General features: G+C 41.3%; 23 protein-coding genes, 1 long non-coding RNA gene and 3 pseudogenes across 55 annotated transcripts in view; 23 read left to right on the forward strand and 4 right to left on the reverse strand.

The window, feature by feature from the left end:
- The first annotated feature begins 20612 nt into the window (after positions 1-20612).
- Positions 20613-57237, forward strand: LOC146511866 (uncharacterized). The gene is made up of 5 exons (XM_085171839.1): positions 20613-20909; positions 27680-27755; positions 27938-28870; positions 43459-44055; positions 54671-57237. The coding sequence occupies exons 2-5, from the start codon at positions 27738-27740 to the stop codon at positions 55247-55249; spliced, it is 2127 nt and encodes a 708-aa protein (XP_085027965.1). The 5' UTR covers positions 20613-20909; positions 27680-27737; the 3' UTR covers positions 55250-57237.
- A 5504-nt stretch (positions 57238-62741) lies between these two features.
- LOC146511867 (uncharacterized) lies at positions 62742-75085 on the forward strand. 2 transcript variants are annotated; one of them, XM_085171679.1, is made up of 4 exons: positions 62742-65085; positions 65800-65870; positions 66079-68521; positions 72229-75085. In XM_085171679.1, the coding sequence occupies exons 1-3, from the start codon at positions 64794-64796 to the stop codon at positions 68503-68505; spliced, it is 2790 nt and encodes a 929-aa protein (XP_085027805.1). In that variant the 5' UTR covers positions 62742-64793; the 3' UTR covers positions 68506-68521; positions 72229-75085. The 2 variants fall into 2 exon arrangements, with proteins under 2 accessions (XP_085027805.1, XP_085027804.1); XM_085171678.1 differs by lacking the exon at positions 72229-75085 and having other exon boundaries at positions 66079-69285.
- Positions 75086-75711: 626 nt separating this feature from the next.
- Positions 75712-93210, forward strand: LOC146511868 (uncharacterized). Its single transcript, XM_085171756.1, has 3 exons — positions 75712-78092; positions 78301-79819; positions 93101-93210. Exons 1-2 carry the CDS (start codon positions 78075-78077, stop codon positions 79816-79818), a joined length of 1536 nt encoding a protein of 511 aa, XP_085027882.1. The 5' UTR covers positions 75712-78074; the 3' UTR covers position 79819; positions 93101-93210.
- A 3560-nt stretch (positions 93211-96770) lies between these two features.
- On the forward strand, positions 96771-116310 carry LOC146511869 (uncharacterized). 2 transcript variants are annotated; one of them, XM_085171760.1, is made up of 4 exons: positions 96771-97339; positions 98798-98873; positions 99082-100516; positions 116209-116310. In XM_085171760.1, the coding sequence occupies exons 2-3, from the start codon at positions 98856-98858 to the stop codon at positions 100498-100500; spliced, it is 1437 nt and encodes a 478-aa protein (XP_085027886.1). In that variant the 5' UTR covers positions 96771-97339; positions 98798-98855; the 3' UTR covers positions 100501-100516; positions 116209-116310. The 2 variants fall into 2 exon arrangements, with proteins under 2 accessions (XP_085027886.1, XP_085027885.1); XM_085171759.1 differs by lacking the exon at positions 116209-116310 and adding an exon at positions 103760-106946 and having other exon boundaries at positions 96821-97339.
- On the forward strand, positions 107476-133648 carry LOC146511870 (uncharacterized). Of its 4 annotated transcripts, none has more exons than XM_085171738.1 (4): positions 107476-108588; positions 109231-109306; positions 109515-111201; positions 133539-133648. In XM_085171738.1, the coding sequence occupies exons 2-3, from the start codon at positions 109289-109291 to the stop codon at positions 111198-111200; spliced, it is 1704 nt and encodes a 567-aa protein (XP_085027864.1). In that variant the 5' UTR covers positions 107476-108588; positions 109231-109288; the 3' UTR covers position 111201; positions 133539-133648. The 4 variants fall into 4 exon arrangements, with proteins under 4 accessions (XP_085027864.1, XP_085027865.1, XP_085027862.1 ...); XM_085171739.1 differs by lacking the exon at positions 133539-133648 and adding an exon at positions 116212-116321; XM_085171736.1 differs by lacking the exon at positions 133539-133648 and adding an exon at positions 116209-116316 and having other exon boundaries at positions 107477-108588.
- LOC146511871 (uncharacterized) lies at positions 121858-133648 on the forward strand. 2 transcript variants are annotated; one of them, XM_085171763.1, is made up of 5 exons: positions 121858-122914; positions 122945-123847; positions 130433-130508; positions 130717-132067; positions 133539-133648. In XM_085171763.1, the coding sequence occupies exons 3-4, from the start codon at positions 130491-130493 to the stop codon at positions 132064-132066; spliced, it is 1368 nt and encodes a 455-aa protein (XP_085027889.1). In that variant the 5' UTR covers positions 121858-122914; positions 122945-123847; positions 130433-130490; the 3' UTR covers position 132067; positions 133539-133648. The 2 variants fall into 2 exon arrangements, with proteins under 2 accessions (XP_085027889.1, XP_085027888.1); XM_085171762.1 differs by having other exon boundaries at positions 121858-123847.
- Positions 133649-138322: 4674 nt separating this feature from the next.
- On the forward strand, positions 138323-207866 carry LOC146511872 (uncharacterized). 2 transcript variants are annotated; one of them, XM_085171715.1, is made up of 5 exons: positions 138323-139602; positions 152236-152311; positions 153519-154283; positions 190968-191244; positions 191328-191560. In XM_085171715.1, exons 2-5 carry the CDS (start codon positions 152294-152296, stop codon positions 191366-191368), a joined length of 1101 nt encoding a protein of 366 aa, XP_085027841.1. In that variant the 5' UTR covers positions 138323-139602; positions 152236-152293; the 3' UTR covers positions 191369-191560. The 2 variants fall into 2 exon arrangements, with proteins under 2 accessions (XP_085027841.1, XP_085027840.1); XM_085171714.1 differs by adding an exon at positions 206488-207866 and having other exon boundaries at positions 139218-139602; positions 190968-191564.
- Positions 166365-170801, forward strand: LOC146511873 (uncharacterized). Its single transcript, XM_085171802.1, has 3 exons — positions 166365-166509; positions 166967-167647; positions 170031-170801. Exons 1-3 carry the CDS (start codon positions 166492-166494, stop codon positions 170433-170435), a joined length of 1104 nt encoding a protein of 367 aa, XP_085027928.1. The 5' UTR covers positions 166365-166491; the 3' UTR covers positions 170436-170801.
- LOC146511874 (uncharacterized) lies at positions 173044-177444 on the forward strand. Its single transcript, XM_085171796.1, has 4 exons — positions 173044-173169; positions 173984-174082; positions 175151-175906; positions 176031-177444. Exons 2-4 carry the CDS (start codon positions 174065-174067, stop codon positions 176427-176429), a joined length of 1173 nt encoding a protein of 390 aa, XP_085027922.1. The 5' UTR covers positions 173044-173169; positions 173984-174064; the 3' UTR covers positions 176430-177444.
- LOC146511875 (uncharacterized) lies at positions 198998-267019 on the forward strand. Of its 2 annotated transcripts, none has more exons than XM_085171775.1 (4): positions 198998-199665; positions 204669-204774; positions 262861-263625; positions 264062-267019. In XM_085171775.1, the coding sequence occupies exons 2-4, from the start codon at positions 204757-204759 to the stop codon at positions 264626-264628; spliced, it is 1350 nt and encodes a 449-aa protein (XP_085027901.1). In that variant the 5' UTR covers positions 198998-199665; positions 204669-204756; the 3' UTR covers positions 264629-267019. The 2 variants fall into 2 exon arrangements, with proteins under 2 accessions (XP_085027901.1, XP_085027902.1); XM_085171776.1 differs by lacking the exons at positions 198998-199665; positions 204669-204774 and adding exons at positions 254822-255145; positions 258231-258333.
- LOC146511876 (E3 SUMO-protein ligase ZBED1-like) lies at positions 208633-209674 on the reverse strand (the record flags this gene model as incomplete). Its single annotated transcript, XM_085173549.1, has 2 exons — positions 208633-209195; positions 209348-209674. Coding segments are annotated over 2 exons (822 nt in total), but the record flags the coding sequence as incomplete, so codon positions are not given.
- Positions 211264-223572, forward strand: LOC146511877 (uncharacterized). Its single transcript, XM_085171766.1, has 4 exons — positions 211264-212694; positions 215217-215315; positions 216608-217456; positions 221648-223572. Exons 2-4 carry the CDS (start codon positions 215298-215300, stop codon positions 222140-222142), a joined length of 1362 nt encoding a protein of 453 aa, XP_085027892.1. The 5' UTR covers positions 211264-212694; positions 215217-215297; the 3' UTR covers positions 222143-223572.
- Positions 233152-238066, forward strand: LOC146511878 (uncharacterized). 2 transcript variants are annotated; one of them, XM_085171810.1, is made up of 3 exons: positions 233152-233335; positions 233452-234276; positions 234729-238066. In XM_085171810.1, exons 1-3 carry the CDS (start codon positions 233309-233311, stop codon positions 234813-234815), a joined length of 939 nt encoding a protein of 312 aa, XP_085027936.1. In that variant the 5' UTR covers positions 233152-233308; the 3' UTR covers positions 234816-238066. The 2 variants fall into 2 exon arrangements, with proteins under 2 accessions (XP_085027936.1, XP_085027935.1); XM_085171809.1 differs by having other exon boundaries at positions 233156-233326; positions 233428-234276.
- Positions 242559-251032, forward strand: LOC146511879 (uncharacterized). Its single transcript, XM_085171726.1, has 3 exons — positions 242559-242658; positions 244678-245862; positions 247550-251032. Exons 1-3 carry the CDS (start codon positions 242641-242643, stop codon positions 248180-248182), a joined length of 1836 nt encoding a protein of 611 aa, XP_085027852.1. The 5' UTR covers positions 242559-242640; the 3' UTR covers positions 248183-251032.
- Positions 267020-271967: 4948 nt separating the features above from the next.
- On the forward strand, positions 271968-299504 carry LOC146511880 (uncharacterized). 7 transcript variants are annotated; one of them, XM_085171721.1, is made up of 5 exons: positions 291738-291860; positions 294787-294882; positions 296306-296580; positions 297139-298155; positions 298715-299504. In XM_085171721.1, the coding sequence occupies exons 3-5, from the start codon at positions 296557-296559 to the stop codon at positions 299471-299473; spliced, it is 1800 nt and encodes a 599-aa protein (XP_085027847.1). In that variant the 5' UTR covers positions 291738-291860; positions 294787-294882; positions 296306-296556; the 3' UTR covers positions 299474-299504. The 7 variants fall into 7 exon arrangements, 6 of the variants coding, with proteins under 6 accessions (XP_085027850.1, XP_085027848.1, XP_085027845.1 ...); XM_085171722.1 differs by lacking the exons at positions 291738-291860; positions 294787-294882 and adding an exon at positions 271980-272114; XM_085171719.1 differs by lacking the exon at positions 296306-296580 and having other exon boundaries at positions 291728-291860; positions 294752-294882.
- On the forward strand, positions 275915-288015 carry LOC146511881 (uncharacterized). Its single transcript, XM_085171761.1, has 3 exons — positions 275915-278242; positions 283103-283783; positions 286742-288015. The coding sequence occupies exons 1-3, from the start codon at positions 278225-278227 to the stop codon at positions 287474-287476; spliced, it is 1434 nt and encodes a 477-aa protein (XP_085027887.1). The 5' UTR covers positions 275915-278224; the 3' UTR covers positions 287477-288015.
- A 4869-nt stretch (positions 299505-304373) lies between the features above and the next one.
- LOC146511882 (uncharacterized) lies at positions 304374-317833 on the forward strand. 3 transcript variants are annotated; one of them, XM_085171800.1, is made up of 4 exons: positions 304374-304645; positions 307793-307933; positions 310197-310880; positions 314771-317833. In XM_085171800.1, the coding sequence occupies exons 2-4, from the start codon at positions 307916-307918 to the stop codon at positions 315179-315181; spliced, it is 1113 nt and encodes a 370-aa protein (XP_085027926.1). In that variant the 5' UTR covers positions 304374-304645; positions 307793-307915; the 3' UTR covers positions 315182-317833. The 3 variants fall into 3 exon arrangements, with proteins under 3 accessions (XP_085027926.1, XP_085027927.1, XP_085027925.1); XM_085171801.1 differs by having other exon boundaries at positions 307828-307933; XM_085171799.1 differs by lacking the exon at positions 304374-304645 and adding an exon at positions 305520-305710 and having other exon boundaries at positions 307828-307933.
- Positions 317834-323561: 5728 nt separating this feature from the next.
- Positions 323562-326433, forward strand: LOC146511883 (uncharacterized). The gene is made up of 3 exons (XM_085171816.1): positions 323562-323781; positions 324181-325029; positions 326323-326433. The coding sequence occupies exons 1-2, from the start codon at positions 323764-323766 to the stop codon at positions 325003-325005; spliced, it is 843 nt and encodes a 280-aa protein (XP_085027942.1). The 5' UTR covers positions 323562-323763; the 3' UTR covers positions 325006-325029; positions 326323-326433.
- Positions 326434-331829: 5396 nt separating this feature from the next.
- LOC146511884 (uncharacterized) lies at positions 331830-333874 on the forward strand (annotated as a pseudogene). Its single transcript, XR_014875935.1, has 2 exons — positions 331830-332208; positions 332607-333874. The product of XR_014875935.1 is annotated as an uncharacterized LOC146511884 (transcript).
- Positions 333875-350882: 17008 nt separating this feature from the next.
- LOC146511885 (uncharacterized) lies at positions 350883-352542 on the forward strand (annotated as a pseudogene). The gene is made up of 2 exons (XR_014875937.1): positions 350883-351126; positions 351527-352542. The product of XR_014875937.1 is annotated as an uncharacterized LOC146511885 (transcript).
- Positions 352543-360713: 8171 nt separating this feature from the next.
- On the forward strand, positions 360714-365937 carry LOC146511886 (uncharacterized). Of its 3 annotated transcripts, none has more exons than XM_085171807.1 (3): positions 360714-360862; positions 361257-362273; positions 365535-365937. In XM_085171807.1, the coding sequence occupies exons 1-2, from the start codon at positions 360845-360847 to the stop codon at positions 362247-362249; spliced, it is 1011 nt and encodes a 336-aa protein (XP_085027933.1). In that variant the 5' UTR covers positions 360714-360844; the 3' UTR covers positions 362250-362273; positions 365535-365937. The 3 variants fall into 3 exon arrangements, with proteins under 3 accessions (XP_085027933.1, XP_085027931.1, XP_085027932.1); XM_085171805.1 differs by lacking the exon at positions 365535-365937 and adding an exon at positions 363526-363635; XM_085171806.1 differs by lacking the exon at positions 365535-365937 and adding an exon at positions 363529-363631.
- Positions 365938-369306: 3369 nt separating this feature from the next.
- Positions 369307-383944, forward strand: LOC146511887 (uncharacterized). Of its 4 annotated transcripts, none has more exons than XM_085171787.1 (3): positions 369307-369441; positions 369836-371104; positions 382745-383944. In XM_085171787.1, the coding sequence occupies exons 1-2, from the start codon at positions 369424-369426 to the stop codon at positions 371078-371080; spliced, it is 1263 nt and encodes a 420-aa protein (XP_085027913.1). In that variant the 5' UTR covers positions 369307-369423; the 3' UTR covers positions 371081-371104; positions 382745-383944. The 4 variants fall into 4 exon arrangements, with proteins under 4 accessions (XP_085027913.1, XP_085027911.1, XP_085027912.1 ...); XM_085171785.1 differs by lacking the exon at positions 382745-383944 and adding an exon at positions 372399-372546; XM_085171786.1 differs by lacking the exon at positions 382745-383944 and adding an exon at positions 372402-372546.
- LOC146511888 (uncharacterized) lies at positions 378164-379622 on the forward strand (annotated as a pseudogene). Its single transcript, XR_014875938.1, has 2 exons — positions 378164-378275; positions 378676-379622. The product of XR_014875938.1 is annotated as an uncharacterized LOC146511888 (transcript).
- Positions 383945-389391: 5447 nt separating the features above from the next.
- Positions 389392-392695, forward strand: LOC146511889 (uncharacterized). Its single transcript, XM_085171710.1, has 3 exons — positions 389392-389474; positions 390096-391535; positions 391889-392695. Exons 1-3 carry the CDS (start codon positions 389457-389459, stop codon positions 392546-392548), a joined length of 2118 nt encoding a protein of 705 aa, XP_085027836.1. The 5' UTR covers positions 389392-389456; the 3' UTR covers positions 392549-392695.
- A 13296-nt stretch (positions 392696-405991) lies between these two features.
- On the reverse strand, positions 405992-417383 carry LOC146511890 (uncharacterized). Of its 2 annotated transcripts, none has more exons than XM_085171754.1 (4): positions 417278-417383; positions 415799-415893; positions 412585-413514; positions 405992-410948 (listed from the first exon to the last, which is right to left on the reverse strand). In XM_085171754.1, the coding sequence occupies exons 2-4, from the start codon at positions 415814-415816 to the stop codon at positions 410346-410348; spliced, it is 1551 nt and encodes a 516-aa protein (XP_085027880.1). In that variant the 5' UTR covers positions 415817-415893; positions 417278-417383; the 3' UTR covers positions 405992-410345. The 2 variants fall into 2 exon arrangements, with proteins under 2 accessions (XP_085027880.1, XP_085027881.1); XM_085171755.1 differs by having other exon boundaries at positions 415799-415890; positions 417278-417360.
- A 21194-nt stretch (positions 417384-438577) lies between these two features.
- The window catches only part of LOC146511891 (sodium channel protein type 3 subunit alpha-like), a 289234-nt gene continuing 222236 nt past the window's right edge, over positions 438578-505575 (reverse strand). For 4 of the 6 annotated variants that reach the window (XM_085171632.1, XM_085171633.1, XM_085171637.1 and 1 more), the window contains 10 exons: positions 491662-491785; positions 473109-473263; positions 472146-472319; positions 466858-466980; positions 458706-458981; positions 451377-451430; positions 450891-451032; positions 450599-450699; positions 444895-445165; positions 438578-441019 (listed from right to left, as the gene is read on the reverse strand). In XM_085171632.1, coding sequence (XP_085027758.1) covers positions 439716-441019; positions 444895-445165; positions 450599-450699; positions 450891-451032; positions 451377-451430; positions 458706-458981; positions 466858-466980; positions 472146-472319; positions 473109-473263; positions 491662-491785 — 2724 coding nt within the window. In that variant the 3' untranslated portion in view covers positions 438578-439715. Of the gene's footprint in view, positions 441020-444894; positions 445166-450598; positions 450704-450890; positions 451033-451376; positions 451431-458705; positions 458982-466857; positions 466981-472145; positions 472320-473108; positions 473264-491661; positions 491786-505575 lie in introns of all 6 variants that reach the window. The other 2 variants (XM_085171634.1, XM_085171635.1) reach the window with 1 other exon arrangement.
- Positions 441714-444333, reverse strand: LOC146511892 (uncharacterized). Its single transcript, XR_014875954.1, has 2 exons — positions 442028-444333; positions 441714-441933 (listed from the first exon to the last, which is right to left on the reverse strand). It is a non-coding gene; the product is annotated as an uncharacterized LOC146511892 (long non-coding RNA).

Below are 505575 nucleotides of genomic sequence, written 5' to 3' on the forward strand. Positions count from 1 at the left end.
CTTTTTGCTTCCTCAGGTGGCAGAATTGTCAATAACTCCCACAGACTGTATATAAAAGATGGAGCCACCCTGGTGCTCATAATCAACCACTTTGAAGCTCCAGTCCCGTTTTGTGGCTGCCCCCATCGCCTGGGGCTAGAAAAAGAGCAGAGTAAACTTTACTGGCCCCAGTGGAACCAGAGAGTCTCATTCAGTACACACCACACACAAAACACACAATCTCTAACATTATATGATTACTGTGCATCTGGAACTGAATATGTGGATGCTAAGGGTCCTGAATCGTAGTCTGTGCCTGTGTTCCCACACAGATCCTGAATAGTGTTAGTGATGACACCAGAAATCTCCACACCAGAGACTGGAGTGCTAAATAATCAGCTGCTAAGCTAGCTGGTCATCGCACAGACGCACCTCGCTGCAGAGTTTTCCTTTGGCCCGATGCTCAGGTGATTTAAGATTTTAGCATTTATGAATTTTTGTTGCTTCATTTTGGAGAGAATGATCCGTCACCGTCTCCTCACCCAGTGCACTCACTGCCTGCTGGCTAACCCCAGCTCTCGTCTCTCATGTTTCCTCACAGCTGACTCTCTAACCGTGTCCGTATCATTCAGCGTCTGAATCATTCACCCAAATGTCTGAAGCGACTCCACCAGCACCATCTTGGCTGCTGGTGGCATCTCATTCAGCCGCCAGCTGAAGGTCACTTTAAAGGAGATTTTTGTAACTACTTTAGCAGCAGTTTTTCACCCCCAGGTGTGTCATGATGTTTCTGTTTACCCCGACTTCCTTCAGAGGTGTCACCTTTGCCACAGTTACAAATAAAAACATTTGTTTAACGACTTAACTGATTAAATAAAGATTCCACTGCTCCATCTTTTGGTACATATTGGTATCATACCAGCCCCGCCCTGGTTTACTCCACTTTAACACCAACGCTGCTTCTTCATATTCTAGTTTTAGTTCATTTTGGAAGATTTTAAACGATTTTAAAACCCACAATTCTTTTGAGGATGTTGTTGTATTTACTGGCTCGGAAACTTTTCCTAACAGCAACACAAATCTCCTCCTTGCGTTTTCACTCCTGGTGTTCTCTGACCTGTCGGGCTCTGGGGAATCTTTCGTGTTTCAGCCTGTGTAGCTCCACCCACTCGAACCCCAGGCTGCAGTGACCCCCCCACCCCCGAAGCTGTCTCCAGGTCGAATGCTTAAACGCATGCCTGAAAAGCTCAGCCGTGATTTCACATGCCCTGCCGTCACTACGCTCTGCAGCCACTGACAGATTGTCAGGTAGAGTTCTGCAGGACACGCCCTCCGAACGATGAGTGAGCTGCTGTTCCAGCAGTGAAACACTCTACTGCAAGGTTTTCTGCTGTCCTTTAATGGTTTGCACCAAATTTATGTTCCTATGCATGACAAAAATCTTCATCATGTGCAAGTTTATTGCTCAAACATTTTCTGTTAGTGCAACTTCTCTTTCGTCATCTTGTTGCATTTCCTCCCTTTTTCCTGTCTGTAGTCTAAAGCAGTGATTCTGTTTCCCACAGATAAATATTCTGGACTAAGCACATTTTAAACTGTCCATGAGAGCAGCGCTTGAGTTTTGGATTGGTAACAAAAAGGGGGGATGTGTAACGGGCCACGAGTCTCTTTGTGTTGTTCGACATCACTCTGGAGTCGTTTTGGTTCTCTTCATGTTTCCTTCCTTTAATTTTATGTGTTTTTGTGTCTCTTTGTTATAGTTTTGTTCTACACAGCACCTTCAACTTCGTGTTTTGGGGTTTTTTATTCCCAGTTTACTTATTTATTGGACATTTGGAGTATCTTTTCTTTACCATACCATCTGCTTGGATTGGTGAACATTTCTTTTTGATCGTGTTCAATTTGAGTCTTTTTGTTGGACTTTTGGTAATCGGCTGTTGGAATTTGTTTGTTGTCTCTGCTTCTGTGTGTTTTTGCAGTTGTGTCTTTCATGTCATTTTCCTTTTTGAAGCTCGTTGTCATTGTGAGCCACCTTTAGTGTCCTTTCAGTTTCTTCATGGTTGACTTTTTAGAGCTTTTTGTGATTGTGTTCTTTTTTCTCTTTGTGGTTTCTTTGTGTTTCAGTTTCAGTTTCTTTGTGGGGTTTTTGTCTCATGATCTTTCCACATTTCTTTTTGGTCTTGTTGTATGTTTATTGCCTCTCATTTGGTATCTTCTTGCAACTGTTCTCTGCAGTGGACATTGTTACTTTATGTTTAGTTTGTAGCAGTCTTGCTATTGTCTTGTTGCCTTTTCGTCTTGCTTTGTGGTTGTGTTGCAATATTTCTGTTGTTGTTTTGTGTCTGGCATCTTTGCTCATATTTAGCAAACCATATTTTTTTGTTTAGTTTTTCTTTTGTGTATTTTTAGAGCAGTAATTTCTTCTTTGCCACCTGTTCAGATTTCTTCAGTATTGGAACTTGTGACTGATCTTTCTGTGGTTGTTCTTTGCAGACAGTTTGTGTCTCTTTCTGTCTGCTTTGTCTGAGTCATCGTGGCACTTCTTTTTGCACAGTTTTTTTTTCTTCTGCCATTTTGCGCCTTTTATAATTGTTTTCTGTCTCTTTTTGGTTCCTTCCCATACTGCTCTTCATTTTGTCTGTAGTGTCTGTGAAGGTTCTCAGTCATCCAGGTCATCGTAGTCAAAGGAGCTTGCAAAGAAAAGCGTCTGGACTTCTTTAAGTTACTTGAAGACGTTTCACCTTCATCCGAGAAGCTTCTTCAGTTCTAAGGTCAAATGGTGGAGAGTCCCAGATTTAAACCTAGTGGGAGTGTCCCCCCACAGAGGGACAAAAGGACCCCCTGATGATCCTCTAATCGCCTGAGTCAAGGTGTGAAACTGGGTGTGGGTCCCAATCAGCCAGAGTTTCAGGTGAGTTCATTGTGAAACCTGGCCCCACCTTATCATGCGAATTCCTGAGGTCAGATGGCCCAGGGTGTGAGTGGGCGTTAAGGCGTCTGGGAAGGGAACTCAAAACTGGATTATAGATGGCAGAGAGTTGGTGTCGTAAGCCCCGCCTCTGTTCAAAGATGGTCGCTCACAGTGGACATAGATGCTTCTTTCACTCCTCTTTCAAACCATCTGTCCTCTCTGTCCAAAATGTGAACATTGGCATCCTCGAAAGAGTGACCTTTGACCTTTAGATGCAAATGGACAGCTGAGTCTTGTCCTGTGGAGGTGGCTCTTCTGTGTTGCGCCATGCGCTTGTGAAGTGGCTGTTTGGTCTCTCCAATGTAGAGGTCTGGGCATTCCTCGCTGCACTGTACAGCAAACACCACATTGTTAAGTCTGTGTTTAGGAGTTTTGTCTTTCGGGTGAACCAGTTTCTGTCCCAGCGTGTTGCTGGGTCTGAAATGATTCAATCATTTTTCGTCTTTCTTTTACGATGTCTGTGTCTCGTTGTGGTTGGTTTGCGTCTCATTTTTCTGATACGTGTGATTTTTCAACAGTAAATGTTAATTTCCCTCCCAAACCCTGCAATAGGTCTCTTCTAAAATCGTAAGACGACTGTTTGAACCCAGTTTTTCCTCATTTCCACCACTGCATCTGTGACAATGTGACAATTTTGAGAACCAAAGTTTACAGAAGTTGGAGTTTTTTTCTAGGCAGGTTTTGTATTAGTGAGTTTTTTGCATTGCCCCCTCATATAGCCACTGACAGTTGTGATTCAAACTTTGGGAATAGCAAGTTTTGTGGTGCTACGCCAGCGGTTTTTGTGGGAAAATGTGTGGAACCGGTTCTAGATTCAGCACCTGAACTACGCTGGTGAGACAAGTTGGGGCAGGATCATCCTGGCAGTCCAGATAAATGGAAAACAGATAAGAGCATAATATTAAGAAGGTCAACTAAAAAAACAACGACCAGTTTTAAAGCTTTTATTTTGAAAATTGTAGCTTTTACACATTGTGATGTTTGTTTCTCAGAGACAGCTGCTGATTTGTGAGATACTTTCCAAAAGATACAATATGTTTGTGATTTTGTAAGAAAGCATTTTCTTTATTGAAGAATATTTAAATATTAAACTCGTTAAGTTGGACTTGATGGGACTAAGCTTTCCTCTTACACGTACAGATCTGCCCCAGCTTGCTCTCAGAGGAACTCTGCAGCGTGCCTGCTTATGGTCACAAATCGACAACCAATTATTGAGAACAAAATAAAAATAATAACTATAGTAATACTAGTAATTAAGTAAGTGGGCTGATGTTCCCAGGACACGCCTCAGTCAGTGATGTCAATCGAGGCAGGTATTTCCCGCACACTCCCACACACACAAGCGCGTTGTCTGGCAACGCTCTGAAGTTTCATGGTGGTCGTGTTTATTTTTCGTGGACTGGATTTGGCTTTACTGAGGTTCACATGGGTGGCAGGTTGCAGTGCAGTGGTTACCATGGTCACCTATCAGCCAAAAGGCTCCTGGTATGAGCCCTGCCCTCAAAGGGCTGGGTCTTTAGTGTGTGCGTTCCCTCTGGGTATTCCCACAGAACAGGAAAAACATGCATGCTGATCACAGGTAGATAACATGCTCCACATGTGTGCTGACGAAGACCAGAGGGCGGGCCCACATTACACCGGTTTTAGGATCGCTGCACTGGCTCCTCGTGTGTTTCAGGATCGATTTTAAAGTTCTTTTATTGGTTTTTAAATATCTTAATGGTCTTTGCCTTCTTATCTCTCAGATCTGCTTTTACCATATGAGCCCTCGCGGACCCTGAGGTCCTCTGGTACTGGCCTTTTGATTGTCCCTAAAGTCAGGACACATGCTCACGGAGAGGCAGCGTTTCAGTGGTATGGTCCTCGTCTGTGGAACAGCAGGAGGAGCTCAGGGCCGCAGAGAACGTACATGTTTTTAAGAACAGGCTTAAGACCCACCTTTTTAATTTAGCTTTCACCTAACGTTTATTTATTTTATGCTTATTTATTCTATCCTGTTATTCTATTGTTAATTTAGGTTTGACCTAATATTTATTGATTTTATTCTTATTCATTTTTTATCTTCTTACTCTATTTAGATTTATATTGTATCCCATTCTTATTTATTTTATCTTTTTATCCTGTATATATTCTTATTGGGTCATATCTCCAGTGTTTCCTTGGAGGGCGCTCTCTGCACCGGGGCTGTGATCGACCGTGGCTGCTGGGGCTCTGTGGATCTTCTCAGCCTGGCTGGGGGGCTTCTTTGCCTCCCTCCTGCTGTGTGCCCAGCCTGGAGGCTGCGGTCTGTGACCGACTCCCGGTGCAGACGGCTCCCTGTGATAGTGTTTCCTCATGTCTGTCCAGCCCAACTTTACTTTTTAAGTGTGTGTGTGTGTGTGTGGGTATTGTTCCATGATTGTTTATGTTAATGAGAGTGTGGAGAGTGAGTTGGAGGGCGGGGTAGGGTGGGCTGCTTTTAACCATGTAAAACAGCGGTCTCCAACCTTTTTTGCACCACGGACCGGTTTATGCCCGACAATATTTTCATGGACCGGCCTTTAAGGTGTCGCGGATAAATACAACAAAATAAAACTAGTACCGGTACCGAAAAAAGAAGATTTATTCATAACACACGTGAAAAGACCCAGGAAAACCGAGTTAACGATAAAAACGATAACAAAATAACGCTGAAAACCGATAAAAAACCTGAAAACTATACATTTCACACCTGAGCCTCAACTCTCGCGGCCCGGTACCAAACGACTCACGGACCAGTCCGAGGCCCGGGGGTTGGGGGCCGCTGATGTAAAGCACTTTGTGCTACATTGCTGTATGAAAAGTGCTTTATAAATAAAGATTGATTGATTGATGTTTAAAAAAAACATGTGCTTTCAGTAAAACTAGAAAAAGTCTAGATAAGTACCATTACACAGAGCCATACTGATACACCCAGCCTTCTCTGAGAGTGTAAATATGCGTGAATGAACCAAATCAAAAACTGAGATCAGGCAACAAAACCAGAGTTGAACCTGCTACAGGTTTTTACTCCAGAGTTAAAGTCAGGATTCAAATCCTGATTTTTCTCATAAACTTGGACAAACACTTGTTTGTTGAGCTGAAACATGAGAAGGGTCAAACACAGCATACCTTTGGCATCACCGCATGTAAAGCATGGGTGTGTGGCGCCATCAAGTGGAAGAAGTGAGACCTACAAGCAGAGAGATCTGGGTAGTGGAAGGTTTTCTGAGGTAATGCTAATAAATAGCCCTGATAAAAACCGTGTGATGAAGGCACACACAGTGAAACTGTTCACTGCTTCATTACTCGGCCACATCTGGCAGATGTTATGAGATGTGGTGGCTTTTACCCTATTCTGGATCCAAAGCCTTTGTAAAACACAGAAATGCAGTTTGGTTTAATTTCAGTCTTCTCTAATGGCTGCAGAGCTCCAATTACACTACATTAGTGTGGCACGTGAAGATCTTTTGTCTCTGTGCGCTCTCTTTATCACATTCATGTGCAGTTGAGTTGCTTCTTTAGAAGAAACTACCTGCAAGGCTAAAGTGAGGTAAACTGGTTCCCATATGAAGATTGTTCAGTTTATTTGGACTTAAAGTTCAAAACGAGCCCAGAAATTCATTTTTAAAAGATGTGAATGCTTTTTTGACTAAAGCAAAACCTCTTTATCCATTAATAAAATTAATAACATTATAATTAATAATAAATGTATTTATATAGTACAGCTTCACAGGTTGAATGTATACATGTTTGAGCAACCATGTGGTCAGACATTCATTCCAACATGCACACTTCCATGGTCCAAAATAAAAGGGGAAAAATCAGGGGAAAGCTAACCTGCAAAACCGAGTTTTTAGTTGTCACTTAAAACAGTCAGCTGACCCGAGGACTTCAAAAACATGATCGCCTCTGGTTTTAAAACCAGAGTGAGGGTCAGAGGAGACCCTGGTTTGCGGATAAGAGAGCAGTGATAAGGTCTCCGAAGCTGTGTGTTTTTATTTCTCAGTAACGCCTTTATTACTATTAGTGCTGCAGCTTAATTGAAGTTTGTTGAATTATTGTTCATTTACCTTCAGCTGCATCTTTTAGCTGTTCTCCCATCAGCAGCAGCTGAAAGCTGAAAGAGAAAACTGATATAGTGATGTTGAATAAACAGCTGAAGCTCAGCTTTAATCCTCACTGAGCGTTTTCTCTATATTCTGGCATCTTTCTGCTTCCTCCTCTGGTTTCCTTCTCAGCTCTCGTAAACTACAGATAATAATAATGGATTGGATTTATACAGCGCTTTTCAAGGCACCCAAAGCGCTTTACAATTCCACTATTCATTCACTCTCACATTCACACTGGTGGAGGCAGCTACAGTTGTAGCCACAGCTGCCCTGGGGCAGACTGACAGAAGCGAGGCTGCCATATCGCACCATCGGCCCCTCTGGCCAACACCAGTAGGTGAAGTGTTTTGCCCAAGGACACAACGACCAGGACAGAGAGCCCGGGGATCAAACCGGCGACCTTCTGGTTACAGATATGCTTCCCAACCCCCTGAGCCACGGTTGCCCAGATAACTACCACCAGCTGATGAGAACATCGAGGCATTTAGCCACAATGTTCTAATTATATATTGCAATTTAATATACACCCACTGGTCATTTCATTAGGTACACCTGTTCAGCTGCTCAAGAACACAAATAACTTTTCACATAATCACACGTCAGCAGCTCATTGTGGTTTTGCATTCACAGGTCTCGTCTAATTTCCAAAGTGTCTTCACTCAGTCCTATCTATCTGTGCAGTCGCCCTTTGTCACATAGTCTGTTTACTTTACACTTGTGGTCTCAGGTGGTAGAGTGGGTTGTTTACCAAGTGGAAGGTCGGTGAATTGATCCCAGACTCCTCCTGTCTTTGTGCTGAAGGATCCTTTGGCAAGACACTGAACCCAGAGTTGCCCCTGATGGATCCATCCATGTGAGTGGGAACGTTAGAAAGCAATTGACCATAAATACAAGTGCTGTATGAGTGGACTGAATGAATGAGAGTTGCAGCTGGAGAAAGTTGTTATATAACTACCAATCCATTTACCATTTCCTTGATTTTTGATTCCTTGCCTTGATTCCTTTAAAAAAAAAATTCTGGGTCCTGCTTCATCCCACAAATCTTCACTAACCCCTGAATCCCTGTTAAAAGAAACAGACATGAATGTTTCAGTCCACACTCCATAACAGTTGGTGGCCGTAATGCACCATTGGCCCAGGGGGTTGGGAAGCGTATCTGTAACCGGAAGGTTACTGGTTCGATCCCCGGGCTCTCTGTCCTTGGGCAAGACACTTCACCTACTGCCTACTGGTGTTGGCCAGAGGGGCCGATGGCGCGATATGGCAGCCTCGCTTCTGTCAGTCTGCCCCAGGGCAGCTGTGGCTACAACTGTAGCTGCCTCCACCAGTGTGTGAGAGTGAATGAATAGTGGAATTGTAAAACGCTTTGAGTGTCTTGAAAAGCGCTTTATAAATGCAATCCATTATTATTATTATTATTATTACCATTCCGTTGTCTGCCAACTGCCAATAAAAGAAAAAGAAGAAAGAAGAAGTTCCAGCTTTGCCGAGGCCCTCGCTCATCCATAGGTAAGCAGCACAGGTGCGCCCTAAAGTATCGGAGTGTGCGACCGTGAAGGTTCATGGGAACGTGCAGGGTGGAGGGGTTAATTGTCGCTAAATCTACGCGCTCATACATCAGCCAGCTGTGTGCGCAGCTTCATCTCCAGCTCTGCTCCTTTGGACGCGTCCTAGTTTTTTCTTTTCACTCCTTTAACTAAGTGAGATAAATCAGCATGGAACAATAAAATGTGCCTCCTTAGGTTGACAGGTTGACGACTCAGTAAAGATTGCAAGGACATGGCCAAGGTTTCGATGCTGCGGTTACAGCTTTGAGCCATCCACCAGTGCTCATTCAGAAAAAATGAACTCTTAACAGCATAGCTTGCAGCCACATCAGATGCAATGTTAAACATTTTTTTCCCAGCATTTTTCCAAAGCAATTCACGTGTTTGTGCGATTCATATAAACGCTTTACTCTAAAACTGTGGGCTCTGTGAAACAAAACAAAAATCTCTTAATATAAGTTCAACAGCTTTGTCCGTTCAGTTTGATAAATTGCTCTCCGTAAAGTGTCCTTTAGTGATGACACCTGTGTCTATTGCCTCTTCAGCCTGCCCCACGTCATCAGAGAATTTCACCATCATGCCAGAGTTGGGACTTCTTCTTCTGAAGCCTCGGTAGGCACCATCCCATTGGCTCGGTTAATGTTGAATCTGCTACAGGAGGTTTTGTTGATCTTCAGAGCCAGATTTGAGATGACATCTGCAGCCGTCAATCCGTCAGGTTCATCACTGTAGAATCAGTCAGTGAAAAGCAACTAAATATTTACTTTTTTTTTTTTTTTTTTTTTTTTTTTTTTTTCTCTTTTCCCTTTTTTTCCCTTTTTTTTCTCCTCTTTTTTTTTTTTTGCCTGTCCCGTTTGGTTCTTTTGCCATCAGAATTATTGTCTAAAGGCGAAGAAAGATGCCCAACGGATTTTCTTTACCAAATTGACCATCCCAGCTTTGCCGTAATGGTCCATTTGATTCACCTTTTATTCTTTATTTTATTTTCACTTGCTGAATACGGGACAGACTTGACTGGGGGAAAGAAAAGGGAGAAAGAAAGAGGGGAAGAAAAACAGTTGAGAAGAGGGACGGGGGAGAAGGGCAAAAAACAAAAACCAACAGAATAAGCAGAAGGAAAAAAAAAAAAAAAAAAAAAAAAATACATATATCGATCACCTGGATCACCTGTTGAGAAAGAAAAAAGAAAACAAGCAGAAGAAAACGAGAGTAATACAATAAACCACATCACAATGATATATGGGAATATGACAGTAAATACTAAATATTAAACATTATTGTGCAGCACGTAAGATCGACAGCACAGTGTGCATTGAGGTAGGAGCCAAAAAGGGTGTAGTTTGTGTGTGTGATCACCCGTGTGTACACCTGTGAGCATGGACGCGCTTGTTTTCTTAAAAGGTTCCCTCATGTAATGATCTGCTAGAGGGTGTGGGGGGCCACTGCCCCGTCCTCCAGGGCATGAAGCAGGTATGGAGGAGATCAAAACCCCAGACATCCAGAGGCCCCCAGAACACAAGAGACCAAGGAAGACCAACAGAGGGGCAGCCGCGCCACTGTCCCAGAAAGAGCTGAGGAGAGTCCCAGATGAGGGGTCACCCAGCAGCCACGGAGCAGAAGCCAGGGGGGGCTGCAGTGACGTGCCCGTGAGCTCCGCCGGCAGCCAGCTGTGCCTGAGTGACCGAGCCCCAGGCCGAGAGGCCGGGGGCACCCCACCTCCGAAGTGGCCCAAGCGAGCCCCAGGCTCCAGGCCCCGATAAGCAGCCGCCAAGGAGTGAGCCGGTGTGTACCCGGACGCCCACCCCCGGACACAAAGAACCACCAACGCACCGACGTCTGAGGGAGTCCGCCCCCGGCAGGGGAAGTGGTGGGGGGAGATAGGCCTCCAAACCTTGGAGGGCCTGAGCTGTCCTCAGAGAGGTGGCATCTGATACCCAACCTGACATACAGACACAGACATACAGGCACACACAGATACAAACATCCATTCCCACCCTCATGCTCTCATATGCACTTACTCCACACTCAACCAACGTGGAGACAGACATAAAGAGACGCTGTACACACAATCACACTCCCCAAGCGTACTCTACGAACCGGGTCTAGGTACCCTTGCCCCTGGAGGGGGGAACTGCACCCAGACCCAGGTTGTGTTACCCTTTTCCCTGCAGTGGGGAGAAGCAGACCGCCCCGACTCCGCAGCAGCAGGGAGGCCCCACACTCCGGACCCCAGTCGGACGGCCAACTCCTCCTCCTAGCCCCCCTGCTCCAGCAGAAAGCAGAGAACGAGGGTGAGAGAAGACTCCTAACCTCCCTCCACCCGCTCATTGTAGTGTTGATGTATGTGTGTTCTAAGGTGCGTTTAAAACCCAGGAGGGCATGGAGCTACCTGCCAGAGAGCAGCAGGTAAGCGCATAGTCCCTCCTGCTAGCCCTCAATGTCTACGTGTATTTAAAATTGAGAGGTGGGCAACGACGCCGGGGGTGAGGTGTACACCCTGATGGTAATTGGGATTCCGTGTAGCGTGCCCACCCCCAAGATCCTATATTTATGTGTAATGAGAATGTGAGTAATGTGAATGTCTAAGTTGCGGGATAAAATTGAGGCAGAGGCAGCCAGAAGGGGACAGAGGGGGGGGGGGTTACCTCCTCTGCACCCTGGTGACACACCCCCACTCCAAGGCCCTGCATGTGTGGGTGGTTGTGGTGGAGCGGGAAGAGGGAGGCAGCTGGAGATGGGGAGGGAAGGAAGGGAGGAGCAAGTGACCCCTCCCTGGGGCCAGCTCCCCCGCTGACCCCAGTAGGCACCCCCATACTCCGCGACCCACCAGGGAAGGGGGGCCCAGGCCCATCCGAACCGGGGCCCAGCGCAGCGGCGCCGCCCGGCCCCACAGAGCCCGGGGCAGTCCACTCAACCCCACAACAGAGAAAACTGCACCCACCCCATCATCCACTCATCTTCCAGACTACATAAGACAATAGACGCCCAGGCTGAGATCTTCCTCCACCTCTCCTGTATCTCCCCCTCTTGCAGAGAGAGTTCCTGAGAGAGGAAAGCCCCTGCAAGATGTGACAACCCCCCCCCCCCACCAGTTGAAGAGCCCCCCAGCTGGCTCGGCGCACCGGCGGCACCCTGCGCCAGTGGCGGGCCCCCATATACCCACCGGCCCACAACCCCGGCAACACACCAACCAGGACCCAGGCCCCCGAGGCCCGGCCAGGGCCCCAGGCCAGAGCCGGAGCGCCCCAAGAACCTCACGCCCGTCCCGGACCCACCCAGGGGCAGCCAGGCTACCAGGTCAGTAACCCCCGTCCGTCAGCACAGACCCTCCCCTAGCCCCGCTGCACGTAGCCACGAGGAAGCCGTCACCTAAGAGCCAACAGAGCCCCTAATTGGCCATGACCGCTACCCCGGGTTGAGCCCCCCAAGGAAGATGCTCCTGGGGAACCCCCCGACGCCCCAAGCCTGACCCTACCCCCACACCAATCACAACAGTGAAGGCGAGACCAAAATATGACCCCCCACCCCCACTAGGTGATGGAGCTGATCAGAGGAGCCCAGAGCGATTGATCTGATGTGGTGGCAGAGGCTGTATCAAGACTAATGTAATCTAATAGATAATTTCTATATTGGTTAGAATTAAGATTGTTTTTATTTTTCCAGTTCATGAGGACTGTTTTCTTGGCTATGCATAGAGCAGTGAAAACCATATGGGCTATATTCTTTTCTGAAGTGACATTATCTAAGCTGCCCAACAAACACACTAAGGGGGAAGTTGGAATGTTACATTTCAGACACTTTGATAAGTCTTCACATATCTCGCGCCAAAACTTCTGAACTGGTGGACAGAACCAAAGAGCGTGGATATAATTGTCCGGTGAATTGGTTTGGCAGTGTGAGCAGTTGTTGGTAGATGCAAAGCCCATCTTGAACATCCGATGACCTGTATAGTGCACTCTATGTAGTATTTTGTATTGAATTAATTGAAGACTGGGTTTTCTGATTAGATGAAAGGTTTTTAAGCAAATCTGAGACCAGAAGTTTTGGTCTAAGTTAACTGATAAATCCGCTTCCCATTTTGCAATAGGAAGTGATATTGATTCATCTGTTTTAGAAAGCATTCTGTATATTTTGGATAGTAATTTGGGGGTTTTAAGAGTAAAAAATTGAACCACACTTGGTGGTGTTTGTAGTTCAACTTGACCCAGTTTAAATTTCTTTTTTATTATGGATTTAATTTGTTGATATTCTAAAAATCTTTTCTTGTTGATCCCATATTGTGTAACTAGTCTGTCAAATGAAATAAATTCTGTTCCTTCTAGTATATGTTCTACATATTTGATTCCTTTACCATTCCAATCTGAAAAGTTTATCATATTATTGTTTTGTAATATGTCAGGGTTGTTCCAGATAGGTGTACGTTTGCATGGGATTAATGAAGACTCTGTCAACTTCAGAAACTCCCACCATGCTGTCAGAGAAGAGCTGATGTTGATGCTTTTGAAGCATTCATGTCGTTGGATGTTTGAGCTGATAAATGGTAGATCTGAAATCTCTAGATTATTGCAAAGTGCTTGTTCTACATCTAGCCAAGGTTCATCTAAGAGGGTATGTTTTAGCCATCCTGAGATAAACTGAAGCCTGTTGGCTAAGAAGTAGTGCTGAAAGTTAGGTAGTTCTAATCCTCCTTTATCCTTGGTCTTTTGTAGTGTTTTTAAGCTTATACGTGGGGGCTTATTTTTCCAAAGGAATTTGGACATATATGAATCTAGAGATCTGAACCAATCTTGCGGCGGTTTAGTTGGGATCATTGAGAATAAATAATTTATTTTTGGTAATACCATCATTTTTATAGCAGCAACCCTTCCCATGAGTGATATGGGTAGACATTTCCATCTAGCCAGATCACCTTCTACTTTCTTTAAAAGTGGGGTATGGTTTAATTTAGTTAGATCTGCAAGCTTGGGAGAAATATTAATACCTAAATATTTTATATTTCCCGATTGCAGTGGAGTAGAAGAGGAATTATGGAAGCAGCAATTAATAGGAAGGACTGTAGATTTTGACCAGTTAATTGAGTAATCTGATATTCTTGCAAAAGAGTTTATCAATTCAATCACCCCAGTGATATTGGTTTGTGAATTTTGGAGAAAGAGTAACACATCATCAGCATAAAGGCTGATTTTATGTTCTACGTTCTTGCATTTTATGCCCTTAATTGCTGAATTCTGTCTAATTGCTGCTGCTAGTGGTTCGATAAAAATTGCAAACAGTGAAGGGGAGAGTGGGCATCCCTGCCTGGTGCCCCTCAGGAGACATAAGCTGGAGGATGTCTGGTCATTTGTTCTGACACAAGCTGTTGGGGAATTATATAATATTTTTAACCAGTTGATGAAAGAAGATCCAAAACCAAATTTGTGTAAAGTTGCAAATAGAAATTTCCAGTTAACTCTGTCAAACGCTTTTTCTGCATCTAAGGAAAATATTGTAGTTTCAAGGTTTTTACTGTATGAGTAGTCTATCAAATTAAGTAATCTACGTGTATTTGTTGATGAGTGCCTACCTTTTATGAAACCAGTTTGGTCAGGATGAATTAAGAGGGGGGTTATTTTCTCTAGTCTCTTCGAGAGAGCTTTGCAGATTATTTTGAGGTCTACATTAATAAGGGATATTGGACGATAGCTTGAGGGATATACAGGGTCTTTGCCTGGTTTTAGCAGGAGATTAATGTTTGCAGAATTCATATTTGATGGAAGTCTGCCCTTTTCTTTGATTTCTAACAACGTTCTGTAAAAAACTGGTGCTAGAATCGTCCAGAATTCTTTGTAGAATTCTGCAGGAAAGCCGTCTGGACCTGGAGCCTTATTATTGGACATATTTATCAGGGCTTCCTGGAGTTCACCTGATGTCAGTGGCGAATCCAGTGCCATTGCTTGAGATTCTAATAATTTTGGGAGAGTTATGTTGTCTAAAAATTGATCAATTTCCTTTTTAGATGGGTTTATTTGTGGTGAATACAACGTTTTATAGAAATCCCTGAAAATGTTGTTTATTTGTTTTGGTTCATATATTGTGTTCCCAGATGAATCTTGAACAGCACATATAGTTGTTTTTTCTTTATTTATTTTTAACTGGTTTGCTAGAAATTTACCGGATTTATTACTATGTTCATAATTTTGTAAGCGTAGTCTTTGTACTAAGAATTTTGTTTTTCTATCAATTATCTCATTTAATTCTAGTTTTGTTTTGCGTATTTTGTTCAATGTTTCCTGATCTTGGTGGGACGCGTAGGCTTCTTCTAGTGATTTGATGTTTTTTTCTAATTCCTGAATATTTTTGTTTTCTTTTTTCTTTTTATGTGATGAGAAAGAAATTATTTTACTTCTCATCACAGCTTTCCCTGCTTCCCATAAAACAGAAGCTGATGTTCCGGGAGTGTCATTAAAGTCTAAATATGAAGTCCACTCTTTTTTAAAATATTTAATAAAGTCTTCATCATTAAGCAGTGATGTATTAAATCTCCAGTTTTTACTTGGCATAGTATTATTCTTGTGCATTAGTGTTAGAGATACAGGAGCATGATCGCTGACAGCTATAGGATGAATCTCAATGTCTGAAATGTCGCTCAGCAGTGAGCTGCTGACCAAAAAATAATCCAGACGAGAGTAGGAGTGATAAACATGTGAGAAAAAAGTATATTCCTTACTGGTGGGGTGAAGGGAGCGCCATGCATCGCAAAGACCAAAGTCGCTCATATACTGTTTGATTATATTTGTGGACTGCCAATTACGCTGAGTTCCTGCTGTATTGAGCCTATCCATTTCTTCATTCAGTCCAAGGTTGAGGTCGCCTCCAAGCACAAGTGTGCCATCTAAGTGTTCAGAGAGTGCACTGAAAAAACCGTGAAAGAATGAGGGATCATCAACATTTGGACCATATACACTTACAATACATAGATTTTTATCAAGTATAGATAGTTTAATGATTAAGAATCTGCCCTCTGGATCTATAACTGTATCGAGTACTGTGAAATTAATTTTTTTATGAATTAAAATTGCTACTCCCCTTTGTCTAGAATTATAACAGGCTGAGAACACATTAGGAAACTCAGGTGTTTTAAGTTCATTCGAACCTCTAAGAGGTCTGTGGGTCTCTTGTAAAAGGACAACATCTGCCTGTAGTTTTTTGAGTTGGTTAAATATTTTTAACCTCTTTTCTCTGGAGCCAGCTCCATTTACATTCCATGTAACGAATCTTAGTGCACCCATAGATGTCTGTGCATAACTAGGGGGTGTACACTGTGTGTGTCGCTTAGACAGGTGGAGAGAATATATCACTTGTTCATAAATAAGGAGAGGGAGAGAGAGAAAAAATGTGTGGCGAGATGCTCCCCGAGTCTGACTATGTGTTTGCATATTTACTAATATGAGTATGCTTGGCTTAAGTGTGTGTATCCTGTAGGTCTGTGTGCGCTGTCTGACTGATGTAAATGTGCTGCCGTTGAGCGCATGACTGTGCGTGATCGTGCAGTGAGTAAGTGTCGAAATAAATGATGTTGTTTGTGGAAGAGTGTGGAAGCAGGTGATCGAAGCAGTGAAAGAAATAAAGAAAGAAACCAAGGACGAGGGTGAGCAGCATAAAAAACAAGAGGGGGAAAAGAGAGGAAAAAAAAAAAAAACGAGAAGAGAGAAAAGAAAACGTAAACATTCCAATTAAATCACTGACGGAGAGTGACGGTGTTAATATTGCTATGAAATCACACTTAAGATGTGATTTGATACCGGTAAGTTAAACAAATGTTAATCCAAGTTAGTGTGAGTGGATAGGGAAAGGGTGTAGCGGATTCTTATCTGGTCTGAAGTTAATACAGCCACGGAGTGATGTTGGGGTCGCGGTGGAGCTGTCCGTCCACGTACAGCCGGTCCACAGCGATGACAGCGCGGGAGCCTTTCTGGATGAAGCCGCGTCGAAGTGGGAAGAGGACCCTGCGTCGTTCCAGGATCTCTTTGGGGAACTGATCGTTCACGCTGAAGTCCGTTCCTTTTAATTCCCTGCCGCGGCTTTTCACATGTTGTTTTTTGTTTGAAGTGGCCGAATTTGGCCACGATAGGACGTGGTCTCCCGGCCGTAGCCCGAATGGGGCCGAGGCGATGCACCCTATCGAAGACGATGTTCTTCACCATGTCCTCCGGCAGCTTCAGGTGGGTTTTGATGAAGCTTTTTACCGTGGTCTCCGCGTCCTCTCCAGCGGCTTCTGGAATACCAGAAAATACTAGATTATCACGCATGCTACGAGCTTGTAGATCAATAACCGTTTCTTTTATTTTTTTATTTTCTCTATTTAGCTGAGTAACATTTTCTGTGAGAGATTTCACCGACTCCCTTAGCGTGGCATTTTCAGCAGCGAGCGTTTCCACTTGCTGCTGGCTGAACTCCAGGGATTCTCGCAAGCATTTAAATTCCCGGTGAAGAATCTCCACCAGGGACAGCCTTGCGTCGAAACTGGACAATCGCTTGTCGATTGACTCCAGTATGTCGGCAATATCTTTGCCAGCTGGCGATGTTGTGCCGGGGGAATCTGCCGGGCGTTGTCTTTTCGACGACGGCGTCTCAGATTTGGCCGGGGAAGCTGTACTCTGGGCCTTCTTCATCACGAGATCCTGAAAGCACTGATCAATATAATCTTGGAGAGCGTCTAAACTCTCCCCGTTGTTCTCCAGGGTGTTGGAGATAATTTAGACAAATATTGTTAGTTATGAGACAATTGATAAGTGTATTTGGTAATACTGAAGCTTAAAGAAATTTGTTCAAATCTAAACTACCATTTGCTTTAATTTTCCGCCAAAATCTCCGGCGTCTGACGTCAGTTACAACATTAGTCGCTTACCTTGACTGTCACTTCCGCCCTGACTCTTTGGTCTAAATATTTACACTTTATGTATTTTTTTTTTGTTTAATATCTTGTAAGTCATTTTTCTTGCTTTATCAGTTGGCCTTTTTCTGTTAATTCATTTTAAAAAGCAAAATAGTGATCTGAAGAACAATCATCAGCAGAATAACTTCACAGGAACAGTTGAGCTATGTTTGCTCCTGTAAAAGGTTAGGATCAAAAATAGCAGCAGTACCCAGCACTATTTTTAGTAAACAAATATTTGATAAATAAGTTAACTGCAAGTCACACACTATGGGTTTATTGAACTTATTCAAGATATGAAAATGACCAGTTTTCCTTTGCAGCTCCTCTCCCTCAGCATCTGAAGAACTGCTGTCAATAACGACAAGTGCATAGATATTGGTATACATACTGTGAAAGAAGAGTACAAACAGAAGATTAAAATACATTTTATGTATTTTTATTTTATTCTACATTAGGCTGGGTTGGGTCTGAAGTACTTCACCATGGCTGAAATTGCTCAAGTTATGGATTAGATAGAGAGCCTCAATAATTTACCAAAAACACCCCCCCAAAACAAACAAACAAACAAACAAACAAACAAACAAACAAACAAACAAACAAACAAACAAACAAACAAACAAACAAACAAACAAACAAACAGTTTCACTAAGCTTATTACTGTAAGAGCCAATTAAAGGTTAATTTTATTGGTTCTGGTAAAATGATTAGAGGAGAAATATACATGTTTGATGTTAAGAATATAATTTCTAGTTAATTTCAAAATACTGTTTGTTAAAGGTACAGAATATACAAGTGCGACATTCTAATGCGCTTTTTAGTATTTTGGGCTTCCGGCACACTGTAATTACGTAGTTGGGGAGTCAGATAAGCTGGAAGCAACACAGTTTTTTGACCGAGTCTTGCCATGTAAATTAAACGTTTCAATAAACATCTTTTTTGCAAGAAAAGTAGCTGGACTTGCTCGCGTTTCAAATGCATGTTGCCGGACTGACTCCTAAAGGTGGTACAGAAGAGTGAAATAGGGACGGAGTGCCGCCACTACAATTTCTTTAGAATTATTTTCAAGATATATCATTTTATATTTTTTAAATTTTAGAATCACAATCAGAATCATAATACTTCATTGATCCCTAGGGGGAAATCATGTAATTTTATAACTTAAGACTAACTTGTAGTATGTTCTCCTGATGTGGATGCCATTTGAGATTCTGTACCACACTGAACCTTCAGCATAAACACAAACACAACACAATACCATAACAACTGCAAATGTAATGGCATGCAAATCAAACTTAACAATTAAATATGCAACATTGTTATACAAAAGAGTATTATATACTTGCACATCAGATGTTTGGGATATTGAAGCAGACCTATAAAATACGATGATTAAGAAGAAAATGTTATAAAACATAACACGCTTTAGTGGCCATCACATGCTAACATTAAAGTGTTAAGAACATTAGATGTTTATATACCTGCCACAGAGGCCAGATCAATGTGCTAGAAGGTAGCCAACTTACCGACGTATAGGCTCTGGTGTACTTGGTGGAGGTTATCCACCAATGCTGTGGATCCAAGGTGATCATATTGGCTTTAAAATTTGCGACCCAACAGTACATGTACAACAGAATTCCTGTTTCCTACCCAGCGCGGTAGTAAAAGAACCTGCAGTCAGCTGAGACTGAAGAAATCACTTGGATGAGTGACTGGAAGGTCAGGGGGTCGAATCCACTGAACGGCTACCCTGAGGTACTGTCCCTACACACTGCTTGGGCACTGGATTGGCTGCCCCCTGCTTGGCTGCAGTGAAGCAGTGGGCAGCCACTCCTTCCTATGAGTAATTTTCCTACGGGGATAAATAAAGTATACATCATTAACCAATTATAAACTGGTTTGATGTTTGCATTTTTTTCTCCTGTTAGTTGGACCCTATAAGTATAAAAACTAAAATTACCTTTGAACAGAGAGTGTTTTTAAAAAGTTGTGCTCATGAGGACAGCGGGTTTATCTTGCAGCACAACACAAAGTTGCCATATTTCATCAAAGTTTAAAACACTTCACTGAGAGTGAAGGTGCAGAAAATCCAAAATGTATTATCCTAATTTCATGACATTTTCATGGCACACGGTCTCAGACAAATCATACATGACCCAGCATTTTTCAAAGAATGCAAGCTTTCTTATCGTGAGTTGCCACAGCTGCCTGAGAGGGGCAGATTTCTGGCTGATCTTAATAAGTCGTTGTTGCTCTTTCTCTCTGAAATTGCTTTACAGAGGATGTAACGTCTGTGATAAGCAGTGAGGTTTGTGTCCTTGTTGTGATTCAGAAATTACTGATAAGTGGATAACTGGAATATATAGTTTATAGATGTGGTGTGACGCTTGTGCTATTTTTAACAGGACCCCAGAAAACCTTACAGTACTCATGCAACTTTACCAAACTTTTGATGGGTAGATGTGAAGTTCCTGCTGTAAATGCATTCACTCTTTATATTCAGAAATCTGAGCGACATTAAGAGATATCAGAAATCTTCTATTTAAAATAAATGAGGGAAGTACAATGAGGAATGAGGAATGACAGCTTTTATTTTAATAACCCTATCTCAGTTATTTTAACACAAAATATCAGAAAATAAGTTGGTGAAATCTGGACTGATGAGTTTATTGTCAGCATTTTAATCATGAGTTTAAAGGCTGTAGGTTGCAGCCACTGCTCTAACACTGTGTATTAATGTAACAGGGCTCAATGCTGGTTCTAATTTCAAGCTTTTCTTTGTGAAATAATTAAGAAATTCATATTTTATTGCACAAATCATTATTTAAATGAGAATTCTTTATTTCTATGTGTGTGATTCTTGTGGTCCTCCATAAGAATCACACCCTGTTGTAACATTGTCAAAGAGAGACGAGTGTGAGGCTGTTCCAATTCTCAGCACCGCTCTTCTCTTTTCCTGAGCCCTTAGCAATTCTGCTTCCCACGATGACGTTTTCATCGAGGCAAAGGAAAACAAGTTAGGAAACACCCCACGTGGTTACGCTGCGCTTCTGAGTCACGTGACCGCACAGCAACGAATCACAGCAGAGCAGGAAGAAGGGGCGGAGCAAAGTTTGTGTGCAGGAGAGGAGTCGCAGAGAGAGCTGCTTTTTCATGAAACGGGAGTAAAGTAGTGAACTTAGAGGAGAGAAACAAACTGAAGTATCGATCATAAACCACTACCAACGTTTGGATCGATATCTGCATCGATCTGCCCACCCTTGTCTCCTGGATCGTAGCTGAGATCAGCGTGAACCACGTGGGTCTCTGCTCCCTGATCTGTTTGCTGTGTTTGGAAAGAGTTCCAGCTTCATCACGGAGTTTCTCTCGGTTTGTGGGCTCATCTAAAGGTAAGCACCGAGCTAACTTTACTGTGAGTTCAGTTCATGTTGGGTTTAGCTCCTGAACAGTGGCGGTCCTAGCCTGTTTGGCGCCCTGGGCGAACACTCCCTCTGCCCCCCCCCCCCTCCCCCTCACACACACACACACACACAAAACATATTAAGGATTGTACATTAACATAAAACTGTTGTACACACACACACATATGAAGAGAGAGAGTATGCATAGTATGAAAACCACCAAACAGCCATCATAATTCGTCATACAATGAGAACAGGACAAATCAACAATTGACAATGACTAATTAATATTAAAAGCTGTAACATAATGTATTGTTTGGAGTTTAGTCTGTTACTGTTGCTATTTTTACCATTTCTTCTTGGAGCAACTGTAACCCACATTATTTCCTTAGGGATTAATAAAGTATTCTGATTCTGATTGTTTCAGGATGACCTGCCATTATCCAATCACACATCTGCTTACCTGTATCTTTTGCTCGTTTCTCCTCCTCTTCTTTTCTATTTTTTCTAAACTGAGCACCTAATGGCTTTGAACTTTTCTTGTCCATCTTCCATTGGTTTTAATTTTTCACTCCAGTATGAACACCCATCCCTCAACCCCAGGATCACCAGAACATAACCTAACAGACCTACACCTTAGTTCACAGATTCACTTTGTCTAAGGTGCATTTCTGAGATTTGAGATTTGAGATCTGAGAACCCAGGATTCAAACCATGAATACACAATGGGCTTGGATTTACATCATTATAAATGAAATGCGCTCTAATAGGAAGCAGCAGGGCCCCCTCCCCTTTCGACGGCTTGTGTGTGAGAGTTTAAATCATCAAACTGTAAATTATACATTTTAAATTGTTATTGATCCCTTTACCCCTGGTCTTAAAGTGTATATTTATTTTCTTACTCTTCTTATATTTATTGTTTGTTTACTTACCTCGTCGTCTCGTCTCTCTATATACTGGACTGTATGTAGCGGAGATGACAATAAAGTTTACTTTGACTTCAACAGCGAGCAGGCGCACCGAGGGCTCTCGCGCTCACTTTTCGTGTACAGAATTTCGAAAAAACATCGGTCTTCAAGTCTGTATCATGATGTCTGGTGTTTTCGTGTTTGTTGGTTTGTTTTTATTTTGTTTTATTTTGCGAGTTGGTTATTAGATGCTGCTCCAGCCGGTCAGAGAATCCCCCGCCCTCTCCTCTCTGCGCCGCAAGCAGCAGGCCCACCTCGCAAACAAAGGGCGCCCTTACTCCCAGCAAATGGGCGATAGAAAACCGATCGGTGCCTATGCCATTCCCAATATGCGCTGGCTGGGCAGCATGAGTACGAGCATTTTTTTTTCTTTTGCCGATGCCCGTGATGCCGCCCCCCACCACGATGCCGCCCCGGGCAACCGCCCCTGTTGCCCGTATCTAAAACCGCTACTGGTGCTGAATGAGGTCTTCTGCTGCTCTCCTCGGTGTCTATTCACAGTTTATTGTGAACACGTTGAGAGAAGAGTGAGAGAGTGTTTGGAGAAAAACACCAACTAATCATTAGCTCAGCATGCTGGGAGAAGTTGGAGCAGAAAAGTCTTTTCATTGTCCCTGCAGCTGTTTTTCTGCATGCACCAAACCTCTACAGCCTCATTTCTATTTGAAATGATAACAGGAAATCAGAGCGATCTGCTGCAGTATCAGGGTCACAATAAACTTTGTTGTCCAGCTGCTGTGGATGAACACATGAGAGGAACTGAACTCCTACCAAGTCTCATTTTAATTTAATTTACTTTTTTTTTTTCATTTACTTTTGCATGTGTGTTGTTGCTGCCTGTATTTAATTGAGTTATTTCTATAACTGGGAGACACTGCCTATCTAGCAAGGTCTCCCTTGAAAAAGAGGTTTTTAATCTCAGTGGGATCTTCTTGGTTAAATAAAGGTTAAATTACATTAAAAATAATGAGTCAGGTCCAGCAAAATCCCTTCATTCTTCATTCAATATGGAGGAAAGGCTAATCAACACTGTAGCAAACCACCCGGACGTACGACACCAGCTGCTTTCTGTACCGAGACATAGGGCTGTTCGATATAGCGATGCATATCGGATGACGATATAAAAACATCTGTTTCATTTTACGCTATCGTTTGTTTCATGGTGTCGCAAAATAAACTGTTTACGGCAATATTTTTTCATCATTTTGATGGTCGCTGTAGTGGCTATATTACTTTCTTAAAGTTCTCTCTTTCTCTTATATTTAAAATAACCACACTACGGTCAGACAAGCGCCTGTCTTCATGCGTTGTCGCTAGCAACAACGACAGTAAAACCATTGCGTGTTTGCTTGTTTGTTTTCCACATAAACCACAGGTGTCGAACTCCAGGCCTCAAGGGCCGGTGTCCTGGAGGTTTTAGATGTGTCCTTGATCCAACACAGCTGATTTAAATGGCTAAATTACCTCCTCAACATGTCTTGAAGTTCTCCAGGGGCCTGGTAATGAATTAGTTATGTGATTCAGGTGTGTTGACCCAGGGTGAGATCTAAAACCTGCAGGACACCGGCCCTCGAGGCCTGGAGTTCGACACCCCTGACATAAACCTTTCACAATAAAGCTCAAGATCCTGTTGAGACTTTTCAAAATAAATTGAATCACGTGAAAGAGTATGCAGAGTGTTTACGCCTGAGAAGCAAAAATGAGCCGTCAGGTGCTAAAAAATAAACCTTTTTTGTGATTTATATCATTATCGTGACGATAGATGTCTTATATCGGGATATGAGACTTTGGTCATATTGCACAGCCCTACCGAGACAGGAATAAAAAGGACCGAGCTTGGAGGAGGATATGTGAAGAGATTGGGCAACCTGGTAAGTTCATTTATTTCTCTTTTGAATTTTTTGACTGACCCGGGTATGCCGCACAAAAGCTAGCAAGCCCGCCTACTGTTCCGCTATTTTCCCACTGATGTACAAATACCTTTCTGCTCTTGTGCATGTTGTCATATAGGAATATATTTTTTGTTTATTAATAAACAGCACATAGTGGTCCCGCTGTTCATCTGTCACTGCCTCGCCTTTTCTCAGATTTTTTTTATTGCACAGTACAGCTTTCAACAATGCGCATTGCATTCCGCAGCCCGATTGACAAATCTCCTCCATGTCGTGTCTCCTGCGCTTGCCAAACTTCATGTTTGGTTTTGATAACCATCACGTCCAATAGAAAAAACAGCACAAAAACACCCATAACTATGACCCTCATTTGGAAATAGACACCTGCACTGGGAGGGAAAAAGGCGCACAAAAGTGGCGCGCAGACCAAGAAAAAACACGGCATAATAATACTTTTACGTTTTGAAATCTACAAAGGTTTGCACTTTGAGAATCAACTTGTGAGAACTGTGAGTAATGCTCACAGTAATGCTGTGTGACAAAAAGTGTATAAAGTGCATGGCGAGGGGCTAGTTATTCTGCTAACCCCTGCTGCAATAAATGAGGGACCACTGTATATACTTTCTCTATGACTATTGTTTTCAACCTGTTAACATTTAATATTGTCTTCATAGAACCAACTGATTCTGCAGCATAGCATCCCCTGTTGCTTCTCCTGGCTCCCCAGTCCCTCGTCCCTCCGCTCCTGCTGCTGCATCCACAGGTATGTATAGCAAGCACTGATAACTTTTTACTCACTTGAATTCGCTTGTGATTACCTTTACTAAATATCTACAACCAATCTGATTGTATCCTGTTTTTTTTTTTCAATGTTAAAAATGAAAATCTAGTAGCAGCCTTCTCATTTCATTGTGTTGTTTTGTGCTGTGTTTTACAGGCCCACAGAGGAGGACAGCTCCGAGGCGGGTCCCAGGACTGTCCATCGGTGGTGGAGCTGGCCATCCTGGAGTGCCTGAAGAGGCCACGCCAGTCTCCAACGGAACATTTCCTCCTCAGCCTTGTTCCTGCTCTGGAGAGCATGCCGCCTCAGATGAGAGTATTAGTGAAATTTCAAATTTATAAATTAGTTTTTGAAAACAGCACAGTTGTGTTAAATTTGGAAACATTGGACCCGAGCAATCAGTGGTTTTCTGATGAGGCAGCAGGCTCTCCAGGGCAGAAACAATGTTCTTATTTTTCTCCTCCTTCTCCCTGCGGGTCTTCCACTTTAAGCTGGGTCCTTTTTATTCCAGTCTCTCTGTAAATAGTTATGTTGTTTATATTTATGTTTAATGATTTTCTGTTTGAGAATTTTAATATTATTTGAAATAAATTTTTGTAATGACTAATGTCTCAGTTCTACTACACAGCAAATATTGGCACACAACTTGACACATGTAGAATTTATTTCATATTATACTAATGAAAATACTAATGCTAATATATAGCAACATAGTGATGACCAATTATTTAAGAGAATAAAGAGAGGTTAGTTCCAGGAGCTGCCCCTGGACAACGGGGCAGCTCCTGGAGCAAATGGTGAAACTCACCAAACTACACCTCTGGAGGACCTGATGGACCCAGGTACGGTGAGGACGTCCTTTACGCCGCTGCTCTGTTCTCCACAGTAAATAGAAAAGGGAGACTCTCTTCAAACGCTAGCTCGACAGCTGCCATCTTGCAAACACACCGTCTGGCACAACTTCCTCCCACATTTCCACTTCAATAATTCACGTTGGACATGCGTCGAGGTGCGAATTTGCATGCGTCAAGCTAGGGGCGTCTGGCGCGTTTTGGTCGTGTCTATTGCGTTCGGTGTGAACACACCATAAAATCTGGGACTCTGCACCATTTGAACCTAGAACTGAAGAAGCTTCTCAGACGAGAGGTGAAACGTCTTCAAGCAACTTAATGAAGTGGTGATCATATCCAGGCCATGTTTTATAATCACAGTGTGTTGAATGTCTTGGGTGGGGGAGTAACAGGTCATTGTTGGTAGAATCCACAGCAGGAGCTGTTCAGGCTGATGACTACGTGTGAAATGTTGGTAGAGTGGGGTCTTTAGGTTTGTGCTTGGTTCACTGTCTGAGTGTTTTCCAGACAGAATCAGAGTCATTAGCTGAAAACAGTTTTTGGAGTTTAGCCTCACTAAACCTGAACAAGGAATGAATGAATGAATGCCTTTATTTGTCGGTTGCAGTTGCCTGCAACTGAAATTACTGGTTCCCGAAAGGGAGTCAGCATGAGAAGAAAACAAGAACTCCATAGCAGATAAAGTAAGCACCGATATCATGATACCATAACACCATAAAACACAGACAAGCAACATGGGGGAGTATGCCGTGTGCACAGCTGCATCTGCAATCTTGCGATCCCGCCTACGGTTGAGCCGCTGTCCACATGGGAGGTAAGCATGGGGAGGCGTTGGATTCGAGTAAGGGAGGGTGGTGGTGAGGGTGTATCAGTGTACATGTGTGCGTGCGTTTCGGGATGCGTGTCCCATGTTCAGCCTGAGAAAGTGGATCAACAGTCCGCAGCCTACTGAGGTAGCTCGTTCTCGTTATCATATCTGAGGGAAGAATTGTTGTTGTTCTCCTTGGCATCAGCCTCCAAGTGTTGTTGGCCTCGGCCTTCAAGCGTCCAGCTGGCGCCTTCGGGGTGGGGGGTAGCCGCGTGAGAAATCATGGTTATGTTGTTTTCGGACGAACAGACTGCATCAATTTTACAGTTGTTCTTAATGTCCATCACTGGTCTCCAGGTGTATCTCCCGTTTAAGACCTGTGAGCTCCTCCAAGATCTTTCCCATATTTTGTTCAGTAAGAACAGTCCAAGCACTCACAGCTCTTCCCACACTTTCGATCATAGCGGCTAGCCTTGTGCCGGTTTGAACAGCAGTCACCACTTTCTTCAATTTCCGATAAGCCAGGGCCATGCCAGCTCCGATCAGCAAGAATCCTGTTATCATGGTTCCAAATAGGTAGATGTCTGTAATATCCTCGATAGACAGTCCCGCTAGGCACACAACATGCCACTTCTGCCACCTGTCCATCGTGTATCCAGCAGGGAACGTCCCTTCAGGACACTCGGGCTCTCCCGAACCCAGGCTTCTCATTGAGAATAGAGTGCCGATTGTGTTAAGGGACCAGTTGATCAAATTCATAGTTCTTCTTTAGGTTTTAGAGAACAAGAGCGAGAATGAGACACTCTCTCAGGGTTTGACTCAGACAAGACCAGACAACGACATAGAAGCAAGTGAGCAGGGACGATAACGGGGAGGAGAGCATGAAAGATGTGTCCGTCTCCTCCGAAAGAGCTCGTCAGTATTCTAACTCATCCTAGTGTGTGATGCTGTGCAGCTGTCCTCACAGATGCTGATGTCACAGGACGTCAAAGCATCTCTATATTAATCCAAACTGTTGATAACAATCCTGAAAACCTGCCAGTCGGTGCAGTCCAGACACACCTGCAGATTCTCCACAGCCTCATCAGTCCACTGCTTCAGTGTCTTCACAAAAGCTTTAGTTTCAGTTTGTGCCTGTTTGCAGGGATCAAGTGAACCATGACATGGTCTGAGAATCTTGATGTAGTTTGAGATGATGACCGTCTTACCATCAGCTCACCTTCTGTTTTGTAGAGTATTTTTTATCCATTTTGTTTAATAAAATCTATGAGGTTCAAATGAAGCACCAAACTGCAGTTACTCAGTCAGTGGAGGTTCAGTAGTGCAGTTTTTCACCGCTGTTGTTAACTGGAGGCTGACACACTGACTGAAGACATTTAGTTTGAGTGGATTTGAGCTTTTCATCACAGCTTCTTTTGGTCAAGGATGAAATACATATAAATATATTTTTTGTTCCAGCTGATCATCAGGAGGAGACGAGCCATTTAGACTCAGCTCAGCCACTACAGAGGAAACAATGACTTCAACCCAAAAGGTGAGCACAAAAATCACTGTGGACGTTACAACTCTCATTGTAGCACATCATTGTAATGTGATAATATAAGCAGAAGGTGGCGGTAACACACCTACAATGTCTTTGATTCCATTAATGGAGTTTCAGTTTGTTCCACGACTGCATTTCACTCACTGCCCCTATTTGTATCTCTGTCACTGCAGGACCAACATGGAGCGAGACGTCAACGCTCCAAGAAGGCCGACAAACCTCACAGAACAAAGGGGGACAAGAAATATAGCTGTAAGGAGTGTGGGAAGGATTTTACCCGGGCTGGAAGCTTAAAAACACACCAACTCATCCACAGTGGAGTTAAAGCTTACAGCTGTGAGTTGTGTGGAAAATCTTTTACCCAGGTTGGACACTTGAAACGACACCAGCTGACCCACAGTGGAGTTAAAGCTTACAGCTGTGAGTTGTGTCGAAAGTTTTTCAATCAGTCTGTACACTTAAAAAGACACCAACTCATCCACAGTGGAATTAAACCGTACAACTGTGACTTGTGTGGAGAGTTTTTTACCCAGCCTGGAAGCTTGAAAAGACACCAACTCATCCACAGTGTAGTTAAACCGTACACCTGTGACTTGTGTGGTAAAGCTTTTACCCAGGCTCAAAGCTTAAAAACACACCAACTCATCCACAGTGGAGTTAAAGCGTACACCTGTGACTTGTGTGGGAAATCTTTTACCCAGGCTCGACACTTAAAAACACACCAACTCATCCACAGTGGAGTTAAAGCGTACAGCTGCGATCAGTGTGGCAGAGCTTTTACTCACAGTAGCCACTTACAGAATCATCTAGTTACCCACTCTGGAATTAATGCGTACAGATGTGACATTTGTGGAAAAACTTTCAGTCGCCAAGGGGACCTAAATAGACACCAACGCATTCACACTGGACATGATGTTTACTGCTGTGATCAGTGTTGGAAACCGTTTACAACAGATGCACAGTTACAAAGCCACATGTTTACCCACACTGAGGAGAGACCTTATAAATGTGACCTGTGTGAGAAGACTTTTAAATCTCCACGTTACCTGAAAATACACCAACAGATCCACACCAGAAAGAAACTCTACAAGTGCAGTTACTGTGAGGTATGTATTTATATTTCTATCTTCTAATTTCAGTGTCACTGTTTGGCTCATTAAATTCTGTTAGCATGTTAGTAATTCTACTGGACTCAATGGCATCTACTTTGTCTATGTCAGTAAAGAACATGATGAGTCATCTAACTAACAGCAATTATTACTGTTACGTTGTATCCATATTTGAGGATTTACAGTTGCAATTGTTTTGAAGCATTATTTAAATGAGTCCTAAGAGCAACTGGTGGAAAGACACCTTAATTCCAGTAACTCTGCAGTAACTGGATCGAATGGGATATGGATCTTGTAAATGGCGCTAATTGATGTTCTCGGATGGGAGGTGAAACATCTTTGAGAAACTTTAAAAAGTCCAGATGCTTTTCTTTACAAGCTCCTTAGACTACGATAATGTACGACTGAGAACCTTTACAGACAATACGGCTGGGTATGATTTCTACAACTCCTTAAAATTCTGATTCAGTTTGATTTTGACTTTTATAATTATGATCATTTAGCATGGATATATATACTGTAGAGGAACCCTGTAAAATAAATATATTCATTTCCAAATAAAGAACAGATCTTTACACAGTTACTAATGGTACTTTTTAAAATTTATTTCTGAGATTTGTGGTATTTCCACAGTATATTTCCTCCATTTTGCACATGGACATCTGGTTTTATTTGTGGTCTCACCGTCAGTGGAGTCTCAGTCCCAGCTCACTTAACTCTCACTTCCAAGTTTCATACATGGCAAAAAACAAATATATTTTAAAATCTCCTGAAATTTCCTTTCCTATTAATTTGTGTGAATGTGTGAGTAAGGTATGTTGTATAAGGTGCTTTGAGTGCTCAGAGTAGAAAAGTGCTCTATATGAACCAGTCAATTTTACTTGTATTCACCAACTTAACAACAGGAGGGTCATCTAACTAAAACCAATCAGTGTATCCCACCTGACTCCCTCAGAATCAGCTGACTTTTAATAGTCTCCAAGTTTTATTTAAATGTCCTATGTGTGTATAAGTATGGTGAGAGTCTGTTTGCAGCCAGGGTAGCAGTGCTTCTTGCTGTTCCTCTACATCAAAGACATTTATTGTAGCCCATTAAGCTGAGTGTTATAATGTAAACAGTAAAATATAATTGGATGTTGTCAGAGATGCTCTTTATTTCAGGTGGCGTTCAGGATTAAAATGTTGAAGGACTGACTTACACTGTCTTTGTGTCTTTGTTTAGAAGCAGAGTGACACAGATGGATCCAGTTCTCAACCCTGTCATCGCTGTGGTGGTGGGAAAGCGTTTCGTTGTGACCTTTGTGGAAAAACTTTCAATCAGCAACGAAGCCTAAAAATGCATCAGCTTAGACACACAAGAGACAAAATGATCTACTGTAAAGAATGTGGAAGAGGCTTCCCCACTCAATCTGATTTTAAACAACATGAACTCTTCCACGGTGTGGTTTAAAAGCACGCCTGTAACCAGTGCTTACCAGCTTAAAAGACATAAACGAGTCCACACAGGAGAGAAACCATACAAGTGTAGACACTGTAACAAAAGGTTCTCACAATCGAGCAGTCGTAACCTTCATGAACGTACACATGTTGAAGGGAACTTCAGCTGTGACCAGTGTGACTTCAAGAATCTCTGTTCATACTGCAAACACAAACGATCCCATTCTCATTATACATTATCTGCTCTGTGCAAACAGAGTAAGCGTGATCATGAAATCATTCCTATTACTGAATCACAATGACTCTGCAGAGACAGAAAGTTCCTCTTCTGGTTTCAGGTTCAGACTTAAAGACCTTGAGATCAGGCTACACAGAGTTCAGATGGAATCTCCTGTAAAGAGTGTCAGCTGATGTCACACTTGGATCTCATAAGGTAGCTCTGATGTCTGGACCTGCAGTAAATAATCCTGAATCTTAAATTTAATAAGATGCAAGTATAGATGTGTACATCAATTTTTTGTGTTTTAATTTTAATGGATTTTATTGCTCTGAAATGTTATTCCTGTTACATTTACATAATTCCCCCTCAGAAAACAGTAGTGTTTAGTTGTAATACTTGTATTATAAAGTTATAGAAATATCTTTTAAAGCCAGCTAATAAGTGTGTCTTGGTAGCCGGGGATCGGTCTGCCAGGGCCTCCGCTCCTGGCCACCGCCTGACTCACATTGCACCCGACCCCTACGGTGCCTCCTGCGGGTTGTGGGCCTGCAGGAAGATGGGCCCCTGTCCCTTTTTCGGGCTGTGTCCCCATGGACTAAGGCCCGGCCAGCACACGCTCGCCCCAGGCCTGACTCCAAGGCGTGTCCCCGGTAACCGTATCCCAGGCAGGGTGAACTGTTCCCTCGATGGTCTTTTCATGGGGTCTTCTGAATCGCTCCTTGTCCAACTGATACCAAACCGATGATGCCACAGGATTGGAGTTTTGACTGCCGTCACCTCTTAATTTAACTGTGATTAATATGTTATGAAGCTTAACTTTAATCTCAGCCAAACCGATTTACTCAAATAAAACTCTGAAATAGACCAAACATTAAGATTTGGAAGTTTTCTAAGAGACTTGTATATCATGTTTAACCTGAGTAGCAAAAGGCCGAGGGGGGGATTGAAAACGATGTGTGGGAGTCTGTTCTCGCCGGGCTCTAGTGATCCTTGACCTCGCAGTCTGCTATCAAGCTGGTGGGTAACAGGCATCTCCGGAAACGTCGAAGCACTTTTGGATATACGGGATATCTTGATAAATCAAGCAGATATTTGAAGTTTACACAACTACATTCTATCTTGAAAATAACTTAAAAGTTTATTTTGTGACCCAGAAAGAGTAATATTTAAAAAAAATTAGCCACGCTCCTCCGCCGTTGCCGTGTTTAAATTTTGGACGAAATGCATTCTGGGATATTTAGCTGTACCAAGTCCACACAAGTCACCACCAATGCATGCTCGATAAAATGGGCGGAGCGAGAACACATCTGGGAATTTTTTGCGTTCTCTGCTTGATGCGCATGTCACTGTCACTACCTGATCCGCACCAGAAACCCGATGGTACCACGCATGTGCGAAAGGCCACTACTTCCGCTCATTTTACGATAGTTGCGGGTCAGAGTATCTGTTAAGATGTCAACAATAGTCAGCATCTCTTAAAATGTTATAATGAAACATTTCAATTTAACGTAGAGAAAAATGAAAAATAAAAACATAGCCACAGATCAGGACTCCCCGATCCTTCCTGCACATGTATGTGCAAAGTCAGACCTTACAAATCGGGTCTACCCGATTCGTACCGCGCATGTGCAGATGTTTTCTTCTTCTTCTGTTTCTTTTAATGGCAGTTTACTCCCCAGCGTACGAGGATACTGCCACCTGCTGACCGAGCGAATGAACCCTATTGTAAACTGAACTAGGCGTGTTAAATTTGATTTAGTGATAGTCGAGTGTGTTTATGCTTGTCTGTGTGGAGAGGATTGTTGGAATAGTGATGATGATTTCCGCTATCACTGTCAATTGTCAGTAAACACTTAACCTGGGTGATGAATCTTCATGTAACATATTACTAGATCTGTATTATAAAGTCTGTAATTAGGCGCCATTCTTCTTATTTTACAGCGTTGTTGTTCAATTGGGGAACGCTCTCTGTTAAGGAGAAAAGCATGAATTTGTTTGTATACGGATTATCTGTTGTTTAAATGTCCCGGGCAGTCGAAAAGGAGGCATGGCTGTTGAGAAATGCTAGGAGCTAACTGGACGCTAACCGTGTCACTCAAATAATTAACTGTCGCAATGTTGGCAAAAAGAAGAAATGATGTAAGATTTGCGCATGCGTGGTATGGATCGGGTAGCGACAGCGTACTTTGAATTGGAACAGTACTTGGTCTCCAACTGATGACGTATCATGAGTAGGGATGGGTATCGTTTAGGTTTTATCCGATACCAGTACCAAACCGGTAGTTTTGAAACGGTGCTTAAATGGTGCTCGAACCGGTGCTTAAAGAATGGAGAACACAAAATTGGTCCAAAAACCTCTCATGTTCAACAGTTTTTTATAAAAAGATAACAATGTTAGCCTTTTCTGCAGCTATAGGGGATTTATGGCATCACTCTTGGCCAAAAACCTCTCATGTTTAACTGTTTTCCACTTTTTCTTTGGTCATTTTAGCCTTTTTGGCCAGGGTGAAGGGAGTATCTGCCATCAAACAAGAAGACAGCCGCATGTAGCTATGATGGTGTTTGCTAGTTCACCTTACATGCATTAATGTAATAACGTGGTTAGCCTACTCAACGTAAATTACAACATGAAGCTACTCACGCAGAGAAGAACGGCTGCTGCTGCATCATCCTCATCATTTCTGCTACACTGGCAGGGCTAGGGGCCAGGACTCTCCTCTTCGGGTTTTTGGGGGATGATGCTAACTCCGGGTCAGATAACAGGCACCACACCCGCAGTAGATGTGCTCGGTGTGAGGTCTCGCAGCAAGCTATCAAATATGGCGCATTTCTCAGCTTTTAACAAAATGCTATATGTCGCCAGGTGTTTCATCAGATTCGAGGAGTTACCTCCTTTGACAGTATCACAGTATCAGCTTAAAGCACTTGTTGCAGGCTGCTGAGTTTGCATCTTTTGCTATGAAGTACAGCCAGACTTTGACCGCTTCGCTTTGGGCATTTTTAATCTGTAGCTCTGCTCTAAAAGAACGTACGTACCTGGGCCCACCTACTACGCTCGCAAAGGTAAAATGATTGGCTGGAATCCAAAGTGTATGACATCTCAGGAAAAAAAGCACCGAAATAAAGCACCGAAATGTGCGCTGCTTTTCGGTCTGGTTACTACCGTTCATGTCAGAACAGTGCCATTATGGCACCGGATACCGGTACCCATCCCTAATCACGAGTACACGAGAACACAAGTACGCATATTGAGACAGGCCCAATTTCTTCACCCTCTGCCAGGATTCTGTGAGGAACATAACGTCCAAGCTATCACTCATTAAAAAAAGCCATTTAGTATAAATGATTTGTTGGCATATAGATTTGAAACAAAGAACTGAAAAACACTTGAAATATATTTGCATATAAGACATACATGAAGACACAAAAACTGTCATTGTAGTGGGTTTTTTTTTTAGTTTAAAGAATATGATGAATATATACTATGTAAATTATTGTTTTTGGCAAGAAAATGTATTATTTTTTTCAATTGGATTAATGGAAAACCACCAACAATAACTCAGTGGTATAAAAAAATCTTTAGAGCTTTACCAATGGAAAGACTGAGTGCAAAATTAAGTGGCAATGATGATATTTTTTGGATATGTGGCAGACCCACTCCAATGGCGGGTTGGGTTTGTCAGGACAAATGTGTAAATGCGTAGTAGACCAAATTATTTACCCTACTATATTAGTTTTCCGTTTACATGTCTCAGACTGCTTATCATGTTATTTTTGTTTTGGGGTTTTTTTGTTTTTCCTTTGTTGTTGTTCTGGTAGTTGTTTTTGTTTTTTGTTTTTTGGGGGATAAAAGGGAAAAAATAAATAAATAAGAAAAAAGTTTCTCGTACTCAATGTGCCCCGACATACTGCCAACGCATTTTTGGGATAATAATAATAATTTATATAGCACTTTTCGGGGCCCTCAAAGCGCTGTACAATTCCACTATTCATTCACTCTCACATTCACACACTGGTGGAGGCAGCTACAGTTGTAGCCACAGCTGCCCTGGGGCAGACTGACAGAAGCGAGGCTGCCATATCGCGCCACCGGCCCCTCTGGCCATCACCAGTAGGCGGTAGGTGAAGTGTCTTGCCCAAGGACACAACAACCGAGACTGTCCGAGCCGGGGCTCAAACCGGCGACCTTCCGGTTACAAAACAAACTGCCAACTCTTTGAGGCACGATCGCCCCGATGGCATAGGCGATCGGTTTTCTATCGCCCATTTCCTGGGAGTAAAGGCGCCTTCCATTTGTGAGGTGCCCCTACTGCTTGCCAAACATAGGGAGGAGAGGGGCGGGGCGGGATTCTCTGGCTGATTGGAGCGGCACCTAATATCCAACTCGCAAAATAAAAACAAAATAAAAACAATCCAACAAACACAAAAAGAACATTATAACACAGACTTAGAATTTGAAGCGATGTTTTTTCTAAATTCTATACACGAAAAGTGAGCACGAGAGCCCTCGGTGTGGCTGCTTGCTGCTTTGCTGAAGATCAAAGTAAAAAGAGGGAGTGTTTTCTCAGGGTACCAAACAGGCTAGGACCGCCCCTGCCTACCTCTACTGATGAGTTTACTGTCAGCATTTTAATTATAAGTTTAAAGGCTGTAGGTTGCAGCAATTGCTCATACACTGTGTATAAATGTTACAGGGCTCAGTGCTGGTTCTAATTTCAAGCTTTACATTGTGGATGAATTTACAAATTCATATTTTATAGCACAAATCATTATTTAAGCGAGAATTCTTTATTTCTATGTGTGTGATTCTTGTGGTCCTCCATAAGAATCCCACCCGGGTGTAACATTGTTACAGAGGGACGAGTGTCAGGCTGTTCCAACTCTCAGTACCGCTCTTCTCTTTTGGCAATTCTCCTTCCCACGATGACGTTTTCATCGGCACGATCTGATATCCTCGTGTCGGTGTTCCCACATCATCATAATAAATGTTGTTCCAGGTTCAACATTGCAAGTGACCAAACACATTGTTGTGACATCATACTTTTGCAACTCCGGGATAAACCGCCTTAAAAAAATCTACTTAACTTGCGAGAAACTGCCCCTGTCCGCCGATCCAGCAATTGAATTCTTTGCATTTCAGGATACTGATCTTTAATAAACGGTAAGCATTATACATATTGTCCTTGCAAAATTTCATAAATGAATGAATCGCTTGGCTTGTAAAAGTATGACGTCACAACAATGTGATTGGCCACTTGCAATGTTGAACCTGGAACAACATGTATTATGATGATGTGGGAACAACACTGATACGAGGATCATCCTTTTCATCGAGGCTAATGCCGGGCTTATACTGTGCGAATTTTGGCCAATTTTGAGCCGATTTTTGAGTCGTGCGACCGTTTTGGCGATCGGCCTGATTTTGGCCTTCATCGTGTGTTGTGCATCGTGTAGTATACATGGGGTAATGAGAAGCGATTAACACCTTGCTATCAGCTCCCGATCTCGTGAGCGTGTCACCGCAGCTTCTCACACTGCGCACGCGCAAACACAAATGTCAGCGAAAAAGACAGCAAGCACGGCAGTGCAGCGTGTGATCTGGACACAAGTGATGGAGGCACAACTTGTAGAACTATGGCAAGCTCATCCGAGCCTTTTCGATGTGGCCTCACAAAATTATCACGACCACAACAACCGTGAAAATAGTTGGATGGACATTGCTGCTCAATCACAGCTGCCTGATCATGTTTTTCATTAGCAATTTAGCAAAGTTGATGGTGGTGGTGTGCGTGTCTGTGTGAGTGAAAGACGGAGAGGGAGAGCGAGCGACAGAATTTCTGTTCTAACCAGGGGCGATTTTAGCCCATTTTTGGGGGTGCTTCAGCACCACCCAAAATGAATCAAAGACCCCCCAAAGATTTCTTACTTTTCTGACTTTTTTTTGACAATATTTGCTGTTTGTGTGAGACACTACTAAAAATATAAAAAGCATACAGTACTTGGTTGAGACGTAACATTTTAACAATAAAAGTATAGATAACCCCCCCTCCCTCCCAAAATGGTTTGTTCCAGCTCTCCCCTGCTCTGGCTCTTTCTGCCAGAGCAATGTTGGCTGAGCTGCAGCTCAGCGGAGGTGGAAGTGCCTGGCTTAAAACAGGACATATTAGCTGCATTTAACCTTCAATTACTCTTTATATAGTTAGGTAGGAGTCAGACAATGTTTCTTTTTAGCTGAAAAACATTACACCAGGTAACCTGCCGTGTTGACAACTTATTTTCCGACAATGTTTTCTACCTTACAATCGGTCCTGTTCTGTAGTAAAATCAGTGACATTTCATTGTCCTGTTGCTCCCATTGAAATTTATACAGCCTATTTAAAATCTAAAACTTAAAATTGTCCGTAGCCTGCTGTTGTTACCACTGTCCTGTTAGAAATGGATACTAACTAGTTAACTGACTGGATGCCCATTAACCTATAACTCCTGTTGTGTGTGTGTGTGTGTGTGTGTGTGTGTGTACAGAGAGACAGCCAGGTTCATAATGGATATAAGGTAGTTTTTTTCAAAAAAAGGAGCCACATTCAGGTAAAAGTCTAAAATCAAATTATCCGTCAATAAAGGATTATGTTGGATCAGTGTTTCAATATTTATATCTTTTATTAGATGTGGTTTGGTTATTTGCCTTTTGGTTGAAAGTAGACTGAGAGAGGACTTTTTGTTAGTGATCTTAATAGTACTTTTTTCATATTAATGTAATTTTTTCATCTAATTGAATCTATTTGTGTATGATAGTCAGTCCAAAGAGGGGAACGTGAGGAGAAAGTCCAAAGACAGGAAGACAGGCAAAACAGAAACTGTTAAACTGACAAAGAGAAAAAACCTGATTTTACTCACAATCTGGAAGTTGTGTCCTCCCTATATTAAAGCTGCTAAACAGAATCTGCAAAACAAACTGGGTTGAAACATTTTGACCCTCTTTAACAACATTCCAACATAACATTATTATTGATCGGGGAGATTAAAATTAATGATATATTTTTATGTTGTTCAGCCACAACTCTACTTAAACCTCAGCCAGTAATAGGTAGGCCAACGTTTGGACCGTCCAGTTGTCTGTATGACTGCCGCAGTACGTACATCACATTTGCACACTATTAGAAAGAGCCAAACAGCCCTGGTGGAGTGAGGAGCTGTAAAGAGAAGCAGATGCTCTGTTTATATTCTAAAAATGTTTTAAGCTTGTTTCAAAGATTCTGTACTGCAGCTTTAAATGTTTTCCAAAAGCACACATACACTTATCAGTGTTTCTCAAACTTTTTACAGTGTGTACCACCTGATAAAAAATGTTAAGCTCTCCCAAGGACCACTATGAAAGCATGAAACTCATAAATCTTACAACACAAAATTAGTGTCTGCAATAAAGATTTTTTCATACATTTTATACATTCTATAGTTGCCTCCATTTTTATAGTTTTTTTTATTAATATTTTGTAATAATTTATTTGTAATAATTTATTCTGTTTTGGGAGTGGTTTTTTATGCATCTGTATTATATTATACATACACATTAAAAGTGAATCATGCAAAAAAAAAAAAAAAAAATGCAGTCAGTTTACTTTTTACTCATTATGAGCATCATTCATTATTCTTCCCCAGTAATTAAGGTTAGGATATGTATTTTTTTTTTATTCCAATCCATTCTTCTTTTGCAGCATTTAAATAACCTTGATCAAATTTGTTAGAGGATTTTTAAGTTTAAGACATTTTATTATTCATTATTGCTGATATACTAAAGCTAAAAGTGTTTATATTTCTGTTCATGTTAAACCAGCTGCACGACTAACTGCTTGCTCTTTGCAATAATAAAGGAAATTGCTTGCTGTCACATTATCTGACAGTAACAGGAAACCGCCGCCCAAGAATAAGAAGCGACCGTTTGAGAACATAATTTTCCGAGAAGTCACAACACCTGCTTGACTAGATAAGCATGTTACTTCCTGTTCTGTATGCTTCATGCTATGTATAAATAAAGGCAGAGAACTGCCGCAGGGTGTGAGTCTCTGTTGAGCTCTCACCCGTGCACGTCAAACTGCTAAAGTGTCTGAGTGTTATTTCTTCACATCTGACTGCAGAATAAGACGAATAAACTCTTAACAAGATTTGATGGTTTTGTTACAGACTTTTCAGAAAAGTGTTTTGTTTTTCTTTCACAAATGTGGGATTAAATTGTGTTAAAATGTACAAAACAGTGATGTCATGTTTTGAGATGAGGACCCAGGCACAGAGAGACTTGATGAATTTAGGAATTTTATGATTAAATAAAGAAATTTGCAGACTTGCACAGAGATGGTAAAATTATGATGACTCATAACAGAGAAGAAGACAACAGACGACGAGGACAGGGAGGAACAGGGGTTTAAATGCACCAAGGAGACAGTTATAGAGAACTCGGGACAACTGGAGACATTTAAGGATGCAGGGACTGACAGAGACAGGGAAGAAGTCTCATCGTGACGTGTAAAGTTTATCTTGCCTGGCTGGGCAGCTCTCTGGGTGCTCAGCACCCCCAAAGCTCTAATCCTAGGATCGCCCCTGGTTATAACCTTCATTTTATGGACGCACAGTGTGAGCACTCAGGTCGCATCAGAGCATCGGGCCGTATAGTGTGAGACCCTGCATCGTGACTTACGAACTTCTAACCCCTGCGAGTCAATCGTGCAGTTTGAGCAGGAGCTGAATCGCGCGACTGAAAAAAATCGCACAGTGTGAGCCCAGCATAAGCATTAGCAAAAGGAGATAGGCGGTACTTTTGAAAAAAAAAAACAACAAAAAAAACCCCCACGTGGTTACGCTGCGCAGCTGTGTCACGTGACCACACAGCAACAAACCACAGATGAGCAGGAAAAAGAGGGCGGAGCAAAGTGTGTGTGTGTGCGCGCGCAGGAGAGGAGTCGAGCAGAGAGAGCTGCTTTTTCATGAAACGGGAGTAAAGTAGTGAAGTTAGAGGAGAGACACAAACTAAAGTATCGATCATATATTACTACCAACGTCTTGATCGATATCTGCATCGATCTGCCCACCCTTGTCTCCTGGATCGTAGCTGAGATCAGCGTGAACCACGTGGGTCTCTGCTCCCTGATCTGTTTCCTGTGTTTGGAAAGAGTTCCAGCTTCATCGCGGAGTTTCTCTCGGTTTGTGGGCTCATCTAAAGGTAAGCACCGAGCTAACTTTACTGTGAGTTCAGTTCATGTTGAGTTTAGCTCCTGAATGAGGTCTTCTGCTGCTCTCCTCGGTGTCTGTTCACAGTTTATTGTGAACACGCTGAGAGAAGAGTGAGAGAGAACTGGTGTTCCAGATCTACTGGCGTTTAGATCAACTGGCGTTGGTCGAACAGATGTGTGGCAGTCTTGCGTTTCAGGAGCTGCTACCGACAAATCAGCAAAAACACGCCAAGTGTGTCATCTGTGACACTTGTGAGGTTATCTCAAACACACTCTGTCAGTCTTGATGCCGTTGAACAACAAAATGTTTACAAATGTTTCGAGTTTACCTGGTGATATCCTCATGCGTGACGCGATCGCGAAAACGGCAAACAATTAACACCACGCCGATGTTGTTCACAGGACAGCAAGAGTAAACGATCGGGAGACTCTTGTCGTCGTTATCGTTCCCCTCGCACGTTTTATTTCTCCGGTTTCAGCGTTTTTGCTTCACAACTAAAGCGAGCAGTTTACTTTGTGCACTAACATGGACTCGAGTCAACCAGCGCCACCTCTGGCCAAGTGCCACAGCCTACAGCCAGATCAACCTGTGACACACATCTGCAGCACGTTTGAATTCGTTTCATGCACAACACATTTGTAGCTTTCGTTGTCTCTGTTTGTGCGTCATGCAAATAAACCTTTGACAAGAATGAAATGATATCATATATTCCTTATTGGCCTACATTTGTACAACATTCCAAATTATATACACAAAGTCATAGAAATCACCACCCCTGTTCATCATGATTTTAATATTATCTTTTTCCATAACAATGAAATACGCCTTGGACAAATATGACACATTAATATTTCATTAGTGTTGTCACATCACATCCTGTAAGCAGAGTCTGCCTGTGTCTTTTCTCTGGAAATGAATATTTCCAGCCAATATAGGCGATCCATCAACATGGCTGGAGAGTTGGTAGTTATATACAGTCTGTATAAGTGTGGTCAATCTAATGAACATTTGCAAGGAGATGGCAGTTACTGTGAATTTACAGCAGTTACACAGTGATTAGTAATAAACAGAGCCAGTGAGAGTGAGTGGATTTAAGAAAGTCAGTGACTCAGGTGTGGCGATTGGTTTGCCATCTGTTTGTCAGACTGGAAGAGACGTAGAAATCTTTTGTTTTAAATCTTAGTTAGGAAGATTCCTGTATTAAAACAAGCACTTTTTGTGAGAAATGCAAGAAGTACATCTGCAGAAAGCACACAGTTACATTCTGTCCATCATGTGGACAAAACTGAAAATGTTGAGCATTGAAAAACTGAGAACGTTGGGCAAGTTCAAAAGAAATGTGTTTGTAAGAACGAAAAACCAAATTGTTCCTACAATAGTTATGGAAAGTCAAACTGTTGTATGTCTGTGTTCTACATGTTTATCTGATGGGAAATAAAGTTGCTATTGTTTCAGTGCAGTTTTTTGACAGTTCTGAGTGGATTTACACAGTACAGGTCAAAATGACCCGCAACAAAATCAATGTCATTTTTTTGTTTTTCAACATAATACAAGGGTTAATTTCCAAAACTTGCATATGATCTTCAATTTGAAGCAGATCCACTATCACATAGCAGCTGGAGCAGTCTCCAATGGAGGTCAGTCCACTGCTGCCACCTGTGGCCAAATACCACAACCTACTACTAGATTAACTTGTGACACATCTGCACCTGCTGCTATGATCACATTGAGTAGAGGCTGAGTGGCTGCACTTACCCCTGGTACATTCAGATCTGCCCACAAACATGTTGAAAGATGCAATCCCAGCAATGTGGATTGTCAACACTAAAAACAATCAGTAAGCAAAGACAACAGGGATCAATTTTCTCTGTTTATTTAGAAACCACAACATTAGTAGTCGCCTTCTGCACAGGGTAAGTCCACACACACTGTGTGGTACCACTTTCCGCAGAAGGTGCATTCTGAAAGATTGAATGAGATTGTCGGGGTCATTGTCTGACTGTTTATTACTAATCACCTGCTGTACATTCACAGTAACTGCCATCTCCTTACAAATGTTTATTAGATTAACCACACTTATACAGACTGTATATAACTACCAACTCTAAAATGTTTGTTCGCAGAGAAAAGACAGACAGACTACGCTAACGACATGTGATGTTACAACACTAGTGAAATATTAGTGTCATTTCATTCTTGTCAAAGGTTTATTTGCATGACGCACAAACGGAGACAATTGCAAGCTACAAATGTGTTGTGCATGAAACGAATTCAAACGTGCTGCAGATGTGTGTCACAGGTTGATCTGGCTGTAGGCTGTGGCACTTGGCCAGAGGTGGCGCTGGTTGACTCGAGTCCATGTTAGTGCACAAAGTAAACTGCTCGCTTTAGTTGTGAAGCAAAAACGCTAAAATTGGAGAAATAAAACGTGCGAGGGGAACGATAACGACGACAAGAGTCTCCAGATCGTTTACAATTGCTGACCTGTGAACAACATCGGCATGGTGTTAATTATTTGCTGTTTTCGCGATCGCGTCGCGCATGAGGATATCACCAGGTAAACTCGCGACATTTTTAAACATTGTGTTTAAACGCAAGACTGCCACACATCTGTTCGACCAACGCCAGTTGATCTAAACGCCAGTTAATCTGGAACACCGGGAACCTTCCGATTACAAGACGAACTGCCAACTCTTGAGCCATGATCGCCCCGATGTTACCAACAGATGTTAATAAAAGCTAACGAAACAGAGATGAAAGTTCATATTTGAAAGCGCTGAGAATTAAAATAAATTGTGGTGGTTAATGTGCAGCTCTTGGTGATTTGGGGGAAGAATGATGTTTTTAATCATGTTGGGTATTGAATGGTGGTGTCACGGTTGTGGCAGCAATCGCGTGGTGTTGTGGAAAGGACCCTAAATGCTGGCATATATTATATGGCTCTGACCTTTTAACTACATTTCCAGTCACTCCATTTATGGCCTGACCTTTTAACAGACCAACATGTAAGAAGCATAAGTGAGCAGTCCTGCTAATCTTATAACAAGAGGAACATGTGGATTCTTACGCGCAACAAAAAATTACAGCGAAGAGTCTGCTCCTTGCATGCTGTTCTGTTCTGTAGTGTTTTCTATCCATTTTGTTTAATAAAATTTATGAGGTTCAAATGAAGCACCAAACTGCAGTTACTCAGTTGGTGGAGGCTTCAGTAAGGGGAAGTTAAGAAACAGGAAGTATAGAGCTGCTGCGCCATATTAATAAAACACAGGAAACTAGATGGAAAAAGCGTGTGTTAGTGTGACAGGTCTCCGTTTCCGGAAATGTAAAATGAATATCTTTATTTTTTTTTAGCTTGACCACTCTGAGTCCAGTCTTTCTCTGTCGCCAAAAGAATTCAAAAGAACGGAATTTAATAAGGCTGACACACTGACTGAAGACATTTAGTTTGAGTGGATTTGAGCTTTCCATCACAGCTTCTTTTTGTCACGGGTGAAATACATATAAATCTATTTTTTGTTCCAGCTGATCATCAGGAGGAGACGAGCCATTTAGACTCAGCTCAGCCACTACAGAGGAAACAATGACTTCAACCCAAAAGGTGAGCAAAAATATCACTGTTATTGAACCTGTGTGCACGTTATGGAGTTTCAGTTTGTCCACGACTGCATTTCACTCACTGCCTCTGTTTGTATCTCTGTCACTGCAGGACCAACATGGAGCGAGACGTCAGCGCTCTCAGGAGGCCAATAAACCTCAACGAAGAAAAAGAGAGAGAAAATACAGCTGTGATGAGTGTGGGAAGGTTTTTACCAAGACTGAACACCTGAAAACACACCAACTCATCCACAGTGGAGTTAAACCGTACAGCTGTGACTTGTGTGAAAAATCTTTCACCCAACTTGGACACTTAAAAACACACCAACTCATCCACAGTGGAGTTAAAGCATACAGCTGTGATCAGTGTGGTAAATCTTTTGCTCTCAGTTGCACCTTAAAACGTCATCAAGTTACCCACTCTGGAATTAAAGCGTATAGCTGTGACATTTGTGGAGAAACTTTCAGTCGGCTAGGGAGCCGAAATATTCACCAACGGATTCACACTGGACATGAGGTTTGCTGCTGTGTTCAGTGTGGAAGACTGTTTACAACAGATGCACAGTTACAACGCCACATGTTTACCCACAATGACGAGAGATTTTATAAATGTGACCTGTGTGAGAAGACTTTTAAAGCCCCACGTCACCTGGAAAAACACCAAGAGATCCACACCAGAAAGAAACTCTACAAGTGCAGTTACTGTGAGGTATGTATTTATATTTCTATCTTCTTATTTAAGACTGAGTATTTGAAACAACTCTGTTAAATAAATTGTGTTAGCATGTTAATAATTCCACTGGATGCAAAGGCATCTACTGGATGTCCGTAAAGAACATAATAAGTCATCTTACTAAAAATGATTACTGTTACTTGATATCCATGTTTGAGGTACAGTTAAATTTTTTTGAAGCATTGTGTCAAGAGATTTATTCTAAAGACACTTCTTCAGCTAAGAATCTAAAGGTAGAAACACACAGACGCTGCAGCTTTGTGACTTGCAAGGGCATGATCACAGAACGCTCACACCAGAGTGGGGGCCCTGTGATGTGCGCTCTGTTCCTGCACTTGCCTTTATTTATATACAAAAGTAATACAACAGTGAATACGTCTATTCATTAACAGAGGAATGTTAGTATGTAGGGAGTGAAGATAAGAGTGGTTCAGGTGTATGTATGTGTGTGTGTGTTATTCTGAAGGACGTGGCCCCTCTTCTTGAAGATAAAAGTATCCAGCTCTCCTCTTCCTGGCAGGAGTGAGATAATAACAGCTTGCTCAGCTATTATCACTGTGAGAAAGAATTTATAAAGCAAGTCTTGATTCCAACAACAGTCTAAGTCATAAAAAGGTCATCATGCAGTATTCTATAATATGCAAACGTATATCACTAAAAGATTATACTGACTACTAAGTACAATTTTATATTGACATTTTAATAGTCTGTTAGTTTTATTTACATGTCCTCAAAGTATCAATCAATCTTTATTTATAAAGCACTTTTCATACAGAAATGTAGCACAAAGTGCTTTACATGGTTAAAAGTAGCCCACCCCACCTGCCCTCCAACTCACTCCCCACACTGTCTTTTTTTTGCCTGTCCCGTTTGGCTCTTTTGCCATCAGAATTATTGTCTAAAAGTGAAGAAAGATGCCCAATGGATTTACTTTACCAAATGGACCATCCCAGCCTTGCCGTAATGGTCTATTTGATTTTTATTGTTTATTTTATTTTTTATTTTCACTTGCTAAATACAGGACAGACTTGACTGAGGAAAAGAAAGGGGAGAAAGAAAGAGGGAAAGAAAAACAGCGGGGAAGAGGGACGAGGATAAAGGGCAAAAAAACAAAAACCAACAAAATAAGCAGACAAAAAATACATATATCAATCACCTGGATCACCTGTTGAGAAAGAAAAAAGAAAACAAGCATAAGAAAAAGAGAGCAATACAATAAACAACATGACGATGATCTATGGGAATATAACAGTAAAAACTAAATATTAAACATTATTGTGCAGCACGTAAGATCGACAGGGCACAGTGTGCTTTGAGGTAGGAGCCAAAAAGGGTGTAGTTTGTGTGTGAGAGCACCCGTGTGTACACCTGTGAGCATGAGCGCGCTTGTATCTAAAAGGTTCTTTTATGTAATGATCTGCTAGAGGGTGTGGGGAGCCACAACCCCGTCCACCAGGGCATGAAGCAGGTATGGAGGAGATCAAGACTCCAGACATCCAGAGGCCCCCAGAACACAAGAGACCAAGGAAGACCAACAGAGGGGAAGTCGCGCCACTATCCCAGGAAGAGCTGAGGAGAGCCCCAGATGAGGGGTCACTCAGCAGCCGCGGAGCAGAAGCCAGGGGGGGTTGCAGTGACGTGTCCGTGAGCTCGGCCAGCAGCCAACTGTGCCAGAGTGACCGAGCCCCAGGCCGAGAGGCCGAGGGCACCCCCGAAGTGGCCTGAGCGAGTCCCAGGCTCCAGGCCCCGATAAGCAGCCACCAAGGAGTGAGCCGGTGTGTACCTGGACGCCCATCCCTGGACACAAAGAACCACCAACGCACCGATGTCTGAGGGCGTCTGCCACTGGCAGGGGAAGTGGTGGGTGGAGACAGGCCTCCATACCTTGGAGGGCCTGAGATGTCCCTAGAGAGGTTGCGTCTGATACCCGACCTGACATATGGACACAGACATACAGGCACACACAGATACAAAAATCCATTCCCACCCTCATGCTCTCATATGCGATTACTCAACACTCACCCAACGTGGAGACAGACATAAAGAGACACTGTACACACAATCACACTCCCCAAGCGTACTCTAAGCCCCAGGTCTAGGTACCCTTGCTCCTGGAGGGGGAAACTGCACCCAGAACCAGGTGGTGTTACCCTTTTCCCTGGGGTGGAGAGAAGCAGACCGCCCCGACTCCACAGCAGCAGGGAGGCCCCACATTCCAGACCCCAATTGGACGCCCAACTCCTCCTCCTCCCAGTCCCCCCGCTCCAGCAGGCCGCAGAGAACGGGGGCGTGTGAAGACTCCAAACCTCCCTCCGCCCGCTCATATGTAGTGTTGATGCATGTGTGTTCTAAGGTGCGTTTAAATCCCAGGAGGGCATGGAGCTACCTGCCAGAGAGCAGCACGTAAGCGCATAGCCCCTCCTGATAGCCCTCAATGTCTATATGTATTTAAAATTGAGAAGTGGGCAACGACGCCAGGGGTGAGGTTGTACACCCTGATGGTCTTTTGGATTTCGTGTAGCGTGCCCACCCCCAAGATCCTATATGTATGTGTTATGAGAGTGTGAGTAATGTGAATGTTTAAGTTGTGGGATAAAATTGAGGCACAGGCACCCAGAAGGGGACAGAGGGGGGGATGCCTCCCCTGCACCCTGGTGACACACCTGTACCCCAAGGCCCTGAATGTGTGGGTGATTTTGGTGGAGCGGGAAGAGGGAGGCAGCTGGAGATCGGGAGGGAAGGAAGGGAGGGGCAAGTGACCCCTCCCTGGGGCCAGCTCCCCCGCTGACCCCAGTAGGCACCCCCACACTCTGGAACCCACCAGGGCAAGGGGGCCCAGGCCCATCCGCAGCAGCAGCACCGCCCAGCCCCACAGAGTCCGGGGGAGCCCACTCGACTCCACCCCAGAGAAAACTGCACCCACCCCATCATCCAATCATCTCCCAAACTACACAAGACAATAGACACCCAGGTTGAGTTCATTCTCTACCTCTCCTATATCTCTCCCCCACCTGCAGTGTGAGCTCCTGTAGAGAGGAGACCTCCTGCAAGATGTAACAATCTCCCCCACCAGTTGAAGAGCCCCCGAGGTGGGTCGATGCACTGGGGCACCCTGCGCCAATGCATCATACACCCATACACCCACCCGCCCACAACCCCGGCAACACACCAACCAGGACCCAAGCCCCCGAGGCCCAGCCGGGGCCCCAGCACAGAGACGAAGCACCCCCCAGAACCCCACGCCCGTCCCGGACCCACCCAGGGGCAGCCAGGCTACCAGGTCAGTAACCCCCGTCCGTCAGCACAGACCCTCCCCTAGCCCCGCTGCACGCAGCCACGAGGAAACCGTCACCTAAGAGCCAAAAGAGCCCTTAATAGGCCATGACCGCTACCCCGGGTTGAGCCCTCCAAGGAAGATGCTCCTGGGGAACCCCCCGATGCCCTAAGCCTGTCCCTACCCCCACACCAATCACAACAGTGAAGGCGAGACCAAACTATGACCCCCAACCCCCACTAGGTGATGGAGCTTATCAAAGGAGCCCAGAGTGATTGATCTGATGTGGTGGCAGAGGCTGTATCAAGACTAATGTAATCTAATAGATAATTTCTATATTGGTTAGAATTAAGATTATTTTTATTTTTCCAGTTCATGAGGACTGTTTTCTTGGCTGTGCATAGGGCAGTGAAAACCATATGGGCTATATTCTTTTTTGTAGTGACATTATCTAAGCTGCCCAACAAACACACTAAAGGGGAAGTTGGAATGTTACATTTCAGACACTTCGATAAGTCTTCACATATCTCGCACCAAAACTTCTGAACTGGTGGACAGAACCAAAGAGCGTGGATATAATTGTCCGGTGTATTGGTTTGACAGTGTGAGCAGTTGTTGGTAGACGTAAGGCCCATCTTGAACATCCGATGACCTGTATAGTGCATTCTATGTAGTATTTTGTATTGAATTAATCGAAGACTGGGATTTCTAATTAAATGAAAGGTTTTTAAGCATATCTGAGACCAGAAGTTTCGGTCTAAGTTAACTGATAAATCCGCTTCCCATTTTGCAATAGGAAGTGATATTGAGTCATCTGTTTTAGAAAGCATTCTGTATATTTTGGGGGTAATTTTGGGGTTTTAAGAGTAAGAAATTGAACCACACTTGGTGGTGTTTGTAGTTCAACATGACCCGGTTTAAATTTCTCTTTTACTATGGATTTAATTTGTTGATATTCTAACAATCTTTTCTTGTTGGTCCCATATTGTGTAACTAGTCTGTCAAATGGAATAAATTCTGTTCCTTCTAATATATGTTCTAAATATTTGATTCCTTTACCACTCCAATCTGAAAAGTTTATCATATTATTGTTTTGTAATATGTCAGGGTTGTTCCAGATAGTTGTTTTTTCTTTATTTTAGCTGGTTTGCTAGAAATTGACCGGATTTATTACCATGTTCATAATTTTGTAAGCGTAGTGTTTGTACTAAGAATTCTGTTTTGTTTTTTGTTTTGTTTTTTATCAACTATCTCATTTAATTCTAGTTTTGTAGGGGCGACCGTGGCTCAGGGGGTTGGGAAGCGCATGTGTAACCTGGTTACAATCGCTGGTTCGATCCCCGGGCTCTCTGTCCTGGTCATTGTGTCCTCTGGTCAACACCCTACTGGTGTTGGCGCCGATGGCGCGATATGGCAGCCTCGCTTCTGTCAGTCTGCCCCAGGGCAGCTGTGGCTACGACTGTAACTTGCCTCCACCAGTGTATGAATGTGAGAGTGAATGAATAGTGGCATTGTAAAGCACTTTGGGTGCCTTGAAAAGCGCTATATAAATCCAATCCATTATTATTATTATTATTATTATTATTATAGTTTTGTTTTGCGTATTTTGTTCAATGTGTCCCGATCTTGGTGGGACGCGTAGGCTTCTTCTAGGGATTTGATGTTTTTTTTCAAATTCCTGAATATTTTTGTTTTCTTCTTTCTTTTTATGTGATGAGAAAGAAATTATTTTACCTCTCATCACAGCTTTCCCTGCTTCCTATAGAACAGATGCTGATGTTCCGGGAGTGTCATTGAAGTCTAAATATGAAGTCCAGTCTTTTTTAAAATATTTAATAAAGTCTTCATCTTTAAGCAGTGATGTATTAAATCCCCAGTTTTTACTTGGCATAGTCCTGTTCTTGTGCATTAGTGTTAAAGATACAGGAGCATGATCGCTGACAGGGTGAATGTCAGTGTCTGAAATGTCACTCAGTAGTGAGCTGCTGACCAAAAAATAATCCAGACGAGAGTAGGAGTGATGAACATGTGAGAAAAAGTATATTCCTTATTGTTGGGGTGAAGGGAGCGCTATGCATCGCAAAGGCCAAAGTCGCTCATATACTGTTTGATCATATTTGTGGACTGCCAATTAGTTCCTGCTGTATTGAGCCTATCCGTTTCTTCATTTAGTCCAAGGTTGAGGTCGCCTCCAATAACAAGTGTGCCATCTAAGTGTTCAGAGAGTGCACTGAAAAAACTGTGAAAGAATGAGGGATCATCAACATTTGGACCATATACACTTACAATACATAGCTTTTTATCACGTATAGATAGTTTTATGATTAAGAATCTGCCCTCTGGATCTATAACTGTATCTAGTGCAGTGGAATTAATATTTTTATTTATTAAAATTGCTACTCCCTGTGTTCTAGAATTATAAGAAGCTGAGAACACATTAGGTTTTAAGTTCATTCGAACCTCTAAGAGGTCTGTGGGTCCCTAGTAAAAGGACAACATCTGCCTGTAGTTTTTTGAGTTGGTTAAATATTTTTAACCTCTTTTCTCTGGAGCCAGCTCCATTTACATTCCATGTAACAAACCTTCGTGCGCCCATAGATGTCTGTGTATAACTAGGGGGTGTACACTGTGTGTGTCGCTTAGACAGGTGGAGAGAATATATCACTTGTTCGTAAATAAAGAGAAGGAGAGAGAGAAAAAATGTGTGGAAAGATGCTCCCTGAGTCTGACTATGTGTGTGCATATTTACTAATATGACTGCGCTTGGCTTAAGTGTGTGTATCCTGTACGTCTGTGTGCGCTGTCTGACTGATGTAAATGTGCTGCCGTTGAGCGCATGATTGTGTATGAAAGAAATCAAGGACAAGGGTGAGCAGCATAAAAACAAGAGGGGGAAAAAGAGAAAAAAATGAGAAGGAAAAAAAACCGGAAACATTCCAATTAAACCACTGACGGAGAGTGATGTTGTTCATTCTGATATTATATCACACTTAAGATGCGATTTGATACTGGTAAGTTAAACAGATGTTAATGCAAGTTAGTGTGAGTGTATAGGGAAAGGGCGTAGCGGATTCTTATCTAGTGTGAAGTTAATACAGCCATGGAGTGATGTCAGTGTTGCGGTAAAGCTGTCCGTCCACGTACAGCTGGTCCACAGCGATGACAGCGCGGGAGCCCTTCCGGATGAAGCCGCGTCGGATTGGGAAGAGGACCCTGCGTCGTTCCAGGATCTCTTTGGGGAACTGGTCGTTCACGCTGAAGTCCGTTCCTTTTAATTCCCTGCCGCGGCTTTTCACCTGTTCCTTTTGTTTGAAGTGCCCCCCCCCCCCCCCCCACACACACACACACACTTAAAAAGTAAAATTGGGCTGGGCACACATGAGGCAGGTGAGGAAACACTATCACAGGGAGCCGTCTGCACCGGGAGCCGGTCACAGACCGCAGCCTCCAGGCTGGGCACAAAGCAGGAGGGAGGCAAAGAAGCCCCCAGCCAGGCTGAGAAGACCCACAGAGCCCCAGCAGCTAAGCTGCTGGGGCTTAGCTTACATTAGCTTAGCTCACATCGACCTGGTGTGAGCCCCACCAGGTCGATCACAGCCCCGGTGCAGAGAGCCCCCTCCGAGGAAACACTGGAGATATGACCCAATAAGAATATATACAGGATAAAAAGATAAAATAAATAAGAATGGGATACAATATATATATATATATATATATAGAGTAAGAAGATAAAAAATGAATAAGAATAAAATCAATAAATATTAGGTAAAACCTAAATTAATAATATAAATAGAATAACAGGATAGAATAAATAAGCATAAAATAAATAAATGTTAGGTAAAAGCTAAATTAAAAAGGTGGGTCTTGAGCCTGTTCTTAAAAACATGTACGTTCTCTGCGGCCCTGAGCTCCTCCGGCAGGCTGTTCCACAGACGAGGACCATAGAATAGGGCGGACTCTGGCTATATTTTTTAGATTATAAAATCCAATTTTGGTTACATGTTTAATATGTGGGATAAAACTGAGCTCAGAGTCAAAAATAACACCCAGGTTTTTCACTTGTAGCGAAGGACATAGTGAAAATGTCTGTAATTTAGACAAGAGTTTCTCTCTCTGAGCCTCAGGACCGATGATTTAAACTTCAGTTTTGTCCTGGTTAAGCTGTAAAAAGTTTTCTGCCATCCAAGCTTTAATATCTAAAATACAGTTAAAAAGGGCATCCATTAGTCTGGTGTCATCAGGAGACACAGAGATGTACAGCGGAGTGTCATCAGCGTAACTGTGGAAGTTCACTCCATGCCTCCTGATGACACCGCCAAGAGGGCGTGGTGTGCCCCAAACTGACCCTTGGGGCACACCACGTGTCATTTTATGGATCTTAGAGGAGCATGTATCCATACTCACCATAAAAGTTCTGTCTGAGAGATAGGAAGTGAACCAGTTGTGTACAGCACCAGAGAGGCCCACCATGTGTTTCAGTCTGTTTAAAAGAATTGCGTGGTCTACTGTATCAAAGGCTGTGCTTAGATCCAGTAGCACCAGGACTGAGAGCTTTTGGGAGTCCCAGTTACATCTAAGATCATTTAAAACCTTTAGGAGAGCAGTCTCTGTGCTGTGGTTCACCTTAAATCCAGACTGGAATATCTCCAGGATCTGTCTATCATTCAAAAGTCATTAATCTGAGTAAAAACAAGTTTTTCTAAAATTTTACTTAAAAATGGTAAGTTGGATACAGGTCTGTAGTTATTAAAATCATTACAATCCAAATTGCTCTTCTTCAGAAGGGGCCTCACCACCGCCATTTAAAAGGCAGCAGGGAAGACACCCAACTTAAGAGAGCAATTCATCATTTATAAAAGCTTGGCTTCAAAAAATCCATAAAGTGTTTTAAAAAGTGAAGAGGGGATTGGATCTAAAAGACGTGTGGTGCGTCTCACTGTGGAGAAAACTTTCTTAAGGTTCTCAGCATTAACCAGGACAAAGCTGTCCAGTGTCTCCTCAGGTACAATTGAGCCCTCAGATGTGTTTAAAATCATATCGCGAGAAGATAAAATATCAGATCTGATGGCGCTGATTTTTCCCCTGAAGTGGTCTGCAAACTGCTCACAGAGTGAGTCTGTGGGGGTTCTGTTGGAGCTGTTAAAATCAGGATTAAATAAATGATCTATGGTGGAAAAGAGGACCTTGGGATTATTTTTGTTATTACTGATTATTTCGGCAAAGTATGAATTTCTTGAATTCCTTAGTGTATTATTGTAAATTTTAAGTTGCTCGCAAAATATTTGATGGCTGATTGCATTTTTATTTTTCCTCCATCTCCTTTCTGCTGCCCTGCAATTTCTTTTGAGTTTTTTGACTTCTTCCTTTCTCCAGGGTGATGCATGTTTTACGTTAATCTTTTGGTGGTGAGTGGAGCAACGGAGTCAATGCTTTTCTTCAGTTTGCTGTTAAAATGATTAAAAATAAAATCACAGGGTGCAGGTAAAATCACAGGGGGGCATTCGTCTAAAACCCTGGTAAAATTTGCAGCCACTTCAGAGGTTAGATAGCACCTCCTCACAGTTCGCACCGAGGTCTCCCGCTGAATAAAACCGGTGATGTTAAAAAAACACACAGTAGTGGTCAGAGACAGCCAAGTCAACAACAGAGGACACACTGCTGGACAGCCCATGGGTGATGACCAGGTCCAGAGTATTATGACGGGTATTATGTTGACTGTGGGAGAGAGAGGTCCGAGTCCAGAGTTTTGTGTATTATTGTTAAAAGTGGAACAAATATAGGAGCTGGGACCACGGGGTCATCAGTCAGTGGCAGACAGATCAGCAGGTAAGGTCGGTTTGGGGTAATGACAGGGCCGTGTGCGGGAGTGCTGTACGCCAAATGCCAAATTGGCAGACAGCAGACGGCATCCCCAGGCGTTGAGGTGTAGCCCGTCTGCCCCAAAAAGATGCCTCCTCTCCCAGAAGGCATCAAAATTGTTAATAAAACCCACACCATGGGAGACACAGGCGGAGGAAAGCCAGGTGTTAAGGCTGAGCAGCCGGCTGAAACGGCCTATCCCTCTGCCGCAGGTGGGGGTGGACCCGGAGATAAAAGCACTTACCTGCAACTAACCAAGGAGGCTGAAGAGTTGGAGGAAGTCCAGCTTCAGCAGCTCGAATTGCTGTTTGGGGATGTCATTGGTGCCGATGTGGATGATGAGCCGGTTGGCCTGTGGGTGGGACGCCAGGATGTTAGGAATTCTGTCCACTATGTCGACAATGGTGGCTCCCGGGAACGACAGGGTGAGCACCCCCCTCATCTGCACGTTCCTGACGATGGAATCCCCGAGGACCAGCGTGGAGAGAGGAGGTGCCACCGGGGGCTGCTGGCCATCTGGGACGCACGCGCCACGGCACCGGGGGTGTTCAAATGGAGATGCACCAGCCGGACCGCGTGAGTGACTCCCAGGTAGCCGCGCGGCAGGTCTTCTTCTCGGAGGAACCAGGGTAAAGCACAGCTCTCCGCGGTGAGTTTGCACCACAGCGTCGGGCTGCCCGCTGCGGCTCCGGTGGCGTAGTGGTGGAGATGCCGCAGACCTCAGCGATACAGCGGGATGGCGAGGGCTAGCGGCCAGAGGAGGAAAGTCCACATTATCCAGGAAAGTCCACATTATCCAACATTGAATTTATTCTCCAGTACTACCGCACCGGAGGGGTGAGGGTGCGAGAGACGGATCCTCCTGGCCCCTCTGCAGCCACCGCACGTCGCAACCACGGTCCATGGCGCTGGTTGGAGTGAAGTGGAGCTGACCAGAGCCTTGGGTCTGGCCCCTAGTTGAAACCAGCAGTTCTCGTCCGTGGCAGAAACACTAGCGACGCAAGTTGAGAGCCTGGGTTGACTGTTGGTGGGATCTTGGGACACAACAGCTGGGTGGTGCACTGTGTCGGCTAGCTCAGCGCTAGTAGCGGTGGTTTGAGCTTTGCCAAGGAGGATTGTGTCAAGTTCGCGTTCCACCCCCTGGATTTGTTATAACGTGGATATCTTTTGTTCCAGCTCGATTACTTTTTGGCTCAGGTTGATGCAGCTTTCACAACTGGATGTTGAGGTAAGTGGTGCCATGACTCACGCAGTATTAGACAGAATTTGTTCGCTGCACCTCGTTCACGAAGGCGCTGAGCTGCTTCAGTGGCTTCTCTATCAATGCAACTATGTGTATAGTTTCACTGTAACAGTAAAATGTAACTGGATGTTGGCAGAGATTCTCTTTATTTCAAGCTTCATTCAGGATTAAAATGTTGAAGGACTGACTTGCGCTGTCTTTGTGTCTTTGTTTAGAAGCAGAGCGACACAGATGGATCCAGTTCTCAACCCTGTCGTCACTGTGGTGGTGGGAAAGAGTTTTGCTGTGATCTTTGTGGAAAAACTTACAGTCATCCAAAGAGCCTGAAAATACATCAACGTAGACACACTGGAGACAAAATGATCTACTGCAAAGAATGTGGGAGCGGCTTCCCCACTCAAACTAATTTAAAAATACATGAACTCATTCACAGTGGGGTTAAAAAGCACGTCTGTGACCAGTGTGGGTCATCCTTCACCACTGCAGGTGAGCTTAAAAGACACAAACGAGTCCACACAGGAGAGAAACCATACAAGTGCAGACACTGTGACAAAAGTTTCTCAGGTCCAGATAATCGGAAGGTTCATGAAGATACACATGTTGAAGGGAACTTCAGCTGTGACCAGTGTGACAAAAGGTTTGGTAATCTCCGTTCATATTCCAAACACAAACGATCCCACGCTGTAAATAAACTGTTTCACTGTTACCAATGTGCAAAAACATTCACTTCATTATCTGCTCTGTGCAAACATCAGCGTGATCATGAAATCACTCCCATCACTGGATCACAATGAATCTCAAGAGACAGAAAGATCCTCTTCTGGTTTCAGGGTCAGAGGTCAGGCTCCAAGTTTGAAACTGTTGTGGACGTGGGCTGTATTTCTGTGAAATACCAATTTGAACCACAAGGTGGAGCAGCAAGTCCATCTAAGCTTCATTTGATCAGGCAAAGAACATATTTATACTTACAGAGGTGGCCTGCAGAGGGCAAGGCATCTTTAGAAAATTGGGAACTGTTAGACGTTAAAGTTTGCAGATGACTGCTATTGTTCATCAGCTCCAGGACAGTGAGACGAGCGATGGCCAAGAACTCTGTTTTTTTTTTTCTGTTTTTTTTTTTTAAATAGCTTGTTTAATCATTAATTCCTTGGTTTAGTGTGATGGCTATGATTGATGTCTGTCTGCAAAAAGGTTGCAAAACTGACGGTGATAAAGATGTTAATGAAAACCTTTAAAACAAAAACAATTTTATTCTAGTAGTCAGATGAATAAATTAAACAACAATAAAACTGTGTTCATCAAACCAGTGAATCTGATCGCTGCCTCTATTGGTATCTGCATTTGGGTTGAGCTCTTGTGCCGGCCTGGAAAAATAACGTTGAAGTCAGACAATCATAAAAGAATAATAAGAAAGAAAACATTGAAGCAAATTTAGAAAGCACCAACACACCCTGCTGTAGGACACGATGGATGCAGAGAGAAGGGGAAAGTTATCCAGACCCATCCATCCCTCCTTCCCTCCCCCCTATCCCAGCTGTCTTAAGGGAAGATGCGGGGTACACCCTGGACCGGTCGCCAGTCTGTCACAAGGCTAACACATCACAGCAAAAGATGAAGGTGAAAATTAGGCCACATACAAAATGAAAACCAGATTCCATCCATCCATCCATTCGCTTCCGCTTCTCCTTTTCAGGGTCGCGGGGGGCGCTGGAGCCTATCCCAGCTGTCATAGGGCGAGAGGCGGGGTACACCCTGGACAGGTCGCCAGTCTGTCGCAGGGCCAACACACAGAGACAGACAACCATTCGCGCTCACATTCACTCGCACATTCACACCTAGTGGCAATTTGGATTATCCAATTAACCTATCCCCACAAATTGCATGTCTTTGGACGGTGGGAGGAAGCCGGAGTACCCAGAGGGAACCCACGCAAACACGGGGAAAACATGCAAACTCCACACAGAAAGACCCCGGCCTGGTGGTGGAATTGAACTCAGGACTTTCTTGCTGTGCTGCAACAGTGCTAACCACTGTGCCACCGTGCTGAAAACCAGATTATAAACATGTATATTTTATATGACTTTTAAAACAGAAAAAACAGATTTATTAACTATCTACAGCAGCAGTCCCCAGCCTTTTTTGCGCCACGGACTGGTTTAATGTCAGACAATATTTTCATGGACTGACTTTTAAGGCAGATAAATACAACAAAATAAAATGATATGACCAAGACAAACACTGTGGAATTTTGTAAATAAAATAATAAACGTGATTTCACCGTGTAATTGTGTAACTTTATTAGCAGCGTCCTCCGGAAATGCGCCCACAAGATTGAGAGCAACATCCTCCTCTCTGCCCCTTAATGCTCTCCGGTCAATATGGTAACATGTAGATGTTTCTATCAAAATAAGACACGCAACTACAACATGGGAAAAAGACCCAGGGAAAGAGAGTTAATGAAAACCATAAATTTCACGCCCAAGCCTCAACTCTCGCGGCCCGGTACCAAACAACTCATGGACTGGTACCGGTCCATGGCCTGGGGGTTGGGGACCGCTGAAAATGTTTTAACATTCCACATTGTATACAAGACCTACAGGCAAATACAGAAACTAATTTCAGTGTGTTTTTCTTTTTAAGTTTAAAACATATCTTAAGTGGTAAGACAATGAATTTTACTTCTGACTGTCCATGTTATATAGCAGTATCCATTTTATCTTTTTTCTGCTGACTGTAAATGCTTTTCTTTTGTATTCATGAAATAAACTAGACTTTCACAGTTTACTGTTTCTGCTTTTGTTCACTCCAAGTTGGACAAAAACCCACAGACAGGCAGAGTAAACTAACAATGTGGAGCAATCACAGACTGTGTATTAAATGGAAAATGGCCCGTATTTGTATAGCGCTTTACTTAGTCCCTAAGGACCCCAAAGTGCTTTACACTACATACAGTCCACCCATTCACAAACACATTCACACACTGGTGATGGGAAACAACATTGTAGCCACAGCTGCCCTGGGGCGCACTGACACTGATTAGTACCTTGTTTTTCATAAACACAAACAGGTGACTGAGAGAAATGTCTTTGTTATCCACTTTGATCATTCTGAACATTGAAGGAGGTTTGTTCAAGAGTCACACTTTGTGTATTTTCTTAAGTTAGAACATAATAATGTTGGATATAACTATTTAAATTGATCTTCCCTTCGTGGTTTTGATGTGAAATGTTGTTAAACCATGTGTCAACTTGTGTTAGCATGACAGCAGATCATTCTGATGTACTTGTAAGAAGACTTAATGAAAAGGAAACTGACCCTGAACTAATTAAAAGCAGGTCACAGCTGAGTCAAAGGGTAAAGAAAATAAGGCCATGCTGTGTCCAGCGTGGCGACACGTGCAGAGAATGGCTACAATCACAGCATTGTAAGATGGTGAAAGATGTACCCTTAGGCCCCCTCTTTGATTCAGAGATGGTCTTTCCCTTTTCATGTAAATGGCCTCCTCGACTCTGCGCTCAAACCAGCGTTCCTCCCTGTCCAGGATGTGTACATCCTCATCATTGAAAGAGTGTCCACTGGCCTGTAGGTGTAGATGGACTGCAGAGTCCTGGCCTGAAGAGGTAGCTCTTCTGTGTTATGCCATCTGTTTCTCCAGAGATTGTTTGGTTTACCCGATGTGTCTGTGAAGGTTCTCAGTCATCCAGGTCATCGTAGTCAAAGGAGCTTGCAAAGAAAAGCGTCTGGACTTCTTTAAGTTACTTGAAGACGTTTCACCTCTCATCCGAGAGGCTTCTTCAGTTCTAAGGTCAAATGGTGGAGAGTCCCAGATATAAACCTGGTGGGAGTGTCCCCCCACAGAGGGACAAAAGGACCCCCTGATGATCCTCTAATCGCCTGAGCCAAGGTGTGGAACTGGGTGTGGGTCCCAATCAGCCAGAGTTTCAGGTGAGTTCATTGTGAAACCTGGCCCCACCTTATCATGCGAATTCCTGAGGTCAGATGGCCCAGGGTGTGAGTGGGCGTTAAGGCGTCTGGGAAGGGATCTCAAAACTGGATTATAGATGGCAGAGAGTTGGTGTCGTAAACCACCGCCTCTGTTCAAAGATGGTCGCTCACAGTGGACATAGATGGCTTCTTTCACTCCTCTTTCAAACCATCTGTCCTCTCTGTCCAAAATGTGAACATTGGCATCCTCGAAAGAGTGTCCTTTATCCTTAAGATGCAGATGGACAGCTGAATCTTGTCCTGTGGAGGTGGCTCTTCTGTGTTGTGCCATGCGCTTGTGAAGTGGCTGTTTGGTCTCTCCAATGTAGAGGTCTGGGCATTCCTCGCTGCACTGTACGGCATACACCACATTGTTAAGTCTGTGTTTTAGCGTTTTGTCTTTCGGGTGAACCAGTTTTTGTCTGAGTGTGTTGCTGGGTCTGAAGTACACCGGGATGTCATGCTTGGAGAAAACCCTCCTGAGTTTCTCTGATACTCCGGCTACATAGGGGATGACAATGTTGTTGCGTCTGTCCTTCTTATCCTCCCTCGCTGGTGTCTGATGTTCTTTTCTGTGCCTCTTTGCTGACTTTAAGAATGCCCATTTAGGATAGCCGCACGTTTTGAGTGCTTCCTTTACATGTGTGTGTTCCTCCTTTTTCCCTTCAGGCTTAGAGGGAACATGTTCTGCCCGGTGGTGTAGGGTCCTAATTACTCCAAGTTTGTGTTCCAGAGGGTGATGGGAGTCAAACAGGAGGTACTGGTCCATGTGTGTGGGCTTCCGGTAAACTTCGATGTTGAGGTTGCCATTCTCTTCAATGTGCACAGCGCAGTCCAGTTTACCCGATGTATAAATCCTGGAAATCCTCCTGGTAGTTAACAGCGTACACTATGTTACTGTTTGTGTCAGAGGACCTGACCCTTGGGCTAGACCAAGGGGTGTTTTAGGGTTCAAAAGCCACAGAGACAAGTCACAGCCCTTAGTGGCCAGCGTCTTCCAGACATTACTCATGTCACAGAACCGATTTCCCTGACTCTTTCTGGCAATCACGTTGAAACCATACAGTTGTACGTCTTTAAAGCCCCACTCACACCACTAGTCTTAGGCTATCCTTGGCTATGTCAACATAACCCTGTGATCGATTGGAGAAAAGAAAGTATTTCGGGGTGGGGGGAGGAGTGTCACATGTCTTGTTTAAAAGCCGCCACCCCTGCCATGAGCCTACCACGCAATAAAACTATTTCAGAACCGCCTGATCTGTCCTCCATACCATCTGTTTATCACGACCTGGCGCAAGTGTTTTGTAAAGATAAGGCACACTGCCCCCCCCCCCCCCCCCCCACCGGCCGTACGATTGTGGGATTGACCTCCTCTCAGGCGCGCCACTCCCGACCAGTAGGTTGTACAGCCTGTCTCGACCGGAGTGGGAAAGCATGGAAAAATACATCAATGAGTCACTTGCCGCTGGTCTCATTCGGCCCTCGTCCTCACCTGTTGCCGCTGGTTTCTTTTTTGTCACCAAGAAAGATAAGAGTTTACGGCCCTGTATTGACTGTTGCGGCCTCAACGCCATCACAGTTAAAAACAAGTATCCCCTCCCTCTGCTGAGTTCCGCGTTCGAGCTTCTCCAGGGTGCCACCATTTTCACAAAGTTGGACCTGCGCAACGCCTACCATCTGTTGAGGATTAGGGAGGGAGACGAGTGGAAGACAGCTTTCAATCCTCACCTGGGCCATTTCGAATATCTTGTAATGCCTTTCGGTCTCACCAATGCTCCAGCTGTGTTTCAGGCTCTCGTGAACGACGTGCTCCGAGATTTCATCGACCATTTCGTTTTCATCTACTTGGATGACATCCTCATCTTCTCCCGCTCTGTCGCCAACCACCAACACCATGTCAGGCAAGTCCTTCAGCGTCTCCTCAAAAATCGTCTCTTTGTTAAAGGGGAGAAGTGTGAGTTTCATGTCTCAACTGTTTCCTTCCTGGGCACGTCATCGATCAGGGTAACCTCAAAACTGATCCTGCAAAAGTTCAAGCCGTTGTTGACTGGCCGACCCCTTCCAACCGTAGACAGCCTCAAAGCTTTCTGGGGTTCGCAAACTTTTATCGTCGCTTTGTTCGCGACTACAGTAAACTTGCCCTGCCTCTGACCCGTCTTACTTCTCCCAAGGTTCCCTTCTGCTGGGATGAGCTGGCTCAACGAGCATTTGCCCATCTGAAGGACCGCTTTGCCTCGGCGCCCATTCTCGTCCAACCCGATCTCGACCTGCAGTTCATTGTGGAGGTGGACGCCTCGGACGCTGGAGTGGGGGTGGTGCTTTCCCAGCAGTAAGGAGGTAAGCTGCATCCCTATGCCTACTTTTCACGCCGTCTCACCTCCGCAGAGAGCAACTATGATGTGGGAGATCGAGAGCTACTGGCCATCAAGCTAGCCCTGGAGGAGTGGCGCCATTGGCTAGAGGGCGCTGCCCAGCCATTTGTGGTCTGGACCGATCACAAGAACCTGGAGTACATTCGATCGGCAAAACGCCTCAACACCAGGCGAGCCAGGTGGGCCCTGTTTTTTACTAGATTCCAGTTCACAATCACTTACAGACCCGGTTCCCGTAATGTCAAGCCAGACGCCCTCTCACACCAATTCGCCGCCTCCGAAGACGCAAATCGGGACTCTCCCATTCTACCACCCACCTGTGTAATCGGGGCCCTGACCTGGGAGATCGAGTCGGCTATTTGAGAGGCTCAGCGGACAGAACCAGACCCCGGAACGGGACCTCCAGGGTTGCTCTTCGTCCCCTCCTCAGTAAGGTCACAAGTGTTACATTGGGCTCATACTGCCAGATTCACCTGCCACCCGGGGGTCCACCGCACTATTACCCTCCTTCAACATTTTGCCTGGTGGCCTTCCCTTGCCAAAGACGTCCGCGAGTATATTTCCGCATGCTCGACCTGCGCTCAAAACAAGAGCATCCATCAACCACCCTCTGGCCTCCTCCAACCTCTGCCGACTCTGAGTCGTCCTTGGTCGCACATCGCTGTTGACTTCATCACTGGTCTGCCCATCTCGTCAGGTAACTCTGAAAAACCAAAAATTTTCTAGACATGCCACTGCCAGAATAAACCGGTTTGGCTGAGATCAAAGATATTAGATTAGATTAAATTAAATAAAACTTAAGTAATCCATCAGGTGGGTTCCTCTGGGATTTTGACACAGCTGAATGAACGTCAAACAGAAAACTGATTAAACAGAAGTGTGAGACTGTCAAGAATTAACACCAGTGTCCTCCTATATTCAGAGGTGGGTCGAGTATCCAAAAATTGTACTCAAGTAAGAGTAAAAAAGTACTTGGTGAAAAGACTACTCAAGTAGCGAGTAACTGTTTGAAATGTCCAATTTATTTTATAAATAAATGCTATCAGACAAACAAAAATAACTAAATATACAAATTGTAGTATTTTCAAAAGGAATATATGTAAAAACATCAACAAAATAAGGCACAACAATTCTAATTTCAAGATTTCAGATTTTTACAACATTTTTCAAACAAGCTTTTTTCACCAATACCTAAATAATATAAATATATAAACAGTGCAAACTATTTCCAGTGACAAGATATGCTGTAAACTTTATATTCATTTTTGCTCCAAATGGCACAGCAGCCTCAGAGAAAACATTAGAACGAGGCATCTTCAACATATGTTCATACAAGGCAGCTCAGTTTACCATAAATTGTATGGGTGTGCATCTATTTCTGCATATTTAGCAAAAATGTGCCATTTCTTCACTCAGTGAGGTGATGATTAAGCTTCAGCAGCAGTTTTCTCTCAAGGTTCTTTCTGTGAAGCTTTAACTGTTCAGCAGTGAACAGGAGTCCTGCATGACTAAGAAGTCTTTCACAAGCTCCAGATGCAGGAAGAGCAGTATTGATTTTGATGGACAGCTTCTTGATGTGAGGAAAGCCATGCAATAGATCCACACCTCCAGTGAATGGACATGAAAGGTACCTCTCCAGCCCTGCTTCTGGCTTTCCTGACCCCATGGATCCATCATCTTAGTCAGTTAGGCTGCTGTTTGTGCTAGCATCATCCAGCTTTGTGTCTAGGTGATGTCTGATGAAGTTGAGACCTGTGGAAAGATGTATGGTTTTCAAAAGAATTAGCTCTGGTTATTATAGTTCTGTATACACTGCAAAGCTGCGGATGTTTGGCAAGAAGATTTGATCACACTGGAGATGTTTTTTACTAACTCCTGTAGAAAAACAAAATTTTGTTATTGATATCCCGCACAAACAGTTTGCAAGAATTCCAGATTACGTTTAAAATAAGAATGTGTGCAAGGCTAAGCAGTGCTAGCCAATGGATCATCCTGTTTGGCTGTCCATAAGACGGTGATGGAAGCGTGACTGGAGCTGCTATGTAGCCTATTTAATATTTATATTGTACGAACGTGATAATTCTGTATATTGTTCAAACGTGAAAGGTATATTGTTAGAACAATATACTTTTCACTTTTCTATTTTTCTTTTGCCTGGGTGGCAGCTCTACGCTTCCGTACTACGCTTCCGTATCCGAGGCTTTTCAATGTGGCCTCACAAAATTATCACGACTACAACAACCATGAAAAGAGTTGGATGGACATTGCTGCTCAATCACAGCTGCCTGGTCAGTGTTTTTCATCAGTAATTTAGCAAAGTTGACGGTGGTGGTGTGTGTGCCTGTGTGAGTGAGGGAAAGACAGATTTTCAGGTCGCATCAGACTGTATAGTGTGAGACCCTGCATCGTGACCTATGAACTTCTAACCCCTGAGATTCAATTGTACAGTTTGAGCAGGAGCTGAATAACGCGACTGAAAAAAATCGCACAGTGTTTGCCCAGCTTAATGCAGACTGTTTAAACTAAACAAGCTGCTGTTTCACATAATAAACCCTGTCAGCTGCAGTATTGCTTCTGTTTTAACAGTTAAAGCAGTAGAGACGAGCTGTTTGCATGTGCGTTGAACTCCAGCGTCATTAACCAGGCTAGCTGTTAGCTTATAGCTCACGCTAGCTAACCAGCGAGCAGTTAAAAGGACAGCCAAAGCTGCACAAAACACCCACAAACTTATCGCCGAAAATATGACTCGCAGCTCGAGCTGGACACCGCTGCTGTAACATAAGACTGACATCCAGCTAACCACAGCTAAAAAGATATTTAGAGAAAACTTACTGTTTCCTCAGGTTACACGAGTTTTTTCACACTGAAAAGTGTTTTGGCTCTCACTGAAGACACCGACGCTGAAGACATAGCTGTTCTTTTGTACTGCTTTTAAGCGAAACATCCTTTGTATGTAAGGCCAGGCGTGTTCATCCTCTTCAGCTCTAGCGTAGACTCTGCCATGTTTTCATGGGTTTCTTCTTTCCGCGTGTCCGCTACTTTGAAACACTTGGGCCGCTCTGCCCGCCACAGTTTCAAACTGGTCATGTGACTGCATGGCCACATCTGATTGGTAAAAAAGTTACCGGAAACTTCACTGGCGCCATGTTATCTAATGTGTTAAACTTTTTTTTTTTTTTTTAAGTAACGAGTCGAATTTTGCAAATGTAGTGGAGTAACAGTACCGTTTCTTCTTCACAAATCTACTCAAGTAAAAAGTATCGTGCAAAAAAGGTACTTTAAAAGTACATTTTTTTCAAAAACTTACTCAAGTAAATGTAACGGAGTACCCACCTCTGCCTATATTTTAGATAGCAAGGAACTACGGCACACTGTGGTGTCACAGCTGGTGACGCAAATCTGAAGGCTAGACTGTCCCATTTCACAGCCTCGCATTTCCGGTCTTCTCAGTCTTCGAAGGATCCTGCCCACATAGACCGCGAAGGCTGGGTCCTCCGAACAATGCGGCTTATGTTTTGGGATACAGCTACTGAGCCTTGCATTGTTCACACGCCACCATCTTGGATGATGCCATTGCTCTAACACTGTGTATAAATGTAACACGGCTCAGTGCTGGTTTTATTTTAAAGCTTTACTTTGCGAATGGATTTACAAATGTGTATTTTATTGCACAAATCATTATTTAAGGACAGAATGCTTTATTTCCAGGTGTGTGACGCTTGTGATCGTCCATAAGATTCGCTCCAGGGTGTCACATTGATACAGAGAGACTAGTGTAAGGCTGTTCCAATTCTCAGCACCGCTCTTCTCTTTTCCTGAGTCCTTAGCAATTCTCCTTCCCAAAAGGATGTTTTAATCGAGGCAAAGGAAAAGAACCAAGGAAAAGGAAAGAGGAGGTACTTTTGGAACACACCCCACCTACTTACGATGTGTAGCTGAGTCACGTGACCCCACAGTAACAAACCACAGCAGAGTCGGAAAAATGGGGCGGAGCAAATGTGTGCAGGAGAGGAGTCAAGCAGAGAGAGCTGCTTTTTCATTAAACGGGAGTAAAGTAGTGAAGTTAGAGGAGAGAAACAAACTAAAGTATCGATCATATATTACTACCAACGTCCTGATCGATATCTGCAACGATCTGCCCACCCTTGTCTCCTGGATCGTAGCTGAGATCAGCGTGAACCACGTGGGTCTCTGCTCCCTGATCTGTTTCCTGTGTTTGGAAAGAGTTCCAGCTTCATCATGGAGTTTCTCTCGGTTTGTGGGCTCATCTAAAGGTAAGCACCGAGCTAACTTTACTGTGAGTTCAGTTCATGTTGAGTTTAGCTCCTGAATGAGGTCTTCTGCTGCTCTCCTCGGTGTCTGTTCACAGTTTATTGTGAACACGTTGAGAGAAGAGTGACAGAGTGTTTGGAGAAAAACACCAACTAATCATTAGCTCAGCATGCTGGGAGAAGTTGAGCGTTCGCTCGCAGAAAGGTTGAGCATAATAACTTTGAGTCTGTGAGAAAGAGCTAGGTTAGAGGGTGACAGGTCGCCTAGCAACAGAGGCTTCAGTAAGGGGAAGTTAAGAAATAGGAAGTATAGAGCTGCAGCGCCATATTAATAAAACACAGGAAACCAGAGGGAAAAAGCAGAACCAAGTAACACACACACACATTACTCACACCAGAAGAAGTTGTTTTGATCGAAACTGTGTGTGTGACGTGTAGCAGAACTATATATATATATATACCCATTCTGGCTACTAATGCTTTCAGACCTGAGCGTGTGTTAGTGTGACAGGCCTCAATTTCCGGAAATATCTTTATTTTTTTTAGCTTGACAACTCTGAGTCCAGTCTTTCTCTGTCGCCAAAAGAATTCAAAAGAACGGAATTTAATAAGGCTGACACACTGACTGAAGACATTTAGTTTGAGTGGATTTGAGCTTTCCATCACAGCTTCTTTTGGTCAAGGATGAAATACATATAAATATATTTTTTGTTCCAGCTGATCATCAGGAGGAGATGAGCCATTTAGGCTCAGCCACTACAGAGGAAACAATGACTTCAACCCAAAAGGTGAGCAAAAATATCTCTGCTATTGAAACTGTGTGCACGTCACAACTCTCATTGTAGCTCATAATTGTAATGTGATAATATCACCAGAAGATGGTGGTAACACACCTACAATTTGTTTGTTGACATCTTTGATTCCACTAATGGAGTTTCAGTTTGTTCCACGACTGCATTTCACTCACTGCCTCTGTTTGTATCTCTGTCACTGCAGGACCAACATGGAGCGAGAAGTCAGCGCTCTCAGGAGGCCGACAAACCTCACAGAAGAAAGGGAGAGAAAAAATATAGCTCTGAGGAGTGTGGGAAGGATTTTACCAAGGCTGAACGCCTGAAAACACACCAACTCATCCACAGTGGAGTTAAACCGTACAGCTGTGACTTGTGTGGAAAATCTTTTACCTTGGCTGGAAACTTAAAAAAACACAAAATCATCCACAGTCGATATAAAGCGTACACCTGTGACTTGTGTGGAAAATCTTTTACCCAGGCTGGAAACTTAAAAACACACCAACTCATCCACAGTGGAGTTAAAGCGTACACCTGTGACTTGTGTGGAAAATCTTTTACCCTGGCTGGAAACTTAAAAACACACCAACTCATCCACAGTCGATATAAAGTGTACACCTGTGACTTGTGTGGAAAATCTTTTACCCAGGCTGTTAGCTTGCAAACACACCAACTCATCCACAGTGGAGTTAAAGCATACACCTGTGACTTGTGTGGAAAATCTTTTACCTGGGCTGGAAGCTTTAAAAGACACCAACTCACCCACAGTGGAGTTAAAGCATACACCTGTGACTTGTGTGGAAAATCTTTTACCCAGGCTGGAAGCTTAAAAACACACCAACTCATCCACAGTGGAGTTAAAGCGTACACCTGTGACTTGTGTGGAAAATCTTTTACCCTGGCTGGAAACTTAAAAACACACCAACTCATCCACAGTCGATATAAAGTGTACACCTGTGACTTGTGTGGAAAATCTTTTACTCATACTGGAAGCTTACAAACACACCAACTCATCCACAGTGGAGTTAAAGCGTACACCTGTGACTTGTGTGGAAAATCTTTTACCCACGCTGGAAGCTTAAAAAGACACCAACTCATCCACAGTGGAGCTAAAGCATACACCTGTGACTTGTGTGGAAAATCTTTTACCCAGGCTCGAAGCTTACAAACACACCAACTCATCCACGGTGGAGTTAAAGCATACACCTGTGACTTGTGTGGAAAATCTTTTACCCACGCTGGAAGCTTACAAACACACCAACTCATCCACAGTGGAGTTAAAGCGTACACCTGTGACTTGTGTGGAAAATCTTTTACCCACGCTGGAAGCTTAAAAAGACACCAACTCATCCACAGTGGAGTTAAAGCATACACCTGTGACTTGTGTGGAAAATCTTTTACCTGGGCTGGAAGCTTAAAAAGACACCAACTCATCCACAGTGGAGTTAAACCGTACACCTGTGACTTGTGTGGAAAATCTTTCACCCAGGCTGGAAGCTTACAAACACACCAACTCATCCACAGTGGAGTTAAAGCGTACACCTGTGACTTGTGTGGAAAATCTTTTACCTGGGCTGGAAGCTTACAAACACACCAACTCATCCACAGTGGAGTTAAAGCATACAGCTGTGACTTTTGTGGAAAATCTTTTACCCACGCTGTTAGCTTAAAAAGACACCAACTCATCCACAGTGGCGTTAAAGCATACACCTGTGACTTGTGTGGAAAATCTTTTACCCATGCTGGAAGCTTAAAAAGACACCAACTCATCCACAGTGGAGTTAAAGCATACACCTGTGACTTGTGTGGAAAATCTTTTACCCACGCTGAAAGCTTAAAAACACACCAACTCATCCACAGTGGCGTTAAAGCATACACCTGTGACTTGTGTGGAAAATCTTTTAACCAGGCTGTTAACTTACAAACACACCAACTCATCCACAGTGGAGTTAAAGCATACACCTGTGACTTGTGTGGAAAATCTTTTACCTGGGCTGGAAGCTTAAAAACACACCAACTCATCCACAGTGGCATTAAAGCATACACCTGTGACTTGTGTGGAAAATCTTTTACCCAGGCTGTTAACTTACAAACACACCAACTCATCCACAGTGGAGTTAAAGCATACACCTGTGACTTGTGTGGAAAATCTTTTACCCAGGCTGTTAGCTTACAAACACACCAACTCATCCACAGTGGAGTTAAAGCATACACCTGTGACTTGTGTGGAAAATCTTTTACCCATGCTGGAGGTTTAAAAACACACCAACTCAGCCACAGTGGAGTTAAAGCGTACAGCTGTGATCAGTGTGGTAAAGCTTTTGCTCGCCATACCTACTTACAACATCATCAAGTTATCCACTCCGGATTTAAGGCTTACAACTGCCACATTTGTGGAAAAACCTTCCGCTGGCTAAGTAGCCGAAATATTCACCTCCGCATTCACACTGGAAATGACGTTTACTGCTGTGATCAGTGTGGGAAACTGTTTGTGAAATATAAAGACTTACAACACCATATGTTTACCCACACTGTTGGGAGACCTTATAAATGTGACGTTTGTGATAAGACTTTTAAAGCTCCACGTTACCTTAAAATCCACCAACAGATCCACACGAGAAAGAAACTTTAAGTGCAGTTACTGTGAGGTATGTATGTATATTGTTATCTTCTTATTTAAGACTGACTGTTTGGACCAACTCTTCTCATTAAATTGTGTTCGCATGTAGGGCTGGGCCATATTATACCATTCACGGTATAATATGGTCCAGCCCTACATACAAACTTTAATCACTATTTTTTAGCCAATAGGCTTCAGTTCATCTCTAGATGGTTTAAACACACCCTCTCAGATGAACCTTGGATAGATGTAGAACAGGCACTATGTAATAATCTAGAAATTTCAGACTTACCATTTTTCAGCTCAAACATCAAACGACATGAATGCTTTAAAAGCATCAACATCAGCTCTTCTCTGACAGCATGGTGGGACAGAGTCTTCATTAATCCCATGGAAACGTACACCTATCTGGAACAATCCGGACATATTACAAAACAATAATTCGATAAACTTTCCAGATTGGAGTTGCAAAGGAATTAAATACTTGGAACATATATTGGAAGGAACAGACTTTATTTCGTTTGACAGACTAGTTACACAATATGGGATCAACAAACGATTTTTGGAATATCAACAAATTAAATCCATAGTCCATCCATCCATCTTCCTCCGCTTTATCCGAGGCCTGGTCGCGGGGGCAGCAGGTCTAAGCCACGAGGCCCAGACCTCCCTCTCCCCAGCCACCTCCTCCAGCTTATCCGGGGGAACACCAAGGCGTTCCCAGGCCAGCCGAGAGATATAATCTCTCCAGCGTGTCCTGGGTCTGCCGCGGGGCCTCCTCCCGGTGGGACATGCCTGGAACACCTCACCCAGGAGGCGCCCAGGGGGCATCCTTGTCAGATGCCTGAACCACCTCAGCTTGCTCCTTTCGATGTGGAGCAGCAGCGGCTCTACTCTGAGCCCCTCCCGGATGGCCCAACTTCTCACCCTATCTCTAAGGGAGAGGCCAGCCACCCTTCGGAGGAAGCTCATTTCTGCCGCTTGTATCCGCGATCTCGTTCTTTCGGTCACTACCCACAGCTCGTGGCCATAGGTGAGGGTAGGGACGTAGATCGACCGGTAAATTGAGAGCTTTGCTTTTACACTCAGCTCCCTCTTCACCACGACGGACCGGTGCAGCGTCTGCATTACTGCAGCTGCAGCCCCAATCCGTCTGTCGATCTCCAGCTCCCTTCTCCCATCACTCGCGAACAAGATCCCGAGATACTTGAACTCCTCCACTTGGGGCAGGAACTCATCCCCGACCCGGAGTGGGCACTCCACCCTTTTCCGGCTGAGAACCATGTCCTCAGATTTGGAGGTGCTGATCCTCATTCCCGCTGCTTCACACTCGGCTGCGAACCGTTGGAGGCCCTCACCTGATGGAGGCTCTCACCTGATGGAGGCCCTCACCTGATGAAGCCAACAGAACCACATCATCCGCAAAGATCAGAGATGAGATTCTGAGGCCACCAAAGCAAAAGCTCTCCGCCACTTGGCTGCACCTAGAAATCCTGTCCACAAAAATTATGAACAGAACCGGTGACAAAGGGCAGCCCTGGCGGAGCCCATCACCCACCGGAAACGAGTCCGACTTATTGCCGGCAATGCGAACCAAGCTCTTGCAACGGTTGTATAGGGATCGAATGGCCTCACCTCCGGCAGAGCTTCAACAGCATTCCGAGGGAGACTGGGGACATTGAGTCCGAATGGACCATGTTCAGCATCTCCATTGCCGAAGCTGCTGCATTGAGCTGCGGCCGCAAGGTGGTTGGTGCCTGCCGTGGTGGTAATCCCCGAACCAAATGGTGGACACCAGAGGTGAAGGGAGCCACGCGGTTTAAGAAGGAGTCCTATCGGGCTTGGTTAGCCTGTGGGACTCCGGAGGAAGCCGACAGGTATTGACAGGCCAAGCGGAATGCGGCCCGGGCAGTGGCTGAAGCAAAAACTCGGGTGTGGGAGGAGTTCGGAGAGGCCATGGAAAAAGACTTTCGGACTGCCTCGAAGACATTCTGGCAAACCGTCAGGCGTCTCAGGAGGGGAAAGTGGTGCTCTACCAGCACTGTGTATAGTGCTGGCGGAGCGCTGCTGACGTCCACTGAGAAAATTGTCAGGCGGTGGAAGGAATACTTTGAGGACCTACTTAATCCCACTAACACGTCTTCCGAGGAGGAAGCAGAGTCTGGGGATGAGGGGAATGACCCGCCAATTTCCAGGGGTGAGGTCACTGAGGCAGTTAAACAACTCCTTGGTGGCAGAGCTCCAGGTGTTGATGAGGTCCGCCCCGAGTTCCTGAAGGCTCTGGACGTTGTAGGGCTGTCCTGGTTGACACGCCTCTGCAATGTTGCGTGGAGATCAGGGGCAGTACCCGTGGACTGGCAGACCGGGGTGGTGGTCCCCATGTTTAAGAAGGGGGACCGGAGGGTGTGTTCCAACTACAGGGGGATCACACTCCTCAGCCTCCCTGGGAAAGTCTATGCCAGGGTGCTGGAAAGGAGAGTTTGTCCGCTAGTCGAACCTCGGATACAGGAGAAACAATGCGGTTTTCGTCCTGGTCACGGAACACTGGACCAGCTCTTTATCCTCTCGAGGATACTTGAGGGTGCATGGGAGTTTGCCCAACCAGTCTACATGTGTTTTGTGGACTTGGAGAAGGCATTCGACCGTGTCCCTCGGGGTGTCCTGTGGGAGATGTTGCGGGAGTATGGGGTGTCTGGCCCATTGCTACGGGCCATTCGATCCCTAAATCCATAGTAAAAACGAAATTTATTCCTAGTGAAGGTGAATTACAAACACCACCTAGTTTGGTACAATTTTTTAATCTAAAACCCCCCAAATTATTGTCTAAAATATACAGAACACTTTCTAAAATAGATGAATCAATATCCCTTCCTATTGCAAAATGGGAAGCAGATTTATCGATCAGCTTAGACCCAAAACCTTTGGTCTCAGATATGCTTAATGTTATTAATGCAATGGTAATGATGATGACCATGAACAATAGCAGTAAAATATTTCTCTGATCTCCACAGCGTATAGCCCATCTTGAACATCCTATGACCAGTATAGTGCACTCTATGTAATATTTTGTATTGTATTAATTGCAAACTAGGATTTCTTATCCATTGAAAAGTTTTTAATAACATAATCTACAGCATTGATATTGTATTCAGATGTTTAAACATATTGGCACCCAATTTACTTTTATTACAGGTGCAGTTATAACCACTTTAAACTGTTGAGTTAAATCTATAATCTTAAATGCTTTTGAATGCTTTTCATAATCTTAAATGTTTATATGCAGATTATATTGCATTATAAAAGAAAGGCCTAACTCTGAGCCAAAGTAGACAGGAAACGTAGGCTTTTGCAGAGCGTGCTTGTGAAAGTGAAACTAAAGCAGCGTCTAAGTGTAAGTTACTTTGAGGAGCTGTTGGGAGGATGCTATTTGAATAACCAGGTTATTCATTATTATCTTTTATTCATTTATATCTTTTTATTAAGCTTTGAGTAGTGGCGTTCATTTACAGCATTTATTCAATATATTACATATATATATAGTTTTAGTAAACTGCTACACATCTGGAAGTGGCCTCTGTCTGGTTGTGAACATTAGTGGGTGAGGTGAGAGGTGACACAGAGTGCCAATTGAGGTCAGGACACACACACACACACACATACACACTGTAGGTAGGCTTATGTTCTAGGTGAGAGTTCAGACCTATTTTGCTTGTAACTGCATTTTTGTGCGTGCAGAATTGCTAGTTTGTTGCAGAGCATGGCCCTGAGGTTTTGGAGAAGCGAGAGCGAGATGAGCTACCGGAAGCACCTGGCGTGGAGGCGAAGAAGATGCTCTTTCAAACAGTGTTAAAGTTGTTAACGGAACATTTGGGGTTTTGAAACTTATGCATGTGATGACGCATGAGGGGGCATCATAAAATTAAACCCTGATGGTATAAAACAACTGCTTGTGTATTGTTAGGGAGATCGATGCTGTCTGAGTACAGTGTTCATCTCCCACACGTGTGTTCATTAAAATCATCGTTTGACTCCACCCGGCCGGATCAGTGTTTTATTTTGGAATTCCTCCTGTATCCCTCCTCAATATTTGAACCCTTAACGCCTTCCAAGAACTGCTCACACTGTCTAGCAAATACACCGGACAATTACATCCACGCTCTTTGGTTCTGTCCACCAGTTCAGAAGTTTTGGCGTGAGATATGTGAAGACTTATCAAAGTGTCTGAAATGTAACATTCCAGCCTCCCCTTTAGTATGCTTGCTGGGCAACTTGGATGAGGTCACTGCAGAAATAAACACAGCCCACGTTGTTTTTACGGCCCTATGCATTGCCAAAAAAATGGTCCTCATTAACTGGAAAAATAAAAATAATCTTAATTCTAACCAATAAAAAAAAACATCTAATAGATCACATTAGTCTTGATACAGCCTCTGCCATCACATTTGATCAATCCCTTTAGGCTCCTTTGATCGGCTTCATCACCTAGTGGGGGTGGGGGGTCATGGTTTGGTCCTGCCTTCGCTATTGTGGTTGATATGGGGGTAGGGACGGCCTTAGGGCGTCTGGGGAGTCCCTAGGGACGTTTTCCCTGGAGGGCCTAACCCGGGGAATGTGGCCATGACCTGGTTAGGGGCTCTGGTGGCTCTTAGATGGTGTTTTCCTTGTGGCTGCGTACAGCGGAGATGGGGGAGGGTCTGTGCTGGCGGACGTTGGTTACTGGCCTGGTAGCCTGGCTGCCACTGGGTGGGTCCGAGACGGGTGTGGAGGCTTGGGGGTCTGGGGGTGCTCCGCCCCCGGTCTGGGGTCCTGGCTGGGCCTTGGGGGCTTGGGTCTTGGCTGTTGTGTCGCCAGAGCTGTGGGCGGGTGGGTGCAGGGGGGCTTAACCCCAGTGCAGGGGACCTCTGGTGCATCGGCCCAACTAGGGGGCTCTCTAACTGGTGGGGAGGTTGTTATATCTTTACAGGTGGTCTCCTCTCTACAGGAGCTCACTCTGCAGGTGGGGGAGAGATATAGGAGAGGTAGAGAATGAACTCAACCTGGGTGTCTATTGTCTTGTGTAGTTTGGGAGATTAATGGATGATGGGGTGGGTGCAGTTTTCTCTGGGGTGGAGTCGGGTGGGCTCCCCCAGACTCTGTGGGGCTGGGCGGTGCTGCTGCTGCGGGCCCCGGTGCGGATGGGCCTGGGCCCCCTTGCCCTGGTGGGTTCCAGAGTGTGGTTGTGCCTACTGGGGTCAGCGGGGGAGCTGGCCCCAGGGAGGGGTCACTTGCCCCTCCCTTCCTTCCCTCCCCATCTCCAGCTGCCTCCCTCTTCCCGCTCCACCACAATCACCCACACATTCAGGGCCTAGGGGTAAAGGTGTGTCATCAGGGTGCAGGGGAGGCATCCCCCCCTCTGTCCCCTTCTGGCTGCCTGTGCCTCATTTTATCCCACAACTTAGACATTCACATTACTCACACTCTCATTACACATACATATAGGATCTTGGGGGTGGACACGCCACACGGTTTCCAAATTACCATCAGGGTGTACAACCTCACCCCTGGCATCGTTGCCCACCTCCCAATTTTAAATACATGTAGACATTGAGGGCTATCAGGAGGGGCTATGCGCTTACCTGCTGCTCTCTGGCAGGTAGCTCCATGCCCTCCTTGGTTTTAAATGCACCTTAGAACACATATGCATCAATACTACATATGAGCGGGCGGAGGTTGGTTTGGAGTCTTCTCAAATCCCCGTTCTCTGCGGCCTGCTGGAGCAGGGGGGCTGGGAGGAGAAGTTGGCCGTTCGATTGGGGTCTGGAATGTGGGGCCTCCCTGCTGCTGCCGAGCCGGGGCGGTCTGCTTCTCTCCACCCCAGGGAAAAGGGTTACACTACCTGGGTCTTGGTGCAGTTTCCCCCTCCAGGGGCATGGGTACCTTTCCCTGGGGCTTAGAGTACTCTTGGGGAGTGTGATTGTGTGTACAGTGTCTCTTTATGTCTGTCTCCACGTTGGGTGAATGTTGAGTAATTGCATATGAGAGCATGAGGGTGGGAATGGATGTTTCTGTGTGTGCCTGTATGTCTGTGTCTATATGTCAGGTCGGGTATCAGACGCCACCTCTCTTGGGACATCTCCCCCCACCACTTCCCCTGTCAGTAGCAGACGCCCGCAGACATCGGTGCCCGGGGATCGGCGACGAGGTACCCACCGGCTCACTCCTTGGTGGCTGCTTGTCGGGGCCTGGAGCCTGGGGCTCTGTCACTCTGGAAAAGCTGGCTACCGGCGGAGCTCCCAGGCACGTCACTGTCCCGTATTTAACAAGTAAAAATAAAATAAAATAAACAATAAACGGTGAATCAAATAGACCATTACAGCAAGGCTGGGATGGTCCATTTGGTATATTAAATCCGTTGGGCATCTTTCTTCGCCTTTAGACAATAATTCTGATGGCAAAAGAACCAACCGGGACAGGCAAAAAAAAGAAGAAGAAGAAGAATCTAAAACCTGGAGATATAGTCATTATAATGGATTCTTCTGCACCATGTGTTTCCTGGCCACTTGGAAGAGTTCTGGAAACCATTCATGACAAAAATGGACTTGTACAATCTGTACTTTTAAAAACAAAAACTAACATTCTTGAAAGACCTGTAACTAAACTTTGCCTGTTACATTAGACATTAGTGTAAAAGTGTATTTAAATGCTCTGTTTGCTTGTGGTTATTTATGTGACTATATATGTCCAAAGTAGACTGTATGAGTGGCTCCTTATTTTCTTTGTGATTAGAATTGCCATGTCTGATAGCCATTACAATTAGTGGCTGGGGCGTAGGAGCCATTTTTGGCTTGATAACATATGTGGCCACTAGAGGTCAACTTTTTCTGTTTTGGTATGGTTTGTTCATGTAAAGGTATTTAAGGTAGAAGCACTTAGTCGGCATCAGGTGTGTCGTTAATTGTAAGAAGGCAAACAGTTTGTGACCGGCAGTGTTGGGTAAGTTACTTTAAAAAAGTAATTAATTACTAATTACTTAGTCAATATTGTATTTAAAATACTTATCTAATTTCTGTGTCAGAAAAGTAACGTAATAACTTATAGTAAATTATATGTATATGTATATATATATATGTATATATATATATATATATATATATATATATATGTATGTACATATTACCACAGTGAGATGACTTTAGTCTCATGGCCAATGTTAGCTAATTATATTTACTAACTACTTTTGTAATGACTGTTCAGTACAGAAATGAATCATGTTTTACAGTCCTGTGGTCTCAGCCTCAGATACTCAACTAATCAAAGTGATGTCATGACAAAAATGAATGACAAACAAAACATTTTTTCTCCTTCATTTCTGTCAAACAAAGCTGTATGAAACGTTTCTCGCGGTTAGTATCATGGTTGCTAGGCAACCTGAACAGCCCGACGAAGGCTAGACCGTCCCATTTCACAAGCCCCTCACTTCCGCATTTTTCGTACTTATAGTACGCACCGTACGTAGTACACGTAATGCGCGTACTTCAAGCGTGCGGTCTCTTAATTGGGATACAGCCATTGATACAGAGAGACTAGTGTAAGGCTGTTCCAATTCTCAGCACCGCTCTTCTCTTTTCCTGTGTACTTAGCAATTCTCCTTCCCAAGATGACGTTTTCAACGAGGCAAAGGAAAAGAACCTTGGAAAAAGAAAGAGGAGGTACTTTTGGAAAACACCCCACCTACTTACGATGTGTACCGGAGTCACGTGACCCCACAGTAACAAACCGCAGCAGAGTCGGAAGAGTGGGGCGGAGCAAATGTGTGCAGGAGAGGAGTCAAGCAGAGAGAGCTGCTTTTTCATTAAACGGGAGTAAAGTAGTGAACTTAGAGGAGAAAAACAAACTAAAGTATTGATCATATACCGCTACCAACGTCCTGATCGATATCTGCATCGATCTGCCCACCCTTGTCTCCTGGATCGTAGCTGAGATCAGCGTGAACCACGTGGGTCTCTGCTCCCTGATCTGTTTCCTGTGTTTGGAAAGAGTTCCAGCTTCATCACGGAGTTTCTCTCGGTTTGTGGGCTCATCTAAAGGTAAGCACCGAGCTAACTTTACTGTCAGTTCAGTTCATGTTGAGTTTAGCTCCTGAATGAGGTCTTCTGCTGCTCTCCTCGGTGTCCAACGTTGTGAACACGTTGGGAGAAGAGTGAGAGAGTGTTTGGATAAAAACAGCAACTAATCATTAGCTCAGCATGCTGGTAGAAGTTGGAGCAGAAGTCTTTTCATTGGCCCTGCAGCTGTTTTTCTGCATGCACCAAACCTCTACAGACTCATTTCTATTTGAAGTGATAGCAGGAAATCAGAGCGATCTGCTGCAGTATCAGGGTCACAATAAACTTTATTGTCCAGCTGCTGTGGATGAACACATGAGAGGAAGTGAACTCCTACAAAGTCTCATTTTAATGAGTCTGGCTGCTGTAAAGTGATGCACAGGAAGATGTTAACAAAACTAATGAAACAGAGATGAAAGTTCATATTTGAAAGCGCTGAGAATTAAAACATAATGTGGCGGTTAATGTGCAGCTCTTGGTGATTTGGGAGAAGAAGAATGTTTTTAATGCTGTTGGGTATTGTTAGGATTTAAATATATATATTCTTAGCTGTGAACCAGAGCTGGTCATTATTCTAACTCATCCTGGTGTGTGATGCTGTGCAGCTTCCTCACAGAAGCTGATGTCACAGCATCTCTATAATAATCCAAACTGTTGGTAACAATCCTGAAAACCTCCTAGTCGGTACAGTCCAGACACACCTGGAGATTCTCCACAGCCTCATCAGTCCACTGCTTCAGTGTCTTAACAAAAGCTTTAGAGAGTTTCAGTTTGTGCCTTTTTGCAGGGATCAAGTGAACCATGACATGGTCTAAGAATCCTGATTTAGTGTGAGATGATGACCGTCTTACTATCAGCTCACCTTCTGTTTTTTAGTGTGTTTTTTTTCCTTTTTTAAAAATAAAATCTATAAGGTTCAAATGAAGCGCCAAACTTCTTTTACTCAATCAGTGGAGGTTCATTAGTGCATTTTCTCACCACTGTTGTTAACTGGAGGCTGTTACGAAATAAATATATATCCTTACTCCTTATTTGCTGATTATATTGTTTTTTGTGCTTTGTAATAAAGTCTGTGAGAAAGAACTAGGTTAGAGGGTGACAGGTCGCCTAGCAACAGAGGCTTCAGTAAGGGGAAGTTAAGAAACAGGAAGTATAGAGCTGCTGCGCCATATTAATAAAACACAGGAAACTAGATGGAAAAAGCGTGTGTTAGTGTGACAGGCCTCCATTTCCGGAAATGTAAAATGAATATCTTTATTTTTATTTAGCTTGACCACTCTGAGTCCAGTCTTTCTCTGTCGCCAAAAGAATTCAAAAGAACGGAATTTAATAAGGCTGACACACTGACTGAAGACATTTAGTTTGAGTGGATTTGAGCTTTCCATCACAGCTTCTTTTGGTCAAGGATGAAATACATATAAATATATTTTTTGTTCCAGCTGATCATCAGGAGGAGATGAGCCATTTAGACTCAGCTCAGCCACTACAGAGGAAACAATGACTTCAACCCAAAAGGTAAGCAAAAATATCTCTGCTATTGAAACGGTGTGCACGTCACAACTCTCATTGTAGCTCATAATTGTAATGTGATAATATCAGCAGAATGTGGTGGTAACACACCTACAATTTGTTTGTTGACATCTTTGATTCCACTAATGGAGTTTCACTTTGTTCCACGACTGCATTTAACTCACTGCCTCTGTTTGTATCTCTGTCACTGCAGGACCAACATGGAGCGAGAAGTCAGCGCTCTCAGGAGGCCGACAAACCTCACAGAAGAAAGAGAGAGAAAAAATACAGCTGTGATGAATGTGGGAAGGATTTTACCAAGGCTGGAAACTTAAAAAGACACCAACTCATCCACAGTGGCGTTAAAGCATACACCTGTGACTTGTGTGGAAAATCTTTTACCCACGCTGAAAGCTTAAAAAGACACCAACTCATCCACAGTGGAGTTAAAGCATACACCTGTGACTTGTGTGGAAAATCTTTTACCAGGGCTGGAAGCTTAAAAACACACCAACTCATCCACAGTGGAGTTAAAGCATACAGCTGTGACTTGTGTGGAAAATCTTTTACCTGGGCTGGAAGCTTAAAAACACACCAACTCATCCACAGTGGAGTTAAAGCATACACCTGTGACTTGTGTGGAAAATCTTTTACCCACGCTGAAAGCTTAAAAACACACCAACTCATCCACAGTGGAGTTAAAGCATACACCTGTGACTTGTGTGGAAAATCTTTTACCAGGGCTGGAAGCTTAAAAACACACCAACTCATCCACAGTGGAGTTAAAGCATACACCTGTGACTTGTGTGGAAAATCTTTTACCCACGCTGAAAGCTTAAAAACACACCAACTCATCCACAGTGGAGTTAAAGCATACACCTGTGACTTGTGTGGAAAATCTTTTACCAGGGCTCGAAGCCTAAAAACACACCAACTCATCCACAGTGGCGTTAAAGCATACACCTGTGACTTGTGTGGAAAATGTTTTACCCACGCTGAAAGCTTAAAAACACACCAACTCATCCACAGTGGAGTTAAAGCATACACCTGTGACTTGTGTGGAAAATCTTTTACCAGGGCTGGAAGCTTCAAAACACACCAACTCATCCACAGTGGAGTTAAAGCATACACCTGTGACTTGTGTGGAAAATCTTTTACCCTGGCTGTTAACTTACAAACACACCAACTCATCCACAGTGGAGTTAAAGCATACACCTGTGACTTGTGTGGAAAATCTTTTACCCAGGCTGTTAGTTTAAAAACACACCAACTCATCCACAGTGGAGTTAAAGCTTACAGCTGTGACTTGTGTGGAAAGTCTTTTACCCACGCTGGAGGCTTAAAAAGACACCAACTCATCCACAGTGGAGTTAAAGCGTACAGCTGTGATCAGTGTGGCAGAGCTTTTACTCACAGTGGCCTCTTACAGCGTCATCAAGTTATCCACTCTGGATTTAAGGCGTACAGCTGCCACATATGTGGAAAAACCTTCCGCTGGCAAGGCAGCCTAAATATTCACCTCCGCATTCACACTGGAAATGACGTTTACTGCTGTGATCAGTGTGGGAAACTGTTTGTGAAATATAAAGACTTAGAACGCCACATGTTTACCCACACTGTGGGGAGACCTTATAAATGTGACCTTTGTGAGAAGACTTTTAAAGCTCCACATTACCTTAAAATCCACCAACAAATCCACACCAGAAAGAAACTGCAAGTGCAGTTACTGTGAGGTATGTATGTATATTGTTATCCTCTTATTTAAAACTGACTGTTTGGACCAACTCTTTTCATTAAAATGTGTTCGCATGTTAGTAATTCTACTGGACTCAATGGCATCTACTGGAATTTTGAAAATGTCAGTAAAGAACATAATAAGTCATCAAACTAAAAACAATGATTACTGTAACTTTGCATCCATATTTGAGGATTTACAGTTGTACTTTGATTCAAATATAATAACCACAATGGTGGAGAGGGAAACAAAGAGAAACTGGCTTCTTTTTCCACTATAACTATGTTCACAGGCCGTTCTAGTGTTTATCTGTCTTACACGCTTGACCAAACAACAAATAAGTTAAATTTCAAAAGGTCTCTTCCAGCGAACATAAGAAAAAGAAAAGTCTCTGACGTAGAGTTAAGTCTTCAGTGTGATTTAGTGTATGTCAAATAAATAAATGAATAATCCAAACTGTATTGTTAGGATTTAAATATATATGTATTCATTTATATAGATACATCATAATAAAATGGGAATGGTTGGTGATATTAAAGTCCTGTTTGTGGCACATTAGTATATGTGAGGGGGCAAACTCCTCAAGATGGGTGGTGACCATGGTGGCCATTTAGAAGTCGGCCGTCTTGGATACAACTTTTGTTTTTTCAATAGGAAGAGGGCCATGTGACACATCTAACTTATTGGTAATGTCACAAGAAAAAGAATGGTGTGCTTGGTTTTAACATAACTTTATTCTTTCATGAGTTATTTATAAGTTTCTGACCACTTATAAAATGTGTTCAATGTGCTGCTCATTGTTTTGGATTGTCAATGCAATCCTCTTCTCCCACTCTTCACACACTGATAGCAACACCGGAGGAGAAATGCCAGCACAGGCATCCAGTATCCGTAGTTTCAGGTGCTACACATCTCGTATCTTCGCACCATAGACAATTGCCTTCAGATGACCCCAAAGATAAAAGTCTAAGGGTGAGATCGAGAGACTTTGGGGGCCATTCAACTGGCCCACGACGACCAATCCACTTTCCAGGAAACTGTTCATGTAGGAATGCTCGGACCTGGAACCCATAATGTGGTGGTGCACCATCTTGCTGGAAAAACTGAGGGAACGTGCCAGCTTCAGTGCATAAAGAGGGAAACACATCATCATGTAGCAATTTCAAATATCCAGTGGCCTTGAGGTTTCCATTGATGAAGAATGGACCCACTATCGTTGTACCCCATGTTGGATTATAATATTATTTTATGCCAGGGTAGACCCCTAATTAAAGATTGTGAATTATTAGGTAGTTTTAGTTTGCATTATTCTCCTGAATTAGAAGAAGGTGATAACTATTACATTTGTTAAACTGATTTGCATTACATTAGACTGCTGATTTATTGTGAATGAATGATATTGTTTTATGATGCATTATACTGCTGAGTTATAAGAAATACTGTTCCAGAAAGTCATCGCCTTATTTGTCTGATTAGAAGAGAACAGAGCATACTGCCCCATCTCAGCAGGAGCAGATGAACAGGGAGCCAAGGTCGTAGCTTAGGCGCTGTGTGAGAGAAAGAATGTGAATGTTTAGACTTTTATGATTAGGTGGGGGCCACTAGAGGCTATAAGAGTTTGATCAAGGCTCCACCATTTTGGGATCTGATGCTGTCTGCTGTATGGTGTCCATCTCCCACGCGTGTGTTCAATAAATCATCGTTTGACTTGACCCGGCCGGACCAGTGTTGTTATTTTGGTTTTTCCTCCTGTATCCATCCCCAATATTTGAATCCGTAACAGTTTTGGGGGCTCGTCCTGTGGTATTGGGGTGGAAGTTTTGGAGGCTTGGACGGTCCGAGGTGGTCAGACGGGCAGACATTATCCGGCAATCGAACTGAGTGGACAGGCGCCTTTATAAAAGAGGTAGGCACAGGCCTGTTGATTTTATCCGAAGTGTGCTGAATTGGACGATAAAATTAAATGTCTATTCAGTAAAAGTTGCCGGTGAGTGTGAGAATCTCATGAGTTTTGAAACTGAAGTAAGCTTATAAGTTACAATACTGGGTTAGAGTCCCAAGGTAAAGGAAAACAGTAAAATTGGGTTAGAGTCCCAGGTAGTTTGATAGGTAATTGGTCATTTTGTGAGTTAGAGTCTCCATTGGTCTAAAGATTGCACCTGTGTTGGTCATGTTGTGAGTTAGAGTCTCCATTGTCCATAACGTTGCATCTGCTTCAGTCATACTCTTGTTTTGGAGTGTTGACTGTTGTTTCAAAGTATTATAAATTATCTAAGAACGGCAATAGCCAAGAGGCGCATAGCCCGGAGGTTACGCTCCCTCCTGGCTGCGGACGCGCGACCTTGACCTGTCGGCGAACAGGGTTAGTTCAGTTTGGCTTGACTGTGGGGTACAGGGCATCCTGGAATAAGCTAGGAGTTAGAGTCTCCTTACCGTGTTGAACGGTATCTGCGCTTTTTTGGACACTTTAAATTGAGTTAGGGACTTGAGAGATGAGGCCAGATACAGTTAGAGTCTGATACTAGTTAATTGATTACAAAAAAGTTGGACTTTCTTCGGTTGGACCCATTAACTTAAATTTGTCAAAATTGTTAGGCGCTAAAACTTTCAGGCCTGAGAGTGATTGTAAATATAAGACGTCTTTATTAGCTATAAAATAATAGAGTTGAGTGTGAAATGGAGAGAAACGCTGTGTGTGACGACAGCGCGCTGCAGCGCTGCGAGCTATTTTTAGACGGTGTGTGAACATGCAAATGAGGTGGCTGCTGTGAAGCGCACAGAGCACTTTCACTTCCTGTTTAGCGTGTTATGGAGTTTTATAATTATGATTCGCAAACAGTGATACATGCCTGTAATTAAAATGCTGATTTTGCTGATTATAATATTACAAATAAAGTTTTGAATGACTATGGTGAATGTTTGATGTTTGGCTGGGTTTTGATATAGGAGAGATGGCTTTGCAGCTGCTGGGGGTGAGTGACCGGAAATCTGCATGCCCATAAAAGGCAACTGCCTGACTGTGTGAACTATGCACCAGGAGAGAGAGAGAGTAAAATCTAGGCAGATGAACCAAATGGATGTTTTAAGAAAAATAGTAAATGAATGTTTTAGTCTCTTAATACAGGTGGATTTCTCTCAACCTGGAAACCTGAGTACAGCGGCAAAAGGATAGATTAACAGAATTGGGACGACAGACAGGCCAAGCTCTGGCTTAAAATTTTACAGCTTGACCTCTCACTTTGTCCTCACCCTGAAAAGAGGCTTAAAGGACATCTTCTCCTCCAGTTATCGGTTACCATCACTGGAAATTCACCGGAAGTTTTTTGCTGAATTGTTTTTGGCACCATGTGTCCCTGAATCTCACAAGCAAGCTCTAATTCCTGGCTGAAGACATGGAATGCTGTTATTTAACGTGGGAAATCAAAATTTGGGAAACAAAATTAAAAACACACACAATTAGAGAAATGCCTTGTTTGAGAAAAAAGTTAAAATAACCCACCCACAAACGCATACACACGCAATGAAGAAACAGCTTACATTCATGAACATGTGAAAAATTTCCAGCAAGGTTAAAGCAGCGAAACTTAACATACACCTGTTGTTAAATGATAAAGTTTATCCACTACTAACAAATAAACTTTCTGGGTTGCAGGACAACAACTTGACTTCAAAAAGAAAGACACTGGTATGACCAACCAGTGATGAAACAACAAATTTAGTGGTTAAAAGAGTCAAATTGTGACATGTTTTCTGCTGATTGATTAATACAAGTGATTACTGAATGAAAGAAAATTCATTTTTTGGGCTATTAAACATGATCTTAAGAATTTTAACGTGTACCTGTGTTGTCCTGTCAACTTGGTGGGTTATGAGTTGATTATATAGTGAGAAAAAACAAAAAAAAGGGGGGGAGAAGGCTGACACAGGGCCTGGCCCCTCTCTAAATAACACAGCCAAAACAACATCATTTTCCTGTTTGTCTGTTTTTGTTTTGTTTTTGTTTTTTCTCTTTATGCCTGATTACAGGCTGCTTTGTCGGCCCGGAAAGCCGAGGCTGACCTGGACTCCTGCTCTCCCCTCTACCATCTTTGCTCTCCCCTCTACCATCTTGGCTCTCCCCTCTACCATCTTTGATGTGACCCTGACCAAATGCTACAGCAGCTGGACCCACAACAACAGCCTGAGAATGTCAACAGTGCAGCAGGAAAACGGTCTCATGCAGCGGAGACGGAGAACGTTAATTCCAAGGCCCGTTTCACTACACGGGGGAGATTTCCAGACAGCTTCAGCTGACAGAGCTGTGACGAGACGCCTATTAAGCCCGGATGAAAAGTGAGGCCGAGCAAAAGAATGCTGACCTTAACAACTCTGCATTAAAACTGTGCAGGACAGTGACGGACCAACACGGATGATCGGGCAGCAAAAAGGGCGTGCCAGAGACAGGAGGAGTAACTGAGGTCAGGAGGCACCTCAGATTGGACAAAAGCACCAGAAGAACATAAGCTGAAGGCACAGGTGTCGGGGCTCGGCCAGGAGCTGACCTCCGAGAAGAGCCGAACAGCAGAGTTGCAGAAGGCCGTGGAGCAAAGCAAGGAAAACATCAATAAACTTCAATCTGACGTGTACGGAAAAGACTCTGAGGTTTCTGCCCTCAGTGAGAGCTGAAGACATCAGAGCAGAAACTGAGCATGGCTCAGGAGGAGCTGGCTGCTAATCGAACCCATCAGTCAGGCTTAGAGTCCCAGATACAGGACTGTAAATCAGGCCGGAGCTTGCTGGAGCAGGAGGTTGCCAAACCTGACGAGAAGCTCCAACAGCAGGAGCAAACCCTGAAGGAGCTACAGAAGCAAAAGGATCAAGTTAAAGAGGAGCTGGACAAGGAGAAGATGCAGGACACTGGAGAAAAGGACTGCCTCAATTGGGGCCAGAACCAGTATGGACAGAACTTTGGGCAGCAGCACCAATGGACGCAAACGAACTGAAAAGGGGGAGGCAGGACCCCAGAGCGCGCTTCAGGCCCTGGTTTACCCAGAACACCAGAACAGGAAAGTGATGAACACAAACACACACAAAAACACACACATCTACATACACTGACTCAGAATCAAGAGAAACACACATACGGACACATATGCACTCGTTGATTGACTGAGAAATGACACACACACACGCACACAAATCGAAAGGCTGATTCAATTCACTGAGAAGTGATCCACACACACACATACACATGTTTGTGCAATGAAGAGTGATACACACACGCTGATGCAATGAAGAATGCTTTACAAATAAATGCTATGCTGATACGCAAAATGCTGCACACAAACGTCCAAATACAGAATTTGTTACAACAACAAGAAGCCATTGATTGTTAATTGGTTAAATGCATTTCATGTCACCCAGAGGGCATTTGTGTAGATTTAGGGGACAGGGTCTAAAGCAGTTTGGTTATGAAAACAATGTCTGTGAGTGATGTCTGTTTATGGCTCAAGGCCTCGACTGAATTGTTTACTGTGCTTCACACAGCCTGATAAGGAGCAGTGTTACAGAGTGAAAATGCCACATTTTTGTGATTGAGATTTAATTGAAGGAGGAACACACTAAAAAAAAAAGAAAAGGGGGCCAGCCCTTGGATTTACGTAAGCATCCCACGTGTATTTAACACAATTGCCTCAGGCTTTAAAGATCTGTACAAAATTCAACAGGAAATCATAGCTTCCCTGTATTTCCTACATTGTTGGCATGCTGGTGAGTGCTGTTGCTCCACAGTAAGAAGGTCCTGGGTGCAAGTCCACATTCTGGCTAGTTTGCAGGGGTTTTTCTCTGGGTATTCTGGTTTCCTGCCACAGTGAAAAGTCATGCAGCTGTTAGAGCTAGGTTAATTGATGATTCTAAATTATCCGTGAATGTAAGTGTAAATGGTTGTTTGTTTCTAGGTGATAGACTGGTGACCTGTCCGGGGTGCACCCTGCCTCGTAACCTATCACTTCAGGGTTATTTCCCAGCCCTCCTGCAATCAGGATAAAGATAGGAGGATGGTAGTTGTTGTAGACCCATTCAATTTTTATGGTAACCAGAATCTAGACTCTGTTGAACCGTATGCAATATGAAGACAACATGTAGTATTTAAGGGACCAAGTAGAATTTGGATAAAAGTTATTGAATAGTGTTGAAATAAAATGACAGAATTGTGAAGGATTAAAATATTCCAGGAGCTCAACTTACTCCATCAGAACATGTTTCAATCGTGTTTTATGAACTCAAAATGCACAGGTTTACTGAATATGAAAAGGTTGTGTTGATTTAACTCAGTTGTTTAAGTTTTTACCAAAGCAAAACATTTGTGTGCAACTAGTGTCCACTATTGAATCAAATAAGTCCAACATGTTTTTTGTCAGTGCAAAAACAAGTTACGGTACCTGTATGCCTACACAATATTGTCCCGGGACGGAGAAAAACTTTCTGGTGAAGTTTTGGTTGATTTTGGGTTTTGCTTAACACTAGGTTGATTTTATCAGTGAGGTTTGGATTGTTTTCTTTCTCTAAGAGAGAGAAAGGTGGTTTTATGCTTGGACATGTTTCTAAGGGGCCCCAGTATTTGTTATTATATGAGTATTTTATTGGTTACGTTTGTTTTTGCTTTTGTTACAGTGCACTGAAATAAGAACATCTGAGAGGAGTGATCCACCGGTGGTGATATTTTGGTATTTTGTGAGTTCCTGATTTAACAAATCAGCTCTTTAATCCAGGCCTGAGAGATTGAACTTTAAAGCGCTATAAAACATGATTACTAGAAAACAGTTGCAAAGTATTTTTCTCCATTATAATGGGCTTGGGAGAAATTCACTTATATGGGACATTGATCACATGAGAAGTCCTGAGCCTAAAAGGATTCAGCGAGGTAATCCGACCTAAAGTTCTTCTTTTTCTCTTTGAAATGACGTCATTTTGCTGAGGGTGGAAATCAAATGCAGCGATGGTTTCCACTATCAGCAAAGAAAGAAAGAATGGATGAATGAATGAATGAATGGAAATAAAAACAAACTGACTGACTGGTAAAAGCTGACAAGACTTGACCACGACTCAAAGTTAACATCCACCTAGACAGGACAAAAGGGTGGATGAATTAATCTGTGCACAGACAAACATGAATTGGGTTGATGCTCTCCCTATAGCACTAATGAGTGTGAGGTGCTCAGTTAATCAGAGCACCGGGTTTACTCCATATGAACTGCTGACAGGGAGGCAGTTTCCAGGCCCTGCAGCCGGTGTAAGAGAGTTAAGAGAGGAAATAAATGTGTCTGAACATGTGAAACAGTTTAAAGCACTGAAAGCTCTTGTCTCTAGTTTCACTACGCAGGTGGGAGATCCGACCGGGAAGGAGGTGACCACGCTGGAGGTGAAGTGGGTGTGGCTGAAGGTGTATAAGCGAAAGTGGGACGAGCCGAGGTGGACGGGACCATTCGAGGTGACCACTCGAACCTCTCATGCGGTCCAGCTGAGAGGCAAAGGCGACACTTGGTATCACTGGAGCCGGTGTGCGGTGGCCGAAGAGCCTAGGAGGTCGGAGAGGCTCTTAGTGAAAAAGGGGGACACGGCCGTGACCCTAAAAACAAAAGGGGCAGAATAATCCCCTGACCTGTGCAACGACCGAAGGGTAGTCTAACCCTGGAGGTTGAAGTAAGAAGAATCACCAGACGGGAGGACATCGGTGGCTGCAGCAATAAAATAAAAGTTAAAAGTTCCTTAGACAGAGGTTCGAGTCTGAGTAACATTGAAAATCTATAAGGTGACATTAAAATGGCTGTGGGCAACTACTATGTGAGAATAAAGCTTTGGGAGAATGGGAGAGTGATGGGAGTGTTAACTGTGATCACTGTTGTCATGGTAACAATTATTTTCCTATTGTGTGAATTGCCCAGTTTCAGAACTCATCCAACTTCTCTTCCTTCAGCGGACCCTGAGGTGACCCAACTTAAGCCTGTCACCCCCAACAAAAATGTCGATAGAATAAATTATGTGCATTATAACGTTCTCCGGCTGGCCAATTTGACGCGTGATGCCGTTGAGGGGTTAGCAGAGCAATTAGGTCCCACCTCTCTGATGGCAGTACAAAACAGGATGGCGCTTGACATGGTCCTGACGGAAAAGGGGGGCGTGTGTGCTATGTTCGGACAAATGTGTTGTACTTTTATTCTTAATAATACTGCTCCAGACGGTTCGATAACCAAAGCTCTGGAGGGGCTGCGAACTCTGGCCCACCATAGGCATGAACCCTCAGGTATTGAAAACCCGTTGGAGGAGTGGATGACTTCTGTTTTTGGGCAATGGAAAAGTTTTGTTATGTCAATTATGGTCTCACTGTCTGTTTTCACTGCAGTTCTTACGACATGTGGATGCTGTTTCATCCCTGAGGCTATGGCCCTGTCTTATTGACAGGGCCATAGCCTCAGGGCTGGAGGGTGCCGGGGTAATGATGCCTCTGTTGAAAGAGGGCCCTGAGGACCAAGGAGATGTGGACATTGCAACCCTAGAGTGTATGTTGTAAGTGATCTCTTTTGAAAGAGATCAAAGGGGGAATTGTGAGATCATTATTCTAAACTATGTTATCTTATACCCATAGTCAAGGTAGATGAATTATGTTAAACAGCTGTAGAACATAAATATATTCCTTAGTTTAGGTTGTGTGCAAAGTATGTAGTTTAGTTTCCCTTATATTTTTAGGTTAAAAGAACATGACCATTTTTGTAGTATGTTAGACAAATGTTCCAGTATATTTTTGGGGTTGAAAGAATGTGACCATCTTTGGGTTCTGTTAGACAGGTGGGCGCCGCCATTTATCTGCTGTGAATGTATTACACTGTTTTCTTGACATGTCAGACTGTTAAATCATGATGAGAATGTTGCGTGCGAAGGACCTTGGGCCGGTAATAGCAAAAGCAGACCACATTCCATGCCCCCACCTTTGTAGGGGGTAGAAAGACAGGGAGCCCGAGGTCATAACTTAGGCGCCATGACAGAAGAGAGACTGTGAATGTTTAGGTTTATGACCAGGTGGGGGCCAGTAGAAAGTATAAAAAGCTGTGTAACACACCACCATTTTGAGATTTGCTGTAACCCTCTTCGTGCATCTCTCTCCATCCGGATGGTTTATGCTCATTGTGTGGAAATTGTATGGAAATAAAGGATTGTTGATTGAGCATTTATACACCGAGTATTGTCCTTCCTTCAGCCCAAAGATTCAAAGAATTGGGAGATTTTAACACTCCCCAACAGCTTGTGTCAGAACAAATGACCAAACATCCTCCAGCTTCTCTCTCCTGAGGGGCACCAGACAGGGATGCCCACTCTCCCCTTCACTGTTTGCAATTTTTATTGAGCCACTAGCAGCAGCAATTAGACAGGCTACAACAATTAAGGGCATAAAATGTAAGAATATAGAACATAAAATCAGCCTTTATGCGGATGATGTGTTACTTTTTCTCCAAAATTCACAAACCAATCTCTCTGATCTCTCTGCATTGATAAATTCTTTCTCAAGTGTCTCAGATTATTCAATTAACTGGTCAAAATCTACAGTTCTTCCGATTAATTGCTCCTTCCATAATTCTTCTCCTTCCCCACTGCAATCTGGAAACATAAAATATTTAGGTATTAATGTCTCTCCTAAGCTTTCAGAATTAACTAAATTAAACCACATCCCGCTTTTAAAGACAGTAGAAGGCGATCTGGCTAGATGGAAATCTTTACCCATATTACTCATGGGAAGGGTCGCCGCTATAAAAATGATGGTCTTGCCAAAAATAAACTATTTATTTTCAATGATCCCAAATAAGCCATCACAAGATTTGTTCAGATCTCTAGACTCGTATATTTCTAAATTCCTTTGGAAAGATAAACCCCCACGTATCAGCTTAAAAACACTACAAAAGACCAAGGATAAAGGAGTATTAGATCTGCCAAACTTTAATCACTATTTTTTAGCCAATAGGCTTCAGTTCATCTCTAGATGGTTTAAAAACACCCTCTTAGATGAACCTTGGATAGATGTAGAACAGCCAATATGTAATAACCTAGAAATTTCAGACCTACCATTTTTCAGCTCAAACATCAAACGACATGAATGCTTTAAAAGCATCAACATCAGCTCTTCTCTGACAGCATGGTGGGAGTTTCTAAAAATGACAGAGTCTTCATTAATCCTATGCAAACGTACACCTATCTGGAACAATCCGAACATACTACAAAACAATAATATGATAAGCTTTCCAGATTGGAGTTGGAAAGGAATTAAATACATGGAACATATATTGGAAGGAACAAACTTTAGTTCATTTGACAGACTAGTTACACAATATGGGATCAACAAGAAACTATTTTTGGAATATCAACAAATTAAATCCATAGTAAAAAATAAATTTAATCCTTGTGAAGCTGAATTACAAACACCACCTAGTGTGGTACAATTTTTTAATCTAAAACCCCCAAAATTATTGTCTAAAATATACAGAACACTTTCTAAAATAGATGAATCAATATCCCTTCCTATTGCAAAATGGGAAGCAGATTTATCGATCAGCTTAGACCAAAACCTTTGGTCTCAGATATGCTTAAAAACCTTTCAATGGATCAGAAATCCTAGTTTGCAATTAATACAATACAAAATATTACATAGAGTGCACTATACTGGTCATAGGATGTTCAAGATGGGCTATACGCTGTGGAGATCAGAGAAATATTTTACTGCTGTTGTTCATGGTCATCATCATTACCATTGCATTAATAACATTAATAACATAATCTACAGTATTGATATTGTATTCAGATGTTTAAACATATTGGCACCCAATTAACTTTTTTTACAGGTGCAGTTATAACCACTTTAAACTGTTGAGTTAAATCTATAATCTTAAATGCTTTTGAATGCTTTTCATAATCTTAAATGTTTATATGCAGATTATATTGCATTATAAAAGAAAGGCCTAACTCTGAGCCAAAGTAGACAGGAAACGTAGGCTTTTGCAGAGCGTGCTTGTGAAAGTGAAACTAAAGCAGAGTCTAAGTGTAAGTTACTTTGAGGAGCTGTTGGGAGGATGCTATTTGAATAACCAGGTTATTCATTATTATCTTTTATTCATTTATATCTTTTTATTAAGCTTGAGTAGTGGCGTTCATTTACAGCATTTATTCAATATATTACATATATATATATTAGGGGTGCAACGATACACAAAATACACGGTTCGGTTCGGTTCGATACTTTGGTGTCACGGTTCGATATTTTTTCGATACAAAAAAAATGTTCATGCCTTTTTATTAATTTGTCATTTATTAAATTTTCACGGCACATTCTGCACCACATCTCTGTGCGTTCATCATTTGTTTGAAGCCAGCTCACCTCCTGCAACCACTTTTCAGAGAATACGCGCTTCTTTTGTGGTTCGGACTCCTTCTGACATTTCTTTGGAGGTGGAGGAACATCACAGTAACTGCTTAAAGGAGCTTCTTCGACATCTTTAAGAGTTCTAAACAAATGTCTGTCCTCCTGAAAATCTTATGTACGCAAACACGCGTTGCAACTTCTTATCTTGTGCGGGTTTTTATTTTGACAGCGAATGCGCACCTGCGGACCACTTATGTGCAGCCCTGGTTATTTAGCTCGTCATATTGCAGCCACAGAAATTCTTTTGTCCATGAAACCATAAAGCTGCACTTTCTTTTTTCCTTATAGTCTGATTTGTCATAACCTTTCCGTTTTGTGGTAAGCTTTTCTTTGGCTGTCACTTCTTCACGCTGACCTGTCTTATTTGGCTCAGCAGAACTAAAATATATATCCTGCTGCTTTTACACACGCACTAACATAACGCTCAGCGATTCTCTGCGCGATCAACCTCTCACATGTTTAAGCTGCGGGAGATTTCACTTGTCATGTTTGCATAGTAAGCTAACGATTGATAAGACGATGTCAGAGGAATTGGTGCGCAAATTATCATCACTCACCAATCAGAACTGTCGCTCTCTATACACAGTTCACGCGATTGCAAAGTGAAAGCAAAAAACAAGCGCAAATTCAAACGCGATTTCAGTATGTCACATATTGACAGTGGCCGATGCCAATGACATAATTACCCAGCTACATTTCCAAAAGAATGCAAAAGCATTGACATATATTTTTCCTTCCTAGGATAGGCCGACGGGCAGGGCAGAGATAGATTTTGGTAGCCCGACTGGAAAAAAGCCCCGTCGGGCTAGCGATTTTGCGAGCCCTGTATCTGATTGAGGAATCACTCATCTTTGGAAAAGAGAGTTTATTATGGAGAAATGTCTCTTTCCAAAATAAAAGCTATACTATACGCTTCTTCTGGGCTATATTCTCAGCAGCATATTAAACATATCAGGTCCCCATAAGGAGAATCGTGTGCTAACGGCTGTCTAAATGACTCGGGTAAAGTTTGTAGCATGCTGCTTGTTGTTTTTCTCTGCTTCCACTTGTCTTTGCACTAGGATGATGTCGGAGTAAATGTGCAGTCATATTGGTTGTGTTCCCACTAGTGCTGTCAGCGTAAATCTGAAATGACATTAACGTCACAACACGGCAAATCTCCGTTAACGAGCTACCGCGGATCACCTCATGAGTGGGGCTGGAAGACGTCAACACATTAACGAGCTAACTGCGCTAACACACTAGTTCCCACCAATTGAGCATTGCTGGCACATCCAACATACTGTTTTACTTTTGTCCATGACAGGCTTACCTTCAGGGTCATACATCACATGAAAACCAAAATAGTTCCAAACGCCAGATCTGAATGAGGGTGGGGGAGGTTCAATTTGCCATGTTGCAACTAGCCTAGCTTCTGTCTCGCTAGCTTGCCCTGCGCTCAGTGAATCTGTGTTCGACTACTCCGCCTAGGCTGCACTGTCGAGCGCAGATCCACTGAGCGCTCAACACAGACAGCATCATCAGAAGGAAAGTTGATAAAATAAATTAAAAATGTTGTATCGTTGCGTACCGAACCGAAAGCACTGTATCGAACGGTTCGATATCGATACGAGTATCGTTGCACCCCTAATATATATATAGTTTTAGTAAACTGCTACACATCTGGGAGTGGCCTCTGTCTGGTTGTGAGCATTAGTGGGTGATGTGAGAGGTGACACAGAGTGCCAATTGAGGTCAGGACACACACACACACACACATACACACTGTAGTTAGGCTTATGTTCTAGGTGAGAGTTCAGACATATTTTGCTTGTAACTGCATTTTTGTGCGTGCAGAATTGCTAGTTTGTTGCAGAGCATGGCCCGAGGTTTTGGAGAAGCGAGAGCGAGATGAGCTACCGGAAGCACCTGGCGTGGAGGCGAAGAAGATGCTCTTTCAAACAGTCGTTAACGGAACATTTGTGGTTTTGAAACTTATGCATGAGATGACGCATGAGGGGGCGTCATAAAATTAAACCCTGATGGTATAAAACAACTGCTTGTGTATTGTTAGGGAGATCGATGCTGTCTGAGTACAGTAGCCTGGCTGCCACTGGGTGGGTCCGAGACGGGCGTGGAGGCTTGGGGGTCTGGGGGTGCTCCGCCCCCGGTCTGGGGTGCTGGCTGGGCCTTGGGGTCTTGGGTCTTGGCTGTTGTGTCGCCAGAGCTGTGGGCGGGTGGGTGCAGGGGGGCTTAACCCCAGTGCAGGGGACCTCTGGTGCATCGGCCCAACTAGGGGGCTCTCTAACTGGTGGGGAGGTTGTTATATTATTACAGGTGGTCTCCTCTCTACAGGAGCTCACTCTGCAGGTGGGGGAGAGATATAGGAGAGATAGAGAATGAACTCAACCTGGGTGTCTATTGTCTTGTGTAGTTTGGGAGATGATTGGATGATGGGGTGGGTGCAGTTTTCTCTGGGGTGGAGTCGGGTGGGCTCCCCCAGACTCTGTGGGGCTGGGCGGTGGGGCTGGGCGGTGGTGCTGCTGCGGGCCCCGGTGCGGATGGGCCTGGGCCCCCTTGCCCTGGTGGGTTCCAGAGTGTGGGGGTGCCTACTGGGGTCAGCGGAGGAGCTGGCCCCAGGGAGGGGTCACTTGCCCCTCCCTTCCTTCCCTCCCCATCTCCAGCTGCCTCCCTCTTCCCGCTCCACCACAATCACCGACACATTCAGGGCCTTGGGGTAAAGGTGTGTCACCAGGGTGCAGGGGGCATCCCCCCCTCTGTCCTCTTCTGGCTGCCTGTGCCTCAATTTTATCCCACAACTTAGACATTCACATTACTCACACTCTCATTACACATACATATAGGATCTTGGGGGTGGGCACGCTACACGGTTTCCAAATTACCATCAGGGTGTACAACCTCACCCCTGGCATCGTTGCCCACCTCCCAATTTTAAATACATGTAGACATTGAGGGCTATCAGGAGGGGCTATGCGCTTACCTTCTGCTCTCTGGCAGGTAGCTCCATGCCCTCCTTGGTTTTAAATGCACCTTAGAACACACATGCATCAATACTACATATGAGCGGGCGGAGGAAGGTTTGGAGTCTTCTCAAATCCCCGTTCTCTGCGGCCTGCTGGAGCAGGGGGGCTGGGAGGAGAAGTTGGCCGTTCGATTGGGGTCTGGAATGTGGGGCCTCCCTGCTGCTGCCGAGCCGGGGCGGTCTGCTTCTCTCCACCCCAGGGAAAAGGGTTACACTACCTGGGTCTTGGTGCAGTTTCCCCCTCCAGGGGCATGGGTACCTTTCCCTGGGGCTTAGAGTACGCTTGGGGAGTGTGATTGTGTGTACAGTGTCTCTTTATGTCTGTCTCCACGTTGGGTGAATGTTGAGTAATTGCATATGAGAGCATGAGGGTGGGAATGGATGTTTCTGTGTGTGCCTGTATGTCTGTGTCTATATGTCAGGTCAGGTATCAGACGCCACCTTTCTGGGGAAATCTCCCCCCACCACTTCCCCTGTCAGTGGCAGACGCCCGCAGACATCGGTGCCCGGGGATGGGCGTCCAGGTACCCACCGGCTCACTCCTTGGTGGCTGCTTGTCGAGGCCTGGAGCCTGGGGCTCGGTCACTCTGGAACAGCTGGCTACCGGCGGAGCTCCCGGGCACGTCACTGCACCCACCCACCCCCCCATTTTCTGCTCCGCGGCTGCTGAGTGACCCCTCATCTGGGACTCTCCTCAGCTCTTTCTGGGATAGTGGCGCGGCTGCCCCTCTGTTGGTCTTCCTTGGTCTCTTGTGTTCTGGGGGCCTCTGGATGTCTGGAGTCTTGATCTCCTCCATACCTGCTTCATGCCCTGGAGGACTGGGCTGTGACCCCCCAACACCCTCTAGCAGATCATTACATGAAGGAACCTTTTAGATATAACCGCGCTCATGCTCACAGGTGTACACACGGGGACTCACACACACAAACTACACCCTTTTTGGCTCCTACCTCAAAGCACACTGCGCGCTGTTGATCTTATGTGCTGCACAATAATGTTTAATATTTAGTATTTACTGTTACACTCCCATAGTTCATCGTGATGTTGTTTTTTTTATGTCGCTCTTTTTGTTCTTCCTTCTGCTTGTTTTCTCTTTTTTCTTTCTCAACAGGTGATCTAGGAGATTGATATATGTATTTTTTGTCTGCTTATTTTGTTGTTTTTTGCCCTTTATCCCCGTCCCTCTTCCCCGCTGTTTTTCTTTCCCTCTTTCTTTCTCCCCTTTCTTTTTCCCAGTCAAGTCTGTCCCGTATTTAACAAGTAAAAATAAAATAAACAATAAACGGTGAATCAAATAGACCATTACGGCAAGGCTGGGATGGTCCATTTGGTAAATTAAATCCGTTGGGCATCTTTCTTCGCCTTTAGACAATAATTCTGATGGCAAAAGAGCCAAACGGGACAGGCAAAAAAAAGAAGAAGAAGAAGAATCTAAAACCTGGAGATATAGTCATTATAATGGATTCTTCTGCACCATGTGTTTCCTGGCCACTTGGAAGAGTTCTGGAAACCATTCATGACAAAAATGGACTTGTACAATCTGTACTTTTAAAAACAAAAACTAACATTCTTGAAAGACCTGTAACTAAACTTTGCCTGTTACATTAGACATTAGTGTAAAAGTGTATTTAAATGCTCTGTTTGCTTGTGGTTATATATGTGACTGCATATGTCCAAAGTAGACTGTATGAGTGGCTCCTTATTTTCTTTGTGATTAGAATTGCCATGTCTGATAGCCATTACAATTAGTGGCTGGGGCGTAGGAGCCATTTTTGGCTTAATAACATATGTGGCCACTAGAGGTCACCTTTTTCTGTTTTGGTATGGTTTGTTCATGTAAAGGTATTTAAGGTAGAAGCACTTAGTCGGCATCAGATGTGTCGTTAATTGTAAGAAGGCAAACAGTTTGTGACCGGCAGTGTTGGGTAAGTTACTTTAAAAAAGTAATTAATTACTAATTACTTAGTCAATATTGTATTTAAAATACTTATCTAATTACTGTGTCAGAAAAGTAACTTAATAACATACATATATATATATATATATATATATATATATATATATATATATATATATATATATATATATATATATATGTACATATTACCACAGTGAGATGACTTTAGTCTCATGGCCAACGTTAGCTAATTATATTTACTAACTACTTTTGTAATGACTGTTCAGTACAGAAATGAAGCCCAACAATCATGTTTTACAGTCCTGTGGTCTCAGCCTGAGATACTCAACTAATCAAAGTGATGTCATGACAAAAATGAATGACAAACAAAACATCTTTTCTCCTTCATTTCTGTCAAACAAAGCTGTATGAAACGTTTCTCGCGGTTAGTATCATGTTGCTAGGCAACCTGAACAGCCCGACGAAGGCTAGACCGTCCCATTTCACAAGCCTCTCACTTCCGCATTTTTCGTACTTTTCCGCATTTTTCCGTACTTTTTCCGCATTTTTCGTAGTACGTAGTACACGTAGTGCGCGTACTTCAAGCGTGCGGTCTCTTAATTGCGATACAGTCATTGATACAGAGAGACTAATGTGTAAAGCTGTTCCAATTCTCAGCACCGCTCTTCTCTTTTCCTGCGTCTTTAGCAATTCTCCTTCCCACGATGACGTTTTCAACGAGGCAAAGGAAAAGAACCGAGGAAAAGGAAAGAGGAGGTACTTTGGGAAAACACCCCACCTACTTACGATGTGTTGCGGAGTCACGTGACCCCACAGTAACAAACCGCAGCAGAGTCGGAAGAGTGGGGCGGAGCAAATGTGTGCAGGAGAGGAGTCAAGCAGAGAGAGCTGCTTTTTCATTAAACGGGAGTAAAGTAGTGAACTTAGAGGAGAAAAACAAACTAAAGTATTGATCATATACCGCTACCAACGTCCTGATCGATATCTGCATCGATCTGCCCACCCTTATCTCCTGGATCGTAGCTGAGATCAGCGTGAACCACGTGGGTCTCTGCTCCCTGATCTGTTTCCTGTGTTTGGAAAGAGTTCCAGCTTCATCACGGAGTTTCTCTCGGTTTGTGGGCTCATCTAAAGGTAAGCACCGAGCTAACTTTACTGTGAGTTCAGTTCATGTTGCGTTTAGCTCCTGAATGAGGTCTTCTGCTGCTCTCCTCGGTGTCCAACGTTGTGAACACGTTGAGAGAAGAGTGAGAGAGTGTTTGGAGAAAAACAGCAACTAATCATTAGCTCAGCATGCTGGGAGAAGTTGGAGCAGAAAAGTCTTTTCATTGGCCCTGCAGCTGTTTTTCTGCATGCACCAAACCTCTACAGTCTCATTTCTATTTGAAGTGATAACAGGAAATCAGGGCGATCTACTGCAGTATCAGGGTCACAATAACTTTATTGTCCAGCTGCTGTGGATGAACACACGAGAGGAAGTGAACTCCTACAAAGTCTCATTTTAATGAGTCTGGCTGCTGTAAAGTGATGCACAGGAAGATGTTAACAAAACTAATGAAACAGAGATGAAAGTTCATATTTGAAAGCGCTGAGAATTAAAACATAATGTGGCGGTTAGTGTGTAGCTCTTGGTGATTTGGTAGAAGAAGAATGTTTTTAATCCTGTTGGGTATTGTTAGGATTTAAATATATATATTCTTAGCTGTGAACCAGAGCTGGTCATTATTCTAACTCATCCTGGTGTGTGATGCTGTGCAGCTTCCTCACAGAAGCTGATGTCACAGCATCTCTATAATAATCCAAACTGTTGGTAACAATCCTGAAAACCTCCCAGTCGGTACAGTCCAGACACACCTGGAGATTCTCCACAGCCTCATCAGTCCACTGCTTCAGTGTCTTAACAAAAGCTTAAGACAGTTTCAGTTTGTGCCTTTTTGCAGGGATCAAGTGAACCATGACATGGTCTAAGAATCCTGATTTAGTGTGAGATGATGACCGTCTTACTATCAGCTCACCTTCTGTTTTTTAGTGTGTTTTTTTTCCTTTTTTAAAAATAAAATCTATGAGGTTCAAATGAAGCACCAAACTTCTTTTACTCAATCAGTGGAGGTTCATTAGTGCATTTTCTCACCACTGTTGTTAACTGGAGGCTGTTACGAAATAAATATATATCCTTAGTCCTTATCTTCTGATTATATTGTTTTTTGTGCTTTGTAATAAAGTCTGTGAGAAAGAACTAGGTTAGAGGGTGACAGGTCGCCTAGCAACAGAGGCTTCAGTAAGGGGAAGTTAAGAAACAGGAAGTATAGAGCTGCTGCGCCATATTAATAAAACACAGGAAACTAGATGGAAAAAGCGTGTGTTAGTGTGACAGGCCTCCATTTCCGGAAATGTAAAATTAATATCTTTATTTTTATTTAGCTTGACCACTCTGAGTCCAGTCTTTCTCTGTCGCCAAAAGAATTCAAAAGAACGGAATTTAATAAGGCTGACACACTGACTGAAGACATTTAGTTTGAGTGGATTTGAGCTTTCCATCACAGCTTCTTTTGGTCAAAGATGAAATACATATAAATATATTTTTTGTTCCAGCTGATCATCAGGAGGAGACGAGCCATTTAGACTCAGCTCAGCCACTACAGAGGAAACAATGACTTCAACCCAAAAGGTGAGCAAAAATATCTCTGCTATTGAAACTGTGTGCACGTCACAACTCTCATTGTAGCTCATAATTGTAATGTGATAATATCAGCAGAATGTGGTGGTAACACACCTACAATGTGTTTGTTGACATCTTTGATTCCACTAATGGAGTTTCAGTTTGTTCCACGACTGCATTTAACTCACTGTCTCTGTTTGTATCTCTGTCACTGCAGGACCAACATGGAGCGAGAAGTCAGCGCTCTCAGGAGGCCGACAAACCTCACAGAAGAAAGGGAGAGAAAAAATATAGCTGTGATGAATGTGGGAAGGATTTTACCAAGGCTGCATGCCTGAAAACACACCAACTCATCCACAGTGGAGTTAAACCGTACAGCTGTGACTTGTGTGGAAAATCTTTTACTCTGGCTGGAAACTTAAAAAAACACCAACTCATCCACAGTGGAGTTAAACCGTACAGCTGTGACTTGTGTGGAAAATCTTTTACCCTGGCTGGAAACTTAAAAAAACACAAAATCATCCACAGTGGAGTTAAAGTGTATACCTGCGACTTGTGTGGAAAATCTTTTACCCAGGCTGGAAGCTTACAAACACACCAACTCATCCACAGTGGAGTTAAAGCGTACACCTGCGACTTGTGTGGAAAATCTTTTACCCAGGCTGGAAGCTTAAAAACACACCAACACATCCACAGTGGAGTTAAAGCGTACACCTGTGACTTGTGTGGAAAATCTTTTACCCAGGCTGGAAGCTTAAAAACACACCAACACATCCACAGTGGAGTTAAAGCATACTACTGTGACTTGTGTGGAAAATCTTTTACCCAGGCTGGAAGCTTACAAACACACCAACTCATCCACAGTGGCGTTAAAGCGTACACCTGCGACTTGTGTGGAAAATCTTTTACCCAGGCTGGAACCTTACAAACACACCAACTCATCCACAGTGGCGTTAAAGCGTACACCTGTGACTTGTGTGGAAAATCTTTTACCCGCGCTCGAAACTTAAAAAGACACCAACTCATCCACAGTGGAGTTAAAGCATACACCTGTGACTTGTGTGGAAAATCTTTTACCTGGGCCGAAAGCTTAAAAGAACACCAACTCATCCACAGTGGCGTTAAAGCATACACCTGTGACTTGTGTGGAAAATCGTTTACCCTGGCTGGAACCTTAAAAACACACCAACTCATCCACAGTGGAGTTAAAGCATACAGCTGTGACTTTTGTGGAAAATCTTTTACCCAGGCTGTTAACTTAAAAACACACCAACTCAGCCACAGTGGAGTTAAAGCATACAGCTGTGATCAGTGTGGCAGAGCTTTTACTCACAGTGGCCTCTTACAGCGTCATCAAGTTATCCACTCTGGATTTAAGGCGTACAGCTGCCACATATGTGGAAAAACCTTCCGCTGGCAAGGCAGCCTAAATGTTCACCTCCGCATTCACACTGGAAATGACGTTTACTGCTGTGATCAGTGTGGGAAACTGTTTGTGAAATATAAAGACTTAGAACACCATATGTTTACCCACACTGTTGGGAGACCTTATAAATGTGACGTTTGTGATAAGACTTTTAAAGCTCCACGTTACCTTAAAATCCACCAACAGATCCACACCAGAAAGAAACTTTAAGTGCAGTTACTGTGAGGTATGTATGTATATTGTTATCTTCTTATTTAAGACTGACTGTTTGGACCAACTCTTCTCATTAAATTGTGTTCGCATGTAGGACTGGGCCATATTATACCATTCACGGTATAATATGGCCCAGCCCTACATACAAACTTTAATCACTATTTTTTAGCCAATAGGCTTCAGTTCATCTCTAGATGGTTTAAACACACCCTCTTAGATGAACCTTGGATAGATGAAGAACAGGCACTATGTAATAATCTAGAAATTTCAGACTTACCATTTTTCAGCTCAAACATCAAACAACATGAATGCTTTAAAAGCATCAACATCAGCTCTTCTCTCACAGCATGGTGGGAGTTTCTAAAAATGACAGAGTCTTCATTAATCCCATGCAAACGTACACCTATCTGGAACAATCCTGACATATTACAAAACAATAATATGATAAACTTTCCAGATTGGAGTTGCAAAGGAATTAAATACTTGGAACATATATTGGAAGGAACAGACTTTATTTCGTTTGACAGACTAGTTACACAATATGGGATCAACAAACGATTTTTGGAATATCAACAAATTAAATCCATAGTCCATCCATCCATCTTCCTCCGCTTTATCCGAGGCCGGGTCGCGGGGGCAGCAGCCTAAGCCACGAGGCCCAGACCTCCCTCTCCCCAGCCACCTCCTCCAGCTTATCCGGGGGAACACCAAGGCGTTCCCAGGCCAGCCGAGAGATATAATCTCTCCAGCGTGTCCTGGGTCTGCCGCGGGGCCTCCTCCTGGTGGGACTTGCCTGGAACACCTCACCTAGGAGGCGCCCAGGGGGCATCCTTGTCAGATGCCCGAACCACCTCAGCTGGCTCCTTTCGATGTGGAGCAGCAGCGGCTCTACTCTGAGCCCCTTCCGGATGGCTGAACTTCTCACCCTATCTCTAAGGGAGAGGCCAGCCACCCTTAGGAGGAAGCTCATTTCTGCCGCTTGTATCCGCGATCTCGTTCTTTCGGTCACTACCCACAGCTCGTGGCCATAGGTGAGGGTAGGGACGTAGATCGACCGGTAAATTGAGAGCTTTGCTTTTACACTCAGCTCCCTCTTCACCACGACTGACCGGTGCAGCGTCTGCATTCCTGCAGCTGCAGCCCCAATCCGTCTGTCGATCTCCGGCTCCCTTCTCCCATCACTCGCGAACAAGACCCCGAGATACTTGAACTCCTCCACTTGGGGCAGGAACTCATCCCCGACCCGGAGTGGGCACTCCACCCTATTCCGGCTGAGAACCATGGCCTCAGATTTGGAGGTGCTGATCCTCATTCCCGCTGCTTCACACTCGGCTGCGAACCGTTCCAGTGCGAGCTGGAGGCCCTCAACTGATGAAGCCAACAGAACCACATCATCCGCAAAGATCAGAGATGAGATTCTGAGGCCACCAAAGCAAAAGCTCTTCGCCACTTGGCTGCGCCTAGAAATCCTGTCCATAAAAATTATGAACAGAACCGGTGACAAAGGGCAGCCCTGGCGGAGCCCATCACCCACCGGAAACGAGTCCAATATATTGCCGGCAATGCGAACCAAGCTCTTGCAACGGTTGTATAGGGATCGAATGGCCTCCCCGAGATCTTCAATGCACACCTCCGGCAGAGCTTCAACAGCATTCCGAGGGAGACTGGGGACATTGAGTCCGAATGGACCATGTTCAGCGTCTCCATTGCCGAAGCTGCTGCATTGAGCTGCGGCCGCAAGGTGGTTGGTGCCTGCCGTGGTGGTAATCCCCGAACCAAATGGTGGACACCAGAGGTGAAGGGAGCCACCAGGCTGAAGAAGGAGTCCTATCGGGCTTGGTTAACCTGTGGGACTCTGGAGGCAGCCGACAGGTATCGACAGGCCAAGCGTTGTAGGGCTGTCCTGGTTGACACGCCTCTGCAATGTTGCGTGGAGATCAGGGGCAGTACCCGTGGACTGACAGACCGGGGTGGTGGTCCCCATGTTTAAGAAGGGGGACCGGAGGGTGTGTTCCAACTACAGGGGGATCACACTCCTCAGCCTCCCTGGGAAAGTATTCCAGGGTGCTGGAAAGGAGAGTTCGTCCGCTAGTCGAACCTCGGATACAGGAGAAACAATGCGGTTTTCGTCCTGGTCGCGGAACACTGGACCAGCTCTTTATCCTCTCGAGGATACTTGAGGGTGCTTGGGAGTTTGCCCAACCAGTCTACATGTGTTTTGTGGACTTGGAGAAGGCATTCGACCGTGTCCCTCGGGGTGTCCTGAGGGAGATGTTGCGGCAGTATGGGGTGTCTGGCCTATTGCTACGGGCCATTCGATCCCTAAATCCATAGTAAAAAAGAAATTTATTCCTGGTGAAGTTGAATTACAAACATCACCTAGTTTGGTACAATTTTTTTAATCTAAAACCCCCCAAATTATTGTCTAAAATATACAGAACACTTTCTAAAATAGATGAATCGATATCCCTTCCTATTGCAAAATGGGAAGCAGATTTATTGATCAGCTTAGACCAAAACCTTTGATCTCAGATATGCTTAAAAACCTTTCAATGGATCAGAAATCCTAGTTTGCAATTAATACAATACAAAATATTACATAGAGTGCACTATACTGGTCATAGGATGTTCAAGATGGGCTATACGCTGTGGAGATCAGAGAAATATTTTACTGTTATTAAAGTAAAATTAGTTAAATCTATAATCTTAAATGCTTTTGAATGCTTTTCATAATCTTAAATGTTTATATGCAGATTATATTGCATTATAAAAGAAAGGCCTAACTCTGAGCCAAAGTAGACAGGAAACGTAGGCTTTTGCAGAGCGTGCTTGTGAAAGTGAAACTAAAGCAGAGTCTAAGTGTAAGTTACTTTGAGGAGCTGTTGGGAGGATGCTATTTGAATAACCAAGTTATTCATTATTATCTTTTATTCATTTATATGTTTTTATTAAGCTTTGAGTAGTGCCGTTCATTTACAGCATTTATTCAATATATTACATATATATATATATATATATATATATATATATATATATATATATATATATATATATATATATGTTTTAGTAAACTGCTACACATCTGGGAGTGGCCTCTGTCTGTCTGGTTGTGAGCGTTAGTGGGTGAGGTGAGAGGTGACACAGAGTGCCAATTGAGGTCAGGACACACACACACACATACACACTGTAGGTAGGCTTATGTTCTAGGTGAGAGTTCAGACATGTTTTGCTTGTAACTGTATTTTTGTGCGTGCAGAATTGCTAGTTTGTTGCAGAGCATGGCCCGAGGTTTTGGAGAAGCGAGATGAGCTACCGGAAGCACCTGGCGTGGAGGCGAAGAAGATGCTCTTTCAAACAGTGTTAAAGTCGTTAACGGAACATTTGTGGTTTTGAAACTTATGCATGTGATGACGCATGAGGGGGCATCATAAAATTAAACCCTGGTGGTATAAAACAACTGCTTGTGTATTGTTAGGGAGATCGATGCTGTCTGAGTACAGTGTTCATCTCCCACACGTGTGTTCATTAAAATCATCGTTTGACTCCATCCGGCCGGATCAGTGTTTTATTTTGGAATTCCTCCTGTATCCCTCCTCAATATTTGAACCCTTAACAACGCCTTCCAAGAACTGCTCACACTGTCTAGCAAATACACCGGACAATTACATCCATGCTCTTTAGTTCTGTCCACCAGTTCAGAAGTTTTGGCGTGAGATATGTGAAGACTTATCAAAGTGTTTGAAATGTAACATTCCAGCCTCCCCTTTAGTATGCTTGCTGAGCAACTTGGATGAGGTCACTGCAGAAATAAACACAGCCCATGTTGTTTTTACGGCCCTATGCATTGCCAAGAAAATGGTCCTCATTAACTGGAAAAATAAAAATAATCTTAATTCTAACCAATATAAAAACCATCTAATAGATCACATTAGTCTTGATACAGCCTCTGCCATCACATTTGATTAATCCCTTTAGGCTTCTTTGATTGGCTTCATCACCTAGTGGGGGTGGGGGGTCATGGTTTGGTCCTGCCTTCGCTATTGTGGTTGATATGGGGGTAGGGACGGCCTTAGGGCGTCTGGGGAGTCCCTAGGGAGGTTTTCCCTGGAGGGCCTAACCCGGGGGATGTGGCCATGACCTGGTTAGGGGCTCTGGTGGCTCTTAGAAGGTGTTTTCCTTGTGGCTGCGTACAGCGGAGATGGGGGAGGGTCTGTGCTGGCGGACGTTGGTTACTGGCCTGGTAGCCTGGCTGCCGCTGGGTGGGTCCAAGACGGGCGTGGAGGCTTGGGGGTCTGGGGGTGCTCCGCCCCCGGTCTGGGGTGCTGGCTGGGCCTTGGGGGCTTGGGTCTTGGCTGTTGTGTCGCCAGAGCTGTGGGCGGATGGGTGCAGGGGGACCTCTGGTGCATCGGCCCAACTAGGGGGCTCTCTAACTGGTGGGGAGGTTGTTATATCTTTACAGGTGGTCTCCTCTCTACAGGAGCTCACTCTGCAGGTGGGGGAGAGATATAGGAGAGGTAGAGAATGAACTCAACCTGGGTGTCTATTGTCTTGTGTAGTTTGGGATGATGGGGTGGGTGCAGTTTTCTCTGGGGTGGAGTCGGGTGGGCTCCCCCGGAATCTGTGGGGCTGGGCAGTGCTGCTGCTTCGGGCCCCGGTGCGGATGGGCCTGGGCCCCCTTGCCCTGGTGGGTTCCAGAGTGTGGGGGTGCCTACTGGGGTCAGCGGGGGAGCTGGCCCCAGGGAGGGGTCACTTGCCCCTCCCTTCCTTCCTTCCCTCCCCATCTCCAGCTGCCTCCCTCTTCCCGCTCCACCACAATCACCCACACATTCAGGGCCTAGGGGTAAAGGTGTGTCACCAGGGTGCAGGGGAGGCATCCCCCCCTCTGTCCTCTTCTGGCTTCTTGTGCCTCAATTTTATCCCACAACTTAGACATTCACATTACTCACACTCTCATTACACATACATATAGGATCTTGGGGGCTACACGGTTTCCAAATTACCATCAGGGTGTACAACCTCACCCCTGGCGTCGTTGCCCACCTCCCAATTTTAAATACATGTAGACATTGAGGGCTATCAGGAGGGGCTATGCGCTTACCTGCTGCTCTCTGGCAGGTAGCTCCATGCCCTCCTTGGTTTTAAATGCACCTTAGAACACACATACATCAACACTACATATGAGCGGGCGGAGGGAGGTCTGGAGTCTTCTCAAACCCCTGTTCTCTGCGGCCTGCTGGAGCAGGGGGGCTGAGAGGAGAAGTTGGCCGTCCGATTGGGGTCTGGAATGTGGGGCCTCCCTGCTGCTGCCGAGCCGGGGCAGTCTACTTCTCTCCACCCCAGGGAAAAGGGTTACATTACCTGGGTCTTGGTGCAGCTTCCCTCTCCGGGGGCAAGGGTACCTAGCCCTGGGGCTTAGAGTACGCTTGGGGAGTGTGATTGTGTGTACAGTGTCTCTTTATGTCTGTCTCCACGTTGGGTGAATGTTGAGTAATTGCATATGAGAGCATGAGGGTGGGAATGGATGTTTGTTTCTGTGTGTGCCTGTATGTCTGTGTCTATATGTCAGGTCGGGTATCAGACACCACCTCTCTGGGGACATCTCCCCCCACCACTTCCCCTGTCAGTGGCAGACGCCCGCAGACATCGGTGCCTGGGGATGGGTGTCCAGGTACCCACCGGCTCACTCCTTGGTGGCTGCTTGTCGGGGCCGGGAGCCTGGGGCTCGGTCACTCTGGCACAGCTGGCTGCCGGCGGAGCTCCCGGGCACGTCACTGCAACCCCCCCGGCTTCTGCTCTGCGGCTGCTGAGTGACCCCTCATCTGGGACTGTCCTCAGCTCTTTCTGGGATAGTGGCGCGGCTGCCTCTCTGTTGGTCTTCCTTGGTCTCTTGTGTTCTGAGGGCCTCTGGATGTCTGGAGTCTTGATCTCCTCCATACCTGCTTCATGCCCTGGTGGACGGGGTTGTGGCCCCCCCCCCCCCACACCCTCTAGCAGATCATTACATGAAGGAACCCTTTAGATACAAGCGCGCTCATGCTCACAGGTGTACACACGGGGACTCACACACACAAACTACACCCTTTTTGGCTCCTATCTCAAAGCACACTGTGCGCTGTCGATCTTACGTGCTGCACAATAATGTTTAATATTTAGTATTTGCTGTTACACTCCCATAGATCATCGTGATGTTCTTTTTTTATGTTGCTCTTTTTGTTCTTCCTTCTGCTTGTTTTCTCTTTTTTCTTTCTCAACAGGTGATCCAGGAGATTGATATATGTATTTTTTGTCTGCTTATTTTGTTGTTTTTTGCCCTTTATCCTCATCCCTCTTCCCCGCTGTTTTTCTTTCCCTCTTTCTTTCTCCCCTTTCTTTTCCCCAGTCAAGTCTGTCCCGTATTTAACAAGTAAAAATAAAATAAAATAAACAATAAAAGGTGAATCAAATAGACCATTACGGCAAGGCTGGGATGGTCCATTTGGTAAAGTAAATCCATTGGGCATTTTTCTTTGCCTTTAGACAATAATTCTGATGGCAAAAGAGCCAAACGGGACAGGTAAAAAAAAAAAAAGAAGAATCTAAACCCTGGAGATATAGTCATTATAATGGATTCTTCTGCACCATGGGTTTCCTGGCCACTTGGAAGAGTTCTGGAAACCATTCATGACAAAAATGAACTTGTACAATCTGTACTTTTAAAAACAAAAACTAACATTCTTGAAAGACCTGTAACTAAACTTTGCCTGTTACATTAGACATTAGTGTAAAAGTGTATTTAAATGCTCTGTTTGCTTCTATGTCTGATAGCCATTACAATTAGTGGCTGGGGCGTAGGAGCCATTTTTGGTCAAAGGAGCTTGCAAAGAAAAGCGTCTGGACTTCTTTAAGTTACTTGAAGACGTTTCACCTCTCATCCGAGAGGCTTCTTCAGTTCGTTATTAATGTTATTAAATGTTATTAAGCCATTTTTGGCTTAATAACATATGTGGCCACTAGAGGTCACCTTGGGTAAGTGGAAGTGTTGGGTATGTTACTTTAAAAAAAAAAGTAATTAATTACTAATTACTTAGTCAACATTGTATTTAAAATACTTATCTAATTACTGTGTCAGAAAAGTAACTTAATAATACATATGTATATATATATATATACACACACATATACATTACCATAGTGAGATGACTTTAGTCTCAAGGCCAACGTTAGCTAATTATATTTACTAACTACTCTTGTAATGACTGTTCAGTACAGAAATGAAGCCCAACAATCATGTTTTACAGTCCTGTGGTCTCAGCCTGAGATACTCAACTAATCAAAGTGATGTCATGACAAAAATGAATGACAAACAAAATATTTTTTCTCCTTCATTTCTGTCAAACAAAGCTGTATGAAACGTTTCTCGCGGTTAGTATCATGGTTGCTAGGCAACCTGAACAGCCCGACGAAGGCTAGACCGTCCCATTTCACAAGCCCCTCACTTCCGCATTTTTCGTACTTATAGTACGCACCGTACGTAGTACAAGTAGTGCGCGTACTTCAAGCCTGCGGTCTCTTAATTGGGATACAGCCATTGATACAGAGAGACTAGTGTAAGGCTGTTCCAATTCTCAGCACCGCTCTTCTCTTTTCCTGTGTACTTAGCAATTCTCTTTCCCACGATGACGTTTTCAGCGAGGCAAAGGAAAAGAACCGAGGAAAAGGAAAGAGGAGGTACTTTTGGAAAACACCCCACCTACTTACGATGTGTTGCGGAGTCACGTGACCCCACAGTAACAAACCGCAGCAGAGTCGGAAGAGTGGGGCGGAGCAAATGTGTGCAGGAGAGGAGTCAAGCAGAGAGAGCTGCTCTTTCATGAAACGGGAGTAAAGTAGTGAATTTAGAGGAGAGAAACAAACTAAAGTATCGATCATATACCACTACCAACGTCCTGATCGATATCTGCATCGATCTGCCCACCCTTGTCTCCTGGATCGTAGCTGCGATCAGCGTGAACCACGTGGGTCTCTGCTCCCTGATCTGTTTCCTGTGTTTGGAAAGAGTTCCAGCTTCATCACGGAGTTTCTCTCGGTTTGTGGGCTCATCTAAAGGTAAGCACCGAGCTAACTTTACTGTGAGTTCAGTTCATGTTGAGTTTAGCTCCTGAATGAGGTCTTCTGCTACTCTCCTCGGTGTCCAACGTTGTGAACACGTTGAGAGAAGAGTGAGAGAGTGTTTGGAGAAAATCACCAACTAATCATTAGCTCAGCATGCTGGGAGAAGTTGGAGCAGAAGTCTTTTCATTGGCCCTGCAGCTGTTTTTCTGCATGCACCAAACCTCTACAGTCTCATTTCTATTTGAAGTGATAACAGGAAATTAGGGCGATCTGCTGCAGTATCAGGGTCACAATAAACTTTATTGTCCAGCTGCTGTGGATGAACACATGAGAGGAAGTGAACTCCTACAAAGTCTCATTTTAATGAGTCTGGCTGCTGTAAAGTGATGCACAGGAAGATGTTAACAAAACTAATGAAACAGAGATTAAAGTTCGTTTCCGGAAATGTAAAATTAATATCTTTATTTTTATTTAGCTTGACCACTCTGAGTCCAGTCTTTCTCTGTCGCCAAAAGAACGGAATTTAATAAGGCTGACACACTGACTGAAGACATTTAGTTTGAGTGGATTTGAGCTTTCCATCACAGCTTCTTTTGGTCAAGGATGAAATACATATAAATATATTTTTTGTTCCAGCTGATCATCAGGAGGAGATGAGCCATTTAGACTCAGCTCAGCCACTACAGAGGAAACAATGACTTCAACCCAAAAGGTGAGCAAAAATATCTCTGCTATTGAAACTGTGTGCACGTCACAACTCTCATTGTAGCTCATAATTGTAATGTGATAATATCAGCAGAATGTGGTGGTAACACACCTACAATGTGTTTGTTGACATCTTTGATTCCACTAATGGAGTTTCAGTTTGTTCCACGACTGCATTTAACTCACTGTCTCTGTTTGTATCTCTGTCACTGCAGGACCAACATGGAGCGAGAAGTCAGCGCTCTCAGGAGGCCGACAAACCTCACAGAAGAAAGGGAGAGAAAAAATACAGCTGTGATGAATGTGGGAAGGATTTTACCAAGGCTGGAAACTTAAAAAAACACAAAGTCATCCACAGTGGAGTTAAAGCATACACCTGTGACTTGTGTGGAAAATCTTTCACCCGCGCTGGAAGCTTACAAACACACCAACTCATCCACAGTGGAGTTAAAGCATACACCTGTGACTTGTGTGGAAAATCTTTTACCCAACCACGAGGCTTAAAATCACATCAGCTCATCCACAGTGGAGTTAAAGCATATACCTGTGATTTGTGTGGAAAAACTTTTACCCACGCTGGAAGCTTAAAATCACATCAGCTCATCCACAGTGGAGTTAAAGCATACAACTGTGACTTGTGTGGAAAATCTTTTACCCACACTGGAAGCTTACAAACACACCAACTCATCCACAGTGGAGTTAAAGCATACACCTGTGACTTGTGTGGACAATCTTTTACCCAGGCTGGAAGCTTAAAAAGACACCAACTCATCCACAGTGGAGTTAAAGCATACACCTGTGACTTGTGTGGAAAATCTTTTACCCAGGCTGTTAACTTACAAACACACCAACTCATCCACAGTGGCTTTAAAGCATACACCTGTGACTTGTGTGGAAAATCTTTTACCCAGGCTGTTGGTTTAAAAAGACACCAACTCATCCACAGTGGAGTTAAAGCATACAGCTGTGACTTGTGTGGAAAATCTTTTACCCAACCACGAGGCTTAAAATCACATCAGCTCATCCACAGTGGAGTTAAAGCATACACCTGTGACTTGTGTGGAAAATCTTTTACCCAACCACGAGGCTTAAAATCACATCAGCTCATCCACAGTGGAGTTAAAGCATATACCTGTGATTTGTGTGGAAAAACTTTTACCCACGCTGGAAGCTTAAAATCACATCAGCTCATCCACAGTGGAGTTAAAGCATACAACTGTGACTTGTGTGGAAAATCTTTTACCCACACTGGAAGCTTACAAACACACCAACTCATCCACAGTGGAGTTAAAGCATACACCTGTGACTTGTGTGGACAATCTTTTACCCAGGCTGGAAGCTTAAAAAGACACCAACTCATCCACAGTGGAGTTAAAGCATACACCTGTGACTTGTGTGGAAAATCTTTTACCCAGGCTGTTAACTTACAAACACACCAACTCATCCACAGTGGCTTTAAAGCATACACCTGTGACTTGTGTGGAAAATCTTTTACCCACGCTGGAGGCTTAAAAAGACACCAACTCATCCACAGTGGAGTTAAAGCGTACAGCTGTGATCAGTGTGGCAGAGCTTTTACTCACAGTGGCCTCTTACAGCGTCATCAAGTTATCCACTCTGGATTTAAGGCGTACAACTGCCACATTTGTGAAAAAACCTTCCGCTGGCAAGGCAGCCTAAATGTTCACCTCCGCATTCACACTGGAAATGACGTTTACTGCTGTGATCAGTGTGGGAAACTGTTTGTGAAATATAAAGACTTAGAACACCACATGTTTACCCACACTGTGGGGAGACCTTATAAATGTGACCTTTGTGATAAGACTTTTAAAGCTCCACATTACCTTAAAATCCACCAACAAATCCACACCAGAAAGAAACTGCAAGTGCAGTTACTGTGAGGTATGTATGTATATTGTTATCTTCTTATTTAAGACTGACTGTTTGGACCAACTCTTTTCATTAAATTGTGTTCGCATGTTAGTAATTCTACTGGACTCAATGGCATCTACTGGAATTTTGAAAATGTCAGTAAAGAACATAATAAGTCATCAAACTAAAAACAATGATTACTGTAACTTTGCATCTATATTTGAGGATTTACAGTTGCATTTTTATTCAAATATAATAACCACAATGGTGGAGAGGGAAACAAAGAGAAACTGGCTTCTTTTTCCACTATAACTATGTTCACAGGCCATTCTAGTTTTTATCTGTCTTACACGCTTGACCAAACAAGAAATAAGTTAAATTTCAAAAGGTCTCTTCCAGCGAACATAAGAAAAAGAAAAGTCTCTGATGAAGAGTTAAGTCTTCAGTGTGCTTTAGTGTATCTCAAATAAATAAATGAATAATCCAAACTGTATTGTTAGGATTTAAATATGCCAGGTGCATCACATGGCCCTCTTCCTATTGAGAAAAAAAAAAGTTGTATCCAAGATGGCCGACTTCTAAATGGCCACCATGGTCACCACCCATCTTTCAGACCTGAGCGTGTGTGTTCATGTGTTCGGGTCTCCGTTTCCGGAAATGTAAAATAAAGATAATTTTTTGAGCTTTCTTTGCCGCCAAAAGAATTCAAAGAACAAAATTTAATAGTGTGTTTATTAATACTGGAACAAACAAGCAAATAAGGTAAAATATTCCCTCCAAACAAAACTTTTAAAAACATACAAATTTGACAGGAAATCTATCTGCACCTTCCAGTGTGCAATGTGGCAATAAGTTCGCCCATGTTTGGACTTCTTCTGTGTTCTAAACCCGCAAATCAGTCCGTGGATGATTACATTGCTCCGCCCATCAAAAAGTCTGCGCATGCGCGAATATCTCAGTTAGTGGACTGATGATTGTTGGTTGGAAAATTTTTACATATCTCCCAACCTTACTGGGTAGTCTAAAGAGCACTGAAAGGAAGGCAACTGGACTTTTTTGAAGATTTTTCAACTCTCTTCCGAGAAGCTTCTTTGGTCCTAACAGCAATTAGGTCGATTCACCAGGTCCCAATTCAATTTGATTTTGACTCTATCAGAAATATTATTCTAATATTATATTATATTATAATATTATAATTATGATCATATAGCTTGAATATATATACTTTAGAGGAACCTTCTAAACCTTTTAAAATAAATACACTTACTTCCAAATAAAGAACAGCACTTTTTATTTCTGAGGTTTGTGCACCCCCCCTGACTCCCCTAGAATCAACTTACTTTTAATGGTCTGTAAGTTTTATTTACATGTCCTTTAATGGACGCTACAAGCATCCTGCCCGCTACCACCAACTTTTGACAAAGATGGGGTGACATGCTGAGTTAACCCCTGACACCTCTCCTTTGCTCTCTCTTCACACTCTCTCCCTTCCCCTCATACGACCTCCCTCTCCCTCCCCCAGCCCCACCCATGAACCATTAAAGTATGGTGAGAGTTTGTTTGCAGCCAGTGCTTGTTGCTGTTCGTCTACATCAGGGGTTGCCAACCATGGGCACTCATGCCACAGCTGGCACGCAAAGGGTTGTGATGGCACGTCATGCAGTGAATTAATCTGAGAAGGTGTATTTAAAAATAAATATCTACCAGTCTAGATATCTCCCACCAATGCACATCACAAATTCGCTCACACAGAGACATCAGTTTCGCCACTTCTTAATGACAGTATCTAAGCTAACAAGCCCACCTACTGGTTTCAGTTCAGTTTTTCCAATTGGCTAAAAATTACATGTGAGAGTCCTGTATAATATGGCCTTGAAGTGAGCGAGATAATTCCTGGACTTTTACGCCAATTTGGACAGAAGACTGGGGTTTTGTGCAACAGAAAGATCATGCTGTATGTGCCCTTTGCCTTGAGAGTGTTGGTTGCCAGACCTTCAATGTTAAACAACATTTTGAGATGAAAGATCAAGAAGCTTCAAGTATGAGGAAGAGAAAGTTGAATCAATTACACGTGCTGTGTCAAGATATGAGAAGCAAGCAAGTACTCTTGCACGTTTTTACAGCTGCTAAACATTATGGAACTTAAGTAAGGTTTCGTATTGGGCAGTGTATTGCTAAACATGGAGAGCTGTTTACAGACGGAGAATTTATTAAGGAGGCTTTTCTCTCAAGCTCAGAGATGTTATTTCATGGGGTTCCAAACAAAGATGCAATTAAAGCAAGGATTCAAGACATACCTGCATCAGTCAGAACTGTGGAACGACGCATCCAGGAAATAGGTAACAATGTCAGAGCCCAACAAACAGCTGCTTTGAAAGAAGCCCAGGTGTTTTGTGTAGCTTTGGACAAAAGCGTTGATATTAGTGATCTGTGGTCCCGCCATGCTTTATTCACACCACATGAGGGTATTGGCAAGGTTTTTAAATAGTGTTTTGATGAGCGAGGCATTGGCATTACATTTTGCTGTGACAAATAATGATGCACCAGCCATTGCTGGAAAACACAGGGGTGCTGTTACCTTAATTGAGGAACAAGTTGGTCATCCCATCATTAAACAACACTTATGCCGGCTTGTACACATACACGAGAAACATGACAGTTCTTCTTTACTGATGTTTACTGTGCTTCTCTTAACGTGCACAGGTACACCGTAGAACTGGTGAATACAAATGTACAAGAAAATTATATTTCAACATTAAAACATATTACAATATAAAATTCACAAAATATAAACAAACATACCACTTTGGCCTGCAAGTAGACAAACCGGTGTAATTGGAACTTAGGACTTATTTATTCTTTCTTAGCTTGACTTTTACACGGCTAGACCGTCACCATGAGCAGCTTCTCTGACCTTACTTCCCAAAACAGGAAGTGACCTCTGCCCTTACCTTATACTTACAAAATTAACTGGTTATTTTCCATGTATCAAATTAACTGTACACCAATCCGGTAGGCAAAAAAGGAAAATGTTAACATGCTCAACACAAAAATAAAACATACAAAATAAAATGCGTTAATTACATTATCATTACAAGAGCTCCGCCTAGTGGTCAAATACTAACATTTCACCAACTGTTACAACACTGAATAAAAGAGTTAGAAAACCTTTGTGCCAAGATGTCAAATTCAGATCTTCATGACGCCATGGCCACAGTGGCAAAAATCGTGAACTTTATAGTTAAGCGATCTGCTTTGACACCGCCAATTCCAGTCTGCTCGAGGAGATGGATAGATCATGCATTGACATCCCACTCCACTGTGCTGTCAGATGGCGTAGCTGTGGAAATGTTCTGTAACGACTTGTGGATTGTTTTGATGTGGTTAGAAAAAATCCTGGCAGAAAAGGTGCAAAGCCGTCCGAAGTCAGAGACGAGAATTGGGTTGAAAAACTGGACACTTCAACGAGTTCCAAAATGTGATCCCCAGATTACACAACTGGCAAATAAGAAGCAGGGGCAGGGATCACATTAACCTGCAAATCTCTGTATCAAGAAAAGTCATATAAGCCCAGTTTATTTTTTCTTATCATTGTTTTACCATCTGCATTTTCTGTTGTATAGTTCCTTTGCTGTTATGGTTAAATGTTATATTATGGATAAAAAGTGTTTTTTGAAATATAGCAAATATAGTTCTATAAAGTTGTTCTGTATAGTGTGTAACTGTTGATACGCAGCATTATTAAATTTATTGTTAATGCAGTTATTGCGATGACACATTGACTTTAGAGGAAATTTTAGATGCCACTCATCATCAGAAAGGTTGCTCTACAACAAAGACCTATTGAGTCTCAGTACCAGATCACTTTACTCTAGCATGCAAAGTGCTTTACCGTGTTGTATAAAGCACTTTGAGTGCTCAGGCAGAGTAAAAAAGTGCTTTATAAGAATCAATCCATTTTACTTGTGTGTACTAATGCTGGGCTTACACTGTGCGAGTTTTGGCCCATTTTGAGCCGAGTTTTGAGTCGTGCGACCGTTTTGGCGATCGGCCCGATTTTGGCCTTCATCATGCGTCGTGCATTGTGTAGTATACGTGGGGTAACGAGAAGCAATTAACACCTCACGACTAGCCCCCGATCATCAATCGCTTGGTCGTGAGGATTTTCAAACCTGTTTGAAATCCTCGTGTCCCATCGTGAGGGTGTCACCGCAGCTTCTCACACTGCGCACGCGCAAACACAAATGTCGGTGAAAAAGATGGCGCAGCACAGCAGTGCAGCGTGTGATCTGGACACAAGCGATGGAGGCACTTGTAGAACTTTGGAAAGCTCATCTGAGCCTTTTCGATGTGGCCTCACAAAATTATCACGACCACAACAACCGTGAAAATAGTTGGATAGACATTGCTGCTCAATCACAGCTGCCTGATCATGTTTTTCATTAGTAATTTAGCAAAGTTGATGGCAGTGGTGTGCGTGTCTGTGTGAGTGAAAGACAGACAGGGAGAGCTAGCGACAGAATTTCTGTTATAACCTTCATGTTATGGACGCACAGTGTGAGCACTCGGGTCGCATCAGAGCATCGGGTCGTATAGTGTGAGACCCTGCATCGTGACTTACGAACTTCTAACCCCTGCGAGTCAATCGTACAGTTTGAGCAGGAGCTGAATCGCGCGACTGAAAAAAATCGCACAGTGTGAGCCCGGCATAACTGAACAACAGGAGCGTCATCTAACTAAAACCAATCAGTGTATCCCACCTGACCCCCTCAGAATCAGCTTACTTTTAATAGTCTGTGAGTTTTATTTAAATGTCCTCAAAGTATGGTGAGAGTCTGTCTGCAGCCAGGGTACCAGTGCTTGTTGCTGTTCCTCTACATCAAAGACATTTATTGTATCCCATTAAGCTGAGTGTTATAATGAAAACAGTAAAATGTAATTGGACATTGGCAGAGATGCTCTTTATTTCAGGCGACTTTCAGAATTAAAATGTTGAAGGAATTCCCTGACTTACACTGTCTTTGTGTCTTTGTTTAGAAGCAGAGTGACACAGATGGATCCAGTTCTCAACCCTGTCGTCACTGTGGTGGTGGGAAAGACTTTCACTCTGCAACAGACCCTAAAAATATATCAACGTAGACACAGTGAAGACAAAATCAACTATTGCAAAGAATGTGAGCGGCTTCCCCACTCGAACTAATTTAAAAATACATGAACTCATTCACAGTGGGGTTAAAAAGCACATCTGTGACCAGTGTGGGTCATCCTTCACCACTGCAGGTCACCTTAAAAGTCATAAACAAGTCCACACAGGAGAGAAACCATACAAGTGTGGTACACTGTGACAGAAGCTTCTCACGATCGAGGCATCTTAACCTTCATGAATGTACACACATGTAAGATAATTTACCTGTGACCAGTGTGACCAGAGCTTCAGGAATCTCAGTTCATACTCCAAACACAAACGATCCCACACTGTAAATAAACTTTTTCACTGTTGCCAATGTGCAAAAACATTCACTTCATTATCTGCTCTGTGCAAACATCAGTGTGATCATGCAGGACTGAAATCAGTAAATCTAAATGAATCTGCAGAGGCAGAAAGATCCTCTTCTGGTTTTGGGGTCAGACTTAAAAACCTTGAGATCAGGCTCCACAGAGTTCAGATGGACTCCTGTAAAGAGTGTCAGCTGATGTCACACTTGGATGAAGTTATTCAGTGTTTTTATAGTTTTGTATTTTCATTGTTTTGAAGTCTTAATTTGTAATTTACTTTTTGAAATTCAGTTTAAAGCTGAACTGGGGCTGGGCAATATTTCTATGTAATACTAATTTACATAGAAATATTGTAATTTTTTCTATGTAAATTTACAATATTTACATAGAATATGTATGTAAATACATACATATTCTATGTGTATGTATTAGAATATACAGATATTCTAATGTACAGACCACAGATAAAGCTCCACCTTGTGGTGGAGCTTTATCTGATCAGCCAAAGACCACATTCATATTTACAGTGGTGGCCTGCAAAAGACAACACATCTTTAGAAAAATTGGGGTAAAGCAGCAAAAAACTGTTAGAGGTTAAAGTTTGCAGATTACTGATGCTGTTCATCAGCTCTAACACAGTGAGACCAGTCATGGCCCAGTGCTCTGGGGTTTTCTTAAATGCTGTTTAATTGTTTCTACTCTGGTTTAGTGTGATGGCCATGAGTGATGTCTCTGTCAGCAAAAAGGCTGTAACACTGTCCGTGATAAAGATGCTAAATAGAACCTTCAACCTCCCCATTGTCTTTCTTCCTTCCTGCATTCAGATGAATAAATTAGCTTTTTGTTTTCTATTATGTAGTGTGATGTGTTTTCTCTTATGTCTGTAAAGGTTCTCAGTCATCCAGGTCGTCGTAGTCTAAGGAGCTTGGAAAGAAAAGCGTCTGGATTTCTTTAAGTTGCTTGAAGACGTTTCACCTCTCATCCAAGAATCTTCTTCGGGTCTAAGGTCAAATGGTGGAGATTTCCAGATTTAAACTCTGTGGGAGCGTCCCCCCGAGAGGGACCTCCTAATGATCCTCTACCTAATCACACAAGACAAGATGTGAAAATGGGTGTAGTTAGGATACAATTTAAACAAGTAGTATAAAAGAGGTGATATTTTTGGTGTCAATGCTGGTGTGAAGATTGTGCTGTTTTGATTGCTTTGCAAACATTCATTTCAATAAATCCAAGGAAATATTTGGTTTCAACGCTCAGTTTATTTTTAGGAAATATTCCAGCAGTTAAAAGTGTTGATAAATGAACTTGAGTCTCTAAAAATGGGCAAAAAGGTGATGTGAATTGCAAACATATGTACATTGTGTGTAATGGGATTTGGCAAGATTGAGAGATCTGCCGGACATAAAGAAAAATGTAAATATGAGACTGACAAAAAATTGATAAAAAGAAAGACTAAATGAAGCAAAACACTGGATGGTACAGCTCATGAAGGCACAAACATGGCCTGCTACTGGATGTGTGAGAGGCAGAGAGAAGGGGACGGGCTCCCAGACATCGCAGTGAAGGTCAAAGGTGAAAATAAGACATGCAGAGATTCAGCAGAGAGAAGACGCTCACTGTCTGTGCATGTTAAGAATATCATGATTAAATAAAGTTTGTTTAGGGACTTTTATACATTGCTACGCTCTATTAAGAGTTGGCCCTCCATGTAATAATGGGGTAAAAGCATGAATTTAGCTCTTTGATTGAACTGAATTATTGAGACTGACATGTAGAGCTGCAGAGGGATTTCCAAACATGCTTACATATCATAGCCAGTTAAAGTCAGGGTGCAATTTTCCTGGGCTGAAGGAGTCTGAACACAATATCCCAGACTTAGATAATAAGTACAAAATTAGGTTATTATAGTTACTCTCATAAATTCTGTGTAATTATCTATAAACTCACATATATATATATATATATAAAGAAAACACCCAGCATGCCCCTGCGGGCGGTTTATCCTTCAAGCTCGGGGCCTCTACCAGAGGCCTGGGAGCTTGAGGGTCCTGCGCAGTATCTTAGCTGTTCCCAGGACTGCGCTCTTCTGGACAGAGATTTCCGATGTTATTCCCGGAATCTGCTGGAGCCACTTGCCTAGCTTGGGAGTCACTGCATCTAGTGCTCCGATTACCACGGGGACCACCGTTACCTTCACCCTCCACATCCTCTCGAGCTCTTCTCTGAGCCCTTGGTATTTCTCCAGCTTCTCGTGTTCCTTCTTCCTGATATTGCTGTCATTCGGAACCGCTACATCGATCACTACGGCCGTCTTCTTCTGTTTGTCTACCACCACTATGTCCGGTTGGTTAGCCACCACCATTTTGTAAATGGTAAATGGACTGATTCTTATATAGCGCTTTTCTACTCTCCCGGAGTACTCAAAGCGCTCTATACAACATGCCACATTCACCCAGTCACACCCATTCTCACAAGCACTTTATCTGTACTTAGTGCTTTTTTCTAACTACATTCACACACATTCATACTCCGATGGACGCATCGGAGAGCAACTTGGGGTTAGTATCTTGCCCAAGGATACTTGGCATGCAGACTGGAGGAGCCTGGGATCGAACCTCCAACCTTCCGATCAGTAGGTGACCTGCTCTACCTCCTGAGCTACAGCCACCCCATCTGTGTCCGTCTGTATCTGGAAGTCCCACAGGATCTTAGCTCGGTCATTCTCCACCACCCTTGGGGGCGTTTCCCATTTTGACCTCGGGACTTCCAGGTTATACTCGGCACAGATGTTCCTGTACACTATGCCGGCCACTTGGCTATGGCGTTCCATGTATGCCTTGCCTGCTAGCATCTTGCACCCTGCTGTTATGTGCTGGATTGTCTCTGAGGCATCTTTACACAGCCTGCACCTGGGGTCTTGCCTGGTGTGATAGACCCCAGCCTCTATGGATCTTGTACTCAGAGCTTGTTCCTGTGCTGCCATGATTAGTGCTTCTGTGCTATCTTTCAGTCCAGCTTTGTCCAGCCACTGGTAGGATTTCTGGATATCAGCCACCTCCTCTATCTGCCGGTGGTACATACCGTGCAGGGGCCTGTCCTTCCATGATGGTTCCTCGCCTTCCTCCTCATTCTTGGGTTTCTGCTGCCTGAGGTATTCACTGAGCACTCGGTCAGTTGGGGCCATCTTCATGATGTATTCTTGGATGTTCGCTGTCTCATCCTGGATTGTGGTGCTGACACTCACCAGTCCCCGGCCCCCTTCCTTCCGCTTAGCGTACAGCCTCAGGGTGCTGGACCTGGGGTGAAACCCTCCATGCATGGTAAGGAGCTTTCTTGTCTTTATGTCAGTGGCTTCTATCTCCTCCTTTGGCCAGCCTATTACCCCAGCAGGGTACCTGATCATGGGCAGGGCGTAGGTGTTGATAGCCCGGATCTTGTTCTTACCGTTCAACTGACTCCTCAGGACTTGCCTGACCCTCTGCATGTACTTGGTGGTTGCAGCTTTTCTAGCGGCCTCTTCATGGTTCCCATTCGCCTGCGGGATCCCCAGGTACTTGTAACTGTCCTCTATGTCTGCAATGTATGCCTTCTGGTATATATATATATATATATATATATATATATATATATATATATATATATATATATATATATATATATATATATATATGTATTGTGGAGTCACTGTGTTAACTTGCATGTTCAAATCACATGACCCATATGTTTAGGTTAAATAGATCTACCATTATATTAATGAAAATTTGCGCCACTTGCTGTATGAACACTTACTGATTAATACTGTTTAAAAATGTAACAATCCAGGTTCGTAACTTTGTTCATTCTAAAATTCCACAGTCTTCAGAAATAGTTATATATGATGATATTGAGACATTTCTTATTAAGCGAAAAGACAGAACTCAGCTGGCCCCAGGGAGGGGTCACTTGCCCCTCCCTTCCTTCCCTCCCCATCTCCAGCTGCCTCCCTCTTCCCGCTCCACCACAATCACCCACACATGCAGGTAAAGGTGTGTCACCAGGGTGCAGGGCAGGCATCCCCTAACTAGACCTGGGGCTTAGAGTACGCTTGGGGAGTGTGATTGTGTGTACAGTGTCTCTTTATGTCTGTCTCCACGTTGGGTGAGTGTTGAGTAATTGCATATGAGAGCATGAGGGTGGGAATGGATGTTTGTTTCTGTGTGTGCCTGTATGTCTGTGTCCATATGTCAGGTTGGGTATCAGACACCACCTCTCTGGGGACATCTCAGGCCCTCCAAGGTATGGAGGCCTGTCTCCCCCCACCACTTCCCCTGCCAGTGGCAGATGCCCTCAGACATCGGTGCGTTGGTGGTTCTTTGTGTCCGGGGATGGGCGCCCAGGTACACACCGGCTCACTCCTTGGTGGCTGCTTGTCGGGGCCTGGAGCCTGGGGCTCGGTCACTCTGGCGCAGCTGGCTGCCGGCGGAGCTCCCGGGCACATCACTGCAACCCCCCCCGGCTTCTGCTCCGCAGATGCTGAGTGACCCCTCATCTGGGACTCTCCTCAGCTCTTTCTGGGATAGTGGCACGGCTGCCCCTCTGTTGGTCTTCCTTGTTCTCTTGTGTTCTGGGGGCCTCTGGATGTCTGGAGTTTTGATCTCCTCCATACCTGCTTCATGCCCTGGTGGACGGGGCTGTGGCCCCCCCACACCCTCTAGCAGATCATTACATGAAGGAACCTTTTAAAAACAAGCGTGTTCATGCTCACAGGTGTACACACGGGTGCTCACTCACACACAAACGACACCCTTTTTGGCTCCTACCTCAAAGCACACTGTGCGCTGTCGATCTTACGTGCTGCACAATAATGTTTAATATTTAGTATTTACTGTTATATTCCCATAGATCATCATGATGTTGTTTATTCTATTGCTCTCGTTTTCTTCTGCTTGTTTTCTTTTTTCTTTCTCAACAGAGATCTCTTCTTAAGAGGAAGAGTTTTGATCACCAAAGCAGAGCGAATTTTACGATTAAAATGGGATCCTCTATGGATCTTGTACTCAGAGCTTGTTCTTGTGCTGCCATGATTAGTGCCTCTGTGCTGTCTTTCAGTCCAACTTCTTGCTTTTATGTTGCTTTTAAGAGTACAGTGACCTTGAGTGTTTTGAAAGGCGCTATAAAATAAAATGTATTATTATTATTATTATTATTATTATTATTATTATTATTATTATTATTATTATTATTATTATTAAGAATTAGAAAGGGTAAAACAATTTAAATTTTTGGGGTTGTGGTTTGATGAAAGGGTGACATGGACTATACATATTCGGAAAATAATAAACAAATGCAAGAAAGTGTTGAATATAATGAGGTGCTTAGTGGGAACTGACTGGGGGGCTGATAGGAAATCTTTAAAAGCTTTATATACTGGGTTGATTAGGTCAGTATTGGATTATGGATGTATAGTATATAATTCTGCTGCCAGAACAAGTCTTTGTAAGTTGGATAGTATCCAGTATCAGGCACTAAGACTTTGCTCAGGTGCATTCAAAACAACATCTGCAGCAGCAGTACAAGTAGAAATGGGGGAAATGCCATTACAAATAAGAAGAGAGCAACTGGCATTGAATTACTAGTCAAGTTTAAAAGGACATGGTCACGATCATCCGACAAAAACTGTTTTCCAACCATGCTGGGAAAAAGAGAAAACAGAATTGAAAAGTTTTGGGTGGACAGTGGGACAGAAAGCAGCTGAACTTAATATGGACAAGATAAACATAAGTCAAACAGCACCATTGCCTACAATACCACGATGGATGCTCGCTGATGCAGTAGCAGATTTCACATTGTTAAAGAAAAAGAACAAGGAGAGGGTTTTCTCTTAAATTTACATACAGCACAGGAATATATTAATCAGTATTATAGTTATGTCAAAACCTGCACAGATGCATCAAAGAATACAGCCAACCAAAGCGGGATAGCATTTATAGTTCCTGAATTTAATATCAAGGTAGGGAAAAGGATCAGTGATGATTTATCAGTGTACACGGGTGAAATGGCTTCAATATTGTTAGCAGTCCAGTGGATTGAAGAAACAAAACCACTAAGATCTGTGATATTTTCAGACTCGAGCTCTTCACTGGCCAGTCTGCAAGACAGTCACTCAGACTGCAGACTGACATTCTGATGGAGATCCAGCAAACATTGTTCAGAGTTGTTATGATGGGGCTTATGGTCACATTCTTATGGGTACCAGCGCATCATGGAGGTAAAGGAAATGAAATGGCAGATAGGACAGCAAAAGTCGCAACAAGGAGACCGATGGTAGATATGGTTATTAGTGGGAGTAGGACGGAGCTCAAGAGTACAGTACGATACAAAATGAAGGAAATGTGGCAAAAGCAATGGGAGGAAGAGAGGAAAGGCGATGGTTTTATAAAATCCAAAAGAAAGTGGGGAAAATGAGAAGTACAGGCCGAAACATGATGGAGGATACGATTATATCTCGACTGAGATTCGGACACACTGGTTTAAATAGCACATTGTTTTTAATAGGTAAACACTGTACAGGGGAGTGTGACTGCAGCAGGGAACAGGAAACAATAGAACATGTTTTCTTGAATTGTCAGAGGTTTGATATTGAAAGGAGACGACTGATTAAAAAGCTGGACGATATGGAAGTGAAGTTGGACTTGATTGATTTGTTTCGCACGACCTCTATAAGAGAAACTTATCAGGCTGTATTTTGGTTTTTAAGGCAGACCCATTTGTTCGAGAGGATTTGATTTATTTATTTATTTATTTTTGTCTTTTCGGAACACACTCCACACCAGTTGGTGGCGGTAATGCACCATTTTGCTGTTTGCCAACCGCCAGTAAACCCTATAAAGAAGAAGAAGAAGAAGAAGGGGGCGGAGCAAAATGTGTTAGCAGGAGAGGAGTCGAGCAGAGAGCGCTCCTTTTTCATGAAACGGGAGTAAAGTAGTGAACTTAGAGGAGAAAAACAAACTAAAGTATCGATCATATACCACTACCAACGTCTTGATCGATATCTGCATCGATCTGCCCACCCTTGTTTCCTGGATCGTAGCTGCGATCAGCGTGAACCACGTGGGTCTCTGCTCCCTGATCTGTTTCCTGTGTTTGGAAAGAGTTCCAGCTTCATCACGGAGTTTCTCTCGGTTTGTGGGCTCATCTAAAGGTAAGCACCGAGCTAACTTTACTGTGAGTTCAGTTCATGTTTAGTTTAACTCCTGAATGAGGTCTTCTGCTGCTCTCCTCGGTGTCTGTTCACAGTTTATTGTGAACACGTTGAGAGAAGAGTGAGAGAGTGTTTGGAGAAAAACACCAACTAATCATTAGCTCAGCATGCTGGGAGAAGTTGGAGCAGAAAAGTCTTTTCATTGTCCCTGCAGCTGTTTTTCTGCATGCACCAAACCTCTACAGCCTCATTTCTATTTGAAGTGATAACAGGAAATGGATGAGAGCGATCTGCTGCAGTATCAGGGTCACAATAAACTTTATTGTCCAGCTGCTGTGGATGAACACATGAGAGGAAGTGAACTCCTACAAAGTCTCATTTTAATGAGTCTGGCTGCTGTAAAGTGATGCGCAGGAAGATGTTAACTTACTGGGCTCATGCCTGGGTTGTTTTTTCAGAAGCCTGGGATCTTTTGGAGTGTAATGTTTTCATAGTTAGATGCCTGGCTGACAACTGTATAAAACAAAAAGTACACACAATATTCGAAGCACATAGTGTGTTACACCCCTGAAAACGAGAAATATATCAACTTTTAAACACTTTTACCTGAAAACAGGGGGAAAAGAATCACGAGAGTTATCATGACTTGCGTCTCTCATGCAGTTCTTTATTGCAGTGAAAATGAACAGAAACGTTTCACATTCTGTACTGCTAAATGTCACATGGTGGAAGAAAAACACTAAATAATAAACCAAAATACTAAAGTGCTTACAGTGCGCCCCAGGGCAGCTGTGGCTACAATGTAGCTTGCCATTGCCAGTGTGTGAATGTGTGTGTGAATGGGTGAATGACTGAATGTTGTGTAAAGCGCTTTGGGGTCCTTAGGGACTGAGTAAAGCGCTATACATATGCAGGTCATTTACCATCTTACCATATATGCCAGAACAGGTTTCCTGACAAAATGGCTGACAATAGCGGCGTTCTTAGCTCATGCCGTTATCTTACTGGCCATTACAGAGTACAAAACTGAGGCTCAAAACCGCCACGTATATGTGCACAAATACAATGCTTCTAAACTCTTACAAAACAATGAAGGATTACCTCTTAAATATCTTAACAGTGTACACATTGGAAATATATCAACTTTTAAACAGTGGAAAATGAATCACGAGAGTGATCATGACTTGCGTCTCTCATGCAGTCGTTTATTGCAGTGAGGAGAACGCGCGAAACTCTTAACCATTTTCTTACCATATTTACATTATTTTTTTCCTTATATCAACTGATATGAATTAGTATTAACTGAACAGTTTTATATGCAGTAGTCCTTCGACAGTGGTCCTTCGACCTGGCACAAGTGCACACTGTGGAAATTTACGACTATACGTAAATCCCCCCCTAAGTTTGGTATGATCCGAGCTCAGCACAAAGAGGGAGAGAGGAGCAGAGAGAGGAGAATGAGGACAGAACAGAGATGGAACAAGAGCAGGTGAGAAACACATGTTAGTCCAGGGGTGGGCAATCTCAGTCCACGAGGGCCGGTGTCCCTGCAGGTTTTAGATCTCACCTTGGGTCAACACACCTGAATCACATGATTAGTTCGTTACCAGGCCTCTGGAGAACTTCAGGACATGTTGAGAAGGTAATTTATCCATTTAAATCAGCTGTGATGGATCAAGGACACATGGTAAATGGTCTGTATTTGTATAGTGTTTTACTTGGTCCTAAGGACCCCAAAGCACTTTACACTACACATAATCATCCACCCATTCACACACTGGTGATGGCAGCTACATTGTATTTTTTTTTTTTTTTTTTTTTTTTTTGCCTGTCCCATTTGGTTCTTTAGCCGTCAGAATTGTTGTCTGAAGACCAACAAGGATACCCAATGGATTTATTTTGCCAAATGGATCATCATGGCATTGCCGTATTGGTCCATTTGATCGACCTTTGTTTTTATTATTTATTTTATTTTATTTTATTTTCAGTTGTTACAGACGGGACAGACATGAGTGAGGGATAGGAAAGGGAGAAAGAAAGAGGAAGGAAAAGAAAAACAGAAGGGGAGAGGGACAGTGAGAAAGGGGGGGAAAAAATATCTCCGGGATCACCTGTTGAGAGAAAAAGAATAGAAAACAAGCAAAAAAAAACCAAAGCAACATACTAAACACAACACCATCGCATTAATCTAGCTAAGTGTAAACAGCAGTAAATACTAAATATTGAATGTTGTTGTGCAGCACGCAGGACAGACAGCACACAATGTGCTTTGAAGTAGCAGCCAAGAAAGGTGTGATTTAAGTCTACGAACAGTGAACACCCGTGTGCACACCTGTGTGGATCGGCGCGCTTGTATTCAAATGGTTTCCCCATGTAATGGTCTGCAAGAGGATGTAGAGAGCCATAGCCCTTTCCCCCAGGGCATGAAGCAGGCATGGAGGAGATCTAGGCCCCAGACATCCAGAGGCCCCAGAGTGCAAGAGCCCAAGGAGGACCACCAGAGGGGCATCCGTGCCACCTTCATGGGAAGGGTTGAGGATCCCCAGACGAGGGGTCACCCAGTAGCCACCGGGCAGAAGCTAGAGGGGGCTGCACCGGCGTGCCCGCCGGCTCCGCCGGCAGCCAGCTGTGCCAGAGTGAACCGAGTCGCAGGCACAGAGGCCGGAGGCCCGAGGGCCCCCCGCGCCCTGGAAGAGGCCTGACCGAGCAACAGGCGCCAGGCCCCGCCAAGTAGCCACCGGGAGTGAGCTGGTACATACCTGAGCGCACAGCCCCGGACACCAAGAACCACCAATGCACCGACCCCTGAGGGCATCAGTCACCGGCAGGGAGTGTGGTGAGGGGAGATAGGCCTCCACACTTTGGAGGGCCTGGGAGTTCCCAGAGAGGTGGAGTCTAAGACCCGACCTGACATATAGACACAGACAAACAGGCACACACAGACACAGACATGCATTCCCACCCTCATGCACACATATACAAACACTCAGCACTCACCCAACGTAGGGATAAGCGTAAATGGACATGTACACACAATCACACTCCCCAAACATACTCTATACCCCGGGTCCAGGTATCCTCGCCCCCAGAGGGGGAAACGGCACCCAGACCCAAGAGATGTTACCCTTCCCTCCGGGGTGGAGGCAAGCAGACCGTCCCAGGCTCCGCAGCAGCAGGGAGGCCAATCGGACAGCCAGCATCTCCTCCCAGCCCCCCCGCCCCGATGGCTAGTAGAGAACGGGTGTGTGAAGACCCCATACCTCCCTCCTCCCGCTCAAGTGTAGCATTGCTGCGTGTTGCTCTAAAGTGCATTTAAAACAAGGGAGAGCATGGTGCTGCTGCCAGAGAGCAGCAGGTGTTAGCACGGCCCCTCCCGAGAACCCTCAATGTCTACATGGATTTAAAATTGAGAGGTGGGCACCGGCGCCAGAGGTAGGTTTGAATACATAGACCGTCTACTGGACGCCGTTAACGTGCCCACCCTCAAGGCCCTATATATATATATATATATATATATATATATATGTGTGTATGAGAGTGTAAGTAATGTGGATGTCTAAGTTGTGAGATAAAATTGAGGCACAGGTGGCCAGAAGAGGACAGGGGGGGGGGGGGATGTCTCCCCTGCACCCTGGTGACACACCCGCACCCCAAGGCCCTACCTGTGTGGGTGGGTGTGGTGGAGCGGGAAGAGGGAGGTAGCCAGGGATGGGGAGGAAAGGAAGGGAGGGGAGGATGACCCCAGTAGGCACCCCCGTCCTCTGGTATCCACCAAGGCAAGGGAGCCCAGGCCCATCCAGACCGGGGCCTACGGCAGCAGGACCGCCCAGCCCCACAGGACCCGGGGCAGCCCACCCTACCCCACCGCAGAGGAAACTGTACCCACCCCAACATTCAATCATCTCCCAGACTACACAAGACAACAGACACTCAGGTTAAGTTTTTTCTCTTCACCTCTCCTATGTCTCTCCCCCACCTGCAGAGTGGACTCCTGCAAGGATGGAACAACCTCCCTGCCAGTTGAAGAGCCCCCCAGTTAGGCCGATGCACAAGAGGCCCCCTGCGCCAGCTACATTGTAGCCACAGTCACCCTGGGGCGCACTGACAGAGGTGAGGCTGCCGGACACTGGCGCCACCGGGCCCTCTGACTGGTGAAGTGTCTTGCCCAAGGACACCACGACCGGAGCCGGGGCTCGAACCGGCACCTTCCGATTACAAGACGAACACCCAACTCTTGAGCCACGATTGCCCCATCTAAAACCTGCAGGGACACTGGCTCTCATGGACTGAGATTGCCCACCCCTGTGTTAGTCAAATGGTTGTTTACCAAAAGTATCACCTTATCATAGGTACTCATGTATCTCGTACCTAGTGTTTCTCTTTAGGTTTGTTATTTTTCAAATTCTATATTCATTAAGTTATGCAGGCTTGTTTGCACAACAAGGATAAATAATTATATAAACTTTTCCTCAATCTAAATAGTGGACTTTGGTAGAATTAAAAAAATAAGTGTAGTGCAGCTCTATGATGATTTTTAGTGCTAATATCATCTAGTTCTGATTCTGGTTCTGTCTTGGTTAAATCCTAAGTAGTCCTGATTTTGAACTGTTGTAGTCCTTTTTTTTTAATTCCGGATCAGTTGTGGGTCTGGTTGAATTGGGGTTTAGTCCGCGTGTCATGATACAGCCCTGGTTTTGTTCTGCCTTGCCTGCCAAAACGGAGCCTATTAATCTTTCAGTCATTTCTAAACCCCCCCCCCCTCCCCCCAATTGATGCATACTACCGTTTAGGGCTAAGCCCCGGGTGTATCAAATGTCTGCCTCCCAAGGTTATTATTGTTAACGAAAACTAACGAAATAACGAAAACTAGAAGTGAAAAAACATTTTCGTTAACGGAAATAAAAATAAAAACAAAAAAAGGAAAACGAACTAAAACTGGAATGAGTGTTCACAAAACAAACTAAAATTAACTGAATTTATAGCAAAAATGTGTTTAGTTTTCATTGATGTGTGCGTGTCATACAGTAGTCAAGGGTGAAAATGAAGTTTAGTTTCCATATTTTTTTCTTGCTCTGTCTCATTATGCCAGCAGGTGGCAGCACGTTAGTCGAGTCGTCTGTGTTGCTGCTCCATCCACGCGCAGAATCATGTCAGGAAAAGTCGGAAGAAAGCGCCAGAGTCCAATTTGGGATTACTTTGAATATGACTGTGTTTTGGATAAAGCAAGTGTCTTGTAGTGGAAACAGACAAATTATGAGGGACATTTCTAAAGGGAAAAAAATCCCACAAACCTTAAAGTGCACTTGAAAAGCTCACACAAGAAGGCTAACCTAGCTTACCTTGAGAAGGTAAGGGAGCACACTCAACCCTCATCCCCAGAAAACAGAAGCTAACCCCAGGCAAGGCAGCGTGATGCATCCCGAGACAACAGGACGGGGATATCTACACAACTGTGTGAGTCAATTACCTTCAAAACGTTTATCAATTCACTTGAACCAAAATTACGAACACCCGGTGCTGCGAGAGTTAATAGTGTCATTGGGGCCAAGATATACATTTTATAGTTGCCTGGTATCAATGGTTGTTCATCTGCCTTTATTTATTTATTTAAAGAACCCATAGGTGGGAATGTGAGTTGTCTGTCTCTGCGTGTTAGCCCTGCGACAGACAGGCGACCTGTCCAGGGTGCAGTATGGTAGCTGGAATAGCAACATACCCAAGGATGAGCAGAAGAGAATGACTGATATGATGAAACTGGGATTTTGTTACACTTAATTATTGCAAACACAACTAAAACTATAACTGAAACTAATCAAAACTAAACTGAAACTAAGGATTTTCAAAAAAATAAAAACTAAACTAAACTAGCAAACAATTGGTAAAAACTAATTAAAACTGATATAAAATTGAAAATCTGAAGTCAAAACTAAATAAAATTAAAACTAATGAAAATTGCAAAACTATTAAAACCCTGCTGCCTCCGCCTCTGTCTGAAACACTTCCTGCTTTTCCAGCCTCAGGCTCCTTTAGCTTAGCTGTGAACCAGAGCTGGTCATTATTCTAACTCATCCTGGTGTGTGATGCTGTGCAGCTTCCTCACAGAAGCTGATGTCACAGCATCTCTATATTAATCCAAACTGTTGGTAACAATCCTGAAAACCTCCCAGTCGGTACAGTCCAGACACACCTGGAGATTCTCCACAGCCTCATCAGTCCACTGCTTCAGTGTCTTAACAAAAGCTTTAGAGAGTTTCAGTTTGTGCCTTTTTGCAGGGATCAAGTGAACCATGACATGGTCTAAGAATCTTGATGTAGTGTGAGATGATGAACCTCTTACTATCAGCTCACCTTCTGTTTTGTAGTGGGGTTTTTTTCTTCCTTTTTTAAAATAAAATCTATGAGGTTCAAATGAAGCACCAAACTACAGTTACTCAGTGGAGGGTTATTACTGCAGTTTCTCACCACTGTTGTTAACTGGAGGCTGACACACTGTCTGAAGAGATTTAGTTTGAGTGGATTTGAGCTTTCCATCACAGCTTCTTTTGGTCAAGGATGAAATACATATAAATATATTTTTTGTTCCAGCTGATCATCAGGAGGAGACGAGCCATTTAGACTCAACTCAGCCACTACAGAGGAAACAATGACTTCAACCCAAAAGGTGAGCAAAAATATCTCTGCTATTGAAACTGTGTGCACGTCACAACTCTCATTGTAGCTCATAATTGTAATGTGATAATATCACCAAAAGGTGGTGGTAACACACCTACAATGTGTTTGTTGACATCTTTGATTCCACTAATGGAGTTTCAGTTTGTTCCACGACTGCATTTAACTCACTGCCTCTGTTTGTATCTCTGTCATTGCAGGACCAACATGGAGCGAGAAGTCAGCGCTCTCAGGAGGCCGACAAACCTCACAGAAGAAAGAGAGAGAAAAAATACAGCTGTGATGAGTGTGGGAAGGATTTTACCAAGGCTGGAAACTTAAAAAAACACAAAGTCATCCACAGTGGAGTTAAAGCATACACCTGTGACTTGTGTGGAAAATCTTTCAACCGGGCTGGAAGCTTAAAAACACACCAACTCATCCACAGTGGAGTTAAAGCGTACACCTGTGACTTGTGTGGAAAATCTTTTACTTTGGCTGCTAACTTAAAAAGACACCATCTCATCCACAGTGGAATCAAACCATACACCTGTGACTTGTGTGGAAAATCTTTTACCCACGCTGAAAGCTTAAAAACACACCGACTCATCCACAGTGGAGTTAAAGCATACAGCTGTGACTTGTGTGGAAAATCTTTTACTTTGGCTGTTAACTTAAAAAGACACCAACTCATCCACAGTGGAGTTAAAGCATATACCTGTGACTTGTGTGGAAAATCTTTTACCTGGGCTGGAAGCTTACAAACACACCACCTCATCCACAGTAGAGTTAAAGCATACAGCTGTGACTTGTGTGGAAAATCTTTTACCCACGCTGGAAGCTTAAAAACACACCAGCTCGTCCACAGTGGAGTTAAAGCATACACCTGTGACTTGTGTGGAAAATCTTATACCCACGCTGAAAGCTTAAAAAGACACCAACTCATCCATAGTGGAGTTAAAGCATACACCTGTGACTTTTGTGGAAAATCTTTTACCCACGGTGAAAGCTTAAAGAGACACCAACTCATCCACAGTGGTGTTAAAGCGTACACCTGTGACTTATGTGGAAAGTCTTTTACCCAGCTTGGAAACTTAAAAACACACCAACTCATCCACAGTGGAGTTAAAGCATACACCTGTGACTTGTGTGGAAAGTCTTTTACCCAGCTTGGAAGCTTAAAAAGACACCAACTCAGCCACAGTGGAGTTAAAGCATACAGCTGTGATCAGTGTGGCAGAGCTTTTACTCACAGTGGCCTCTTACAGCGTCATCAAGTTATCCACTCTGGAGTCAAGGCGTACAGCTGCCACATATGTGGAAAAACCTTCCACTTGCTAGGCAGCCTAAATATTCACCTCCGCATTCACACTGGAACTGACGTTTACTGCTGTGATCAGTGTGGGAAACTGTTTGTGAAATATAAAGACTTCGAACGCCACAAGTTTACCCACACTGTGGGGAGACCTTATAAATGTGACCTGTGTGACAAGACTTTTAAAGCTCCACGTTACCTTAAAATCCACCAACAGATCCACACCAGAAAGAAACTGCAAGTGCAGTTACTTTGAGGTATGTATGTATATTATTATCTTCTTGTTTAAGACGTACTGTTTCGTTCAACTGTGCTCATTAAATTGTGTTCGCATGTTAGTAATTCTACTGGACTCAATTTTGGAATTTTGGAAACAGTACATTTACATAATGACTGAAACCAGCCACTGAAGGAACAATGGGCTGGGAGTTCAGTTCCTTAATCTTAATTATGCAGATTTTCATGACCATTGATCAACAACCACTGACCATTATGCAAATGTACTGTTTATAAGATTGGGGAAACCTGCAGTCAGCTGAGACTGAAGAAGTCACTTGGATGAGTGACGAAATGTTTCTCCCACAAAATGATATGTCCAGATGAACAGAATCAATTTTTGGAGGTTTACTTACCTGGATGATTTAGCATGCATCAAAATGGGTTGAAAAATGTTTCTTTCTCGCTGATATAACGGGACACCTCAACGAGTTACAAAATGTGATCCCCAGATAACACTACTGTCAAATACAAAGCAGGGGCAGGGATCACATTAATCTGCAAATCCCTGTATAAAGATAAGTCATGTTAGCCCAGTTTATTTTTTCTTATCATTGTTTTTGTTGCGATCGTGGCTCAAGAGTTGGCATTTCTTCTTGTAATCACCCGTTGCCTACTGGTGTTGGCCAGAGGGCCCGGTGGCGCTAGTGTCCGGCAGCCTCGCCTCTGTCAGTGCGCCCCAAGGCAGCTGTGGCTACAATGTAGCTGCCATCACCAGTGTGTGAATGGGTGGATGACTGAATGCAGTGTCAAGGTCCATAGGGATTAAGTAAAGCGCTATACAGGCCATTTACCATTGTTGTGAGGCGACCATTAATAGCATCTGCATTTTCTGTTTGTATAGTTCCTTTGCTGTTATGGTGTTCTTGTTATGGATATTTTTTTTATTTTGAAATATAGCAAATATATTTCTATAAAGTTATTCTCTATAGTGTGTAAGATAAGATGACCTTTATTAGTCCCACAGGTGGGAAATTTGTTTCGTTACAGCAAAAGTGCAAAGTAGCACTTAGCAGTTATGTAACTGTTGATATGCAGCATTATTAAATTTATTGTTAATGCAATTGTTGATATGGTACATTGACTTTTGAGGAAATTTTAGATGGCACTCATCATCAGAAAGGTTGCCTACCACTGGTAGAAAGGTTGCTCTACAACAAAGACATTTATTGAGTCTAAGTACCAGGTCACTTTACTCTAGCATGCAAAGTGCTTTACCGTGTTGTATAAAGCACTTTGAGTGCTCAGGCAGAGTAAAAAGGTGCTTTATAAGAATCAATCCATTTTACTTGTATTTACTAAATGAACAACGGGAGGGTCATCTAACAAAAACCAATCAGTGTATCCCACCTGACCCCCTCAGAATCAGCTTACTTTTTATTTCAGGCCACTTTCAGAATTAAAATGTTGAAGGAATTCCCTGACTTACACTGTCTTTGTGTCTTTCTTTAGAAGCAGAGCAACACAGAAGGATCCAGTTCTCAACCCTGTCATCACTGTGGTGGTGGGAAAGAGTTTCACTGTGACTTTTGTGGAAAAACTTTCCAGACCCTAAAAATCTGGACTTCTTTAAATTGCTTGAAGATGTTTCACCTCAACCGAGAATCTTCTTCAGGTCTTAGGTCAAATGGTGGAGAGTTCCAGATTTAAGCTCTGTGGGAGCGTCCCCCTTAGAGGGACCTCCTAATGATCCTCTACCTAATCACACAAGAGAAGGTGTGAAAACGGGTGTAGGTAGAGGTCTCTTTTTTTCCTCTTGTACTTTCCCATTGTTGTGTACTTTTTCAGTGCTTTCTCTGTAACGCTGTCGATCTCCGACTTGTATTCCCATGTGATGTCTTTGTTGTGTGTGTAAGTCGGGGGGGGGACCTGCATATGGCCAATAAAGCATTCATTCATTCATTCATAGCCAGTTAAAGTCAGGGTGCAATTTTCCTGGGCCAAATTAGTCTGAACAGAATATCCCAGACTTCTTCTTTGTGTCCGGGGGTGGGCGTCCGGGTACACACCGGCTCACTCCTTGGCGGCTGCTTATCGGGGCCTGGAGCCTGGGGCTCGCTTGGGCCACTTCGGAGGTGGGGTGCCCCCGGCCTCTCGGCCTGGGGCTCGGTCACTCAGGCACAGCTGGCTGCCGGCGGAGCTCACGGGCACGTCACTGCAGCCCCCCCTGGCTTCTGCTCCGTGGCTGCTGGGTGACCCCTCATCTGGGACCCTCCTCAGCTCTTTCTGGGACGGTGGCACGGCTGCCCCTCTGTTGGTCTTCCTTGGTCTCTTGTGTTCTGGGGGCCTCTGGATGTCTGGAGTTTTGATCTCCTCCATACCTGCTTCATGCCCTGGAGGACGGGGCAGTGGCCCCCCACACCCTCTAGCAGATCATTACATGAGGGAACCTTTTAAGAAAACAAGCGCGTCCATGCTCACAGGTGTACACACGGGTGATCACACACACAAACTACACCCTTTTTGGCTCCTACCTCAATGCACACTGTGCTGTCGATCTTACGTGCTGCACAATAATGTTTAATATTTAGTATTTACTGTCATATTCCCATATATCATTGTGATGTGGTTTATTGTATTACTCTCGTTTTCTTCTTTTTGTTTTCTTTTTTCTTTCTCAACAGGTGATCCAGGTGATCGATATATGTATTTTTTTTTTTTCTGCTTATTCTGTTGGTTTTTGTTTTTTGCCCTTCTCCCCCGTCCCTCTTCTCAACTGTTTTTCTTTCCCTCTTTCTTTCTCCCTTTTCTTTCCCCCAGTCAAGTCTGTCCCGTATTCAGCAAGTGAAAATAAAATAAAGAATAAAAGGTGAATCAAATGGACCATTACGGCAAAGCTGGGATGGTCAATTTGGTAAAGAAAATCCGTTGGGCATCTTTCTTCGCCTTTAGACAATAATTCTGATGGCAAAAGAGCCAAACGGGACAGGCAGAAAAAAAAAGAAGAAAAAAAAAAAAAAAAAAAAAAAGAATATCCCAGACTTATATAGAAAGTACAAAATTACAGGCTGAGAATTGTGTCACATGGGTCACATGGGTTACACTATTTCACATAGTGTAACCCATGTGAAATACAGGGCTGCAAAATCCCTTTTTTTTTTTTTTTTTTTTTTTAAATCTAAGGCTATAGCCTGTTATTGTCAGAAGGGGGTGCTGTAATGCAGTTTTGTGTTCTGACAACCGTGCGTCTAGTGCGCAGGAAGCATTACCTGTCTCTTCCTGTGAGATCTTCCCTCTCTGATGGCAGTCAAGTGTGTGTCAGTGCTCACCGAAAAGTATCTTGGTATGCAATGCTGCAACCTGGTTAGTGAGACCAGATTGTTTTACGTATAAATGCTAATAAGCTACTCTTTTATTAGGCCCCGAACTCTGACCACAAAGGGAATAACGTCTGTCCAGTTATTTGTGTTGGAATATCCCGGTGAGTCACATGCCGTTTGTTCATCAAATTTGGTGTGTTGTTTTACTTTTCTTGTTATTCTTAACAGTGTGTTATAAGTGTTGAATGCTTTGAGCTAAAGGTGTTTTACTGCCGATGCTAGATGCAATGCTAGCTGCTAATAGCTGTTAGCTACCCTACCCCCACGAAGCCATATTCCGATCGGGGAGGTATTCAGATAGAAGCACTAGCTCTGTTTATATTAGAATGGTTAAGTCTTAATAGAAATGAGCATATTTCAAGTTCATTAGTACTTGCATTGTGAATTAAGTTACATTTGCTTGTAAGCCTTATGGATGAATGTCACCTTGATTGCGATGACTATTTACATTACTGTTTAAGCTGCTGATGTTCTTTATTGTGATATAATTGTAATAAAATAGTTGATACTGGTACAAACAAGTTTCTGTAACTCTTGTAACTTGGTAAAGCTAAATGGAATGCCATTTGTTATTAATACATTTGGAAAAGAAGTTAATGAGCTCATGTTAAGAACACAAGATGGAAAAATTCATTGTTCTGCACTGTTTGTGTAGATTGTTTTGTGTGTTTTTTTTTGTGTGTTTTTTTTTTTTTTAACTACTAGAAAGGATTCTGGAGAACCACTGACGGCGAGAACAGCCCAAATGAGATCCTGGATGATCATGAAATGGTGTGGCCAGCCATGCGATTGGATTGTGGGATTTGCCTGAGAAACTGATTCAAGCATCCCTGTATTTCAGACAAGCCCTAACCCAGATAATAGGGTTTTCACACTGACAATTCCCCTACAGTACACCTGTTTGGGTTTCAACGACTTCAAAGGACAATTCAGACTGGACAATTCAAACTTCACAACGGGAACACTTCCATCCGTTTTATTCATTCAGAAGTTCTGATACAATTCAGTATAAGTCTTTCATACGACTGTCTTTATTTTATTTTGTTCTGCTTTATATCTATTCACCTTTAAAATGCACTATTAGTGTGCAGTTTGGTTTATTGTGTTGTATATGTTTATGAATGGTACTGAGGCAATAAAGGTCTCAGTTATTCATTTCCAAGCCAATTCCTTTTGTGAGTCTCCAAAACAAAACCACCTTCTGAACCTAGTAAGATGTCTAGGGTCTCTATTTGAAGTGAAAGTGTACTGGTCCTGAGTAGAGGTGCTACACAAATATGGCGTGCCAGCCAGGAGGTTTAATTCCTTTTATTTTTGGAAGTTTAGCAACTGGTGATTTCATGACTTTTGGGTCAAATCATTAAACTTGTCCATGACATTCTGGGTTGGAGTAATAAGACAACATGGATGTAATCCAAACTGAAGGTGTCAAAGTACCTAACTCTGTCCTAGTAGGAGGGTTAACAGGTGATGAGGTTGACAATGAGGTTATTGATTACTTAGGGTAGTTTGGTTCTATTGGAAGAGTAATTAAAATAACTAGCACAGAGGCACATTTTAAAAACACAGCCATTGTGGAGTTCCAATCAGGTGAACCAGTCCAGTTCCTTAAGGATAGCTTACCTTGCAAAAGACAAAGCCGTAACCCAAGTGTTGTCCATCATATCCAGCTTCTGTCTGGCTGTATGCTGCAGACAGGGGTTCGTGTTTAACCCATTCTTACCTAACTAAACTAAAAGGTCTTGGCGAACTGAGTGGTGCAGTTTTTGAGGTTTTGTTAGATGAGCTGGCCAAAATGAAGAAGTCCACTGAGAGTAACCCCACAGTTGGACCAAATGTATCAGTGCCTAGTCAAAATCCGCAGTTCACTAGTGACACAGACTGAGATGAACCAACCATCATTGAGGATCAAAGTCCTGTTAAGTTGGGCAGTGGTTCAACCCACTCGCCTGAGCATGGCTCTCACTCATCCTCTCCAAGTGTAGAGGTAACTACCTCACACAGAAACACCACTATCTAATTCAATTCAATTCAATTTTATTTATATAGCGCCAAATAAACAACAAAAGTCGCCTCAAGGCGCTTCATAGATACAGAGAAAAACCCAACAATCATATGACCCCCTATGAGCAAGCACTTTGGCGACAGTGGGAAGGAAAAACTCCCTTTTAACAGGAAGAAACCTCCGGCAGAACCAGGCTCAGGGAGGGGCGGGGCCATCTGCTGCGACCGGTTGGGGTGAGAGAAGGAAGACAGGATAAAAGACATGCTGTGGAAGAGAGACAGAGGTTAATAACGGATATGATTCAATGCAGAGAGGTCTGTTAACACATAGTGAGTGAGAAAGGTGACTGGAAAGGAAAAACTCAATGCATCATGGGAATCCCCCGGCAGCCTACGTCTATTGCAGCATAACTAAGGGAGGATTCAGGGTCACCTGGTCCAGCCCTAACTATATGCTTTAGCATCTATAATTGACTAAGACAGGACTCTCCTCCAAACACTCTAAACCCAGGCACAATGTACATTCCAAATTCCTTTAATTTTAAATTTGTTTATATTGTCTATTCTGTAAAATAGTCAGATGTCTATTCATATTAATGTACAGAATTCACCTGCTTGCTGCTACTACTGCACATTCACCCAATGTATATACTATATATATATATATATATAATGTTCTTCCTCTACCCGCTTCCCCCCCCCCTTTTTGCACATGTCGAGGAACGTGTCAGGCTACATTTCACTGTGTGTTATACTTGTATAACTATGCATGTGACAAATAAAGAACCTTGAACCTTGAACATACCCCATGTGGTTAAAATGTGCTGCTGAGTCACGTAACTGCACAACAATAAATCACAGCAGAGCAGGAAGAAGAGGGCGGAAGCTTGAATGAATACCCTGAGTGTATTCATGTGTTCACGGATGGTGCTAAAAGTCCAGATACTGCAAGTACAGGGTTTGGAATAGCAGTTCCATTGAAAAATATTGAAATAAACAGATGCACTTCGGATGGACTGGCAGTGTACACGGTTGAAATGGTAGCAATTTTGGTAGCATTGAAATGGGTAGAGTGTTCAAAAATCAGGCAGGTGGTAGTATGTTCTGACTCGGCAGCTGTTCTTTCAAGTCTACAATCATTTTGTTCGAAGACAAGGCAGGGCATGCTGTATACTATTCTGGAGACTATAAGCAGAATAAGGTGTTGTGGTGGCCATATTCACTTTCTTTGGGTGCCAGCTCATGTAGGAATCAGTGGAAATGAAAAGGTGGATAGGTTGGCAAAAAGAGCGTTGACTAAAAATAGGACTGAGATGTAAATTACAAGCAGCGGATCTGAAGCAAAAGGTATTGTTTGGAGGCAGGTTGTTCAGGAGTGACAGAAGCGGTGGGATTCAGGGAGTAAGGGCAGGCAGTTGTATCATCTTAAGAAGGTGGTGGCAGAGAGTAGGTTGTATAGGGGTAATAGGAGAGAAGAGGTGGTCATTACCAGGCTTAGACTGGGACATTGTGCGTTAAATAAAACACTACAGATGATAGGAGAACATGAGACGGGGCTTTGTGGAGTGTGCCAGGAGGAGGTGGAGACAGTAGAGCATGTAATACTGCGGTGTAAGGGTTATGATGTGCAGAGGAAAGTTCTGCAGACTAGATTGAAGGAGCGGGGAATTGGGGAATTTAATCTGAAGAGTGTGTTGGAGGGTAGTAGGGCACAGGTGAGGGAACTGGTGGGGTTTCTGAAGGATATAGGTGTTTATGAAAGAGTGTAGGTTTTTTTTTCTTCTCTTGGATACAAATTGTAACTCACTGTCTGACCCATACTCCGGAACAGTAGGAGGCGGTAATGCTCCTTTACGTTGGTTGCCAACCGCCGTTAAACACAAAGAAGAAGAAGAGAAGAGGGCGGAGCAAAGTGTGTGTACGGGAGAGGAGTCGAGCAGAGAGAGCTGCTTTGTCATGAAACGGGAGTAAAGCAGTGAACTTAGAGGAGAGAAACAAACTAAAGTATCGATCATATACCACTACCAACGTTTGGATCGATATCTGCATCGATCTGCCCACCCTTGTCTCCTGGATTGCAGCTGAGATCAGCGTGAACCACGTGGGTCTCTGCTCCCTGATCTGTTTCCTGTGTTTGGAAAGAGTTCCAGCTTCATCACGGAGTTTCTCTCGGTTTGTGGGCTCATCTAAAGGTAAGCACCGAGCTAACTTTACTGTGAGTTCAGTTCATGTTGAGTTTAGCTCCTGAATGAGGTCTTCTGCTGCTCTCCTCGGTGTCTGTTCACAGTTTATTGTGAACACGTTGGGAGAAGAGTGAGAGAGTGTTTGGAGAAAAACACCAACTAATCATTAGCTCAGCATGCTGGGAGAAGTTGGAGCAGAAAAGTCTTTTCATTGTCCCTGCAGCTGTTTTTCTGCCTGCACCAAACCTCTACAGCCTCATTTCTATTTGAAGTGATAACAGGAAATGGATGAGAGCGATCTGCTGCAGTATCAGGGTCACAATAAACTTTATTGTCCAGCTGCTGTGGATGAACACGTTGTTTTTGTAGATCTGGGGTTTATAATAGCAGCAATATTAATAAGGACAGCTCTGTCTTAACATAGTGAGTCCCTTTATTGGCAGGCCACAACACAAAACACCAGAGGGTGCTGCATTACCAATTAATTAGTCCCTACCATAACACCCCTCCCCTGAGTATTCAATTCAGTTATATTTATATTTTATTTATATAGCACCAAATCCTCAAGGCGACTGTTGTTATGATTTGGCTTCTAGGATATCTTCTTTCCGTAGTTTGGTTACTTGGTGGTATATGAGACTTGGGTGGGTGGGGGATTGGTCTCAATGAGATAATATCGTGGAGAATTGCGCTCTGCTATATATTGTCCCGTTTTCTTTCATGTCCCAGATCCAAACTTGATCTCCTGGTTATAGTCCAGTGAGGTCTTGTGCTCTGTCTGTTGTTGAACCATTTCCACTGTTTCTATCTCTCCTCTCTCTCTTTTTTCTTTTTTTATGTCTCTCAGCATAGTGATGTTTATCCTGCCTGGTTTGAGGCAGGATGGAAGTATAGGGGCTGTGGTACGAAGTTTCCTCCCCATTAGAATCTCTGCAGGGCTATGTCCATTGGCAAGTGGTGTGGTGCAATATGCCATGATGGTGAGAGATGGGTCTGCTTTCTGTAGAAGGCTTTTTACTGTTCTCTTTCAGTCTCATCATTTCTCTGAGGGAATCTCAGGCTGGAAGCGGTGTGGGCAAAGCCCCACTCTAGAGCAAACGTTGGAAAGAGTTCTGAGGAGAATTGTGGGCCATTATCTGACTTTAGTTATGTTGGTATGCTGTGGCGTGCAAATACAGACTTAAAGTGTTCAATCACTGCTGCTGATGTGTTAGAAGACAGCTCAGGTATTTCTGTGTATCTTGAGAAATAGTCCACTACAACCAAATACTGGCTGTTACTCCAGTCAAAAAGATTTTGCAGTAGAGTTGGACATGTTTTATTGTTTCATCTCTGTGTTGCTGCTGTCTTATTTGTTGTTGTCTGTCCTCTATTTCAGGAAGGCCTGATGTGCATACAAGTCCATTTCATCTCTTAATGTCGTGTTAGAAACCGCTCTTTCTGGCGCTCTGGGCAGCACGTCTGCAGTTGCTGTGTGTATGACATGTGAGATGGTGAAAGAGAACCTCATTAATCTCATTCTCAGTCTTTGTACTCGTGGCGGTAGTTCATCTAAGTTCTTGGAGACTAAAAGTAGCTCTAAAGGCTTGTGATCTGTCACAACATGAAACTTGATGCTGATGAGAAAATCACTTGCACGCCCAGGTTATGGCTAATAGGGCTGCCAAAAATGATTATTTTGATAGTCGACTAGATTATTTTTGTGATAATCACGTCATGCATCCGTTGGATGGAAAATGAACTGCTATTTGCACCAGCATGCATCTGCTCTTATATAACTATCATTAGCTTATAGTGTTTAAGGTATGTGCTAACCAAAAATAAAGACAAGATGACAGTTTATTAAACTTTTAATGAAATTTGCAGATTGCCTCTGTGGAGTTCAATAACCTCAGCCTCCTGCTTCTTGCTATCTAAAAAATAGCAGGACACTGAAGTAAATTCTACCATCTCACCCTTCTGTTTAACCAGTTTTCTGTTTGACGTTTATTCAGCTGTGTGAAAACTGTAACTTTAATCTCAGCCAAACCGATTTACCAAACCGTAACATTTTTAAGATATCCAAGTGACTTACAGTGGCTTGCAAAAGTATTCGGCCCCTTGAACTTTCCCACATTTTGTCACATCACAGCCACAAACATGAATCAATTTTATTGGAATTCCACGTGAAAGAATAAATACAAAGTGGTGAACACGTGAGAAGTGGAACGAAAATCATACATGATTCCAAGCATTTTTTACAAATACATAACTGAAAAGTGGGGTGTGCCCCCTTTGGTCTGAGTGCAGTCAGTTGCCCATAGACATTGCCTGATGAGTGCTAATGACTAAATAGAGGGCACCTGTGTGTGATCTAATGTCAGTACAAATACAGCTGTTCTGTGACGGCCTCAGAAGTTGTCTAAGAGAATATTGGGAGCAACAAGACCATGAAATCCGAAGAACACACCAGACAGGTCAGGGATAAAGTTATTAAGAAATTTAAAGCAGGCTTCCCGAGCCGTTTATTAGCATACCGTCTTAAACAGAAAGAAAGTATGAACCATATCCCAGGCATACAACAATCAGAAGGGGTTATTTCAACTTCTGTTAGACTTATAAATGTTGGATTTAGGGCCTTTTACAATAATCTTTATTCTACACGAGGTAGTTTAGATGAACAGAAATTCGAAGCATTCTTTACTGATTTAAACCTGCCACAGCTTTCTACTACTGACCAGCAGATTATAGATGCTCCAATTACAGTGGAGGAGATTACCCATGCAATTAACAGTATGCCACTTAATAAAGCTCCAGGATTAGACGGGTTACCATTGGATTTCTATAGAGCATTTGAGGATATGTTAAGTCCCCTGTTGCTCGATGTTTATAATGAGGCGTTTAAAGTAGGCTCATTACCTCAGTCAATGCACTCTGGACTTATAACATTTATTCCTAAAACTGGGAAAGACCCTTTAGACCCAAGTGGTTGAGCCCCATATCTTTGCTGAATTCTGACCAAAAAATCTTGTCAAGGGTCTTAGCGGGTCGATTAAAAGTAGTAATGGCGAAAAAATTATGTATATGATTCAGTATATCCAACAGCGGCCTTATCGCTGGATGCTGCTAAAGCTTTTGATTGTGTTGAGTGGGATTATTTGTTTAAGACAGACCTTCCCAAAGTGTGGGGCCCGCCCCCTAGGGGGTCGCAGAGCCATTGCAGGGGGAGCGCGGTATGAAAAGGGGAAAAAAAACAATGCTTGTACACTGCTAGCACGGGGCGCCCACACAAACGCAAAGCAGGAGATGAAGCATCGCTGAACATGTTTCCAAACCAACTTCATTCCAAGCCAAAAACTAGAAAATGTGCAGGTGAAGCATATCTTCCCTATGGTTTCACCTGCACAAGTGCCGAGGTAGGTCTCCCCTGCAGAATTAGTTTTCCCTTCGTCGGGAGCACGCGCTGGGCTCTCCAAATCATTTTTCTTGTAAAACAAAGGGGGGCCCAGCAAACAAAAGTTTGGGAACCACTGGTTTAAGACAACAGAAAAGTTTGGTTTTGGTGACAGTTTTATTAGGTGGATAAAGATATTATATGATTCACCTTCAGTGCGAGTATTGACAAATGCGCTCATATCAGATCTATTCCTTTTACAGAGATCCACAAGACAGGGTTGTCCCCTTAGCCCCGGGCTTTTTGTAATTGCTATAGAACCTTTGGCACAAAAACAGAAATAGTGTAAATATATTTGGAATTTTGTTGGTTAATAGTCAACATAAGCTTCTATTATATGCAGATGATATGTTGTTACTTATGACCCAGTCTGGGAAGTCAATTCCAGCCCTATTAGAATGTATAGAAAGCTTTACGCTGCTTTCAGGGTATCGCGTCAACTGGGATGAATCAGAGGCAATGCCTATGTCAGGACACTGCCCTCATACTTTATTTAAACAGTGGGAGTTTGGGTGGTCTGTGAATGGTTTGATGTATTTGGGGATACAAATTACCTCAGATTACACGAAGATGGTTCGAGCAAATATGGAGCCAATGTTTGAAAGAATAAAAATGGAATTTGGTAGATGGTCCAGAATACGTCTCACAATATGTGGTAAAATGAGTTGTATTAAGATGATGACTGCACCCATGATCTTTTATATTTTATCCAATATTCCATTACACATTCCAGATAAGTATTTCAAAAATCTAGATTTTTTGATTCGGCAGTTTCTTTGGGGTAGCTCACCACATCGTTTAAGTATTAAGAAACTTCAAGCGAGTACAAAACAAGGAGGTTTTTCATTGCCTAATTTCCAATGGTATTATTGGGTGATGAATGTGAAACAACTTAGAGCTTGGTTACCTACTGCACCAGTTAAACCCATCTGGTCCCATATAGAGACGGACGTTAATGGCGGCATTTCTCCTTGGAGGGAGCTGTTTGATACCAGTCATAAACTTACCCATCCTATAATTGCAAATGCGAAGACATTGTGGTGTAAATTACATAGGGTGGGTCGCTGGGACTTTATTAAATCTCCTTCGGCAACCTTATGGGGGAATAAAATAATTTTAATTGGAGGGACATTGGTTGACTGGTTACAGTGGTGTAAGGCAGGCATCCTTAATGTATCAGATTTATTTGATGGTGGGACTAAATGTTTTTTAAGCTTTGATAAAATTGTGGAGTTGTATAAGTTGCAGCGTAATCAATTCTGGAGATATGTCCAAATACATAGTTCATTATCAAAGTGGTTGGGAACCTGTCCTGTCCTGTGGGCAGCCCTGTGGAAGTCCTGCTCTCAAGACCTCTTGAGATTTACCTCTACCTCTAAGATTACCTCTAAGATTTATCATGTATTGCAAGAACGGTCGGCTGACCCTCTCCTTAAAGTTAAGGGCTACTGGGCCCAGGACGTGGCATTGGACCTATCTTCAGTTGAATGGGATTCATGTTTTCAAAATATTAATACTAGTTATAAAGAAACAGGCAGAAGATTTATTCAACTTAAAATAATCCATAGGTGGCATCGAACACCGCAACAATTGTATAAATGGAACCTGGCCTCTACGGACGAATGTTGGAGATGTGATGGTCAAAATGCTTCGATTTTACATATCTTATGGAGCTGTTCAGGACTTCGGAATTGGTGGGAAAATATAATGGAGGTAATTTTCAGTGTTTTGAAAAGGAGATTTGGTATCTCACAAAAACTGTCCATACTTGGCATTTTCCAGTTATACAAAAAGATTTGTCAAGTCAAGTCAAGTTTATTTATAAAGCACATTTAAAAACAACCAAGGCTGACCAAAGTGCTGTACAATAAAATACAAATATAAAATACAATAAAACACAAGTACATAAAACACCTCACTGATAAAACAATAAGTTAATACAGTAAGTTAAACCTTGCTAAAAGCCAATGAGAAGAGGTGAGTTTTAAGAGCAGTTTTAAAAGTTCCTAGGCTTGTGGAGAATCTGATGTGAGGAGGTAAACTGTTCCACAGTCTGGGTGCAGCCACAGCAAAAGCCCTCTCTCCCCTAGTCTTTAATCTGTACCTGGGAACATCTAAAAGCATCAGGTCTGCTGACCTCAAAGATCTCCTGGGGCGGTAAATGCTAAGAAGCTCTGCCAGGTAAGGAGGTGTAGTACCGTTAAGAACCTTAAAAACCAGCAGTAAAATTTTAAAATCAATCCTAAAAGCAACTGGGAGCCAGTGGAGAGAGCAGAGGACCGGAGTGATGTGGTCTCTCTTTTTGGAACCGGTCAGCATGCGAGCAGCAGCGTTCTGCACCAGTTGGAGGCGATGCAGACAGGAACGATCTAAACCAGCATAAAGGGAGTTACAGTAGTCCAGCCGTGATGTAATAAAAGCATGGACCACCCTTTCTAGATCGTTCCTGCACAGGTAGGACTTGACTTTAGCTAAAATCCGTAGATGATAAAGATCCCTTGACTACGGAGCTGATTTGTTTATCAAATTTAAAAGCACTGTCAAAAGTAACACAGAGGCTCTTAATGGAGGAAGTACATTTGGAAGTTAGGGGTCCCATAAAATCAAAGGAAAGGTTGGGGTCTTTAGGAAGCCCAAACACAATGACTCCAGTTTTACTTTCATTTAGATGTAGGAAGTTAAGAGCCATCCAAGTCTTAATGTCAGACAGACAGGAGAATAACGGCTGCAAAGAGTCCTTACAGTCTAACCTCAGAGGGAGGTAGATCTGAATGTCATCAGCAAAGGTGTGGAAGGACACATTATGTTTGCGCAGCACATCGCCCAGAGGGAGCAAATACAGAGTAAACAGCAGGGGGCCTAGAGTGGACCCCTGAGGTACACCACAAGTTAAAGGAGCTCTGGGAGATGACAGTTCACCGAGGTGGACAGAAAAACTCCTGTTATCCAGGTAGGACTGGAAAAACTTTAAGACAGTACCTTTCAAACAGACACAGTGTTCTAGGCGGGATAACAGTATGTTGTGATCAACAGTGTCGAAGGCTGCTGTCAGGTCTAAGGTTACTAGGACAGCAGCACAACCAGAGTCTACAGTTAAAAGCAAATCATTAAAAACTCTCAGTAAGGCGGTTTCAGTGCTGTGACGAGCTCTAAAACCAGACTGAAACTTCTCATAGAGACTGTTGTTGTCTAAAAATGACTGGAGCTGCCTGAGGACAACTCGCTCCAGTACTTTGGACAGAAAGGGCAGATTGGAGATGGGCCTATAGTTAGAGAGTATAGATGGGTCCAGGTTAGGCTTTTTGAGGAGAGGTTGAACAACAGCATGCTTAAAAAATGTTGGGAAACAACCAGAGCTGAGACAGGCATTGATCAGCACCAGAAGGACAGGTCCAACTGAGTCCAGGACCTGCTTCAGAAGACGAGAGGGGATAGCGTCAGTGGAACAGTTGGTAGACTTGACCTTGCAGACTGTTTCATGCAGCTGAGAAAGAGAAATTAGCTCAAACTGGTTAAAGGCAGATTGGCACGAGGGAGAAACACAGGGATTGAAAGGTGGAGGTGGAATGACAGACTGCAGGGAGGAAATCTTATTAACAAAAAAATATAAAAAAGTCATTGCAGAGGGTGGCAGAAGGTATGAGGCAAGTGGACGTATGAGGATCAACAATGGAGTTTAAAACACGAAACAGAGTCTGAGGTTTATGGACATTACTGCTGACCAGGTTAGATATGTAGGAGGACTTAGCCTCTTTAGCAGCTTTCTGATAAGTTAAAAGAGAGTCTCTCAGGATATTGAAGGAGATTTGCAGCTTGTCCTTTTTCCACTTTCTCTCAGCACACCTGCAGGAGCGCCTGAGAGCACGAACAGAGTCTGTAATCCAGGGTTCAGTGTGAGCTTTGGGACGGAGTGATTTTAGGGGAGCGATGGAGTCCAGAATAGAAGTGCATGTTGAGTTAAAAAGAGCAGTTAAATCTTCTGCACACAGGGAGTCAATCCAGTCCACCGTGGAGAGCTCAGAGTTGTTGAAAGCAGCAGAGAACTGGGATGGTACATGAGTATTGATGATCCGGTGGCGGCGTGAAGGAGCTTTAACTGCAGCAACAGAACATTGTGCAGTGGCAGAAAACAGAACAGGAAGGTGATCAGAGATACACGCACTCTCAAGATTTGGCCAAAATGCAAAACACTATGTGTGGCGGAAAACTAACACTGCACATCACTCTGAACACACCATCCCCACTGTCAAATATGGTGAGGCAGCATCATGCTCTGGGGGTGCTTCTCTTTAGCAAGGACAGGGAAGCTGGTCAGAGTTGATGGGAAAATGGATGGAGCCAAATACAGAGCAATCTTGAAAGAAAACCTCTTGGAGTCTGCAAAAGACTTGAGACTGGGGCGGAGCTTCACCTTCCAGCAGGGCAACCACCCTATACATAAAGCCAGGGCAACAATGAAATGGTTTAAAACAAAACCTATCCATGTGTTAGGATGGCCCAGTCAAAGTCCAGATCTAAATCCAATCGAGAATCTGTGGCAAGATCTGAAAACAGCTGTTCAAAAACGTTGTCCATCTAATCTGACTGAGCTGGAGCTGTTTTGCAAAGAAGAATGGGCAAGAATTTCTGTCTCTAGATGTGCAAAGCTGGTAGAGACATACCCTAAAAGACTGGCAGCTGTAATTGCAGCAAAAGGTGGTTCTACCAAGTATTGACTCAGGGGGCTGAATAATTACGCACACCCCAATTTGCAGTTATTTATTTGTGAAAAAAAAAATGTTTGGAATCATGTATGATTTTCGTTCCACTTCTCACATGTACACCACTTTGTGTTGGCCTTTCACGTGGAATTCCAATAAAATTGATTCATGTTTGTGGCTGTAAGGTGACAAAATGTGGAAAAGTTCAAGGGGCCAAATACTTGTGCAAGCAAAACTGGTGATCACACTGATAATGTGGTCCCATTCAGCAAAATGGGCCAAAAAATTGCATAAAAAGCTTAATATCTCAAAGAATAAAAGTTTTGTGCAAAAGATATAGCAGGCATTAGCAGAAGGAGCAGAACAGTTTAAAGTTTGAATGGTGAAAATCAGATGAAAACTGAGGGAGTAGTTAACCAGCAAATGTCTGAGCAACCAGAATAAGGTAGAACTAGAAAAGTTGCATTTCCTGCGAAAATGCAGTGTGAATGCCGTGTAGTGGAATCTGAAAACAGCAGAAGAAGGAGAAACCGCTGAGAAAACACTGCGTAGAAGCTGATGTCTTTTCTGAAAGCTGCTGCATTCCTCACGGCATTCACACAATTAAAACTAAGTAGCTGCCACCATAGTTGAAAACTGGAATTGGCTGAGCCCCGCTATGAATTCTGGGATAGGTTGGTCACGAAGAATACACCTGACCCATCCTTCAAATCTGGGGAAATGAAGCACGCATTTGTCGACTGCATTTGGAGAAGTCTTCTAGTTTGGACAGCCTTTGTCGCATCACTGTAACGTTATCACCTACGATACAGGAAACTGCTTCTTCTTCTTTGGTGTTTAACGGCAGCTGGGATCCTTGTAGACGCAGTGCTGCCATCTTCTGTTTCAGTCCGTTAGTACACTCTTAAATCCTACTACGTATTCCTGTGTCTTTCAGGATCTTACAAAGCTTCAAAAGATGCGTCAACTATTAAATTAGTCGTCTGCAAATTTAATAGTCAAAGTAATCATGACTAGTTGACAAATCCTGGCAGTCCTAATGGCTAATGCTTCCTTCTCTATTTGAGTATATCTTTGTTGTGTGGGGGTTGATGCTTTTGAAGTGAAGGTCACTACCATGGTTGTGTCTTCCTCTTGTTTCTGAAGTAGCACTGCTCCCAGTCCATAGGAGGATGCTTAAGGCTGATACTGTTGTTTGTGCTTTGGGACTGTAAACTGCCAAGTACTCAGTTCTGACTTAATGCTGTCAAACACTGTTTGTTGAGCCTCACTCCAACAGCACTTTTTTGCTACTGAGTAGTTCTCTCAATAGCTGTGTTTTTTCTGCTTGGTGGGGAAACATTGACTTGATGATTAACCATTCTCAGGAATGGTCTCGCTCCACTTACATCAGTGGGTGCCTCCATGTTGCTGACCATGTTCACTTTTTCTGGGTCTGCTTTGACGCTTGTACTGTCAATGATCTGTCCAAGCAACTTGATTAAGGTTTTTGCAAAGTCTCATTTCTCACTTTTCAATGTCACACCTGCTTTTGTGAACCACACAAGGACTGCGACTAGTCTCTTGTCGTGCTGGGCCTGTGTGTCCAAAATGTCATCCATTTAGCAGACAACTTCGTCCAGCCCCTCCAAGACCTGAGACATTCATTTTTGAAAATGCTCAGGAGCTGAAGATAAGCTGAAACAGAGTCTATTGAAACAATACCTTCCAAATGGCGTGATGAAGGTTGTGAAAAGAGCTGACTGTTTGGACAAAGGTATTTTCCACAATTCTGAGTTAGCATCGAGTTTTGAGAAGAACTTTGCGCCTTCTAGCTGTCCTAGGGTGTGCTATACTGATTGCAACATCTGTCTTTCTCTTTTCACAGAATTGCTACGTTTGGTCAAGTCAATACACACACTTCTTCTCTGTTTGGTTTGGGTACTGGAAAGATTCCTGCACAGTAGACTACTCCACTCTGGAGATTACCCCTAACTCTTCTATACAAGCTAGCTCCTTTTTGATTTTAGGCAGTAGGGAAATGGGACCCTTCTTGGGGTCAACAGGTAAATGGCTTAGCATCTGCTTTAAGCTCAATTTTGTATTCCCCCTCCATTTGTCCTAAACAACTAAGTAGCTCCAGAAACTGCTGCTTTACCGCCTCTGCTGAAGTGAGTGACACTGCTTCTACTCTGTCCACTAACCCAAGCTCTACACTTGTTGGGCAGCTAAATAACCCTTGTGTCAGGTCTGCTACTACATACACAGTATTGTAGTGTTGCCCGGAGTACTCAGGTTAGCTGTAAATTTCTCTGTAACTGCTAACTGCTTTTATATTGTTAACTTTTTTTTAGTCATCCATGCATCCTCAGTTCTATCAGATGCTACTGAGCTACTTCCCTCTCTTCAACGTCACCACCTGCTGCCCATATTTCTCCCAGTGCCCCCGACCTGCACACTCTTGCATAGTGACCTTTCTTTTTACACTGATTGCAGACTACCTCTTTGGCTGGGCACAGCTTTTTGCTGTGAGGTGTTGTCTTTCCACATCGATTGCATTGCCTTGTGTCATGTTTCATGTTTCTCTCTGTGTTTTGTGGCACAGTCTTTTCTGGTTTGAAATGTTTTATCTTTGCTAATGATGTCCACGTTGCAAGGATTCTCCTGCTTGAAGTTGTTTTTAAGAAGATCCTGGTGCTTCTTAACAAGCTCACTTTGAGGAATCCCTATCACTACTTTTTCTAACATGAGCTCTGCATCCACTTGCAGTTCCTTCGAGAGCCTCTTGTCTCTCATTCCGACAGCGAGTCTGTCAATTATCATTTCACTGTACAGCGCCCCGTAGTCACAATACTCCGCCAAGGCATATAGAGATGTAATAAACCGATCTGCCTTTTCTCCCACTTCTTGCTGCCTTCGGTTGAACTTTTCACGTTTAAAAGATAATGTTTCTTCTGACTACAAAGTGTGCCTTAAGTTTGTTTTTGAGCGTGTGGTACTCACTCACCTCCTTTTCGGTCAGGTTCATTGAAGTGATCATGTCTTCAGCTTCATAGCCCAATGAATATATTAGAGAACCAGGGCTGGCCATTATTCTAACTCACCCTGGTGTGTGATGCTGTGCAGCTGTCCTCACAGAAGCGGATGTCACAGGACATCACAGCATCTCTATAATAATCCAAATTGTTGGTAACAATCCTGAAAACCTCCCAGTCGGTGCAGTCCAGACACACCCGCAGATTCTCCACAGCCTCATCAGTCCACTGCTTCAGTGTCTTCACAAAAGCTTTAGAGAGTTTCAGTTTGTGCCTGTTTGCAGGGATCAAGTGAACCTTGACATGGTCCGAGAATCTTGATGTAGTGTCAGATAGGGCTGCCACAAACGATTATTTTGATAGTCGACTAATCAGATCATCATCCATTGGACGTAAAACGTGCAGCTTATTGCACCAGCAGCATCTGCTCTTATATAACTATCATTAGCTTACAGCTTTAAGTGTTTAAGGTATGTGCTAACTAAAAATAAAGACAAGATGATAGTTTATTAAATTTGTTTCGGTGAAGTTTAATAAACTCCTTGCTATCTAAAATATAACAGGACACCGGAGTATATTCTCGAGCATCTCACACTTCTGATAATCAGCTGTCTGCTTGATGTTTATTCAACTGTGTAAAAACTATAACTTTAATCTCAGCCAAACCGATTTACTCAGGAACAAATAAAATACTAAAAAAGCCAAACAATAACATTTTTAAGTTAAGTGACTTATATATCATGTTTAACCTGAGTAGCGAAAGACGGCGGTGGGTTTGAAAATGATTTGCCAGGAGTCCGGTGTTCTCACGGCTCTAATGAGCCTAGCCCCCGGCTAGCTATTGAAAATATGTGGTGTCTTGATAAACTGAGCAGATATTTGAGGTTTACACAGCTACATTCTCGCCTGAAAATATGTTAAACGTTTATTTTGTGACCCAGAAAGAATAATAAGAGTAATATTAAAACTAACTAGCTGCCGCCATTGTTGGAAACTGAGCTGGGCTGCGCTATGAATTCTGGGACAGAGCTACTTCTTCTTCTTCGGGGTTTAACGGCAGCTGGCATCCTTGTACATGCAGTGCTGCCATCTTCTGTTTCAGTCCGTTATTACACTCTTAAATCCTACTACTTATTCCTGCGTCTTTTGTGATCTTACAAAGCTTCAAACGACTCATCGACGATTTTGATGGTCGACGTAATCGTGACTAGTCGACTAATCGTGGCAACCCTAGTGTCAGATGATGACCCTCTTACTATCAGCTCACCTTCAGTTTTTCAAAGTTTTTATCCAGTTTGTTTAATAAAATCTATGAGGTTCAAATGAAGCACCAAACTAAAGTTATTCAGTCAGTGGAGGTTCAGTAGTGCAGTTTCTCACCACTGTTGTTAACTGGAGGCTGACACACTGACTGAAGACATTTAGTTTAGAGCTTTCCATCACAGCTTCTTTTTGTCAAGGATGAAATACATATAAATATATTTTTTTGTTCCAGCTGATCATCAGGAGGAGACGAGCCATTTAGACTCAGCTCAGCCACTACAGAGGAAACAATGACTTCAAACCAAAAGGTGAGCAAAAATATCTCTGCTATTGAAACTGTGTGCACGTCACAACTCTCATTGTAGCTCATAATTGTAATGTGATACTATCACTAGAAGGTGGTGGTAACCAGTGTTGGTCAAGTTACTTGAAAAAAGTAATCAGTAACTAATTACTGATTAGTAATCCCGTTACTTTACTGATTACTTATTTTCAAAAGTAATTAATTACTTAGTTACTTAGTTACTTTTTAACAACACGATTTACAACCTGAATAGGTGATAAAACGATAGATCTTTCAGCCCAATTCTACTTTTTCTGCATAATCCATCATACAAAATGTAATCAAATGGAAAAGTCTCTTTTTAAAACTTGTTTTATTAGTTTAAATCTTTTAACTTTATGCATCAAGCGAATATTTAATTATCTGCAACATTCTCTGACTGGAAGAAATTAGTTTAACATTTAAACCTATTTTCTGCACATTCCAGCATATAAATTTTTTTTTGTGTGTGTGTGTTTACACTCAGTCTTTCAAATAGATGCAAGTAAAACAAAGCAGAAAATAAATAAAGTCAAAGACTCAGTGGTCCTGTTACTCTATTTTCACCTGTAAAGCAGGAGTGGGGTAGGCGGAGGTTTACCCTGGTGCAGGTGTGCCGCAGTGGTCAGTGGAAGAATCCACCAGTTTCTCTGTGAACTTCCCATTACTTCGTAGCTTGCTTGGAAGTTTAGGGGGGGGGGTTTTTCGCTGTAAAAAGAAGTTTTCTTCCCACGCACAATGGATGCTAATGTTTTTGTCACTTTTTATGGAATCAAACTCAAAGTAAGGTCAGTACTTCCACGCTTTAAACGCTGCACGCTCATACTCTCTCTGCACTCGATATATGATCCATTGTTGATCTGCACACAGCTGTTGTCACGAACGTCGCACTTGCTTACGTCACTGTCATGAAACATTCTGGCAAACAAAATCACAGTTTTAGTAATGCAGTAACGCAGTGTTCCTACGGGAAAGTAACGGTAATCTAATTACCGTTTTTGCAATAGTAATCCCTTACTTTACTCGTTACTTGAAAAAGGTAATCGGATTACAGTAACGCGTTACTGCCCATCTCTGGTGGATATCACACCTACAATGTGTTTGTTGACATCTTTGATTCCACTAATGGAGTTTCAGTTTGTTCCACGACTGCATTTCACTCACTGCCTCTGTTTGTGTCTCTGTCACTGCAGGACCAACATGGAGCGAGAAGTCAGCGCTCTCAGGAGGACGATAAACCTCACAGAGGAAAGGGAGAGAAAAAATACAGCTGTGATGAGTGTGGGAAGGATTTTGCCTGTTCTAAACACTTGAAAACACACCAACTCGTCCACAGTGAAGTTAAAACATACAACTGTGACTTGTGTGGAAGATCTTTTACTGATCCTGGAAACTTAAAAACACACCAACTCATCCACAGTGAAGTTAAAACATACAACTGTGACTTGTGTGGAAAATCTTTTACCCAGACTGGAAGCTTAAAAACACACCAACTCGTCCACAGTGGAGTTAAAGCATACACCTGTGACTTGTGTGGGAAATCTTTTACCCGACGTGGAAACTTAAAAAGTCACCAGCTTGTCCACAGTGGAGTTAAACCGTACCCCTGTGATCAGTGTGGTAAAACTTTTGCTCGCAGTAGCCAGTTACAGTGTCATCAGGTTACCCACTCTGGAATTAAGGCGTACAGCTGTGACATTTGTGGAAAAACTTTCAGTCGTGTAGAGACCCAAAAGAAACACCTACGGATTCACACTGGACATGATGTTTGGTGCTGTGATCAGTGTGGCAAACTGTTTACAACAGATGCACGGTTACAAGACCACAAGTTTACCCACACTGTGGGGAGACCTTATAAATGTGACCTGTGTGAGAAGACTTTTAAAGCTCCACGTTACCTGAAAGACCACCAACAGATCCACACCAGAAAGAAACTCTGCAAGTGCAGTTACTGTGAGGTATGTATTTATATTTTTGTCTTCTAATTTAAGACTGACTGTTTGGATCAACTCTGCTCATTAAATTATGTTCGCATGTAGTAATTCTACTGGACTCAATGGCATCTACTGGAATTTTGAAAACGTCAGTAAAGAACATAATAAGTCTTCAAACTAAAAACAATGATTACTGTAACTTTGCATCCATATTTGAGGATTTACAGTTGCACTTGTTCTGATTCATTATTTAAATTATTTGTAATTTTCAAATCTCAACAGGACATAAAAACTTTATGCCAGGGGTGTCAAACTCATTTTAGTTCAGGGGCCACATGGAGAAAAGTCTATTCTCAAGTGGGTCGGACTGGTAAAATCATTGTATATATAACTTAAAAACAACAACTTCAGATTCTTTTCTTTGTTTTAATATGATCAACATAAAAATAAAGCTAGTGTCTGTGGACAGTATGTTCAAAATAGTACAGGCACAACATAGCTATTAATCATAAAACATCTCAAGTTATTTGAAAATTCTGAGGACAAAGATCACACAAGCACACAGTGCCTCAGTGATTCACAGAACTGTTTCACAGATCACAGAACTATATCAGGGTGTCTCATGCAGCACTTTCAGTGGGGTTGCATAGTTTATTTGACTCCTGATACCTGGCATTTTTTAGCTTTCACCAGCTCATCAATATCAGGCTTCACATCCTGAGCAGCAGCTAACTTCAGGATGTGATTCAAGTGCCTATGCGTGAGCCTTGAGCGCAGTTTTGTTTTGTTTATGCTCATTACAGAGAAAACTTGCTCACAAAGATACGTGGTTCCGAACATGCACAACAGTTTTGCAGCGAGGGCTGTCAAGTTGGGGTAACCTGGCAAGAGATTCTGATAGAATGTGTTCAAGCCAGCTGCGGCAAACTTGCCCTTCAAATCCGAGTCACACTGCAAGTCTATTATTTCAAGTTGGATCCTGGCGGGCAGATCAAAGGGATTCACGGTGAACGGCGAGCAAAAAACTTTGAAGTCTTTCTCCAGTTCACCAAAAATCTGAAATCGTTGCTCAAAGTCTAGTAACAGTCCCGTTATTTTATCTTTAAACCGCTTCATATCTGCCACACTTTGTGAGCTGCATCACCACCAGCGAGCTGCATCTCCCACAATAACAGCTTCAACTTGAAAGAACGTATGCTGTCATAATACTGCGTGACAACTTGCAGCTGTTTGTTCAAGTTATTCAGGTGCTCTGTAACATCCACCATAAATGCAAGGTGCTGCATCCATTCTGCGGAATGAAATTCTAACACTGTTTTGCTCTTTTCTTCCATAAACTGTTGAATTTCTCCTCGTAAATCAAAGAAACGCCTCAGCACAGCACCTCGGCTCAACCATCTCACCTCAGTGTGGTATGGCAGGCCATAGATGTGGTCTTTCTCTCTGAGAAGACTGTCAAACTGACGGTGATTGAGGCTTCTGGATCGGATGAAATTAACAGTTTGGATGACCACCTTCATGGCGTTATCCATTTTCAGTGACTTGCAACTGGTGCAAAATACAGTGAAAAGTCCAAAAATCACGCCCTCCATTTGCAGACTGCACTTTATCTCTGAACGTTTTTACAACGCCTGCTTTCTTCCCGATCATTGAGGGCGCACCATCTGTAGCCAGCCTGACAGCGCGGGACCAGTCCACTCCGACGCTGTCCAGCGCGACGACGAGTGCGGTGAAAATATCAGCTGCGGTCGTTGTATCTGTCATCGGTACCAACTCCACGAACTCCTCGGTGACGGTCAATGTGTCATGAACTCCGCGGATGAAAATTGCCGGTTGTGCAACATCTGTAATGTCCGTGCCTTCATCAATTGCAACTGAAAACACAATAAATGACTTTACTTTTTGCTTCAACTGTCTGTCCAAATCCGCTGAAAGATCAGAAATCCTGTCGGCAACTGTGTTTCTTGTCAGGCTGATATTTGCAAAGGCCTGGCGCTTTTCAGGGCACACAATCTCCGATGCCTTCATCATACATGTTTTTACAAATTCACCCTCACTAAATGGTTTTGAAGCTAGTGCAATTTCGTTAGCAATGAGGTAGCTAGCTTTCACTGCAGCATCACTGATGTCTCGGCTGTAAGTAAACACAGACGGCTGTTTCTTCAGACCCGCCAACAGTTCATTCACCTTCTCTCTTCTCCGCTGTCCTTGAAAGTTGTCATATTTGTCGGCATGAAGACTCACATAGTGGCGACAGAGGTTATATTCTTTTAGCACTGCAACATACTGGGAACACACCAAACATACAGCTTTCCCATTCACTTCTGTGAATAAATAGGAGGATGACCATTTTTCTTGGAGCACTCTGCATCCACTTTTCTCTTTTTTGACAGAGACATATTGGGCCAATGAGGGTGCCAAAGCACATCAGGTTTAAATTTCGCGGGCAAAGTAGCTTACAATTGCTATTGCGCCATCCAATGGACACAATTGGAACAGCAGTTTCTTTATTGACAAATTGCTGCTCATTTTTATACTTTATAAAATCATCTCACGGGCCGGATTAAACCCGTTGGTGGGCCTGATCCGGCCCGGGGGCCGTACGTTTGACACCCCTGCTTTATGCACAGCACGGGTGTCCAAACTTTTTGTAAAAAGGGCCAAATTTTATAAAGTGAAGATGCACGGGGGCCAGTGGTTGCTTTTGACATTTTTTTTCATAACAATGTTACATGTAAAGACGGGGTGGGCCATTTATATGGATACACCGTAATAACATGGGAATGGTTGGTGATATTAAAGTCCTGTTTGTGGCACATTAGTATATATGAGGGGGTAAACTCATCAAGATGGGAGGTGACCATAGTGGCTATTTAGAAGTCGGCCATCTTGGTTGCAACTTTTTCAATAGGAAGAGGGCAATGTGACACATCAAACTTATTGGTAATGTCTTGTGACATTACCAATAAGTTTGCCATAGAAAAACTATGGTGCTTGGTTTAAACGTAACTTTATTCTTTAATGCCTTACTTTTAATAGTCTATAGGTTTTACTTACATTTCCTCAAAGTATGGTGAGCCTCTGTTTGCAGACAGAGTACCAGTGCTTGTTGCTGTTCCTCTACATCAAAGACAGTTATTGTAGCCCAGTAAGCTGAGTGTTATAATGTAAACTGAAGAAATGTAATTGGACATTGGCAGAGATGCTCTTTATTTCAGGCAACGTTCAGGATAATAAAGTTGAAGGAATTCCCTGACTTACACTGTCTTTGTATCTTTGCAGGGCGACACAGATGGATCCAGTTCTCAACCCTGTCGTCACTGTGGTGGTGGGAAAGACTTTCGATGTGACCTTTGTGGAAATACTTTCACTCAGCAACGAAACCTAAAAATACATCAACGTAGACACACTGGAGACAAAATGAACTACTGCAAAGAATGTGGGAAAGGCTTCCCCTCGTTAGGTGATTTAAAAAAACATGAACTCTTCCACAGTGGGGTTAAAAAGCACATCTGCGACCAATGTGGGTCATCCTTCACCACTGCAAGTGAGCTTAAATGTCATAAACGAGTCCACACAGGAGAGAAACCATACAAGTGCAGACACTGCGACAGAAGCTTCTCTCGTGCAAATACTCGTAATGATCATGAATGTACACACATTGAAGGAAACTTCAGCTGTGACCAGTGTGACAAGAGCTTCAAGAATCTCAGTTCATACTCCAAACACAAACGATCCCATGTTTCAAAGAAACTCTTTCACTGTTACCAATGTGCAAAAACGTACACTTCATTATCTGCTCTGTGCAAACATCAGCGTCATCATGAAATCACTTCCATCTCTGGATCACAATGAATCTGAAGATCCTCTTCTGACTTAAACTTAAAATCCTTGAGATATGGCTCCACAGAGTTCAGCTGGAATCTGCTGTAAAAAGTGTCAGCTGATGTCAGACTTGGATCTGATGGCGTAGCTCTGATTTCTGGACCTGCAGTGAGTAATCCTGAATGTTTAATTTGGCAAGGTGTAAGTAAAGATATGCACATCAATTTTCTTTCTTTTAATTTTGCATAAATAAGATAACCTTTATTAGTCAGACGCGTGGGAAATTTTATTGCTCTAAAATGTTATCCCTCTTACATTCAAAAAATTTTCCTTCAGGAAACAATAGTGTTTAGCAGTAGTACTTGTAATATAAATCTATAGAAATATATTTTACATCCAGTTACTATAACAGCAAAAGTTCAAACTTCATGTTTAAAGAAGAAGACTGCAATAATCTAATAAGTTCAATATTTTTCTAGTTTTATATTTTCATTGTTTTTAAAGTCTTTATTTCTATTTTACTGTTTAAAATTCTGTTTGAATCTGAATTGGCTTTGGCTGCATTTCAATGCAATAATTTATAAAGAAATTTATAACACAAGGTGGAGCAGTGAGTCTATTTATGCTTTATTTAATCAAGCAAAGAACACATTCATATATACAGTGTTGGCCTGCAGAGGGTAAAGTATTTTTAGAAAATTTGGATAAAGCATCAAAGAACTGTTAGAGATGAAAGTTCTCAGAGGACTCTGTTGTTGTTTGTCAGCTCAGGGCTTATTTCTAATTGGTTCTTTAATTGTTTAGTGTGAGGGACATGAGTGATGTCTCTGTCAGCAAAAAAACTGCAAAACTGACTGTGATAAAGATGCTAAAGAAAACCTTTTTCAGTAGTCAAATGAATAAATCAGTTTCTATATTCTTATTGTGCAGCGTGGAGTTTTTTCTTCTTCTTTTTGTTTTTTCTTGAAGGATAAAGGTTACTCTTTCAACTTTGGTAAATGACTCTCCAAAGGAAACGCTTCCACTAGAGCTTAAAATCTGGGATCTCCATCAATTGGTCTCAGAACTGAAGAAGTCCCTCAAATTATAGGTGAAAATGCTTGAAGAAACACAAAGAATTCCAGTCACAATTCTTTCAGTCACCATTGCCTTTTCCTCTGTACTCTGGTTCCTCTACAAATATTTGGATCGATATCTGCATCCATCTGCCCACCCTTGTCTCCCGGATCATAGGTGAGATCAGCGTGAACCACGTGGGTCTCTGCTCCCTGATCTGTTTCCTGTGTTTGGAAAGAGTTCCAGCTTCATCACGGAGTTTCTACCAGGGTGAGATGCTGGAAGCAGGTGTGACCTACCTAGCTAGAGAAGTTCTCGTGGAGGCTGGCTTAATTTTGGAGGAAAAAGGTAGACGGCAGTTGGCATAAGCTGGCCTTTGACTGGACTACAATGAATGAATTGACGACAATGAAAGTCTGGTTGGAACGCCAAGTTGGAAACGGGCGATAGGGGAAATTGGTTCAAATGAAGCGAGTGCTTCAAATAGTAAGAGAGGAATTCAAATTAATATTGAACCTTAAGAAGAAGAATGAGAACATACGATTAAGTCCGATTGTGGTATCAAGAGAACTGAAAAAGATGATAGGAAATGTCAAACAAGCAAGAATTCTAAGGTATGGGAACCTGTTGATGTCAGGTAAGACAGGAGGAAATAAAATAATGCGTACTGAGAGCATATGTAAAAAGACTGTTGTAGAAAGAAGGCTTGAGGGAGAAAATAAAACAGTCATTTATCAGATCAGTCGTTGTTGATCAATGGACATATTAATGATCAAGGAACTGACCTCACAGCCCATTGTTCAGCTGAGACTGAAGTCACTTAGATGAGAGATTAAATGTTTCTACCGCTGAAAACACTACGTTCAGATAAAAATCAAGTTTTTAGGATTTACTTATGTGGATGATAAATTAATATCATTAACCATCTCTGTGACATAATATTGGGTCTGTTCTTCAGATCTGTTGTCTAACTTCTTTCACTTGGGATATCACCTCTCGTGACATCTGTTTATAGTTGTTTGGCCCTGTAATTCATCATACTCCAGCCTCTCATTATCACCTTGACTGCATCCCAAATTAAAGTGGACTCAACCAGGCTATTCTTATTCTCTTGTAAATATTCAATGATTTCTCTCCTAGTGTCCTTTATAATACTTTCAGTGTTTAGTATACTCATGTTCAGTCATTTTACTCCTGGATAAATGGATTGTCTTATGGTCAGAGACATCTGCTGTGTTGGTAGAAGACTAATTTTTCTGATGCCTGTTCACTACATTCATAAGAAAGTAATCAATACCAGAGCATATATAATGAGTAACTGAGAAGTGTGTATCTCCAAAAGTTGATTCTGTTCATCTGGACGTAGCGTTTTGTGGAAGAAACGTTTCGTCACTCATCCAAGTGACTTCTTCAGTCTCAGCTGACTGCAGGTTTCCCCACATCTTATAAACAGTGCATTTGCATAATGACTGAAACCAGCCCACTGAAGGAACAAATGGGCTGGGAGATCAGTTCCTTAATCTTAATTATGCAAATTCTCATGACCATTGATCAACAACCACTTACCAAAACCCACTGATCAAAGACCACTGATCAATGGCCATGAGTACCATTCACAGAGAGTTGTGGAATGACTGAAATCACAGCATTGTAAGATGGTGACAGATGTACCGTTAGGCCCCCTCCTCGATTCAGAGATGGTCTTTCCCTTTTCACATAAATGGCCTCCTTGACTCCGCGGCTTTGGCTGCATTTCAATGCAATAAATGCAGCTGGCCGCTGTGTCAGTGGGGATGGTGTTCGCTCTGTGTTGTAGCGTCCTAATGACACCCAGTTTGTGCTCCAGTGGATGATGAGAGTCAAACCTTAAATACTGATCCGTATGTGTAGGTTTACGGTGCACGCCAGCTTCCATCAGTATGGGGGACATCTAAAAGCTGTCGTGTAGCGTAATCCTACACATACGGATCAGTATTTAAGGTTTGACTGAGTAAATGTGGTTATCCCAGCTGGACTGTTGTTAAAGCTGGAAAGGCACCTAAAGAAAACTCCAGCTGATCCAGGAGAGAAGGACAACCGCTGCCTAAGCGAAAACCTGTAGTGATCCCGTATGTGTCAGGAGGATCAGAGCAGTTGAGACGCATTTTTTCTAAACACCGGGTCTCTGTGGCTTTTAAACCCCAAAACACGCTGCACAAAAAATTGGTCCGGCCCAAGGATCGGGTCCCCCGACACAAACAGAGTAACATAGTGTACGCTGTTAAGTGCCAGGAGGATTTCCAGGATTTATACATCGGGGAAACCAAACAGACAGATGCATCAGTACGAACTGTTTCATCCTATAAACCTGAACTCTGTGAAAACTGACTGTTCAATGTGCTAAAGAATGGAAAACATTATTTCCCATCATACCATGAGCAACATTCAGGCATGTAACACAGTAAAACTTTTATTTTTTACATATTCAGCAGAGAGCGTTAGCTGTGTGCACTGCAAAAACAAAAGAAGTGTAACTCGTTTCTGCTTGATTTCATTAAAAACTGTGTTATTAAGAAATAATAAATGGGGCTAGCCTCAAAACACTCAGCGTTGGGACTGACTGGAGAATTTCAGGACAGAGCCAAAGTTTTGGAACTGAAATAAAAACTTAAGTCAAATTACACAGTTGTTCCACAAACATTTCCCATCATAAAATTAAACTGTCCTAACTAGCACAACCCCTACAGGCATAAGACAGGATGAGTTTTCTTTTTTTCAGTGTTGGATTTTGTGCAATTTGCAGTAAATTGTGTGCCACAGACTTTGTAATTTACATTTGTGTGACTTTCTCCTGAAAGTGAACCTCTTACAAAGACAAATGCCAAAACTTTGAGTTACAAACTAACACTGAGCCGCTTCAGTAAATCCAGAAGTTTTTTAACATCAAAAGAAGTCTTTGCTGCTGCAGACGTTAGTAAATCTGACCCAAAATGTTACTTCTTCTTTAAAATTCAAACTTTGTAAAGGAATATTTTTAAGAGACGGTTCTCATTTATATGACCACCATAAAACAACAGGGTTAGAACATATTGTGGCGAAATAAGATGTTTGTTTTGTAGTCCATCTTCAGCACATTGTAGTTTCAACAGGGCGGACAGCCGGTGTCACATCGTTAAAGAGAGATGAGAGTAAGGCTGTTCAAATTCTCAGCCCGCTCTTCTCTTTTCCTTAATCCTTAACAATTCTACTTCCAACGATGACTTTCTCATAGAACACAAGGAAAAGAAGATAGGAGGTTGCTTTGGAACACACCCCACAATGTTGCGCTGTGCAGCTGATTCACGTGACCGGACACCAACAAACCACTGCAGAGCAGGAAGAAGAGGGCGGAGCAAAGTGTGTGAGCAGGAGAGGAGTCGAGCAGAGAGAGCTGCTTTGTCATGAAACGGACGTAAAGGACTGAACTCAGAGGAGAGAAACGAACTAAAGTACCGATCATAAACCACTACCAACGTCCTGATCGATATCTGCATCGATCTGCCCACCCTTGTCTCCTGGATCGTAGCTGAGATCAGCGTGAACCACGTGGGTCTCTGCGCCCTGATCTGTTTCCTGTGTTTGGAAAGAGTTCCAGCTTCATCACGGAGTTTCTCTCGGTTTGTGGGCTCATCTAAAGGTAAGTACGGAAGCAGGGCTCGCAAAATCGCTAGCCCGACGAATCTCTGCCCTGCCCGTCGGCCTATCGTAGGAAGGAAAATATATGTCAATGCTTTTGCATTCTTTCAGAAATGTAGCTGGGTAATTATGTCATTGGCATCGGTGAGCCACTGTCAATATGTGACATATTGAAATCGCGTTTGAATTTGCTTGTTTTTTGCTTTCACTTTGCAATCGCACGAACTGTGTATAGAGAGCGACAGCACTGATTGGTGAGTGATGATAATTTGCGCACCAATTCCTCTGACATCGTCTTATCAGTCGTTAGCTTACTATGCAAACATGACAAGTGAAATCTCCCGCAGCTTAAACATGTGAGAGGTTGATCGCGCAGAGAATCGCTGACAACGTGAGTGCGTGTGTAAAAGCAGCAGGATATATATTTTAGTTCTGCTGAGCCAAATAAGACAGGTCAGGGTGAAGAAGTGACAGCCAAAGAAAAGCTTACCACAAAACGGAAAAGTTATGACAAATCAGACCATAAGGCAAAAAGAAAGTGCAGCTTTATGGTTTCATGGACAAAATAGTTTTTGTGGCTGCAATATGACGAGCTAAATAACCAGGGCTGCACATAAGTGGTCCGCAGGTGCGCATTCGCTGTCAAAATAAAAAACGCGCACAAGATGAGAAGTTGCAACGCGTGTTTGCGTACGTAAGATTTTCTGGAGGAGGACAGACATTTGTTTAGAACTCTTAAAGATGTCGAAGAAGCTCCTTTAAGCAATTACTGTGATGTTCCTCCACCTCCAAAGAGGTGTCCAAACCACAAAAGAAGCGCGTATCCTCGGAAAAGTGGTTGCAGGAGGTGAGCTGGCTCCAAACAAATGATGAACGCACAGAGATTTGGTGCAGAATGTGCCGTGAAAATCCCACTCTAGCGGATAAAAACAGCCTTTTATATGGACGCAAACGCGCGTTGCAACTTCTTATCTGGTGCGCGTCTTTTATTTTGACAGTGAATGCGCACGTGCGGACCACTTATGTGCACCCGTGTAAATAACATAATGTTCTGTTGGGTGTGTTGTTGGTTTTCCCTCGATTTCTGAGTCGACAAGCGCCTTTGTTACTGGGACCAGTAATTTTAAGAAAGGCCCCCATTAGAACCCATGAGAAATGCAAGAAATGCATTATTGCTCAGTCTGCAATATCTTTCCCTGAACAAACACCAATTGCAAATAACATACTAAAAATACCTTTAGAACTAATTATTGTAACTCAAATTGGCTTGGTAAGCTCAGTGACCCCTGACCTACATACACAGGTGAATCCAATAATGAGAAAGACTATTTAAGGGGGTGTAGATGCTGAGAATGATGCAGAGGAAGCCTTTTCTCCGACCACAGCACAAATGGAGCCGCTTGAGGTTTGCTAAAGCACATTTGGACAAGCCAGCTTCATTCTGGAATAAGGTGCTGTGGACTGATGAAACTAACATTGAGTTATTTGGGCATAACAAGCCCCTCCCATGGAGGGAAAAGAACACAGCAGTCCAAGAAAAACACCTGCTACCTACAGTAAAATATGGTGGTTCCATCATGCTGTGGGGCTGTGTGGCCAGTGCAGGGACTGGGAATCTTGTCAAAGTTGAGGGACACATGGAGTCCACTCAGTATCAGCAGATTCTGGAGACCAATGTCCAGGAATCAGTGACAAAGCTGAAGCTGTGCCGGGGCTGGATCTCTCAACAAGACAACGACCCGAAACACTGCTCAAAATCCACTAAGGCATTCATGCAAAAGAACAAGTACAACGTTCTGAAACGGCCATCTCAGCCCAGACCTGAATATTATTGAAAATCTGTGGTGTGAGTTAAAGAGAGCTGCCCATGCTCTGAAGCCATCAAACCTGAATGAACTAGAGATGTTTGTAAAGAGGAATCGTCCAAAATACCTTCAACCACAACTCTCATCACTGTGTCTCCTATATGATATATTTAACTGACATTTTTTATTGTAACAACCAACGATTTATACAGGAAAATAATGACTATTAACAAGTTCCCCAAACTTTTGCATCCCACTGTATATGACTTTATAGTTTTATGAGTTGTCCGACTGAAATGTAGATGTTTTGTATAGACAAATGGTCCTTCAACCAGAATCCAGACTCTCATTGGAAGCTATGGGAAGCATTTAGAGGCTGTTATTTCTGCAAAAGGAGGATCTACTAAATATTGATGTCATTTTTCTGTTGAGGTGACTAAATTTATGAACCTGCCTAATTCAGTAACTATTGCACACTTTCTGTAAATCGTATAAACTTCATTCCACTTCTCAATATTACTGTGTTTGTCTGCTATATGATATATTTAAATGAAATTACTGATCCAAAAAAACAATGAATTCTGAAGAACAATCCTGAATATTATCAGGGTTGCAAAACGTTTGCATACCGTGAGAAACGTTTCATCACTAATTCCAAATGACTTCTTCAGTCTCAGCTGACTGCATAAACAGTACTTTTGCACAATGACTGAAATTCACCCACTGAATAAACAATGGGCTGGGAGGTCAGTTCCTTGATCATTAATATGCAAATTCTCATGACCACTGACCAAAAACCACTGATCAATGTCCATGAGTACCATTCACAGAGAGTTGGGGAATGGCTGGAATCACAACATTGTAAGATAGAATAGAATAATCCTTTAATTGTCCCACAAGGGGAAATTTGGTGATCATGAAAGATGTACCATTAGGCCCCCTCCTCGATCCATTTTCGCGTAAATGGCCTCCTTGACTCTGTGCTCAAACTAGCGTTCCTCCTGGTCCAGGATGTCTCATCATTGAAAGAGTTCCCGCTGGCCTGTAGGTGTAAATTGACTGGAGAGTCCTGGCCCTACTAATGAATGTTATCTTGTTTCAGGATACATAATACCTGCCATTATCCAACCCATTCACAGTGTTGAGGAAAGCCTAAGCTGAGAAGGCACCTAAAGTAAGCCCCAGGCGGTAGAGAAGGACAGCTGCTGGTTAAACAAAAACTCTTAGTGATCCCTCATCTCAGCAGTATTGAAACCGTTCAGACATGTTTTTTCTAAATGTAGTCTAAGTGTCAGGAGGAATGCCGTGATTTATACATTGAGGAAACCGAACAACCTCTGGCAATGCAGATGGCACAACACAGAAGAGCTACCTATGTTTACATCCACAGGTCAGTGTGGCCTGTAGGTGTAATTCTTAATTCCACTCTGCCTAGATGATACCCATAAATCAGGTGATATTATGCCATCATTTCTTAGTACACAACAAACACTTCACATTAGAATGAAAAAAAAAATCCCAAGTGTGTGGAAGTAGAAGCAGTAGTAGCACATTTAATTATTTACAAGCATAATGTTTGTTTATTGACATACATGGGCAACCTTTCTACTTTCAGCAGACCAGAGCAATCTGCTGCAGTATGAGCTGCACAATAAACTTTATTGTCCAGTTGTGGATGGTGGAGAGTACCAGCTTTTTAAACCCTGGTAGGGGTTCTCCCTAAAGAAGTGTAATTGACCTAATTTTGATCACATGCCTTATCACATAAGGGATAAAATACATATCTACACTTTTTGTGTCCCAGCTGAGTAACAGGAGGAGAAGAGTCTGGTGGAGCAGCAGAGGAACAGTTTCAGCCATTTGGACTCAGCTCAGCCACTACAGAGGAAACAATGACTTCAACACAGAAGGTGAGAAAAATATCTCAGTTACACTGTTATTGAAACTGTGTGCACAGCTGGTTGTTAACAGCAGCTTTATCTTTTCCATCCTGGGCTCCTCCATACATACAGAATCTACGTTCACAAACAAAAACCACAGAAGTTACAAGAAAATACAAAGATCACATTTTATCAGAACACATTGAAACAACAATATCATCAGTTGGACTCTGATGATATTGATATTCATAACAGAATTTGTTATGAAGTACAAGATTTTCTCAAGTAATCAATATTTCTTTAATAATGTCATTTTCAGTCCAACTCTCATTGTAGCACATCATTGTAATGTGAAACTATCACCAGAAGGTGGTGGTAACACACCTACAATGTGTTTGGTGACCTCTTTGATTCCACTAATGGAGTTTCAGTTTGTTCCACGACTGCATTTCACTCACTGCCTCTGTTTGTATCTCTGTCACTGCAGGACCAACATGGAGCGAGAAGTCAGCGCTCTCAGGAGGCCGACAAACCTCACAGAAGAAAGGGAGAGAAAAAATACAGTTATGATGTGTGTGGAGAAGATTTTACTGGAAAGTCTAACCTGAAACTTCAACAACTCATCCACACTGGGATGAGACCATTCAGGTGTGACTTGTGTGGAACGTCTTTCAGCAAGACAGTAAACTTAAAAAGACACCAACTCATCCATAGTGGAGATAAACCACACAGCTGTGACTTGTGTGGAAAATCTTTTACCCAACCTGGAAACTTAAAAAGACACCAGCTTGTCCACAGTGGAGTTAAACCGTACACCTGTGATCAGTGTGGTAAAACTTTTAATTGCAGTGGCAACTTACTAAAGCATGAAGTTACCCACTCTGGAATTAAGGCGTACAGCTGTGACATTTGTGGGAAAACTTTTAGCCTTTTAGGGAACAGAAATAGACACCAACGCATTCACACTGCAAATGGAGTTTACTTCTGTGATCAGTGTGGGAAACTGTTTACAACAGATGCACACTTACAATTCCACATGTTTACCCACACTGAGGAGAGACCTTATAAATGTGACCTGTGTGATAAGGCTTTTAAAGCTCCACGTTACCTGAGAAAACACCACCAAATGCACTCCAGAAAGAAACTCTACAAGTGCAGTTATTGTGAGGTATGTATTTATATTTTTATCTTCTAATTTCAGTGTCACTGTTTGGATCAACTCTGCTCAGTAAGTAAGTAACTTGTGAGCAAGTTAGTAATTCTGCTAGCTATAACAGCAGTGCTGGCTGATGATCAGATTTCAATCATTATTTTTTTTCATCCATGATCATGAAAAAAGTTAATTATTACTTTTCTGTATTCACAATATCCACGTTGTACCATATTTAGGCCCATATTATATTTGCCATGGCTGCTGGAATTTTGACAGTGTCAGTAAAGAACATAATAAGTCATCTAATTAAAAACAACGATTACTGTTACCTTGTAGCCATATTTGAGGATTTACAGTTGCAATTCTTTTGAAGCGTTATGTTAATTAACCTTAATTACCTTAAATTAAAATCTCAATGGGATGTAAAAATACTTAATTTACAGAATATTCAATCAAATCTCACACAAATCTCTTAAAACATTCCTAATATAATACAAAGTAAGTGAAAATTTCTCCCTCTTCTATCTAACATTCACACTCCGGAGAACAGCTTGGGGTTAGTATCTTGTGACATGCAGAGTGGATTAAGTAGATCAGCAGTCGCCACTAATCATTTTTATCGTTAACTCAGTTTCCCTGGGTCTTTTCCTGTTTTTTTGGGTACCGGTACTGGTTTTATTTTGTTGCATTTATCCTCCACACCTTGAAGGCCGATTCGTGAAAATATACACAGACATAAAACAGTCCGTGGCACAAAAAAGGCTGGGGACCGCTGAAGTAGATGACCTGCTCTACCTTCTGAGCTACAGTCACACTTGAACAGTGGTTCTTAACCTTGTTGGAGGTACCGAACGCTACCAGTTCCATATGCACATTCACTGAACCCCTCTTTAGCGAAAAATAAAATACAATGTTTTTTTTCAAATTCAAGACATAGATGAGCCGTGCATGTCACAGCGGAGGCTTTGCCGAAACCCTGAAACCGACTCACTGAACCCGTAGGGTTCGATCAAACCCAGGTTAAGAACCACTGCCCTAGAAATTCCTTAAGTATAGAAAAACTATTTGTTTTATATGGTGTCCGTAGAGGTGTTAAAGATGGGAGGCAAAAGCAGAGAGGGGCTTTTTCTTCTAGTCCCGAGCCGGTAAGTAGGATGTGAGAAGACTGAAGATCTGCGGTGAAAAGACTTAGAGAGAGGGACAACAGAGGAGAAGTCATAGCCCTTCACTGTGGATCGACTGATTGGATTATGAATTTTTAACTGCCTACTCATCGTATGCTGAGTTAGGATCAGAGTCAAGAAGGTGAAGTCGGGGAGCCTTGTACTGGAAACTGGATTCTATCAGTGCGCACGATGATCCTCCTTCCCTCCTAAAAGAAGACACACCTCAACAACGGTTGTAGTCACTCAGCAACAGAATAGTTAGAGTTTATAGTGTGATAAATTGATTATTTGGATTTGATTGATTAAATTGCAATTAAGCTGTTTGCTAACGCCTGCTGAAATCTTGCTTTAATAAAAATTATTTATCTTAATTCAAAGTCAGAATTGTGGACATTGATTCTATTACCTTCTTAAAACGGTAAATGGTAAGACTTTATGTGTGTTAACCCATAACATCAGATTTAGCTTCTTATAGGTTATTCTAGTACTTCATTATAATACGTCCTTGGGACCTACTGTCCAGGTCACAAAATTTTACTCAGCACAATAACAAGTGCTATAGGTCATTAGAGGAGAGCTGCCGTTAATAAGTGTGGCTGACAAATATGTTTCATTAAGGTTGCAAATGAGAGCATAGAGTCAGAGGAAGTGCAGGGCTGGCACTTAGATGAAGGCAGTTAGAGGCTGAGCGAATCTCCTCACCACCGGCTTAAACTAGTCTCAACTTCACCTATCAGGATAATACCCGTAGGGATTAAGCGACTCTGACCCAAAGGATGGAGAGCTGTCCAGACCACCTGTACAGGGGTAACTGGGATCTAACAGTGTGAATGAGGTATGTTGTATAAAGCACTTTGAGTGCTCAGAGTAGAAAAGTGCTCTGTAAGAACCAGTCCATTTTACTTGTATTCACTGACTGAACAACAGGAGGGTCATCTAACTAAAACCAATCAGTGCATCCCACCTGACCCCCTCAAAAATTCTTTTTAATGGTCTGTAAGTTTTATTTACATGTCCCCAAAGTATGGTGAAAGTATGTCTGCAGACAGGGTACCAGTGCTTGTTGCTGTTCCTCTAGATCAAAGATATTTATTGTAGCCCAGTGAGCTGAGTGTTATAATGTAAACAGTAAAATGTAATTGGATATTGGCAGAAATGCTCTTTATCTGAGGTGACGTTCAGGATAAAAATGTTGAAGGACTGACTTACACTGTCTTTGTATCTTTGTTTAGAAGCAGACCGACACAGATGGATCCAGTTCTCAACCCTGTCATCACTGTAGTGGTGGGAAAGACTTTTGTTGTCACCTTTGTGGAAAAACTTTCAGTCATCAATGGAACCTTACAATACATCAACGTAGACACACTGGAGACAAAATGAGCTTCTGCAAAGAATGTGGGAGAGGCTTCCCCACTCCAAGTGAATTAAAGCGCCATGAACTCATTCACAGTGGGGTCAAAAAGAACATCTGTGACCAGTGTGGTTCATCATTTATCACTGCAGATGATCTTAAAAGACATAAACGAATCCACACAGGAGAGAAACCATACAAGTGCAGACACTGTGAGAAATGTTTCACACAATCAAGTAGTCGTAACCTTCATGAAGGTACACATGGAAGAGAACTTCAGCTGTGACAAGAGCTTCAGGAATCTCGGTTCATACTCCGAATACAAACAATCCCACGCTGTAAATAAACTGTTTCACTGTTACCAATGTGCAAAAACATTCACTTCATTTTCTGCTCTGTGCAAACATCAGTGTGATCACGCAGGACTGAAATCAATGGATCACAATCAATCTGAAGATCCTCTTCTGGTTTCAGGGTCAGACTTCAAAACCTTGAGATCAGGCTCCACAGAGTTCAGCTGGAATCTGCTGTAAAAAAGTGTCAGCTGATGACACACTAGGATCTGATGAGGTAGCTCTGATATCTGGACCTGCAGTGAATAAACCTGAATGTTATAACTAGGAAGGCACAAGTATATATATTTACATTAGTTTGTGTGTGTGTGTTTTTTTAAAGGAATTTTAACACTTATCCCCCAACAAAAAGTAGCGTTTAGTCTCAGTACTTCCATGGATGCTTTTAGTGTTTAATAACCAGTAACCATCATGGCTTGATAAATAGACAAATAGATATATTCCCACTCTTAATACACCCAATCACTGCAGTGTCATTAGATAAACTTTTACAGGTGGCATGTTTCTGCTTTCTACTAGAAATCTGAGGTGTATAAGGTAAACGGCAATGGAGATCAAAATCCTTCGGCACTATTATTTGCCCTGCAGTGAACTGGAACCTGTTCAGCATGTACTATTAGAATGTCAGGTCTATGTTCAAGAAAGGAACAAGGCATTAATAGCAATTTTTAAGAAGCTGAATGTGACTAGGCTCTTTGACATTCATTTAAACACGAAGCTTCAGAAGGATTTCATAAGATGATCTATACCACAGTTAGACTTCAGTCTAGCAAAGGGGTGATAAAGATGATTGTGTTACTAACTCTATTGTGTCTTTTTCTTTTACTGTCTGTTGAATTCCCAGTGCCACCAATCTAAGCAACACAGTGGTATAAGATAGTGATGTGCAAATGAAGCAAAGAACCACTTCATCAACTGAACGGAAAATGGGTTCATTAATTCAATGCTTTGTTTCAGCGCATCTAGTGGCGAAAAAAAACAGTGAAAAAAAAAAGTCTAAATAGTCATGTACTGAGCATAACTGGGGGTTGTGCAAAAGATACAAATATACTTGTGTAAAGATGGATTTACTGGTCAGTTGATTCTGTAAATGTACGTACTGTAGCTGAAGGAAGGATGTACTGGGATGGTATGGTGTGCTCATCTAACTAGGGCAGGGTGTGAGGAGGGATGAGGTGCCGAACATTTAGTTTTTATTGAAAATAAAAAATTTTCCTCTTTTTAGAATGGCTTCATTTTTTGCTGAAAGTTTCTTCATGGCACTGATGAGGCTTGGTGTTGCTTTGCTACCACAAACAAATGTAAGTAATTGCTTGGACATGTTCTCTCCCATCAGTTCTGCTGTCATGTTGGTGGGATTGCCCATTATGGCCATCTTAACAAAGATCTATCTGTCTATCTATGTCTCCGTGACTCTCTTCTGCTGGAACATTTCCACTGTTACCATGTAAAATGGGTTGAGCAATGCTAAATAAGATGCTATTTTTCATGGTCCTTGGAAGAGAGAAGATTAACTTCTGTTCTGAGTGATGCCGTATGTATTAACAGACCTCTCTGCATTGAATCATATCTGTTATTAACCTGTGTCTCTCTTCCACAGCATGTCTTTCATCCTGTCTTCCTTCTCTCACCCCAACCGGTCGCAGCAGATGGCTCCGCCCCTCCCTGAGCCTGGTTTTGCCGGAAGTTTCTTCCTGTTAAAAGGGAGTTTTTCCTTCCCACTGTCGCCAAAGTGCTGCTCATAGGGGGTCATATGATTGTTGGATTTTGTCTGCCTCTAATCAGGTAAGCGCTGTAGCATTAAGAAGGTGCTGTTCCAGGGCCTGTACATAGGAACATGCAAACAAACATTTTTAAACATTTGATACATAACTATCAAGGTACATAAGCTGTGTCCAGCCTACGAATCCGCCCGACAAATGTGTCCTGTTTTTTTCCCCAGACTTGAAGGATGGGTCGTTGTGGCCCAACATATCCCAGAATTCATAGCGCGGCCCAGCCAATTCCAGTTTCCAACAACGGCGGCCACTACTAAGTTTTAATATTACTCTTATTAATCTTTCTGGGTCACAAAATAATCTTTTAACATATATATATATTTTATTTTTAAACCCATGAAAGCATCATTTTTTCCAGTAGCTAAATCACTTTTTTTTTTTTTATCTTAAATTGTGTCGAGTGGAAAGTTTAGATTTTTAATGTCATGTGTGATGTTCTTGTATGTGATTTATTTACTCAGAAATTCCACAAATGTGCCTCTTTTGACAATAATCATTGCATACCTCAGTTTTAACTTTCAGTTCAGTTCCAGTTCAGGGTCACCTACATGGTATCTGCCCACCCCGAGTCCATCACAGGGTTAAATAATTTTGGTCTAATTGAGTAGGATTAATGTGAACTCATCATAAGAAGGTTTTAGGTTTATTCTTTAGTCCAGGCACGAGGACTACCTCAAGCTTTACTTGAGTCAGGATTCAAAGTTCTGTCTGTCATTTTCCTTAATTATGTTCAGCTGTGTCCAGTTCCCAATTAGCCCTGAGTGTGTGAGAGAGTATTTGTAGCCCTGTCTCATATCTTTTTAGTTAACATGTTAGTTTATGCTTCCTGAGATTCTGTTGCTCTTTGTTTTCCTTGCATTTTGGACTTGAGTGGATATCCCAAAAAAAGGTTAGTTTGTGTTTATTCTGTTGCCCTGTGAGTCCTGTGCTTTGACTTATGCCTTGCTGAGCCCTGACAATGTAAGAACTTCTGAATGTGCCAGAATCTATTTGGGTCTCAGCTACAGAGAGTTCACTTTGTTATGGAGAAGCATGTGGTCATCATCATGACTGGTCCTTAAAAACACAGCGTCCAACAGGAATACATGCCTTCTCCAGAAGTCTGCACTAAAAGGCAAGATTTTGATTGTTGTTAGGTTTTTAAAAAACCCAAGTTTTCTGTGTCATAAGAGTGGTTCACCTGTTACTGGGTTACACTGGCATACTGTCACTAACTGGCTCAAAGCAATTTATGTTCAAGTTTGGGGGGGGCAATAAGCATGAAACACTGCCTTCAGACCAATAAATTCTCTGACGATGGTCAAAATCTGTAGAAGATCACTGAGACCTGTGATTGGATAGTAGGTGGGTCTAAAGTCTGTTCTGTAGAATAAGCATGTTTGAAATCCTTTTTGTATTATTATTGTTATTATTTTGCTTTGATACTGAAACACCACCAGCTGTAGCCAAACGAATCAACTCAAACTGTTAAATCCGTATCTAAAGGATAAAGTTAATGGAAGAACAATTATAACCTACCAGATTCTTCTGTGTCTTAATGTTAAAGCTGATACTATTAATTTAGTCTCCTGCCTCTCCTTCCTGACTTGAAACAGGTTAAACTAGAGATCAAAGCTAGCTGTTGTACCTTGTGTTGCCTGATGAACATAGACACACAGACCCGTAGCATGTAATAAAGATCTGTTTGTGTCCCTGCTGGTTAGCAAGTGGAGAAGAGTCTGACGAAGCAGCAGAGCAACATTTTTGAGTCATTTAGGCTCAGTTTAGCCACCACAGAGGAAACGATGACTTCAACAGAAAAGGTAAGGAAAATATGTTGCACTACTATTGAAACTGTGCCCTTCATCGTCTTTGGTTGGTTTGCTTGATGATGGTCACAATTTGCTCAAAAGTTGACACAAAGTTCATTTTCACGGGCACCAAAACACAGGCGAGGTTTATATTAAGCCCCCAATAGTACATCATGTAATGTTATTCTCTTTCTATAATATAATTTTAATTACTGTTGTAGCACACATTACATTTACACTTTTCCTTCATTAGATATTATTGTATTACAGTTTGGAAATGTTATACAGTAGTTGTTGTGGTGATCCCTAGAGTCTCTCATCCTGTAGTTCAGCAGACTTGAACGCCACTGTGTTGGAGTGCAGCTGGTGGCAGTAGTACTTGCTCTGCTCTGCTACATGCTTTAGGGTCACTCTAACCAGAACCTGCAAAAGTTCCACATTTTACTATTGTAATTCTTTATAAAATTCTTGTCAAAATAATGTGAAATGATTTTAGGGTTTGGCCTAGTAGTCTCATTAAATGTAACTCTAGAGATAAACAAATGCTGGAGTAATGACGGTGTCAGCAGTCTAACGTGTTATAGAATACAATTTAAAAACCTGTAGAAATATAGACCTTTCCTATCTGCCAGCCATGTCTGCCCAGTCTGTAACAACTGAAAATAAAATGAAAAATAACAACAAAGGTTGATTAAATGGACCAAAACGGCAAGGCCTTGATGATCCACTTGGCAAAGTAAATCCGTTGGGTCTCCTTGTTGGCTTTCAGCTAAATTGGTCTGATCTTAGCAGTCAAATCAAAAACAAGAACAAGACTGAATATTTGTGTGTACAAGCACTAGGAATGGCGATGACGTGAGAATATTTAAATACTTAAATCTGATAGTTCCATAGACTATACTACCAAATTATTTTGTTTGGTTCTTCTGACCATTTGTATATAATGTACTACCACCAGTAGATGGTTGAAATAGGCCTCTGGTTTAAAATTATACAGAAAACTGGAGGGAGTTTGACTGTTTAGTTTGTTCCATAACTGTATTTAACTCAATGCCTCTGTTGGTATTTCTGTTACTGCAGGACCGAAAGGGGCAAAGATGTCAGCCCTCTCAGGAGGCTGACAAACCCCACGGGAGAAGAAAATACAGCTGCAATGAGTGTGGGAAGGCTTTTACTCGAAAGGAGTCCCTAAGAAAACACACGGACTTCCACACTGGAGAGATTCTGTTCATCTGTGACTTGTGTGGAAAATGTTTTACTCGCCTTGGTAAATTACAAAGACACCAACGAATCCACGGGGGATATAAACAGTTTAGATGTGACTTGTGTGGGAAGTCCTTTACTCAGCAAAGTGCCCTAAAAAAGCATAAAGTCTCTCACAGTGATATTACAGCATACCGTTGTGATCATTGTGGGAAGCGTTTTACCCAGAAAGAAGGCCTGGAAAACCACAAGTTCATCCACAGTGGAGTTAAACCATACAGATGTGATCAGTGTGGTAAATATTTTACTCGAAGTGGTAGCTTACGGAAGCATGGCGTTACCCACTCTGGAATCAAGGCATACAGCTGTGACATTTGTGGAAAATCTTTCAACCATATAGGGAACAGAAATAGACACAGACGCATTCACACGGGACATAATGTTTACAGCTGTGATCAGTGTGACAAGCAGTTTACAGAAAAAGTACACTTACAACGCCACATGTTTACCCACACTGAGGAGAGACCGTATAAATGTGAACTGTGTGAGAAGACTTTTAAATTTTCATGGTCCCTTAAAAGGCACCATCAGATCCACACCAGAAAGAAACTCTACAAGTGCAGTTACTGTGAGGTATGTATTTTTTCTTTCTGGGGTATCAACACTTGTTTCTGTTCCTCTACGTCATAGAAACAAAATTTATTTTAAAGTTTATTTAAACGTGTAACTTATGTTAAATGTATTTGTCTTTGTTTAGAAGCAGAACAACTCAGAAGGATCCAGTTTTGAACACTGCTATCGTTGTGGTGGTGGGAAAGCATTTTATTGTGACATTTGTAAAAAACCTTTCAGCCAGGAAAGGACCCTAAAAATACATCAACGTAGACACACTGGAGACAAAATGAACTACTGCAAAGAATGTGGGAGAGGCTTCCCCACTCCAAGTAAATTACGACGTCATGAACTTATTCACGGTGACATTAAAAAGTACCTCTGTGACCAGTGTGGGTCATTATTCACCACTGCAGGTAACCTTAACATGCATAGACAAATCCACATGGGAGAGAATCCATACAAGTGCAGTCACTGTGAGGAAAGCTTCTCACATTCAAGTACTCGTAACCTTCATGAAGAAACACATAAAACTCACCTGTGACTAGTGTGACAGGAGTTTGATCTTAAAAGTATTTTAAAATGTAAATATTTTGTTTTATCTTTGAGGAATTAAATGTGGTATAACCTCCACACTGTCCTGCTTACCATTAAAGTTCAATATTGGTAAGTGTGGCTGTGTGGTGCTTATACTATTTTTCTCCATAAAGAGAAGGTTCCCAAGCTTCTTTAAGATTTTTTTTTTTTTTTTTTTAAACTTTAAATGCATAAAAGTTTCCTACTAATTATATTTTTATCTTGTATAGAACTTTTTAAATGCTTATTCAACCTGCTGTGGTAATCCCTACTAATTTTCACAGAACTGATACTGAAAGGTCAAATGCAACGTAAGAAAATGTTAGCAAATGGGGAGAACTGCTGATACAACGGTAGAAAACAAAATCACAAAAGACAATGTGTTTCTGGGGAGACAATTTTGCCAACGAGCTTCAGAAGGGGAAAAAATACAAATAATGGGACATATTACACTTAAACACATTTAGAAAGGGTGGCGAGTTCTTTGATGGGGGGGAAAAAATAAAAATTTGGTGTTTTTCATCACAAAATTTATGTAGTATTGTAGATGTTTAATATTAGTGGTTTACTGTTAGCCTGTTACTTTTGCAGCTTTGCCATTACACGATTGTCTTCTCACAAACGCTTCCATTGAGACTTGTCCAGGATGCTGGGTGTAATTTATTAACCTCTTAAGCCCCAAGCCTAACTGATCTCCTGCCTTTTGCCCCCGTATCAGGGGGCGTTGGGGCTTAAGAGGTTAACATCTCTAGACCAATTTAAGATTTGAAGACTTTCTTTTTTTTTTTTTTTTTTATGTCCTGGGGATGTTCATCAAATATGACTAAGGTAACACTAATTTGGTGTAAAAATAAATAATTGGTTTCATAACAAATATTTGAGCCATGATTTCACTTCCACTGCCTGAGTAAAGACTGACATGACAAATAGTAACATTTAACTGTCTGAATCCAATTTTTTCCACTGACACAGATGGACGTTTATTAGAGGAGATTTTTTTTTTTTTTTTTAATTTTTTGTGTGTTCCTCCACCTCAAAAGAAGAGCGTATTTTCAGAATTTCTTGCACAGAGCTTGCTTCTACATCTTTAAGAGTTTTTAACAAATGTCCATCCTCCTCCAGAACATCTTATGTACTCAAACTCGTGTTCCAACTTATCTGGTGCACGTCTTTTATTTTGACAGCGAATGCGCACCTGCAGACCACTTATGTGCAGCCCTGTGTATAGTGCTTTACTTACTCCCTAAGGACACCAAAGCACTTTACACTATATTCAGTCATCCACCCATTCACACACTGGTGATGGCAGCTACATTGTAGCCACAGCTGCCCTGGGGCGCACTGACAGAGGCGAGGCCATCGGACACTGGCTGAAAGCATCCACACTATTGAGTTCCTGTTTCTCTTTATTCTAGTTGCTCTGTGCTTTTACGCCATGGAACTACTTCCACTTTCTTTCTTTTTTTTTTTTTTTTTTTTTTTTTTTTTTTTTTTTTTTTTGGTCCCATTTGAAATGAATGGGAAACTTTCAAAATTCTGCTAAAACTTGCTTAGATTAGATTATAGCTTTTCTGCTAAGACAAAGTATTTCATGTAAATCATAGTATTTTTACAGAGTCACAGTGTTTCTGCTAAATCATTGTATTTCCTCTGTTGTAGTATTTCTGCTATGTTAAACTGTTTATGTTAAATCATAGTATTTGAGCCAAATCTGAGTATCTGTCCTAAAGCATAGTATTTCTGCCAAATCATAATATTTTAACAAAATGACAGTATTTGTGCTAAAACATGGCATTTCTGCCAAAGCATAGTATTGGTGCCAAATGGTAGTATTTTTGCCTAACCTTCTCGGTCATACTATGATTAAGTGTCTTAACTTCTTTTCAGCACAAAGTTCTGCTTCTTCACCTGTTTCGAGCACAAATTTAAGTTTATTCGCCTCCATTTCTGCAGAAAGTTCAACTTTGTCCGGTAATTTTTCAGCTCCTTCAGTTGATGCCTGCTATATCTTTTGGTGCTCACAATTGTTATACTTTTTTTTTTTTTTTTAAATATTTTTGGATCAGTTTTTCACCTCTTTTCAGCACAAATTCCAGATTGTTCAGCTGTTTTAAGCACAAACGTCAGCTTCTTCAGCTCTTTTCAGCAGATTGTTCTCCTTCTGCTGTTTTCCGATTCCACTACAAGGCAATCACAGCATTTTTTGCAGGAAATGCAAACTTTTCTAGTTGCTTCATGCTTCTTTGCAGTGGAACTAATTTTGCAGTTTTTGTGCGATTTTCACCGTTCAAATTTTAAACTATTATGCTATTTCTGCTAATGCAGACTATTGTGACTGTGTATTTCTTCTTGTTTAATAAAATCATTGTTTTGAAGCACTTGGACCAATGACCGTTTGTCTCACACCTCAATCACAAATCGGGACAACAGTTAAAGCAGTAGAGACGAGCTGTTTACATGTGCGTGGAACTCTAGTGTCATTAACCAGGCTAGCTGCTAGCTTATAGCTCACGCTAGCTAACCAGCGAGCAGTTAAAAGGACAGCTGAAGCTGCACACAACATCCACAAACTTATCTCACTACAACACAGCGCCGAAAATATGACTGCAGCAAATATGGTCCTACAGGTTGCCTGAGCAAAATAGACAAACTGTGCAAAGGAAATTGGTGAATTGCTGAAAACTGAGATAATAGTCCTTGTAGTATGATGGTTTTATACGGTTCTTTGATGATTACGGCAAAGCGATTGAAGATTCCCTTGTCTGCAGAGTCCAAAGAAAAACTCTCCTGTCCATATAATTTGTACCAATTTGTCACACTTGCATTTGGCTTGTTTGGAGCCTGGCCATTTTCCTGCGTCTCATGGAGCGAGTGCTGCATCCTCACACTGTATATGCTGTTGCCTACCTGGATGATGTTGTCATTCATAGTGATACCTGGGTGGAGCATGTGCAGTAGGTGGACGTGATACTGGAAGAATTGTGTGGTAGGACGGAGGGAGGTACACTAGAGGCAGACAGGTGCATCCACAGATGATAAAACAGCAGCCATTGTGTCCCAATGCAAAAAAAAAAAAAAAAGTGAGACTGTTCTTGGAACTTGCTGGTTACTACCGCCAGTTCATGGCTGACTTTGCAGAGCTGACCAGCCCCTTGACTGAATGAGTTCATATGGAAATTTACTATAATTGGCTATAAATGCAATTGGATTGATTTAAAGCTTACTGTAACTCCATAAATCTCTTTCAGATTATTGACAGTCCCATCAAATAGAATCAAATTGAAAATATCAAAAAATCCATCTTTATTTAATTTCATTATCACAGACATAAACACACAACTGCTTTGGTGTTTGCAGATAGTGTTAGTGACCAGTGTGTTATTGCAACAGTCAACAGCAGAATTCAGGATCTATTTCACTTTGATCAGAAAAGAATTGATCTCATACCAGATATTGAATCTGCCTGGAAATTATTTTATGAAGAGAAGCCAATATAGGAGAAATCTGCTCTCTTTCTAGTCCCTGTCAGTACTCTTGCTGCAGCATTTTGGATCATCTGAAGGCTTTTCAGGGAGTTTTCAGGACATCCTGATAATAATAAATTACAGTAGTCCACACTAGAAGTAATAAATTGTAAATTGTCTGCTATTGTAAGGTGACCTTGAGGGTCAAAAATGTGCCTATAAACAAAATGTAGTATTATGATTATTAAATGCATGAACTAGTTTTCAGCAGCACTCTGAGACAGAATAATTCTAATTTAAAAGATATTATGTAAATGGAAGATAGCCATCCTACATGTTTAAAATTTGCACTGAAGGACAAATCCTTGTCAAAAATGACTCCACGAGCTTCCCCTATTCTTTACCAAAGATTCATTTTAATTTATCACAACATTGACATTGTTGTTTGCTTTAATGAGGGTTTATAATATAACAATTTGATACTCTGATGATGTCTCTTGAGCACTCCTTGAACACAGCGAGAGTATGAAGTTTGTTACAATCACCATGCTTCATCAACATTTTAGGATCTTTTTCTTTCTTTTTCGAGGCCAATAGATATTCTTAGAATAATTATGCATAATGCTCGATGACTCAGATCATAAGCTATATGATTTTGTAGCAGGTATTGACCCTGAAAGGAATGTGCTTAATGCAATTAATGTCACATGTGAATATTATACAGAGGAGCAATTCAGGGATAAGGTTGAAATAGCTAATACATTTTCATTCATTCATATTAATAGCAGAAGTCTTTATAGAAGTTTTGCTTCGATAAAAGATTTTTTGTATAGTTTGAGAGGCAAGTTTCAAATAATTGCTTTATCTGAAACATGGTTAGATGAGAATAGGGGTTGTCATTTCTGTATCGAAGGGTACAATTTATACTTTGTAAATAGATCTAAGAAGAAGGCAGGAGGCTTGGCACTTTTTGTTAATCGTGATTTGAAATGTAAACAAGTTGAATATATGTCTGTGGCTATCGACAATTTATTGGAGTCTGTGACAGTGGAATTGGACATAGAAAGAAGAAGTAATATAATTGTTACGTGTATATACAGGAAACTGATATACTCTGTAAATAACACAGATTGAGTTATTTACAGAGGTAGTCGAAGACTTATTGAGTAAGGCTAAGGGAAATAAGACTTTATTTTTGTCAGCTGATTACAATATCGATCTTTTTAAAGAGGCAAATAATAAGGCTGCATCAGATTTTTTTTTATTATTATTTGGATAAGGATTTTATCCTTTAATTATAAAGCCCAGTAGAATAATGGATAAATCAGAAACACTAATATTTTTATTAATAGCATGGAGAGTAACATTATCAAAACGTACCAGTCTTTTTTACTTTTGATTTAAATGTGAAAAGAAAGGAAGAAGTGGGGTTCAAGAGTCATAGAAGGGTAAGAAATAACGAGGCAATTAATACATTTAGACAAGATCTCATGGAAGTGGACTGGAAGGAGGTTTATGTTAATGAGGTTAACGTTGCATATGGAGCATTATTAAATACTTACTTGGCCTTGGATGATAACATTGTCCATTGGTATCATTTAAGTATAAGAAAAGGAATAAGAATTTGAAACCTTTGGTAACTAAGGGTCTTGCAAATGCGTGTAAAAAGAAAAATTAATTATAAAGGGATTATATAACACAGAGATCTAAGAATGTGGAAATGAAATAATAATAATAATAATAATAATAATACATTTTATTTAAAAATAGCGCCTTTCAAAGCACCCAAGGACACTGTACAACAGATAAAAACACAAAAACAGAAAATATACACAATAATAAAAAATAACAGATAAAAGTTAAGAACATACAGTGGTTTAAACATAAGCAATTTATATAAATATAAAGTTTATAAAAATAAGTTGGTATTAATATTGAGGAAAGCCAAGAAAGACTACTATAATAAACAACTAAAGACTTGATAGTTTTATTGACAAAACAAAAAACAACTTATAAATTAAAATCAATTTGGATTTTGTAAAAATAGATCAATGGCATCGGCATTATTGACTTTCATTGAAGATATTTCATCTGCAACCCATAATAATAAATACACAGTTGTGGTATTTGTTGATTTAAACAAAAAAGCTTTTGACACGTTACAACACGTTTGATTTCTAAATTGTATAATTATGGTGTGAGAGGAGTGGCATTGAATTGGTTAAGGAGTTATTTAGAAAATGAGTTGCAATATGTATATTGTTTCGAGAACACCTCTGAAAGATTGAAGATTGTATTGGGCGTTCCTCAAGGTAAAAAGGTTAAATTTTATTTTATTTGCAGATGACACAAATTGCTCAGGAGAGAATTTGAAAGATATGAAATCATGGTTTCTGAGATGTAAATTTTTAAGAAATGGTTTGATGTAAATAAATTATCTTTGAATCTGACAAAAACAAAATTAATGATATTTGAAAATTGTGTAAAGAAAGAAGAAGTTATTATGTCCATTAATGGAGAACTGATTGAAAGAGTTTCGCTTTTTGGGTGTAATAGTAGATGAAAATTTGACGTGGAAATCACAAATTGAGTACATTAGAAAGAAGATGGTCAAAAACATTTATATTTTGAGAAATGTAAAAGATTTATTAGACTACAAATCAATGCGCATTTTATGTTTTTCGTTGGTTTTCTCATACTTTAGTTATTGTGTGGAGGTTTGGGGAAATACATTGGTGAATACTATAAATCCTCTAAAATTAATACAGAAGAAAGTGATACGAATGATTCATAACGTTAAATATAGAGAACATACAAATAAATTATTTATAAAAACAAAACTATTAAAATTAGGATATTTAGTGAAACTACGGACACTATTAATTGTGTTTGAGGCTAAAAATAATATTTTGCCTTTCAAGTTACAAAGTTTATTTTCAATGTGTTTGGAGGGAGAAGACAGAAGGAAATTTCATTTTAAGCATCAGCTAGCTAGGACTACACAAAGATTAATGAGTCCAACAGTTAGGAGTATATGACTGTGGAACTCTCTTCATTATAATCTAAAGAATTGTACAAATTTACATTGTTTTAAAAATTGTTAGATGATAATTCAATATGAATGAAATTGGAGTTAATTGAAGATTGAAATTTGAAAATTGAAGATTTGGTTTTTTGTTTTTGTTTTTTACATTTTTTGCCTCATTTTATTCTATTCACTTATCTTTTCTCCTTGTTATTATGTGAAGTGTATATTGCTGATTGTAAATTTGTTTTGTCTGCGTCAGGACCTGGAGATATATGTTAGTTTGTTCTTTGGTTTTTGGTGCCCACTTGTAATATAAGTTGGATCACAGATAGGGGGCAGGGTTTAATAAGAATATTTTTTTTCTTCCTGCTCCCACTTCACGCATGGTTGCAGTGCTATACCGAAAGAAAGTATGGTTTGTTTGTCTGAAAGAAAACTGTTGAAACTGTTGAACCAAGTGTGAAATAAATAAATGAAATGTGTGAATTTTGCTGAATTTTCCACTGTTGGTGTGTTTTGTTGTGTTGATTAAAACAACCGATGCAGCTTTCAGTTTTTCACATTTTGAAACTGTGATCTTTGGAGATGTGGAATGTAAATGTGTTTGTCTGAAAAACACTTTGGATCAACTTCTGTTGTTTTAAATGTGCTACATCAATAAGAATGATTTTTACAAGAAACACAAAGTGTTTACATTATTCGGACATAAAAACAATTAAAGTTTGAATTCCAAAATTTTTTAATTCCAATACAATAATTATACATTGACACGAAAGCTGACATTACTTTTAATGTTAGCTTTTAGTTTATAAGTAATCAGCCCATGAAGGTCCAGCATGAGACATAACTGAAACTTTACTTTTAGCACTAAATGAGCGACCTGAATATTCTTTGACTCTCTCAGAGGACTCTGTCAGTGTCAGTGACCTCTGACTGGATTGTTTGCATTTACAGTAGTAAAGTATCTCCACACGATTCTCCTCCATCTCTGTAGCCCAAATGTAGTTTCCAAGTCACGTTACCACACAGCAACGATTTAAAGCAGAACAGGAAGAAGGGGGCGGAGCAAAGTAGCAGAGTAGTCGAGCAGAGAGAGCTGCTTTTTTCATGAAGCGGGAGTGAAGTAGTGACCTTAGAGGAAAGAAAAAACTAAAGTATCGATCATATACCTCTACCAACGTTTGGATCGATACGTGCATCGATCTGCCCACCCTTGTCTCCTGGATCGTAGCTGCGATCAGCGTGAACCACGTGGGTCTCTGCTCCCTGATCTGTTTCCTGTGTTTGGAAAGAGTTCCAGCTTCATCACGGAGTTTCTCTCGGTTTGTGGGCTCATCTAAAGGTAAGCACCGAGCTAACTTTACTGTGAGTTCAGTTCATGTTGAGTTTAGCTCCTGAATGAGGTCTTCTGCTGCTCTCCTCTGTGTCTGTTCACAGTTTATTGTGAACACGTTGAGAGTGAGAGAGTGTATTGCAGTGTTTTTTGTTTTTTTGGATAGCGGCGAGATAGGTCGCAGGGTCCAAACCATGGTGCTATTTCGTCTTTTTCTATTTAGGTTCTGGTTTAATGTAAAATTGTAAAGTCCGTCGAAACAACAGAAAAAACGTCTATATCCGACCAAAACGTTTGGATTTAGTAAAACGCTAGCAAGCTCAGCTAGATGGAGATATGCTGCGCTGCTGCGGCATTTTGTGAGCTCCAAACAGACGGGATAGGACGCCGCCGCGTCTCTGCGTCGGCCCGTCGAAAACTGTGTGCGTGAGGTGGATGCGCGACCAGCGAGCCGAGATCGATGTTGGGCTAAAAGCTAACCGTAGCTAACCGGTGTTCCAGATTAACTGGCGTTAGTCGAACAGCTGTATGGTAGACATGCTTTTGAGGAGCCGCTACTGACAAACCAGCAAAAACACCAAATCTTTTATCTGTGACATTTTTGAGGTTATCTCAAACACAATCCGTCAGTCTACTTGCTGTTGAACAACAAAGTATTTTTAAAATGTCGCCAGTTTACCTTGTGATATTCTCACGAGGCGATCGCGACAACGGCAAACAAACAAACGTCACCACAATGATGCTCTTCACGGTACACCAACAGTAAACGATATGGAGAATCTTGTCTTCGCTATCGCTAACGAAGACAAGATTTCCATTTATTACTCAGATTTCAGTGTTTTTGCTTCACAACTAAAGCGTGCAGTTTACCATGTGTGCACTCTAGTGATGTGTCGGTCGCGAACGAAACGGCTCTTAGAGTCGACTCTTTAAATTGAACGATAAGAGCCGACTCCTTCTTGGGAGTCGTGTTGTTGTTTTTTCTCTCACCCTCTCTCTCACACACTTTTTTTTTCTCGCTTCACCGGTGGTATGCAAGGCAGTAATTGACTTCATCCTTTTCAAGTTCTTTTAGGGAACTAAACTTTTTTGTTGTTGTTGCCACTGAGGAGAGTAGTAATTTTTGTTTGATAATCCAATGTGTTACGAACAACAGTTGTCTTTTTCTCAGGGATGTGACTGCTTTCTTTTCTTGTATTATAAGGTTTGATGTAGGAACTTTTGCACTGGAGAGAGTGGCTGAGACTTTGATCCTGATTTGTTCCGATTTAGGTTGTGGTCATTTATTAATCTTTATGGTGGTTTCCCTGGCTGTGATGAGCTCCACTATGGGCAGCAGTTGTGGAAAAATTGAGTCTTTTGGCTAGCATGGTGTAAGATCCTTAAATTACCACAACCTGGATGCCTGAGAACCTTCACAGAGACGTCGTTTGTAGAATCCAGACGAGGATTTTACAAACTGTGTGAGTGTGTGTGCGTGAGAGATGTATAGAAAGAATATACATGTATTTTATCCCTGACAAAAATATATACGTTGTGTGTGTGTTTCAGCCATTTGGATTCAGCTCAGCCACTACAGAGGAAACAATGACTTCAACACAGGAGGTGAGAAAAATATCTCAGTTACACTGTTATTGAAACTGTGTGCACAGCTGGTTGTTAACAGCAGCTTTATCTTTTCCATCCTGGGCTCCTCCATAAATAGAGAATCTACATTCACAAACAAAAACCACACAATATACAAGAAAATACAAACATCATATTTTATGAGCACACAATGAAACAAAAATATCATCAGCTGAACTCGTCTGAATGTTTTAATAATTTTCTAATAATTTTAATAATTGTGTCATTATTTTCATTGCAACTCTCATTGTAGCTCATCATTATAGTGTGATACTCTCACCAGAAGGTGGTGGTAACACACCTACAACATATTTGTTGACATCTTGCATCCCACTAATAGATAGGGTTCGTACGGGTGCTTGAAATCCTTAAAAACGCTTGAATTTTAATGTTGTCTTTTTAAGGTTTGGAAAGTGCTTGAATTTCAGATGTGGTGCTTAAAAGTGCTTGAAAGTGTAACTGTATTTCATTCACCACAAATAACTATCTGATTGAATCGTTTTCCTATCAGATAGAGAAATAAAATGAATCGCAAAATGTAAAAGCAAAATTTCCCAGCCTGGGCTGCCTTGCGCCTCTGTCTGTTTCAACGTGTGACCCCGCCCCTCCCTCAGACAGTCGGGGATGAGCGCGCTAACATACCTGCAGGTTGCTGTTTGAATGAGTGTTTGATGGAAAACGACAAGAGCGGAGTTTGCGCTCTCCAGTCACATGATAGGTGAATATTAGTAAATAATTTTCCAGTGCTTGTACGTTATTTTTTAAAATTATGATTATTATTTTGCTAGCTATCAAACTCGCTGGAGAAATGATTGAAATGCACTGAGAGTGATGTAGTATGGCGGCGCTATTATGGAATATGCTGTGAACTTAACTAACATTACTTAGCAGTGATATGAGTTAATTTAAGCTTAAGTGAAAGCTTTAAACATTAGCCCGATACATAAGTAGCCAACTTAAGGCTTTATGATTAACCCCCTGGGGTCTCCATTTCAACTTGTGTCGAATGTGTGGACCTCAAACTATATACCAGTTTTTAAATTGTGTTGATAGGCCCCCGTAAAACCAATGGGTTTTTTTTTTTGTTTTTTTTTTAAAATAAAACTGTGGCGTTTACTACAGGAAGAAACGGTAAAAACTGTTTTCTAAGGTGAGCGCTAGCAAATAGTTATGTGTCAGTCGCGAACGAAACGGCTCTTAGGGCCGGATCTTTGGAAGTGAACGACGCAAGCCAACTCCTTATTGGGAGCCGTGGGGTTTTTTTATTTTTCTTTCTCTCGCACTTTTTTTCCGCTTCACTCCGCACGCGATCCTTGTGCTTTGCGCTGGGAAGAGGGGGGAGGGGCAGTAGTTACACTCGCAGTAGCACAGGAACAGAGCCAGAAGGAAAGGGAGAGAAAGAGAGCCAGGGACAACAACATTAGAAAGGTATAGTAATCATCCACAACTATTTTCAGTTGAGGATGATAAAGGATTCAGAAAGTTTATTCATACAGGCCCATATGACAGAGAATGTGCATCTTCTTGTTGTTGTTTTCATATTTTAATTTATATTTAATTGTGTTGTTGGAAAAAGCTGAAAATTTAAATAGTTAAAAGTTGAAATTTGAATAGTTGGTTTTGTATTATATGATTTATTTATTACATTTTATGTGGAGTGAATAAATAAAGTATATTTACAGTGGCCCCTAGAGACAAAACGCGTACAAACCCCTAAAGCATGTACAAAACCCAATAAGCGCTCCAGGATGCTAGGGGGCAGTGTTGAGCTTTTGTTACCTAGTGGCTACACAAGCCAGGAAGTACCAATGACCAGATTTGGTGTGTGGTAGTGACAGGTAAATGAACATTTTTTTTAAATTATTTGAATATATATGAGTGCTTGTGTATAAATACACAAACCATACAAATATGATTTCAATTGTGTAATTTAAGTGATCTAGTAGCTCTGTTTTGGAAGTTCAGTTAATGCTAGAAATGTGTTTTGGAGTTTGTACGTGCTTTGTCTCTAGGGACCACCGCATATATTTATATATAAACATATATAAATAAAACCACTGTAGTAATTTTTTTTTTTTTTGCATAATTTTATATTTTTGTTAATAATAAATTAATTAAACCATCAAACAACCTGAAGAGCCGGTTGGGAGCCGAAAGAGCCGTCTCTTTTTAGTGAGCCGAGCCGGAAATCCCATCACTACTAGGAAACACGCTTTGCTTGTGATTGAAAAAAGAAAAAGGAAAAGCACTCCTTCCCTATTGGTGGAAAAATATACCATTTCAACCAATCAAAAAAATATATGGCAACATGTGGCATCTGGTTGTTTGGGAAGAGGGGGGAGTTTTAGGAATGACCAGCGAGAGAGAGAGAGCGAGTGAGCGAAAGAGAGAGAGTTTTGATACGTGAGAGATTTGTGACGTTTTACCTTTTTTGGAGTCTCAAGTTAGTGTGTCACCTTGTGTAGTTAGTGTGTAGTGTAGTCCTTGTTTTGTTTTGTGTGTCAATTATCAGTGTTGGGTGTAATGCGTTACTTAGTAACGCATTACTGTAATTAAATTACTTTTCCTCTGAAAAAGTAGAGTAACTAATTACTGTTCAATGTACTTGCGTTACATTGTAAAATAATTAAACTCGCTGAATATCATTATTTAATTTCAATAATTTGTCTTCTAAAGGTAGAAGTAAACTCTGCCGCCTTAACATCGCTGTAGTGCAGCTGCGCGTCATCTCACGCCAGTTTGCTGCACAGTCGTATTCTAAAGCGGAAGATGTCGGACTCGGCTGAAGCGAGGGGCTGTTTTATGAAATGGACATATTCCCGTCTCTTCACTTTTCTGAAACAAGCAGACCAGAATATTACAGTAATATGTAAGCTATGATCCTTGTTCGTCATCCATGGATAACACCGCGGCAACTCCTGCTAAGCAGGCAAAACTTGATTTTACTTCAGCAGCACAGAAAGCGTCTGAAGGTGAGCTTAAAAAATGATTGCAGGCTACATTGTGGAAGAGATGCTACCTCTGCATACTGTAGAGTCTCCGTCTTTAAAAAACTTTATTTATTATTTAAAGAGTTTAATTTGAATTGTTTGTCCACTCAAGGTTTATAGGGATTTTAAGAAGTATTTAGTTAAATTATTTATTTAGGAATTAAGTTACTTTTCTGACACAGTAATTAGATAAGTATTTTAAATACAATATTGACTAAGTAATTAGTAATTAATTACTTTTTTAAAGTAACTTACCCAACACTGTCAATTATACTAGTGATTGTCACAGTTGCTGCAAAAAAGCCACCAAAGGCAGATTGCAGTGTAAACGCTGAGTGACACAGCTGCTGTCAGACCTGCAGGTTTATCCCTGTGCTGTTCTCATCTGTGTTATAGTGACACACACTATTTTTTTGGATTTGCATAAATAATGTGTGTCTTCTTATTTGATGCAGAACACCTGATTGGTCTATAAATAGTTTGAAATTGTTATATAAAAAAACGTCTGAGCCTTGGCTGCATTTTTAGGTAAATAGTACCATAGAACTTTGTTGTTTGCAAAACTTGTGCATATTTTTTAAAAAAGTACAATTTCTATTTGCATTTCAAGTTATGAAAATGATTCCTTAAACATGCTTGTGGTTTTTACAGTCAAAAATATCACTTTCTACTTGTATTTTAAATTTTGTCTGAATTTAGATAAATTGTGCTAATACAGTTTGTCAAAATGAGAAAATAACAGATTGGCAAGATAAACAGTTTTTAAAGGTGAAATATAGAGAACAAATCAAAAGTAGTCAAAAACAGCCAATTATACCCTGGACCCCAGAGGGTTAAAGGCTAAAAGCAAAATTGTCACCAAGTACTGTTTATATTTGTGTGTATTGCTGCAGCTTTTTTGAGTATTAACTTGGTGCCTTTGGGTGAAATAATGGTAATATGAGGGACCGATCCATGTGTTCACAAAGAATAGCCACTTGTTTCTGTGCTACCAAAGTTCCCCGGCTTTCATTCAAAATGTGTTTATTGTCAGCACCAACACATTAAATTACTTAAACATTATAAATGTCTTCAAGCTCACACTGAGACAGTAGACACATTTATACGTGTATTTGTATATGAATATTTCATACTTTAAGGCTGCCTTTAGGGGAGATGAACAAAATACATTGGAATTGTACATAATAACATCACAGATGATAAATTAAAAAGATTTTAAGTAAATGCTTGTGCATTCTTCAAGTCTTGTTGAATATGTTGAATTGAACTATGTGATCTATTTAACGCCTCTCCCAGCCAGTGCTGTTCTCCATGCCTGTGTGACTGTACATGATGTTATTAGCACAAACACTTTAAAGGTGATCATTTAGGACTTTAGCAATAATACAGACAGCAATGTAGCTAGCAATAAAACTGATTTATTGGAAATGAACTTAAAAAACAAACACACATCCATCCATCCATTCGCTTCCGCTTATCCTTTTTCAGGGTCGCGGGGAGCGCTGGGACCTATCCCAGCTGTCATAGGGCGAGAAACAAACAAACAAACATCGGTCTCCTATTTTTTTGTCACACAGGAAAGAAGCATCATTATCCGCTGAGAAGACTTATTTATTTCTTTTGATTTTTCTGTTTTTTCAACAGAAGAATATCTCTAACAAGTTGGTTTATTCACATTTTCACATCTTTAGTTGTAAGTGAAATGTGCATTTTGAGTTTATACACTATGTATATAAGGCGATCGTTTCCTTTTGCAGTATTTTTGTGTGGTGCGTTTTCCATGTCTTAACAAAAGGGGGTTACAAAGGTGTTTAAGTTCACGTAGGATGATTTTTTTTTATTCCCACATGGTCTTACTGAGGTGATGTGAATTGAAATTCGCATTCTTTCTTCTTCCTTTTCTTTTGGTGGGGGGGGGGCTGGAAAAGCTTGAAAAGGGACTTTGAAAGTGCTTAAAGTGCTTGAATTTGACACTGAAAAAGGCGTATAAACCCTGAATGGAGTTTCAGTTTGTTCCACGACTGTATTTCACTCACTGCCTCTGTTTGTATCTCTGTCACTGTAGGACCAACATGGAGCAAGAAGTCAGCGCTCTCAGGAGGCCGACAAACCTCACAGAAGAAAGGGAGAGAAAAAACACAGCTGTGAGTTGTGTGGAAAATCTTTTACCCGAGCTGAACGCCTAAAAACACACCAAGTCATCCACAGTGGAGTTAAACCTTACAGCTGTGAATTGTGTGGAAAGTCTTTTACCCAGGACGGAAGCTTAAAATCACACCAAGTCATCCACAGTGGAGTTAAAGCGTACAGCTGTGATCACTGTGGTAAAGCCTTTGCTCGCAGTAGGTACTTACGAATTCATCAAGTTATTCACTCTGGAATCAAGCCATACAGTTGTGACATTTGTGGAAAAACGTTCACCCAGCCAGGGCACCGAAATGTTCACCGGCGCATTCACACCAATAATGATGTTTACTGCTGTGATCAGTGTGGAAAAGTCTTTGTGAACTCAAAAGATTTAGAGGGGCACATGTTTACCCACACTGAGGAGAGACCTTACAAATGTGACCTGTGTGAGAAGGCTTTTAAAGAGCCACGTTCCCTGAAAAAACACCAAAAAATTCACACCAGAAAGAGACTCTACAAGTGCAGTTACTGTGAGGTATGTATTTATATTTTTGCAGTTATTTTGAAGTATTAAATGAATGTAGTTTAATTTCGAAAGTGAAGTGAAATTTATTTTGGTCAACAACAGCACAGATTATCGTCTTGATGCATTCTCAATCATCCAGGAAAGTAAATCTCCAAAAAGGTGATTCTGTCCATCTGGACGTAGCGTTTTGTGGGAGAAACCTTTCGTCACTCATCCAAGTGACTTCTTCAGTCTCAGCTGACTGCAGGTTTCCCCAACCTTATAAACAGTACAACAGCATAATGACTGAACCCAGCCCACTGAAGGAACAAATGGGCTGGGAGGTCAGTTCCTTAATCTTAATTATGCAAAGTCTCATGACCATTGATCAACAACCACTGACCAATGGCCATGAGAACCATTCACAGAGAGTTGGGGAATGGCTGTAATCACAGCATTGTAAGATGGCGAAAGATGTACCAAAGAAGGCCCTGAGTAAATGTGGTTATCCAAGCTGGACTTTTGTTAAAGCTGGAAAGGCACCTAAAGAAAGCTCCAGCTGATAGAGAGAAGGACAACCGCTGCCCAAGCGAAAACCTGTAGTGATCCCATATGTGTCAGGAGGATCGGAGCAGTTGAGACACATTTTTTCTAAACACCGGGTCTCTGTGGCTTTTAAACCCCAAAACACGCTGCGCCAAAAACTGGTCCACCTGAAGGATCGGGTCCCCCGACACAAACAGAGTAACATAGTGTACGCTGTTAAGTGCCAGGAGGATTGCCAGGATTTATACATCGAGGAAATCAAACAACCTCTGGCGAAGCGGAGGGCACAACACAGAAGAGCTACCTCACCAGGACTCTATTTACACCTACAGGCCAGTGGACACTCTATCAAGGATGAGGATGTTCACATCCTGGACAGGGAGGAACGCTGGTTTGAGTGTGGAGTCAAGGAGGCCATTTATGTGAAAAGGGAAAGACCATCTCTGAATCGAGGAGGGGCCTAAGGGTACATCTTTCCCCATCTTACAATGCTGTGATTGCAGCCATTCCACAACTCTCTGTGAATGGTACTCATGGCCATTGGTCAGTGGTCTTTGATCAGTGGGTTTTGGTCAGTGGTTGTTGATCAATGGTCATGAGACTTTGCATAATTAAGATTAAGGAACTGACCTCCCAGCCCATTGTTCCTTCAGTGGGCTGGTTTCAGTCATTATGCAAATGTACTGTTTTAGGTTGGGGAAATTGCAGTCAGCTGCGACTGAAGAAGTCATTTGGATGAGTGACGAAATGTTTCTTGGGAGAAACGTTATGTCCAGATGAACAGAATTAACTATTGGAGAACACAGATTATCGTTTTACATAAAAGTACTCAATCATACAGTAACCGAAAAGTCCCTTCAAGTATTCAATTTCACTCCCAAAACTGACACGCATCTATACTTAACATTGGTTCTCACTTTAGGTATTTCAAACTTATAAGACCCCCTCAAATCATATTTTCCATCTCTTAGTTTAAACATACTTAAAATACAAATCACTAGATACATTATTTCTAAAGTTTTAGAATGTATAATGTCCATGAATTTTAACATAGATGATCCTACAAAAAACTGGTTGGTGGACTCCCTATATCCAACTTTATTTATTATTCCAATAGCTCTTTTTTGCAATTTAAAAATTGAATCGAAATATGGTTTGTTTTGGTGCGTGTGTGCGTGCGTGCGCGCGCGCCCAAATTTCTGCACAATACGTCATATAAGGCAAACAAAGGGAAGTATACAATGGTTCAAAGCTAAATAAGACATGAAAACCTCATGTACAGAATATTCAGTCAAATCTGACACAAATCTATTGAAACTCCTGATGATGGAAAAAGTAACGTTTTAAAAGCTCCTCCCCTTTCTATCTAACATTCACACTCCAATGGATAAATTGGAGAGCAGCTTGGGTTTAGTATCTTGCAGCATCCAGAGTAGAGCATCTAGGTGTTTAACCATTTCCATTAAGTAGATTACTTACAAATGAAGAGTCTATTTTGTCCAGCAAGCTGAGCGTTATAATGTAAACAGTAAAATGTAATTGGACGTCTGCAGAGATGCTCTTTATTTCAGGCAATGTTCAGGATAAAAATGTTGAAGGACTGACTTACACGATCTTTGTGTCTTTGTTTAGAAGCAGACCGACACAGATGGATCCAGTTCTCGACCCTGTCATCATTGTGGTGGTGGGAAAGACTTTCGCTGTGACCTTTGTGGAAAAATGTTCAGTAATCAATGGAGCCTAACAATACATCAACGTAGACACACTGGAGACAAAATGAGCTACTGCAAAGAATGTGGGAGAGGCTTCCCCACACAGAGTCAATTAAAAAACCATGAACTCATTCACAGTGGGGTCAAAAAGCACGTCTGTGACCAGTGCGGGTCATCTTTCACCACTGCAGGTGACCTTAAAGTGCATAAACGAGTCCACACAGGAGAGAAACCATACAAGTGCAGACACTGTGACAGAAGCTTCTCGCAATCATCTGGTCGTAGCAAACATGAACAAACACACTGGAAGAGAATTTCAGCTGTGAGCAGTATGACAAGAGCTTCAGGAATCTCAGTTCAAATTCCAAATACAAACGATCCCACGCTGTAAATAAACAGTTTCACTGTTACCAATGTGCAAAACCATTCACTTCATTATCTGCTCTGCACAAACATCAGCGTGATCATGCAGGACTGAAATCACTGGATCACAATGAATCTGAAGAGACAGAAAGATCCTCTCCTGGTTTCAGGATCAGACTTAAAAACCTTGAGATCAGGCTCCACAGAGTTCAGCTGATGTCAGACTTGGATCTGATGAGGTAGCTCTGATTTCTGGGCCTGCAGTGTATATAATCCTGAATGTTTCATTCAGGAAGCTGGAATAGAATAGAATCCCTTTATTGTTGTTATACAGATGTACAATAACATACAGAGCATCTCCTACTCGGTACAAAAGGTACAAAATGTAAGCAGGGAGTTACAGTTTCTGCAGTACTATATACCTATTGGACAGTATTTGCAGAAAACCAAATATATTTAAAAAATATCCAAATATAGAATTGGTGGTTCAAAAGTTACAATTTGGATTATTGAAAAGTACTGGTTTATAGAGGGAATAATGACCATTTTAAAGATTTTGAAGCCTGTCGTTGCCTAGTTTCACTTTAGTGTCTTTACGGTATCCTTGAAGTCCACATGTTGTTTGTTATTGAATGTATTTTGATTCACGTGTTCTGCAGCTGTTTTCTTGTTGATTTGAAGTTTGTTATGAAATCCTGATACACTTAAAGCATTAGTTATATTTGATGAACTCTGTCTAGTGTTTTCCTAAACAGTTTGATGTGAAAAATAAAGTGTGTAGCTTAGCTTATTATAAACTCTGAAATTCTCTTCAAGGAAAATAAGGTCATAAAATTTTATCTCAAAACCTTGCTGTAGGTATGAAGTTTGCAAAGGGTGTGTTTAAGATGCTAAAAGGATGAGTTTTCCTTCCAAACTGCAAACAAGCTGTGCTTTCTAACAACCAAAGTGAGATTAATCAGACTACTTTATTAATCCATAAGGACATTATTATGTACAGAAGGGTAAATTGAGCTTAAGAGTTTTCAGTGTCATGAAAATGACTCTCCTTATACCTGACTATAATCACTATGGTAAGTAGGGATGCACCAATACCGGTGTCTGGTATCGGCCTCGATACCACATTTTCTAAAGTACTCGTTTAAAGTCCCCCGATAACGGGGACCGATACACCGGTCTGAGAAATGTCTGTTTGAGCGGCAGGTAAGGGGTTAATCACAGGCGCCGAGTTCCCACCCCCAGGCCCCGCCTGCAGCTCAGCGGGGAGAAGGCGAGGCGAGACATGTCGGCTGTGTGGAATTATTTCAAAGTGAATGAAGACAACAAAACAAAGGCGGACTGCAAATTGTGCTCAGCGAAATTGTCCAGAGGAGGCTCAAAAGGTAGCGCATTTAACACAAGTAATTTAATCAATCACCTAAAAGCCCAACACGACAATGAGTACAAAGAGTTTACCCACGCTTCTAAACCAACACAACTCACGCTGCAGCAAACTCTTGCAAGACGAGAGAAAATGTCCAGAGACAATCCAATCAAGGCTCTGCTACACACTCTGAAAACCCAAAGGTGATATAAGAATGGCAGCTGACCATATTGTTTTTTTTAGCTACATGGATTATTTAAGTTCAACTTTTTAATTAATATAAATGAAAGCTTCAACTCAGTGTGTTACTTTTTTGTAATATTTCGTTAAGTTCAAAATGTTAAAAATTTGTTAATTACATAAATAAAATATAGTTTTCTCTAAAGCACTTAATGGATTTCATAAGCAATGCGCTATAGTTGTTTATACAAAGCATAAAGGTAAAAAAAAGAAAATAATATATACAGTGATATCTTTGGTTTAGATGTCAAAAAGTATTTGTGGCTCCCAGTGTTTTCTTTTCCATGGAAACCAGGGCCGAATGGTTCTTGGATTTATTTGCTCTCTCTCCTCCTAAACATTCTTCTTCATTCTTCTGTTAAGGCTTGCCGACCTCTCCTCTAAGGATAAAACAAACAAAAACCTTCTAGCTGAATTGCAGTAACTTCCAGTACAGTGACATAAAGAGGAAATTGGATGACTCTCCTGGTAGTAGTGTGTCATACTACAAAATTTTGGACTATAAATTAGTTTCTCTGAAAAGCACTTTGTGCAGGGGTCTGGGTCTGTCTGAGGGGTTTCCTCCTCCTCACCAAGTTTGTTTTGCCCCTCTTTCTGGAAGAAAATCTTTTATCATCTGTTTCTTTCTTTTCTGTATAGATTCATGCTGTTGCCACAGTAGTTTGTCTCAGTTTGTGGACTCATCTAAAGGTAAGCATTGAGGAAACTTGAATGTGGATTCAGTTAATTGAGAAACTGGAGACGTACCAAGGGCTCAGAGAAGAGCTCAAGAAGATGTGGAGGGTGAAGGTAACAGTGGTCCCTGTGGTAATCGGAAAACTCTGTGCGGTGACTCCCAAGCTAGGCGAGTGGCTTCAGCAGATCCCAGAAACAACATCAGAGACCCTTGTCTAGTAGAGCGCAGTCCTAACAACTAAGATACTACGCAGGACATTCAAGGGGCGAGAGGGAATATTTTAAATATTTGATATGTACCATGTCTGCTTTAGCAGAAGTGTGGTGAATGGTTGCTTGTCAGCGTTGGTTCTCTTTCACTCTAGCTGTGGCTGTCCTCCAGATTTTTGAGCCTCTCTTTGCCTCTGTCTGCACTCACAAACTTCCATTAGTCAACTAAAATGTGCTTCATAGTTTCTTGCTCTGATATTAAAATCATTGGTAATTGTTAGAAAAACAGTAGCTTGGTGTACTTGTACTGAATGTGATTCTAACTGCTTTGGATAACATATAATAATGATGGAAAATAAGCATTTGGTCAATAACAAAAGTTAATCCCAATACTTTGTTATATACACTTTGTTTTCACAAGCCCAACAATAACACTTCTCACTATTGCCAATATTAACAAAACTAAAAAGGGTAGGCCAAGTTATATATATTAAGAAAAACCGCAATTAACCAAGTCTTGGGGAAAAAGAAAATAAATAATGATGCTGCAGTGTTCATTTGACTTTGGGACCTGAAGTGGAGTTTGTACCCGGAAACGGTCAATGACGTCAGACTTCTAAGACCAGATTCCAAGTTCACCATCAGGATCGCTCAGCGTCGACATCATGAGAACTAATTATAATGAAGGCAGTTACATTTAGAAACATCGTGTCTTAAACATAAAAATATAATGTTACTTTAACTTGTGTCACATATTCAGTGAAATTAAATAACTTAAGCCATCACGTACAATGGTTTGCAATAACATGTTTATCAAAATGGGTGGTGTATTTGGGATCATTGTCATGCTAAAAAAACCCCAGCCACCTTTTATCTTCAATATCCTTGCTGATGGAAGGAGGTTTTTCACTCAAAACCTGACAATAATTAATGAAAATTGTAAATAATTAATTAAACAAATATTTTTGACACATTTAATTATTTATTTCACATTTTAATTAATTATTGACACATTTAAATACTTATTTAATAGTGTATTTAATTAATTCATTTTGGCACACTTGACTCTTCATGTCTCACCATGAATTTATTTTATCTGTCAACCTCACCCATCAAACCCAGGGGGCAAGGTTAACGCTAATCGAGTCGAAACCATTGCTTTAGCCTGGGGACGTTGTTTTTAGAAGGCGTTACTGGATATCAACAAACAGCAGGTGGAAACTAAGAGAACTGAACTTTGAAAAACCCTGTTTGTGTGCCACCAAATACCATTTGAATATTTTTTTTAGCTGAGAATGTAGTGGTTTAATCTTCAGATATCTGGTCGGTTTGTCAAGATAGAGCCTCTTTGCAAAAGTGCTTCGATGATTTTGGAGATGTCTGCCCAGTCTTACGGCAAAGCGTGCGAGAGACCCGCTCGCCTCAAAGCGCAGGCCCCGGTACTCAGCTGCCATAACCCCCGCAGTACACTGACTTCATTTACTGAGGTTATATTTATCGGGTTTTTATTTCATAATGTTCACATGTGTCATAAATGTTTAAGTCGCCAGTTCTGAATCATAACTAACATTAAAAACATGTTTAGGAGGGGAGAGAGCAAATAAATCCGATTAATCCGGGGCGATCGTGGCTCAAGAGTTGGGAGTTCGCCTTGGCCCGACTCCGACAGTCTCGGTCGTTGTGTCCTTGGGCAAGACACTTCACCCGTTGTCTACTGGTGGTGGTCAGAGGGCCCGATGGCGCCAGTGTCCGGCAGCCTCGCCTCTGTCAGTGCGCCCCAGGGTGGCTGTGGCTACAATGTAGCTGCCATCACCAGTGTGTGAATGGGTGGATGACTGGACGTGTAAGGCACTTTGGGGTCCTTTGGGACTAGTAAAGCGCTATACAAATACAGGCCCTTTAACATCTGATCTTTGGGTTTTTGTTCAATAATGAGCCTGAGCTGTGTATAAACACATAAGCTTTATTAAAAGAAATAACGTTGGTGTTTCCATCATGTAGTAACTGCTGGCTTTAACTGTACAAAGGTTGTTCGACAGTATGAAACACATACAGACTTCATGATGTTCGGCTAATATTTTTATTGTGAATATTAATCATGGGGGTAAACGGCCCTGTACACCACGAAGCAAGGTCAGCATATCCACGATACCTTCAGCTCTCTGTGTTAACCCATCAAACTAATCTAATGGTCATCTACGAATAATTCACGGGCCATATCAATATGATTTTAACAAAAATCATCCTTAATACTGCCAACTATTCCAGACACGTGCACTCAAATTTTACAACCACACCACTTAACACTGCAGTTTTACATGTGCACTTTTTTTTTTTGGGGGGGGGGGGGGGGGGGGGATTGCAGTCCATTCTGAGCTCCGACAGCGTGTCGGTCTACGTGCCATCGGGTGAGAAAGCCGAGAAAGACAAAGCAAACCCCATGCATTACCAAAGATTCACACCAAACTTAGCACAAAGATGACATTCTTGGTTGCTTTAACAAACATTTTATTATGTCACGGTTTCATTCACTCGTGATTTGTCGTGTGCACTCCTTTAGTTTGAACCCAGTGACAGTATGAAGTTATTATATTTGTTTTTATCTCAGTGTTTTCACTTCCAGCCATAAAGTATTTCCACATGGGGCTCCTCTTTCTAACGCTCTCATCTCAAAAATGTGATTTCTCAGCGTAGCTCCATCACGTGACCGCACAGAAACGAATAAAAGCAGAGCAGGAAATAAGGGGGCGGAGTAAAGTGTACCGCAGAGGAGACGAGCAGAAAGAGCTGCTTTCTCATGAAACGGGAGTAAAGTAGTGAACTTTGAGGAGAGAAAAAAACCGAAGTACCGATCATAAACCACTACCAACGTTTGTATCGATATCTACATCCACCTGCCCACCCTTATCTCCTGGCTAGTAGCTGAAATCAGCGTGAACCACGTCGGTCTGATGTTTCCGGTGTTTGGAAAGAGTTCCAGCTTCATCACGGAGTTTCTCTCGGTTTGTGGGCTCATCTAAAGGTAAGCACCGAGCTAACTTTACTGTGAGTTCAGTTCATGTTGAGTTTAGCTCCTGAATGAGGTCTTCTGCTGCTCTCCTCGGTGTCTGTTCAGTTTATTGTGAACACGTTGAGAGTGAGAGAGTATTGCAGTATATTTTCGGAATGGCGACGCGATAGCTTACAGCGGCCCACGGCCACGCCGAGTCCAAACCACGGTGTGGGGCTGTTCGTTATAACGAAACATATCGGTTGACGATAGGAAAACATCTATCGTTTTATATCACTCTGGCCCTGTCTCAATAGAGATTGACAGACCACGTGACTTTGGCGCATTGCATTGTGGGTGGCAACAAAATCAAAAAACTGCATCAAGCGCTAGCATTTCCAGCACCGGTAATCATTAATTCTGCGGTTTTAATCCCTACTTGCATTTTATTTGCCCCAAAAACAGTGATGTACAAAACGACGGAGAACACGGCAGGTCCGTACAAAGACAGACGTGACGAAAAGGCAAAAAAAAGAGGAGGAAAAATCAAAGGAGTGAAAGAGTCAGACCCATACGAGCATACAGAGTGGAGTAAGGACGTTAGCGTGCTGCCCGACTTTCATCACGCACATATTTACTATTATATGGTCCTAAGTTTGAGTTCATACACTCACAAAATGTTTAGTAACTTCAGATCCCTGCAACAAGCCCAGGTCCAGTTTACTTTGGTGATTTGGACTATTCCATTTCACAACTGTTGTTACATTTTTGTCCTTTATCTCCTGTACAGGCCAACACAATCTATTTGTTGTTTCAGGTTGTAGTGTTACACAACATTTTCAGATCTAATAGAAATAAAATGAATTTCGTAATTCATTCAATTTATTGTCTTTATTCATAACTGGCAATATTGTTTCATTCTATTATAGAATCTTACAAAAAAGAGGCGAAATTGTAAAAAAAAAAAAATCCATTATGCTTTATTAGCTGCTTCGGTGAAAAAATAATCAACAATGCAATAAAAAAACCCATATCATAACAACTTATTGGAAAACAGTTATTCATCACTTGATTGCTTCAATACAACACTTGGGCACATATATGCGGGACTTTTCGTGGCTGTTTTGATATTGCTCTCTTTTTCTTAACCGATCAAATCTTGCTGTGGTAGCAGCTAGGGCTGCCACGATTAGTCGACTAGTGACGATTACGTCGACATTCGTCAACTCTTTGTTACTTCGGAAACATGGCTTGAACAATTTCTCTCCCACGTCGTAATCCAATAAAAACGTTCTCTTTACGCGTCGGCTTCCAGTGGCTGTCATGCAACTGGCTCTTGCAGTTAATAATGCAACAGCTTCTTGCCATTCTTCGTGTTTCTTTTTATCGTTGTGTTACTTTACTTGTGAAAGCCTCTCTGCGCTAGTACCGCTTGCCACTCGCACCTACAATCCTTTGCGGTTTTATCCCGGAAATGACATTTTATGCGTACTTGTGCGTACTTCCGTACTCGTGGTACGCCATCAGTCGGAGACCAAGTAGTTTTTCAATCCGGTCTTTAATTTTGACATCATTAGCCGGGCCTGGGCCCAAGCTCCGCTGCAAGTCCCTAGGGCTGTGTTCCAATCCAGCAACCACACTCTTCGTAGTGCGCATTTGGAGACCGATTACGTCACGGCGACAGCTGTCCCAACTTGAAGTGGTACTCCAAATGCGGTCGACCAATGCGCCAACGATTTCCCCAAATTTGAAGTGTGGTCTGGTGTAGACTTCATGGTCCCATATATCCCACAATTCATAGCGCTGTGGAGGGTGTGGATAATTTTGCCACAAAAATACGTCTGACGGCTGAAGTGGGCGGCCGAGGAGTAAACTTTCAAAAGGAAGTACTGAGTATTATGTCTCTTATTTATGTGCAAATGTTTAATAATGAAGAACTTTAAAGTATTGCTGGTGGCCACATGTCAGTAAAGTTATGTGACATTAATGATGTTTTAGGGCTGGGCGATATGACCCAAAATTCATATCTCGATATTTTTTACCTGGACGGCGATATAAGATATATATCTCGATATATTTTTTTAAGCCATAAAGTAAGAACAAAAAGAGAGTTCTTAGTCAAAGCTGTGTCCCAGATGTCACACATGCACTTCTATTAACATAGAGCATAGATGTACATAAAATTTACTCAAAAATAAATTATGAGCATTTATTAAATAATAATGCTCCATAAATAAAAGAAAACAATGTTGTTTTTGTGCATAACAAAAAGCTCACAATTGTGCAGTCAAAATGTAAACTAAAAGATGCTGAGCATAGTAACAAAGACAGATTTCACAGCTGCTCTGTTCCCAACTTCTACTGTATGACTGACAGCATTGAGTTTGAAATCCTCTTCGTAACCACGTCTCTTAACAGGTGCCATTTATGGTCCTTATACACAGTAGGGTAATATTACGTTGAAGCACAGTACGTATTACTCCGCGAGGCTCCTCGGTAGCCGTACTGCTCCGACAATCCATCAAGCAGTGCAGCTCCGTAGCTTAGCAAAGTCGTACTAAAACATTTTTTGACAGATTGCTGAGCGCCGTGTACCACATAAAATCGGTTCGCGGTCATCAAGCACAACCACAATTCATACATAAGGCACATATGTCAACTTTTGAGAAAATGAAAGGATTTCAGGCCGTGCATGGCATTAGCGTGGTTAGCTCGTTAGCGTGGTTAGCTAGCTAACACGTTGACGGCGTCCAGCCCCACGCACGGGGCGATGCGCAGTAACTCGTTAACGGAGATTTGCCGTGTCCATCTTGTCGCTTCCTGCAGGTGAAGCGATGGGGGAGGAGGGGGAGTTGTGTTCAGTGAAGGAGGGGCGAAGCCGAGTAATGTTGCTTAAAGACAAAAGAGAGGCAAACTTGCGGCTCCACAAGTATAGTTATAACGTAACATAGACTATATCGATATAAAAGATATTGTCACATCTTATATCTCGTATAAAAATATATCGATATTTTTTAAAAACTCGATATATCGCCCAGCTCTATGATGTTTGTACTAACTCGGTTTTAAAGCCTTTACTTTAAAATGTATGCCGTTCAATGGTAGACCTTAATCTTACGGAGAATGGGATGATTTTATGGAGAATTAAATTCAGTAATATATCCACAAACGCAACAAATTGAAAGCCAGTGAATACTGCTCGGTTTACAATCCTGAATAACACAACATTAGCAGGATTCACTTAGGGCTGGGCGATAAGGTCTAAAATCCATATCACGGTATAATTTGAAGCATGTGCGGTAATGATATATATGACGATATAGTTTATTCTTTTCTTCTATATAGTGTACTTTACACACTTTAAAGTCACACTTAAAATCCTTTTAATTTTCTTAAAAATCGACAGTGTGCTTTATGTATGAATTATGAGCACCCATGTCGCTGCTCTTCTGTTTAATGTAGAAGCAACAGCGTTGATCGTGGCACAAGGACTGTTACAGATGATGAATCAGCATACTGGGTTTTGCTGGGTAATATGACCAAGATACAGCCAGAGGTTGGCCATAAGTTAGACCTCTCCTCTTCAGCTGCCCAAAAAAGGCTCTTGATCAAAACATAAACAGACCATCCGTATTGACAGGTAAAAGGAGCCGTCCTCAAAAAAGAAAAATCCCACCTGCTACTGTGGAGGAGTTGTCACTGCTATAATGCCATAATGTTTATCTAGGGGTCTAGATTTATGCCTGTAGTGCACTGCCATGTAAATAATTAGCATTTACTGAATATGTACTGACTGAGTCCCACTGTTCAAAAGTTGAATAAAGAAACAAACTAATTTTTGCCTTTTTTTATTATTAAAACCACTTTATAGAATCACATCAGTTACAATGTAGAATCCAGTCATTTATAGTTTACAAATGACAAAATGTTTACACAAAATCATGACAGTGTTTACATGACATCACCCACTACTAACACTACTTTATTTACTGTATCTTTTGAAAAATTACCGCTCTTTGTACAGCACAAGACTTAAGAATATTTAACAGGAGCAAATTTCATTTTATCTGGTTTTATTATCACACTGTTCACCAAAACTGCAGCAAACCTTCACCATCTTATCCAGTAGGGTCACCTCTTCACCCTCGCATGGAAGAAGTAATCTGATTGGCATGGTGGTTTGTTTGAAGCAGGTCCCTTGTGTAGCGCTGGAACCCAGTCATGATGTTTCATCCATTTCATTGGCTGGTTTGCTGCAATAATGCCAAATAATTAGCAACTCTATAAATAGAAGGTAGTTCTGCAAAATCACTCGGTAGGATGTTTGTTCTAATTTGCTATGAGCTCAGAGCGCATCGAAAATAAAACTAATCGACTATAAAGAGTGATATGAACATATTTAGAACTTACCGGAATGAAAATGTCTGGAGCACCAACAGATATTTGGAGATGGAAGAGAACTGGAGCTCGTCTCACAGCTGCTATCCAGGCTAGACGCCTTCGTTTGGTAACATCGATACACGAGCTGCCTCATGTTGCTTCCAGGTTGGGAAAGAATGAAAAGATAAACCATTTTCAACCTTATTCTCTTGCCGGTCGTGCGATCGAACATTGCAGCCGACCACTCAGCAAATACGAACCATGGCTGTTGTGTGTGCCTTCGCTCCTTTTTCGCTTGTGCTCTGCTTTGACCCCGAAAATGGGAAGTGAAAAGCGAGATTACATCAAAGGGAACTGTAGTTTCATCTGTATCAAGTGTAAGTTTGTTTGAGTGGGACTCCTTCTTTGTGTATCTATGGAAGTCCATATATACAGGGTGCAGCATCCTCTGGGTAAAGGTGGTGGTATACAGGGAGCTCAGTGGCTTTTTCCCTTTCAAGTTCTTGTAGGCAGCTGATGACTTTCTTTTTGTAGTTGCTTCTGGGGTTTCACCTTGAAGCTTCATAGGTATTGTTGTCACTGAGTGTAGTAATGTTTATTTGCTCTGCTTCTTCTTGTCAGTGATAAAATACATATCTATACTTTTTGTGTCCCAGCTGAGTAACAGGAGGAGAAGAGTCTGGTGGAGCAGCAGAGGAACAGTTTCAGCCATTTGGACTCAGCTCAGCCACTACAGAGGAAACAATGACTTCAACACAAAAGGTGATAAAAATATCTCAGTTACACGGTTATTGAAACTGTGTGCACAGCTTTATCTTTTCCATCCTGGGCTCCTCCATACATACATTCACAAACAGAAACCACAGAAGTTACAAGAAAATACGGAGATCATATTTTATCAGCACACATTGAAACAACAATGTCATCAGTTGAACTCAAACTTTTCCAAACAGGAAATATTTTTTTTCCCAACAAACAATTTCTTCAATAATGTTTTCTTTCCATTTTCTTTATTATCAGTTGAACTCAGTTTTTTTTTTTTTTTAATGAAGTAACAGTGATCCAGTGATCAATATTTCTTCATTGTAGCACATCATTGTAATGTGATACTATCACCAGAAGGTGGTGGTAAAACAACTACAATGTGTTTGTTGACATCTTTGATTCCACTAATGGAGTTTCAGTTTGTTCCACGACTGCATTTCACTCACTGCCTCTATTTGTATCTCTGTCACTGCAGGACCAACATGGAGCGAGAAGTCAGCGCTCTCAGGAGGCCGACAAACCTCACAGAAGAAAGGAAGAGAAAAAATACAGCTGTGATGAGTGTGGGAAGGATTTTATTCGTCCTGCAAACTTAAAAAGACACCAACTCATCCACAGTGGAGTTAAACCGTACTGTTGTGAGTTCTGTGAAAAGCCTTTTACCCAGGCTGCAGACTTAAAATCACATCAACTCATCCACGTTGGAGTTAAAGCGTTCAAATGTGACTTGTGTGAAAAGTCTTTTACCCATCCTGGAAGCCTAAAAAGACATCAACTCATCCACAGTGGAGTTAAAGCATACAGATGTGACTTGTGTGGAAAGTCTTTTACCCACCTTGAAAGCTTAAAAATACACCAAGTCACCCACAGTGGAGTTAAAGCATACAACTGTGACTTGTGTGGAAAGTCTTTTAGCCAGGCTGGAGGCTTAAAAACACACCAACTCATTCACAGTGGAATTAAGGCATTCAGTTGTAAGTTGTGTGGAAAATCGTTTACCCAGTCCCAAAACTTAAAAAAACATCTAGTTACCCACTCTGGAATTAAGGCGTACAGCTGTGACATTTGTGGAAAAACTTTCAGCCATGTAGGGTACAGAAATATTCACCTACGGATTCACACTGGCAATGATGTTTACTGCTGTGATCAGTGTGGCAAACTGTTTACAACAGATGCACAGTTACAAAGCCACATGTTTACCCACACTGAGGAGAGACCTTATAAATGTGACCTGTGTGATAAGGCTTTTAAAGAGCCAAGTTCCCTGAAAAAACACCAACAGATCCACACCAGAAAAAAACTCTACAAGTGCAGTTACTGTGAGGTATGTATTTATATTTTTAGACTTGCACTTATTTTGAAGTATTATTTGAATATAGTTTGATTTCAAAGCTAAACGAGACATAAAAACGTAATGTACAGAATATTCAGTCAAACCTCACACAAACCTTCTGAAACTTTCCTGATGATGGAAAAAAATATGTTTTTAAAGATTCTTCCTTTTCTTTCTATCTAACAATGACACTCCAGTGGATACATTGGAGAGCATCCTGGGGTTTAAAAATCAGTCTTTCCATTAAGTAGATTACCTACAAATGATGAGACATTTTCACCCAGTAACCGAATGTTGGCAGAGCTGCTCTTTATTTCAGGCGACGTTCAGGATAAAAATGTTGAAGGAATTCCCTGACATACACTGTCTTTGTTTAGAAGCAGAGCGACACAGATGGATCCACTTCTCAACCCTGTCGTCACTGTGGTGGTGGGAAAGACTTTCGCTGTGACCTTTGTGGAAAAACGTTCAGCCATCACCGAAGTCTAGAACTACATCAACGTAGACACACTGGAGACAAAATGAGCTACTGCAAAGAATGTGGAAGAGGCTTCCCCACACCAAGTACATTAAAAATACATGAACTTATTCACAGTGGGGTTAAAAAGCACGTCTGTGACCAGTGTGGGTCATCCTTCACCACTGCAGGTCACCTTAAAAGTCATAAACAAGTCCACACAGGAGAGAAACCATATAAGTGCAGACACTGTGACAGAAGCTTCTCGCGTTCAACTAGTCGTAACGATCACGAGAGTACACACATGGAAGAGAACTTCAGCTGTGACCAGTGTGACAAGAGCTTCAAGAATCTCACTTCATACTCCAAACACAAACGATACCATGCTGCAAATAAACAGTTTCACTGTTACAAGTGTGCAAAAACATTCACTTCATTGTCTGCTCTGTGCAATCATCAGCGTGATCATGCAGGACTGAAATCACTGGATCGCAATGAATCTGAAGAGACAGCAAAGTCCTGTTTGCAGGGTCAGACTTAAACCTTGATCAGGCTCCACAGAGTTCAGCTGATTTCACACTTTGATCTGATGAGGTAGCTCTTATTTCCGGACCTGCAGTGAGTAATCCTGAATGTTACACTCAGGAAGCTGAAATTATAAATATGTACGTCAAGTTTTTATTTTTCTTTGATTACCTTTGATGCTCTGTTTCAACATGAATGTTTTTTATTTATTCATTTCATAAGTTACCTCAGTCGAATTCTAACCCATGTTCATGTTTAATCCTCCTGTTTCGTAATCTGTGCTCTTAAATTGCTTTTCTCCCAAAAGTCCAGATAATTTTACACCAGTTGCTCGTGAAGCTTCTAATATGAACTAAATCGGTCAACAGGCTTTGAAACAACTGATGTGACTTGATACCCAAAATTAAAAAAAAAACTCAAGCTAAATTTGTGTTGGGCTATACTTTTATGTAAAACCAGTTTGTGCCAGCAGTTGGAGAAATGATTTACTACAACCATTATCCGGTCTTTAATTCTGGCGTCAATAGCCGGGAATGAGTGTGCTAACATACCCGCAGGTTGCTGTTTTAATGAGTGTTTGATGGAAAACGTCAAGAGCGGAGTTTGCGCTCTCCAGTCACATGATAGGTGAGTACTAGGAAATAATTTTTCAGTACTTGTACGTAGGGCTGCACAATTTTCCATAAAATGAGAATCACGATTCTTTTGCTTAGAATTGAGATCACGATTTTTTCCCAATATAAATATTTATTGCACTTATTAACTGCACATCAACTTCGTAACAGTTGAGACTGAACGTAAAAACAATAAATGTCTCACTTGTCTACTCTTACGTACAGAATATTTAATATTTACAATACTTTAACAATAACATTTTGAACAGTATTCTTTGCGTGTGTAAGGTGATGAGAGAGGTAGGTAATAGGTATGTTTCTTAAAATGTAAACCACAAATATTAACAAAATATAACGCTTGACATGACAATATGATAGTTGACCATGGCAGGACCACAACAGAGAACAAAGTCCTTTTTTTATGCAGCCAGCTGCTTAAAGGTTTTTTGCCAAGAACAGAAGTCGGTCAACATTTTGAGGCTTCAGTGAGGAACGGAGACACGTTACAATGTTCCCCCCTGTGCTGAACACCCTTTCAGAAGGGGAACTTGTGGCAGGAATACAGAGGCATTTTTTGGCCAGTATAGACAGTCTTGGAAATTCTCCCTTGTGTTCCCTCCACCAGACTAAGGGGTCCGCTTCACTATCAATGTTGCTTAAGAGCAAATATGACTTTAGTTCTGAAACAACATCTTGCTAAGCTGCGATGGTGCCTCATTGCTGCTTTAAGGAAGCTGCCTAAGGTCTTTTGGCTCTTCTTCATGGGGGCGGCCGGGGATGCAGTTGAGGTGGAACTTAACTTTGAAAGAGAGAATATAATTGACAAAGCTCATCTTAACATTCTATTTCACACCACAGTAATACCTTTAAAACAATAAAGTACAATATCTAATTTTTTCTAATAATTTAAAATGTGTGAATATCATTATGAGTCTGATATGATCTGATGTAAACATAATTACCACAACTGAAGTTATGCTAGTCATCTCATGTGTCAGTCTGGCTTTGATGGTAGTTTTTTGTAGTCCATCTTGAATCTTGGATCCAGAGATGTGGCAATGTCTAACAGCTCCTGTGTGTTTGGATCACTGTACTTTTCCTGAAGGTACCCCAGGACTTTGGACTTAATTGATCGTGTGAGATCCAAGTCATCTTCCTTCACAGCCACAACTGATGTTTCAAAGAGGTGGAGAACCGGTTTCACTGAGGAGATGCTCACATATTGCTCTCCTGACAGGGCATCAGTGAAGTCTGTCAGTGGGCTGAGTGTTTTGTTGAGTGCCTCGAGAACGTCAACATCCTGCCATGTTGGAACCAGGTGTCTAGCCTTCCGATCAGAGGAGAGAACATGTGAAATAGCAGGTAGCTGTTCAAGTACCCTCTGGACCATAGCTTGTCTGGAGCCCCATCTTGTTGGACACTCCATTTTAAGCTTATGTTCTGGTAGCTTAAGCTCCTTTTGGGCCTCAGCAAGTTCCCTCTTCCCTCCCTCTTATTGTTGTTTAAAACATACAGCTGTATTAATATGAACTATTTTTGTAGTATTATTAATGCTGCTATTGTTGTTTATAATATACATCATACTAGCATATAGCTATTGTTTTTGTTGTTTTTTTTAAACAAAATAAAATTATCAACTTACAAGAGCTTACCTAGAGCAAGATGTAGTCTGTGGCCAAAACACTGAAGCCAGTTGTTAAGGGATGCTGCTTTCACAATGTTGGCTCCACTGTCTGTTGTTATGCACACCATTTTTTCCTCCTCCAAACTCCAAGAGATAAGACCCTCCTTTAATCCATATGCCAGAGCCTCGCCTGTGTGATCCTCGGGGAAAAAGGCAGTTTGTAAGCACCGACTTTTCATGGTGAAGTCCCTGGTAACATAATGGACTGTCAGGCTCACGTATGGCTCCATAGTTCGACTGGACCATAAGTCTGTCGTTGCCGCAAAATGTTGTACTGCTTGTAATTCCGTTCAATAAAGAAACAATTTTTGCCTTATTTTTTTTTAAAATTAAAACCACTTTGTAACTGATGTGATGTTTTATAATGTAGAATCCATCATTTATAGTTTACAAATGACAAAATGTTTACACAAAATCATGACAGTGTTTACATGATATCACCCACTACTAACATTACTTTATTTACTGTATCTTTTGAAAAAAATACAGCAATTTAAACAGCACAAGACTTATTATCACACTGTTCACCAAACGCAGCAAACCTTCATCATCTTATCCAGAAGGGTCACCTCTTCACCCTCACATGGAAGAAGTAATCTGATTGGCATGGTGGTATGTTTGAAGCAGGTCCATTGTGTAACGCTGGAACTCAGTCATGATGTTTCATCCATTTCATTGGCTGGTTTGCTGCAATAATGCCAAATAATTAGCAAGTCTATAAATAGAAGGTAGTTCTGCAAAATCACTCAGTAGGATGTTTGTTCTAATTTGCTATGAGCTCAGAGCGCATCGCAAATAAAACGAATCGGCTATAAAGAGTGATATGAACATATTTAGAACTTACTGGAATGAAAATCTCTGGAGCACCAACAGATATTTGGAGATGGAAGAGAACTGGATATCAGCTCGTCTCACAGCTGCTATCCAGGCTAGACGCCTTCGTTTGCTAACATCGATACACGAGCTGCCTCATGTTGCTTCCAGGTTGGGAAAGAATGAAAAGATAAAAACATTTTCAAGCTTATTCTCTTGCCGGTCGTGTGATCGAACATTGCAGCCGACCACACAGCAAATACAAACCGTGGCTGTTCTGTGTGCCTTTGCTCCTTTTTCGCTTGCGCTCTGCTTTGACCCCAAAAATGGCGCATCAGGCCAAAATCCTTTCCATGCCCACCCCCGTGACATCACACTCCAAAGCCCTATAGAAGGAGGCGCTGTCGTGTCGTCCGTGTTTTCTACAGTCATTGATCTCTATCCGCTCTTTAAGTCTGACGTCACTAGCCGTGTCTGGGCTCAAACTCCGCTGCAGGTCCCTAACGATCACTGTGGCATCACGGAGAGTTGAAAAACTGTCTAAAGTCTTTCATCTGTAATAAAATGATCAGCGTTCTGCTCTTCCAGGTGTAACAATTGAGTTTAACATCCAGGCATCCATGAAAATGGAATTAATGACATTTAACGGAGTTAGAAGTTAGCAGGAAGTTAGCTTGCTAGCTTCTATCTAAATACAATATAGCATGTCCTGACTGCGGGGGTTTGGAAACAAATTAAAACGTACAGCTCTGTTATCACTTCCAACATAAATGAAGACAAAACTAAACAACAGTGACATTGTTAGGGTTACTGAAGTTTGGCTAGCTGGTATATAATGATGTGCTACGTGACTGCTAGCGACACAGCTATGTTAGCATAATATAAACAAGCTAACTTTTTTTCCACTCGATAAAAGTTAACGTGAGTGTTCTTGGTGGTCAGGAACAAATGTAATCGCATGGCAGGATGCTGTAAAAGGACCAAACTTCAGCCAGGAGAACAACTGAGATAATCCATCCACAATAAGTGATTCGTTCTTAATGTACTGCTGCACGGGCTGAGCTGTAGTTACATCCTAAGGTTTTAAAAACTGAGCTTAAATAAATGATTAGCGGTAATAAAAGCCAAGGGAGGTCAACAGTGATCACTGACTGTTTTAGGAGCTTTTTGAGATTAAATAGAAGAAAATACAAAACATTAAACATGTTAACAACACAAAAGCCATATTAAACACAGACTACTTTAGGCCCGGAAGTAGGATTCGTCACGTCATCACTTAACGACCGGATTAGGGAAACGAAAGAGCAGGTACTTTGTGTGTGTTCAGCGAAGTTGTGTCACGTCACCGCACTGCAACAAATCACCGCAGAGCAGGAAGAAGGGGGCGGAGTCTTTTTTGATATAGAGAAAGCGTATGATATAATGTGGAGGGAAGGTCTATTAATAAAAATGAGGGAAATGGGTATAAATTGTCAAATGTTCAGATGGATTAAGGATTTTTTGGAAGGCCAACGAATAATAATGAGGATTGGGAGCAGTTATTTGGAGAGTTTGCCGACAGAAAATGGAACGCCACAAGGAAGCATAGTAAGCCCTTTATTGTTTTCACTGCTGATAAATGATGGTAGATATGGTTATTAGTGTGAATTAAACGGAGCTCAAGAGTACAGTACGATACAAAATGAAGGAAATGTGGCAAAAGCAATGGGAGGAAGAGAGGAAAGGGCGATGGTTTTATAAAATCCAAAAGAAAGTGGGGAAAATGAGAAGTACAGGCCGAAACATGATGGAGGATACGATTATATCTCGACTGAGATTCGGACACACTGGTTTAAATAGCACATTGTTTTTAATAGGTAAACACTGTACAGGGGAGTGTGACTGCAGCAGGGAACAGGAAACAATAGAACATGTTTTCTTGAATTGTCAGAGGTTTGATATTGAAAGGAGACAACTGATCAAAAAGCTGGACGATATGGAAGTGAAGTTGGACTTGATTGATTTGTTTCGCACGACCTCTATAAGAGAAACTTATCAGGCTGTATTTTGGTTTTAAGGCAGACCCATTTGTTCGAGAGGATTTGATTTATTTATTTATTTTTGTCTTTTCGGTACACACTCCACACCAGTTGGTGGCGGTAATGCACCATTTTGCTGTTTGCCAACCGCCAGTAAACCGTATGAAGAAGAAGAAGAAGGGGACGGAGCAAAATGTGTTAGCAGGAGAGGAGTCGAGCAGAGAGAGCTGCTTTTTCACGAAACGGGAGTAAAGTAGTGAACTTAGAGGAGAGAAACAAACTAAAGCATCGATCATAAACCACTACCAACGTTTGGATCGATATCTGCATCGATCTGCCCACCCTTGTCTCCTGGATCGTAGCTGCGATCAGCGTGAACCACGTGGGTCTCTGCTCCCTGCTCTGTTTCCTGTGTTTGGAAAGAGTTCCAGCTTCATCACGGAGTTTCTCTCGGTTTGTGGGCTCATCTAAAGGTAAGCACCGAGCTACATCCAGGTTTAAAAAAGCATTATGTACAGTTCAGTGCGGGCATCGCTATTCAACAGTACCTTTAGGTGCACCTCGTAAATTAAGGAAACTGTACACCTAAACTCACAAGGTTGTTTAAACGATGCTTTAGTTTTATTCTCCTTTACGAGGATGGCCGGAATATTAGCGGGCCTGCTGCATATGTATCCCTTACAGTAGTCACAACCATAGCTAATAGTAATAATTTAATAATAGTAATAAGGTATTTTCAGTACTAAGATCAAATTTGGAGCTTATATTTTGGTCGTTTGTTTTTATTATTATTCTTTTAGTTAAAGTAAAGAAACTAAAATGTTAAATGATTCAGTGTTTTTATTATTTTATTATTATTATTTTATTATCATCATATTACTTGGTTTTATCCCAAAAGCTAATATAACAAATAAAATACTCTCAAAATTACATGTTTCATTAGTTTGGGGTTGTTTTCGGGTTGGACATAGTCTGATGAGAAGGGGAAGGATTTTGGGAGAACTGCATGTGTTTTATTGAATCTATAAACAGACACACACAGTGCAGTGAGGAATTAAATCCACATTTGGCAGCACTGAAAGTTATAGAGAGATCTTTGACCTTTGAACTTCTCCCTTAATAGAGATGTTATGTTACCAGATGTTACGCTATGAGTAAAAAAAAAAAGCATAATGGGCAGCTTTTTGATGAGGCTCACATGCAAACCTAAAGCAGAAGATGAAGATCGCCAAATATGCTTCCAAACCAACATCCTTCTAAGCCAAAGAGTAGAAAATATGATGACGTATATTTTGCCTTTTGCTTCACTTGCACAATTGTGGTGCCAAGCAGTGTTGGGTGTAATGCGTCACTGTAATTAAATTACTTTTCGACTGAAAAAGTAGAGTAACTAATTACTGTTCATTTTTAGGTGTTTTAATTACAGTTACTTACAATGTACTTGCGTTACATTGTAAAATAATTAAACTCGCTGAATATCATTATTTAACTTCAATAATTTACCTTCTAAACGTAGAAGTAAACTCTGCTCTTTAACGTCGCTGTAGTGCAGCTGCACGTCATTTCACGCCAGTTTGCTGCACAGTCGTATTCTACAGTGGAAGATGTTGGACTCGGCTGAAGCGTGTGGCTGTTTTATGAAATGGACATATTCCCGTCTCTTCACTTCTGAAACAAGCAGACAAGAATATTACAGTAATATGTAAGCTATGTTCATCATTCATGGATAACACCGCGGCAACTCCTGCTAAGCAGGCAAAACTTGATTTTACTTCAGCAGCACAGAAAGCGTCTGAAGGTGAGCTTAAAAAGATGATTGCAGCCTACATTGTGGAAGAGATGCTACTGCTGCGTACTGTAGAGTCTCCGTCTTTAAAAAAATTTATTATTTAAAGAGTTTAATTTCTATTGTTTGCTCACTCAAGGTTTATAGGGATTTTAAGAAGTATTTAGTTAAATTACTTATTTAGTAATTAAGTTACTTTTCTGACACAGTAATTAGATAAGTATTTTAAATACAATATTGACTAAGTAATTAGTAATTAATTACTTTTTTAAAGTAACTTACCCAACATATTCTGAAAGAATTATGTAATCAGCACCATCTCAATATGTGTGATGAATTTAAGGAAACGCTTTATGGCAGAAAAAGCGACTAAAACAATTCATGATAACGGTGGTGCGATCCAAACTAATGTGCTACCCACAGGATGCTGCTAAAGCCTAAACAAATACTTATAAAAATCTAATATATTATACTACACAATGTTGTGCGCTTTCAGTTTCTGACCTTTATAACTAATCTATGCAATATATCGGGTGTGACTGCTTTTACTTTATATTTCTGGCTCGATGCAAGCAGGACAAACATGATCAGACAGGGAGACGTGGCTTGTCCTTCCTGAATACTCCACCATTATGAGAAAACAGTGCCGACCATAGACTCTGACTGCTAACAAGAGGCCAAACCATGGTCTCACACTGCCACCTACTGGTACAGAAATGAAGCATATGCTACAAATAGTTACCAGGTCTCCTATTAAAACTAGTTAATTTAGGGCATTTTCAAATGAAAATGTCACTTGCTTAAACATAAATGAATTCACAAAAATGTGATCACACGTTGGTGGGTATCACACAAGGTTCACAAGCAACACCAGTGTGCAAAATACAAGAAACAACCGTCAGGTGCTCAAAATGAACCTTAGACTCAAACATTAGAACCGGCTGTTCCCCACAGTATGTAATAAATGATGTCTAAACATATCTGGTTTCATGCATTGGTCAAAACACTCAACTCCATGTACACAATGCTCAGCTGAAAACACTTCACACAAGTCAAGTTGCCCGACATTTACAGAATTTAAAGAAAATGCACTATTTTGGATATATATTGTTATCAGGATGAGGAATGTCTTATATTGGGATATAAGATTTTGCTCTGCTTCTTCTTGTCGGGGATAAAATTTGTATCTATACTTTTTTTGTGTCCCAGCTGAGTAACGGGAGGAGAAGAGTCTGGTGGAGCAGCTAATTTCAGCCATTTGGACTCAGCTCAGCTACTACAGAGGAAACGATGACTTTAACACAAAAGGTGAGAAAAATATCTCAGTTACACTGTTATTGAAACTGTGTGCACAGCTGGTTGTTAACAGCAGCTTTATCTTTTCCATCCTCCATAAATAGAGAATCTACATTCACAAACAAAAACCACAGAAATTACAAGAAAGCACAAAGATCATATTTTATCAGCACGCATGCACACACATGGCAGTCTGTTACACAGGGGGCAGCTCCTGTATGGGATGTTGCTAACTTGAGATATGTAATCTGTGTAGGACCATGAATTGAAGGAGCCCATGTCTGGCACATATAGGAGTGTACCCTGTAGAGCAGTGATTCCCAAACTTTTTTTGCTGGGCCCCCCTTGTTTTACAAGAAAAATGTTCGCGCCCCCCTTTCTCGCGCGTGCACAACTACATCCTCCAACCACACACACCCATATTTTGCTCCATTGTGGTTTATTTCACACCTCAAACATTTAGTAAACAATTAAGCAAATACAAGTAATCTGCAATAAATTACAGGTAGTAATAAAATAAACTATTAACTCTTTTACGCTACGTCTGCACCTACACTGTTTCGTCCACACGTAAACTGCGTTTCGAATCACCGAAAACTGAGATTTTTTTTTAAAACTCATGCTCAGTGAGTTCCTCAGGCAGCAGAAATCCAAGGAAGAGGAGGAACCATAATGGAAGGACAGGCCCGTACACGGTATTTACCACCAGCAGATAGAGGAAGTGGCTGACATCCAGAAGTCCTACCAGTGGCTGGACAAAGCTGGACTGAAAGACAGCACAGAGGCACTAATCATGGCGGCACAGGAGCATGCTCTATGCACAAGATCGATAGAGAATGGGGTCTATTATACCAGGCAAGACCCCAGGTGAAGAGGGTGTAAAGATGACTCCAGCACTTAACAGCAGGGTGCAAGATGCTGGCAGGCAGGGCATACATGGAACGCCAAGTTATTGCTCCAAAAGTTGATTCTGTTCATCTGGATGTGGGAGAAATGTTTTGTCACTCATCCAAGTGACTTCTTCAGTCTCAGCTGACTGCAGGTTTCCCCAATCTTATAAACAGTACATTTGCATAATGAATCTTGTAGTATTGTCTTTACCTCATTTATTTTTTTATTTCCTTAGATTATCTCTCTGTTCAACACCTTGACACTTGACGTCTTTTAAATGTTCTATACAAAGAAATCTGTCTTGACTTGACTACAGTGTGTTTAGTGACATCTTTGATTCCACTAATGGAGTTTCAGTTTGTTCCACGACTGCATTTCACTCACTGCCTCTGTTTGTATCTCTGTCACTGCAGGACCAACATGGAGCGAGAAGTCAGCGCTCTCAGGAGGCCGACAAACCTCACAGAAGAAAGGGAGAGAAAAAATACAGCTGTGATGAGTGTGGGAAGGGGTTTACCCGTCCTAGAGGCCTAAAAACACACCAATCCATCCACAGTGGAGTTAAATCTTACAGCTGTGAGTTGTGTGAAAAATCTTATACCCAGGCTGGACACTTAAAAACACACCAAATCATCCACAGTGGTGTTAAAGCATACAGCTGTGATGAGTGTGGGAAAGATTTTTCTCGAAAGGGTTCACTAAAAACACATCAGCTTAGACACATTGGGGAGAGACCATTCAGCTGTGACTTGTGTGGAAAATCTTTTATCCTTGCTGACTATTTGACAAAACATCGACGCATCCACACTGGGGAGAGACCATACAACTGTGACTTGTGTGGAAAGACTTTTACCCAGGCTGGAAACCTAAAAAGACACCAGTTAATCCACAGTGGAGTTAAACCGTACACCTGTGATCAGTGTGGTAAAGTTTTTCCTTACAGTAGCTATTTACGGCTCCATCAAGTTACCCACTCTGGAATTAAGGCGTACGGTTGTGGAATTTGTGGAAGACACTTCAGCGGCAAACAGAGCCGAAATAAACACCTACGCATTCACACCAAAAATGACGTGTGCTACTGTGATCAGTGTGGCAAACTGTTTATGACATACAACAGCTTAAAACAACACATGTTTACACACGCTGAGGAGAAACTTTATAAATGTGACCTGTGTGATAAGGCTTTTAAATCTCCACGATCCCTCAGAGTCCACCAACAGCTCCACACCAGAAAGAAACTCTACAAGTGCAGTTACTGTGAGGTATGTATTTATATTTTTATCTTTTTATTTTACCCTGGACTGTTTGGATTTATCACACTTGAATTTCAGTTAAGAGGTTTGCTTCCATGATCCTTAAAAAAACACTGAATAACTAATTCTCTGTAGACACAGTATCCACTTTGTATACAGACCCATGTTACATTTGCCATTTCTGCTGGAATTTGGCAAGTGTCAGTAAAGAACATAAGTCATCTATCTAAAAACAATCATCACTGTTACTTTGTATCCATAATCGGATTTAGAGTTGCAATTCATTTGAAGTATTTTTTTTTTAACTAATTTTAATATCAAAGCTCAATGTGACATAAAAACTTTTATAGAATATTCAGTCAAATCTGACAGAAATCTCCGTAAGATTCCCTTACATTGCACAAAAGAGTAGGACTTTAAATGCCTCTCCCCTTTCTATCGAAGATTTAAACCACCATACTTCCCATAAGTCGATGACCCGCTCTACCTCCTGAGTCACAGCCACCCCAGAAATTAGGGCTGGGCGATATGGCCTAAAATCCCTATCGCAGTATAATTTAAAGCACGTGCGGTAACGATATATATCACGATATGTTCTTTTCTTCTGTATAACGTATTTTCCACACTATAAGGCACACTTAAAATCCTTTAATTTTCTCAAAAATGATAGTGTGCCTTATGTATGAATTCTGGTTGTGCTTACTGACCTCGAACCGATTTCTGCGTGCACAAATCTGTTAAAAAATGTTTTAGTACAACTTTGGTAAGCCGCACTGCTTGATGGATTGTCAGAGCATTACGGCTGCCGTAGTGAGGAGCTTCGCGGAGTAATCTGGGTCCAAAACAAAAAGTCAGTTTCAGGTTCCAAAGTCAAACGAACACTGAGAGTTAAAACGGTCTAAATTCTTTAATCTTTAATAAAATGATCAGCGTTGCTGCTTTACCAGGTGTAACAATTAAGTTTAATATCCAGGCATCCATGAAAACAGAATTTATTAAATTCAACAGAGTTAGAAGTTAACAGGAAGTTAGCTCGCTAGTTTCCACCTAAACATTTCATACCATGTTCTGAGTGAGATTTCTGAAACTAATTCAAACGTACAGCTCTGCTATCACTTCCAACATAAATGAAGACAGAAAACTAAACAGCAGTGGCGTTTGCAGGGTTACTCAAGTTGGACTATTTGGTATATAATGTTGTGCTACGTGATTGCTAGCGACACAGCTATGTTAGCATAACATTAGCACAGTGAAGCTGGAGGATGAACACTAACTTTTTTCTCCACTCGATAAAAGTTAACGTGAGGGATTCTGGTGGTCAGGGACAAATGCAATCGCATAGCAGGATGCTATACACGGGCCAAACTTCAGTCAGGAGAACAACTGAGATTATTCATCCACAATACGAGGTTAGTTATTAATATACTGCAACAACATGGGAACAGAGCAGCTGCGAGAGAATTCAACATTAATGAATCAATGTTACGGAAGTGGAGGAAGCGCAGTTTTTGGCTTTCCCCATATTTCAAAAGTGCTTCATCTCTTTGCTATGACTGTCGCCCGCCATAATTTGCAGATGATGTTGTTTGCAGCGGCTGCGATGCTTTCGACCAAAACAGCCGCAGCTTGATGACATCATCAACATGCGCTATCGCGATAGAGTGGTATAGTCAAAATCTCTATTGTTGGCCAAATTTATATTGTTTCTATCGCCCACCCCTACCAGAAATAACTCAAGAATAGAAAAAGTGTTTGTATTATGGGTGTGAATGGGTGATTGAGGCATGTTGTAAAAAGCTCTTTGAGTGCTGAGGTAGAGTAGAGCCATTGCGGGTGGGTATAATTCTTTTAAAAAAAGCCTTCGACACTGCTAGCATAGTAGAGAACAGAAGCATCACCAAATATGTTTTCAAACCAATCTCTTTCAAGCCAAAGAGTAGAAATTTAATCAAGCCTATCTTACCTTTGTCTTCACCTTTACAATGGTGGATAATGAGGACAGTTTAAAGCCAAACAAGCTAAATGCCACTTGGAGACAAAACATCCACAGCACAAAGACAAGTCAGTTTACTTTTTTTAAACAAAATTTGTGAATAGTTGTGCTTAGCAGCGTCTCTTTAATAAAGCTGCATCCGTGCAAGCAAATGCTTATCTCTGCTCTTATAAAGTTGCCTACCAAGTGGCACAGTGTAAAAAGCCACACACAATTGCGGAGGAATTAATACCATCAGCATATTTATGATATGGGGGTAGAGCCTAGAGCTGGGCGATATAAGATTTCTTCATATCACGATATGTTTTTTTCATTCATTCATCAGGCGATAATGATATATATCACGATATAAGCCAAATAACTATATTTGTAAGATTTAAATGTGCCGTTGCTCACAAGTAAAATGTGAAATAATCAGCAGCTTGTTTAGATTTAAATATTTATTTCCCATAATAAGTTCAACAGGGTAGATGTACTTAAGGAACATGAGACTTTTTCAGATAAATAAAGGCAAATATTGCAAACTACACAAAAGGCAGCCGCTAAAGCGTTTAAGTTTCAAAATAGAACAAACAAAACTACTAAATTGTCAATTCCACTTAGAAACAAAATATTAATTCTAAAAATAAATCTTAGTTTGTTTTACAGAAGAACAGACAAAATTGACTAACTTTTGTCAATATCAAATAAACTGAGAACTAAAAGGAAATTCTCAATCTCTCCTTGTTGTATAGCTGAGCTTTTCAAACAGTTTTAACAGTTACTTTAGTCTGACAAAAGCCGGATGACGAATTAGCGCTTCCAGTCAGAGATTGAGCATGCACCGCTTTATTGTATTTCCAGACTTGTTTTCAGCACAATTTACAGTGCGCGCTACTCTGTTTTTGTCAGACTTGAAATAGCCGAAATACCTTCACACTACGGAACTTCTGTGGCTCTTCCGTTCAACAATCTCTCCAGCATTGGAACCATCATCTGTTTGCTCTTCGCTAACCTTCGGTCACGCTCGGTTGATTTTTCTCTAGTCGGCACACTCATTTCCTTGGCTGTTCTTCTTTTTTTTTGTTAAGAGGACAAGAGCGGTGAGGCCTATCGCAATAGTTTAATTTTTCTATCGAGAAAAAGTTATTTCGCAATACATATCGTTATCATTCTATCGCCCAACTCTAGTAGAGCCCCATGATCAGAAGGTCCGGCATTCAAATCCACTGAACAGCTACCCTGACGTACCCCTGAGCAAGATACCGTCCCTGCACACTGCTCCCTGGTGCACCGCCTTAGTGGCTGCCCACGGCTTCACTGAGTGAATGGGTCAAATGCAGAGAGAGTAATTTCCCCACAGGGATCAATAAAGTATACATTTATTATTAGTATTATTATTATTATATGTCAGAGGACATAGTGGAACAGCCTAATGATAAGGTGCGTGATAAACACTTTTCTCTGCAGATGGATGAAGCCACTGACAGTAACAGAGACTGCTTACTGATAATGTATGTCAGAGCGTCTATTCTTTTAAAAGATTTAATTTGCTTCAGCAGTTGAAATTAAAAGTTACAGTGCTGAACATTGATGTGAAATCAGCGGTCTGTTTTCTCACAAAGGATGCCCTTAGAGGAGGGCCGCACAGTTTTATGCTAAAAGAAAAAATGTATTGTTATGACTGTCTTCTTCTGGCTTCTCCTGACCGGTTCTCCTCTTGCGCCTCATTCACGTTTGACCTCGTCTTGTATCATCCCTCTTCCTGGAATAAGATGGAGAACGAGAAATCACCTCCCCAACCTATCTTTGCTGCATTTAAAATGATCTAGCAATTTTCAGCATACCGTTTCTAGTTATTATCTAAGCTCAGGACATATTGTTCGGTCTCCCTTGGTCAAGCAAAAGTATCACCCTGACTTTAACCAGTGTGATGTGTAAGCATGTTTGCAGAACCCTCTGCAACTCAGCATGTCAGTCGCAATAATTCATAGTGCTGAATGAAGGTTTTGACCATCACTACATGGAGTGCCAACTCTTTAATGAGCACATAGCAATGTGTACATAAAAAACAGCATTGTTTAATAATTTTATTTCTAACTTCGCCCAGTAAGCTGAGTGTTATAATGTAAACAGTAAAATGTAATTAGGCTGCTCTTTATTTCAGGCGACATTCAGAATAAAAATGTTGAAGGACTGACTTACACTGTGTTTGTGTCTTTGTTTAGAAGCAGAGCGACACAGATGGATCCACTTCTCAACCCTGTGAGCACTGTGGTGGTGGCAAAGAGTTTCTTTGTGACCTTTGTGGAAAAACTTTCAGTAATCGTGGGAGCCTAAGAAAACATCAACTTAGACACACTGGAGGCAAAATGAACTACTGCAACGAATGTGGGAGAGGCTTCAGTACTGCAGGTGACCTAAACCTGCATAAACGAGTCCACACAAGAGAGAAACCATACAAGTGCAGACACTGTGACAAAAGCTTCTCACAATCAGCTCATTGTAAAACACATGAACGTACACACATTAAAGGGAACTTCAGCTGTGACCAGTGTGACAAGACCTTCAGAAATCTCAGTTCATACACCACACACAAGCGATCCCACGCTGCAAATAAACAGTTTCACTGTTACCAATGTGCAAAAACATTCACTTCATTATCTGCTCTGTGCAAACATCAGCGTGATCATGAAATTATTCCCATCACTGGATCACAATGAATCTGAAGAGACAGAAAGATCCTCTTCTGGTTTCAGGGTCAGACTTAAAAACCTTGAGATCAGGCTCCACTGACTTCAGCTGGAGTCTCCTGTAAAGAGTGCAGCTGATGTCACACTTGGATCTGATGAGGTAGCTCTGATTTCTGGACCTGCAGTAAACACACTGAATGTTAAATTTAGGTAGTATGGAGATAAACATCAAGTTTATTTTCCTTTGAGCGATATTAGTGCTTTTTATCCCTGTCACGTTTTAATCTTTGTTCCCTTAGTACACAGTAGTGTGTAGTAGTTGTACTTTTTATTGTATTATAAAAGTTATAGGAATGTGTGTTTTACCAAACTGATATTGTATGAAAACTGCAGATGTGGATAATAATAACTTCATAAAGCATTTTCAAACAAAATACCAAGCAGCTATTTTACATACAGTGGTCATTTATCGCAGGAGTTATGTTCTAAAAATAACCCACGATGGGTGAAGTATCCAACTTTATTTTTTACAATTATTATAGATTATAGATGTTTTAAGGCTGTAAAACACCCCACTACACACTTCATACATTTTTGTCAGACAGACATGGACAATTTTCACACTTCTCTTGTGAAAGTTCAAATCTTCGTAGAAAAAGACGTCCAGTATTATAGAATGAAACCAAAGGCACTCACTTTGATGGTGCAAAACATTTCGTCAACATTGTGTTTTTTGGGAAGAAAACTGTCACGAGGCGGGGTGGACTCATGCGCAGACAAGGGAAGCTAAATGCAGTTCCTTTTATTAACACACAACACCAGGTGCAACTATATATAGGTGAGAGAGGGGGGGGATCCAGAGGGGCACAGGGGAGGTCCAGAAATAGGGGCTCTTTGCACATGAGGAAATCGTCACACAGTTCCAAAACACAACGCACCAGCAACTCAACTCGCCCAGGGTTTTAAGGGAAAGAGAATACTGTGCACAAGAACAAGCGGTTAATCCAGCAAGATAAAACGAAGAGACAACTAGAAACTAGGGTACGGAAGCTTACTACCGAGGTTACTCAATAGTCCAACCATGAGATGTTTCCAGCCACTGCCTTAAGTAGTGGACGCTGGTGAAGTGGTGAGCCACAGGTGCGAAGGGCAGGATCGGAAGCCTGCAATGAGCTCCACCCAGGCGAGACATGGTGAGCGTGAGGGAAAGAGAGAGGGAGAACCAGAAACATGTAGCCAACCTGGGTCAGCCAGGCAGACATGGGGACCATGACAAAAACTTACAGACAGTACAGCACCTCACAGTCACACTACTAGCGATCGAAGATTTATGTAAATTTGACAGGAGACACGGCAGATCAAGGTCTGATTATTTAAGACCTTGAGTCACAGTGGTCTACAATCAGTACCCAGAACATAATCTGCTGTTAAAAATAAATAAATAAATAAAATTTAAAAAATCAGACCGGGAAAAGTGAGCCATGTTATAGCGCCAGGCGACTGTATATACATGTGTGTATATATATTTTTTTCATTATAACTTTCTTGCTTTTTTCCAAATCTAACTTATTTCTATGTACTTGTATGTACAGTGGAACCCCGACGTACAAAATTAAGGGTCTTTTGTAAGTCGAAAATTTTCGTAAGTCGAAGCACCCATTGCACGTTTTGAGTGAGGCGATGCTGAACGATAGGCTATAGGCTAATTACTAACTAGAACAACAATATGTCGTTCAAGTGGAACAGCGAAGCGCAAGTACGGAAGCCAAGGGGTTGTCACATGATTCGGAAGGCATTGTGGGCATTGTAGGCTCAGCCAATCAGAGCCAGTGGATTTCATTACCCGGGCATTTTGCCGTAACACGGGCAGAAATATTGTCGTTCAGTGCCTTCATAACTTGAATTTTTCGTTAAACGGGGTATTCGTAAGTCGGGGTTCCACTGTATTTATTTTATCTGTTACCTCAGTAAAATTTTAATTGTTTTTCATGTTTAATCTTCTTATGCTGTGGTAATCTGTGCTCTTAAGTGTTTCTTCCCAAACTCCAAATAATGTCACACAAGTTGCTCTTAAAGCTTCCAGTATGAACTAAATCTGTCAACTGGTTTGTACCAGAAGATAGAGCAGTGAGTCGGTGTAACCTTTATTTAATCAGGCAAAGAACACATTCTTAATCACAGTGGCAGAAAAGAAATGTTAAAAGCTAAAAACAGCAGCACACATGAAGACCATTTTGAGATCGCAGATGACTTCTTTTAGTTCATTCAAATTCTTTTGAAAACTCTAATTTTAGCTCCTCCTTTCACTTTAGTTTATTTACTGTATCTTTGAAGTCCACATGTTGTTTGTTATTGGATGCATTTTGATCCACGTTCGGCAGCTGTTTTCTTGTTAATTTTAAGTTTGTATTGCCAAATCCTGTTAAACCATTAGTTATATTTGATGAGCTCTCTGTAAAGTTTGGTGTGAAAAATAAAGAAATGGTCTCACAACAAGTAGTTTGAGATTTGAGTTAAGATTCAGATTGATTGTTTGAAGGTTAGGGTTAGGAAAGTATGAGTAAAGATCATGTTTCTTTTAGCATTATTAACGGCCAAAAATGTTATTCTAGTTACAGTCCATGTACACTAAACTGTTTCAGACCAGTTGCCTTTCAATTCAATTCAATTTTATTTGTATAGCACCAAATCACAACAAGAGTCGCCTCAAGGCGCTTCATGTTTTATGGTAGGCCCTACAATAATACATCCAGAGAAAAAACCCAACAATCATATGACCCCCTATGAGCAAGCACTTTGGCGACAGTGGGAAGGAAAAACTCCTTTTTAACAGGAAGAAACCTCTGGCAGAACCAGGCTCAGGGAGGGGCGGGGCCATCTGCTGTGATTGGTTGGGTTGAGAGAAGGAAGACAGGATAAAGACATGCTCTGGAAGAGAGACAGAGGTTAATAACAGATATGATTCAATACAGAGAGGTCTGTTAACACATAGTGAGTGAGAAAGGTGACTGGAAAGGAAAAACTCAATGCATCATGGGAATCCCCCAGCAGTCTACGTCTATTGCAGCATAACTAAAGGAGGATTCGGGGTTACCTGATCAAGCCCTAACTATATGCTTTAGCAAAAAGGAAAGTTTGAAGCCTAATCTTAAAATCCAAGCGGGAAGCTGGTTCCAGAGAAGAGGGGCCTGAAAACTGAAAGCTCTCCCCCCCATTCTACTTTTCAATAGTGCGAGAGCGAATATAGGGTGATATGGTACTACGAGGTCATTAAGATAAGATGGGGCCTGATTATTTAAGACCTTGTATTTGAGAAGCAGGATTTCGATGTTCAATTCTGGATTTAACAGGAAGCCAAAACAGGAGAAATCTGCTCTTTCTTTCTAGACCCTGTCAGTACTCTTGCTGCAGCATTTTGGATTAACTGAAGGCTTTTCATGTAGTTTTTAGGACATCCTGATAATAATGAATTACATTAGTCCAGCCTGGAGGTATTAAATGCATGAACTAGTTTTTCAGCATCACTCTGAGGCAGGATGTGTATATATAGCTTTTGAGCTCGAGACATACCAAGGGCTCAGAGAAGAGCTCGAGAAGACGTGGAGGGTGAAGGTAACGGTGGTCCCCGTGGTAATCAGAGCACTAGGTGCAGTGACTCCCAAGCTAGGCGAGTGGCTCCAGCAGATCCCGGGAACAACATCGGAGATCTCTGTCCAGAAAAGCGCAGTCCTAGGAACAGCTAAGATACTGCGCAGGACCCTCAAGCTTCCAGGCCTCTGGTAGAGGACCCGAGCTCAAAGGATTGACCGCCCACAGGGGCAAGCAGGGAATTTTTATATATATATATATATATATATATATATATATATATATATATATATATATATATATATATATATATATCTGCCACCGTATATATATATGTATATGTATATATATATATATATATATATATATATGTATATATATATATATATATATATATATATATGTATATGTATATATATATATATATGTATATATATATATATATATATCTGCCACTGAAAACGTTACATCCAGATGAACAAACTCAAACTTTTGGGATGTATGGAACATTGTATTTGTTTTAATTATTATGTTGTTATTTGGTGCATGTGTTTTTAGCTGCCATGATGCCTGGTCTCTATTGGAAATGACATTTTTAATAAATCTCATTTCCATTCATTTTTTTAATAAAAGAATTTAAAAGAATTAATAGAAAGTTATCCTGTGGAAAAATGGTAAATGGACTGGTTCTTATATAGTGCTTTTCTACTCTTCTGAGCACTCAAAGCACTTTATACAACTTGTGCATTCACCCATTCACACCAGCACATTTTTTCCTAGGTGCTTTCTAACTGACATTCACACACATTCATACTCCGATGGATGCATTGGAGAGCAATTTGGGGTTAATATCTTGCCCAAGGATATTTGGCATGCAGACTAGGGGAAGCCAGGAATTGAACCACCAACCTTCCGATCAGTAGATGACCTGCTCTACCACCTGAGCTACAGCCAACCAAAGAGGGGAGTTTTTGATTCCTGTGCACATTACCTCCTGGTACCCTGCTTCATAGCAATGTATTCCCCCTTAGACTTACCTAAAGAAGCTCTTACACCTGAGTTGATTTGTTGTTGTTGTCTTCAAACATTCTTTATTTTCAGACCACTGCACATTGTTCATTTAACCTTCTGAACTAGTCCATTTGATTGAGTCCTCCAAGTGACTGTTTTGCCAGTTGCAGCATCTAAGTTTAAGTCTTCTTCCTGTTTACACTACTAAGTCAAAACCAGCAATAACAACCTGTATAACACGTAACACTGTGGCTTAGCTGGTCAAAGTTACCTGCCTTATAAACAAAAATCTCAGTAGTGCCTATAACCTACATCCATGCATGCTCTTTCTCCTTAGAGAATGTTGACTGTAGGGCAAAACAGTGTCTAACCCTGCTGCTCGATGAACACCTTCCTAAATCAGTGAGCCAATGAATAAAAGCCATTTTAGGAGAAATATACTATGTGAAATTTTGTGTAATTCACATTTGTGTGACTCATTTAAATCTTCTGAAAGTGAAACACTTAAAAATACATATGCCATAACCTTTGAGTCACAAACTGACACTGAGCCTCCCCAGTAAATCCAGCAGTGTTTTAACACCAGAAGAAGTCTTTCATTTGCTGCAGACGTTAGTAAATCTGACCCCAAATTATAACTTTTTAATGAAGATATTCTTCACAAGCTGTTCTTGTTTATTTGACCTCCATAAGGAACTGGTTGTGGACTTTGGGAGGTCCAGAGCAGGTCCACGGCCAGTTCAGATAGAGGGAGAGGAGGTGGAGGTGGTCACCACATACAAGTACCTCAGGCTGTGGGTGGACAACAAACTGGACTGGTCATGCAGCACAGAGCACCTGTATAAAAAAAGCCCAAGGCCAACTGTTCTTCCTTAGGAGGCTGAGGTCTTTTAACATCTGCAGGAAGCTCCTGAGGATTTTTTTACCAGTCTGTGCTGGGGGAGCAGCACAGCAAAGAAGGACTCATCCAGGCTGGATAAACTGATCAGGAAGGCTGGCTCTGTGGACGGCATGAAGCTGGACACTCTGGTGACAGTGGCAGAGAAAAGGACATTAAAGAAACTGCTGGACATTATGGACAATGCTGGGCATCCTCTGCATCCTCTGCACACGGCCATAAACAACCAGAGGAGTCTGTTCAGTGACAGGTTGCTTCTCCCAAAGTCAAGGACCAGCAGACTTAAAAACTCCTTTGTCCCACACGCCATCAGACTGTTTAACTCCTCACTGGAGGGGAGAGGGAGGGGAAACAGGAGGACAAAGGAGGGGGGAAAAACTAAGCTGTAGTGCCTTTTCACTTCACTGTGCAATACTTTTTGTTAATATACAACAGTGCAATAGACTTCAATACTTGGAATGCGCAATTCCCTTGTATTCATATTCCTATTTAATCTATTTATCCATTTTGTATACTCTGTGTATATATGTTAGATTTCTGCTCACATTCTGTAACTTCTGTCGGTGCTGTACTATTGGAAACCGAACTTCCCGGAGCAGCCCACCCGAGGGATTAATAAAGTTTTATCTAATCTAATCTAATCTAATCTAATCTAATCTAAAAAACTGGTCTAGAACACATTGTGACAAAGTGAAATGTTTGTTTTCTAGTGCATCTTCTGCACATTGTAGTTTCAATGTAGTTTTCAGTTCTTCTCTTTTCCTGAGTCTCTTTTCCACGACGACGTTTTTATAGAGGCCAAGGAAAAGAAGCTAGGAAAAGGAGAGAGGAGATGGAACGCACCCCACGTGTGCGCAGTGACCGCACAGCAACGAACCACAGCAGAGAAGGAAGAAGGGGGCGGAGCACAGTGAGTGTGCAGGACAGGAGACGAGCAGAGAGAGCTGCTTTTACATGAAACGAGATTAAAGTAGTGAACTTAGAGGAGAGAAACAAACTGTATCGATCATATACCCATACCAACGTCCTGATCGATATCTGCATCGATCTGTCCACCCTTGTCTCCTGGATCGTAGCTGAGATCGGCGTGAACCACGTGGGTCTCTGCTCCCTGATCTGTTTCCTGTGCTTGGAAAGAGTTCCAGCTTCATCACGGAGTTTCTCTCGGTTTGTGGGCTCATCTAAAGGTAAGCACCGAGCTAACTTTACTGTGAGTTCAGTTCATGTTGAGTTTAGCTCCTGAATGAGGTCTTCTGCTGCTCTCCTCGGTGTCTGTTCACAGTTTATTGTGAACACGTTGAGAGAAGAGTGAGAGAGTGTTTGGAGAAAAACACCAACTAATCATTAGCTCAGCATGCTGGGAGAAGTTGGAGCAGAAAAGTCTTTTCATTGTCCCTGCAGCTGTTTTTCTGCATGCACCAAACCTCTACAGCCTCATTTCTATTTGAAGTGATAACAGGAAATCAGAGCGATCTGCTGCAGTATCAGGGTCACAATAACTTTAATGTCCAGGTGCTGTGGATGAACACGTTGTTTTTGTCGATCTGGGGTTTATAATAGCAGCAATATTAATGATAATAACCACACTACGGACGGATAAGCGACTGTTATTACGCATCGGTTCGTCAGCAAAGAACCATCGTGTGGCTCAGCCGACCGCTTATTTATTTTTCATATAACCCTTTCACAATAAAGTTAAAGATCCTGTTGAGACTTTTCAAAATAAACCAAAAATAATGACAATATACAGTATTCTCAAACATCAAATTTCAGAATATGCATCAAACAAGTTACCTCACATAGAACATGAAGTCACTATAAATGACTGACACTGTATATATGAGAGGTGAAACATTTTCAGTCACTTTTTTCTAACCTTCTTAGACTCAGAACAAAAGATGTCCAGCTTTGTGTGTCTGTCGAAATACTTTTAATAGAACAAAAGACAGTCAGCATCCAAAGAGGACCAAAAGCAAAGAGTATTTCTCCACCTGCTGTATATGTATCCCTTAAACTTGCAACATCTATAGCTAATAATAATTATTATATTATAGTATTTTCAATTATAGGATCAAATTTGAGCCTCTATTCTCAAGACTTGTGTTTTCTGAGCATTTGTTTCTATTGTTGTGCTTTTAGTTAAGGACAATTAAAGAGACTAAAATGACATATAATTCTTAGCGTTTTTATTATAATTTTATTATCATCTGTCTTCTCAGATGAGAGGTAAAACGTCTTCAAGAAGTCCGGTCGCTTTCTTTCTAAGCTCCTTCGATTACGATGACCTGAATGACTGAGAACCTTCACAGACATTGTTGATTAACACGACACTAACATTACATTTTCTATTAGCATTGGTGTGAGCCTTGTATACTGATAAGATACATGGAGAAGAGGAGGACAAAAAACAGTGATGCTATCACATTTTGGGAGAGCTGCATGTGTTTTACTGAATCAGGAAACAGACACACACAGTGCAGTGAGGACTTAAATCCAGATTTGGCAGCACTGAAAGTACGAGAGAGACCTTTGACCCCTTAATAGAGATGCTTAACAAGATGTAAAACAATCAGAAATGTACCCAGTGACTGAGCCGAACAATACTGGTTGGGAGTGTAAAAAATATAAATGAATAAAAAAAATAAAAAGGTGTGGATTTTCAAATACTTGCCTCTACACAGGGGAATGGGCTGATACTGTGACTCTGGGAGAAAATGTCACATTTTTACAGCCATACAATTTGAAAATGATCACAAGTGTACAAGAGAACATGTTTAAGGTTTGCAGGAAACATTTTATTTGAATTCAATTTCAATTATACAGCAACAAGTCACAACAACAGTCACCTCAAGGTGATTTTAATTATGAATCTTTGAATATATGCTGCTACAGTCGTGAATGTGCAAATTCTTGTAATTTCTGGATGTAATAATTTCACATTCCTGAAGACAGCTTTGAGAAAAATACAGGCTTAATAGTTGGTAACAGCTTGGTTATGATACTGTATTAACTAACTTTATAATTTATTCCAGCAAATCAAAATTAACCTAAAATATTCTTTTAAACAACTTTATGTCTTTAAGAGTATGAATTGCTGAAATTATGAGGTGCACCTAAAGGCACCATGAATAGCCATAGCATGTTGAACCATACTTGATGTAGGTGCGAATTTGTTTTCCTTCAACCGTGGACAGCATGTCCGTGGTTCCTGTTTGAATTGATAACAGGAAATGGATTAGAGCAATCTGCTGTCGTATTAGAATTCTAGAAATTCACTAATGAGCAGCAAGCTCCAATGTATTTATTTAGTTGCAAGGAAGCAATGGCATACACAATATTATCCTGGGAACAGATATGTGTGAGATGCTCTTACAGAAACAGTTACATGGTCTACCTGTGCATGATTCTCTCCGTGGTTTGGATAATGGATGGCAGAGGAGTCACAACAAGGCCGGAGGAAAAAGACATGACGGACATGAAGACAGAGAGATGCATTCCTTCAGCTTTCTGAAAAGAGTGTTGCCCAACTTTGCTACATTTTTCTGTCATTGCACTCCTGTTTATGCTACACTCCTTTATAATATTTACTCAAGATGCAGTAAATAGTGTTTTTCTGCTAATACATCAGTGTTACTTTAGGGAAGACAACTCCCAGTTTCTAGTTTCTATGCCCCACTCCTTACGGTTTGGGGCAACTGCTTAAAGTCTTTTAGTGTGAACAAGTTGAAAGGCATGAGCAGAGAAACTAATGCACAGGTTCCTTTCCCTTCAAAGGGTAGTCTAGCTCTCAGCTTGCCATCCCTGCAGAGCTACCACACATCCTTGTGGTAAGAGCCAGGGGCTTGAGTCACATCATTGATGATGTTGCACCAGCTGAAGTCCTGCATATCCCAAATTTCGACATGCCTGTAAAAACAGGTGTAATTTTCATGTTAACGTTTAGCATTTGGAGGCAAAGATTTACAGGCCTCACTTGGAGGGTCAGTGAAGTGCTCGTAAACAACTGAAAGTCTGAAGTGGGGGAGTTGTTGGTGGAGTGGAGTCTTCAGGCTTGTGGTTGGTTCACTTTCGGAGTGTTTTCCAGACTGAAGCAGAGTCATTAGCTGAAAACAGTTTTTGGAACTTAGAGTCTTTCAAACTGTCTCTGTCCCCACCCTGAAACACTTCCTGCTTTTCCAGCCTCCTTTGGCTTAGCTGTAAACCAGAGCTGGTCATTATTCTAACTCACAGAAGCTGACGTCAAAGGTTATCACAGCGTCTCTATAATAATTATTAAATCTGGTTCTTGTCATTCTCTTACTGAATAGAGAGAACACGACTCAGTTATTCAAAATATTTATAATTTTTATTTAATTATCTCCCAGAAGAGAGAGACCTGCACAGCCCAAAAAGCCAGATGCAAAATCTCTCGCATCATGTAGGTGTTATTTTAGTCCTTTACACGTCACACATAGTTTCAATTAAAAAAAACTCCTTCTGTGTTACCAGTTCCACTTTTTCTGTCTGGTTTCCTGTATTTTATTAATATGTCTGTGCAGCTCTGCACTAAACTTCCTGTTTTTTAAACTTCCACTAACTTAAGCTTCTGTTGCTAAGGCGACCTATTACCCTCTGACCTAGTTCTCTCTCACAGCTTTATAGAGGCCTTTATTATTAAAATACATAAAACAATATAATCAGAAAATAAGCACTAAGAATATATGTTTATTCTGTAACATAATCCAAACTGTTGGTAACAATCCTGAAAACCTCCCAGTCGGTGCAGTCCAGACACACCTGCAGATTCTCCACAGCCTCATCAGTCCACTGCTTCAGTGTCTTTACAAAAGCCTTAGAGAGTTTCAGTTTGTGCCTGTTTGCAGGCATCAAGTAAACCATGACTTAGGTCTGAGAATCCTAATGCATTGTGAGATGATGACCCTCTTACTATCAGCTCACCTTCTGCGTTTTTGCGTTTGTTCGTAACGCAAGAACAAATGTGTGGAAAAAGCGTGAGTCGTTATCACCAGAGATTTTGAGTGAAACCATTTTCAAACCTTGACTCACCCTATCATGTGGTTAGGTGCTGTCCCTATTAAAGAGCAAAGAGCCTTTCTTTCCACTTACTCCATGTAAAGGATGGTTACAATGAGTAAAAACATGGGAGCTAATTGCATATCCCTGTTTCTGTCTGTAGAAACCGTTGTTGTATTTAAAACTCTGGTTTCATCTGGATCAAGTGTAAGTTTGTGGACCTTGTTGGTGAAGACAGCAGAGTTTTTGATGTGTGGGGTGTGTTCCCCACAAGGGGAGCTAGGATGGTGATGAGGTGCTTGGAAATGTTGTAGGTGGCTGAGTTTATGCTGCTACCAATCCAATCCTTTGTGCATGGAAGTCCATATATACAGGGTGCAGCATCCCCTGGGTAAAGGTGGTGGTATGCAGGGCGCTCAGTGGCTTTTTCCCTTTCAAGTTCTTGTAGGCAGCTGATGACTTTCTTTTTGTAGTTGCTCTTGGGGTTTCACCTTGAAGCTTCATAGGTATTGTTGTCACTGAGGAGTGTAGTAATGTTTATTTGCTCTGCTTCTTCTTGTCAGGGATAAAATACATATCTATACTTTTTGTGTCCCAGCTGAGTAACAGGAGGAGAAGAGTCTGGTGGAGCAGCAGAGGAACAATTTCAGCCATTTGGACTCAGCTCAGCCACTACAGAGGAAACAATGACTTCAACACAGGAGGTGAGAAAAGTATGACAGTTACACTGTTATTGAAACTGTGTGCACAGCTGGATGTTTTTTTGTTTTTAAAAAAAGCTCTGTTTGTATCTCTGTCACTGCAGGACCAACATGGAGCGAGAAGTCAGCGCTCTCAGGAGGCCGATAAACCTCACAGAAGAAAGGAAGAGAAAAAATACAGCTGTGATGAGTGTGGGAAGGATTTTAGACATCCTAAAAACTTGAAACCCCACCAACTCATCCACAGAGGAATTAAATCGTACAGCTGTGCTGAGTGTGGAAAATCTTTTACCCAGGCTGGACACTTAAAAACACACCAAATCATCCACAGTGGAGTTAAACCATACATCTGTGACTTATGTGGAAATTCTTTTACTCAGGCTGGAAGTTTAAAAACACACAAATTCATTCACAGTGGAATTAAACCGTTCAGGTGTGATTTGTGTGGAAAGTCTTTTACCCATCTCGGAAGCTTGAAAACACACCAGCTTATCCACAGTGGCGTTAAAGCATACAGCTGTGACTTGTGTGGAAAATCTTTTAGCCAACCTGGACACTTAAAAACACACCAACTCATCCACAGCGGAGTTAAAGCACACAGCTGTGAGTTGTGTGGTAAAGCTTTTACGCGCAGTAGCCACTTAAGAAGCCATCAAGTTACCCACTCTGGAATCAAGGCGTACAGCTGCGACATTTGTGGAAAAAACTTTGGCCAGCCAGGGCACCGAAATAATCACCTACGGATTCACACCAAAAATGATTTTTGCTTCTGTGATCAGTGTGGCAAACTGTTTGTGACACACAAAGACTTACAGCAGCACATGTTTACCCACACTGAGGAGAGACCTTATAAATGTGACCTATGTGTAAAGGCTTTTAAAGAGCCACGTTCCCTAAGAGTCCACCAACAGATTCACATCAGAAAGAAACTCTACAAGTGCAGTTACTGTGAGGTATGTATTTATATTTTTTTCTTTTTACAGTTGCAGTTATTTTGAAGTACAATGTGCATTTAGTTTAATTTCAAAGTGAAATGAGACATGAAAACTCAGAGAATTCTGACACAAATCTCCTGAAACTTTACTGATGTTTGGAAAAAAGTAAAGTTTTAAACCTTGTCTCATCTATCTAACATTCAAAGTCCAATGGATCCATTAGAGAGTACCTTGGGGTTATTATCTTGTGGCATGCAGAGTAGAGCATCCAGGGGTTTAACATCCAATCTTCCCATTAAGTAGATTTCCAACAAATTAAGAGACATTTTCGCCCAGTAAGCTGAGCGTTATAATGTAAACGGTAAAATGTAATTGGAGACTGGCAAAGATGCTCTTTATTTCAGGCGATGTTCAGGATAAAAATGTTGAAGGAATTCCCTGACTTACACTGTCTTTGTGTCTTTGTTTAGAAGCAGAGCGACACAGATGGATCCAGTTCTCAACCCTGTCATCACTGTGGTGGTGGGAAAGTGTGTCATTGCGTTGTTTGTGCATAGCATTTCAAACATCAAGAGAGCCTAAAACCACATCAATGTAGACACACTGGAGACAAAATGAACTACTTCAACGAATGTGGAAGAGGCTTCCCCACATCAAGTCAATTAATAAAAAAGCAATTAACCATAAAGCACTATCTCCTTCACACTGGTATTCAAAAGCACCTTTGTGACCAGTGTCAGTCATCCTTCATTACTGCACGTGACCTTAAAGTGCATAAATGAGTCCACACGAGAGAAACCATACAAGTGCAGACACTGTGACAGAAGCCTCCCACAATCGGCTCATTGTAAACTTCATGAGATTACACACATTGAAGGGAACCTGCAAAGGAAGAATTTCATGGCTCTCAGTAACCGTTTGGTTTTTTGTGATGTATATGAACAATAAACTTCCTGAATCTTGAATGTAGAGTCCATCAGAACGCAGAATTATTTTTCAAATATATTTATGACTTAATTTAAACAGAATGTGGGAGAGGCTTCCCCAAACCAAGTGAATTAAAAAAAACATGAACTGATCTCAAGTGGGGTTAAAAATCGCCTCTGTTCTCTGGGCTTTATTTTCATGCAATACCAGTTTGTACCAGAAGATGGAGCAGTGAGTTAGTGTAACCTCTTATTCACAGTGGCAACAAAGTAGTGATGGGAATTCCGGCTCTTTTTAGAGAACTGGCTCTTTTGGCTCAGCTCACTAAAAAGATTACCAGCTTACCGGCTCCCAACTGGCTCTTCAGGTTGTTTTGTTGCTTTAATTAATTTATCATTAACAATGATATGACATTATGTACAAAAGGAATTACTAATGTTTAAAACAAAACGTGGTTTTATTTATATATGTTTATATATAAATATATACGGTGGCGCCTAGAGATAAAGCACGTACAAACTCCAAAACACATGTCTAGCATTGACTGAACTTCCAAAACAGAGCTACCTAGATCACTTAAATTACACAATTGAAAACATATGTGTATTGTTTGTGTATTTATACACAAGCACTCACATATATTCAAATAATTATAATTAAAAATGTTCACCTGTTACTACCACACACCAAATCCGGTTGTTGGAACTTCCTGGCTTGTGTAGCCACTAGGTAACAAAGCTCAACACTGCACCTATCATCCTGGAGCACTTCTGTTTGGAGTTTGTACGTGCTTTGTCTCTAGGGGCCATTGTAAATATGCTTTTATTTATTCACTCCACATAAAATGTAATAAATAAATCATATAATACAAAAAACAACTATTTACATTTCAACTTTTAACTATTTACATTTTCAACTTTTTCCATTTAAACACATTTAAAGTGAAACAACACAAAACACTGCAAACCACAACACAATTAAATATGAATTAAAATATGCAAAAGAAAAGAAGATGCACATTTTCTGTGATATAGGCCTGCATGAATAAACTTTCTGAATCCTTTATCATCTGCAACTGAAAATAGTTGATTTGATAATTACTATAGCTTTCTAATGTGATGTTGTTGTCCCTGGCTCTCTTTCTCTCTGGCTGTATCCCAATTCAGGTTCTGCAGCCTTAACGGTCCACAAGGGCCGCGTACTCAAAGACCGCTAAGGCCGGAAGTGCGAGGCTTGTGAAATGGGACGGTCTAGCCTCCGTCGTGCTGCCCAGGTTGCCTAGCAACCATCATAGCTGAAAACGTGTGGTTGACAGAAATGAAGGAGAACATATTTTGTTCATTTGTTTGTTTGTTTTTAGACGAGCTTTGTGTGATTTGATAAGTATCTGAGGCTGAGACCACAGGACTGTAAAACATGATTGTTGGGCTTCATTTCTGTACCGAACAGTCATTTAAGATTAGCTAGTAAATAACAATTAGCTAATGTTGTTCATGAGACTAAAGTCAGTGTAAATATGATATGGCCAATATTATAGTTATTATATTAATCATTATTAGTTATTACAGCAGTGAACTTGAACTCTCAAATCAAATCACTTTTATTGTCACATCACATGTGCAGGTACACTGGTACAGCACATGTGAGTGAACTCTGTGTCAAATACTGAGCTTCAGTAAAGATTCAAGTTGCAGTTATTCATATTTCCCATCACCTTAGATGTATAGATGTATTATATATAAGAGACAAATATTGTCCGTTTAATATGTTGTCATTATTACATTTGGCTCAGTGCTTACATATATGTGTAAAAACAAATGTACGAGCTGTGAAAACTGTGTCTGATAACATGAAGAGTAGACTGATATATGAAATATTCTTTTATTGGGTGAGAAAATCAGACCATGTCATAACTGCTTTAAGTCATACAGAATAGATATCAGAGCCTTAAACAGACTGACTTCTGCTAAATGGGTCAAACTGGGCAGAAAGTATTCAAACACATAACATCCTTATAGAATATGATGTAACACTATAGATCAACTTACCTCAGAATATATAAAGCATATAAACAATTACAGCAATATGATGCAACAAACACAGCAGTGCTACTAATCCAAAATACTCAAAGCTTCATAGAACTGAAACAAACATTTATTTTTAGCTCCATTCTGCTGCTGATACATACTTTAGGTTTCTGAACATTAAACTTGTTGCTGCCTTTCATAGTGTGTAACTTGAAGGCCCTGAGTACTTTCTCCCACACTGAAAACACTGGGATGATAAAATTATTTGAACATTACCATAAGCTGCAGGATTCAAACACATGTGTAACTTATAAATACATGTTCATACTTTTATTCCACAATCAGAGAGAAAGAACCTTTCCAAAACCACCTCTGCGCCTGTTACCATTGGTGGAGGTCCAGTTTGTGTGCACTGGCATGGATCTCATCGGGTTGTTTTCAGTGTTGGGCAAGTTATTTTGAAGAAGTAATTAGTTATAGTTACTTCTTCAAAAAAGTAACTGAGTTAATAACTGATTTACAATATTATAAAAGTAACTAAATACTACAAAAGGTGTTACTTTAAAAAAAAAATTTAAGTAATAATGTTTATGATGTCACAGCTTGATACTCTGATGATTTCTTGTGAGCACTCCTTTAATTTGAACCCAGTGACAGTATGAAGTTATTATGAAGTTCACTGCTCTGTCACAATCACCATGCTTCATCAACATTTCATGATGTGTGTGAATTTTGAAACTGTGATCTTTGTAGACATGGAATGTGAATGTGTTGTCCGAAAAACACTTTAGGTTAACTTCTGCTGTTTTAAATGTGCTACATAAATAAGAATGATTTGACTCGAAAAATAAAAACTGTTTTCATGTTCAGACGTCTTTATTCTTGAAATTTAAAGTTGGATTGTTCAATTCTAATAAAAGTGGTAATTTAACATATTTTAATAATAGTAATAATGATGATGATAATAATAATAATAATACATTTTATTTATAGGCGCCTTTAAGACCCTCAAGGTCACCTTACAATGGCACAGAAGGAAGAACAGCACCTTAGCATGATGTTATACTATAACCATAACCTTAAGAAGTATTCCGGATGGGTGAGAGAAAAAGAAGTTAATTTGGCGTTGGTTTTGTGCGCATGCGCCACGTCTGCGCAGAAACATTGGGTAAAATGTTTTTCCAGGTAGGATCGATTCCCAGAACACCGGCTATCCGAAAACAGCCCAGTGGCTAACAGCTGATGCTAATCTGACAGTGATATGTCCAAAAGTAGGCCAGCCAAACTGGTAAGGCAGACAGTTTAGGTTAAGAGAATAAAAACAAACTTTTGTAGCTACACTAAGCAATAGAGATTGAAAATGTGAAGTCATGTCCGTGAACGATGCGAGCTGGCTCCTTTTGTGGTTTTAATCCCTACTTGCATTTTATTGCGTGCGTGATGACAGTCGGGCAGCACGCTAACGTCCTTACTCCACTCTGTATGCTTATATGGGTCTGACCCTTTCACTCCTTTAATTTTTCCTCGTACTTTGTTTTGCCTTTTCGTCACGTCTGTCTTTGTACGGACCTGCCGTGTTCTCCGTCGTTTTGTACATCACTGTTTTTGGGGCAAATAAAATGCAGGTAGGGATTAAATCTGCAGAATTAATGATTACCGGTGCTGGAAATACTAGCTTGATGCAGTGTTTTGATTTTTTTGCCACTTGCACCCAGAATGCAATGCGTGAAAGTCACGTGGTCTGTCAGCAGCGGCAGCCAAAACGTGCCAGCGTCCACTCCCCCTTCTACCCTGTGAAAGGATAGATTTCATAATATATATAAATATATTATTTTTAATGTCAGCTTTTAGTTTACAGGTATGACTGAAACTTCATTTCAGCACTAAATGAGCGACCTGGATATTCTTTCCCGCTCTGACCTCTGACTGCGTTGCTGTTTGCAAGAATAATAACAGAAAAGCAGGAAGAAGGGGGCGGAGCAAAATGTGTGTACGGGAGAGGAGTCGAGCAGAGAGAGCTGCTTTTTCACGAAACGGAAGTAAATAGAGAAACAAACTGAAGCATCGATCATATACCACTACCAACGTCCTGATCGTAGCTGAGATCAGCGTGAACCACGTGGGTCTCTGCTCCCTGATCTGTTTCCTGTGTTTGGAAAAAAGTTCCAGCTTCATCGCGGAGTTTCTCTCGGTTTGTGGGCTCATCTAAAGGTAAGCACCGAGCTAACTTTACTGTGAGTTCAGTTCATGTTTAGTTTAGCTCCTGGATGAGGTCTTCTGCTGCTCTCCTCGGTGTCTGTTCACAGTTTATTGTGAACACGTTGAGAGAAGAGTGAGAGAGTGTTTGGAGAAAAACACCAACTAATCATTAGCTCAGCATGCTGGGAGAAGTTGGAGCAGAAAAGTCTTTTCATTGTCCCTGCAGCTGTTTTTCTGCCTGCACCAAACCTCTACAGCCTCATTTCTATTTGAAGTGATAATCAATTTTGAATTGATTTTCTAAACCCACCCCAACTCACCCTGGTGTGTGAGTTGGGGTGGGTTTAGAAAATCAATTCAAAACTGATTCAAATTGATTTTAGCATGAACAATGCAATATCTATATCTATTTATTAAATTGTGAATGGATTTTGAAATATGAATATATTTTGCCAGAAATGCCAGAATCTCAGGTTGAAACTCACAAAACTACTTCAACAACCACAAAACAGCTAAAACAGGTTATCTGCTGTAAAAAGCCAGAGGAATCTCCTTCATGTTTTCCTGTGTTTTATCCTCAAATACTTTGACTGCCATAATGCTTACACCTCTGATGACGTCTCACAAATGTCGATACTGATAAATGACCAGAATTATAATATTTCTGACTGTGTGAGTCAAAATTGAATTGAATCAAATCCAGACCTGCTGAATCAGAATCAAATGGATTATAGAAATCTAGGCCCGAAAGAACTGGATGTAGCTGTGGGTGATGAGGAAAGATGAAAAGAACAATTGATAACTTTTTCATTAAGTTAAGGCCTGATCTGTTTGAAATTCATAGCCAGTGCTCTGACACGGAGCCATCAACCTTTCAGCTTATGTTTAACACTGGTTCAGAGACCGCATCAAATAATGAGCAACGTATGATTGACTCCGAGCCACAGCCCACTGACAGTAAAAGGGGGAAATTGAATACATTTCGAATAGTAGCTTGACCAGTTTCCCTGGCTGTGATACAGTAAAGCTGACAACATAATGCACTCCGTTTACTAGTGGTGCAACGGATCAAAAGTCTCACGGTTTTAAATCACGGATCGGATCAATTTTTGGATCATCAAAAATAGAAAAAAAGACAAAAATGTGACTCGCCATTTACTTATTTAAGTATTTCTGCCTATTAAAAAACATTCAACTGAAGACTCATTCCACGCACTTATATAAAAACAAATTAAGGTGCAATATGGACATTATGGACCAGGCTGGGCAGCCTCTGCATCCTCTGCACACGGCCATAAACAACCAGAGGAGTCTGTTCAGTGACAGGTTGCTTCTCCCAAAGTCAAGGACCAGCAGACTTAAAAAGTCCCACACGCCATCAGACTGTTTAACTCCTCGCTGGAGGGGAGAGGGAGGGGAAACAGGGACAAAGGAGGGAGGAACAAGTAAGCTGTAGTGCCTTTTCACTGTGCAATAGTTTTTAATATCCAACGATGTAATAGACTCACAATACTTGAAATGTGCCGTTCCCTTGTATTCTTATTCCTATTTATTCTTTTTATCCCTTTTGTATTCTCTGTATTTATATATGTGTATATATGGTATATTTCTGCTCACATTCTGCAACTTCTGTCGGTGCTGTGCTACTGGAAACTGGATTTCCCGGAGGAACACACCCGAGGGATGAATAAAGTTTCATCTAATCTAATGTAATCTATAGGGCAGTACAGGGCTTTGTATCTACCACTCCGCTGTGATATAACGAGCGGTCATGGTCACGTGGCTTTCCGCTGCCCTGGAGGTCCACCCATTTGTAGTTAGAGCAACAGAAGGTGCCTGGGACAGTTCAGCCATAACTTTAAACTTTTCCTGCTCATACATGCTTGGAAAGATCTTTCACACTGAAGTGGACGCACAACGAGATATCATAGCGTTTACTCTCGTGAGTGTGGAAAGACCATGCCCGGCAATTCTGTATTCGTGACTCGAATTGAAACGCTGAAAAAGCACAGTGTATCCAGAAAACAATTATATGTTGTGATAAATGCATTGTCCAAGTGCCCCAACTCCACACTGCCTTTCAGTGGCAGGCAGCAGCAAACAGGTCGTCGGAGGAGGCCGATGTGATGACTAAGTTTAACATTGTCTACAATATTACCTAAAACTGCCAAAGCACTTTAAGCACAAGCACTTTTTCAGTAACATATCTTTCTTGTAGAGCGGTGCTCCAAATAAAGAACTTTGTGTTGAAAAGATTGGTAGTTAATCATTTACAAATCAATATTGTCTGTAAGGACAGCAATTTAAAGAAAAAGTCACAGTTAAAACTGCGGTGTTCAACAATGTGGTTGAAAAATTTTGGTGCACCTAAGAAAAAAAGTTAGGCGCACCAGTGTAACCTTGGCAAAAAGTTAGTCTAGTCTTCCTGTTAAAGAACCAAGAGCCTTTCTTTCCACTTCCTCCATGTAAAGTTTGGCTACAATGGGACACACTGGGGAGCTCACAGCACATCCATGTTTGTGTCTGTAGAAACCCTCGTTGTATTTAAAATATGTGGTGGTAAGGCAGAGGTCTAACAGTGTGCAGACCTGATCAGGGTGAAGCTGGTTCTGGTTTGTAAGGAGCTGTCTTGATGTAGTTGTTTCCTGACAGTCTCCACTGCCTCGGTTGGAGGTATACAAGTGAAAAGTGAGACCACATCAAAGGACACTCTGGTTTCATCTGGATCAAGTGTAAGTTTGTGGACCTTGTTGGTGAAGTCAGCAGAGTTTTGATGTGATGGGGTGTGTTCCCCACAAGGGGAGCTAGGATGGTGATGAGGTGCTTGGAAATGTTGTAGGTGGCTGAGTTTATGCTGCTACCAATGAGTCTGAGTGGGACTCCTTCTTTGTGTATCTATGGAAGTCCATATATACAGGGTGCAGCATCCCCTGGGTAAAGGTGGTGGTATGCAGGGAGCTCAGTGGCTTTTTCCCTTTCAAGTTCTTGTAGGCAGCTGATGACTTTCTTTTTGTAGTTGCTTCTGGGGTTTCACCTTGAAGCTTCATAGGTATTGTTGTCACTGAGGAGTGTAGTAATGTTTATGTGCTCTGCTTCTTCTTGTCAGGGATAAAATACATATCTATACTTTTTGTGTCCCAGCTGAGTAACAGGAGGAGAAGAGTCTGGTGGAGCAGCAGAGGAACAGTTTCAGTCATTTGGACTCAGCTCAGCCACTACAGAGGAAACAATGACTTCAACACAGGAGGTGAGAAAAATATCACAGTTACACTGTTATTGAAACTGTGTGCACAGCTGGATGTTTAAAAAAAAAAAAACATAGGTGGTGGTAACATGTTTAGCCGCATGTTCTCCTTAAATTGTTGGCTGTCTGAGTGGTGTCCCAGAAATGATGTGGGCTTCATAGATAATTGGCAAACCTTCTGGAGGAAACCTGGTCTTGTTAGGAGAGACGGCATCCATCCCACTTTGGATGGAGCAGCTCTCATTTCTAGAAATATGGACAAATTTATTAAACCCCCCAAAATATGACTATCCAGAGATGGGACCAGGAAACAGAGTTGCAGTGTTACACGCCTCTCTGCAGCTTATCTCCTCCTGCTACCCCCCCAAAAACCCATCTCCATAGAGACTGTGTCAGCTTCCAAAAAGACAAAAAACAAACTAAAAACCAGCAACAAACAACTTAAACATAAACAATTACAAAGAAAGAACAATACAGTATCCACATCTGAACCAAAGAGTAAAACAGTGAAATGTGGATTAGTAAATATTACGTTTCTCTCGTCCAAGTCTCTGTTAGTACATGACTTAATAATTGATCAATAAATCGATTTACTCTGCCTTACAGAAACCAGGTTGCAACAGGATGATTATGTTAGTTTAAATGAATCAACACCCCCGAGTCATTCTAACTACCAGAAATCTCGAAGCACAGGCCGAGGGGGAGGTGTGGCAGCAATTTTTTACACCAGCCTATTAATTAACGAAAGACCAAGACAGACTTTTAATTCATTTGAAAGCCTGATGCTTAACATTGTCCACCCCAGCTGTGAAACTCAGAAACCAGTCTTACTTGTTATCATCTATCGTCCACCTGGGCCTTACACAGAGTTTCTGTCTGATTTCTCAGACTTTATATCTAATTTAGTTCTGAGCTCAGATAAAATCATTATTGTGGGTGATTTTAACATCCATGTAGATGCTAAAAATGACAGCCTCAACATAGCATTTAATCTGTTATTAGACTCAATTGGTTTCTCTCAAAATGTAAAAGAACCCACCCACCACTTTAATCACACTCTAGATCTTGTTTTAACATATGGCATAGAAACTGAACATTTAACAGTGCTTCCTGAAAACCCTCTCCTGTCTGATCATTTCCTGATAACATTTACATTTACAATAATTGATTACACAGCAGTGGAGAGTAGACTTTATCAAAGTAGATGTCTTTCTGAAAGTGCTGTAACTAAGTTTAAGAATATAATCCACCCACTGTTATTATCGTCAATGCCCTGTACCAACATAGAGCAGAGCAGCTATCTGAACGCTACCCCAACAGAGGTCGATTATCTTGTTAATAATTTCACCTCCTCACTACGTATGACTCTGGATACTGTAGCTCCAGTGAAAACTAAGGTCTCTAATCAGAAGTACCTGACTCCGTGGTATAATTCTCAAACACGTACCCTAAAGCAGATGACTCGTAATCTGGAGAGGAAATGGCGAGTCACAAATTTAGAGGATCGTCATTTAGCCTGGAGAAATAGTTTGTTGCTTTATAAGAAAGCCCCCCACAAAGCCAGAACATCTTACTATTCGTCACTGATTGAAGAAAATAAGAACAACCCCAGGTTTCTCTTCAACACTGTAGCCAGGCTGACAAAAAGTCAGAGCTCTGTTGAGCCAACCATCCCTTTAACGTTAACTAGTAATGACTTCATGAACTTCCCCTCCCTGAGCCTGGTTCTGCCGGAGGTTTCTTCCTGTTAAAAGGGAGTTTTTTCTTCCCACTGTCGCCAAAGTGCTTGCTCATAGGGGGTCATATGATTGTTCATAGATACAGGTTTTTCTCTGTATCTATGTAGCGCCTTGAGGCGACTTTTGTTGTGATTTGGCGCTATATAAATAAAATTGAATTGAATTGAATTGGTAACACACCTTCAGTGTGTTTGTTGACATCTTTGATTCCACTAATGGAGTTTCAGTTTGTTCCACGACTGTATTTCACTCACTGCCTCTGTTTGTATCTCTGTCACTGCAGGACCAACATGGAGCAAGAAGTCAGCCCTCTCAGGAGGCCGACAAACCTCACAGAAGAACGGGAGAGAAAATATACAGCTGTGAAGAGTGTGGGAAGGATTTTACCCAGTCTGGGAGCTTAAAAACACACCAACTCATCCACAGTGGAGTTAAACCGTACAGGTGTGACTTGTGTGGAAAATGTTTTACCCAGAAAGGACACTTAAAAGCACACCAACTCATCCACAGTGGAGTTAAACCATATAGCTGTGAGTTGTGTGAAAAGTCTTTTAACCAGCCTGGAAGCCTAAAAAGACACCAACTCATGCACAGTGGAGTTAAAGCGTACAGCTGTGAGTTGTGTGGAAAATATTTTAGCCAGAAAGGATATCTAAAAACACACAAACTCCTTCACAGTGGAGTTAAAGCATTGAACTGTGAATTGTGTGGAAAGTCTTTTACCTATCCTAGAAGCTTAAAAACACACAAACTCATCCACAGTGGGATTAAACCATACAGCTGTGAGTTGTGTGGAAAGTCTTTTACCCAAGCTGAAAGTTTAAAAACACACAAACTCATCCACAGTGGGATTAAACCATACAGCTGTGAGTTGTGTGGAAAGTCTTTTACCCAAGCTGGAAGCTTAAAAACACACCAAATCATCCACAGTGCAGTTAAAGCACACAGATGTGACTTGTGTGGAAAGTCTTTTACCCATGCTGAAAGCTTAAAAACACACAAACTCATCCACAGTGGAGTTAAAGCATACAGCTGTGAGTTGTGTGGAAAGTCTTTTACGTATCCTAGAAGCTTAAAAACACACAAAAGCATCCACAGTGGAGTTAAACCATACAGCTGTAATCAGTGTGGTAAAACTTTTGCTCAAAGTAGCAACTTACAATGTCATCTAGTTACCCACTCTGGAATTAAGGCGTACAGCTGTGGCATTTGTGGGAAAACTTTCAGCACGCCAGGGTACCGCAATATTCACGTACGGATTCATACCGGACAGGATGTTTTCTGCTGTGATCAGTGTGGAAAACTGTTTACAACAGCCACACACTTACAAAGCCACATGTTTACCCACACTGAGGAGAGACCTTATAAATGTGACCTGTGCAATAAGGCTTTTAAAGCTCCACGTCACCTGAAACTCCACCAAGAGATCCACACCAGAAAGAAACTCTACAAGTGCAGTTACTGTGAGGTATGTATTTATCTTTTAATTTTAGCCTGACTGTTTGGAACTACTCTGCTCATTCAATTTGTTAACTTTCTGTAATAACTCCTTAGTAATTCTACTGCATATAAAAGCAGTGCTTATTGGGTTTTAGTCTCAGCTATTATTTATTTCTTCCATAATCATAAAACCAGTAAGTAATAACTTTTCTCTAGTCACAATCTCCCCATTCTTCCATAGTTAAGACTGCTACAATTTGGCCAGTGTTAGATGACTTATTATGTTCTTTACTAACTTAAAACAATTATTGTTACTTTAAATTGAGAGTGAGACCGATTTGTTTGCAACTTTTCATGTGTATTTATGAAGAACATGATATAACTTTTTGCTTAGATACAGTTGTTTTTGTTTTAAATAAACTGGATGCAAAAATGAAGAATTATTTTAGCCTGCATGTCCTGAACCAGAAGCTGGTGTTGAGTCTCTCTGTTCTTGACTGGATGGCGTGGAGCAACGGTTTGTTGCTGGGATGGAATGGGTCCTTCAGTGTCTGAGCTGCTCTGGACCAGCATCTCCTGCTGTAAATGTCCTGTATGGAGAGGAGAGCAGTCCATCAGCAGCGATCTAATGTATAAATCTGCCATCCTTAGTACAGCCGTTCCCATACCAGGATGAGATGTTCTGTGTGAGGATGCTCTCCACAGGGGCTGAATCGAAAGTTCTGAGGATCCCTGGACAGACACCGAACTTCCTCAGTTGTCAGAAGTTGTACAGGCGCTGGCTAGCCTTTTTTTTTGTGGGCAGACCATGTCATATCTGAGGAGATGTGGACACTGGGATACTTACACCAACCTCCTTGGTGTTGCAGACGTTCAGCTGGAGGTGGTTATCCTGGCACCACAATGACAGATTCTTCATTTCCTCCACGTAGGCCGCCTCATCGTTGTTGGAGATGGCACCCAACACCACTGTGTCGTCAGTAGATCACAATGGTATTGGAGCTATGAGTGGCCACGCAGTCTAAAGTATAGACACATAGTTACCCTGTTTCCTGTCCACATGGCTGAGAGTGGTGTGCAGGATATGGGCGATGATGTCCTCTGTGGATCTGTTGGGTTGGTAAGCAAAGTGGAGTGGATCTGTGGTGGAGAAGGAGATGATGTTTTTCCGCAGCCTCTGAACACCTTCATTACCACCAAAGTCGGTGCAACTGGCCGGTAGTCATTCAGGCATGAGGGCTTGTTGTTCTTGGGCGCAGGGATGATTGTGGAGGCCACAGACTTTGCCAGGGACTCACTGAAAATGGAAGTGAGCTTACTTGCTAGCTGGTCCACAGAGCAGACACAGCAGGTCAGTGATGCTGTCTGGCTTAGCCGCTTTCCTTGTGTTCACTCTCAGCGACGCATGGACGGCGTGCTTTACGATACGGATCACCGGTCCCTTGCCGTTGACGTCACCATCCTCTGATGTAAGGCAGTAGTTAGCATTAGCCACCTGGCTAACCTCGAAACTGGTGTAGAACGCGTTCAGCTCATTGGTAAATGCAGAGTCTGCGTTGATCGGCGCAGTGTCTCTGGCTTTGTAATCTGTGATGGTGCTTAATCCCTTCCACATGCTACCCAATTTCGCTGTGCAAGAATTTGCACAATGACAATAAAAGTTCTAAAAATGTTGAAGGAATTCCCTGACTTACTGTCTTTGTGTCTTTGTTTAGAAGCAGAGCGACACAGATGGATCCAGTTCTCAACCCTGTCGTCACTGTGGTGGTGGGAAAGACTTTCGTTGTGACCTTTGTGGAAAAACTTTCAGTCGGCAACAAAGCCTAAAAATACATCAGCGTAGACACACTGGAGACAAAATGAACTACTGCAAAGAATGTGGGAGAGGCTTCCCAACATCAAGTGCATTAAAAAAGCATGTACTCATTCACAGTGGAGTCAAAAACCACGTCTGTGACCAGTGTGGGTCATCCTTCACCACTGCAGGTGAGCTTAAAGTGCATAAACGAGTCCACACAGGAGAGAAACCATACAAGTGCAGACACTGTGACAGAAGCTTCTCACGATCGAGCAGTCATAACCTTCATGAACGTACACACATGGAAGAGAACTTCAGCTGTGACCAATGGCATCAGCGTGATCATGCAGGACTGAAAACACTGGATCACAATGATTCTGAAGAGACAGAAAGATCCTCTTCTGGTTTCAGGGTCAGACTTAAAAACCTTGAGATCAGGCTCCACAGAGTTCATCTAGAGTCTCCTGTAAAGAGTGCAGCTGATGTCACACTTGGATGTTATGAGGTAGCTATGATTTCTGGACCGGCGGTGAATAATCCTGGATCTTAAATTTGGGAATCTGCAAGTATAGACATGAAAATCAAGGTTTTCTCCCCTGAGGGATTTAATGCTCTAAATTTCTATCCCTGTTAAATGTTAATCTTTGTTCAATTAGAACACAATAGTGTTTTGTAGTTGTACTTTTTAAAGTAATATAAATGCTGTGTGAATATGTTTTTTGTTTTTGTTTTTAACCAAACTTATATTGTACCAAATATCAGTGTATGGCTATATACATCAATTTCTTTCATTTCAACTTTCTTAGTTTTTTTTTTAATGAACTTGTTTTTCATCTATTTATCTTATGTGTTACCTCAGTTAAATTTGAATGGTTTTTCACATTTAAACTTGTGCTTTGGTAATCCCTGTTCTTAAATCCATTTCTTTCAAAACTCCAAATCATTTCACACTAGTTCCTGCAGTGACTAGTACAGGATTTTACATTTAAAAGCTGCAAAGTATTTTCTCCCTTCCTGATTTTTATCTGTGTTACAATTAAGTGCTTTAGTTCAGCGGTCCCCAACCTTTTTTGCGCCACGGACCGGTTTATGCCCGACAATATTTTCATGGACCGGCCTTTAAGGTGTCGCGGATAAATACAACAAAATAAAACTAGTACCGGTACCGAAAAAAAGAAAATTTATTCATAACGCACGTGAAAAGACCAAGGAAAACCAAGTAAACGATAAAAACCGGTACCGGTCTGAGGACCAGGGGTTGGGGACCGCTGCTTTAGTTCATTAAACAGACTTTGAAAAGCAAAATGTTTGTATGTATTAAGGGAAATAAATAAAGCCAAGCAGTCTGAATAAATCATGAATGCCAAAGCCTATCTTAGGGGTAATATTAGTTCATATACCACAATGCAGTTCTAAGTGAACGTGTGCTCATCAGAGTGTAGTAACACAGATAGGAAGATGGCAGGATTTTTAGATAAGCACTCTTTGTATCGTTATCAGAGAATCCAAGGGAAGCATTAAATACGCCAGTGACTGAGGAGGAAGTGCCACTTGCTATCAATTCTTTTAAGGGGAAAAGCATCAGCACTTGTTGGTTTCTGCTCAGAATTTTATTAAAAAAACTACATCATCTTCTTGCCAGATCATTGACGGATATTTTTTAGACTCTTTTAAGAATGAATGTCTTTCCCCAACACTTAGACAGGCTAATATTTCGTTCATTTTAAATAAAAATTAATCACCAGATGGGTTTGGATCATATAGGCCAATCAGCCTCATCAATGTAGATTCTAAATTACTCTCTAAGCTATTAGCGATGAGACTGGAGGGCATTCTCCCATTGCTTATAAACCCTGATCAAACAGCTTTGTCCACAATCATTTCTCAATTATAAATATTAGACGATTGTTAAATATTATACAATATTCGAATCAGACAAATTATATGGCTTATGTTATATCTTTAGATTCTGAAAAGGCATTTGACAGAATCGAGTGGACATACTTTTTTTTACCGTATTACAAAGATTTGGTTTAGGCAAGGGTTTTATTGGATGGATTAAAACTATCTACAAACCTCAACAAGCCTATGTTATAACAAATGGTGTACAATCATCAGCCTTCCCGATCGTTGGGGCGAACTCTCGTGGCTCAAGAGTTGGGAGTTCGCCTTGTAATCGGAAGGTTGCCGGTTCGAGCCCCGGCTTGGACAATCTCGGTCGTTGTGTCCTTGGGCAAGACACTTCACCCGTTGGTCAGAGGGCCTGGTGGCGCCAGTGTCCGGCAGTCTCGCCTCTGTCCAGTGTGGCCCAGTGTGGCTGTGGCTACAATGTAGCTGCCATCACCAGTGTGTGAATGGGTGGATGACTGAATGTGTAAAGTGCTTTGGGGTCCTTAGGAACTAGCAAAGCGCTATACAAATACAGGCCATTTACCATTTCCCACTACAAAAGAGATATGAGGCATCTTTGCATTAGCACTTGAACCTCTGCTGAGGCCATTCGCCAAGATATGCAGGGCATAACAGTGGGTGGAACAACTCATAAAACTGGATTGTATGCTGTCGATATTTTGTTGTTCTTATTAAAACCAGAACTATCAATATCCGACATTATGTCTATTATATGTAAGTTCAGCTGGTTTTCTGATTACAGGATTAATTTAGGGAATTCAGAGGTTATGCTGCTGGGTGATCAGGTTAACTCTCTGACAGATATTTGCAATTTTCAATGGTCCTCTTGCGGTCTCACATACCTTGGGCTAAAAATTCTTAAAGACCGATGGAAACTGAACTTGTCCCCAGTTCTCATTGGGGAAAAAAAAAGATTTGGACAGATGGCAAAATTTGCTGCTTTCTCTTTAGGAGCCATGTGATCCTAATTAAAATCAATATTCTCCCTTGTTTGTTATGTCCAGTACAAATGTATGGGCTCAAATTGTGGTCATAAGTATTTTGTACCTTTAAATCAGTTTTGTACTTGTAAAAAGAATTTGTGTGTGTGTAAAAAAATTTTTTGTGTGGATTGGCAGTTCCAAAAAGCGCCCCTCCGACAGCCAAACCCATCCATTCTCTGATTGGATAGTTACATTTGTGATTGACATGACATTGGCCAATCAGATGAAAGGAAGAAAAATAGGGTCAAAATTCATACTTTTAACTTGAAACTTGAGTGCAGAGTTTCACACGTACTTTTTTGGCTAAGTCGACACTATTAAACCCGGTTCTTTGATCCCCATGATAGAACAGAGAAAACCCGACTCAGGAGTGGTCAAACATTTATGATCCTTTATTCAATCATCTTCCGGAAGAGAGAGCCCTGCACAGCCCAAAGCCAGCTCTAGCATTTAGAAGCTAAAAATGTGTCTCATATAGGTGTTATTTTGGTCCTTTACACGTCACACATAGTTTCAAAAAAACAAGTACTTGTATGTTACTAGTTCCGCTTTTTCTGTCTGGTTTCCTGTATTTTATTAATATGCCCCTGCAGCTCTACACTAAACTTCCTGTTTTTCAGTCTGGCTGAGCACTTGGTTTATGAGTCAAAACTGGCCTTGCTTTACAAGCCTTTATTATTAAAATGCATAAAACAATATAATCATAAAAATATATATTTAACAACACACAAATCTTTTTTACACACAAATTCCTTTTACACATACAAAACTGATTTACAAGTACAAAATATTTCTGACCACAATTTGAGCCCATACAAATGCTACCTCTATGGATAACCCAGAATGTTTCTGATATAGAAAAAGTTTTTTCAAAATATATCTGACATGGAAGAAACCTGGATTAGAAATTAGACTCTTACAATTGCCTACACATAGGAGAGGCATAGGTTGTCAAATTTAATTTTCTATAAATGGTCAGGCCATACCCGTTTTTTTATGGAAGTGGTTACATGGTTATCTCAATTTTGATTCCCTCCTAGACTCTTGGTCTGCTTCACCTTCTTAACTTTGGAGCCTAGTTGTCTGTAACAAAAAGAAATAACTTTCTCCAGCTAATCAATCTAATCTTGTTCATTCCAAAATTTCACAATCTGCAGAAACAGCTACGTATGATGATTTGGAGACGTTTCTTATTAAGCAAAAAGACAGAACTCATTTTATTTCTGCCTTTTATTCTTTACTATATGCTCATAGTAGCAGCACACTGAGTGTTATGGGAGGGGGATCTTAATAATCAGTATACAGAGGAGGCTTAGAAAGGAGCCATTAACATAGCTACATCTACTTTTACTTGCAACCGCTTACGAGAACCCCAATACAAAAATTTACACCGCCTATATTTAGCTCCTAATGTTTTGCATAAGATTACACCTCAGGTTTCCCCCTTCTGTATCAAGTGTAAAAATGAAACTGGTATCCTTGTCCATTACCTTTGGGGATGCAAATTAATCGAAAAATTTGGAGTTCTATATCTCAAGTACTGAGTAATATTTTTAAGAATGTGATCCAAAAGGACCTTGGATATTTTCTTCTTGGTTTACTTTCAAAAGAATGAACATTAACTTACTTGCAGCATAAACTATGTGATAAACTGTTACTGTTAGCTGTTTTCAGGTGGCCCCAGGTAATTAGGAAGTGAGCACCAAGGATGAGAGTTCACTCTTGTAGTTTATTTTTTAAATCTGTGGGTGAATAGATAGTTTTTTCTTTTTCCTCATAGAGTTTCTTTTTCTCCTCTTTTCCCCATATGTGTAATTGTAAATGTAAGGACTTTAACTGTATGCGATTCCCTTTCTTTTGCTTCTTTGTTATGTTTTTGTGTTTGTTCGGATGATAAATAAAAACTGTTGAATCACAAACTCACCTGAACCGGATCCTATAATTTTTATTTTTGTGTCATTTCTTGTAGATTGGTTTACCCGAATGTAGAATCTCTGTGTCATGGTTTGATCAGTAAACCTCATCCAGCTGGCTGCACTGAGAGGGAACCTGCTATACTGTGCATGTATTGAGTTTTTCATTTGATGTTGTTGAATTCTTCTTTATTTTGTTGTATCCCTTTATGGACATGTAAAGAAAATCATTGTTGAGCTAATGCACGGTTTACTTCTGATCTATCTAAACTACTCAATGAACAGAACATGACATGGGCCAAAGCCCGGAGAACTAACCTCCACACTGATCGGCTGTTTTTCAAGCAGCTGTGTGACACATGCACAGTTGTCATTAGAAAAGTCAAAGGTGATCATTTTCTTACACAGACAACAATCTCAATCACCCCGTAAAGATTCAGGAGACATTAAAATTATCTGGTAATAAAACTGTTGGCTTAATGAACATTTTATGATGTTATAAGAAATAAATGTAAAATTACATAAAAGGTTCTGACTGTATAGTTTCTTTGTTTTTTACTGTAGTTGTAACAAATTTAAGTTTTTATATTGGAAACTTTACAACATTTAACCTGATCACTAGTGATGTGTCCTGTGTGTCGAAGCTTTGAAGCGTGTCGGGTAATCTTGGGGGAGTTTTTGTGAAGCGTGTATCGAGGCTCGCTTTGATTACGTATGGAGTGACGTTCGAGGCCTCGCGGGCAGTCCGTACCACGTGACTAATTCAGGAAGTGGCTCGCCGGTTCGCGCCAGATTCGAATTAAAATGGGCAGCAAAACACAGCTGATTTCCCATCACACTGTGTTGTGGAACTGGATTACGTACGTGCTACATAGTTACTTGACCATTTCTTCTTTGATGGAACCAGCAAGGAAGAGATTTTTTTTTAATCTCATCTTTTCTAATAAAGTATGCACACAGTAATAAATATAACAAATAAATAAGTGCTAAATAAGCACCATAATATAAATAAACAGCACCACAGATCCTATAATCTGATTTCTGTCTTTTAGTTTACTAAAAAGTGAAGCGCCACACGCTAGTTTGTGTCATTATCCAGATGTACATAAGCATGATGGCACAGTTACACAATCATACTAAAACTCTGTGCTGAGAGTTTCCACTTTGTCTTTTGTATTAGACATACCGAGACAATATTTGGGATAAATAACCATGAAAACTATTTATTTATTCAGTTTAGAGGTTTACAAATCACATAATTATGATTAAAGAGCCTGTTTTACTTGAATCGTCCACTTGATGGCGCAGTAGAGTCGACCAGTTGGATGGAAAGCTTCAGTTCATCACTTCCCCAATACTTGCACTACCTATGTGACCAAACATCTGACAGTTATAGCACTTGAGTGGAGGAGGCACATAAACACAGACACTAAAACTCACGTATCCCACCATGACTTTGTCTATCAAAGTATTACCTTGAATCTCAAGCAATACTGACAGACTATCCACATTTTCTCCATTTCTAACAGCTTTTAGTCTTTTTTATTCCAGTGATCTCTCCTCCTTTGATCATTTTCCTCAATGGAGAACAACTGAAATCCCTCCTCCTCCTTTCTACTCACCCACTATTTTCCTTTCCGTGACTTCCTTTTAACAAACCATTTGCAATTTAAGTGTCTTATTCTTTTGTTCTGCATTTTTAAATTTTATAAACAAACTCCCGTCTCGGAGCACCTTAGCTAGCTCCACATCAGATTATACCAAAACACCCACCTAAATTCAAACTGCTTGTCTCACAAAAACTCCACCTATTGTCCCGCTCAAACCATCTATCCTCCCTAGAGCAGCCCAACAAGTCTTCACAGGTCCCAGTTTATAGCCAGCCCAATTCAGTCTCGAATATATGTTGAAAATATGTCATAACTTTGAGTCACAAACTGACACTGAGCCTCTTCAGTAAATCCAGCAGCTTTTTAACATCATTAGAAGTGTTTGAGCTGCTGCAGATGTTTGTAAATGAATTGCTATTCATTAGTTTGAATTAAGGGATTTAATAGGTTGTTATTGTTTATATGACCTCCATAAAACAACAGGGTTAGAACACATTGTGAAGAAGTAAGATGTTTGTTTTGTAGTCCATCTTCTGCACATTGTAGTTTCACCAGGCGGACATGCGGCGTCACATCGTTAAAGAGAGACGAGTGTAAAGCTGTTCATATTCTCAGCACCGCTCTTTCCTTTTTTCTGAGTCCTTAGCAATTCTCCTTTCCACAATTACGTTTTCATCGAGGCCAAGGAAGAGGGGTTAGGAAAAGGAGATAGGAGGTACTTTTGAAAAGCACCTCACGTAGTTACATGTGTACAGCTGTGTCACGTGACCGCACTGCAACAAACAACGTCAAAGCAGGAAGAAGGGGCGGAGCAAAGTGTGTGTGCGGAAGAGGAGTCGAGCAGAGAGAGCTGCTTTTTCATGAAACGGGAGTAAAGTAGTGAACTTAGAGGAGAGACACAAACTAAAGTATCGATCATAAACCACTACCAATGTTTGGATCGATATCTGCATCGATCTGCCCACCCTTGTCTCCTGGATCGTAGCTGAGATCAGCGTGAACCACGTGGGTCTCTGCTCCCTGATCTGTTTCCTGTGTTTGGAAAGAGTTCCGGCTTCATCACGGAGTTTCTCTCGGTTTGTGGGCTCATCTAAAGGTAAGCACCGAGCTAACTTTACTGTGAGTTCAGTTCATGTTGAGTTTAGCTCCTGAATGAGGTCTTCTGCTGCTCTCCTCGGTGCCTGTTCACAGTTTATTGTGAACACGTTGAGAGAAGAGTGAGAGAGTGTTTGGAGAAAAACACCAACTAATCATTAGCTCAGCATGCTGGGAGAAGTTGAGCGTTTGCTCGCAGAAAGTTGGAACCTTTAGCTGCACTGCGTAAATTCTTTACGCTCAACGAGATAGGGTTGTTTAAAAGGCTGCTTTGTTTTATTTTTCATTTGTTAGGTTAATCATATCTGTAACCACCTTGTTGTTCTTTGTTTTTAAAGTGCTCCTGCAACTGCAGCATACATGCTAAGCTAGCTGTACCACGTTACTTCCGCGCATTGCATTGTGGGTACGAGTGGCAACAAAATCAAAACACCGGTAATCATTAATTCCGCGGTTTTAATCCCTACTTGCATTTTATTTGCCCCAGAAGCAGTGATGTACAAGGTCCGTACGAAGATAGTTTCCGAAAAGGTAAAAAAACAAGTATGAGGAAAAAAATCAAAGGAGTGAAAGGGTCAGACCCATATAAGCATACAGAGTGGAGTAAGGACGTTAGCGTGCTGCCCGACTTTCATCACACACATATTTATTATTATATGGTCCTAAGTTTGAGTTCATACACTCACAAAATGTTTAGTAACTTCAGATCCTGCAACAAGCCCAGGTCCAGTTTACTTTGGTGATTTGGACTATTCCATTTCACAGCTGTTGTTACATTTTTTCTTTATCTCCTGTACAGGCCAACGCAATCTATTTGTTGTTTCAGGTTGTAGTGTTACACAACGTTTTCAGATCTAATTGAAATAAAATGAGTTTCGTAATTCAGTCAATTTATTGTCTTTATTTATAACTGGCATTATTGTTTCATTCTATTATAGAATCTTATAAGAAAGATGCAAAATTGTAAAAATCCATCATACTTTATTAGCTGCTTCGGTGAAGAACAAATCAACAATGCAACAAAAAAAACCATATCAGAACAACATTCTGGAAAACAGTTATTCATCACTTGATTGCTTCAATGCAACACTTGGGCACATATATGCGGGACGTTTCGTGGCTGTTTTGATATCGTTCTCTCTCTTAACCGATCAAATCTGGCTGTGGTAGCAGCTTTAAACTCTGTATGACCAGGTTGATAGAGGCGCCCAGTCTGGATCACATTCCAGCATTTTGTAGGCTGGTTTTCCTACAAGACACAACAAACATTAGCCCGCAAAGCCACAGTGAACAAAGCAGCATAGCGCAACGAATTCAATTCAAAATAAATATAAGACTTAACCTAGACGTAACCTACATCAACGATTATGTTATGATAACTACAACAGAAGACTTACCTTTGTGGAAATGCTTGGAGCAGACTAACATGTGAGCTGGAGTGTTCTGAAAAGTTATATTTGGTCTTCAAATGGCTGCAATCCAGGCCAAAGAGGCGACGCTCTTTGTTACTTCGGAAACATGGCTTGAACAATTTCTCTTCCACGACGTAATCCGATTAAAAACCGATCTCTTTACCCGTCGGCTTCCTGTGGCTGTCATGCGACCGGCTATTGCAGTTAATAATACAACAGCTTCTTGTCATTATTTGTTTCTTTTTATCGCTGTGTGACTGTTTTCATGTGAAAACTTTCAATCTCTTTTAGATTATGATAGGAAAAATGGTGATTTGGCCAGAGTTGGCCTAGCACATGCACACCCCACATACCTTGAAACATTAGTTTTAGAGGCCCAAAACACCCAACCGAACCATTTAATTTTTGTTAAATTAAAGACTAATTATGTCTTGGGTTTTAACTATTTAATAATAAAGAAAGAAACATTGCAAAAAGCACGTAAGGTCATGAAAATTAATCAGGATTTAGCAATTCATTGACACATCCACCTTATTTATTGAAAGTATCGGTATCGACGATACTGGCCCGTATCTACTTGTTATCGGATTGATACCAAAATATGCATCTTATTGCTAGCCGTGGGGATTAGCCAGGGCTCTAGAAACTAATTGGTTGCATATTCGATCTAATTTCTCAATAGTGTGACTAATCCTAGGTCGTCCAAGTAAAAAGGTCGTCTGTGGTCAATGACAGACAACATACTGCCCATATTGTGATCTAAACCAATCAGAGATAGTCAAGGGCTTAACCTCTAAGATGTCTATGCCCAATGTATGGATATTGAGATGATCAATTCCAAGCCTTTATGACATTTTTAATTTATACTTCCTTTTTATGTTATATATCTTGAGATGTCTAAATTTCAGCTCAGTGAAGCACTTTAAGCACAAGAACTTCTTCAATGGTGTATTTTTTGGACTGTAAGGCGGACTTAAAATCCTTTAATTTTCTCAAAAGTGCCTTATGTATGAATTCTGGTTGATAAGTGAAACTTTTTTCAACTTATTCTTCTTGCTTCCTCCACTTCCATACCATTGATTCATTAATGTTCAATTCTCTTGCAGCTGCTCTATTTCCATGTTCTCTTGGGTGACTGATAGAGTTTGCTTCATAAGCAGAGTCTCTTAAAAGGTGCCATTTTGGGGGCCTTATATACACACAACAGAGTATTATTATGTTTTTCAACAGTGTCCACTGCCTCACTGTGGTTTTATCTGAATCAAGTGTAAGTTTGTGGACCTTGTTGTTAAAGTCAGTGGAACTTTTTATGGAGGTGTGGGGTGTGTTCCCCACAAAGGGTACTAGGATGGTAGTAATGTGCTGGACAATGTTGTAGGTGGCTGAGTTTATGCTACTACCAATGAGTCTGAGTGGGACTCCTTTGTGTATCTATGGAAGTCCATATATACAGGGTGCAGCATCCCCTGGGTAAAGGTGGTGGTATGCAGGGCGCTCAGTGGCTTTTTCCCTTTCAAGTTCTTGTAGGCAGCTGATGACTTTCTTTTTGTAGTTGCTTCTGGGGTTTCACCTTGAAGCTTCATAGGTATTGTTGTCACTGAGTATAGTAATGTTTATTTGCTCTGCTTCTTCTTGTCAGGGATAAAATACATATCTATACTTTTTGTGTCCCAGCTGAGTAACAGGAGAAGAGTCTGGTGGAGCAGCAGAGGAACAGTTTCAGCCTTTTGGACTCAGCTCAGCCACTACAGAGGAAACAATGACTTCAACACAGGAGGTGAGAAAAATATCTCAGTTACACTGTTATTGAAACTGTGTGCACAGTAAGGCAGGGCGATATGGCCAAAAAAATGTGTCACGGTATGTATTTGAAAATTTGCGATAACGATATAACTGACAATATAATTTCTGCGAGACAAAATACAACTCCACAACTTTACTAGCGCAAAAAACCCCATCCATTTATTTTCACTTAAACAAGCAGCTGTTTATGTGCGTTAAAGCCATATACAAATTTAACAGTGCAAATGCAAATTCCTTGCTGAAAGTTTAACCAAAAAACATTTCCAGTAGAAATGGGCTGACATATCCTGAGCATAACCATGTATGATATCCACTGAAGTTAAAAAGAGGTGCTTTGCTACATTAAACTGCAGTGCGCCAAATAAAAAAGTCAAATTTGTATTTTTCGGACCATAAGGTGCACAGGATTATAAGGCAAATTAAGCGAAACAAAGCAGTCAAATATATCAAACTTTATTCAACTCATTCTTCTTGCTTCCTCCACTTCTGTACCATTGATTCATTAATGCTGTGTTCTATCACAGCTGCTCTATTCCCATGTTGTTGCAGTATATTAATGACTAACCTCGTATTGTGGATGGATTATCTCAGTTGTTCTCCTGACCTAAGTTTGGTCCGTTTACAGCATCCTGCCATGCGATTGTATTTGTCTCTAACCATCAGGAACCTTCACGTTAACTTTTATCCTGGAAGTTAAACTTCATAGTTACACCTGGTAAAGCAGCAATGCTGATCATTTTATTAAAGATGAAAGAATTTACAGCAGTGTTCGTTTGACATTAGAACCTTAAAGGACGGAGTTTAGGACCCAGATTACTCCCAGATTTACGAGCACCTTAGTCCGACAAATACGGCAATAACAACGGCCCGCTTGCATGTTCTACAAAAAATGTGCTTTGTTGTATATCTGACGGACAAACACCAAACCACTGAAGTTGCACCATTTTTAAAAACCAATTCTGGTTCATCCGTTTCACTCAACAATCCGCTTTCACCCTTCTCATTCTCCGTTGCCGCCGTGGTTTTTCAGCCATGTGCGTATGAAAGCAAAGGCACTGCGCCATGCGCGCTTTACCCATATTCTGCTGGATATTTTATTTTCTTATCGTTGCCTAACATTGTACCGGTACTCTAAAATAATATAAAGATAAAAATAAAATAGGAGCGTTATGTACAACACAATACAATTCTATACAATTATTTAAACAGCAGTGTCCAACACAATCATGGTGGAGGAGCCATACCACACAGTGAAGCAGCTGGTGAGGATAGTTTCGGCAGTGCCTCTGTAGAAGGTGCTCATAATTGCGTTTGAGGCTCTTGCTCTCCTCACTTTTGCAGAGGCTGTAGAGTTGTTATTAAGCTTTGCTGACATGTGACGCAGTGTTTTTTGACCAGGAGAGATCTGAGATTTGCACACTCAGGAACTTGGTGCTGCTTACCTCTAGAATAGGGCGATATGGCCAAAAATATTTATCACGATATACATTTGAAAATGTGCGATAACGATATAACTGACGATATAATTAACACAAGACAAAATACTTTACAACCAATGTTCCCGCTAATATTTCATGTGTCTGAGCGAACACGCAAACTCCGGACACTTGGACCACTGTGTGCAACAGCAGACGTGTGCACTGTGGTCGCGCTAGTCCATAGAAGTTGCATGGTTTATTAAAATAATCAAATTACAGCATTCACATTTATGTTAGACTACTTTTAATTAACTGCTTTAGCCCACTTACAATGAAAATTAAAAAAAAATCTTGTTCATGACCTGTGTAGTATGTTAACACTATAATAAGAGAGTATATAACTCTCTCTCTGCGAAATACAGTATATAATGACCAATGTTGGGCAATTAATTATGTAGTTTCAAAAAAGTAACTGAGTTTTGCAAACAAAGTTTTTGCAGTTGTTTACCTAAAAATGCAGCCAAGGCGTTTTTTTTAAATAAACATTTCAAACTATTTACAGAACAATCAGCTGTTCTGCATCAAATCTGATGCCACACAAATTATTTGTGCCACTCCAAAAATAATTTCTGTCCACTATGAGATGAAGGAGAACAACAGCCTGATACCTGCAGACCTGACAGCAGCAGATGTATCACTGCTGTAACACCTGTAACACTCAGCAGTCGCCTCATTGTTCTGACACACACAACAACACTATTGACTACACTACACACTAACTACACACGATTCTCTCTCACATCTCAACCCACCGCCGTCACTCCTAAAACTTCCTAAACAACTAAATGCCATGTTGCCATCATTTTTTGATTGGTCGACATGGTACATTTTCAGACCAATAGGAATGGGTGGGGGTGTTTTTTGGTTTTGTCTTTGCTCACAGGTGGAGAGCTTTCGAGTGTTTTCCTTATAAAACGTGTTTTTTACCATTTTTTTTTCCCCCCCCACAGTAAACAACCACAGTATTCAGGAAGAAAACCAAACATTGCAGATATTTTATCATAACCACACTTTTTCAATCAACTGTTCCGTCTGTCCTGCTCACATCTCCAATGGTTGTACATGTTGTCATTTACGTGACTTCACTCCACATCAGCCGCTTTGCTTGCTAAAACACTGGTGTTGGCACATAAGGACGCTGTGATAGTGTCCTTATGTGCAGGCAGGCTATAGACAGGCTATATATGAATGTGAATCGCATTATTGGCTGGACTATAAGATAATGTGGCATTGTTCTAATCCCATACGGGAGCAGCCAGTCACTTACTGACTAACACTGCACAGGGCTCTAGCTCCGGGACGTCGGGCTAGCGATTTTGCGAGCCCTGCAAACAGAATTGTTAAAGTTTGGGTTTTAATTTCAATTTCAATTTTTTTTTTTTTTTTGTGCGCAACGCAGACTTTCTGTGCGCAGAGACCGTGCCAGCAGTGCGCAGCTTAGAGGTAACATTGTTTACAACTCCACAACTTTGATGGATTTTTTGCACTAATAATGTATTTTCACTTAAAGCAGCTGTTTTTCATGTGCATTAAAGTTATATAAAAATGTAACAGTGAAAATACAAAGTCCTTGCTAACAGTTTAACCAAAAGGCATTTCCACTGGCATATCCTGAGCATCACCATGTATAATATCCACAAAACTCCTGCCTAATATAGCCGTAATGCTCCGACAATCCATCAAGCAGTGCAGCTTCGTACCTTAGCAAAGTCGTACTAAAACATATTTGACAGATTTTCGAGCACCGTGTACATAAAATCGGTTGGAGGTCAGTAAACACAACCAGAGTTCATACATAAGGCACACGGGATTATAAGGGGCTCTGTCGATTTTCAGAAAAAAAATCAAAGGATTGATTTTAAGTGTGCCGTATTTTCCAAACAACACGGTAATAACGACGGCCCGCTAGCATGCGCTACCAAAAATAGCGGTTTGTTGTGTATCTGACGGACGAAAGCTAAACCAGTTCCACCACTGAAGTTGCAGCATTTTGACAAACCAATTCTGGGTCATCTGTTTTATTCAACGATCCACTTTTGCTCTTCTAGTTCTCCGTCGCCACCATGTGCGTATGAAAACGAAGGCACTGCGCATGCGCGTTCTATCGCGATATTTCATTTTCTTATCATTGCTCAACATTATACCACATTGTACCACTCATCCAGATGTTTAGCTTCACTCCTGTAATAAGTCTGATCATTGTTGTCGGGCGATCGTGGGTCAAGAGTTGGCAGTTCATCTTGTAATCGGAAGGTTGCCAGTTCGAGCCCCGGCTTGGACAGTCTCGGTCGTTGTGTCCTTGGGCAAGACACTTCACCCGTTGCCTACTGGTGGTGGTCAGAGGGCCCGGTGGCGCCAGTGTCCGGCAGCCTCGCCTCTGTCAGTGCGCCCCAGAGCAGCTGTGTACAATGTGCTACAATGTAGCTGCCATCACCAGTGTGTGAATGGGTGGATGACTGAATGTAGTGTAAAGTGCTTTGGGGTCCATGGGGACTAAGTAAAGCGCTATACAAATACAGGATATTTACCATTGTTAGTGTCCTACTATAGCTGTGTCGTCCGCAAACATGATGAAAAAGTGGGGGGCTCAACACAAACCCTTGGGGAGCTCCCTTATTCAGTGTTCTTGTGCTGAAAGTGTTGACACAAGATAACAGCAGCTTTTCCATCCTGGGCTCCTCCATATATAAAGAATCCACATTCACAAATAAAAACCACAGAAGTTATAAGAAAACACAACGATCATATTTTCAGCACACATTGAAACAACAACATCATCAGTTGGACTCCCCATTTTTCATGAAATGAAAGATTTTCTCCAGCGATCAATATTTCTTCAGTTATGTTATTTTCATTCCAATTCTCATTGTAGCACATCATTGTAATGTGAAACTATCAACAAAATGTGGTGGCAACACACCTAGAACTTGTTTGTTGACATCTTTGATTCCAGTAATGGAGTTTCAGTTTGTTCCACGACTGCATTTCACTCACTGCCTCTGTTTGTATCTCTGTCACTGCAGGACCAACATGGAGCGAGAAGTCAGCGCTCTCAGGAGACCGACAAACCTCACAGAAGAACGGGAGAGAAAACATACAGCTGTGATGAGTGTGGAAAGAATTTTTCTGGGGCTGGACACTTAAAAGCACACAAACTCATCCACAGTGGAATTAAAGCACACAGCTGTGAGCTGTGTGGAAAGTCTTTTGCTCAGGCTGGAAGTTTAAAAACACACAAACTCATCCACAGTGGAATTAAAGCATACATCTGTGAGCTGTGTGGAAAGTCTTTTACCCAACCTCAAGGCTTAATATCACATCAGCGCAGCCACAGTGGAATTAAAGCACACAGCTGTGAGCTTTGTGGAAAGTCTTTTAAGACGGTTGGACACTTAAATAGACACAAACTCATCCACAGTGGATTTAAACCGTACAGCTGTGATCAGTGTGGCAAAACTTTTGCTCGCAGTAAGAGCGTACAACTTCATCAAATTGTCCACACTGGAATTAAGCCGTACAGCTGCGACATTTGTGGAAAAACCTTCCGCTGGCGACTCAGCCGAAATAATCACCTACGCATTCACACCAAAAATGATGTTTACTGCTGTGATCAGTGTGGCAAAGTGTTTGTGGTATACAAAGAATTAAAGCAGCACATGTTTACCCACACTCAGGAGAGACCATATAAATGTGACCTCTGTGATAAGGCTTTTAAAGAGCCACGTTCCCTGAAATCACACCAACAGATCCACACCAGAGAGAAACTCTACAAGTGCAGTCACTGTGAGGTATGTATTTATATTTTTACAGATGCAGTTATTTTGAAGTATTATGTGAATTAAGTTTAATTTCAAAGCTAAATGAGACATGAAAACGTCATGTACAGAATATTCAATCAAGTTTGAGACAAATCAGAATCTTTCCTGATGTTGGACAAACGTAAAGTTTTAAAAGCTTCTCCCCTTGCTGTCTATCTAACATTCACACTTGGGGAAGCTTGGGGTTAGTATCTTGTGACATGCAGAGTAGAGCATCCATCGATTTAACCAACAATCTTCACATGAAGTGGTTTACTTACAAATAAAGAGTCATTTTCGCCCAGTACACTGAGTGTTACAAAATGTAATTGGATGTTGGCTGAGATGCTTTTTATTTCAGGCGACATTCAGGATAAAAATGTTGAAGGAATTGCCTGACCTTCACTGTCTTTGTGTCTTTGTTTAGAAGCAGAGCGACACAGATGGATCCAGTTCTCAACCCTGCCTTCACTGTGGTGGTGGGAAAGCGTTTTACTGTGACCTTTGTGGAAAAACTTTCAGTCAGCAGTGGTGCCTAACATTACATCAGCGTAGACACACTGGAGACAAAATGAACTACTGCAAAGAATGTGGTAGAGGCTTCCCCACACCAAGTACATTAAAAATACATGAGCTTATTCACAGTGGAGTTAAAAAGCACATCTGTGACCAGTGCGGGTCATCCTTCACCACTGCAGGTCATCTCACACAGCATAAACGCGTGCACACAGGAGAGAAACCATACAAGTGCAGACACTGTGACAGAAGCTTCTCACAATCAAGTAATCGTAACAGTCATGAACGTAGACACATGGAAGAGAACTTCAGGTGTGACCAGTGTGACAAGAGCTTCAAGAGTCTCAGTTCATACTCCGAACACAAACAATCCCACATTGTCCCCACAGTTTTTCAGTTACCAATGTGCCAAAACATTCACTTCATTATTTGCTCTGTGCAAACATCAAGCGGACCTGAAATCACTGGATCACAATAAATCTGAAGAGACTGAAAGTTCCTCTTCTGGTTTCAGGGTCAGACTTTAAAAACCTTGAGATCAACCTGTAAAGAGTGTCAGCTGATGTCACACTTGGATCTGATGAGGTAGCTCTGATTTCTGGATTTACAGTGAATAATCCTGAATGGTACATTCAGGAAGATAGAAGTATAGATATCTACATCAAATTCCTGTTTTTCTTTGGTTACCTTTGATATTCCATTTCAAAATGAATGTGTTTTTTCATGTATTTAGTTTTACTTTAGTGTATTTCCTGTCCTGTTGATCCACATGTTCTGTTTGTCGTTTGTGTTGTGAAATCCTGATACTACTAAAGATTTTGTTATATTTGATTAACTCTGAAGTTTGTTTTATTAAACACTTATTAAATAGTTTGGTGTGAAAAAAATAAAATAAAACTAAATAAAGGAATTGTCTCACAACAAGTATTTTGAGCCATGATTTCAGGTTCAGATTAACTGTTTTCAGTGGCACATGTGGAGTGCCATCAGGGGACACTTGGTTGTTCTCCACTCACACTGAACAGGGTTCCTGCAACTCAGTAAAAAATTATCTTCAATAAAAATAAATTCGTAAATTTCATCCCAGAACTTTGCTGTGGATAGGTAGTTTGCAGAGGGTTTGAAAGGATGAGTTTACCCTTCCAAACTGCAAACAAACGGTGTGCTTATTAATAACTGAAGTTAGATTACAGGAGGGTAAATTGAGTTTAAAAGTTTTCAAGGGTCATTAAGATGGCCTTTTACCTGACTTATATCCCCATGAAAACTTTCCATGTAGGGGATGTTGACTGAGGTAATGCTGTCGGACAAGGGAGGATCCACACAGATACATGACCTCAACCTCTTTAAAGCTTGGAGAGAGGTTCTAGTTCTAGTTAAGGGAACAGATGAGTTGGGGCCGGAGGTGCCAAGTTACACCATTCCCGCCTCCTTTTTGATAACCATCTCACACAGGACCAGAGGACGGATTGCAACGGTGTTTTGCAGATGTGTTCTCCCCCCTGCCTAACTTTATGACTCATCATCGAGCACCATGTAGTCTGGCGTGATGGTGCATTCACAGCCCTATGTGATGCCTGAACATAAAAGACAATTGTTCAGAGAGAATTTTCCAAAATGTTGAAAATGGGAGTAATAGAAGAATCGCACAGCGCATGGTCTAGCCTCGCAAGATGGGTCTAGCCTCAGTTGGGCAGCGGGGGGGGTGTGGCAGAGGTGTGGTCTCTGGCCTGCTGCATTGGAGGGGTAGTCCAGTGAGCTCTCGGGGTGGCAGGAGGACAGGTGTTTGTGCACTCTCTCCCTCTCTCCATATATATAGTGATGGCAGAGCATGACGAGGAGTGTGTGCAGTGGAGGAAGCTGAGAGAGGAGCGCCCCGAGATTTAAGTTTAGACCGTGGAATAGTTAAAGTTAGTTTTGACCTGGACCTCACGGTTCTTTCTGGAGCATAAAGAAATAGGAGTTCAGACAGGTAAGAGTGGGTTTGGCATTTAAGGGATTAAAAAAAAGTTTTTAAATTGGATCCTGTAAGTAACAGGAAGCAAGCGTAGAGAGGCCAAAACTGGCCTAATATGCTTTTTCCATTTTGTGCCAGTTAGCAGATGAGCAGCTGCATTTTGGACCAACTGAAGATGATAGAGCAATGGTTCAAACCAAACTACAGAGAGCTGCAGTAGTCGAGTCTGCAAATAATTGCTGTATGGATAACACGTTCAAAGACATTACAGTTTTTCTGAATTGCTAAAACACTAACTCCCATTGCAAAAACTAAACTGTGAACTATGAAAACTCTTTCATCAAATCAATCCCACAGTTGCCAAAATCTTAAACACTATCCATCTGGCTAGGACACCATTTGCAAATCTGAATGTCCCATTTACCAAAACTCTAAACACATTCTCAAACACAAAACACATTTAGCAGTGTGGTGCACTTGTACCCAGAATGGTGCACATAGGCTACTAACACACTTTTTTCATCATTAACACACTACCACTCAAAATTGAAAAGACATGTTGAAACCTCTTCTTCTGCTTTTTGCTAGACTGAATACAGCTTCATCCACAGGGATGTATTCATGAGGTCTAACCATTGAGTCAAGCTCCAAGATTCTCTGTACACAACAAACTAATTTTAGTTCTGTAAATGAAATAGAATCATGTATAAATGTGCTATGTATACAAGTATACTTATAACTAAATCTAATATAAATAAATGGGGGCGATCGTGGCTCAAGAGTTGGGAGTTTACCTTGTAATCGGAAGGTTGCCGGTTCGAGCCCCGGCTTGGACAGTCTCGGTCGTTGCGATGGAGTTCTCCACAGTCATGTTACTGTTGGGCCACACAACAACAAACCTCTAACAACATTCCTGGAAAGTAGGTAGGGCCACCCATATCACAGGGGTAGGGAACATGAGTCCTCGAGAGCCGGTGTCCTGCAGGTTTTAGATGTCACCCTGGGTCACCACACCTGAATCAAATGACTAGTTCATTACCAGGCCTCTGAAGAACTTTAAGACATGTTGGCTGTGTCCCAATGCAGCAACTGCACGCTTTGTAATACGCACAGTTCACGTACTAGGAAGTATGAGAAGTGTGGAAGTGAGAGGCTTGTGAGGTCTGGGATCTTGGGATGGTCTGGCCTTCGTCAAGCTTAGCATGTTTTGGTTCGTGCAACTGGTCCGTCGGGTTATTGTCTCCCCAGAAACATTTCCGTTGTGTTTTGTGTGCTTTTGCAGCGTTTTTCTTTTTGCAGGTGTTTTTCTTTTTGCAGGTGTTTTTCTTTTTGCAGCGTTTTTCTTTTTGCAGGTGTTTCTCTTTTTGCAGGTGTTTTTCTTTTTGCAGGTGTTTTTCTTTTTGCAGGTGTTTTTCTTTTTGCAGGTGTTTTTCTTTTTGCAGGCATTTTTCTTTTTGCAGGTGTTTTTCTTTTTGCAGGTGTTTTTCTTTTTGCAGGCATTTTTCTTTTTGCAGGTGTTTTTCTTTTTGCAGGTGTTTTTCTTTTTGCAGCGTTTTTCTTTTTGCAGGTGTTTCTCTTTTTGCATGTGTTTTTCTTTTTGCAGGTGTTTCTCTTTTTGCATGTGTTTTTCTTTTTGCAGGCATTTTTCTTTTTGCATGTGTTTTTCTTTTTGCATGTGTTTTTCTTTTTGCATGTGTTTTTCTTTTTGCAGGTGTTTTTCTTTTTGCAGCGTTTTTCTTTTTGCAGGTGTTTTTCTTTATGCAGCGTTTTTCTTTTTGCATGTGTTTTTCTTTTTGCAGCGTTTTTCTTTTTGCAGGTGTTTTTCTTTTTGCAGCGTTTTTCTTTTTGTAGGTGTTTTTCTTTTTGCAGCGTTTTTCTTTTTGCAGCGATTTTCTTTTTGCAGGTGTTTTTCTTTTTGCAGCATTTTTCTTTTTGCAGGTGTTTTTCTTTTTGCAGCGTTTTTCTTTTTGCAGCATTTTTCTTTTTGCAGCGTTTTTCTTTTTGCAGGTGTTTTTCTTTTTGTAGCGTTTTTCTTTTTGCAGCGTTTTTCTTTTTGCAGCGTTTTTCTTTTTGCAGGTGTTTTTCTTTTTGCAGCGTTTTTTCTTTTTGCAGCGTTTTTCTTTTTGCAGCGTTTTTCTTTTTGCAAGTGTTTTCTGAAGTTGCAGTCTCTCTAATGTTAGAGTTGCTAGCCTCTCAGGGCCACCGTATATGTCTGGAGGCGCACATCCACCAAGGACTGGGTACAAGACTTGGCTATTTTAAAGCCTCCACGTTGTGAATTCTCCATCATTATAACAAAGGTAAGTCAGCTTGAGTACTGCAAGTAAAATGCTTTTGATTTTGCCCTGAACATTCAGATTAGTGCAAACATAAATTCATTCATGAGGGGGAAATTACAGTGAGAACATTTGGAGGCTCTGTTAGATGGATAAAATAGTGAGTTCAGTGCATTGATGTGACATTGGCCTAAAGGATTTAGTCATTCTTTATGGTTAAAGAAATTGCAAAAATTAATTTATATGTATTATGAATAATCCTAATTATACATCTTGCTTCCGTGTTTATGTCCTGTGTAACTTAAAATACATTCTATTTTGGTTTTATACATTGATTAATGACCTGCAGAATCTCTTTATCATGTTAAGTGATTTATAATTCTCACTATATTCACCCTCTTGAAAGTGATTACATCCTTGCATTACATACTTTAGTTTCATTTTCATTTCTGAAAGAAAAAAAAAAACAGGCAGACTTAAAATATAACATGCAGCGTTCTATAGATGGATACATAAAAAGTTTTTTTTAGTACATGTATGTGCTAACTTTCTAAACACTTTGTTACATTTGTGATAAATGGATTTGAAAGTAGATAAAACACATTTGTGTCAGCCTTGGCTCATTAAATTTCTTGTCTTTACATTAACTTTGTCTGTGTGTTTCAGGTACTGCACTCTCAAAGACTGAATGAACTACCATAAATAATAATAATAATGTGTATGTGTTAGTCCCCATAGGGAAGTTGCTCCTCTGCATTTAACCCATTCACCCAGTGAAGCAGTGGGCAACCACCAATGCAGCGCCCGGGGAGCAGTGTGTAGGGACGGTACCTTGCTCAGGGGTACCTCAGGGAAAATGCAGATAAGAGTGGACCATCTCTAGTGGAAAGTTACTGAGACACTGACTGAGACACTTTAGACTAGAATGAGAGAGCTTCTGTAATATAACTGTTAGGGGCACACCAGTATTTTGAGATCCGTGTCAATGTGTTTTGCAGGATGCATCTCCCTTCTAGAAGTATTGTGAAATTAAGTGTTAAATGGTTTACTGAGTAGTGTTTTGTCTTCCATCGGATGCCTCTGAGGAATCAAAAGAACTCGGTGAAGTGTTGATATTTAATAATAGATACATAGCATGTATGTGCTAACTTTCTAAACACTTTATTTGTTACATTTGTGATAAATGGATTTGAAAGTAGATAAAAAACATTTGTGTCAGCCTTGGCTCTATGACTGCCATAATGAATTAATTAAATACACCATTAAATAATTAATTAAAATTGGAAATTTAACTACACCACCACCATTGCTGCCTGTGATTTGAAATGCATTCTGGGATACCTGGCTGCCCCAAGTCTACACAAGCAATCGATTATCTAGGATCGACCTGTCTTGACTTACTTTGCACGGCAACCAATCAAATGTTAGAGAAGCTGCATGGCAGCGTTAACCCCGCCCACTTAGTTTGATGGGTGAGGCTGACAGATAAAATTATTTCAAGGAGAGAGATGAAGGGGACTAAAGTGCCAAAATGAATTAAATAAATAAATCATTAAATAATTAATTAAAACTGTCAATAATTATTTAAATGTATTATTAATTAATTAAATGTGTCAATAATTAATTACATGTGTCTTAAATATTTATGTAATTAATTATTTCCGATTTTAATTAATTATTGACACATTGAATTAATTATTTAATGGTGTATTTAATTAATTCATTTTGGCAGTCCTGGCGTTCCATATTGGCTCATTAAAGTTCTTGTCTTTAGATTAACTTTGTCTGTGTGTAATCGTGATACAGCCAGTAACGCTGTGCAACTAAGTCACGTGACCAGAAACCTACAAGTCACGGCAGAGCAGGAAGAAGGGGGCGGAGCAAAGAATGTGTGCAGGAGAGGAGTCGAGCAGAGAGAGCTGCTTTTTCATGAAACGGGAGTAAACTAGTGAACTTAGAGGAGAGAAACAAACTAAAGTATCGATCATATACCACTACCATCGTCCTGATCAATATCTGCATCGATCTGCCCACCCTTGTCTCCTGGATCGTAGCTGAGATCAGCGTGAACCACGTGGGTCTCTGCTCCCTGATCTGTTTCCTGTGTTTGGAAAGAGTTCCAGCTTCATCACGGAGTTTCTCTCGGTTTGTGGGCTCATCTAAAGGTAAGCATCGAGCTAACTTTACTGTGAGTTCAGTTCATGTTGAGTTTAGCTCCTGAATGAGGTCTTCTGCTGCTCTCCTCGGTGTCTGTTCACAGTTTATTGTGAACACGTTGAGAGAAGAGTGAGAGAGTGTTTGGAGAAAAACACCAACTAATCATTAGCTCAGCATGCTGGGAGAAGTTGGAGCAGAAAAGTCTTTTCATTGTCCCTGCAGCTGTTTTTATGCATGCACCAAACCTCTACAGCCTCATTTCTATTTGAAGTGATAACAGGAAGTCAGAGCGATCTGCTGCAGTATCAGGGTCACAATAACTTTATTGTCCAGCTGCTGTGGATGAATACATGAGAGGAAGTGAACTCCTACAAAGTCTCATTTTAATAAGTCTGGCTGCTGTAAAGTGATGCACAGGAAGATGTTAACAAAAACTAATGAAACAGATGAAAGTAAACAGTGTTCATATTTGAAAGCACAGAGAATAAAAATATATTGTGGTGGTTAATGTGCAGCTCTTGGTGATTTGGGAGAAGAAATGTTTTTATCGTGTTGTGGATTGAATGTTGGACTTTATTTTTATTTTTTGTTTACAGAAAACAGAAGTTTTGTCCACTTGTGGTTTACGATGGAGACTCTGAGTCTGGTCCAGCTGCTTTTTGGGGGTTCTGTCTCTTAAAGAGTCTATTTACATCTCTCATGTAGGGAGAGAGGACCCATGGAGGGTGCAGAGACTGTGAAGTGGTGATCAGGTCCAGGACATGTTTTATAATCACGGGGGTTGCTGAAGGTGTTGAAAGTCTTGGGTGGGGGAGTAACAGGTCATTGTTGGTAGAATCCACAGCAGGAGCTGTTCAGGCTGTTGGTGTGCATTGTTGGTGCAGTGGGGTCTTTAGGTTTGTGGTTGGTTCACTTTCTGAGTGTTTTTCAGACAGAAGCAGAGTCGTTAGATGAAAACAGGTTTGGGAAAGTCTGAGGAACTTGGAAAGAAAAGTGTCTGGACTTCTTTAAGTTGCTTGAAGACATTTCACCTCTCACCCGAGAAGCTTCTTCAGTTCTAAGGTCAGATGGCAGAGATTCTCAGATTTAAACCCTAAATGGACCCCCTGATGATCCTCTACCTAATCACATGAGCCAAGGTGTGAAAACGGGTGTGGGTCAGAATCAGCCAGGGTTTTGGGTGAGCTCATTGTGAAACCTGGCCCCACCCTATCATGTGATTTCCTGAGGTCAGATGGCCCAGGATGTGAGTGGGCGTTAAGGCGTCTTATAAAGAAAGTGACTGGACTTCTTGTGTGGCTAGGCTTTCAAGTTCTTGTAGGCAGCTGATGACTTTCTTTTTGTTGCTGCTTCTGGGGTTTCACCTCGAAGCTTCATAGGTATTGTTGTCACTGAGTGTAGTAATGTTTATTTGCTCTGCTTCTTCTTGTCAGTGATAAAATACATATCTACACTTTTTGTGTCCCAGCTGAGTAACAGGAGGAGAAGAGTCTGGTGGAGCAGCAGAGGAACAGTTTCAGCCATTTGGACTCAGCTCAGCCACTACAGAGGAAACAATGACTTCAACACAGAAGGTGAGAAAAATATCTCAGTTACACTGTTATTGAAACTGTGTGCACAGCTGGTTGTTACCAGCAGCTTTATCTTTTCCATCCTGGGCTCCTCCATACATGCAGAATCTACTTCATAAACAGAAACCACAGAATCCCCAAAAGTTGACTCTGTTCATTTTAATGTAGCAATTCCAGTTGCAGATGATCCGTCACCACCAAGTCATTGGTTCAGGTATGTGGATGACACCTGGGTGAAAATCAAACTCAGCACGTACAACATTAACTCGGTGGACCGACACATCAAATTCACCAGGGAGGATATGAAAAGTGGCAGGTTAGCCTTCTTAGACTGTGAGATTTCTATCAGTAATGGGGGACATCTAAAAGCTGATGTTTACCCTAAACCTACGCATACAGATCAGTATTTAAGGTTTGACTCTCATCATCCACTGGAGCATGAACACAGAGCAAACACCATCCCTACTGACTCAACGGCCAGGAAGTAGAAGAATATCACATCAAGAAGCCCCTGAGTTAATGTGGTTATTCTAGCTGGACATTTGTCAAAACTGGGAAGGCGCCTAAAGAAAGTTCCAGCCGATCCAGGTGAGAAGGACAACCGCTGCCTATGTAAAAACTCGTTCTGATCCCATTTGTGTCAGGAGTATCGGAACCACAGAGACTCTTGGTGGCTTTTAAACCCCAAAACACGCTGCTCCAAAAATTGGTCCACCCCAAGGATCGGGTCCCCAGACACAAACAGAGTAAAACAACCTCTGGCTAAGAGGATGGCACAACACAGAAGAGCTGCTTCGTCAGGTCAGGACTCTGAAGTCTATTTAAACCTACAGGCAGGACAGGGAGGAACTCTGGTTTGAGTCAAGGAGGCCATTTACGTGAAAAGGGAAAGACCATCTCTGAATCGAGGAGGGGACTTAAGGGTATTACGAGGAAAAAAACCACAGAAGTTACAAGAAAATACAAAGATCATATTTAATGAGCACACATTGAAACAATAGCATCAGTTAAACTCACAATTTTTCATCAAGTAAAAGATCATTTTTTCCCGTGATCAATATTTCTTCAATAATGTCATTTTAATTCCAACTCTCATTGTAGCTCATCATTGTAATGTGATACTATCACCAGAAGGTGGTGGTAACACACCTAAAACGTGTTTGTTGACTCTTTGATTCCACTAATGGAGTTTCAGTTTGTTCCACGACTGCATTTAACTCACTGCCTCTGTTTGTATCTCTGTCACTGCAGGACCAACATGGAGCGAGAAGTCAGCGCTCTCAGGAGGACGACAAACCTCACAGAAGAACTGGATGGAAAAACTACAGCTGTGATGAGTGTGGGAAGGATTTTATCCGGGCCGACAGCTTAAAAAGACACAAACTCACCCACAGTGGAGTAAAAGCACACACCTGTGAGTTGTGTGGAACATCTTTTGCCCTGCCTGAAAATTTAAAAACACACCAAGTCATCCACAGTGGAGTTAAAGCACACAGCTGTGACTTGTGTGGAAAGTCTTTTACCCTGGCTGGAAACTTAAAAACACATAAACTTACCCACAGTGGAGTTAAAGCACACAGCTGTGAGTTGTGTGGAAAGTCTTTTACCCTGGCTATGAGCTTAAAAAGACACCAACTCATCCACAGTGGAGTTAAAGCACACTGCTGTGACTTGTGTGGAAAGTCTTTTACCCACGCTGAAAGCTTAAAAACACATCAACTCATCCACAGTGAATTTAAAGCATACTGCTGTGAGTTGTGTGGAAAGTCTTTTACCCTGGCTATAAGCTTAAAAAGACACCAAGTCACCCACTCTGGAATTAAAGCGTACAGCTGTGACATTTGTGGAAAAAATTTCAGCCAGCCAGGGAGCCGAAATATTCACCTACGGATTCACACTGGAAATGATGTTTACTGCTGTGATCAGTGTGGGAAACACTTTACAACAGCCACACAGTTACAAAGCCACATGTTTACCCACACTGAAGAGAGACCTTATAAATGCGACCTGTGTGATAAGACTTTTAAGTCTCCACGTCACCTGGAAAAACACCAACACGTCCACACCAGAAAATAACTCTACAAGTGCAGTTACTGTCAGGTATTACCGTTAATCTTTGTTCCCTTAGGACATAGTAGTGATTAGTAGTTGTACTTTTTACTGTATTATAAAAGTTATAGGAATGTGTTTTTACCAAATGAATATTGTACACATCAATGTCTTTCATTTGATGTTTCTCAGTTTTTAAAATGTTCTTGTTTTTCATGTATTCATTTTATGTGTTCCCTCAGTTACACTTTAATCCTTTTTCATATTTAATCTTCAACTATGGTAATCCTTGTTCTTAGATCCCTTTCTCCCAGAACTCCAAATAATTTCACACCAGTTGCCCTTAAAGCTTCCAATATGAACTAAATCCATCAACTGTATTTGAAACAACAACTGCTGTGACTTTATGGCCAGGAAAAAGAATCTCAAGCTAAACTGGTGTTGGGCTGTACTTCCATGTAATACCAGGTTGTACCAGAAGGTGGAGCAGTGCTCCAAGAGCACGTTCTTATTCACAATGGCAGCAAAGAAATGTTAAAAACAGCACACATCAGGGTTGTTTTAAAGATAGCAGATGACTCCTTTTAGTTCATTCAAATTCTATCAAACCTCTACTTTTGGCTGCTCCTTTCACTTTAGTGTATTTACAATATCCTTGAAGTCTACGTGTTGTTTTTTTTTAATGAATTCATTTTGATCCACATGTTCTGTAGCTGTTTACTTGTTGATTTGAAGTTTGTATTATGAAATCCTGATACTGTTAAATCATTAGTTATATCTGATGAACTGTGCAAAGTGTGTAGGGTGTGAAAAAATAAAGAAATGGTCTCACAACAAGTAGTTTGAGCCATGATTTCAGATTCAAACTAATTTAACTGTTCTCAGTATCACAGATGGAGGTTTATCAGAGGAGGAGACTTAGCTGTTTTGCACTCACACTGACCAGGCAGCTCATTAAAAACTCTGGATCGATCTTCCAGGACAAAAAGGTCATAAAATGTTACATTTTTCTCAAACACTTGCTGTGAGTATGAAGTTCGCTGGGGGATGCTTAAAGGATGAGTTTTCCTTCCAAAGTGCAAACAAACTGTGTGCTTGTTAAAACCTGAAGTGAGATTACAGGAGAGTAAGTTGAGAAACAAAAATATCTGGGGTGCGGTGTGGCAAGAAGATACTCTGAAACAGAAAATCAAAGCATTGCTGTGTTTCTAAGGAGCAGGTTTTACAGTGACCAATCAAAGAAAGCAATTCCAAAATCATCTTCGCCCCTTTTACCATTAATAGATGTAAAGTTTGAGTGCATATGAAATCTGATGATTTCTCATGAGCACTCCTTTAGTTTAAACCCAGTGACAGTATGAAGTTATTATGAAGTTCACTGCTCTGTCACAATCACGATGCTTCATCAACATTTTATGATGTGTGTGAATTTTGCTTTCCACCGTTGTTTTGTTTGTTTTGTTGATTAAAACAACCAAATGCAGCTTTCACAGTTTTTCACGTGTTGTGAAACTGTGATCTTTGGAGATGTGGAATGTAAATGTGTTTGTCCGAAAAACACATGCTGAAGATTCAACTCAAGTCGTGACTGAAAAAGTTCCAGTCACGCCTGGGCTTGTTGCAGGGATCTGAAGTTACTAAACATTTTGTGAGTGTATGAATTCACACTTATGACCATATAATAATAAATATGTGCGTGATGAAAGTTGGGCAGCACACTAACGTCCTTACTCCACTCTGTATGCTTATATGGGTCTGACCCTTTCACTCCTTTGATTTTTCCTCGTACTTTGTTTTGCCTTTTGTCTGTCTTTGTACGGACCTGCCGTGTTCTCCGTTGTTTTGTACATCACTGTTTTTGGGGCAAATAAAATGCAAGTAGGGATTAAAACCGCAGAAATAATGATTACCGGTGCTGGAAATACTAGCGCTTGATGCAGTGTTTTGATTTTGTTGCCACTCGTACCCGGCATGCAATGCGCGAAAGTCACGTGATCTGTCGCCCAAACGTAGTTAGTCAATGCGGTCACGTGCCTGACTGACCAGGACAATGGATCCGAGCAACGTGTGTACAGGAGAGGAGTCGAGCAGAGAGAGCTGCCTTTTCATGAAGCGGGAGTAAAGTAGTGAACTTAGAGGAGAGAAACAAACTAAAGTATCGATCATATACCACTACCAACGTCCTGATCGATATCTGCATCGATCTGCCCACCCTTGTCTCCTGGATCGTAGCTGCGATCAGCGTGAACCACGTGGGTCTCTGCTCCCTGATCTGTTTCCTGTGTTTGGAAAGAGTTTCAGCTTCATCACGGAGTTTCTCTCGGTTTGTGGGCTCATCTAAAGGTAAGCACCGAGCTAACTTTACTGTGAGTTCAGTTCATGTTGAGTTTAGCTCCTGAATGAGGTCTTCTGCTGCTCTCCTCGGTGTCCAACGTTGTGAACACGTTGAGAGAAGAGTGAGAGAGTGTTTGGAGAAAAACACCAGCTAATCATTAGCTCAGCATGCTGGGAGAAGTTGAGCGTTTGCTCACAGAAAGCTGGAACAGATAAATCTTTTCAGCAGCCCTGCAGGTTTTTTTTCTGCATGCACCAAACCTCTGCAGCTTCATTACCGCGGTCACTACATCCACGGTTGAAAAATATTTGCGCACCTGCTAGTGATGGGAATTCCGACTCTTTAGAGAACCGGCTCTTTCAGCTCGACTCACTACAAAGATCCAGCTCTTTTGGCTCCCAACCGGCTCTTCATGTTGTTTTGTTGCTTTTATTAAATTATTATTAACAACAATATAAAATAGTGCACAAAATGAATTACTCATGTAAAAAACACACATAGTTTTACTTATATATGTTTATTAGAGCTGCCACAAACAATTATTTTGATAGTCGACTAGTCACCGATTATTTTTGCGATTAGTCGACTAATCAGATCATCATCCATTGGACGTACAATGTACAGCTTATTGCACCAGCAGCGTCTGCTCTTATATAACTATCATTAGCTTACAGCTGTGAAGTGTTTAAGGTATGTGCTAACTAAAAATAAAGACAAGATGATAGTTTATTGAATTTAAATGAAACTATCATTAGCCGACTCCTTATTGGGAGCCATGATTGAAGTAGAAACAGGAGAGAGAGGGGGAGAGAATGAGAGAAGAAGAGGCAGCTGTGCAGCGTAACGACAGAATAAATCCAGCTTTGTGTCTTTTTCATTGTAGCTGAAGTACGGGACAAACTGTGTTCCTTTCCAGCTCAATATGAAACCCATAATATTTTCTCTGAATATAAGACGATTCCATTTTTATGGGACGGTTGGCAACTCTACTAACTGACCTTATGAACAAAATAAAGTTCACTATCAGTAACATGAAAGCATCCACATAGCTGTATAGAAACTCTGTCATGCTAGCTAGTACGCAGTATGAGTTATTGTAACTGACTGTAAAAAACGCAACAAGAATAAACTCCACCTAAACTTGGTTTATATCTGACCCAGATAGACTGCAGGTCATAACTTACCTGAAGTTCAGTTCACCTGACACTCGGACCGGCGGCCGCCTCGGGTCTCTTATCCTGCCTCCCCTTTCCCTCATTCACCTGCTGGCTTCTGTGGAAGCTCCGTAATTGCCACCACCAAACAAACTGAGTTATTTTTACACACCGGCCAGCATCTGGCCAATCCACCACCTCTCATTGTTTATACTGTTCAAAAAAACAGAAAAACCCACAATCATCGGCCCATTAAAAATGAAAAATCACCATCGGCCCACCGGGCCAATGCCAGGTATGCCCGATGGTCAGTCAAGCTATGGTCGTGCCATCAGTTAACCCTTAGTGTACCAGCTGTGACACGCGTGCCCGGGGTTGCCGACCCCTGTTCATAGGTATTGTTGTCACTGAGGAGTGTAGTAATGTTTATGTGCTCTGCTTCTTCTTGTCAGGGATAAAATACATATCTATACTTTTTGTGTCCCAGCTGAGTAACAGGAGGAGAAGAGTCTGGTGGAGCAGCAGAGGAACAGTTTCAGCCATTTGGACTCAGCTCAGCCACTACAGAGGAAACCATGACTTCAACACAGAAGGTGAGAAAAATATCTCAGTTACACTGTTATTGAAACTGTGTGCACAGCTGGTTGTTACCAGCAGCTTTATCTTTTCCATCCTGGGCTCCTCCATAAATAGAGAATCTACATTCACAAACAAAAAACACAAGTTACAAGAAAATACAAAGATGATATTTTATCAGCACACATTGCAAGAACAATATCGTCAGTTGAACTCACAATTTTTCATGAAGTAAAAGATTTTCTCCAGTGATCAATATTTCTTAAGTTATGTCATTTTCATTCCAACTCCCATTGTAACAGTCTAAGGAGCTTGGAAAGAAAAGCGTCTGGACTTCTTTAAGTTGCTTGAAGACATTTCGCCTTCATCCGAGAAGCTTCTTCAGTTCTAAGGTCAAATGGTGGAGAGTCCCAGATTTAAGCCCTGTGGGAGTAACCCACCGAGAGGGGCAATGGACCTGATGATCCTCTACCTAATCACATGAGCCAAGGTGTGAAAACGGGTGTGGGTCAGAATCAGCCAGAGTTTCGGGTAAGCTCATTGTGAAACCTGGCCCCACCCTATCATGTGATTTCCTGAGGTCAGATGGCCCAGGATGTGAGTGGGTGTTAAGGCGTCTGGGGAGGGAACTCAAAACTGGATTATAGATGGCAGACAGTTGGTGTCGTAAACCACCGCCTCTGTTCAAAGATGGTCGCTCACAGTGGACATAGATGCTTCTTTCACTCCTCTTTCAAACCATCTGTCCTCTCTGTCCAAAATGTGAACATTGGCATCCTCGAAAGAGTGACCTTTATCCTTAAGATGCAGATGGACAGCTGAGTCTTGTCCTGTGGAGGTGGCTCTTCTGTGTTGTGCCATGCGCTTGTGAAGTGGCTGTTTGGTCTCTCCAATGTAGAGGTCTGGGCATTCCTCGCTGCACTGTACAGCAAACACCACATTGTTAAGTCTGTGTTTAGGAGTTTTGTCTTCGGGTGAACCAGTTTTTGTCTGAGTGTGTTGCTGGGTCTGAAGTGCACCGGGATGTCGTGCTTGGAGAAAACCCTCCTGAGTTTCTCTGATACACCGGCTACATATGGGATGACGATGTTTTTGCGTTTGTCTTTCTTATCGTCCGTTGCTGGTGTCTGATCTTCTTTTCGGTGCATCTTTGCCCAATTAGGATAACCACATTTTTAAGAGCTTCATATATGTGTGTGTGTGTTACTTTTTTTTTCCCTTCAGGCTTAGAGGGATCATTTTCTGCCCGGTGGTGTAGGGTCCTGATTACTCCAAGTTGGTGTTCCAGAGGGTGATGGGAGTCAAAAAGAAGGTACTGATCCGTGTGGGTGGGCCTCCGGTAAACTTCAATGTTGAGGTTTCCATTCTATTCAGTGCACACGGCACAGTTCATAAACAGCAAACTATTATCTTTGTGTCTTCCTTCATCTGCTTTGTATCCACTGAGTTGAGTTGATGTGAACAGTGAAAGCTTCTACTTCTTGGGTTTTGATTTTGGCCCAGGGGTCGTCTACATATCTGTACCAGTGGCTAGCTACTCTCCCTTCAAAAGAGTCAAGAGCCTTTCTTTCCGCTTCCTCCATGTAAAGGTTGGCTACAATAGGTGACACAAGGGAGCCCACGGCACAGTAGGGCTGCCATGATTAGTCGACTAGTCACGATTACGTTGACTATCAAAATCGGCGACGACTAATTTAATAGTTGACACGTTGTTTGAAGTTTTGCAAGATCCCAAAAGACGCAGGAATAAGTAGTAGAGCTGGGCGATATATCGAGTTTTTAAAAAATATCGATATATTTTTATACGAGATATAAGATGTGACAATATCCTTTATATCGATATAGTCTATGTTACTTGTGGAGCCGCAAGTTTGCCTCTCTTTCGTCCACTTTTGTCTTTACGCAACGTTACTCGGCCTCCCCTCTCCTTCACTGAACACAACTCCCCCTCCTCCCCCATCGCTTCACCTGCAGGAAGCGACAAGATGGACACGGCAAATCTCCGTTAACGAGTTACTGCCCATCGCCCCGTGCGTGGGGCTGGACGCCGTCAACGTGTTAGCTAGCTAACCACGCTAACGAGCTAACCACGCTAACGCCATGCAGCCCAGAGGCGCTGCACAGCCTAAAATCCTTTCATTTTCTCAAAAGTTGACAGCGCGCCTTATGTATGAATTCTGGTTGTGCTTGATGGCCGCGAACAGATTTTATGTGGTACACAGCGCACAGCAATCTGTCAAAAAATGTTTTAGTACGACTTTGGTAAGCTACGGAGCTGCACCGGTTGATGGATTGTCAGAGCATTACCGCTACCGAGGAGCCTCGCGGAGTGATACGTACTGTGCTTCAACGTAATATTACCCTACTGAGTATAAGGACCATAAATGGCACCTGTTAAGAGACGTGGTTACGAAGAGGATTTCAAACTCCAGGCTGTCAGTCACACAGTAGAAGTTGGGAACAGAGCAGCTGTGAAATCTGTCTTTGTTATTATGCTCTGCATCTTTTAGTTTACATTTTGACTGCACAATTGTGAGCTTTTTGTTATGCACAAAAACAACATTGTTTTCTTTTATTTATGGAGCATTATTATTTAATAAATGCTCATAATTTATTTTTGAGTAAATTTTATGTACATCTATGCTCTATGTTAATAAAAGTGCCTGTGTGACATCTGGGACACAGCTTTGACTAAGAACTCTCTTTTTGTTCTTACTTTATGGCTTTAAAAAAAAAATCGAGATATATATCTTATATCGCCGTCCAGGTAAAAAATAGCGAGATATGAATTTTGGGTCATATCGCCCAGCCATAATAAGTAGTAGGATTTAAGAGTGTAATAACGGACTGAAACAGAAGATGGCAGCACTGCATGTACAAGGATCCCAACTGCCGTTAAACCCCGAAGAAGTAGAAGCTGTGTCCCAGAATTCATAGCGCAGCCCAGCTCAGTTTCCAACAATGGCGGCAGCTAGTTAGTTTTAATATTACTCTTATTGTGTGGATGCCTCAAAGGCATCCACACTATTGAGTTCCTGTTTCTCTTTCTTCTTTATTATTCTGGTTGCTTCCGTACGTTTTTCGCAGCTTAACTACTCCCTCAGTTTTTGTGCTATTTGCACCGTTTGAATCTTAAATTCTGCTCTTTTCTGCTATGACTTATGGTGCTCTGCACTCCTATACTTTTTGAGATATTGAATTTTTATGCAATATTTTTTGCCCATTTCTTCCACATTATCCATGGGGTGACTGATTTTGCTTGCCGGGATGAGCTGTGTTTTAGTTCAGTGAGATGAGCAGCCGTTCTCAGACTGGGAGGCCCGGGTTCAAATCCCGCTTAAGGCAACAATTTTTTCAGTTATCAATCAACTTATTTAACTCTTATCAACACCCCAACACCTTTTCCTTCACCCCTTTTCAGCAGAAGTGTGAGTTTTTTCACCCCTTTTCAGCACAAATCCCATCTTTTTCAGGTGTTTTCAGCAGAAACCTCTTTTCAGCAGAAATTCTGCTGATTCACCTCTTTTCTGCATTTTTTTAGCCTTTTCTCCTCTTATCAGCACAACTTTCAACAACTTCTGCTAATTTCAGAAGAATTGTCAGTCTCTCCACCTCTTTTTTTTGTGAGAATGAGTTTGGCTCAGTGAGATGAGTAGCGGCCTTGAGATCAGAAGGGCCAGGTTCGAATCCTGCTCCTGGCAACATTTCTTTTCACCTCTTTTTAGTACAAATTTCAGCTTCTTTACCCATTTTCAGTAGAATTTTTTGCTTTTCACCAATTTTCAGCAAATATTTCTGCTTCTGCACCTTTTTTATAGCAGAATTTTCAGTTTCTTCACCACCATACAACTTTTTGCAACTTTTTTAAAAAAAATCTTTTTCAGCTGCAGACAGCTTCAGCGTTGAGGCATCCATACAGCATTTCCGCAGGAAATGCAAATTTTTCTAGTTATTCTTTGTGGGTCACAAAATAAACGTTTAACATATTTTCAGGCGAGAATGTAGCTGCAAACGTCAAATATCTGCTCGGTTTATCAAGACACCACATATTTTCAAAAGCGCTCTTATGTTTTCGGATACGTCTGTTACCCACTAGCTCGATAGCTAGCCGGGGTTCAAGGCTCACTAGAGCCCGTGAGAACACCGGACTCCCGGCAAATCGTTTTCAAATCCACCGCCGTCTTTCGCTACTCAGGTTAAACATGATATATAAGTCACTTAGATAACTTAAAAATGTTATTGTTTGGCTTTTTTTAGCATTTTATTTGTTCCTGAGTAAATCGGTTTGGCTGAGATTAAAGTTATAGTTTTTACACAGCTGAATAAATGTCAAGCAGACAACCGATTATCAGAAGTGTGAGGTGCTCGAGAATTTACTCCGGTGTCCTGTTATATTTTAGATAGCAAGGAGCAGACGGCTGAGTTTATTAAACTTCACCGAAAAAATTTGCAAATTTTATTCAAATTTAAAAAGCTATCATCCTGTCTTAAAATAAACAAAATAAACACTTAAAGCTGTAAGCTAATGCTAGTTATATAAGAGCAGCTGCATGCTGGTGCAATAAGCTGTACGTCCAATGGATGCATGATCTGATTAGTCGACTATCAAAATAATCGTTTGTGGCAGCCCTACAGCACAGCCATTTTTTTGGCTGTAGAAACCCTCGTTGCATTTGAAATATTTGGTGGTAAGGCAGATGTGTAACAGTGTGCAAATCTCATTGTAGCACATCATTGTAATGTGATACTATCGTCAGAAGGTGGTGGTAACACACCTACAACGTGTTTGTTGACTCTTTGATTCCACTAATGGAGTTTCAGTTTGTTCCACGACTGCATTTCACTCACTGCCTCTGTTTGTATCTCTGTCACTGCAGGACCAACATGGAGCGAGAAGTCAGCACTCTCAGGAGGCCGACAAACCTCACAGAAGAACGGGAGAGAAAATATACACCTGTGATGAGTGTGGGAAGAATTTTACCAAGGCTGGGAGCTTAAAAACACACCAACTCTTCCACAGTGGAGTTAAAGCATACAGCTGTGACTTGTGTGGAAAGTCTTTTACCCAGACTGGAGACTTAAAAAGACACCAACTCATCCACAGTGGAGTTAAACCGTACATCTGTGAGTTGTGTGGAAAGTCTTTTACCCAGTCTGGAAGCTTAAAAACACATCAACTCAGCCACACTGGAGTTAAAGCATACAGCTGTGATCAGTGTGGGAAGGATTTTACCCATCCTAGAGGCTTAAAAATACACAAACTCATCCACAGTGGATTTAAACCGTACAGCTGTGACTTGTGTGGAAAGTGTTTTACCTATAGTCACTCCTTAAAATTACACCAAGTCACCCACAGTGGAGTTAAAGCATACAGCTGTGATCAGTGTGGTAAAGCTTTTGTGAAACACAAAGAATTAAAGCAGCACATGTTTACCCACACTGAAGAGAGACCTTATAAATGTGACCTGTGTGAAATGGCTTTTAAAGAGCCACGTTCCCTGAAATCACACCAACAGATCCACACCAGAAAGAGACTCTACAAGTGCAGTTACTGTGAGGTATGTATTTATATTTTTACAATTTCAGTTATTCCAAGTATTATGTGAATGAAATTTTATTTCAAAGCTAAATGAGACATGAAAACGTCATGTACAGAATAGGGGTGTGTATTGGCAAGAATCTGGCAATACAATATCTATCATCATACAGGGGAGACGATACGATATATTGCGATACTAAAAGCCAGACGATATTTGTGTTTAGGACTGAAACTTAAATTAGGAAAACTCACAGTAAACAGTCCAAACTGTTAAATGCTTGACATGAGCCATCTAAAACAAAAACACTCTCTAAGTTCAAAATGAATGGAGAAATTAACATCTGCCTTATGAGAAGTCAAATAAACAAACAAAAACTACTTTACTGAAATATCAAATATTTCTTTAACATGAAAAAAGGTAAACAATGTAACATGTTACTTACTAAGTACTATGATTGTAAAATACTTATCCAAAAACTGCTCTATGAAGCATCAAAACAAAGCACTTTTTATGTGACCTTAACATAAACAAATATAAATCAAAAATGAAACTGCTTGAAGAATCCATCCAAGTAAACATTAACAAACAATGTAAAGTGCTATTAAAATTAAGTGTTAATAAAATAAAGTGCAGCTCTGCAATGTCCATCAATGGAACACATTTAGTAAAACCTGAAAAGGGGAATTTACTCATCTAAATAAAAGTGCTTATGAGACTCAACCAAAATACCAAACATTCTCAAATCTGAGATTTTACATGTTATAGTGTTTTCTCAGTGCTTATTTTTCAATTTCCAGATTTTTGTGCAGGAATACAGGCTGGTCGACATGGTCAGCTCTCAGGACACTTCTCTGTGCATTTACTATGTCTCCTGCAGAGACACTTGTTCCAGGAATGCATAGGAAACTCCTTGCTACTTTGGATAGTTGAGGGTATTACTGTTCATGGTCCTTCCACCAACTGAGAGGATTTCCTGTAATTTCCGGGCACTGGCAAATGGTCGCGCACCCCAACTGTTACCAAATCCGAAACAAGCGGCGATTGAAGAAACACATTGTGTAGTGGCACTCGCAACACATCCATTTTTACTCCCTAGATAAGAGCATCTGAACAACAAAAAGTGTCATCAGAAAAAGGTAAAATACCCCTCAAAATGAGTGTCTGCGCGGCTCCAGTGTCACGCAAAATCGTGATCAGCACCCGATCCTCCCCTTTTCCGGTCAAAGAAACTAATCCTTCCGACACAAAGGGACGGTAGCTATCATCGAGGCTGTCACTTCTCACTTCATTGCCAGGTGAAGTGGAAGCAGACATAGAACGAACGAAACCAACACTTTTTGGCTTCCTTGCAGTGTCAGCCTGCTCCTTGTGCTGTAGTGATGGACAAGCAGCGACGAGATGACCGATTTCATGACAGTAACAACATTTGCGGTCCGACACAGGAATAGCAGCAGAACACGTCTGTCACTTAGGAGAAACCCTATAACTGTTGGCATGATGAGTTGCAGAAGCGTACTCACGGCGCGCCATCGAGAATGCTGCACGATGAGTTAACACAAATTCAGCGGCAAGGACAGCGGCTTTAGACAATAACCCCACCTTCTGTTCATTAAGGTACACCACAATATTTTCAGAAAGACATGTCTTAAACTCCTCCAACAGGATCAACTCTTTCAGCTAAGTAAAGTTCTCCGCTTTACTAGCAGCCAACCACTTGTCAAATAAGACAGCTGTCTCCCATGCAAACTCCACAAGCGTTTGGGTGTCTGACTTGCTACACGAACAAAACTTTTGCCGATACGCCTCCGGGACTAATTCATAAGCCCGCAAAATAGTGGACTTGACAATCTCATAATTGATACTGTCAGCAATGGAAAGACTCTCACAAACCTCCTGCACTCTTCCTACTAATTTGCATTGCAACAACAGACTCCAGACATCCTTTGGCCATTTTAAAGTGGTTGCGATGTGCTCAAAAGCAGTGAAATAGGAATCAACCTCTCCCTCCCTAAAAGCAGGCATTAAACTGGTCTACAATGGGTCGTACTTACAGGGACGGGAACAGCGTCCTTCGCTCGAGAAGGATCCAGCTCCATAGCTCGTATGAGAAGATGCATGAGCTCGACTTCCTTGGCCTTAGCCTCCAGCTCCACCTCCTTCAAGCAAAGGGCAAGTTTGAGATCTTCCGTCACCAAACCCACCGCAACCTGGCCAGTCAGGTCAAATTTAGGAGATTGAACGGCGAATGGAGCTTCCGCCCCCGACGTCATTCACCCCTTAGGTTTCGGGACGGCCCCAGCAGCTTCCGCCCCCACTGCCGTCTCCAAACTCCCAGACCCACTCGGCAAAGTTTTCATGCTCCCAAACACTCCCCTGTCCACCAGTTTCTCCACCAAACATTGTTTAATTTCCACCTTCTTAGAATGCAACGGAACATCCACTTTGAATAAATTAGCCACTACTAACAAATCTGCTTTACTGCACCGCTCCAACTTTTCAATGGAGGGCTGTTGCGCAAAATCATCCATGTCAAACGACATCTTGAGCAAAGCAAAAAAGAAAAACACAACTCTGTAGACAACTAACCGCATCCAATCACTCTAGGTCCGCAAAACTCGCGCCTAACGCATAGATGGATGACACTCTCCCTTTTTCCTCAACTCCCACATTGACGGTCCCCCCACCGTAAACATCAAAGGGAAACAAACCAATTACACGAACGAAAAAGGGACGAGCCCCTAGGTTAGTATCTTGTAGCATCCAGAGTAGAGCATCCAGAGGTTTAAACATCAATCTTCCCACTAAGTAGATTACCTAAAAATGAAGAGTTGTTTTCGCCCAGTAAGCTGAGTGTTATAATGTAAACAGTAAAATGTAATTGGACGTTGGCAGAGATGCTCTTTATTTCAGGCAATGTTCAGGATTAAAATGTTGAAGCAATTCCCTGACTCTCACTGTCTTTGTGTCTTTGTTTAGAAGCAGAGCGACACAGATGGATCCACTTCTCAACCCTGTCGTCACTGTGGTGGTGGGAAAGACTTTCGCTGTGACCTTTGTGGAAAAACCTTTAATCGGCAACGGAACCTAAAATGGCACCAACGTAGACACTACTGCAAAGAATGTGGGAGAGGCTTCCCCACACTGAGTCATTTAAAAATACATGAACTCATTCACAGTGGAGTCAAAAAGCACGTGTGTGACCAGTGTGGGTCATCCTTCACCACTGCAAGTGAGCTTAAAGTGCATAAACGAGTCCACACAGGAGAGAAACCGTACAAGTGCAAACACTGTGACAGAAGCTTTTCACGGTCAGGTAGTCGTAACCTTCATGAAGATACACACATTGAAGGGAACTTCAGCTGTGACCAGTGTGACAAGAGCTTCAAGAATTTCAGTTCATACTCCGAACATAAACGATCCCACGCTGCAAATAAACAGTTTCACTGTTACCAATCTGCAAAAGCATTCACTTCATTATCTGCTCTGTGCAAACATCAGCGTGATCATGCAGGACTGAAAACACTGGATCACAATGAATCTGATGGGACAGAAAGATCCTCTTCTGGTTTCAGGGTCAGACTTAAAAACCTTGAGATCAGGCTCCACAGAGTTCAGATGGAGTCTCCTGTAAAGAGTGCAGCTGATGTCACACTTGGATCTCATGAGGTAGCTCTGCTTTCTGGACCTGCAATTAATAATCCTGCCTCTTAAATTTATGAAGTTGCAACGTATTGTCATCCTTCCTTTTTCTTTTAGTTTTCTGTCATTTCTTAAAGATTGTTTTGCCTGAATGTTGAATCTCTCTGTCACGGTTTGATCAGTAAATCTCATGTGGCTGGCTGCACTTAGAGGGAACCTGCTATACTGCACATGAATTCAATTTTGCATTAGATATTGTTGAATTCTTCTTTATTTTGTTGTATCCCTTTACGGATGTGTAAAGGAAATAAATGCAGACATAATGCATGGTTTACTACTGATCTAGCTAACCTATTCCACGAGCACAACATTGCATGGGCCAAAGTCAGGAGAACTAACCTCCACACTGATTGGTTGCTTTTCAAGCAGCTGTGTGATGCATACACAGTTGTCATTAGAAAGGTCAAAGCTGATCATTTTCTTGTGGAGACTTATCGGGAGATAAGATTTGGGTGACGATAAAATTACCTTGTAATGAAACTGTTGTTTGGCTTAATGAACATTTTATGATGTCCCTGAAACTCTAAATCAGGGGAGTCAAACTCATTTTACATCACAGCTTCTGTGACCTTTAGTGGGCCAGCCCAGTGAAACTCCCCTTTCTGTCAGTAATGAAATTACATATTTAACTGCTTTTGTACACAACAAATGAGAAAGAAAAATCTGTCAGCATGATTGTTTGTACTTGAATTGTGAGAAATAAATTTCGAATTGCAGAAAAAGTTCTGACTGTACAGTTTTTTTTAAGTCTTTATCCTCTATTACTCCCATTGTAGGCAATCCATCTTTTAAATCTATTCTAGACAATACATTTAGACTTTTACATTTAGGAAACCGGTAGGACTTTGCACAATCGGTAATCTATACTAGGAGGATGTTTTTACCTCTTTCAAGCAGTTACAAGAGCTATACAAGCTACCAGGGAGCAACTTTTTTTCTCAGATACCTCCAGATAGGAGACTATGCCAAGAAATGCGTACAGTATTTTGAAAACCTTAACATTTCGAGTCATTGTGAGTATGAGAGTCCAACTTACACCTCGTAACAATGGGCTGGGAGGTCAGTTCCTTGATTATTAATATGCAAATTAGGATGACCTGTCATGTTCCTGGGTCTGTTGACCCAGCGTTTTAAGTTTTAGTTTATTTGGATGTCTGTGAAGGTTCTCAGTCATCCAGGTCATCGTAGTCAAAGGAGCTTGCAAAGAAAAGTGTCTGGACTTCTTTAAGTTGCTTGAAGATGTTTCACCTCTCATCCAAGAAGCTTTTTCAGTTCTAAGGTCAAATGGTGGAGAGTCCCAGATTTAAACCTAGTGGGAGTTTCCCCCCACAGAGGGACAAAAGGACCCCCTGATGATCCTCTAATCGCCTGAGCCAAGGTGTGAAACTGGGTGTGGGTCCCAATCAGCCAGAGTTTCGGGTGAGTTCATTGTGAAACCTGGCTCCACCTTATCATGTGATTTCCTGAGGTCAGATGGCCCAGGATGTGAGTGGGCGTTAAGGCGTCTGGGGAGGGAACTCAAAACTAGATTATAGATGGCAGACAGTTGGTGTCGTAAACCACCGCCTCTGTTCAAAGATGGTCGCTCACAGTGGACATAGGTGGCTTCTTTCTGTGAAATAAAAATCAAGAAATGTGGGATACTGTTTGTCCCAGATTTGGACAGCCCAGTGCGTGCTCCCTACACAGGGGAAATAAATTCTGTTGGTGATACATACTATGGCACCACCATGGTATGTATAACTTATAGTCAGACTATAGCCAGACTTTCAGATCCTCCCTGTTTGGAGGTAACGCTCCCTGATTCCTAAATGTACTCTTTTTCCTGTGGATTAAGGTTTGTTGCAGGTTTACACAGGGATAAGTGTATCCAGGTTTTCCTTTCAGCAACTTCAACTGCTTTGGGTTTTGTCTTTTTTTGTTGTTTTTTTGTTTGTTTTTAGCAATACCTGATACAGTCCCTACCACCTGGGGCTCGACCATGTCTTGCTTTTTATGGCCTTGATGCTTACCCAATCTTCAGGCTTCATTGGATTAGTGGAGTCCCCTAGGTCCTGTAGGGGGATTACATGAGATAATTACGGATATCTTTAACTACATCTTTTTTTAAACTGGACTAAATTTGCTTCTTCATCCTCGCCATCCGTAGAGAATGGTCTCAGTTTAGTTCAGGTAGTCTATATGGTCAACTATACACAATCTCAAATGTAGTTATTCTCATGTAAAAGTAAAGTCAAACCAGTTCCTTCCTGTCTCCAAATTATTTTGTGCCATTGTGTCTTTCTACTATGCCTGCTGATTGTAGGTTGTAAGCACAGCTGTATTTCACATTTATTCCCAGATGTTTTGTTAGGTGTTAGATGACCTGATTCATAAATAGACCCCCATTGTCGCTGTACTTTTTACAGAAATCCATGTTTAAATGTTTGAAAGGTTCTTTTGCTTGGGGTATCTTTCCCCTTTTGGGTCTGTCCTGACTCTGAGGGTTGTTCTTTATGTACATTTCACATCTAGCACATTTTTTTAGTAGTTAATAAATCCATAGGTGTTAAATGCGTTGTTTATCATAGATGCATCCCTCCTGTTGAGAGTCATGTAGGAGAATTGCTCAAAATTGCATATTTATATACACTCTTAGGTAAGATGCACTTGCTTTCTGCTAAGTAGGTCCTAAACATTTCAAATTGCACTTTTTTTAATCCAGAGATGTTTTTCTGGGTTTGGCGCATGTTGCTGTATGCCTCACAAAATCTCTAAGTCTAAATCTTGTGTGTGATTGTTCTAACATGACTCTGCAGCTGCTTTTGCTTCAGTGTCAGCTCTGTGGTTGCCTTCGGTGTGCAGCACTGCTACAAATTGCTAACTGTTTTGGCAACTACAGGTTGTCCACTGTTGCCGAGTATTATATGGCCATGGAGGTAACTACAACTGCTTGGAGGTTGAGGTTGCTCTAGAAATTGTATCGATTCAGTGGCATTTATAAATGCACACTAGCTCCTACTATGCTTCCATCTGTCTGAAAGAATATTTGTCATTTAGAACAACTCAGGAGTCAACCTGCTCCCCAGTTGGTTGTATTTGGGTTATAAATCTATAGAACAGCAAGGTTACTGAGTGCAAATGTAATAGTTAATTAGTTAAGGAATTTCTTTTAAGTATGACTTTCTCTCTATGTAGACAGCAACAGATATGTGATTTTCCACAATTTATCACAGCTGCTGAATAATTAGAAACATATTGCATGTAATTACCAACCTGAAGGAATGAGGATGAGGATATAGATGTATTGGCAAGACAGCCATTCAAATCATAATCTCTTGATTTGCAGATACATTAAACAAAGCTGAAGTTAAGTATTATAATTATACAGAGTCCCAAGAATGTGGCAGGATAACTGGAATATCAGCATTCATAAAACATTCAGAAATATGGTCACTGGAAGAGGGTGGGTAGGTAGGTAGCAGAGAGAAGAAACAGACAAGTACCAAACAGCAATGTGTGCTAACTAGAGCTCAGCGATCTGTCGGCTTCAGCCCCGACGGCGGGTCTGTGTCCATGTGAGAAAGGGGACATTTCACTGATTCTGATGCATCGGCGGGTCTGATGCATCATGTTTGCATCTGTTTTGTTTTCAACCGATGCATTGAAAACAAAACAGACAACAACAAAAGGTATTGTTCAACGTAAATTAGAAAATGCTCAGTTTCAAAAAGGCATCTATTAGCTCTCGTACCTAAAACAAAACATTTACAGGAACTGGTAGTTTTGTTCCAGCTTTATGTTTACGTCTTTGTGCAGAATCCGCGTACCTGCTCTCATTTACTGTTTTAGCTGTTTGGTGGTTGTTGAAATTTTGTGAGGTTTAAACTGAGATTCTGGCTTTTCGGGCAAAATAAATTTATATTTAAAAAATCAATTCAGGATTTTAATGAATCGATATGACGTTATCCAAGCAAGAATCGATTTCAATCGATAAATCGATAATCAAAACCTACCCTTAGTGCTTACTGCAAAAAAATTGAATCTGTTAAGCATGCACTGTTAGAATGCCAGGCACATGTCCAGGAGAGGAAGACATTAATAGCAAATTTTGAGAAGCTAAAGATATTTTACATTAGAAAAACAGCCAGAAAAACTGTCTCAGCTGTGGTCAGCTGTTGAAATTTGCCATTAGAATGGATTTAATAGTCAGGATGCGTTTTTTTCCAGTTCCTGATCCACATTCCAGTCCAGTAGGTGGCGGTAATGCACTTTTGCAAAATGCCATTACACTAAAAAGAAGACTAAGAAGAAGAGTACGGCTATCCCACTAGCGTTGTTTTTATCGATAGTTGTGCCAGTCTGCTGACTTCAGCTCCATCACGGAGGTTCTCTCTGATTGTGGGCTCATCTAAAGGTAAGTATTTAGTAGGGATGGAAACTGAGATCATTTAATCGAATTCCTTGGTTAGTCTGCCCGTCTACCCCCTGTCTGTTCTTACACTCGCGCTGTATTCAGCTGTTTTCAGTTCGTGTGTTGAAAAATGGTGGCGCAGTCTACAGCGTGGACATTGACATTACTAGTTGTTATTGAACTAAAGAACGAGAGCGCGATGGTAGACGGGAAACGTCATCCAGGATAGAAACAACACATAACGCTGCTAACACAACTTTAGCTCTTTGCAAGCATTAGCACAGACGGCATGCTAACGCTCAGCTAGCATAGAACTCACAGTGAAAGCTGAGTGAATAGAGATTGACAGACCACGTGACTTTCGTGCATTGCATTGTAGGTACGAGTAGCATTGCATTTCCAGCACCGGTAATCATTATTTCTGCGGTTTTAATCCCTACTTGCATTTTATTTGCCCCAAAAACAGTGATGTACAAAACGACGGAGAACACGGCAGGTCCGTACAAAGACAGACGTGACGAAAAGGCAAAACAAAGTACGAGGAAAAATCAAAGGAGTGAAAGGGTCAGACCCATACGAGCATACAGAGTGGAGTAAGGACGTTAGCGTGCTGCCCGACTTTCATCACGCACATATTTACTATTATATGGTCCTAAGTTTGAGTTCATACACTCACAAAATGTTTAGTAACTTCAGATCCCTGCAACAAGCCCAGGTCCAGTTTACTTTGGTGATTTGGACTATTCCATTTCACAACTGTTGTTACATTTTTTCTTTATCTCCTGTACAGGCCAACACAATCTATTTGTCGTTTCAGGTTGTAGTGTTACACAACATTTTCAGATCTAATAGAAATAAAATGAGTGTTTTGTAATTCATTCAATTATTGTCTTTATTTATAACTGGCATTATTGTTTCATTCTATTATAGAATCTTACAGGAAAGATGCAAAATTGGAAAAATCCATCGTGCTTTATTAGCTGCTTCGGTGAAAAACAAATCAACAATGCAACAAAACAACAACAACATTGCAAAACAACTTACTGGAAAACAGTTATTCATCACTTGATTGCTTCAATACAACACTTGGGCACATATATGCGGGACGTTTCGTGGCTGTTTTGATATCGCTCTCTCTGTTAACCGATCAAATCTCGCTGTGGTAGCAGCTTTAAACTCGGTATGACCAGGTTGATAGAGGGGCCCAATCTGGATCGCATTCCAGCATTTTGTAGGCTGGTTTTCCTACAAAACACAACAAACATTAGCCCACAAAGCCACAGTGAACAAAACAGCATAGCGCAACAAATTCAATTCAAATGAAGACTTATTTGTAACCAGCTAGCCAAACTTCAGTAACCCTACAAACGTCACTGCTGTGTGGTTTTCTGTCTTCATTTATGTTGGAAGTGATAGCAGAGCTGTATGTTTGAATTTGTTTCCAAAATCCCTCAGTCAGGACATGTTATATTGTGTTTAGATGGAAGCTAGCGAGCTAACGTCCTGCTAATTTCTAACTCCGTTAAATGTCATAAATTCCGTTTTCATGGATGCCTGGATGTTAAACTCAATTGTTACACCTGGTAGAGCAGAACGCTGATCATTTTATTACAGATGAAAGACTTTAGACAGTTGTTCAACTCTCAGTAATGCCACAGTGATCGTTTGATTTACGGACCTGCAGCTGAGTTTAAGCCCAGACATGGCTAGTGACGGCAGACTTAAAGACCGGATGTGTAACTTAATAATTCTCAGTTGTTTGCACTGTAAAGTCCGTGTTTACCAAAGGAATGGACAGAGTTGATTGGCTGAGTGAGATCACAAGGGATAGCTTTATTTGCATCCAATTGGTCCGTGCATTTCTTCAGCACCTGAACCACTACCACAAAAACCAGAAAAGTTGCAACAGTTGGAAGCACTCCTTCAGGTGTTAAATCATAACTTTCTGTTTTAGTCCCATGTGGACCGGGTCCACATGGGACAGCTTATGGCTCCATACCTGGACCACGGTCTGCCTGTTAGTGTCCTCTGGTCTAGACCATCTCTGAATCTAGGAGGGGGCTTAGGGGTACATTTTTCACCAACTTACAGTGCCGTAATTGTAGCCATTCCCCAACTTTATGTGAATGGTACTAATGATCGTGTCTCATAACCCCCGCCTTCTGTTCATAACCCCCACCTTCTGTTCAAGAATGGTCATTCTCTTATCCCTCATTCAGACCATCGGTCTTCTCAGTCCAAACTATGAACATTGGCATTCTAGAAAGTGTGACCTTTGACCATTAGATGGTAAATGGACTGGTTCTTATATAGCGCTTTTCTACTCATCTGAGCACTCAAAGCACTTTACACAACTTGTGCATTCACCCATTCAGACCCATTCGCACAAGCACATCTTTCTAAGTGCTTCATAGCTAACATTCACACACATTCATACTCCGATGGATGCATCGGAGAGCAATTTGGGGTTAGTATCTTGCCCAAGGATATTTGGCACTAGGGAAAGCCAGGAATCGAACCACCAACCTTCCGATCAGTAGATGACCTGCTCTACCACCTGAGCTACAGCCACCCCGATGCAGATGTACATTTGAGTCTCGTCCTGTCGAGATGGCTTTTCTATGTTGTGCCATGCATTTATGGAATTGCTGTTTGGTTTCTCTCAATGTAGAGATCTGAGTACTCCTCAGTGCACTGCACAGCATACACTGTGGTTTTTTTTAGCTTGTGTTTGGAAGTTTTGTCCTTGGGATAAACTAGTCTGTTTTGTTTCGCTTAATGCGTCTTATTCCCGAAAAGTAGGATAGTTGTTTCTGGCGTTTCACCTTGAAGCTTCATAATTATTGTTGTCACTGAGCAGTGTAGTGTTTATTTGCTCTGCTTCTATTTTTCAGGGATAAATTACATATCTATACATTTTATGTCCCAGCTAAATAACAAGTCTGGTGGAGAAGCGGAGGAACAATTTCAGCCATTTGGACTCAGCTCATCCACTAGAGAGGAAACAATGACTTCAACACAAAAGGTGAGGAAAAAGTAACACAGTTACACTGTTGCTGAAGTTGTGTGCACAGCTGGTTGTTAACAGCAGCTTTATCTTTTCCATCCTGGGCTCCTCTATACATACAGAATCTACATTCACAAACAAAAACCTTAGAAGTTACAAGAAAATACAAAGACCATGTTTTATCAGCACTTACGTACTTAGCACTTAGGCCGAGCAATAAGGCGGTAGACGTAGAATAAGGCCCGCAAAGTGGAAGCGCCTTTCACCAACAACATCAGCTAGAGGGTGGGTGCCTGCTCTTTGTGAGACCTCTTCGTTCATCTTCTGGTCCCAATAGGAAATTCTCACGATTCACCGCAGGCCACGTTGTTGAAGCATATTCAGGCTTTGAGTGATTGCATTTGTTGAGTGCCAGGTTTCACTAGCATACAGTGCAGTCGGAAGATGATGGAGTTAAATAGTTTGATCTTGAGCATAGCATTCAGGGAGGTCAATTTCCAAATAGGTTGGAGACATCAGAGAACACCGGCCGCCTTCTCTACTCTGATGTTGACATCTCGATCAGAGATCCCGTCATTTGAGATGATGCTGACCAGATACATGAAATTCTCCACCTCTTCAGCACGTTGTTGGTTGATCATGACAGGAACGTGTGCATATGTGCGTAGCCAACTCGGAGTACCGTGGTCTTCTTGGCACTGATTCTTAAACCGACTTTCATGGTCTCCCTCTGCAGAGCTGCAGTTGACTCTTGGAGGTCTTACTGAGCCGAGCCCAACAGGGTGATGTTGCCTGGAAAAAAGTCCAAGTCGATGAAATTACGCCCTTTTTTCCAGGGGACACCGATACCAGCTTGGTCAGCTGATCGTCACATGATGAAGTAAATTGATAAAAGGAAGAGGAAAGGTGATAGTACCCATGCCAGTATTAATAATAATGATAATAATGGATTGGATTTATATAGCGCTTTTCAAGGCACCCAAAGCGCTTTACAATGCCACTATTCATCTCAAAGAAATCTTCTCAGCCATCAGCCGTCTGGATGCAGCAGCAGGAGTTTGCATAGAGACCATGAAGGGCATATACAAACTGCTGGGGGACTCCATAGTGACGTAGGATAGCCTATAAACGCTGTCAAGAGCCTTCTTGAAATCGATGCAATTGATTGAACTCTTCCTTTGGTATTCCAATGTTTGTTCAATGACCATGCGGAGAGTGAAGATTTGCTCGACACAGGACCGGCCACTCCAGCCTGCTCATCGTCCACTGCGCATCATGAAATTTCCCCTTGTGGGACTAATAAAGGTATATCAATTCCGATTCGAAAGAACGAGGCAAAGCAACTTCCCGGGTACTGACAGTAGCGTGATGCCCCACCAGTTGTTACAGTCTCCCAAATCGCCTTTCTTCGGAGGTTTGATGACGCCTTTTGTCTCATCAGGTACACGCGATGTTGACCAGCTGGCGTTTAGGAGTCATGTAAGAGCGAATTCCAGCTGGGGTCCACCGTGCTTCAACATTTCGGGGAGGACCTCATCCAAGCCAGGGGCCTTTCCACTCTTGAGGACTCAGATCATTGTCTTGACTTCGGTAACACAGATTTGTCCAATATCGACTGGAAAAAGCTCCATGGAGGGTGCCAGGTCTTCAGCCACCTGGTCCTGAACCGACTTCGCCAAACTACATTCATCAATGGGGTCCTATGAATGGTGGGAGGTACGAGTCGTATTCATGTTAAAGCTGGGCCAATTTACCAGTTTGTAACGGAGTCTGTACATTCCATATTCCATAACGGGTAGTTTCTTTTGGGTCGAAATTTGATCAGGTAACGACCTGAGGGCTTTCCTCCACTGCTGTCATCAAGGGTTGCCGATCATCTTTGCCCTGGTTCAATCGATGATGAGATTCGTTTGCTCTTTCCATAGCAATCGAGGTTTTAAAAGGCGGGGTTGCTAACCCCATGCCCAACCCTCCTCCTTTCTCATCCGGCCTTGGGACCGGCAATGGCGAGTTTTTATCAGCACACAATATCATCAGCTAACTCACAATTTTTCATACAGTCATTTTCTCCAGTGATCAGTACTTCTTTTATTATGTCATTTTCCTTACAACTCCCATTGTAGCACATCTTTGTAATGTGATACTATCACCAGAATGTGGTGGTAACACACCTACAACGTGTTTGTTGACATCTTTGATTCCACTAATGGAGTTTCAGTTTGTTCCACGACTGCATTTAACTCACTGCCTCTGTTTGTATCTCTGTCACTGCAGGACCAACATGTAGTGAGAAGTCAGCGCTCTCAGGAGGCTGACAAACCTCACCGAAAAAAGGGGCAGAAAAAATACACCTGTGATGAGTGTGGGAAGTATTTTACCCATCTTGGAAACTTTAAAGCACACCAACTCGTCCACAGTGGAGTTAAAGCATACAGCTGTGACTTGTGCGGAAAGTCTTTTGCCCAGGTTGGAACCTTGAAAAAACACAAAGTCATCCACAGTGGAGTTAAATCATACCACTGTGATGAGTGTGGAAAGTCTTTTACCCAGCTTGGTCACTTAAATGCACACCAACTTATCCACAGTGGAGTTAAAGCACACAGATGTAACTTGTGTGGAAAGTATTTTACCCGGGCTGGAACCTTAAGAAAACACAAAATCATCCACAGTGGAGTTAAAGCATACAGCTGTGACTTGTGTGAAAAATCTTTTATCGATGCTGGAAGCTTAAAAAGACACAAACTCATCCACAGTGGATTTAAAGCATACACCTGTGACTTGTGTGGAAAATCTTTTACTCAGGCTGACAACTTAAAAACACACCAACTCATCCACAGTGGAGTTAAACCATACATTTGTGACTTGTGTGGAAAATCTTTTGCCCATCCTAGAAGCTTAAAAATACATCAACTCATCCACAGTGGAGTTAAAGCACACAGCTGTGATAAGTGTGGTAAAACGTTTGCTCGCAGTTGCAACTTACGACGTCATCAAGATACCCACTCTGGAATTAAGGCGAACAGCTGTGACAATTGTGGTAAAACCTTTAGTAGTATAAGTTACCTAAAAAGACACCTGCGGATTCACACTGGACAGGATGTTTACTGCTGTGATCAGTGTGGGAAAGTCTTTACAACAGCCACACAGTTACATCACCACACATTTACCCACACTGAAGAGAGACCTTATAAATGTGACCTGTGTGAGAAGACTTTTAAAGCGCCACATTCTCTGAAAGGGCACCAGCAGATCCACACCAGAAAGAGACTCTACAAGTGCAGTTACTGTGAGGTATGTATTTATATTTTTATCTTGTATTTTAAGCCTGACTGTTTGGAACAACTCTGCTCTTTAAATTTGTTTTAGCATGTTAGTAATTCTACTACAATTAAAGGTAGCGTTGTGAGGTTCATCAGATTTTAGTTTCAGTTATTATTTTTTTCTTCCATGATCATAAAAACACTAAATAATTACTTTTCTGTAGTCACAATCTCCCCTTTCTTCCAAATTATGACTGCTACAATCTGGCCAGTGTTAGATGACTTATTATGTTCTTTACTAACTAAAAACAATTATTTTTGCTTTAAATTGGGAGTGAGACCGATTGGATTGGAACTTTTCATATGTACTTATGAAGAATATGATGTAACTTGTTGTTTAGATATGATTGTTTGTATATTAAATGAACTAGATGGAAAAATGGAGAGTCATTTTCACCTATTAAGTTGAGTGTTATAATGTAAACAGTAAAATGTAACTGGATGTTGGCAGAGATGCTCTTTATTTCACCCAACGTTCAGGATCAAAATGTTGAAGGACTGACTTACACTGTGTTTATGTATTTGTTTAGAAGCAGAGCGACACAGATGGATCCAGTTCTCAACCGTGTCGCCACTGTGGTGGTGGGAAAGAGTTTCGCTGTGACCTTTGTGGAAATAATTTCAGTAATCGACAGAGTCTAAATCGACATCGACGTAGACACACTGGAGACAAAATGAACTACTGCAAAGAATGCGGGAGAGGCTTCCCCACATCAACTGATTTAAAATACCATGAACTCTTCCATAGTGGGGTTAAAAAGCACGTCTGTGACCAGTGTGGGTCATCCTTCACCACTGCAGGTGACCTTAAAAAGCATAACCGAATCCACACAGGAGAGACGCCATACAAGTGCAGACACTGTGACAGAAGCTTTTCATATGCAGGTAGTCGTAACCAACATGAACGTACACACATGGAAGAGATATTTAGCTGTGACCAGTGTGACAAGAGCTTTAGGAATTTCACTTCATACTCCAAACACAAGCGATCCCATTCTGCAAATAAACTGTTTCACTGTTACCAATGTGCAAAAGCATTCACTTCATTATCTGCTCTGCGCAAACATCAGCGTGATCATGCAGGACTGAAATCACTGGATCACAATAAATCTGCAGGGACAGAAAGATCCTCTTCTGGTTTCAGGGTCAGACTTAAAAACCTTGAGATCAGGCTCCACAGAGTTCAGCTGGAGTCTCCTGTAAAGAGTGCAGCTGATGTCATGCTTGGATCTGATGAGGTAGCTCTGCTTTCTGGAGCTGCAGTGAATGTTAAATTAATGAAGCTGTAAGTATAGATATGTACATGAAGTTTATTTTCCCTTGAGGGAATTTTAATGTTCTAAGTTTTCATCCCTGATACATTTTAATATTTCTTCCCTTAGGAAACCGTAGTGTTTAGTAGTTGTACCTTTTGCTACATTATAGAAGTTATAGGAATGTGTTTTACCAAACTTGTATCAAAACTGCCCATTTGGATATATACATCAGTTCTTTTTCATTTTAATTTTCTTCCTCTTTTCCAAATATAACTTGCTTTCTCTATGTATTCATTTTATGTATTACTTCAGTTACATTTTAATCGTTTTTCATATTTATTCTTCTGCTTTGGTAATCCCTGCTCTTAAATCCTTTTCTTTCAAACCCTCAAATAATTTCACACCAGTTGCTCTGAAAGCTTCCAAAATGAACTAAATCTATCAACCGGCTTTCAAACAATAACTACTATGACTTTGTGCTTGAAGTCCACATGTTGTTATTGGGTTTTTTTTTTTTAAGTTAATGCATTTTAATCCACATGTTCTGCAGCTGTTTTTCCTGTAGATTTGAAGTTTGTATTATAAAATCCTGATACTGTTAAAGCATTAGTTATATTTGATGAATTATGTGTAAAGTTCTTATTAAACAGTTTGGTGTCAAAAATAAAGAACTTGTCTCACAACAAGTACTTTGAGCCATGATTTCAGATTCAAACAATTTTTCTATTTTTATTAGGAGTTTTCTCATAGTAATAGAGGCAAAAGAAAAAGAATATGGGAACTAAAACCTTGCTCGGGCAATACAAAATTCAGAGGCACATACCAAACAATTAGAGTAAACCAAAACAACTCCTACTAAGACCCATAATCAGGCAAATCAATTCAGTTTGGGGAAGGCCCGCAACAAGGAGGATGACAATACAGGTCCAACGTATTTCAGATATGGGTCCCATGTCGAAAGTGTCCAAAGTGTAATTCAGCATGTTTGTTGGGAATACAGTTTATAACAATGTTATGCCAGAATTTCTTTGTTTGGATTGCTGGCCTGCCCCAGAGAAGCATGATATCCTTCCTAGCCGGAAAAAATAACAGTTGGAACAGCCTCTCACGCCTGCCTTTGACACCCAGATCACACCCAGTGTAAGACATAAAGGGTACAAAGGAACAGGGAAATTGAAAATATCTGAAAGGACCTTAGCAACATCAAACCCAATCTTTTGACTTTTCTCACTGGACCATAGACGATGCATTAAGTCCCTCCTCCACATTACACTTCCAGCACAATGGGGAAGAGTTTACATCAATTTTACTTTTTAAAGCGGGTGTTATGTGCAATTTTTTACTGAATCTATTTAGCCCAGTTACAGGCAGATATCTTGGAAGCACAGACCCAAATCTTCTGCCAGTCTTAAACAGTTATAGAGCGGCCTAGGTGTCTTTCCCGAACCTGTTTTACAGCCAGGAAGTAAGAACCGGAGTTAAGGACTTAAGGGGCGATCGTGGCTCAAGAGTTGGGAGTTCGCCTTGTAATTGGAAGGTTGCCAGTTCGAGCCCCGGCTCGGACAGTCTCGGTTGTTGTGTCCTTGGGCAAGACACTTCACCTACCGCCTACTGGTGTTGGCCAGAAGGGCCGATGGCGCAATATGGCAGCCTCGCTTCTGTCAGTCTGGCCCAGGGCAGCTGTGGCTACAACTGTAGCTTGCCTCCACCAGTGTGTGAATGTGAGAGTGAATGGGTGGATGACTGGACGTGTAAAGCGCTTTGGGGTCCCTAGGCGCTGTACAAATACAGGCCATTTACCATTTACAAGGACTTTATAAAATTAGCTAATGGACTTCCCAGACTGCAGGGAGGACAAAGCATCCACCACTGCAGACCTAGTAGGGTCCATCATTAGAGTGGTGTCATTAATTATAAAGTGCCTCAGTTGCAGATATCTAGAAAATTCCACATTCTGACGGCCGAAACATCGTTGAAGCTGCTGAAAGGAGAGCAGAGTCCGGCCTCTAAACAAATCACCCAGGTTAACCTGGCCTAAGTTAGGCCAGACCACAAAACCCTGGTCCAGACATCCAGGCGAGAAGTAAGGACCGTTCATAACAGGAGCCAAGGAGGACGTCAAATGGGCCCAGTCCGCCAAAGCACAGATAGATCTCCAGGCCTTGACAGAGCACAGGTCAGGCGTCCGCAACCTTTATGATGATTAGTGCCTTCTAAAATTTCCTCAGAGGTCAATGTGCCACATGATTGCATTAGCAATAAATTTAATAATGCTCTATATCAACAGTTACACACCATATAGAACAACTTTTTAGAATTACATTTGTTCACAGATGTTGGCATAGTGCAGAGCAACTATTTTGAAACAAAAAACAAACACTTTTTATCCTAAATAAGAACTTGATAAGAATAAATCAACTGTACAACAGAAAATGCAAATGCTACTTATGGTCTCCTCACAGCAATGATAGGAAACATAAACATGGCCAATATGGCATTCTTGTTAATACAGAGACACACATGTTAATGTGATCTCTGGTCTCCCACTCAGAGACACAAGTCTCCGAGTGTCCAGCATTCAGAGGCTACCTGAGGACTCATGTGAGAGAAAATCTGCTCACACAGATATGTAGAGCTAAATGCTGTCAATGAGGCCTTTGCCATGTTCTGAAGACAGTTAAACTTGTCAGGTAGTGACGTCCAGCAGGTGAAAATGCAGCTCCATGAACACGCACAGCTGTGGATTCCAGCTGCGCTCGTTGTTCTGCAAACTTTGACCCCCACAGAGTCGAGCTTTTCAGTTCAATCAGCTGCATTTCGATGTCCAGCCAGTTAAAGCGAGACAAATCCAGCTGCTCATTAAAGCTTTCTGCTTTGATCAGAAAAGAAAACATTGGTCCATACACCTCAAAGTCACGAAAACACATTGCGAATTCTGTCTGGAGTCTACGGATGTATTTGTGTATTTCCGTGGTGCTGATGTTGCACTGAGCAGAAAGCTCCTGAAGCATTTGGAGTGTCGGAATGTGGAAATTTCAACATTGAAAAAACTGCCAGCTAGCAACGTCCCTCTAGGGTGGTTTTTCTTAAGATCAAACCTGTGTCATTCTTTTGGTCCACTGCAGTGTGGCAGTCAAAAAAAAGAAGTGAAGTGGCCACAAATGGCCAGGATAGAGCCCAGAGGGTTAATGCGTAAAATGTATAAAAATATTATTGATTACAGGATAATACATTAATGCTAATAGCAACTGTAAGCTTTTTACTTTGAAGTTACAAGTATAAACAATGCTGTTACATATACACTTATTTTTTTTACTATAAGTATGGACATAAAAAAGTGAACAACATTTTATAATAAGCTTAACTGGAATTCTGTACACTGAAAAACAAACAACACATAAAAAACACAAACAAACAGCCAGTGCCTTCATCTGTCCATTAAATGTCAAACATCACATTGACCTGTAGTCCCTGCTCGTCAGCACATGCTTTTAAAAAGACCTCCATGTCCTCTGCAAACTGAAAAACAAAGAAGAAAGTCCCTCTACACAAAAACACTGCAGATGACAGGCCAGGCAAACATCTACTGATCTGTTTGAATGCCTCCTCATCATGTGAGCCTTCAAGGTTTTTGTAAGAAGACTAAGACCACAGTGAGGACATTTCATTTTCATGGACTTTCCACAAGCCACAGTTTCATTCAGCACAGAGGGAGGAGCACATGAATGTTTTACCGAAGATTCAGAAAATGGTTTTGATGCTGGAGACAAGACATCGAGAGGGAGATGGGGCTCCACGAAGAGTTCAGTGAGGAGCAGTCCTGAATGCTGACATGACAATAATTGACTTGCCATATCCCCACGCTGTATGACTGTCATGTTACAGACAGGGCAGTGAAAGTGCACTGGCATATCATTTTGTCTGTAAGAGAGAGAAAAAAAAAGAAAAACAACAACAACATGTAATTTAAATGTAGTTGTATAGAATGCAATCAATTTATCTAACAATCAGATTGTACATATTAACAAAAATATCCAAGCCATCCTCAATAATGAAAGCAAAATGGTGAGGATCACAAGAGCTGTCAAGAAATGTGGTGAACAGGAAAAAATTTATTTTTAATGAAAACGCACTTTTTGTCTCGCTGATGGATGAACTGAACTGTACAATGTGAAAAGCAACTTTTAAGTCAACAAAGAGACTGCAGAAGTGCTGAAAAGAAGTGCATATTTATAACTTTAACTATGAGGTATATTTAATACTAACATACCTTTGAAAGGCAAAGCATTTTTAATGTGTCCATTTATATGCTCCTCGATCTTTGCCCTGACAGTAGGACTGAGAGTGGGGCACAGAGGGCAGTGAAAGAGTCTTCTGCAACATGTTGTGCATTCCTGCAATTCTGGCTTGGAGGCAGAATGGAATAGAGAATATTAGTATTTATAAATGTATACATCTCTTTGTGACGAACTTTACAATGTTGATGCAGGAGGAATGAGAGACATGAATAAAGTGCAATATGCAGTAAATGGAACAATGTGCATTGATGTTACAGATCGTGAAAAGCAGTGAAGTGAATTTGTTCATAACAAGCAAAAATCAAATACGTTTGAAACTGACCACTAAATGCTAACCAGAGGTGTCAAAAGTGCACATTCTTACTAAAGTTTAGATACCTCGGGGGTCTGACCGTTGTTGTAACGCTAACAAAGTGTAAGCAAACTAGAATTATATAATTATTAACGGCGAATTTATACATGAAAGACTCTGTGCCAACCTTTACGATCAACTTGCAAGGTTAAGGATCCATGCGGGAACGAGACAAGAAATAATAATAAAAAAAAGAACATATTTCTGCCAACTGTGGAGGTCACGTGTTTCCGGTTAGTGTGGAGGTCACGTGTGTCTGGTTACTGCAGAGGTCCCAATATGGCGCTCCCCCCAGTCGCGCGGAAAGAGCTGCTTTTACATGAAAAGGGAGTAAAGTAGTGAACTCAGAGGAGAGAAACAAACTAAATTATCGATCATATACCACTACCAACGTTTGGATCGATATCTGCATCGATCTGCCCACCCTTGTCTCCTGGATCGTAGCTGAGATCAGCGTGAACCACGTGGGTCTCTGCTCCCTGATCTGTTTGCTGTGTTTGGAAAGAGTTCCAGCTTCATCGCGGAGTTTCTCTCGGTTTGTGGGCTCATCTAAAGGTAAGCACCGAGCTAACTTTACTGTGAGTTCAGTTCATGTTGAGTTTAGCTCCTGAATGAGGTCTTCTGCTGCTCTCCTCGGTGTCTGTTCACAGTTTATTGTGAACACGTTGAAAGGAGAGTGTTTGGAGAAAAACACTAGCTAATCATTAGCTTAGCATGCTGGGAGAAGTTGAGCGTTTGCTCACTTGCTCGATTATTTCTTGCTTTGACTCGGGGGCGTTTTTAGCCCATTTTTGAATCAAAGCACCCCCAAAGATTCACAGTACTTTATAAAAACCATATAGTATTTGGTTGAGACGTAATATTTTAAAAACAAAGGTATAGATATCCCTTCCCTCCCAAAAAATGGTCTGTTCCAGCTCTCCCCTACTCTGGCTCTGTTGTCCTTTCTGCCAGAGCGATGGTGGCTGAGACGCAGCAGAGCGGAGGTGTAAGTGCCTGGCTTAAAACAGGACATGTTAACTGCATTTAACCTTCAGTTATGTAGGAGTCAGACCATGTTTCTTTTTAGCTGAAAAACATTACACCGGGTAACCTGCAGTGTTGAGAACGTGTTTTCCGATGCTTGCTACTCTACCGTCCGTCCTGCTCTGTAGTAAAATCAGCGACATTTGACCGTCCTGTTGCTCCCATTGGAATTTATGTAGCCTATTTAAAACCTACAACTTAAAATTGTTGTTACCACTGTCCTGTTTGAAATGGAATCAGAGAAGCTGGTTATTTTGTCATATGTGCATGTGCTGATATTAAACCCAGCAGCCACATTCAGGTAAAAGTGTAAGATCAAATGATCCGTGAATCAAGAATAATGTTGGATCAGTGTTTCAATATTTATATCTTTTATTAGATGTAAATGTTGTTTGGTTATTTGCCTTTTGGTTGAAAGTACACCGAGAGATGACTTTTTTTATTACTGATCTTAATAATATCTTCTTTCACGTTAATGTCATTTTTTCATCTAATTGAATATATCTACATCTATTTGTGTATGATTATCAGTCCAAAGAGGGAGAGAGGAAAGAGGGCAACGTTAGGAGAAAGTACAAGGCCAGGAAGAACCTGGTAAGAAAACAGACACGGAATAGTGACAGGCAAAACAGAAACTGTTAAACTGCTTGAGAGAGTTGACCACCAAAAAGTGACATATTTGCCAACCTCAAGGTGAGGCGACATCGTTTAAAATAAAATAAAAAATCTGCAGAAATCCATATCGCGGTATAATTTGAAGCACGTGTGGTAACGATATATATCGCAATATATTCTTTTGTTCTGTATAACGTATTTTCAACACTAAAAGGCACCCTTATAATCCTTGGATTTTCTCAAAAATCAAGAGTGCGCCTTATGTATGAATTCTGGTTGTGTTTACTGACCTTGAATCGATTTTATGTGGTTCACGGCATGCAGAAATCTGTCAAAAAATGCTTTAGTACGGCTTTGGTAAGTTACGAAGCCGCACTACTTAATGGATTGTCGGAGCATTACGGCTGACATAGTGAGGAGCCTTGCAGAGTATTCTGGGTCCTAAACTCCGTCAGGTTCAGGTCCCAGAGTTAAAACGGTCTAAATTCTTTCATCTTTAATAAAATGATCAGCGTTGCTGCTTTACCAGGTGTAACAATTAAGTTTAATATCCAGGCATCCATGAAAACAGAATTTATTAAATTCAACGGAGTTGGAAGTTAGCAGGAAGTTAGCTCGCTAGTTTTCACCTAAACATGATATAGCATGTCCTGACTGAGAGATTTCTGAAATAATTCAAACGTACAGCTCTGCTATCACCACCAACATAAATGAAGACAGAAAACTAAACAGCAGTGGCGTTTGTAGAGTTACTGAAGTTGGGCTAGCTGTTATATAATGATGTGCTACGTGATCGCTTGCAAAACAGCTACGTTAGCGTTAGGGCTGTTCGATATTAAAACGTCTATTGTTTCATTTTACACTATTGTTTGTTTCCTGCTGTTGCAAAAAAATAAAAAATAAACCTTAGACTCAAACGTTAGAACAGATAGATGTCTTATATCGGGATATGAGATTTTGGTCATATCACACAGCCCTAGTTAGCATAACATTAGCTAAAGGATGAATGCTAACTTTTTTCCACTCGATAAAAGTTAATGTGAGGGTTTCTGGTGGTTAAGGACAAATGCAATCGCATAGCAGGATGTTATACACGGACTAAACTTCAGTCAGGAGAACTGAGATTATTCATCCACAATACGAGGTTAGTTATTAATATACTGCAACAACATGGGAATAGAGCAGCTGTGAGAGAATACAGCATTAATGAATCAATGTTACTGAAGTGGAGGAAGCGCAGTTTTTGGCTTTCCTCATATTCCAAAAGTGCTTCGTCTCTTTGCTATGACTGTCGCCCGCCATAATTTGCAGATGATGTTGTTTGCAGCGGCTGCAATGCTTTCGACCAAAACAGGCGGAGCTTGTTGACACCAACAACATGCGCTATCGCGGTAGAGCGGTATAGTCAAAATATCTACCGTTGGCCAAATTTATATCGTCTCTACCCTATACCGTTTATACCGCCCACCCCTACTTATGATTTAATAAAGATATTTGCAGACTTTGAAATGACTGAAAGATTTATTAGGGTTTGTTTTGAGTTTTGTTCAAAAAGGAATAACTTCATATATGAAAAAAAATTATCACATATGCTGGACACCTTAAACTATTTTTTAATAAAGCAGCACAGCAGAAAAAAATCAGGGCTAACCCTTCACTCTATCATGTGGCTCGGTGCTGTCCGAGAGCCAAGGACCTTCTTTCCACTTCCTCCATTTAAAGGTTGGATGCAGTGAGTAACACTGGGGAACAACACACCCTCGTTGTATTTAAAATATGTGGTGGTAAGGCAGAGGTCTAACTGTTGCTATGCTGCTACCAATGAGTCTGAGTGGGACTCCTTCTTTGTGTATCTATGGAAGTCCATATATACAGGGTGCAGCATCCCCTGGGTAAAGGTGGTGGTTTGCAGGGCGCTCAGTGGCTTTTTCCCTTTCAAGTTCTTGTAGGCAGCTGATGACTTTCTTTTTGTAGTTGCTTCTGGGGTTTCACCTTGAAGCTTCATAGGTATTGTTGTCACTGAGTGTAGTAATGTTTATTTGCTCTGCTTCTTCTTGTCAGGGATAAAATACATATCTATACTTTTTGTGTCCCAGCTGAGTAACAGGAGGAGAAGAGTCTGGTGGAGCAGCAGAGGAACAGTTTCAGCCATTTGGACTCAGCTCAGCCACTACAGAGGAAACAATGACTTCAACACAGAAGGTGAGAAAAATATCTCAGTTACACTGTTATTGAAACTGTGTGCACAGCTGGTTGTTAACAGCAGCTTTATCTTTTCCATCCTGGGCTCCTCCATACATGCAGAATCTACGTTCACAAACAAAAACCACAGAAGTTGCAAGAAAATACAAAGATCATATTTTCTCAGCACACATTAAAACAATATCATCAGTTGGACTGCCTATTTTTCATGAAGTAAAAGATTTTCTCCCGTGATTAGTGCTGGGCCATATCACCAAAATTCATATCTCGATATTTATTTTAAGCCATAAAGTAAGAACAAAAAGAGTTCTTAGTAAAAGCTGTGTCCCAGATTTCGCAGAGGCAGTTTTATTAACAGACAGCAGAGATGTACATGAAAAAATTACTCAGAAATAAATTATCAGCATTTATTAAATAATAATGCTCCATGTATAAAATAAAACAATGTTGTTTTTGCGCATAACAAAAAGCAATTGTGCAGTCAAAATGTAAACTAAACGACGCTGAGCATAATAACAAAGACAGATTTTGCACCTGCTCTGTTCCCATGTTCTACTGTGTACCGTGTGACAGCCGTGTCTCTTAACACGTGCCATTTGTGGTCCTTATACACACACAATAAGGTGATATTACGTTGAATCACGTAGGTGGTTCTACAAAGTATTGAGTCAGGGGGATGAATAATTACGCACACCCCACTTTTCAGTTATTTATTTGTAAAAAATGTTTGGAATCATGTATGATTTTCGTTCCACTTCACCACTTTGTGTTGGTCTTTCATGTGGAATACCAATAAAATTGATTCAAGTTTTTGGCTGTGATGTGACAAAATGTTGTTAAAGTTAAAGGGGGCTGAATACTTTTGCAAGCCACTGTATAAAAGCTATGACGAGGCTATGGTGTAGCAAAACAGACGACCTGACAATGAAACACAGAAAACAGAGGACTTGAATACAAAGGAGGTAATCAGGGGAAGTGAGAACACATAGGGAAACAGCTGACTGAAATTAAAAATAATGATGTCACATGGAAGTGAAGCTAAACACTGACAAAAACGGCTAGCTATCGAGCTAGTGGGTAACAGACGTCTCCGAAAACGTCGGCACGCTTTTGAAAATATGTGGTGTCTTGATAAACTGAGCAGATATTTGAGGTTTACACAGCTACATTCCCGCCTGAAAATATGTTAAGCGTTTATTTTGTGACCCAGAAAGAATAATAAGAGTAATATTAAAACTAACTAGCTGCCGCCATTGTTGGAAACTGAGCTGGGCCGCGCTATGAATTCTGGGACAGCTTCTTCTTCTTCGGGGTTTAACAGCAGCTGGCATCCTTGTACATGCAGTGCTGCCATCTTCTGTTTCAGTCCGTTATTACACTCTTAAATCCTACTACTTATTCCTGCATCTTTTGGGCTCTTACAAAGCTTCAAACGACACGTTGACTAATCGTGGCAGCCATAGTACCGGTTCTGACATAAACAGTAGTAACCAGACCGAAAAGCAGCGCACATTTCGGTGCTTTTTTTTCCTGAGATGTCATACACTTTTGGATTCTAGCCAATCATTTTACCATACCGATACTGTGCAAAGGAGGTCTGATGAAATCTGATGAAACACCTGGCGATGCATAGCGTTTTTTTTTTTTAAAGCCGAGAAATGCACCGTATTTGATAGCTTGCTGCAAGACCGAGCACATCTACTAATGAGAGGTTTTAGGACAAAGTTTGTGTTCTCCATTCTTTAAGCACCGGTACGAGCACCGTTTAAGCACTGGCACCATTTCAAAAGTACCGGTTTTGCACCACTATCGGATAAAACCTAAACGATACCCAGCCCTAGCCAAAACTGGCCAGAAAATTCAGGACCTTGTTTGGACTATCTGTTCCTATCCTTCAAGGTCACCTATGTCAGCTGGAGGACTGGTGACCTTTGCTTAACCGGGTGAAAGGACACTCTCCTTCAAGATGAAAACCGGATTTGATTTTTCTCCTCTTCTTTCCTCATGTACTCTGTATTTCCATTATTTTGTTTTGTTTTTTCGGTACCTCTCTGACCTGACTTCCCAATGTTATGTTTGTGTATTCTATGTATGGTTGGAAGGGGTGCTCATGATGGTGCCAGATCGTCTGGCAGCCTTTAAAACATTTTCCCTCCGGATAAATAAAGTATTATCAGTTAACTTTGATTCCAGTAATGGAGTTTCAGTTTGTTCCACGACTGCATTTCACTCACTGCCTCTGTTTGTATCTCTGTCACTGCAGGACCAACATGGAGCGAGAAGTCAGCGCTCTCAGGAGGCCGACAAACCTCATAGAAGAAAGGGAGAGAAAAAACACAGCTGTGATGAGTGTGAGAAGGATTTTAATTGGAAGTCTGACCTGTTACGGCATCAACTCATCCACAGTGGAGTTAAAGCACACTACTGTGACTTGTGTGGAAAGTCTTTTACCCTGGCTACAAACTTAAAATCACACCAACTCATCCACAGTGGACTTAAACCGTACAGCTGTGACTTGTGTGGAAAATCTTTCACCCAACTTGCACACTTAAAAAGACACCAACTCATCCACAGTGGAGTTAAAGCACACAGCTGTGATCAGTGTGGTAAAGCGTTTGCTCGTAGTAGCACCTTACGAAATCATCTAGTTACCCACTCTGAAAATAATCAAACGTATAGCTGCGACATTTGTGGAAAAACATTCTGCTCGCTAGTCAAACGAAATATTCACCTGCGCATTCACACTGGACATGATGTTTACTGGTGCGATCAGTGTGGGAAACTGTTTACAACAGCCTCACACTTAAAAAACCACATGTTTATCCACACTGAGGAGAGACCTTATAAATGTGACTGGTGTGAAAAGGCTTTTAAAGAGCCACATTCCCTGAGAAAGCATCAACAGATTCACACCAGAAAAAGACTCTACAAGTGCAGTTACTGTGAGGTATGTATTCATATTTTTACAGTTGCAGTTATTTTGAAGTATTATGTGAATGAAGTTTAATTTCAAAGCTAAATGAGACATTAAATCTTCGTCGACAGAATATTCAGTCAATTCTGAAACAAATCTGCTGAAACTTTCCTGATGTTGGAAAAAAGCTTCTCCCCTTTCTAACATTCACAGTCCAATGGATGCATTGGAGAGCAGCTTGGGGTTAGTATCTTGTGGCATGTAGCAGGGCTCACAAAATCACTAGCCCGACGGGCTGAGATAGATTTTGGTCGCCCGACCGGAGATATAGCTAGCCCCGTGACGTCGGGCTAGCGATTTTGCGAGCCCTGTGTAGAGTAGAGCATCCAGGGGTTTAACCACCAATATTCCCATTAAGAAGATACCTACAATTGAAGAGACATTTTCACCCAGTAAGCTGAGGTGGGTCAAGTATTGAAAATTGTAGTCAAGTAAGAGTAGCATAACTTTAAAATAAGTTTACTTGAGTAAAAGTGAAAAGTAGTTGGTGAAAAGACGACTCAAGTAGTGAGTAACTGGTTGTCATGTCCGATTTATTTTTTTTAAATAAGTGCTATCAGACAAACAAAAATAAATAAATATACAAATTTTAGTATTTTCAAATAGAATATATGTAAAACATAAACTAAATAAGGCACAACAATTCTAATTTCCAGATTTCAGTATTTCAAAACATAAAGCCTTTTTCACCAATACCTACAGTAAGTAATATAAATATATAAACAGTGCAAACCATTTCCAGTGACAAGATATGCTGTAAACTTTATATTCATTTTTGCTCCAAATGGCACAGCATCCTCAGAGAAAACATTAGAACGAGGCATCTTCAACATATGTTCATACAAGGCAGCCCAGTTTACCATAAATTGTTTGGGTGTGCATCTATTTCTGCATATTTAGCAAAAATGTGCCATTTCTTCACTCAGTGAAGTGATGGTTAAGCTTCAGCAGCAGTTTTCTCTCAAGGTTCTTTTTGTGAAGCTGTGACCGTTTAGCAGTGAACAGGAGTCCTGCATGACTAAGAAGTCCTTCACAAGCTCCAGATGCAGGAAGAGCTGTATTCATTTTAATTGACAGCTTTTTGATGTGAGGAAAGCCATGCAATAGATCCACACCTCCAGTGAATGGACATGAAAGGTACCTCTCCAGCCCTGCTTCTGGCTTTCCTGACCCAATGGATCCATCATCTTCGTCAGTTAAAGGCCGCTGTTTGTGCTGGCCTCATCCAGCTCTGTGTCTAGGTGATGTCTGATGAAGTTGAGGCCTGTGGAAAGATGTATGGTTTTCAAAAGAATCAGGTCTGCTCACTATAGTGCTGTATACACTGCCAAGCCGCAAAAACAATTTGCAATGAATTCCAGATTAAGTTCAAAATAAGAACACGTGCAAGGCTAAGCAGTGCTAGCCAACAGATTCTCCTCGCACTGTTTGGATGTTACTCTGAGGAAAGACGGTGATGAAAGCTGTGACTCTATCTCTGCATGGCTGTCCTAAAAAGGCAAACACCTCAATCTCTGACTGTGGCGCCCCTTCCAACCACGGGGGAGGGAGACCGATGAAGCTAGCTGATGGGTCTGTCTAGCACAAACCCGCCGCTGGAACGAGACAATTTCTACTACACAGAAAAGCAAGATACGAGTAGGCAAAGTTCTTTGTTTCTCGTGCACGAGGAAGACCAACTGGACAAACGCCGTTCCTTCGCTTGACCCCAGTTGCTCTCGTCCGCTCCCTCGTAACACTGCTCTTTCATTGAGGTTACATGAATATGCATAGGCTCATTAACATAGGTACACATGTGACCAAAGAGTACCGTGTGTGTGTGTGTGTGTGTGGGGGGGGGGGGGGGGTCAGAATGTCTGGAAGTCCAGCAGTTCATCTAAACAAAAGGTACTTATACTAAAATAGATATAGTGTGTTTGCGATACCATATATCAGTAAGAGAAGATGTAACCTCTCTCATGACCTTAAACACACACAGTCTTTGCAGACTACTAAGGATCAGACCCCTACCAATATGACGTTGACTATAAACTCTAAGCATATATAAGTAAATATTTCTAAGCATAAATGACAATCAACAATATAACCCTGACACTAGCCTCTTAAAGCTGGGTATACACTGTGCAATTTTTGGTCCATTTTGAGACGATTTCTCAGTCGTTCGACCGTTTCGGGGAAAAGCCAGAGTTTCGCCTTAATTGTGTGTCGTGCATCATGTAGTATACATGGGGTAATGAGAAGCGATTAATACCTCACGACCAGCTCCCGATCATCAATCATATGGTTGCAAGATAATCCAACCTGTTTGAAACCCGGTCGCCCTTCATGAGGGTGTCAACGCAGCCTCTGACACAGAAATGCTGCTGGACACAAGCGATGGAGGCACAATTTGTAGAAATTTTGCAAGCTGAGTACGGGAGTGTAGAGCTGCCACCCAGGCAAACAAAATAGAAGTATATGGTGTTATAATGTGAAAAGTTTATTGTTCTAACAATGTACTATCATGTTTGTTATTACAATGTACGTAATTATCACGTCATAACAAAAACCTTTTGTACAAAATATTATATAGTACAAACATCATAATTATGTATATTTTAATAATATGGTAGTATATTGTACAAACATGAAAAGTATATTGTTAGAACAATAAACATTTCACATTATAACGTGATATAGCTCAGTTTTTCGTTTGCCTGGGTGGAAGCTCTACGCTTCCGTATCGAGGCTTTTCAGTGTGACCTACGAACTTCTAACCCCTGCGATTCAATCGTACAATTTGAGCAGGAGCTAAATAAGGTGACTAAAAAAATTGTACAGTGTTTGCCCAGCTTAATGCAGACTGTTTAAATTAAACAAGCTGCTGTTTCACATAATAAACCCTGTCGACCGCTGTATTGCCTTCTGTTTTAACAGTTAAAGCAGTAGAGACGAGCTGTTTACATCTGCGTGGAACTCTAGCTTCATTAACCAGGCTAGCTGTTAGCTTAGAGTTCATGCTAGCTAACCAGCGAGGAGTTAAAAGCTGCGAAAACAACACCCACAAACTTATCGAAAATATGACGTGATTCTAGTGTAATCAAACTCGGGGCTTGAGCTCGACAAAGCTGCTGTAACATAAGACTGACGTCCAACTAACCACAGCTAAAAAGATATTTAGAGTGAACGTACCGTGACATGTTTCCTCAGGTTACATGAGTTGGTGTTTTTTCACGCCGAAAAGTCGGTTTGTTCCGACACTGAAGACATAGCTGTTCTTTGTTTCACTTAAAAACAGTACAAATTTTTGTAAATGAGGCCAAGGGTGTTCATCCTCTTCAGTTCTAGCGGTAATAGCTTACTCTGCCATGTTTTCATGTGTTTCTTCTTTCCGTGTGTCCGCTACTTTGAAACGCTTGGGCTGCTCTGTCCGCCACAGTTTCAAACTGGTCATGTGACTGCATGGCCACATCTGATTGGTAAAAGAGTTGCAGGAAACTCCAGTGGTGGCATGATCCATTAGTAGCAGTATTATCTAATGTGTGAAATTAATTATTACAAAAAAAACAGAGTCAAATATTGCCAAATGTAGCAGAGTAAAAGTACAGTTTCTTCATCACAAATGTACTCAAGTAAAAGTAAAAAGTATCGTGCAAAATAGGTACTTTAAAAGTACTCCCCCCCCCTCCCAAAAAAAAAAAAAAAAAAAAAACTTACTCAAGTAAATGTAACTTGTTACTACCCACCTCTGCCAGTAAGCTGAGCGTTATAATGTAAACAGTAAAATGTAATTGGACATTGGCAGAGATGCTCTTTATTTCAGGCAATGTTCAGGATATAAATGTTGAAGGACTTACTCTCACTGTCTTTGTGTCTTTGTTTAGAAGCAGGGCGACACAGATGGATCCCGTTCTCAACCCTGTCGTCACTGTGGTGGTGGGAAAGACTTTCTCTGTGACCTTTGTGGAAAAACTTTCAGTCATCAACAAAGCCTAAAAGTACATCAGCGTAGACACACTGGAGACAAAATGAACTACTGCAAAGAATGTGGGAGAGGCTTCCCCAAACCAAGTGAATTAAAACGACATGAAGTCATTCACAGTGGGGTTAAAAAGCACGTCTGTGACCAGTGTGGGTCATCCTTCACCACTGCATGTTACCTTAAAGTACATAAACGAGCCCACACAGGAGAGAAACCATACAACTGTAGACACTGTGACAGAAGTTTCTCATATTCAGCGAGTCGTGATTGCCATGAACTTCGACATATTGAAGTGAACTTAATAACAGTGTGACAAGAGCTTTAAGAATCTCAGTTTATACTCCGAACATAAACAATCCCTCACTGTAAATAAACTGTTTCACTGTTACCAATGTGCAAAAGCATTCACTTCATTATCTGCTCTGTGCAAACATCAGCGTGATCCTGCAGGACTGACTTCACTGGATCACAATAAATCTGCAGAGACAGAAAGATCCTCTTCAGGTTTCAGGGTCAGACTTACAAACCAGATCAGGCTCCACAGAGTTCAGATGGAGTCTCCTGTAAAGAGTTTCAGCTGATGTCACACTTGGATCTCATGAGGTAGCTCTGATGTTTGGACTTCAATTCAGGAAGAAATAATTCTAAATTATTATTATTTTTTTCCATGACAGAGCTCATAATGCCTATTAGTTGTATTAAACTAAATTTTCTTAATTTAAATTAATTCAAATTCTATTATTTCTTTTTGGACCCTCAGAAAACACCAAATTCTTTTTACATGTAGATGGATGCCGGTAGAGTTACATATTCAGAATATTTGGATTACTTAATTTCATGCTTTTTACAACTATAAGAATGTACTATTGCTATGTGATTTATTACTATTATTGAGGCTACTCGGCATACCAATACCAACTAATTTTTAAATCTTAATATCAAATGAGTAACAGTAGGGTGGACATTAGGTGTGGCTTTTTGCAGTGATCTTGTATAGAAAACAACTTCTGTATCAATAATATGTTTTCCTTTTGTCTACTTTGTGGCTCTGATTTCTGGACTTGCATCAATAATCCTGAATGTTACATTTGGGAAGCTGCAAGTTTTTTACTTTTTTTTTAATTTTAGTTTTTTATTTATTTATTTTTTACAGATTTTGATTCTCCAAAATGTTATCGCTGTCACGTTTAAATGGTTTTCCCATTGGGACATTGTATTTAGTAGTAGTTGTTGTTATAGATATTGTTTTACCTTATAGTTAACTGATATTGTATAAATACTTGAACTTAACTTTTGTTTTGATCTTCTGGCTGACTGGTGTTTTCACCCGTAATACGGTAGACGTGGGGGGGGAATCGATACAGCACAGCATCTTGATATTTTGTGTTGTGATGTTGTCTCAATACAGTGACACCAAACATCGATATTTATTAAAGAAAATAAAATACTCTGGGAATACAATGAATAAGGGAGCTCATCTTATAAGAGGCCAACTTTCTGCAAACAGTTGCGCTCTGACTTGAAGTGACTGCAATCACTTTGGAAGAGATTGTTGCAGGTTTTAAATAAACCATATTATTTATAAATGCAGACTAAATGCTACCATGTTTTCATCAGTTTGGTGTTAGGCTTGGTCAGTGAGCACTGCTCGAGGGGACTCGACTCACCGGGTTGGTTAGTCAGTTGCTGTTAATTTACATTAGTTTATGTTTGCTAACTAAAAGCAGAACTCACTGGAATATAAAGACACTAAAACTAGAAATCAGTCTAAGGGGGGTCACTTTTATGCTGCCTCTGACTTTAACAATACGTTTAAAGTTAACCTGAGGATATACAGTCTACTTTAACTCTATCTTTTAAGCACTAAGTGGTTCTTCGTTGGGAAACTTTCCCACTTAACAGTGGCTTGCAAAAGTATTCGGCCCCCTTGAACTTTTCCACATTTTGTCACATTACAGCCACAAACATGAATCAATTTTATTTGAATTCCACGTGAAAGACCAACACAAAGTGGTGTACACGTGAGAAGTGGAACAGAAATCATACATGATTCCAAACATTTTTTACAAATAAATAACTGAAAAGTGGGGTGTGTGTAATTATTCAGCCCCCTGAGTCAATACTTTGTAGAACCACCTTTTGCTGCAATTACAGCTGCCAGTCTCTTAGGGTCTGTCTCTACCAGCTTTGCACATCTACAGACTGAAATCCTTGCCCATTCTTCTTTGCAAAACAGCTCCAGTTCAGTCAGAACCACTTCATAAAGCGGTTGTTCAGGTTTAAGCAGTGGGAGGCGAAGAACTAATATATCCATAAGTGATGGCTTAACATTCTGCATTCAAGTATAAGTTTGTCTAAGTCCGCCATTGTAGAAATTCATTGCACCGAAACAAAAACGTGCACAGTGTGACGTCAAAATAGGCGCACACCTTTGACACTGCGTTTTCTCAGTTTTCCTCATCCACACGTAAATGCAAAAACTTGAATTTTCGAAAATATTCACCCTGGCAGGCGTTTTTAAAAATCTCCGTTTTCAGCGAACAAAAACGAGGTTTATGTGTGGACGAAAGGTGTAAACGCATAGAAAAATCTGCGTTTTCAAAAATACCCTGATAGGTGTGGACGTAGCCTTATTATTCCACATTAATTACGCAGCAGTGGAGAGTGGACTTTATCACAGTAGATGTCTTTCTGAAAGCGCTGTAACTAAGTTTAAGAATATAATCCAGCCACTGTTATCATCGTCAATGCCCTGTACCAACACAGAGCAGAGCAGCTATCTGAACGCTACCCCAACAGAGGTCGATTATCTTGTTAATAATTTCACCTCCTCACTACGTACGACTCTGGATACTGTAGCTCCAGTGAAAACTAAGGTCTCTAATCAGAAGTACCTGACCCCGTGGTATAATTCTCAAACACGTACCCTAAAGCAGATGACTCGTAATCTGGAGAGGAAATGGCGTGTCACAAATTTAGAGGATCATCATTTAGCCTGGAGAAATAGTTTGTTGCTTTATAAAAAAGCCCTCCGCAAAGCCAGAACAGCTTACTACTCATCACTGATTGAAGAAAATAAGAACAACCCCAGGTTTCTCTTCAGCACTGTAGCCAGGCTGACAAAAAGTCAGAGCTCTTTTGAGCCAACCATCCCTTTAACGTTAACTAGTGATGACTTCATGAACTTCTTCACAAATAAAATTTTTATCATTAGAGAAAAAATTACCAATAATCATCCCACAGATGTAATATTATCTACAGCTACTCTTAGTACCATTGATGTTAAGTTAGACTCTTTTTCTCCAATTGATCTTTCTGAGTTAACTTCAATAATTACTTCCTCCAAACCATCAACGTGTCTTTTAGACCCCATTCCTACAAAACTGCTCAAAGAAGTCCTGCCATTGATTAATTCTTCGATCTTATATATGATCAACCTATCTCTAATAATCGGCTATGTACCACAGGCCTTCAAGGTGGCTGCAGTTAAACCTTTACTCAAAAAGCCATCTCTAGACCCAGCAGTCTTAGCTAATTATAGGCCAATCTCCAACCTTCCTTTCATATCAAAAATCCTTGAAAGAGTAGTTGTCAAACAGCTAACAGATCATCTGCATAGGAATGGTTTATTTGAAGAGTTTCAGTCAGGTTTCAGAGCTCATCACAGCACAGAAACAGCTTTAGTGAAGGTTACAAATGATCTTCTTATGGCCTCTGACAGTGGACTCATCTCTGTGCTTGTCCTTCTTGACCTTAGTGCAGCATTCGATACTGTTGACCATAATATCCTATTAGAGCGATTAGAACATGCTGTAGGTATTACAGGTATTGCTCTGCAGTGGTTTGTATCATATCTATCTAATAGACTCCAATTTGTGCATGTAAATGGAGAGTCCTCTTCACACACTGAGGTTAATTATGGAGTTCCACAGGGTTCAGTGCTAGGACCAATTCTGTTTACATTATACATGCTTCCCCTAGGCAGCATCATTAGAAGACATAGCATACATTTTCACTGCTATGCAGATGACACCCAGCTCTATCTGTCCATGAAGCCAGATAACACACACCAATTAGTTAAACTGCAGGAATGTCTTAAAGACATAAAGACTTGGATGGCCACTAACTTTCTGCTTCTTAACTCAGATAAAACTGAGGTCATTGTACTCGGCGCTGAAAAGCTTAGAAATATGGTATCTAACCAGATTCTTACTCTGGATGGCATTACCTTGGCCTCCAGTAACACTGTGAGGAACCTTGGAGTCATTTTTGACCAGGATATGTCCTTCAACGCAGCTATTAAACAAATATGTAAGACTGCGTTCTTCCATTTGCGCAACATCTCTAAAATTAGAAATATCCTGTCTCAGAGTGACGCTGAAAAACTAATTCATGCATTTATTACTTCCAGGCTGGACTACTGCAATTCATTATTATCAGGATGTCCAAAAAACTCACTGAAAAGCCTTCAGCTAATCCAAAATGCTGCAGCAAGAGTACTGACAGGGACTAGAAAGAGAGAGCATATTTCTCCTGTTTTGGCTTCCCTTCATTGGCTTCCTGTTAAATCCAGAATTGAATTCAAAATCCTGCTCCTCACATACAAGGTCTTAAATAATCAGGCCCCATCTTATCTTAATGACCTTGTAGTACCATATCACCCTATTAGAGCACTTCGCTCCCACTCTGCAGGCCTACTTGTTGTTCCTAGAGTATTTAAAAGTAGAATGGGAGGCAGAGCCTTCAGTTTTCAGGCCCCTCTTCTGTGGAACCAGCTTCCAGTTTGGATTCGGGAGACAGACACTATCTCTACTTTTAAGATTAGGCTTCAAACTTTCCTTTTTGCTAAAGCATATAGTTAGGGCTGGACCAGGTGACCCTGAATCCTCCCTTAGTTATGCTGCAATAGACGTAGGCTGCCGGGGGATTCCCATGATGCATTGAGTTTTTCCTTTCCAGTCACCTTTCTCACTCACTATGTGTTAACAGACCTCTCTGTATTGAATCATATCTGTTATTAATCTCTGTCTCTCTTCCACAGCATGTCTTTTATCCTGTCTTCCTTCTCTCACCTCAACCGGTCGCAGCAGATGGCCGCCCCTCCCTGAGCCTGGTTCTGCCGGAGGTTTCTTCCTGTTAAAAGGGAGTTTTTCCTTCCCACTGCCGCCAAAGTGCTGCTCATAGGGGGTCATATGATTGTTGGGCTTGTCTCTGTATCTATGAAGCGCCTTGAGGCGACATTTGTTGTGATTTGGCGCTATATAAATAAAATTGAATTGAATTGAATTGAATTGAAAATTGAATTATTCAAGGCACAAACGGAAAGTCATGTACGCGTGCAACGTAAAGTTAGGTGAGTGTGCAACGTAAAGGTGAGCGTGCAACGTAAAGTCACGTGGACATGCCGCGTGAGCATTCGAACTGAGTCTAAAGTTTTCGTGTGCGAATTGAAGCGGGTGCTCTCCAATCATCAAAAGTAACAAACTCATTGAACACATTTATATGGTTACTTTTACATTTACCAATCATATATGACAGATTTACAATTTTTTTTAGTACTATGCAAAAAAACAACCGCAGAGCGACAGTCTGGGTCAATGGTGGCCGAGGCGACGGCAAGGCTAACAAAGGAACCCTCGAAGCGTTAGGCTAGCTTTGTAACGGAATATAACGGAAAAGTATGAAACAAAAAAGTTTTCTTTGTTGATAGACTGTGTTCACAGTGCAATTTATTTGTTGCCAGACTGTAAGATGAAAGTACACAATTTCAGGCTCCCACATTTTGTCAGAAACTGTACATTAACGAGTTTTTTACTGTTATTCAAAAGCAACAGTGGAAATAATGAATAGAAGAAAATTAATTCATTCTTACCTTATACTAACCGTGGTGCAGGCCAGTGCAGTGCATGAACATGCCTTCTCCGGTCAATTCCGCTCAGAGTAAATCTAATGTCCCGCTCTACTGTACAAGACTTGTGAATGGTTACCTGGAGGGATGTACCACTGTGAGAGGGGTGCTACGGAATAGTCCAAGTGATCGCTGCTTTAATTTCCCGGTCAACTATACATAAATTGCACGTCGACATGATTTTTTAAAGCTGGTGAACTGTAACTAGACCAGAAATCGGTGATAACAAAAGAACATTCGATCAACTTATACTTTACTTACTTTATACCCGCTCAGTTGCAATGCAATTTAACGCTCAACTACAAATCAATGGCTTTTTGATGGTGACCTGTGGGGATGTAACACTGTGAAAGAGGCATTTCAGATGATCGCTGCTTTGATCTCTGGTCATCTATAAATAGACGTTTTTTCAACGACGTTGATTAGCTGCGTATATACGAATGTGAATCGCATTATTGGCTGGACTATGGGATAAGGTGGCATCATTCTAATCAGCCAGTCACTTACTGACTAATACTGCAAAACAAAATTGTTAAAGTTTTAATTTTTTTTGTGCGCAACACAGATTTTCTGTGCGCAGAGACCGTGCCAGCAGTGCGCAATTACACACGCGCGCAGCTTAGAGGGAACATTGGCTGCACAATTGTTGGAAACTGGAATTAGCTGGGCAATGCTATGATTTGTCACGGCCTTTGTCGTGTGGCTGTAACGTAATCGGCCTACAAATGCGACCTCAGGAGGAATTTGGACACCCCCAAATGTAGCTTCTGAGTCACGTGACCGCACACCAACGAATCACAGCAGAGCAGAAAATGGGGCGGAGCACAGCATGTGTGCAGGAGAAGAGTCGAGCAGAGAGAGCTGCTTTTTCATGAAACGGGAGTAAAGTAGTGAACTTAGAGGAGAGAAACAAACTAAAGTATCGATCATATACCACTACCAACGTCCTGATCGATATCTGCATCGATCTGCCCACCCTTGTCTCCTGGATCGTAGCTGAGATCAGCGTGAACCACGTGGGTCTCTGCTCCCTGATCTGTTTCCTGTGTTTGGGAAGAGTTCCAGCTTCATCACGGAGTTTCTCTCAGTTTGTGGGCTCATCTAAAGGTAAGCACCGAGCTAACTTTACTGTGAGTTCAGTTCATGTTGAGTTTAGCTCCTGAATGAGGTCTTCTGCTGCTCTCCTCGGTGTCTGTTCACAGTTTATTGTGAACACGTTGAAAGAAGAGTGAGAGAGTGTTTGGAGAAAAACACCAACTAATCATTAGCTCAGCATGCTGGGAGAAGTTGGAGCAGAAGTCTTTTCATTGTCCCTGCAGCTGTTTTTCTGCATGCACCAAACCTCTACAGCCTCATTTCTATTTACCGCGTTGACTACATCCACGATTAAAAGACCTCACGCGCCTACAGCGTTGTGTCCGGTTCAATGTGTGCTCGCTGTTCATTGTGCCTTTAGGTGCAGCTGCCCGTAGTCACAAAGAAAGTTTTGGTTTGATTCTTCTTTGCTGAGATCAACATATCTGAAACAACTTTTTTGTGTTTTTGATGCAGTGTTTTGTATAATTCCGTCATAACGGTATGTATGAGCGGTGAAACGTGTTTTACCAAACTTAAAGAAGTCCAGCTGCTTTCTTTCTAACCTCCTTAGACTACGATGACCTGTATGACTGAGAACCTTCAGAGAAATTGTTGAACAACATGACACTAACATCACATTTTCCATTTGTATTGTTGCGAGCCTTGTGTACCGATAAGATAAATAGATAAGACGAGGCCAAAAAAACTGATGCGCCCACATTTTGGGAGAGCTGCATGTGTTTTACTGAATCAAGAAACAGACACACACAGTGCAGTGCGGACTTAAATCCACACGTGGCAGCACTGAAAGTACGAGAGAGACCTTTAACCTTTGAACCTGTCCCTTTATAGAGAAGGAAAACAATCACAAAAGTACCCAGTGACTGTGCTGAACAATACTGGTTGGGATTGTAAAAAAGTTAAATAAATAAAGACATAAAAATCAAATTTTTGCGTTACGCTTGTAATTAATGTTATAGTGTAAGTATTCTTTAATTATATCCATTATAGCAACTATGGATAGGCAGTATTAGTTGAATTTTTTTCCATAAATCCAGCAATGAACATGTAACGTCACTGAAAAGAAAATAACATAACAGCCATTGCCTCAACCATGGTTAAACCAGCAACTAAGGTTAACCTTAGCATAGCTAAGGTAACTGGCCTATAACCTACATAACCTAAGTAACCTAAATGTACCATATAACTCGCACAAGTGCATACAATTCGACACAATCATTGTTTTAACCTTATACTGAACTTTATCGTTACTCTGTCAACAGCCTGTTGTCTAAATTACCAAGCTAACAGAGCTAACAGAGTGAACATAAGAGCACCCGAATGCAGACGTCAATAATGCAGCGTAATGAAATAATGTCCCGATCTTCACAAAACCTATAATTTGCCTCCAGAACACAGTTAAGGTCCCAAAAAATCTATTGAACAAAAATAGTGATGCAGTTCAGTTTCTTCGCTCAGCCGAGCCGCTCGTCTGTTGCTGTGTGGAGCAGCCTGTGTCAGTCACCTCTGTCACACGTCACTCATCCAGTACTGTTCTGCAGTCTCTCAAGGAAACTCAGCTGTTTCATGTAAAGTTTTCCCTTGTTTCCAAATATGAATAATTTTTAAGTATTTGTTCGAAATAAATATTCGTTTTGTTGGTTTTGTTTTTTGTTTTTTTGTGTGCCTTTCCGAATACTGTATTCCGGTTCGGCTTCACCCCTCCTTCATAGGTATTGTTGTCACTGAGTGTAGTAATGTTTATTTGCTCTGCTTCTTCTTGTCAGGGATAAAATACATATCTATACTTTTTGTGTCCCAGCTGAGTAACAGGAGGAGAAGAGTCTGGTGGAGCAGCAGAGGAACAGTTTCAGCCATTTGGACTCAGCTCAGCCACTACAGAGGAAACAATGACTTCAACACAGGAGGTGAGAAAAATATCTCAGTTACACTGTTATTGAAACTGTGTGCACAGCTGGTTGTTAACAGCAGCTTTATCTTTTCCATCCTGGGCTCCTCCATACAGAATCTACATTCACAAACAGAAACCACAGAAGTTACAAGAAAATACAAAGATCATATTTTATCAGCACACATTGAAACAACAACATCATCAGTTGAACTCACAATATTTTTATGACATAAAAGATTTTCTCCTTTGACAACTCTCATTGTAGCACATCATTGTAATGTGATACTATCACCAGAAGGTGGTGGTAACACACCTACAATGTGTTTCTTGACTCTTTGATTCCACTAATGGAGTTTCAGTTTGTTCCACGACTGCATTTAACTCACTGCCTCTGTTTGTATCTCTGTCACTGCAGGACCAACATGGAGCGAGAAGTCAGCGCTCTCAGGAGGCCGACAAACCTCACAGAAGAAAGGGAGAGAAAAAATACAGCTGTGATGAGTGTGGGAAGGATTTTACCCGGGCTGGAAGCTTAAAAACACACCAACTTATCCACAGTGGAGTTAAACCGTACAGCTGTGACTTGTGTGGAAAGTTCTTTACCCAGGCTCGAAACTTAAAAACACACCAACTCATCCACAGTGGAACTAAACCGTACAGCTGTGAGTTGTGTGGAAAATCTTTTACCCAGGCTGGAAGCTTAAAAACACACCAACTCATCCACAGTGGAATTAAAGCTTACAGCTGTGACTTTTGTGGAAAATCTTTTACCCAGGCTGGAACCTTAAAAACACACCAACTCATCCACAGTGGAATTAAAGCTTACAGCTGTGACTTGTGTGGAAAATCTTTTACTACGCCTGGACACTTAAAAAGACACCAACTCGTCCACAGTGGAGTTAAAGCGTACAGCTGTGATCAGTGTGGTAAAGCTTTTGCTCACAGTACATGCTTACAGTGTCATCAAGTTACCCACTCTGGAATTAAAGCGTACAGATGTGACATTTGTGGAAAAACTTTCAGTCGCCAAGGGGACCTAAATAGACACCAACGCATTCACACTGGACATAATGTTTACTGCTGTGATCAGTGTTGGAAACCGTTTACAACAGATGTACAGTTAAAACAACACATGTTTACCCACAGTGAGGAGAGACCTTATAAATGTGACCTGTGTGATAAGACTTTCAAATCTCCAAATTCCCTGAGAAAACACCAACAGATCCACACCAGAAAGTAACCCTACAAGTGCAGTTACTGTGAGGTATGTATTTATATTTTTATCTTCTTATTTTAGACTGAGTGTTTGGAACAAGTCAGATCAGTAAACTTATGGAGTTATATTGGATGAATTGATTGAAAAAATGCGTTGTTTTCGTCCAGTAAGCTGAGTGTTATTAGTAGAAGCAAGTATCACAGTTGTTATAGGTTAATAGGACTTGGGCTCACCTTTTCTCTAATCAAAATAAAAAAGTAAACAGAAAACAAAGAAACATAAACATAAGAAGAAGAACTTTATTTATGAAGCGCTTTCAGACAAAGTTCTGTACAGCTATTTAAAAATAAAGAAAGAAATAAAAGTGATGCATAGCAATAAAAGTTAAAAACAATAATTAAAACAATAAGTCTTCAACTTAGCTTTAAAAACCTCCACAGAGGCTCCACTAATATCTTGAGGGAGGTTTTTCCACAAAAACGGGGCACAAAAAGAAAAAGCACGCTCCCCCAATAGTTTTTTTCTGGCTCTAGGATCTTTTGAATGACCAGAATCCTGGGATCGGAGAACATGGGATGGAAGATAAGGGTTCAAAAGATCAGAGAGGTATGAAGGTGCCAAACCATTTAAAGCCTTGTAGGTGAGCAGCAGGACCTTAAAATCTGTCGAACCTCACAAGGTAGCCAATGAAGTGATTTCAATAAAGGGGTATTGTGCTCAAATGTTCCAGTTTTAGTTCAAATGTGAGCAGCTGCATTTTGCACCATCTGTAAACCTCGAAAACCTTTCTTTGGCCTAGGAAGGAGAGCGTTACAATAATCGATACGTGAAGACACAAATGCGTGGAGAAGAACCTCTGCAGTGTTTGATGAAACTTGTCTGATTTTAGCTATGTTCCTCAAATGACAAAAGGCGGTCTTTGTTATCTCTTTTACATGAGACTCGAAGGAGAGCGCCATGTCGAACCACACGCCCAAGTTTTTAACCTTGTCCCTGCAATTTATGACATAGTCATCAATTTTCAAGATTCAATTCAGTTTTATTTACATAACGCCAAATCACAACAACAGTCGCCTCAAGGTGTTTTATATTGTACAGTAGATTCTACAATAATAGATACAGAGAAAATCCCAACAATCATATGACCCCCTATGAGCAAGCACTTTGGCGACAGTGGGAAGGAAAAACTGGTACTGTAGAAAACTTATACAGTACCAGTGCTTGTTGCTGTTCCTCTACATCAAATACATTAAATTGGGAGATGCTCTTTGTTTCAGGCGATGTTCAGGATAAAAATGTTGAAGGAATTCCCTGACTTACTGTGTTTGTGTCTTTGTTTAGAAGCAGAGCGACACAGATGGATCCACTTCTCAACCCTGTCATCACTGTGTTGGTGGGAAAGAGTTTCACTGTGACCTTTGTGGAAAAACTTTCAATTACCAGAAAGCCTGAAAATACATCAGTGTAGACACACTGGAGATAAAATGAACTACTGCAAAGAATGTGAGAGAGGTTTCCCCACACCGAGTGAATTAAAAAAACACGAACTCTGTAAGAGTGGGGTTAAAAAGCACGACTGTGACCAATGTGGGTCATCCTTCACCACTATTAGCCAGCTTAAGAGACATGAACGAATCCACACAGGAGAGAAACCACACAACTGTGTACACTGTGACAGAAGCTTCTCACATTCAGCTCATCGTAACACCAAGAGCTACATCTGTGTCCAGTGTGACAAAATCTTCAGGAATCTCCGTTCATATTCCAAACACAAACATTCCCACGCTGCAAATAAACTGTTTCACTGTTACCAGTGTGCAAAAAACATGTACTTACATAAACCTCTCTTTTTGTCAAATCCTGGACATCTGTTTTTGGCAGACCATAACTTTGGCACAACACCAGCGCCCTGGACTTGTGATGTCAAGTTAAATTAATGCATCACGTTGGTACCTGGTAATGTTTATGTGAGCTTCGCTGTCAGAAACACCCCAGGATGATGCTTGCTAAGCGAATAGCATTTCAGTCTTGTTAGCCAATGAGTGAAATGCGACAGCAAACTATAAAAGAGGAGTGACACGTCTCCTAGTTTGTTTGTCCACCCCCACCCTTCAAATTTGCGTGTTGGACCACACAAGTATTTAACTATATATGTAATCACTTAAACTGAGTAATTGACATAAAGACTTCATGATATACAACAATTGTTTTGTTCAGTTTTACTGTAATTAAGCACAGTTGTATATATGATCCTGTAAAGAGCCTCATGCACGTCTCACATGGCTGCAGTCGTGACAGAGCTTTAGCAGGTTATCAGCAGCAGGAACATCATCCTAAAGATGAGACCAGCTCCAGGGCGACATGCAATTGTCAATTCATGAACTGAATCCTCTGTAAACGTTTGGAATTTGTTGTTTTGGACTGGAAAATAAAATATTTTTGATTTAATTTGAATCTTTATTTAAACGTACGCCAGAGACCATTTTTAATTTCCTGTTTGCAAACTTTTTTTTTTGTTTAAATACTACTGGAACTTTAATCTGTATTACTTAATATTCTTATTTATTTCATCTTTATTGGGACAATCCTAATGAGTAATGTTAAAAATACATTTGATTTTTTTCAAATTCAATTCCTAGGTCATTATTTTAATCTGCTGTGGGACGAGACAACAGGCTGATATTGGGTGTTGTTTTTGATTAAGCTTTTACTTTGGAGCGAAATTTAAATAAGACAGTAAGAACCCACTTTGTTCATTTGAGGAACATCTCAAAACCTAGATTTATGGTGTCAACGAGTGAACTTGAGATGATATCCATGCTGTCTACAAGACTCAACTATTGCAATAATCTGTTTAGTTGTCTCAACAGGAAAGGCCTGGCTCATCTTCAGGTTGTGCAAAACTCTGCAATGAGACAACTGGAGCCCATATAACTCCCGTTTTAAAGTCACTACACTGGCTTCATTTTAAAATTCTAGTTTTAACCTTTAGAGCCCTTTCCTTTATTGCTGATTTGATTCGTATACACAACTCGTCTCATAACCTGAGGTCATGGAATCAAAACCTTTTAGTGGTCCCCCACACTTGTTTCAGAACTCGAAGGGACCGATCTTTCCAATCTGTTGCGCAGAGACTGTGGAATGCACTTCCTCTATTTCTACAGTCTCTGAAGACCTTCAAAAAGCAGCTAAAGACATTTTTATTTCAAAAAGCTTTTAATTAGACCAGGCTTTTTAATGATGTATTTATGACTGTATTGTGTTTTTGTTTCCTCTGTTGTGAAGCACTTTGTCACATCTGTCTGTGAAAAATGCTATATAACTTTTACTTATGTTCACAGGTGGGGAGACGTAAGCGGGCGAGGTGAGCCTTGAACATGAGGTTTGCCCATAGGAAGCGGAGATGGGAGTTACTGAAATAACCACTGAGAAGTCGAAAACAAATTTTCCTTCTCAAGCCATTTCCAGGCCTGAAGATCCTCTTCTTTTCAGTCTGGGGATCTGACCAGGGTGTACCCTGCCTCTTGCCCTCTTACAGCTTCAATAGACTCCAAAATTGCAACATGTATTTATGGTCATGAGCAGTGATGGGAATAATGGCATTAAAATAAACAGTGGTACTAACACCAGTACTTGTTTTCAGTGACTAGTAACTTAACTAATTGCTTTTTCTGCCATTACAACACCGTTACTAGCAAGAAAAAGCGGTGAAGGTGTGTTGCAGAATATAAGCTCTTTATAAGCACAGAGAAAGTACTAAACTGAATCAATTTCAGCTTTTTTTCATTACGTGTGTTTTATTAATAATTACATTGTCTTTACCACACATTTGCCACACAGGTGTAGATACTGTAGGTTCAGTGAATGCTTAAATTGCACTGATTAGAATATACTGGACATTCAAAGCTAAGATTCAGCGCACTGTGTTAGAGGCTGGGATTTGATGAATTCATCACATATACAACCTTTGATCATCGTTTATGTCCAGTTGAGAATCTGTGCACTCACATGTTAAATGAACTGAAATCAGTAGTGTGATCTCCAGTCTTGATATAAGGAATCAGAGAACTGACAGCTGTTCATTTTAATCAGCCTGTCTCAGTTGTTTTAACTCTAAACATCACAAAGTAATGTGGTAACATCTGGACTGACGAGTTTACTGTCAGCATTTTAATCGCTAGTTTAAAGGCTGTAGGCTGCAGCCGTTGCTCTAACACTGTATAAATGTAACAGGCCTCAGTGCTGGTTCTAATAGTCTGAGCTGCTTCCAGCTTTATTTGTGAAGAGCACAGCAGCTTACAGAACACATAGCAAGCTTGTACAGCTGCGACATAAAATTTTCATAAGCTAAGATGGTCTCGATGCTCCTCTCTCTGTGTGTAGCCCCAAGGGGTTGTCCAGATTTATAGGCTGCATCCTCCTGAGGACCCAGCCTTCACGGTATACGTGGTCTGGGTCCTCAGGAGGCCGGGTAGGCCGGAAGTGAGCAGCTCTGAAATTGGACGGTCTTCAGAATCGCATCAGGAGGCGATTACACACAACAAAACTATTGACTACACTACACACTAAGTACACAACATTTGCGCTAAATGTTGCAAATTTCTCACATAAAAAAAAAATCGCCGTCACTTGTTAAACTTCCCCCCTTCCTAAACCACTAAATGCTATGTTGCCATATCATCTTTTGATTGGTCGACATGGTACTTTTTTCGACCAATAGGAAAGGGTGCGGTTTTTTGGTTTTGTCTTCGCTCACAGGTGGAGAGTGCTTTATGGCATTTTCCTCATGAAACGCAGTTTTTACCGTTTCTTCCCGCAGTAAATATAAACAACGACAGTATTCAGGAAGAAAAACAAACATTGCAGATATTTTTATCACAACTCTGGTTTTACGTGGCCGATCAACACAATTTAAAAACTGGTATAAAGTCCACGCTTCTTCCGTCAGTTGTTCGTCTGTCCTGCTCACATCTCCAATGGTTGTACACGTTGTCATTAACGTGGCTTCACTACACATCAGCCGCTTTGCTCGCTAAAACACCGGTGTCGGCACATAAGGACGCTGTCATAGCCTGTCAACACGTTGATTAGCTGCGTATATACGAATGTGAATCGCATTATTGGCTGGACTTTGGGATAAGGTGGCATCGCTCTAATCAGCCAGTCAGTCACTGACTAATACTGCAAAACAAAATTGTTAAAGTTTTAATTTTTTTCGTGCACAACACAGATTTTCTGTGCGCAGAGACCGCGCCAGCAGTGCGCAATTACACACGCGCGCAGCTTAGAGGGAACATTGGCTGCGCAAATGTTGGAAACTGGAATTAGCTGGGCTATGCTGTGATTTGTCACGGCCTTTGTCGTGTGGCTGTAACGTAATCGGCCTAAAAATGCGACATCAGGAGGAATTTGGACACCCCCCAAATGTAGCTTCTGAGTCACGTGACCGCACAGCAACGAATCACAGCAGAGCAGAAAATGGGGCGGAGCAAAGCGTGTGTGCAGGAGAGGAGTCGAGCAGAGAGAGCTGCTTTTTCATGAAACGGGAGTAAAGTAGTGAAGTTAGAGGAGAGAAACAAACTAAAGTATCGATCATAAACCACTACCAACGTCTGGATCGATATCTGCATCGATCCGCCCACCCTTGTCTCCTGGATCGTAGCTGAGATCAGCGTGAACCACGTGGGTCTCTGCTCCCTGATCTGTTTCCTGTGTTTGGAAAGAGTTCCAGCTTCATCACGGAGTTTCTCTCGGTTTGTGGGCTCATCTAAAGGTAAGCACCGAGCTAACTTTACTGTGAGTTCAGTTCATGTTGAGTTTAGCTCCTGAATGAGGTCTTCTGCTGCTCTCCTCGGTGTCCAACGTTGTGAACACGTTGAGAGAAGAGTGAGAGAGTGTTTGGAGAAAATCACCAACTAATCATTAGCTCAGCATGCTGGGAGAAGTTGGAGCAGAAAAGTCTTTTCATTGTCCCTGCAGCTGTTTTTCTGCATGCACCAAACCTCTGCAGCCTCATTTCTATTTACCGCGTTGACAACATCCACGATTAAAAGACCTCACGCGCCTACAGCGTTGTGTCCGGTTCAATGTGTGCTCGCTGTTCATTGTGCCTTTAGGTGCAGCTGCCCGTACTCACAAAGAAAGTTTTGGTTTGATTCTTCTTTGCTGAGATCAACATATCTGAAACAACTTTTTTTGTGTTTTTGATGCAGTGTTTTGTATAATTCCGTCATAACGGTATGTATGAGCGGTGAAACGTGTTTTACCAAACTTAAAGAAGTCCAGCTGCTTTCTTTCTAACCTCCTTAGACTACGATGACCTGTATGACTGAGAACCTTCAGAGAAATTGTTGAACAACATGACACTAACATCACATTTTCCATCTGTATTGTTGCGAGCCTTGTGTACCGATAAGATAAATAGATAAGACGAGGCCAAAAAACTGATGCGCCCACATTTTGGGAGAGCTGCATGTGTTTTACTGAATCAGGAAACAGACACACACAGTGCAGTGCGGACTTAAATCCACACGTGGCAGCACTGAAAGTACGAGAGAGACCTTTAACCTTTGAACCTGTCCCTTATAGAGAAGGAAAACAATCACAAAAGTACCCAGTGACTGTGCTGAACAATACTGGTTGGGATTGTAAAAAAGTTAAATAAAGACATAAAAATCCATTTTTTGCGTTACGCTTGTAATTAATGTTATAGTGTAAGTATTCTTTAATTATATCCATTATAGCAACTATGGATAGGCAGTATTAGTTGAATTTTTTCCATAAATCCAGCAATGAAAATGTAACGTCACTGAAAAGAAAATAACACGTCACTCATCCAGTACTGTTCTGCAGTCTCTCAAGGAAACTCAGCTGTTTCATGTAAAGTTTTCCCTTGTTTCCAAATATAAATATTTTTTAAGTATTTGTTCGAAATAAATATTCGTAAAAAATGATTTTTTTGGTTTTGTTTTTTGTTTTTTGTGTGCCTTTCCGAATACTGTATTCCGGTTCGGCTCCACCCCTCCTTCATAGGTATTGTTGTCACTGAGTGTAGTAATGTTTATTTGCTCTGCTTCTTCTTGTCAGGGATAAAATACATATCTATACTTTTTGTGTCCCAGCTGAGTAACAGGAGGAGAAGAGTCTGGTGGAGCAGCAGAGGAACAGTTTCAGCCATTTGGACTCAGCTCAGCCACTACAGAGGAAACAATGACTTCAACACAGAAGGTGAGAAAAATATCTCAGTTACACTGTTATTGAAACTGTGTGCACAGCTGGTTGTTAACAGCAGCTTTATCTTTTCCATCCTGGGCTCCTCCATACATACAGAAGCTACAAACAAAAACCACAGAAGTTACAAGAAAATACAAAGATCACATTTTATCAGCACACATTGAAACAACAACATCATCAGTTGAACTCACAATATTTTTATGACATAAAAGATTTTCTCCTTTGACAACTCTCATTGTAGCACATCATTGTAATGTGAAACTATCACCAGAAGGTGGTGGTAACACACCTACAACGTGTTTGTTGACCTCTTTGATTCCACTAATGGAGTTTCAGTTTGTTCCACGACTGCATTTAACTCACTGCCTCTGTTTGTATCTCTGTCACTGCAGGACCAACATGGAGCGAGAAGTCAGCGCTCTCAGGAGGCCGACAAACCTCACAGAACAAAGGGAGAGAAAACATACAGCTGTGACGAGTGTGGGAAGGATTTTACCCTGGCTGGAAACTTAAAAACACACCAACTCATCCACAGTGGAATTAAAGCGTACAGCTGTGACTTGTGTGGAAAATCTTTTACCCAGGCTGAACACCTGAAAACACACCAACTCATCCACAGTGGAATTAAAGCGTACAGCTGTGACTTGTGTGGAAAATCTTTTACCCGGGCTGAAAGCTTAAAAAGACACCAACTCGTCCACAGTGGAGTTAAAGCGTACAGCTGTGATCAGTGTGGAAAATCTTTTACCCATGCTCGAAACTTAAAAACACACCAACTCATCCACAGTGGATTTAAACCGTACAGCTGTGATCAGTGTCGAAAATCTTTTACCCATGCTGGAAGCTTAAAAACACACCAACTTATCCACAGTGGAATTAAACCGTACAGCTGCGATCAGTGTGGAAAATCTTTTACCCAGGCTCGAAACTTAAAAACACACCAGCTCATCCACAGTGGAATTAAACCCTACAGCTGTGATCAGTGTGGAAAATCTTTTACTAAGCCTGGACACTTAAAAACACACCAGCTCATCCACAGTGGAATTAAACCTTACAGCTGTGACTTGTGTGGAAAATCTTTTACCCGGGCTCGAAACTTAAAAACACACCAGCTCATCCACAGTGGAACTAAACCCTACAGCTGTGATCAGTGTGGAAAATCTTTTATCCAGGCTGAACACCTGAAAAGACACCAACTCATCCACAGTGGAGTTAAACCGTACAACTGTCAATTGTGTGGAAAATCTTTTACCCACGCTGAAAGCTTAAAAAGACACCAACTCGTCCACAGTGGAGTTAAAGCGTACAGCTGTGATCAGTGTGGTAAAGCTTTTGCTCACAGTACATACTTACAGCGTCATCAAGTTACCCACTCTGGAAGTAAAGCGTACCCCTGTGATTTTTGTGGAAAAACATTCCGCCGTATAGAGTCACGAAATATACACTTACGCAGTCACACTGGACATAATGTTTATTTCTGTGATCAGTGTGGAAAACTCTTTACAACAGATGCACAGTTACAACGACACATGTTTACCCACAGTGAGGAGAGACCTTATAAATGTGACCTGTGTGATAAGACTTTCAAATCTCCAAATTCCCTGAGAATACACCAACAGATCCACACCAGAAAGTAACTCTACAAGTGCAGTTACTGTGAGGTATGTATTTATATTTCTATCTTCTTATTTTAGACTGAGTGTTTGGAACAAGTCAGATCAGTAAACTTATGGAGTTATATTGGATGAATTGATTGAAAAAATGCGTTATTTTCGTCCAGTAAGCTGAGTGTTATTAGTAGAAGCAAGTATCACAGTTGTTATAGGTTAATAGGACTTGGGCTCACCCTTTTCTCTAATCAAAATAAAAAAGTAAACAGAAAACAAAGAAACAAAAACATAAGAAGAACTTTATTTATAAAGTGCTTTCAGACAAAGTTCTGTACAGCTATTTAAAAATAAAGAAATAAATAAAAGTGATGCATAGCAATAAAAGTTAAAAACAATAATTAAAACAATAAGTCTTCAACTTAGCTTTAAAAACCTCCACAGAGGCTCCACTAATATCTTGAGGGAGGTTCTTCCACAAAAACGGGGCACAAAAAGAAAAAGCACGTTCCCCCAATAGTTTTTTTCTGGCTCTAGGATCTTTTGAATGACCAGAATCCTGGGATCGGAGAACATGGGATGGAAGATAAGGGTTCAAAAGATCAGAGAGGTATGAAGGTGCCAAACCATTTAAAGCCTTGTAGGTGAGCAGCAGGACCTTAAAATCTGTCGAACCTCACAAGGTAGCCAATGAAGTGATTTCAATACAGGGGTATTGTGCTCAAATGTTCCAGTTTTAGTTCAAATGTGAGCAGCTGCATTTTGCACCATCTGTAAACCTCGAAAACCTTTCTTTGGTAGCCCAGAAAGGAGAGCGTTACAATAATCGATACGTGAAAACACAAATGCGTGGAGAAGAACCTCTGCGGTGTTTGATAAAACTTGTCTGATTTTAGCTATGTTCCTCAAATGACAAAAGGCGGTCTTTGTTGTCTCTTTTACATGAGACTCGAAGGAGAGCGCCATGTTGAACCACACGCCCAAGTTTTTAACCTTGTCCCTGCAATTTATGACATAGTCATCAATTTTCAAGATTCAATTCAGTTTTATTTATATAACGCCAAATCACAACAACAGTCGCCTCAGGGTGTTTTATATTGTACAGTAGATTCTACAATAATAGATACAGAGAAAATCCCAACAATCATATGACCCCCTATGAGCAAGCACTTTGGCGACAGTGGGAAGGAAAAAGTGGTACTGTAGAAAACTTATACAGTACCAGTGCTTGTTGCTGTTCCTCTACATCAAATACATTAAATTGGGAGATGCTCTTTGTTTCAGGCGATGTTCAGGATAAAAATGTTGAAGGAATTCCCTGACTTACTGTGTTTGTGTCTTTGTTTAGAAGCAGAGCGACACAGATGGATCCACTTCTCAACCCTGTCATCACTGTGTTGGTGGGAAAGAGTTTCACTGTGACCTTTGTGGAAAAACTTTCAATTACCAGAAAGCCTGAAAATACATCAGCGTAGACACACTGGAGATAAAATGAACTACTGCAAAGAATGTGAGAGAGGTTTCCCCACACCGAGTGAATTAAAAAAACACGAACTCTGTAACAGTGGGGTTAAAAAGCACGACTGTGACCAATGTGGGTCATCCTTCACCACTATTAGCCAGCTTAAGAGACATGAACGAATCCACACAGGAGAGAAACCACACAACTGTGTACACTGTGACAGAAGCTTCTCACATTCAGCTCATCGTAACACCAAGAGCTACATCTGTGTCCAGTGTGACAAAATCCTCAGGAATCTCCGTTCATATTCCAAACACAAACGTTCCCACGCTGCAAATAAACTGTTTCACTGTTACCAGTGTGCAAAAAACATGTACTTACATAAACCTCTCTTTTTGGCAAATCCTGGACATCTGTTTTTGGCAGACCATAACTTTGGCACAACACCAGCGCCCTGGACTTGTGATGTCAAGTTAAATTAATGCATCATGTTGGTACCTGGTAATGTTTATGTGAGCTTCGCTGTCAGAAACACCCCAGGATGATGCTTGCTAAGCGAATAGCATTTCAGTCTTGTTAGCCAATGAGTGAAATGCGACAGCAAACTATAAAAGAGGAGCGACACGTCTCCTAGTTTGTTTGTCCACCCCCACCCTTCAAATTTGCGTGTTGGACCACACAAGTATTTAACTATATATGTAATCACTTAAACTGTGTAATTGACATAAAGACTTCATGATATACAACAATTGTTTTGTTCAGTTTTACTGTAATTAAGCACAGTTGTATATATGATCCTGTAAAGAGCCTCATGCATGTCGCACATGGCTGCAGTCGTGACAGAGCTTTAGCAGGTTATCAGCAGCAGGAACATCTTCCTAAAGATGAGACCAGCTCCAGGGCGACATGCAATTGTCAATTCATGAACTGAATCATCTGTAAACGTTTGGAATTTGTTGTTTTGGACTGGAAAATAAAATATTTTTGATTTAATTTGAATCTTTATTTAAACGTACGCCAGAGACCATTTTTAATTTCCTGTTTGCAAACTTTTTTTTTGTTTAAATACTACTGGAACTTTAATCTGTATTACTTAATATTCTTATTTATTTCATCTTTATTGGGACAATCCTAATGAGTAATGTTAAAAATACATTCGATTTTTTTCAAATTCTTTTCCTAGGTCATTATTTTAATCTGCTGTGGGACGAGACAACAGGCTGATATTGGGTGTTGTTTTTGATTAAGCTTTTACTTTGGAGCGAAATTTAAATAAGACAGTAAGAACCCACTTTGTTCATTTGAGGAACATCTCAAAACCTAGATTTATGGTGTCAACGAGTGAACTTGAGATGATATCCATGCTTTTGTCTACAAGACTCAACTATTGCAATAATCTGTTTAGTTGTCGCAACAGGAAAGGGCCGGCTCATCTTCAGGTTGTGCAAAACTCTGCAATGAGACAACTGGAGCCCATATAACTCCCGTTTTAAAGTCACTACACTGGCTTCATTTTAAAATTCTAGTTTTAACCTTTAGAGCCCTTTCCTTTATTGCTGATTTGATTCGTATACACAACTCGTCTCATAACCTGAGGTCATGGAATCAAAACCTTTCAGTGGTCCCCCACACTTGTTTCAGAACTCGAAGGGACCGATCTTTCCAATCTGTTGCGCAGAGACTGTGGAATGCACTTCCTCTATTTCTACAGTCTCTGAAGACCTTCAAAAAGCAGCTAAAGACATTTTTATTTCAAAAAGCTTTTAATTAGACCAGGCTTTTTAATGATGTATTTATGACTGTATTGTGTTTTTGTTTCCTCTGTTGTGAAGCACTTTGTCACATCTGTCTGTGAAAAATGCTATATAACTTTTACTTATGTTCACAGGTGGGGAGACGTAAGCGGGTGAGGTGAGCCTTGAACATGAGGTTTGCCCATAGGAAGCGGAGATGGGAGTTACTGAAATAACCACTGAGAAGTCGAAAACAAATTTTCCTTCTCAAGCCATTTCCAGGCCTGAAGATCCTCTTCTTTTCAGTCTGGGGATCTGACCAGGGTGTACCCTGCCTCTTGCCCTCTTACAGCTTCAATAGACTCCAAAATTGCAACATGTATTTATGGTCATGAGCAGTGATGGGAATAATAGCATTAAAATAAACAGTGGTACTAACACCAGTACTTGTTTTCAGTGACTAGTAACTTAACTAATTGCTTTTTCTGCCATTACAACACCGTTACTAGCAAGAAAAAGCGGTGAAGGTGTGTTGCAGAATATAAGCTCTTTATAAGCACAGAGAAAGTACTAAACTGAATCAATTTCAGCTTTTTTTCATTACGTATGTTTTATTAATAATTACATTATCTGTGTCTTTACCACACATTTGGCACACAGGTGTAGATACTGTAGGTTCAGTGAATGCTTAAATTGCTCTGATTAGAATATTCTGGACATTCAAAGCTAAGATTCAGCGCACTGTGTTAGAGGCTGGGATTTGATGAATTCATCACATATACAACCTTTGATCATCATTTATGTCCAGTTGAGAATGAATCTGTGCACTCACATGTTAAATGAACTGATCAGTAGTGTGATCTCCAGTCTTGATATAAGGAATCAGAGAACTGACAGCTGTTCATTTTAATCAGCCTGTTTCAGTTGTTTTAACTCTAAGTACCATAGAGTAATGTGGTAACATCTGGACTGACGAGTTTACTGTCAGCATTTTAATCGCTAGTTTAAAGGCTGTAGGCTGCAGCCGTTGCTCTAACACTGTATAAATGTAAAGGGCCTCAGTGCTGGTTCTAATAGTCTGAGCTGCTTCCAGCTTTATTTGTGAAGAGCACAGCAGCTTACAGAACACATAGCAAGCTTGTACAGCTGCGACATTAAATTTTCATAAGCTAAGATGGTCTCGATGCTCCTCTCTCTGTGTGTAGCCCCAAGGGGTTGTCCAGATTTATAGGCTGCATCCTCCTGAGGACCCAGCCTTCACGGTATACGTGGTCTGGGTCCTCAGGAGGCCGGGTAGGCCGGAAGTGAGCAGCTCTGAAATTGGACGGTCTTCAGAATCGCATCAGGAGGCGACTACACACAACAAAACTATTGACTACACTACACACTAAGTACACAAGATTTGCGCTAAATGTCGCAAATTTCTCACATAAAAAAAAAATTGCCGTCACTCGTAAAACTTCCCCCTTCCTAAACCACTAAATGCTATGTTGCCATATCATCTCTTGATTGGTCGACATGGTACATTTTTCGACCAATAGGAAAGGGTGGGGTTTTTTGGTTTTGTCTTCACTCACAGGTGGAGAGTGCTTTATGGCATTTTCCTTATAAAACGCAGTTTTTACCGTTTCTTCCCGCAGTAAATATAAACAACGACAGTATTCAGGAAGAAAACCAAACATTTCATATTTTTATCATAACTCTGGTTTTACGTGGCCGATCAACACAATTTAAAAACTGGTATAAAGTCCACACTTTTCCCGTCAGTTGTTCGTCTGTCCTGATCACATCTCCAATGGTTGGACACGTTGTCATTAACGTGGCTTCACTACACATCAGCCGCTTTGCTCGCTAAAACACCGGTATCGGCACATAAGGACGCTGTCATAGCCTGTCAGCGAGGTTGATTAGCTGCGTATATACGAATTAGAATCGCATTATTGGCTGGACTATGGGATAAGGTGGCATCGCTCTAATCAGCCAGTCAGTCACTGACTAATACTGCAAAACAAAATTGTTAAAGTTTTAATTTATTTTGTGCGCAACACAGATTTTCTGTGCGCAGAGACCGCGCCAGCAGTGCGCAATTGCGCAGCTTAGAGGGAACATTGGCTGCGCAATTGTTGGAAACTGGAATTAGCTGGGCTATGCTGTGATTTGTCACGGCCTTTGTCGTGTGGCTGTAACGTAATCGGCCTACAAATGCGACCTCAGGAGGACGCGGCTCATGAATTTGGACACCCCCCAAATGTAGCTTCTGAGTCACGTGACCGCACAGCAACGAATCACAGCAGAGCAGAAAATGGGGCGGAGCAAAGCATGTGTGCAAGAGAGGAGTCGAGCAGAGAGAGCTGCTTTTTCATGAAACGGGAGTAAAGTAGTGAACTTAGAGGAGAGAAACAAACTAAAGTATCGATTATAAACCACTACCAACGTCCTGATCGATATCTGCATCGATCCGCCCACCCTTGTCTCCTGGATCGTAGCTGCGATCAGCGTGAACCACGTGGGTCTCTGCTCCCTGATCTGTTTCCTGTGTTTGGAAAGAGTTCCAGCTTCATCACGGAGTTTCTCTCGGTTTGTGGGCTCATCTAAAGGTAAGCACCGAGCTAACTTTACTGTGAGTTCAGTTCATGTTGAGTTTAGCTCCTGAATGAGGTCTTCTGCTGCTCTCCTCGGTGTCTGTTCACAGTTTATTGTGAACACGTTGAGAGAAGAGTGAGAGAGTGTTTGGAGAAAAACACCAACTAATCATTAGCTCAGCATGCTGGGAGAAGTTGGAGCAGAAAAGTCTTTTCATTGTCCCTGCAGCTGTTTTTCTGCATGCACCAAACCTCTGCAGCCTCATTTCTATTTACCGCGTTGACTACATCCACGATTAAAAGACCTCACGCGCCTGCAGCGTTGTGTCCGGTTCAATGTGTGCTCGCTGTTCATTGTGCCTTTAGGTGCAGCTGCCCGTAGTCACAAAGAAAGTTTTGGTTTGATTCTTCTTTGCTGAGATCAACATATCTGAAACAACTTTTTTGTGTTTTTGATGCAGTGTTTTGTATAATTCCGTCATAACGGTATGTATGAGCGGTGAAACGTGTTTTACCAAACTTAAAGAAGTCCAGCCGCTTTCTTTCTAACCTCCTTAGACTACGATGACCTGTATGACTGAGAACCTTCAGAGAAATTGTTGAACAACATGACACTAACATTACATTTTCCATCTGTATTGTTGCGAGCCTTGTGTACCGATAAGATAAATAGATAAGACGAGGCCAAAAAACTGATGCGCCCACATTTTGGGAGAGCTGCATGTGTTTAACTGAATCAGGAAACAGACACACACAGTGCAGTGCGGACTTAAATCCACACGTGGCAGCACTGAAAGTACGAGAGAGACCTTTAACCTTTGAACCTGTCCCTTATAGAGAAGGAAAACAATCACAAAAGTACCCAGTGACTGTGCTGAACAATACTGGTTGGGATTGTAAAAAAGTTAAATAAATAAAGACATAAAAATGTAAGCATTTTAAAATGCCTGCCTCTACAAAAAGGAATGGGAGGGTATTGTGATTTTGGGAGAAAATGTCACATTGTTAAAGCCTTACAACTGTACCTGAGAACACGTTTAATGTTTGCAGTTAACAAGGTGACTTTAATTATGTATTTTTGAATATGTGCTGATGCAGCCATGAATGGCCTAACCCTAATAATTTCCCATTTCTGAAGACTGCTTCAACAAAAATGCAGGTTTGATAGTTAATGATGGTTGATAACAGCTTGGTTATTGTACTGTATAATTAACTTATAAATTCGTAAGTATGTAATATATCAGTGTGTATTTTCTGTTTCCCTTTTAGTTGTTGTAAAACTTGAACGCTGTCACAGATGGTCTTGGTGATGTGTTAAATAAAGGAATTTTGTGTTATAATCGAGTACCACCTAATGTGTGGGATCGTTATAGGAATGTGGTCAATTGGGGTCCTTAGGGACTAGTGAAGCACTATACAAATACAGGCCAGTTTACCATTTTTATTAAATTTTAATTGCATTTGCAGATTGTTTCGGTGAAGTTTAATAAACTCCTTGCTATCTAAAATATAACAGGACACCGGAGTAAATTCTCGAGCATCTCACACTTCTGATAATCAGCTGTCTGTATTCGTATTTATTGAGGGGGGAAAGTATTTGTATTTGAGTAAAATTCAAGCTGGGCACAAAAATCAATTTTTTGCGTTACGCTTGTAATTAATGTTATAGTGTAAGTATTCTTTAATTATATCCATTATAGCAACTATGGATAGGCAGTATTAGTTGATTTTTTTCCATAAATCCAGCAATGAACATGTAACGTCACTGAAAAGAAAATAACATAACAGCCATTGCCTCAACCATGGTTAAACCAACAACTAAGGTTAACCTTAGCATAGCAAAGGTAACTGGCCTATAACCGACATAACCTAAGTAACCTAAATGTACCATATAGCTCGCACAAGTGCATACAATTCAACACAATCATTGTTTTAACCTTATACCGAACTTTATCGTTACTCTGTCAACAGCCTGTTGTCTAAATTACCAAGCTAACAGAGCTACAAGTATTTGTTCGAAATAAATATTCGTAAAAAATGATTTTTTTGGTTTTGTTTTTTTGTGTGCCTTTCCGAATACTGTATTCCGGTTCGGCTCCACCCCTCCTTCATAGGTATTGTTGTCACTGAGAGTGTAGTAATGTTTATTATCTCTGCTTCTTCTTGTCAGGGATAAAATACATATCTATACTTTTTGTGTCCCAGCTGAGTAACAGGAGGAGAAGAGTCTGGTGGAGCAGCAGAGGAACAGTTTCAGCCATTTGGACTCAGCTCAGCCACTACAGAGGAAACAATGACTTCAACACAGAAGGTGAGAAAAATATCTCAGTTACCTTGTTATTGAAACTGTGTGCACAGCTGGTTGTTAACAGCAGCTTTATCTTTTCCATCCTGGGCTCCTCCATACAGAAGCTACAAACAAAAACCACAGAAGTTACAAGAAAATGCAAAGATCATATTTTATCAGCACACATTGAAACAACAACATCATCAGTTGAACTCACAATATTTTTATGACATAAAAGATTTTCTCCTTTGACAACTCTCATTGTAGCACATCATTGTAGTGTTATAATATCACCAGAAGGTGGCGGTAACACACCTACAATGTGTTTGTTGACCTCTTTGATTCCACTAATGGAGTTTCAGTTTGTTCCACGACTGCATTTAACTCACTGCCTCTGTTTGTATCTCTGTCACTGCAGGACCAACATGGAGCGAGAAGTCAGCGCTCTCAGGAGGCCGACAAACCTCACAGAAGAAAGGGAGAGAAAACATACAGCTGTGATGAGTGTGGGAAGGGGTTTACCAAGGCTGGAAACTTAAAAACACACCAACTCATCCACAGTGGAGTTAAAGCACACAGCTGTGACTTGTGTGGAAAGTCTTTTACCCGGGCTGAACACCTGAAAACACACCAACTCATCCACAGTGGAACTAAACCGTACAGCTGTGACTTGTGTGGAAAGTCTTTACCCGGGCTCGAAACTTAAAAACACACCAACTCATCCACAGTGGAGTTAAACCGTACAAGCTGTCAATTGTGTGGAAAATCTTTTACCCAGCCTGGAAAGCTTAAAAAGACACCAACTCGTCCACAGTGGAGTTAAAGCGTACAGCTGTGATCAGTGTGGTAAAGCTTTTGCTCACAGTACATACTTACAGCGTCATCAAGTTACCCACTCTGGAAGTAAAGCGTACCCCTGTGATTTTTGTGGAAAAACATTCCGCCGTATAGAGTCACGAAATATACACTTACGCAGTCACACTGGACATAATGTTTATTTCTGTGATCAGTGTGGAAAACTCTTTACAACAGATGCACAGTTACAACGACACATGTTTACCCACAGTGAGGAGAGACCTTATAAATGTGACCTGTGTGATAAGACTTTCAAATCTCCAAATTCCCTGAGAATACACCAACAGATCCACACCAGAAAGTAACTCTACAAGTGCAGTTACTGTGAGGTATGTATTTATATTTCTATCTTCTTATTTTAGACTGAGTGTTTGGAACAAGTCAGATCAGTAAACTTATGGAGTTATATTGGATGAATTGATTGAAAAAATGCGTTATTTTCGTCCAGTAAGCTGAGTGTTATTAGTAGAAGCAAGTATCACAGTTGTTATAGGTTAATAGGACTTGGGCTCACCCTTTTCTCTAATCAAAATAAAAAAGTAAACAGAAAACAAAGAAACAAAAACATAAGAAGAACTTTATTTATAAAGTGCTTTCAGACAAAGTTCTGTACAGCTATTTAAAAATAAAGAAATAAATAAAAGTGATGCATAGCAATAAAAGTTAAAAACAATAATTAAAACAATAAGTCTTCAACTTAGCTTTAAAAACCTCCACAGAGGCTCCACTAATATCTTGAGGGAGGTTCTTCCACAAAAACGGGGCACAAAAAGAAAAAGCACGCTCCCCCAATAGTTTTTTTCTGGCTCTAGGAACTTTTGAATGACCAGAATCCTGGGATCGGAGAACATGGGATGGAAGATAAGGGTTCAAAAGATCAGAGAGGTATGAAGGTGCCAAACCATTTAAAGCCTTGTAGGTGAGCAGCAGGACCTTAAAATCTGTCGAACCTCACAAGGTAGCCAATGAAGTGATTTCAATACAGGGGCATTGTGCTCAAATGTTCCAGTTTTAGTTCAAATGTGAGCAGCTGCATTTTGCACCATCTGTAAACCTCCAAAACCTTTCTTTGGTAGCCCAGAAAGGAGAGCGTTACAATAATCGATACGTGAAGACACAAATGCGTGGAGAAGAACCTCTGCGGTGTTTGATAAAACTTGTCTGATTTTAGCTATGTTCCTCAAATGATAAAAGGCGGTCTTTGTTATCTCTTTTACATGAGACTCGAAGGAGAGCGCCATGTCGAACCACATGCCCAAGCTTTTAACCTTGTCCCTGCAATTTATGACATAGTCATCAATTTTCAAGATTCAATTCAGTTTTATTTATATAACGCCAAATCACAACAACAGTCGCCTCAAGGTGTTTTATATTGTACAGTAGATTCTACAATAATAGATACAGAGAAAATCCCAACAATCATATGACCCCCTATGAGCAAGCACTTTGGCGACAGTGGGAAGGAAAAACTGGTACTGTAGAAAACTTATACAGTACCAGTGCTTGTTGCTGTTCCTCTACATCAAATACATTAAATTGGGAGATGCTCTTTGTTTCAGGCGATGTTCAGGATAAAAATGTTGAAGGAATTCCCTGACTTACTGTGTTTTTGTCTTTGTTTAGAAGCAGAGCGACACAGATGGATCCACTTCTCAACCCTGTCATCACTGTGTTGGTGGGAAAGAGTTTCACTGTGACCTTTGTGGAAAAACTTTCAATTACCAGAAAGCCTGAAAATACATCAGCGTAGACACACTGGAGATAAAATGAACTACTGCAAAGAATGTGAGAGAGGTTTCCCCACACCGAGTGAATTAAAAAAACACGAACTCTGTAACAGTGGGGTTAAAAAGCACGACTGTGACCAATGTGGGTCATCCTTCACCACTATTAGCCAGCTTAAGAGACATGAACGAATCCACACAGGAGAGAAACCATACAACTGTAGACAATGTGACAGAAGCTTCTCATTTTTAACTCATCGTAACACCAAGAGCTACATCTCTGTCCAGTGTGACAAAATCCTCAGGAATCTCCGTTCATATTCACAAACGTTCCCACGCTGCAAATAAACTGTTTCACTGTTACCAGTGTGCAAAAAACATGTACTTACATAAACATCTCTTTTTGGCAAATACTGGACATCTGTTTTTGGCAGACCATAACTTTGGCACAACACCAGCGCCCTGGACTTGTGATGTCAAGTTAAATTAATGCATCACGTTGGTACCTGGTAATGTTTATGTGAGCTTCGCTGTCAGAAACACCCCAGGATGATGCTTGCTAAGCGAATAGCATTTCAGTCTTGTTAGCCAATGAGTGAAATGCGACAGCAAACTATAAAACAAGAGAAGCGACACGTCTCCTAGTTTGTTTGTCCACCCTCCCCCACCCCCCACCCCTCAAATTTGCGTGTTGGACCACATAAGTATTTAACTATATATGTAATCACTTAAACTGTGTAATTGACATAAAGACTTCCTGATATACAACAATTGTTTTGTTCAGTTTTACTGTAATTAAGCACAGTTGTATATATGATCCTGTAAAGAGCCTCATGCACGTCTCACATGGCTGCAGTCGTGACAGAGCTTTAGCAGGTTATCAGCAGCAGGAACATCTTCCTAAAGATGAGACCAGCTCCAGGGCGACATGCAATTGTCAATTCATGAACTGAATCATCTGTAAACGTTTGGAATTTGTTGTTTTGGACTGGAAAATAAAATATTTTTGATTTAATTTGAATCTTTATTTAAAAGTACGCCAGCGACCATTTTTAATTTCCTGTTTGCAAACTTTTTGTTTTGTTTAAATACTACTGGAACTTTAATCTGTATTACTTAATATTCTTATTTATTTCATCTTTATTGGGACAATCCTAATGAGTAATGTTAAAAATACATTTGATTTTTTTCAAATTCAATTCCTAGGTCATTATTTTAATCTGCTGTGGGACGAGACAACAGGCTGATATTGGGTGTTGTTTTTGATTAAGCTTTTACTTTGGAGCGAAATTTAAATAAGACAGTAAGAACCCGCTTTGTTCATTTGAGGAACATCTCAAAACCTAGATTTATGGTGTCAACGAGTGAACTTGAGATGATATCCATGCTTTTGTCTACAAGACTCAACTATTGCAATAATCTGTTTAGTTGTCGCAACAGGAAAGGGCCGGCTCATCTTCAGGTTGTGCAAAACTCTGCAATGAGACAACTGGAGCCCATATAACTCCCGTTTTAAAGTCACTACACTGGCTTCATTTTAAAATTCTAGTTTTAACCTTTAGAGCCCTTTCCTTTATTGCTGATTTGATTCGTATACACAACTCGTCTCATAACCTGAGGTCATGGAATCAAAACCTTTTAGTGGTCCCCCACACTTGTTTCAGAACTCGAAGGGACCGATCTTTCCAATCTGTTGCGCAGAGACTGTGGAATGCACTTCCTCTATTTCTACAGTCTCTGAAGACCTTCAAAAAGCAGCTAAAGACATTTTTATTTCAAAAAGCTTTTAATTAGACCAGGCTTTTTAATGATGTATTTATGACTGTATTGTGTTTTTGTTTCCTCTGTTGTGAAGCACTTTGTCACATCTGTCTGTGAAAAATGCTATATAACTTTTACTTATGTTCACAGGTGGGGAGACGTAAGCGGGTGAGGTGAGCCTTGAACATGAGGTTTGCCCATAGGAAGCGGAGATGGGAGTTACTGAAATAACCACTGAGAAGTCGAAAACAAATTTTCCTTCTCAAGCCATTTCCAGGCCTGAAGATCCTCTTCTTTTCAGTCTGGGGATCTGACCAGGGTGTACCCTGCCTCTTGCCCTCTTACAGCTTCAATAGACTCCAAAATTGCAACATGTATTTATGGTCATGAGCAGTGATGGGAATAATGGCATTAAAATAAACAGTGGTACTAACACCAGTACTTGTTTTCAGTGACTAGTAACTTAACTAATTGCTTTTTCTGCCATTACAACACCGTTACTAGCAAGAAAAAGCGGTGAAGGTGTGTTGCAGAATATAAGCTCTTTATAAGCACAGAGAAAGTACTAAACTGAATCAATTTCAGCTTTTTTTCATTACATGTGTTTTATTAATAATTACATTATCTGTCTTTACCACACATTTGCCACACAGGTGTAGATACTGTAGGTTCAGTGAATGCTTAAATTGCACTGATTAGAATATACTGGACATTCAAAGCTAAGATTCAGCGCACTGTGTTACAGGCTGGGATTTGATGAATTCATCACATATACAACCTTTGATCATCATTTATGTCCAGTTGAGAATGAATCTGTGCACTCACATGTTAAATGAACTGAAATCAGTAGTGTGATCTCCAGTCTTGATATAAGGAATCAGAGAACTGACAGCTGTTCATTTTAATCAGCCTGTTTCAGTTGTTTTAACTCTAAGTACCATAGAGTAATGTGGTAACATCTGGACTGACGAGTTTACTGTCAGCATTTTAATCGCTAGTTTAAAGGCTGTAGGCTGCAGCCGTTGCTCTAACACTGTATAAATGTAAAGGGCCTCAGTGCTGGTTCTAATAGTCTGAGCTGCTTCCAGCTTTATTTGTGAAGAGCACAGCAGCTTACAGAACACATAACAAGCTTGTACAGCTGCGACATTAAATTTTCATAAGCTAAGATGGTCTCGATGCTCCTCTCTCTGTGTGTAGCCCCAAGGGGTTGTCCAGATTTATAGGCTGCATCCTCCTGAGGACCCAGCCTTCACGGTATACGTGGTCTGGGTCCTCAGGAGGCCGGGTAGGCCGGAAGTGAGCAGCTCTGAAATTGGACGGTCTTCAGAATCGCATCAGGAGGCGACTACACACAACAAAACTATTGACTACACTACACACTAAGTACACAAGATTTGCGCTAAATGTCGCAAATTTCTCACATAAAAAAAAAATTGCCGTCACTCGTAAAACTTCCCCCTTCCTAAACCACTAAATGCTATGTTGCCATATCATCTCTTGATTGGTCGACATGGTACATTTTTCGACCAATAGGAAAGGGCGGGGTTTTTTGGTTTTGTCTTCACTCACAGGTGGAGAGTGCTTTATGGCATTTTCCTTATAAAACGCAGTTTTTACCGTTTCTTCCCGCAGTAAATATAAACAACGACAGTATTCAGGAAGAAAAACAAACATTTCATATTTTTATCATAACTCTGGTTTTACGTGGCCGATCAACACAATTTAAAAACTGGTATAAAGTCCACACTTTTCCCGTCAGTTGTTCGTCTGTCCTGCTCACATCTCCAATGGTTGGACACGTTGTCATTAACGTGGCTTCACTACACATCAGCCGCTTTGCTCGCTAAAACACCGGTGTCGGCACATAAGGACGCTGTCATAGCCTGTCAGCGAGGTTGATTAGCTGCGTATATACGAATGTGAATCGCATTATTGGCTGGACTATGGGATAAGGTGGCATCGCTCTAATCAGCCAGTCACTTACTGACTAATACTGCAAAACAAAATTGTTAAAGTTTTAATTTATTTTGTGCGCAACACAGATTTTCTGGGCGCAGAGACCGCGCCAGCAGTGCGCAATTACACACGCGCGCAGCTTAGAGGGAACATTGGCTGCGCAATTGTTGGAAACTGGAATTAGCTGGGCTATGCTGTGATTTGTCACGGCCTTTGTCGTGTGGCTGTAACGTAATCGGCCTACAAATGCGACCTCAGGAGGACGCGGCTCATGAATTTGGACACCCCCCAAATGTAGCTTCTGAGTCACGTGACCGCACAGCAACGAATCACAGCAGAGCAGAAAATGGGGCGGAGCAAAGCGTGTGTGCAGGAGAGGAGTCGAGCAGAGAGAGCTGCTTTTTCATGAAACGGGAGTAAAGTAGTGAACTTAGAGGAGAGAAACAAACTAAAGTATCGATTATAAACCACTACCAACGTCCTGATCGATATCTGCATCGATCTGCCCACCCTTGTCTCCTGGATCGTAGCTGCGATCAGCGTGAACCACGTGGGTCTCTGCTCCCTGATCTGTTTCCTGTGTTTGGAAAGAGTTCCAGCTTCATCACGGAGTTTCTCTCGGTTTGTGGGCTCATCTAAAGGTAAGCACCGAGCTAACTTTACTGTGAGTTCAGTTCATGTTGAGTTTAGCTCCTGAATGAGGTCTTCTGCTGCTCTCCTCGGTGTCTGTTCACAGTTTATTGTGAACACGTTGAGAGAAGAGTGAGAGAGTGTTTGGAGAAAAACACCAACTAATCATTAGCTCAGCATGCTGGGAGAAGTTGGAGCAGAAAAGTCTTTTCATTGTCCCTGCAGCTGTTTTTCTGCCTGCACCAAACCTCTACAGCCTCATTTCTATTTACCGCGTTGACAACATCCACGATTAAAAGACCTCACGCGCCTGCAGCGTTGTGTCCGGTTCAATGTGTGCTCGCTGTTCATTGTGCCTTTAGGTGCAGCTGCCCGTACTCACAAAGAAAGTTTTGGTTTGATTCTTCTTTGCTGAGATCAACATATCTGAAACAACTTTTTTGTGTTTTTGATGCAGTGTTTTGTATAATTCCGTCATAACGGTATGTATGAGCGGTGAAACGTGTTTTACCAAACTTAAAGAAGTCCAGCCGCTTTCTTTCTAACCTCCTTAGACTACGATGACCTGTATGACTGAGAACCTTCAGAGAAATTGTTGAACAACATGACACTAACATCACATTTTCCATCTGTATTGTTGCGAGCCTTGTGTACCGATAAGATAAATAGATAAGACGAGGCCAAAAAACTGATGCGCCCACATTTTGGGAGAGCTGCATGTGTTTTACTGAATCAGGAAACAGACACACACAGTGCAGTGCGGACTTAAATCCACACGTGGCAGCACTGAAAGTACGAGAGAGACCTTTAACCTTTGAACCTGTCCCTTATAGAGAAGGAAAACAATCACAAAAGTACCCAGTGACTGTGCTGAACAATACTGGTTGGGATTGTAAAAAAGTTAAATAAATAAAGACATAAAAATGTAAGCATTTTAAAATGCCTGCCTCTACAAAAAGGAATGGGAGGGTATTGTGATTTTGGGAGAAAATGTCACATTGTTAAAGCCTTACAACTGTACCTGAGAACACGTTTAATGTTTGCAGTTAACAAGGTGACTTTAATTATGTATTTTTGAATATGTGCTGATGCAGCCATGAATGGCCTAACCCTAATAATTTCCCATTTCTGAAGACTGCTTCAACAAAAATGCAGGTTTGATAGTTAATGATGGTTGATAACAGCTTGGTTATTGTACTGTATAATTAACTTATAAATTCATAAGTATGTAATATATCAGTGTGTATTTTCTGTTTCCCTTTTAGTTGTTGTAAAACTTGAACGCTGTCACAGATGGTCTTGGTGATGTGTTAAATAAAGGAATTTTGTGTTATAATCGAGTACCACCTAATGTGTGTGGGATCGTTATAGGAATGTGGTCAATTGGGGTCCTTAGGGACTAGTAAAGCACTATACAAATACAGGCCAGTTTACCATTTTTATTAAATTTTAATTACATTTGCAGATTGTTTCGGTGAAGTTTAATAAACTCCTTGCTATCTAAAATATAACAGGACACCGGAGTAAATTCTCGAGCATCTCACACTTCTGATAATCAGCTGTCTGTATTCGTATTTATTGAGGGGGGAAAGTATTTGTATTTGAGTAAAATTCAAGCTGGGCATAAAAATCAATTTTTTGCGTTACGCTTGTAATTAATGTTATAGTGTAAGTATTCTTTAATTATATCCATTATAGCAACTATGGATAGGCAGTATTAGTTGAATTTTTTTCCATAAATCCAGCAATGAACATGTAACGTCACTGAAAAAGAAAATAACATAACAGCCATTGCCTCAACCATGGTTAAACCAACAACTAAGGTTAACCTTAGCATAGCTGAGGTAACTGGCCTATAACCGACATAACCTAAGTAACCTAAATGTACCATATAGCTCGCACAAGTGCATACAATTCAACACAATCATTGTTTTAACCTTATACTGAACTGTATCGTTACTCTGTCAACAGCCTGTTGTCTAAATTACCAAGCTAACAGAGCTACAAGTATTTGTTGGAAATAAATATTCGTAAAAAATGATTTTTTTGGTTTTGTTTTTTTGTGTGCCTTTCCGAATACTGTATTCCGGTTCGGCTCCACCCCTCCTTCATAGGTATTGTTGTCACTGAGGAGTGTAGTAATGTTTATTATCTCTGCTTCTTCTTGTCAGGGATAAAATACATATCTATACTTTTTGTGTCCCAGCTGAGTAACAGGAGGAGAAGAGTCTGGTGGAGCAGCAGAGGAACAGTTTCAGCCATTTGGACTCAGCTCAGCCACTACAGAGGAAACAATGACTTCAACACAGAAGGTGAGAAAAATATCTCAGTTACACTGTTATTGAAACTGTGTGCACAGCTGGTTGTTAACAGCAGCTTTATCTTTTCCATCCTGGGCTCCTCCATACAGAAGCTACATTCACAAACAGAAACCACAGAAGTTACAAGAAAATACAAAGATCACATTTTATCAGCACACATTGAAACAACAACATCATCAGTTGAACTCACAATATTTTTATGACATAAAAGATTTTCTCCTTTGACAACTCTCATTGTAGCACATCATTGTAGTGTTATAATATCACCAGAAGGTGGCGGTAACACACCTACAATGTGTTTGTTGACCTCTTTGATTCCACTAATGGAGTTTCAGTTTGTTCCACGACTGCATTTAACTCACTGCCTCTGTTTGTATCTCTGTCACTGCAGGACCAACATGGAGCGAGAAGTCAGCGCTCTCAGGAGACCGACAAACCTCACAGAAGAAAGGGAGAGAAAACATACAACTGTGATGAGTGTGGGAAGGGGTTTACCAAGGCTGGAAACTTAAAAACACACCAACTCATCCACAGTGGAGTTAAAGCACACAGCTGTGACTTGTGTGGAAAGTCTTTTACCCGGGCTGAACACCTGAAAACACACCAACTCATCCACAGTGGAGTTAAAGCACACAGCTGTGACTTGTGTGGAAAGTCTTTTACCCGGGCTGAACACCTGAAAACACACCAACTCATCCACAGTGGAACTAAACCGTACAGCTGTGACTTGTGTGGAAAGTCTTTTACCCGGGCTCGAAACTTAAAAACACACCAACTCATCCACAGTGGAATTAAACCGTACAGCTGTGACTTGTGTGGAAAGTCTTTTACCCGGGCTGAACACCTGAAAACACACCAACTCATCCACAGTGGAACTAAACCGTACAGCTGTGATCAGTGTGGAAAATATTTTACCCAGGCTCAAAACTTAAAAACACACCAACTCATCCACAGTGGAGTTAAACCGTACAGCTGTCAATTGTGTGGAAAATCTTTTACTAAGCCTGGACACTTAAAAAGACACCAACTCGTCCACAGTGGAGTTAAAGCGTACAGCTGTGATCAGTGTGGTAAAGCTTTTGCTCACAGTACATGCTTACAGCATCATCAAGTTACCCACTCTGGAAGTAAAGCGTACCCCTGTGATTTTTGTGGAAAAACATTCCGCCGTATAGAGTCACGAAATAGACACTTACGCATTCACACTGGACATAATGTTTATTTCTGTGATCAGTGTGGAAAATTCTTTACAACAGATGTACAGTTACAACAACACATGTTTACCCACAGTAAGGAGAGACCTTATAAATGTGACCTGTGTGATAAGACTTTCAAATCTCCAAATTCCCTGAGAAAACACCAACAGATCCACACCAGAAAGCAACTCTACAAGTGCAGTTACTGTGAGGTATGTATTTATATTTTTATCTTCTTATTTTAGACTGAGTGTTTGGAACAAGTCAGATCAGTAAACTTATGGAGTTATATTGGATGAATTGATTGAAAAAAAATGCGTTATTTTCGTCCAGTAAGCTGAGTGTTATTAGTAGAAGCAAGTATCACAGTTGTTATAGGTTAATAGGACTTGGGCTCACCTTTTCTCTAATCAAAATAAAAAAGTAAACAGAAAACAAAGAAACAAAAACATAAGAAGAACTTTATTTATAAAGTGCTTTCAGACAAAGTTCTGCAATAAAAGTTAAAAACAATAATTAAAACAATAAGTCTTCAACTTAGCTTTAAAAACCTCCACAGAGGCTCCACTAATATCTTGAGGGAGGTTCTTCCACAAAAACGGGGCACAAAAAGAAAAAGCACGCTCCCCCAATAGTTTTTTTCTGGCTCTAGGATCTTTTGAATGACCAGAATCCTGGGATCGGAGAACATGGGATGGAAGATAAGGGTTCAAAAGATCGGAGAGGTATGAAGGTGCCAAACCTTTTAAAGCCTTGTAGGTGAGCAGCAGGACCTTAAAATCTGTCGAACCTCACAAGGTAGCCAATGAAGTGATTTCAATAAAGGGGTATTGTGCTCAAATGTTCCAGTTTTAGTTCAAATGTGAGCAGCTGCATTTTGCACCATCTGTAAACCTCGAAAACCTTTCTTTGGTAGCCCAGAAAGGAGAGCGTTACAATAATCGATACGTGAAGACACAAATGCGTGGAGAAGAACCTCTGCGGTGTTTGATGAAACTTGTCTGATTTTAGCTATGTTCCTCAAATGATAAAAGGCGGTCTTTGTTATCTCTTTTACATGAGACTCGAAGGAGAGCGCCATGTCGAACCCCACGCCCAAGCTTTTAACCTTGTCCCTGCAATTTATGACATAGTCATCAATTTTCAAGATTCAATTCAGTTTTATTTATATAACGCCAAATCACAACAACAGTCGCCTCAAGGTGTTTTATATTGTACAGTAGATTCTACAATAATAGATACAGAGAAAATCCCAACAATCATATGACCCCCTATGAGCAAGCACTTTGGCGACAGTGGGAAGGAAAAACTGGTACTGTAGAAAACTTATACAGTACCAGTGCTTGTTGCTGTTCCTCTACATCAAATACATTAAATTGGGAGATGCTCTTTGTTTCAGGCGATGTTCAGGATAAAAATGTTGAAGGAATTCCCTGACTTACTGTGTTTGTGTCTTTGTTTAGAAGCAGAGCGACACAGATGGATCCACTTCTCAACCCTGTCGTCACTGTGTTGGTGGGAAAGAGTTTCACTGTGACCTTTGTGGAAAAACTTTCAATTACCAGAAAGCCTGAAAATACATCAGCGTAGACACACTGGAGATAAAATGAAACTACTGCAAAGAATGTGAGAGAGGTTTCCCCACACCGAGTGAATTAAAAAAACACGAACTCTGTAAGAGTGGGGTTAAAAAGCACGTCTGTGACCAATGTGGGTCATCCTTCACCACTATTAGCCAGCTTAAGAGACATGAACGAATCCACACAGGAGAGAAACCACACAACTGTAGACACTGACAGAAGCTTCTCATTTTTAACTCATCGTAACACCAAGAGCTACATCTGTGTCCAGTGTGACAAAATCCTCAGGAATCTCCGTTCATATTCCAAACACAAACGTTCCCACGCTGCAAATAAACTGTTTCACTGTTACCAGTGTGCAAAAAACATGTACTTACATAAACATCTCTTTTTGGCAAATCCTGGACATCTGTTTTTGGCAGACCATAACTTTGGCACAACACCAGCGCCCTGGACTTGTGATGTCAAGTTAAATTAATGCATCATGTTGGTACCTGGTAATGTTCATGTGAGCTTCGCTGTCAGAAACACCCCAGGATGATGCTTGCTAAGCGAATAGCATTTCAGTCTTGTTAGCCAATGAGTGAAATGCGACAGCAAACTATAAAAGAGGAGTGACACGTCTCCTAGTTTGTTTGTCCACCCCCACCCTTCAAATTTGCGTGTTGGACCACACAAGTATTTAACTATATATGTAATCACTTAAACTGTGTAATTGACATAAAGACTTCATGATATACAACAATTGTTTTGTTCAGTTTTACTGTAATTAAGCACAGTTGTGTATATATATGATCCTGTAAAGAGCCTCATGCACGTCTCACATGGCTGCAGTCGTGACAGAGCTTTAGCAGGTTATCAGCAGCAGGAACATCTTCCTAAAGATGAGACCAGCTCCAGGGCGACATGCAATTGTCAATTCATGAACTGAATCATCTGTAAACGTTTGGAATTTGTTGTTTTGGACTGGAAAATAAAATATTTTTGATTTAATTTGAATCTTTATTTAAACGTACGCCAGAGACCATTTTTAATTTCCTGTTTGCAAACTTTTTTTTTTTGTTTAAATACTACTGGAACTTTAATCTGTATTACTTAATATTCTTATTTATTTCATCTTTATTGGGACAATCCTAATGAGTAATGTTAAAAATACATTTGATTTTTTTCAAATTCAATTCCTAGGTCATTATTTTAATCTGCTCCAACTCCAAAATTGCAACATGTATTTATGGTCATGAGCAGTGATGGGAATAATGGCATTAAAATAAACAGTGGTACTAACACCAGTACTTGTTTTCAGTAACTAGTAACTTAACTAATTGCTTTTTCTGCCATTACAACACCGTTACTAGCAAGAAAAAGCGGTGAAGGTGTGTTGCAGAATATAAGCTCTTTATAAGCACAGAGAAAGTACTAAACTGAATCAATTTCAGCTTTTTTTCATTTCATGTGTTTTATTAATAATTACATTATCTGTGTCTTTACCACACATTTGCCACACAGGTGTAGATACTGTAGGTTCAGTGAATGCTTAAATTGCACTGATTAGAATATACTGGACATTCAAAGCTAAGATTCAGCGCACTGTGTTAGAGGCTGGGATTTGATGAATTCATCACATATACAACCTTTGATCATCATTTATGTCCAGTTGAGAATGAATCTGTGCACTCACATGTTAAATGAACTGAAATCAGTAGTGTGATCTCCAGTCTTGATATAAGGAATCAGAGAACTGACAGCTGTTCATTTTAATCAGCCTGTCTCAGTTGTTTTAACTCTAAGTACCATAGAGTAATGTGGTAACATCTGGACTGACGAGTTTACTGTCAGCATTTTAATCGCTAGTTTAAAGGCTGTAGGCTGCAGCCGTTGCTCTAACACTGTATAAATGTAAAGGGCCTCAGTGCTGGTTCTAATAGTCTGAGCTGCTTCCAGCTTTATTTGTGAAGAGCACAGCAGCTTACAGAACACATAGCAAGCTTGTACAGCTGCGACATAATATTTTCATAAGCTAAGATGGTCTCGATGCTCCTCTCTCTGTGTGTAGCCCCAAGGGGTTGTCCAGATTTATAGACTGCATCCTCCTGAGGACCCAGCCTTCACGGTATACGTGGTCTGGGTCCTCAGGAGGCCGGGTAGGCCGGAAGTGAGCAGCTCTGAAATTGGACGGTCTAGCCTTCAGAATCGCATCAGGAGGCGACTACACACAACAAAACTATTGACTACACTACACACTAAGTACACAAGATTTGCGCTAAATGTCGCAAATTTCTCACATAAAAAAAATCGCCGTCACTTGTTAAACTTCCCCCCTTCCTAAACCACTAAATGCTATGTTGCCATATCATCTTTTGATTGGTCGACATGGTACATTTTTCGACCAATAGGAAAGGGTGGGGTTTTTTGGTTTTGTCTTCGCTCACAGGTGGAGAGTGCTTTATGGCATTTTCCTTATAAAACGCAGTTTTTACCATTTCTTCCCGCAGTAAATATGAACAACGACAGTATTCAGGAAGAAAACCAAACATTTCATATTTTTTTATCATAACTCTGGTTTTACGTGGCCGATCAACACAATTTAAAAACTGGTATAAAGTCCACACTTCTTCCGTCAGTTGTTCCGTCTGTCCTGCTCACATCTCCAATGGTTGTACACGTTGTCATTAACGTGGCTTCACTCCACATCAGCCGCTTTGCTAAAACACCGGTGTCGGCACATAAGGATGCTGTCATAGCCTGTCGACGACGTTGATTAGCTGCGTATATACGAATGTGAATCGCATTATTGGCTGGACTATGGGGATAAGGTGGCATCGTTCTGATCAGCCAATCACTTACTGACTAATACTGCAAAACAAAATTGTTAAAGTTTTAATTTTTTTTGTGCGCAACACAGATTTTCTGTGCGCAGAGACCGCGCCAGCAGTGCGCAATTGCACACGCGCGCAGCTTAGAGGGAACATTGGCTGCGCAATTGTTGGAAACTGGAATTAGCTGGGCTATGCTGTGATTTGTCACGGCCTTTGTCGTGTGACTGTAACGTAATCGGCCTACAAATGCGACCTCAGGAGGACGCGGCTCATGAATTTGGACACCCCACTAGTGATGGGTCGTTCGCGAACGAAATGGCTCTTAGAGCCGACTCTTTGAAGTGAACGACTCGAGCCGGCTCCTTATTGGGAGCCGTGAGGGTTTTTTTTGTCTTTCTCTCACCCTCTCTCTCGCCCTTTTTTCCGCTAAACTCCGCATGCGCGGCCTGTACTTTGCGCTGGGCAGAGGGGGGAGGGGCGTTAGTTACACTCGCAGTAGCACAGTAACAGAGCCAGAGAGAAAGAGACCGAGGGACAACAACATCACATTAGAAAGGTATAGTAATCATCCACTATTTTCAGTTGCAGATGATAAAGGATTCAGAAATCATGCAGGCCCATATGACAGAGAATGTGCGTCTTCTTTTTGTTTTAATATTTTAATTTATATTTAATTGTGTTGTGGTTTGCAGTGTTTTGTGTTTCACGTCAAATTTGTTTAAAAGGAAAAAGCTGAAAATTTAAATAGTTAAAAGTTTAAAATGTAAATAGTTGTTTTTTTGTATTATATGATTTATTTATTACATTTTATGTGGAGTGAATAAATAAAGTATATTTATGGTGGCCCTTAGAGACAAAGCACGTACAAACTCCAAAACACGTACAAACTCCTAAGCATGTACAAACTCCAAAATGTGTAAAAACTCCAAAACACGTAAAAACTCAGAATCACGTACAAAAGACAACAGAAGTGCTCCAGGATGCTAGGGCGCAGTGTTGAGCTTTTGTTACCTAGTGGCTACACAAGCCAGGAAGTATCAACAACCGGATTTGGTGTGTGGTAGTAACAGGTAAATTAACTTTTTTTTAAAAAAATTATTTGAATAAATATGAGTGCTTGTCTATAAATACACAAACAATACACACATGCTTTCAATTGTGTAATTTAAGTGATCTGGGTAGCTCTGTTTTGGAAGTTCAGTAAACGCTAGAAATGTGTTTTGGAGTTTGTACGTGCTTTTTGGAGTTTGTATATGCTTTAGAGTTTGTACGTGCTTTGTCTCTAGGGGCCATATATAAACATATATAAATAAAACCACTTTTTTTACATTAGTAATTCATTTTCTGCATAATTTTATATTATTGTTAATGATTAAATAATTAAAGCAACAAAACAACCTGAAGAGCCCGTTCGGAGCCGAAAGAGCCGCACTTTGTAGTGAGTCGAGCCGAAAGAGCCGGTTCTCCAAAAAGAGCCGGAAATCCCATCACTACACCCCACTAAATGTAGCTTCTGAGTCACGTGACCGCACAGCAACGAATCACAGCAGAGCAGAAAATGGGGCGGAGCAAAGTGTGTGTGCAAGAGAGGAGTCGAGCAGAGAGAGCTGCTTTTTCACGAAACGGGAGTAAAGTAGTGAACTTAGAGGATAGAAACAAACTAAAGTATCGATCATAAACCACTACCAACGTCCTGATCGATATCTGCATCGATCTGCCCACCCTTGTCTCCTGGATCGTAGCTGAGATCAGCGTGAACCACGTGGGTCTCTGCTCCCTGATCTGTTTCCTGTGTTTGGAAAGAGTTCCAGCTTCATCACGGAGTTTCTCTCGGTTTGTGGGCTCATCTAAAGGTAAGCACCGAGCTAACTTTACTGTGAGTTCAGTTCATGTTGAGTTTAGCTCCTGAATGAGGTCTTCTGCTGCTCTCCTCGGTGTCTGTTCACAGTTTATTGTGAACACGTTGAGAGAAGAGTGAGAGAGTGTTTGGAGAAAAACACCAACTAATCATTAGCTCAGCATGCTGGGAGAAGTTGGAGCAGAAAAGTCTTTTCATTGTCCCTGCAGCTGTTTTTCTGCCTGCACCAAACCTCTACAGCCTCATTTCTATTTACCGCGTTGACAACATCCACGATTAAAAGACCTCACGCGCCTGCAGCGTTGTGTCCGGTTCAATGTGTGCTCGCTGTTCATTGTGCCTTTAGGTGCAGCTGCCCGTACTCACAAAGAAAGTTTTGGTTTGATTCTTCTTTGCTGAGATCAACATATCTGAAACAACTTTTTTGTGTTTTTGATGCAGTGTTTTGTATAATTCCGTCATTATTTTATACCAAACTTAAAGAAGTCCAGCCGCTTTCTTTCTAAGCTCCTTAGACTACGATGACCTGTATGACTGAGAACCTTCAGAGAAATTGTTGAACAACATGACACTAACATTACATTTTCCATCTGTATTGTTGCGAGCCTTGTATACCGATAAGATAAATAGATAAGACGAGGCCAAAAAAACTGATGCGCCCACATTTTGGGAGAGCTGCATGTGTTTTACTGAATCAGGAAACAGACACACACAGTGCAGTGCGGACTTAAATCCACACGTGGCAGCACTGAAAGTACGAGAGAGACCTTTAACCTTTGAACCTGTCCCTTATAGAGAAGGAAAACAATCACAAAAGTACCCAGTGACTGTGCTGAACAATACTGGTTGGGATTGTAAAAAAGTTAAATAAATAAAGACATAAAAATGTAAGCATTTTAAAATGCCTGCCTCTACAAAAAGGAATGGGATGGTGTTGTGATTTTGGGAGAAAATGTCACATTGTTAAAGCCATACAACTTGAAAATGATCACAAATGTACCTGAGAACACGTTTAATGTTTGCAGGTAACAAGGTGATTTTAATTATGTATTTTTGAATATGTGCTGATGCAGCCATGAATGTGGAAATTATGTGATTATGTGAAGACTGCTTCAACAAAAATGCAGGTTTAATAGTTAATGATGGTTGATAACAGCTTGGTTATTGTACTGTATAATTAACTTATAAGTTGGTAAGTATGTAATATATCAGTGTGTATTTTCTGTTTCCCTTTTAGTTGTTGTAAAACTTGAACGCTGTCACAGATGGTCTTGGTGATGTGTTAAATAAAGGAATTTTGTGTTATAATCGAGTACCACCTAATGTGTGTGGGATCGTTATAGGAATGTGGTCAATTGGGGTCCTTAGGGACTAGTAAAGCACTATACAAATACAGGCCATTTTACCATTTTTATTAAATTTTAATGAAATTTGCAGATTGTTTCGGTGAAGTTTAATAAACTCCTTGCTATCTAAAATATAACAGGACACCGGAGTAAATTCTCGAGCATCTCACACTTCTGATAATCAGCTGTCTGTATTTGTATTTATTGGGGGGGAAAGTATTTGTATTTGAGTAAAATTCAAGCTGGGCATAAAAATCCATTTTTTGCGTTACGCTTGTAATTAATGTTATAGTGTAAGTATTCTTTAATTATATCCATTATAGCAACTATGGATAGGCAGTATTAGTTGATTTTTTTCCATAAATCCAGCAATGAACATGTAACGTCACTGAAAAGAAAATAACATAACAGCCATTGCCTCAACCATGGTTAAACCAGCAACTAAGGTTAACCTTAGCATAGCAAAGGTAACTGGCCTATAACCGACATAACCTAAGTAACCTAAATGTACCATATAGCTCGCACAAGTGCATACAATTCAACACAATCATTGTTTTAACCTTATACTGAACTGTATCGTTACTCTGTCAACAGCCTGTTGTCTAAATTACCAAGCTAACAGAGCTACAAGTATTTGTTGGAAATAAATATTCGTAAAAAATGATTTTTTTGGTTTTGTTTTTTGTGTGCCTTTCCGAATACTGTATTCCGGTTCGGCTCCACCCCTCCTTCATAGGTATTGTTGTCACTGAGTGTAGTAATGTTTATTATCTCTTCTTCTTCTTGTCAGGGATAAAATACATATCTATACTTTTTGTGTCCCAGCTGAGTAACAGGAGGAGAAGAGTCTGGTGGAGCAGCAGAGGAACAGTTTCAGCCATTTGGACTCAGCTCAGCCACTACAGAGGAAACAATGACTTCAACACAGAAGGTGAGAAAAATATCTCAGTTACACTGTTATTGAAACTGTGTGCACAGCTGGTTGTTAACAGCAGCTTTATCTTTTCCATCCTGAGCTCCTCCATACAGAAGCTACAAACAAAAACCACAGAAGTTACAAGAAAATACAAAGATCACATTTTATCAGCACACATTGAAACAACAACATCATCAGTTGAACTCACAATATTTTTATGACATAAAAGATTTTCTCCTTTGACAACTCTCATTGTAGCACATCATTGTAGTGTTATAATATCACCAGAAGGTGGCGGTAACACACCTACAATGTGTTTGTTGACCTCTTTGATTCCACTAATGGAGTTTCAGTTTGTTCCACGACTGCATTTAACTCACTGCCTCTGTTTGTATCTCTGTCACTGCAGGACCAACATGGAGTGAGAAGTCAGCGCTCTCAGGAGGCCGACAAACCTCACAGAAGAAAGGGAGAGAAAACATACAGCTGTGATGAGTGTGGGAAGGGGTTTACCAAGGCTGGAAACTTAAAAACACACCAACTCATCCACAGTGGAGTTAAAGCACACAGCTGTGACTTGTGTGGAAAGTCTTTTACCCGGGCTGAACACCTGAAAACACACCAACTCATCCACAGTGGAGTTAAAGCACACAGCTGTGACTTGTGTGGAAAGTCTTTTACCCGGGCTGAACACCTGAAAACACACCAACTCATCCACAGTGGAACTAAACCGTACAGCTGTGACTTGTGTGGAAAGTCTTTTACCCGGGCTCGAAACTTAAAAACACACCAACTCATCCACAGTGGAATTAAACCGTACAGCTGTGACTTGTGTGGAAAGTCTTTTACCCGGGCTGAACACCTGAAAACACACCAACTCATCCACAGTGGAACTAAACCGTACAGCTGTGATCAGTGTGGAAAATATTTTACCCAGGCTCAAAACTTAAAAACACACCAACTCATCCACAGTGGAGTTAAACCGTACAGCTGTCAATTGTGTGGAAAATCTTTTACTAAGCCTGGACACTTAAAAAGACACCAACTCGTCCACAGTGGAGTTAAAGCGTACAGCTGTGATCAGTGTGGTAAAGCTTTTGCTCACAGTACATGCTTACAGCATCATCAAGTTACCCACTCTGGAAGTAAAACGTACCCCTGTGATTTTTGTGGAAAAACATTCCGCCGTATAGAGATACGAAATAGACACTTACGCATTCACACTGGACATAATGTTTATTTCTGTGATCAGTGTGGAAAACTCTTTACAACAGATGTACAGTTACAACAACACATGTTTACCCACAGTGAGGAGAGACCTTATAAATGTGACCTGTGTGATAAGACTTTCAAATCTCCAAATTCCCTGAGAAAACACCAACAGATCCACACCAGAAAGTAACTCTACAAGTGCAGTTACTGTGAGGTATGTATTTATATTTTTATCTTCTTATTTTAGACTGAGTGTTTGGAACAAGTCAGATCAGTAAACTTATGGAGTTATATTGGATGAATTGATTGAAAAAAAAATGCGTTATTTTCGTCCAGTAAGCTGAGTGTTATTAGTAGAAGCAAGTATCACAGTTGTTATAGGTTAATAGGACTTGGGCTCACCTTTTCTCTAATCGAAATAAAAAAGTAAACAGAAAACAAAGAAACAAAAACATAAGAAGAACTTTATTTATAAAGTGCTTTCAGACAAAGTTCTGCAATAAAAGTTAAAAACAATAATTAAAACAATAAGTCTTCAACTTAGCTTTAAAAACCTCCACAGAGGCTCCACTAATATCTTGAGGGAGGTTCTTCCACAAAAACGGGGCACAAAAAGAAAAAGCACGCTCCCCCAATAGTTTTTTTCTGGCTCTAGGATCTTTTGAATGACCAGAATCCTGGGATCGGAGAACATGGGATGGAAGATAAGGGTTCAAAAGATCGGAGAGGTATGAAGGTGCCAAACCTTTTAAAGCCTTGTAGGTGAGCAGCAGGACCTTAAAATCTGTCGAACCTCACAAGGTAGCCAATGAAGTGATTTCAATACAGGGGTATTGTGCTCAAATGTTCCAGTTTTAGTTCAAATGTGAGCAGCTGCATTTTGCACCATCTGTAAACCTCCAAAACCTTTCTTTGGTAGCCCAGAAAGGAGAGCGTTACAATAATCGATACGTGAAAACACAAATGCGTGGAGAAGAACCTCTGCGGTGTTTGATAAAACTTGTCTGATTTTAGCTATGTTCCTCAAATGATAAAAGGCGGTCTTTGTTATCTCTTTTACATGAGACTCGAAGGAGAGCGCCATGTCAAACCCCACGCCCAAGCTTTTAACCTTGTCCCTGCAATTTATGACATAGTCATCAATTTTCAAGATTCAATTCAGTTTTATTTATATAACGCCAAATCACAACAACAGTTGCCTCAAGGTGTTTTATATTGTACAGTAGATTCTACAATAATAGATACAGAGAAAATCCCAACAATCATATGACCCCCTATGAGCAAGCACTTTGGCGACAGTGGGAAGGAAAAAGTGGTACTGTAGAAAACTTATACAGTACCAGTGCTTGTTGCTGTTCCTCTACATCAAATACATTAAATTGGGAGATGCTCTTTGTTTCAGGCGATGTTCAGGATAAAAACGTTGAAGGAATTCCCTGACTTACTGTGTTTGTGTCTTTGTTTAGAAGCAGAGCGACACAGATGGATCCACTTCTCAACCCTGTCGTCACTGTGGTGGTGGGAAAGAGTTTCACTGTGACCTTTGTGGAAAAACTTTCAATTACCAGAAAGCCTGAAAATACATCAGCGTAGACACACTGGAGATAAAATGAAACTACTGCAAAGAATGTGAGAGAGGCTTCCCCACACCGAGTGAATTAAAAAAACATGAACTCTGTAACAGTGGGGTTAAAAAGCACGTCTGTGACCAATGTGGGTCATCCTTCACCACTATTAGCCAGCTTAAGAGACATGAACGAATCCACACAGGAGAGAAACCATACAACTGTAAACACTGTGACAGAAGCTTCTCATTTTTAACTCATCGTAACACCAAGAGCTACATCTGTGTCCAGTGTGACAAAATCCTCAGGAATCTCCGTTCATATTCCAAACACAAACGTTCCCACGCTGCAAATAAACTGTTTCACTGTTACCAGTGTGCAAATGTACTTACATAAACATCTGTTTTTGGCAAATACTGGACATCTGTTTTTGGCAGACCATAACTTTGGCACAACACCAGCGCCCTGGACTTGTGATGTCAAGTTAAATTAATGCATCACGTTGGTACCTGGTAATGTTTATGTGAGCTTCGCTGTCAGAAACACCCCAGGATGATGCTTGCTAAGCGAATAGCATTTCAGTCTTGTTAGCCAATGAGTGAAATGCGACAGCAAACTATAAAAGAGGAGCGACATGTCTCCTAGTTTGTTTGTCCACCCTCCCCCACCCCCCACCCCTCAAATTTGCGTGTTGGACCACATAAGTATTTAACTATATATGTAATCACTTAAACTGTGTAATTGACATAAAGACTTCCTGATATACAACAATTGTTTTGTTCAGTTTTACTGTAATTAAGCACAGTTGTATATATGATCCTGTAAAGAGCCTCATGCACGTCTCACATGGCTGCAGTCGTGACAGAGCTTTAGCAGGTTATCAGCAGCAGGAACATCATCCTAAAGATGAGACCAGCTCCAGGGCGACATGCAATTGTCAATTCATGAACTGAATCATCTGTAAACGTTTGGAATTTGTTGTTTTGGACTGGAAAATAAAATATTTTTGATTTAATTTGAATCTTTATTTAAAGGTACGCCAGAGACCATTTTTAATTTCCTATTTGCAAACTTTTTTTTTGTTTAAATACTACTGGAACTTTAATCTGTATTACTTAATATTCTTATTTATTTCATCTTTATTGGGACAATCCTAATGAGTAATGTTAAAAATACATTAGATTTTTTTCAAATTCAATTCCTAGGTCATTATTTTAATCTGCTGTGGGACGAGACAACAGGCTGATATTGGGTGTTGTTTTTGATTAAGCTTTTACTTTGGAGTGAAATTTAAATAAGACAGTAAGAACCCACTTTGTTCATTTGAGGAACATCTCAAAACCTAGATTTATGGTGTCAACGAGTGAACTTGAGATGATATCCATGCTTTTGTCTACAAGACTCAACTATTGCAATAATCTGTTTAGTTGTCTCAACAGGAAAGGGCCGGCTCATCTTCAGGTTGTGCAAAACTCTGCAATGAGACAACTGGAGCCCATATAACTCCCGTTTTAAAGTCACTACACTGGCTTCATTTTAAAATTCTAGTTTTAACCTTTAGAGCCCTTTCCTTTATTGCTGATTTGATTCGTATACACAACTCTTCTCATAACCTGAGGTCATGGAATCAAAACCTTTCAGTGGTCCCCCACACTTGTTTCAGAACTCGAAGGGACCGATCTTTCCAATCTGTTGCGCAGAGACTGTGGAATGCACTTCCTCTATTTCTACAGTCTCTGAAGACCTTCAAAAAGCAGCTAAAGACATTTTTATTTCAAAAAGCTTTTAATTAGACCAGGCTTTTTAATGATGTATTTATGACTGTATTGTGTTTTTGTTTCCTCTGTTGTGAAGCACTTTGTCACATCTGTCTGTGAAAAATGCTATATAACTTTTACTTATGTTCACAGGTGGGGAGACGTAAGCGGGTGAGGTGAGCCTTGAACATGAGGTTTGCCCATAGGAAGCGGAGATGGGAGTTACTGAAATAACCACTGAGAAGTCGAAAACAAATTTTCCTTCTCAAGCCATTTCCAGGCCTGAAGATCCTCTTCTTTTCAGTCTGGGGATCTGACCAGGGTGTACCCTGCCTCTTGCCCTCTTACAGCTTCAATAGACTCCAAAATTGCAACATGTATTTATGGTCATGAGCAGTGATGGGAATAATAGCATTAAAATAAACAGTGGTACTAACACCAGTACTTGTTTTCAGTGACTAGTAACTTAACTAATTGCTTTTTCTGCCATTACAACACCGTTACTAGCAAGAAAAAGCGGTGAAGGTGTGTTGCAGAATATAAGCTCTTTATAAGCACAGAGAAAGTACTAAACTGAATCAATTTCAGCTTTTTTTCATTACGTATGTTTTATTAATAATTACATTATCTGTGTCTTTACCACACGTTTGCCACACAGGTGTAGATACTGTAGGTTCAGTGAATGCTTAAATTGCTCTGATTAGAATATTCTGGACATTCAAAGCTAAGATTCAGCGCACTGTGTTACAGGCTGGGATTTGATGAATTCATCACATATACAACCTTTGATCATCATTTATGTCCAGTTGAGAATGAATCTGTGCACTCACATGTTAAATGAACTGAAATCAGTAGTGTGATCTCCAGTCTTGATATAAGGAATCAGAGAACTGACAGCTGTTCATTTTAATCAGCCTGTCTCAGTTGTTTTAACTCTAAACATCACAAAGTAATGTGGTAACATCTGGACTGACGAGTTTACTGTCAGCATTTTAATCGCTAGTTTAAAGGCTGTAGGCTGCAGCCGTTGCTCTAACACTGTATAAATGTAAAGGGCCTCAGTGCTGGTTCTAACAGTCTGAGCTGCTTCCAGCTTTATTTGTGAAGAGCACAGCAGCTTACAGAACACATAGCTAGCTTGTACAGCTGCGACATTAAATTTTCATAAGCTAAGATGGTGTCGATGCTCCTCTCTCTGTGTGTAGCCCCAAGGGGTTGTCCAGATTTATAGGCTGCATCCTCCTGAGGACCCAGCCTTCACGGTATACGTGGTCTGGGTCCTCAGGAGGCCGGGTAGGCCGGAAGTGAGCAGCTCTGAAATTGGACGGTCTTCAGAATCGCATCAGGAGGCGACTACACACAACAAAACTATTGACTACACTACACACTAAGTACACAAGATTTGCGCTAAATGTTGCAAATTTCTCACATAAAAAAAAAATTGCCGTCACTCGTAAAACTTCCCCCCTTCCTAAACCACTAAATGCTATGTTGCCATATCATCTTTTGATTGGTCGACATGGTACATTTTTCGACCAATAGGAAAGGGCGGGGTTTTTTGGTTTTGTCTTCACTCACAGGTGGAGAGTGCTTTATGGCATTTTCCTTATAAAACGCAGTTTTTACCGTTTCTTCCCGCAGTAAATATAAACAACGACAGTATTCAGGAAGAAAACCAAACATTTCATATTTTTATCATAACTCTGGTTTTACGTGGCCGATCAACACAATTTAAAAACTGGTATAAAGTCCACACTTTTCCCGTCAGTTGTTCGTCTGTCCTGATCACATCTCCAATGGTTGGACACGTTGTCATTAACGTGGCTTCACTACACATCAGCCGCTTTGCTCGCTAAAACACCGGTGTCGGCACATAAGGACGCTGTCATAGCCTGTCAGCGAGGTTGATTAGCTGCGTATATACGAATTAGAATCGCATTATTGGCTGGACTATGGGATAAGGTGGCATCGCTCTAATCAGCCAGTCAGTCACTGACTAACACTGCAAAACAAAATTGTTAAAGTTTTAATTTATTTTGTGCGCAACACAGATTTTCTGGGCGCAGAGACCGCGCCAGCAGTGCGCAATTGCGCAGCTTAGAGGGAACATTGGCTGCGCAATTGTTGGAAACTGGAATTAGCTGGGCTATGCTATGATTTGTCACGGCCTTTGTCGTGTGGCTGTAACGTAATCGGCCTACAAATGCGACCTCAGGAGGACGCGGCTCATGAATTTGGACACCCCCCAAATGTAGCTTCTGAGTCACGTGACCGCACAGCAACGAATCACAGCAGAGCAGAAAATGGGGCGGAGCAAAGCATGTGTGCAAGAGAGGAGTCGAGCAGAGAGAGCTGCTTTTTCATGAAACGGGAGTAAAGTAGTGAACTTAGAGGAGAGAAACAAACTAAAGTATCGATTATAAACCACTACCAACGTCCTGATCGATATCTGCATCGATCTGCCCACCCTTGTCTCCTGGATCGTAGCTGCGATCAGCGTGAACCACGTGGGTCTCTGCTCCCTGATCTGTTTCCTGTGTTTGGAAAGAGTTCCAGCTTCATCACGGAGTTTCTCTCGGTTTGTGGGCTCATCTAAAGGTAAGCACCGAGCTAACTTTACTGTGAGTTCAGTTCATGTTGAGTTTAGCTCCTGAATGAGGTCTTCTGCTGCTCTCCTCGGTGTCTGTTCACAGTTTATTGTGAACACGTTGAGAGAAGAGTGAGAGAGTGTTTGGAGAAAAACACCAACTAATCATTAGCTCAGCATGCTGGGAGAAGTTGGAGCAGAAAAGTCTTTTCATTGTCCCTGCAGCTGTTTTTCTGCCTGCACCAAACCTCTGCAGCCTCATTTCTATTTACCGCGTTGACAACATCCACGATTAAAAGACCTCACGCGCCTACAGCGTTGTGTCCGGTTCAATGTGTGCTCGCTGTTCATTGTGCCTTTAGGTGCAGCTGCCCGTAGTCACAAAGAAAGTTTTGGTTTGATTCTTCTTTGCTGAGATCAACATATCTGAAACAACTTTTTTTGTGTTTTTGATGCAGTGCTTTGTATAATTCCGTCATAACGGTATGTATGAGCGGTGAAACGTGTTTTACCAAACTTAAAGAAGTCCAGCTGCTTTCTTTCTAACCTCCTTAGACTACGATGACCTGTATGACTGAGAACCTTCAGAGAAATTGTTGAACAACATGACACTAACATCACATTTTCCATCTGTATTGTTGCGAGCCTTGTGTACCGATAAGATAAATAGATAAGACGAGGCCAAAAAACTGATGCGCCCACATTTTGGGAGAGCTGCATGTGTTTTACTGAATCAGGAAACAGACACACACAGTGCAGTGCGGACTTAAATCCACACGTGGCAGCACTGAAAGTACGAGAGAGACCTTTAACCTTTGAACCTGTCCCTTATAGAGAAGGAAAACAATCACAAAAGTACCCAGTGATTGTGCTGAACAATACTGGTTGGGATTGTAAAAAAGTTAAATAAAGACATAAAAATCCATTTTTTGCGTTACGCTTGTAATTAATGTTATAGTGTAAGTATTCTTTAATTATATCCATTATAGCAACTATGGATAGGCAGTATTAGTTGAATTTTTTTCCATAAATCCAGCAATGAAAATGTAACGTCACTGAAAAGAAAATAACACGTCACTCATCCAGTACTGTTCTGCAGTCTCTCAAGGAAACTCAGCTGTTTCATGTAAAGTTTTCCCTTGTTTCCAAATATAAATATTTTTTAAGTATTTGTTCGAAATAAATATTCGTAAAAAATGATTTTTTTGGTTTTGTTTTTTGTTTTTGTGTGCCTTTCCGAATACTGTATTCCGGTTCGGCTCCACCCCTCCTTCATAGGTATTGTTGTCACTGAGTGTAGTAATGTTTATTATCTCTGCTTCTTCTTGTCAGTGATAAAATACATATCTATACTTTTTGTGTCCCAGCTGAGTAACAGGAGGAGAAGAGTCTGGTGGAGCAGCAGAGGAACAGTTTCAGCCATTTGGACTCAGCTCAGCCACTACAGAGGAAACAATGACTTCAACACAGAAGGTGAGAAAAATATCTCAGTTACACTGTTATTGAAACTGTGTGCACAGCTGGTTGTTAACAGCAGCTTTATCTTTTCCATCCTGGGCTCCTCCATACAGAAGCTACAAACAAAAACCACAGAAGTTACAAGAAAATACAAAGATCACATTTTATCAGCACACATTGAAACAACAACATCATCAGTTGAACTCACAATATTTTTATGACATAAAAGATTTTCTCCTTTGACAACTCTCATTGTAGCACATCATTGTAATGTGAAACTATCACCAGAAGGTGGTGGTAACACACCTACAACGTGTTTGTTGACCTCTTTGATTCCACTAATGGAGTTTCAGTTTGTTCCACGACTGCATTTCACTCACTGCCTCTGTTTGTATCTCTGTCACTGCAGGACCAACATGGAGCGAGAAGTCAGCGCTCTCAGGAGACCGACAAACCACACAGAACAAAGGGAGAGAAAACATACAGCTGTGACGAGTGTGGGAAGGATTTTACCCTGGCTGGAAACTTAAAAACACACCAACTCATCCACAGTGGAATTAAAGCGTACAGCTGTGACTTGTGTGGAAAATCTTTTACCCAGGCTGAACACCTGAAAACACACCAACTCATCCACAGTGGAATTAAAGCGTACAGCTGTGACTTGTGTGGAAAATCTTTTACCCGGGCTGAAAGCTTAAAAAGACACCAACTCGTCCACAGTGGAGTTAAAGCGTACAGCTGTGATCAGTGTGGAAAATCTTTTACCCATGCTCGAAACTTAAAAACACACCAACTCATCCACAGTGGATTTAAACCGTACAGCTGTGATCAGTGTCGAAAATCTTTTACCCATGCTGGAAGCTTAAAAACACACCAACTTATCCACAGTGGAATTAAACCGTACAGCTGCGATCAGTGTGGAAAATCTTTTACCCAGGCTCGAAACTTAAAAACACACCAGCTCATCCACAGTGGAATTAAACCCTACAGCTGTGATCAGTGTGGAAAATCTTTTACTAAGCCTGGACACTTAAAAACACACCAGCTCATCCACAGTGGAATTAAACCTTACAGCTGTGACTTGTGTGGAAAATCTTTTACCCGGGCTCGAAACTTAAAAACACACCAGCTCATCCACAGTGGAACTAAACCCTACAGCTGTGATCAGTGTGGAAAATCTTTTATCCAGGCTGAACACCTGAAAAGACACCAACTCATCCACAGTGGAGTTAAACCGTACAACTGTCAATTGTGTGGAAAATCTTTTACCCACGCTGAAAGCTTAAAAACACACCAACTCGTCCACAGTGGAGTTAAAGCGTACAGCTGTGATCAGTGTGGTAAAGCTTTTGCTCACAGTACATACTTACAGCGTCATCAAGTTACCCACTCTGGAAGTAAAGCGTACCCCTGTGATTTTTGTGGAAAAACATTCCGCCGTATAGAGTCACGAAATATACACTTACGCAGTCACACTGGACATAATGTTTATTTCTGTGATCAGTGTGGAAAACTCTTTACAACAGATGCACAGTTACAACGACACATGTTTACCCACAGTGAGGAGAGACCTTATAAATGTGACCTGTGTGATAAGACTTTCAAATCTCCAAATTCCCTGAGAATACACCAACAGATCCACACCAGAAAGTAACTCTACAAGTGCAGTTACTGTGAGGTATGTATTTATATTTCTATCTTCTTATTTTAGACTGAGTGTTTGGAACAAGTCAGATCAGTAAACTTATGGAGTTATATTGGATGAATTGATTGAAAAAATGCGTTATTTTCGTCCAGTAAGCTGAGTGTTATTAGTAGAAGCAAGTATCACAGTTGTTATAGGTTAATAGGACTTGGGCTCACCCTTTTCTCTAATCAAAATAAAAAAGTAAACAGAAAACAAAGAAACAAAAACATAAGAAGAACTTTATTTATAAAGTGCTTTCAGACAAAGTTCTGTACAGCTATTTAAAAATAAAGAAATAAATAAAAGTGATGCATAGCAATAAAAGTTAAAAACAATAATTAAAACAATAAGTCTTCAACTTAGCTTTAAAAACCTCCACAGAGGCTCCACTAATATCTTGAGGGAGGTTCTTCCACAAAAACGGGGCACAAAAAGAAAAAGCACGCTCCCCCAATAGTTTTTTTCTGGCTCTAGGAACTTTTGAATGACCAGAATCCTGGGATCGGAGAACATGGGATGGAAGATAAGGGTTCAAAAGATCAGAGAGGTATGAAGGTGCCAAACCATTTAAAGCCTTGTAGGTGAGCAGCAGGACCTTAAAATCTGTCGAACCTCACAAGGTAGCCAATGAAGTGATTTCAATACAGGGGCATTGTGCTCAAATGTTCCAGTTTTAGTTCAAATGTGAGCAGCTGCATTTTGCACCATCTGTAAACCTCGAAAACCTTTCTTTGGTAGCCCAGAAAGGAGAGCGTTACAATAATCGATACGTGAAAACACAAATGCGTGGAGAAGAACCTCTGCGGTGTTTGATAAAACTTGTCTGATTTTAGCTATGTTCCTCAAATGATAAAAGGCGGTCTTTGTTATCTCTTTTACATGAGACTCGAAGGAGAGCGCCATGTCGAACCACACGCCCAAGTTTTTAACCTTGTCCCTGCAATTTATGACATAGTCATCAATTTTCAAGATTCAATTCAGTTTTATTTATATAACGCCAAATCACAACAACAGTCGCCTCAAGGTGTTTTATATTGTACAGTAGATTCTACAATAATAGATACAGAGAAAATCCCAACAATCATATGACCCCCTATGAGCAAGCACTTTGGCGACAGTGGGAAGGAAAAACTGGTACTGTAGAAAACTTATACAGTACCAGTGCTTGTTGCTGTTCCTCTACATCAAATACATTAAATTGGGAGATGCTCTTTGTTTCAGGCGATGTTCAGGATAAAAATGTTGAAGGAATTCCCTGACTTACTGTGTTTTTGTCTTTGTTTAGAAGCAGAGCGACACAGATGGATCCACTTCTCAACCCTGTCATCACTGTGTTGGTGGGAAAGAGTTTCACTGTGACCTTTGTGGAAAAACTTTCAATTACCAGAAAGCCTGAAAATACATCAGCGTAGACACACTGGAGATAAAATGAACTACTGCAAAGAATGTGAGAGAGGTTTCCCCACACCGAGTGAATTAAAAAAACACGAACTCTGTAACAGTGGGGTTAAAAAGCACGACTGTGACCAATGTGGGTCATCCTTCACCACTATTAGCCAGCTTAAGAGACATGAACGAATCCACACAGGAGAGAAACCATACAACTGTAGACAATGTGACAGAAGCTTCTCATTTTTAACTCATCGTAACACCAAGAGCTACATCTCTGTCCAGTGTGACAAAATCCTCAGGAATCTCCGTTCATATTCACAAACGTTCCCACGCTGCAAATAAACTGTTTCACTGTTACCAGTGTGCAAAAAACATGTACTTACATAAACATCTCTTTTTGGCAAATACTGGACATCTGTTTTTGGCAGACCATAACTTTGGCACAACACCAGCGCCCTGGACTTGTGATGTCAAGTTAAATTAATGCATCACGTTGGTACCTGGTAATGTTTATGTGAGCTTCGCTGTCAGAAACACCCCAGGATGATGCTTGCTAAGCGAATAGCATTTCAGTCTTGTTAGCCAATGAGTGAAATGCGACAGCAAACTATAAAACAAGAGAAGCGACACGTCTCCTAGTTTGTTTGTCCACCCTCCCCCACCCCCCACCCCTCAAATTTGCGTGTTGGACCACATAAGTATTTAACTATATATGTAATCACTTAAACTGTGTAATTGACATAAAGACTTCCTGATATACAACAATTGTTTTGTTCAGTTTTACTGTAATTAAGCACAGTTGTATATATGATCCTGTAAAGAGCCTCATGCACGTCTCACATGGCTGCAGTCGTGACAGAGCTTTAGCAGGTTATCAGCAGCAGGAACATCATCCTAAAGATGAGACCAGCTCCAGGGCGACATGCAATTGTCAATTCATGAACTGAATCATCTGTAAACGTTTGGAATTTGTTGTTTTGGACTGGAAAATAAAATATTTTTGATTTAATTTGAATCTTTATTTAAACGTATGCCAGAGACCATTTTTAATTTCCTGTTTGCAAACTTTTTGTTTTGTTTAAATACTACTGGAACTTTAATCTGTATTACTTAATATTCTTATTTATTTCATCTTTATTGGGACAATCCTAATGAGTAATGTTAAAAATACATTTGATTTTTTTCAAATTCAATTCCTAGGTCATTATTTTAATCTGCTCCAACTCCAAAATTGCAACATGTATTTATGGTCATGAGCAGTGATGGGAATAATGGCATTAAAATAAACAGTGGTACTAACACCAGTACTTGTTTTCAGTAACTAGTAACTTAACTAATTGCTTTTTCTGCCATTACAACACCGTTACTAGCAAGAAAAAGCGGTGAAGGTGTGTTGCAGAATATAAGCTCTTTATAAGCACAGAGAAAGTACTAAACTGAATCAATTTCAGCTTTTTTTCATTTCATGTGTTTTATTAATAATTACATTATCTGTGTCTTTACCACACATTTGCCACACAGGTGTAGATACTGTAGGTTCAGTGAATGCTTAAATTGCACTGATTAGAATATACTGGACATTCAAAGCTAAGATTCAGCGCACTGTGTTACAGGCTGGGATTTGATGAATTCATCACATATACAACCTTTGATCATCATTTATGTCCAGTTGAGAATGAATCTGTGCACTCACATGTTAAATGAACTGAAATCAGTAGTGTGATCTCCAGTCTTGATATAAGGAATCAGAGAACTGACAGCTGTTCATTTTAATCAGCCTGTTTCAGTTGTTTTAACTCTAAGTACCATAGAGTAATGTGGTAACATCTGGACTGACGAGTTTACTGTCAGCATTTTAATCGCTAGTTTAAAGGCTGTAGGCTGCAGCCGTTGCTCTAACACTGTATAAATGTAAAGGGCCTCAGTGCTGGTTCTAACAGTCTGAGCTGCTTCCAGCTTTATTTGTGAAGAGCACAGCAGCTTACAGAACACATAACAAGCTTGTACAGCTGCGACATTAAATTTTCATAAGCTAAGATGGTCTCGATGCTCCTCTCTCTGTGTGTAGCCCCAAGGGGTTGTCCAGATTTATAGGCTGCATCCTCCTGAGGACCCAGCCTTCACAGTATACGTGGTCTGGGTCCTCAGGAGGCCGGGTCGGCCGGAAGTGAGCAGCTCTGAAATTGGACGGTCTTCAGAATCGCATCAGGAGGCGACTACACACAACAAAACTATTGACTACACTACACACTAAGTACACAAGATTTGCGCTAAATGTCGCAAATTTCTCACATAAAAAAAAAATTGCCGTCACTCGTAAAACTTCCCCCTTCCTAAACCACTAAATGCTATGTTGCCATATCATCTCTTGATTGGTCGACATGGTACATTTTTCGACCAATAGGAAAGGGCGGGGTTTTTTGGTTTTGTCTTCACTCACAGGTGGAGAGTGCTTTATGGCATTTTCCTTATAAAACGCAGTTTTTACCGTTTCTTCCCGCAGTAAATATAAACAACGACAGTATTCAGGAAGAAAAACAAACATTTCATATTTTTATCATAACTCTGGTTTTACGTGGCCGATCAACACAATTTAAAAACTGGTATAAAGTCCACACTTTTCCCGTCAGTTGTTCGTCTGTCCTGCTCACATCTCCAATGGTTGGACACGTTGTCATTAACGTGGCTTCACTACACATCAGCCGCTTTGCTCGCTAAAACACCGGTGTCGGCACATAAGGACGCTGTCATAGCCTGTCAGCGAGGTTGATTAGCTGCGTATATACGAATGTGAATCGCATTATTGGCTGGACTATGGGATAAGGTGGCATCGCTCTAATCAGCCAGTCACTTACTGACTAATACTGCAAAACAAAATTGTTAAAGTTTTAATTTATTTTGTGCGCAACACAGATTTTCTGGGCGCAGAGACCGCGCCAGCAGTGCGCAATTACACACGCGCGCAGCTTAGAGGGAACATTGGCTGCGCAATTGTTGGAAACTGGAATTAGCTGGGCTATGCTGTGATTTGTCACGGCCTTTGTCGTGTGGCTGTAACGTAATCGGCCTACAAATGCGACCTCAGGAGGACGCGGCTCATGAATTTGGACACCCCCCAAATGTAGCTTCTGAGTCACGTGACCGCACAGCAACGAATCACAGCAGAGCAGAAAATGGGGCGGAGCAAAGCGTGTGTGCAGGAGAGGAGTCGAGCAGAGAGAGCTGCTTTTTCATGAAACGGGAGTAAAGTAGTGAACTTAGAGGAGAGAAACAAACTAAAGTATCGATTATAAACCACTACCAACGTCCTGATCGATATCTGCATCGATCTGCCCACCCTTGTCTCCTGGATCGTAGCTGCGATCAGCGTGAACCACGTGGGTCTCTGCTCCCTGATCTGTTTCCTGTGTTTGGAAAGAGTTCCAGCTTCATCACGGAGTTTCTCTCGGTTTGTGGGCTCATCTAAAGGTAAGCACCGAGCTAACTTTACTGTGAGTTCAGTTCATGTTGAGTTTAGCTCCTGAATGAGGTCTTCTGCTGCTCTCCTCGGTGTCTGTTCACAGTTTATTGTGAACACGTTGAGAGAAGAGTGAGAGAGTGTTTGGAGAAAAACACCAACTAATCATTAGCTCAGCATGCTGGGAGAAGTTGGAGCAGAAAAGTCTTTTCATTGTCCCTGCAGCTGTTTTTCTGCCTGCACCAAACCTCTACAGCCTCATTTCTATTTACCGCGTTGACAACATCCACGATTAAAAGACCTCACGCGCCTGCAGCGTTGTGTCCGGTTCAATGTGTGCTCGCTGTTCATTGTGCCTTTAGGTGCAGCTGCCCGTACTCACAAAGAAAGTTTTGGTTTGATTCTTCTTTGCTGAGATCAACATATCTGAAACAACTTTTTTGTGTTTTTGATGCAGTGTTTTGTATAATTCCGTCATAACGGTATGTATGAGCGGTGAAACGTGTTTTACCAAACTTAAAGAAGTCCAGCCGCTTTCTTTCTAACCTCCTTAGACTACGATGACCTGTATGACTGAGAACCTTCAGAGAAATTGTTGAACAACATGACACTAACATCACATTTTCCATCTGTATTGTTGCGAGCCTTGTGTACCGATAAGATAAATAGATAAGACGAGGCCAAAAAAACTGATGCGCCCACATTTTGGGAGAGCTGCATGTGTTTTACTGAATCAGGAAACAGACACACACAGTGCAGTGCGGACTTAAATCCACACGTGGCAGCACTGAAAGTACGAGAGAGACCTTTAACCTTTGAACCTGTCCCTTATAGAGAAGGAAAACAATCACAAAAGTACCCAGTGACTGTGCTGAACAATACTGGTTGGGATTGTAAAAAAGTTAAATAAATAAAGACATAAAAATGTAAGCATTTTAAAATGCCTGCCTCTACAAAAAGGAATGGGAGGGTATTGTGATTTTGGGAGAAAATGTCACATTGTTAAAGCCTTACAACTGTACCTGAGAACACGTTTAATGTTTGCAGTTAACAAGGTGACTTTAATTATGTATTTTTGAATATGTGCTGATGCAGCCATGAATGGCCTAACCCTAATAATTTCCCATTTCTGAAGACTGCTTCAACAAAAATGCAGGTTTGATAGTTAATGATGGTTGATAACAGCTTGGTTATTGTACTGTATAATTAACTTATAAATTCATAAGTATGTAATATATCAGTGTGTATTTTCTGTTTCCCTTTTAGTTGTTGTAAAACTTGAACGCTGTCACAGATGGTCTTGGTGATGTGTTAAATAAAGGAATTTTGTGTTATAATCGAGTACCACCTAATGTGTGTGGGATCGTTATAGGAATGTGGTCAATTGGGGTCCTTAGGGACTAGTAAAGCACTATACAAATACAGGCCAGTTTACCATTTTTATTAAATTTTAATTACATTTGCAGATTGTTTCGGTGAAGTTTAATAAACTCCTTGCTATCTAAAATATAACAGGACACCGGAGTAAATTCTCGAGCATCTCACACTTCTGATAATCAGCTGTCTGTATTCGTATTTATTGAGGGGGGAAAGTATTTGTATTTGAGTAAAATTCAAGCTGGGCATAAAAATCAATTTTTTGCGTTACGCTTGTAATTAATGTTATAGTGTAAGTATTCTTTAATTATATCCATTATAGCAACTATGGATAGGCAGTATTAGTTGAATTTTTTTCCATAAATCCAGCAATGAACATGTAACGTCACTGAAAAAGAAAATAACATAACAGCCATTGCCTCAACCATGGTTAAACCAACAACTAAGGTTAACCTTAGCATAGCTGAGGTAACTGGCCTATAACCGACATAACCTAAGTAACCTAAATGTACCATATAGCTCGCACAAGTGCATACAATTCAACACAATCATTGTTTTAACCTTATACTGAACTGTATCGTTACTCTGTCAACAGCCTGTTGTCTAAATTACCAAGCTAACAGAGCTACAAGTATTTGTTGGAAATAAATATTCGTAAAAAATGATTTTTTTGGTTTTGTTTTTTTGTGTGCCTTTCCGAATACTGTATTCCGGTTCGGCTCCACCCCTCCTTCATAGGTATTGTTGTCACTGAGGAGTGTAGTAATGTTTATTATCTCTGCTTCTTCTTGTCAGGGATAAAATACATATCTATACTTTTTGTGTCCCAGCTGAGTAACAGGAGGAGAAGAGTCTGGTGGAGCAGCAGAGGAACAGTTTCAGCCATTTGGACTCAGCTCAGCCACTACAGAGGAAACAATGACTTCAACACAGGAGGTGAGAAAAATATCTCAGTTACACTGTTATTGAAACTGTGTGCACAGCTGGTTGTTAACAGCAGCTTTATCTTTTCCATCCTGGGCTCCTCCATACAGAAGCTACATTCACAAACAGAAACCACAGAAGTTACAAGAAAATACAAAGATCACATTTTATCAGCACACATTGAAACAACAACATCATCAGTTGAACTCACAATATTTTTATGACATAAAAGATTTTCTCCTTTGACAACTCTCATTGTAGCACATCATTGTAGTGTTATAATATCACCAGAAGGTGGCGGTAACACACCTACAATGTGTTTGTTGACCTCTTTGATTCCACTAATGGAGTTTCAGTTTGTTCCACGACTGCATTTAACTCACTGCCTCTGTTTGTATCTCTGTCACTGCAGGACCAACATGGAGCGAGAAGTCAGCGCTCTCAGGAGACCGACAAACCTCACAGAAGAAAGGGAGAGAAAACATACAACTGTGATGAGTGTGGGAAGGGGTTTACCAAGGCTGGAAACTTAAAAACACACCAACTCATCCACAGTGGAGTTAAAGCACACAGCTGTGACTTGTGTGGAAAGTCTTTTACCCGGGCTGAACACCTGAAAACACACCAACTCATCCACAGTGGAACTAAACCGTACAGCTGTGACTTGTGTGGAAAGTCTTTTACCCGGGCTCGAAACTTAAAAACACACCAACTCATCCACAGTGGAATTAAACCGTACAGCTGTGACTTGTGTGGAAAGTCTTTTACCCGGGCTGAACACCTGAAAACACACCAACTCATCCACAGTGGAACTAAACCGTACAGCTGTGATCAGTGTGGAAAATATTTTACCCAGGCTCAAAACTTAAAAACACACCAACTCATCCACAGTGGAGTTAAACCGTACAGCTGTCAATTGTGTGGAAAATCTTTTACTAAGCCTGGACACTTAAAAAGACACCAACTCGTCCACAGTGGAGTTAAAGCGTACAGCTGTGATCAGTGTGGTAAAGCTTTTGCTCACAGTACATGCTTACAGCATCATCAAGTTACCCACTCTGGAAGTAAAGCGTACCCCTGTGATTTTTGTGGAAAAACATTCCGCCGTATAGAGTCACGAAATAGACACTTACGCATTCACACTGGACATAATGTTTATTTCTGTGATCAGTGTGGAAAATTCTTTACAACAGATGTACAGTTACAACAACACATGTTTACCCACAGTAAGGAGAGACCTTATAAATGTGACCTGTGTGATAAGACTTTCAAATCTCCAAATTCCCTGAGAAAACACCAACAGATCCACACCAGAAAGCAACTCTACAAGTGCAGTTACTGTGAGGTATGTATTTATATTTTTATCTTCTTATTTTAGACTGAGTGTTTGGAACAAGTCAGATCAGTAAACTTATGGAGTTATATTGGATGAATTGATTGAAAAAAAATGCGTTATTTTCGTCCAGTAAGCTGAGTGTTATTAGTAGAAGCAAGTATCACAGTTGTTATAGGTTAATAGGACTTGGGCTCACCTTTTCTCTAATCAAAATAAAAAAAGTAAACAGAAAACAAAGAAACAAAAACATAAGAAGAACTTTATTTATAAAGTGCTTTCAGACAAAGTTCTGCAATAAAAGTTAAAAACAATAATTAAAACAATAAGTCTTCAACTTAGCTTTAAAAACCTCCACAGAGGCTCCACTAATATCTTGAGGGAGGTTCTTCCACAAAAACGGGGCACAAAAAGAAAAAGCACGCTCCCCCAATAGTTTTTTTCTGGCTCTAGGATCTTTTGAATGACCAGAATCCTGGGATCGGAGAACATGGGATGGAAGATAAGGGTTCAAAAGATCGGAGAGGTATGAAGGTGCCAAACCTTTTAAAGCCTTGTAGGTGAGCAGCAGGACCTTAAAATCTGTCGAACCTCACAAGGTAGCCAATGAAGTGATTTCAATAAAGGGGTATTGTGCTCAAATGTTCCAGTTTTAGTTCAAATGTGAGCAGCTGCATTTTGCACCATCTGTAAACCTCGAAAACCTTTCTTTGGTAGCCCAGAAAGGAGAGCGTTACAATAATCGATACGTGAAGACACAAATGCGTGGAGAAGAACCTCTGCGGTGTTTGATGAAACTTGTCTGATTTTAGCTATGTTCCTCAAATGATAAAAGGCGGTCTTTGTTATCTCTTTTACATGAGACTCGAAGGAGAGCGCCATGTCGAACCCCACGCCCAAGCTTTTAACCTTGTCCCTGCAATTTATGACATAGTCATCAATTTTCAAGATTCAATTCAGTTTTATTTATATAACGCCAAATCACAACAACAGTCGCCTCAAGGTGTTTTATATTGTACAGTAGATTCTACAATAATAGATACAGAGAAAATCCCAACAATCATATGACCCCCTATGAGCAAGCACTTTGGCGACAGTGGGAAGGAAAAACTGGTACTGTAGAAAACTTATACAGTACCAGTGCTTGTTGCTGTTCCTCTACATCAAATACATTAAATTGGGAGATGCTCTTTGTTTCAGGCGATGTTCAGGATAAAAATGTTGAAGGAATTCCCTGACTTACTGTGTTTGTGTCTTGGCGGGAAAGAGTTTCACTGTGACCTTTGTGGAAAAACTTTCAATTACCAGAAAGCCTGAAAATACATCAGCGTGGACACACTGGAGATAAAATGAACTACTGCAAAGAATGTGAGACAGGCTTCCCCACACCGAGTGAATTAAAAAAACATGAACTCTGTAACAGTGGGGTTAAAAAGCACGACTGTGACAAATGTGGGTCATCCTTCACCACTATTAGCCAGCTTAAGAGACATGAACGAATCCACACAGGAGAGAAACCATACAACTGTAGACACTGTGACAGAAGCTTCTCATTTTTAACTCATCGTAACACCAAGAGCTACATCTGTGTCCAGTGTGACAAAATCTTCAGGAATCTCCGTTCATATTCCAAACACAAACATTCCCACGCTGCAAAAAAACTGTTTCACTGTTACCAGTGTGCAAAAAACATGTACTTACATAAACCTCTCTTTTTGGCAAATCCTGGACATCTGTTTTTGGCAGACCATAACTTTGGCACAACACCAGCGCCCTGGACTTGTGATGTCAAGTTAAATTAATGCATCACGTTGGTACCTGGTAATGTTTATGTGAGCTTCGCTGTCAGAAACACCCCAGGATGATGCTTGCTAAGCGAATAGCATTTCAGTCTTGTTAGCCAATGAGTGAAATGCGACAGCAAACTATAAAACAAGAGAAGCGACACGTCTCCTAGTTTGTTTGTCCACCCCCACTCCTCAAATTTGCGTGTTGGACCACATAAGTATTTAACTATATATGTAATCACTTAAACTGTGTAATTGACATAAAGACTTTGTGATATACAACAATTGTTTTGTTCAGTTTTACTGTAATTAAGCACAGTTGTATATATGATCCTGTAAAGAGCCTCATGCACGTCTCACATGGCTGCAGTCGTGACAGAGCTTTAGCAGGTTATCAGCAGCAGGAACATCATCCTAAAGATGAGACCAGCTCCAGGGCGACATGCAATTGTCAATTCATGAACTGAATCATCTGTAAACGTTTGGAATTTGTTGTTTTGGACTGGAAAATAAAATATTTTTGATTTAATTTGAATCTTTATTTAAACGTACGCCAGAGACCATTTTTAATTTCCTGTTTGCAAACTTTTTTTTTTGTTTAAATACTACTGGAACTTTAATCTGTATTACTTAATATTCTTATTTATTTCATCTTTATTGGGACAATCCTAATGAGTAATGTTAAAAATACATTAGATTTTTTTCAAATTCAATTCCTAGGTCATTATTTTAATCTGCTGTGGGACGAGACAACAGGCTGATATTGGGTGTTGTTTTTGATTAAGCTTCTCAAAACCTAGATTTATGGTGTCAACGAGTGAACTTGAGATGATATCCATGCTGTCTACAAGACTCAACTATTGCAATAATCTGTTTAGTTGTCTCAACAGGAAAGGGCCGGCTCATCTTCAGGTTGTGCAAAACTCTGCAATGAGACAACTGGAGCCCATATAACTCCCGTTTTAAAGTCACTACACTGGCTTCATTTTAAAATTCTAGTTTTAACCTTTAGAGCCCTTTCCTTTATTGCTGATTTGATTCTTATACACAACTCTTCTCATAACCTGAGGTCATGGAATCAAAACCTTTTAGTGGTCCCCCACACTTGTTTCAGAACTCGAAGGGACCAATCTTTCCAATCTGTTGCGCAGAGACTGTGGAATGCACTTCCTCTATTTCTACAGTCTCTGAAGACCTTCAAAAAGCAGCTAAAGACATTTTTATTTCAAAAAGCTTTTAATTAGACCAGGCTTTTTAATGATGTATTTATGACTGTATTGTGTTTTTGTTTCCTCTGTCGTGAAGCACTTTGTCACATCTGTCTGTGAAAAATGCTATATAACTTTTACTTATGTTCACAGGTGGGGAGACGTAAGCGGGTGAGGTGAGCCTTGAACATGAGGTTTGCCCATAGGAAGCGGAGATGGGAGTTACTGAAATAACCACTGAGAAGTCGAAAACAAATTTTCCTTCTCAAGCCATTTCCAGGCCTGAAGATCCTCTTCTTTTCAGTCTGGGGATCTGACCAGGGTGTACCCTGCCTCTTGCCCTCTTACAGCTTCAATAGACTCCAAAATTGCAACATGTATTTATGGTCATGAGCAGTGATGGGAATAATGGCATTAAAATAAACAGTGGTACTAACACCAGTACTTGTTTTCAGTGACTAGTAACTTAACTAATTGCTTTTTCTGCCATTACAACACCGTTACTAGCAAGAAAAAGCGGTGAAGGTGTGTTCCAGTTTGTCAACACACAGACGGTTGAAGCTGTCTTCTTCTTACCGTGAGCTAAGGGGAGCAAACAATCACACGAATGCTGCCACAGTTTTCTACCGAGTCCTCAGAGAGCTGTGTGGACCTCAACTCCTGATCATCCTGAGACAAGAAATCTGAACCCAAACTCCAGTTATCTATGTGCATGTATCCAGTTCAGAGCTGTGGGGTGCTGGAGTCTGCAGCTGTCACAGGTATAGGCTATGAAAGTGAATGAAGAAGATGTTGTCCTAGATACCAGGTCATTTTGGTGGAAACTGATAGAAATAGATGCACACCCATACAATTTATGGTAAACTGAGCTGCCTTGTATGAACATGAGGAAGATGCCTCGTTCTGTTTTCTCTGAGGCTGCTGTGCCATTTGGAGCAAAAATGAATATAAAGTTTACAGCACATCTTGTCACTGGAAATAGTTTGCACTGTTTATATATTTATATTATTTACTGTAGGTATTGGTGAAAAAAGCTTTATGTTGTGAAAACCTGAAATCTGGAAATTAGAATTGTGCCTTATTTTGTTGATGTTTTTACATATATTCCTTTTGAAAATACTAAAATTTGTATATTTATTTATTTTTGTTTGTCTGATACCATTTATTTAAAAAATAAATCGGACATTTCAAACAGTTACTCGCTACTTGAGTAGTCTTTTCGCCAAGTACTTTTTTACTCTTACTTGAGTAACTTTTTTGACGACTACTTTTCACTTTTACTTGAGTAATAATATTTTAAAGTAATGCTACTCTTACTTGAGTACAATTTTTGGATACTCGACCCACCTCTGACAGAGAGTAACAACCTCCTCTCAGCTTCTTGATGCTCTTTGGTCGCTATGGTAACGCGTAAATAGTTCTTTCAATATAAGACACACGGCCATAACAGGGGAAAAGCCCCAGGGAAACCGACTGAAAGGGAAAAACAATCAGTGAAAGATGAACCGCGTGAGGGACCACTGTTTTCCAGTAGCACTGCTGATATATTCAATTCAATTCAATTCAATTTTATTTATATAGCGCCAAATCACAACAAATGTCGCCTCAAGGCGCTTCATAGATACAGAGAAAAGCCCAACAATCATATGACCCCCTATGAGCAGCACTTTGGCGACAGTGGGAAGGAAAAACTCCCTTTTAACAGGAAGAAACCTCCGGCAGAACCAGGCTCAGGGAGGGGCGGCCATCTGCTGCGACCGGTTGGGGTGAGAGAAGGAAGACAGGATAAAGACATGCTGTGGAAGAGAGACAGAGATTAATAACAGATACGATTCAATACAGAGAGGTCTGTTAATACATAGTGAGTGAGAAAGGTGACTGGAAAGGAAAAACTCAATGCATCATGGGAATCCCCGGCAGCCTACATCTATTGCAGCATAACTAAGGGAGGATTCAGGGTCACCTGGTCCAGCCCTAACTATATGCTTTAGCAAAAAGGAAAGTTTTAAGCCTAATCTTAAAAGTAGAGATAGTGTCTGTCTCCCGAATCCAAACTGGAAGCTGGTTCCACAGAAGAGGGGCCTGAAAACTGAAGGCTCTCCCTCCCATTCTACTTTTAAATACTCTAGGAACAACAAGTAGGCCTGCAGAGCGAGAGCGAAGTGCTCTAATAGGGTGATATGGTACTACAAGGTCATTAAGATAAGATGGGGCCTGATTATTTAAGACCTTGTATGTGAGGAGCAGGATTTTGAATTAAATTCTGCATTTAACAGGAAGCCAAAACAGGAGAAATATGCTCTCTCTTTCTAGTCCCTGTCAGTACTCTTGCTGCAGCATTTTGGATTAACTGAAGGCTTTTCAGTGAGTTTTTTGGACATCCTGATAATAATGAATTACAGTCGTCCAGCCTGGAAGTAATAAATGCATGAACTAGTTTTTCAGCGTCACTCTGAGACAGGATATTTCTAATTTTAGAGATGTTGCGCAAATGGAAGAACGCAGTCTTACATATTTGTTTAATATGTGCGTTGAAGGACATATCCTGGTCAAAAATGACTCCAAGGTTCCTCACAGTGTTACTGGAGGCCAAGGTAATGCCATCCAGAGTAAGAATCTGGTTAGATACCATATTTCTAAGCTTTTCAGCGCCGAGTACAATGACCTCAGTTTTATCTGAGTTAAGAAGCAGAAAGTTAGCGGCCATCCAAGTCTTTATGTCTTTAAGACATTCCTGCAGTTTAACTAATTTGTGTGTGTTATCTGGCTTCATGGACAGATAGAGCTGGGTGTCATCTGCATAGCAGTGAAAATGTATGCTATGTCTTCTAATGATGCTGCCTAAGGGAAGCATGTATAATGTAAACAGAATTGGTCCTAGCACCGAACCCTGTGGAACTCCATAATTAACCTCAGTGTGTGAAGAGGACTCTCCATTTACATGCACAAATTGGAGTCTATTAGATAGATATGATACAAACCACTGCAGTGCAGTACCTGTAATACCTACAGCATGTTCTAATCGCTCTAATAGAATATTATGGTCAACAGTATCGAATGCTGCACTAAGGTCAAGAAGGACAAGCACAGAGATGAGTCCACTGTCAGAGGCCATAAGAAGATCATTTGTAACCTTCACTAAAGCTGTTTCTGTGCTGTGATGAGCTCTGAAACCTGACTGAAACTCTTCAAATAAACCATTCCTCTGCAGATGATCTGTTTGCTGTTTATATGAAATGGTGAGTTGTTAGGTTGTCTTCAAACAAGTGCATTGTACTAGAAAAAGGTGTTTGAATGATTAAAAATGTAGGTAAATGTAAGTAATGACTAGTTTATATTTATGAAAAAACCTTTATGCAGAAAAAGTAGCAAAGAAACAAAAACAACACATGGAGACTTTTGGCCACGAACAAACTGAAGGAATGGTGATTTTTTATTTTTTTATTTTTTAACAAAACCTGAGTGTTAAAAAAAACACTTAGAACCAAACGTATTTATTAGCAGCATGAGTTACGTGTTTCCGGTTACTGTGGAGGTCACGTGTTTCTGTTTAGTGTGGCGGTCGCTCCTCAGTGGCTGCAGGTGCTCTTGTGTGTGTGCCCTTGATAGCGCATTATATACTGATGTGTTTACTAGTGATGGGCAGATGAAGCTTCATGAAGCACTGAAGCTTTTCATCCAATTGGTTCACCCCAGTGCAAAGCTTCTTGAAGCTTCATTTGCTCTAGTAGGACACCTACTGGACGTAAAAATATTAGTTGGCATGAATTTGAAGAGTGTGGCCTTTTGCACACAGCCTGTAAATGTCAACAACAAAAGGAGTGTGTAAAACATGTATATTGTAGTGATGGCAGTATACTGTGTATATTTATACTGGCAGTATGGAAAATGATCATTTGGAAATGCTTAAAATGGAAATGATCATTTACTGTGAGGTGAGGTGTGGTTGGGGTGTGGACAGTGGTTGTGCTTTTGTAACGTTCAGGTATGGACAGCTACACACTGAGGCTTTGAGCCTCAGTCCTGCCCACATTTTATTCTGTAAAAACTAAATTTTCACTGCTTTTATGACCTTTTTAGTGGGGAGAACATAGCTAGGATTTAATGATTTAACAAATCTTTTAAATCCTTTGTCCTCCACAATGCTAAATGGCTGGGAGTCCTCAATCACCATGCTAACCAGGTCTTCATCTATTTGAGATTGTTCTCCTGAGGAAAGACAACAAAAACAAAGCACAAATATAAATATCACACACGTCACTTATTGCATTGTATAATATTGTTATATCATTTAGTAACATTACTGCATGCTATATTATCATGGCATTTGATGGCTCACCTGGTCTTGCTCCACAATCTGTGTTCCCCCTATTCTCATGCAAAGCTCTGTAGTGCCTAAGCATGGATGAGGTGTTGTTGTTATATCCCAGCTCCCTGGCACATAGCAAACACTTCACCTTGTACAAAAGTAAAGACAGCTTAACATATGTTTTATTGCACCATCAGTATTATGAAAATACATCTTCTGTAGAAATTTACATAACTTGTTGAGAGGAATAAAATCAAAATGTTCCCACACAGGGGAGGACATCCTCCTCTTCTTAGCTGGCTCCATTCTCTCCTGACTTTCTCTCCTCACTCTCATAAACCTCCAAACTCTCTCCAAACTGTCTCTAACTCTCACTAACCGCAACTCTCCATCAAACACCTACATTTCTGAATGAAGTCTGAGGGGTTCATATCGCTGTCATATCTCGCGGCAAAGTTTGAACCGCTTCATGAACCAGTCACGTGGTACAGCCGGGCAGCGAGGCTTCGGACGTCATCATTTTCAGCTCCTCCCATAAATGAAGCAAGCCTCGATACGCGCTTCGCGGAAACGTCCCCTCAATTACTCGACACACGCTTCGAAGCCTCGATACAGAACGTCACATCACTAGTGTTTACTGCGCCTGACGACTCGTTAAACTAAGGTAAATACCACGTCGGCACAATTACAAGGCACGCACTATAACATCTTGGAGTTATAGTGCGTGCCACAACATCACTCTGTAGCTTCTGTTGTTAAGTCGTTGGCTAGGCTAGCTGTTAGCATACGCACTGTCTAAGAGGCTTGTTGCTCGCTAGTTGGCGATGCTACACATCTGTGTTACTGTCTAGATCGTTTCTGAACACTCAAGTCCGCACTTCGCAGGTTGACTGAGGATTCCGGACCTCCCTGAGAACCGGATAACAATCACTCTATAATTTGAACGACTTGATGACATCACAGCTTAGCTCAGCTAAGCTTCACTGTTTTGACTGCCATCCTTACTTAATTTTAACCAGAGCCGTACAGGGATCAGAGTTTAAAAAGGGGCACATAGAACCAGGCTGAATAACAACAACACACATTCATCAAGAATCTAATTTGGAGTAACATCATACTCTATCCCTGTCATCAGGTGGGGACAATAAAAAGCTAACGTAGCCCACGTTTTACCTGATGGGAACAATGTTGCTGTTGGGGTGTTGCTGCTGCTCCTGCTGCTGGTAGTCATGGAGAACAGGGCTGTGTTGATCTGGGACTGCAGACATTAAAAAGTCCATAGGAGAGATGGTGGCTGATTAAACAAAATTAATTAATAATAGAAAAATATAGAATAGAATAGAATAATCCTTTAATTGTCCCACAAGGGGAAATTTGGTTGTAACAGCAAATTTTTACATCAAGGACAATGGTTACTATAAACAGTACTGTACAGTTATTAAAATAAATAAAAGTATCTACTGATAAGAGGCGAACCCAGATTGTAGTGCGAATCGGTTGATGAAATTATTGCAGTTACAGCGCAGATGTAAACATGTGAGATGTTTGCTGGGGGCAGTTCTGATTGTATATATATTATTATAGAACCAAAACATTGCAGCCGTGATTATTACTGTTTTTATCCTTGAATACCTCTGCAATGCAACAACTGGCACATGTGTTATTGTGGCCTGTGCTCTTGTTATTCCAGTTGGTGACTGATCCACTGCCTTTAGCAGCCTCACACAGCTCCTCTTCAAACCAGTTTCTACTCATGTCTTTATAGTTCATATCTGGACAATATTATATAATGAGTAATGATTTAAAAAAAAATCTATACACATAAAACACACACACACACACACTTAAAGTGACATTTTATACTTTCTCCAGGGTACTGTATATAATATGGCCACAAGTTTGCATCATGGTGCTGTTGCAGAATACTCCCCTTATTATTTATTCCTAGTGCTTTAATAATAAAGTAACAAGAATAAAACAATAAAGTAATAAATATAAAATAAAGTATTCATGATGATCCAATTTGTTTGACTAATCTCTCTGTGCTGGCAGAAAGCTTATTAAATATTTAAACTGTAGAGATACAATATTGTTGCTGCTGTAAAATCCACATTTTGTCATATTTGATATAATTTGATATAAATCTAATATAATCATTTTGTTGCGATTTGGCAACATTAATTTGAACTTTGCCCTTCAGCGAGTCTGAGCGGGACTCCTTCTTTGTGTATCTGTGGAAGTCCATATATACAGGGTGCAGCATCTCCTGGGTAAAGGTGGTGGTATGCAGGGCGGTTAGTGGTTTTTTCCCTTTCAAGTTCTTGTAGGCAGCTGATGACTTTCTTTTTGTAGTTGCTTCTGGGGTTTCACCTTGAAGCTTCATAGGTATTGTTGTCACTGAGTGTAGTAATGTTTATTTGCTCTGCTTCTTCTTGTCAGGGATAAAATACATATCTATACTTTTTGTGTCCCAGCTGAGTAACAGGAGGAGAAGAGTCTGGTGGAGCAGCAGAGGAACAGCCTTTTGGACTCAGCTCAGCCACTACAGAGGAAACAATGACTTCAACACAGGAGGTGAGAAAAATATCTCAGTTACACTGTTATTGAAACTGTGTGCACAGCTGGTTGTTAACAGCAGCTTTATCTTTTCCATCCCGGGCTCCTCCATACATACAGAATGTAACCAAGGTGGTGTGCTGCTTGTGCAGATGTATAGTTTGAGCAAAGTACTCAAACATGATTAACTTGCACGAGCATGTAGATGTTCACCATCCGGCTGAGTATGCTAGGCTATCACCAGCTTTTGCAGCTCCATCAAAAAGCATTTGGGTGCACATAAATAAATAATATATTCGTCCAATCGCCCTCTTGGACCAATATATCACACACAGAAGTTACAAGAAAATACAAAGATCATATTTTATCAGCACACATTGAAAAAAAACATCATCAGTTGAACTCACAATTTTTATGAAGTAAAAGATTTTTTCCCGTGATCAATATTTCTTCAATAATGTCATTTGCATTCCAACTCTCATTGTAGCACATCATTGTAATGTGATACTATCACCAGAAGGTGGTGGTAACACACCTTCCCACAGTGCTTTTGTTTTCTCTGATTCCACTAATGGAGTTTCAGTTTGTTCCACGACTGCATTTAACTCACTGCCTCTGTTTGTATCTCTGTCACTGCAGGACCAACATGGAGCGAGAAGTCAGCGCTCTCAGGAGGCCGACAAACCTCACAGAAGAAAGAGAGAGAAAAAATACAGTTATGATGAGTGTGGGAAGGATTTTTCCCAGGCTGGAAACTTAAAAACACACCAACTCATCCACAGTGGAGTTAAACCCTACAGCTGTGACTTGTGTGGAAAATCTTTTACCTCGGCTGGACACTTAAAAAGACACCAACTCATCCACAGTGCAGTTAAATCCTACAGCTGTGAGTTGTGTGGAAAGTCTTTTACCTCGGCTGGACACTTAAAAAGACACCAACTCATCCACAGTGCAGTTAAACCCTACAACTGTGACTTGTGTGGAAAATCTTTTACCTCGGCTGGACACTTAAAAAGACACCAACTCATCCACAGTGCAGTTAAATCCTACAGCTGTGACTTCTGTGGAAAGTCTTTCACTCGGCCGCTAAGCTTAAAAAACCACCAACTCATCCACATTGGACTTAAACTGTACACCTGTGATCAGTGTGGAAAGTCTTTTACCCAGCCTGGACACTTAAAAACACACAAACTCACCCACAGTGGGGTTAAACCATACAGCTGTGATCAGTGTGAAAAGTCTTTTACCCTTCCCGGACAATTGAAGAGACACCAATTTATCCATTATGCTGTTAAACCATACGGCTGTGATCAGTGTGAAAAGTCTTTTGCTGAGCCTGGACAATTAAAGAGACACCAACTCATCCATAGTGGAGTTAAACCATACAGCTGTGATCAGTGTGGAAAGTCCTTTAATCAGTCTGGACACTTAAAAACACACCAACTCATCCACAGTGGAGTTAAAGCGTACAGCTGTAAATTGTGTGGAAAGTGTTTTAGCGAGCCTGGAAGCTTAAAAAGACACCATCTTTCCCACACTCAAGTTAAACCGTACCGCTGTGACTTGTGTGGAAAGTCTTTTATTCAGCGTGGACAATTAAAAACCCATCAGTTCATCCACATTGGAGTTAAATCGTACAATTGTGACTTGTGTGGAAAGTCTTTTTTTGAGCCTAGACACTTAAAAAGGCACCAGGTCATCCACAGTAGAGTTAAAGCATACAGCTGTTATCAGTGTGACAAGGCTTTTTCTTATCGTAGCAAGTTAAAGAAGCATCAAATTATCCACTCTGGGATTAAGGCATATAGCTGTGACATTTGTGGTAAAACCTTTAGTTTTAAAAGTTACCTAAATAGACACCTACGCATTCACACTGGACACACTGATGTTTACTGCTGTGATCAGTGTGGCAAAACTTTTAAAACAGCCACACACTTACAATACCACATGTTTAGCCACACTGAGGAGAGACTTTATAAATGTGACCTGTGTGATAAAACCTTTAAAGCTCCACGTTACCTGAGAGTCCACCAACAGATTCACACCAGAGAGAAACGCTACAAGTGCAGTTACTGTGAGGTATGTATTCATATTTTCTTATTTTGTGTTGTTATTTTAGCCTGACTGTTTGGAACAACTTTGCTCATTAAATTGTGTTAGCATGTTAGTAATTCTAATGGATGGAAAGGTAGTGCTGAGAGGTTCATCAGACATCAGTTATTATTTTTGTGTTTCATGATCATAAAAAACAACTAAATAACTGCTTTTCTTGTCACAATACTCTTATTGTAATTGTAGCCCAGTAAGCTGAATGTTGCAAGGTAAACAGTAAAATTTAATTGGACTTTGGCAGAGATGCTCTTTATTTCAGGCGATTTTCAGGATAAAAATGTTGAAGGACTGACTTACACTGTCTTTGTGTCTTTGTTTAGAAGCAGAGCGACACAGATGGATCCAGTTCTCAACCTTGTCGTCACTGTGGTGGTGGGAAAATGTTTCGCTGTGAACTTTGTGGAAAAACTTTCAATCATCAAGAGTGCCTAACAAGACATCAGCGTAGACACACTGGAGACAAAATGAACTACTGCAAAGAATGTGGGAAAGGCTTCACCACTCCAAGTACATTAAAAAAACATGAACTCATTCACAGTGGGGTTAAAGACCACCTCTGTGACCAATGTGGGTCATCCTTTACTAGTGCAGGTCAGCTTAAAGGGCATATACGAATCCACACAGGAGAGAAACCATACAAGTGCGGACACTGTGACAAAAGCTTCTCACATTCAAATAGTCGTAACCTTCATGAACGTACACACATTAGAGGGAACTTCAGGAATGTCAGTTCATACTCTGAACACAAACAATCCCACGCTGTAAATAAATCGTTTCACTGTTACCAATGTGCAAAAACATTCACAAAACATTCTGCTCTTTGCAAACATCAGTGTGAGCATGCAGAACTGAAATCCCCGGATCACAATGACTCTGCAGAGACAGAAAGATCCTCTTCTGGTTTCAGGGTCAGACTTAAAAAACTTGAGATCAGGCTCCACAGAGTTCAGCTGGAATCTTCTGTAAAGAGTATCAGCTGATGTCACCCTTGGATCTGATGAGCTAGCTCTGATTTCTGGGCCTACAGTGAATAATCCCGAATGTTAAATTTAACTGCTGCAAGTATAGATATGTAGATCAAGATTTTTTCTGAAATGAATTTCGATGCTCTAAAAATGTTTTATTTTATTGTGAAAAAATCTTTTCCCCTTTAGGAGTTGTATTATTAATTAGGGATGCAACGATACCAATTTTTTTCAAACCGATATGATACCGATACTTGGATCTGAGTACTTGCCGATACAGACTACAAAAAACGATACTTCTACCACACACACACACAAATGCAATAAATTGGAAGACAGGTTTTATTTTATTCTCTGCCGATAAAAAATAATATCTTAATAAAAATGACCACAAAAAAATTTCAAGTGAAAAATAAGCACTTCTGTTAAATTATTGCAGAGTCTCCACATTGTAATTTAACAAAATATCACTGAACTATTGGCACTGTCTCGAGCTTTCAGAATAATAAATAAACACTTCTGTTTGGAATAAAATAAATACAAATTAGGTTTGCAAATAAATTAAACTTTTAAATTATTGCAGAGTGTCCATATTGTAAACAAACAAACAAAATAATTACTATAAAATAAATAATAAATAAAATAATAATTGGCCCCCTAGTGGCCAATCTAAAAAACTACAACAGAAATGACAAGCCACCCTCTGATTAATGAAATAAGTTGGTATCGGTTAACTTTTACGAGTATGAGTACACACATTTTACAGTATCGGCCCTGATACCCGATACCAGTATCGGTGCATCCCTATTATTAATGTATATTTATTAACTGTCTTTTATATCCAACTCATATTACAAAAGCAGCAAAGAACCGTTAGAAGTTAAAGTCTGCAGTTGACTCTGTTGTTGTTCTTCAGTGAGACCAGCCATAGCCCAGTCTTCGGGAGTTTTCTTAAATGATGTTTATTCTTTAGTTCTTTGGTTTAATCTAATGGACCATAATCGATGTCTCTATTTGTAAGGAGGATGTAAATCTGATCATTTCAAATCCTCTTTCTTAGACTGTGAGACAGAAGTGAACACACAGACCAACTTTGGCTTTTTAAGTGTGTTCAGTAAAAGTTTTCAGAGCTGGTTACAAGTACACAGCATCACCAAGAGTGCACTCAGCAGTGTTATGAGTATATTCAAGGGTGTATTTAGGCCTGTTTTGTGTCTGTGTGAGTTTAGTGATCTCTTTTGTTTATGGGGCGATTGTGGCTCAAAGAGTTGGCAGTTTGTCTTGTAACCGGAAGGTTGCCGGTTCGAGCCCAGGCTCGGACAGTCTCGGTCTTTGTGTCCTTGGGCAAGACACTTCACCTACCGCCTACTGGCGATGGCGCAATATGGCAGCCTCGCTTCTGTCAGTCTCCCCCAGGGCAGCTGTGGCTACAACTGTAGCTGCCTCCACCAGTGTGTGAATGAATAGTGAAATTGTAAAGTGCTTTGAGGGCCCTGAAAAGCGCTATATAAATGCAATCCATTATTATTATTATTAGTAAGTGATTCTCACTAGATCCATGATGTCCAAATATTATGGGAAACACCTCTTTTTATTTGAATGTGGTGGAAAATCTGTGTTTCATCTGATTTAGCTTCTAACATCATCTAGTGTGTGTGGAGATTAAAAAACAACAACAACAAAAAAACCCAATGCAGATGTTTTCATGGTCATTCGGCACTTTGTCTGTCTTTGTTATGCCTAGTGACTGTGAGAAGAAAACTCCCCACCATTACAACAGACAAAGATTGTATCCACATGGAGATAAAAGAGGTGATATTTTCCCTTTTTGGTATCAATGCTGTGTGAAAACTCGCTGCTGTGTTGGTCAATATGCAAATATCTATTTTAATAAATCTCACTTTCACTCTTGGTTTCAACACTGTTTTTTTCCCCACAATAATGGATGAAGGGCCAGAGACAGACACACACAGCAGGCTCAGTGCTCCATGGCCAGGCATATTATATTAACCATAGTATCATATTACACACCATTAAAGTGTGTGCAGATCACAGGAGATAAGCGAGAGTTAGAAGATTAATAGGAAGCACCTGGCCTCGAGACGGAGAAGATGTCCTTTTAAATGTGTCGAAAGTCGTCAACAGAACATTTGTTGTTTTTGAAACTTATGCATGAATTGTATCTGTTTGACGCATGAGGGGGCGTCATAAACAAACCCTGATGGTATAAAACAACCGTTTGTGTATTATTGGGCGGAGATCGATGCTGTCTGTGGGCAGTGTTCATCTCCCCACGCGTGTGTTCATTAAAATCATCGTTTGACCGAAGCTCTTCTGGACCATTATTGTTTTTGTGCTCACCCTCAATATCTGAACCCGTAACATCATTAATATACTGCTCAATGGGCTGGGCTGTAGGTAATGGTAAGGTTTTAAAAAGTGAGCTTGAAAATGATTAGCGGTATAAAAAACAAGAGTGGTTTTAGGGGCTTGTTCAGATTAAATAGAACAAGATACAAAGCATTAAAACATGATAAACCACAAAAGCAGAGTAGTGTTGGAAGCAGGGTTCATACGTCATCACTTAAACATTGGATGTCCCACCTTCTGTGAATGTTTTACTGCAGTTCAGTTGTTATTATGATCACTTGTCACATCTTGTTTATGACAGTTAAAATAAATAAGGTGGTGTTAAATAGGCCTATACTACTGTACTTTAATGTCGCTAATAAGGCGGGTACTGGTGTGTGTGTCTATATATATATATATATATATATATACCACTGGTTTAATGAGAGCATAAAATGGTCCATACACAGAACGTGTACTCAGTAATTAAGAAATTAAAACAAGCAAGTGCTAAATGTAATGTTTAAATGTTTAGGTAGAGGTGATTGTGGAGAAGATGGGCAGGTGGACATCGATCAGCACTAATGTTCATATTTATACAAATCCAGCAAAGAGTCAATGAAATCAGAGAGTCATTTATTGTAGCTTAGGACAGAGAAAAAGCTCAGTGATAGTTATTGTCTGTAAGGAGAAGGGATCTCATTCAGAATACAGAACAGACATTTAAACAGAGATAGAACACGATGTTCTCCTGGATACTGGCTCATTAACTCTGGAAGAGACGGCTTAAACAGGTCAACAGCGAGGGGGGAAGAGGGTTTAAAGAAAGTTTACTTTATTGATCCCCGTGGGGAAATCCCTCTCTGCATTTTAACCCATTCACTCAGTGAAGCAGTGGGCAGCCATTGGGCGCCCGGGGGGCAGTGTGTAGGGATGGTACCTTGCTCAGGGGTACCTCAGGGTAGCTGTTCAGGGGAATTGAACCTGCAATCATCCGATCGTGGGGCCACCACTCTACCTACTGAGCTATCCTGCACGATCTGATATCCTCGTTTTGGTGTTGTTCCCAGATCATCATACTAAAGGTTGTTCCAGGATCAACATTGCAAGTGACCAATCAGAATGTTGTGATGTCATACTTTTGCGACTTCGGGAAAAACCGTCGTAAAACAAAAAACTGTACTTAAGCTGCGAGAAACCGCCTTTGTCCGCCGATTAACGGACCCTAACCCTTTAATAAACGCTAAGCAGAATTGATATTGTCCTTGCAACATTGGAATTTCATAAATGCACGAATGGGTTGGTGCGCAAAAGAATAACGTCACAATAATGTGATTGGTCACTTGCAATGTTGAACCTGGAACAACATTTTCATGATGATCTGGGAACAACACCAACACGACGATATCAGATCATCCGCGCTATCCCTGCCTGCAGAGAGGTTTTTTTTTTCAGGATTCAAAACAATGCAGGATAAATTGGAAGAGAGGAGACTCTCACACGACGCACCGGATTAAAGAGAACAGTTTAAAACAGAAAAGGTCAGAAATCTGAAAATGAGTAAAAACCTCACATAGATCAAACTTCAATCACATTAGTTTCTCCACACCAGTTGGTGGCGATAATGCACCTATTCATTGTAAACTGCATGTAAAGAGGAACAGGAAGAGGCTAAGAGCTGCAGCTGGATCACAAACCGAGTTTCTCTCATCTAAAGGTAAGCACCGAGCTAACTTTACTGTGAGTTCAGTTCATGTTGAGTTTAGCTCCTGAATGAGGTCTTCTGCTGCTCTCCTCGGTGTCTGTTCACAGTTTATTCATTAGCTAATACCAGCTAACACCAGCTAATCGTTAGCTCAGCCTGCTGCAGCTGTTTGGTGCACCAAACGGGCTGGGCCTGACTTTGATGCTGCCGCTGCTGTTTATGACAGGCGGGCACACACGGGCGTGTACACGTCATTGTTGCGTTTGTTGTGGGTTGTACAGACTAACATAGAAGATGCGTTCACTGACAGAGGCTGATGGGTAAGAGACACTGACTCATACCAGCAGAAAGAGAGAGAGAACCCGCCTCTGCTTCCGTCTGTTGTTGTCTATGTTCCGCTACTTTCTACAGACCGAGTGTTTGCTCATCCTGCCTCTGTTAGACACTGATCATATGCGACAATGATTTCAGGTGTTTCTGTGAGTTTTTATGTCTAATATCTTTACTTCTATCTGTAAATAGACTTTAATGAACAGAGCTTCTATATAAAATAAAGAAATCACCTGGTTTGCAAGTGCTTTTAAGGCTCTGTGTTATTACACCTACATTGTAATCGATGTAGTCCTTTTGGTCATTGAAGTATGTTTATAGAGCTGGGATGCTGTATTTTTGCTGCCCTCCTCTTCAGATTATCTGAGATTTTTCATGTCAGCGAGACTTCTCACAGATACATAAAGGATGTATAACACTGACTGGTTGCTTCTTCTTGTAATAGGAATTTTCTGTCTGGCTTAGTCACAACAGGTCTGTTTGACACATTGGTAGGGCTGCTCGATTATGGCAAAAATGATAATCATGATTATTTTCACTGAGATCTCGATTATTTGACGATATTTATTTAACAATAACAATGTGTTGAATAATGACTTTAAAGATTGTCAAAAATAATATAAAATAGTGCAAATACTGATAACAGTGCAAATGTTTGCAATATGAGAAATAAATGAAAAATGTAAACATCTATGTTTAGTGAACTTTGCAGTGTTGCTCTGCGGTGCAGCTACGACACTGTAGCAAAGTTTACACACTGTGTCTACTTGATCCACGTCTGACTCATGAACCCATAATGTTTCCACACCACTCAAGTTTTTACCTCTTTTCAACCAACAGCAGTCACTCTCCTCTCCAAATAACTTCTGCTCAGCTTTCCGAGCTTCCCTCGGTCCTCTTAATCAGCGGTCCCCAACCCCCGGGCCTCGGACCGGTACCGGTCCGTGAGTCGTTTGGTACCGGGCCGCGAGAGTTGAGGCTCAGGTGTGAAATGTATAGTTTTCAGGGTTTTTATCGGTTTTCAGCGTTATTTTGTTATCGTTTTTATCGTTTACTCGGTTTTCCTGGGTCTTTTCACGTGTGTTATGAATAAATCTTCTTTTTTTCGGTACCAGTTTTATTTTGTTGTATTTATCCGCGACACCTTAAAGGCCGGTCCATGAAAATATTGTCGGGCATAAACCGGTCCGTGGCGCAAAAAAGGTTGGAGACCGCTGCTCTTAATTGTTGTGACACGTGTTCGAAATGCAGAGAGGTGCGCTCGATTCGCCACACGGAGCAGCGCGAGAGTAAAGCAGGAGGGAGGGGCTAATAATCGTCTCGGTCACTTTTTTTAATGATCAAAAACAAGAATTTTTGAACATCAAGACTGAACAACACAATCATGGATGCTTTTCACTTATGAATGTTTACATGAATTAAACACATTCAAATGAATCCCATATAAACAGCTCCATCTCCAACACAAAAAGATGAAACTAGATTATCAGCAAAGATAATTTTTCATTTTTCAAGCCCAGATCGTAATCGAGATTAAAATTCAATTAATTGAGCAGCCCTACATATTGGTGACAGATTTATAACAGTTTACGTTCCTGCAGTCGTTTTTGGCAAATCCTGGAAATCCCATTTTTGGCAAACAGACTAAATTAAAAGTTCATCTGCATGTTTTCAAGTAACATCTGTAGCTTTTCTGTAGATTCATGGAGCAGCTGCAAAGATCACTTTTCTTCACATTCCAGTTTTTGATCAGGAGCTTTGATTAACATCCCCTCCTGGTTTTTCCGACCAAAGATTTTCATGGAAGCGATGCTGCTGCTTTGGGCTCCATTGGAGTCACTTGAGGCATATCACATATCACCTGAATGTCATGCAGCTGCTCTTTAATGCATAATGGCAGCAGAATGGACAGCAGGTTTTATTCTATCATAGCTGTGCGTTATTGTGGATGTCCAATTATGTTTGCAAAGGAGTTCACGGCTAAAAGGGCGTCTGTCTCTGTGTTAGCCCTGCGACAGGCTGGGCAGCTGTCCAGGGTGTACCACGTCTCTCGCCCCATCGTAGCTGGGATAGGACACCCCTGTGACAGAAGATAATTGTATTTATTAGTGAAATAATAAATGATAAACCAACATTTTTATAGGTTCTGTTTAATGTCTCTCTCGCTGAGCGTACTGGGAGTAAGCCTGAGAGAGGGAGGCTCTGTTCAGTCACGTCAGCTCAATGAAGGTCACTCTTACTCCGCTCCTGTTTCTCATCTCTGCAGCTGAGCGTGCTTTGATGGATGCTGGCTGTGAAAGGACTCCCTGTCCAAGGCTTTAGACTGGTTTGGTGTCTGATTCATTCAAAAACGTGTCTATCGGTCTATGATGGTGTCTTGAACATGATTCACTCAAAATTGCTTGATGAAAAATGAAATATTTCACAGTATTGGGCACCTGTCAAGTTTCTCCTGAAGTTACCTGATATCACAACACTCAGGTGTCACACGAATTCCACTCTGTGTTGTCTGATGAACACGTGAGACACTCTGAGCTTTCAGTGGAGTCTAACAAACATCTGTTTTGTGTCCCAGCTGATCAGCAGGAGGAGAAGAGTCTGATGGAGCAGCGGAGGAACATTTTCAGCTGTTTGGACTCAGCTCAGCCACTACAGAGGAAATGATGAGCTCAACAGTGATGGTGAGGAAAATATTACAGTTACTGTAACTGTGTCCACTTCATCAGCTGCTGGGTTAATAAAGAAAGCAGTCAGCAGCAGCTTTAGCCTATTTTTGTCCTGTGCTCCTTCAGAATCTACGTTCACACTAAGAAATCACTGAAGACAAGATTTTAAAAAATGAAAGTATCACATTTGCATATGCGTATCTGCATACTGAAACAAAATTCATATCGAAACCACATTTTTTTTAAGTACAATAAATTATTTTTCCAACGAACGGGACAGCTTTCTTCTACAGCCGTCTTTGTTCTTCTCTGTCTTATCTTCTGTTCTAAAGATAAAATAAGATAAGTCTTTGCTGCCACTAGGGCTGCCACGATTAGTCGACTATCAAAATCGTCGACAACTGATTTAATAGTCGACGTCGTTTGAAGCTTTGTAAGATCACAAAAGACGCAGGAATAAGTAGTAGGATTTAAGAGTGTAATAACGGACTGAAACAGAAGATGGCAGCACTGCATGTACAAGGATGCCAGCTGCCGTTAAACCCCGAAGAAGAAGTACCTCTGTCCCAGAATTCATAGCGCAGCCCAGCTCAGTTTCCAACAATGGCGGCAGCTAGTTAGTTTTAATATTACTCTTATTATTCTTTCTGAGTCACAAAATAAACGTTTAACATATTTTCAGGCGAGAATGTAGCTGTGTAAACCTCAAATATCTGCTCAGTTTATCAAGACACCACATATTTTCAAAAGCGCTCCGACGTTTTCGGAGACGTCTGTTAGCCACTAGCTCGATAGCTAGCCGGGGGCTAGGCTCACTAGAGCCGTGAGAACACCGGACTCCCGGCACATCGTTTTCAAACCCATCGCCGTCTTTCGCTACTCAGGTTAAACATGATATATGAGTCACTTAGATAACTTAAAAATGTTATTGTTTGGCTTTTTTTAGTGTTTTATTTGTTCCTGAGTAAATCTGTTTGGCTGAGATTAAAGTTATAGTTTTTACACAGCTGAATAAACGTCAAGCAGACAGCTGATTATCAGAAGTGTGAGATGCTCGAGAATTTACTCCGGTGTCCTGTTATATTTTAGATAGCAAGGAGTTTATTAAACTTCACCGAAACAATCTGCAAATTTCATTAAAATGTAATAAACTATCATCTTGTCTTTATTTTTAGTTAGCACATACCTTAAACACTTAAAGCTGTAAGCTAATGATAGTTATATAAGAGCAGATGCTGCTGGTGCAATAAGCTGTACTTTTACGTCCAATGGATGATGATCTGATTAGTCGACTAATCGCAAAAATAATCGGTGACTAGTCGACTATCAAAATAATCGTTTGTGGCAGCCCTATCTGCCACTGTTACCAGAAGAATGAAACACAGTTTGGCATCTCTTCATTGCCACATTGCTACAGTTGTAGCCACAGCTGCCCTCGGGCTCGGGCAGAGTGGGCAGTTAATGCCAACTGTCCGCTCTGCCGCCCTCACCACCTGCTGCAAGTTCCCCTTGTCCTCCATATTACAGCAGCTGGACCAGAGTTTACAGCAGTAAGTCAGAAGGCTCTCGATGGTGCAGCGGTAGAACTTAATTAGCAGTATTTCGGGTATTTGGGCTTGACACAGCTTACTGAGGAAGTGGGAAATGTTTGTGGACCAGGTAACGTATGTTAAGATGTGAACTCTGAGAAACTTAAAGCTTTCTAACCTTTCTACCTCCTCTCCATCAATGTAGAGCACAGGTGTTGAACTCCAGGCCTCGAGGGCCGGTGTCCTGCAGATTTTACATGTGTCCTTGATTCAACACAGCTGATTTTAAATGGCTAAATTACCTCCCAACATGTCTTGCAGTTCTACAGAAGCCTGGTAATTAACTAATCATTTGATTCAGGTGTGTTGACCCAGGGCAAGATCTAAAACCTGCAGGACACCGGCCCTCGAGGCCTGGAGTTCGTCACCCCTGATGTAGAGGGTAGAGTGCTCAGATCGCTTTCTTCATCTGAAGTCGATTTCCATCTCCTTGGTCTTGGTCTCGTCGCAGGATGGTAATACAGACTGTAGCAGTGAGAGGTGGAAGATGGTGGTGAAAACCTCTGCTAGTTGGTCTGCACATGCTTTAAGCACTCTACCTGCTACACCTTCTGGACCATCTGCTTTCCTTGCGTTGACTCTGTGCAGTGTGGCTCTGACCTGATGCTGCTCCAGCTGGATAGGGATGTCGTCCCTCTCTGAAACAGCAGGAAGGGTGATGGTGTCCCTGTTCTGTTGGTCAAAGTGGGCAAAGAACTGGTTTAGGGTGTCAGGAAATCACATGACAGGGTGGGGCTAGGAGTCACAATGAGCTCACTCGAAACCCTGGCTGATTGTGACCCACACCCGTTTTCACATCTTGGCTCATGTGATTAGGTAGAGGATCATCAGGGGGACATCATCTGGGACTCTACACCAGTTGACCCTAGAACTGAAGAAGCTTCTTTGATGACAGGTGAAACATCTTCAGGCAACCTAAAGAAGTCCAGACGTTTTCCTTCCAAGCTCCTTAGACTACAATGACCTGGATGACTGAGAACCTTCACAGACAATAAACATTAAATAAATGTAAACTATTAAAATATGGGTTATTTTAAAAACACGTCCTACAAGGTGTTTGGTGACTGCCATGCTCCAATCTCATGTTTAAAACTAGTATTAATGGACGAAGTTTAAAGTTTATGTTTGACTGGATTTCACTCAATGTTTGTATCTCTGTCACTGCAGGACCAACATGGAGCGAGAAGTCAGCGATCTCAGGAGGCTGACAAACCTCACAGAAGAAAGGGAGAGAAAACATACAGCTGTGATGAGTGTGGGATGACTTTTACTCGGAAGTATTTTCTAGAAAGACATGAAGTCATCCACACGGGAGAGAGACCGTTCAGATGTGACTTGTGTGGGAATTCTTTTACCCAGCCTGGAAACTTAAAAGCACATCAGGTCATTCACAGTGGAGTTAAAGCGTACAGCTGTGATGAATGTGGAAAGGGTTTCACCCGGAAAGAAGGCTTGGTAAAGCATAAGCTCATCCACAGAGGAGTTAAACCTTACAGCTGTGATCAGTGTGGCAGAGCTTTTACTCAAAGTAGTAGCTTAAGGAAACATCAGGTTTCCCACTCTGGTATCAAGGCATACAGCTGTGACATCTGTGAAAAAACTTTCAGCCACATAGAAAATCGAAATAAACATCAGCGTATTCACACCGGACAGGACGTTTATTGCTGTGAACAGTGCGGCAAACTGTTTGTAAGATACAAACAACTACAAATCCACAGGTTTACCCACACCGAGGAGAGACCTTATAAATGTGACCTGTGTGAGAAGACTTTTAAAGCACAGAGTTCTGTAAAAGTCCACCAACAGATTCACACCAGACAGAAACTCTACAAGTGCAGTTACTGTGAGGTATGTATTATAATGTTTTTCTTGTAATTTTAGCCTTTTTGGATCAACACTCCTCATTAAAGTACATGTGAGCAATTAGTTAAATTTCAGCTATGACTTTTAACTTGAGTTTGTTATACTTTTGTAATGCCAAAGTTTATACTACATTGCAGAAGTCTCATGTCTCCCCTTATTTCTTTATAGTTTGCTTCAAAGAAAACTTTCTTGTTTTTTAATAAAATAAATCAGATATAATAAAATGTAATTGGATGTTGGCAGAGATGCTCTTTATTTCAAGCCTGGTTCAGGATTAAAATGTTGAAGGAATTCCCTGACTTACACTGTCTTTGTGTCTTTGTTTAGAAGCAGAGCGACACAGATGGATCCAGTTCTCAACCCTGTCATCACTGTGGTGGTGGGAAACCGTTTCGTTGTGACCTTTGTGGAAAAACTTTCAACTGGCAAACAAACCTAATGATGCACCATCGGCGACATACTGGACACAAATTGCATTATTGCGAAGAATGCGGGAAAGGCTTCCCCACACCAGATAAACTAAAACGCCATGAACTCATCCACAGTGGGGTTAAAGAGCACCTCTGTGACCAGTGTGGGTCATCCTTCACCACTGCAGATCAGCTTAAAGTGCATAAACGTGTCCACACAGGAGAGAAACCATACAAGTGCAGACACTGTAACAAAAGGTTTTCCCGGTCAGATAAACGTAACCGTCATGAACGTACGCACGCCAACAAGAACTGCAGCAGGAATCCCAGTTTGTAGTCCAAATGTAGTCCACTCTGGAAATAAACTGTTGCACCAAAAAGTTGATTCTGTTCATCTAGACGCAGCGTTTTCAGTAGGAGGCGCGTTTTATCACTCATCTGTCATGTCCTCTTCAGTGTAGGATGACTGCAGGTTTCCCAAGCCTTAAAAAGGCAGTTGTGTAATGACTCTAATTGGCACCAGGACCTGACAGTAAGCTGTGGAAACAGTTTCATGATCATTAATATGCAAATTGTTATGACAGTTGTTCAGTCTGTAGCAGCTGACTGGTGAACTGGCATTTATTTGCATCATAGCTGGAGTGGTTAGCTGGTTCCAGTTTGACTTGGGGACCACAACTTTGGCCTTAAACATAAACTTTGAATAAGGAGAGCTTCCTGTATTTTAGTGCATTTAGTGTTCTTGTTGGAGGTGTTCTTTGGAAGTTCATGTTTACCCTCTTAGTGTGCTTCACCTTACAACAGAGATAGGGAACACCAGGCCTCGAGGGACGGCGTCCTGCAGGTTTTAGATCTCACCCTGGGTCACCACACCTGAATCAAATGATTAGGTCATTACCAGGCCTCTGGAGAACTTCAAGACATACTGAGGAGGTCATTAAGCCATTTCAATCAGCTGTGTTTGATCAAGGACACATCTAAAACCTGCAGGACACCGGATCTCGAGACCTGGAGTTCCCCACCCCTGCCTTACAAGCCTTCATCAGGGAGCAAACTTATGGCCACACCATCAGAATAAAGGTTTTTATAATTAAGATATTTTAAATGTCTGGTTTGAGCTACTTTGGTTTCTACAACCTTGAATTCATCATGTCATTTTCAGTGTTGGTCAAGTTACTTGAAAAAAGTAATCAGTAACTAATTACTGATTACTTCCCCCAAAAGTAATCCCATTACTTTACTGATTACTTATTTTCAAAAGTAATTAGTTACTTAGTTATGTTGTTACTTTTTAAAAACATGATTTACAACCCGATTAGGTAATAAAGCGATAGGTCTTTCATCCCAGTTCTACTTTTTCTGCATAATCCATCATACAAAATGTAATCAAATGGAAAAAAAGTCTCTTTTTAAAACTTGTTTTATTAGTTTTAATTTTTTAACTTCATGCATCAAGCAAAAATTAAATTCTATGCAACATTCTCTGACTGGAGGAAATTTGTTTGACATTTAAACCAATTGTCTGCACATTCCAGCACATAAAATAAAATAGTTTTTTGTGTTTACACTCAGTCTTTCAAATAGATGCAAGTAAAACACAGCAGAAAATAAATACAATCAAAGACTAGCGGTCCTTTTGCTCTATTTTCACCTGTATAGCAGGCGGATGTTTGCCCTGGTGCAGCTGTGCCGCAGCGGTCAGTGGAAGAATCCACGAGTTTCTCTGTGAATTTCCCATTCCCTGGTAGCGTACTTTTTGCTTGCTCGGAAGGTTAGGGGGGGGGTTTTTGTTGTAAAAAGAAGCTTTCTTCCCACGCAGTGAACATAGGACGCTAATGTTTTTGTCACTTTTTATGGAATCAAACTCAAAGTAAGGTCAGCACTTCCACGCTTTAAACGCTGCATGCTCATATACCCTCCCGCACTCGATGGGGGTGTCCAAATTCATGGGCTGCATCCTCCTGAGGACGTATTTGTAGATCATTGTGGGGCAAAATAAATATTGTAAAAATGATTATAGCTCCCCAATTTAACTATGTAGTAATGATGTTACCAATTGTGATACCGCCCAGTTTTTGTAAACAGTATGAAGACTTAAGTTGCAGTCTTACACGCCTCTCTGCAGCTTCTCTCCTGCTACCCCCCAAAAAACCCATCTCCATAGAGACTGTGTCAGCTCCCAAAAAGACAAAAAACTAACTAAAAACCAGCAACAAACAACTTAAACATAAAAAAATCACAAAGAAAGAACAATACAGTATCCACATCTGAACCAAAGAGTAAAACAGTAAATTATTATTATTAAATATTAGGTCTCTGTCCTCCAAGTCTCTGTTAGTACATGACTTCATAATTGATCAACAAATCAATTTACTCTGCCTTACAGAAACCTGGTTGCAGCAGGATGATTATGTTAGTTTAAATGAATCAACACCCCCAAGTCATTCTAACTACCAGAAATCTCGAAGCACAGGCCGAGGTGGCGGTGTGGCAGCAATTTTTCACACCAGCCTATTAATCAACCAAAGACCCAGACAGACTTTTAATTCATTTGAAAGCCTGACGCTTAGCCTCGTCCACCCCAGCTGTAAAACTCAGAAACCAGTCTTACTTGTTATCATCTATCGTCCACCTGGGCCTTACACAGAGTTTCTGTCTGATTTCTCAGACTTTTTATCTGATTTAGTTCTGAGCTCAGATAAAATAATTATTGTGGGTGATTTTAACATCCATGTAGATGCTAAAAATGACAGCCTCAACATGGCATTTAATCTGTTATTAGACTCAATTGGTTTCTCTCAAAATGTAAAAGAACCCACCCACCACTTTAATCACACTCTAGATCTTGTTTTAACATATGGCATAGAAACTGAACATCTAACAGTGTTTCCTGAAAACCTTCTCCTGTCATTTCCTGATAACATTTACATTTACAATAATTGATTACACAGCAGTGGAGAGTAGACTTTATCAAAGTAGATGTCTTTCTGAAAGCGCTGTAACTAAGTTTAAGAATATAATCCACCCACTGTTATCATCTTCAATGCCCTGTACCAACACAGAGCAGAGCAGCTATCTGAACGCTACCCCAGCAGAGGTCGATTATCTTGTTAATAATTTTACCTCCTCACTACGTACGACTCTGGATACTGTAGCTCCTGTGAAAACTAAGGCCTCAAATAAGAAGTACACCTGACTCCGTGGTATAATTCTCAAACACGTAGCCTAAAGCAGATTACTCGTAAGCTGGAGAGGAAATGGCGTGTCACAAATTTAGAGGATCATCATATAGCCTGGAGAAATAGTTTGCTGCTTTATAAGAAAGACCTCGGCAAAGCCAGAACATCTTACTATTCGTCACTGATTGAAGAAAATAAGAACAACCCCAGGTTTCTCTTCAGCACTGTAGCCAGGCTGACAAAAAGTCAGAGCTCTGTTGAGCCAACCATCCCTTTAACGTTAACTAGTGATGACTTCATGAACTTCTTCACAAATAAAATTTTTATCATTAGAGAAAAAATTACCAATAATCATCCCACAGATCTAATATTATCTACAGCTACTCTTAGTTCCATTGATGTTAAGTTAGACTCTTTTTCTCCAATCAATCTTTCTGAGTTAACTTCAATAATTACTTCCTCCAAACCATCAGCGTTTCTTTTAGACCCCATTCCTACAAAACTGCTCAAAGAAGTCCTGCCATTAATTAATTCTTCGACCTTAAATATGATCAACCTATCTCTAATAATCGGCTATGTACCACAGGCCTTCAAGCTGGCTGTAGTTAAACCTTTACTCAAAAAGCATCTCTAGACCCAGCAGTCTTAGCTAATTATAGGCCAATCTCCAACCTTCCTTTCATATCAAAAATCCTTGAAAGAGTAGTTGTCAAACGGCTAACAAATAATCTGCAGAGGAATGGTTTCTTTGAAGAGTTTCAGTCAGGTTTCAGAGTTCATCACAGCACAGAAACAGCTTTAGTGAAGGTTACAAATGATCTTCTTATGGCCTCTGACAGTGGACTCATCTCTGTGCTTGTCCTTCTTGACCTTAGTGCAGCATTCGATACTGTTGACCATAATATCCTATTAGAGCGATTAGAACATGCTGTAGGTATTACCGGTACTGCACTGCAGTGGTTTGTATCATATCTATCTAATAGACTCCAGTTTGTGCATGTAAATGGAGAGTCCTCTTCACACACTGAGGTTAATTATGGAGTTCCACAGGGTTCAGTGCTAGGACCAATTCTGTTTACATTATACATGCTTCCCTTGGGCAGCATCATTAGAAGACATAGCATACATTTACACTGCTATGCAGTTGACACCCAGCTTTATCTATCTATGAAGCCAGATAACACACACCAATTAGTTAAACTGCAGGAATGTCTTAAAGACCTAAAGACCTGGATGGCCGATAACTTTCTGCTTCTTAATTCAGATCAAACTGAGGTTATTGTACTCGGCCCTGAAAATCTTAGAAATATGGTATCTAACCAGATTCTTACTCTGGATGGCATTACCTTGGCCTCCAGTAACGCTGTGAGGAACCTTGGAGTCATTTTTGACCAGGATATGTCCTTCAATGCACATATTAAACAAATATGTAAGACTGCTTTCTTCCATTTGCGCAACATCTCTAAAATTAGAAATATGAAATATATGTGAAATATGAAACAGTTCAAAGGAGTCAGAGCCCAAAACTACCATGAAACTCATGCTCATGATGAGTGGATGTGAACTACTGATCACAACTGTGAATTCAGAATCGGCTTTTCACACGAACAACCAGAGTGCTCATTAGGAGTATATTTTCGTGTTGTCTGGCTGCTCAATATGATGAAGGAAACTGGCTGCAGCTGTTTAAGCAGAGACAGATGTGGAGCGGTGTTATATAAAGTTTGCCTTTGTTCTCCTCATGTGAAACCCGCATGCCTGTAAACAGCATCTCAAACTGACTGTATTGTTGATTCAAGGATACAATAAACTCACATTACAAAACATCTATAGAGACTCATTATTTGTTAATCCCCAGCAGATGGAAGCTTATTGTAACCCCGATAAAGACTTTTCTGCTCCAACTTCTCCCAGCATGCTGAGCTAATGATTAGTTGGTGTTTTTCTCCAAACACTCTCTCACTCTTCTCTCAACGTGTTCACAATAAACTGTGAACAGACACCGAGGAGAGCAGCAGAAGACCTCATTCAGGAGCTAAACTCAACATGAACTGAACTCACAGTAAAGTTAGCTCGGTGCTTACCTTTAGATGAGCCCACAAACCGAGAGAAACTCCGTGATGAAGCTGGAACTCTTTCCAAACACAGGAAACAGATCAGGGAGCAGAGACCCACGTGGTTCATGGTAGAAAATCGCAGTTAATCACCTGGGAAGAAGCAAAGATGTCAAAGAAAGTTGATAATTCAATTCAGTTCAATTTTATTTACACAGCACCAAATCACAACAACAGTCGCCCCAAGGCGCTTTATATTGTAAGGTAAACCCTACAATAACACAGGAGTTAGGAAATGAAAAGTCAGTGCTCAGAGAGTCGATTAATAATGTCAAGCTGCTGTGTGAAAACTACAAAGTTCTGAAGATGGACTACAAAGAGTACATCCCAGGTAGACAATCAAGTTTGAATTAGATCCTGTTGCTATGCTCTTCTGCATGCAAAAGACACCCAAGTTTAAACAGTTTATATCCGGGATGTGAGAACTCTGCAGAGATATTTCCTGACCTTGTACCTGTACAGGTAGATGAGCACTGTTGATCCTCTCTCCTGTCCTGCATCGTGGCTGATGTGCACGGGACGGACTGGGTTCTCCGAAAGTCCACTGTGTTGTTGCCCAATGTGTTGTTATAGTGTTGAATCATACAGGTCATATAAGAGTGGAGAACCACCGGGTGGGCTGTCACCTCATTAATGAGGCTGTCATTTGAACAGAACGGCTATGAAGTGAGATTCAATGTTTGTGAGTAGCTGCTTATTTTGCAATACAGTGAACATTAACCTCCTACCTAGGCCCTCCTGTCCACATATCTGGACATCACATTTTGGGTCAAAATACTAAATTTTGCACTACAAGGGCCTGATATCCACTTACGAGGACATACTGCCACTGTTTTTATCAAAATTTTAAACAAATATCCTCATATGTGGCTCTCATTTTTCTTAGAAACAAAAATCAGGTAAAAAAAAGAGTCAATCTGGTGATTCTTTGTTTTTACATTCATCGGATCCAATCAGCCCCAACATTAAAGAGAAATCAAAAATGCATGCCATTGAAGAGTTCGGGTCTTAGGAGGTTAAACTTACTTTGATTATTTAAATATAGTTTTTTATGAGCATTGATCTTTAGAAAAAAAGTATTAGTGTAACACTAAAGTTGTTCTGCGTGAAAGGATTTGTGTCTCCAGCTGGAATCAAACGTTCCACTCGTGCAAAAACACTGCTTACTGAAGAGTGTCAGAGCAGACAGAGGCACATTCATGGGTTTAAGGTGTTTATTGTCATTCCAGCACATGCATTTACATCGAGTGAGCTCTGCACTCAACTTCCAGATAGAGTATTTACAGGATAAGAAGAAGCAGGTTTACAGTGTGGTAAAAGGAAGAACAGTCGGTGTGCGTGTCTGCTGTGGCGGGGACGCTGCTGGGAAGCCTTCACCGCCCTCAGTGGAGCCCTCTTCTCTGCCATAGAGCACTTAATAACAATAACAACAATAACAATACAGACGAAATATCCTTAGGTTTAGTATTAGTTAGTTTGGTGAACATGAGGCATTCGTGGACATCTTCACTGAGACCCACAAGCAACAGAAATAGAATAAAGTACAGACAGTAGTGTCTGGATGCATGCTCAATCATTGGATATGCCGTTTTCAGCCGAAATTTAATTTAAGATCCAGGGTTCAGAGCTACCTCATCAGATCCAAGTGTGACATCAGCTGCACTCTTTACAGGAGACTCCGTCTGAACTCTGTGGAGCCTGATCTCAAGGTTTTTAAGTCTGACCCTGAAGCCAGAAGAGGATCTTTCTGTCTCTTCAGATTCATTGTGATCCAGTGTTTTCAGTTCTGCAAGATCATGCTGATAAACCATGTAGTTCTCCTCCTCGTGTGCACGTTCGTGAATGTTACGATTACTTGAATGTGAGAAGCTTTTGTTACAGTGGCTGCACTTGTATGGTTTCTCTCCTGTGTGGACGCGTTTATGCACTTTAAGGTCACCTGTAGTGATGAAGGATGACCCGCACTGGTCACAGACGTGCTCTCTCACACCATTGTGGAAGAGTTCATGTTGCTTTAATGCACTTGGAGTGGGGAAGCCTTTCCCACACTGTTTGCAGTAGTTCAGTCTTTGTCCAGTGTGTCTACGCTGATGCCATATCAGGCCTTTTTTCTTCTTGTAAGCTTTTCCACAAAGGTCACAACAAAACGGTTTCACAGCACCACAGTGACAACAGGGCTGAGAACTGGATCCATCTGTGTCGCTCTGCCTCTAAACAAAGACACAAAGACAGTGTAAGTCAGAGAATCCCTCAACATTTGTATCCTGAACGTCTCCTGAAATAAAGAGCATCTCTGTCCCACAACACTGTAACAACACTAATTTAATACTATAGTACCTGCACATAATACTACAATAATACCACAACACTACTACAGTACCACTGTACCGTACTACCACCAAATATCACTGCAACACAGTACTAATGTAATTTACAGTCCTGCCACACCAGTGCTTCAATACTACCACCAAAATACTTCAAGTCCAATCAGTTACTACAATAGTAATACACAGTGTTGGGAAGGTTACTTTTAAAATGTATTCCATTACAGATTACAGATTACATGCCCCAAAATGTATTCTGTAACGTATTCCGTTACGTTACTCAATGAGAGTAACGTATTCTGAATACTTTGGATTACTTAATATATTATCATGCTGTTTACAACTACATGAATGTACTATTGCTGTGATTTATTACTGTTACTGAAGGTCCGCGGCTCTGAACCGTAGTAAAGGGACCTCTGGCTAATACGGTGGGTTCGTGTCGGCTCGTAGCTGAAAACTAGCTTTACTTTGTTGTCTGGGTCAACTTTGCTAGCAGAGACAGAGAGAGGCGTTGAAAGGCTGCTCCAACAGAACTTATTGTTTTTGGAGGAAAACACGAACACGGTGTACAGTCGAGTCTTAATAGCTTACTTACAACTGGGCTCGTCAGGCTCTCTTCTTGGCTGCAGTGGTTATTATTATATTTACATGCTTCCAGCTCCCGTTTCTGCTCCGTGACAGCTCGTACTTTTCCTTTTTCTCCCTCCCTCGCTCACAGACACATAACGGGTATGGCAGTCCATTCTCCCTGCAGCACGGACTACACTGCCCATGATGCTACATTCTTTAGAGCTATACCTGTAGCATTCTGCCTGTTAGCTTAGCACAACAACAACAGGCGCTCTCTCACCCAGGAAACACGCAGAGAGAGAGCGTCACCCTGTAACCATGGCAACCGCAACGCTGCCTGGAACAACAGAACGTAGCTGTCAAACAAAACCCAAACAGTCCTGACCCGCCACAATATGAAACAGGAAAGTACCGCCGTGTAATCCATTTATTTCAACAAAGTAACTGTATTCTAAATACCACCTTTTTAAACGGTAACTGTAACGGAATACAGTTACTCATATTTTGTATTTTAAATACGTAACGGCGGTACATGTATTCCGTTACTCCCCAACACTGGTAATACAATAGTATAATACTAATAATCCAACAATACTGATGAATATCAATCTAATACAACTGCAATATTACACTAACACTAACATATTAGTCCAAACAAATACTTTAATAACACTGTGGCCTAAACTTTATTTTATGATACTTAAATAATCTGTATTGTATATACACCTGAGCAGAAATAATAATACTGAAACCAACACAATCTTAAATACTGCAATATCAACTTTAGACTACAAATGAGCGACCATTTACTTCTATAATGACTGTGAAAACAACAATGTCCGAATTGCCCAGTCCTGCATTTACGTGCATTACATAATACAGTTTACTGAGCCGTCGTCCAAACAAACAGCCTAAAACGACAAGATTAAAAAAAAACCCAACAACTTACGTCACAGTAACTGCACTTGTACAGTCTCTTTCTGGTGTGACTCTTCTGGTGCACTTTCAGGGAATTTGGAGCTTTGTAAGCCTTATCACACAGCTCACATTTATAAGGTCTCTCCTCAGTGTGGGTAAGTTTGTGGATTTGTAAGTTGCTGTATGTAACAAAGCGTTTGCCACAAAGATCACAGCAGCACACATCCTGCCCGGTGTGAATGCGCAGATGTTTATTTCGGCTCCCCAGATGACTAAACGTTTTTCCACAAACGTCACAGCTGTATAGCTTTATTCCAGAGTGGGTAATTTGATGAATCCATAAATTTTTCCTGCAAGTAAAAGCTCTGCCACACTGATCACAGCTGTATGGTTTAACTCCGCTGTGGATGAGCTTGTGGTTTTCCAAGCCTTCTTTGCGGGTGAAACACTTCCCACACTGATCACAGCTGAATGGTTTAGCTCCGGTGTGGAAGACTTCGTGTCGTTTTAGGCTCTTCATCTCAGTGAAAGACTTTCCACACAAGTCACACCTGAATGGTTTCACTCCACTGTGGATGACTTTGTGATTTTTTAAATGTCCAGCTTGAGTATAAGACTTTTCACACAAGTCACACTTGAATGGTTTGAATCTATTGTGGATGACTTGATGACTTTTTAAATGTCCAGATCGAGTATAAGACCTTCCACACACGTCGCACCTGTATGGTTTAATGCTGTGGATGAATTTATGCATGCTCAAGCTGCTTTTCTGGGTGAAACTCTTCCCACACTGATCACAGCTGTATGGTTTAATGTCACTGTGGAAGACAAGGTGTCTTTTTAGGCTACTCATGTGTGTGAAAGACTTCCCACACTCATCACAGCTGGATTTTCTCTCTCCCTTTCTTCTGTGAGGTTTGTCGGCCTCCTGAGAGCGCTGACTTCCTGCTTCATGTTGGTCCTGCAGTGACAGAGATTTAAAATGAGGTAATGAGGGAAACGCGATTATCAACAACAGGGTTGTGGTGGAGAATTAAGGGGTATATTGTGGAAACGCCACTAATCTACTGCAGGGCTAACACATACAAACAGACAACCTTTCATGCTGACGGCCAGTTAAAGGTCACCGATTCAACCTAAGCTAAACTTCAGACTCTTTCTAATAATAGATCCTTGTACACCTGATGCTGAAACAAGAATGTGCATTTGGCAGCAATGCTAATTACAATATGGGCAATGAGTACCGATTGTTGTCACCACTCGGTACCAGACTTATTAGTCACTTAACCCTTTAAGACCTACCATAGAACCAAGTCCGCCAGAGCTTATATTATATTTTTACATGCTGTGGAGCCATTTTTGGGAGCATTTCAAGTTGATATACATCAATACAACCATTACAGCCTAAATTTTAATAATATGTCTGCATTAAGTGCATAGTAATTACATAAATTGCAAAAAAGTGCAATAAACTACAAAAAAATTGAAAATTGTTTTTGTTTTTTAACATATATTTCTAGTTAGAGAAATTTAAGAGGCTTATCCCTCAAAACTGTAAATACAAAAAAGTTGCACAAAATAGTTTCCCACCACAGGAAATTTATTTTGAGTGTCTTCATAGTTTTGTTTTTGAAATACACCACTTTTTATACACTGCAGGAAAACCGAAAATAAATATTATAATGCAAATTTGCAAAAAAGCAGCATATGCATCAAAATAAACTATTTCCAGCAGTGCAATATGAGTCCTAAGCATCCCAGAAACGACACAGAAAGTCATAAAGTCAAAGATAACTTTTAAAAACACCAGTATAGGCTCATGAGGCCCCGATGGTAAAAAAAACAAAACAACATTTCCGCAAAAATGACGTCACTTCCGGTTTCAGGCAGGTCATGGAGGACATGCGATAGTTCGCGCTGACGTCTATTCCAATGTAGGAAGTGATACAAACAGCTGATCGGATCAGCAAAGCGTGTTTCTGGAATATTATGTTTTTGTTGCTGCAAGTGCTTTTTATGCAGTTTTTGCAAAGTTATATGTGGAAGGAAACTGTGACCGAGGACAAGCTGATGGCATAAGATGTAAGTACAACTCCTCCGGTTTCATATGCAAAAAACATTATTGTGCTAGCTCACGTGGTTCCGGTTCTACAGGGATTTAAAAATAGTTGCGCAAAACAGAGCGTGCCCACTCCGACCGGTTTTAAAGGGTTAATCTAATCTGTTTAATCTAAGTCTCCTCCTTTTTTTAACACTATCAGAATGAGATCACAGATACAAGCGACAGAAATGAGTTTTATCCAAAAGGTGGATGTGAGTTCAGTGATCCAGGAGCAGTTCAGAGCAGAGCCGTGACTCCTCCACATCGAAAGGTGTTCCAGCTGGGCACATCTGGGAGGAGGCCACCTACTGGCCAACCTGGGAATGGTTCCATTTTTGAATCGATAAGCTGGAGGAGTTTTAATCGTTTTGTTATTTTAGATTTTAATTTTTATCAAAGTGGTCATCATAAACTTTGAAACCAGGTCCATCATTCATAACGCATGGCACAATGCGCTGTACTTTTCAGTCTCGGTTTATTCATTTTTCGGATATTAGTTCGTCGTGTTTTAGTGATACGTGAACATCTTTGGCAGTGATGTGTTTTCACATCATATCTAACATCGGTATGTCGTTGTCTGTCTGGAGTATAATGTGTAATAGTCATAATGAATGATGCGAGGTGCGTCACAGTTAAACTGCTGGATTTATTGTTGAAGAATGTGATCGATGGCTTGTTATTAGTTTTTGACTTTTTTAAATTTAACTTAATATCTAAATGTTTCTTAGTTTTAGATTAGTCAGTCTAATATTTTTTCCTTGTTTAGTCGACTAAGAAATGACTCTGGACTGTCCCTAGTAATAAGGGATGAGAATTTCAGGGATGAGAATTTCAGGGAAAAATATTGCTCGGATCTAACTGGGAACTATTCTAATGTTCTTCAATCATCCTCCAGCTGAACTTTTCTCAAATGACAATGCATAGTTGTAGCAGACTTGTGACCGCCGAGCTTTCCTCACTGGAGTCTGCATTGGACCACTTTTCTGTTATGTTTTAATTTACGTTTTTGCGTTCAGATATTACACGAAATGCTCAAGATCACAATAAAACTACAAGAACGTCTGGGTGCTTGGAAGCAAAATATGAAGAAATGAGGCTTGAGACTTGCGCACAGTACTGTGATATACTGAGATATTTTTCTCACGTTTTGTGTCGAGCTCATTGTTTCCTCTGTAGTGACTGAGTTGAGTCCTGACGGCTAAAAATGTTCCTCGGCTTCTCCGTCAGACTCTTCTCCTGCTGGGACACAAAAACAGAACTTTAAGGATTAGGACATCATTTTGATGCCTGACAAAAAGAAGCAGAGAAAATAAAAATAATCTTCTAAATAGAAAACATTAGAAGGAGTGATTTGTTCCAGCAGCTGCAGGATGAAGAACAACAGTCACTGCAGGAATCAACATCTGCACATTGATTTTCTGTTAGAGGAACAAAGTGAATGCAGACACACACAGACAGACAGACTCTCTCCAAACCTTTAGAACAAAAGCTGTCCAACTTTGTCACAAAGTTACCCCATTTTGACCCCACCCTCATCATCACTGGACTCAAATAGGAAGAAGCATTTACGTCTGAATGCTATTTATTCATTACAGCTCATTAGAATACCACCTTCTCCTCTAAGCTGACCATCAATCAACTCTATACTGTCCACCAACTGGATGCTTCACTTTCTGACTAACAGACCCCAAAGTGCAGGGCTGGGGAACCAACACCCTCCACCTTCACCCTGAGCACAGGTGTGCCTCCGTTTTTAAAACGATTGTATTCCACCACGGTTACAGAAGTGTGTTTCTGTACCACTGTTACGTATTTTATTTTGTCTCGTCTCTCCTGCCGCTTGTGCTCGTCTGCCAAACCCTGATTTCCGGTATTTGCCAAAAACTGATTGCTTGTATTTAAACTGCTATAAATAACTAGTTATGTGTGTTATGTGACACATGTGAAACATATGCTAAATGTATCCCTCATAAATGATATGTAAGTACAACAACAAAGAGTTATAAAGATACTTGAAAAACAGGTCATTTTTTAAATTTATATAGAACCCCTTTGTAAACCCTGTTCACTGAAGTCTATTTAACAACATAGGTAAAGATATTACACATAACAACACACAGAAACATTGGAAATCACTTTTTGGCACTACAGTCGTGTAACCAAGCTCCTCTTAAACCTCCAGCTGGTCTCTGCAGATAGCAGGCACAGGTTCTGTCTCTTTAGGTGCAGAGCTGACCATCGTCAAAACAAGAATACTGGAAAGAACCGACCAGTTTATGGACGCTGGCTAATTTCTAAACAGGCATCTGCGCGGACACCTACGTCGGGCTGTAGCTTTGCGGCTCGAAAGAGACTTTTCTGAGACAAACAGCGCGATGGCGGACTGTTGTGTGGCGTTAAAAACGAAAAGCGAATAAATGCATTTTAAAGACGAAATATTCGGTGTTTTCTTTAATTATTATTTGTATTATTTGTATTTTTCTGCTTTGTGGGCGCCTCCCACACAACAGTCTGACTATCAGCAGTTAATGCAGAACAGCGGCAGCACCGAGGAGCAGAAGACCTCTTCAGGAGCTAAACTCGGGATTAACTGAGCTCAGACTAAATTTAGGTCGCTGCTTACCTTTAGATGAGCCACAAAACGAGAGAAACTCCTGCCGGACGAAGCCGGACCGCTCCTTCCTCCTCCTGTTTTCTGACGTTGACAAATGTCAATAGGTGGTTTACCGCCACCTGCTGGTGTGGAGGAACTGAAATACGACTCATATTGAACTTTGATTTTGAATAAGTTTGCTGCAGCGTCAGACTTCTGACAGCGTAACAGAAAATGCTCGGTGGATTCACAGTTTGCTGCCGAGCTTCTCTGTTATGATCGGTGAATTGTTTAATCCAGTGTGTCTACTCATGAGACTCAGCTCTCATGTTTTCCTGTGAATCCTGCAAAAACAACTTCTTCCCCTCACTGTTTCCCTTCAGTTTCTGCATCATTAAGCTCTGGATTTCTAAACCCTGACACCGAAGATCCTTTGTGGCCTTTTCTCTTTTCTCTGCTACAATAAATGATCCTCTGATTTGATTCACCGGACTCTTTCATGCATTTGTATAACTGTTTGCAAACAGACACGCATGTAAAGCCTGCTGTGATGTCAGAGAGGATCCATGGCTGTATTGATGTTGTTCTCTCTGATTCAGTTTCATAGACAAACTTTATTTTCTTTTTCAGCAGATGGACCGAAACTGTCAAGGCTCAGAAATGTTGAAGGCAAGCAATCTCAGTCTTTCACAGATATATGTACAGATTCACAGATCGGCTGTTTTCTGATGGTAAATGGTAAATGGCCTGTATTTGTATAGCGTTTTTCTAGTCCCTAAGTACCCCAAAGCGCACATAGCACATATCCAGTCATCCACCCATTCACACACTGGTGATGGCAGCTACATTGTAGCCACAGCCACCCTGGGGCACACTGACAGAGACCAGGCTGCCGGACACTGGCGCCACCGGGCCCTCTGACCACCATCAGTAGGCAACGGGTACTTGGGCAAGTGTCTTGCCCAAGGACACAACGACCGAGCTGGGACCTTCCGATTACAAGGCGAACTCCCAACTCTTGAGCCACGATCGCTGATGACATCAGGATTAGAGCCTGATTTGGACACACTGATCACAGATAACAGAAACAGTGACATCTCTCCAAGAACCAGACTAAGCTCACACACTGAATGATTTGAAAAACAAACATCACAAAACCAGACTACCTGCACATAATGGAGCATGAATGCTGCCCAGACATTTTTATCTTGGACTGAACCGATCTCAGATTTTGGCCCTAACTTTGGACCGCTATGACAGGTGGTGTAGTACTGATTTACATTAAAGATTCTCCTCTGGCTTCCTTCACTGCAGTGTGTCTGCCAAAAATATTGAATATATTTTTATTGATCAGTCCTGGAGGCAATGAACACTTTGCTATTTATTGTACCTCGTCTGCAGACAGAGATGTCCCGGTTGCCAAATTAAAATCCTTATTAGCCAGCTCTGAGGTTATTTTGGGTGACGTGACGTTAGATCAGCTCTCTAAAAACGAATAAAAGCTGGATGTATTCAGTGTTTGGTTTCCCAAACAAAGAAGCTGTGAGTGGACCATCATCTTAGATTAAATTGAGCCATAAATCCATATTACTGTATTTAAACACGATCATTTGTTTTCATAAAAAGGTCAGATGACACCAAATTATTGTTTTTCAAATATCAGGTTCTTAAAATGATTTCTTAATGTGAAGCAGTGATCAGCAATGCATTCAGTCAGGCAGTTTTGTAGTGTCCTCTCCTCTTGCAGTTCCTCTACCGTCCAGCAAGTGGCAGTGTGGCCCCACGGAAGGAATATCAAGCTCATTTATTAACTCTCCTCCTCTGTTGTTTCTGTTAACAAACTCCAGAAGAGAAAGTGACTGAAGAGGAACCTAAAATACGCTTTATGGGCAGCAGGGAGGTCTCCTTTATCTCCAACTTTCTTTTATGGTTTTATGTTTACACTTCAGAAAAATTCAGGTTCAAATATTTTTTATAATATTATATTATATTTATTTATAATAACAAATAATAATATAATATAATATAATATAATATAATATAATATAATATAATATAATATAATATAATATAATATAATATAATATAATATATAATATAATATAATATAATATAATATAATATAATATAATATAATATAAGAAAGCTGTGTTTTACGTATAAGCAGCGGGCTTAGCATGAATAAACAGTCCCTCTCATTTGCTGCATGTTTGAAAACTTGAAGTCAGATTCACTCTTTGTGTTTTCGTCCTCTTGGTAACATTTTTTTTAGAAGTTTAAGGGTCAGCTGCTTTTCAACATATACTCTACACTGAGTGTAAGTGGTTCAGATGTTCTTATTTTAATTTCATTTATAAAACATTTCTTTATTATTCTACTTTTTGTTGGTGTCAGTCCTGCAGTGTCTTTGTCCTCCTGTAGGAGGCAGTGTAAATCTGCAGAAAGGCCGATACAGCTGCAGCTTTTTGCAAACAAAAGCACCTTTTTTTCTTTTTCCTTCTTGCCTTTCACTGTTCTGCCTCCTCTTCTTTCTCCTTTTCTTCAGCTTTTTTTTCCATTTCTCCTCCTTCCTTTCTTTCCCTTTCCTTTATTATCTGTGTGTTTATTGAAGCTGATAATTGACAATTGCAAAAGACAATCAGAATTTACGTTTAATTACATCACAATATGTGTGTGAATGTTATCGTTGTGTCTGTAAGTGTGTGAGTGTGTGTCTGTGTCTGTCTGTGTTATCAGTGAGCGTCAGCTGGCTCTTTGCTTTGTTTTTAGGTCACTTTTGCACCAACTTCCTTAAATCATTCTGAAAGCAGCTCAGTTCTTTAAAATAGAAACAATTAGTGTGGGCTTGACATTCAACTCTTTCCCTCTTTCGTTCTTTCTTTCTTTTCCTTTCTCTTCTGTCCTCTATGGTTTGCTTTTCTTTGGAGAGGGGGAAGTAGGCCGTCTGTCTCTGACTGGGCAGCACACATCAGCTCTGTCTTGTTGTGATGACAAAGCTGATCTTTTAGTGACAGCTCTGTCCCTCATTGTTTTACACCTGCACCGTGAAACACGTGACAGGGATTGATCTTCTGATTCAACGGGATCTTTGGAAAAGGTGTTCAGAGTTCTGAAATATAAAAATCATCAAAACAAATTGGATGTAGCAAATGGGAAGCTGCTATGATTCTGAGATGAGCATGTTTGGCACCATCAGGTCTCCAAAGACCTGAAAAGGTCCCAAAACATCATTTGTTTTAATGATCTTTATAGAAGAAATGTTTGCACAGAGCCACAGTATCTGCTGTAGCCAGACTCTCCATATCTGGGCTTCAGTGCTGCACAGGTGAAGGTTTTTGAGCTTAAATAACCAAAGTATTTTTAACGAAATTAACTTCTCGAGGAGAAATGTAGGAGGGCTGCACTGTGTAAATTTGACATTATTCAATAATGATCCACCCAGTTTATCTACCCTCAGTGTTGCACTTTCAGCCTTAGTGTCCTTGATAACTTAAAGCCAACTCATTTAAATCTGACATCATTCCCTTGAATTCAATTTGAGAAATGTTCAGGTGTTTCTGGTTCTGCCTTAACTGGATGAAATCTTACCTAACAGGTCATTTATCTGCCAGCACTGGTAACCATTCTTCTAACACTGTTAGCTTAACTTGTGGCTCAAATCTGTATAGCTCCGCTTTCGTCTATATTTAAGAAAACATAATATTGTCATCTACTTCTATGCTGACGATGTCCTGATATTTATTTATTTATTTATTTATTTAGGACAGTGCATGTTAATGAACATAAATGTAAAAAAGTTTTTACATGAATGTAAACATACCAGATTATAGCCAAGGGCTAATTTCCATCTGTTGTCTTTAAGCATAAAAAATAGACATAATAATTCATAAAAATTCATCATTCATTCATAATAAAAACTCCATCACCAAACTTGCACATACACACCATTCTGTTCCCAAATAAAACATTAAAACTATACAACTCATACATGATCACAACTTGATTTGTCCTGATATACCTTTCATTGTGCACGAATCATATTTCATTCATTCTTAAATATTTGCAGTGGCACTGCTGCGCTGCAGGAGGAGGAAAGCTGCCAGTGCAGAATCGACCTCAACAAGGAGAAAACACAAATAAAGAAGGAAAGCTCAGTTTGACTTCTCATTAAATGTTGGGCGGCAGCAGCAGAAGACTTCTTCTTTTTTTTAAATAAATGTTTATTAGACAGTCTGATTGTCGCCACATTTGAGCTCCTGTCAAAGACACAAACGGTTCATGAGTTGCTGTTTACAACCTTCCTTGTTTTCCATATAGCAACAAACACCTGGACGGTGTTCTTGCAGCTGAGGGATTCAGTGACAAGATCCTCTTGAGGTTTCCTTCCAAGCAAGTGGTGCGCTCTCCGATCTCCAGGGGTATCCAGGGATCCAGCTGATCTGGTATCAATGGTAACCATTTTTCTAAGAAGGAAACATACTTGTTACCTTTCAGTCCCTCTGGGAATCACGCTGTTCTCAGAGCTTTCTGTCTCTGTGTGTTTTTCCCACCAGGTTTTTCACAGGCTTGCTGTAGCTTGGTCGATCACTGCTGTTCTTCATTGTGTTTTTGCCCCAGTTGTGCTGCTCAGAGATATATTACAGCTGTCTTTACAGCACCTGCTGATGCTTTCTTCATCATGTTTATTTGCATTTTGTGCTGTTCTCAGTCCTGATGCATCAAATAATAGTGAAGGCATGTCTCTGTTAGCCTAAACGTGTCCTTTGGTGGTTGACTGTCACGATCCAGGCTTTGATATCAGTGTGAAGGAGATGTCACAGCCAACCTGACACTTTTCACTGTGAGACAGGACAAAGCACAATCCTTTGCTAATCCTAAAAAGCAAGTAAAACAACAAAAACACAGCATCGAGGTCCACAGAGGACACCCCCACGGTCTCTGGGGACACTTTAGATTTCCTGCCTTGTGGAAGGTTGCACCATAATCCTGTCATGTAGCAAGAGCTCAGGCATGTGCTGTGGTTTGTTCTGACGTCGTAACAAAAAAGATTGTGGTTATTATTTAGACAATCTGCATGAACTGTTGGCTCTTCAACGCGACGTACAAATAAAGCTTCAAAAATAAAAAACAAATTACAGCTGAATGGTAAATCAATGAGTTCAGCTTTAAATAGAGAGAGAGAGAGAGTGTGTGTGTGTGTGTGTGTGTGTGTGTGTGTGAGAGAGAGAGAGAGAGAGAGAGAGAGATACCCCTCAGGAGACTGAGGTCGGGGAACACACTCTTTCCCCCGTCTGCCATCGCGGGACCTCATCAACACCTCGCTGCCATGCCAATGGAGGACACACACTGCATGTCTCCCGTGGGACCCCCAACACTTATTACAAAAGATGTGAAGGACAGAGGGGGGGGGGGGGGCAAGATGACAGTTGGAGGGTTAAAGGACGTTTCCTTCCACAGAGTAAACAGCGCCGCACGCTCTCTTAGTGTTTTATGACTAAGAAGCGTATGACATCACAGGATCGGCTCCTTCATGCTGCATCAGCAACTGTCCTGCATATACTGAGTGTGTGTGTGTGTGTGTGTATTCATAACGCAGTGTGTTTGCCTGGTGTCGCGCTTTGATCCTAACAAGTGCAGAGAGGCAAAGTCACAGTGAACAAAGACGAAGAAGAGAAAATGGCTGAAGAGAAAAAAGCCAAGTTAAATATGATTTTCCGTTAATAGAGTTTAAAAGCGACGCTGATGTCAAAGATGATGCTTCTAGTGTTAAATATGGAGATGAGCTGCTCTGTGGAGCTTAGCAGCTTCTTACAGCTCCCTGTGTTTGTTTTACAGCAGCAAAACTGAAATGTGCCATTTTCAAGTCCACTGACGACACAAACTTAGGTGTGTTTTGGTGCGATGTTCAAGTGCAGATTCAGAGTTCACCTTAGTTAAGCTTTGCTCGTGCACATGTTCTGGCTGGACCAACAGCAAGAATGTTGCTGTGCGGGAAAATGCAGGAATCTTAGCTGATCCCTACATTCACCACATTTATTACACTAACAGACAAGAAAAGAAGAAAAACATGTCATTATCACTCTCATGACCTGGAATCTTGCACAACAGGCTTAAGTCATCTTTAAAACACCTCCAGGCACTTATTTAGTTTAGATGTCATTACTGGGACATCCATTAGACGGAGAAATCGCTTCTCAGGCATTTGCACATCTTTCAGTTTGATGTCACATTTAGATGAAGGTCTGCTGGAATTGGCTAATTATTTTCTCCATTATTGTTCATTTTTAATGACAAAAAGAAAATAATTTTCAGTTTAAAAAAAGATTCAGTTGTTGTAGATTATGAAAAGCAGCAGAGGGGAATGATAGCTTGTGAACTGCTGCACGATCACATGCAGTCACATTGAGTCTGAGAGGACAGCTCTGTGTTAGAAACTCTGCACTTCTATCAGGCTGAAAGATGGCGAAGTGCTCCTCTAAATGAATCTGTTATAATGTCGTTTGCATCGATTGGTTGCAGTAAACTATAAAGCCCATATCTGCTATTATTCACTTAGTGATGAATAATTACTGATACACTAAATTTGTGATTCCCTAATGAACACACTCATATTGATGCAGGAGCAAACATTTGGCTGACATCTTTGACTTACAGTAAAACTTTCCAGAGACTTCCGTCTTAAACCGCGTCTTCATTCATCGATTTACATCACAGGGACAAACTGGAAGCACGTCCCTGCAAAAAGCAGCTTTTTGTCATCAAACCATCATCTGCTCATCTTTGGCCTGGTATGCACCACGGGGAAAGAAAACACCCACAATCCCACAGGAGAGACTGACCTTGCGCAGTGTAAGGTGTGCTCATCACTGGGTAACGTTTCATTACATGTTAATATTTTAAGTTTTCTGTCATTTTAACATTTTTAGAAAGAAAACCTTTGGAAAAGAGCACCAACGTAACGCTGTGGACGAACAGAAACGAACACTGATACCTGGAATGTTTCTTTTTTGAAAATGCACAGAGGAAAACTTTAAAACATGCATTCTGGGTAAAATGTGCCACAAAGGAAAGATCTCATTTTTATCTGCTACCTACAGCCACGGTTCCTTCTGAAGATAATCAGCCATGAAAGTAGGACATATCTCAGAAATCGCTGTGAATAAAAATCAAGTTTGAATTTTTTATGAATAGTGTCCTGCACTCGTGGAGAAACAACGTGTTCGAGGGCCTGTATACACACACACACACACACACACACACACACACACACACACACACACACACGCTTTATTATCGACCCACAGCAATGTCCTTTTTGGGTTGGCACACACTTCTGACCGCTCTCAGCGTTGTGCAAACTGTCTGATGGAAGAACCTCCCCTCCTCACCACTCACGTCACTAAAACCAGTACAGAGCTTGTTTGCGCCATCACCACCACCTGTCCACTCACCTGCCTGGCACCTTCCCTGCAGCTGAGCCAGGGACCACACCTCCGCCACAGTATACAAGCTCAACACAGAGACTCTGGAAGTCAAAATGTCATTCATGATCTCTGGAGGTTTGAGTACGAGCCAGTATGAGCTGTGATGCTCCTGTAGAAACTACTCATTCCACATGTTTGATGTGGCAGATTGTTGTGCTGGGCGTCCTTCTTGTGCCTCTTCCTGCTCCCAGAATCAAAGCTGACAGTTTTTGCTCGTTAGGTGAACGTGCGAACCATCTCACTACGACATCGACCTCATTTTAACAACTTTTTTTGCAGTGTCACTGAAGAAGCGACACTACACACGATCCAAAAATCACAACTGAAACCTCTCTGATTGGTTGATTGGCTGTTACCATGGAGAAACACACAAACTACAAACACGTTCAAGCTAACATTGTGCAAGGCTCTGATAATAAACAGGGTAACGTCTGGAAGTCACTGGATGTGGAATCTGGGATTTGCAGTGCATTATGGGATGAGTAGTTCACTGTAAACAGTAATCATTCACACAGTCGTATTTTTGTTCGTTTGTTTTCCTTTATTCTTTGATCCAAATCAAATCGCTCATTTTTGGCTTTGTTTTAAGGCTTCAAACTCTTCATATAGAAGAAGAGTTATAAATCCACCTGAGAAACAGGAGCTGTTGGAAAAAGTACATACTATAGTTTGAAGGTAACCTTTGTATGGTTTCATTAAATATACCAAAGTTAATATACAGAAAACAATCAGCTAAAAAAACATATTTATTCCTGTACTCCTGTTGTCGCACACCCTCCAGAGGGAGATTTGGGTGCAGCGGCACGGAGATCCCAACTACCGTTCATCTTTGTGTTTTTTATTCCTTTTTATTGTCTTCCTGATCTCCACTAATCTCACCTGGACCCACAACACCACCTGTTGCTCCTCAGTGGAGCGTGTCCTCTCCTGCTGCCTGGTGTCTGGTAGGCCGGGGCCACAGGAAGGCTGCACAGACCGTAATTAACACCACCCAAAAAATCACTGGCTGCCCTCTGCCACCCCTGGAGGCCATCGCCAGATCCTTCTGCCTCAGGTAAGCCAGGCCCATCACACGTGACGCTGCCCACCACCTGTTTGACCTATTGCCCTCCGGTCGGTGCCTCAGGTTAATATTTTTAACCTGTCCTCTAATCTGTGCCTTTCTCTTACTTTGTTCATATTTCTCCTCTTTGTTATTATTCCTGCTTTCTACTATTTATATTTCATTCCACACAGTTGATGTGGAGCACCCAGGGCTATTCTGTTCTATTACATATGTTGTTGGAGTTACTTTTCCAGTAATTACATTGTTGGAAAACTGTGTTTGGACATCACGTCATGAATTGAAAAGGTGAACTGGAGCCCCGGGAAGGTCCCTCCTCACTAACTTAAAGCCGGATTGAGGATCTCAGGCATCAAATAGCTGTTTTACTCACAGCTGGTAGAGGGTGCTGTTCTGGTGAGTATTCGGTCGTTCAGTCTGACGTCACTAGCCGTGTCTGGGCCTAAACTCCGCTGCAGGTCCATATATCAAACGATCACTATGGCATTACTGAGAGTTGAAAAACTGTCTAAAGTCTTTCATCTTTAATAAAATGATCAGCGTTCTGCTCTACCAGGTGTAACAATTGAGTTTAACATCCAGGCATCCATGAAAACGGAATTTATGACATTTAACAGAGTTAGAAGTTAGCAGGAAGTTAGGTCGCTAGCTTCTATCTAAATCTAATATAGCATGTCCTGACTGCGGGGTTTTGGAAACTAATTAAAACGTACAGCTCTGTTATCACTTCCAACATAAATGAAGACAGAAAACTAAACAGCAGTGACGTTTGTAGGGTTACTGAAGTTTGGCTAGCTGGTATTTAATGATGTGCTACGTGACCGCTAGTGACACAGCTATGTTAGCATAACATAAACAAGCTAACTGTTTTTCCTCTCGATAAAAGTTAACGTGAGTGTTCTCGGTGGTCAGGAACAAATGTAATCGCATGGCAGGATGCTGTAAAAGGACCAAACTTCAGCCAGGAGAACAACTGAGATAATCCATCCACAATACGAGGTTAGTCATTCATATACTGCTGCATGGGCTGGGCTGTAGCTACATCCTAAGGTTTTAAAAACTGAGCTTAAATAAATGATTAGCGTTCTGCTCTACCAGGTGTAACAATTGAGTTTAACATCCAGGCATCCATGAAAACGGAACTTATGACATTTAACGGAGTTAGAAGTTAGCAGGAAGTTAGCTCGCTAGCTTCCATCTAAATATAATATAGCATGTCCTGACTGCAGGGTTTTGGAAACAAATTCAAACGTACAGCTCTGTTATCACTTCCAACATAAATGAAGACAGAAAACTAAACAGCAGTGACGTTTGTAGGGTTACTGAAGTTTGGCTAGCTGGTATATAATGATGTGCTACGTGACCGCTAGCGACACAGGTATGTTAGCATAATATAAACAAGCTAACTGTTTTTCCTCTCGATAAAAGTTAACGTGAGTGCTCTCGGTGGTCAAGAACAAATGTAATCGCATGGCAGGATGCTGTAAAAGGACCAAACTTCAGCCAGGAGAACAACTGAGATAATCCATCCACAATACGAGGTTAGTCATTCATATACTGCTGCATGGGCTGGGCTGTAGTTACATCCTAAGGTTTTAAAAACTGAGCTTAAATAAAAGATTAGCGGTAATAAAAGCCGAGGGAGGTCAACAGTGATCACTGACTGTTTTAGGAGCTTTTTGAGATTAAATAGAAGAAAATACAAAACATTAAACATGTTAACAACACAAAAGCCATATTAAACGCAGACTACTTTAGGCCCGGAAGCAGGAATCGTCACGTCATCACTTAACGACCGGATTCAGATGCCATACATTAACTGGGTAGTGGGTTCATATTATGAAATGAGAAGTAGCTGCTGATGATTTAACAACAAATATAAACAACATAAGCAGGGCTTTATTGAGAAGAACTATTCTTAAAGGTGGTCAGAAACGTACGACGTTTAAAGCAAACTGTTCCTTTAAGATTGGAGCTTTTTGGCAGGCAGACAGATGGGGAAGCTCCTTTTAACATATGCTGAGGAACTCTGGCACCCTCTCTGCGTTTCAGGGCTAGAGATGAGGTTATGTAACTACGTAAACAAGTCAGCACACACGCTTTTTATTTCTCTCTCTCAGTTCAGTGCCTTGCTCTAGGGCAACAACAAGGCAGTTCACTGAGTTCAGTCTGTATTCACGTGTGCTTGAGGCCATCGGTGGAGCTGAAGCAAGTCTATGAATTGACAGAAGGTAAATGAGAACTGTTTAAGCTATTTAACCAACAGCAGTTTTCAGCCTCTGACACGCGAGGACGTTCCTGCAGGTTCATTTCACTGAAATCAGAACGTCTTCGGGTTTTAGACCGGATGAAGCAAACAATTTAAACGCAGTCATCAAACAACAACTCAGTGAGTGGAAAAGCTGCTGGTGGGTTTAAACAGAAGTTTCAGCCTTTCAAAAAGATGGAGAAGCTTTGTTCATGAGTACGCCGGCTCCTCAGTCAAAACCGCTCACAGCACGATGGCAAAACCCAGCAAATACTCTGACTAACTGACACCTGATCGCTTTGTGTCTGGTTTTGGTTGAAAAATCGTTCCAAAATGAAAATTGTGCCCACGTCAGAGGATTTACACGCAGATACATGTTAGCAGCTTAAGCATTCATCCTCTGCTGCACATCGGGGTCCGTGTGGTTGTTGGGCCAGCGTTCTCAGCTGCCCCGGGGCATATCCAGGCATTCCCGAGCCAGCTGAGAGACGTAATCTCTCCAGTGTGTCCTTGGATCCAGAGAGGACCCAGGATGTGTAACTGTTAGCCGGAGCCCTTAGCCCGCAGAATGCCAGAAACTGTCATGTCTTATAAAAACAAAGCTTCAAATCAAACCAGACAGAGATGAAAGCACCACTGTTGACGAAGAAGAAGAGAGGAAATCTCGCTAAAACTCAGCTTAAAAAATCAGTTGTAAATGCATGTCTCATTACTTGTGTCTATAACTCCCAGCTCCCTGCCCTTTGGTTCAAAACATCTGTCTTTTTTTGTAATTTCCTAAAACACTTGGAAGTAGGCACTCTCCTGGGAACTGTTTTCCCGTGCGGATTAATCCACCTTTGTGCGGTGGTCTAAGGCGGCCTGAATGAAACAATACCTCATAATACTGTTGAAGCAGGGTCGAGGGAGGTGAAACAGGAGGGCCACAAAGAGGCAGAGGGTAACACAGCAGACGGGTTTCCAACAGCAGCTTCAAGCGTCATCCTCAATCTGCTCTGACACACACACACAGCATTACATCACGAGTTCAGCTTCATGACAAAAGTGGGCAGCGTAAGCAGGCGTGACGTGCAGAGGCGAGCTGGCGCCAAAGCCGACGTGGAGGGAGGAAGCGCAGGGAGACAGATGCACACAGTAGTGTGCAAAAACAGTCCGCTGTGAGGACGGAGAGCTACGCCATAAACCTGCACGTCCGCCCAGCCGTCTGTCCAACCTGGAAATGAAGCCGGGATGCTCCACTCATCTGCTCACAAACAATGTGGGGGTGGGCTTATTTTAGGAAAATGAAGACAGAGTAACAGAGAGAGGCTGTGCGGCCTTCTGCACACCTGACTGTCTCTACTGACTTTAGCTCATTACATAGTGAACTGAAGTTGGTAATGCCTCCTCCACCATCAGCCTCCAGGGCTGAAACATGAAGCTCTCTGGTGTCCTCTTCAGGGCTCGCTCCAAAAGCAACTCAGTCCCCACCAATGTTCCCTCTAAGCTGTGCATGTGCGCAAATGCGATTCACATTCGTATATACGCAGCTAACCAACGTGGTTGACAGGCTGTGACAGCGTCTTTATGTGCAGACACCAGTGTTTTAGCAAAGCGGCTGATGTGTAGTGAAGCCACTTTAATGACAACGTGTACAACCATTGGAGATGTGAGCAGGACAGACAGAACAACTGACGGGAAAAGTGTGGACTTTATACCAGTTTTTAAATTGTGTTGATCGGCCACGTAAAACCAGAGTTATGATAAAAATATCTGCAATGTTTGGTTTTCTTCCTGAATACTGTCGTTGTTTTTATTTACTGCAGGAAGAAACGGTAAAAACGGCGTTTTATTAGGAAAACGATTGAAAGCGTGTGAGCATCTGTGAGCAGAGACGAAAGCAAAACACCCCCACCCTTTCCTATTGGTTGAAAAATGTACCATGTTGACCAATCAAAAATTGATATGGCAACATGGCATTTAGTTGTTTAGGAAGGAGGAAGTTTTAGGAGTGACGGCGTGATTGAGATGTGAGAGATTTGCGACGTTTAGCGCAAATCTTGTGTAGTTAGTGTGTAGTTAGTGTGTAGTGTAGTCAATAGTTTTGTTGTGTGTCAGAACAATGAGGCGACTGCTGAGTGTTACAGGTGTTACAGCAGTGATACATCTGCTGTTGTCAGGCCTGCAGGTATCAGGCTGTTGTTCTCCTTCATCTCATAGTGAACAGAAATGATTTTTTGTGGTAACTTCTGCAGGACCCCACAACTACAGAGACTTCGACAGCTGTGACAGGTGTGTTTGGCAGTAATATAAGGTACTCTAAAGACCTTATGTTGGTTAGTTTAAGGATAAGACCGAAACACAGCCTAACAGGCTTTCATTGTTTCTTCCTGCTTCTGCAGTAATATGTATTCTACCAGTTTAAGCTGTTCTTTTCTTCTTATTTTTATCGTGCTGATAGTCTGTGTATAGACGGAGTCTGAAGTCTTCTCTGCTTTCTGTGTTTTAGTAAAAGCAGCTGTTGTTAAAGATTTCACTCATGATGTTGGACGAATGAGGGCAGCAGACAAGTGTAAACACAAACAAGGACTTTGCCCACTGTGGCTCTGCAGAGATTATGTCTGTGAAGGTTCTCAGTCATCCAGGTCGTCATAGTCTAAGGAGCTTGTAGAGAAAAGCGTCTGGACTTTTTTAAGTTACTTGAAGACGTTTCACCTCTCATCCGAGAAGCTTCTTCAGTTCTAAGGTCAAATGGTGGAGAGTCCCAGATTTAAACCCTGTGGGAGTTTCCCCCCACAGAGGTACAAAAGGACCCCCTGAAGATCCTCTATCCAATCACATGAGCCGAGGTGTGAAAGCAGGCGTGGGTCACAATCAGCCAGGGTTTCGGGTGAGCTCATTGTGAAATCTAACCCCACCCTATCATGTGATTTCCTGATCTCTCCAGCGTGTCCTTGGTCTACCCTGGGGTCTCCTTTCAGTATGGCTTGCCAAAAACACCTCACCTAGGAAGCGTCCAGGAGGCACCTTGGTTAGATGCTGAACCCCCTCCACCAGCTCTACTCTGAGCACCTCCTGAATATACAAGCTCCTCATCCTATCATTAAGGCTGTGACACCAGCAAGCACCACAGGAAGCTCATTTACTCTGCTGGCATCCATAAACTCATCGTTTCAGTTGTTACTCACAGCTCGTGGCCATTAGAGGGCGTGGCCTACCCAGCAGGAAGTAGGCTGACCCTTTGCTGCCAAATCGTACACCTAACTATGGGTCACTAGTCCCCTGGTGGTGGACCTGGATCACACATAAATCCATTTTTCACACAGCACACAAAATAAAACCACCACAACAGATTCAGTATTAAATTTTTTCTTGTTTATTACAGGAGGCTTTTCTTTTATATACAGAGACATGTATTTGCAAAATACTAAAAAGTATTTCAACTCAAAGTACTAAAAAGTATATATATATTTATATATATTCATATTATAATTATAATTGTAAATATTATTGTCTCTAAAACACCAGGGTGGGGTCACTGAGGCACGGCGTTCGCCTCCTTTACACCGAGGTTTCACCGGCGACTGAAGTCAGAGGAAAACGTTGTAACTTATTATTATGTTTTTGGGTTTTGTGTTTTTAGAAAATGACACAACTGTGATGGACACTGTTCCAATTTGGACTTTAAAAGTTGTGCTCATTACTTTGCTATTTCTTAATTTCCGTATATATTCAAGCCTTAAATTTCAGGAGTTACAAGGTTTTAACCCTCCAGCTATAAAGTTTAATGTTTTCCAGCGAAAGCACTAAAACTACTTGTATCATGAAACCTCTTATCGTCAACTTAGTGAAGCATATTTTCCAACTTCTACTATTTGTGGCCTCATTTTATCCCAAAGGTGACAACAAGAGAAATGTTCCTGTTTTTCTCGTGTGGAATAAAAGAGGCTTCGAGAGGCGTCAGAAAGGGAAATATTCAAACTCCCCCCCTTTCCTAAGAAAAAGGCAACTTTCTCAAGATATGAGGTTTCTTTGGGACTGATATGACACTGGAAATCTGCAAACCAGTTCGCCGCCCGCTGTGAAACCAGTGACGGTGTAAATGGGACGACTGTGGTTTAAGCAGTGAGAAGATGCCTGGAAAAACCAAACCCATGACGGCGGGAAAATAATAATAATAAAAAAAATCCCAAAAGCATCATTTTTATTATCCTCATACTGTAAATAAGATACAACATCACTCACTGCCTGTTTACACAACTGTTGTATTGCATTTATCACACAGTTAATAGCAAGAATAGCAATAATAGAGAACAATGAAACCTCTGGTTTTCTGTGCATTTCCTCCGTGTGGGTGTTTGTCGTTTTGTTTCGAGGATGATGAAGCAGCTTTTGGTTTTCAAACAGGGGAAAGAAGGCAAAAAGGAGCAGAGATTCTCAGTTTGTGTTTTAAACACCCCCCTCCCTTCATAAAATGGACTCTTCCAAACCCCTCAGTAGCACCACATGGTCTGACCCACAGCTTGGAGCAAAGATGGTGTTTAATTTGCTCAGACTTTGAACAGTTTATCATATCAGAGCAGGAAAGATCATAAAGCAGACAGATTGTATTTCGAAGGCTTTGTTACTTCCCCTCGTGCAGACTGTTCAGGGACAAAGCTGCTCTTTGTTTTGCTGCTGTAATTGCTTCATTGTTTGTTTCAGGTGAACAAACTTCTGAGCAGCCAACTGTCCCAGTGATTGCAGTAAGTGTTTGAATGTGTTTTTGTGCTCAGTGCAAACCAAAGTCTGAGGTCCAGATTCACTGAAGCAACACTCTGACAAAAGCTTCTTTTTTCCACTGCAGCAAATACTGAATATCAGTTTGAGAGAGCTGGATATGTGAGAGGTCGCCAAGCAGTATCCACCAAGTAATATCACCCTGGAGCTGTAGACTGGCATTGCACAAACTACAACGCTGTTAACAGGATGCCTCCAGTAGCAAACCCTGCAGGTTTGAGCTTTCAAGAAGCTTCTCAAAGCATAAAAAATGGATTTGTCTCAAAGCTGGGCCTCCTGTTTTACTGATGAATCCTAAATAAACTAATTACCTTTGTAAACTTGAACTGAAACGTCCATAATTAGGGGCAACAACTAGAGTACGTTTCTTGTAAACTCTTGAGGCTTTGCCATTCCCTGGCTGTCCTTGTAAATACGAATATGCTTTGAGTGACTCACCTGGTTAAATAAAGGCTACACTGTCTCGCTACAGAGACAGCTCAACTCCATCTGATATCTCTCGAGCACAGTATTGATGTTTTACATTGTGTTGATAGCTTTAGGTAATTTTGGAAGGATTTAAACAATCTTTGAAAACGGGATTCAAGAGTTCATGAGCAGATCTCTGTTTGAAATCTAAGTAGACTAATGCCAATAACTGAGCCTTTAATTTGATGACTGTTCTTTTCTACAAAAGCCCTTTGCTGATATCTTTACTGACCTGGAAACACTCTGAAGAAAGTCTGTTCCAAATTTGGTAGTGAGTGTACAGGTCTACTGGAAATTTGATCTATAAGCTCAGTAAACGGTTTACTTATCCTTTATAATCACAGTTGCTAGTTTCAAGTCTTACAGATTAAAACATGATCTTCATTTTATAATTGATAGTCCTGTTAGAAAACCAGATTTTTGCTGTCAGAGACCTAAGACGTCAGGCTTGGAGACCAGCCAGGTTGCTACAGGAACATTTCACCCAACACCTGGAGATGTTGGGTGAACATTCTTTTGTTCACCCAACATCTCCAGGTGAACTCAATTTCAAAGAGGTATACGCTGCTGGACTGGAAACTTTACAGCAATTGCTTTGGTTGCTAGAAGATGGCCACAAGTTCCCACAGTCTTGGTTTCATTGCTGCTTGTGAGTAGTTGGCAAGTGTTAGTGGACATATTGACTAGATTATTAGAGCACTTCGCTCCCGCTCTGCAGGCCTACTTGTTGCTCCTAGAGTATTTAAAAGTAGAATGGGAGGGAGAGCCTTCAGTTTTCAGGCCCCTCTTCTGTGGAACCAGCTTCCAGTTTGGATTCAGGAGACAGACACTATCTCTACTTTTAAGATTAGGCTTCAAACTTTCCTTTTTGCTAAAGCATATAGTTAGGGCTGGACCAGGTGACCCTGAATCCTCCTTTAGTTATGCTGCAATAGATGTAGGCTGCCGGGGGATTCCCATGATGCATTGAGTTTTTCCTTTCCAGTCACCTTTCTCACTCACTATGTATTAACAGACCTCTCTGTATTGAATCATATCTGTTATTAATCTCTGTCTCTCTTCCACAGCATGTCTTTATCCTGTCTTCCTTCTCTCACCCCAACCAATCACAGCAGATGGCCCCGCCCCTCCCTGAGCCTGGTTCTGCTGGAGGTTTCTTCCTGTTAAAAGGGAGTTTTTCCTTCCCACTGTCGCCAAAGTGCTGCTCATAGGGGGTCATATGATTGTTGGGTTTTTCTCTGTATCTATGAAGCGCCTTGAGGCGACTTTTGTTGTGATTTGGCGCTATATAAATAAAATTGAATTGAATTGAATTGACGTATTTCATGCAAAATATGAGCAATCTGCTAGCAACCAAAGCAATCACAGGGTGCGGCAACTTAAACTGCTTAAAAGTTTCCTGATGAATTTATTTCTCTCAGTCGCTTATTGAACAAAACATGGTGTTCATTTAGAAAACTGTGGCCCTATTAGAGTGACACAGTCAGATCAGCATACAGGCTAGTGAGGGCCAATCCTGCTTGACTGCCTCAAGACATTTCAAAAACCTAAGATGGACAAGCCTTCCTGCTTGAAAGTCAGGAAGGGATTTCATGGTAGCTATGTTCATCTTTTATATGCAGTTTATGGGAATTAAACAGCTGCATGTTTTCTTATTCAGCTGTCTCCATTTTAACATCTCAGTATGGAATTACATGCCAGCATGTGCTCCCTGCCTTTTCCCTGCAGACGTTAGTGAATCTGGACCTTTTTGACAGTTAAAAGTGACGTCAGCCTGTTAGCTCTCTGTGCTGTTTGTTCGATAGGTTATGAGGAAGAGTCACAGCAGTGATGGAGGGGACTGTGGAGACTGTGTTAATGATCAAAAACCATAAGAGTCAATTCATCAACCAACCAAACATGAAACCAGTCGAGAAATCAGAAAACTGGCTCATCAATCAGTCAAGCATATTATCAATCAACCAATGGTAAAGCATGGCTTGGAGTGATGGGGTTCATGTGTAGCAGGCACACTCTGGGTCTATTGCTACTGAAAACAGCCCTTCAGCACAACTGCAACCTGAAATATTATTATTATTATTAAATACGCCTCGCAGCACAGTTCAGCAGTGTATTAGTATTTACCTAGTTTATATCGTTATCTATTCTCAATAGAATCTAGTAGAAATAGAGTCCAGACGGTGCCAGTAAAAGTTTTTTCTACTTTTTTTCCTTTTTAAAATTAGTCTAGGAAAGCGTTTAGTAAAGATCCCTCGGGTGACCACAACGACAGAGACAGAGAGAGAGGTTGTTTGAAATATTGAAGCAGACTGAACAAATGCTGTACACGCACACTTTGACACTTCGTCTTAATAAAAACAAGCGGTAACGCTGCTTCACGTCGGCTTCGTGCCGCTGTATGGGCCCGTGTGTCTGTAAGTCCACAGTAACGCCATCAGTGCTGCATCCGGCTAATCAGATTCCACCAAATGCTCAAAGTGTTAGTGTGGGATTTTCCCCTTTAATCCACAGACACATACAGCGAGAAAAAGCATCTGTAAAGTCAAGCGTTACTCGAGAATTCAGTTAAAAGGTATCTGCAAACCGTTATTGCTCGACGCGGTTTGTGTTTGTTTTGTTTTTTTTTTTGTTTCTCTGTGCAAAATAGATAAAGAGCCGTCTCGCTCGACCTCCTCGCCTCCTCCAGCCAAAATGCAAAAATAATTATCATAAAAAAGATAAATAAAATAAAAATAAAGGAATTGACCTGAAAATCTTCCCAAAAAAGTCGATGAATAAATAAATAAATAAATAAATGAAGCGGTGTTTTGATTTTGAAGAGTTGATTTTTCAATCATTGGGGAAAAAAATGACATCAGCAAAGTCTTCAATGTGCTGAATATAAAATCTGCACCTAGAAAAACGGGCACACCTATTTCACCACAGAAGTTTCATTTTGAATTGTTTGATATTTGCAGTAAAAACGAAAGCTATAAATTCTCCACGCAGGAGTCAGAATTCACCAATTTATCTCCTCAGACTGAAATGAAATGCTTCATTTGGAGAAAAAATGAAGCAGAAAAGCTTCCAGTGTCCTGGATAAACCCGAAATGTATAATCATTGAACAACTGGGATAAAAAAATGAAAGATGTTATTTGTGGTTTATGGATTAATCTGAAGCTGTAAATAGTTCATATATTTTGGCAGCTGAACTTCCAGCACCACAGAGAGCTCCATGGTCTTCTAGCTCCATAGGGGGCGGTGTTGAGCTCATCCAGAGTGAACCGGGCAGTAGAACAAAAATTAAAAATTTTCGAGGAAAAAATGTTCTTCCCAAAGTTTGCATATGTTTTTTCGGTAGAAGGGCTCAAGACTACGGAGCCCCGCAGGGGACATGGGAGAAAATTAAATTAAGACGGACTTTTGCGAGATCTCGCAAAACAAACTCGGGATCTCGCAAAACTTTTGCAAGATCTTGCAAAAGTTGAATTCCAACAATGGCGGCAGCTACTTAGTTGTAATATTACTCTTTCTGGGTCACAAAATACACTTTTAAGATATTTTGAGGAGTGAATGTAGTTGTGTAAACGTCAGATACCTGCTCGGTTTACAAGACATCACATATTTGCAAAAGTGCTCCGACGTTTTCGGAGATCTGACACCCACTAGCTTGAAGCTAACGGGAGGTCGAGACCTACTACAGCCGGGAGGAACACCGCTGTCCTTCGAGCTGGCGGCCTCCGAAGAATGCGGCTAAAACTTTTGTGAGATCTCGCAAAAGTCCGTCTTAATTTTTTTTTTCTCCCATGTCCCCTGCGGGGCTCCGTACAAGACAATGAGTGGAGTTCGATTTTATTTTTTACAGGTTTCTATTGTAGTAGAATCTCTTTCTGTGATTATTAGAGATTCACAACTTCACGACACAGGAACTTCTGACGGGGTTTCTGCTGCCATGGCGGGAGGACGTTTCCTCCCAATTGCTTAACCAACTAATCAGCACCCATTAGCAGCATGCTAGTGTTTAATTAAACCAGCTTAACTGTGAGAAAAACCGAACATAAGTGTTGTTTTGATTAATTTCAGACACGCTGTTGGTGCTGGACTTATGAAAAGTAATATAGATGTTTTTGAATGGAAGCATGTGGAAGTCATTAACTTAGCTGTTTAGCTCCATTCACCCTTTTTCACTAAAGACAGCACCCCCTTCTGGATCTCTGACTGAATTGCAACCAAATTCCGATAAAATTTGGTTAATGGGAAGCAAAATGTGTGTGAATTACTGAGCCTCATTTACATGAAATGTATCTCCACAGGGAGGCGTGTGACCTCTTGCGTTATTCATTGACAGTACCAAGAGTATTCATACTTCTGTCACACTGACAGCTAGTCAGGAACAAAATACTAAACTTTTGGCAAAGTAACAGAGTTTCCTTTTGTGCAGTCTCTGGTTTCTTCAACATTGTCATATTGCTGTTGAGTTTTCAAGATAAGGTTGTTCCAGGACACTGGTGATGGTCAAACACGAGAGTGACCTTTTTAGCTTTTCATGAAGCCAAATGTGGAGAAATCCTGATGCAGATGTGCTGAGCTGATTGTCGCTCTGTAGTCAGAGCTGGCCGACACCACCAGGACCTTAAAGCCGGTTTGTGCCGAGCCGAACTCAGACCAGACAGATGCTGAACGACAGCGGGTGATTTGTCATAAAAGTTGACAATGTTCAGTTTGTACAGAGACATCAAATGCTCTCAGGAAAAGAAAAAAAAATGAAAGGAGGCATTCATGGCATTAAAATAGGCTAACAGGTGTCCTGCATGAACATCAGTGTTCTGCATGAACATCAGTGTTCTGCGCTTGTTATTGCTGTGTTGCTTCCTTTTGAATTGATCTTTTACTTCTGACCTGTGGTCATTTTTGTTCTGATGTTTTTATTTTGCTTTTTGATTCTTTCTATGAAGCGCTTTGTAACATTGTTAGGAAAAAGCTATATAAAATCTACGACTATTATTATTATTACCATCATCATTATTATTATTACATGTCTTTGTTCAGTTGTTAAAAAGCAAAGACTGGTGGTTTGCTGCATGCTTAAACCTATTTTGAATTTGTGCTAGGCTGGTGTTAAACCAGCAGTGTGATGCTTTTACTAAACTGAATAATATATATAAAAAAAGAGTAAATTCACCTGCAGTCTTGACTATTTTTGGCATAGGAGAATAACACTACAGTTGACAAGCCTCTTATTTTCCTTCCACCCAGGCAGCATTACATAAAACTTATTCCTAAATCATGCATCCTCAATCAATGAAAGCCAGTAAGCTTCATTTTTCTCCCCACTCAGTGTGGTGACAGTGCAGAAATAGGACTCTTCTGCATGTTATAGGGAAGTGAAGCCGGAATATCTAACATGACTTTTAGACAAATCACCCACAAGCCAACAAACTGCCGAGTATGAGGCGTCCACCACTGGGCAAAGATGCGTGTTAGAAGAGTTTGGGACTGTGTAGAAAATCTCATTGTGCACATTTTTTTGGTGTTATCGCAAAAAGTTTTGAGAAGAAAAATAATGAAATCCCAGGCTCTTCTCCACGCCCTTCGCCCAGGTGCGGCAAAGCGAGAGCAGGTGTAAACTCAAAAAGTGCAAAACCGCCAACAAAAACAGATGAAGATTCAGGTTTTTGAGATTTTTTTTTCCTGACCGCCCCTTCTCCTCTCATCTATTACAACATGGTAGTTCAGCCACTTTTTCATAGCTAGTGCCACTCCGAAGTCAAAAGAGAGACTGCTAACTGGTTTTCTTCAACTTACTCTAAAAAATATAAAAAATAGTAATAATTGTACCGCTATTAAAAGACTGGTAACATCAACAACGTACTTTTACTACGAAAACATTGTTTTGAAATCACGTTGTCATTATTTTCCCTCCTCTCTCGAGCGTCAGTCAGAACGCCGTCGACCCTTAACGTGTTGAGAAACACCGCCGTCACTTACAACCAAACATACTCTGAGAATATTGATCAACTGTGGGAAGGCACAAACTCCCCAGGCCAAAAAATGATGGATACATTTGTGATATAGTTGCTCTGCCCCCTCTGACCACCTGTAGCTTTGGTGAAAGGTCATTGTTCTAAACTCCCGGTTCTGGTTGACCCAAGAGTAGGTTTTCCTTTACTGTCTATTACTCCAACAAAGGCAGAGTTGACCTGACAGACAGGGTTACCCTCTCTGTTTTGCAGTTGCTTTGCTTCCCTTCAGGAAACTCCCAAAACACTTTCTCCAGGGAACAGGAAATGACATTAAAGGTAGTAATTCTTCCATGTTGCAGGCTCCTCGTAGTTCTTCATAGCTTCTTCCTGCTGCCGCTTTAGCGTTCTCAGCTATGGTACATTCAGTAAACAAAAGAATAAACAGGCCAACCTCAAACGAGAAAATCCTCATTTGTTAATTATTTTTTTGCTTTTCTGTTCCTGCTATGGCGTCGTTTCCTGCTGTCTGTCGTGGGTGATTTCTGACTGCGATTGTTCACTTTGTTCGCTGCCCGCAGTGTCGGCAGCAGTTTCTGTCTTGACAGCGAGCGGTTGAAAGATCTCGGATGTGGCCCGTGTCACGCTGTCATATGAAGGTGGAGACGAGGTGGAGGAAATCGTCTCTGAGTGCTCGATCCCTAACATGCTTGAGCCGTAGTTTTCCCTCATCATGGTGGCAATCAGCCCTTCTTTCTCAGGCGCATCCTCCCCAAACACTACTTCACCTCCTTCTTCACCTTCACCTCTTGCATGCCGAGGTGTGGTGATCTGGCGGTACATGTAGGAGGCGGCCTTCAGCTGTCGCCTCACAAGGTGTCTGCGGTAACACCTCTGGATGATGGTGGCGGAGACTTCTTCCTGCTTGCGCCTCAAAGTTGTAGTGATGGGTTCGTAAGAGATCTTGGACGGGTTCGCCATCATGAACTTCTCCTCCATCTGCTGCTTGAGGGCATCCATCTCTCCTGACTCGCCCAGGACACGCTTGGTAAAGGCAAACAGGATGTCCAGGCAGTGGATTTTGTCTCCACTGACCATGGGCAGGTCCATGGAGATCAGTTTGATCTTGTTAGGCTTGTTGATGCGCAGCGGCTCTAGCAGCGAGTCAGCAAAGTCGGACAGCTTGGAGTACTCGATAAACTGCGTGGCCTCCGGGTCGAACTTCTCCCAGACCTCGTAGAACATCTCGAAGTCGTCTTCACTGAGGGGCTCAGTGCTTTCCTCAGTGGCAACACTGAAGTTCTCCAGGATGATGGCGATATACATGTTTACCACAATCAGAAAGGAGATGATAATATAGGTGACAAAGAAGGTGATGCCCACTGATGGGTTCCCACAGTTCCCCTTGACGGTGGTGCCAGTGTGTGGGATGTTGGCATCGCACTCCTCAGGGGAGTTGTTGAGAATGGGACTGAGAAGGCTGTCCCATCCTGCAGAGGTGGTGATCTGAAACAAGCAGATCATGCTGTTCCCAAACGTCTCAAAGTTAAACATGTCATCGATCCCCGCCTGCCGTTTCACGTAGGCAAAGTTGGCCATACCAAAGATGGCGTAGATGAACATGACAAGGAACAGGAGAAGTCCAATGTTAAAGAGAGCAGGAAGGGACATCATGAGGGCAAACAGTAACGTCCGGATGCCTTTAGCGCCTCTGATGAGGCGCAGAATTCGTCCAATACGAGCCAGTCGGATCACTCTGAACAGTGTGGGTGACACAAAGTACTTTTCAATGATATCAGCAAGCACGATCCCTGAAAACAAAAAACAACAAAGATGTAAGTCACACCACTTATATGCATTTATAGAAACATTTGCAACTCCTGGGTGAGCTTCTAATTTGATTTGTTTCTTGTTTTAGGTCTGTGAAACAAAGAATTGTGTTTTTTTTAATCCATTATCCACTTCTATCACTTGTTTCTCTGATAATGTCTCTGGTTGGAAAAGGTTACCAATTTTTGTTGGGAGTAAGAGTGAAATGACATGTTGGATCCCCCCTTTTTATGTGAATGTGCTCAGATCCTGAAGTAGAAATCTTGGGTTCAATTTGATTACAACAATCATGACACCGCTTATGTCTGACTTCAGTCAAGCCAGCTAATGTAAAGAAAGTCTGACTATGTTGAAAATGCACCCTTCTGGTATCTGTGGGACGCACCAATACAGGGTGCTAACTAAGCTTGCCAGTGTTAGCTGACAGCGTAGTACGTCATCCTGAAGCCTCAGTCACACAGGCCTATAGACTGTTCCCCAATGAGTTGGTGAGTGGTTGCTACCCTGCAGCGTGTCATCTACCACAAGAAGGTTGTAGCACCAAAAACCTTCTTATTGCTTTGGTTGCTCCAGGCTCCAACTTGTCAGCAGTTACTTACTAGGACTGGGTAATATATTGAGTTAAAAAAAAAAAAAGATATATTTTTATACGAGATATAAGATGTGACAATATCATTTATATCGATATAGTCTATGTTACGTTATAATTATACTTGTGGAGCCGCAAGTTTGCCTCTCTTTCGTCCACTTTTGTCTCTATGCAACGTTACTCGGCCTCGCCTGCAGGCAATGACAAGATGGACACGGCAAATCTCCGTTAACAAGTTACCGTGGATCGCCCCGTGCATGGGGCTGGACGGCGTCAACGTGTTAGCGAGCTAACCGTGCTAACGAGCTAACCATGCTAATGAGCTAACCGCGCTAACGAGCTAACCGTGCTAACGAGCTAATCGTGCTAACGAGCTAACCGCGCTAACGAGCTAGCCCACAGGGGCTGCATGGCCTAAAATCCTTTTATTTTCTCAAAAATCGACAGCGTGCCTTATGTATGAATTCTGGTTGTGCTTACTGAGCGTGAACCGATTTTATGTGGTACACGGCGTTCAGCAATCTGTCAAAAAAATGTTTTAGTACGACTTTAAGCTACGCTTGATGGATTGTTGGAGTATTACGGCTACTGTAGTCTGGAGCCTCACGGAGTGATACGTACTGTGCTTCAACGTAATATTACCGTATTCTGTGTGTATAAGGACCATAAAAGGCACCTGTTAAAAGACATGGTAAAAAACAAATCGAGATATATATCGTATATTGAGATATGAATTTTGGGTCTTATCGCCCAGTCCTATTACTTACCAACCAACCAGCAACTAATGCTGAATATATATCATATATATGTTTGTGACCAATGTCACTTGGTGAGACATTTCCTGCAACTACTGGCCAGCTCGTTGGGGAACACATATTTTTCCTTAATGACCAGTGGTTACCATGGAGTCATTGGCCAGTCCTTAACCATACATGACCGGGGCCTAATATGGTCACTTCTGGCTCCAAAGAGATGTCCATAAAGTGGAGTGATCATCCTCCAGTCTTTGACATTAGATGGGTATGCCCATCGTTTACACACTATAATTTTAAAAGTGGTCATTCCAGCTATCACATGGTCTTAGCTATTAGTCACTGGTTCTACCTGCAGTGCCACATTTAGATCATTTTGGCTTAAATATAACAATTAATAAAAAGCAGTGATACTTGAAAAGGAACTGTATTTCCTGATGTACCAAACTAAGAATTGATTACCTCCAGACTATTGAATCTTCTTTAATGTGTTGGCATTCCTGTGAGTTACATCATCTAAAAGCTCTCAGTTTGGCTCTCTCAGTGTTTATGTGGCAGGTCTGCTGTGATTACAACTTGACTAATTGGATCTGGAGAGCCGAGGCGTCTTTTCCCACTAACAGCAAGTCAAACGCTGTAATTCATCCGTCTTTTCCTTGTTATCCGAGAGTGACACACACACACACACACACACTGTGTAAGTTATAGGTGATGGAAGGAAGGAGTGGAGGGAGTGGAGAGGGAATCACCGTCACATCGTACATCAGCTCAGCTCATGCCCTCCATCCTAACATCTCTCTCACACACAGACGCAGAACAGCTGATGTAACAGGTCAATCATGTTTGATTTGTCTCCAGGGACCGCCCTGTGGCAGCTCCGATTGCTGCTGTTACCTTCACCTCCCCCGTGCAGCCTCGCCTCAGCGTGCACACTAACACACACACAGACACACACTTAATTACACACATACACCCAATCTTGTCAGGCGAACAGGCGCAGCAGTGCACGCGACGTATGAACACTGATAGCTGAATTAACTGCTTGGGATACTCTGTGCTGTCCCTGCAGACTGCCTGTCATGTGTGTTATTGTGTGTGTGTGTGTGTGTAATTGTAACATGACCGCACAAGACCTTGGTGCAGGTTAAACATAAAGGCCAACCACATGGTGACTTTGGTGACAGATAACTGTCAGGCAGACGTCCCATTGTTTTCTGCTGCCACAGCTGATGGCTGACACACATGTGTACACATGCGGTGTATCATGAGCTCCACACACACAAAGCCTTATGTCAGCTGTAAGTTATGTGAAACAGCAGTATATAAGTCTGACACATGTCATGTCTGATAATGAGGGAAAGCAAGAGGATTTGTTTAATCTTTCCTTTCAGCTCGTATTTTGGTCAAAATGATTTTAAACCAAGTTTAGAACAAAAGAAGAACTTTGAAATATTGCCTCACAGTTTCAGTGTTGTAGTTTAATCAGCAGCAGTTATAAAAAGAAAACCTTAAGAAAACATTTTAGTTTCCTAGAAACCATTTAAAGTCAGCAGGTGTTTAATTGTGAGCAAAAGACATTTTCTGGTAAGAGCAGCATGGTTTGGCTACGATGAATGAGCAGCTCTTTGTTGGCGTTGTTTGGTGACTGTGGCTCAGGGGGTTGGGAAGCGTATCTGTAACCGGAAGGTTGCCGGTTCGATCCCCGGGCTCTCTGTCCTGGTCGTTGTGTCCTTGGGAAAGACACTTCACCTACTGGTGTTGGCCAGAGGGGCCAATGGTGCGATATGGCAGCCTTGCTTCTGTCAGTCTGCCCCAGGGCAGCTGTGGCTACAACTGTAGCTGCCTCCACCAGTGTGTGAATGTGAGAGTGAATGAATAGTGGCATTGTAAAGCGCTTTGGGTGCCTTGAAAAGCGCTATATAAATCCAATCCATTAATCCATTATTTGTTGAGTAATGTCCTTAATTCAAAATTTCTTAGAAAAAAAATCTTAGAAGTTGATTCGTCAAAAATGTGACAGATTTTAGTCACTTTGTTTTAGAGGAAACTTTGCACATCAGTCCTTCTGCTGCACCTCGTTTAAAATAAAGTCTTTATTTTGCTCCACTTGGAGATCCTTATCTTTAAACCTTACCGATATCTAAACACGTAATAAAAAAATCACAGTAAAGTTGGTGGAAACTGTCCATTTTTACCATGCTGTTAACTTACTTTTTAATGCTGTGAATCCGGGCATTTTCATAAAATAAAGCCTGCCTCAAGAGGCCATTATTGGAACTGCAATTATTATTTTTCAATAGATCAACAGAATGTTCAACTTTCTAGGAAGCTTTGGTTTATACTTTGATTTATATCTGTGTTTGAAATACTCTGCACTTACAAGACACTTTTCTTTCTTTCTTTCTGTTATTGAAAACTAACCGCACCTGTGAGCACTGTTTATGGATTTGGGGACCGTCTGCTTTTTGCCCCGTTTAGTAAATCTGTCTCAAAATCGTTTTGAAGCCGAACTCACCCACGATGGAGAGAATGACCACCACGAAGTCGAAGATGTTCCAGCCAACGGTGAAGAAGTAGCAACGCAGCGCCATGATCTTGACCAGGCACTCGGCAGTGAAGATGATGATGAAGGCCAGGTTGATGTTGTTCAGGATCTTCTCCATCTGAGGCGGCTGCTCGTCCGTCTCCACCATCATGGTGATCATGTTGAAGAGGATCAGCACCATGATGATGATGTCGAACGCTTGCTTCCCAACCAGGTCGAAGAAGAAGCCCTGCAGAGAGTTCTAAGAAGCAAGAAGGTTCAGTTAGCCGATAAACCCCCGTTTAGTGTTTCTGTCTTTGCTAAGTCAGGCTGTTTATAAGCCAGTCATTAAAGACACCAATCAAAGTGCTGCACAGCAGACATTTACAGGCTTCGCTGCCACAAAGGCAGATGCACTTAATTCAACAACTTTCTGTCCAGACGAGAATAATCTGTTCTCTAATTTGAGACTTTAACTTTAATCTGGCACTTTCATGCGCCGAGCTTCTTTAATATCCTGCACAGGGTTGTGACAGACGTTCATGCAAGGGACACCTTAGCCTTCAGTCGCACTAAAGCAGGAGAAACTGGTAGTTGGAGAGTGATTGTATTCACTTTTTGGTTGCCCAAAAGTTTAGAGTTCTGAGAGGTTGCAGAAGAGAGAAGCAACCTGACTGGGATCCCTCTCAAAGAGCTCGGCCAAGGTTTGCAATTAATCGCCATCCTCGCAACATGACAACCAGTCTGGTGACTCAGTCAGAGAGAGTGTGCCAGTGAGGCCTGAAGGTTTGTCGCAGGTAATTTACTGCAAATGATGCTAAATGTAACAGCAAAAAGCACATCTTATTTTATCTTATACTACCACGTTTGTTTGTTGTACTTGTTAAGTTAATATTCTTTACTAGCTACTTTGTTCTCTCCTTTATAGAGACATTTAACTCTAACGAATTCTCAAGAATCTCATTTCTAATTGAGTAATTCTACTTTTGTGATTCTATTCTGTCTATTGTATTCTGAGATTATATTGAGTTATTCTGCTTTAATAAGTTATCGTATTATTCTGTTATTAGATGCTTTTCTTGCTGCTAGGGATGCACCGATACTGGTATCGGGTATTGGGGCCGATACTGTAAAATGTGTGTGTACTCATACTCGTAAAAGTTAACCGATACCATGAACCGATACCAACTTATTTCATTAATCAGAGGGTGGCTTGTCATTTTTGTTGTAGTTTTTTAGATTGGCCACTAGGGGGACATCCCGCGCTAAACAGGCACAGGGTTAGACGAGTCAGACTGGCAGCTCCAGATAAAAAAGAGAAACTGGAGGCTGCTGTAGCTAGGCTAAACAAAATGTCAGCAGTGTGGAACAGCCAACTTTAACTCAGGTTTTGGAAAAGCGAAGAAAAATGTCAAGAGAAAATCCACGAGCAGTTAAAATAACAGAGGCTCTGACTCATTTAATCGCTCTGGATGACCAGCCAATGCCGGTCGTGGAAAACAGAGGATTCTTCTCAGCATACTCGAGCTGCGATATGAAATTCAAAGCCGCCCACACATCAGGGAGATAATGGTGCCAAAACTTTCTGAAGAGGTAAAGACAAGCAGTGTGTGCGCGATGTCAGTCCTTGGTTTAACGGCACAGTGGACTGATGATCCACGGGCAGATGAGGAGTTTGTTCGTCAATGCCAAATACTTTCGTTATTTTGTTTGTTTGTTTACAATATGGACACTCTGCAATAATTTAAAAGTTTATTTTATTCCAAACAGAAGTGTTTATTTATTATTCTGAAAGCTCGAGACAGTGCCAATAGTTCAGTGATATTTTGTTAAATTACAATGTGGAGACTCTGCAATAATTTAACAGAAGTGCTTATTTTTCACTTGAAATTTTTTTGTGGTCATTTTTATTAAGATTTTATTTTTTATCGGCAGAGAATAAAATAAAAAACCTGTCTTCCAATTCATTGCATTTGTGTGTGTGTGGTAGAAGTATCGGTTTTTGTACTCTGTATCGGCAAGTACTCAGATCCAAGTATCGGTATCGTATCGGTTTGAAAAAATTGGTATCGTTGCATCCCTACTTGCTGCTATAACAGCAAAGCGACCGTTTAATTATTCAGTTTTAAGGAGAATAATGAACTTTGAGAGGACGTGGAACTTGCGGGCTGATTAATGATGCTGAGACGCTCCTGTAAGCTGAACCTGGACTGAAAAAGACCTTCAGACGAGGTGCGTTTTTAGATCTGAAGACTGTTAGAGAGGGTCGATGACCCGATCTGGAGGGGGAGAGTTCAAGTGTCTCAGAGCGTGGTTCTTGGGACTGCTGACAGCTGCTGCTCAGCTGATGTAAATAAAACAGCCTGAGATTTAAAAGTATGCCAGCTCAGACATATAGTCAGGGGGACGCCCATATTTGTGCTTATGTGTATGTTTTTGAAACAAATCCTAAACGACGTATTGTTCTTATTGTGTTTACACGCACCAATCAGGAGTCTAACACCTTTCCACACTTACATTTCTACGTAAGTAAAGGACTGAAGGAATCTGTACGTGTGCACGGTTGGGGCGTGAGAACGTGGAGAATTTGTCATCCGCCGCCTTCTTTGCTTTGATGTTAGTAAACAGCTGGAGCGTGACGCAGCAGCAGGATTCATGCAGTTCTGCTGTAATGTGAGCAATGATGACCTTTGTGCAGGATAAACATCAAGACTGCCCGGATGGCCATCCTGCTGACAGATAACTGTCAGGCAGACATTAGATATATTAGCTCACTGCATAGTTTTATATTTTTATCTTTATGCTTCTCAGGCAACTTACAATTTTATAAACATGTCAGAAGAAAATGTTTTAAAACTTGAATGTTCCTCCCTGAGTGAATCTTAGTTTAAATTAATTAGAAGTTTACAAAATAGAAGTTTTTAGATTGCGTTTTAAACTCAACATCAACAGCTGTTGAGCCCCGGCCACAGTTTAGCTAATGATCAGTGATTAAAAAGAAAACCTTGACAAACACTTGATTTTATGTTCAATTTCCACACAAATTTCCACAAAAACTCTTTTCCTAGAAATGTAAGAGGTTAGATGTATAATACAAACATAATTACTGCATAGTTTGGTGCTGATTACTTGAAATGGAAAGTGTGGTTGTGGCTACATTTATTATGCACCCACTAACGTAGCAGTTAACTGAACATAAACGATCAGTCTCCTAGAAAGGCTCGTCTAAATTCTTGGAGCAGTAGAAGCTGATCTTCAGGTGGATTCTGAGGTACATACAGAGGTATACTATAGGTGTATATCATAACATCTCTTATCAGGTATAAAGGGCATGTTGTGCGTCACTGTGAAGTACACTCATATTAACCCTTTAAGACCGACCATAGAACCAAGTCCGCCAGAGCTTATATTATATGTTTACATGCTGTGGAGCCATTTTTGGGAGCATTTCAAGTTGCTATACATCAATACAACCATTATAGCCCAGATTTTAATAATATGTCTGCATTAAGTGCATAGTAATTACATAAATTGCAAAAAAGTGCAATAAACTACAAAAAAAATTGAAAATCGTTTTTGTTTTTTTAACATATATTTCTAGTTAGAAAAATTTAAGAGGCTTATCCCTCAAAACTGTAAATACAAAAAAGTTGCACAAAATAGTTTCCCACCACAGGAAATTAATTTTGAGTGTCTTCATAGTTTTATTTTTGAAATACACCAATTTTTATACACTGCAGGAAAAATGAAAATAAATATTATAATGCAAATTTGCAAAAAAGCAGCATATGCATCAAAATAAACTATTTCCAGCAGTGCAATATGAGTCCTAAGCATCCCAGAAACCACACAGAAAGTCAGAAAGTCAAACATAACTTTTAAAAACACCAGTATAGGCTCATGAGGCTATATGGTAAAAAAAAACTACATTTCCGCGACAATGACGCCACTTCCGGTTTCGGGCAGGTCATGGCGGACATGCGATAGTTCGCGCTGACGTCTGTTTCAACGTAGGAAGTGTTACAAACAGCTGATCGGATCAGCAAAGCGTGTTTCTGGAATATTATGTTTTTGTTGCTGCAAGCGGTTTTTATGCAGTTTTTGCAAAGCTATATGTGGAAGGAAACTGTGACCGAGGACAAGCTGATGGCATAAGATGTAAGTACAACTCCTCCGGTTTCATATGCAAAAAAAATTTTTGTGCTAGCTCACGTGGTTGCAGAGCTACCGGGATTTAAAAATAGTTATGCAAAACGGAGCGTGCTGCTCCGACCGGCTTTAAAGGGTTAATGATCCAGATCTTTTTAAGTAAACAGATTCTGCTGCTGCTCTGTTTTCTGATATGCCGGTAAGTCACACGTTCCTCTGAAGGCCAGTCGATAAACTGAAGATGACATACATGTCTTACTACAGCTACATCTGTCATACACTTTCCCAACAACGCTTCCTGCACGTTACAGATGTTCACAGGACGTAATCTCTAATCTATTGAACAGTTGGGTTCATATGTTGTTTGGACAATTTTTCTAATTTTGCTTAAAAAAACTCTTAAAAAAATGAAAATCTGAACTTGGATCTATGATGAGCCTGAAGTCTAGAAACTGTGACCATCACCAGAAGCTGTGTTTCCTCCACTGACGCTCTGCCAGGCCTTTACTGCAGCACATCAGTTGCTGCTTGTTTGTGGGTGTTAACTGGGCAAACATTGTCTCGAGTTGAGATCAGGAGACTGACTTTGCCATTTAAGAAGATCCCATTTCTGATTTCTCCTCAATTTCTCTTATCCTGAGAAACTGTTGGGTTACTTTTTGCCGTTTTTTCTCTTCCCATCATTCTGGGACAAATTCATCTTCAGATGTTTTCTGTCGAAGCCTAATCAGACTTTGCTGAGTGTAACCAGTGGTTTGCACCTTTGTTTAATTGAAGACTTTGATAAAGGCTCTCGTACGTTCTTTAGAGTTTTCATGATTCGGTTCGATGTTGTCAAATAGTTTTTCTTAACTAAGGAAAGAATTCTGTGATCATCCACTTCTCTTGTCCTTTAGGGCATTTTGGCACTGCTGAGCTGCTCAGTGCCTTCATCGTTTTTAAGACTGTTTGTTGAGCCACTCTTAAAAGTTTGACTCGTCTCGCTTTGTCTTTCCAGCCTAACGATGGCGTCGCTCACTTCCATCGACATCTTTCACGGCCTGATATTTAAATTTAAAGTGAAAAGCTATAAAATACAAACTTTGATACTTCACTGGCCACGGGACTGCTGGTCAGTCAATTATCCAGTTAATTCAGACTGTGTGAAAATGTCTGTAATTCCTAAACAGTTAAAGCAACACTTTTGTTAAACCCTTCAAATTAAAGCTGAAAGAATCCACAGAGGAAAAGTGAAATCTAATAACTTATGAACCTAACTATTGTGTTTGCAGCCAAATATTAATTGAAAAATAAAAAAGCAGAAGTGGCCAAAATTAATTTTAGATCATTGGAATGATTACATACATATTTAAAGGTCGTTTCCTCCATTCGGCTTCGACTTGATAATAAAAAACGCTTCTGTCCTTACAAAGTTAACTTTAACATACTTAATAAACTGTTAATTAAAACTGTTCAAAATCTGTTTGAATAGAAACAAGACCAGTGAAACCATTTCATCATGTGGAACTGAATCAGTGTTTTTAAGGTGGACGTGCTGTGTCGGTACCGTCGGTCGGGGAATGGGCTTCTGAGGCTTTTTGGAGCCGAGTTTCTTCATGGCGTTGTAATACTTCTTCTGCTCCTCGGTCATGAAGATGTCCTGACCTCCTAAGTAAACAAACCAAGCAACATCTTTGTTATTTTATAAGACTTAAGGTTGCCATCTAATGTTCTTACAAACCTGTTAATATATATTCAGACGCTTTTGATTTGATTTAAAATGCGAAGCTGTAGAAAGTAAACGTGCGTTTCCTGTGCCGTTTGCTTCACACGTGTGACGCTGGTGTCAGCCGTGGTACTTATCTTTCTCTTCTGCTGGTTGAAGTTGTCGATGATGACACCGATGAACAGGTTGAGGGTGAAGAAGGAGCCGAAGATGATGAAGATGACAAAGTACAGGTACATGTACAGGTTGATCTCCTTGATAGGCTGCTCCTCCACCTGTTCAGGGAACACACGGATCTGTTTCTGACTTTCAGTTTGACTGTATTCAATGTTTGTTCCACCTTTAATCCTGTTCACACCTGACATTTTAAAGACATTATCAGTTATTAACATGACATCATATCAATCTGTTTACATTTCTTTTTCATTGAACTTTAATTTGACCCTTTTTTGTTTCCAGTCCTAATCGAGCGCCAACATCCACAGAAGAAAACTAAAGCTGACGCTGAAGTGGCGAAACCTGCAGTTCCTCTAATGTCCAGAGGAGGTGCTAAAAGTGATGCTGAACTCATTTTGAATCTTACTCTATTCAGATGGTGAAATGTTTTGTCGTTACTCACAGCTCTCGAGTCCACCGCTGCGTACATGATGTCCATCCAGCCTTTGAACGTTGCCTTGAAACCAAACAAAATCACAGAAATGAGTTAACTGTTGTCACTTTAACCTTACCAACTGTAGCGAGACCAGTGATTTCTTTAGTGTAGGGAGATGTACAACTTTCCCACTCCATAAGAGACAATTATTCAGTCCATGTTCATGCAAACTTGTGATCGAAGTACAAATTTTATTCAGTTTTTTGAGGACAGAAGGCTGATACCCACTGACCCAATGTATGTATGTTTGCATGTGAAAGACTTTAAGATGTCGAGACTTAAAAGTCCGAGATGACTCTCCGGGAGAGGCAAGAATAACTCAGCTGAACTCAGGACTGAAACATGTTCGTTTACATCAGGGGTGCCGAACTCCAGGCCTCGAGGGCCAGTGTCCTGCAGATTTTAGATCTCATCCTGGGTCAACACACCTGAATCAAATGATTAGTTCATTACCAGGCCTCTGGAGAACTTCAGGACATGTTGAGGAGATTGTTTAGCCGTTTAAATCAGCTGTGTTGGATCAAAACCTGCAGGACACCGGCTCTCGGGGCCTGGAGTTCGGCACCCCTGATGTAAACGAACATGTTTCAGTTAGTGCATGTGCAAAATCAGGGAAGAGGGTGTCGGGGGTGTTTGGTCTCTTCAGCTGTAGAAGGCTGCATTTTTGATTTGGGATTTCAGGTTGAGCCGTTTGCACTGACTTCATGTTTTCAGTTTAGTAAAATCACAATTTGCAACACCTGCAGGCTACGTGAGGCTACATGAGGCTACATGAGGCTACATGAGGCTACATGAGGCTACGTGAGACTACGTGAGGCTACGTGAGGCTACGTGAGACTACGTGAGGCTACGTGAGGCTACGTGAGACTACGTGAGGCTACGTGAGGCTACGTGAGGCTACGTGAGGCCACGTGAGGCTACATGAGGCCACATGAAGCTACATGAGGCTACATGAGACTACATGAGGCTACATGAAGCTACATGAAGCTACATGAGGCTACATGAGGCTACATGAGACTACATGAGGCTACATGAGGCTACATGAGGCTACATGAAGCTACATGAGGCTACATGAGACTACATGAGGCTACATGAAGCTACATGAGGCTACATGAGACTACATGAGGCTACATGAGGCTACATGAGACTACATGAGACTACATGAAGCTACATGAAGCTACATGAAGCTACATGAGACTACATGAGGCTACATGAAGCTACATGAGGCTACATGAGACTACATGAGGCTACATGAGGCTACATGAGACTACATGAGGCTACATGAGGCTACATGAGACTACATGAGGCTACATGAGGCTACATGAGACTACATGAGGCTACATGAAGCTACATGAAGCTACATGAGGCTACATGAGACTACATGAGGCTACATGAGGCTACATGAGACTACATGAAGCTACATGAGGCTACATGAGGCTACATGAGGCTACATGAGACTACATGAGACTACATGAGGCTACATGAGACTACATGAGGCTACATGAGGCTACACTCAATGCTAATGTGCTAAACGGACCGCCTGCTTTAAGCAGCCATTAGCTGCACAGACTGCAGCTTTAAATAAATCTCTTCTCTGCCTCTCAGATGTTTATCAATAGAAAAGAGAGAAAAAAAATCACAGCTCCTGTTTTTTCTGTTTCTGGGGATGTCAAGTGAGTTTCTCTGTTCCCACGTCACCAAGGCGACGTTGTGCACATTTCCTCCACTCAAGAGAATAACTGAACAAAAAGGGTCTTGAAGCAAACCTCCTGCTTTAGCAGAAAATTAGCAGAGAGCAGTACTGATGCTGCGTTTTCCTCAATGAAGGATCAACAGGTCCATTTAGGGACTTCCGTCCTCGCCGAGAGAGGACGTGAGATGGAGGGAACAGAGAAGAAAGAAGGGAAACGGGATACTTTGGTCTGAGTGGGCACCTGCTGTCTGTCACATTTAGACCTGAAATCAGCTTGTCACCACGGGTTACCACCTGTTGTTATTATGGGCTGTCAGTGAGAAGGGTTCACGCTGTAAAAGGATGTTAAAAAGTCAGCGGTGACATTTACGGGTGGCTGCTGAACGTTGTTTTGTGTGCTGAGTCTCCATAACTGAGCTGCTCTGTCATAAACAACGGTCAGAAGTAAATCCCACCACTGACAGCCAGCTGCGTAACACAGTCATCTTAAATTATCTTTTTAAGTGGTCACTCCGTCTTTGATCCTAGTCGGCTGCCCGGACCACCTCAACTGGATCCGTTAGATGTGGAGGAGCAGGGGCTACTCAAATGACTGAGCTCCTCACGCTGTGTCTAAGGGAGTGTCCAGCCACAGGTAGGAGGAGAGTATCTGTAACCTCGCTCTTTTGGTCACCACCCAGAGCTCGTAGGTGAGGAGCAACATAGATTGAGCGGTAAATGGAGTGTTGGGTTATCTCCACAGTGACTTTGATCAGCAGCATCTTCACTGACATCACGAGGAAGCGGTGCCGACCCATTTATTTGGGGAAGGTGATGGCGTGAAGTGACACTTTTCAGCTGTGCTAACTTGAAAAGGATTTTTCTGTTAATCAGGTAGATTTTTATCAGGAGACCATTAAAAATCATATCGTATAATATAATTTATTGATGATTGACTGAGAGAACACACTGGATCCAGAATCTCAGTAAAGTGTTTGCATCACTTTTTGCAGCGTGGAGATATTTCCAGATGCTAATAGAAGGTTTGCCCCCACCAACTGTTGCCGCGCCGACCAGCCAAAAACAGAGATGTGCTGAGCAACTGGTTGCCAAGGCGACTGCACTCTGGCAACTCTTAAGTTCTGGGAGGCTGACGGTGAAAGCAGCAGCACGCCGTTCCACAACTTTTTTTATGGTCCTTTCGCCTCCTCCTCCACCACATTTCCCTCGACTCCAACCTCTCCGTCCTTTTATCTCCATCTTCACCTTCTCTTTCACTGCTGTTTAAGTTTAATATTTCTAATTCTACGTGCACTTTTCCTCCCTCCATCTCTGCATTTCTCTCCCACTTGGCTGAAGTCGCTCTAAAAATAAAAGCCTCTCAGACGCTGATTGATTGGAGGCTCTCAGGACTCCCGTGGTGGGCGTCAGAGAGCGAGAGCAAAGGAAAAAGGAGCGAGTGAAGTAAAGACAGAGAGAGAGAGAAGAAAATGCAGGTTTGCAGGGAAGGTGATGGAGATGTAAAGGACAGAGGGTGAAATGGAGTTGTAGTTGCAGTATTTTGCCCTGTGCGTGTTGTGTTGAGTAACAGAAGATGGAGAGACAGGAAGGAGGGACAGGCAAAGAAAGAAAAGGAAAAGACAGCAAAAGGATGAAGAGCAAGAAACTCATCGTAATTATTTTATATCATCATGTGAAGTTTGTCGTTCTAACTCTAATGCTCCAGGCAGGCATGACTGCCAGTCTCTTTGTATCCTGAATATAATAACTATAAAGGCTTTTCATTTCATATCTCATTATGTACCTGCGTTTGACTTTTAGTTACATGTGCAGTAAATCGTACAGCGTTGTTGAAAAGCTGGAGTAACAGCAACAGAACATCATTTTTATCTAATTATGAAAACAAGCAAGTGACACGCAGCCGCAGACAGTTAACCCAGTGGAGACAAATTTATTTCATCAAATCAAATCTGTCCTGTATTTGACTTAAACGTGCGTCTCTGAGGGCCAAATGATTTGCTCCGCCACGAATCTCTGCAGCCTCCAAATATGGACTTTTTTTGCCTTATAAAAGTGGAAAATGTTTATTGTGTCTAAACAATGAATTTGCAACAGTTTAAATGTTTAGTGGTAAATACATTTTAAAGAATTGATTGGAACATTGTGTCTGATGTGTGATTTGATTTAGAATCCTCACATATAATGATACGTGGTGTTGTTCGATATATATATCTGATGTCGATATAAAATTGTCTGTCGTTTCATTTTACGCTATCGTTTGTTTCGTGGTGTCGCAAAATAAACTGTTTACAGCAATATTTTTTCATGTTTTGATGGTCGCTGTAGTTATTATTAATTTCTTAAAGTTCTCTCTTTCTCTTATATGTAATATAACCACACTACGGACGGACAAGCGCCTGTTTTTATGCGTTGTCGTTAGCAACAACCATGGCAGAACCATCGCGTGCCCGCTTGTTTATGTTCCACATAAACCTTTCACAATAAAGCTCAAGATCCTGTTGAGACTTTTCAAAATAAACTGAATCACGTAAAAGCAGATTATTTACAGATGAGAAGTAAAGAAGAGCCGCCAGGTGCTAAAAAATAAACCTTAGACTCAAATGTTAGAACAGGCTTTTCCCCGCAGCACGCCGTGTAATAAATACAAAGAAAACGGCGCCGTTACAACTTATGTCTAAAGATGTATCGTTTCATGCATCGGTTAAAACACTCGACTCCAGCTACATGACGCCCAGCTGGAAACACTTCACGCAAGTCGAGCTGCCCGAGATTCACAGAATTTACAGAAAATGTTACATTGTTGTGATTTATATCGTTATCGGACGATAGATGTCTTATATCGGGAGATGAGATTTTGGTCATATCGCACAGCCCTGCGTGGTGTCACAAACAATGGCAGTAAGAAATATAGTGAAATAGCTCTATAAAAATATTTTTACTTTGACCTCGGCCAAATTTGAATTCATTGTTAAGAGTCCACTCTACATCAGAATTCATTCAACTGGTCCCTCTTTTGACCAATGGTTAAATGATGTAAAATCAAGTTTAGATCTTGAGAAGCTGACCTGTGTGGTTGGGAAAAGATCATCAGAATTTTTTATACATTTGGAAGATGTTTCTGGAGACCGTTCTCACTCCTGAGGCGTAACAACCTGATGATTTGTCACATCCCGCAGCGTTCCTGAGGAATGCAAAAGTCGACCTTCGGCGTTCTTATGGTACGTGCCAGGTTATGGGTGAAATACAGTCAAATGACGCTCCCGTGGTAAAACACAGCCATGTATTGCAGCCCTAACCCCAACCTTTTTCCTAACCTTAACCAGCACTTAACGTGAAATAGTGTTGTCCAAAGCGATTAGAGGAAAATGAACTGACGTGTGTGGATTGATTCCAAACAATTCTCATGTTTCCTCGTTTTTCCAATCTCGTCATTTAGGAAGGTGTTGGTTGCCCAGAAGCGTAACATGTTGACGATTTGTCACCTAGCGTAAAATATTACGCCTCGGGAGTGAGGACGTGTTGTTCTGGAGCTATTAAAGACTGGGGACTGAAAAAATGTAACTAAATTTGGGAATGTATACTGTTTTTATTGTATTTTAATTTATATATTTTTATTTTAATTTAATTATAATTTTTTTTTTTTTTTTATTTACCCACAGCTACGGCTAATATTTTTTTTAATTTATTTTTTATTTATTTATTTTTATTTACCCACAGCTACGGCTAATATTTAATTTAATTTAATTAATTTATTTATTTTTTATATTTACCCACAGCTACGGCTAATATTTTTATTTTTATTTTTTTTATTTATTTTTTCTAAGACTGGGGAAGTTGAAGAACTGGAGAGAGAATATGTAACTAAATTTGGGAATGTATACAGTAACCTCTACTGTTTTTATTGTATTTTATTTTATATATTTTTATTTTTATTTAATTATAATTTTTATTTTTATTTTATTTACCCACAGCTACGGCTAATATATTTATTTTTTTTAATTTTATTTTAATTATAATACAATTTTTTAATTATACATTTTTTACATTTGTTTTTGTTTTTTGAGTGTCTTATGTTTTATTGCTTTCTTACTGCCATATGTTCAAGATGTTTAAAGTATTTGATGTTTATGAAACCAAAATTCAATAAATATATGTTTACAAAAAAGAATCATGTTTACAGACAGAGTGAGGCGCGTGCATGAAAACGCCGCCAAAAACAAAACCTGTTCGTTGGAAATAACTAATCAAAAATATGTGACTAAATAAATTCATGTGCGGAAACACAGATGAAGATTAACGGCTGTGACTGACCGTGAGAGCTATTATTTTTTAATAATAACCTCCCAACAGATTTTCAATTATTTTTCCCATCAGTACCTCTCAGTTATTCACAGCTTATGTGTTACTTATTCAAATTGCAGTTTGTGTACCTGCCACTTACTGTAGGCAATGTGAGGTTTAAAACTGCTCTCATAAATGACAGAGAGGCTGTGGAACGACAGCAACGTTAACAAAGAGAGGCAGGGAGAGTGGACGAGTGGAAAAGACAAAAGCAAGAGCAATGACGAACAGGTGTGGGAGGAAAATTAAGGCTAAGGCGACAAATTGATGAAACGAAAAGACGAGATCAAGAGAGAGAGAGGGACGGGAGAAGCGGAAAAGTCAATCCTCCTACGGCATGTGGAGGAGACTCTCAGCTTTAATTTGTTTTGAAGGAGACGATTTTTCACTTTGTGCCTCAATTTCTTCACTCAAACCTCTTTGTTTCCCTCGAAGCTTCACACAGGCGCCGCAATGACAGAATTTTGTTCTTCGTTTTCATCTGCGGCTCTGCCTCGTGATCCCGTTTCAGTGTGTGTGCTAGTGATTGTTTTGCACAGCTGCACTGAGATCTGCAGGGGGTAGGACTTCCCAGGGAACGCTTCTATACGTCTTCAAACAGGACGTATAAAAAGAGTAAAAGAACCGCGGCTGGCGTGGCGAGTCTGAAAACATCCTACACATTTCCTGTCGTGTCACTCTCTCCAGGTCTCTGGGTCTGAAGGCATTTTTTGAAAACACAAAGTAGGCAAGGAAAGCTGCGACCCACGCCATAAATAAAGCACTGGGGGTGCTTTTAGGTGTCTAATAACAACTTAAAAGTGACCTTTGTGAAAGGTCACATAATGAATCATGACTCACTGTGCAGCAAAACCCCAAGCTGGCATCTCTCTTTGCCAACTGTGAAAATGGCTTTTAAAAAAAGTGCTCCAACTTTTTCTCTCTGCAGAAGCACAGAAGCACAGGCGGCGGTGGGAAATGTGGGGAACTTCCATCCTGGCCTCATTATGCACGATAAGTTTATTTGTCTGTGCATATTCACCGTGCATAATTATCTGGCTACTTATTAAATTAATGCAAACGTGAAAATGTTGGCCAAAGAGCCGCTACTACAAGCTTTCTTTTATTTAACTATCCAGGATCTGTGTGCACATCTGTATGAACCTTGGCACACGTTTGACCAGTAAAAACTGAAAATAAATCTTTCTTTGAAAAGCCAAAAACAAAAAAAGTGGAGATCATAAAAGTCTCTGATTCCAATAAGTGTAAACAAAGTATCTTACCACTTGTAGCAGGGCCAGGTACCCGGCACCCACGTTGTCAAAGTTGACCTTCACTTTGCTCCAGTAGTGCGTCGAGGTGTCGTTGTGGGTCTCGCACGCGGACTTATTGTTGATTGCAGAAGCGTCGTAGACTTGGCCCGTGCTGTTGACGCAGCGGCCAAACTTCCCGGCAAAAAGGTTGACGCCCATGATGCTGAAGATGAGCCAGAAGATGAGGCAGACCAGCAGCACGTTCATGATGGAGGGAATCGCGCCGATCAGAGCGTTGACCACCACCTGCACGGAAACCAGCATTCATACGTGCAGACAAACCATTTACATGTGGCCTCTAGTTAAATGTTAAGGTGTGTTGCTGATCAGGTGGCGGCGGAGCAAACCAAAATCAACATGCTCAAACAGATGGATGAACGAGTTTCAATGAACCCAGAAACTGACCAGAGACCAGAGTTAGACCAGACAACATCAGTGTTGCCAACAATGAATGACCACCTGACCAACACATTCATTTTAACAACACAGCACGCCATGCAGTTGGATGATAGACAGTATAAAAGATGGACATGTAAACTGTGAGTCACCCATTGGTTTATCAAGTCCTGTTTTGAACCCTCAAGATGAGCACTGGCTTTTTAAAACTGGTGACAAGTGATTGGTGTCTGACTGTGAAAGTGTATAATCCTCCTTTGTGACACTTTTCATGGACCAAAAAGTAAAAAACCGACTTCATTTCCCCCCCAATATGACTACAGTTGAGCGACCAAGCCTATAAACTCTAGGGGTGCAACGATACACAAAATTCGGTTCGATACTTTGGTGTCACGGTTCGATATTTTTTTGATACAAAAAAATGTTCATGCCTTTTTAATTTGTCATTTATTAAAATTATAAATATATATTTTAACTCAAAAGTACAGTTTTTAAATTTAATGTTGCTGAAACAACAAAGTAATAAAAATAAATCTATCTGATGGAGAAATCCCTCATCTTTGGAAAAGAGAGTTTATTACAGAGAAATGTCTCTTTCCAAAATAAAAGCTATACTATACGCTTCTTCTGGGCTATATTCTCAGCAGCATATTAAACATATCAGGTCCCCATAAGGAGAATCATGTGCTAACGGCTGTCTAAATGACCCGGGTAAAGTTTGTAGCATGCCTGCTTGTTGCATGCTACAACACGGCAAATCTCCGTTAACGAGTTACCGCTGGACGGCGTCAACACGTTAACCAGCTAACTGCGCTAACGCACTAGTTCCCACCAATGTAATTGAGCATTGCTGGCACATCCAACATACTGTTTTACTTTAGTCCATGACGCGCTTACCTTCAGAGTCATACGTCACATGAAAACCAAAATAGTTCCAAACGCCAGATCTGAATGAGGGTGGGGGGGGTTCAATTTGCCATGTTGCAACGAGCTTAGCTTCTGTCTCGCTAGCTTGCGCTGCGCTCAGTGGATCTGCGCTCGACAGTGCAGCCTAGGCGGAGTAGTCGAACGCAGATCCACTGAGCGCTCAACACAGACAGCATCGTCAGAAGGAAAGTTGATGAAATAAATAAAAAAAATTTGTATTGTTCGATACATATGTGTACCGAACCGAAAGCACTGTATCAAACGGTTCAATGTCGATACGAGTATCGTTGCACCCCTAATAAACTCATCAGGAAAGTGTTTATTTGCTTCACTTTGTAGACTCGGGGGCTACGTCCATCTTCTTTATTGTCTTTCAGTCGGATATGACAGAGGAAAGAAGTGACAGTTTAAATTCGACGTTAGGTCGAGGAAAGGCTGCAGAGTTGTAAATCACTACGGTAACCATTGGTTGCTTTATTAAAGTATATTTCGTGACCAGTTGGTGAGTTGTTGCTTGCTGTTGCTAAGTGAAATTGGTCAGAAAGAGGTATACAGTGCTTTTCTTGGTCTTCTATGTGGAAGATCCTGACTCGCTGAAACTAACAAATGTACCACAAAATGAGACCGTTCACCTTTGAAGGCAAATCCCTTTGCAGTAAAGCTGGCATTTTTCATGATTGTGCAACCGATTTCATACAGTAACAGCCAGCAACTTCCAGCAACCACTCCCCAACCAGTCTGAGAATACTCATTTTTCACAAGCAACCTGATGCTGACAGCAGATCGCCAGCCTGTGAAACTGAGGCCTTATGCAGCATCCAACTAATATGGGAGAGAACAGTTTCTAAATACATACAGTATTTAATTAATGTGACATTATTTTACTAGTTAATCAAAAGTTTGTGTTTTTAATTGTATGTCTTCATTTTTTTTTCAAGAAACTGACATTTTTCAACACTTAAAAATGTGAATTTCTTGAGTAGATTCATCCTACATGTTTATGTTGATTTACACTCTGGAATTATTTGCTAGCATTTCTTTACAACCTTAAAATTCTTTAAGTTACATTTAAGTGTGACATTGAACGTCCTAATTCATTTTGGAGTTTTTAAATCAGACAGTGGATCTATACATAATGTTCACAGAGGTTTATGTGACGCAAACCCGACTTGAAGGTACTTGAAGTTTGTTTTATTTAACCCTTTAAGACCTACCATAGAACCAAGTCCGCCAGAGCTTATTTTATATGTTTACATGCTGTGGAGCCATTTTTGGGAGCATTTCAAGTTGCTATACATCAATACAACTGTTATAGCCCATATTTTAATAATATGTCTGCATTAAGTCCATAGTAACTGCATTAATTGCAAAAAAGTGCAATAAACTACAAAAAAATTTAAAGGGTTAAGGGTTGCATACAGATACTATGCAGTTCAGTGCAGGTTAAAGTGGTTAGTTTGCAGTGTTCTGACAAAGATTACAGTGATGCAGTATTGGGTTGCTTACATCTAGGGTTCTGTTACTAGGTTACATCAAATCTAGCAGACATTAATTTATATTTAAGTTGATGATGCTGATTAGATTCACCCACTAAATTCTGCCTTTGACCTTACAGTGTCCACTGGTTTGAAACCAGTGTGACTTGTTTAGGTTGAATCCTGTCATGATTTGATTTATTTTATCAGCCTTTTATGAAAAAGGAAAGGCAGTGTGAACTCACATGACTGTTTTCGCCAATTACTTGATGAGTCCTGACATGCAAGAAGTAGAAAATTCTGCTCCCATGTGAAATAAATGCAGTGCCATTAATCACTTGGTTCTCCTTCATTATGTGATTCTGTATTTTTATTTTTCTGAGAAATCCAGCGTCCGGCTTCCTATTGTTGCAGATCTACAGACGGCGGTGAGTCAGCTTGTGTGTTTGGTCGTCCTCGTCTGCACTCACAAAGCACATTTACGTGTGTTTTTTTTAATACCCAGAATGCCTTGCTGAGTAAGCAATGCGATGCGGAGTGCCGAGCATTTTTAAATTTAACACAGAAAATCATCTGTTTAGTCTTCAGGAGAGCGCGTCTGTCTCCTGCAAACCCCAAGCTGCTGTTTTGATGAACTGAAGAGTTAAAGTATTCTTTACGTTTAATAAAAAAAAACAATTATTTTATGTGTTAAATAATTGTTATGTTTTAAACATTATAAGGCCACATATTCTCTTGTGAGAGCTTTGATACATAAAAGCTTTCCTCACAAATTCCCACCATTCACATTGCCCATTTACTCAGTTTTGTAAGTTTTATGTTTGTTTTTCATGTTTTGAAATATATTTCTACGCAAAAGAATTGAAAACAAAATTGTGAGAATGATTTTCTACAAACCAAATATAGTTTTGTATTTTCTAAATTTGTCATTAAAGTCTGATGTTAGTCTTTTCACAGGACAGGGGCGTGGTTTCCAAATATTTACCCACAGCTACGGCTAATATTTGAATGTAAGTGAAAGGAGTGTGTTTGCAGGACACCGACTCTGTGCTATTCACAGTAATACTGGTGACAGAAACACAAACAGTAACTTGATATTTGTCTCCTGCTCACAAAGGCTGATGGACATGAAAGAGAAATCAGAAAAAATACACATCAAATTCACAGGAGGCAATAAAACAACACAGCAAAAAGAAAGAAAGAATAAATTCAAAAGAAGATGAACCCGTCAGAGAGCAGGAAGCAGAGAGTTTAATATGAAGTGACAGATAAGAAATGATAGGACGACACACGGTGAGAAAACACTGATGGGATGTTCATTACAAACACACCTGGGCACAAACATGTCCTCACTTCAGTGGATTTATCTTCCTTTATATCTAAATAATTCAGTTCAGTAATTCTAGGATTTTCCAGAGAACAGATTAGCTGCTTACACTTCTTACACTAATAAAAACTGCTGTAATAATACATTTATTTTAAGGTAATTTGCTGTTATGTGTGAATTACAGGCGAATGATGTAAATATCTTCTGTGAAAAAATATTTTTAGAAAGCTACTGTGTTACACATGCTTTTTGTAAATTTAAATGTTTAATTTATTAAATCAGAAGCATTAACTGTGATCTGTTTATGGAGAAGTACTAAACTGTAAAAACAGTTTATACAATAAATTATATATTTTTACTGTTGCTTTTACTGTAATTTAACTTATTGATTGATCAATTACTTTTTTCTATTTGAATTATATATTTATAAATCTAAATTTTGAGCCTAACGCACAAACTGTTAACTAAGTTCTTTTTTTCTTCTGATTTGTAGATCAATAATATGCAGCGGTATGAATCCCTGATGCGTTTTTCTCACCAATCAGAAAGCAGTACACAGTCATGTAAAAGTACATCCTTACTACCTCCATAGGACTTAAAAGAAGCCACATGCTGCTGATGAAATACACTTGATTAACTGATGATCATCAGTGTGAGCTCCTCCATAAAAGTGTGTCTGAGTTAACACAAAGCCACAATCCTCCCAGATGGGAATGTTTCAGCAAATAATTGCAATTTTTGAACACTCGCACTTTACGTAGTCCAGTGTTGATTGTCTGTTATATGTAGCACCATGGAGGAGGAACACTGTCTCGTTTCACTGTGTACTGTACCACCGCTCAAGGTTGAAATGACAATAAAGCCACTTTACTTGAAAATCAGCCCAAGGTCAGACCGTGCAATGCTGCACTGTCCACTTTCTGTTGTAACAAAATAAATTTCCCATGTGTGGGATTAATAACGGTTATTTCATCTTATCTTAAAGAAACTGCAAAACCCCCAAGAGCTTCACCTTCTGCTTCTACATCTTCAACTCTACAGGCCTCAGTAAGCATGTTAAATGTTAAAGTCCAGCACATCAGACAAACACTGAACTCCACCTGAACAAACCACAAGATTCTGGATTTCCTTTGGACAGATGAGACAAAAATGGACAATAATCCCACGCACGGCAGCAAATCTACAACGAATACCTTCATATATACACACACACACATATATTATATATATATATATATATATATATATATATATATATATATATATATATATATATATATATATATATTAGTGGTGCAACGGATCACGGTTGATCCGTAATCTGAACCGTTCCCCCTCCACGGTTCGGCACGCACGTGATCCGAAGATTCGAAAAAGAAGAATTTAGGTATGTGTATGGTGGGCGTGGTCAGTCTGTCAAGCAATAGTTATGGCCAGTGCTAGCGGTCCAAGTGGCGGCTAAAGCTATTACAAAAGCTATCGGGTGTTTAGCTGCACTGTGATGAACGTGCTCGAGCCACGCTATATCTCGTTGCGCATCTACTGTCCCAGGCATCTTCTGTTGCCCTAACTACTACAAATGGGTGGTACGTAACCGTGACAGCTCATTATATCACAGCAGAGTGCGATATAATGAGCTGTGTGTATTATTGTGGGGTCTACCTGACAATATAAAGCGCCTTGAGGCGACTGTTGTTGTGATTTGGTGCTTTATAAATAAAATTGAATTGAATTGAATTGAGTGGTAGATACAAAGATACAAAGCCCTGTACTGCCCTATATTGTACCATTTTTTTTTCTAAATATAATTGCGTGGAATGAGTCTTGACTTGAACGTTTTTAACAGGCAAAAAATACTTCAATAAGTAAATAAGTAAATGTTACATTTTTGTCTTTTTTCTTTTTCTGTTGATTTAATTTTTGATCCGTTGCACCACTAAAATGGTAAATGGCCTGTATTTATATAGCGCTTTGGGGTCCTTAGGGACTAGTAAAGTACATATCCAGTCATCCACACATTCACACACTGGTGATGGCAGCTACATTGTAGCCACAGCCACCCTGGGGCGCACTGACAGAGGCGAGACTGCCGGACACTGGCGCCACCGGGCCCTCTGACCATCACCAGTAGGCAACGGGTGAAGTGTCTTGCCCAAGGACACAAAGACCAAGACTGTCCAAACCGGGGCTCAAACCGGCAACCTTCCGATTACAAGGCGAACTCCCAACTCCTGATCCACGATCGCCCACTAATATATATACATGAAGGGCTTCTCTTTGGAGTTCAGTATATCAAGTTTAAGTTCTGAATATTTTCTCTACTGTGTTGCTGGATAAAGGTCTTTGAAAGACTCATCACACAAAATCCCAACAATCAACAATCTTTGGAATTTAAAAGCAAAAACAGCTCTAAGCTCGACTTCCTGAAGACAGGACTTGTTTGCTTTTAGTCTGTACTGTGTTCACAGTTACTCTGGTAACAAACAGAACGTGCAGAAACACCTTTATGTAAACCCATTAATATGAATTAACAGCTGTTTTCTGCTATTTTTGTTTTTATTTAAAACCGTCATAAGGGTGAACTTTTGTCCTCTACATGGCAAGAATCGCCATTTTTTTCTGTTGTTGCTAAGAAGCTCATATACCATAAAAACTCAAAGACATAGCAAGCTACCTGCAGTGGTGGCCGGCTGTGAAGCAGTGCTCAACGTTTGGCTCCAGTGCAACAGACATCAAGGTGATGTTTCTTTTGTTTGGTGGGTGTGTCAGAGGCGTTAGCTTGTTAGCTGAGGCATACAGACAAACTCTGCTGTATTAACACAGATTGCACAAAGCTGAGCTGCCATTGTAGTGAATTCAACTATGGGCTAACCTCCAGGGCTGGAAAATGAAGGCATAACTAAAGTGCCTAAAATCTCCAAATTTACAGGACAAATAAAAGTGTTTATAGCATGCTAAAAACACTTTTATAGCATGCTAAAAACACTTTTATAGCATGCTAAAAACACTTTTATAGCATGCTAAAAACACTTTTTACTGTTTCTCCCGTCATAAAAACTGACATGTGTGTCAACAAAGACACGTGTTGCTGTTTTAGATGTTCCCTTTATTGCTTTGAGTCATTAAAGTGGAACTTTCTGCTGTGTTGGAACATTTAAAGCTTGCTAACCAAACTACCTAGCATAAACTGATACTTTAGCCAAATATAGTCACTTCTGGATATTTCTAAACTGCTAATGCTGACGCAAGACTGTTGAAATTAATACAGACATTTGGGGATTCAAACATCGATATTCATCATCAGATCTTCTTTCAAACACATGGTAAATGGCCTGTATTTGTATAGTGCTTTTACTAGTCCCCCCTAGGGACCCCAAAGCACTTTACACACCCAGTCATCCACCCATTCACACACTGGTGGAGGCAGTTGTAGCCACAGCTGCCCTGGGGCAGACTGACAGAAGCGAGGATGCCATATTGCGCCATCGGCCCTTCTGGCCACCACCAGTAGGTGGTAGGTGAAGTGTCTTGCCCAAGGACACAACAACAGAGACTGTCCGAGCCGGGGCTCGAACCGGCAACCTTCCGATTACAAGGCGAACTCCCAACTCCTGATCCACGATCGCCCACTAATATATATACATGGTGGGCAAAATATGCAGCAACAACACTCACAACAGGCTGAAGGGTGTCTCTCTTTTATTTTGAAATTTGTATTTATTGTCTTAAATGCCAATGCCTATGTTATTGAAAAATTGCTAATTTGTTGATCATTATAAATTTAACACACTTTTTTGTATATTTAATGTGTACTATGTAAGTGCAAAGAAAATAGATGTAGAGGAGAAGCTTTTTTTTTTTTTTTTACCCAAGATCTTTTACTTTTTCCCATTTTTAGTGATAAATTAAAGCACAAGTGCACTAAATCCTTTGACATTCAGCTGGAATCTCAATATTGATGCCCAGATGTGTTTGCTTTGATAATACTGACTCTTACCCTCATGCCTTCAAATCTGGAGAGGGCTCTGAGGGGCCGCAGGGCTCGCAGCGTCCGCAGGGATTTGATGGCTGCTAAGTCTGAATAACCCAATGTGTTGGCTACCAAACTGACCAATGAGACCTGGAGGAGAGAGAGAGAGAGGACAGAAAAAGACAGGGACAGGAATATAGAGACAGAAGGAGGAGGAAGGGAAAGAAAAGAGAAGCAGGACAGTTAACGTCTATTCTAATGAAGGGAAAGTGAGAGAAAGTTCTGATCCAGGAGACGAAGCTGCATAATGATGCCTGAAAAAGGAAATGGTTATTTTACAGACTCTTCTAGGAAGCCAGCACAAAGAACCGGAGAAATGAGAAAGAATAAATGTGTTTATTGATTGGTCAAGTGAGTCCTGAGTGATCCATGGCGTTTAAAACGAGACAATAAAGCAGACTGTTGATAAAGCAGACCACTGAGTGCTCTTAGAGACTGATGTGCAGATCACTGAACGACTGCTTTAAACAGCTTCAGGGTTTATGTTTAGCTGTAAGAGGGATGGTTAGGTGTTAAACATGCTACCTGTATCCACAACAGCCTGAGATATCACCTCTGATTAAAGCCAGGATGGCATCACCTCCCAATCAAACCCAGAAACATTTAAAGCCACGACACAGACGATTTCCAGCACCGAGCAGCAGGTCTCAGGTCGGTCGAGCTGCAGGTGAACGCAGCTCATTCTTACCCTGATACCAGCGAAGCGGGACACAGCCCGGAGAGGACGGAGAGCTCTTAATGTCCTCAGCACACGCATGGTGGTGATGTGGTCCACTGAGATGTACTGAGCCATCAGACCCAACACTGAGATCTACAGGGTTCGGTTACACAGTAAACAACAACATTTCTACACATAAATACAAAGTAGCTTCAGACTGTGCAAAGAACAAAAACATGAAATAAAGGGGACGTCCTCTGCTTTTCTGTCATTTATAAGCTCCATCCACCTGCTATTTCAATCTTCAGTTTAAGATGGGCAGCCAATCAGGAGGAAGTTGGCTTAAAGGGAGGGGCAGAAGCTTAAACAACTTGGCTGTGTCCCAATTCAGGGTCTGCACGCTTGAAGTACGCGCACTACGCGTACTACGTACGGTGCGTACTATAAGTACGAGAAGTGAGGAAGTGAGAGACTTGTGAAATGGGACGGTCTAGCCCTTCGTCGCGCTGTTCAGGTTGCCTAGCAACCATGATACTAACCGCAAGATTGTGTGACATAAATGAAGGAGAAAAAATGTTTTGTTGGTCATTCATTTTTGTCATGACATCACTTTGATTAGTTGAGTATCTGAGGCTGAGACCACAGGACTGTAAAACATGATTGTTGGGCTTCATTTCTGTCAACAGTCATTTCAAGATTAGTTAGTAAATATAATTAGCTGATGTTGTTCATGAGACTAAAATCATCTCACTGTGGTAATGTAAATTTAATATGGCCAATATTATAGTTATTGTCAGATTATTATGATATATATATATATATATATATATATAAGGCTTTAAAACCAAGTTAACACTGTAAGTACAAACATCACTAATGTCACATAACTTTGCCGACATGTGGCCAACAGCAAAGTTTTAATGTTCTTCGTTATTAAACATTCGCACATGAATAAGTGACGTCATGTTCAGTACTTACTTTTGACAGTTCACTCTTGGCCGCTCCCTTCTGCCGTATTTTGCGGCAAAATTATCCACACCCACCGCCGCGCTATGAATTGTGGGATATATGGGACCACGAAGCGTGCACCGGACCACGCTTGATATTTGGGGAAATCGACGGCGCATTTGGAGTATGCATTTGAAGTACACTTCGAATTGGGACAGCCGTCGTCGCGTGGCGGTGACGTAACCGCACTTAAAATGCGTACTTCAAGCATGCAGACCCTGAATTGGGACACAGCAATTGTTTCCAACTGACAGGCTGCAATCAACCAACAACGTCTGGGGTCGGAAAACTTGCAGTTCCACTAACGTCCTCAAGGGGACATTACTGGAACTTTTCCATTTTTCTATACAGTGTATGTGCGCTACAACAGCACCAATGAGACAAATAAGGTTGAATTTGAATCATGCAAAGCTACTTCAGAGAATCCAAGAAGATATTCTAAATGCAGAGCTGGAACTTAGCAGAAAAGTTTGAAAAAGTAACAGACATTTTAGCATTTCTTAAATAAATTCTTACTCTGTTATTTTTGGTTTTTTCTTACTATTTTTCCCTAATTAATTTCAGTAAGTTTAAGTTCACAATTCTTAATTTCTGTGTTAAGCTATGAGCCAATAAATAGCTACACTTACTTCTTACATTTCAAAATAAAAGCTTCTTAGAAAGAGAAAACTTTTTATTCAAGCAGTTTCTTTCAAAATAACGATAAAGCAACACAGCAGAGATAACTGCAAGTAATTTGCAAATAAAAAATCCGAAAATTTCCTTTTGATTACTTTATATCTTCTTCTTCTGATGCTTTTCTGCCCTCTAGTGCTAAAAAATGAAACCCTGAAGCTTTAAGCGTGTCTCTCTCTTTCTCCATTTCCAATAGCGTTAATAAAACTCTGTTTCTTGTCTCAGCTTTGCTTGGTTAGTTCGGTGACTCAAGATTTCTACCTCTCGTTCCCCTTCAGGCCACTACAGTCAGATAAAAACGTCAGTGTCATTTATGAAGACGGCTAGGCGGAAACACTCGGAGTGAGAGAGACGGGGAGTGGGTCGATTTCCGACTCGCATGCATATGTATGGTGTGCATCATAAACTGTGTGTGCCACTCGCCCAGAACACTGGAAGAAAGTGTGAGCGTCTAAACATACACATCTTTGTGTGTGTGTGTGTGTGTGTGTGTGTGTGTGTGTGTGTGTGTGTGTGTATAGGTTCAAAAGCCACGGCTGATTATTTGTCTGGAGGCTGTTTGAACTTCTTTCTCTCTCTCTGCCTCTCTTTGTCGCTCAGTGTCTCTCACTCTTTTATTTATAGTGAGAAACACTGAATTATTCTCTTCTTATACATAAACTGCACATTTAACATAGACCCTGTTTAACATGGAGAATTTACACAGAAAGGGTAAAAAACAGATATGAAGTGTGATTAAAGAGTTCAGACAGCAGGTCCATCACAAGCGAAACCCTGATTTAAATTTGGCAATCTCCTCTTCAAAGTCATCCTCTCAGGAATGCCCAAGAAGCTCCCAGCACCGCTGCTATTTTTAGATCTCTTCCAGGACGTCTCTGACATTATAGTTTCCACATCTGCAGATCGCTTGGGTCCCTGTGACGTGACTCACTCGCTGTCCATCGACGAGTTTGAATGCGAGAGTCTGAGCGGACGTGAAACAAACCTGCCTGATTTTTGTGCCCATGCAAAAAAACGCACCAACTACAGATGTGCTCAGGCACCAAACCTAAAAGAAGTATTACTGAGGAATGATCACTCGGCCATCGAGGCTCCAGCTGTACGTACGTACGTATACGTATAATCCAAGCTCTCTACTGTGCACTCTGTGCTTTTACTGTGAAAACCTGCATAGAAACTGACCTGAATTGTGTAAGGAAGCTCGTAGTGATGAGAGCTGAGATTTCGGCTACAACAGAATTTGTCCAGAGGAGAAGAGTCAGACTATTGGAGGTACAACGGGACAGAATGAGAGATCTAAAAATAGATGTTGTACTGAAAGTCATCCAGAGGTTCACAAGACGATGATCTTGAACAGTCAAACCCAGGAAAGATGTTTGAAACCCTGTTAAGTCCCTGGAACATCTGCAGAAACTGAACTACAGACAGACTGACGTCCAGGAAACATTAAACATTAAATAAACACCTCAAACTGACAGAGAGTTTTTATCCCCGACGTCGCAACAACATTTATTCTGGAGCTTTCTTCCAACCGTGACGAGACGTAGAGAGAACACCTCCTGATGGTTATTGAGTCAAAATGTTTGCTGGGACCAATTTTTAGAGGTCAGTCTCTGGAACTTTTTGATCACACTCTGACTTTTGCATCACAGCATTCATAGTGTTTCCCAAGTTGTAGACTAACAGGGACAAAATACCATCTGTGACAACACAATGGATACATGCAGTCAATAAAATACTCAGATTACTTTTGTCTGTACAAAATACTTATTATACTTATTTTTTCTTCATCACAGTTTGCTGTCTGTCAAAATTAGGGATGGGTATCGTTTAGGTTTTATCCGATACCGGTGCCAAACCGGTACTTTTGAAACGGTGCCGGTGCTTAAACGGTGCTCAAACCAGTGCTTAAAGAATGGAGAACACAAAATTGGTCCAAAAACCTCTCATGTTCAGCTGTTTTTTGTAAAAAGATAACAATGTTAGCCTTTTCTGCAGCTATAGGGCATATATGGTATCACTCTTGGCTGGAAGCAGCTTAAACAATGGAAAAAACACCAACTTTGTCCAAAAACCTCTCATGTTTAACTGTTTTCCACTTTTTCTTTGGTCATTTTAGCCTTTTTGTCCAGGGTGAAGGGAGTATCTGCCATCAAACAAGAAGACAGCCGCATGTAGCTATGATGATGTTTGCTAGTTCACCTTACATGCATTAATGTAATAACGTGGTTAGCCTACTCAACGTAAATTACACACGAACAACATTAAGCTACTCACGCAGAGAAGAACGGCTGCTGCTGCATCATCATCCTCATCATTTCTGCTACACTGGCAGGGCTAGGGGCCAGGACTCTCCTCTTCGGGTTTTTGGGGGATGTTGCTAACTCCGGGTCGATAACAGGCACCACACCCGCAGTAGATGTGCTCGGTGTGAGGTCTTGCAGCAAGCTATCAAATACGGCGCATTTCTCGGCTTTTAAAAAAAACGCTATGCGTCGCCAGGTGTTTCATCAGATTTGAGGTGTTACCTCCTTTGACAGGATCACAGTATCAGCTTAAAGCACTTGTTGCAGCTGCTGAGTTTGCATCTTTTGCTGTGAAGTACAGCCAGACTTTGACCGCTTCGCCTTGGGCATTTTTAATCTGTAGCTCTGCTCTAAAAGAACGTACGTACCTGGACCCGCCTACTATCCTCGAAACGTAAAATGATTGGCTAGAATCTAAAGTGTATCACAGCTCAGGAAAAAAAAGCACCGAAATGTGCGCTGCTTTTCTGTCTGGTTACTACCGTTTATGTCAGAAGATACCGGTACCCATCCCTAGACAAAATTTGTAGCCTTCTTGTGTCACCAACATAAAAGCTAAAGTGAGTGACTGGCTGATAATCTGATAAATAAATCAATCAATAACTTACATCAACGATGAGGAAGTCCAGCCAGCACCAGTAGTTGGTGAAGTACTTTTTGAAGCCGTAGGCGAGCCACTTGAGCATCATCTCCAGGATGAAGATGTAGGTGAAGATCTTGTCGGCGTACTCCAGCACCACTTTGATCACCCGCCTCTGCTCGATGTAGATGTCCTCAAAAGCCTGAGCGGGGGTGGAGAGAGCTTTGATTTGATTCACTTCAACAATTTTTAGTCTCAGATTTCAGCAGCTCACTCAAACTATGTAGTCCTAGATCTCCAACATCGACTGCATACATTGTATGTTTCTATTATATTATTACAAACAGCTGTGCTGACGATCAGTGAAATGTGTTTTATATGAAGATAGTTGTGTAAATCACTGCTAATCCAGAACTAAGAACAGATTCATGTTGCTGCTGTTCAATTTTTGAAAGCGAACTCGATGTGTTGATCATCTGTTTTGTAATTAGACGGTTCATTAAATGAAAATCTGTGTAAGGCCGAAGTTCGACTTCATCCTTCAGATAAAAAGTGGATGTTTATTTCTCAGCACAAAGACTCAGGAGACAAAGAAACAAAGACTTTTTTATGAATGCTTAATGGTTTTACTGGTCTGGCTCATTTGAGATTAAATGGGGCCGATGAACTAAAATGGGTCGACACCCCGGACAGTAGAAATATATTAGTAACACTGTGTATATAAACACAAATAAATACAGTAAGTGATATAAAGTAGAGTACAGTGAAGTAAACTGGTATTCATTGAACTAATTCAGTGATGCTGCCTTCATTAGACAGTTGCATTTCTTTAGTTCAGTTACTTTAAGATACAAAAACATAAAGTTAAAAATAGAACCGCAATAAATAAAACAATAGTTAGTAAAAAATGATCTTTATTACAGTTAGAATGAAGCTGAAGGAGACTGTGTGTGTGTGTGTGTGTGTGTGTGTGTGTGTGTGTGTGTCTGACCAGCGCTCCGGAGCTGAGGAGGATCATGAAGATGATGAAGGTCTCGAACCAGCTGTGCTCTACAATCTGGTAACAAGTCTTCCTCGTCCTCCACCACATCTGTCCGAGACCGACGGTGGTGTCGATGTCGCAGCACTGAAACCTGGCCACGCACACTGTGGGCGAGAGAGAAGCACACAAAGAGACAGAAGAATGACGGCACATTCATCTCATTACACCTTAACCGTCAGATACTTTGAAGCCCTCATCATAATAATGAGGTATAACAAAGGAGCGAGAGGAGAGGTTTTCCTTGGTTGCATGAAGTTTAACAAACTGAGCTTGTGTGAGTTTGAACTCACAGTTGTGCCTTGCTTCGGGGCACGCTGGTGTCATCGCTACAACAGAAACCACACAACACGCCTGCTTTGTAGTATGCAGATGACCCGGAGCCTAAAGTGCTGTGTATGTCTGTGTGTGTGTGTCTGTGTGTGTCTGTGTGTGTGTTCTCTTGCATAAGCCCCGACTCCTCGGCAGATGTTAAGCTTCTGCTTTCCCACAACAACCCAATGATCGTGTGCATGTGTGATGCAGTGAAGATGGTAGCAGATTGCTGCAGATTTATTTTCTGCTCCAAACTGTATTTAACTCTTTCAATCCACTTTCCAGTTCATGTTTCTTTAAAATGACCTTTTGTGTCTTTCTTCATATTTCTCCTCTTCCACTGAGGCTACGTCCACACGTACACGGGTGTTTTTGAAGACGGAGATTTTCCGTTTTCGTTTTTAAAAATAATCCCGTCCACACGTAAAGGCAGAAATGAAGGAAAACGCTGCTAGGAACACGCCAAAGCAGCAGGTGGCGCTATATTCCTAACCGTGCAGAAATGTTGGCCAATCAGAAGTCTAGAAGCCTCGGTGGGAAAAAGTAAACAAAGCTGGGGCATAGAAGCAGAACCGAGTCGTATGTGTGGAGGGACAGTAACTGTGTGTGTATATGTAAGCATTTAAACACTGCAGAGAGAACAAGTAACAGTAACAGTATTGTAGAAATTCATTTCACCTAAACAATAACGTGGCGCACAAACGTGACGTCAACAAAGGCGCACATCTTTGACGCTGCGTTTTCTGCGTTTTCTGCGTTTTCTGCGTTTTTCTCGTCCACACATAAATGCAAAAACGGAGTTTTTAAAAATCTCCATTTTCAGTGACCGAAAACGCCGTTTACGTGTGGACGAAAGGTGCAAACGCATAGAAAAATCTGCATTTTCAAAAATACCCGGGTACGTGTGGACGTAGCCTGAGATGCGATGTTCATATTAAACATGGCCAAAGATTCAGTCACTAAGCTGTCAAAGCACCTTATTGTCATTGCATACGTACAAGGAAATTATGGAAAATACATTATTTGACTGAATTCAATATTTGGTATTTTTACATGAAATGATATAGATTTCATGTGTGTGATTGAAATGATAGTGAAGTGGTACAAGAAAGAAACCTGAGCCAATAAGATGAATTTTATCAAAGTGAACAAGGTAAAATGTAAAGTTGAGATAAAATCTGTTACTTAGTTACAGATTCTAGTTATTTTGTTTTTCCTGTGTAACTTTCTGATCTGCGTCTGTCATTTAAACTCTGATGAAAAAGATCTTAAGATGAAAAACTACAGCTTTGTGCTTCTCTTTTTCTATCAGTGCGTGTCGTCACTTGTACACTGAGTACTGCTGAGGTTGAAATGCAGTGATATTATCACTCAGCCAGTTACTTACTGCCGTGCATCATCCTATGAGTAAGTGCTGATGAAGCGAGGATCAGATTCCCGTTATTCCTGCTTTATCGCCCATTAAACGCTTGCTGCTAGCATGTCCGGATTCAGCCAGTTCGGGCTACTAGAACAGCAGATTGCAACCTGATGTTGACTCACAATCAGGACGGCAACTTCAAGACAAGTGAGGGACGCTGACGTTCCCTTTGGCAAGACATGATGATGGCTCAGTAACTGACAGAGGAGATGAGGGAATGAGCTTGACAACTTGATCAAGTGCATGTGGTCAGTGCAGAGTGATGGCTCAGCGGTGACATCACACAGAGAGGGGGGGGGGGGGTCATGACTCAACTCTATGATCTGTTGTGCAGCAACTTTCCCATCCGTATTTTTCCAGGAGTAGCTACACAACTATAGTTTTTTCTACTAAAGGCAATTTGATGCTTGTGTTTTATATTCATTCCTGCTAAAATCAGACAAAAACCCAGCATCTGTTAACAAATGTTATTTCATGCAGGCCTTTTCCTATTTGCATGATGGATGAATGGACAGAGTTTGTGTTTCCTCCATTTGAAACTGCTTCCGTAGGTTTAAGCTGGATTATTTTAACATTTAAGCATCAGGGGTACGGCCTCTCACGGCTTTGATAACCAAGTGCTGGTGAGTTGGTAATGTTTGAATGCTGTAATGTGAGAGCTGAACAGAAATACTCCTTTGGTATGACATGAACTGTGGGTACTTCTCTGAGTATTTATTAGTTGCTGACAGTTTGTTTTGAACCACCGGATGTCAATTAAACCTCAGTCACACAGTCGTAGAGACTTTTTGGTGACCCCCTGCTGACTCCCAGTCCCTACAGAAAAATAACTATTCCTCAACCAGTTGGTGAGTGGTCTGGACATTGTTGGCAGTTGCTGGTTAAAAGTGCAACCAAAAACCTCCTTGCATTTTATTTGGCTGCTAGCAAGTTGCTGAAATCATCTGTAGCTTGCTTGGAAGATGCCAGCTTGTTTGCAAACCCTGGCAAATTCTGTAGTTCTGTTTCCTTCAAACTTATTATCATAGGAAACAATGCCAGCGTTTGGGTATTGCCAGCGATTTTCAGTTAACACCAGTGTCACAGTTTGCCAAGGCAAACTGCGTGGAGTGTGAAGAGTGGACCCAGGTGCAGACATACTAAAACTCAAACTTAACTGATGATGAGCTGTTTATTAAGGCAGACAGAAAATACAAAATAAAAGGGCAAAAACAACGCAAACTAAGCAATAACCTAAACTGGGTAAACTAGAAAGGAAACACGAACTATGAAAAGCCAGGCAAACAGAAACACAAACTCTAAACATGGCGATGATGAGGATATATGAAAACCTGAACGCAGGACATGGGAACAACACAGACAATCCGACAAAGACTGAATGAGAACGCACAGACTGGCTGTATCCCAATTCAGGGTCTGCAGCCTTAAAGGCCGCATTTTAAGGCCGATTACGTCACCGCGACGCGACGAAGGCTGTCCCAATTCGAAGGCTGCTCGAAATGCGGCCCTCAAATGCGTCCTTCATTTCCCTGAATTTTAAGGACGTGGCGGTGTAGACTTCGTGGCCCAACATATCCCAGATTTCATAGCGCGGCGGTGGGTGTGGATAATTTTGCTGAAAAAAACGGCGGATGAGGGGCGCCGAAGAGTAAACTTTAAGTAAGTCTGAATATTATGTCACTTATTTATGTGCAAATGTTTAATAACGAAGAACATTAAAACATTACTGTTGGCCACATGTCGGCAAAGTCATGTGACATTAGTGACGTTTGTACTAACTTGGTTTTAAAGCCTTTACTTTAAAATATACGCCGTTCAATAGCTGAGCTTAATCAGAGAATGATCAAAGCTCATGTAGAAACAAACAAACAAATGAACAAAAGATTTTCTCCTTCATTTCTGTCAAACAAAGCTGTATGAAACGCTTCCAGCTGTTAGTATCATGGTTGCTAGGCAACCTGGGCAGCGCGACGGAGGCTAGACCGTCCCATTTCACAAGCCTCGCACTTCCGGCCTTAGCGGTCTTTGAGTACGCGGCCCTTGAGGATCGTTGAGGCTGCAGACCCTGAATTAGGATACAGCCACTAAATACACACAGGAGGCTAATGAGAGAAGTGGGAACACATGAACATAACGACCTCACAGTGGACGAGTAAAACTAAACACGATGAACACAGGAACACAAGATCTCTTCAAAATAAAACAGTAAACACGAGACGCAGACATGAAACACATGAAGGGCAAGTGAGACTTAACAGGGGTTGGAAGACACAAGGGGACTCTAATAACAAAGAAGTAGAAAAACTAGTGAGCTTAATCATATAAACATCAAAACTCAAAACACGGGGTCATAAGACCCGGGATCGTGACAACCAGTTGATGATGTAAGAACTGTCAGTGAATTTCTCTGATAAAAAAAACTTTATTTGTTTCAACTGCACCAGAAATCTTTTTCAATGACAGAAAATTAAACCTAAACAAAAAGGAAAATCTGCAAATATAAAGCGAACTATATATTTGGAACAAATAGAGGAATAACTGTGGCCCAAGAGTGGAGCCCTGATGAACACCAAACCTTTACTGTGCGTTTACAGAAACGCAGCTCAACTCTATCACTGTTTCATTTTAGTGGTTAAGACTTGAGGCCTTCAGCTTTAAGGCACCCCAGCACTGCATCAAGATGAGCTGTAATAAATATGCAGTCACATATGACTCCATGAAGCGAGAACATATTTAGGTAAAGTGAAAACATTTTCTTCATGGTTGTTTCCTGTAACAAACAGAATGAAAAGAATCACGAGCTGCTCTTCACTCTGCTGATTGCCGCGTTCGTCTGCCTGTAATTAGAGCTCTGATTACCCCGGCTTTCTGTCTCCATGGCGACTAATAGGCTTTTCTCCGATATGTCAGTCGGATAATCCAATGAAAACAAGCGAACAGTAATGCGACACTCAATCAGCCCACTAACAGAGTTATTATCTGTGTGTGTGTGCATTAGGAAACCCCCTCTGCTTGTGCTGGCTGCAGTCTTAATAAACACATTCGCTGCTGTAAACTCTGAACATCTCGTCACATCACCTGTTGGTCAAACCGACGCCTCCTTCGTTGCTCTCGATCTCTGCTGTGCACGCCATCGATCTGTTATCGAACGCTACTGAGAAAACGCTCCTGAATGATCTCCTGCCAGGTGATTGCATTTGATCCTTGTTGCCTCCACATAAATGTCACAATCTCAACACACACACACACACACACACACACACACACCTATACTATATCAGCAGAAATTCTAGAAAGTTCAAATGTGAATATTCTTCCAAAAGGTGTCTGATTCTGATCTTTACAATTTGATTCTGTAGCAGGATCGCGAGTCACAGAACCTGGAGTCCAGTAAAGGTTTTAAAATGGGCGAGTGAGCTGACATCATAAGCCTCAGCTCCCTACGTTTGTCTTCATATATAAAACTAATGTCACATTTAAAATAAAGGTTAATAAACAGTCGGGCGAGTAGTAAAGTCAACTAAGTAAAGACATGAAGAGCAGAGCGCAGGCTGTGAAGGTGCTGGAGGATGGACATGACCAGTAATTATACACTTAATAACCTTTTATTTCCTTTATTGTATTAGATCCTGTACTTACCATCTTTGTCAATGAATTATATATACCTTCACGTGTCACTTCATTAGGTACAGCTTTTGCTTTAATACCTCAGAACTTTCTCAGAGATCAGTGTTGGGAAGGTTACTTTTAAATGTATTCCATTACAGATTACAGATTACATGCCCCAAAATGTATTCTGTAACGTATTCCGTTACGTTACTCAATGAGAGTAACGTATTCTAAATACTTTGGATTACTTAATATATTATCATGCTGTTTACAACTACGTGAATGTACTATTGCTGTGATTTATTACTGTTACTGAAGGTCCGCGGCTCCGAACCGTAGTAAAGGGACCTCTGGCTAATACGGTGGGTTCTGTGTCGGCTCGTAGCTGAAAACTAGCTTTACTTTGTTGTCTGGGTCAACTTTGCTAGCAGAGACAGAGAGAGGCGCTGAAAGGCTGCTCCAACAGAACTTATTGTTTTTGGAGGAAAACACGAACACGGTGTACAGTCGAGTCTTAATAGCTTACTTACAACTGGGCTCGTCAGGCTGTCTTCTTGGCTGCAGTGGTTATTATTATATTTACATGCTTCCAGCTCCCGTTTCTGCTCGATGACAGCTCGTACTTTTCCTTTTTCTCCCTCCCTCGCTCACAGACACATAACGTGTATGACAGTCCATTCTCCCTGCAGCACGGACTACACTGCCCATGATGCTACATTCTTTAGAGCTATACCGGTAGCATTAGCTTAGTTTAGCTTAGCACAACAACAACAACAACAACAACAGGCGCTCTTCCACCCAGCAAACACGCAGAGACCCTGTAACCATGGCAACCGTAACGCTGCCTGGAACAACAGAACGTAGCTGTCAAACAAAACCCAAACAGTCCTGACCCGCCACAATATGAAACAGGGAAGTACCGCCGTGTAATCCATTTATTTCAACAAAGTAACTGTATTCTAAATACCACCTTTTAAAACGGTAACTAACGGAATACAGTTACTCATATTTTGTATTTTAAATACGTAACGGCGGTACATGTATTCCGTTACTCCCCAACACTGTCAGGGATTCATAATATATTCTGATTCTGATACAGATCAAGTAAAGCTGCTGATGGACGTAAATTAACTAAAGGCTTCAGTCGGAAAGTTTCACACTTCAAACTGAACGCTTGTAATTTGAAGACGTGAGGAGGAAAGTGGTTCAAAGAATGAATAATGTCATCAAAATGACTAAATATTTAAAGAGCTGCAGTTTTGGGTCTGTTTAACATGTCCACAGTGATTTACCTCTGCTGGGTGAAAGGTTCAGTACACGCCGTCCTCAGAGTCTCGGCTCACATTAGGAGGAAGCGTTTAAGTGATCAAGACAAAGCGCTAAAAGATCCATGTGACAGTGTGACAGAGGAGGCGGCGTGTTCGCGTCTTGCTCGGGGGCCCTTCAGCAGCCACCTTGTGTCGCCTCATACCTGAGACCTTTCAGTTAGAGGAGCAGTAAACGCCGCCGCCTCTGCAGGCATCACACGCTGCCCGCCGAGGCAGAAACACACTCGCATATTCTGTCTCAATCGTGTGTCGCGTGGCATCAAAACATTAACCAATGAGCTGGCATTTAGAGGACTAATGAGGCAGCTAATCTAACGCTCACTGTTAGTACAGATGTGTGTGTCTGTGTGTGAGAGAGTGAGTCCGACGTGAATCAGTGAATGTCTGTGTTTATATCTTCAGTGGAGCTGCTGTGTGCACACCTGTAAAGCACATATATGTACAGTGTGTGTGTGTGTGTGTGTGTGTGTGTGTGTGTGTGTGTGTGTGTGTGTGTGTGTGTGTGTTAGTGGAGATAAGAGTGAATGTTTGTGCCAGGACATCAGAACCTGTCCGTGTGTGTCGGCTCTGAAACTACAGCAGCAACCTGGAGACGACTGAAAGCAAACAAAGCTGCTCTGATGTGTTTCTCTTTTTCCACCAAGAGCCCAAAAAAACTTCACTTTGCACATTTTACTTTTAATTTGATGACACTGATGGAAGCTAAACATAAAGCCAGAGGGAGGCTGGTAGTAAATGCAGTGAAATAAAACCACTGAACAATCTCATGACGAACACGCACTGAGAGAAACGTGTGGAGAGAGATACAACGTGCTGAAAGTCACCGTCCTGACGACACAGCAGCAGCAGCTGAGTGACCTCACGGGCAGGACCCTGAAGGATCTGATGGATATCAGATATTATCACATCTTTGTGTTACCTAGCAACCACTCTATATGGGCTAAAACGGGCCATCGCATCATATTAATTTCATGTCAATAAAATCTGAATCTGAACTAAACAACATTTAAGTTCAAAAACCCGAATCTCTGATTGGATGGGAGTGTGAGGAATTAGCAGGCTGCACATCTGGAAAAGCAGCATCAATGCTGATACAGGTTTTAGAGCAGTAAGGGCTTGCATATGTCAGCAAGACGATGCTAAACTGCACAATGCAGCTCACACAGCACGGTGTCACACAGTAAAGCAGGAGCGCACGATGTTTAATATGAAGTGCATTAAGTCGAGGATGAGTTTTCTGAGTTTGTTTCGCTCTGGCAGATCGTTGTGATATGTTCAACTTTATTTCAAAGCTGTTTCGGGATGTAAGTCATCTTTAATGTATCTCATGTAATGAGAGGTCATCATGTAAGTCGACTCACACTTGAGCAGAAGGAGGAGATTCTGTTTTCAGCGTGTGAACTACGACCTTTATCAGCTCCCACAGATAAACACTGACCCTTTCATACATGTGAACTTCCTCTCAGAAAGCGTGAGCGTTGCTTCAGAGCTCAGCTCTCAGGGTCAAGCGCATCTTCTGGAGCGGTCTTCCCCTCGCTGAATGCTCGGGTAATTATTTCCCCTTTAAAGCAGAAATAAAGAGGCCTTTGTTTGGTTTGATCAGCAGGTACAAGCAGGAAACGTGAACGCGAACCGATGACCTTCATTCATCTGAGGAGTTTCTTTATGCTGCCGTTCTCCAGCTCGTTAGCGCTCCTCGCTGAGCGTTCCCCGTTCGACCGACCTTTCTTCCCGCCTGATGAATAATTAGCGGCAGGGGAGCGTCGCCATTCAGGCCGACACACACACTCTGTCTTCCTGACAGCTAGAGGGAGCAGCAGGGAGGCACGCTGCTTTTTGTGCTTTGTAATCACAGCATGGAGGAACACACACATACACCACATGTATATAAATATATACAAAGACATGAAGATGCACAGAAACAATTCTTCAAAGCTGACACTGCAGCGCTGTGAGGATTAAAAACACTCCTCCAGCATTTGCATGTTAGCAAGAAAAGTTTGAAACTGTGCGATTTCAATGTGCTCAAAGAGGCCGAACCTTCTGTCACCTTTTTTTCTTATTTATCTTTCCTCAGATGTCTTTTTACTCTTTACTCTTATCTTACTGTTCAAACTCAGGATTAATAGTAAAACTACAGAACACATCATGTCCATCAGGTAATATTTTACATGACTTCTTCCTGTTTTTTAAAGTAATGCAGTACGTTACACACTTAGTTCTTAAAGAAAGTCATTTGTTACGCTACTTGTGGCTTTAACCCTTTAAGACCTACCATAGAACCAAGTCCGCCAGAGCTTATATTATATGTTTACATGCTGTGGAGCCATTTTTGGGAGCAGTTCAAGTTGCTATACATCAATACAACCATTACAGCCTAAATTTTAATAATATGTCTGCATTAAGTTCATAGTAATTACATAAATTGCAAAAAAGTGCAATAAACTACCAAAAAATTGAAAGTCGTTTTTGTTTTTTAACATATATTTCTAGTTAGAGAAATTTAAGAGGCTTATCCCTCAAAACTGTAAATACAAAAAAGTTGCACAAAATAGTTTCCCACCACAGGAAATTTATTTTGAGTGTCTTCATAGTTTTATTTTTGAAATACACCAATTTTTATACACTGCAGGAAAAACGAAAATAAATATTATAATGCAAATTTGCAAAAAAGCAGCATATGTATCAAAATAAACTATTTCCAGCAGTGCAATATGAGTCCTAAGCATCCCAGAAACCACACAGAAAGTCATAAAGTCAAACATAACTTTTAAAAACACCAGTATAGGCTCATGAGGCCCTGATGGTAAAAAACTACATTTCCGCAAAATGACGTCACTTCCGGTGTCGGGCAGGTCATGGCGGACATGTGATAGTTCACGCTGATGGACGTAGGAAGTGTTACAAACAGCTGATCGGATCGGCAAAGCGTGTTTCTGGAATATTATGTTTTTGTTGCTGCAAGTGCTTTTTATGCAGTTTTTACAAAACTATATGTGGAAGGAAACTGTGACCGAGGACAAGCTGATGGCATAAGATGTAAGTACAACTCCTCCGGTTTCATATGCAAAAAAACTTATTGCGCTAGCTCACGTGGTTGCAGAGCTACCGGGATTTAAAAATAGTTACGCAAAACAGAGCGTGCTGCTCTGACCGGTTTTAAAGTGTTAACACTCCAGTCCCGATCATCTCTAATCTCCTGAAAGTTAGTGCTCTAACATTATAACTTAACAATATGACACTTAAGCTAGAGACACACACACCAACACAAAACTTTGTCCTAATGACGACCCACATACAATCTTTCTATTAGTTTTTATGTATGAACACAAAGCACAAAGGAAACAAAACCAGCACAAAGACACTTCAAAGCCATCACCATGGTGATTCCCGACTGCCCATCACTGCCTTTGTTACCTTTGTTTCAGGTGTAAGATCACTCTGCTAGCTTAGCATTAGCTCGTCCGTGTGCAGATGCTCGCAAAGAGCTGAAGTTGTGTTAGCGGCACGATGCGGCGGTTTCTGTCCTGGACAGTTTCCACTTCACCATCACGCTCTCGTCCTTTTGTGCAACAAAAATAAAAGTAATGAAGATGAAACAGCTCCTCAAAAGCTGTATCTGCGTGACGCTCCAGCATTTCCCTCCTGCCAGCACGCAAACTGAAACGAGCTGATGGCAGCACAGAAAGAAAAGCACGTCTGTTTGATGTGTCTCTCCCATTTCTATCTCCCCAGCCTCTGTAACGACATAATGGTAACTGAAACATGTAATGTGATTACAATAACGTAATCACGCCCTGAGCATGTGTGATGAGTTGTGAGAAGATCAGGATGGAGATCTGTTTACGTTTGGTTTGAAGCCCAATACGAGTGGGGCCTGACCGTGGGTTTAAACGTGGGGCCGCGTGGAGATGTTCAAACCCTCCCGGGACTCTGCCTTTGTCCTGAACATCCAGATGGCCACACACACACACACACACACACACACACACACACACACACACACACAGCAAAGTAAACTGCTTCCTCCTCGTATTCATATACACACACAGCTGGTGCCTGCCTGCTGCTGTTAGTCATTTTCCTGGCCTACTTCTGCAGCAGCTGGCCGAGTCGCCGGAACCACTGCTCCCCTCACACACACACACACACACACACACACACACACAGCAGCACAGAGCTGTGTCAGCATACTGGTGGTACTGGTCCAGAGTGTAAAGGGACTGTGAGCTGAGTCAGGAGGGAAGCCAGGCGGCGACAGCGGCAGCACGCCGGAGGTCGAAATCTGTTTCTCTATCCAAAAATCTGTTGATGTCAGTAAAAGGTCAAAAGGTCAACAGGTCAAACACCACCACCATCATCATCATCTTTCCTCCTGGGCCTTTCTGTCCTGGCTTCCTGTTCCTCTCTTCTGTTTTCCTTTCCTCTCACTTCTTCTCTTGAGCTTTTTTTAATTTAATTAGCAACTCTTTCTTCTTTTTCTCTCGCACATTTTATCCTCATCTTCACCCTGCCGATCTTCATCATCACGTCTTCTGTATCAGCTAGAACAACATTTTTTTTTCCAAGAGGTATGGAGAGTGTTCATACCGTCGAGGTCCGCCTTGTTTTGCACTTTCTCTCACTTCCTTTTGTCTCTTTTCACATCTTATTTGTTTTCCTCTCGTCTCTAGCTTCTGATCATGCCGGCGACCCATCGAGGGTCAGGGAGGTGAAAATATCTCGATGACTCTTCCTGTTCCACTCCAACGACTTAAAACCGATTGGAGAGGAGAGTCAGTGGCAACGCAGGTCACTCAGAGTAACACGTGGTCTCAAACTCAACCAACTTACAGTTAATTTCCAGCCCTTTTAATACAGTTTTACTCTGTAGCATGAGACCTAAACAGAAGCTAACCCCAGATGGGTCGACAGTAAGAGGCTTGTTCTCCTCTCTCTTCAGTTTCTTCTTCTCATTGGTTTCATCTTCTCCTTCTTTGATTTTCCTCTTTCCCTTCTCCGTCAGTATTTAACAGACACACAGGTGTCAGCACTGCGGCATAAAGAAGGACTTTCGTCCGTGTTCATCTCTCTGCTGTCGCTGCTCCAGCGGCTGATCCGAGTCCAGCCGGTGACAAACGTCCGCCTGCTGTGAAGGACTCTGCTGAATCAGGAAGAAGCGGGCGGCGTGTTGGGACATTCGCGATGGACGCATCAATCTTCTAAATGAATCAAAGCTAATACAACATCTGCTGTTTGGCAGCTGCTTTCATACAAAGCACCGCTCGCTGGGAACGGGCCCTGCTTTGGTTTTTACATTGGAAAGTGATGGAGAGTGAGCCTCTGCAAAATATGATCCAGTACCGAGCGATACCAGGGTCAGAAATACCAACATCAAGAGCCTTTCTTCTGTTGTGTCACAGTGACTTATGTTTATTATGTATGGACGGCTTTCATGTCCATGTGCTATATGGTTAGTGCTCAATTGTGTGGCAGTACAGTCTCATGTCCAGTGCAGGCATGCAGGCTGTTTTACTGGGTAGTGTTTAAGCTGTAAAACCCATTTCTAGGGATGCACCGATACCGATACTGGTATTGGTATCGGGGCCGATACTGTAAAATGTGTGTGTACTCATACTCGTAAAAGTTAACCGATACCATGAACCGATACTAACTTATTTCATTAATCAGAGGGTGGCTTGTCATTTCTGTTGTAGTTTTTTAGATTGGCCACTAGGGGGCCAATTATTATTTTATTTATTATTTATTTTATAATAATTATTTTGTTTGTTTGTTTACAATATGGACACTCTGCAATAATTTAAACATTTATTTTATTCTCAAACCTAATTTGTATTTATTTTATTCCAAACAGAAGTGTTTATTTATTATTCTGAAAGCTCGAGACAGTGCCAATAGTTCAGTGATATTTTGTAAAATTACAATGTGGCGACTCTGCAATAATTTAACAGAAGTACTTATTTTTCACTTGAAATTTTTTTGTGGTCATTTTTATTAAGATTTTATTTTTTATCGGCAGAGAATAAAATAAAACCTGTCTTCCAATTCATTGTATTTGTGTGTGTGTGGTAGAAGTATCGTTTTTTGTACTCTGTATTGGCAAGTACTCAGATCCAAGTATCGGTATCGTATCGGTTTGAAAAAATTGGTATCGTTGCATCCCTACCTATTTCCTTCCTGTGGGGAATCATAATGTGTTTCCTTCGGTAACCAACAGTGTAAAAGTCAAAATGTTTCTGTTAATCTTAAATGCTAACTATTGTGCTTTTTGAACTCTACTAGAGTGGCTTTGCATAAGTCACAGTTCATAATAATCCTTGTTTACCGTACACTAGACCTTGGTACAGCCTCTCAGTTCACTCTGAAGGGGAGGGGGAGGTAAAAATGGTGCCTGAAACACACTCCTTTAAGCTTCACTCTCATTGGCTCTCCTTTAAATAGAAAGTTTGAAGAGCTGGTGAGTGCGGCTTCTGTATTGCTTTCACAGTCTGAAATGACCATATTAGACATATTAAAGATTATCAAATGGCAGTCGATGTGGGTGAAGAATAAAGCCAGTGTGGAAGTAACTGTAGTCTCACAGACTTCCATGTCAAAATGTCCAAGAGTCCAGCAGACACAAACATGTTTACAGCCTGCTATGAAGAACGGTTTGGCCTCTGTGGCTAATTTCAGCCAGTTTTTCATAACAGACCTGTTCAAGGTTAAGGGCTTGTCTGTGCAGTTAATTGTTCTAGCAGATGGTGCAAAAAGCCTGTGCTTCAGTTTCAGTGAGTTAAATTCAAGGATTTTAGCAGCCTGTTACGTAGCACTAATGCAGGTATCGGCAACTTCACACTTTGGACACAGAGCTTTGGTAGTAGCAAGTCAAAGTTGTGGCAGCCAAAATGCTAACACTGAGGCTTCAAAGTGTGGAGCCCATTGACCCCTTGGCTATGTCCATCCTGGCCATGTTTAACAAGAGCATCCAACACTGTAACGGCACACATGACAGAAAACAGTCCTGGAAAGAGTCTCTTGGCAAAATCCAGTCCAATTTATGAAGTAGATGTCGATATTGCAGCTTTGACTTCCCAACTAAAGAGTTCGATCACAAATCTCGGAGTTAAAATCGATTCTGCACTTACCTTTGATGACCATGTAAACGGGGCGGTAAAATCAGCATTTTATCACCTCAGACGTTTATCGAAGGTTAAGCCCTTTCTTTCCAAGCGTGACTTGGAAAGTGTTATTCATGCCTTTATTACCTCACGTTTAGATTATTGTAATTCTCTTTTAACCCTTTAAAACCGGTCGGAGCAGCACGCTCTGTTTTGTGTAACTATTTTTAAATCCCGGTAGCTCTGCAACCACGTGAGCTAACGCAATAATTTTTTTTGCATATGAAACCGGAGGAGTTGTACTTACATCTTATGCCATCAGCTTGTCCTCGGTCACAGTTTCCTTCCACATATAGCTTTGCAAAAACTGCATAAAAAGCACTTGCAGCAACAAAAACATAATATACCAGAAACACGCTTTGCTGATCCGATCAGCTGTTTGTAACACTTCCTACGTTGGAATAGACGTCAGCGTGAACTATCGCATGTCCGCCATGACCTGCCCGAAACAGGAAGTGACGTCATTTTTGCGGAAATGTAGTTTTATTTACCATCAGGGCCTCATGAGCCTATACTGGTGTTTTTAAAAGTTATGTTTGACTTTCTGACTTTCTGTGTGGTTTCTGGGATGCTTAGGACTCATATTGCACTGCTGGAAATAGTTTATTTTGATGCATATGCTGCTTTTTTGCAAATTTGCATTATAATATTTATTTTCGTTTTTCCTGCAGTGTATAAAAATTGGTGTATTTCAAAAATAAAACTATGAAGACACTCAAAATAAATTTCCTGTGGTGGGAAACTATTTTGTGCAACTTTTTAGTATTTACAGTTTTGAGGGATAAGCCTCTTAAATTTCTCTAACTAGAAATATATGTTAAAAAAACAAAAACGATTTTCAATTTTTTTTGTAGTTTATTGCACTTTTTTGCAATTTATGTAATTACTATGAACTTAATGCAGACATATTATTAAAATTTAGGCTGTAATGGTTGTATTGATGTATAGCAACTTGAAATGCTCCCAAAAATGGCTCCACAGCATGTAAACATATAATATAAGCTCTGGCAGACTTGGTTCTATGGTAGGTCTTAAAGGGTTAATAGGGGCAGGGCACTTTGTCACGCTTGCAATTAGTGCAAAATGCTGCGGCACGATTTTTAACTGGCAGAATGAAATTTGATCACATCACTCCGATTTTGGCCTCTTTACACTGGCTTCCAATTGAATCCAGGATCCGTTTTAAAGTCCTTTTATTGTTTTTTAAATCTCTAAATGTTCTGGCACCTGTTTATTTGTCTGACTTGTTGAAGCCCCACGTCCCCACTCGTTCCCTTCGGTCAGCTGAGCAGTTGCTGCTTTCGGTCCCAAAGTCACGGCTGAAACTTAGAAGAGACCGAGCGTTCTCTGTTGCCGCGGCGATGCTTTGGAATAACCTTCCTCTCCATATCAGACAGGCTACATCAGTGCCAGTTTTTAAGTCTTTATTAAAAACCTATTTTTATTCCCTGGCTTTTAACTCTGTGGGTAACTTTTTTATTGCTATGTGCATATTAGTATTGTACAGCACTTTGGTCTACCAGGTGTGTTTTTAAAGTGCTATATAAATAAATAAATGATGATGATGATGATGATGAAGTAGCATTTATTTGTATTCTTATTTATCAATTAACAAACTGATAAATAGACACAACAGTAGATACTTTTTTGTAAGCATGGGGACTTAAAATGCGTCTTGCATTGTTATAATCTACAGTTTGTCTAATTGCTCTGAATCATTCAAGATGTTTGTCACTTGTAAACACTGCAAGTTACACGATGGAGTCTCACTAATGAATTCTCTGCAGGTGTTCCACAGAGAGGCTTTTCCAGCTGGCTGGCCTGATTCTTTCTGAGCCTCTTCCCACTGTAACCTCACTTTACCTCCCAAAGCCAAATACAGACATGAAGGTTTAACTGAAAAGCTCGATGAAATTAAATTAGTTATCGATGCATTTTGAGTCATTTTACCAACATGTGCAAACCATCCCCCGACAGCTCACGTGTCTCTTTTGTGGCATGCTGGCTTTGCTGAACTGCTCGAAGACAAATCTGTGCGTTCCAGGAGGAAACCGGCTGAGTCAGGAGGGAAACAAGGTGTTTGCTTTTCACCTGGGTTAGTCCGTACAGGATCATAAATCTCGTTGTGAAAGTATTGGGGCAAGCGGGTGGCGGGATGGGCTTGTGGTTAGTGGAACCATTATGTGACTGCAGGGATGCATCTCCACAATAGATGAACATGTCCAGATTCTACCATCGTTTTGGGAAATACGTGAACTAAACTAAAGTACAACCATAACAAAGAAAAATAGCTAAACACGTCTCTAATCAAATTAAGTTGCATTCATATCTGCATAATACAAAAGATGCTTTCACTGGAACTTGAAACCACAAAAAAGATCCCAGCAGATTCGATTTAAAGTGAACTGTGCATCGTGGTTTTCATGTGGGCATCCACATATACAACAACAGCTAAATGACTCATGGAGCATGACATCAATCATAGCCAATGAGCTGCCCCCCATACTTTCAAAACACCAATCTAATCAAGAATCCACGAGACTTTCTGGAGGCCGTTCAGTACGTAAGCCCTGAAGCACGTTGCTCGATGGTTGCCACTGTTGCTTCTCAGCAGTTTAACTGGGACTTATTGTGAAAAGTTCGCACCTTCTATGTGTGCTTGCCTTGGGGAGCTCTGGTCTCTCCTCCCATCAAAAGCTTGCCTCATTCACCTGTGACGGTGCTCTCCACTACAGTACTGGCTTACAGCTGCAGCTGGTCCAGGCTTTGCAGTTCTGAAATCTCAGGATGGATTAAATGCAGGGAATGAGTTTCCTTATTGGGATCAATAAAACAGATCTTATCTCAGAGGATCCAATTCTAATGCTGAAGTGCGCCACAGGACACCCCCACAGATCCTATGTGTACAGGCCGATGGCAGTGCAATCTGTGGAGTGCATTTTAAATGCTGCATCAATGGTGTCACTTTAGTGTACAGCAAAACAAAAAAACTGGACTATGTAGCTTTATCACAAAAAGCAAAAAGCTTAAATTATCTCAGCTTTTACTTTGAAAATATGTATTCAATTCCTATAACTACCCCAGGACATTTATTTTGAAAGTCGGGCACTGCACGTCTTTGTGCGTTGCTTTGCAGCGTTGTTTCAGAGAGCAGCAAAGGCAAGGATGATGTTTGACCTCAGGTTATTTGACTGATGACCATCTGTCCCGCTGTAGCTCCTATAAATCACTCTCTTCTTTTGCTCTGATAATGACCTGCTCCGCCTTATCTTTCTTATCTCGGTACAACGTTGTGTAAAGTGCATGTGAAGAAAATGAAATCTGGCGATATGCAAATGAACAGCTGTGTGTCATCTGCATACAGACAGAAATAAATGTGCCTGAAGTTCTGCAGCTACCGCTAGAACATAACACATCATATTTCACCTCCGCTCTCCATGAACTTGCCCTTCATTGGCTGACGTGAGCCCAATAAAACTCCAGTGTTCCCCCAGTCTGTCTTGCTCCCCTGAGCCTCTGCATCATTGCCACACTAGCCTGTGCCAAACGGGGTCTAAGACAAATCTCTGCGCTCCAGGAGGAAACCGGCTGAGTCAGGAAGGAAACAAGGTGTTTGCTTTTCACCTGGGTTAGTCAGAACAGGATCATAAATCTCTTGCTGAAAGTTTTGGGGCAAGTGGGAGGTGTGGACGGGCTCTCATGGCGAGTGAAACCACGAGAGTCTGAAAGGATACAGCTCCACAGCTTCAACAGATACTGAGATACAGGAATGTAATGATTGTACTGGTTAAGACCCGTATGGTGGTAGATTTACAAATTGATATGAAAGCTGGATTAAAACATGGAAAAAGAAGGAACTGAAGAAATCCGCTTAATGAAGTGAAACGGTGTTTTGGAAACTAAGAAGATGGGAAACAATCTTGTGAATGTGCATCATGGTGAAGCTGAAGTGGTTTTGGGAATGTTGTAACAAGTGACAAATGACTCTGTTAAAAATGTAACAAACGATGTAGCTTTTGAACGATTCCGTTAAAATAAAGATACATTTGATTGCTTTGTTTGGTTAACTATTGATTAACTGTTGATTTCTCAGGTTTGACATTGAGCTTTAACACTACTGGTACTTGCATCGATACCACCACATCCACAGCACAATATGGGCATTCTGTCCAAAGACATCGGTGTGGTTATCGCACACACAGGTTGCTTACTGGAATGTGCGGTGATTTGATGAGACGGAGCTAAACAGGAGAACAAAAGCAACAGAGGGATAGAAAACACTCCCACTCTTACAGATGCTGAACTAATGACTGGGCTTAACAGTGACCGGGATGGCGTCATCACCTATGAAGATTTAGAGCCCAGAGGGTTAATTAAATACAAGAATTCTTTCAGCAGATTTAGTTGTTTTTGACATCGGAGTTGTTTAAGTTTAAAGATAATGAATAAAAGCTGAGAAGGACCAAAAAAATCTGTGGATGGGGAGATTAAGGAAGTTATTCTTTGCAGTATTACTTAGTATTGCTTACTGAAACTGGGAGGCATCCATGGACATGCTGCCAGTCCATCTCAGGGACACAACACATGCTCACATGCACAGCAGCAGCCAATCAAAATCATCCTTTAAATGAAGGCGTTTGTCTTTAATTGTGTGTGTCTGTGTGTGTGCTTACTATCTGGGAAACAGTTGTCAGGGTCCATCGCCTCTTCAGCCATCTCTGAGTACTCATCCTCTTCCTCTCCAGGCTTCCTCAGGTCCACCGTGCTGCCCTCTGATAGGCTGATGTCGTCTTTCGGCTGAATAAAACAAAAACAAACAACCAGTCATGGACCTGCGACTGGTTAATATCACCTACTCACGATTAAAACGAATAAACAAAGAATGAATAAATAAATAAAGAAGAATAGAAAACGACTGCACAGATTAGGTGAGGGTGGGTTGGAAAGCAGCTTGCAGATGCAACAACTACTGTAGGAAGGTTAAAGACAATTATGTAACCTGCCCCATACTGGAGCTACCACTTGAATGCAGAAGGGCACCAGCTAACAGGATTGAGCTTAACTCTGCGTCTTGCCTGAACTAATATTATCTAATGCTAACAGTCAGTTTAACTCTGAGTGAAAGGATTCATTGGCGCCAATCACAACACTAATGTGAGCAATCAATACATGTCAGCTGTTTTTAAACTATTCTTCTAAATCATTCTGACTCAGAGTGTTTAAGCCAAACCACTAAAGGCTAATCAGTCTGAACATGCTGCCAACTGATTGGTCAAAACGTGAGGTTTTTCAGCTGCTATTTAATATTTTCTCATTAACAGTATAAACATGGATGTAGTGGTTAGAACAGACCTGTTATGAAGAGTCAAGCTGAGTGTTTTTACTTTGACAATCCTGGTTATTCTTCCTTCTGACTCTTAGATTGACTTTAATTAACAAAACTGAGTTAATGTTGTATTAATTATGACTAAAACTAGTGACTGAACCCATCAATCCAGTAGGACTTCCCCTACTGAAGGAACGGGAAAAGAAAGATGAGTCTTCTACAGGTCGCCCCCTGGTGGCCATTAAAGAAGGTTAAAGGTACTTCCACGCTGGCTCGGTGTTGTCATGCTGGTGAACTGAGGCATGCGCCAAAATCAATCGCTTTTCTAATCATATTCCAGCCCTGAAGCTGGATCAGATCTATCATTAACTATAAATACTTACAGGGCTGTGCTGATGTCACAGTTAATGCTAACAGTGACCAACGCGACAACCATAACATAACACAACAAACACACTGTAACAGATTTAACCTCATAAAAAAGAAAAACTCTAGTGTGTAAATGATTCACGCAAGTCACCAAACTTTTAATCAAAGTCCTTGAAACCAGTGCTGACTATCAGCAGCCTCTTATTCTCATTCTCTGCTGTTATATCCACCCATCCATCCACCCATCCATCCACCCAAACCTCCTCCCTGCCTTTAAGGCTTTTAAATACTTCAGCTCCAACTGCTGTTGTCATTTCTCTGTAATAAAGGAACACATTTCAGAGTGTTTTTAATAGTCCCTGGGCAACAATGGAGCTCTAACACACACACACACACACACACACACACACACACACACACACACACACACACTTGACATTTTCATTTGTTGACAATAAGAAACCACATCTCCAGTAAAGTAAGGCTTCCTGCTCGCATCCGAATTTGTTTCACTATGAGCGCTGTTCAAGCTGTTTGTATGTATTTGTGCGTTTTTTGTTTGTGCGATTGTCGCTTTGCTGCAGTCGAGGCTGAATGAGTCAGATTTGACGTTACGTAACTGACAGGAATCCTGGCTGAGAAAACAGAGAGACGCCACCTTCCAAACCTTCCCTCCCGCCGCTAGGAAAACTGCCGTCTGTTCGATCTGGGCAAAACTAGACGTTAGGAAATCCCCCCCCACCCCCACCTCTCACGTCCCCCCTCATCCCAGCGGACTTCAAAGGTCCCTGTTTGCTAAGCATCATGGGAGTTTAACTCTACAAAGGGACGGGAGAGATGGAGGGATAGGAAACAGGTTTTCTGCTGAGGCCTGAGGAAAGAAATTTGGCAAGTTTTGTTGACTGTCAGGACAAAAGACACAGCAGGGGTGTGTGTGTGTGTCTGTGTGTGTGTGGACAGGTGAGCTAACTACCTGTGTCAACAGCTAACTCATGAATACATTCAGAGTCTGGGAACAGAAAGCAGCCACTGTGACGAATGCCAGCCTTGGACACACACACACGCATGCAAAGGTGAAACCAAACAGACGTGAATACACGGCTAATCTCTGACAGACACACACACACACACACGTGAAGAGACGCACACATAAAGTGGATAATATAACACACACGCAGCAGCCTTGGGCCAAAACCTCCTGACGGCTGACGTCTATAATGAGCGGTTTAAATGTATTTCGAGTCATAAGCTGTTTCTATTGTGGAGCCAGAGAGGAGCAGCAGGCAGCGCAACACATTCACCAACGTTAGAGTCACGTGTAATCTGATTACTGTAATCCAAGTAAGAGAACAAGTACATAAAAAACAAAAATTACAATTAATGAAAAGCGTCTGTGCTTTGAGTGCATCAGCAGGTTTATTTAACTCGTCTTCACTCAGTAGAAAAGCTTTCTGTAATTTATCACTGACATCTGCTGATTTGAAAGATTCTGATGATCTTTGTGAACAAAGATCACCGAGAGCAGCTTGTCTTTTGTTTTTGTCCAGTTTATTAATTTACTGACAACAAAAAGTGAAGCTGACGTGGAAATAACTTAAAGCTGCAATCCAGAGATGGGCAGTACTGTAATCTGATTACTTTTTTCAGGTAACGAGTAAAGTAAGGGATTACTATTGCAAAAACGGTAATTAGATTACCGTTACTTTCCCGTAGGAACGCTGCGTTACTGCGTTACTAAAACCGTGATTTTTTTGCGAGAATGTCTCATGACAGTGACGTAAGCGAGTGCGACGTTCGTGACAACAGCTGTGTGCAGATCAACAATGGATCATATATCGAGTGCAGAGAGAGTATGAGCGTGCAGCGTTTAAAGCGTGGAAGTACTGACCTTACTTTGAGTTTGATTCCATAAAAAGTGACAAAAACATTAGTGTCCGTTGTGCGTGGGAAGAAAACTTCTTTTTACAGGGAAAAAACCCCTAAACTTCCAAACAAGCACCGAGTAGCTACGACGTAATGGGAAACTCACAGAGAAACTCGTGGATTCTTCCACTGACCGCTGCACACCTGCACCAGGGTAACCCTCCGCCTACCCCACTCCTGCTTTACAGGTGAAAATAGAGCAACAGGACCGCTAGTCTTTGACTTTATTTTCTGCTGTGTTTTACTTGCATCTATTTGAAAGACTGAGTGTAAACACACAAAAAATTATTTTATGTGCTGGAATGTGCAGAAAATAGGTTTAAATGATAAAAAATTTCTTCCAGTCAGAGAATGTTGCAGATAATTAGATTTTTGCTTGATGCATAAAGTTAAAAGATTAAAACTAATAAAACAAGTTTTAAAAAGAGACTTTTCCATTTGATTACATTTTGTATGATGGATTATGCAGAAAAAGTAGAATTGGGCTGAAAGATCTATCACTTTATCACCTATTCAGGTTGTAAATCGTGTTTTTAAAAAGTAACTAAGTAACTAAGTAATTAATTACTTTTGAAAATAGGTAATCAGTAAAGTAACTGGATTACGTTTTTGGGGAAGTAATCGGTAATTAGTTACTGATTACTTTTTTCAAGTAACTTGACCAACACTGCTGCATTCTCCAAGTGGCCAACAGGGGGCGACTCGTCTGGCTGCAGAAAGGCTTCCTGTTCTCTTCTTATTTGTCCTTCTGTATTTTGTTGTAGTCTGCTCTCTGTGTTCTGGATTATTCCGTGTTTCTGTGAACTCTTCATATTCGTTAGCGTTATGTTCTGATTTTTAGCTTTTAGCTTTCCTGACAGCGTTGGAGTTTGTTTTTTTTTAAATCCTGTAGTCCTGGGATACTCAATTAAATTTAAGGAGGCCCAGTTAGAGAAATGTCCTCAAACAAAGGTCCAGAATATCATAAAGTTTGCCGTGCACTACAATTCAGTGCAAAATATTTTGAAGTATTTTATCTAATCAACAACTGGCTGTCGAGTAAAAGAAAGTATTTCAAGAATGTTTATTATGAATTTTCATAATGACGTGGAGCGTACTCTAATAATAATTAAATATTAATAAAAAGTTATTTTCTTGTCAGTTAAATATTGTTTGCAAACAAAAGGAAAACTTTTGAAAATGTCTTTGAACAAAGTGCGTGATTCAAAATAATGTTTGAGTTTCCTCGAAGCTGCATTTGTGCGACTGACTTCTTCAGACTTCTGTGTCTCCTTGCCGAGTTTCTGAATCAATCATTTAACTGTTTCAGGTCTGTGATAATAGTTATTATTAGAATCAGAATTAGGATAACCCAGGGTTTGCTCGGTCCGGCACTGCTGGTGGTTTCTAGATACCAAGATGGTTCCACTTACAGTTTATGGGCCAAAATTAAATATTTTGCAGCTCAAAATAAGCAAACGGCTGAATTCTTAAACTCAACGAGACGGCAGCCCAAACACTAAAGCTTCAAAAGGCAGAAATCTGAAACCGATGGTGACGTCACAGAGGCGTAATCCATCTTTTATATACAGTCTATGCGTCTGAAACCCTGTGAATAGACAATAAATTGAAAACCCACAACAATGGATGTTTAGTTGTTTGTTCAGCAGGTAGCTGCCAGAGTGAAAGACATTTCATTCATTCATCAGCAAAGCCGAGCGCGTCGCATTGTTCGTCTTCACTAGGCAGGAGGAATGGCATGTCCACTACTAACGAGGACCAACACGACATTTTTTGTTCCCTGCAGTCTGCCCTTTTGTTTGCTTCAATCCAACAAATGCAGACATAAGATATATTTGATATTTACACAAGGCTGAGAGAGAGACGGGGAGAGGGAAACGAGCGAGGAGGCAGCAGAGATGGATGCAGGCAGAAGTGCAGACTCTTAAATTTAGTCAGATGAGCAGCAAGTGGAGAAACATCTTCTGCCGCACAAAATAATGACAACACACATGCAGAAAACAGCTGAGCGAGCAGGTCAGGAAACACGCGGCGTGTTGGCCGGTCAGGGTGAACGTGGACAGACGGCAGGAAGCTTTATTAAAATGACATTTGCACCAGTCACTGACAGCAAACTACAACAATACCCCTTCTTTAGATGCATGGCAGCGAACTCCAGTGTTGTTTACACTGATTTAATGTGGGGATCATGTCACATGATCGCCTGGGTTCCTGTGTCTTTACATCAACAGCAGAAGTTTGAGTTAAACTGATCTTTGCTTCTTCAGATGAACCGTATGTCCTGTGCTGGTCCCGTGGATGCCTTTCTGTGTTTCTCAGAGTAACTCTGCAGAGCTGCAGCTCGACAGCTCATCGACATCCGATCCGCGAGGTTTTGATGTCGGCCGTTTCATAGCAGACAGGAGAAATCAAAGCCAGGCCGCCGCGTCCATTTCCCACCACCTGTCTCTGCAGACAGCACCTGGACATCTGCTGGCGGGGAACCTGAACTATACCGGGGTCAGAGGTCACCAGCTTGAGACCGTGGTAGCAGTCGGGGTCACAGTGAGTTTTACTAGCTGACATTTAAGGGCGCACACACACACGCAAACAGCTGTGAGGACAGAGTACAGCTGGCACAAAGAGAGGAAAGTCACACACATGCTCAGCTGTTACATTCATGCCTGTGAGAGCCGACGACCAGCTTCAGTCCACTCGTGCTTTTCCTCATGTTGCTTATTGGTCTCCTGCTTCACTGCTGTTCAGACCAAACATGGCCAAAGCTTCAAAAAATGACATCAGTGCACTGAAAAGCCATCTTTTTTCTGCTTTCTGCTCTATATGATGTCACAAAGACAGGACAGCATTAACCCTTTAAGACCGACCATAGAACCAAGTCCGCCAGAGCTTATATTATATGTTTACATGCTGTGGAGCCATTTTTGGGAGCATTTCAAGTTGATATACATCAATACAACCATTACAGCCCAGATTTTAATAATATGTCTGCATTAAGTTCATAGTAATTACATAAATTGCAAAAAAGTGCAATAAACTACAAAAAAATTGAAAATCATTTTTGTTTTTTTAACATATATTTCTAGTTAGAGAAATTTAAGAGGCTTATCCCTCAAAACTGTAAATACAAAAAAGTTGCACAAAATAGTTTCCCACCACAGGAAATTTATTTTGAGTGTCTTCATAGTTTTATTATTGAAATACACCAATTTTTATATACTGCAGGAAAAACTAAAATAAATATTATAATGCAAATATAAATATTGCAAAAAAGCAGCATATGCATCAAAATAAACTATTTCCAGCAGTGCAATATGAGTCCTAAGCATCCCAGAAACCACACAGAAAGTCATAAAGTCAAACATAACTTTTAAAAACACCAGTATAGGCTCATGAGGCCCTGATGGTAAAAAACTACATTTCTGCAAAATGACGTCACTTCCAGTTTCGGGCAGGTCATGGCGGACATGCGATAGTTCGCGCTGATGGACGTAGGAAGTGTTACAAACAGCTGATCGGATCAGCAAAGCGTGTTTCTGGAATATTATGTTTTTGTTGCTGCAAGTGCTTTTTATGCAGTTTTTGCAAAGTTATATGTGGAAGGAAACTGTGACCAAGGACAAGCTGATGGCATAAGATGTAAGTACAACTCCTCCGGTTTCATATGCAAAAAAAATTATTGCGCTAGCTCACGTGGTTGCAGAGCTACCGGGATTTAAAAATAGTTACGCAAAACAGAGCGTGCTGCTCTGACCGGCTTTAAAGGGTTAATATGGTCGTCTCGGGCACATAAGCTCCGCCCACCTGCAGTTCAAACCCTCTTTGTGGGTACAGTGGAAGAACTGAGGCGCTGCATCAAAGCTCAGTATGAGATCAGTGTGAACTGTGCAAAGCTGCTGTAGTAAAGTCACAGAGTGAAAACACGGAGCTGGAGCTTTAACCTAAAGTCCGACTCCAGCGTTTGCCTCACAGGCGTCCTGACGCTGTTTCTAAATGATCTAAATAAAGAAACGAGCTGCGGCTCACTCATTCGTTTTCCAACAACAGTGTTGGTCTTTAGCTCGGAGAAATCAGACACGTCAGGCTTCTTGGATTCTTTGTTTTAGCCCAAATCACAGCGCGGACGCCGAGTTTTTATGCCTAAACCGAAGTAACAGTGACAGTTAGAGTTGTTTAGGACGAGCGTGTGAAAGGCTGCGGTGATGCTGCAGGGATTCGCTGCCGTCTTTGGAGGGAACAGAAAAGCTGAGCACAAACTCCTGTTTCAAACCAAGAAACCCGACGTGGTGTATTCTTGAAATGTTTCGCACCATTTGATCTATGAAGCTTTTAAACAAGAGCAATTTTGACATTAGAGTCGTTGGGAGGTCGAGAGGTGTTATAAAAGGAGGCAGAATGCTTTATAGATGATTATGAAGCTTCGTGACGGTATCCAGGCTGCAGCCGCTGCGCACCTGAAGCGCCGAGCAAACGATAAATCACAGGAGCTTTTATTTGGCGAGAACAATGGCGTCTTAATAACACTCTTAAATTATTTAAAACTTTCCCATCCAGTCGGAGCAAAAGGATCTGAAGGTCAACTGCCGATGACTGCCACTTTGGTGACCTTTGACCTTAGCTGTTGACCGCGGGCACGACGACCAGCTGATTCCAAGCTTTTACAAGACGGTAAAAAAGCACATTCAGTGATTTATAACACCATTAAAGGCTCGGTCAGCTATTTAATCATTACATAACCAAACCAAGGGTCTATTAAAACTTAACAGCTTCTATTTACAGTGAGCTGTTTGTGTACTGGAAATAAATTACATACAACTGAGCTGGGGGAGTGGGGAGATGGGCCGAGAGATATAGAGAGGAGAGGAGAGAGAGAGGACGACAGCAGAGGGAAAAACGGGGAATTACAGCTGGAAGAGACGTAACAAGAGGAGATGAATGGCTGCGGCGGCTTTGTTAGCTTCACGACGACTGATCAGCTGTCGCAGCTGCACATTTAAAATAAAGGATTTTGGCCTTTATTCGCTTACATAACAGAGTCTATACGATTATTGATAATCGAGGCCGGATAAAGAGCTAAAAATCATAAAGTGGTAACAGTCAAACTCGTCTCCTGAGTCTGTGGCCTGCGAGCTTCTCTCCACACACCAGGAGAAACCACGCTTCTGTCAAACTAATGAACATGAGAGACTCACGAGTGCCGACATCAGCCCGTCCTGAACTTTAACCTTAACTCTGAATCATCGAGAAACGGGCGAGAACAAGCTGCAGCTAATCTCCGCTCGTCTGCTAAAGCTGAACATGAAAGACGCCACTTTGACTGTAAACACCCTGAAAGACCCACAGAGGGAGAGCGTGCTGTAGAGACTGAAGATGTGACGTCATTCCAGGTAAAACCGCAAAGGATTCTGGGAACGAGTGGCAGGCGGTACTAGCGCACGCAGGCTTTCACATGAAAACAGTCACACAGCGATAAAAAGAAACAAAAATCACAAGAAGCTGTTGTATTATTAACTGCAATAGCCGGTCGTATGACAGTCACAGGAAGCCGACGGGTAAAGAGATCGTTTTTATCGGATTACGTCGTGGAAGAGAAATTGTTCGAGCCATGTTTCCGATGTAACAAAGAGGCGACGGATGGCCTGGATTGCAGCCACTCGAAGACCAAACATAACTTTTCAGAACACTCCAGCTCACAGGTTAGTCTGCTCCAAGCATTTCCACAAAGGTCAGTCTTCTGTTGTAGTTAATACGTCATTTATCATAATTGTTGATGTAGGTTACAAATAAGTCTTATATTGATTTGAATTGAATTCGTTGCGCTATGCTGCTTTGTTCACTGTGGCTTTGTGGGCTAATGTTTGTTGTGTTTTGTAGGAAAACCAGCCTACAAAATGCTGGAATGTGATCCAGACTGGGCCCCTCTATCAACCTGGTCATACAGAGTTTAAAGCTGCTACCACAGCCAGATTTGATCGGTTAAGAGAGAGAGCGAGATCAAAACAGCCACGAAGTCCCGCATATATGTGCCCAAGTGTTGCATTGAAGCAATCAAGTGATGAATAACTGTTTTCCAGTAAGTTGTTTTGCAATGTTGTTGTTTTTTTGTTGCATTGTTGATTTGTTTTTCATCGAAGCAGCTAATAAAGCACGATGGATTTTTACAATTTTGCATCTTTCCTGTAAGATTCTATAATAGAATGAAACAATAATGCCAGTTATAAATAAAGACAATAAATTGACTGAATTACGAAACTCATTTTATTTCTATTAGATCTGAAAATGTTGTGTAACACTACAACCTGAAACAACAAATAGATTGTGTTGGCCTGTACAGGAGATAAAGAAAAAATGTAACAACAGTTGTGAAATGGAATAGTCCAAATCACCAAAGTAAACTGGACCTGGGCTTGTTGCAGGGATCTGAAGTTACTAAACATTTTGTGAGTGTATGAACTCAAACTTAGGACCATATAATAGTAAATATGTGCGTGATGAAAGTTGGGCAGCACGCTAACGTCCTTACTCCACTCTGTATGCTTATATGGGTCTGACCCTTTCACTCCTTTGATTTTTCCTCGTACTTTGTTTTGCCTTTTCGTCACGTCTGTCTTTGTACGGACCTGCCGTGTTCTCCGTCGTTTTGTACATCACTGTTTTTGGGGCAAATAAAATGCAAGTAGGGATTAAAACCACAGAATTAATGATTACCGGTGCTGGAAATGCTAGCGCTTGATGCAGTGTTTTGATTTTGTTGCCACTCGTACCCACAAAGCAATGCGGGAAAGTCACGTGGTCTGTCGATCTCTATAAGTAAACCCAGGCTCAGTGTTAATATGGAGGTGTTAGCTGTCTTAACTTTACTGCTCTCAGCAAGGTTCATATCTGTCTGACTTTTACCTCAAACATCACAGTCAGAACACACAACGTGGTTATGATAGTTGTCCTCCTTTAAATGTATTGTGTGAATCATAAAAGTCAAAGTTGAGCCAACATGCCACGTCATGGCTGAGCAGGGATCGGAACCATCGGGGAACACGTTCATTCGTTTTAGTCTCTACAAGCTTCATTGTTGGGTTTAAGAAAACGTGAGTTTGTATGGTGACAGATGACCCACAACCAGCACTACCAATCTAGTGAAATTCCAAACAGCACAAATTCTATTCAAAGCAAAACATAAAGAACTGCCAGGAAATATTCAGAATATGTTTGTTTTGAAAGAAGGAAGTTATAATTTAAGGGGTTTTTGTAACTTCAAAACAATGAAGGTACTACAAGAAAATGTTTCTGTTCATGGAGTGAAACTATGGAACAGTCTGAATATGGAATTAAAGCAACGTCCAAACATAAAACTGTTCAAAAAGAGTTTAAAAATATGATCTTCTCGAACTCTAAGGAAAAGGAAAATATTTAAATTTAGTGAATGTCTCTATTTAAAAAACAAACAAACAAACAAAACAACTCACGATGTGATAGTACAGGATATAGGTATATCAGAAATCTGTTCACTATTTTTATTACAAATTATATCAGTAAGGAAGCTGACTAAATATTAACGGATAATTTATGGCAAAGGGGTGGGATTAAATAAGTGTTTACTTCTTCCCTTTCAACATGTAAATTAATCAGAACTTTTTTTTGTATGTAATTTGTACAGTATTTTTTTTTCTTTCTTTCTTATTTTCTTTTCTAAATGTACTTGTATATTGTTCACATGTTGAAATAAATTACCAAAGAAAAAAAAAAAAGTCTAAAGTTGGACTCATTCTTAGAGCCTGCCTCGAGTGGACACTAGAAGAACTGCAGGTTGTGTAGTCCCACATCGTGGTGGAACAGCAGATGTGGATTTGTGAGATGTCCACAGCTTTGATGAAACATGAAACACAGTGTAAAAGACAGAGATCAAGAACTACTTCACTTCTGGGCATTAAGTAAAACAGATTTGTTCTCTTTTTGCAGTGAAACGGGGAATAATAGGACTTCTTGACCCTTGACCCCGACACTAAACCACAGACTGGTCCGGTCGGCGCTGACAGCTCATCTAAGCCTAACTACACATCGCAGAGCGGCGTGGAGCTACACCTGACCCCAGCTGCTGACTAATGTTCAGATCTCGCCAACACCTTGCTGGTGCATTATTTAACTGCGTAACTAGGTCACGAGCTGGCCAACACGCATCGTCTGACATAATAAAAAATCATTGTTCATTCATGTTGCTGAGCCAGCAAGAAGGCTCGCCCAAAACAACAGCGGCGTGAATTATTTAGATGTCAAAATATTACGTGTTTAACAAAAACACAGCAGCCATGTCTATTACTCATGGTCAAACCCCCAGAGTGTGTGTGGGTGTGGCTTTGTCTAAGGCACAGTTACACTAACAGTCGGTGATGACGCTGAACGACGTCACCTCGCCGCTGCCTCCGCTCATCTGCAGATAAACTCTGAGCGTGCAGGTGATCGGGGATGCTGCAGCACAGCTTCTTCGATTATAAAGCATAAAAATATCAGAACAGCCAAAACCGAGCACAGATTAAACGGGCAGGTTACTTGTGAAGTGTGCACACTCTCAGGCGCCAGATTGGCCGCTGAGTGCAGCTAACATTAGCAGGTTAGCATCCACGTCCCTGTGCTGATTGTAGTGGATGTATATCAGCTGTCACGCTGACTCTTTCCTAGATCCCTCACATCTCAGACCTAACTTTCACCCAATCAGAAGGACGTTGGCCCAAAGGTAGGGCAACCTTACAGGGGACGAGCTGAGGGGTTGCACTTGGGTCCAGGGTGAGTTAAAAAAGCTAAATCATGCAAAGCTACTCCAAGTAGATCCAAGAATAAAAGATTGCAGCTAAAAACAAGCAGAATAGATCAATACTCATCTAATCTAATAAAGTGCTTCCAGCATTGCCTCACAGGAGGAGCTGTCCTGGCAGGGGGAAGCTGCTGCTGTGATTGGCTCATGGATCTGTTGCAAACTAAATGTTGCAATAAAGAAACGTCTTTAATACTTTTTCAGAAACAAAGCGTTTCTCTGGCAACATGAAAAAACAGCTAAAGAAGTCCTGTTACAGTTTAAATGACCTCGATCTCAGTCTGCGTCTGAGCCCTGCCAGTCAAGAGCTCAGTCTGCTCTAAATGATTGGCTTCTACATTTTTTTTCTACTCTGAGATCTTTATGATGTCATAGAGAAATGATTTCACTTATGTGGTCATCTTAGCCAAAGTTCTTCTAAACAAAAGGAAACCAGCTAATACCAGCATCCAGAAAGTTTTCTCAAGTTTTCTCAGATTCGAGGCGAGCGACAGAAGTAACAACCAATGAGAACGAAGGATGCCGTTGATTGACTTATGAGAGGGTGACAAATACATTTAAGGGTTGCCTGGGCCCAGAATGTCTGATGATGCATGATGAACGGACTTCCTGTGTGGATGCGCGTTCATTATAAGACAGCAGTGCTACAGGAAGTGCTGAGCTGCGGCAATCCCCGAATCAAACCCCGAAAAGAAACTTTCTAAAACAAAGATGCTGGAAAAACTGGGTCATTTTATAATGGTGGTGATCCCTCCCCACAGCCAGAGTGGACGAACCAACGAGCTTGTTAAAGTCAGAACAATGGAAACCTCACAGCTGCAGAGTTTGTTTCCTTCTCTGTCTCTCGTAATTGTTAAATATTTCAGGGGGTTCGGGAAGAGGTTTGGTCACGTCGGGAAACACGTCGTAGCTCGCTGCACCGTTCAGTTTACAAACGCTCACATTCAGCTGGGAGGATTTCAGACAATCAGAGTAACAGGTAACGGGAGGAAGACGAGGATCAGTGCCTGTTCTTCTCTTTTCTGCTGAATGTCCGAGTGAATTAAGAAAAAGGAATAAAGGGAATGAGATGTTACAGCAGTGGCAGAGAGAGAAAACAGCCCTCTTGCATCACACACACAGGAAACAACGCTTGATGCTAAGGCGTTGTGAAAGCAGCGATGCGCTGAGTCCCTCTTTCTGTTGTCCCGCCCTCCAATCCAGCCTCCGTCTCAAACAGCGTCAGCGTATCCACCTCTGTGAGGACGGCGCTAACCTCCAAACGATTCTGCTCTAAAACCAGATTCGGACGCTTCCTCTGAACCTCCAGCAGATGGTGATCGGACCCTCACCAGGACCGGTCCTCACAAACATATACATATACATACACCCCCATCCCCCTCTCTGGCTCAACAGCAGCTGATTTAGGGGGAAATATGTTCCTGAGCTTTGTTCTATTTATGCTGCCCTTTCACATTAGGTCACAGTGTGTATCTGTGTGTGTGCAGCTCTCGCTGCATTTGCATGTTTCACCTCGCGGCTAAATGTCTGCTGCACCGCGCAGTGATACAGAGATCCAGTGAAGCTACAGCAGATCTGGTACTCTGCTGTTTGTAGGCATGTTCAGAGCTTTTAAACAAGTCAGAGACTCTCACCTGTTTTTCATGCTTGTGTCATGTTAACACCTGAGCTACAGCCATGGCTACCAATGGCCCCGCCCCCCCCCCCTGAGGCTGGTTCTATTGGAGATTTCTTCCTGTCAAAAGGGGTTTTTTTAAGGGATGCACCGATACCGATACTGGTATCGGGTATCGGGGCCGATACTGTAAAATGTGTGTGTACTCATACTCGTAAAAGTTAACCGATACCATGAACCGATACCAACTTATTTCATTAATCAGAGGGTGGCTTGTCATTTCTGTTGTAGTTTTTTAGATTGGCCACTAGGGGGACATCCCGCGCTAAACAGGCACAGGGTTAGGCGAGTGAGACTGGCAGCTCCAGATGAAAAAGAGAAACTGGAGGCTGCTGTAGCTAGGCTAAACAAAATGTCAGCAGTGTGGAACAGCCAACTTTAACTCAGGTTTTGGAAAAGCGATGAAAAATGTCAAGAGAAAATCCACGGGCAGTTAAAATAACAGAGGCTCTGACTCATTTTATCGCTCTGGATGACCAGCCAATGCCGGT

Source organism: Neolamprologus multifasciatus, chromosome 9 (assembly GCF_963576455.1).
Source record: "Neolamprologus multifasciatus chromosome 9, fNeoMul1.2, whole genome shotgun sequence".
NCBI classification, from domain to species: domain Eukaryota; kingdom Metazoa; phylum Chordata; class Actinopteri; order Cichliformes; family Cichlidae; genus Neolamprologus; species Neolamprologus multifasciatus.

What these genes read in the sequence shown, in the direction of transcription:
- LOC146511866 (XM_085171839.1), top strand. An exon ending in ACAAGTGCAGTTACTGTGAG is followed by an intron (nt 28,871 to 43,458) that starts GTATGTATTTAT and finishes CTGTCACTGCAG; the next exon opens with GACCAACATGGAGCGAGACG. An exon ending in ACAAGTGCAGTTACTGTGAG is followed by an intron (nt 44,056 to 54,670) that starts GTATGTATTTAT and finishes GTCTTTGTTTAG; the next exon opens with AAGCAGAGCGACACAGATGG.
- LOC146511867 (XM_085171679.1), top strand. Translation starts at nt 64,794, where the DNA reads ATGGGGCGGAGCAAATGTGTGCAGGAGAGGAGTCAAGCAGAGAGAGCT. An exon ending in GTTTGTGGGCTCATCTAAAG is followed by an intron (nt 65,086 to 65,799) that starts GTAAGCACCGAG and finishes TTTTTGTTCCAG; the next exon opens with CTGATCATCAGGAGGAGATG. An exon ending in CAATGACTTCAACCCAAAAG is followed by an intron (nt 65,871 to 66,078) that starts GTGAGCAAAAAT and finishes CTGTCACTGCAG; the next exon opens with GACCAACATGGAGCGAGAAG.
- LOC146511872 (XM_085171714.1), top strand. An exon ending in GCAAGTGCAGTTACTGTGAG is followed by an intron (nt 154,284 to 190,967) that starts GTATGTATTTAT and finishes CTGTCACTGTAG; the next exon opens with GACCAACATGGAGCAAGAAG. An exon ending in ACAAGTGCAGTTACTGTGAG is followed by an intron (nt 191,565 to 206,487) that starts GTATGTATTTAT and finishes GTCTTTGTTTAG; the next exon opens with AAGCAGAGCGACACAGATGG.
- LOC146511873 (XM_085171802.1), top strand. An exon ending in ACAAGTGCAGTTATTGTGAG is followed by an intron (nt 167,648 to 170,030) that starts GTATGTATTTAT and finishes ATCTTTGTTTAG; the next exon opens with AAGCAGACCGACACAGATGG.
- LOC146511874 (XM_085171796.1), top strand. An exon ending in ACAAGTGCAGTTACTGTGAG is followed by an intron (nt 175,907 to 176,030) that starts GTATGTATTTTT and finishes GTCTTTGTTTAG; the next exon opens with AAGCAGAACAACTCAGAAGG.
- LOC146511875 (XM_085171775.1), top strand. An exon ending in ACAAGTGCAGTCACTGTGAG is followed by an intron (nt 263,626 to 264,061) that starts GTATGTATTTAT and finishes GTCTTTGTTTAG; the next exon opens with AAGCAGAGCGACACAGATGG.
- LOC146511877 (XM_085171766.1), top strand. An exon ending in ACAAGTGCAGTTACTGTGAG is followed by an intron (nt 217,457 to 221,647) that starts GTATGTATTTAT and finishes GTCTTTGTTTAG; the next exon opens with AAGCAGAGCGACACAGATGG.
- LOC146511878 (XM_085171809.1), top strand. An exon ending in ACAAGTGCAGTTACTGTGAG is followed by an intron (nt 234,277 to 234,728) that starts GTATGTATTTAT and finishes GTCTTTGTTTAG; the next exon opens with AAGCAGAGCGACACAGATGG.
- LOC146511879 (XM_085171726.1), top strand. An exon ending in ACAAGTGCAGTTACTGTGAG is followed by an intron (nt 245,863 to 247,549) that starts GTATGTATTTAT and finishes GTCTTTGTTTAG; the next exon opens with AAGCAGAGCGACACAGATGG.
- LOC146511881 (XM_085171761.1), top strand. An exon ending in ACAAGTGCAGTTACTGTGAG is followed by an intron (nt 283,784 to 286,741) that starts GTATGTATTTAT and finishes GTCTTTGTTTAG; the next exon opens with AAGCAGAGCGACACAGATGG.
- LOC146511880 (XM_085171719.1), top strand. Translation starts at nt 294,778, where the DNA reads ATGTCCCAGCTAAATAACAAGTCTGGTGGAGAAGCGGAGGAACAATTT. An exon ending in CAATGACTTCAACACAAAAG is followed by an intron (nt 294,883 to 297,138) that starts GTGAGGAAAAAG and finishes CTGTCACTGCAG; the next exon opens with GACCAACATGTAGTGAGAAG. An exon ending in ACAAGTGCAGTTACTGTGAG is followed by an intron (nt 298,156 to 298,714) that starts GTATGTATTTAT and finishes GTATTTGTTTAG; the next exon opens with AAGCAGAGCGACACAGATGG.
- LOC146511882 (XM_085171800.1), top strand. An exon ending in ACAAGTGCAGTTACTGTGAG is followed by an intron (nt 310,881 to 314,770) that starts GTATGTATTCAT and finishes GTCTTTGTTTAG; the next exon opens with AAGCAGGGCGACACAGATGG.
- LOC146511889 (XM_085171710.1), top strand. An exon ending in ACAAGTGCAGTTACTGTGAG is followed by an intron (nt 391,536 to 391,888) that starts GTATGTATTCAT and finishes GTCTTTGTTTAG; the next exon opens with AAGCAGAGCGACACAGATGG.
- LOC146511890 (XM_085171754.1), bottom strand. An exon ending in ACAAGTGCAGTTACTGTGAC is followed by an intron (nt 410,949 to 412,584) that starts GTAAGTTGTTGG and finishes GTCTTTGTTTAG; the next exon opens with AGGCAGAGCGACACAGATGG.